The sequence below is a fragment of the Ambystoma mexicanum genome, chromosome 8 (genome assembly GCF_040938575.1).
Source record: "Ambystoma mexicanum isolate Mex_15411 chromosome 8, UKY_AmexF1_1, whole genome shotgun sequence".
Taxonomy (NCBI): Eukaryota; Metazoa; Chordata; class Amphibia; order Caudata; family Ambystomatidae; genus Ambystoma; species Ambystoma mexicanum.
Window position 1 is genome coordinate 1,661,274,531 of NC_090929.1, and position 576,716 is coordinate 1,661,851,246.

Genomic DNA, 576,716 nt, shown 5'->3' on the forward strand with positions numbered 1-576,716 from the left:
CCTACCTTTCTCCCTCTACCACTATCATGGCCCTTGTCTCTCCCAAACCTCTCCCCTATCCTCTTCCCGTCCACCCGTCCCATGATTGGTCGCCTCCCTTGGAGCAACCCTCTTCACTGAAGGGGCCAGGGCAGCCTTGCCCGGGCAGCCGGCTAAGGGCCATGCGGCAAAGGGCAGCTCCCTCTTGGCAGCTCCCATCCCTGTTTTCCCCTGTTCATCCATGGCCACCTGTCAAAGCATCCTACAGCAACAACTAAGGTCAAGTGGTATGGGGGCGGGGAGCACAGCCATTACTGTGCTCAATTAAAACCCTAAACCCTAAAACCAGAACGTTGTGTAGATTACCTGCTGTGCTCCATAGATAGCCAGATAGATGGATCGGGGGAACAGTCAATATGTAAGATTTAGGTGTTTCTGGGCAGGAAATACAATGCACTGAAACGGATTTTGGGAGTTAACACTGTGTTACACTTAGATGTATTTTGGGAGCAGGCATTGTGTTTCACTTAAATGGAATTTGGGGGTGGGCAATGTGTTGCCCTTAGATGTATTTTGGGGGTAGGCAATGTGTTGCACTTAGATGTATTTTGGGGGTAGGCATTGTGTTGCACTTAGTTGTATTTTGGGGGTAGGTAATGTGTTACACTTAGATGTATTTTGGGGGCAGACATTGTGTTTCACTTAGATGGAATTCGGGGGTAGGCAATGTGTTGCACTTAGATGTATTTTGGGGGTATGCAATGTGTTACACTTAGATGTATTTGGGGGTAGACATTGTGTTGCACTTAGACAGAATTTGGGGATAAACATCATGTTGCACTTAGATGGTACTTGGGGGTAAGCAATGTGTTGCACTTAGATGAAGATTTATGATGGCATTCGGCCCATAGCAGTCAGAAGATTATAGGGAGAACCTGTCTAAGGCGCCTTGAAGGTATATAAGGACAGACTCTCTAATGCTCCTAGAAGATTTGATGATATACTGTTTACTGTGCTTAGTAGATGTATTAGGATAGCCTGTCTATTGCAATTGGCCTGGTTTAATACCTGGAAGATGTATGATGTTAGCCCGTCTCCATGCTTGGAAATCTGTGAGGATAGCTAATAAATTGAACATAGATTTATGCAGGTGGCATAGATATTCCATTTGGAAGATTCCTGAGGTAGAGATCCTAACAGTTTGAGGGTAGCCAGTATACTACACATGGAATGTACAAGGATAGCCTGCCCATGGCACGAAAAACATACTGGGCTTTTCCTGTTTATTGCACATTGACTACACAGCTATAAGATCCACGCTAGCCTGGCTGCTGTCCAAGATTTCTGGGGATGGCTGATAAATGCACCCAATAGATACTTGTCTATTGCGCTTAGAAGATGCATCAGGCCAGTGTGTCTATTTCACCTAGAGATAACACAGCCTACTAAGTGAGTCATAAGATTACATTATCACTCTCCTTCAAAGACAAGGTGCCATCGAGCTTCAAGGTACGTATGCATACGCCACTTCAGTGATCTTCGGCTGCAGGTATGGCTACCTACCCACACGCATCTACAATGCAGTGTCGGCATACGACAAATTCTGTCTAGCTGGACACAATGAATTCCTCTTGCTATCACACATAATCCTCTCCATCTCAGCAGCCGTCCACATGCCTGGCCTTCATGGGTAGCTTTCTGGAGATCGGTCAGCCCTGCTAACTCCCTATTTTGGCCAAATGCACACACGCATTCTAGACTTCACACAATTTCCCACACCTTGGGCTCCGGTCCCTCGAGGGTGTTCCCACCAGAAGCGTGTTGAGGCCACATTAATAGTATAAAAGCGCTATACAAATGACTACTAAGGCTCACTCTTAGTATCCAAACATTTATGTAGTATTACAGAAGCCACCTTTCAGGAAAATAAAGTATTGATCTTCATGTTTTGGCGACAGGGCAGTACCACTGTCCGGGTCCTGGATTAACACATCCCCACCTAAAGGTGAAATTTGGTGGACCAAGTTGATGGATTTTGTGTAATGGGGGTACTGTTTGTGCTGCCGACAGTAGAGAGAGAGCTGCATGCATTATACTTGCATATTCATGAAAATGATGAAGACACTGATGAAGTGCAATTGGCTGTAACTTGCAATGTCTCCAAGGGCATATGTCAGTGCTATATACATTTTCATAGCATGTTTAAACCATTTTCTTCTATAGAACAGACTTTACTGTACACCAGGGAGCAAGAAAGAGACTCTGTCTAAATAATTTACAAGCAGTCAGTCAAGCATAAAGAAACACATACTGGGACATTTTAATTGTGTGCACTTTATTACGAATTAGGCTCTCAGTCCGCGGACTTTAGCAAGCCCGAGTAATCAGCTCCTTACTCCGTGTCAGTTGGGTCGGACATGATCCTGCGTTCCTGGCAGATTTCTTTGGTATTAGATCATTATTTTGAAAAACCACAATGCCCACCCTCTTTTTTTCTGGGGCTGTTGGATAGCAAGCAGTCTCTATCGTTTACGTATAGCGCTAACTACTCAAGTGGTGGCGAGAGAGTCACGGTCCTGGCTTCCAAAGATTTTTCGGGAAATCCATTGGTGTGAAGATGGGCACAGGTGGCTGGTGGAGACGTCCAAACTCTCAAGTTTTCTTTTGCCAGATCCAAAAGGATGGAGTGTGCCCAAGTGTCTCCCAAAAGATGGAGTCCAACTGGAGCTGTGGGTGTGCAGGCGTGGGCCTAACACGCCTGAGGCATACAAATTAAACATATATTCTGACCCTACAGTCTGTCCTCGTGGCGGAAAGTGTTTTGGTTTTCATCAGAAAATATTAGACAGAAAATAATTCATTCATCAAGCATCAAAATAGGAAGCAAAACCAAAAAAGAGTGCCTAAAAGAAGCCATATTGGACATTTGGGCCCTTTGCCCACAGATAGGATCCAAACAAGGCAGTGGCCGGTTGCGTGTAACAGCATGTGGATGTGGCAGGGCCCACTCCTATTGTCATGTGTTGAAGGTTCGCGAGGCTCTTTTGGCAGTGTTTTCCAGGGGGTCCTGTCTCTCGTGCTGCTGCTTCTCCTCCATCTGCTTGGATTGGAGGAAAGCATCTGATTTTAGGAAGCGGCTGTAGCTGTCGTACTTCATCAGGTTGAAGATCTGGTGTCAGAAAGGCAGAGGGAGACACAATAACTAGTTAGAGTCACAGACAAGCTATGGTGAGATGGGGTGTCGGCGGTGCACAGTGAAGAACTTTAACGGTGGCAAAGTCAGCAGAGGGCAGGGTGCAAGACAAGGCATTAGAATAGCAATCAATATAATACAGGTAAAGAGGTACCCAAAACACTTCACCCACACCAGGGCGAACCTGTGCCAACTCTCTGGGATAGACAGAATGTAATCACCAAAAGAAAGAGATAAGGATTAGCACTTAAGAAATTAGATGGTGACTAACTACTCCTCCCAACTACTCTCAGTCCTGGAAAAATTGACTTGGTAGTCACAATCTAAAAATACACACACAATTTTATTGTATTAGGTATACAACTCTAAAACATACTAAGGTCGCCCATACAGTAAGGTTCAAATACAAACACCTGAAACAACAAATTAATTGTCATAAAATGTACAAACACACTCTTAAAAAACATGATACAAAGTCACAATAGGACAAACAATGACATAATGACCCAATTCATGTATCTGCATTACAAGAAGCCAACATGTTTCTGTCCCTAACACCACTCCGGTTGGTCATTCATCAAGGGGCTGTCCTGTTTCAATTCTTAAGTTTCCGAATCTTGTATCTTGGGTGAAATATCTCATAAAAACACTTTTTTTTAAAAAGTCCGCGTACAACCAATTCAAAAATACATAAGACAAAAACAGAAGGAGAAAAAAGTAGAAAAAAAAGTAAGTCACCAATAAGTTCATTTCCAATTTCAATTCATAAATAAACTACAATGATTCCAACCATATATGTTACGCGATTATTTAACATGTTTTTAAGAGTGTGTTGTAAATGTTGTGTCAATGAATAACATTGTATGTGTATTTTTCGATTGCGAGTAGTTGGGAGTAGTTAGTCACCATCTAATTTCTTAAGTGCTAATCCTTATCTCTTTCTTTTAGTGATCAGGTGAGCAATAGCATCTATGCAGGACTCCTTGGGGTGACATATACATCTGTTCTACACTACAAGGCATGACATCCACATACTATGTCAAGGCATCGCACTCCATGAACACAGACACACACACACACCGTCACACATCATGAACACACACATACAGGAAATCAGTCGGCCCTTCAAATTGCTCCAAGTGAATACACATGCAAAGAATGAACACATACAATGAATAACATTCAGTGCACAGACACGCAGGATGACCACCACACTACACCAGTCCTTTAAGTGGGGTAAGAAATTGGGGCGGAGGGGCTCATTTAGGGGCGTGGCTTGCCTGATCGGTTTGGTCTAAAACTTGAAGGGTTTGGCCTAAAGAAGAACATGTAAAAATGCACAGCAGTGGTCTGGTCTACATAACTAAGCGCTAACCGCAACACTGTGTGCTTGGTACAACCAAAGTGTGTGATCATGGCCAAATCATTTCATTGCACTGTGTCTTATCTGCAGCACTTAACGTCCCGCTGTAGTCAGTAGTGACACAGAGTGCAATATGCTACAGTATACAGCAGTGTAGCCTCACAGCGTACAGTAGCGCCTCCTCTCTGTGAGATTATTTTGAGAGGCCCCCCTGTGAATGCAGAAATTACAAGTACCAGATTGCAAAGTTTAGGAATCCTAAAATCCAGTAGTGGCTTGTCATTTCATACCTGAAATGGCACAGGTTGAGTTTTTGATAGCCGTTAAGACCCTCTGCAAAAGAGTATGTTATAAATCCCCCAACATGTTCTAATTATTGTTTGATGTAGAATTGCTATGCAGTTGAAGAAAATAAACAGTCTAAGAAGGAAATGTGATCTTCTTTACTTGTGAAACAAGCATATATCCTGGGAATGGGCGAGTCGGGGTAGAATGTTCATGAAATAGGCTTTCTGCGGAGTGGTGGAGATTTTGGCTTTGAGAAGCCAATGTCTCCACCGTGGGGTTAGTGGCTCAAACATGAACACCCTTTTGTCTCCACTCCCTGTTCTGCCTTATGCTGTAACAGGCACAGCATATGTATGAGGACTTACCCACATGAACACAGGCATGAGGACTTACCCACATGAACACAGGTATGAGGACTTACTCACTTACTCTCATGAACAGAGACATGATGACTTACCCACATGAACACAGGCATGAGGACTTACTCACTTACTCTCATGAACAGAGACATGATGACTTACCCACATGAACACAGTCATGAGGACTTACTCACTTATTTATTTATTTTATTTATTTAAATTTGTAGAGCGCACAACAGCCCACAGGCATCGCGGCGCTATAGCAGTACTCAAAGAAGGCTCGCTTAAGGGTTACAGTGAAGCCGCCCAGGTAGATAGACTTAGTGACGATACAATGCATGATATAGGGTTACATACATATTTAGATCATGGTACATTGCGGGGATTGCGGTTGCGGTTGCACAATGCAAGTCATACAAAGAGACTGGTTTTGATGGCCTTGCGGAAGGCTGCATGGGAGTCAATAGTCCTAATGTGAGGGGGGAGTGAGTTCCAGTGGGTGGCTGCCATAGTTGGGAAACTGGTGCCGCCAGCCCGGACTTTGCGTGTTCTAGGAATAGCAATCAAGTTGGAGTAGGGGGTTCTGGTGGGCCTGGAGGAAGGGGGTTTAGAGATTCTCTGTGCCAGGTAGGGGGGTGCCTGTTCATGAAGGCACTTGTGTGTCAGGGCAAAGGTTTTGAATATGATCCTTTCTTTGACTGGTAGCCAGTGGACCTGCCTTCTGAGTGCAGAAATATGATCCCTACGCAAGAGTCCAGTAGCGGCCCTGAGAGCATTGTTCTGAACAATTTGTAGTTTAGCAAGATTCTTGGCTGAGGTGCCTACCAAGAGGGCATTACAGTAGTCCAATCTGGATCCGATTATGGCCCTGGCAATGGTAAGGCAATTTTGTTGTGACAGGAAGGGTCTTATTGTGTTGATGAGTTTGGAGTGGTAGGCAGAGGTGGATGCAATGGCGTTGACCTGTCTGTCCATAGATAGGTTAGGTTCCAGGTATACACCCAGTGTTTTAATTGATTGTGAGACAGTGATAGGGATGTCATCAATGGTGAAGGAGGAGTATAGTTGGTCAAGTTTGTTCAGGGTGGAGGGGGAGCCTACCAGTAGAAGCTCGGTCTTCTCACTGTTGAGACAGAGCCAGTTTTCTGCCATCCAGGATTGGATAGTCGCATAGATGGAGTTGAGGGTGTTAGTGTCAGATTGGTAATCACTCGTGAGGGGGATGAGCACCTGGGTGTCATCTGCATAGTTTGTATATGAGATTCCCAGGGCATCCAGGATTTTGAATAGTGGCCTGGTGAAGAGGTTGTATAGAGTGGGGGCAATACAGGAGCCTTGTGGAACCCCGCATTTGATGGTGCTGGGAGTTGCACAGGAGGAGTCCGAGAAAACCCTCATTGCTTTGTCTTGCAGAAATGAAGTAATCCATTTGCAGGCCTTGGTCGAAAAGTTTGCTGCTGTGGAAAGGTGGTGGCACAGGGTCTTGTGATCAACTAGATCAAACGCAGCAGAGAGGTCTAGGAGCAGTAGGAGTGCAGGTTTGTCTGCGTCTCTGAGGTCATCGATCTGGTTTTTCAGGTCAAGGAGGGCAGTTTCTGTGCCGTGCCGAGGTCTGAACCCTGATTGCCGTAGGCCAAGGAGATGGTTCTCTTCAAGGAATTTCTGAACTTGCAGGTAGGCTGCTTTGTCCGGGATTTTTAGGAGGAAGGGGACAGTGGTTATGGGCCGGTAATTTCCCGGGACGGTAGGGTCCAGGGAGGGTTTTTTAAGCAGCGGACGAACCCACGCTTCTTTGAGACCAAGGGGGACATGGCCGGACCGGAAGGAGGCATTGATGAATGCTGTGATGAATGGGGCTAGGGAGGGTGCACAGTCCTTGATGACCTGTGCTGGGCAGGCATCTCCTTTACAATTTGATGGTTTGATAGACTGGAGAAGTGTGAGGACTTCTGTTTCGCTCATGTCTTTAAAGTCAAACACCGGGGAGCAACTGTGGATGGTCATAGGTGGAAGTGGGTTATTGTGATTCTTGGCTATGAGTATGGCCAGAGCTTTTTGATGAGCGATGATCTTTGCCTGCAAAGTTTCAAGCTTGTTCAGCATGGCTGACTGGATTGTGTTACACCAGGCTTTATCCATGAGGAGAGAGGAAGGGGGTGTGGAAGGAGTCTCCAGCTCTCTGAAGATAGAGAATATTTCTCTTGTCCCTGATTTAGCGTTGGCTATCCTCGTGTTAAAGGAGGAGGCTTTAGCAGTGGTGATGGCAGTTTTGTATTGTTTGGACAGAGCTTTAAAGGCAGCCTTGGTGTTTTCTGAGGGGGATTTGCTCCATGACTTGAGGGCAGCTCTCTTTTTTGCGCGCAACTGCAGGAGTTCTTGGGAAAACCATGCATTAGTATGCTTCACTGTTTTGGCTTTTTTGAGGGTGAGTGGGGCCACAGTGTCAATGGCTTGGGTGATGGCCCTTTTGAAGTCATCGGCCAGTGTTTCTGGGTCATTGGAGAATGGGGGCAGTAAGGCGGGCACCGAAAGGTGTTGAGCTAGGTTGTCATGAGTGAGCTGCTTGGAGCTTCGTGCGAGTGTGGCCGGTAGGGGAGTGGTGGGTGAGGTAGGCCCTTTGGTAGTGATGATGTCAAATTGGATGCAATGGTGGTCGGACCATGGGACTGGATAGATCACAGGTTGGCTGATGGAGCAGTTATGGTGAGATAACCAGTCCAAGGTGTGACCTTTAGAGTGGGTAGGGCTGGAGACGGTTTGGGAGAAGCCCAGAGTGGAGAGGGCTTTGCGGAGGGCCTTTGCGTGTGAGTCACTTGGGTCATTCAGGCCGAGGTTGAGGTCGCCTAGAAGCAGGATTTTGGATGATTTCTTTAGGTTATCAGACAGTGCGTGGGTAATGGCGTCCTGAAAGTCAATGGAGGGGGCAGGGGGGCGATAGACAAGGTGAAAGGTGAGAGTGCAGTTATGAGAGAGTTGAAGCTTGAGTAGGAGATAGTCGGTGGCCGGATCAAGGTTCCCTTGAATCAATCGAATGGCTAGAGATTCTCTGGCTATGACTGCTACCCCGCCCCCTCTTTGGGTGAGGCGGTCCTGTCTGTAGATAGTGAAACCAGGTGGTATTGCGAGGGAGAGGGCTGGGCCAGAGGTGTTGGACAACCATGTTTCGCTGAGGAACAGTAGGTCAAGGTTGTTACTGTCTATCAAGTCGTGCACATCCAAGGCATGTGCTGGTAGGGACCGGCAGTTGATCATGGCACATTTAAGTGGGAGAGCTGAGGGGATGATAGGAATGGGGGCATGATGGGGTAGTGGGATAGCACAGGGCGGTTTGGTGGTGGTCAGAACAGATACAGTTCCAGCATCAGAGGGCACTTTGGTAGTGGTCATAACAATGGGCACAGATACAGTTGCAACATCACAGGGCATTTTGGTAGTGGTCATAACAATGGGCACAGATACAGTTCCAACATCACAGGGCACTTTGGTAGTGGTCATAACAATGGGCACAGATACAGTTCCAACATCACAGGGCACTTTGGTAGTGGTCATAACAATGGGCACAGATACAGTTCCAACATCACAGGGCACTTTGGTAGTGGTCATAACAATGGGCACAGATACAGTTGCAACATCACAGGGCATTTTGGTAGTGGTCATAACAATGGGCACAGATACAGTTGCAACATCACAGGGCATTTTGGTAGTGGTCATGACAGACGGTACAAGTTGGGGTGTTATATTGTGCACCCCAGCATTTTTGGGGCAGTTTTGCCTCAGACGTGGCAGTGTTGATGGTAGGTGATGAAGGGGTGTTTCAGCCAGCGTCAAGAGCGATCCTGCGGTGGGGCTTGGTGTGTTGAGCGTGGCACCGTGCGTGGAGCATATGGGGGCAGCGGTATGGTTGGTAGCCGGGCTTAGGAGCCTGGTTCGCAGGCGCGCCAGCCTTGCTGCGGCATTAGGTAGGATGAAAGAGGGAGGAGGGGGGTGTAGAAGCGACCGCGTGCTGAGCCGCTCGTTTCTGAGAGTGAAGTGAGGGGGCCGAGTGGCGGTGATGACGCCGGTAGAAACACTTACTCTCATGAACAGAGACATGATGACTTACCCACATGAACACAGGTATGAGGACTTACTCACTTACTCTCATGAACAGAGACATGATGACTTACCCACATGAACACAGGTATGAGGACTTACTTACTCTCATGAACAGAGACATGATGACTTACCCACATGAACACAGGCATGAGGACTTACTTACTCTCATGAACAGAGACATGATGACTTACCCACATGAACACAGGTATGAGGACTTACTCACTTACTCTCATGAACAGAGACATGATGACTTACCCACATGAACACAGGCATGAGGACTTACTCACTCTCATGAACAGAGACATGATGACTTACCCACATGAACACAGGTATGAGGACTTACTCACTTACTCTCATGAACAGAGACATGATGACTTACCCACATGAACACAGGAATGAGGACTTACTCACTTACTCTCATGAACAGAGACATGATGACTTACCCACATGAACACAGGTATGAGGACTTACTCACTTACTCTCATGAACAGAGACATGAGGACTTACCCACATGAACACAGGTATGAGGACTTACTCACTTACTCTCATGAACAGAGACATGATGACTTACCCACATGAACACAGGTATGAGGACTTACTCACTTACTCTCATGAACAGAGACATGATGACTTACCCACATGAACACAGGCATGAGGACTTACTCACTTACTCCCATGAACACAGGCCTGGGGGCCTACTCCCAGGAACATAGGTATGAGGACTTTACCCCATGAACACAGGTGTGCGGACTAACCCCATGAACACAGGCGTGATGACTTACCCCATGACCACAGGCATGAGGACTTACCCCCATGATCACAGGCGTGGGGGCTTACCCCATAAACAAAGGCTTGAGGACTTTACCCCATGAACACAGGCGTGGCGATTTACCCCATGACCACAGGCATGAGGATTTACCCCCATGACCACAGGTATGAGGACTTTACCCATGACCACAGGCATAGGGACCAGTGAGAGGATTGTGTGGGATCTTGCCACATCATTGTTCCACAAGGGTCACCAATTGTATGTGGACAATTTCTACACCGGAATACCACTGTTCAAGGAATTCTACAACGTGGTCACACTGGCATGCGGTAGAATCCGCAGTAACCGCAAAGGCTTCCCCAGACAACTTGTGTGTAAGAAGCTGGACAAGGGAGCATGTATGGCATTGCGGCATGATGAACTGTTGGCACTAAAATTCTGCCACGAAGGGATGTGCACATGCTGAGCACTATTCATGATGAAAGTACTTCCCTTGTCACTGTACGTGGGCAGGCTCAGCAAGTGCTAAAACCCAAGTGTATTCTGGACTACAACAGGTACATGGGAGGAGTAGACAAAATAGACCAATTACTTGAGTTATACCATGTAGAGCGTAAGACTTGCACGTGGTACAAGAACCTGGCAGTTTACCTTATGCATCTAGCTACATACAATGCATATGTTGTATATCGTGCAGCAGCTCTTGAAAACAAACAGACATTTTTGAAGTTTGAATTAGCAGTTTTAACTTTGCTGACCGTTGTGCATGTACCAACTCCCAACTTTGCATAAGTAGAGGATGTAGCCAGATTGCAAGAATGACACTTTGCTGATTATGTGCCTGCCACCCCCAGGAAGACACAACCATACAGAAGATGTAAGGTGTATACAAAACAAGGAAGGGGGAGGGATACTCGGGTGTACTGTCCCCAATGCCCTTCAAAGCCAGCCCTCTGCCTACAGCCTTGCTTTGCTTTGTATCGTACAAAGACAAAATATTGGGAGATCGAGTGATTTCCTGAAATGCCCGTCTTTCCTACAACGTGACACATAGACTCTCGATTCATGCAACACCCAATTTATTTGTGTCTTGGAAAAGACAACGCCATTCAGGCTTCCTCCACTTGAGGCGTGCCTGACCTTCCATCAGCATTAGAATTGCAACTGCAAACTTCTTGATGGCTTTGGCCTTGGAGAACACCAATGAACTAGAACTGAAGTAGATATAATTTGCATTTTCCCTATGCATGTGCAAGATCCACTAAGTCGAAATCATGGGCTCCCATTGGCATTGATCCAAACAACTATCAGTATGTTTTGTTAGAAATTTTGAAATTGCGAAACATGGCATGATCTGCTGCAGGTGGGAAATGATGTGCTCTGTTTTATACTTTATACAGTTTAAGGAAATAGTTTGTAATCATGGTGTTCAGATGTCAAACACAAATGCACTGGAATCACTGTATGTTGTTGTTAGGTGCCATTTTTCTTACTTTTATGATGGATGACAATTGCATTTGTAATTTGTAATTGAACGTACAAATGTTATGTTTTTTTTTTTTAATCTTTTTTATATTATAAAATATAATCACCTAATCACCCTTTTCTGTGATATAATTTATTTTAATATGGGAGGTATCCTACAACATTTCTACAACGTCAGTACTAGCACATTATATTCTCCTAGTCTAAACATGTGCGTGTCCCTAAAGAATTCCTTTGTTTACTTTTATCTAAATCCCACCTCTATTACCCAGTTAACTTTAAACTAACTATATGCCTCAGATCATTTTACAGCCACTATGAGAATTTGAAAGAAGGTCACGCTTTGAGGTAACCCCCCCCCTCCAGCCCGTTTGTCACACTTTATTCACGTGTGGCTTATACTCCACATTTGTTCCATCGCTCCCATAACATTTCCTGGTTCCCCATTTGTATTGTTACACGTTGATTTTCCCTCTCTTCTTTATTCATTGTGTATTTCTTCCACCCGAATCATCCTGGTTTGGAGTCCATAGATCGTCTGTCCGGTCGTATTTGTCCTCTTTTTAGGCATGCTTTGCAGAAAGTTCCTGGGTTTTTCACTGCATAGGCCACTTAGTCCATTCAACGATATGGGAGTTTTCACAGGAGTTTGTCCACTGTCAAAACTGCACAGTAGACACATTTGTGTATGGGCATCTGGTTAGGTCCCTTGACCCTTCTCTCTGCTCATAGGTTCGAGTGCCGCCAATTCTCCGGGTATATATAGGGTTCTCTTTCTCCCCGGCTGTAATATAAAACTGAAGGAGTTTCCTTTGAAAAATAAGTGTCTCTATCGTCAATATGTTTCCTTTCAACCCAACCCTTTAAAACCCATTTATGTTTTACCTTTAAACATTCCATTCCTTCTACTCCTCAAACTATCCAGAAGAGACCACATCACTCCAGCCCTAAAAACACTACACTGGCTCCCAGTAAAACATTGCATCACCTTCAAAACAATGTGCATAACGCACAGGGCAATCAGCGAACAAGGAGCAGAATTCTTACAAAAGAAAATAACAGTCTACTAACCAACGAGACCCCTCCGATCAAGCAATGAAATCCACCTGTAACTCAAACCATACCTTAAGAAAAAACTTGGAGGCACCTTCTTCTGCCACTTGGCCGCCAAAACCTGGAACAACATCCCAAAAGAAATAAGAAACACTGAAGATCACCTAAAATTCAGGAAATCACTAAAAACCTGGCTCTTCAAAACCAGAGACTAAATCTGGAAACCGAAACCGGAAAAAGGATGACTAATCCGGAAAGGACACAGACATCCCCGACCCGAGAAGGTAGCTCCCACGGCACCTGGACTGGTGACACCGGATAGACTAGAACACAGGCGGCACGCACGAAGACTGAGCCAACTCCCCCAGACAATCCCACCAACACTTTGCCCGTCCCTTGGTTACCGCCAGGTACCACAGTGGTGTGGAATTGTCGAGATATTGGCAATCACCACACTACCTGAGAGGTTGACATTGGCAGGTGAACTGGCCACAGGAGTATGAAGGGGAGGATAAGGGGAGCTATGAGAGAGCATGTTAGAGGTGGGGGCCAGAGGAGTAAGGAACCTTGTATGCCAGTCGGACCCCGATTAGGAAAGAGCCGCACCAGGGGAGACTGCGCAAGCTGAGCGCCTGAATTCAGGATAGAGACGCAAACTAACCAACCCTACTAACAATTTCCCTTTCTGCATACACCTCTCAAACTCCAAACCAAACACAACCAAAATCTACAGCACAACAAATCGCACAAACTTCACTACATTTCAACAACAAAACAAAAACACACATAGTCTTGCACAACATTACACGACGACTACCGGCTGCAAACACCCCAGGCCCAGCCAACGGACCCACTGGGCTGAGGCCGCCAACAGCACATCACTGCTCTCTTGCACTTTTCCTGCCTCCTCCCACTAACTCAACCTCCCCTCCTCTTTCAGAGCCACCAGAGCGCCAGGGGACCACTCCGGTGGTGATAGTGCGTGGTACAAATGTCCTTTAACATTAACATTAACATGAGGACTTTACCCCATGAACACAGGTATGAGGACTTTACCGCCTGAACACAGGCGCAGCGACTTACCCCATGAAGACAAGCGTGAGGACTTGCCATGAACACAGGCATCAGTATTTATCAAGAGCACAGGCGTGAAGACGCAGCCCCATGAACACAGGTATGAGGACTTACTCACATGTGAACACATGCATAAGGACTTACACTATTAACATAGGCATAAGGACTTACCCCATTAACACAGACATGAGGACTTACCATAAACATAGGCATGCAGACTTACCATGACAACAGGCGTGAGGACTTACCCCATGAAGACAGGCATGAGGATGTACCATGAAAATAGCATGAGGACTTACCATGACCACAGGCGTGCAGACTTACCCAAAACAAAGGGGGGTCTGGGAATCTCTCTACCAGCACGGACACAGCCCAATGACCTGTTCTTGGGTGAATAACCCATGGGAGAGACTCTACCAAGTGTTTAGCTCACTGTCCCTTTCACAGAGAAGACATTTGCCCGCATATCAGCCTTTGTCCTGCCCAGGGCCCGCCCAGCGCCGAAATGCTAGGCAATTCTCCCCTGAACAAGAGTACCATCAGTAACCCCATACACGTGTTTCAGCCTTGTTGGGCATCATCAGTGCAGACTTACCCTCATGGACACAGGCATGAGGACGTACTATGAACATAGCATGAGGGCTTACCATGACCCCAGGCATGAGGACTTACCCTCATGAACACAGGCATGAGGACGTACTATGAACATAGCATGAGGGCTTACCATGACCCCAGGCGTGAGGACTTACCCTCATGAACACAGGCATGAGGACTCATTTACACTAAAGAATCACCTTGAAAACATGCACACAAGGTGTCACCACATAAGCGCACGCATCCAATCACACACACACAAATATAGGCAAACATACACACACACACACACACACATACACACACACACGCGCGCATAAAATGGAAACCCTGTCATTGGCGATCACGCAAAGTCTAACGAAGCCCACCATGAATACACTGCCACGTCCCGCCCCCCTCCCCCTAACCCCCCATTCCTGGTATGGCATCCTCGCTCTTTTGTCTGCCCCTGAAGTGTATAGGCACAATATTTTCGGTGAAACATGTCTTTGTGAGTGTCTGGTTGTCGATAGTCTATCATATGTTGGCCAACGCAGAGGTGTCCATTTCTATGCTACTTACTAACCCTGATATAGCCAAGTTGAAAATGTACCAGGCAGGCTTGATTAAGACAAGAGAACTTTGGGGATGTGATTAGGTTTCCATCAAAAAAAGTCCCCCCCTGCCCTCATACTTAGTGCGAGAGCCTTCACCAAAATATCGAACTGGTATTTTACGTTTGCGATTTAATCTGCGGCTCACAAAGGATATACAAGCAAAACGCAAGCTCATTTTACCACAGGATAATTTCTGTCGATTTTGCTTGAATTGTGATTCACGAGAAACTTTAATCCATCTGATAAAGGAATGTGTTCCATTGCGCTCGTTGAGAGAAACACATTTTTCAAGACACTGCAAGTTTTTGGGAGGTTTAGAACCGAAATAATGTTGGTCTATAATTTTAGGCTCTTCTTACATGGCAATACAAATTGCAACAATTAATTTTTTATCATGTTTAAATTTAGTCTTTGGATTGTTAAATTGTCATATCACTTTAGCAGCAAATGTTTTAAATGTATTCATTTTATTTTTTCATTTTTCTCTCACTGTTTTTAATCATGAGAACTGATCATGCAGATGTTGTTTTGGATAAAGGTGGTTTGTTTTATCCGTTTTATCATCCAGTGTAATTGGTCTGTTAAGCCTCAGCTTTCTACTTTTGTGAACAGGGTGGTGGGGTTATTATTATTTTGTTGAACTGTTTAGTTGCTTTCACGCACAATATTTTGTTTCCTTGTTGTGGGGCATTTATATCTGAAAAGCCCCCCGCCTCTAAATCATGTAGACAAAGTAGGTTAGTGGGGTCCGTCTCAGCGGGTGGTATGTTAGTTAGAGAAGCGATCTGCCTATGAACAAACACAATGTGTTAGGCTCGGGTGCTGCCTCTGAGGTGTGCAGACGCACTGTGTTGGGCTCTGGTGCTGCCTCTGAGGTGTGCAGACACACTGTGTTGGGCTCTGGTGCTGCCTCTCAGGTGTGCAGACACACTGTGTTGGGCTCTGGTGCTGCCTCTCAGGTGTGCAGACACACCGTGTTAGGCTCTGGTGCTGCCTCTGAGGTGTGCAGACACACCGTGTCAGGCTCTGGTGCTGCCTCTGAGGTGTGCAGACACACAGTGTTATGCTCTGGTGCTGCACCTGAGGTGTGCAGACACACCGTGTTATGCTCTGGTGCTGCCTCTGAGGTGTGCAGACACACTGTGTTAGGCTCTGGTACTGCCTCTGAGGTGTGCAGACACACTGTATGCTCTGGTGCTGCACCTGAGGTGTGCAGACACGCTGTGTTATGCTCTGGTGCTGCCTCTGAGGTGTGCAGACACACTCTATGCTCTGGTGCTGCACCTGAGGTGTGCAGACACACTGTGTTATGCTCTGGTGCTGCCTCTGAGGTGTGCAGACACACCGTGCTGGGTTCTGGTGCTGCCTCTGAGGTGTGCAGACACACTGTGTTAGGCTCTGGTACTGCCTCTGAGGTGTGCAGACACACTGTGTTGGGCTCTCGTGCTGCCTCTGAAATGTGCAGACACACTGTATGCTCTGGTGCTGCACCTGAGGTGTGCAGACACACTGTATGCTCTTGTGCTGCACCTGAGGTGTGCAGAAACACTGTGTTATGCTCTGGTGCTGCCTCTGAGGTGTGCAGACACACTGTATGCTCTGGTGCTGCACCTGAGGTGTGCAGACACACTGTGTTATGCTCTGGTGCTGCCTCTGAGGTGTGCAGACACACTGTGTTAGGCTCTGGTACTGCCTCTGAGGTGTGCAGACACACTGTGTTGGGCTCTGGTGCTGCCTCTGAGGTGTGCAGACACACCGTGTTAGGCTCTGGTGCTGCCTCTGAGGTGTGCAGACACACTGTGTTAGGCTCCGGTGCTGGCTCTGAGGTGTGCAGACACACCGTGCTAGGCTCCGGTGCTGCCTCTGACGTGTTCAGACACACTGTGTTAGGCTCTGGTACTGCATCTGAGATGTGCAGACACACACTGTGTTAGGCTCTGGTGCTGCCTCTGAGGTGTACAGACCCTACTGTGTTAGGCTCTGGTGCTGCACCTGAGGTGGGCAGACACACTGTGTTAGGCTCTGGTGCTGCCTCTGAGGTGTGCAGACCCTACTGTGTTGGTCTCTGGTGCGGCCTCTGAGGTGTGCAGACACACAGTGTTATGCTCTGGTGCTGCCTCTGAGGTGTGCAGACACACTGTTATGCTCTGGTGCTGCACCTGAGGTGTGCAGACACACTGTGTTATGCTCTGGTGCTGCCTCTGAGGTGTGCAGACACACTGTGTTATGCTCTGGTGCTGCCTCTGAGGTGTGCAGACACACTGTGTTGGGCTCTGGTGCTGCCTCTGAGGTGTGCAGACACACTGTGTTGGGCTCTGGTACTGCATCTGAGGTGTGCAGACACACTGTGTTGGGCTCTGTTGCTGCCGCTGAGGTGGGCAGACACACGGTGTTATGCTCTGGTGCTGCCTCTAAGGTGTGCAGACACCGTGTTAGACTCTGGTGCTGCCTCCGAGGTGTGCAGACACACAGTGTTAGGCTCTGGTGCTGCCTGTGAGGTGTGCAGACACACCGTGTTATGCTCTGGTGCTGCCTCTGAGGTGTGCCGACACACTGTGCTATTATCTGGTGCTGCCTCTGTGGTGTGCAGACACACTCTGGTATGCTCTGGTACTGCCTCTGAGGTGTGCAGACACACCGTGTTAGGCTCTGGTGCTGCCTCTGAGGTGGGCAGACACACTGTGTTAGGCTCTGGTGCTGCCTCTGAGGTGTGCAGACACACCGTGCTAGGCTCTGGTGCTGCCTCTGAGGTGTGCAGACATACTGTGTTATGCTCCGGTGCTGCCTCTGAGGTGTGCAGACACAACGTGTTAGGCTCTGGTGCTGCTTCTAAGGTGTGCAGACCCTACTATGTTAGGCTCCGGTGCTGCCTCTGAGGTGTGCAGGCACACTGTGTTAGGCACTGATGCTACCTCTGAGGTGGGCAGGCACACTGTGTTAGGCTCTGGTGCTGCCTCTGAGGTGTGCAGACCCTACTGTGTTGGGCTGTGGTGCTGCTTCTGAGGTGTGCAGACACACTGTGTTAGGATCCGGTACTGGCTCTGAGGTGGGCAGACAAACTGTGTTAGGCTCTGGTGCTGCCTCAGAGGTGTGCAGACCCTACTGTGTTGGGCTGTGGTACTGCCTCTGAGGTTTGCAGGCACACTGTGTTAGGCTCCGGTGCTGCCTCTGAGGTGTGCAGACACACTGTGTTAGGCTCCGGTGCTGCCTCTGAGGTGTGCAGACCCTACTGTGTTGGGCTGTGGTACTGCCTCTGAGGTGTGCAGGCACACTGTGTTAGGCACTGATGCTACCTCTGAGGTGGGCAGGCACACTGTGTTAGGCTCTGGTGCTGCCTCTGAGGTGGGCAGACACACTGTGTTAGGCTCTGGTGCTGCCTCTGAGGTGTGCAGACACACTGTGTAAGGCTCTGGTGCTGCCTCTGAGGTGGGCAGACACACTGTGTTAGGCTCTGGTGCTGTCTCTGAGGTGTGCAGACCCTACTGTGTTGGGCTGTGGTACTGCCTCTGAGGTGTGCAGGCACACTGTGTTAGGCACTGATGCTACCTCTGAGGTGGGCAGGCACACTGTGTTAGGCTCTGGTGCTGCCTCTGAGGTGTGCAGACCCTACTGTGTTGGGCTGTGGTACTGCCTCTGAGGTGTGCAGGCACACTGTGTTAGGCTCTGGTGCTGCCTCTGAGGTGTGCAGACCCTACTGTGTTAGGCTTAGGTGCTGTTTCTGAGGTGTGCAGACACACTGTGTTAGGCTCTGGTGCTGCCTCTGAGGTGTGCAGGCCCCCTATGGTAGGCTCTGGTGCTGCCTCTGAGGTGTGCAGACCCTACTGTGTTAGACTCTGGTGCTGCCTCTGAGGTGTGCAGGCACACTGTGTTAGGCTCTGGTGCTGCCTCTGAGGTGGGCAGACACACTGTGTTAGGCTCTGGTGCTGCCTCTGAGGTGGGCAGACACACTGTGTTAGGCTCTGGTGCCGCCTCTGAAGTGTGCATACCCTACTGTGTTGGGCTGTGGTGCTGCTTCTGAGGTGTGCAGACACACTGTGTTAGGCTCCGGTGCTGGCTCTGAGGTGGGCAGACACACTGTGTTAGGCTCTGGTGCTGCCTCTGAGGTGGGCAGACACACTGTGTTAGGCTCTGGTGCTGCCTCAGAGGTGTGCAGACCCTACTGTGTTGGGCTGTGGTACTGCCTCTGAGGTTTGCAGGCACACTGTGTTAGGCTCTGGTGCTGCCTCCCAGGTGGGCAGACCCTACTGTGTTAGGCTTAGGTGCTGTTTCCGAGGTGTGCAGGCACACTGTGTTAGGCTCTGGTGCTGCCTCTGAGGTGTGCAGGCACACTGTGGTAGGCTCTGGTGCTGCCTCTGGGGTGAGCAGACACACTGTGTTAGGCTCTGATGCTGCCTCTCGGGTGAGCAGACACACTGTGTTAGGCTCTGCTGCCTTTGCGGTGCACAGATACACTGTGTTAAGCTCTGGTGCGGCCTCTGAGGTGTGCAGACACACTGCGTTAGGCTCTGGTGCTGCCTCTGGGGTGAGCAGACACACTGTTAGGCTCTGCTGCCTTTGCGGTGTACAGATACACCGTGTTAAGCTCTGGTGCTGCCTCTGGGGTGAGCAGACACACTGTTAGGCTCTGGTGCTGCCTCTGGGGTGAGCAGACACACTGTGTTAGGCTCTGATGCTGCCTCTGGGGTGAGCAGACACACTGTGTTAGGCTCTGCTGCCTTTGTAGTGTACAGATACACTGTGTTAAGCTCTGGTGCCGCCTCTGGGGTGAGCAGACACACTGTGTTAGGCTCTGCTGCCTTTGCAGTGTACAGATACACTGTGTTAAGCTCTGGTGCTGCCTCTGGGGTGAGCAGACACACTGTGTTAGGCTCTGCTGCCTTTGTAGTGTACAGATACACTGTGTTAAGCTCTGGTGCCGCCTCTGGGGTGAGCAGACACACTGTGTTAGGCTCTGCTGCCTTTGCGGTGCACAGATACACTGTGTTAAGCTCTGGTGCTGCCTCTGAGGTGTGCAGACACACTGTGTTAGGCTCTGGTGCTGCCTCTGGGGTGAGCAGACACACTGTGTTAGGCTCTGATGCTGCCTCTGGGGTGAGCAGACACACTGTGTTAGGCTCTGCTGCCTTTGCGGTGCACAGATACACCGTGTTAAGCTCTGGTGCTGCCTCTGGGGTGAGCAGACACACTGTTAGGCTCTGGTGCTGCCTCTGGGGTGAGCAGACACACTGTGTTAGGCTCTGCTGCCTTTGTAGTGTACAGATACACTGTGTTAAGCTCTGGTGCCGCCTCTGGGGTGAGCAGACACACTGTGTTAGGCTCTGCTGCCTTTGTAGTGTACAGATACACTGTGTTAAGCTCTGGTGCCGCCTCTGGGGTGAGCAGACACACTGTGTTAGGCTCTGCTGCCTTTGCAGTGTACAGATACACTGTGTTAAGCTCTGGTGCCGCCTCTGGGGTGAGCAGACACACTGTGTTAGGCTCTGCTGCCTTTGCAGTGTACAGATACACTGTGTTAAGCTCTGGTGCCGCCTCTGAGGTGAGCAGACACACTGTTAGGCTCTGGTGCTGCCTCTGGGGTGAGCAGACACACTGTGTTAGGCTCTGATGCTGCCTCTGGGGTGAGCAGACACACTGTGTTCGGCTCTGCTGCCTTTGCAGTGTACAGATACACTGTGTGAGGCTCTGATGCTGCCTCTGGGGTGAGCAGACACACTGTGTTAGGCTCTGCTGCCTTTGCAGTGTACAGATACACTGTGTTAAGCTCTGGTGCCGCCTCTGGGGTGAGCAGACACACTGTGTTAGGCTCTGCTGCCTTTGTAGTGTACAGATACACTGTGTTAAGCTCTAGTGCCGCCTCTGGGGTGAGCAGACACACTGTGTTAGGCTCTGCTGCCTTTGCGGTGCACAGATACACTGTGTTAAGCTCTGGTGCGGCCTCTGAGGTGTGCAGACACACTGCGTTAGGCTCTGCTGCCTTTGCGGTGCACAGATACACTGTGTTAAGCTCTGGTGCCGCCTCTGGGGTGAGCAGACACACTGTTAGGCTCTGGTGCTGCCTCTGGGGTGAGCAGACACACTGTGTTAGGCTCTGCTGCCTTTGTAGTGTACAGATACACTGTGTTAAGCTCTGGTGCCGCCTCTGGGGTGAGCAGACACACTGTGTTAGGCTCTGCTGCCTTTGTAGTGTACAGATACACTGTGTTAAGCTCTGGTGCCGCCTCTGGGGTGAGCAGACACACTGTGTTAGGCTCTGCTGCCTTTGCAGTGTACAGATACACTGTGTTAAGCTCTGGTGCCGCCTCTGGGGTGAGCAGACACACTGTGTTAGGCTCTGCTGCCTTTGCAGTGTACAGATACACTGTGTTAAGCTCTGGTGCCGCCTCTGAGGTGAGCAGACACACTGTTAGGCTCTGGTGCTGCCTCTGGGGTGAGCAGACACACTGTGTTAGGCTCTGATGCTGCCTCTGGGGTGAGCAGACACACTGTGTTAGGCTCTGCTGTCTTTGCAGTGTACAGATACACTGTGTGAGGCTCTGATGCTGCCTCTGGGGTGAGCAGACACACTGTGTTAGGCTCTGCTGCCTTTGCAGTGTACAGATACACTGTGTGAGGCTCTGATGCTGCCTCTGGGGTGAGCAGACACACTGTGTTAGGCTCTGCTGCCTTTGCGGTGCACAGATACACTGTGTTAAGCTCTGGTGCTGCCTCTGGGGTGAGCAGACACACTGTTAGGCTCTGGTGCTGCCTCTGGGGTGAGCAGACACACTGTGTTAGGCTCTGGTGCTGCCTCTGGGGTGAGCAGACACACTGTTAGGCTCTGGTGCTGCCTCTGGGGTGAGCCGACACACTGTGTTAGGCTCTGATGCTGCCTCTGGGGTGAGCAGACACACTGTGTTAGGCTCTGCTGCCTTTGCAGTGTACAGATACACTGTTAAGCTCTGATGCTGCCTCTGGGGTGAGCAGACACACTGTGTTAGGCTCTGCTGCCTTTGCAGTGTACAGATACACTGTGTTAGGCTCTGGTGCTGCCTCTGGGGTGAGCAGACACACTGTACTAGGCTCTGGTGCCGCCTCTGATGTTAAGACACACTGCAACTCATTTTGCTCCACGCCGTAATTTGGCAGCTGGGAGCCGTTACATGTAGATGTACGAGTAGGGGGCTCCCGCCACCACATTTTGGTCATTTGCATGGCAGAGTGCAAATGTGCAGGGCAAAAGGTGGCATACATCTGTGTGCACCACCTTTTGCCCTTCATATTTGCACTCTGCCGTGCAAATGAGTAAACGTTTACAATTATAATAAGCGCTGCCTGGCTTGCTCGCATGGAAGGCAGTGTTTAATTGTAATTGTAAACGCTGCCTGGTATGCAACCATGGCAGGCAGCGTGTACAATGAATCCCTATAGTGTCGTCCTCCTTTATGCTGGTGCATAAAGCAGGTGAGCTCCCTAGGGGTCCCCAGCATTTGCACCAACATTAAAAAAATGCACACCGGGGCAAATGCTGGGCCATTTGTATGGAGGCAAAAAAGCGAGGTGGCTCTAGTGCTGCCTCTGATGTGATCAGACACACTGCAAGATCTGTGCTACCTCTGAGGTGTGCAGACACCCTGCATTAGGCTCAGGTGTTGCCTCTGATGTGGTTGGACACACTGCATTAAGCTCTGGGCCTTCTTTAAGGTTTGAAGATGCATCGCAGTAGACTCGATGTTGCCTTTTAGTGGCACTGCATTGGACTCAGTGCTGCCCCTGAGTGGCACTGCATTGGACTCAGTGCTGCCCCTGAGTGGCACTGCAGTGGACTTGCGTAACGCCTCAGAGTTACACTGCATTGGACTCGTTTGCTGCCTCTGAGTGGCACTGCATTGGTCTCGTTTGCTGCCTCTAAGTGGCACTGCATTGGACTCGTTTGCTGCCTCTGAGTGGCACTGCATTGGACTCTTTTTAACTGGGAACATATTCTTAGTGAGGGAATGTCCCTGCCACTGAGACCTGCTTTGGCACTTAGTGGTATGACTGATTTACTAATGCGTGGCATTCTCTGCCTCTGAGCTGTGCAGAAGGACACTACTGGTCTCTGGTGCAGTGGTTGGTTCTAAGTAAGAGTTCTCCTTACCCTGATCAGCTGTTACTGGGGTTGTGCAGACACTGCATTATGCTGTGCAGTAGTAACCTCTGACCTGTGTGGACCCGGAGCATTTCCATTCACAATGACTCTGTTGTGAGTTTACAGCAATGCCCGATTTATTTATGTCTATCTCTATCACACTCTTCCTCGTCACAGTAATTACTTAGGAAGTGGCCTGCCACCGGGACAGAAACGCAAAATATTGTTATGAATTCTTTCTTTTTGTTTTTTACCGGTTATCTTTATCACACTCTTCCTCGTCACAGTCCAAAGCCCTTGCAGGACAAGGCTGCGGTGTTGAGCAAGACACGTTCGCAGTATACGCTGCCGATGACACGGAACACGTTTGTTATGTCCACGCCACTGAGCCTATAAAATCTGAGGTTCGTACCCTCTGTGGCAAAGCCCTCGCAGGACAAGGCCACGGTGTTGAGAAACGCAGATGTTTGGCGATGAAGGGGTCTGCGGCGCAGACAGTGAGTGTGGATGATTCACCCTGCTGTCTTCGGCCTCCAGGTAAGGAGTTGGGGACTTAGCTTGCATTGCGCTTCTTAGCTTTTCTCCTGAGCCTTTCCCCTATCGCATCCCCTGCAACCTTCGCCTCTGCACCGGCCCCTGCCCTTGCTGTGTGCACCCCTTCCCTGTCGCTCCCTACCTGCACTGTCTCCTTTAAGCCCTCCATGAGTTCCCCTCTCGTCCCTTCCACCCTGTCCCCCCTCCCTTTTCCTGGTCCTGTCCCTGCGTGGTCCCTCGCATTCCCTTTACACGGGCACGTCCGTGCCACTCCCATCCTTGGCTTCGCAAGCGCTGCGCATTCCTAATGTGCGTGGCCCCTCGCATTCTTCAATCGCATGTACCTTTGCGCTCCTTCCATCCCAGTCTATTTGCTCTGCACGTCCTCTCTCTGCGTGGTCCCTCGCATTCCTTCTATCACACTCTTCCTCGTCACAGTAATTACTTAGGAAATGGCCTGCCACCAGGACAGAAACGCAAAATATTGTTATGAATTATTTATTATTTAATGGTTATCTTTATCACACTCTTCCTCGTCACAGTAATTACTTAGGAAGTGGCCTGCCACCAGGACAGAAACACAAAATATTGTTAGGAATACTTTCTTTTTCTTGTTGCATGCCCCTCCCATTACTGGGGTGAGAACATCATTTCTCAGAATCCTCTATTTATGTACCAGCTGTGTCCAATCGATCACGGCTTTTATGTCGCAACTCTCCGAGGGCTGATTGCACCCAAGTCATCCTGGGAGATGCAGGTGGAAGTACTGTGACGAGAAAGAGTAGAACTCGCAGTATTGAAGATTACAGCTAAGTAATCGCGATTTTACCACACCTGCCTCCTCCTTGGCCCAGTCCTTACTTATGAAGAATGTCAAATCTGATGACAATCCAGACCAATCAATGGACACCACATGAAATGCGTTATTACCAAGTCATCATAATATATAAGTTTAGCGCACAGCTGCCCGAAGAACCCCCAAGACCTAAATCCTCGCAGGAGGGACCAACCACCTGAAGGTGGTAGGGCATAAAGCAAAAGTGAGCGGGTTAGGCCAAGTTGCAGCCCTACAAAACCCCTGAAGGGGAACAACCTGAGCTTCTAGCCATGAAACAGCCACACCCCTGGGGGACCCCACCCCGAACACATGCTGGTCAGGGGGCCTGCGAAATCCAACTGACCAAAGAGAGGTTATTTCCCAACCAACTGCTCAAAGGAGAAGACATGGGCAAAAAAAGTGTAGACTGAGAGACCAAACACCGTCAAAATAATATGTGACATAAACCAGAAAGGCCCTTCTGACACCACCATATGTGTTTCTAAACCCATTTCCTCATAATTCCAACACACAAAAGGCTGTGTCACGCTGTGCAACACACTGTAGGTCGTTGTTCGGGGAAGCAGCCTGGAGTTGAAGCCGAAAGAGACAGGAGGTCATTACAGGTAAGTGATGAGGGCAGGGGTGAGCCTGGTGGCAGGGCTGCACAGTGGGATTGGTGGTGCGGGGATGACTTTTACAGCCCCGGAACAGTTTTTACCTTTAGCTATTGGGTGAGCGACACTTATAAGCCGAAACTATTGCATTGGCGTATGGTTAGGAAGAAATGGCACATGAGGGGTACAAGGGTTATTTACCCACCCATTGACTGTCCATGGTCATGATAATCCCTATGGCCATTCCCACCCACTTTCTGCCCTTCCCCCGCACCAAAACACAACCTTCTGGGCTCTCTTTGAGCTAGCTTTTTCAATACTTACCATCAAACATTGTGCTCAAATTGCCTGCCGGTGTTTTTTCAAAGCAGTCTTCTTAGAGTTAATGACTTAGACTGAGCTGTAAATCTGCTACTGGTGGAATAAAAAGGCCCTATCCAGGTCTGCCTTCAGTCACTTGATTTATGAGTACTCTGTGTCCTTCACTGAAGTCCTGCTAAAAACAAGCATTCGGAAAGCCAAACGTTGTGGCTTTTGTATACTTATTGGGCATTTGCCAGGCACCGCTATTAGATGCACAGGTACAGGTTTACGCCGGACTAACTTTTGTATCATATGCATAAATATATATAGGATGGCATGAGCTCTCCACTACGCCACCTCCAACTCTCTGAGTGTCAGTCACTTTTCCAAGCAAAGAGTTGAGGACAGATCTCTTTCTTCGGCTGAGGCCTCTCTCTGGAAACAGCCTCCCTGCCTCTCTGAAACTTGAGCAGCACCATCTCCATTTCCAGAAGCACCTCAAGACCTGTCTCTTTGCTTCTGCCTTCTCTCTTCCTCTACCCTGCTGAACTCCATGCACTGGTCACCTGGTCAAGCTCTGAATTAGGGCCATGGTCCCTGCCTGTCCTGTTGCAATCGTGCAGTGCCTCTTGGCTACCCTGCACTTGTGGTCTGTATCTGTAACCCTACTGTCCCCTCTCTTGCACTTATTCTACACCCGTTGGCTGCACTTATGAGTACCCACACGTGCCACCCGTTGGCTGCACTCTTGTTTCTCCTTTGCTCATGCACTTCTGCATCCTACCCCATCCTCGGCACTTCTCTCCTCCCCCCTTCCCTGCTCTTGCGTGATCTGAATGACACAAGGCCTAGTAAGATTTGTGTTTTGTCCTACTCTTGTTTCCCCCTCCTTGCCTTGTCGCGCCTAGAAACACTTGTGTACAGGCACGTTATAAATGCCATATCATATCATTAAGGAGCACCCTGCCCTGTGTGCGCATTAAAACACACATCATACACAGTGACAAATGACGTACAGTGGAGGCTGGTACATTTCTGAATTTAAGAGGCTTAAATGTTTGTGCCAATTAGGCAGGATCAAAAGAGCACAGTGAGGGAGCCCAAACCAAACAAGGGTTGCTTGAGGGGGGGTTCTCACTCCCAAGAAAATGTTTGAAACATTGGGTTAAAATGATGCATTTTACAGCACTTTCTTTGCAAAATTGGGTAGAAATCCATACAGTTTGCAATTGGTTTTGTATGGAAGCACATGGAAAATCCCAGTAGTTGCAAATCACAAAACTTGCACAGGAACATTTTCCAATACATTTCATGCTGCCTTTCTACGCGAGATATGCTAGCATAAAAATATATTCATGCTGGTTGTTCTAATTATGTCGATGCAGGCTGCATCAATATATGCCATTATTACCACGTACGGACTCCGAGCCAGTAAAAATGCCATGCCACAGAAAGTATATCCAGGCTGACTGTGTACCATAAGTGTTATTACTGGCTAGATTGGCCTACATTCAATGTGGGCCAATTTAGCCAAGTAGTATGCTTGCTTTAACCTTGATGCATAGTCCTTTGCATCAAGGGTAAAGCAAAAAGAGCACTGGCAATGCTAACAGTTTGGGCATTCGTGTATGATATGATATGATATGGCATTTGTAACGCGCCTATACACAAGTGTTTCAAGGCGCGACGAAGCAGGGCGGGGGGAACAAGGGGAAGACAGACAACGATCCTACTAGGCCAGGTGTCATTCAGACCGCGCAAGTGCAGGGGTAGGGGGAAGGGAAAAAGTGCAAGGGGAAGGGGGGGGGTGCAGTACAAATAAGTAGAATAGAAATAAAATAATAAATAAATAGGGCCAGCTGGTGGCAAGTGCAAGGTAAGTGCAGACAAGTGCTGGGGGGGGGGCTGTAGGGATACAGAGACAGTCCCGCAGTGCAGGGGTTGCCAGGGAGGCAGTGCAAGTGAAGAGTGACTGGGCCCAGGACCGAGGTCGGTGAGAGTGGCCCAGTTGCAGAATCAGTGCAGTTTAGGTGAAGAATTTAGCAGGGGAGACGGAGAGAGAAAGCAGAAGTGAAGAGGAAGGTTTTGAGGTGCTTCCGGAACCAGAGATGGTTCTCCTCAAGTTTCAGGGAGGCAGGAAGGCTGTTCCAGAGGGAGCCAGTGTAGAGATTTCAGTCCTGGAGAGATACGGTCCCTGGGCTTGAGGCCAAGGACAAGTCTCGCAGTTCTGTTCTGGATGAGTTGCAGAGGGCTGAGAGTGGAGACAGGCAGATTAAGATAGAGGCTGTTACAGTAGTCCAGCTTCGAGAGAACCAGGGCTCGGGAGACAGTGAGCTTCTGGGGGAAGGAGAGGAAGGGAAGAATACCTCTGAGGAGGTGCAGCTGGTAATGTGACGTCTTAGAGACGTCAGATATATGAGGAGAGAAGGAGAGTGTGGAGTCGAAGATGACGCCGAGGTTTTTTGCCTTGCAGGTAGGAGCAGGAAGAGGGCCAAGAGAGGCCGGCCAGAGAGCTGCAGGGAAAGAGGGAGTGGGTGTGCCGATGAGTAGGCATGGGAAAGGCACTTCTGTATTGGTATTAGCTGGCCATTAATAGTGCCGGTGCAAAATGGTTTGAGTACCTGAGCAGCTAATAGCAGTGCCTGGAAAATGCCTAATACATATACACAAGCCAAAACTGTTGGCTTTGCCAATGCTTGTTTTTAACAGAACTTCAGCGAAAGACACACAGGATGTTTTTAAATCGAGTGGCCAAAGGAAGACCTGATTAAGACATTTTTATTACACCAGTTCTGTGTTTACAACTCCAATGAAGTCATGAACTCTCAGAAGACACCTTTGGGGAAGCATTTGCAGGCACATTGAGGGCAAAGTTTGATGGCAAGATGTGTTTAAAGCTAGGTCAAAGAGTTCCAGTGAGGAGGTGTTTTGGGTGGGGAGGGCAGGCACTGGGTGAGAACTGCCATAGGGATGATCATGGCCATGAGAAGTCAATGGGTGGGCAAATAACTAAACAACATCTACAAGCTATGTGTCCCTCATATGGCCTTTCTTCCTATCTGTACTCAATGCTATCATTGGGACGGATCTTCCCAGGATCTGGCAAATAAGTACTCACCAGATTGGAAATACAGCTCCCAATCTGGGAAATCTGTGCACTACATGTTTATTTTAGAATGCTCTGGTGTGTTCGTGCTTTAAACTATGTTGGGCAGGGATTTAAACCGTGGCCGCTAGGTTCCAGAGTGAGACACTTCCCCACAAGACCACTTGAGGGTCTGAGTGGGAGCCCTGTGAAATCCCTTGTCAATGTTGCACTGTACTGGAAGTATTGATGTGCATTTTTTAGGTTTAAAAGGGGTGCAGATTCTGAACGTTGCTGCGATAAATCCTCTGAGTGGAAGAGGCAAATGTTCCTGGGGTGACTAAAATACCTGCCCTACACCCTCCTAATCCTCCCGTCGCTGGGCCTGGCCTCTTTCACTGCGGTAAGAGGGATGCCCCAGAAAAAAAATCTATTTTCACCACTGTCTGTTCGCTAAAGCAATAGTTTTGGCTTATTGGTGGCACACCTAACAACCCAAACAAAAAGAATGCCATGCGGTGGCGCCACACCATTGAGCAGATCGGCTCTAGCTCCTTCCTGAAATGTTGGGGTTTGTTGACTCAACCTGGCTCCATGGGCGGCACCAGCCCCTGGCCACTTTGAGGCAGAAGGCCTCTTTCCATGTGTCGCCAGCCCATAGGACTCATTAAGGAACAGCATCAGCATCAAACATGCAGAGCATAAAAACCTATCCATGCAATATCAACAGACTCACTTTGATAAAACCAAAGTCTTAACTTCTGGTCTCAGCTTCTAGATGGCCCACCTCTCCAGAGATTAGCATAGCACTATGAAAGCAAACAGCCTCTGAATTGGGGTGAAAGGTACGCCTAGTGGCCAAAGGGAAGGTGAAATAGCTTTTCAGCTTCCTAGCTGGGCTCAGGGAATTCAGAGGGAAATGGGAGCAGGGCTGGCTGAAGATGTGTCAGGGCTGGTGGGGTCCCATTTCTTTTTGATGTTTGGGGCACCCCTTACTGATAGGGACAATGGTCCAAGCCACCTGTGGAGTGCTTAAATCAATAATTAAGTCAAAATAATGCAGCAAGGAGGTTAACAGCTGCAGATTATCAGTAGGTTTCTGTGTCATAAGACTGCCAACATGGGGGTAGCTACTTGGGGGCCCATTTCAACTGTAAAAGGTGAAAGGCCCAGATGCCATCCCTCAGGGGGGAGACCGAAAGTGCGATGGGTTTATTGGCCCCTCTCACTATCCGCTTTCAAAACTATCATCCAGCCCCTACCGGGTTGACCGACAGAGCCGTGGTCAGACTGAATGGTGCCTTGGCTTTGCTGTTAACAAAGGCCCTGCAATTACTAACATAATTTTTTACCGTTAGCACCTGCATTCATATCCATACATTTTTAGATAATTGAAATCGTGATGTGGGGTTAGCACTTGCATGCTAGGGGAGTGATTAGAAGGGAAGTGGTGACGTGAGACATCTCATTCTCACAGCAGTCCTTAAGTGTGATGTTTCAGAAATGAAGGCAAAAGGTAGCTGCTTGTAACATTGAAGCTTCACCAGAACAGTCTAATTCGAATGTGGAAAGATGTTAGGTGCCCCCACACAAGGAAGTTTGCCCCTCCCTCACAGCTTCTGATGTTAGCACCTCTCCCAACATTTGAAGTGTTAGTTCCCCACTCCCCCCTGACATTTTAGCCTACGTGCACACCTGATGCCATGAACCCACCCCTTAATGAAGTGGCCCCCAGGGCGGCTAAATTTAGGGGTGGGGCTGAACACACACTCACATAAAACACTTTCACCCATGCATTCATCCACCAGTTACACAACTCCTTTGATGCACGCATACATAAAACCAAACACAGCATTGACACCAACATAAACACCAACATACAAGAACACATTCATGCACAAATACATACTCATTTAATTTAAATACACATATCTACTACACATATATACACATTTAAATTAAAATAAAAAACACCTTACCTCCATGCACCCTTCAAAATCACCCACGCATCCGACACGTAGACATGCTGCCTGGCAGGCAAGAACTCCTCTCCCATCAGTCAGCGTGGTCCAGCTGAGCAAAATGAACACACTGACTGACAGGCGAGGAGTCCTCTCTTGGCATTCAGCATGTCCACCTCTCCTGTCATTCAGCATGTCCACCACACTGACTGACAGGCGAGGAGTCCTCTCTTGTCATTTAGCATGTCCACGTTGTCAGCTGAATAACGGGAGGCAGCAGAGCTCACTTCTGAGCGCTGCTGGCTCCTATTATTTTTCTGTTTGTTGCAGAGCCAAACAGCTTTGCAAAAAACAGCAAAATCATTGCAGGGGTAGACAGCACAGCCCCCGTGTGAATAAAGGACACAGGAGACTGTACTGCCTTCTACTTAGGAGACAGGGCCGCGAGGCGCTCCGCAAGTGTGAGGCCTGGGGCAGTTTGCCCCCCCCCCAACTCCCTTTGTGACGGCCCTGCTTGCAGCAATCAAATATGCAAACTTGCTGGGATTAGGATCATAAAGAAATGGCATTTCATGGGCAACATTAGCAGACCACGAAAAAGGGTACAGGGCACACCTTAATAAGCATTGGCAAAGCCAACAGTGTTGGCTTTTCTGTAGGCATAAGAAGGACCTTTGCCACGCACTGCCATAGTGGTATGATCTGACCATGGTGGTATGACCTGGCCATAGTGGTATGACCTGGCCATAGTGGTATGACCTGGCCATGGTGGTATGACCTGGCCATGGTGGTATGATCTGACCATAGTGGTATGACCAGGCCATAGTGGTATGATCTGGCCATAGTGGTATGACCAGGCCATGGTGGAATGACCTGGCCATAGTGGTATGATCTGGCCATGGTGGTATGACCTGGCCATGGTGGTATGACCTGGCCATAGTGGTATGATCTGGCCATGGTGGTATGACCTGGCCATGGTGGTATGACCTGGCCATAGTGGTATGATCTGGCCATAGTAGTATGACCAGGCCATGGTGGTATGACCAGGCCATGTTGGTATGACCTGGCCATAGTGGTATGATCTGGCCATAGTGGTATGATCTGGCCATACTGGTATGACCTGGCCATAACATGGGAATGGCTGGGAACTGGTGAGAGTATCTGGGAATAGGAGAGCAGTGCCTGGAAAATGCCTAATAGTTATACACAAGCCAAAACTGTTGGCTTTGCCAATGCTTGTTTTTAACAGGACATGCATGTTGCTTATAAATCAAGTGGCTGGAGGCGCACTTGGTAAGGCATGTTTATTGCACAAGTAACACATTTACAACTGCAGTGCAGCTATTAACCCTGTGAAAGAAAGAACACTGTCAGGCCAAAAATTGATGTTATGGCTTGGTAAAGCTTGCTCAAAAAAGATCCTAGTAAAATGTGTTTTGGGAGGGGAGGGGCTGCTAGTGGGTGGGAATGGCCATAGGGGTTAGCATGGCCAAGGGCAGTGAATGGGTGGGTAAATAGCCAAACAACACTCACAGTCTGAGTATTCCTCCTCACATCCCCTCTCACTTCTTGCTGTACTCCAATGCAATCGTTTTGGATGATAGATGGCGCTTTAGCACCACCTAATCGCCATAACTAAAAATAGCAACCATGAGGAGAGTATGGTTATAGATGCAGAACACAGATCAATAGCCATATGAAAAGGTTACACACACCCGAGCACAGGCACAGGACTCATATCAGCAGAATGTAAAAGTGCTCGAGCATGCAGATTGGAAGCAGTGGGGAAGGTGCACACACCATTGCATGGACGAGACAGTGCATGCAAAGGAGAATCTACCAGAAAGGGCGTGTGTGCTAATACAGACTCAGATTAGAAGAGACCTGGCTTTATGGTATGAAATATATCAAGGCCACTATTATTATACACGAAGCAACACTTTAGCGAACTTGAAGAGCATACCCTGAGATCTAAATCAATCTTAGGGCCTCACAACTTGAAATTATTAGAGAATGGCAATTTTGACAGATTAGGCACAAGATTGAATTAGTTGCCCAGGATCACCCACGTTGGTTTTGAGGTGAAGCTGGGATTTCAGCCAATATGCAATTTCTGCACTTGAGAGATTGTTTTCTGATGATTCTAGCACACGCGTAAGAGGAGTCAGGTCTTCACAAAGCCACTTAAACCCCAAAAGGCCAGTGAGAAAGAAGGGGGTGGGAGGGGAGTAGAGCAAACTCACTTGGGATCTTGCAAACCTATATTTACCCACTTGATCGTGTCCTCAGAACCCCCGAGATATCCTTCCTACAGAAAAGGGCCTTCTCAGGAGGCTTTTGGGGGGGTCTCACGTCCAGGACGACAGCACAGACCCTGTGGTACACAGATGTTCGCTCTGTTTACAGCAGGTGACTGCGTCTCAAAGCGCTTGAAACACCCACAAGACAGTAGGAAAGCGCTATATAAAACACTAAGGCAGAAACACACACACACAGAGCATGCACAGCAGAGACAACGCAAGGTTCTAAACTGTCAACCCACTGGCTTGTCAAACTGTTCGATGCTTGATTGTGTCGGGCATTTGGTTATTTTCTTGTAGCGTGTTACCTGATCCTGGAGTTTCTGAAACATGAGCAGGTGGGGCTGTTCCAGGATTGTCTCGCTCATTCGCGATTGGCCCTCCACGTTCACCTGCGCCGAGGCCTTGTTGCTCAGGAAGGAAGCAAAGATCTGCCTGGCTTTCTCGTGCATCTGGAAGACAGAGGGAAAGAGGGAGGAGGGTCATGAAGGTGCATGCCTGGACCTGGAAAGACATGTCAGGGCCTGGAAGGGTGGCAATGAGCCTTTTAGAAGGGACTCACAGACCCATCAGCACTGGGCTCTTATGCATCCCAGCACAACAAAAGAGGTGATGGCTGGAAGGTTTAGAATTCCTCTTCTCTTCTGCATCACTCTGGCCAACCCTCCAGACAATCGCTCTTCACCTGCCAAGCCGTTACAGAAAGGGGAGAGATCATATGCAAATCAGCCTTGGCCCCACCCTCGAAGGGGCAGTCCAGCCCGAGCTGGTAGGTCACATCCCTTCTGCACGAGAGCACAAGCATCCCCACACATGTTTCTGCCTCATTGGGCTTCATCAGTGAGGAGTAGCTTGGGTCTCTGGGCCCAGCAGGCGTGCACCCCACATCTGGGCTGCTCCCATTGGTGGCAGTACCTGACTGATTTGCATATGGCTGGACCCCTTTTGCAATGGCGCAGACCTGCTAAAAAACGGTGTCGAATGTTGCCCAGAGCAGTGCCAGCGGTGCAGATTAATTCAAAACTTTCCACCCATCGCTTTTCCGGTTATACCCTTAGGAATCCCGTCATCAGGATGAACAGATGCCACTGGCAAGATTTGTCGCCAAAAAAAGGCCATTCTGAGATTTGTCCTTGAGCCGCCCTTGTTAAGAAGAGCCCAGGGTTAAAGTCAGGACCCCTGTGAAACGCAGCTCGAGGTGGGGGTCCGAGAGTCGAATAAATGGGATGAATAACGATTCCCTGCGTGGTCGCAGCCCCCAATGCACCCAGGTGGAGCCATCAGACCGCTGTCTTCTGTATTTCTGAGGAGTGAGAAACATCCTCAGAAATACAGTCTCGGGAGGATAGCTTAGCGGCAATGTGCTCGCCTTGCAAGCAAGTCGACACATAGCAACACAGGTTCGATCCCCGGGTCTGTGCTTTAGAAACCTCTGGGTATTAAGCGCGTTATAAATAACCCATCATATCATATCATATGTAATTCATGTTGGAGGGAAGAAACTCCAGAGGCCGGGCCTAGCACCGTTGGGCTCAACTTCAGCTCTTGTTCTGTCTACATCGCAAGTCAATCTTAGCCCCTTAGGATCTAGCGCTATGCTAAGCCCGCCTGGCTGTATCGTGGAAACTCAGATGAATGCAACCTCTGTCAACCATCCAGGGGTTACTTGTGTACGTATAGGACCTGCAATGCCCTCATTGGAATTTTCCAATTTACGAAAGAGAGCACCTCCACCCCTCCGGCTTAGTCAGGGTTATTGACGATGGTAGAAGAAGAGAGAACAGAAACTGAAAAGCTGAAACCTGCCCTCCCTAAAGCTCTATCCGGGGATGATTCTCTTAGCTTTACGTCTCGGGAACACAATAGCCAAGAGTTGTACGCAAACTACACCTGCACAATTACATCCTCTTGTTAAGCACAATTGGTCTCCAGCCCCAGTTGCTTTGAGCACCTCTAGTAAGGAACCCAATGTAGCAGATCACCAAAGAGAGGAGACAGTTTGGGTGTAGACCCTATTTTCCATACATATCCTGTATTTCTGAAACCTCTGCCACCTTGAACATTGAAGCTGTACCTATTAATTTGGATACTCCATTAAGTCAATCTTACGAGATGCGAAGACTGGAAGAGGGTATGCCCCGGCTAGTCAATGGCAGGTTGACCAATCGTATTCTGAACCGGACCACTATCATTACCAAAGCCCCCCCCCCCACCCCAAGATTCTGGGTACGAACCATGGGAGGCCCTTCAGAACAAGACTCTTGCCTGGCTACAAGGGATAGTTGGTGCATCAGGCATTTTAAGTCTAGACCTAAAGTCACTAAAAGGACCTGTATCGCTGAATCACACCCTATTCTGGACGGTACCCCGAAAGAGTGGGCTCAGAGTAACTTGCCAGAGATTCTCTGAAAAAAATCAAATCTACACTGAAGACTGTCTCAAAAAGAGCATTGTTTTAAATCCTCTTTAAGTATTTTTTTGATTGTAGCTGGAATGTATTAAGTTAACTCCTCAAGCTGGTTGAATTATTCCTGCTATTTCTGAGCCTATGAACATGTTCATTCTATCATTTTGAATTTGGTTTTTTCTTTCAGTGCTTAGATATCTTTGGGTTGTAGCACATTAGGGACAAATAAAAAACAAATATTATAAAAAAATATTAATACTCCAGGCGGGATCGATGTATATCACATCGAAATCTGCAATATCTTTACAAAACCTATATATACTTTTCTTATTGGTGTATAATTGTCACCCCACACTGCACAACACAAAACAAGCATTGGCAAAGCTAGCACTTATTTATTTATTTTTGCTTTTGTTGAGAGCACTAAGCCCTGGGGCATCAAGGCGCTGGTTAAATACAGGAATATCAAAAGTGCAATAGTCAACATGCGTGATAAAGTACTTGAGTACTGAGCAAAAAAGTAGAGTCTTGAGTTGTTTCAGGAAGACCCAGTAGTTTAGATCTTACTGAAAGCGCTAAGTAGTTCCAGCTTCTAGCAGCTACAGCCGGCGAAGCTAGATCCACGGGATCGCTTTTGCCTGAAACAGGGTGTGGTGAGTAGGTGAGTGTAGGAGGCACGGCTAGGTCTTGAAGATTGAGCTTTGGAGAATTTCTGCGACTAGTATTTCGGAGCAGAGTTAGAGAGGCATTTGTGTATGATCGCTAGGGTTTTAAGCACAATGTGCTCTCCTACCTCTGAGATATGATCACGTTTCGGGATGTTAAGGACAGCCCTGAGGGCATTGTTTTGAATAATTTTTTTGAATGTTACATGAAGAAGTACCTGCAAAAAGGACCTTACAATAATCCCTCAATGTTGAAGGATTTGTGCAGCTTCCTTGGTGCAATTTGGGAACCCGCCAGGAAAATCGCTGTCTTCTTTGTAGGTGAAAACCTTTTCTGTCATATGTCGAGGGAAAAGCAGAAAGGGTGGATAGAGGGGGCAGGAGGGCAGACACAAGATTGCAAATGTGAGGAGTGATGAATGAATGAGGGCGAGGGAGGATGACTGAATGATTATGAGGGTAGATTAAGTGGTCAGGCTATTCTGCTGGAGAGATTAATGAAACCTTTAGAAGATGGAAGCATGAAAGTGTAAGGGTGTATGACAGCATGAGAATATGTGCATGAATAGTGGTAGATGAAAATAGGAGTGAAAACTCATCCAGGTTAGTAACCTGTCATTAGCCCCTTCCTGTGTATGTTTCTGGCATTCTGAGTTGCTGAAAGATGAACATGCTGTGTGTGCCTGACTTGGAATTGGTTACTGCTGCTGTCCATTTCATGGAACATGTCCCAGATGTCTGAGGTTTGACAGAATAGTTTTTGCGGAAGTAAATCTTTATCTGCCTAACCTGACCGCGGAGCGGGGAGTGGAGTTTGGGAGCCGAGTTTTGGAGCAGTCTGCAGCAGTCCGCTGCAGACTCGGGGCAGGACCCAAATGGAATCTTAAGTCCGTCCTAGAACGAAACCCATCAGGACGCGGTGTCTGTACACCCAGTACATCCAAGCAAAGCAAACAGTGGCTCATTGGAGACGAGTGACGAGTCTCCAAGCTTGATCATTCGAGATGAGAAAAGTCTCATGAAGCCCCAAACCATTCAACTGACGCCACCCCCTACGGAGAATCAAGCTCGCAAGCCGGTAGAGACGGCGGAGCATTTGAACAAAAGGGAAACAAGATTCAGTGCAAGAAACCTTACCGAGACCAGTGAATGCTTCCCGAAATTATCCACCCCATCCGGGCGTTCCGATGAATCGGGTACGGCGGAGTCAGTGCCCGAACAGCCGCCGGAGCAGCCGCTGGAAATTGTCACGGGAGAGCTCCGGGAGTGGAGATCTTTGGGGGCCGGTAAATCGATGAAAGAGCCCGCAGGCTCCCCGCCCGCAGCCGCGAGCGGTGTTCGTCCCGCCCCCTGGGTGAGTGACCGCGACGCTGGAGCCGTCGGAGGACGGCCCCCGCCCGAGGTAAATCCGAACACCGCAGGCGGGGCAGGGAGATCCAAACCTCCCACAGAGGAAAAAAGACCGGGCCCCATAGAAGACCCCAACGAAGACGCCGATGGACAGGCTTCACTACGTGCGCAAAACTATGGGGAAAAGGCGCCCTCCAACTTGCCCCCCCTACCCGACAAAACCCACAGGAGACTGCGGTGGGCAAATAGGGCAAGTCCAAGCCCACCGAGTTCCTCAGAGGCTACTGCCGCGAGCAAACCGAGTGAATTAACATCCAACCCAGTTTTGAAACTCCACAGACCAGTCTCGTACTGGCCAAACCACAAAGGCCCAGTTCCATTACCCGGAAAAAGACAAAACAGCCTCTGTGCCACCTTCGCTGCATGAGATGTCCCTACCCACCACGTAGCCAAACTCAGCGCCTATGGCAAAGGAGTCGGTCCCCATAAAACCGAACAACTGTGTGATCCCAGCCGTAGCGATTGAAAAAATTTCAGATGTAGAATCAGGCAACAAATCGGAAATCCACGCAACTAATCCGGAGGAAGAACAGTCGCAATCGGCCTGAAAAGCTTCTAAGAAAACAAGCAGGAAAATAAAAACAAAAAAAAATGTTAAATCAACAAGACAAAAAAAAACAGCAATCAAAAAGGGATCAGAAAATAGGGATGATGATCCTAAACCAACCCTAAAAGAATACAAACTCGTTGAAGTCATCAAAAGAAGGAGAAAGCAAAAGGACGCTCTCCCTAATCCACTTCTTTCATGCCCACTCAAGGCTTTTTTCACTCAACAATACAAAAGAAAGTTAACCTCAGAGCTGGACGTCTCAGACGCGGAGATGCTAGAGATAGCGCATGATCAACCAATTGGCACAAAGCTAAAAATCACTGACTCAATCTGGACTCAAAAAAGTGAATTGGACAGTAATATCGACGCTCCCATGACAACTTTGGAAAAGGAAATTGACAACCCTGAACCAACACTTCCACAAATGAGCACTCATTTAGCTCAGGAAAAGTCCCCTCCCAAAGCACTAGCAAGGAACGGCAGTACTCCACCAACAGGGTCCACAAATGACCATGCCACAAACCCTGCAATAGGTTCAGAAGAGCAAAGATATGCATGGACTAAACCACACTTGGCTACAGGTGTATTAAAGACGCCGCCTGCGATGCCCATGGAAGCCGAGAGGAACCAACACGGCTCGGACTTTCCTAAACAAAACATTTCCAAAAGCCACAAACCAGTTGATCTCAAGCACAATGCCTCAATGGAACTCGCAAATCTAGACCCTCGGATGCCACAAAAAAGGTCTGACAATACCTTGTTTACGCCTAAAAACCGTCCCCTTAGTGACATAGCAGCCGGAATGCAGAAAGCCACCACAAACGACAAACCGGACATGATTACAATCATGTCAGCAATGTCAGTTGTACTTGCACCTTTCTGCAAATTATTTGAGGCGAGAAAAGAAGATATCCGTGATAATACGGCAATCTTGACGAACATGATTACCAACATTTCCCACGTGGAGAGTTATCTAACGGGGATGGAAGAAAAGCAAAGCGGACAAAATCAACAAAGGATTTCAAGAATCGAAGAATTAGAAAAAAAGCTCGCCACATTGGAACAGCTCACCACTGCCCACCACCAGGCTCGGGAGGGGCCACCAAGGACACAGTTGGCCCTCGAACATCAGGCCAAAAAAACCTCTACATCCAGCTCAAATCCAATGTCGGAGCAAACGCAAACCATCGCGTTCCCTAACAAAAGCTTGTATTCTGGAAAAACAAGGGACGAAACAGCTCAAACGAGACCTACATCCAAAGTACCGATTATACCTCAGATCGAGCCACAAACTGAAGAAATAATCATCATAAGTTCCCCACGCACCACAGAAGATTTCACGCTAGACAAAGTCCTTATGAACCTATCTCAACATATAAACGCCTCAAGCTGCACAGACGAGGATCTTACCTCACCGAGAAAAAGTAAAATGACGCCAAAGAGGGTTGATCCCTCCAATAAACCACAAGAAATTCACCACCGTGAAACAAAAGGTGAAAAATGTCAAGATCAGCACCACTCCAAGACGCCCAGAGAGACACCACAGGACACACACAGTGAACAAGAAAAAACAAAGACGAAATGGAGAAGCAGGACTTATTCCCAATACCAAAACACAAAGAGAGCCACACGCCTCTTCAAACTGGAGCAACAAGAGGGAGGAAAAAACGATCTCATCTTAAACCGCTCGACGGTAATCCGTCTCATGCGAAAAACAAAATCCTTAAGGAATATCAGAACTGAAGACATAAAACGAGTGGAACCCTACCACAGCGGCATCCCAGCCAAAGCATACCTACATGTCAAAGCGGGAGCAGTTCAAAACATAGACAGCCTAGCTTTCAAAGAAATAAAACAGATGGGCTTCCAACTAATGGAATTTAAAGCTCAAGATAAAAATGAGGAGAGCGAAACACCCGTCTTCAGACCAGAAGAAAAAATAAGATTCACAACCGCGCCAAAGGAAAGGCATAATTCCTCCGATGTGATGAGCGACTATGACAAACAGATGAGAGATTCTAACCAAACAAAAAAACACGAGCACCAGGAGTACAAAGACAGAGAATTGCCGTATAATGCAGAAAAACGAAGGACAAGAAGGAAATCTGCAGAACCAGGGGACGAGGGCCATTCAGGAAACAGATGGTCTGGTCTTTTTAAACTAGAACATCTAGACCCAAAGACAGACCAAGTTCCACTCAATCGCCGATGATACTTCAGACAATGAACAGATCTAAAACGTTAAGACATCTTAAAACAGAAGATGTCAAACTGGTAGAACCTTATCATAGCAACAGAAGAGCCAAAGCTTACATCCACATCGAATCAAAGAGCAGGAAAAAAGTAAATCAAAACGCCTGCCAAGAAATAAGGGAGATGGGCTTCCAATTAACATAAATAAAGAAACAAGAAAAAAAAAACGATGAAAAACAGCCAGGCTACTTAAAAAGTCAGGAAAGCCATTCTAACCTGCAAGGCAAAACGCGTGACCCAAGTCCAAGAAATAACTAGCTTTTTGCTCGCTCGTGAGAGGACTTTTCTGAAAGGCCAGATAAGAACAAATGCACAGAACTACAATCTGCATTGCGCAAACCACAAGGCCCCTGGAACTGGTTGCGATCGACGTTGAATGCAAATAGCAATAAATAGCAACGACCAGGGCCAGCCCTCTCAAATAGCCACGTCCCCAACGGTAAAGAGGAACGGCCCAAAAACGAGGCTTTCAGCTTGGGATCATGGAATACCCGAGGTCATGCACACCTAACCAAGCTGAGTGACGTAAACCTTGGTAGCTTTGATATATTGTGCCTGCAAGAGACATGGTTAATGGCCAAACCGAACCTCGACGGCTTCACTGTACAAATTTCTCCAGCGGTTAAAGGTCTGCTGGGAAGACCATCAGTGGGCCTATTGACAGCCTTCAAAATAGGTCTGGGTTTGGAAGAACCGAAGAAATGGAAGGAATCTTATGAAATGTTGGTGTCCCTGATCACTTGGTCCCGACAGCATAATAAACACGGCGGAGGTATCTATAAAAAGTTAGCCATTATCAACTGTTACTGGAACCCACAGCGCATGTCAACTGAAACGTTTTGCTCAAACATGGGCAACACGATCGACCACCTCTACGAGGCCTTCAAAGACATCGAAATCATCATCTGCGGCGACCTAAATGCCAGCTGCACCAATCTCCACAAGTCCAACGTTGGAACATCAGACCCCACCAGAAAACGAGGGAAAGCGTGGCAAGAGCTAATCGCTGAAAGAGATATCCAAAACATTGACACCCTGTTCCCTAACCAAACGAACATTCCAACTTGGGAGCGTGGAGATTTGAGTGCTACAATAGACCACATCTGCATTTCGTCGGGTCTGATCGATTACATAACAAGGTTCAGAGTCGAACGAACCAGCAACAGTGATCATAATCTAATCTCATGCGCTTGGAAAGGATTGAGAAAAGCAAAATCGACATACCCCTTAAAAACAGAAGTCAGCAGTCCGAGCTCCCGACTAAGGCTCTCGGAAAACGACATTCTCAAACTAAGGCTCGCATGGGACAACAAAGTTTGGTCCAATAAGCAGAAAAACATAAAAGAAAGACCGGATTATGCACCGCTCCTACTGCTCTACAAAAACCCTGGAGAAAATCACACAAAACAGCCCAGCCATCCCACGCTTATAATGCAGAAGTGGTCAAACAAAGAAAACTGAGTCGCTGCCTGAAAAGAAGAGCAACAAAATCGAACTGCATGGAGGACTGGGAGCTCTGGCACCTGGAGAGGAAAAGATATCTCAACTGGCATAGACAACATAAGGCACTCCAATACCAATTAGACTCCGAAGCCATGATGAAAAGTTTGGTGTCTAAAAAATCCAGCGAATTCTGGTCACTGCTAAACAAATCGCCCAAGTCTCAGCACACGCCGCTGTGTAACGCGGTTGAAGAGAAGAAATGGATATCCTACATAACGTCGGAATTCGAAGAGGTCAAAGAAGCACCACCTCTAAAGCCAGCTAATACGAATGCAAGGTGGGTAAACGTAAATGACAGAGAAGACATAGAAGCAAAAATCATGAAACTAAAGTCTTCAAGAGCTCCTTGCCCCGACGGTCTAACTAATGTAATCCTAAAACAATTTCCCAAACAGTGGTCGGAGGTGATCAGCAAAATCTTTGAAGAATGTGAAAACAAAAAAGAAATTCCTGAATCATGGCTGAAAGCAGTAATCGTTCCAGTCTACAAAAAAAAAAAAAAATGGACTACTAAGGGACAACCTTCAAACAGGGTTCCAAAAAAAAGGATCCACCTCGGTAAACATCGTGATCATCAACATCCTATCGGCCAAGGTTAAGGAAGGGGCTCCAAAGATCCACTTAGCCTTCATTGACCTATCTAAGGCATTCGACAAAATCGATCACAACTCACTGTGGGCTAAACTACAGGCCTGGAATTGCCCCCAACCAGTTCTGGATCCGATAAAAGCACTTCACTCAGAGAACACCGTAAGAGTGAAACTCAGCCAAGAAGGAACATTATCTGAAGAGATCAAAATAACACAAGGGGTCAAACAAGGCTGCTCCCTGGCACCTACCCTTTTCATCTCATTCCTAAGCGATTTCCAACACGCCGAAACAGAAATCAGGTGCTTTCCGCCTAAATTAGGCAAAACAACGATACCAAGAATGCTCTACGCTGACGATATTATCTTAATCGACCAGACCGCAATTGGCCTTCAGCGCAAACTAAATAACTTGGCTAAATACATCGCCCAAAACCATCTTGTCATCAACAAAAACAAAACCAAAGTCCTGACGATCGAGAAAGCACCAAACAAAAAAAAAAAAACGAAGCAACCAGTCTGGTTCCTGGAAAATGTAAAAATGGAATCAGTGAAATCGATCATATACTTGGGAGTCGACTTGGACAGCTCAAACACATCTTTAGCAATGCAACGGACCATATGGGACAAAGCTAAAAGATTAACACCGCAAATGCGCCTGGTCGACAAAAAATTTGGCAAATTCTCCTTGACACCTGCCATAAATTTCTACAAGGGCAAAGTCACCCCCGCGCTGACCTATGGAATGGAAGTCTCGCTCACAATGCCAGCAAATATTTGGACCAAAATACAAGGCTTAATTTGGAAATCAGTCTTGGGAGTCCCCAAATCTACCTCGATGGCGGCAATCAGAAGGGAGCTGGGCCTTATATCTCTCAAATCCATTGTTGAACACGCAGCCATGAATTTTTTCAGAAAATCCATCTTGGATGAGCCTCTGCCAGCCTTTTCCATTATCAAAGACGAGATGGACAATGCCAAATGTGCAGCCTTGGAAAAATGGAAAGGAAAAAGGAGAGAGAAACTGCAGGAAATAGCGTGCTCAGCTAATGAACTCAAAGAAAATCCTGAAAGAATCAAGAAAAAAAAAATAATGACAGACTGGATACGAACCCTTGATCTGGCATCAAATAACAAACTCTTGAACCATCTCCCTCCGACTTTTAACAAAGTAACATCCCCCATCAAGTACTGTAAAAAATTTCTCGACAAAAGAAAAAGAAACTTGCTCTTGAAAGCAAGGCTAAATTTATTACCAACTCAAGAAATACTCACGATCAGATCTGCTTCCGACAAATCAGAATGTCGACTATGTAAAAACCCGGCAATGAAGGAAACGCTAAAACGTCTAATTCTCAATTGTGAAAACAACAAACAGAACAGAACAAACTACCTACTACCTCTGATGGAAACCCATGGATGGTCCAAGAAAACGAGCTGTGGAACAGATTGATATCGGGGGAATCCACCAGATGGTCGGTGGCTATGGTAAACCTAATCGAGGTAACCTTCAAGCAGCTCGGAGAAAGTACTTTGCCTCACACAAAAGAACCCAAGGGGACCAATCCGACGGCGATAGCTGCAGCGTCTTGATGGGACCAGATCAGTTACTGGAAACTCTAAAGCCCATCTCTCTCTCTAAAGCTCATCGTACCCTGGTAGCGAGAAAATACATACTAAACGAAGTTCAGAGAATAAGTGACAAAGGATGGAAGCATTCGATAAATGTATCAGGGTTTACCTAAATAAAAAATATCGAAAAAAAAAACCACAAAAAAATAGTTTTTGCTTTGCTCTGCCTTTTATTGCTTGAAGTGTGTGCCTCATTTGTGTTAAATACTTTAAAGACATGGGCGGTCATTACGAGCTGGACGGTAAGGGGTTAACGGCGCCGGTAATGGTGCCGGCACCGTTAACCCCTTACCGCCCTATTACGAGTCTGCTCGCGGGACCCACAAAGGGCGCCTGGTAAAACTAGGTGCCCTTAGCGGGTCCCGCTAGCAGACCAGGGAGCTAACAACGGGCCCGTTATTAACTGGCCCGTTGTTAGGTACCTCCCCATTCAGGCCTATGGGGGCTCGAATGGGAATGGGGATGGGTTCCCTTTATGGGGAAATACTGGCTCCTCCAAGGTTGGAATGGCCCGGTATTTCTCCATTCAGGTAACCCGGACCCTGTATGCGGTATGGGGGGGGGTGCAATGGCTACCTCCAACCTCGTGATGACCCCCATGGAGTATAAATGCACACTTTGCATGGCTGCCTCCTGATGTCGCTCATGAGCAACGTGAGATGCCACAGTCTAGTCGGGCCAGACGTCCATGATCTAGGGAAATAATAACTTGACCACAGTCTCACCTTGGCTAGCCACAAGGATGGCTTCCATGGCTACATCACTTGCCATTGTGAAGTGGGTGGGGAAAGAAGACGGAGAGGGATGGGATTACTTCATATACTTCAATTAGGGCGGTGGGCCCTGAAAACAGACCTCACAGGAATGTCTCTGTCTATCCAGCCAATGTTGTCACTATCTCAGTGCCTTAAGCAGGAGGCGTGGACTTGCACCACAATTGTTTTGACATGTGTTTCACAGCAACATGCTTCACATCGCCACCTAACACAGGTTTTATGTTCTTTCATCATCTGACTTTTTTACAAAATGCCTCATCCCATTTTATTTTATTTTTCTTCTTTTTTTGGGTGGGGGGGCACCCCCAAAACCTCTGTCTGCTATTTTTTACTATTTGCGATCCCTACAACCCCTTTTCTGCCCTTTCCCACCCCAACCCCGAAGATATCTTGATTACCTTTTTCGTAATTTCGTACACGTTTAAAATGCAGTCGTAGAAATGACAGGCGATGAAACGACGTTATACCCTAAAACGAAGACCCCTTTGCTAGCAAAGAAAACGTGCCCCTACTGAAAGAAGCCAGACAAGGTCCGACGGATCAGATAACCAAACAGGGGCAAGGGAACAACCGATGTCTGCAGTGAGAAATGAACTGCCCCCTGCTGGTAGCCGAGTGACTTGAAAGTGGCGGTGCTCATGGCTGAGGAGGAGGAGCTGGAGAGATAAACCATTAAGGAGCATCTAACGGAGGCAACGCGTGGCAGAACAAGAGCTGAGAGTGTGGGCCCAATGGACTGGATCAAAGGCGTTCTTGTTGGTGCCAACAAGAGAATTCTCACCAGCACTATTCAGAACACGGTGCCCTTGCACAAGCGCCTTAACCATGGATCAAAAGTGGACAGGGAGGATTATAAAATGTGATTCAGTCACAAAGAAGGTGAACCAAAGAAACACAGATGCCAGCCTTGCAAACCCAGTGCTCACGCAGGGAGCAGATGCAGTGGCTGTCACTCACTTTCTAAGAGCAAACATTCAAAGGATAACAATGAGCAGACACCCCGAGAGGGATGACTGACCGCCAGCAGCACACCTGACACCAGGAGGCTACTGGTGACTGGCCTCCCCTGCCGTCAGAACATGGCTTTTCTAGGAAACATATTTGTGTATATTTGCAGGATTTCCTGGGAGGGCCACACTACCTTGATTTTGCAGCTGTGAGAACACAATTTGCTGTGACTACGTTAGTGACTGCAAGCTTTTGACCCCTTTTCAGCTACTTATTTTCTCAGAAGCCAAAATATTTGACTGCAGTCTACATTTGCAGAAGAAGCTGATTGGTTTGTGTCATGTTCAGTGTTCTGACACCGTCGTCAAGGCAGAAGCTGTTACACAGGCTTACTTGTATTGTTGCATTCATCGATCATACACTGATCATATTCAACACATGGGGCCTCATTACGAGGTGGGCGGTAAGGGATTACCGGCACCGGTAAGGGCACCGGTGCCGGTAATTCCTTACCGCCCTACTACGAGTTCCCTTTGGGGGTCCTTCCTTAATGCCTGGATTTTTCAGAGGTTAAGGACGGGACCCGCAAAGGGACTCTGGAGCTAATAACGGTAGCGCAACTTGCGGTGCGGTACTGTTATTAGCGCCTTCCCCATTCCCATTGAGCCCTATGGCGGCTCAAATGGGAATGGGGAAGGGCCCTGGTGAATGGGGAATTACCGGTCCCGCCAACCCTGGAATTGACCGGTAATTGCTCCATTCACCAGGGCGGAGTCAGAACGAGTTTGGAGGCAGCAATGGCGCTAATTGCTCCATGGCTACCTCCAACCTCGTAATGAGGCCCATGGTCTTGACTTTTTCCACAGTTTGGCTTTGAACATACAGCGATGTAGAGAATGTTCATTTGTGAAGGCGTGGTATGCTGATATGAGGCTGCAGTAATAGAAATGAAAGTGAGGTCTGCTAACCAGACTCCCCCTATCAAAAGCCTCATGCGAGTAAGCATAGTGCACACATGTACCTCTGCGGAGCCTCTCTATTGACCCCTCTGCCTTGTGGTGTGGCAAAATGGCAGTCACAAAGTGACGTGCACTACTGCCAGCAGAGCTGCTGGGAACAAATGTTCAGCAGCCAGGATGGGCATTTAACCGCGGATAGTCCTGCTTCTTAAAAAGGTTATACGATTGTGCGCAAATGGTGAATCTAAAAATAAAGCCACGCATGGTTATAACACAGCGGTCTGTAAAATGCTCCACTTATAGTGGAAAATACATTTTGATGTCATTTTCTGCCAGCTTAGTTCATAGGGAACCTCATGTCAAGGCATGCTGTGTATTCACTGCATGGAACGGAGTTTCTCCCAAAACAGATCATTTGGGCTGTGCCTCAGCTCCAGCAAACGTCTTTGTCTCCCTTGGGAAAGGGTTGCCATCGCGCAGGAAGACAGGATCTGCCCCCAGGGGGAGGGAGCGGTCTAAGGTTCGTTACTGGTAGGTTTGTTCAGAGGCTTGAGAGAACCTGAGGCAGATGGAGCACATCCTGGAGACAGACTTCCCCCCACCCCTGGCGAAGAACACGAGGTCCGAAATGCATCGCCCAACCGTCTACCTCGTAGAATTGTTGATGAGGAAGAAGACAATGTCAAACTAAAAATAATTGTTTTCAACTTATTACTTTTATATACCTTTTGTATTTAACAGATTTATCATTTTGTGTCCTGGGTGCACATGGCACTGGGCACTTTCTCTCATCAGTCCTACCTCTCTGTTTATGACCTCTCTGATTTATCATTTTGTGGCTTTGGTGCATATGCCACTGGGCACTTTCTCCTCAGTCCTACCTCTCTGTTTATGACCTCTGATTTATCATTTTGTGGCCTGGGTGTACGTGGCACTGGGCACTTTCTCCTCGGTCCTACCTCTCTGTTTATGACCTCTCTGATTTATCATTTTGTGGCCTGGGTGCACATGCCACAGGGCACTTTCTCCTCAGTCCTACCTCTCTGTTTATGAATCTGCAGCCAAGCAGGGTCTGCTTTACAGTATCTTGTCTGGGTCAGGCGACTGCAAGCCGAACTACTTTGTATCTTCACACAAATCCATAAACCCGTGCACGCACCACTGCTTCGGCTGCACAAACTTTCAGCCAAACTAAAAATGACATCGCAATTCACTGTCATAACCCAATGAAATGGAGCTGTGTCATGCCAATATCTGCAGCTAGAGGCAGCACAGACTGTGAAATGCATCTCCCCGAGTAGACCATCAGATGTCACTCAAACAGTTAGTTAAAGGCATGATTACAATGTTTAACAAGTCATCACCTCTGCCCATTTTTGGTGCATTAGTTGATATGGAGATACTTATGGTAGTGTGCGTTAATGCAGTGCCAGAGAACAATGTGTGTTTTAGTGCAGTGCTGGAAAACAAAGTGTGTTTCAGTGCATTGCTGGAAAAGAAAGTGTGTTTTAGTGCAGTGCTGAAGAACAGTGTGTTTTAGTGCATTGCTGGAAAAGAAAGTGTGTTTTAGGGCAGTACTGGAAAACAAAGTGTGTTTTAGGGCAGTGCTGGAAAACAAAGTGTGTTTTAGGGCAGTGCTGGAAAACAAAGTGTGTTTTAGTGCAGTGCTGAAGAAAAGTGTGTTTTAGTGCATTGCTCGAGAACAAAGTGTGTTTTAGTGCAGAGCTGAAGAACAGTGTGTTTTAGTGCATTGCTGGAGAACAAAGTGTGTTTTAGTGCAGTGCTGGAAAACAAAGTGTGTTTTAGTGCAGTGCTGAAGAACAGTGTGTTTTAGTGCATTGCTGGAGAACAAAGTGTGTTTTAGTGCAGAGCTGAAGAACATGCAAAACTCCTTAACGCAATCAGACCTTATCTGTCAAAAGACACCTGCACTAACATAGCCAGGGCCATAACCGGCTCGCGACTTGATTACTGCAATATTCTTTTCCTTGGGACCTCCAACAAAAATCTTGAGAAGCTCCAAGTAATACAGAACAGTGCCCTACGCGCTGCACAAGGCATTGCCAAGAGAGAGCACATCACCGCTGCCAGAAAAGCTTCCCACTGGCTCCCCATAAAGGAGAGGATCCTATTCAAGGCTCCAAGCATCACCCACAAATGTGTCCATCTTGCCGCCCCAATGTACCTTTCGCAGAGGATCCACCTGGTCTCCTCCACAAGACCCACTAGATCACCCTATGCCAGCATGCTCTCAGTACCCAGGGTAAAAAGGACCAGAGCAGGGGGCTCCAGTTTCCCGTACCTCGCTGCCGTACACTGGAACACCCTCCCTAGCTCCCTGCGCTCTGAACCCTCACTGACCGCCTTTCGGAAAACCCTGAAAACGACCCTGTTCATCTAACACTTACATGGCCTAGCCCTCATAATTGTATTCTATGATGTATTATGTGATATATCTGATCACAGGTCACTGCCTTACTGTAACCCAAGGCACAACCTGCTCACATTGTAACTAAGTCTTCCTTGCAAGTAACAGTGCCACAATGCCCCTGGGCTGCCTGCGCGCTATATAAATTTAATAAATAAATAAATAAATAAATAAATAAACAGTGTGTTTTAGTGCATTGCTGGAGAACAAAGTGTGTTTTAGTGCAGTGCTGGAAAACAAAGTGTGTTTTAGTGCAGTGCAGAAGAACAGTGTGTGTTAGTCCATTGCTGGAGAACAAAGTGCGTTTTAGTGCAGTGCTGGAAAACATAGTGTATTTTCGTGCAGTGCTGGAGAACAAAGTGTGTTTTAGTGCAGTGCTGGAGAACAAAGTGTGTTTTAGTGCAGTGCTGGAGAACAAAGTGTGCTTTAGTACAGTGCTGGAGAACAAAGTGTGTTTTAGTGCAGTGCTGGAAAACAAAGTGTGTTTTAGTGCAGTGCTGGAAAACAAAGTATTTTCGTGCAGTGCTGGAGAACAAAGTGTGATTTAGTGCAGTGCTGGAGAACAAAGTGTGTTTTCGTGCAGTGCTGGAGAACAAAGTGTGTTTTAGTGCAGTGCTGGAGAACAAAGTGTGTTTTAGTGCAGCGCTGGAGAACAAGAATCTCGCTGCGTGCTGCCAATTATTTTAAACTAGAACGGTGCCTTTTTTTAAACTGTATAAAGCACTCCGAATATTTGCTGTGTTTTTTGCCAGCATTCTCTCCACCCGTATATTGGCAATTGTGACACAAAACATATTGAGTACTTATTGTCAGAAAGAGGCGGGTGGATTTTTGTTGACAGTTAACTGAAATAGTTTCATTGGATCGTTTCATATTCTGAAGAATTTCTTCTTCGTTTAACAAAGCTATTCATTTTAGTTTTTGGTTTAGCAAATACATACTTTTTTTAAAAGAAAGTGTTCCTTTTGTTTACTTTTTATCACTGCACACAATTTAAGGGGAAATAGAGTAATTCACTGGAACCTATGAGGCATTCAGTCAAAAACACGCTATCAGAATAACGCTTGGAAACCAGCCATAAGGGGAAGGGACAATCGCAAGAGGTTGTTACAAAGAAGACATACCACATACAACGTGTAAGGAAAGACCCCCTGAACACAGAAGGGAAAACAACCACAGGGGGATATTGAAAAAACAAGTGTGGGTCTTGAGTGATCAATTTTTGAATCAGTCATTTATTGGAGGGACTCCAGGAACAAGCCACGCCAATATTAAAGAAGGCGATAACAACCACAGTGGGGAGGTTTGTGACGGGTACGAACGGTAAACCTCCCAAGAATGATGCGGATCCAGTGAGAATTGAGCAACAAACTATCTGAGAGAGTTCTGCAGGAGCCTGAAGAAGAGTCTTCATGAAACGCATCGCGAGCGATGCCCACAATGGGATAGCAAGGTTGCATCGCAGGAGCATTCGTCGAATTCGACAAGATTGTTTCACCGAATTAAGCTACAAATATAAGTGGAGGGAGACAGGGGTGGGGGGGTAATAATTAAGGTGGGAGGAAGTATATTTCCGGCCAAATGGTAAAGGAAACGACGCAACCGAATTTGACAAATTCTTTTCATCGAAATCACACAGAACCCCCACAACTACATACAGAGATGAATGACTTCCCTGGGAAGGAACAGGCAGTATAGAACAATAGGGCTAACGGATTATCAATCTATGCATATAGAGGCAATTTATAATCAGTGTCTTTCCGTCTAGGGCTGCTTCAAGGCAGAAATAGTCCGGATTCAAGTTGCAAAGGCCGGACCTGCAAGCTAAAGTGATCCCCTTGCTTTCCTATCTGCCTCTCCACCCCTCAGAGAACACTGCATTGCAGATCAACAAGTGTCCACTATGCTCTTGGGATCCTCCAATTCATTTTAGGGAACTATGTTGAATCCAAGGTAGAATTAAGGTACTCGGTTAAGAGTGCTCATTATTCTGGGTTTTAGCAGAAGAAAGAATCCAGAATCAGGCAGCTAGACTATGCCCCAACCTAAAAGAGTCTGATCCCACTCAACCAGGTTTGAAGCCAAGGATTAAGGTCTGAATCATGTTTCGAAGGTCTTTGCGATAAGGGGACCTTCAGAAACATGCTCCCTATTACTTCAAATCCAAACAGGCGACAGGCTTGCAGTAACATTCAGTTTCCACAGAAAATATGTAATTTACAATTAGCAATGAAGACAGACACAAAGCCGCGCGGAGAACTAGAATCAAGTGGCTTACTTACTCAACACTACAGCAGGATTTCAAAGCCCTCGATCATATCCATCGAGCACACCAGGGCAAGCCTCTAAAAACTTGCTCCCGGAGTATTTAAGTGTCTGCCTTGCTGCCATTAACTCGGGTCCTCTTAAGGCAAGGAAGTGTGAGGGCCAAAACAAAAAGGAAAACCCATTCTGTTGGATACAATGGGTTCAATCTAACATTTTTTACAAACGTGTACCCAACATTTTGCAACAATAATATCAAATTCTATTTTCACTACAATCAATGTAAATAAAGTTCTTGGAACTAAATATTGTTCACCAACTTGTCTATTTTATTAGTATTCTTCTTTTCTTGTTTTCTGGTTTCATATTTTTAAATTTTTCACCAATTGTTTAATACACGCATTCATTTACATTAGGACCGATCTTATTCAGTCTCGGTTTATTTGAAATACTGAACATCCTATCATACAACACATAATATAGTAATGAACAAGCAGACGATATGATCCTCAATTAACACCTCGTGTTGTGATGACCACTAATCACCCAAGTCCATATGTCTTAACATTTGTTTCCAAAACAGAATCTAAATCTCTAAAAATGTATGGATTTGCTTTTTCCTATGGATATATTTTGCAGTGGGAAAACGTGTCTTTATCTGCAAATTAGACGTTTCGGCTGTGTTATGCTTTAACCACCTTCCTCAGGACCTCATATGATTATTTGACCTGAAAGAAGAACAAAAAGTGTGTATGAGCTATTTGCCCTAATCTTAAAAATAAATATATATATATATATATATATATATTTATATATATATATATATATATATATATATATAAATATATATATATATATACACAATGTTCGTATAAAAACAAGTTTTGCTTAAAACCTGGTGAACTAGCTATAGTTCTTAGACAAAGGTGAATTTATCTCAGAAAATATACAAACCGTGTATCAAGCTGTACTTCTCCTTTTCCTTCCACTCTCAACACTCTAGTCTGTTTCTGGATTGTTTGTTGGCAATTGCCGTGCACTGTGTAAGAGAACCAAAATCATTTTATAACCTCTTGTATGGAGTGCATTATGTGGCACTATTCTGTTTATTGTTCTATAGATCACCCTGAAAGGCATCTATCTATATTTCAAAAATATCTTACCCCAATGGGGGACAGATCAGTGATCTTGTGAAATAGAGCGGGATAGAATAAACAAATGGGGCAATTAATTAAACAAGAAAAAACATAATGAAATACTACAACATAAGTAGGGAAACATTGCTTCCAGCCTTAGAGGGGACAAAAGAAAGTGTGTATATATGTATATGGGATACATAACTCACCGTAATCGTATTTCTGATACTTGTATCTGCTTAGATTCACATGCTGTGCATAGGCCGACATCTAGTGGAAGCTGCAGAGTAGTACAGTTGTTGTTTTCGAAATTCGAAAAGGGACGTCGACAGGGTGTGACAGTAATTCTATCCCTAGTGTGCCGTCCACCGTACCATTTCTTTTTTTTACAGATTCTAGACCCCGCAGACTCGGGTACAAAGAAAGGAAAGGGGCCAGACATAAGCGCACACCATCAAGGAGTGATTAATGCCCTAAAGACCCTTGCATTGGAAGGGAGCTGTACGACAAACCAACACACCACCCACAGTGGTGTAAGATATTTTTGGAACATAGATAAATAACTTTCGGGCGATCTATATAACAGAAAACAGAATAGTGCCACAGAATCGACTGGTTGTTACTATATTATGTGTTGTTCGGTATTTAAAAATAAATTATACTGAATAAGGTCAATATGACACATACAATGAATGCCTGGATTAAACAATTGGTGACAAATTAAAAATATGATACCAGAAAAGAAGAATACTAATAAAATAGACAAATTGGTGACCATTATTTAGTTCAAAGAACTTTATTTGCATTGATTGTAGTGAAAATTGACAGAAATTGATATTATTGTTGCAAAATGTTGGGCCCACTTTTGTAAAAAAAGGAAGCGTGAGGGCGCAGAGTAGGGGACCAGAATCATAGCTCCCAGTAGAGCATCCATGTGGAATGTGCTCACCATAGACTTAAACAGAAGCCAATGCATCCAAATGCCTTAGGCATTCACTGTGTGCGCTCTTTGTAAAGGGCTTCTCCGTTTCAGAATACTCAGGTAGAAGGGCAACGTATCCTTTAACAAAACCTTGTAAAATGTGACCACTACAAATTGACAATTTAATTTTAAGCCTAGACTGAAAAGAATTTTGTAAAATGATAGGTTGGTAAAATACATATGCATTGTACCGTATACCACCCCCATAACATCTGGGACTGGGCGGATCACACTGTTTGTTTTTGTTATAAAACAATTTGTATTGATTTTATTTTCCATAACAACCATAGACCTCAGAAATGAGAGGGTACTAGTCAAGAATCAATCCCTATTTCCATAACCTTGTTTTCACGTGGGGGACTTTTCCCTTATCCTCCCGTTACCCTCTCCCCCACAACCCTCCCAGGGTAGCAGCCACCAAGAACCCCATCTCACCCTCCACCACTCCCCCCCATCCTTTTGACCCCACTGAGACCAGTCGGCCTCCAACCATTTGCCCCATATCTTCTGGCGTTTTCAGGGACAGCCGCTCTCCCGACACTCTACATTCCAACTCGCAACAATAATCCAAGCCCTCTCTCCATGTGGTAATCATAGGGGGAGTTGGGCTACAGCACCCCGCCACCAGATCACTTTTGGCCGCCATCACCCCAGTCCTAACAAAGCTCTTTTCCACCCAAGTTAAAGTCTCATTCACCCAAAATATGTAAGAGACCCCGTTTGGGGCAGTCCCGAGGCCTGATTCCACAAGATCCTGAAGATGGAATCCTCCCCCGCATCCCAGTAGGACCGAATCCTCGGACAATCCTGCAGAATATGTTTAAAGGTACCCACCTCCGTCCCACACCTCAGGCATAGCGGGTCTGTGGCCCTTCTCATCCGGTGTAGCCTATCCCTGGAGTAATACACCCTGTCGAGTGTTTTGTACGGAATAAGTCTTAACCTACTGGAAATGCCAGCCTCCCAGTGCCTCCACCCAGTCTTCTTCCTCGTGAACCCCTTGGTCCCTTTCCCATTTGTCTCTGAATTTTTGGAGAGGCGAGGAGGATTGATTGCTTGGTAAAGCTATTTTATGACTTTCCCCTCGATTCTCCCCTCCAGGAGGTTGGCCTCCAGTGGCCAACTCCTCTATAGCCTCATGGCCCATTGCGTGTCACAGCCGCTTATGTCTATTGCATTCCTAATCCGGAAGACCATACATATCATTCAGGTGCCGGAAGGGAACCAATTGCTTCACAGCGACTATGTGACTAACCTTTCAGATCCCTTGACTAACCCATCTTGGTTGTTGTCCCATCTTCCCCACCTCTGGGAGATCATGAATTCTCCACATTGGAGCTGCCATCGCCACCACTCCTCCCAAAACCATTGATCTGAGTGCCTCCTTCCACGTCTCTCATGTGCGGAGGCGTGGTGGCGATATCCCACATCAGAGCGGCGTTCCAAATAGAACCTCTGTAGGTGTCAGGTCCCCCATCAATTCCTTCGCCAACCTGATGTGGGAAGTGCCTCCCTCCTCGAAAGCCCACTCGTTTGCTGCCACCAATTGAGAAGCCAGTAATATTTTCGTGCATCGGGGATGCCAAGCCCCCCACTCCCACACTGAGTGAGTCATTGTAGCTGCAGCAATTCTAGGGCATGTCTTGACCCATATTACTTCCCTCTCTATTACCCGAAACACTCTCAAGGGGATTTTGACTGGAGTGTTTTGGAGAACATAGAGCAGACATGGGAGCGGCGATATTTTGGGCAGATTTGCTCCACCCAGCATGGATATCGGCACGGTCGCCCAATGGCTGGTGTCCTCCTGTGCATTCGCCACGACGGGGTCTAGGTTATTTTTCAAGAAATTGGATACTGCAACCCCGATTCTTATTTCTAGGCATTTAACAGTGTTCCTGGCAATGGAGAGCGGCAGTCCTCCGGTATTGCCTCTCCCCTCTACCCCACACCGGAAGGAGCTCGGACTTGTCCCAATTAATGCGCAGCTGGCTGTATTCTCCAAACCTCCGCACTACCTCCAGCACCACCGTACCGGAATTCTTAGGTTCCCCCAGATAGATAAGGACACCGTCTGCGTAAAGAGAAATACGATCTTCCCCAACACCAGGACATCTAAACCCCTTTATCTGCGGGTCCCCTCTTTCTTTGGCTGCAAGGGGCGCAATTGCCTGCAGGAACAGGAGGGGTAACCGGGGGCACCCCATCTTGTCCCCCTATGCAAGGGAAAACTCTGAATGTCAGGTTGGCGTACAACAATTTTACCCAAATTCCATCTTCTTCATAACCGCCCATAGATATTCCCACCTGACCGAGTCAAATGCCTTCTCCGAATCAAGGGCCATGAGGGCACACTGACCCTCCAGAAGACTCGACGTACCCGCTGCATTGTGGACTCTGCTCAGATTCATTCTCTCTGCCCTTCCCGGTAGAAAATCACATTGGTCGCTATGTATCAGACGTTGGATGACCTGCAGAAGCCTATTTGACATCTCCATAGGGAGAATCTTCGTTTCACCATTCAGTAACGAGATGGGTCTCTACGCACTACATATGTCCTGGTGTTTCCCTTCCTTATGTATGACCACAATAGTGGCCTGTCTGGATCACAGTGTTTCTTACTGCATTAGACAATGAGGGCCAGAAACTGTATTGTGTATTCTCTTAGTGCTGAGTCATGGGGAAACGGGATGTAACATGAGTAACTGCGTTAGAAGCTATAGTGCAGTGAGGGCAAATCCGCACTTGGTGGCAGGCCGAGCTTCACATATGGCTCTAAAATGGGAGTGCCTCTGCCCAAACGGTTGAGTGGGGTACTCATTCCCATAACTGGGGGACCAAGCATGACCAGATGTGAGTGTACACCCTGGACGGTTACATGTCTTTTCAAAGATTTTATTTTTTTTACCTAAAGATTTTTTCATCTAATTATTTTCACCAAAGACGTTTTCACCTAATGTAGATGAATAACACTAATCGCCGAAAACCTGTATACTGTTTTTTTTTAAAAATTATCCTCCCCCTCCAAACCCCGGTTTTCCGCCCTTAAGAACACTCCCAACATTCCCAAAGAATTATTTTATTGGGGTGCCCCCCAAACCCGAGATTTCTAAATGTAACCCGTTACCCCACCCAAACATTCATACATATATTTTAGATTCTTTCAATGAACATTTTTCAGTGAAAAAGCTCTTGAGAAAACATTTTTCAGTGAGAAGTCTATATGCCACCCTGGACCACATGCACAGCTTTAGCAGTGGTCCTAGATACTCGGTGAGCTGAAGATAAACGCTGTGGAAGGAGTGGTGAAGAGACAGCAGTGTCTGTGCTTATCTCAAACTAAATTATGGTGCGTGAAGCTCTTCACAAAACAGCACATAAACTAGCTCTGATGTACTTACCAAAAACACTGCAGTGCTCTAACTAAGATCAATTACATGTTTAGCAATCGAATCCTTGAACCCACATATTGATGGATCCCTTTGGTATCTTTGAAAGCGCAACAGATCAAGTGAGGAGAGCACAGGTCTGAACTGTATTTTGTCCTGACAGGCTGGCGACCTGGGATCAAAGGTGATCTGGCCAGCCACACAGTAGAGAATGTGATTTGCTGGACTGTAAATTGAAAGTCCTGTGTTGTGTTACTCTGTGTCATTTCGCTCTATGCTTTGCTGGGGTGGTGGTTGATCGCTTGCTCATCATGCATCCAGCCTCGTCCCAGTATTCCCTTATTTCTCAGGTGTGGAGGAATGCCTTTTGCAGGGACACCAGATGATGCGGATCCACAAAGTATCGAGGAGCCAAAAGAATGGGCCAAGGTCCTTCCTGCGCCAGAGGGATCCTCTGCAGCTCCACCAACACGGTGACTGCTGATCCTGTACTGCAACCAGGAACTGGAGAGATCCCACCCATCTCAGCTGGAAACAAAGTAACAACTGGACCAGACGATACCGATCACTTCTGAAGTGAGTTAAGGATGCACCCGGTTAATCACAAGCGGCCAACTCCAGCCACACATGCTGAGAAAGAACGTATAAGAAAACAAATCGACCAAGACAATCAGGTTGCTTTCCGGGTCTAACTCTAGGATGAACCGAACCAATCCTGTGGGCGTACCGCTGCAGAATCCTGAGCGCCCAGTACCTGTTCTCCCTGGGAGTGTGAAGACTCACATGATGTCATCACAGGGGAGGTAGGATCAAACGTGGGAGGTGGGCTGAACATCGCCAAGCGCAACATCAATCTTCTGCAGCTGAGGACCAAGCTAACTTGGAATCTGTAGAGGTTATTGCATCAGTCACACCGACCATATCCAGCACCACAGTCAACACGCATATTCCACTTAATGAGAACCTATCTGGAAGATGCTAACTCTCACTATCTAGGGTCACAGAGCCCATTCAGCACAGAGGCAGAGATCAAGAGCTGAGCCATCTTTTACTCTGGGTGGGTTAGGGAACTTGAATGCTAATCATGCTATTTACTGAAGTCACACTTTCAGTTTCTGACACTGTGTACAGTTTCTGGTATACATGGTATTATTGTTTTAAACATGAGAAATGTTTTTGAATTATTGAACATTTGAAGCAAGAAGGTCCATGGCATATTGGCTTCCCTGAGAAACATTGCAGACAATCCTTTTGGCATCTACTTTGTTTCAGCGATCTTTGGCCAAGGACACAAGCAGATGAAGGGAGCAGGATTGGTAAACCATCTTAAAATCTGCATTGTGTAAAGTTTGGAACCTTAAACTATATCAACCTCAGAACAAATAACTACATAGAACAAGACCCAGATAGGGCGTGTGACACAGAGGGAGCTGCTACAGCTTCCTGGAAGAGCTTACATTAGACTCATTCAGTAAGGCCAGGGGCAAAAGGGAAATGAAAATAATGATGGGAGAGAGAAGGAAGGGCCAAGAGGAAGAACAGGGGAGACGTTTCAAAACAATACCAATTGTTCAGATTATGGAGCTGCAAAGAGAGGCCCAGAAGGAGGGAAAAGATGTATGGATACAAAGAGGCTGTTCCCTTTCACCAATCAACTTGATCTAGAGGCAGAATAGCACGGGGAAGCATGTGATGCCCAAAGGTTTGCTAGCTGTAGGACCAGAACAGCTGAACTTTCCTGCCCATGTATCCGAAGAGAATATAGCGGCAGAGATATGTGAATGGTTAGTAAGTACCGAATTCAGAGTGAGTGGCAGAATTTATGGGAAATTATGTGGTGTGTCAACAGTTTTTGTCTGGTCATACTTTGAGGACTGTGAAGGGAACAGTACAGCGACTGGAAGGGCCCTTTCCGGCACTTGCATATGGGCTACATTGATATGCAAGATAGAACTGCCTCTTCAAGTACATACTCGTTGTCATCTGTCCATTCTCACATTGGCTTGAGGCGGCCCCTGTGCAAAAAATGGTGCAAAGTCAGCTACAATGTTCCTAGTAAGGGAGGCTTTTCCAAGTTAGGGGGTTGTTATGGGAAAAGGTTGGACAATGGCCACCACTTTGCTAACAACCTTTTTAAGAAAATAACACCTTCTGGGAATAAAACACAGGGTATGCACAGTGTACCAGCTGCAGGTGAACAGCCTTGACGAGAGACTAAACGGCTTGCTTAAAGAACACTCAGCACAGTTAACATCCTCATTGTGCCAAAACTGGCTTTATTGCCTCCCATTAGCACTTTTTACTCTTCGCAACTCACCCGGCGTGGATCACAACTTGAGTACTCATGAAATTATAACTGGTAGGATGATGCATGTACCTGTCCCTTCTGCACAAATATCACAGCAGAGGTACTAGGAGCAGAAATGAAAAAGTACTTGAACGAAAAGACCAATGTTCTCAAATACATTTCCCCCCAGGTTCAACGTTCAACATGTCGGCCGACCAACGTTGAAGAACAGACAAGTGCCCACAGGGAGGAGGACTTTTCACAAGCACAGCTCCTTTATCCAGGGGATACCATTTTCATCCGTAGCGTAGTATGGAAGTGGCAGTAGCCAGGTTTTGTGTTCCCTGCAAGGTTGTACATGCAATGCCCACAGCCTTAAAGGTTAAAGAAAGCAGGGCATGAACCCATATAACATGGTCAACAGCAGCGCAGCGAAGGAGAAGAGAGAAATGCCACTTGATGGGGAGTATGGCTCAGTTATCATTGACTTTATTTTCAGCTATCAGAATGTATAGAATGCCCACAAATCTCTGGATTTTACTGCAAAAAGGTGATGAAGTGCATCAGCTGATAGTGGAAGGGAGACACACACCAAAAGAAGCATAACTAGTATTAAAAAGTTCTATGATCCCATTGGGGGGGGGGGGCACAGTCTCTGAAAATATATGGTACAACAAGATGAAAAAGGTGGGGTGAGGGAGCACCAACGGCAGCTGTTATGTGTGCTTGCTAATCCCACATCTTGCAGGGACACCAAAACAATTCTTGCCATGAGAAGTACCAGCTGAGGAGGGGGATGCCTGATGCATTTGTCTCTATGCAAAACTAGAGGGCTGTTTTCGGGGCACACATTAGATGTGCAATGGATAGACAAAAGGGAGGAGATGTACACAGATAATTATATATAGCTCGAAAGCCTGGCCAGGGAAGTAGCCACAAAGCATGTCACACTGGGATATAATACCGAACCGACACAGAGGGGTAAATAATTACCACCCAGAGGAGAATATATTGCAAAATGTCATAAGGTCATGATACACTGTGGTGCCACACCAGACCCCTGATGCGAGTTGGGGGTTCAGGGTATCACAATCGGAAATGGGAAAGCGGGATGGTGCAGTGCGGCGCAGAAGGCCTGGCGTGTTATGAAGAACGGGTGGTAAAGAAAATAAATAGTGAGTGGCAGGAAATATGGAATGTCAATGTACATGCTTTGACATGGATAGATGAAAAACACCTTCCAGCATACATAAAACCGCTCAAACAGCATTCTTTGTGTTTCAGAGCAACTCTGAAGATCGCACTGGGGTTGAACACTGGCTGCGAGAGGACGATGAGCATCCCAGCGTTGCAGAAAGGGATGGCAGCGGTGATGGACTTTTGCTGGGCCTGCATGTACAGAGCTTACGCCCAGTGGCCTCCAGACTGGGGATGGATATGCGCACTTGTGACCCTCCACAGCCCTACATTGGTTGTGCCCCGGGCAGATTTGGTACCTTTCAATTAACTTTCTACACCAACTGGAAAGAATAAGGAAGAAGAGTTGAAGGAGGAGCCAAAGTGAAAGGCAAGGAAGAAGAGGAACAGCAACTACCTATCTGCCAAATGAACACACAGCCTGGACGCCATCGCACAGCATTTGCACCTTTTCAGCAAAGCATCAGTTTTCTTTGCATCCCTGCTGCTTCCCTGGGTGAAAGCAGCCGCCAACGCTAAATGGCTGCAGATAACTCAGTACAAGGTGCTCCAGTTGGCAAACGTGACTTAAAAAGAATCAAACGCAGTGCGAGAAGAGATCCGTGCCCTGCATCTGATGGACTTGGAAAATAGGCTTGTTCTTGACTTAACAACTGCAATGGAGGGCGGGGTCTGCCACAAGACCGGAAATAGCTGCTGCATAGCAATACCCACCAATGATGCAATCAATGGGACATTGAAGGAATCTGTCGAAGAGATACGTACACTACAGGGAAGAATTGTCACGGAAAAGCATAATACCATGCCGGATAATTGGCTTGATTCACTCTTTGCCTGGGTACCTGAGTGGCTAGCGGCTATGTTCAAAATAACTGTCTGAGTGCTCATCGTAAAGCTGGTGGCCTTCTGTGTCAGTCAGTGGATCATCGGGTGATGCAATTGTCGCAACAGGAAAGCACAGTATATAATGTCTGCTAATAAAATGGACGAGGATGGTAACAAACTAGAAGGGCAGCCTCCCAGGGTGAATGAGGCAGAGGATGGAGAGCATGTGGTTTTTGCAGCACTCCCACCAAATGTAGAAAATTATGATGCTCTTTGGGTGGCATGCTCCCGAGATGGACAGGATTTTCTAATAATTGGGGGCACACTGGAAGAGTATGAAGAAGAAGGAGGGGACATGAACAGAGTAACACGGCTTGAGATGACCAAGGAGCGATGTAGGGAGATGATGGGAAAGAGGGTGTAGATGGAAAGATCGATTGAAGGGGGGAATGTAATGAAGGCGCTGGTTCAGCCCAAGACAAGGGGCGTACATACCAATTGAGGTAATAAGCGGATTAGGCCGGGACACCTCCTAAGGGGAATCAAGGGGGACTCTGGGAGCTATATAGCCAGCTATCGAATCAGGCCTGGGGAGAAACCAGGGAAGGGGCACCTTGTCAGTGACACAACACTGACACACCAAACTTGTATGTGTAAGTACGAGAAAGGTGAAACCACAGGTAAGCGCACTCTATGGGGATGCCACAGGTTGGGCCTCACCCTCAAAGCCCACTCTTAACACATGATCCATGGACTATGGTTAACGGAGGGGGCAAGCTGAACTCAAGTTGCTCGTGTTCAGCAGATCGTAGTCCCCAAGACAGCACAGGGTGATGTAATCAAGGTCGGTGAGGCTGTCCCAGGGTTTCTTGTGGGAGCTGAGGAAGTCGACCTGATCTAGAGCAGTACTCACATGACACTAAGGCAGCCTGAAATTGCCCGCTGACCAGCTGGTATGGGAATGGGATGTGGAATGAAGCCACGTTTCCTGAAGAACTAATCAGACCGTAATTTCTGGTGTCCCTGAAAGGTAACCAATCCCCACAGTATCCTGTTAGCGAAGGTCGCTGTCTTGCAGTTGCTGTGTGAATGTCTCCCTTCCCACTAGTTCAGGGTGCCTCGTGTTCCTTCTGCTTTGGTGCTGGCCAATGTCAGATGAATAAAGGACTGAAGGTCAGCACACATATGTTATTACTAATTGCAAACTGTTCACGGGTGGAGTGGGAGAGGGCAGGTCTGTTTGCTCCAATCATGTTTGACCAACGTATGTCTAGCAATAGGGGTATGACGCATTTTAACCAGTAAGCTTCATGGGAACTGCAAAGACGAGAAGGTCGAAGTGCAACTGTTTCTAACTCCATGAACATTGTATTCACAGTAAACAAATCATGTTCCATGTGTGCCCGCTTGTCAGCTCTCATCTGCTCTGTTGGATTTGTGCTCACCCAGCTGTAATAAACAGTGTTACTTCTTGCCCGGTGTGCGCTATTAATGACGAGCTTCGGAGGACCCCTGTTGCAGTTTTCTGACTACACTTACAGCTTGGGCCATCCTGAGATATCTGTAAACACTCCTACTACAGTACTTTAAAAATTAAAGACAAACTCCAAAGGAACCTGGTTGATAGCACCCCCTTTTAATCATTCTTTGACATATGCACGCAGCTCGCTACTGTGCATAATTCCTTTAAATTTGCAGTTCAATAGAACAAATACACACGTTCACGTGCCAAACAAGCGGCCAATGGACATGCAGATATGTACTTAACCAATGCAGCCTGAAACAAACAGTGGCAGAATGAGCATTACGTTCATCCCAGCATGTGATAAGTGATTCGATTATGATCATGCTGGTCTGTGGGGACTCCACAGGCTCACACTTAAATAATGTGAGTATTGTCACTTTAAGAACACACACGTATGTTCTTTAGTAGCAACTGTTTCCTCTGCTGTAAATTTACTTAACAGAGTCCTGATGTCCAAGGCTTGACAGAACAGTGTTTTGTAAAAGAACGGTGATATAGTTAAACTATCATCCATAGGAAAAGGGATGATTCTATGGTTAATACTTTTTTTTTAAAATTTGCTTTTATTGGTTTTATCATATACAGCAAAGAAAAGAAACAAGAAGGAACAGTGAAGAAACATCAAGATACATACAAAATAATGCACCGGTTGACACAATTAGGTACGGAAAAAACGAAAAAAAAGAAAAAGGGCTTAATGTCAGCTCACAGTGTCATACAGTTATCTCAGTTCTCAATGAAGGTGCATTTCCTAATACTCAAAAAGAAAAAGAAAAAACAACTCCCCTTTCCCCCCTCACCCCTCACTTAACTTGGCACCAGTTCGTTTTTCGCAATTAGAGCGTCGAGACGTTGATAGGGCAATGTTTCTGACTCCAGTGTCTGACCACACAGTGCTCGCATGTATCAAGAGATTTTCCCTTTTTTTTTCTTTTTTTCCAGTCACTGCTACCTGGGCATTGGGTTTCCATTAGGTCTCCTCAGGGTCATCTGATAGGGACTCATTATCTGGCGTTAGGTGTCGACTTTTAAAGTCCATCCATAGGGTTTCACATTGGGCTGCCCTTCCATGCAGAGCGGCCGTTATGGTTTCCATCAGATAGATGTTGGTGGCTAGGGCAATCCATTCACTCTTCCTAGGGACTGTACCGGATTTCCATTTGATCGCCAGAAGGGCCCTGGCGGCCAGGAGTAGATAGGGGGTCAGGCCTTTCACTCTGTTCCACTTGTTCGCGTCTCGTTCCAAGGCAAAGAGCACCAGGTAGGGGTCAGCCTCTCTCTGAATACCATCAATTTCCTTGACCCACCCCAGTACTTCGTTCCAGAAAACTTTGATGCGCGGGCAACCCCACCACATATGCCAGTAATTAGCCGTTTGCCCACATTTCGGACTCATTGACTGAGACATTTTGGATAGTCTGAGGGGGTCATATTGCCACCTATGCAGGAGCTTGATGGCATGCGATTTGTACTGACACGATAGCGATGTTCTAGAGGCAGCCCTGCACATTAGGTTCCATTGCTCGCGGTCTATTTCTTCCCCAAAGTCCTTTTCCCACCTAGCCCTCAGAGGATCCGTGGAGCCGTCTCCCGCTGCTATTAGTTTCTGGTACATTATTGATATGAGACCTTTCCTCGCCACTCTAGAGTCCAATATTTTCTCGAATGGGGTCAATTCTCTGCTCAGTTTGTCCTTCCATTCAGCCTTCATCAGGACCCCTTTCAGTTGGATGTATTGGAATGTGGATAGTGTGACTATGCCCAATGCTTCCGTCAGTTCCGGAAGAGAGATATAGGAGTCCTTCCTCTGGAGCTGGCCCACTCTTTCTAAGCCAGCCTCGTACCAGGATTAGTATCTGCCAACATCTGGTATGCGATCGTTCATGCCAGGAGACCATAGATGGCTGAGCGGGGATGGCCAGGTGGTGATCCTGCGCATCTCCCGATTCGCACGCCATACACTCCACATCGTGCTCAGTATAGGGTGGCCCTTGATTTTCCGTAGTATCCTTTTGTGCGGGGTCCATAGCCATTCTTATACTGTGGCCGGTGCAAAGTAATGATTGTCCATTTGAACCCATTGAAGGTCATTGTGTTCTCTGAGGTGGGGAATCATGACTCGTAATTGGGAGGCGATGTAATATGATCTCAAGTCCGGGAGCCCAACCCCTCCTCTGTCCTTGGGGAGCATCAACGTGGTGTATGCAATTCTAGGTTTCTTACCCTGCCATATAAATCTCATCAAGATCTTCTTAGCTTCCCTGAAGAACGATTTGGGTATTTCGATTGGCAGCATTTGGAATGGGTACAGGAAGCGTGGGAGGCATGTTATTTTAACCGGGTTGATGCGGCCAAGCCAAGAGATCGTAATTTTTCCCCATTTCGTAAGGTCCGCAGTAAACCGCTGGAGGAGTGGAGGGAAGTTAGATTGAAATAAGTCATTCAGGTTCCTAGTGATCTGTATGCCCAGGTATTGTAGTGTGAGGTGTTCTAGCTTAAGGCCTAGCGGACGGAACTTAGGGTCATTTTCTGTCCTAGTTCTCTGAAGGGGGAATAGAATGGATTTTGCCTTGTTTACTCTAAAGCCGGAGAATTGGCCATACTCGCCCATTAGTCTAAGGACTTGGGGAATTGACTCTGTGGGATTGGTCATGTGTAAGAGAATATCATCTGCATATAGCGCTATTTTATATCCCACCGGGCCTAGTCGGATCCCTTCTATCGCAGGGTCGGATCTTATCCTTTGTGCTAGGGGTTCTAATGAAAGGGCGAAGAGGATCGCGGAGAGGGGGCATCCCTGTCTAGTCCCTCGTTGTAATTCAAACCAACGGGAATATTCACCATTTACGGATATCGATGCTATAGGAGATGTAAATATTGCCTCTATGCCCCTCCGAGTTTTGGGGCCTATTCCAGCCTTCTGCAGAACGGCTCCCAGAAAATCCCACTCGACTCTGTCAAAAGCCTTTTCGGTATCAATTGATAGCAGGACGGGGTCCCCAGGGAGGTCGCGGGCCACATGAATGAGGTGCAATGTTTTGCGCATGGAGTCAGCTTCCTGTCTCCCGAGTTTGAACCCAACTTGATCTGAATGGACCAGGCGGTGCACTAGCGTTTCCAATCTAGCCGCCAATACCCTGGAGTAAATTTTGGCGTCAAGGTTGAGAAGGGAGACCGGGCGATAAGATCCGCAGCTTTTGGGGTCCCTACCCTCTTTAGGAATCACCGTTATCAAAGCTTTTTTTAAAGGAGTCCGGGGCCTGCCCTGTCTCAAATATTACATTAAATAGAACCAAGAGGAAGGGGGCTAGTTGTTTGGCAAACGTCTTATAGAAACCGGCGGTATAGCCATCTTCACCCGGGGATTTACCTAGTGTTAGCCTTTTGATCGTTTCGTGCACTTTCTGTTCATTAATCGGGAAATCCAGAAACTCAGTTTCTGCGTTCGTTATCGTGGGCAAAGGGATTGAAGATAGGTAGGCTGATGGGTCAGGTTGGCCGGGAATTATCTCAGAAGTATAGAGTTTCTCATAAAATTTGGCAAAGGATTCTGGGATATTGGGGTGGTATGGGGAGGGGGAACAGGGTCCTCAATGATTTCGTTCACCCTACAATCAGCTCTCTGTTCTCTAAGTCTGGAAGCCAATATGGCGTCGGCTTTATCGCCTTGCTCGTAAAATTTCTGTTTTAAAAATTGCAATTTACGCACCACTTGATCGTGTTCCAAGAGCCGCAATTCTTCCCTTTTCAGCTGTGCAGTTTTCACTTTGTCAGGGTCAACTCTATTTTCTTTTTTCATCTCCGCTTCTAATAGACCTATATCGGCCCTCAACTTTTGCTCTATAATTTTCCGTTCCCTTTTCTTTGCGGCCCCCTCCCGTATTAGAGTCCCTCGCCATGTGGCCTTCCCTGCCTCCCAGATCACTTGTTTGGAAACCTCCCCATCGTCATTAATTTTAAAGTACTCTTCGATTTCGGTCTCCATAGTCGTTTTGAAAACCGGGTCCTTCCAGAGGGTTTCATTGCACCACCATTTCCCTCCCATGGTGGGTAGGTCCGCCCAAGAAATGTCAGCCTGAACCATGTCGTGGTCCGACCAGGTTATTGGAATAATATCTGAGTGCTGTGTGGTTGGTATGAGGTCGTTTGACATGTATATATAGTCAATGCGTGTAAAAGTGTGGTGGGGATTTGAATAGAAGGTGTATCGAGCTACACCGGGATGCATTATTCTCCAAATGTCACCCATGTTGCACAGGTCCGTTATCTCGACAAGGTCGGTACGTCCCTCTTTAATCTGATTCCTTGTGTCTGGATTCTCCGGTCTCCAGTCAATACCTGGGTCTGCCCATTGGTTGAAGTCACCTCCCAGAATTACGTGCCCCGTTGCCTCCATCATTATTTTTGGGATTACTCTCTGGAGGAATGCAGTCTGACCAATGTTTGGAGCATATACAGTGGCAATAGTCACTTTTACTCTGGCTATTTTCCCCGTGATCAGGAGGGCCCGACCTGCCACATCAGACCATGTCTTTTCTACCTCAAATTGGATGCCCCTCTTGAGCAGGATGCCAACCCCACCTTTTCTCAGCGGGCCTGAGCCCCAGAATTCCAGACCCCCCCCGCTTCCCGATGATGCTTCTTTCTTCCCCCTTGGCAAACTTAGTCTCTTGCACAAGCATTATGTCAATGTTGGATCAGCGGAATTCCCTTGCTACTAATGACCTCTTAGCTGGAGAGCTCAGCCCTTTTACATTGATGGACGCCACTCTGAGTGAGTCTTTCTTTTTTGGGTTATCTAAAGACGCCATCTTCGAATGTCTCTGAGGTGTCTTTCAAGACTGTCCGCCAGACAATTGCTCGCTTCTCAAGGCCCATATCAACGTTGGTGTTGCAAACAAATCCAAATGGTGCTTTCATTATTCCCACATCCCTTTCCCTCAGAAGTTGCTGAGGCTCAAGGAAGCCCAGGAACTGAGGGTGCTGCACTAGCAGCTTTTGGCGGCGTCCGAAACAGACTTGGTGACAGTGTTCCGTCCATTGTCGGACCATCAATGGGGACCGTTACCTCACTGTCCCATTCCAATTTTCCATCGCAACATAAGGGTGAGCCCTCTTCCTACTCCCCCCCCTCGCTTCATGTAATACAACAGTGGTAACAACAATAATCATACAAAGATATAACAATATAAGGTTATGTGCATTCCCGGGATCGTCTCACTCGGGTTCCTACCCCCTCTTACTTCAGAGGGGTGTTCTACTTCCATCGTCCCCCGAGCACTTGACGTCCCAGCTCTCGGTCTCCATACGACCAACGTCTCGTGCTTCAACCATGGGTACTAGTGCTTCTGGTCACGGCATTCAGGAGGAACATCCTCACTTTTTGTTATCTGGTGTGTTATTGGGGCATCGGTATTTTCTGGATCCTTTTACTCTTTTGCACATAGGTCCCTGTTGTTCCCATTGCATTCCGTCTCGTCCCTTATCCCCATTTTCGTTGTCTTTCGGGCCTGTACTCAGAAGGTCGGCGATGCATTCTTTTATGTCATCCTCTGATCTAAGGACTATTTACCTACTTCCAAGTTCAAAGGTTAATGAGAACGGGTAGCCCCATCTGTATAGTGTGCCCTGTTCCTTGAGCCATTTTTTCAGGGGGCTGCAAAGGCGTCTAAGCGCTAACGTAAGCGCAGATAGGTCCTGAAAGATCGTAATTTGAGCCCCTCCCATCATGAGTGGGCCTCCGGATCTGACCTTTTCAAGAATCCTAGTCCTGTCCTGGTATCTATGGAATTTGGCCAGGACTGAGCGGGGGCTCCGGGGGGTCCACCAGCTCAGTGTATTCTTTCAGTTTTGGGCTCATCGATTTCTTCATGGGCCGTTAGAATTTTTATATCGTGAATCGTGTCCTTGAGGTCCTTTTCGGTTTCCCCTTCACGTTCCGAGATTCCAAAAAAGCAAAGGTTATTCCTTCTTTCCCTATTTTCAAAATCGTCCATTTTAAGGCGCATCTCCTCTTCATTTTTCTCAATGTTCCGTATCCTCATGTCCATTTGTATCTCAAGTGTATCGATCGACGTCTGATTGTTTTCGACACCCTCCAATCTTTCTTCGAAGCTGTCCATTCTCTGGGTGATCTTATCGATTTTTCCACCAAGGTTGGAGCCCATGCTTTTGATCTCACTTAGTAGTCCCGCAATATCCCCCCTAGTGGCCGTGGCTCCCGCCTCCGAGGCCTCCAGCGACATGGTGGAGATGTGTCGAGCAGTCGGAGAGGATGGGGTGTATGCGAATCTGGAAAGTCTATGTCGCACGTTCATAAGATGGACCCACAGTCAGAGGAGGCACACGCCCCTGATCCGGGGGCCTTACCCTCTGCGGGGTCGCGTGGGGTCCTAAGAACAGGACAAACTCTAGTGCTTTGCTTGTGATGTCAGGATGGTCTTCAGTGCGGCTTGGGTTCTGCGTATCACAAGGCCGCGGTTCCTCTTCCCCAGTTTAAGGCCGTTTACTCAAGCGTAATGGCGCTCCGAGCGCGTATTCAATGTGGGGCCTAATGGTGTCTGGGTTCGGAGGTCTAAGGCTTGATGGTAGTGTAGTGCCGTAGATCTTCATGCTCTCCGATCGGGGCTTGGGTCCGGGGTGAGAGGAGGCACACGCCCCTGAGTCGGGGGCCTTACCCTCTCCAGTGTGGCACAGGTGATTAAGTCCCGGGGGCGTTCATACACTGATACAAGGCTGTCATTCTAGGTGGCAAGGCAGGGTGCCGACTACTAACTCGGATCCTCACAGTGCAGCCTGATGTTAGTGTTGGGCCACAGTCTATGACCTGCAAGAACGAGGGTTTCCGCTCGGGATTCTGACGGCACGTTGTTCCTGAGGAACGAGTGCGCAAAAGTGGCTGGACTCTCCTTAATTACTACGTTCCATACCCGAGGGGCACATCCATCCACATTCAGCGGGGGCTGGGAGATTCACCTTCCAAGCGCCGCCCACACGACTAGCGGGCGCAGGATGTCTTCCGCCGGATTGCTGTAACGCGAGGGCGCGGTTTCACTGTCACTGCATTCTTTTATGTCATCCTCTGATCTAAGGACGATTTTCCTGCTTCCAAGTTCAAAGGTTAATGAGAACGGGTAGCCCCATCTTTATAGTGTGCCCTGTTCCTTGAACCATTTTGTCAGGGGGCTGCAAAGGCGTCTAAGCGCTAACGTAAGCGCAGATAGGTCCTGAAAGATCGTAATTTGAGCCCCTCCCATCATGAGTGGGCCTCCGGATCTGACCTTTTCAAGAATCCTAGTCCTGTCCTGGTATCTATAGAATTTGGCCAGGACTGAGCGGGGGCCACCGGGGGGTCCACCAGCTCAGTGTATTCTTTCAGTTTTGGGCTCATCGATTTCTTCATCGGCCGTTAGAATTTATATAATATCGTGAATCGTGTCCTTGAGGTCCTTTTCGGTTTCCCCTTCACGTTCCGGGATTCCAAAAAAGCAAAGGTTATTCCTTCTTTCCCTATTTTCAAAATCGTCCATTTTAAGGCGCATCTCCTCTTCCTTTTTCTCAATGTTCCGTATCCTCATGTCCATTTGTATCTCAAGTGTATCGATCGACGTCTGATTGTTTTCGACACCCTCCAATCTTTCTTCGAAGCTGTCCATTCTCTGGGTGATCTTATCGATTTTGCCACCAAGGTTGGAGCCCATGCTTTTGATCTCACTTAGTAGTCCCGCAATGTCCCCCCTAGTGGCCGTGGCTCCCGCCTCCGAGGCCTCCAGCGACATGGTGGAGATGTGTCGAGCAGTCGGAGAGGATGGGGTGTATGCAAATCTGGAAAGTCTATGTCGCACGTTCATAAGATGGACCCACAGTCAGAGGAGGCACACGCCCCTGGATCGGGGGCCTTACCCTCTGCGGGGTCGCGTGGGGTCCTAAGAACAGGACAAACTTGAGTGCTTTGCTTGTGATGTCGGGATGGTCTTCAGTGCGGCTTGGGTTCTGCGTATCACAAGGCTGCGGTTCCTCTTCCCCAGTTTAAGGCCGTTGACTCAAGCGTAAGGGCGCTCCGAGCGCGTATTCAATGTGGGGCCTAATGGTGTCTGGGTTCGGAGGTCTAAGGCTTGATGGTAGTGTAGTGCCGTAGATCTTCATGCTCTCCGATCGGGGCTTGGGTCCGGGGTGAGAGGAGGCACACGCCCGTGAGTCGGGGGCCTTACCCTCTCCAGTGTGGCACAGGTGATTAAGTCCCGGGGGCGTTCGTACATTGATACAAGGCTGTCATTCTAGGCGGCAAGGCAGGGTGCCGACTACTAACTCAGATCCTCACAGTGCAGCCTGATGTTAGGGTTGGGCCACAGTCTATGACCGGCAAGAACGAGGGTTTCCGCTCGGGATTCTGACGGCACGGTGTTCCTGAGGAACGAGTGCGCAAAAGTGGCTGGACTCTCCTTAATTACTACGTTCCATACCCGAGGGGCACATCCATCCACATTCAGCGGGGGCTGGGAGATTCACCTTCCAAGCGCCGCCCACACGACTAGCGGGCGCAGGATGTCTTCCGCCGGATTGCTGTAACGCGAGGGCGCGGTTTCACTGTCGCTGCTGGGCCGCCTTCATGCCTAGATGTTCACATGGTGATATCTCCACTTCTACCGGTCCGATTTTGATCGCGTTTGCTCCCAGGTGAGGGGGGGGGCCCTCATACAGCCCCTCAGCACTTCTCAACTGGTGGGGGGGTCGTGAGACGGGGGCTCAGGTCGCCTCATGGGTGCCGGAGCTCACGCGGATGTGGTGTTCATCCGCGCGCCCCCTGGTGGCCAGGAGGTTAATACTTTTTGAGCCGTAGCAAGGATCAGTACATCAGTACGTGTTTAACATTCCTATATTATGGCCCGTGGCCCCAAGGAGTGGAAAGTCTTGTACAAATCTGTGTGACGGTTCAAAAGATATAAAGGGTCAAAGAAAGGGTGTGTGTTTCACTTGTTCATTCAATTTCCCATAGGGAAAATGTCAAGTGTTTGCTCACGCAAACAGCTTGATGGATTTGAGCCAAATAAGAAACAAGTCGGGCAAAGCGCTCAAAGCAAATCCTTTCTTGTTTTGGCACAAATCAGTAGAGAGTTTTTTAAAAAAGAAATTGGGGCAGAACGGGCTGCCTATGTACCCGTAAAGTTAGTCAAATCTCTCATGATGCATTGCTGTTGCCAAACCTTTTCAATTCTGAAAGTCGGCCATTACGCGATTTGTGAATCAAATTCAGAATCAACATTGAAAAGTGCCCTGAAATTATATAAGTGAAGGATGTACATTAGGGTGTTTTGAGGGTAGGGAGCATGCGGGCAGGGCATGGAAGGATGATTGGGGACGGTTTGGGGTTTGCGGATAGCATAATTTTCTTTTTTTGAATGTTTTGCTGAGATTGAGAAACAGCGCAAACAGCAAAAAGTACATTATCAAAATCTATAATACATTGGGATGTGGTAATATGTGTGGTTGCTAGTTAGGGGTAGATGGTTATTTCAAGTTAATTTAGAATTTATTTGGGGGAAATACATATTTTAAAAAATATACTTTCTAAATTAAAATAAAATGTGTAGGGGGTTGTATTAAGGTGATATAGAGGAGATATAAAGTGAGGAGTGAGTGGTTGGAGTGTGCATAGCGTGGAAGCAGAACGCTGCCTCTGTCTGCTCCCTGCCGTGGGTGTTTACTCCTTTAAGCATTCGTGCATAAAACCCCTCCCCCTAGCGAAAGCCGAGGCAAAGTAAGGAGGAAGTGTTGGGAGTGTTCGGAGGGGATGGAGCTGTACTGACTCTCTACCTACCTTGCCTCTGTAGCAGGAGGGCCATATGACCCTCTACACTGCAAAGAATCGGGCTGGGAGTGTCTGTGGGCCAGTGGCCTTTTGATTACTGTACCTCCAGTGGAGTGGATGCGCCCCACTTACATGCCCTGAGGAATTGTATGGCTGGGTGGGCAGGGTCGGCACTGAGTACACAGGGAGAGGTTGGGTCAGAAGCTCAACATAACACACTGGTGCCTGAAGAAGGCCAACTCCCCGATGTGGAGTGTCAAACCAGGGATGGGGAGGATACAACATGTGTGAATGAAGAATTGACATTTCCTATTTTAGCGCGACTGTTAGATTCTATGGATAGGGGGTATGACTACTTGAATTTGGAGCTCCGTGAGATAAGATAAACCTCAAAGGATCGCTTAGAGAAAGTACGTTTTCTGGAAGGGTTTATTGTTGGAACAATGGCCCATGAGTCACAGGCAAGTCCTGAGGGACAAAAACGTGCACCCAAAACCGATATGGAAATGGAGGTTAACCTGGGGCACTGTGCGGACGTAAATCAGATTCAGGCAATAGTCCCCAAAGAGGAACCTCTGCCATCAGTGTCATGCTTAGGGAAGGCCGCAGATGATGTAGAAGCAATTTTGTGAAGTAGCCTAATAGAGGCGCCTCCCCAGTTAGAAGTCCAAAAAATAAAGGAAAAACTGTGGCAGAAAAGAAATAAAAAACGTGAACCTCCTCCTGAGCAGAATAATAGGAGATCACATACATTTCTGATAGAACTAAGGAATGAGGTGGACAGGGCAATGGCCCTTGAAAGAGAAGCCTTAGATCGGAAAAAGAATTTCTTTAAAAGTAGGAAGACAAAGGGTATAAGTTAGCCGGTTAATTTCCTAGCGTTAGTCGAACCAAAGAAGATGCAGGAAAGTAAACTGATAAAAGCCATACTAGTTGAAGATAGCCCATCCTTTGATTTTACCCCGTGGAAGGCGAAATTATAGATGGGGGTGAAGAAAGGGGTACCCAGGATACTCCAGCAAAGTCGGAGCCAATAGTTGGTTTGGGAAGGGTTAAAGTTTGTGTCATGAGGGACTCATCAGCACACCGCCTGCATGAAACCAAGCAACTAAAGATGGTGGGGGACGAGGCAGGGGGTGGTTGACTTGCGACCTGCACCAGGGGATCAAAAACTTTACTCAATATTCTCAAGACCCATGGTGGGATATGAAGTAATGCCAGCCCTTAATTCGCAGGGAATCTTATGTGCAATCCCTGTGCCACTGTCACTTACCATCGAAGAAAAAAGGTCGGGGACGCCAAAAAGTAAACAGCTTCCACTAAGAATGGTACAACATAAAGATTACCAAAATAGAGGTAAGAACAAGAATGAACAAATAAGGGAACCAACTATTAGGAAAAAGCCGGAGGAAAAGGCGTTCTGTCTGTATCTTAGTCGCCTCTTCGAAAGGCCTGCATTGAAGATCTATCTTTTGTATCCTATAATGCAAGGGGTTTTGTGACTATTATGAATAATCCAGATTTTTTCCAAACGTATGATATTGTGTGCTTAGAGGAAACTCTTTTGATGGATATACCGACTGCAGATGACTTTGACGTAGTTCACGTGGAAGCAGAACGAGGTACAAGGGGACGCCAATTTGCAGGATTTTGATTGCTATTAGGAGAAACCCGGGCATTTCGTTTTGCAAAATAGATTTGAATAAGCGGGATATGCAGGCCATGTTGCTTGAATTGATGGGAATGGGTAAGGTGGGGACTAGCAAGTGCTTGCTGGTCAACGTATATTTAAACCAAGAGTCTGATTAAATGGAGGAAGACTTACTTTTTTGTCCTTCCTATTACTTGTAGAAATCCCTGAAGGGGAGATTTCAGTAATGGTCCTTGGGGACTTCAATGCTGAATGCCTGGATGATTCCTGGTACCAAGAACCGATGAGGGTGAAAACAGCAAGGAACGCTCAGGAGAGGGGAAAAAGGGTTCGACTGGAGCTAGAGGCTTGGGGCTTGGTGACCTTCAATGGGAAATACTCTGGAGACGTCCCCAGTGTTTTAGTTGGCAAAATGCTCCATGGAAGTCTACTATAGACTACTATTTCCTACATTCTGATTTGTTCCAGAAAGGGGGAAGTATGAATGTTAAACTACAGACTGAAGCGACCACTCTATGATTTGCTGTAAAGTTCAATTTCTTAGGGTTGATAAATCTGAGGCAGAGGCCCTTCAGGTTGCAATCCACCCAAGTAATCATGCAGTAAAGTGGTCGCCAAGAATAGCAATGGCCTTTGAGGATAACATTGGGAATCTCCTTTGTGAAGAGGAAAATGTCCTGTGCCACCCAAATGGCTTTGCTCCTTGTGTGGGGGCCTAATGCCAGCAAAACATCTTGAAAAAGGATTAAGGAAGGTTGGGCACCTCCATGGCTTTGATTCTTTGGTCCAAAAGCATAAAAAGCAGATGTTACTAGTGATAAGGACGATACAGAGGGAGTGGACTCCATGTGAGCTCAACGAGGTCCGCAGAGTGAAACAAAGTTATACAAATTGGCTAAAAGGCCACAAATTCCTAATGAGGATTAACGAGGCAGAACAAATGTTGAGCTGCAACACTACGAGGTTTTGGCAATTGATTAAGTCAAAGGGTATAGACCAATATCTGCATATTCAAGCAATATCGGAAGACGTTTTAGTAAAGTATTTCACCGAAGTTCATGTAAAGACGGTGGCACCTAGATGAAAACAATTTACACACGTCAGCTGTATCCAAGATGATCTATCCAACCTCACTTTTAAATGAAATATTTAACTTTGGTAACATCTTGGAAAATAGAAAGTTCCTGGGGACCTGGAGGAGATAGATTGTCACCAACGCACTAAAGGCCCATTTCCTTGTTGGATGACTCTAATAAAATGTTTGCCAAGTTGATTCTGAGAGAATTACCAATCTGGGCAAGAGGCGCCGACTGTCTGGACCCTTACCAAGCAGGCTTCAAAAAGATAGTAGGAACTGCCCTTAATTCTCTTGTCCTAGCACTTTTGTCTAGGCAAGCTAAGGAGCAGGGGAGGCCAGTCTATCTGGCCTTGCTGGATGTTAGCAAGGCATTTGATCACGTGAACAGAGCAACCCTTTGGAAGAGCAAGCAGGATAGTGGCTGTCCCCAAGCATTAATTGGTATCTTGAAGGCACTGCACCGGGGAACTAAAATTAAAGTCAGACTTGACTCACATGGTTCCTTTTCTGATTGGATAGAGATGAATCGGGGACTGCGCCCGGGGTGTGTCCTCGGTCCGTTTTGCATTAAGGTTAAGCTAGCCTGTTGGAAGACTGCTAGGACAATGCCCCAAAGCTGGGAGATGTAACAGTGCAATATTTAGCATATGCGGATGACATTGTCATTGTGATATGACCCCGATAGGGCTGCAAAAAGCTCTAAAGGCAGTTGCTGATTTTCAGAGTGAATTAAACGTATCGATTAACAGCACAAAATCTAAAATCTTGCTGCTGATTAGGGGGACCTGTAAATGGAAAAAACGTGGTTGGTTTATGAGAAGTCAGGTTTTGGAGGTGGTAAACAGATATAAGTATTTGGGCTCATCTATCTATGATGGAAAGGGTGGTAATGCACCAGAGTGGAAGTGAAGGCAAAGTTCTTGGCAGTAACTAGCTAGTTGTCCAATTTGACTACAAATTTGGGAGGTTTTCGTTTCTCCCTGTAATTAAGTTGTTTAAACAGAAAACCGTTCCTAAATTGGTTTTTCAGGCACAAACAAGACAAGACAGAGTAAGTTGGGCTAGATTGGAGGCTAAACTCTGCAGAAAAGAGCTGCATTTATCGGCTTCAATCCCAATAGTCGGAATACTCTTCGAGCTGGGGCAGTTACCAATTCAGGCGATAAGTGATTGGGCAAAGCTAGTATTGTCTCTCCGCCCAATGCTTCGTTTTTCGTCCACCTTAATGATATTTGGACAAAGAGTAATTGCAGGGTCTCGGTGGACTGGGCTGAATGGTGCTCGCAGACCCTTGTAAAAATGGATTCCTTAACGCATGAATTGTCCACTAACCCAAATAAAGTGAAGCAAAAGTTGTTTAGACACGTGTGTATCCAGATTAGAGCTGCTTTATTGGAGTATCAGAGGTTTAATAACCATTTTGCCTGGACGATAAAGAACTATAATATTCTGGCTCCATATTTGTGGATACACTCGTCTAGAGAGTTTAAGTTTTAAATGATAACAGTAAAATTCAATTTGTTCCCCACGATGGAGGTGTCGGAAACAAGGAAAAAGATCGTAAGGGGGGAATGACTATGTCGTTATTGTGCCATAGAGGACGAAACCTTAAAGCACTTGTGTGTGCATTGTCTAGTCTTGCGCACTCTTTGGTGGAGAATAACTGAGTTGCGCACTAGTATGTCAGAGGAGGACCTATGGCCTGGAAGTATGAATACAAATGAAATTTCCCTGTCTATAAAGCTCTTAGAATTTTTGGATGTTGTTTTAAATAAGTGTTAAACTAAAAAGGAAGGACTGTTTCTATCAATTTCATTCTTTTAGGTAGGTGAAATTTTTCTAATGATTTACTTGTACATTTTTTGAGGATGCAATAATATGTATGAAAAGTTCAAATCTGTACTAAACCACACAATAAAGTAAATAAATAAATAAAGCATATTTAACTTCCCGTGTATTGAGATTGAGAACTGTTTTATAACGGCGCAATCCTATTGGAAAATGCTCTGTAAATCAGGCCCAAAGTGCATCACTGAAATGCGTCCATAGCCGAGCCATGGTTACATGATGTTTTGTTTTGATTGGATGAGGTTTTCATGTGATCTGAAGGAAGGCTGAAGGAAGGCTTCTCGATTCAGTGTTCTTTTCGGAGTGGTTCTCAAAATCAGGCTTTGTACAGAAGTTTGAAAAGTTACTTTTAGGATAGCTATCCTCTTAACCTACCTCTCATCGGCCTGCTAGCTAACATTTTTCCTTTGCACCTAAACCTGCATCTGTACCTCACTTCCTCGGCCTCCACTCAAGCACTTCACCCATCATGGTCACATCCTGAGCACATCTGGCTGTACCATCTACCTGAACTTAAAAATGGCCAATGCTGGTTGTCCTTAATCTACGTATGTCCACTTATGTATTATCCCTGGTGACTGTTCCATTTACTCCCATCCACAACCTGGTTAGAATGTCCCTCAAACTCACCCCATTGTAAGAAGTTCACTGCTTCCCATCCAATCTGATTTCTCATCTATTGTACATTCTTTTTTTATCAAAAGAGTATTGTTCCTCCTGTATATAAATACATAAAAATAAATAAGTTTAATGTTTGATTTGTTTGTAGGGTGAATGTGAGGAGTATAAAGGAAGTAGAGTAGATTTGTTTGTTTTGGGACAGAGGCAGTGGGCACAGAGCCAAATGTGCACTATTCATCGATTCATAAGACGTGACAAACAAAGAGTATGCCATGTAAAAAGGTGACGTTTATTTCCCAAAAGTAAAACATGTATGAGTATTGGTTCGCGAACTGTAACCTGCATGGTGCTAAGGGTGCTCAATTACAAATAAAATATGACCTTGTGGCGTTGTGCTGTTGTTTCTGAAGCCTGTTTCTTTCTTGATGATGTCACGGTCATCCACAGAGAAAATGGATTTCAAGAAGTAGGGGGTGGAGCTGAAGTGGTCCGCAAGGTAAGTGTGTTTATTCTTAAATTAAACACTGTTAGCAGCTGCATGGTGCAAAGGGTGTTTAATTAAAACAAAAACAATATGAGCTCGCCGTGTGGCACTGTTCTGTGCCGTACTTTTCAAAGCCCATTTCTCTGTTGATGATGTCACGGTCATCAACAGAGACCATTTCAAGGATTTCAAGAGCTAGGGTGGGTGCTGACGTTTGCTGCAAGGTAAGTGGTTTTATTTTTGAAGGACCCTTAGCACCTGCATAGGAAACTACACGGGTGTTAATGGCGATATAATCTGCAGGTGCAGTCCGAGACTGCTGGTAACGTGAACGCTGCCTGCATTAAGGAGCCTGGGGCAGCAGGTGGTTATCGGTAGGGTTAGCGCGTTGCTGTGGTACTCAAACTTAAACCTACGCCCCCCCAGTTTAGATCTTTTTAACAACGTTTTGGGTGGTTTTGAAATTAATCGTTGTGGGCTTAAGGAGGTTATGGAAGGGATGGTAGGGGGAGGGAGTCGATGCAGGAAAGATAGGTGGAAAATAGACATTTATTTTAAAAAAGTAAGTCAGGTAAAAACAAAACTGAAAAGGGTGGTAAAAAATACTCTAAAAACAAAAGAGACCTATTGGAAATGTCATCCATGCTCCACCCTGGCATCTTCAATTGCCTCGAAAGTTGTTAGATTCAGTGCTATTGGCATCTAGCACTTCCTGAAGGTGAAAATGCCACCTACTGGAGATCTGCGTTGTGGTGGAAGGTGCAACGCTGGGGCAACAGAGGTGACAAACCCATCATTGGCACCAGATAAAGTCGATGGGAGAGGTGCAGAGGATGAGGTAGCTGATGATGGTGGTCCTGCTTCCTCTGCGTCCTGTGGCTTTGCAGGTCAGGTACTGGGTTGCAGGGCATTACAACCAAGGCAGATTGCCTGTTGCCAGAACCTGCTCTTGAAACATTCAACCACTTGCCGCCAGTAGTAACGTATCAGGTGGTTCACAAATGTCATGGTGCTCAGGCTTTGTGCAAGAACTGTAGAGAATCATCTCCATCGCACCTCGCCATGAAATATGCAGTGTGCCTGCTCGATGTCTGACAGGGAGGTGTCTTTAGGCACCTTTAAGTACCAGTGAAGGGAAGGTGTGAAGCTCTTGGGTGGTACTTCTTGAGTGTAGCTGGCTGCTCTTCCCACTTGATGTCTTCTGGGTCTTCCGGGACTGTGACAAGGTCAATCTCTTCATCTCTCAAGAGTGCCTCAGGGTGTTGTGTCGCCATCTCCAGAAAATGATCAAAAAGAAAAATTCTAATAAAAAGGATTAAAAAATTCTTTAAAAGGAAATTTAAAAAACAACAACAAATATAAAACAAACAGACAGAACACAAGGTACAACAAAAGGAAAACACTAAGGGAAAAGGTTTGGAAAGGAAATACTACCAATTTAGAAGATCTGGTAGACAACGTGTTCATTCTGTCTACCTGAATTTGTCTCCAAGCAATGAGGAAATGTATGGATTTCTGCGGTATATACATATGTAATTTACGTTCTATGTGTCTAGGAAACAATTAGCTCTCGAATTTCATACCATGCACGTACCCTTAGACCAATCCATTTGCAGATTTTGTGTACCCGTGAATCGAGATTCAAAAAGAAAATTCTGTTTTTAATTCTTTTTATATTAAGGATTTTTGAATATGTAAAGTGCCAATTTAGCTGTTGATTAAATCAGGCCTGGCACATGCGTATTTAGATGTATGTTTTTCCTTATGAATATTCTTATGAATCTCGATTTGAGACGCGAATGTTGAATTTTAGTGCTGCTCACATTGCTGACTCGCCAAGATGAGCAAAATAGTACATTTGTTCTCTGTTTTTATTGAACTTTTTCAAAAAGAGTGCTATTATCAATGTTTTTTCTAGTGTTTACATTCTCCCTTCACATAAAATGAAGTTATTGGAAGATTAAGGTGCAGTTTTTATTTCAGTAGGCGTATACGTGGTTCTTGATCTGCATTGTTGCTCAATGTACTCTTCCTAGCCTCAGTATCGTATGAATATTTCGTAATATCATGACTTCTCGAGTCACACAATGTCTTCATATCTTTGCTTTTTTGTTAATTCTTGACCTCAAAATTGAAAGACATAGATATTGTACATAATCCATATCTTATAACCATACACCCCTCTTCCTCATCCCAGTAGTTTTGTAGATCTGAACATTAGTTTTGAAAAAACAGTTTATATTTATAGCGAGTCCTCAAATGGAGTTCTGTGTTTATTATGTGTAAGGTATATTTGTGCAGCAACTCAGTCGTCCTCGTTACAGTCGCCCAATAACCATGCCTCGCTATTCCTTGTCACAGTCGATAGTTTGATAAATTCAACTAGGTTTCTTCGTGTTTGATTCTGGCATTTCTTCTAGGTCGACTGCACCCTCATTGTGCATGAAATATATGATTGTAAATTCTGTACCTGCGTTGTAACATCTGTAACTAGACAAGTTTTTCATGTAACCTACGTTGTGATACCTCCGGGTTTGGGCATGTAACAACTGCAATAAATAAATAAAAATAAGTCCCCGCTACTCCACCTGACTCTTCCTTATCACAGTGTCTAACTACCCATCTCACGCTTCCTCATGACAGCCTCTCAATGACTCCACCTGACTCTTCCTTATCACAGTGTCTAACTACCCATCTCACTCTTCTTCATGACAGCCTCTCAATGACTCCACCTGACTCTTCCTTATCACAGTGTCTAACTACCCATCTCACTCTTCCTCATGACAGCCTCTCAATGACTCCACCTGACTCTTCCTTATCACAGTGTCTAACTACCCATCTCACGCTTCCTCATGACAGCCTCTCAATGACTCCACCTGACTCTTCCTTATCACAGTGTCTAACTACCCATCTCACGCTTCCTCATGACAGCCTCTCAATGACTCCACCTGACTCTTCCTTATCACAGTGTCTAACTACCCATCTCACGCTTCCTCATGACAGCCTCTCAATGACTCCACCTGACTCTTCCTTATCACAGTGTCTAACTACCCATCTCACGCTTCCTCATGACAGCCTCTCAATGACTCCACCTGACTCTTCCTTATCACAGTGTCTAACTACCCATCTCACGCTTCCTCATGACAGCCTCTCAATGACTCCACCTGACTCTTCCTTATCACAGTGTCTAACTACCCATCTCACGCTTCCTCATGACAGCCTCTCAATGACTCCACCTGACTCTTCCTTATCACAGTGTCTAACTACCCATCTCACGCTTCCTCATGACAGCCTCTCAATGACTCCACCTGACTCTTCCTTATCACAGTGTCTAACTACCCATCTCACGCTTCCTCATGACAGCCTCTCAATGACTCCACCTGACTCTTCCTTATCACAGTGTCTAACTACCCATCTCACGCTTCCTCATGACAGCCTCTCAATGACTCCACCTGACTCTTCCTTATCACAGTGTCTAACTACCCATCTCACGCTTCTTTATGACAGACCCCAACTGCACAACTTTCCTCTTCCTCATTGCAGCCTCTCAATGACTCCGCCTGGCTCTTCCTTATCACAGTGTCTAACTACCCATCTCACGCTTCTTCATGACAGACCCCAACTGCACAACTTTCCTCTTCCTCATTACAGCCTCTCAATGACTCCACCTGACTCTTCCTTATCACAGTGTCTAACTACCCATCTCACTCTTCTTTATGACAGACCCCAACTGCACAACTTTCCTCTTCCTCATTGCAGCCTCTCAATGACTCCACCTGACTCTTCCTTATCACAGTGTCTAACTACCCATCTCACGCTTCCTCATGACAGCCTCTCAATGACTCCACCTGACTCTTCCTTATCACAGTGTCTAACTACCCATCTCACGCTTCTTTATGACAGACCCCAACTGCACAACTTTCCTCTTCCTCATTGCAGCCTCTCAATGACTCCGCCTGGCTCTTCCTTATCACAGTGTCTAACTACCCATCTCACGCTTCTTCATGACAGACCCCAACTGCACAACTTTCCTCTTCCTCATTGCAGCCTCTCAATGACTCCACCTGACTCTTCCTTATCACAGTGTCTAACTACCCATCTCACTCTTCTTTATGACAGACCCCAACTGCACAACTTTCCTCTTCCTCATTGCAGCCTCTCAATGACTCCACCTGACTCTTCCTTATCACAGTGTCTAACTACCCATCTCACGCTTCCTCATGACAGCCTCTCAATGACTCCACCTGACTCTTCCTTATCACAGTGTCTAACTACCCATCTCACGCTTCTTTATGACAGACCCCAACTGCACAACTTTCCTCTTCCTCATTGCAGCCTCTCAATGACTCCGCCTGGCTCTTCCTTATCACAGTGTCTAACTACCCATCTCACGCTTCTTCATGACAGACCCCAACTGCACAACTTTCCTCTTCCTCATTGCAGCCTCTCAATGACTCCACCTGACTCTTCCTTATCACAGTGTCTAACTACCCATCTCACGCTTCTTTATGACAGACCCCAACTGCACAACTTTCCTCTTCCTCATTGCAGCCTCTCAATGACTCCACCTGGCTCTTCCTTATCACAGTGTCTAACTACCCATCTCACGCTTCCTCATGACAGCCTCTCAATGACTCCACCTGACTCTTCCTTATCACAGTGTCTAACTACCCATCTCACGCTTCCTCATGACAGCCTCTCAATGACTCCACCTGACTCTTCCTTATCACAGTGTCTAACTACCCATCTCACGCTTCCTCATGACAGCCTCTCAATGACTCCACCTGACTCTTCCTTATCACAGTGTCTAACTACCCATCTCACGCTTCCTCATGACAGCCTCTCAATGACTCCACCTGACTCTTCCTTATCACAGTGTCTAACTACCCATCTCACGCTTCCTCATGACAGCCTCTCAATGACTCCACCTGACTCTTCCTTATCACAGTGTCTAACTACCCATCTCACGCTTCCTCATGACAGCCTCTCAATGACTCCACCTGACTCTTCCTTATCACAGTGTCTAACTACCCATCTCACGCTTCTTTATGACAGACCCCAACTGCACAACTTTCCTCTTCCTCATTGCAGCCTCTCAATGACTCCGCCTGGCTCTTCCTTATCACAGTGTCTAACTACCCGTCTCACGCTTCTTCATGACAGACCCCAACTGCACAACTTTCCTCTTCCTCATTGCAGCCTCTCAATGACTCCACCTGGCTCTTCCTTATCACAGTGTCTAACTACCCATCTCACGCTTCTTTATGACAGACCCCAACTGCACAACTTTCCTCTTCCTCATTGCAGCCTCTCAATGACTCCGCCTGACTCTTCCTTATCACAGTGTCTAACTACCCATCTCACGCTTCTTTATGACAGACCCCAACTGCACAACTTTCCTCTTCCTCATTGCAGCCTCTCAATGACTCCGCCTGGCTCTTCCTTATCACAGTGTCTAACTACCCATCTCACGCTTCCTCATGACAGACCCCAACTGCACAACTTTCCTCTTCCTCATTGCAGCCTCTCAATGACTCCACCTGACTCTTCCTTATCACAGTGTCTAACTACCCATCTCACGCTTCCTCATGACAGCCTCTCAATGACTCCACCTGACTCTTCCTTATCACAGTGTCTAACTACCCATCTCACGCTTCCTCATGACAGACCCCAACTGCACAACTTTCCTCTTCCTCATTGCAGCCTCTCAATGACTCCGCCTGACTCTTCCTTATCACAGTGTCTAACTACCCATCTCACGCTTCTTTATGACAGACCCCAACTGCACAACTTTCCTCTTCCTCATTGCAGCCTCTCAATGACTCCGCCTGACTCTTCCTTATCACAGTGTCTAACTACCCATCTCACGCTTCTTCATGACAGACCCCAACTGCACAACTTTCCTCTTCCTCATTGCAGCCTCTCAATGACTCCGCCTGGCTCTTCCTTATCACAGTGTCTAACTACCCATCTCACGCTTCTTCATGACAGACCCCAACTGCACAACTTTCATCTTCCTCATTGCAGCCTCTCAATGACTCCACCTGGCTTTTCCTCATACATTACACCATTCCTAATCCATTCTCAACTTTCATCTTCCTCATTGCAGCCTCTCAATGACTCCGCCTGGCTTTTCCTCATACATTACACCATTCCTAATCCATTCTCAACTTTCCTCTTCCTCATTGCAGCCTCTCAATGACTCCACCTGACTCTTCCTTATCACAGTGTCTAACTACCCATCTCACTCTTCTTCATGACAGCCTCTCAATGACTCCACCTGACTCTTCCTTATCACAGTGTCTAACTACCCATCTCACTCTTCCTCATGACAGCCTCTCAATGACTCCACCTGACTCTTCCTTATCACAGTGTCTAACTACCCATCTCACGCTTCCTCATGACAGCCTCTCAATGACTCCACCTGACTCTTCCTTATCACAGTGTCTAACTACCCATCTCACGCTTCCTCATGACAGCCTCTCAATGACTCCACATGACTCTTCCTTATCACAGTGTCTAACTACCCATCTCACGCTTCCTCATGACAGCCTCTCAATGACTCCACCTGACTCTTCCTTATCACAGTGTCTAACTACCCATCTCACTCTTCCTCATGACAGCCTCTCAATGACTCCACCTGACTCTTCCTTATCACAGTGTCTAACTACCCATCTCACGCTTCCTCATGACAGCCTCTCAATGACTCCACCTGACTCTTCCTTATCACAGTGTCTAACTACCCATCTCACTCTTCCTCATGACAGCCTCTCAATGACTCCACCTGACTCTTCCTTATCACAGTGTCTAACTACCCATCTCACGCTTCTTTATGACAGCCTCTCAATGACTCCACCTGACTCTTCCTTATCACAGTGTCTAACTACCCATCTCACGCTTCCTCATGACAGCCTCTCAATGACTCCACCTGACTCTTCCTTATCACAGTGTCTAACTACCCATCTCACGCTTCCTCATGACAGCCTCTCAATGACTCCACCTGACTCTTCCTTATCACAGTGTCTAACTACCCATCTCACGCTTCCTCATGACAGCCTCTCAATGACTCCACCTGACTCTTCCTTATCACAGTGTCTAACTACCCATCTCACGCTTCCTCATGACAGCCTCTCAATGACTCCACCTGACTCTTCCTTATCACAGTGTCTAACTACCCATCTCACTCTTCCTCATGACAGCCTCTCAATGACTCCACCTGACTCTTCCTTATCACAGTGTCTAACTACCCATCTCACGCTTCCTCATGACAGCCTCTCAATGACTCCACCTGACTCTTCCTTATCACAGTGTCTAACTACCCATCTCACGCTTCTTTATGACAGACCCCAACTGCACAACTTTCATCTTCCTCATTACAGCCTCTCAATGACTCCGCCTGGCTTTTCCTCATACATTACACCATTCCTAATCCATTCTCAACTTTCATCTTCCTCATTGCAGCCTCTCAATGACTCCACCTGGCTTTTCCTCATACATTACACCATTCCTAATCCATTCTCAACTTTCATCTTCCTCATTACAGCCTCTCAATGACTCCACCTGGCTTTTCCTCATACATTACACCATTACTAATCCATTCCTATATAGTAGACACACCAAAAAGAAGACATACTTGATACACCCGATGCTGTAACGGTAATATCACTTGTTTTAACACTGTTGCCCAACTCATAGCAGCACCCATAATGTAGGCTAGTGTAGCATAGTGGAGCATTAACTGCTGGGATATTATGCATGTCTACACAAAGAGGCACTTACGAGGTCACGCAAGGTAGTGTAACATTGCATGGCAAAAAGCACCACAACAGCATACGACACAGAGCAGAGGGGGTGGGGGGGACAGGTGTACTCTCCTACAGATTAGTCGGCTTCCAGTGTGGGCCTCGTTTCGCAATCAGTGTCTATGATACAGGTTTCCTCCCCTGTACAGGGCTCCTGCCTCCACTTGTCGACCCGCCTCAGATGCAGGTACAAGGCTTCAGGGAATACCTGCTTCCGGTCGCTTGACTTCTTGAAGTCCTCACAGGCCAGCCAGAACAGCACGTTCTCCTCGCTGAACTCCTTCCGCAAGAACTCCTGCAGGGGCGGAAAGCAAGAGGGGGTGAGTGCGGAGGCTGGGCGCCAGGACTCACTCTGTTCAGGAACAGCAAAGTCAGCCCAAGACTGCACATACCTGCGACCTCTCCACCAACACCACCGCAGCCCCAAGACTACACATGCCTGCGACCTCCCCACCAACACCACCGCAGCCCCAAGAATGCACATGCCTGCGACCTCGCCACCAACACCACCGCAGGGCCAAGACTGCACATACCTGCGACCTCCCCACCAACACCACCACAGCCCCAAGACTGCACATGCCTGCGTCCTCGCCACCAACACCACCGCAGGGCCAAGACTGCACATACCTGCGACCTCCCCACCAACACCACCACAGCCCCAAGACTGCACACGCCTGCGACCTTGCCACCAACACCACCGCAGAGCCAAGACTGCACATGCCTGCGACCTCACCAACAAGACCACACCGCCCACAACTGCAGATACCTGCGACCTCCCCGCCAATACCACCACAGCCCCAAGACTGCACATGCTTGTGACCTTGCCACCAACACCACCGCAGTCCCAAGAGTGCACATACCTGCGACCTTCCCACCAATACCACCGCAGCCCCAAGACTGCACATGCTGCTACCTTGCCACCAATGCCACCAACACCACCGCAGCCCCAACACTGCACATACCTGTGACCACCCCACCAACACCACCGCAGCCCCAAAATTGTGTAACCCTCACCAAATGCCTTGCTCTACCTTAGGCCCTTTCTGCCACTCATGTGGGAACGCCCACATGTGCATCTAGAAGTAAATAGCAGGTGTGTAATTTAAGGAAAGGGGCATGCACTACGTGCACACATTTTAGATTTCCACACGTGAAACCCTCGTTTTGTGAATTGCTCGTAATTAGCATTACGCCTCACGCTGTGTCCGATTGTAACTAGTGAAGACGTCTTATCTATGTATTTATTTATTTATTTAAGCATTTGTTTCAACGCACCAAGCCGTGAGACATCTGGGTGACATTTACAGAAAGTGCACAAACATAGTGAGGCGCAGCAGAACGCATATGATTACAGACAAAGTTGCTGTATGTATACAACCTGGTAAAGCCACAGGGGGCTACATCAAGTGTGTAGTACAGGTAAGCAGAGATACGGTAGGTAAGGTAGCACAAGCTTGGCAAAGCCACTTCTCATGTTACGGGGGGTGGCTACATCATGTGTGCAGTAGAGGTCTGCATAGATGCAATAGGTAAGGTAGCACACACTTTGCAGACCCAGTTCTCATGATACAGGGGCTACAACAAGTGTGCAGTACAGGTAAGCAGAGATACGGTAGGTAAGGTAGCACAAGCTTGGCAAAACCAGTTATCATGATACGGGGGCTACATCAAGTGTGCAGTACAGGTAAGCAGAGATACGGTAGGTAAGGTAGCACAAGCTTGGCAAAGCCAGTTCTCATGTTACGGGGGACTACATCAAGTGTGCAGTACTGGTAAACATAGATACGGTAGGTAAGGTAGCACAAGCTTGGCAAAGCCAGTTCTCATGTTACGGGGGACTACATCAAGTGTGCAGTACAGGTAAACATAGATACGGTAGGTAAGGTAGCACAAGCTTGGCAGAGCAGGTTCTCATGTTACAGGGGGGCTACATCAAGTGTGCAGTACTGGTAAACATAGATACGGTAGGTAAGGTAGCACAAGCTTGGCAAAGTTACTTCTCATGTTACGGGGCACTACATCAAGTGTGCAGTACTGGTAAACATAGATACGGTAGGTAAGGTAGCACAAGCTTGGCAAAGTTACTTCTCATGTTACGGGGCACTACATCAAGTGTGCAGTACTGCGGGGAGCACTCAAGGTCAAAGGCAACAAAGGGAAAAAATCGATTTGCCATTGCGGGAACAGAGCCATCATGTGTAGCGCCTGATCCAGTAGAATGGGCAGGCCACTAGAAATATTATAGGTGGGTTTGAGTGCCTGCTGCAGAAGACGGTTAATCATCTGCTGGCCACAGGCTTGAGTTCTGGCCGGCCTGTCTCAGCCTTGCATCCTTCTGAGGTTGAGAAATAATAGTTCTGTCCAAAGGTACTCATTGGGCCTCATTACAAGTATGGTGGTCCGGAAATAAGGGTGCCGGTAGCAACGTACCAGCACCCTTTGGAGGTTCGTTGGAGGCTCCTCCAAGGCAGCCTAAATAAAAAGGAGCCTTTTTTGGAGTGGCCACCAACAGGCAGGGTAAAGGCCCTAAACCCAATTTGTAGCAAGAACAGGTGGTTAATGTTGTGTTGTGGGTCCTGTTGGGTCAGTGTTCGAGTCTTATTTCTAAACTGGCAGACACAGCAAATATGAGCTGACAGAGCATGAAATAGCGGGGGTGGGCGGGGCAGTTCTGCATTAGAAGAAGGCACCTCACATTGTAGGCTATCCATTTTATGTGGGCAGCATGCTCGCTGCAAGCAGGGGCCAGGGAGAGTGGTGAGGGCGAAGGAGAGCATGGTGGGAGGCCCACCAACTAAGCACCTGTACAAGAGTTCAATTTTGCTAAATTAGGAGCAGGTGCGCTAAGCACCAAGAGGAAGCCGATGCACTGTATTAGAAGCTAACGCTGTGTAAGAAATATGCTGCAAAACATCAGGAAGGAGCTCAAGACCTCCTCTTCGAGGAACGGCTCCTCCCTAACACCTGCGTGCACACCGCATCCCCTCCCCACCTAACCCGACACTGGGCTACTGGCTTGCAGATCCCTTGCTGCCAAATTGCTCACACTCCCACTTCTGCGTTTTTAGCTCCCCGCTCCCTTGTATCGATCCCTTGTATCTTTTCCCGTCGCTGTGTTTCCCCCTTCGACTTGTAAACCGCTCTTTTATTTATTATTTGTATAGCGCCAAATGACAAGCCTGGGGTCATCAGGGTGCTCACAAACATAAATACGAACACACAACAAGGACAGGCATGGGGACAAGACACAGCCCACAGAAGACAATGCTAATTAGAGCAACTAATCAGGCAAAAAGGCAACTTTTCAGGGCCTGCTTGAAAGATTCCAAGGAGCAACAACCCCGTAGTTCCAGTGGCAAGGCATTCCAGAGCTTAGGAGCAGCGTGGTCAAAGGCACACTGTCCACCCGCTACCAGATTTCTTCTTGGCACGGCCAACAGATTGGTAAAGTTGGACCTCAGGATTCTCTGTGCAGGTAGCCAAGAAGTTCTTTCCCATAGGCAGTGGTCGAAGTGAGTGGGAACGGTCGGGAGTGGTGTTCCACTACTTTAATTTTTTTTACTGTGCTTGCTCTACTGCTCATGTTGCTGTTCCTCTTCTGCCTGCGAGAGAAGCTTGCTCTACTGCACGTGGTGCTGTTCCTCTTCTGCCTGCGAGAGAAGCTTGCTCTACTGCACGTGGTGCTGTTCCTCTTCTGCCTGCGAGAGAAGCTTGCTCTACTGCTCATGTTGCTGTTCCTCTTCTGCCTGCGAGAGAAGCTTGCTCTACTGCACGTGGTGCTGTTCCTCTTCTGCCTGCGAGAGAAGCTTGCTCTACTGCACGTGGTGCTGTTCCTCTTCTGCCTGCGAGAGAAGCTTGCTCTACTGCACGTGGTGCTGTTCCTCTTCTGCCTGCGAGAGAAGCTTGCTCTACTGCACGTGGTGCTGTTCCTCTTCTGCCTGCGAGAGAAGCTTGCTCTACTGCTCATGTTGCTGTTCCTCTTCTGCCTGCGAGAGAAGCTTGCTCTACTGCACGTGGTGCTGTTCCTCTTCTGCCTGCGAGAGAAGCTTGCTCTACTGCACGTGGTGCTGTTCCTCTTCTGCCTGCGAGAGAAGCTTGCTCTACTGCTCATGTTGCTGTTCCTCTTCTGCCTGCGAGAGAAGCTTGCTCTACTGCACGTGGTGCTGTTCCTCGTCTGCCTGCGAGAGAAGCTTGCTCTACTGCACGTGGTGCTGTTCCTTTTCTGCCTGCGAGAGAAGCTTGCTCTACTGCACGTGGTGCTGTTCCTCTTCTGCCTGCGAGAGAAGCTTGCTCTACTGCACGTGGTGCTGTTCCTCTTCTGCCTGCGAGAGAAGCTTGCTCTACTGCACGTGGTGCTGTTCCTCTTCTGCCTGCGAGAGAAGCTTGCTCTACTGCTCATGTTGCTGTTCCTCTTCTGCCTGCGAGAGAAGCTTGCTCTACTGCACGTGGTGCTGTTCCTCTTCTGCCTGCGAGAGAAGCTTGCTCTACTGCACGTGGTGCTGTTCCTCTTCTGCCTGCGAGAGAAGCTTGCTCTACTGCACGTGGTGCTGTTCCTCTTCTGCCTGCGAGAGAAGCTTGCTCTACTGCACGTGGTGCTGTTCCTCTTCTGCCTGCGAGAGAAGCTTGCTCTACTGCACGTGGTGCTGTTCCTCTTCTGCCTGCGAGAGAAGCTTGCTCTACTGCTCGTGTTGCTGTTCCTCTTCTGCCTGCGAGAGAAGCTTGCTCTACTGCACGTGGTGCTGTTCCTCTTCTGCCTGCGAGAGAAGCTTGCTCTACTGCTCGTGTTGCTGTTCCTCTTCTGCCTGCGAGAGAAGCTTGCTCTACTGCACGTGGTGCTGTTCCTCTTCTGCCTGCGAGAGAAGCTTGCTCTACTGCTCATGTTGCTGTTCCTCTTCTGCCTGCGAGAGAAGCTTGCTCTGTTGCTGCCTGTGCTGTTCCTGTTTTCTGTGTGTGAGGAACGCTTCCGGTTGTTCTCATTCTGGTCTAGCTGAGCGGTGTGCGGCTAAAGACGCAGTCCCTGTGAGAGAAGCTTGCAGTCATGCTGGCTGCATTGCGCCTTCTTCAGCCTGCATTGCTGAGGTTGGAGAGAGGGGGCCGCGCTGTTTCTCCTGCACATGTTCTGGGTGTGAGAAAGCCTGCAACCATATGGCCGAACCTAACTGCACACCATCCGAGCACTGTACAGAAGGAGTTCGGCTAAGGGCTGGAAGGAGGTCCTTGTTCGGGCAAGAAAGAAGCTTGCTATGGCATTGTCCGACCTACTTCTGGGGTGCCAGGGGTGCTTGCCCAGCTGCTAATATGGCACCTGTCCTCAGTCTGAAGGGAGCTTGACCTATTGTGGCAATGCTAACCTGCCTATGTGTGTGTGTGACACCGGGAAGCTTGCAATGTTGCTACCCGTGCTATACCTGCAGTGAGGGTGACAGGCAAGCATATTGCACTCCTGCTGCCTGCTCTTGCAGCCTTGGCTATTTCCTGAATTTAATGACATATGTGTATTTGTTAACTACGCTAAGTGCAATTATGCTCTAGCAGGACCGATCCAACCCTGTCCCCCGCACCAAACTCCATATAGGGTTACCGTACCCTAAATTGTTTAACTCCCTCCGGATCTTCTAGAAGGTTCTCCAGCGATGTCGCCCATCGGGAGGTTCGTCTGTGGTGGTTGTTGCTGATGCTCGCGCTGCCCTCGTCATTAATCTCTGCAGAACATGGAGGAAAGAGGAATTGGGCACAGTCAGAAACAGTGAAATAAATGCTCTCCTAATACGCTGTATTTTGTCCTGGTTCCCGCCAACCTCCACGAGGGGAGCAAAAGTGGGGTTTTATGCACCATAGACCAATCGGGCTGTAGCCCTCAGAGGCGTGTCCAGGGAGTGGCCTGGGGTGACACGTGCTACCACTGGAATCTGATTGGCCACCCCATTATCCTAAACTCTGATGGTTATGTGTGCGTGCGTGAGCTCGTGGGCCACCCCAGTCAAACGAGTCTGGACACGCCAATGGTAGCCCTGGTATTGAAAATTGAAAGATGCGGTGGTCGACTAGAGGGATGTTTGCCAAAAGACTGTTGTGATTGGCTGAACTCAACTCGAAGATGAGTGATGCTACAGTTGTGGCCCAATCAGCGTGGGAAAAACACATAGGCTAGTACCATTGGAGGGTTTACCACCGGGGGTGGGGGTTGCGTTAAAACGCTACAAACAAGATACTATCAATTCTCTTCTGAAAAATAGAAGCTATCAGTCTGTAGGAAACTTGTTTTACAGTTTTTTTTTAATGCTATCTGGCCTCATCCACAACACTTCTTTCCAGGAAGAGACCAACTCGCCCAAATGATATTGACATTCTAGTCATTCATTCATTACGCCCTGGACTCACTCACTCGTCAGAGAGTCAGTCACCTTTCCAATACTACATGGTTTATTCTCATATGTGGACGTTTTTGTGCCGTTTTGTGATCATTCATTAAGTTTTTGCAAAATCATCAAACTTACCTACCTCCAACTCGCTGAACTTAACGACGAAAGTTGCAGTTTTTTATACTTTCACAAATATGTGTAAAGAATTGTGCAAAAAATCAGACTTTGCATTGTTTCAATACCCTTTACTTTGGGGGGGGGAATGTGATGCTTTTTTCCATTGTTCTAAATAACTTAAACAACATTTTCATTAACCATTCTAACTGTTATATAAATTTAAAAACTAAGCGCTTGAAAACTAAGCACATTTATGCTTTGTGCTTAATATTTTGGTTTGATTACAAACTCCTTTCTTTTAAAGGAAAACATACTGTTGATTCAATTGTTTAGGATAGGTTTCTGCAAACTCAGACAAACATTCAAAACATTTTACAAAAACAGTATGGAGCAAAATTCCTGAAAACCTATCCAGTTTTAAAAACTCGTGCGTTTTTCAATTAAACTGAATTTTTCCTTATAACAAAACAAAATTCAACCGTTCTTAGTAAAACCCGGAAGGCGGCTGAACTTTCCCATAGCGCCTCTTCCAGAAGGTGCACTCAGGTCTTTGTTACCCTCACCTCCTGTTTCCTGTCAATTTCAAAACAATCCTTAACTGGCTAAGGTCACATCTCTGAATGGAGGTAAAAAGGCAAGCCAGTCTCTCGTCCTACAAGAGGAAACTCTCACGAAGACTAAGGGCCTCATTACGAGGTAGGAGGTAGCCATGGCGCTATTAGCACCATGGCTACCCCCTTACCGCATACTGGGTCCGGGTTCCTGAAATAGGGATTTACCGGGTCATTCCAACCTTGGAGGACCTGATAAGTCCCCATTCCGGGAACCATTCCCCATTCCCATTCGAGCCCCCGTAGGGCTCAATGGGAATGGGGATGGAGCTAATAAAGGTACCGCAATTTGCGGTACCGTTATTAGCTCTGAAGTCCCTTAACGGGTCCCTTCCATAACATCTGGTAAAACCAGGCGTTAAGGAAGGGACCCGCTAAGGGACCTCGGAATAGGGTGGTAAGGGATTACCGGCACCCACCGGTGTCCTTAATGGTGCCGGTAATCCCTTACCACCTACCTCGTAATGAGGCCCAAGGGGCCTGATTCACAGAACGTGTTCCTATGGGATTGCCCCATTATAAAACACTTCAGTGAATCAGGCCCTAAGGGTTGCGGCTCTGAGATATCCAGCATTTATTTAAAGCAAAGGAAATGGCCAGTCAAGGACATTACGGTCAAACCCAATGTTCTGGAAGATAATGCTGACGGGTTACTAGTAAGAACTTTGCGACTAACCTAATACTTAAGCTGATCTGACTCTCAGTATCCTCCTTTGTTCTCTTATATTTCACACCATTTTTGAAGTCCTTTCTTGTAGCTTGTGCTGCATATCGAAACCCCAGAGACTTAATTTTGGCGTCGCGTGCTTCTTTTTCCGTTTCTAATCTTCTCCTGCTTATCTATGGGTTGGAGCTTTTCCTGCTCTTCAAGTAGAACTGCTATGATCAAGATATGTACAGCCAATTACATGAAATAGACACTGGTGAGGATAACACAGGCTTCTCCTGTCCATGACATGGGGGCTCATCATGACTGTTGCATATTTTCTGCTCAATTTCTGCATGCACTAATCACCATTAGCACATGCAGAAATCTGAGGGTCGCTGTATTAGTAGAACTTAACAGCCCACCAAGCATTAATGGCCGCAGAATTCCAGAAAAACTGCTGGCATTTATTCAGAAAATCTGCTTTTGACGTTTGACCAATTCCTAAAAATTGTCAGTTGTTGATTGGTGGAAGGGAAAGGATTAGATACAGTAGCGGCACATACCACTAATGTACCATGTACTATAGTGCACAGAAAGGTGTCCCCAGATTACATTAAAAGGGGCTGAGGAGGTGAGCATCCATGATGGCCAGGTTTGCACCCCGTTTGGGGATCTTTCAGTAGTTTTCTGTCCCTTAAATTGAAGTGAAGAGAATTCCTTCCATTAAAGGGCAAATCGTTTTTTTCATACTGGTGGATTTTTAATTTCTATATACTTCCTAGGTCATGTCTTATGTTGGTAAAAAAACATGTAGAACTTGAAATACCGCCTGGTCTTAACCCTACCGTCAAAGTTAAAATCAGGGTCTTAATAGTTTTGCTTTCATTGTGTCTTGTAATCATTGGTGCCTTAGATTTAGCTAGACGTGTGATCAAAATTAAATATTTTCCAAGCTTAATAATCTAAAAAAAAGGACATGGAAGCAAAAAAAAGAATTAATGGTAATAACAAAATTAACCAAGTTTAAAAAAAAATCTAAAGTGGTCATTCAGTTAGAATTAGCTGTGCCTAGACACTTTAAACTTCTTGTCAAGCAGTTGGTAAATACCCCAACACTGTGCATACAGAGTGTACAGTCTACAGCACACAAATGCCTTGTTTTGTAACACTTTTAGGTCTAAGAGTCTGAATCCCATTGCTCGGAGTGTCATTTGCGCTGGGAAAAATACTTTTTGGAGGTCATTTGGAGGGACCAAATTACAGCACAACACAGAGATCATGATTATAAAATAATGAATAACAAAAAAACCTATAACAACATTTCTGGCACATTAGATTGAGAGCAGCCTTTTGTTTTGTCTTTGTTCCTTTGTAATACCCTTCTTTATTTAGCTCAGGAGCAATGTGTTTGTCTTGGAAGCAAGACAACGCTGTGCAACACAGGTTCGAAACCTGTTCTTGTGCTTAAAAACCACTTGCTGGTATTAAGTGCATTATAAATGAACAATGAGGTAAATAAATACCTTTCAATATTCAACCACGTGGATTGGCGGCATTCATATAGCAAAACGAAAAGGTGATGGCTGGAAGGTTTTGAATAAATCATAACCACGGGCACAGCTCTGGGTAACCCTCCTGACCATCGCTTTTCAGCCTGCCAAGCCATTACAGAATGGGAAAAACCATATGCAAATCAGGCTCGGTCATACCCCAAAAGGGGCAGTGCAGCCCGAACTGCTTGGTCACATCCCTTCTGCACGAGACCACAAGCATCCCCAGACATGTTTCAGCCTTGTTGGGCGTCATCAGTGAGGGGTAGCTTGGGTCTCTAGGCCCGGCAGACTCGGGACCCACGTCTGGGCATTCATATAGCCCTTTCTGCATCTACCCCGTGCAGTGTTATGTGACACTCTTTCTTTTTCCCCTCTTTGTGCCACAGAGGATCCATCTCTCCTTTCACACTCTGCTGGGGCTGGATGCCTCAGCCTAGGTGGGCTAGGCGCTTCAGCTGGGATCTCACACAAGTTCTTGTGAGATCCTGGCAACCAACTAAACCTGGGCCTCCTGCCGAGATATTGGTCACGCTCACACAAGATTCATATTTTTCTTAGCTCGTTACAAAGTTCTCGTGCAAGCGCTTGAAGATCCCCAAAGAACTGTTCCCTGTTCATGGTTTGCCCCCTTTCCATTTGAAATTCACCGGAGGTGTGGTGCAGAGAGAAGGATGAGGAGGAATCGTGATGTATGAAAAAAAGATATGATGACAAAAAGAAAAAACAGTTCAGTAAACAGAGGTGCAGATTGGAGCAGCCAATGGAATTATTAGGAAGTAGGCTGGAATCACCAGAGAGGGCCCACATTCTGGGCATTCTGATTGGCCAAGCCAGAGTTGCTGAATTGGTTATAATGCCATAGGCATTGTGGAGAGGGGCAAAAGTTTAAGAAGCGAAGATGCAAAGAGCTCCATAGGCCCACTGGGTTGGGGCAGAACATTTTGTTTGTAGTTACACAATCTGAAGATTTAAACCCAGATAATTGTCTGGATTTCCTTTAATCTCAGTAGTGAACAAGATAGAATCGACAAAGAATAGCGTCAGCCTACTATTCCACAACCTTAGATATCAATTAAGGTTTTCAGACTGAATTAAAATTAAGCAATACTTTAAATCTACAAAAACGTAGTCACAGATAGAGAAAACGGGACTGTGGCGCGAGTAGCTCATCGCACTTCACATGGGATGAAGTGATGTGTACTAATGACAGCAGGAGACGCAAGGGTGTGGATACCCAGCCAAATCTATTGTCCATCCCTGTCACCTCCAGAAAGATTGGCAATTGAGTGTGCATTTGTCCAATGCACTCTATTGGTGATCAATAAAAAAAATGATAAGCTCAAATTGTTCATGAGCAGATGAATAGTGTCAAATTTTGCACCGTCATCTAGGCACTGGTGAGTGATAATTGACTCTTGGGGAGCACGTGGAGAACTAAGGAAGAGATTGACTTGTAAAGCCTGGTTAGAAGTTTGCATTTTGAAATATTTACCCCCAGAAAACTTTAATTGTCACAGTACAAAACAGATAGTTTATAAGGCACACAATTCTCTTAATTGGCATGCTGGCACTTTCTGAATCACGACTTCAATGTCCTTAGCATATTTTTTTATTTTCGGAGCGATTTCGATACCAAACTATGTGATGTCCCGATTGACTAGCTGTTTAAAGCTGTTTAAAGCAATCCAAACTGCAGGGTGAGGCCCAAAATGTCTAAACAATTTAGAAGGGCAGGAAATTCTATAATTTTTTACCTATAGATGCGCCCACTGCCAATCAGTTGCAGAGCATTCAATCACCCTGAATTTAGCATTGATCAGTCCCATTGGAATCTCATCACCCACACCTACTAATTTACTCTAGTTTGTGGTCTCAAGTCTTGTCCTCACTTTCCGTTTTGGTTGTGAGCAAATTGAATATCCTAGGAGCCTTGTAAAGTAAGTAGTATTACTATCTCGGTCCTGCCAGGTTCTTTCAGGCACACCTATAGCAAAGCACTTGCTTCAGCAACTAGAAGATTGGGATGAGAGGAGATCTCCAATATTCCTATATCAAGCCGACTTCTATAAAGGGGATTCAGGAACGAACCAATGGACAGTCCTCCATGATCTAATGCTAAAATACATTTAATGTTCTCAATAATTCAGAAATTCGTTTTTTTGTGACTTGTGACTCCCGACTAATGTCTACCCAAATCCAATTCCCAAAATTCTATAAAATCAATAATGCGAAAGGCAATTATATTTGGGATTCTAGCGATCTACCCGGTCGTTACTAATAGAGCGAAAATCCAACAAGGGTTTGAAATGACATATGTGACCCTAGTCGATTCATCTATGCGGGTCTTCTGGCCCAGTAACAGAGCATTAAGATTCCACTGGTCTTATCAGTCCTTATGCACTTTATCTAATCCTACACTGTGTTTGTCCTATTATATACTGTCCCGATGTTCAGTCTGTGCTACTCTCTATAAATAGAAGACATAGGGAGGGAGTTATAGAAGCATTGGAAATGAATCCCTGCAGCAGCCCTAAGGCTAGAGAAGGCTACAGACCTATCATTGTGCTGGCACAAAAACACATCTCCTGCCACTTTACCCACATTGAAGGCACACAACAGCAGTGCTAACTTTCCAAGGATAGTTGGATGAGTATTGAATACACAAGGAGTCAATGGCACTCATGGTTGAATGCAATACAGGCAATATTGTGTTAGTTGGCATGTGTAGGTCAAATGAGATCTCTATGACTACAACCTGCATGAAACAAATGCTCCCACCAAATTCTGAGCTTAACAAGCACTGACCAAGCCAATCGTTTTGTCTTTGTATATTCATGGGATAAGCAAATGCCAGCTTCCGGCATTATGACATTAGGAAGTATGACCATAGGATGGCAGTTCAGGTCCAGTGCACCTCCATGCTAGATGCTTTAAGGGCACACCCTGCTCTCGGCCTGCCAGGTGGAGCAGTGACAGAGGCAGCTTTTGGTGCCATGGAAGGGACGAGGGTGGATCCTGGGCGTTCTAAATGATTCAAGGTCAGTGACAGTGGGCGACTATTTTCAATGTGTAGGAGCATTTAACATCTCCCTCAAATTAATGCGACTGAGCATCGCAAAGAAGCCCCAAGTAATGTGGGGTGTTTTGGAGAGTGGATCGCCCCCAGAGATTGCTTTTAAATAATGGGTTGAATTGATACTTTTTATAGCAGTATTTAAAAAAGATGCGGTAAAAAGCCATACAATGTAGAGTTTGTTCTCTACGGAACACATGACAAAATGCAATAGAGGCAGGATACCAACAGTACATATGAGAATTTTCCAAAAATGTAATTAATTGTACTTTCTATAAGTTCATAATAAGAGTGATTTTGAGTTTCAATAGATTTATATTGAAATATTTTGCTAAATTGATGACTTGATGAATGTATAGTTGGTTAATGTCTGAATGTGTTTTTGGTTTAATGAAATGTTCTTCCATTTATATATTTCGTGAATGGTTTTCATTTTAAACCAAATCACAATGAATAAATGTAACAAAATGTTCACGATGTCCGTGTGACAATATGTGCGAGCATTGCCACTGTAAAGCACTTCCACTAAGTTGCACCCACAATACATGCCAGTATTGCCACTGCATATCCTTTTCATGGTGCTGTGCCCATAATATATGCCAGCATTCCCACAGTAAATCACTTTGATGATGTCGCACACACAATTGCTACACCAATGTATGCCAATATTTCCACTAGTGATACATGTCACATTTATGATTCTGAACACACGATATATGGCAGATTTCATACGGCAAATCACTTTGATGTCATAATACACATCAGTTGCGCCACTGTAAATCACTTTCATTAAGCTGTGCTCACCATATATGTCAGCTTTGCCACTTTCAATCACTTTGATGAAGCTGCACCCGTAATATATGCCTGCATCACCACTGCATATCACGCACATTTCTTGTTTTTATTTTATTGTGGGTATTTATTGAGCACAGACCTGGCCTCGAGAAGCAGCAGAACACTGTACGTAAAAGGCTTAGCAGGAATACAGGTAAGAGGGATTGATTTTCTGCAAAAGAGGTAGTTGGTGCAAAGCGGTCCGGGTTTTCATTGCTATGTGCTCTTTGAGAAATGGGTGTCACTGTGGAATCCCCGATATTTGGCATTGGGTGTTAGCTGTGGGGTTGAGCTTTCTATGTTCATGGCGAGCAGCCAAAGTTACATTGGGTGTTTTTGGTGTTCTGGAGAAATGGTGGAATTCCGTTTTGGTGGGTCCCAGTCTCAGGTATGTGCTGGACATCAGGGTTTTTATCAGGGTGATAAGTCACTTTGAAACTTGTCCCGGGGGGATAGCTCAGCAGCAACGTGCTCGCCTTGGAAGCAAGATGACACTAAGCAACACAGATTCGATCCCCGCGTCCGTGCTTAGAAACCTCTGGGTATTTAAGTGTGTTATAAATGCTCAACTAAGAAAAAAAAAAACAATTACGCAACTAAAAAACAAACAATCCCTGTAACAGCGCCTCGATGCCCGTGGGTTAAGCACAGGGGACTGTCTTCCACCACACGAAGGGCACCGGCAATCGTGCTTTTTGTATCTGCGAAGTACTTGACAGAGTCAGTGTTAAACTTTATCTGCTCCATGTTTGGTGTTAAGCAACTGACCTTAATCCCTGGATACTAGTGTTTTTGTGTGATTTCCCCATAGAACACCGCAGGAGAGTAATTAAAAAGACAAATCGATGTCTTGCGTGTGCTGCGTGTGAGACAGGGTTTTACCGATGACCGAAAGCTTAATGCTGGTAATCAGGGGATTCTGGAAGAAGACATTATCAATTAATATTTACTGCAGCACACCTTTGCATTCATTAATTAATGCTCACTGGCAATACTGTGACCATTTCTTTTTTTTACTGTGATCTTTATTTGCATTTTTCAGTTGTTTACGTCAAACCACAACACTTCCCAAAATCATCAACTGTTATAAATCCCGCCTCCCACTCCCACCCCTCTCCGTTAAGTCTCTTAGCACTAGTTACTATATGCGTTGCCAGGTTCTTCCCACCACAAGTTCCAACATCGAAGTCCCCAGGTGGATACTGACTGACCCACTGCCCCCTGGCCCCTTAGATACACATTGAGATATGTCTCCACACCCTTTTGTTGCCTCGCACCCTATTGGGGTCCCCACCACCGACCACATCCCCTCCGGCCAACAGCTCACCCCATTCCTCATGGAATTGTCCCAGCCTATCGTTCACTGTGGCCGTCAGCCTGGTTACCGTGTCCTGAAGTTTCCTTCCCCAAGCCGATCTTGTCGGTGTAGCTCACCATTCCGCATTTGTGCTCCGGGACTCTGGATGCTCTCAACATTGTCTCGATGGGTCTTGGCAATCTGGGCTCCAACCTGAAGGCGGTAGAGTGTCCCAGTAGTATCTGGAGGGGGTCCATTTCCAAGGTTTCCCCAGAAACCTCTCTGATCCAGCACAGGACGTCTGCCCAAAACACTAATTTTCAGACCATACCACCCCATGTGTGAGAAAGACCACACTTGGCCGCACCGTCAGGGGCAAATAGGGGAGGTCTGCGGGAACATCTTAGATCATTTTAGGGGGTCCCTATGCCACCCATGAAGGAGCTTAAAGTTGTGTTCCATTGTGGACGTGAACAGGTTCTCGTGGAATGCTATCTTACATATCCGATACCATTCTTACGCTCCTATTTCCCGTTCCGCAATGTCTTCCCATAACATTTTACATTTCTGCTCCCCCCCCCCACCCAAGTCTGCTGTAATCATGACCTTTATAAAGTCGTGATACCATCCCTTTCCTATCTGATGCCGAGCTCAGGGTCTTCTCGAAGGGTGCACGCTCCCCAGCTAGTAACTCCTTCCATATGTGACCATTTTTTGCTTCGCAGTGTATAGCCTAAAATATGAAAGTGTTGAAATACCTTTGGGCCATCTGTTATATTTATAATGGTTGGAACAATGATTTCAATTAATTTCTTATTGGTGCAGCTTAAAGAATGTATTTATGCTTGTTGCAAATAAATTACAATGGGCCTCATTACGACCCTGGCGGTAGAGTGATAACGGCGCCGGTAGTGCTGCCGGCGCCGTTGTTGCCTCACCGCCTCATTACGAGTTCTGCTCCCGGGGCCGCCCGGTACGCCTGGTCAGACCAGATGTACAGAGCGGCACCCGCTAGCAGACCAGGATGCTAACAACGGTCCTGTCATTAACGGGCCCGTTGTTAGCCTCCTCCCCATTCCCATTGAGCCCTCTGGAGGCTGAAATGGGAATGGGGATGTACCGGGTCCGGGTCCCGCGAAAGGGAATTACCGGGCCCTCCAAGGTCGGAATGGCCCGGTAAATCCCCTTTTGTGGGACCCGGTAGCCGGTATGGGGGTAGCCAGGCCGCTAAAAATGGCATGGCTACCTCCAAACTCGTAATGAGGCCCATTGACTTAGAATTGTCGAGAAGAAAATAAAATCAGTTTTGGTAATGCATCTTTTTGAATAGCAGAATGATTAATATATTTATGAAATTATGAAAGGTGCTCTGACTTGTTTCTTAAAATAAACTGCAACCTTTACGTGATAAACATGCATGATTAAGCGTGCTCCACATTTTAACGAGACCCCTTATATATGTGTAATGTTATATCAGGGTAAGTCAGGCCTTGAGCTTGTGGATGTCTTCGATGGAAGAGAGTTTGAGTTAAAGTTGTGTACTGTCTGCATATTGGTGCATGTGGGTGTTGTGCAGTGGGTTAGACAGGCAGCGGCCTGAGAGTAAATGCCCGCCCTTTGGGAATGGAGCTGAAGCCTGGCCACTGGATTCCTGGGCAGAGTTTGCCATACCCGCCTAGTGGACCTTAACTGGTTGCCTTGCAATTTAAAAGTGTGCAGAAGAGGTGCCCGTCCACAATAAGAGCTCCTCCACACGTGAGGCCCTCTGATATGAAGGACATGATAGATAAGAGGAATTTGTGTGTTTTTATACAGAGCATCATGCCGGATGCCTCCCACTTGTTTAGGACGAGTATACTCGTCCTTGGCACTTAAGGGGTTAATAACAGGTTTTATCATAGCGCCATTTATCGACTTTGCAAGGATTACAGGCAAAGTTAGGCCTGCTGCGGGATTCAAATGTACGACGTGCACGGCACGCTACTCTCATGTCAGAGATCAGTGCTTAACTCATGAGCTATCTGCCCCGACCAATGACAAACACTGGAAGGCTGGACAGTAAGGCCCCGGTGACAAGAAAAAACACACCTAATGGCCTTTCACAAGTGTAGATATTCCCAGCTCGGACCCAAGCAGGAGGCTTTTACTGGCCATTTGCCTAGAGGGCCCTATACATAGTAACAAGACACTCGTATGCGTCAAACAAGTTCTACAGACCGGCAACTATCAAACAGGCTGTCAGGGGTTGCGTGCACAGCTGGAAGTAGCTCAACCCTGTGGTAGTTTGTGGAGATCTCACATGTGCCATGTCAGGTGTGAAGTAATAAACGAATCCTGGCTTTTAGCAGGCACACATCACATGGCCGTTCGGGTACATGTAGTGTTTTCTTTATGGCAGGCTCAGGAATGCAAGATGGAATGCGCTACAGGCGCCAAGACTTGTAGAAAGCCCGCCATGTGAGGGCTCTGTTTCAGCATATTGTAAGGCGTTATTAGCTTCAGAGGACTACAATGTACATTCTCCTGTTCTGCGGTAGAAGAGAAAGCCTGTATAGGTTCAAATGCTGGTATGGCCATGTTTCACCTTACACCATCGATGCAATGGCAGTATTAGCATGTATTATTTTATATGTTGTGCATTTATTAATGCTCACTTTGATGCAGTGACTATTGCCCCTAGTATGTATGAGTGATGTGCACTGCAATGCGGGCATTTGGAATCAAAGCCTCACCCCAACGCAGTCAGCAATCCAATCCTCCAACACAACACCTTGAATCACAAAGCAAACCCCTTAGTATCGGAAGGATAGCTCAAGGGCAACGCACTCGCCTTGGAAGCAAGGCTACGCAGAGCAACAAAGGTTCGATTCCCGGTCCGGGCTTAGAAACCTCTGGCTATTAAGCGCGTTATAAAATAACCCATTACATTAAATGTCTTCTCAAGTGGCTTCGTTTATTTTCATAACATCTGCTTGTTAAGCAAGCATACAAATGATTAGCTTTTTGTGGTACTTCAAATATTTTGTTACAGCACACAATAACAAGCTTTGTGCTCTTGCAAAAGAATGACTACAAGCAGGCACCATTGCCGCACAGCTTATTCTGATCTTGTGTTGACAGTAGGGAATTCCAACTCAGAGGAGATTTTGTATGTGCCTTTGAGCTCTAGTAAAATTGAATGGTGCACTTGGCTGAACTGTGTCTTTTAACTATAGGTTCTTACTATAACTAATTGTTCAAACATTGGCCTGGTTCATTGGAGCATGTGAATGAAAGTGCCAGATTAAATAAATATCTTTATTTTAATTACCGGACCACAAACCCAGGGCAATGTGTATACTGTGCCGGCACGCCCTATCAGGGAATCCTGGCTACAGCACTAAGTAGAAGAGGGACATGATTTTCAGTGTTGCTGTCATGTGAGAGACAAACAAATGGATTTCTAGTGTGCAATACATCAATGGTGACTATTGCATGTGAAGTACCACTGTAGCCAGTTAAACTGCGAGAAGAGTGTACCCCGAGAACTAAATCCCTCTTTAGGGCTAACAATTTTGAATTATGTAGGGACTGGCCCTTTTGACAGGTTAAGCACTATAAGATTAAATGAGTTGCCTAGGATCACACACTTCAGTTAAGTTTAGTTTGAAACAGAATTTACTTGCTGTATGAGCGCCTAACAAGCGAACAATACATTAAATAAATAAATAAATAAGTGGTGGAACTGGGATTTTAGCCCAGTTGGCGATTTCACTATTTGACTGCATTGCACCTCATTCCAAGTTAAGCAGTGTGGGGGAAAAAGTGGCAGTAAGTCCGTTCCGGCACTTTTTTTGTCAGTAATGGAATTACTGCCATTTTTCGTGCACCGTGAAAACATAATTTTTGGCAGATTTACCGCCGATTGAATTACGCATGGAAAATGTGCCACATATTTGGAGGTCATGTGGTGGAGTCACATCCAACTTGTTGCAGGCGGTAAATCCTCTTCTTTGCCTAAAAAAATGTGCCAATTTACCAAGCGGTAATTCGGCTGGTGTTAAATTCCCCAAATATCTCCATGGAGTCGTATGGACATGGGCATCATTTTAGGGGGGGAAGCGGTGTTTGTCCCCTCCCACTTTCATGGCACACCATTTTGTCCCCATTAATTTGGCTGGGGAACCTTTTCTTCAGATGTCCTGTCCCCCCAACATGTTCAGCAAAGTTACTCCACTGCTTATAGACTCCACAAATGGGGAATCACAGCACCCAATCACCACTTGTAATCCCGTGACAAACCAACGGCACCTCGTGGCAGAAACGGTAACTGATTTTGGCAGTAATTCAGCCAATTTCCACCTGAATAACCACCAAACTTGGAATGAGGTCAATTATTTACCAGTTCTTGCCACAAAGCAAGGTGAACATTTTTGGTGAATATTTGAGTTTCATTAACTAAAATAATACCCTGTTTTGTAGACCTCCTTTCTAAAGTACACAAATCACATGGTAAACCAAAAGGACAATATTAAATAGGAAATCCTTACCGAAACATGTTTTTCAAAAGGAGAGTGATTACAGCTTTATTTTAACCCTCACAAATTGAAGTCTACAAGTAATTGCTGAACAAAGCTAACTGTCTGCCAAATATGCACACCTCCGAGATGCTTTTGGCATTTGGTTGAGTCTTTCCTGTCTAGCACCTCTTCCACTCTCCACTCAAATAGCTGGCATCACATGATAGAGCAGGCAAGCGGCTGAGCAATGGCAGAAGAATGTTAGAAGGCATGCCTTTTCACCGAAGAAAGCACAGTACTATACAGTGAGATAATATAATCTGCCCAGGATCACAGTTTCGTACAGTGGCAAAGCAGGGATATGAGCTTGGACACGTTGGATCCACCCTCTCAAATTTTGCTACCTAATCACCCCTCCTAGTGCATTTTCCTCCTTATTGGGTCTACCTGCCCACTTTTTATAACCCGAGTTTGGAGGGACCATGCTGATACTAGGTAAGTGTTTTTAACTCATATAACGCTTTCTGGTGCAGGCATGTTGGTTTCTAACACAGTAGATGTTACTATCACCAAAGTTCATAAACTTACGTTGATCAACCTCAGAGATAAGAACGTCTGTCTGCGAACTGGGAGTTGGTACATTAACACAGATTTGTGCGACATGTGCTTAACTCACTGAGCTATCTTGGAACGCCACGTGATTCAAGGATTCCTCCAAAGATAGGCGAACATGCTACACACGTTGGGCTTTAGTGAACACACAAAGTGTATGTACTACTGTGAGCAAATAACCTATCACAGGATTAATTGGTCAGACTGAAACATTCTGCAATATCACGACGTGTTATTTGTGTTTTATGGATAAAACGGCACTCGCTTATTTGCATCGATCATCCAGGTGGTGGCCTCTCCCAGGGTAGTAGCCCCGGCACGTGCCCCTCTCCCTCTCAGATAACCACATCTTTGAGGACAGTGTCCACGCCTTCCCCTAGCCCATGCCCCCCACCCCCCCAACCCAACAATAACGTGCATCACACTCACAAGGGAGAAATTACCACAGGGCCTCTTGCACAATTGCAATCCAGTTCCTTCTTTTCTGACAGGAGGGAGAGGAAGAGGTTAAGAGCCTGGAAGTCAGCCTTTATTTTTCTAGTGAGGGCTGCCCCCCCCCCCTTATGTATTAGTGCTGGAAGGGGTAGCTCAGGAAGATAACCTCTTGATTCACTTTTTAAAACGATGGGCCAGAAAACACATTTTCAAACAACAAGTTGTCAAAGGATTTGGGCCAAACTGGAGAGATTTTAGAGTGGCCACTGGGTGGCACAAGGATCATATACGCCCTCAGAAAACATTACATTACATGTACAGCGGTGTGGTAAAAACAGTGGTAAAGTAGCGTTAATTCCATTGAGAAATCCCCATGCACTCTTATGGCCTTGAATGTGGGGACTTACGCTGCCGTACCATTACTCGTAATCCTGTTACAATGCCACCGGACAGAGTGGCGGTAATGTGGTCATTCTGCGCATTTACTGTCGAATTACCACCAAACTCATGATGAGGCCCACTGTGCAACCATAGCAACAGCATACTTGTCAATTTACCAACATTTGGCGGGTGTCACCCTCCGCGTACTCCGGTCAGCCCCATAGCAGGCCCCCACCTGTCCATAGACATCAATGGGCTCTCACCAGCCCCAAACAAAACCCCCCACTCGAGCATCACAAAAGGTTGACAAGTATGTACAAAAAAGGCCATTTGAAGAGTAACGTGGGGCCTGCGAGCGCATAGACTTTGAAGGTAGTTTGCCCCATCTCATGACCCCTTGTAGAGGACATCAGGGCGTTTTAAAACATGTGGCCCCCAATATTTGTGGCCCCTGGATTTCCAATGCATTCCTGCCTGACCTCATTGTACTGCCTGACGTCAGTGACCTGCAGGCGTGGACTGGGAACCAAAAGAGGCCCTGGAAATCATTTTCAAAGTGGTCCCATATTACACATTTTCAGCCAGTCCAACCCTTTCCCTATGAGAACATGTGGAAATAAAATAGGTTATCACATAAAAGAGGCTCAGGGTACAGAGGCCCACCAGGAAATCTCTAGATTTCCCTATAGGCCAGTCCAGCCCAGGCCAGGGTGCAGAAGCCTCCTGGGAAATCTCTAGATTTCCCTATAGGCCAGTCCACCCCAGGCCAGGGTGCAGAGGTCTCCTGGGAAATCACCAGAGTTCCCCAGGCCAGGGTGCAGAGGCCTCCTGGGAAATCTCCAGATTTCCCTATAGACCAGTCCAGCCCAGACCAGGGTGCAGAAGCCTCCTGGGAAATCTCCAGAGTTCCCTATAGGCCAGTCCACCCCGGGCCAGGGTGCAGAGGCCTCTTGGGAAATCTCCAGATTTCCCTATAGGCCAGTCCACCCCGGGCCAGGGTGCAGAGGCCTCTTGGGAAATCTCCAGAGTTCCCTATAGGCCAGTCCACCCAGGGCCAGGGTGCAGAGGCCTCTTGGGAAATCTCCAGAGTTCCCTATAGGCCAGTCCACCCAGGGCCAGGGTGCAGAGGCCTCCTGGGAAATCTCCAGAGTTCCCTATAGGCCAGTCCACCCCAGGCCAGGGTGCAGAGGTCTCCTGGGAAATCACCAGAGTTCCCCAGGTCAGGGTGCAGAGGCCTCCTGGGAAATCTCCAGATTTCCCTATAGACCAGTCCAGCCCAGGCCAGGGTGCAGAAGCCTCCTGGGAAATCTCCAGAGTTCCCTATAGGCCAGTCCACCCCAGGCCAGGGTGCAGAGGTCTCCTGGGAAATCACCAGAGTTCCCCAGGTCAGGGTGCAGAGGCCTCCTGGGAAATCTCCAGATTTCCCTATAGACCAGTCCAGCCCAGGCCAGGGTGCAGAAGCCTCCTGGGAAATCTCCAGAGTTCCCTATAGGCCAGTCCACCCCAGGCCAGGGTGCAGAGGCCTCCTGGGAAATCTCCAGATTTCCCTATAGACCAGTCCAGCCCAGACCAGGGTGCAGAAGCCTCCTGGGAAATCTCCAGAGTTCCCTATAGGCCAGTCCACCCCAGGCCAGGGTGCAGAGGCCTCTTGGGAAATCTCCAGAGTTCCCTATAGGCCAGTCCACCCCAGGCCAGGGTGCAGAGGCCTCTTGGGAAATCTCCAGAGTTCCCTATAGGCCAGTCCACCCCAGGCCAGGGTGCAGAGGCCTCTTGGGAAATCTCCAGAGTTCCCTATAGGCCAGTCCAACCCTGGTGCCCTGCAATGTTTTTGCACAGTGACATGAGCACTGGCCTCTCAATGTGGGGGAATCAGCCTATGAATTAAAGCTTTAAAGCACATGTTTAATTCACATGCCTGGGAAATTGTAAATAATGTTCACAAAAGTGGACCAGGCGGGCAGGGCCTCTTCACAGCACCTGGAGGCTCAACAGCATTGAGTCCGGCTTCTAGGAGCTTCCTGAGCAGTGATTCAGCACTGAGTTGGTGAGCGGGCCGACTAGCTACAACACGCGGTGCGGTCCAAGCAGCAACGTCACATGGCACGAAGAAGCTTGGGTCGGTGTAGCTCACAAGCGGTTCGAGGTGCGAATCGGGGCCCGAAGCTTTCCTTTGACTCACGTGTTTCTGGGAGGTCGAATCCAGGACAACGTGAGCCATTTGGTTGCGCTGCCACTTCCAGGACTGGAACCTGCAAGGGATCCTTCACCTCCAGTGAGCACAGTCCTGGGTCCCGTGCAGCCGGCAGGGAAGCCTTGGACCAGCAGCAGTCACCCCCTCTTCCCTGGAGATGGTGAGGGGACAGGGCTCCCATCTGCACTGGACGCCTTCTGTCTTGACCTCTATGGCAGTTCACTTTGGCATGGAGTGCCCTCCCAACACAAGCCCAGCGTGTCTCCTTCTCTTGATGGTCCAGAGATGAATCAAGGAAGGAGCGAGAGACCCCTGTCTCAAAGGTAAAAGGTCACTTGGGACTGGGCGAAAGCAAGCCTGCTGTAATCCCTGTTGCTGTAACAAGTGCCCCCTGCCTTGTTACCTCCTATCTAGAGTGCTTTGTCCTATGGGAAACTGAGGGGACAAGAAGAGAAAAGCAAGATGGTGGAACACTTCCCCAGGAGCACATCCCCTTCCTCTGCTAATCTAACTGCACCACTTACCTCTGCCTGCTGACTTTAAAGGCCCTCTGTAGTGCACCACCCTCATGTGGGGCTGCACTTTGCTATGCGAGTGCCCCTTTCCAGCAGGTATAACAGGACCTTTCCTGGCGAGGGCTGCTGTGGTTTGGGGCGTGGGGGTAGGTGTTACCTTCCCTCCATGGGAATCAAACGAAGAAAGCATCCTGGCTATTGTCTCACTGGAGCACTGGAGACAGCCAGACTACCCATGACCATAAATCACTTTTACATCACTGACCTGGGCTGACAGGGGTGACACTTGTATGATATCGAATTGCTGTGGCTTTCTTATTTCTGGGCTCTTCTAACTCACCATACCGTAAACCAGACTATAAGGCAACATGTATTACATTTTAGTTATGAGGTGCAGAAGTTAGATTTCGACTTCTGGCTGCAATGACTTTTGGTTACAACAGCTGTCAGGGATGCACCTGCGATCTTTGAACATGCACTGTGCCACTGGGGGGCAGAAGCTGCAGATGTCCGGAGACTAGTGCAGCTACATCGCCTGGATGCACTATGCTTTTGGCATGGAGCTTTATGAAGGGGGAGGGGGAGTCTGATTAGCAGACTCCAGTTTCAGAAACAGAATTACCTATATCCTTTTATAATCATTAAATAAAAGTAAGGGCTTTCACACCGTTGCCGAAGGGACCTAACTGGAGACCCGAAGCAGGATCACATCGCACAGAACAGGACACCAATACTACAATAAAAAAATGTAACCCTCACTACATGTCCCACGCAAGCGACCATCACCTAGGATATGACAGAAGCCATGTGATCAAATTTCAAAATAAGTGTTCTTATATAAGGCATGTTGCTAGATGTCTGACACTTGGAAACACTGCAGTAACAAGTATTAGCACATGGTGATCGGTAGTGAACTCCTCTGAACCAGTCAGAATTAGAGTGCAGGCAATAACTACTGGTATTGACTGCACCCTAAACATTCTGGCTTTGAAACCAGACAGGCGAACAACAATGCAATTTCCAGGCAAGATTTATTTGAACAAGACACTTTCTTTTGCTCCAACGTCCAATCCGGAAAGGCTCCGAAGCCAGATTGCTCCAGAGTCATGTTTTATAAGAAAATGATTTATACTCTTGCTCCTAAAAAAATGCCGCCTTTCAATGAGTGTTGCAAAGCAAAATATGTTGGCTTCATGGAGTGAATAAACATGCTCGAGCATATGTGTCTTTTAGCCAGCTTTCATCATTAAACATTGGGCCACATGACTGCCTCCAATAACGGTACCGGCACCGGTCTCGTTCAATGGGGACTTACCGGTGTAGTCCGACCTTTGCGGGACCGGTAAATCCCCATTGAAAAAACCATTCCCCATTCCCATTTGAGCCGTAGGGCTCAATGGATATGGGGAAGTAGCTAATAACGGTACCGCAATTTGCGGTACCGTTATTAGCTCTGAAGTCCCTTAGCGGGTCCCGTCCATAACGCCTGGTAAAACCAGGCGTTGAAGTAGGGACCCGCTAAGGGAACTTGTAGTAGGGCGATAAGGGATTACCGGCACCGGTCTCCTTAACGGTGCCCGGTACCCCTTACCGCCCTACTCGTAATGAGGCCCATTGATGCGAAACTATACATTCAAAGATTCGGGCCACTGGATTGGGCGTTGGCTTGAAACGTCTTCGTGCTGACAAGGGCCACATATTCGGTGAACTATTAGAGCAGGGGTTTGCAACCTGTGGCTCGCCAGATGTTTTGGACTACAACTCTCATGGCCCCTCACCATTGACTATGCCTGCTAGGGCTGGTGGGAGCGGTAGGCCAACACGTCTGGACAGTCACAAAGTTGTAAAGCCCTGAACTAAAAAAATGAAAAAGTCAATGAACAGCAGTTGTTGACATGGCTACCAGTTCTGGGCCTCTGTTATTTATTTATTTATTTTTAAAGCGCTCACGCAGCGCGGGGGCATCAAGGCGCTGTTACAGAATTTTTTTGTGTTGTTGTTTTAGTTGCATATTTATCAAGCGCTTAAATACCCAGACGTTTCTAAGCACGGATCGAACCTGTGTTGCTTCCTGTTGTTTTGCTTCCATGGTGAGCACGTTGCCACTGAGCTATCCTCCCTCCTAGCTTGACATCCAGGAGGTTTTCAATGATATCTCAGAGTAATCTTTATGGCATCCAACCGAAAAAAAGGTCTTAGATACTTCCTTCCGCAGCAGGATCAGAGCACCTTATTAAACAAAATGGCCGCTTGTATCATGAGGAACACAAGCTATGTTATGTTATGACATTTCTAAAGCGCACGTTCGCCCAAAGGAAGCTTTTACCCAAGAGGAGCAGGTGTCCCTCGAGCCCATCGCTTTTTAATCTGTATCTGAAATCTCTTGCCAAGGCCGTGTGCTGCCAGCACAATAGCACAGCTTTCCTTTGCAATGGCTGGCAAGCTAAGGAGCACTTTTAAGCAGAGGACCCAGCGGTGTGCCCTGAATGCAGGCCTCCAGAAGAAGCCCACTGTAAGAAGCCAGCTAGCGTAGTGCGGATGTCCATTACAAAGTGAACGTGGGCAAGATGCCCTCTAAAGCTTGTGGTTTAGAAAGTGAACACAGCCCCACTTTTTGTTTCAAATTCGCCGTAAATTCCAGAGTCCAGATGACTGGTTTAGGGATCGCCACCTACAGCCTCTCCTGGCGAATGGGCAAACCCTCGATAGCCCCCAAGCCGGCCAGGGGTGTGTGGGTTATTCCCTCTTTCCCTCGGGGGAATTCCACTTTCCAACACTCATGTATGCATGGCAGGCTGCCAGCTCCTAGCAGGTTTACCACAGAGGCTCCCATGCCAAGGCTCTGGAGCGGGTGTGTGGGTAGTCTGTGTGGCGCAGTACCAAAGGCGTCACTGGGAAACGTGCAGTCCATGGCCCCTGCCTTGAACTATAATGCAGTAGGATTCAGCAGCCCATGGCCCCTGCCTTGAACTATAATGCAGTAGGATTCAGCAGCCCATGGCCCCTGCCTTGAACTATAATGCAGTAGGATTCAGCAGCCCATGGCCCTACCTTGAACTATAATGCAGTAGGATTCAGCAGCCCATGGCCCCTGCCTTGAACTATAATGCAGTAGGATTCAGCAGCCCATGGCCCTACCTTGAACTATAATGCAGTAGGATTCAGCAGCCCGTGGCCCCTGCCTTGAACTATAATGCAGTAGGATTCAGCAGCCCATGGCCCCTGCCTTGAACTATAATGCAGTAGGATTCAGCAGCCCATGGCCCTACCTTGAACTATAATGCAGTAGGATTCAGCAGCCCATGGCCCCTGCCTTGAACTATAATGCAGTAGGATTCAGCAGCCCAAGGGCTCCAGTTTATCTTGCTCTCCGGTGCTTCCCATATATCCCACAATCCTTCCCTACATATAATTATAATTGGTTATTTATAACGCGCTTAACACCCAGAGGTTTCTAAGCGCGGGCGGACATCTTGCTTCCAAGGTGAGCCCGTTGCCCCTGAGCTATCCTCCGGGTAAAGCGTCTTTGCCCATATTCACCTTTTTAGACAGCCAATCCCAGCTAGGCCACTTCTGACAGTTGGCTTGGCATTCCCAGATTATATACCTAGGATTTCCAGTAGGCGTGACAAATCTGGCCGCCACACTTCAAGGGCTTCCCTAGCACACCCCGGGCCACCGCACCATCGTGCTCGCACCAACCACAGTACTTCTTCCACGGTACAAGAAAACGTCGTCACTGGAAATGCTTGTCTCATTTCACCCCTTTCCAGGTCTGCATTCTGCCTGATCCACCACACACACACGCACCCGCACGCAAACACCCACACCCAAACACCCATACACACCGATATACACCCACACACACCCACACACACCCACAAACCCACCTACACACACCCACACCCACACACACCCACACACACACACGCAAACACACCCACACACCCATACACACCCACACACCCATACACACCCACACACCCACACACACCCACACACACACCCACACACACCCACACACACACCCACACACCCATACACACCCACACACCCATACACACCCACACACCCACACACACCCACACACACACCCACAAACCCACCCACCCACACACACACACCCACACACAAACACCCACACCCAAACACACCCACACACCCATACACACCCATACACACCCACACACCCACACACACCCACACCCACACACACCCACGCAAACACCCACACCCAAACACACCCACACACCCATACACACCCACACACCCATACACACCGATATACACCCACACACACCCACACACACCCACACACCCATACACACCCACACACCCATACACACCCACACACCCATACACACCCACACACACACCCACACACACACACACACCCACAAACCCACCTACACACACCCACACCCACACACACCCACACACACACGCAAACACACCCACACACCCATACACACCCACACACCCATACACACCCACACACCCACACACACCCACACACACACCCACACACACCCACACACACACCCACACACCCATACACACCCACACACCCACACACACCCACACACACACCCACAAACCCACCCACCCACACACACACACCCACACACAAACACCCACACCCAAACACACCCACACACCCATACACACCCATACACACCCACACACCCACACACACCCACACACACACCCACACAGACCCACGCAAACACCAACACCCAAACACACCCACACACCCATACACACCCACACACCCATACACACCGATATACACCCACACACACCCACACACACCCACACACCCATACACACCCACACACCCATACACACCCACACACACACCCACACACACACACACACCCACAAACCCACCTACACACACCCACACCCACACACACCCACACACACACACGCAAACACACCCACACACCCATACACACCCACACACCCATACACACCCACACACCCACACACACCCACACACACACCCACACACACCCACACACACACCCACACACCCATACACACCCACACACCCATACACACCCACACACCCACACACACCCACACACACACCCACAAACCCACCCACCCACACACACACACCCACACACAAACACCCACACCCAAACACACCCACACACCCATACACACCCATACAGACCCATACACACCCACACACCCACACACCCTCACACACACACTCACACACACACTCACACACACTCACACACACCCATACACACCCACCCTCACACACCCTCACACAGACACACCCCACACACCCCCCACACACAGACCCCACACACTATTCCATCTACCGCAAGGCAGGGGTTCCAGTGCCGTAAGAGTACTACAGTAGTGATTGGCACAGAATAAAAGCTGTATAACACAACATACCTTTATCACATAACATGATGGATTCTGAGCATAAGCTTTGTCATCTTGTAGGCTGGATGTCCTGCACATACTAGACAGACTCTCCCCTGCTCCAGGTTTTGTGTACAGGGGCTATATCTAAGGAGGGCATAACACCTGAACAGCCCTTTTCATTATCAGAACCATATCGTGCTTTTGGGTTCGCACCCTTGCTGTAGTCACGTTGATATTTACGTAGAGGGAGGCCGACACGACAACGCTCCATTTTACAGAATGCCACACTCAAAACATCAAAGTAGATGTTTCTACTTTAGAAGAGCATGTAAAAATGAATAGGGGTAGTCTCGCCAAAGGCTCACATCGAACAAGGCCCCCTTCCTGTCTGCACCTGTCCGCACCGGCAGTACGGCATGTGACACTGCTCCGCTGGCCCCCCTTCACGTAAAACATATCACCCCATTGCGAGTCGGATCTATCTACACCCAGCAGAGGCAAGAAATTCAGTCGACACCAAGAGCCTATTGTACCAAGCAGAAGCTCAACAGCCATCTACCACTTCGCTCTGCACTCGCCGATCACTGCCTATTTCCAGACCACCAGTAAGAGGCTGTCAGCGCGTTGTTCGCCCATGTTGACACCACGCACACCGTGGCCCTGATTTAGCAAGCGTACGTTTAACAATCACTCACTGCAGCATTACGTGTGTTCGCAGTACTAATCCTGACTGTCTGCCGCAATTCTTATACCTTAGGAAGCAGCTACACTGCCATATCTGTTGCCACCGACTTGTTGTGCACGTTTACTTTATACCCTTTCATTGCCTGTTTCCCTGTATATCTTATCATTGCGTGACATCAAGACTCACCGTCACGTCCTGTGTCCTATACAACATCTGTGTTTTTACACTAAATACAAATTGTCTTAGAGAACTTGCATTGCTGTGACAAAGCTATCTTCTGTACCTATGACCATAAGCACCACTGTTCCTATTCTTTTACTCCTGTGATAGCGACTGTCCTGGGCACTAGAACCACTGCTCTCCCATCTTATCTCGCGTATACGCGGGACTGTGTCAGCATTCTCTAGAACGTTTGCCTCCATTTATCTCAGCATTGTGCATAACTAATGATAGCGACAGTGACTGTGATTCACTGCTGTGCTTTTATCTGCCTTGCTTAGAACTAGCCAGCCTACAGTGCATCCGCGTCTCGCTATGTTGCTGCACCTCTTCGTTTGCCTCCCCCTTGTACACTTGGTCATGGCCGCCCCTCCGGCCTGTACACGCAGTTCTTTGCGCAACATCACATCTGAGACCCACTTCCACTATCCTATTACCTTGCACCCGGCCATGAACCCTGTCATCAAACCTTTGGTTCTCCATATTACCACGAGTATCCTGCCTACCCACAGCAACACCCAAAACCCCAACCTTCTCCACACAACCAACCCCTACCTAAACTCGCTTGCCCTTTGGTTACAACACTTTGCAACCAAACCCACACCCAATCAACCTTGCCCGCTCCACCTGAGAAACCACAGATTGGGATCCAGATTCCTTCACATACCACGACTCCATTATAATACTCACCGACGCCTAACCAATACCCTGCCTCTGACTGTCCAGGCACAGCCCGGCAACCTCAAGACCCCTTTAACAAAAGAGGTAAAGGGAGCTCTCATTAATGCTTGATCCCTTCCAGCCCATGCTCTTGACATCGCAGATCTCATCACCTCACAAAACCTTGACTTCATCTCCATCACGGAAACCTGGTTACATGCAGCCTCAGGTCCTCTATTGGCATTAGCCATTCCGGACGGATACTCTATTATCAGAAGCGACCGCAACTCCAACCTCTCTAAAGGAGGCGGCGTTGCATTTATTCACAAAGACCACATCAACATGAGATTAATTCCTAACACCCAACTTAGCTCTGCTGAGTCCTTATCAGTCAAACCTTCTCTATCCCACAATAACACAGCCACATTGCACCTCATATACAGACCGCCAGGCCCTCTCTCCTCATTCTCTGATGACATCATGTCCATCCTCACCGACAATACTAAACCTAACTCCCAAGTCTTATTACCTGGTGACCTCAATCTCAAACTACTGGACCCTAAGGACCTCCATGCTGGTGAGATTGCCAGCAATATTTCCAACCTAGGATTCTCTCATCGCATTCTCGAACCTACCCATTCCAAGGGAAGAATCCTGGACTGGATTGCTGACCTAAATTGCAACACGCATATTAGCTCCAACTATCCGTGTGCTTGGTCTGACCACCACATCATCATCTTTAACATACCCGCCAATGACCCACGCACCAAACCTAACATTGCACCTTCCATACCCACAAGAAACAAAAAGGACATTACCAGGGACAGACTGCTCCCTCTCATCCTGCCTATACTTAATAATTCTGCCTCTATACATGACGGCCCAACGGTCCTTGTGGACACCTTTAACCAAACCCTACTCAAAGCTATTAATACCATAGCACCACTCAAATCGAGGAAACCTAAACAGCGTGCCCACCTGAACTCGTGGTTCACTCCACATTTTAGAATACTACGCAAAGAAAAACGCAATGCACAAGCACTCTGGAAAAGTCTCCCATGTGAGGCTTATAAAGACAACCTCATTATAGTATCACTTAACTACAAGGAAGCAATTGTGCAAGCAAAAAGAGAGATGTACAACCAACGTATCTCACAAGCAGAATCTAATACGAAGGAGTTATTCAAAATTCATAAAGAACTAGAATCCCCTCTTCCATCCCCGATACATGCAGTAAAGGCAGCACGTGGTGCAACAATATTCAAAAAGCTCTGCTTACCAAAATAACTACCTTACAGTCTAAAATCAATGCCAAGCAAAGTTGTTTCCCAAACGAAATTCTCAACTAGTAACACTACAACCTCCACATTCACTCATACACTGTTTAGCTTTGCTCCTCTCACCATCCCAGAGGTAGAAAGCATAATTAGCAAATTGAAACCTTCCAACTGTCAGGGTGACTCCTGCCCTGCCCCTATCATCAAGGAATCCATGCACAAACTGGCCCCTTCATCACCACCTTTATTAATTCCTCATTTCATTCGGGCACAGTCCCTGACAACCTCCAGGATGCTTGGGTCATCCCGTTGCTGAAATAACCTACCCTTGACGCTAGTATGCCCACCACTTACAGACCCATCACTACGGTCCCTTGGACAGAGCAGCGTATCTACAGATTCAGAAGTACTTAGAAACCAACAATCTACTCGGCACAAGACAATCTGGCTTTCGACCTAAGCACGGGACGGAAACATCCCTATTAGATCTCAAAAGTCAAATTGAGGACCTAAAAGACAATGGCAAAATGGCCTTATTATTACTCCTTGACTTATCGGCAGCCTTTGACCTGGTCAACCACCAAATCCTCTGTCGTCACTTGAAATCAGCTGCCCATTTCTCTGAGAAAGCCACCAAATGGATTAGTTCCTTCCTGGACAATAGACACATGAGGGTATTCTCACCCACTTCATCTGCAGATGCGACACCAGTGCCGTGTGGGGTGCCTCAAGGCTCCTGCGTCTCACCAACGCTTTATAATGTATTCATCAAACATCTGTTCGATGTACTTAATTATCTGGGTGTCACTCATACCAACTACGCCGACGACACCCAGATACTCATTCCCATCACTGGTGATTACAAGGTGGACTCCAAAGCACTGAACAATATCTATCAAGTCATTCAAGCCTGGATGGCCCGACATGAGCTCTGTCTCAATGATGACAAGACAGAGCTTCTCATCTTGGGCTCCCAACATCAGCTGAACAGACTTGACCCATCTTTCAAAACCTTCAGCATTGACGGCAATTCCATTAAAGTGTCTACTGACACCAAAACATTAGGAAGCTATCTTGACTCCACATTATCACTCAACAGACAAACTAATGCTGTTGTCTCTGCCTCCGCGTACACATGCAAGCTCATCACAGCATGCCGCCCCTTCCTATCCACACAGAACTGCATTACTCTGGCCAGGACATTGGTTATGTCCGAACTCGATTACTGCAATGCCTTATATCTAGGGACCAACCAACGTAACCTAAATAAACTCCAGGTTATCCAAAATAATGCCATTAGAGCGGCCCTCAACATCCCTAGATCTACACCCATCTCCGAAACAAGGAGAAGTCTACACTGGCTTTCAGTAACACAAAGAATATCACTGAAATCGCTCGCCCTCACACACAAATGTTTGAACAATCAGGCCCCCATCTACCTAGCTGCTCGCTTCTCTCAGTACTCGCCTACCTGCCACTCAGATCAGCCCAAGCACACAGTTTGACCATCCCCAGATACAAACTGCAGAAAGCGGGTGGTGCAAGCTTCCCAGTCCTTGCCTCCAAACTATGGAACTCGCTTCCATTAACCATCAGATCTGAATCCTCTCCGACCTTATTCAAACAAAAAACCAAACTTTGGTTATCTACCGCACAGGACTAAACCCCTTTCATCACCTCCACCTCAGAGTAAGTTGACTGCTTTTAATATAAAATACAAGCAGTCCTTGCATTTGGGGAGGGGAGGCCTACCAACAACTTTTGTACTCAGGGGGCTCGACATAAAAAAGTTTGTATACCACTGCCATTGCCCAATGCGGCCACGGCATGGTTGCAGAGGCCAGCGCCTGCACGTTTCCCTATTACGCGGGCATGATTAATGTAATCTGCATTGGTGCCCGCTTGCTTCATTGTGTACTGCACAAGCAATACAGCGGATGCTAAATGGGAAGGGAAAGTCACCCCTCCGAATACAGAGCATTCAATACCAAATGGCCACACACGCTTGAATTGTAAACATGGAGGCGTTAAGCAATGGCTATACTCAAGTCCTAACGGAGCCCAAAGACGAAGGGCCCAATTCACTACACGTTTTTTAATGGGATGCACCCATTGAAAAACACTTGTGTATCAGACTCTATTTCCTCAACAGTGAAAGCCACAGATCCAACCAACTTCGGAGGCAGTGCTTAATGGCCACAGAGTAGCGCTTCGAAACAAGGCATGGGGGCAACAGAAAGCGCTTCACAAGATCCGGGCTGCCTTTCTTTACTGGTGTGGTGGAAAGGACACAGAGGAAAATAGGAGTGTAAACACGATGCACGGAGTCAATATGTGTTACTCATCTACCCGACTTCAGAAGCTGAAATCAAACATCACAAAAGGGGAACAACTGAGATAAAAGGGGGCTAAGCGCTCGAAGTCAATAATTATAACTTGTGTTTATAAAGCGCTTGCTGCTTTGCGGCGCTGTAAGTAACAGGAAATGAAAGGGTCATCAGTGTATTGACTTGGGAAAGCTGGGAGGCTGCGAGGCCCTGCTAGGAGTTTGCAGGTCACACAATATGGGGTTAATTGGTCAAACATTAACACCCTTCTGTCTCCACTCATGTTGTGCATGTTACTCCCAGCCCTATGCTGTAAAAGGCACAACAGGGAGTGGAGTGGAGACAAAAGGGTGTTAATGGTGGGGACACTGTGCCATCAGGTCAGGTAGCTGTGACTAACACAAGTGCCAGCCATCCACAGCTTCGCACAAACTAGTTTGAGCGAAGCTGTGACTGCCCTGCACTTCTGTCAGTCTCAGCTGCCTGGCTTGATGATGGTGGGCTCATCTCCCGTTGCGGCTGCAGCCATGGCGGGACCATGACCTGCCGTCAAGTGGTGAGACTGGAGGGCCCCGGCAGGAACCCGGCTCATCCACACTTTTTGGACCCCGGCAGGCCCCGCCCCACTTAAAGCACCGAGGCCCACCCAAAATGTGCACATGGCCACTCATTACAGATGTTAATGTCACTGTGACGCAGCCACACCATGGATCAGCTCTTTCCTGGCAAACAGAACCATGAGGGTCTTCCCTTCCCTGGCCGCAGCTGATCCAGCCCACGTCCCGTGCGGAGTCCCACAAGGATCTTGTGTATCTACCCCACTTTACAACGTGTTTACTAAACCGCTCTTTGATATACTTGACTATCTGGGTGTCTCCCACACTAATTATGCAGATGACACCCAGATACTCATCCCTATCACTGGCGACTATGTAACCGATGCCAAAGCACTCAATGCAGTTTACACTGTCATCCAGGCCTGGATGGCACATCATGGGCTCTGCCTCAATAATGAAAAAACAGAGTTAATCATTCTTGGCTCTCAATACAAACTCACTAAACTTGACGCCAAATACAAATCCTTCATCATTGACGGGAACAATATCAAAGTCTCTATTGTCACAAAAACACTTGGAATATATCTAGACTCTACTCTGTCCCTCAATCGACAAACCAACGCAGTTGTCTCAGCATCATCCTATACTTGAAAACTGATTACAGCATGTCGCCCCTTTTTGACAATGGGGAACTGTCCGATTCTCACCAGAACCCTCATCATGTCCAAAATCGATTATTGCAATGCCCTCTAGTTAGGGACCAGTCAAAGAAACCTTTATAAACTCCAGGTCACGCAGAATAATGCCATAAGGGCAGCTCTCAACGTACCCAGGCGTTCGCACATTTCCAACACTAGACGCAACTTGCATTGGCTACCCATCACTCATCGCATATCCATCAAAGCACTCGTTCTAACCCACAAGGCCCAGAACAACGCAGCCCCTGCCTACTTATCCTCGCGCTTCACACAACATACAGCAACCAGACCCCTGAGATCTGCTCAGGCTCACACACTGACTATTCCCAGGTTCAAACGACAGACAGCCGGAGGTTCGAGCTTCCCAGTCCTTGCTGCTAAGCTCTGGAACACCCTACCCAATGCTTTTAGAAATGCTCCATATATCCATTCCTTCAAAGCAAAAACCAAACAGTGGCTACATGAACGGGATGCACTAGCCTCCTCTTTATAATCCTTACATCTGTTAATCCTATTACCGACTGCTCATTGTTTATACTGTATACTGGGATTCGTTCCGTTCCTCTCTATACGATGTTCTGAACTTTATGAAAATTTGTGTAAATATGTGTAAAATGCATATTGTATCTATTTGCTGTAACCTGTAACTGCCTCTTAAACATGTGCCCAGATGCCCCGGGGCAAGGTGTGCACTACAAATAAAACAAATACAGATACAAATACTGCGGTAGGGCCCAACTACGTTAGCTTCAGGCCCCACGTGTTAGACAATCCTGGCCATGCCTCTGATAAAGCACCTGGACAGTCTTTCCATGGAATGATTGTCGCAACATGGCTGACTAGGACATGGCCATCAATTATGCAGTAAGAATTGCTTGAAGTGGCTCCCCACGGGCCTTGCGCACACAGCTTTAAAATTAATGTTAGCAGTTGTTATACAGAATTTTTGTGAAACTTTTTTGCAGCAGAGTTCCTTTTCATGATTTGGTTATAAAACACATCACTGTTATTATTTTTTAATTTTTGTATGCGTGTCTTTGGTTTGACCCCTATAATACAACATACAAGTGTGACGCAGTTTAGAGAGGACTGCTTTTGGCTTGACTGTGCGTGCGGTCTGAAGGCATAGACCAGGGGTCTGCAACCTGCAGCTCGCTAGATGTTTTGAACTACGACTCCCATGATACCTCACCATTGTCTATGATGGTTAGGGCTGTTGGGATTTGTAGTCTCAACAGATCTGGAGAACCAAAGGTTGTAGGCCCCTGTCATAGACCATCGCAAATGAGAATACTGCGTATGACTGAGTAAGGTCAATGTGTAGAGTTATTCCAAGGCAGATTCTGAGACATTGAGAGTTGGTGAAAACAATACATGTCCTCTTGGCTGCATGAGAGGCTGGAGAATGTGCTTTCCTGAAAGATTGGAGTTTTACTTACCTGGGTCTGAAATATAAATATTTCCCAGAGCAGTTCCAGAATAGTAAATTGTATGCTGCGTCGTCAACGCCAAGAATGCCAAAATCTGTAGTTGGATAGTGAAAAAGTTGAACGCCTTTAGAAAAGAAAGGAGATGGTATAGAAGACTAGGGCTGGGCGAAATTGTTAAATTCCGTTCCACCAGCTCCGGAAGCTAAATCTGTCCACGGTTATGCCACTCCCGGAAACTTAAACAGGGGCTACGCAAAGAACCTAGCATGAATTGCAAGGTGTGACACAAAGTTTCCCATGCTGCTGTGTGAACCTAGAGTAGATCGAAAAATCTGTGTAAAGTTTCTCGTGCCGAAACCCGAAAATAGTACAGGTCGCAAAGTTTCTTGAGTCGTTGCATGAAACTACCATGAGTTGAAAAAGAACCACACAAAGTTTCTCGTCTCCCTATGCAGATTTAGCACTGATCACAAAAGACCCGGACAAAGATTCTTGTGTCGCTGCACGAATCTAGTATGAAACAAAACTCTGTACAAAGTTTCTCATGGCACTGTGCGAAACTAGCAAGGATAGAAAAAAAACCTGTGCGAAGTTTCTCGTCTTGCTACATGAAAGTAACATGGAAACAAAACACCACGCTCTGCGGGAAACTGCACAAAAATCAGGCGAAATTTCAGTGGCAGCGGAAGAGTAATGCTGATTTCACAGAACAGGCAGAAGCGGAATCCAGTACGAACCCACACTTTCTGCTTTGTGGGTGGAAATTTCACCAACCCCCGCTTGGGTAAACAGCGCTCCTTCATGATGGATTTATCAGATCACCCTGCTGTATGAGTAAACCCTTGAGACCCGCAGAAGCACAGTGACACCCACCCCCACTGGATATCCTGGAGAGAAGGTGGCACATTGTTTTTTTCCATGTGTGAACAGGCACCCCAGTTTGATTGGCACATTAGTTGATCCCTGCAAACAGAGGGGACCACAGGGGTCTTGCATTGTGGTGACATAGGAGGGGGAGGCTGCTGTCTCGAGATGCAAACCAGATCCCCATCAAACCGTTGACCATTGTGTGTGCAACTTCTGTGGAATAGAGGGGATCTTGGCAGTGGACAATCACTGGGCCTCACCTGAGATTCAGTTGGTAGATCAAGTGTTAGTGGACGCCTCTATTGCCTCGTGGAGGTCTGGGAAGTGGGATTTTATTGAACAGTGTGTCTAGTCAACTTTGAACACTGCACCCATACTCTGCAGAATCTATAATCTGCCTGGGATTGGACAGAGGGTGCAGCGTACCAGTATATACTCTCCTGGTGCCGTGGGAGTGGCAGCTGCCCCTCCTGATCACTTCTGAGTTGAATGCTGGAATTCACAGTGGCGAATCTGCTGGGCTTTGCAGACTGGCTGGACGGCTGGAGGCACCGCGAAGTGACCCCAATGGTGGAGGGCTCCTGATGATGCACACCACTTTGGAAAGCCTGGGAGGACCTGCTAACCCTCAAGCATCTAATAAGTGGAGACGCTTCGTGCATCAAGGTACCCACCCTGTTTTTGGCGACCTGAGATGTCTCGTGCACCTGACGTGTCTGCAACTGTCTTGCTGCTAGCCCGCCTGTGAGTTCATCGTGCATTGTGCCGTTTCTCTGTGCATTGCAGTTTTTCTCTCTCTCTCCCCTTCCATCTCTCTACTCTCTCCCTCCATGGTGCTCTCCACCTCTCCTATTTACTCTAACTGCTACTCCATCACCTATCCTGCCTCACGATAGCATCTCCATCATGTTCAGCGGCATTAGACCGACCCTCTGTTACTACGTCATCATGACGTGCCTGTCCCCATATGACATGTCAGTGACATTATCCATCTCACACTGGCGGGTGCTCCCCGAATCCAGGGGGAAGTGGGGAAAACAATAAATACACAGAGAAGACGTTCCCACCAGGAATAATTTTGAACTGTCTGCTAGTCAAGACAATTGCTATCAAAACCTGGTATACCTCACAGAGGTTGTACCCCTGCAACCCTAATATCGAACAGATCATAGACAACACATGTTCATGTAGATCAAAAACACTCAAATGCACAATTGATGTACAGTAGAAATGTCCTTATATATGTATTGTCTCATGTATGAATCGAAAACAGCACAATAAGGCCATCACAATAATTCACAGAGCGGTATGTAAATATTACCAAACTAAACAGTGAAAACCACTGCAGAGCAGAACTAACTAAAACACATATACTAAAAAGAAACAAGGTGACTGCTGTAATGTGCTGTTGTATGAGTGTGTGTGGTTGTTGTAAGGAAAGGAGACGTGTTGTAAAGTGCTTGTCAGTGTATGCATGAGCAGAGAGAGTGTTGTAGTGCTAATGTGGAATGTTAGTGTGTGAGTGTAAGTGAAGGTTGCGCCGAGTGTCAGTTGAAGCCAAGCTAGCCTGGGTGATGGGAACCAGTGAGTTCCCCTATGTAACAGCTTGAAGAAACTGACAATAAAGCTTACGTGTTGAGCATGCTAAAGTGTACAGAAGGTCAAATTACAAATATGTAAAAGGTGAGCAAAATATGTAATACTCGTACATACAAAAAGTAGGATGGCCCCTAGGTAGTCCCTATGGTAAACAACAGAGACAGACTAATCCTATTCTAAAGGGGCCTCATCAGTCGGGGTCTACATATAACTAAAGCCTAGAATTAGTGGATGAGGGCAAGAAATTGGTCCACAAATTGATAGGCCAATCATACGTTTCGGCCGATGTAATTGATATCCCCGCCTTCATCAGGACCAAGATGGAATGACCCTGCAATGAAACAGTACAGAAAGGCACACAAGAAAATGCCTAAAACAGATATTGAATCACGGTTGCAAGAAAAACCACCACCATTTTGTGAATAGGCCAAATGACCGCTCACCAAAAGTTAAAAACTGCTCCCACTGTGGTGTGAACTGGACTTGTGCCTACTATTGCGTGAATTTAAGCATGCTATTTGTAAAGAACTAAATCTGATGAGGTCCCACCCTGTAATGGCGGTCATCTAACTTATGCAAAAAGAAGGCAGACTTGACTTACCCTGCTCCTAACAGAGAGGGAAAGCATTACACAGTATGTCTCCTGCAGAGAGGTAAACATCCAACCCTCTCCAAAGAAATGGACAGCACTTTAACAACGAAGAACACAGTGAAACATTGCTATCTTACTAAGACAACCCAAGTCCTGACACCGGTGTATTTGAAAATAACGAGCCGAGCTCACCAAAACGGTCGAAGCTTGTAATGACCCCCCTAATGCGCTAGCTTTGGCCATCTATAAATTAATCTGGTATCCACAACAGCGCTGCTGGTGTATAAAATAAATTAAAGAGGTTTACTGTCAAGACCTCGAAATTGTCCACAGCCAGAGGAAAAACAGTGGGTCAATGTGCAAGAAACAGGACCCTATGTACACCTGTTGCTCTGCTGCCATGGAACAAATGTTCAACTTTAGAACATATCAATGGAGGCCATGGGAGAGAGTAAAGGAGAATAGACAGGTATTTAGAGAGGTGGAGCTAAAGATTCCTTAAGGCCCCTGACATGTGTGTTCATGCGATGCATGCAGCGTGCTTCCTTAATCAATAATGCAAGCCGCGTGCTGGGCACATTTTTCACTCCATCGATAACCCGCCACGTGAAATCATCAACTCAGTGTTGGTGCTCAAATAACTGACATTATCCAGCCAGCATGGCTCCTGGAACCGGAAAGGTTAAGGCCATAACATTCTCTTCTTTGGAGAAATCCGTCCACCTAACATTGGGCCAAAGTTCTGAGATCCAAAGTCATACATTACCCTAGAGATTAAATATTTAGACAATCGCAAAAATAATGGACTACCTTACTTTCAACAGCCGCAGGCTACAACCAAGAACATTGGCACACCTTCTTAGGAAACCTCCAAAACCTTTCATCAACAAAAGCTCCAAAATTGGCAATGCTTTCTGAGGCTTATATCATCTACCATTCTAGAGGTGTGCTCACTTACCTCCCATTACCCATATCTTGCAAACATCTCCTCAGATCTTTCAGAAGTCGAAGCTACAATTCGTGGTTCTGAGCCATAGGCCATCCTCGCCTGCCATCTAGTACGCTTCTTTGTGGTTTGGAGCCGTAGGACACCCTTGTCTTCCAGAGAGTCCTGTTTTTTCATGGTTTGGGTTCATAGGCTATCCTTCTTGGCCCACAAGCCCTGTTTTGCCATGGGGTGGAGTCACAGGCTGCCCTTGCCTATCAGCGAGACCTGTTTTGTCGCGTTCAAAATTCACAGGCCATTCATGGCTGCCAGCGAGCCCTGGTTTGTCATGGTTTTGGAGTTACCGGCCATCCTTGACTGCCAGCGAGCCCTAATTTGTCATGGTTCAGAGTCACAGGCCACACTTGCCTGACAGCGAGCCCTGTTTTGTCATGGTTTCGTAGTCATAGGTCACCCATGCCTGCAAATGAGCCCTGTTTTCTTATAATTCAGGGCCATGGGCCATCCTTGACTGCCAGCGAGCCCTATGTGGTTGTGGCCCAGCATCACAGGCCACACTTTCCTGCCAAACTTGCCTGCCCCTCTCCAAAACCCATCTCACATTAAACAAAGTCATGCCAAAGCCTTACTAAAAGACTGGACACCCATAGGACAGATCATGCAACTTTACACCAGTGTCACGCATACCTGTTTTCCTTGCAATCCTGGAAAAGTGGTATCATGACCAGATTGAAGCCTGTTTTACTTGTGACTTTTGGCTTTTGGGATTTAGGACAAACCATGCACCAGCAAATAAATCCTCAATTGCAGCAAGCGGCCTTACTCTCAATGGAGCGATCAGCATCTTTCGATACGGTAGACCACAGAATGAGAACACCCATTGATTTGAGAATCCATCAGCACCCAGCATGGGGGCTTTCTTGCTATGACACCCAAAGGCCATAACTCTCCGCTCTACTCTGATACCTACACGCATCCTCTGGTAGTACTCTTCAACCCTATGGAATGTTGTAGCTAGTTCACTCTAAAGATGGCCATCTCATTTAAACCTTGCTAACGTGCATTTACAAAGCCAATGGGACTGACTCCATTTTATTCCAGATGCCGCCTTCTATGGCCACTTATCACCATATGCTCAGGTCACTCCTCATCAATAGAGATGCTTCCTATTAAGCACAGGCAAGGACTTAGATGGACAGCTACAGCCTCACATGATCTGGTACTGTCACCACATCTCCAGGCATTGCCATTGCATGCCCATGTTCTGTCTTCTTGTGCCCAGATAATGTCTTGTATGCCAGGCAAGGCTTCACCTACTCAGGTACTGCAATACAATTCGCAGTGCACCCGTTATGCCCAAGTGCTGCCTAGAATCACCAGGCACACCTTGTATGGCTAGGTGCTGCCTCAAATGGCAAGCTAAAGTCATAATATGCACTGGTACACCCACGTATTCTGAGATACAGTGCCACAGGCCATGCTGAATCTGCACATGACCATGAGAAGCTTTGCAAACATACATACTTCCATTTTATTGCAGAGCTAAGCACAGCTGAGCAGCAACACTCACACACCAACAACACATATATGGTCCAGTTGTGCATACCTTGGTTCAGCCATACAGGCTTCGGTACAGCCTCATTTGCCAAGCATTATCAGAACCCGTCATCTGCACTGGCCTACCATCAACCAATGAGTCAACCTTCAAGAGACTGCACCTAAAGCACACGCCCATCCATGCAAAGATGGTGACCACATTCAAATCCCACCAGAAGCATGTTCTGCTTCAGCTGAGATTATGATTACCCCAAAACTATGGACGGTGGGGTACAAGGACAAACACTGAGCAATTGAGGTGGGGTTGGCATGTGTCTAGTTTTATGTGCTCTGTTCTTCCTCCGTGCCCACCCACACTGCACTCGGATAGGCCAGTGCTCCGTGCACATGACCAGAAGTGTTTTGCATTCAAAGAGGGCTTCTTTAATGCTACAAGCCATTTGCACTCCGTTTCTAGAGCAGCAGCATCTGAGAGCGGTAAGCCTTTCTTTCATGGCATGCATGCCTGGGGTATTCTCTCTGCGCCCCCAGACTCCATTCCCAGTTCCCTCATGCTCCATCCGTCCTCCCTGCCTGCCCACACTGCGCTCGGATAGGCCAGTGCTCCGTGCACATGACTAGAAGTGGCCTAATAAGAGACCCACCCAGGGCAGCCTTTCCTGGGCAATCATGAAGGGCTCAAGGCAAAGGACGGCTCCCTGGGGCATCTCCCGTCCCCGGTTTACCCTGTTCGCCCAGGGGTGCCTGACACGGGACATCCTACAGTAACAACCAGGTAATGTGGTCTGGCGGGGTGCACAGCCACTACTGTGCTCTGGTAAAACCCTGCCACTTCTACATTACTACCACCTGCTCTTAACATTGTGTTGATCTACACTGTGCTCTTCAGTTTGCCTTTAGGATGCCAATATGTTGCGCTTAGAAGAATTGTGTAGGTTAGCCCATGTATTGCACTTATGGGGCCAATTGGACTGGCTTGAAACGTGACCAGAAGTGGTGGTGCCCAGCGCAGGTCTTTTATGTATTTTTAGGTCCATCGCCCATTTCTCCTGTGATTTCAGCAGCAAAGGATCCCTCCTCGGTAAGGCCGCTTGTCTTCTTTTTTTTTTATTCTCTTTCCGATGTGCATTCCCATTTTCTCTGTGTGCACTATGCACGTGTTGGCTGTGGCATGCCTCTCCCTCCTTCCACAGCCTGCCCTTATGGTGCCGATTGGTCAGTGCTTGCAGCACGTGACCAGAAGTGGTCATGGCCAGCAGAGGCCTTTTATGTGTACTTGGGGCTTTCATCACCCATTTCTCCCACGATTTGAGCAACGGAGAATCCCTCCTGGGTGGCTGATTGTCTTGGTTTTCTGTTATTCCCTTTCTCGCTGGGGATTCCCATTTAAAGTGGTTTTCTCTGTGTGCAATATGCACATGTTGGCTGTGACCTGCCTCTCCCTCCTTCCTGCCTGCCCTTATGGTGCCAATTGGTCTGTGCTTGGGGCACGTGACCAGACGTTCTCCTATTCATATGCCCTCCCATGGCAGCCTTTCCCAGGCAGCCAGCTAAGGGACACAAGGCAAAGGGTAGCCCCCCAAGGGTAGCTCCCATCCCTGTTTGCCCCTGTTTGCTCGTGGACACGGGACCGGACACCATATAGCTGCACCCCTGGTAAGGTGGTACGGGCAGGCAGCACAGCCATTACTGTGCTCTGGTAACACCCTGCCATTCCTCATTACTATTGCCTGCAACTAACCTGATGTTTACCTACACTGTGCACTCTCTTGTTAGCCAAGTCTTGAACTCAGAATGTTACAGTGGGTAGGCTGTTTATGGCACATGGAACTACTGTGAGGTTTAGCTATGATGTGACACTACAACAACTGTGAAAGTGGCTGGGGTGCTGCGCTCGGAGGAGTCGTGCGGGGGCCTGTGTCTCACACAGGGAGGAACTTTGAGGGCAGGCAGTGTTGCACTCGGGTGAATTTTTGGGGGTGGACAATGTAGTGCACTTAGATGAAAATTAGGGGTGGGAAATATGTTGCACTAAGATGGATGTTGGCGTGAGCAATGTGTTGCACTTAGATGGAATTTGGGGGTGGGAAATGTGTTGTACTTGGATGGAATTTGGGGGTGGATCAAGTGTTGCACTTAGATGGAATTTGGGGGTGGGAAGTGTGTTGCACTTGGATGGAATTTGGGGGTGGGCCATGTGTTGCACTTGGATGGAATTTGGGGGTGGGAAATGTGTTGCACTTGGATGGAATTTGGGGGTGGCCCATGTGTTGCACTTGGATGGAATTTGGGGGTGGGAAATGTGTTGCACTTGGATGGAATTTGGGGGTGGCCTATGTGTTGCACTTGGATGGAATTTGGGGGTGGCAAATGTGTTGCACTTGGATGGAATTTGGGGGTGGGCCATGTGTTGCACTTAGATGGAATTTACGGGTGGGCAGTGTACTGCACTTATTAGGATAGCCTCTCTATTGCACTGGGGGTTTTATAGGTATAGCCTGTCTACTACACTTAGAAGATATATAATTGTAGCCTGTCTATTGCACACAGAAGATATATGAGTTACCCAATGTATTGCACATAGAAGATGTATGTGGTAGCATGTCTATTGCACTTAGCCTTGGTATTTCCTCTAGAAGATTCATGATGTTAGCCTGTCTGTTGAGCTTAGAAGATTGATAAGGATAGCCAATGAATTGCACATAGAGGATATCTGCTGGTAGCCTTGAAATTGCACTTGGAAGATTTCTGAGGTAGCCTGGCTATTGCGCTTAGACGATGTATTAGGATAGCCTGTCTATTGCACTTAGAGGATCTATGAGGTTAGCCTGTTTATTATACAGAGCATCTGATCACACAGCTACATCAAAGACAAAGCTCCATCTGAGCCGCAAGGTACGTTCAAGTTCAACGGTGGTCCAAGTGATTTTTACTATGCTTTTAATGTGATTTCTGGCTGCGCTGTGACTCTCGCATCTAGGTGAAACACTGCCCTGGTTTTTACTATGCTTTTAATGTGATTTCTGACTGCGCTGTGACTCTCGCATCTAGGTGAAACACTGCCCTGGTTTTTACTATGCTTTTAATGTGATTTCTGGCTGCGCTGTGACTCTCGCATCTAGGTGAAACACTGCCCTGGTTTTTACTATGCTTTTAATGTGATTTCTGGCTGCGCTGTGACTCTCGCATCTAGGCGAAATACTGCCTTAGTTAGCTAACCTGCATTGCCAGCTTGCCACCACTTATACTTGCCCAGCTCGCCTGCCTACCTAGGTCTTAGCACTCTTGCTCCTGCCTAGACTACCTAACTACCAGCACACGGACTCTCACTTGACTGCTCAACCTCCTTGCCACCCAATTGCCGTAACTAATTTAGACACACACCCTGCACACGCCACCAGCCTACACCCTAGTCCAAACCTGGAGTTGCCTTACCAACTCTTCCCTGCCTATGACCACTATGAAAACTTCCCCACACCAAACACTTCACCTTGTACTGAGCCTCCTCACCACTATGGCACTTGCATTTGCCGCCTCACACCCTCCTAAAGATAGAAACATGAGACTGAGGGCAAGATTGCCCAGCCTACATGAACCATCATCCTACTATGACCACAGAGGTTACATGGATCTAGCAAACAAACGCTCGCAACATACCAAATCTGCCCCTATTACAACATCCAACCAGACACCGTCACAAAGAGACACCCTAACCAAAAACAAACAACCTCCTACTACTACACCAGCCAATACCTTATCACTAACTGGTTCACTAGTCAATGCTAGATCTCTGGTAGCCCACGCTACAGAGATCTCTGACACCTTAACTAATGAGAACCTAGACCTACTAGTCATAACCGAAACATGGCTCCATGAGGCGGCTGGCCCGGCCATCATGCTTGCAATTCCGGATGGCTACCAACTATTAAGAGTTGACAGACCTCACACCAAAGGAGGTGGCCTAGACATCATCCACAAATCCACTCTACCCATCAAATTAGCTACTAATGTACTATTTCAATCATGTGAACTCCTTACTGCTAAACTTCACCTCTCATGCAACCATACCCTCACTATGCACGTCATCTACAGACCACCTGGACCACTAGGATCCTTTGAAGATGACCTAACTAGTATCTTAACCAATAACACTAAAGACCATGATCAAATCCTACTACTGGGAGACTTTAACTTGGGCTTCAATGACTGTAACGACAAACACGCCCTATCTGTTGCTACACTCTTGAATGACTATGCCTTAACTAAAAAAGTCTCCTCCCCCACTCACGTCAAAGGTAGGACCTTAGACTGGGTTGCTGATCGGAATTGCAACATTAGCATCACCAACATTCTGCCACAATCTTGGACCGACCACTACTTAATTGTATTCAACGCCTCACTTGACCTTATCCAACCCAAACCTATACTCATGGCCCCGCCTCGCCCCACCAGAAATAAAAAAGATATCACAGCAGAACGACTCCTACCACACCTTCTCCCCACACTCGACAATCTAGACAATACTACAGACCCTACTCTGCTTGTGGAAGTTTACAACAGCACGATGATTAAGGCACTTGATTTGATTGCTCCCACCAAAACTCGCAAAAGTAAACAACTCTGTCATTTGAACAACTGGTTCACACCACAGCTGAAAGACCTCAGAATTCAAAAAAGAAAGTTACAATCAATTTGGCAACACTCACCCATGGTGGAGAACAAAATCAAATTAGCCACATTTGCCAAACAGTATAAAAAGGAAATTATAACCACCAGAATATCTAAGGCTAAATCAGATACCAAGGAACTATTCTCTATCCTCCGGGAAATGGAATCACCCATACCCCCGACTGATAACAACCCTAAAAATAAACTCTGGTGCAGTAATATACAAAATGCCCTGGCGGGCAAAATTAGTCTGCTCCAAACCAAAATTGCAAATAAAAAAGCCGCCCTGCTCCTGCAAACTGAACCCATACCTCAATCAGAGCCACCCCTAAACCAGCCTAAAATTCCTCACCCATTCAGCTTCAGACAAATAACCATACTAGAGACAGAAAAAATCATAATATCTCTAAAACCATCCAACTGCAAAGGAGATATCTGCCCTCCCCAAATCATAAAAGATGCAGCTAGAGATCTAGCCCCCTTCATCTCTAAACTCATTAATGCATCCTTTAAGTCAAACCTAGTGCCTAATAACCTAAAACAATCCTGGATGATCCCCCTCCTAAAAAAACCAACACTTGACCCTGCTATACCGACAAACTACAGACCCATCACTACCGTTCCCTTCTTGCTCAAAATCATCGACAGAGTAGCGTATCTGCAAATTTAGGATTACTTAGAAGCTAACAATTTACTAGGCTCTCGGCAATCAGGCTTCCGTCCCCTTCATGGTACCGAGGCAGCCCTGATTGACCTCAAGACCCAAATTGACGAGTTGAAGGACAATGGCAAATCAGCTATGTTACTCCTCCTTGACCTTTCTGCGGCCTTTGACTTGGTAGATCACGCAGTTTTATGCAATCACCTCAGTTCTGCCGCTCATTTTTCAAGTGATGCCATAACCTGGGTACAATCCTTCCTGGCAAACCGGACAATGAGAGTATTCTCCCCCCTAGCAGCCGCTGATCCCACACAAGTTTCATGCGGTGTCCCTCAAGGATCATGTGTATCTCCAACGATGTATAACATCTTCACTGAGCCTTTGTTCGACAAGTTGGATAGACTGGGTGTCATCTACACTAATTACGCAGATGACACGCAGATCCCTATCCCCCTTTCGGGCAACTTCTTGGCAGACACAGCCTTAGTGAATAAGATATATCTCCTCATTCAGGCATGGATGGCATCTCACGGCCTCTGCCTGAACGACGACAAAACTGAGTTACTGATCCTCGGCTCAGAGTTGGCCATCAAAAAATTGGACCCTAATTATGCTTCATTTAACATAGACAATAATGTCATCAAAGCGATGCCTGCAGTTAAAACTCTCGGGTTCTACCTTGACTCAGCGCTCACCTTCAAGAAACAAACCAACTCACTAGCATCCTCCACTGCATACACCTGCAAACTGATCAGAGGATGCAGACCATTCCTAACGGAAACTAGTTGCATTACTCTAGCGAACGCACTTATCATATCCAAGCTGGATTACTGTAATGCCCTATATGCTGGTTCTAACAAATACATCCATGACAAACTCCAAACGCTCCAAAATAACGCTATCAGAGTAGCCTTAAACATTCCTAACAGAGTTCATATCTCCACCGCTAGGAAGAATATCCATTGGCTAAAAATCAAAGACAGGTTTGCGCTTAAAACCTTATCCCTTACCTCTAAATGCCTTAACAACATAGCGCCCCCCTACCTGGTAAACAGAGTCAACAAGAGAATCTCAAACCGGCCCACCAGAATGACGAATGCCTACACATTAGTGGTGCCCAGATATAAAAAGAGCACAGCGGGCGGCTCCAGCTTCCCGGTCATAGCTGCTCAAACCTGGAACAGACTCCCCCTTGACCTCAGAATGGACCAACCCTACACTAGCCTCAGGCGGAAAGTCCTCATCTGGATTCGTTCCATCGACACTTAGCCTGACCACCTTACCGCCACCTATTCTAGAGACTGCGGATGAGTATAACTAGATTACTGGTTTCTAGACAACCTGCTCTATCTGCATTTCTGTATTTCTGTACTGCCTGTATATGCGTTCATCTTATCTGTATAACCGTTTTTGTCTTGTAACCAAGTTCTCAAGTATCCTTGTGCTGCCTGCGCCCAGTTACCCTTGCGGGTTTGGTTTTTGCGCTATACCAAATAAACAAACAAAACAAACAAACAAGACTTGGCTAACAAGAGAGCGCACAGTGTAGGTAAACATCAGGTTAGGTGCAGGCAATAGTAATGAGGAATGGCAGAGTCTTACCAGAGCACAGTAATGGCTGTGATCCTGTTGTCTTCCGATCTGTCAATGCTGCCTCAAATCAGCGCGATCTGTAAGACCGGTCTCTTTCTTCTGAGAGCGCTGCATAGAGTTCTGCCCTTTCTATCGTCACCAGTTTCCGATCGACTATTGTAATGCACTGTACCTTGTGCAGCCTCTAGGCTTCATGCATCGGCTGCAACTGCTGCAAGATTTGGCAGCTAGGGTGGCCACGGCCTCCCCATACGGAGCACATATAAGTCCAGTGCTCTGCACTTTGCACTGGCTCCCAGTGGCACAGAGGATTAAGTTTACGGTTCTGTGCCTGGTGCATCGTGCTTTTTCTAGGCAGGGCCCGGAATTCCTGCAGGATACATTGGGCCTCATTACACGGACGGCGGTAAGGGTTAACGGTCACCGTTAACCCTTACCGCCGTACTACGAGGTCCCTTTGCGGGTTGGGGAATTTAACGCCTGCTTTTTGCAGGCCTTAAAACCCAACCCGCAAAGGGACCTTGGTGCTAATTACGGCACCACAAATTTGCAGTACCGTAATTAGCACCTTCCCCATTCCCATTATGCCCTATGGGGCAAAAATGGGAATGGGGAAGGGCAATGGTGGAAGGGGGAATTACCGCCCCACCAACCTTGGAGTAGGGCGGTAATTCCCCTTTCCGCCTAGGCGGTGCCGGTAATTTACCAGCATGGACCAAGGTGCTAATAGCACCTTGGTCCACCGCCTACCGTGAAATGAGGCCCATTCTCTCCTTATAGTCCAGTTAGGGTTATACCCTCCAGGGAGGCCAACATAGTGGTCATCCCTAAAATCCGTCTGGCCCGTGTTGGCAGGCGTGCCTTCTCCTACGCAGCGAGTAGACTGTGGAATGGGCTTCCAACTTGCCCTAGAGGCCTGACGAATCATCTCCAATTTAGAAGGGCTCTGAAGACCTTTCTGTTTTAGGGTCACTGTCATGGCCAGTATCTCTTCTTTTCCTTGCGCCAAGATGCCTCCGGGCGATAGTGCGCGCTACAAGTTTGCATACCACAGCATGACATATTCATGCACCACTTCGGTGGACATCTGCCACAGGCACGACTGCCCACCTGCATAAATCAGAATGCAGTGACAGCCTATGAAAAATGTCAGGTGTAGCTGGACGCATAACGAGTCTCTTGCACTCGCGCCCTCTCCTGACCACCTCAGCACCCATGCACATGCCTGACCTTCATGGGTGGCTTACTGGAACTCGGCCAGCCCACTCAACTCCCTATCTTGATGGTAATTGTACACATTTCTGGTGGGGTGTTGTGGTGGACACCCCACCAGCCCCAAGTCGAACACCACCAAAAGACCTAAAACACACACCACGAAAAGTTCGAACTACCAAAAGTTTGAACTTTTCGTGGTATGTGTTTAGGTGTTTTGGTGGGGACGGACTTGGGGCTGGTGGGGTGTCCACCACAACACCCCTCCAGCCCCCTGCCAAATGAAAAAAAATAAATCATGGGGATGCGGGGGTGTCCCCCGCAATACCCCGCTCACTATGCTATACAGTATAGAGAGCGGAGTGTCGCGGGGGACACCCCTGCAGCACACCCGAGAAAAAAAAAAGTAGAAAAGAAAACATGAGCTGCGGGGGTGTCCCCCGCAACACCCCGCTCACTATACATTACAGTATAGTGAGCGGGGGTTGTGGTGGAAACCCCTGCAGCTGCCTGAAAAAAAACAAAAAAGAAAAGGACACTGCGGCACCGGTTCCTGATCACAGAAGTGAAAGGGAACTGGCGCTGCAGGGCCTCAGCGTGTCTTCAAAGGTAAGTAGGGTTTGTTTATGTTGGTGGTGTGGGTGAGGGTGTGGGTGGGGGTGTGTTGTGGAGGTGGGTGGGGGTGTGGGTTTGTAGGGGTTTTTAATGTATGTTTGCATGGGAAATGTACGAACCTTTTGTGGTTCGTACATTTCTCATTCAAACCTTTCCGTCGCTGACTTTTCCGCGACGGAAAAATCACGTAGATCCATCTTGGCCAAATGCACACACGCATTCTAATAATTCTCACAATTTTCCCATGCCTTTGACTTCGGTCCTCGAAGGGCGTCCCCACCACAAGCACGTTCAGGCCATACTAATGGGATAAAGGCGCTATATGAATGACAAACTACTACTACTAACATGGTATGAGCTGTAAGTAAAGTGAATGTTGGTGCGCTGAAGTGGGAGAATGGAAAAACAGGCTCCCGTCCTTCCCATCTCGCGCCTGGCCTAAAGGATCACGGCCCAGGCACCCGCCACGAGAAGAGTTTGCCCATCTACCAGACGACCAAATACCCTGGTACAGGAACATACGGATGTGTCCATCTGCCTGCCCAGCAGCCCGCCCTGCCCATGCCGACACCCGCGGCCCGGATCAACTAGACTAAAACCTACACGTCGTTAGAGATGCCATGACGACCTAGCCAACGGTCAGCACACCTGTGCAAATATACACACTGGACACTCCCGCACCAATCTACACGAAGAATATACTCAGTGCTATGACGTAGGCGACAGACATACTCACGGACGTGCATCTTTATTATTTTCCACATAGGCTCTCAAAATGCAGAAACGCAAGACGCATCATGAATTCATCTAAAGAGCTTGCTTACGCTTCTCCTAAACCCAGGTGCCATAATGAGAAATATAACAAAGACACGATACTGGTCATAAGACAATATGATACTATAACCTAAAGCGCCTGTGCACCAAATGGTTCCACCTATACACTAGGCCTAAGTAGGCCGCAAGCAAGAGCTCCCATGGACGTTAAAAGAACAAGAGTCAGGTTGCTGATCCTGCAGAATGAGCCTGGCGAAAGCAGACAGCCAAGGTCGTAATGTTGCAAACCCACATTCCGAAAGCAGACCATCAAGGGCACGATGTTGCAACCTTGCACGCCGCGCACCAACGTTAAAATCACACCTGCAAATTAAAACAGGCACACAGTTGAAAAACAATATTAATTGTGCAGAATTCTGCCTCAAACACGGTCCCACCTCACGTGACCAAGCCGAACCTGACAGGATGCCAAGCCCAGGAGGAAGAAGGCGTCTGGATCCCTCGTTACAAGACGCAGGCAGATACACTTAAAAGGCTCAATGGACATCTGCGACAGTGGGAGTAGTCGGCCTTCCAGCTCATGAATAAGTCCTCACATTGTCTGCACGTACTCATAGTGAAACATTGTTGCAAATGACAGGTACACCGAGAGCTGGGAACAGCGATGGTCCCAGGCTGGGAAGCTCTCGCGGGCGCACCAATCAGAACATGGGGCTCTTATCACTGACGCCATTAACATTAACCAATCATCAGGAGTCTTCATGTAACAATTCTCATGCATCTAATTGTAGGGACAACCCAGATATATCACCTGACTAACCCTTGTCCACTAATATTGTTCTCTATACGTATGCTATACTAACCCTACCACTCGAGCAACCAATTAAGAGTGGCGATAGGTTTTTTTGCTAACTTTCTAAGGTGACGCAAGTAGCGCGTCATACTAAGGTAAAAAGGGCCTGCGAGCCCCACGATTGTGTGTGTGTCAGGACGGACGCGTACGATCCTTGACCCATCCCTGCCGTTTTTGTATAATAAACAGCAGAGTCACCTTGCTTCTTGCGTGTGTCTCATACTCTATCTCTTCTGGGATATACGGGAGGAGTTGGGGCCTCCCTGCCCAGAGGTCTGCGGACGGCCCGGCCGACCCCGGCAGAATTTTCCCCCCGACAAGTTGGAGGCACTGCTGAGATCTGTTTAAGATCCGCCTTTTTATTTTTTACTTTTTCCAGGCACTCCAGTTGCGAGGAGGCCCGGCGGCGCGGCCCCCTCTGCCGTCGCCCCCTTCTGAGGACTACAGGACCATCGCGGAGCTGCGAGAAGACCGGACAGCGCAATCCGGATATTGGCCCTCGGGAGCCGGTTGAGAAGTATCCCGCCCGCTGTTGGCGAGTGTCCAGACGTGGTCCAGACGAGCGGAGGTGACGAGCCGCTTGGAGGGGTGCACGCAGTCGAGCGGCCCCGCATCAAGAGAACTTGGTGAGCATGCCACGCACAACAAGCAATGTGAAATTGTGAGGGAGGGGGGAGGAATTAAATACGGGAGGTGGGAGGTGTTGCACAGGTGCGCGGCGAAGGTTTGACAATTTAGTGTTGGAAATGGAATGAATGGTAGCCGAACAAGTGCGAGAGCAGTCGGCTACGTTACGCGAAGGGGGGGGTGGAGCACGAAAACATCACGTGCGGCCGCTCGTAGAAACTGTTTGGCCTAGGTCACGACTACGTGCAAGGGTGGGTGTGTGTGGTTTCCTACGATTTGGCATTTATTGATCAATGAGTAGATGAGGATCCCTATTGTTCGAGCAAGACACTCGATAGGTAGATGACGTTTCCCTGTAGGCGGTAGCTAGCTAGTTGCCCAATACGGAAGATAATTGGCTGGTTAAGCCCTCCTGTCGAGGGGCATATCACAAGCGAGGCGACGCAGCGTGCGCAGTCCGATTATATTATTGATTTGATTACCTTGTTCCAGGAGTGACAGGAAGACAGCTGTAAGGGTAACGGGGGTAGATTGCAAGTGTATTTTGAACTTAAAGAATATATGAAGAACTTACCAGTAGCTCGAAGAGGTCGGTGACGTCACCAGTAGGGCTTTCATAGGATATCGCGAGCACAAGGCATCTCTGTTTTGAGAGTGGTGGGGAAGAGAAGTGTGGTAAGGGAGTGGAAACGGAGATAAGCGGTAAATGAGTTTATCGGGGAAAGGCGAAACAGGGAACGTGGCTGAGCACGGAGAACGCCGGCCACGGCAAGTGTAGAAGGGGGAGGAGCACGTGAAAATAGGACGACTGCATAAGAACGTCATAAGGGGTACGCAGCCGCAGGGGGCTACGTGCGCCTCGGCCGCAGGGGGCTGTAAGGGTGTTGTATAAAGAAAGAAAGACAGAAGAAAATATACAAATGTAACATACTATATTTTTTATAATTTTCCTTAGCGGACTATCGTAAGTCCCGAAACTTACGGGGCCAGGTAACGATATAAGGTTGTATATTGTAAATTGCTAGTGAAATAAACTGCTACCAGATAGGGGAAGGGTAACAAGTGGAGCGCTACTATGTCATACGGGACAGGATCGGGAGGGTGGGGGAACACCCTCACTACCCCACTACAACACATATGCACAACACTGCCACCCCATAGGGAGAAACTGATTAAGTATAGCATAGAATGGACCCAGGGGACGGATAACAAAATGCTAACACCGTGGCCGCCTAATGGTAGCTTCGATCCATATGCCCAACATTCACTATTAAACCATCTGCACAATACATATAAAGGGAAGAAGTTGGCAAACCACGTGGAGGTGTTTAAATTATGGAGGATGTTCCAGGGGTCCCAACCAGGACCAAATGGAATGTTCACTATGGGGGAAAAACCAGAAGAAAAAGAGATTAAGGAGGAAGGAGAGGATGGGAAACAGGGGAGTGAGGACCCAAAGAACACGGGGAACAGAGGAGAAGGAGGAGAAAAGAATAATACAACAGATGAAATAAAAAAGGAACCGAGCAACGATATACCCCTAGCAAAGGGAGTGAAAACAGAGGGAAGGGGGTTGTACCCTTTAAGAGAATTAGGAGAAATAGAAAGAGGACAGTTAAGGGCGGCTGAGGGATACTCGAACCCGGCATACAGCCCTCCACCATATGTGGCTCATGGGAAGATGCCAGCAGGGGAGGGGAGGACTGGAGAAGACCAGACTGTGGAAATAGGAAATGATGAGTGGGTAGCTGCACAGATATTATTAAAATTACGAGGTTCATTAACAGGAGAAGAGAAGGAGGTAGTAAAGAAAACAGACGAGGATAATGCCAGGGAGAGTGAAATGAGGGGGGAAGAGCTGTTAAGACAAAAGGAAGAGATTTTGGAGGAACGACTAGCAAAATTAAGGGATGAGCAGAATGAATTGATCAAGCAGCTCGAGAGGGAGGAGAGAGAGAGAGCGAGGAAAAGGAAAGAAGGTAAGAACGAATTGGAAAAAATAAGGGAACGAAATGAGGAGCAAAGGAGAGAAGCTGAAAGGGTAAAAGCAGGAGCAGAAAGGGTATCAAGAGTAGTGCTGCGAGAAAAGAAAAGGGAAGAAGAAGAAAAAGAAAAAGAAATGGCAATGTGAAAGAGGAGGTTACTATCAGAAACAACTAAAAAATACAAAGAAGGGAGGGTGTTAGAGAGTATAGTAGAAAGAGAAAGGGTGAAATGGGAAAGGAAGAAAGAGGATGAAAGAATATTGGAACAGATGAGAAGTGAAGTGATGGAGGAATTAAAAAGGAAAAGGGAGGAAAATAGTAGGGAGATGGAGGAGAGAAATGAAGGAGAAAGAGAAGATAGGAGAAGGGAGAGTGAAGCATGGGGGGATGTATATAGAAACACAGAAGTAGCAACAACATCAGCACAAAGGGGAGCGGTTGATAAAGAAGAAAAAGGAGAACTGGACCTAATAGACTTACAAACAGTAACGATCAAGGGGAAAAAGACCGAGTGGGGGGTGCCGTTTATGACTGGCTTTTGTAGTGAGGAAGAAGAAGGAGTGGAAAAGGAAGGAAGAAACAGTGAAAGGGAAAGCTTAGATAAACTATACATCACCCGGACCAACACAGACTCACCATGGATCAGTAGGAGAAAGGATGAGCTGGAGAGAAGTGAGGAGGGAGAGAAAGGAATAGCGGAAAGACAGACACATGAGGCCGCACCATCCCCATCCCCATCACGCCCTCCCCCATCGCACCCTACATGTTCAACCACCTCACGCTCGTTACGCAAAATAAAACTCGCGCCCTTCACAGACGAACTGACGCCCTATGCATGTCGGCTTAGAGACCTCCCTAGTCGAAGACAGGAAAAACAAATACACATGCCCACATTAAATACAGGAAATGATGGAAGAAGGGGAAAAGATGGAGAAGAAAGAGTTACGAGCAGGGGAAATATGGACGAAATTGAAGATGTAGAAGAAAGGGAAGAGGAGGAAGGGTGTGAGGACTCAATATTATGGAACACAAAGGGTGAAACGAGACATAACTTAATGCCACTTTTGGAGAGAGGAGGGCTTAGACCACAGTATGTCCCTTGGAAGCATACCGATAAAGAAAATATAAAATGCAGGCTCCCATCATTAAGTGGAGGTGCGGGTAAGTGGATATATGAAATGGAAAAACACACCGCAGGACAGAAGCTGGCAGTAGGAGATGTAAAGGGCCTTTTAATATCAATATTAGGGGATAGAGCGGATGACATTTGGAAGAGAGCGGGATTCCATGGGGTAACAATAACAAACACATCGCATGATGGGGCACCATTCGCAAACTGCAGACATGCACTATGGCAGGCACTGAGGGTACAGTACCCAGACACATCAGACATAGGAGCAATTACCTCCCGCAAGATGCGTGAGAACGAAGATCCTGTTGATTATATCCAGGAAATCCAAGAGAAGTGGCGCATGGAAACTAGAGAACAATGGGATAAAACACCAGCAATATTTTACCATATACTGGTACAAGGGCTCCCAGAAGGAGTTCAGAAACAACTAAAGAAAGTAGTGGGAATGGAAGCAAAACCATGGCCAGAAATACAACTGACTATAGTGCATCATTGCAGGACATGGCAAGGAAAAATGAAACAAAAGGAAGAGGACAGGAAAACGGAAGAGGCTAAACTAGTACAGAAAAAACTTACTAAATACACAATGGAAGGGGCACTAATAACTACACCTACAACAATGACCCAAAGCCCCACACAAGTAGTGGCAGCACAAGATTCCTCCCAAATACCACCTTCACAGACTATAACACAACAGGCGCCGCCAATCCAACCATACACGACCAACATGGGAGGAGGACATACAATGGCAGGAGCTGGGTATTATAATTATAACAGGGGGAGAGGAGGAATTATGAGAGGGAGAGGATACGGATATAACACCCAACAGCAGGTGGGAGGACTTAGAAATTCCTACCCCACAGGGCAACCAGTACACCAGGACAACAAAGGGAGCTTTCCATGGCAGAGTAGGGAACCACTGGTGTGTTGGAGTTGTAGACTATTAGGGCACATATCACGCACGTGTAGAGTTAGACCAGGAACACCATCATGGAGTGAACAGGGACAACCAAGGCCCTCACAGGAACAGCAGGGCCTACAACAACAGCAGACGTTGGAACATGGAAATGAACAACAACAACAATTAACACAACAGCCACAAACATATTCACTGCCACAACAACAGGTAGCGATGACACAACAACCCCAAGCACAACAAACACAACTGGGTAGGGTGACGGTTTTGGGACACAACCCTTACACCGGAAATGGCCAGTCGTTGTACCCTCAATAGGACAGCCCACAGACGGCCTTGGTGTGTCCCATCCTGTCAGTAACACCTAATAGTGCGGAGGAACCATGCATAGAGGTAACGATAGGTGACAAAAAATTATCATTCCTTGTTGACACCGGGGCGACCCGGTCTTGCATAAGGGAAGGTAAATTCAAGATGTCAGGCGAAGCCATGAACACCCAAGGATTCTCTGGGGCTAGAGGGTTGGTTCCCTTTACTGATAACATTCCCTTATCTATTGGAGACTATGATCTGTCAGTTCCACTTCTATATTATAGTGCCTCACCAGTAAATATACTGGGGAGAGACATAATGAACAGGTTGAATATGACGATCTCCTTTACTGAGGACGGCATAATTTGCTCTACTCCAGGGATTAACATGCTCACAGCACGACAGATTATGCAAGCATACTGCGGACAGACAGCGATTAGGGCGGAGCCAGTAGATGGCGAACTATTCCAGTATTGAACAGATATGGCAATTGCATGGATGCCAGGGATAGAAGGGAAAATATGGAGGAGGCCAGCAGCCTATCTGTTCAGGCCAGAAACACCTGTTAATGAACCAGAAGGAAAGGTGGTTCTAATGGACATTGAGAGCATTATCGCAACAGCTGATTACATTGCTGTACATGCCCAAGACAGAGAAGGAAGAGCATGGAGGGCCGTGATAGCATTAGCAGAAGGATGTAGGCTCCCCCAGGTGTCAGATGAGGAGCTGTTCTCAGATGAAAAGGAGGAAGGTGAAATGGTGTTTATGATGAGTGTGGAAATATGGCTAAGAGTGGCTTACAAACAAGTAGCACAGAAAATTGCAATGGCACTTGAGGCACCCACATGCACCCCAGTCCCCTTCTTTAAGGAGGATATGTCAAAAGTACCCAAATCATTGTGGACTACTAGCCCCTATGACGTGGGGTGCATAAAAAGTATAGGGGGAGTAAGAATAAAATTGAAAAAAGGTGCAATACTCCCCAGAGTAAAACAGTACCCACTATCAAAAGAGGCAGATAAGGGCATATATGAAACCATAACAGCCCTTATAAATAATGGCATATTGGTCCCCTCAGAATCACCATGTAACACGGCTGTGTACCCAGTGTGCAAGGCTAAAGGGGGGTCTTGGCGCTTCATACAGGATCTCAGGCCCTTGAACAACATAGTAGAAGCAGAATACCCCGTAGCAGCAAACCCGGCCACAATATTGTGTGGCATTCCAGCAGAAGCATCACGATTTACAGTGATCGACCTTAAAAATGCTTTTTTCTCAATACCATTACACCCAGACTCACAAGATCTGACGAGCTTCACTTACAGAAACACAAAGTGGAAGCACACCAGATTGCCACAAGGGTATTGCGAATCACCCTCAATTTTCAATAGAGTAATACAGATGGATTTGGGTAACATTGAAGTGGAAAGCACAGTGTTGCAGTATGTGGATGACATAATAATTTGCAGTACAAACGAAAGAACATGCAGAGAGGACTCCTTAAAGATGTTGACAATATTGGCTGAAAAAGGTTACAAGGTAGACATGGAAAAGATACAGTACTGTCAAGAACAGGTACTTTACATTGGTCAACTTATATCCCAACATGGAAGAAAGATTGCACCACAAAGAGCACAGGCCATTTCAAACACTCCAATGCCACAAACTGTGAGGGAACTGCAGCAGTTCCTGGGGCTGTGCAACTACTGTAGAGCATGGGTGTTTGATTACAGTTGGTACATAGGACCCCTGCTTGAGGAGTTAAGGGAAGCTAATAAAGGGGAGAAAAAGCTGGGGTGGACGGTGGAAATGAAAGAGGCTTTTGATGAATTGAAAGATGCGATATCAACTGCTCCGGTACTGGCATCCCCAGACTATGAGCGACAATTCTTTATATTTTCACATTGCGATTCAGCAGTAATGAAAGCAGTGTTGGCTCAAAAAACAAGCATGGGCTACAAACCAGTAGCATTTTACAGCGGCCACTTAGATCCTGTGATGTTAGGTCACTTCCCTTGCGAACAAGGTCTCGCCGCAGCTGCTTTTGCGGTGGAAAAAGCATCAGCAATCACCATGGGGTGCCCAACTACACTGTTTGTGGAACATGCACTATTTGCGATATTGAATAAACCTAAATCCACCCTAACCACGCAAAGAGCATCAGGTTATGAGATCATTTTATCCAGAGCTGAACTATCAATTGTTAGATGTAGCACCGTCAACCCTGCAAGGTTCCTAGCAGAAGTAATTGAGGAGGGAGATTATGCCCATGACTGTACGCAAATAACTGAAATGTACTCATGTACTAGAAAGGTTGAAGAAAACGCACTAGAGGGGGTGAGCTCTTGTTTATTGATGGGTCATCAACTATCGATCAAAGGGATGGTGTAAGGAGGACTGGGGCTGCAGTGGTAAAAATGATGGAGGTACCGGTGTGTGTGGCAATGAAATGTGTACAATTACCACAGCATTACTCCGCTCAAGCAGCGGAATTAGTTGCACTGATCTTGGCGTTAAAGGAAAGCTTTGACAAACGGGTGACCATATACTCCGACAGCGCATATGTTACATCCACTGTCCACTCAGGGCTGTCGAAATGGAGAAGAAGAGGGTTTAGGAGAGCTGATGGCACTCCAGTGCAACATGCCCTCTTATTGGCTGAACTAATTGAAGTAATAAATGACCCCCAAGAATTAGCTTTAGTAAAATGCACCGCACACACCAATGGTGAAGACCACGTCTCGAAGGGGAATGCAGCAGCAGACGCACATGCGAAGTATGCTGCATACTTAGGTGAGATATGGAACCCCCCAGAGTCACAGAGAGGGAGAGGGAGGGGAATGGCTAAGGAGATGTTGATAAGAGAAAGGTACACCCATCTCCCAGCCACACAGATTATGGAGCTACAAGCGGCTGCACCAATGGCCGAAAAAGAAATATGGGTAAAAAGAGGATGCACAATGTCACCAACCGACGCACTATGGCGCCAGGGTGGCACTGGAAAGGTTGTATACCATTGGCACTTTTGAACACAGCCCTGAGCCAACTACATCATCCAGCCCACACAGGCAAGGAGGTAATTGCAGCACGAATTAGGGAAGACTGGTTCTGCGCCGAGTTAAATTCTCATGTGTCAAATTTTATCAGTAATTGTCTCACATGTCAACAGTTTACGGCCGGCCATACGCTAAAGGTGATAAGAGGTACTATACCCCGGCCAGAGGGGCCTTTCCGGCATCTCCATATTGACTATGTTGATATGATCAACATATGTCAAGGAAATAGGTATATGATTGTAGTAGTATGCCCATTCTCTAGGTGGATTGAGGCAGGGCCCTGTTCACACCCAGATGCATTTAGAGCAGCTAAATTCCTAGTGAGGGAGGTCTTCCCCAGGTGGGGAGTGTGCAAGGTGTTAAGGTCAGACAATGGCCCACATTTCGCAAACGAAATGTTCCAGCACAACACATCCTTGCTGAACATCAAGCATAAATTTGCATGTGCATACCACCCACAGGCCAACGGTGTATCTGAACGCCTGAATGGCCTATTAAAGGAGGCAATTGCAAAGATACAGCAAACAACAAAGAAGAGTTGGTTATATTGCCTTCCATTAGCCCTATTTGAGCTAAGGAATAGACCAGGGTCCGACCACCACCTCACCCCTCACGAGGTGGTTACCGGACGTCAAATGCGCCTTCCCCTAAACGCCAACGTCAAGAGCATTTACCGACCACGAAAGTACAGCGAGTGTTCTTGGTGATGAAATGTACCAATATGTGTCTTCTTTGATTACTAGTGTAGTGTTTGTGTCTCAACAGCTCGAGCGCACACGGGGCGGGTCTAACAGCAATCAACAAGAAGACGCGGATAAAGAACTGGAAAAGGAAAGACTGTGTAAAATTGCTAAAGGTGACCACGTACTACTTCGCAATTTCAACAGGAAGTGGAATAGTCCACGATTCACTGGCCCCCATCTGGTAGAGGAGGTATCAACGAGAGCAGTAAAGCTACAGGACAAGCGTGCCTGGAACCACCTACACGATGTAAAGATCTACAAACTCCAGACCCGCCCCAGCGCCACCAACAGGTCCATTGGGAGAACAGCAACAACATCACCAATGGAGGAAGAAAGTTCTACCACAGCCAACGGCCCAAGTGTTTCCATACCCTGTCACTCCCCAGACTCCCCAGAGACAATAACTGAAGAAGAAAGGGGTGATCCCCATACTGCCCACCCCATGGTCACACGCTCAAGGAGTAAAGATACTTCCACCAGTTGAGCCAAACCCCCTGCCCACCACCCACTGACCCCTACCCCCACTGTAGTAATACCTGAACTGAAGGACATTGTCTTGCACACGTACACATGTAAACACGTGAATGCTCTCTTTTCTTTTCGCTCGCACATGCAGGAACTGCGTATTATTGTACTGCTAAGAAAATAGATAACTAACAAATTCACTTCCCAGGAGTAGATGGTACCCTCAGACAATAACTACCCAGAAGAATTGTCACACCAATTTGGATATGAAATAAAAAGGCCAACGTACCTGAAAAGGAGAAGGGTACGTGTCTACTACACAGCATTCCTCTTGGCCATAGAATACTCAATGCCCCACCTCCACCCATACTTGCCTGCCCTAAGAGATAGATCACTTAGATTAGCGTGGGAACAGCTCTTCGCCTGGGCACTGAATGACTATTTGATAGGGAGAGCTTAAAAAACAACAACTAACATTTAATAACCAGCATATTGAGAATTTTCAGGCGGGCAACTCTAACGTCGCAAGAATACGCTGCCGGACTGCAGCAAGGTAAGAGCAAAATGCTGGTGAAATTAGCATGTGTAATAAAAATAATAGGGATTTTGATGATCACCGGGTTCTTGGCTGCCTCTGTATGGCAGTACAGCTATGCTATCAATAATATTGCTGTACACAACCCTAATCCACCCCCATCCCCAGCTGCAACAGGTGTTACGTCAGGTGATACTAGTAAAATTGCGCACAAGCAAAATAGAGTTCAACGCAGCACATACTCAGATAATAAAGGTATTGACAATTATATACAAGATTCAGCACACGTCTCAAACAACATATGGTACCAACACATGACCCGCATTGGTAAGCAGACAACAGAAGACAGCTGCTACGTTTGCTCATTAATACCATACGCCATGAGCGCTTCTCGAACATATGTTGCCACAGAAATAGATGAAAAGACAGCACGATGCATAATATACTTGGCACTGTTCCAAACGTAAGGAAGATTTCAAGGGACAGTGGTGCATATGGTGTGGAAAACACGAGACTCATACCCATACGAAAACAACTTCCTCAAGACTTATTTGAGTTACCACAAGAGCAGTTTACATGCTGAAGCATTCAGATACATAACAAGTGGTCCTGCAAAAGGGGAAACAAAGAAAGTAACACTGCAGTATTTACCATGTGATTGGTACGCCACTGAAGTTCCTGGTAAACCAGGATGCTGGGAGAGGCCACTGGTGACGATAACGGGGAAGGTGTACTTGGACAACAAATGGGAGATAGGAGTGATTGGCAGCAACATGGTAACAAAAGAAACTATTTCAACTATCGATGCACACAACCACAGATGTTGGACGACTTGGATCAAGTACGTGTCCATGCTCACGTGGATAGAGACGGATGAAGACCCAATAACAATACTGCCGCTGACTGCGCCTAAGGTATGCTACCAACATAAAGGAGAGCTGGACGTAGGATACAACACCAACTGTGCAAGCATGATGGAGTTTGGAGTTACGTTAGGGGGGAGCAGGAACAGCAGTGATAATGGACCATTACTGGGCCTGTGGAGAAAAGGCATACCACACACTGCCCCCTCTGTGGAATGGTGTATGCATGATGGTGCACGTCAATGTACCATCACTAGTGGTACCCCAGAAGCATGTGAATGTGGTGAACTTTCCCAAAATGGATGAAGGGGACAAGAGAAAGAAGAGATCTGCACCACCTCAGGAGGAGCCAGGAAACAGGACCAACGGCAATAATACTGTCCTAAATAGAAGGAAAAGACAAGGAGAACCTCTGACAGGAAATTACCTATGGGGAAGGTCGGAAACAGCACTCACTTCAATTCCGCCAGAACACAGACTATTCAGCAGAGCAGCAATGTTCTTCTCCTCAATAATCCATCCGGGACTGCAGGCTTACGCAAACGCAAAATGGCTCCAGATAACTAGATGGGAACTAATGATGACCATCAATTCTACAGTAAATGGATTCAACGCAATAAAAGAGGAGCTGCGAGCTATAAGGATGGTAGCACTTCAGAACAGATATGTATTGGACCTCCTCACAGCCATGGAAGGAGGAGTCTGCGCAAAGATAGGACAATCATGCTGCACGTTCATTCCTGCCAACGATGCTGACAACGGTACACTGACAGAAGCAGTTTCACAATTGGCCCAGATGCACTCCAAAATGATGGATGAAAGTAAAGGTGTGAAAAAGGAGGAGAGCTGGTTTTCGCTATTATGGTCATGGATGCCATCTTGGCTGTCAGATGGACTGAAAATTATAGTTGGTTGTACTATTTTGGCTGGAGCTACACTGATCATAATAAGATTTTGGAAGGCCCGGAAGGCACGCACCACTGACGAGTTGCTTGAAATGGTCGGTATGCACCCCTTGATGCCAGCAGATGACGGCCAGCACACAGGCATAATAATACAAGAGAGAGAGAAATTGCGCAACCAGATCATCACCAACCACCTGGACCCACCATCGGTGAAGATCGAGAACCCAAGAAACCCCAGGAGTTACATAGGGAAATGGGTATGCTGTACTCCTGGAGGAACCTGTGAATATATGTATTGGTCATTTGAAGATCATGTTAACCACTATGGACATTTAGGAGGAATAACTAAGATATGGAGAGTAAGAGGAGATAACGAAAAGGATATGTTTGTGGTCGACAAGTCGACCAGAGGGGGGACTGAAGTGGGAGAATGGAAAAACAGGCTCCCGTCCTTCCCCTCTCGCGCCTGGCCTAAAGGATCACGGCCCAGGCACCCGCCACGAGAAGAGTTTGCCCATCTACCAGACGACCAAATATCCTGGTACAGGAACATACGGATGTGTCCATCTGCCTGTCCAGCAGCCCGCCCTGCCCATGCCGACACCCGCGGCCCGGATCAACTAGACTAAAACCTACACGTCGTTAGAGATGCCATGACGACCTAGCCAACGGTCAGCACACCTGTGCAAATATACACACTGGACACTCCCGCACCAATCTACACGAAGAATATACTCAGTGCTATGACAGAGGCGACAGACATACTCACGGACGTGCATCTTTATTATTTTCCACATAGGCTCTCAAAATGCAGAAACGCAAGACGCATCATGAACTCATCTAAAGAGCTTGCTTACGCTTCTCCTAAACCCAGGTGCCATAATGAGAAATATAACGAAGACACGATACTGGTCATAAGACAATATTATACTATAACCTAAAGCGCCTGTGCACCAAACGGTTCCACCTATACACTAGGCCTAAGTAGGCCACAAGCAAGAGCTCCCATGGACGTTAAAAGAACAAGAGTCAGGTTGCTGATCCTGCAGAATGAGCCTGGCGAAGCCAGACAGCCAAGGTCGTAATGTTGCAAACCCACATTCCGAAAGCAGACCATCAAGGGCACGATGTTGCAACCTCGCACGCCGCGCACCAACGTTAAAATCACACCTGCAAATTAAACCAGGCACACAGTGGAAAAACAATATTAATTGTGCAGAATTCTGCCTCAAACACGGTCCCACCTCACGTGACCAAGCCGAACCTGACAGGATGCCAAGCCCAGGAGGAAGAAGGCGTCTGGATCCCTCGTTACAAGACACAGGCAGATACACTTAAAAGGCTCAATGGACATCTGCGACAGTGGGAGTAGTCGGCCTTCCAGCTCATGAATAAGTCCTCACATTGTCTGCACGTACTCATAGTGAAACATTGTTGCAAATGACAGATATACCGAGAGCTGGGAACAGCGATGGTCCCAGGCTGGGAAGCTCGCGGGCGCACCAATCAGAACATGGGGCTCTTATCACTGACGCCATTAACATTAACCAATCATCAGGAGTCTTCATGTAACAATTCTCATGTATCTAATTGTAGGGACAACCCAGATATATCACCTGACTAACCCTTGTCCACTAATATTGTTCTCTATACGTATGCTATACTAACCCTACCACTCGAGCAACCAATTAAGAGTGGCGATAGGTTTTTTTGCTAACTTTCTAAGGTGACGCAAGTAGCGCGTCATACTAAGGTAAAAAGGGCCTGCGAGCCCCACGATTGTGTGTGTGTCAGGACGGACGCGTACGATCCTTGACCCATCCCTGCCGTTTTTGTATAATAAACAGCAGAGTCACCTTGCTTCTTGCGTGTGTCTCATACTCTATCTCTTCTGGGATATACGGGAGGAGTTGGGGCCTCCCTGCCCGGAGGTCTGCGGACGGCCCGGCCGACCCCGGCAGAATTTTCCCCCCGACAGCGCCTTGACATTAGACATTGTATGAACACCAGCGCGATGTCAATGCAATCTGCCACATGGATTAATATATGGTGTGACTTGGTAAGACTATGGGCCTCATTACGACTCAGGCGGTAAGGGTTTTACGGCGGCGTTAACAGCGCCGACCCTTACCGCCTGAGTACGAGGTCCCTTAGCGCCATGGCGGACTTAACACCTGCTTTTAGCAGGTGTTAAAATCCATGGCGCTAAGGGACCATGGAGTTAATTACGCCACCGTAATTTACGGTGGCGTAATTAACGCCTTCCCCACTCCCATTATGCCCTATGGGGCAAAAATGGGAATGGGGAAGGGTAAATGGGGATTGGGGACTTACCGCCCCGCCAACCTCGGAATGGGGCGGTAAGTCCGCCAACCACCATGGCGTAAACATAGTTTACGCCATGGTGGTAAAGTCACGGCCCAGGCGGTAACTACCGACTGGGTCGTAATGAGGCCCTATGACATGGACCACTGTAACATCACTGCATTCATTCAGTCCTTTGAACTTTACTCTGGAAAATGCATGGCATGTACTTGGCCAATCTGTTCTTACTGATGAAAATTAAGCATCTGATTTTGGTACGTTTGATTCCATTTCTAATGTTCTTCTATCTTTGCGCACGACAAGTCTGCCAAACAAACTCTAGGATAAATGCAAACAAACATACATTATAAAAGGCTATGCTGCAGTAATCGTGGCACAGGCTTTCCCGACTGTTTAACTGGGAGTTTTTTATCTTACTATAAGAAACCTCAAGGAATTTGCTAGTAAACTTCTAAGAATTACTAGAAAAGAATTGTATGGGTACACGCATATTGTTAATACTGTAGACTTGAACTCGCAGCCCACATATGTGTTCAGAAGGCAGCGACGGCCTTTGACAAAATGTCAGGTCTAGCTGGACGCATAACGAGTCTCTTGCACTCGCGCACTCTCCTGACCACCTCAGCCCCCATCCACATGCCTGATCTTCATGGGTAGCTTACTGGAGCTCGGCCAGCCCACTGAACTCCCTATCTTGGCCAAATGCACACACACATTCATGTGTTCTCCCTTGTATTTGGGTCTCTCCCTGCTTCTGTTTGAGTGCCTTTTCTAAAGCAGCTGAGTGCCCTGAAGTGGCCTAAGATGGCGGCTGTGCAAACACCTCTTAAAACTTCAACACACTGAGAGCCTCTGTCAAGGCAGCAAAGACACTGCCCAGAGGCTTCCTGGCAGTTCCGGCCTCTGAAGGGCGTGATCAGTGCTGTTGCTAGGTCTGGAAAAGATCTCTTCTATTCGGGGCTACAACCAAAAGACCCGGGGCTACAACCCCCTCAAACCCCCTTAGCAATGCCTCTGGGCGAGATGCTGCCCGGCTCCCTGTCCTCATCAAGGAGGGGTGTCGAAAGTCGACCAGGTAAGGACACTATGTCAGTATGTTGAAGCTAGTGAGAGAGGGAACGAGGGACTGCAAGACCCTCGTGTATTTAAGCACCATGGTAAGAACCCTCAGCAAGTGACTGCACTTTCCCAGCCTCAGAGGACCCTCCCTGTCCTCTCCCAGCCAAGTGTACCTTTGGCAAAGCGAGGACAGCTGGATAATGGCGCCGCCTGCCGCGCCCGCTTGAAGCCTGCACAGTTGTAGCGATTGGCCTACTTGGGGATAGCTGGAGTTAGCCCCGTTCCTGGAGCTCGAGGAAAGCGCGAGACCATTCTAGTGACCGAGATGCAGAGTTTACCCATCACAGGGTGGCGCTACATGGATGCCAAAGGAAAAGTAAGACTTCAGCCTGACTGTAAAATGGCCGGCAGCCTTTTGAAGCCTAGTGGAGCAATGTAGAGGGCCTCATTACATGTTTGGTCGTATTTCTGCGGTAAATCCACTGAAATACCACCAAACAAATGTACTGTTACGGCCAGGTGGTCCAGTGGAATTACTGCTGGATTACAAGTGGTGTTAGGTGCTGCTACTCCCCGTAGTACTCCATGGGCAGTTCCACGGAATTACCACTGGCGGTAATTCTACAGATTTGGCCGTTTTTTGGCAGTAAGTCAGAGGAATCACTGCCAATATTCAGCTGGAGGTATTTCCTCCACCTTACCTCCAAACATGTAGTTCAGCGGTGCGGTAATGTGGTGATAATGCAGTGGTAACTCGTTTACCACTGCATTACCACCATTTTTGGCCACACCACCAAACTCGTAGTGAGGCCATCACCTGTAGGTAATTGCAATTACCTGAAACATACAAGAGGAGGAAGTGGAAGTCCTTGGAGGAGGTGGAAGTCATTGGAGAGAGTGGAAGTCCTTGGAGGAGGTGGAAGTCCTTGGAGAAGGTGGAAGTCCTTGGAGGAGGTGGAAGTCATTGCAGAGAGTGGAAGGCATTAGAGAGAGTGGAAGTCATTGGAGAGAGTGGTAGTCCTTGGAGGAGGTGGAAGTCCTTGGTCAAGGTGGAAGTTATTGGAGAGAGTGGAAGTCATTGCAGAGAGTGGAAGGCATTAGAGAGAGTGGAAGTCCTTGGAGGAAGTGGTAGTCCTTGGAGGAGGTGCAAGTCATTGGCGATAGTGGAAGTCCTTGGAGGAGGTGGAAGTCCTTGGAGAAGGTGGAAGTCCTTGGAGGAGATGGAAGTCATTGCAGAGAGTGGAAGTCCTTGGAGGAGGTGGAAGTCCTTGGAGAAGGTGGAAGTCCTTGGAGGAGGTGGAAGTCATTGCAGAGAGTGGAAGTCATTGCAGAGAGTGGAAGTCATTGCAGAGAGTGGTAGTCCTTGGAGGAGGTGGAAGTCCTTGGACAAGGTGGAAGTTATTGGAGAGAGTGGTAGTCCTTGGAGGAAGTGGAAGTCCTTGGAGGAAGTGGAAGTCCTTGGAGGAAGTGGAAGTCATTGGAGGAAGTGGAAGTCCTTGGACAAGGTGGAAGTTATTGGAGAGAGTGGTAGTCCTTGGAGGAAGTGGAAGTCCTTGGAGGAAGTGGAAGTCCTTGGAGAAGGTGGAAGTCCTTGGAGGAGGTGGAAGTCATTGGAGATAGTGGAAGTCCTTGGAGGAGGTGGAAGTCATTGGAGATAGTGGAAGTCCACAATTTGCGTTAGGAGCCATTGCTAGAAGGAAATAAGGGGACTCTCTTACCCTCAGGCACTTTGATGCTTCATATGGAGATCCATATTTAGAAATGTGTATATTGTTGCTTTATAAAGCGCCTACTGCAACATATTCACTTCGAGGCACCACAAGTGGAGGTGCATGGGAGGGGGGCAAGTGACACTAACAAAGTGCGTAGAGGGCTAATCATTCACAGCCTTCGAAAATCCACATCAATTAAGTGCAATGGGGGAAAGGGTACAAGTGCTTGGGAAATAAAGTGACAAGGAAGTGCTAGGGAGCAGCAGTGCAATGGGGACAACGAGTGACAGTTACATAGTTCCGGGGAAACAACCACAGAGGTCATAAGTGCAGGTTATCAAAATTTAGCTAAAATTGAATCATTGCAATCAGGAAGGACGTGGCATAAAAGTGTTGTTTAAGCCGCGTCTGCTCCTAGATAGTGACCTCTAGTTAGTTACACATTACTTCCAGTTAATTTGGGCTAGTCACCCAGGTGGTAGGGTGGTTCCTCTGAGCGGTATGACATTGTTTTGCTAATTGACTGACAGCATTACTCCGTGGGGGAAGTAAATATGTACAAGGGTTTTGAGGATATGGGGTTTGGGGTGGTGAGGTGGTAGGGGGTGTGTGAAGGGAACCACCATTTGGAGAAAAAAAGAAGTGAAGTAATACTGTTGAAGTAAATTACAACAAACAAACAACATGGAGTCCTCTGAACGGAGTCGGGCAGTGACTACGTCCCTTGAAGAGCATTATCTTTAGTTGTCATCGGAATCTCAAGAGCCGGGGTCTATGGTTTTTCCCTAGTGTGACGCTTTACATTGTGAAAGTTCAGATAGTGAACTTCTTCTTCTTGGCTCTCGTCATCTTGAAAATCTTGGAAGTGGAGGATCATAGGGGTCCATTAGGGGAGTGTTTTTCTATTTGTCTTTGCCGGCGGGAGGTGTATACGCCCCAGTAAGCACAGCTGAAAAAGCAGAGGATTCTGAACTCCTACTCTAGCTCCAATTGAAAGCCAGTGAAGAGATTTAACACAGTGGTAATGTGGTCATTTGGTTGAGGACCCCAATTGAGTCTTACTGCTGGAGATCAATCTTGCACCCTGGCCCGATGAGTCTGTTTGCCACAAAGAGAAAAGCTTTCTTCAGGCTGGTGAACTCATTGTTCTTGTGAACGCCCATGCTAGACGAAGGAAAGGGGAAAGTGCTGGTTGAATCCAAGCGATGAGTTAAAACTTCCTACGAACCATCTGTTGCTGCTTATTTCATAGAAACTAGATCTTGTTTCTTTCAAAAATCTCATACTTTCCGGCAAATGGTGTTGTGAACACAGACGATGAACCACAACTCTCTGAAAGGGAAGCCCACGATCAAAGAGATAATTGACCAGTCTAGGCCTAGAGCTAATTAATGAGTCAATTCCTACATTCCACGAGATATGTTACTCATCTATGTCTACCATTCAGGGACATTGAATTACCCTATGCGGTCGCTCTCGGAGATAAATATTATATTGCTAGTTTAAGAGAGATATGCGACCACCTTATGGTGATGTGCCTAGAGATAATTAAATAGTATATCCCTACGTTACAGGTGATGTGTGACCAATCTATGTCTACAGCCAAAAGATACTGGACCACCTCATAATGTTATTCCAGGTAATAAACAGTCTAAGATTATGCTGTAGGTGTTCTGTGACCACTTGTGGTGATGTTCGCTGAGATAAATTATCAGTCTATCCGGACATTCAATGGGAAATGTGAACAATCTAGGTCTACGGTCCAGGAAACACTGTACTACTCTATGACGACATTCTGGGAGATAGCAGTATATCGCTATGTTGCAGGAGATATCTGGCCACCTTAGGGTGATGTTCCGAGAGATAAGCAATCAGTCTATCCATACATTCAATGGGAAATGTGAACAATCTAGGTCTACGGTCCAGGAAACACTGTACTACTCTATGACGACATTCTGGGAGATAGCAGTATATCGCTATGTTGCAGGAGATATCTGTCCACCTTAGGGTAATGCTCCTAGAGAAAAACAATCAGTCTATCCCTACCTTCCTAGAGATATTTGACCAATCGATGTCTACTGTCCAGGAGACATTGAACTACTACCCTATGAGGTTGTTCTGGGAGATAAACATTTGATTGTTATTTCTCAGGAGATATGCGAACACCTGATAGTGATGTTCCTAGAGATAATTAAATAGTATGTCCCTTCATTCCAGGAGATCTGTGACCAATCTATGTCTACATTCCAGCAGACACAGGACCACCCTATTACGCTGTTGCAGGTGTTATGCGACCACCTTGTGGTGATGTTCCGAGAGATAACCAATTAGTCTATCCGTACATTCCAGGGGCTATGTGACCAATCCTACGACGATGTTCTGGGAGGTAACAGTATATCGCTATATTGCAGGAGATATGTGGCCACCTTAAGGTCATCTTCCTAGAGATAAGCAAATGACCCAGTTTCTGGAGATAAAGTGTCTATTGTTATTTTTTATGACTGATATGTCCACCTTATTGTGGCGTTGTTAGTGATAAACAATCAGGCTATCCCTCGTTCCTAGAGATATTTGACCAATCGATTTCAATGCTCCAGGGGATATTGGACCCCCCTGTGACCCTGTTCCTGGAAATAAAGAGTCTATTGCTATGTTTAGGAGCTGCCAGACCAATCTTTGTCTGTGTTCATGTAGATGCGCTACAATGGAATCCTTTCATTCCGCGAGCTATATTTATAATTGTATTTTAATTCGCACATACACCATATGGAAAACATATTTGTTCAAGGCACCAGCTATATGGCTAATCAATGTCCAAATCTACGAGGTATGTAAGTTTGTGTCTATGTTCCTGGAGACATATCTATGTTCCTGGAGACATACAAGCAGTTTACATTGATAATTCAGCAATTTGTATCTAACGTGTGTCCCTATTCTGGTAGACAGGTATTTGTATTTATTTACTAATATTGCGCACCTGACCCAGAGGTAGCAAGGCGCAGAAGCATCATGAGGATTGCAAAGCTTGGTTACATACAGGGGTATGAGGTCCAGCTGTGGTTACAGTGCTGGACGCGCCATACAGAAACAATACACGCCGAAGCGGCATAAGTTACAGTGATAAACAATATAAACGATATTATATACAAGGTGCCGGTTGTCTCGTGAGAGGTATCTGCACCGCGCAGTTGACAACCTAAATGCACATAATTTACAAACATAGTGGTGTGGAGCATCCGGGTAGCAAGAGAGGAGGCGGTCGTTGTGTATCGTGGGCCTTGAGCCAGAGGATGGTCTTGGATCTAAATTGACCTGCCTTTGTCTACATCCCAGGAGCTGAACAACCAATACATTGCTAAATTCCATTCTTTGTCTATGCCAGGTCTCGTTATAAGAGGCATTCCTTTTGGCATTGGTGGAAAGGAATCCATTGCTTTACAACGACACCTACCAATATGGCACCTATTGTTCCATTTAGCATTCTAGATGAAGATCAGTTAGCGAGCCGAGTCAATGACGTCTCCCCTTCCGCATTGGAATCCGCATAAATAATCGAAGGCAACATTACCTAATGAGAAATGGCCAGATTATTTTGATCGAATTTGTTAGGGATTTTTGTACATTTGTATTAATATATAGATGGAGGGTGGGCTAAGGAAATAGGTGAAGGTGGGGGAAGTTATTAAAAAGAAATTCGGGCAAACAGAATTCGGTCATTTCTCATTAGGTATTTTATTTTCGATCATTTCATGGTAATCCTTCCGCAGTGGCTGGTGAACATTGAAATCTATATAGAAGATGTGTATCCATGGCAACGGAGCGTTCCTATTTTAATGGCAGATCGCTTGTAGGTTTGTACCTCTTGTCCTTCTGCCCTTTTTTCTTTAATTCCCTTCTCTGTCTTATATCTGTCCTTGTCACTAACTATTGTTTCTTTATTGTCGCATCGTTGTCGAGCGATTGCGTTCCACGCTGTTTCCTAGTGCCTGTACGCCAAATCCCGCTGGACAACTGTTATAGCTGCGGAGAATACGCTCTACGGCTTTCCTGTATGTAAAGCGGCTTTCACTCCCCTTGTGGCCTTTAATAGCGATCAAGACAACTTACATTTCACTATTCCAATCTCATCCTTCTATTCAGAGCACAGCTTCTGACTGAGTGCTACGCTCTCTACTCTCGACTAGAAGAGAAGTCCCTGTTGCATCTCTAAGGAAACCACGATTATACCAGATGCAACCGAAGATGGAAACCACCACAGGCTTCTCTCGCTCCAGGGTTTCCCTGGGAATATTGTCTCCCCGGTTTCCATTTCTGGGTGATAACCTTTACATGGCAATTCCTTGCGTTCAACTTGCATTGGCTACCACAATATCAGGTCAGTCTTGTAATGATTTACTCTGGCATAACTGTTTTACGGCACCTACTGCCCCAGTGAGGTTAGTCATACTTCATACATATGAGGTAATATGACAGACTACATGACAGGAGACATGTCACTAGTCCATGGCATTATTCTAGGCATTGTCCAACCAGTTTATCTTCACATTCATCATTTTCTCTCTCTCTTTCATTGTCACTTAACAGATCCTCTCCTTTCTGAATCCTCTTTGCAATTTTGATCATGCGACGTAACATAACATAACAGGTGTATTTGTATTGCGTATGATCACCCCAGAGGGGCATCTTGGCGTTATTGACATATAAAGGATGTTTATTGTTACCCAACTTAATGGTAATCATTTTATCGACCTCGGAAGGATGAATGGGTGAATGGCCCGCCCGGGATTCGAACCTGTGACCATGAGGTCAAACAAAGGCCCCTGTAATTGTTTTCTCTAGTATTGTACCACTTTATGAAGGTATGTTCATTGGTGAAAGTGCTATAGAAACCAAATACATACATTGCAAGAAATAATCAGTGGATGTCGTCTACATTTCAGGAAATCAAATAATTAAAAAATAGACTGTTGCACAGACATCTAGTAAAATCTAGTGTTGTTGCAAAGGCCAGGTCCTCGGGCCACAGATGTGGCAACAATCAATAAACACAGGGGTGCACACTTATGCTCATAGAATCCCTGATGAAGGGCAAATTCCCAAAACATGTCGTGCGACCTGCTACATCGAAATGATGTCAAGCAAAGAATAATTGGAGACTTAGGCTTGGAAGAAAAGTCAGAATAAAAGCATGACAAACTTCTAACTTGTTTGAAAAAGTTCTAATTGGGTTTTTATGAGGATACAACCCACCCCCCCATTTCAACTGAGTGCATTGGCATAGTCGGAGCATTGTTTGTTGGTAAATTACAGGAGCGAGCATTTCCATAACATCAGTCATACGGCCAGGTCTGCATTCTAGGAGATCTGCAACCAGTTTATGTCTATTTCCATGGGACAAGCCCAGATCATTGTTTAAATTCCAGGCGGTACGTGACCAATATTTATCTACACTCTAGGATATATGCAACCAATGTATGTCTTCATCCCAAGAGATTTGCAACCCATCTATGTTGCAGGAGATACGTGACCAGTCTATGCCAATACACCAAGAGATAACGGACTAGCTTGTATCTATGCTACCGGGGATAGGACAGTTGTAGCTATGTCCCAAGAGGTTTGCCCACATTATTTGCCTATGATCCGATCAACACAAGAGCAAATTTGGTGCCGGTTTTCAAAGATATGCAAATCGTGTATGTCTATATTCCAGGAGATATGGAAGCAACTTACATCTCCATTTAAAGCGTTTATTTACAAATCTACAGAAACCAGGAATTAAAAGCGTCCCTACAAGTAACATTTGATAATACATGGCAGGCCAACACCAAAGGCCATAATAACGTCCCTCCCACCCGAGGCAAACAAGACCATTCTTGGTCATGGCTGGCGGGCACGTTGGCTAATCGTAGTCTTGCAGCATAGCTGCGACTTTGTGAAACTAGGAAGGAGGTGGATGGCCCGTCCAAAGACTTTGCCCTTGTCTCCTGGAACACAAGAGGTTTTACTCACCTTTTCAACAGATGTGAACGTTCATTCCAGGATCACGACATAGTGTGTCTCCAGAAGACCTGGCTTGCAGAAAAACCGCTGCTGGAGGCCTTTACGATCTATATAAACCCGGCTACTCTGGGCCGTACGGGTCGTCCGATGGTGGGATTTCTGATTGCCATAACAAAATCACTCTCAATGATCGTTCTATCAGAAAAATACCCTTCCCCCCTCATTCAAGATCTGTTTAAAAACAGAGATGCAGGGGGAAAGGCAGGCTCGACTGCTTCTGCTTTTAAACCTTTTCTGGAACACTGCCTCTCCGGAGGCAGAAGGCTTTACCAACACAGTCAACTCTTTAATCGAAGAGGCAATGGGATCAGGTGAGCCAACTGATATTTTGATTTGCAGAGATTTAAACATCTACTGCTTTACTGTTAATGCTGAACCTATTTTGGAGAACTTTGGCTCCCTAACGTCCCAGGAATCTAGGGGTTTGTCTTGGAGGACAGAGCTGGAAGATAAAAATATTTACATGGCCAATGGCCAGATGAAAGGAGATGTGCCGGCCTCCCACACCTGGCATAGAGGGGAGGGAAAAAAAACATTGGATTATGTTTTCGCTCGGAGAATCTCTTTTGGAATCTGATGTCACTGATAGTAACGCAGTCATTAGCTAGTGACCATGGAATGGTAAAAGTCACTCTTAAAGGTTGGAGTAGGACAACTCGAAAAGAGTTACAAGAGGATCTAATCATCAACCAAGGCCGCAACAGACTAGCGATTGTGCAGACATCAGTGAGCGGAAGACAAAAGTGGGGCCCAGATCAAGAACAAATAAAAGATAAATGTGAGATGAGTCTGTATAAAGAATTATAGACGACGGGTTCCTGCCCTCTCCCCCTTCACAAAGCAACAATCCTTTGACAGGGAGGTTTTCACCAAAAAAAAAGATCTGTTAAAGAAAATTAGGGAGATTTGAAGGAAGGATCCGACTGACATTCAGGTCCAGAAGAAGTTGAGACAACAATTTAAAAACTGGCTTAAAGGTCATAAATGGCTAATGAATCAGTAAGACGCAAAAGCTATGCTTAACCTAATAGCTACAAAAACCACATCCCAAATGTGGAGACTGTTTAATAGCTAATATGCACCTCAAGAGGCTTTTTTGGATAGAGCACTTCAAAAAGCATGTTTTCAGCAAAAGAAGAAAAATGTCACCCACAAGGAAAGCCGAAAGGAGGATGGTCATTCCCAACCAACAGAGAGGCCATAGAGTTACTGATTAAAACAGCAAGTAACTCGAGGGCGGCGGGCCCCGACGGAATGAGCAACCTCACCCTGAAGCAAAATCCACAAGATTGAGCCCATTTCTTTCAGGACCGCTTTGAGGAGATCAAAAGAGAAGGAATAATTACGAAGTCCTGGTGCTCCTCTATAGTAGTCCCTATATTTAAAAAAGGCGACAGGTCAGGGCCTGCGAATTATAGACCTATCGCCCTCCTGGACATCTCTGGAAAAATATTTGGTGCTGTGCTATGCAAATCTATCAAATCTTGGAGCAGGACCATCGCCCATTATGATAAGTGGCAAGCCGGATGTGTTGAGGGCATACGGACCACCCTGAATCTATTTTTGATAAATTTGCTAAAGACAAAAACGAAGAAAAAAGGGATGGGAATGATATACTTGCCATCAATAGATCTTGCCCAGGCATTCGTTACAATCGACTGCCAATATCTTTTGAAGAACCTAAACAAATGGGACTGCCCTGAAGACCTAAGAGAGGCTATGACCGCCTTACATACTAATACAACATTGCAGGTCAGACTGGACAAAAAGGGTTCACTGTCTAAACCCATAAATACGTTAAAGGGGCTGAAGTAGGGCTGTTCGTTGGCACCTATAATATTCAATCTGTTTATATCCGACATAGGAACAGCTTCCCAAGAAGTAAGGTGTTTTCCACCGCGAATAGCCGTTGTTCCAATCAGTCGCCTGCTATGTGCTGATGACATCATACTGATGGACCAAACCAAAGTAGGTCTACAGAGACAATTGGACGCCCTGGAAACATACTTTGAAAATGGACTAAAGATCAACGTTCAAAAATCACAGACTCAAACCTTGGGAGGGAAATGTGTTAAAAGGATCCCCCCACTAGGGCGGCTTACTATTTGAGGGTTGAAAAATTAAGAGAAGTCTCATCCCTAGTATATCTGGGACTAACGATAAATAACAGTGCATGTGATGCACAAAGGGAAGTCGCACTAAGAGAGAAGACCCGCAGTTTGGCTGCTCAGGCTACTCTCCCGGTAACGAAATATTGTTAGTTCTCTTTAAAGCCTGTAGTGGACTTCTATCGACTCAAAGTAGCTCCCATTTTAACCTATGGAGCAGAAACCTCATTTGTGTGATCAGCCTCAATCTATTTTGGAAAAGGTTACTTCTCTTAACACAGGGGTTACCCATCCAAGTGATTAGATGGGAGTTGGGCCTCACGTCCTTATATGCCATCATGGCTTGGAAATCTCTGGCTTTTTATAGAAAATGTATATTGGATGAATCAGAAGGGGGATTCAGAGTCCTGAATGCTGCACTTCATTCAGCGTCGGAAACAATGCTACTCGCATGGCAAGAGATTTGTGTGGCCATATTCCACATCTTGGGCTCCTCTGACGAAGTGCTGAAATCATTCCCAGGAAAGGTGAAAGCCAAGTTATACGACTAGACTAGACTGGATAGAAACCTGCGATAAGATGACATCAATGAAGCTGTATGTTCATCAGAATTTGAGGAACATTAACAAAATACCTACAAAAATGTCTCAATCATCATCTTAGACAACAGTTCATGAGATTCCGAATGAATGTACTCCCTACAAGATAAATAATGGACCTAAGGCGTAGGAATAAAGCTTAAAGGAAGAGAGATTGCAGACTTTGTAATGAACCCAGAGAGTCCTTCCTGCATTTGACATTAGTATGCCCGCGTCTGCGCGAACTAAGATGCCGATAGCTAGAAGGGTTCTTAAGTCAATTTAATACGTTACCTGTTGATGACTGATGGGCGCTTCTGTTAAGAGGAGAACTAATCTCCATCACAATAGCCCTGCCAGCATTTTTGAAGGAAACTTTCATACACTTGAAAAATGCAGATGAAAGCCATTGAAAAAGCTGTTTCTATTTTAATACTTTTGCTAAATGTTACTTCATTTTTAAGAGTTGCATATGCTAACGAGTGCTGATAAGGGGGCGAGTCCCCCTGATAAGGTTTTTCTCTTTTTCTTTTTTTGTTCTGCCTTATTTGTTTTTCTTGGTTGATTTGATTGATTTAAAAAAAAATATTCTTTAATGGCTCAGTATTCTTAATCTTTAAATTTAATTGTCATTGAGAAACTTCTAATGTGATATAGTGTAAGGTTTTGATTTGCAAAACCATGACTAATAAAAAAAACTAAAAAGAGCATCTCCATTCCAGGGGGACACGTGACCCATTCATATTCCAGAAGAGTTGAAACCGCCCTAGTGGCTATGTTCCAAGAGAAGTATGACCAGTCTACGGCAAAGTTCCAGTCAATATCCACCCATTCTTGGAGAGATAGCGACGCATGGGTAATTAAATTTGACGTGCACAAGGGTAAAGAAAATAAATTATAGGTTCAGTCTTTGATATGTCAAAGCCAGTGAAAGGAAACAGTTTATCTAATGTCAATATGGTACCACATCCTACCATAATGTATGTAGTATATAATGCACTTCAGATCATGGGGACATGCATGAAGCAACATGTACAAAAACATACAGAAGCCAACAAGAGGAACCTGCTCTGACTGGCAACCAAACATTGTCTGGAGATCTGCAGTCTGCACACTGTGTAGCAAACATGCTCTGCCCAGCAGTTTTTTTTATACCAGGCCAGCTCAGAATTAAAAAACCAGGATTCAAGAAATCTTATTTTAACAGTATGCTATTATTGAAAGTATAGTGGGAACATCAAGCACTCACTGGTTTCCCAATCTATCCAAAGCCTGCAATACAGAAATTAACAATCAGCACAGGAGGTGGACTGTACACATTATCCAGTTCTCTCTTAGTAGCGGACATGGTTACTTACTACCCTCCAAAAGTCCTAAACCATATGTCCCCACTGCCCTACTCTGGTCCCCATGATCATCAATTATTTTTAACTTTGTGATCTCTCCCCTTCGATAAAGAAGGATTTATACTTCTTTGTAAACAAATTAGCTACAAATTAAATCTAAGGACTAACAAAATAATAAACACTTTACATTCAATTTACTCCTGTGACTGAACCCCCATAATGAACACAGCTAATGTTATGACGATTAAAATTAACTTAAATAATGGTCATAAATATTGTTATATGTTTTCATTTTATTATAATTGTAATTTGACAAGATGCTTATCATTAAGTCTATCAATTACAAAGACTATTAAAGAGTATTCATATTACCAGTATTAGTCATATGAATGCCCAATTAACATAAATAGTGAGATTCTATCAATGTCACAGTAGTGACTCAATATGATATATGGTACACATAGCAATAGTGATATTCATCAATTATAATTAAAGTGGGTCATGAAGAGTGCCGGCCTGTTGGGTCTTGCTCTAAGCTGCGCGTCGGAGGTATGGCGCCACCACATGCTGACATGCTCCCTTTCGTCTGGTGAGTGTTTCGCTCCTAGTCAATGATCACATGACCAGGTCCCGCCTGCACCCGTGCATCGACCGATCATGACACCGTTCTCATTTAGCATCAACATGTACCCAATGCCATGCCTTTAGCGCGAAGCCAGTAGATACATGCAAACCACTGCCCGCACTTGTCTCCCGTTAAAAACAGGCTCTAGGCATCCTACCCACCATGGCGTGCCCATGTCCATATTCAACCCCTGCCACATATTGATTACTTGGCAGTCTGTGGCGTACATTTCCCATGTGGCAATGCTAAATAGGAGAAAGTAAGAGTAGCTATCCTGAAAGGGGTGTGGCTGGGGCAGGGTAACTTTAAGACAGTCAAAATAGAGGTATATACCTGTGCAGACAACTGAAACAAATATATAAGGCATCAGATTCGCCAATAGGTAGTTTCCTTGACTGTACCCTGGGCAAATTACTTTAAGACTTCACCAGGAGTCACCTGCATCCATACCCATGATCGGCCCCGCCTGCATCCGTCCCAATGTACCCTGCTTTCTTCTTCGATGTAACAGCCCGGTCTAGCAAGACTCCGGTCCTTGATGCCTCTGGCTTGGGCTCCCTGGACATATTGCTCTCAAGAAAGCCTCATGCAGGGTGGGAGAGCCTGTGAGCTTGCCGTGGCTGCTTTCCCACATTCAGAGCACTAACCTCCACATCCCCTTTAAGAGACCGCTGGTGGCGGAAGGCGGGTACCTTCGGCTGCATGCCTGCGTGTCTTGCGGAAGGGAAACCGTGTGGATCAGCATTGTTCCGGAGCCTCTGGACGTCTCTAGAGGTGCTCGCGACACTGTCTGAGCCGCCGTTCCTCTCTCAGAAGAGGAAGAGCTCTCTCACGCATGGGCAAAACACGTAGACGATCTATTTGGGCAACAGTGCCAAGCGTTCTGCATTGATCACTGAAAGACACCTACAAAGTGTGATGGGTTCAGACTGGGTTCCTTTTTGTGTGATGTTCTATGACGTAACATTATGGTATTTCCTGGTCTTCCCTCCACTACTGAGACCGTCAGAAAGCTGTTCCCGCCAACACAAAACATTGTGATGAACATGCAATGAGCACAATCGGAGTAGATAGTATGTCACTATGACAGAAGGCCATCTGTGAGGGCTACAAGCCTGAGCTTTCTTTTTACTTTGAATAAGAACATGATGCAGGTAATTATGTTTCTGAAGGTGGGATCTGCCAATCAGACCCCCACTTTCACAATGCTCACATGCACACATGCATCTTGCTGTGACTCTCTCTGAACATTCCCAGCAGCTGCCGTACAGAGTTAGCAGGGCAGGGTCACAGGTCTCATGAGTATTCCTGAACATTTCTGCTGAAATCCCAAGATCCAGCAAATGGAGGTGGCATTCTAACTGTATGCACCTCTGGTTCGAAACTTTAAGGTTGTGTACCTCAGACGTCCCATGGCATTTGTTAATTAAGCAATATGACCCGAGCGGCGGGGGCATTACCGACTCAGGTAATGCCCCGGGGCCCATAGTTATAGGCCCGAGCGAAGTGAGGGCCTTAACGAAGGCCCCGGGGCATTACCTGAGTCGGTAATGCCCCCGCCACCAGGGTCATATTGCTTTTAGTACCCCGGCCCGCATTATATGCGTGACCGGGGCACTAAAAGCATTTTTTTCTGTCCCGAAACGCTGCGGCGTTTTGGGACAGAAAAAAAAAAACAACCAAGTAAATGGCCGCCGGGAAAGGGAAAACGGGAGTCCGTTTTCTCTTTCCATGGCGGCCTTCGGGAGCGGACGCGCTGGGAACACAAAAAGAAGCAGAAGGTAAGTGGGGTTGGGAGGGCGGGAGGGAGGTGAAGGGGCAAGAAAAAAATAAAATAAAACGTACCTTCGTCCCTGCCAGGGGACGATGGAAGCCTCCAGCTGTGTGTAGGCGCGGAGTCTCCACGCTGCTGGAGGCTGCCATCATCCCCCACCAGGGACGCAGGAGCAAGAAGGTAAGTGGGGTGGGGTAGGGAGGAGGGAGGGAAGGAAAAAAAAAAGAAAAAAGCTTACCCGAGTCCCCAGAGGGGGGCGGAGGCAGCCTCTCAGCCGTGGGGAGGCTCGGAGCAGGGATGGCCCCGCTTCGAGCCTCCTCATTGGCTGAGGGGCTGCCAAGCCCCCCTGCCAAGGACAAGGCAGCTGGAGTCCCGGCCGAGAATCGAAGGATTCTTGGCCGGGTAAGGACCCAGCGAGAGCCAATTAGAATGCATGTTGCATTCTGCTTGACTCTCACCGGGTAAAAAAAAACAAAATATAAGCAATGCCATGTCTAGTTTTGACATGGTGGTTACTGAGATAGCACAATTATACAGATGCAAGTAACTGATAACATTTTGTTGTCAGCTTGGTGGACAATGGCTTATTCATGACAGGGAATGGTCTGTATTAAGTTGATTGGACGGGCCCAAAACAACTATGGTGGGTGAAAAGGGTTATCTCCTTAGTCCAGTGAACAGGAACACTTCCTGGGAGGTCTTCTGGGAAGTGCTGCTTCGAAGACAGTCCTGTCATTACAATGGACACCTCGCACCAGGGTGCTGATTTCTGAAGTCCCTTTGATGTAGGCAGACAGCAAAAGAGGGAGGTGTTTGAATAGCCCAGGAGAGAGCTCGATAGTCAAGCCCAGTGTCTTCAAATCACAAACCATCGCCGCTGCTGAACAGCACTGCACCATTGGAACCTGTTGCCATGCTCCCTGATTTGACCCCGGCTCAGCGTTGACAGATAATATTCCCAAAAACAAGCTTTGATGAACTAATTAAACAATATGACCGAGCGGCGGGGAGTGGGCAATGCCCCCGCCGCGAGGATCATATTGCTATTAGTACCCCGACCCGCATTATATGCGTGACCGGGGCACTAAAAGCATTTTTTTCTGTCCCGAAAAGCGCAGCGTTTCAGGACAGAAAAAAAAAAAAACGAACAAGAAAATGGCTGCCGGGAAAGGGAAAACGGGAGTCCGTTTTCTCTTTCCATGGCGGCCTTCGGGAGCGGACGCACTGGGAACACAAGTAGTCCCAGCGCGTCCGATCCCAAAAATAAAAGAAGCAGAAGGTAAGTGGGGTTGGGAGGGCGGGAGGGAGGGGAAGGGGGGAGAAAAATAAAAAATAAAACGTACCTTCGTCCCTGCCAGGGGACAATGGAAGCCTCCAGCTGTGTGGAGGCGCAGAGTCTCCACACTGCTCAAGGCTGCCATCGCCCCCCACCAGGGACTCAGGAGCAAGAAGGTAAGTGGGGTGGGGTAGGGAGGAGGGAGGGAAGGGGGAAAAAAGCTTACCCGAGTCCCCAGCGGGGGGCGGAGGCAGCCTCTCAGCCGTGGGGAGGCTCGGAGTGGGGATGGCCCCGCTTCGAGCCTCCTCATTGGCTGCGGGGCTGCCACGCCCGCCTGCCGAGGACAAGGCAGCTGGAGTCCCAGCCGAGAATCGAAGGATTCTCGGCCAGGTAAGGATCCGGCGAGAGCCAATCAGAATGCGTATTGCATTCTGCTTGACTCTCGCCGGGTACTAATATACAAAATGCCCTTGCAGGTAAAATTAGCTCTCTTCAAACTAAAATTGCAATCAAAAAAGCTGCCTTGCTATTGCCAGTGGAGCCTAATCCCAAGGTGCAGCCCTCCCTAAAGCAGTCCATTAACACTCCTCACCCCTTTAGCTTCAAACAAATAACCATACCAGAGACAGAAAAAATAATACTCTCCCTAAAGCCTTCTAATTGTAAAGGAGATAATTGCCCTGCTCAAATTATAAAAGATGCAGCGAGAGACCTAGCTCCCATCATCTCTAAACTGATCAACGCCTCCTTTAAGACTAACCTAGTGCCCAAAAACCTTAAAAAGTCTTGGGTCCTACCTTTGCTAAAAAAAAAAAACTCTCAACCCTTCCATCCCGACAAATTACAGACCCATCACCTCTGTCCCATTCCTACTTAAAATTATCAACAGGGTAGCCTACTTGCAAATTAAGGATTACCTTGAAACTAATAACCTTCTAGGCTCATGATAACCCGGCTTGCGCCCCCTTCACGGCACTGAAACAGCCTTGATTGATCTAAAGACTCAAATTGACGAGTTGAAGGATAATGGAAAATCAGCTATGCTACTCCTTCCAGACCTTTCGGCAGCCTTTGACTTGGTAGATCATGCAGTCTTATGCAGTCACCTCGGCTCTGCTGCCCATTTTTCAAGCGATGCCATAACTTGGGTACAATCCTTCCTTGCTAACCGGACAATGAGAGTCTTCTCCCCCTTAGCAGCTGCTGATCCCATACAAGTCTCCTGCGGTGTCCCCCAGGGATCATGTGGGTCTCCCACTATGTACAACATCTTTACCAAACCTTTGTTTGACAAGTTGGACAGACTGGGTGTCATCTACACAAATTACGCAGATGAAACTCAGATCCTCATCCCCCTCTCGGGTAACTTCTTGGAAGACTCAGCTTTGATAAACAAGACATATCTCCTCATTCAGGCATGGATGGCATCCCATGGCCTATGTCTGAATGACGATAAAACGGAGTTTCTGATCCTCGGCACAGAGACAGCGATTAAAAAACTTGACCCGAACTATGCCTCATTTAACATTGACAACAATGTCATCAAAGTGATGCCTGCAGTCAAAACCCTTAGGGTCTATCTGGACTCAGCACTCACTTTCAAGAAACAAATTAACTCCCCAGCTTCCTGCACAGCCTATACTTGTAAACTGATCCGAGCACGTAGGCCATTCCTAACGGAGGCCAGCTGTATTACCTTAGCCAATGCACTTATCATATCCAGATTGGACTACTGTAATGCCCTATATGCGGGATCTAACAAGTATATCCTTAACAAACTCCAAACACTCCAAAATAACGCTCTTAGAGTAGCCTTAAACATTCCTAACAGTGCCCATGTCTCTACCGCCAGAAGGAATATTCACTGGCAAAGAATTAAAGACAGGATCACCCTCAAAACTCTCTCGCTCACATCCAAATGCCTCAACAACATAGCTCCTCCCAATCTAGCTAATAGAATTAACAAGAGAATCTCAAACCGCCCCACAAGAATGACTAACGCCTATACCTTGATGCTGCCTAGATACAAAAAGAGTACATCTGGCAGCGCTAGCTTTCCAGTCAGAGCTGGCCAAAATTGGAACAAACTTCCCTTAGAACTTAGAAAGGACCAACCTTACCCAAGTTTCAGGCGTAAGGTTCTCTCATGGATTCGATCTAATGACATCTAAAGTGATCACCCTCTTCTACTAGAACCACTCGCCCTGAGCGACACTTCTCGACTATGCCAACTGTTAACCTGACCCCCCATAGGAACCTCTGACTACCACTGCTTGCATCTAGGAATTTCACTGGATCCTACCGGGACTACAAACTGTGGTTGATTGTGAATTGGCTCTTATGTTGCCGACACCTGGCATTAATTGTACAAGTATATTCAGACTGTAACGCTGCTGAACTGTCCTACTGTCTATTTTGTGTGTCACTGTAACTAAGTTCTCAAGTATCCTTGTAATGTTTGCGCCCGGCTACCTGCGGGTTTGGTTTTGCGCTATATTAAATAAACAAACAAACAGACAGTGCCCAGACTCCCAATTTGGTCCGGAAAAGCCTGGCTCAATGCTGTTGAGTCCTGAAAGACAGGAACTAAAGGTATTTGACGTGGTCCTGTTCAGACGGTCAGCCTTAAAAGACCCTGGTGACTTTAAGCCCCCTTCTCTTCCTTTTGAAAGACATATTCAATAACTTTGACAGTTTGCTGCTGAAATCTTTGCCTGAGCACCCCTGTCTGCACGTCCAGCAGAGTGCACTTCTATTCCAAAGTCTGCTTTCTCTGTGTTTTACCTTACAAAGGTCGTCCAGCAGCTTTTTATTATTACTTGTGTGCATATTTGTACTATTTGAAAGATCCCATTTTTGTAGAACCTTGATTGGACGTTGTTTTATTTTAGCATCCCTGCACTATTGTTGTGTGTGTTGCTTGTGTATCAGCTCACACCCTCCCAGAAGAGTATAGCCCGCCCTCGACCTGCACTTCCCTAAACAGTGAATGAGGTATAACCATCGTGCTGTATCTTTTGAACTTTTATGATTGGGATCAGTGCAGGTTTAGTTGCAGTGTGTACCAGAGTAGGCGCTTTATCCTGCTGCTCATCCTTCTACTCCTGCAGAGGCGTTGTCATTTGGTCACAATAGTGTTACAGGGAAGCCAAGACTACAAATACCAATGGCCAAGTAATTGCCTAAAAGATGGATTTCCTTGCAGTAACTATTACCTGCAATTTAGTGCATACGTTGCTATTGTCGGACGTTGGGCCTCATTACGAGGTTGGCGGTAACCTGCTGGTGCTTCCTGCGGGTTGCTGCCAACATTGGTCCTCATTACGAGGTTGGCGGTAACCCGCTGGTGCGTCCGGCGGGTTGCCAGCAACCCTGTATTACCGTTACCGAGCACCTGACATGCCGGTGCTACCGGGATATCACAAGCAGCGGCGGTACGGTAAGTTCCCATTACCATGGGAACTTGTTACGGGCACCTTTATTTCAGAACCGGCTCACTCCTAATGAGGCCCATTGAGTTCACAAGGATGCAGGATTGGATGTAAATCTCTACACCAGCAATCACCATGCACCCAGAATTACTCCCGGGTGTTTAGGAGGTCTTCCAGCTTCACTTGAGTCATATTTGTTAAATGTGCCTTCCTTAAGCTTCAGAAAAAATACACAACTCTAATACTGAGCTAACCAGAGACATCCTGGGTCTGATAAGCATGGCCAGGATTTTCCCAAGGAATGCCCCACCCCTTTCCCTTTGCCCTATTGTGTAAAGAGAAGGAGATGCGTGTGGTTTTGGCACCAACATCTGCCACCATTTTTCTGTACAGGATCTATCGTGGAAAGGGTCTGGCGATAACACGCTATAAGAGAAGGAGAGGGGTCGCTGAAGGTACAAACCTGTGATGGCATTAGCAGTCCGCAGCATATGGTGCAGTGATCGAAGTGAGCGGGAACAGTCGGAAGGCGTGTTCACTACTTTTATTTGTTTCTGTTTACCATTGGTCTACTTTTTACAAACATTTTCACCATTCTATATAGAGGATTTATCCATTCATGTCCCTGTGCATGTGTAACGTTGTAATAGGAGCCTTAGTTACTAGCCACTTAGGCCATTGTCTTGGGAGGATAGCTCAAAGGCAACGTGCTCGCCTTGGAAGCAAGACGACATGGAGCCACACAGGTTCGATCCCCGGGTCCGCGCTTAGAAACCTCTGGGTATTAAGCGCGTTATAAATAACCTATCACCGCGACACTTTGTCACATGTTGCACAGTGCTTCCGCCTACTTTCTCCTCTGCCTAGACCATAGTTCTACTACTTTTTTCAGTACACTTCTACCACCGGATAGGTGACGTTGGACCGAATGGAAACAGAAACCAGCTCACAACAATACAGAAAAGGCAGCCTCCCCTTCCACACAGACTAATCCCTTTTATATTTGCAATTTATTGAAACTATCCCCACAAGAACAACATCATTTAGTTTACTGTTAAGTCCTGCTCTATTCTTTCTCTTTCATGTTTATCATTCCAAGTTTGATATGAAGGTCTAACGTAGAAGGCCTGTCTGTTTCATTCACCTCCCCTCCTTATCATTGTCAAAGCTCTTAGTCTATCAGCAATTTCGCAGCTTGTTTGTCTCCTCCCACCTCACTCACTTGTTTTTTTCCTCCCTCTCCTCCTCCAGCACTATCTAAATCGTTGTCAGGCCTAGTACGATAGTTGCTTGTTTTGTTCTTCTCCTTCTCCCTGTTCCGCGCCCCCCCCTTCACCTCTTGTAAAATTCTGGCACTACCAGAATTGTTGTCAGGCCTAGTAACGTAGCCGCTTGTCTGTCTCATTCTCCTTCCCACCCCCTCCCTTCCTTATCATTGTCATAGCTCCTGCACTATCTGAAATGTCGCCAGGCTGAGTACGATAGTTAATTTCACATTCTTAATGTATCAAGGACTTGTAAGAATGTCACTGTATTCTCCCTTGTTCCCTCCCTAGCTGGTAGCACTTTGAAACACATTGTGTATATGCGCTATATAAATAAACTATCAATATCAATAAGAAGTACATTAAAAAGATATAAATAATAAATAGACTTCTGTTGCATAATGTCAAAGAAATTGCGCTTAGTTCTTTGTGTGAACAGGGGCAAGGAAATGCATGTCTTTAGACATAAGCAGATGGTTTTAGATAGTATTGTGTGGCTACACGCTGCTCGAATGCCGCTGGGATACAACTAATGCCTTATCACGGGACAACATAGTCGTCAGAATAACTGAACAGACAAACATGAGATGGTACTGTCATATGATGGTGTGAATTATTGATATAAAAATGCTTTAGGCTAAACTTGTTTGAGATCAATGGCGAGGCAATCAATATGCGTATTAAAGTGTATCTCCTTGGCACAGCCATGAAGGTATTTCACAAGGGTATGTATCATATTTGAAAGATGTTTCGGCGCAAAAAAATACAAAGCTGCCCTTCCTCTGGACATATCTTTAATAAATAACTGACTTACTCTTGCACACAATCTATCACATTTCCCAGTTTCCAGCCACATGAAGGCCTCACTTTAATTGCATGTGAAAGTCAATCAACTACTACCAAATGTAATTTTCTAAAGAAAAAGCTATTGCATCCATGCACTTTTAGTGCCATCGTTGTATGTGTAAAAGCCAGTAAAAAAGAAAGTGCAGATTTCACAGTCCTGTGTTCAACATGTAGCCTCGGGTTCAAATTGCTGGCAGTGCCAACTTAGCCACTGACCCTGCAGCGATCTATACACTGAGTAGCATTGACTTGTGCAATAATAACACCTTAGAAGCAGGCGGATCGGGAAGAAATGCGACATTAAACCGGCATAGCTATATTGTAAAACGGACACTGACAAAATCAATAGGTCTGGCATTACTGCAATCAAAAGCTTGCACATTGAATACAATTAGTATTGTGGGTATCATTTTGTAACATTATTTGCGTGAGGAAAGTCCTGGTACTTGCTAGTAATCTCAGACTAGGAGACAATGATTAAATCGGGTAAAGAACGATGGTCTGGAGACCTGCCCAGAGCAATGCCAGAAGTTATTATTAATTCTAAACCTTTCAGGCATCACCTCTTTTGTTTTGCTCCGTCACCCCGAGAGGGACAGGAATGCCCAGACGTGGGTCCCGTGCCTGCTGGGCCTAGAGACCCAAGATACTCCTCACTGATGAGGCCCAACAAGGGCGAAACATGTTTGGAGATGCTTGCGGCCTCGTGCAGGAGGCATGTGACCTAGCAGTTTGGGCTGGACCGCCCCTTTTGGGGTGGGGCCAAGCCTGATTTGCATATGGTCTTTCCCCTTCTGTAGTGGCTTGGCAGGCAAAGAACGATGGTCTGGAGGGTTTCCCACAGCAATGCCAGAGGTTATGATTAATTCTAAACCTTCCAGCCATCACCCCTTTTGTTTTGTCAAAGATGTGCTGTCCAACCCCTTTACATATGTTAGTGTTGGAGCGTGTTCCCAAAATTAATGACTATGATGCTCCCAGCTCCTAGATTCAAGAGAGGTTGCAGGAAGGCAAGAGGTGGGATCAGGTTAGCGTTGATAGTTCGGAGGTGGTCCCTGGGGTGAAAGGCTCCCCAGGAGCATATGATGGGTTGGTAGCCTTGAGGGTGGGTTTGTGATAAATTAACTTCTGGGGCGCCAGTGGTACAGGGATGAATATCGGTTTCTAAAACATCAATCAGCCCCACACCTCTATTACACCAGAAGGGAGCCGAACAGATTGGGAACACAAGTAAATTATAAATCTCCTTGTCCAGGTTTGGTAACGTGGACGGAACGCAGGCTTATCTCTAAAAGGTTGTGGATCGTTGGTTAGTTGCAACACAGTGAAAATACAATTGTTACCCAATGATAAAAGGAACTGTCCAGTCAAGGTTGTATAAAAATATCTACTTTATTATTATCACAACAGACAGTTCTAGCGCGCTACAAAATAGAACCCACCCTGTAAAGGAATACAGAGGACAGTTTCAGGAAGGAAAGGGGATGCACTCTGGATACTGACAGGAGGGTAGTCCGTAAAGTAATTAATCATAATGTTCAAGGTTACTTGGTTTTAGCACAAAGGGAGCAGTGTGTCGTAAAATGTCACTACCGGCCTTTGGAGAAGGACCAGTGGGGGCAGAACCACAATATATCTTGTGCTTGTAGATGTTCTTGGTGCTCGACAGCGTCGAGTCAGTTTCAGGGTGCTTTGCAGCTTCTGCAACAAAGTTCAAGATGAGAGACAGCTGCGGGTATCAGGCGGCAGGCAGTTCGACGAGTGAGGCTGGACGGACGGCTGCAGGCTGTCCTACACAGAGACTTGAGGTCAGGAATCAACTCATTGCTGGTTAGCGGGTCTGAAGCACCGGTTGATGTGTCTCGGATGGTGTGAGTGCCTGCAGCATGACAACAGTCAGCAGTGCAGTCGGTTGCAGCTTGAGGGGCTCGACTGCCTAGAAAAAGTCCTTTATGGCGGATGCTGGTTGATGCTTGTTGGTGCACTCCTCCTAGCTTCTTTGCTGGGCGTGTGTCGTCCTTTAAGGCGGACGGCCCAAAGCTGAGGAGAGTGTTTGCAGGCCGCAGCCTTGTCCTTTGTTCAGAGACTCTGGCACTTCCCACCTAGGAAGCTTGCTTGCAGAGCCTAGCAGGGCATGCTGTATGCTGCTTGGTACCGGCTCTGGACCTGCTAGAGGGTCCTCTGGATTCAGTATCTCCCTCTATTCCCTAGGAGATGTTATGGGGAGGGATTTTGCTTCCCTCTTGGAAATCCTGGCCTTCATTCACTGGCAGAACCTGTAAGGCAGGCTGTAGCTTCAACCAGGGTCCAAAATGAGTCCTTCTTGTTGCTGTTTGTGACGTCTTAGGATGATCTGCTAAGAGATGGGCTCAGCACTCTTTCAAAGCCAAATGGGCCCCAGTGATCTGTGCAGGCTAAGCCTACCTTAATGAACCAATCCTAGGTCCCCACCAACAATCTTCTATTATGCATGAGGTCAAATCCAGAGTGCTTTGCAACAGGAAATGTAAGAAGTGGCAACATGTACCACTAAGTCCCACCCATCTTCCTGTTTGTTGTGGATCAAAGTGTCTCTCTGGTTAATTGAGCTCTCTGTGACTCTTGATCAAAGAGCAGGTCTCCCTTAAAGTTTGTGGCGAGAACAGACTTTCTGTCTCCATCAAATCACATACTCATACCTTTCTGAATGGGGACCCCCTGCGGGGATGACCACTGTAAACAGTTGTCCCAGACATGACATTCACGGCCCTTCATACTAAGGGGCAAGAGCGGACTTCAAGTTGAGACAGATGCATATTAAAAGGGTGTTGGGCATCCTGTCCTTTGTCAGTCCTGCAACCAGGCCTCCTGCAGGACTGCTTCAATAAGCTTTCATCATTATGCGCTGCCACCAGAAGGCAGAAAAAAGGATAGGGTAGATCCATGGAGCCGTTGATATTTAATAAGGCTGGCCACGGCAGGAGGAAGGTGTTGCCCTCCTCCTCTTGCTGCTTTTGTGTACTCATGGCTGTCACATTCCAACTGAACATGACAGGACGACTGCGCCTGTAGGCTGTGTCCACCCAGAGTTCACATGACTATGTGTTTGTTGTGCGGTGAGCATAGGGAAATGTGTGCGGATTAACCCCACACATTTTCCGGGGTTGATCTCCCATCATTCATTTTCTTTAAAAAATATAAAAAAAGCCCAGGCGAGTGCACACCCACCATGCGGATGGTCGAATTCCTCATAGGTTTAGCAGGAGACAATGAAAGAAGAGAGGAGGGTGAAGGAGAAAGTGGTGGTGGGGAAAATGAGAAGAGTAGACTGAAAGGAGGGTGTTCGGAGTATTTCTGATTTTAGATATTTTCCAGTAGCAATAAGAAGGAACGTCATTGGCTGGGTGGAATGAGCGGAGTTCGGGTGGTGGCATGTCTTGCAGGGTAGAGGAGAATTTGCAGGGAAGAGAGCAGAGAGATTAGAGTAGGGTGTGTGCTCTTGTGGATAGTGATTGTGTTAGAGAACATTAATTGCTGAGTTTAAGTCCAAAGAGTTTGTTCAAGGGATCTGCCATTGGTGACCGGAGAAAGAACAAGGACTTCCTCGAACTAGGGAGCCGTGGAGCAGGGCTTGCATGTACGTTCTTGATCAGGATAGCAAGAGGCAGGGTCACAGGGAGGAATCACAGGTTAAATGAGACCTGCCAGATTCCTTTGGGGTTTGGATTTGGAGGGCACCCACGGAAGGATCGGGTTTAAGATGTGGAGCTTTGGAGACATTTGGAATTAAGTCACCCATAAAATCGAGGGGGACTTGGGCTGGGAGGGAGTGGAGAGTGATGTTGCGGATGGGACAGAAAGACCTAGAAGCATGGGGGAGGAGACAGAGGAGGAGAGTATTGAAAGGGACTGGTGCAATCAGTTGCCCCAATATGTGTTTGAAGGAAGAGTCAAGGAAGTCAGTGAGGGACAAAGGGAAGGGCGGCGGGTTATAAGGCCCACCCTTCACCCCTTCACGATCAGTCGGAGAGAGTTAGAGAAACTTGCAAAGTCACTTGAAGAGCAAAAACTGGGGCAGGGCTGTGTGAGGGGTGCCCCATGCCTGTCTCAGTAATCCCCATAACAGAGAATCCGAAGTGAGCGAGGAAATGGGTTTCATTTCAGAACGATTTATCATTCCGAAGCCTGAGGTTAAGAACAGAGGGGGCAGGTGGAGAGAATAAGGGGAGCTATGAAGGAAGCAGAGGGGTGGGGGCAGCTAAGGTTTGCACAGTTAAAGTGGGCAGAGTATCTTTTGTGAGAGGATAGAGGGAGGGAGCAGGGACGGGAGGAGTTGGTGGGCAGCAGGAGTGGTAGGGCCATGCGGCGGAAGGAGAGATCGGTGAATGGGAGTGCAAGGATAGGATGTAGCAAAGCAGGCATTATTTTTGGGGTACAGTCCTAAAACAGAATAGCGACCTGAAATCAAATAAAAGGCCTTTAGTCTGGCAAAGAGTACGACTCCATTCAAATCACCTGTGGGTCATTGAAGACAGCCAAGAGTGAACCCACCAAAACCTTGGGATGAGAGAGAATGATCACCAAAACCTTGGGAGGAGAGAGAATGATTATCAGAAGTGAGACTCCATTCAAGGGTTCAGACCATTGAGGCGGGTGCTCGGAAGTTTATTCCATTTATGTCTATGGGCCATTGAGGCGGGTGCTGAGGAGTGTGATTCCATTTATGTTCATGGGCCAATCAGGCAGGTGCTCGGGAGCGCGATTACATTTATGTCCATGGTCCATTAAGGTGGGTGCTCAGGAGTGTGATTCCATTTATGTCCATGGGCCATTGAGGCGGGTGCTCAGGAGTGATTCCATTTATGTTCATGGGCCATTGAGGCGGGTGCTCTAGAGTGTGATTCAATTTATGTCCATGGGCCATTGAGGCGGGTGCTCGGGAGTGCAATTCCATTTATGTCAACGGGCCTTTGAGGCAGGTGCTCAGGAGTGTGATTCCATTTATGTCCATGGGCCATTGAGGCGGGTGCTCAGGAGTGTGATTCCATGTATGTCCATGGGCCATTGAGGCGGGTGCTCAGGAGTGTGATTCATTTATATCCATGGACCATTGAGGAAGGTGCTCGGGAGTGTGATTCCATGTATGTCCATGGGCCATTGAGGTGGGTGCTCAGGAGTGTGATTCCATTTATGTCCATGGGCCATTGAGGCATGTGTTCTGGAGTGCGATTCCATTTATGTCCATGGGCCATTGAGACTGGTGTTCGGGAGTGTGATTCCATTTATGTCCATGGGCTCTTCAGACTGGTGCTCGGGAGTGCGATTCCATTTATGTCCAAGGGCCATTGAGGCGGGTGCTCGGGAGTGCTATTCCATTTATGTCAACGGGCCTTTGAGGCGGGTGCTCAGGAGTGTGATTCCATCTATGTCCATGGGCCATTGAGGCAGGTGCTCAAGAGTGTGATTCCACTTATGTCCATGGGCCATTGAGGCAGGTGCTCGGTAGTGCGATTCCATTTATGTCCATGGGCCATTGAGGCCGGCGCTCGGGAGTGTGATTCCATTTATGTGCATGGGCCATTGAGGTTGGTGCTCAGGAGAGTGATTCCATTTATGTCCAAGGGCCATTGAGGCAGGTGTTCTGGAGTGCGATCCCATTTATGTCCATGGGCCATTGAGGTGGGTGCTCAGGAGTGCGATTCGATTTCTGTCCATGGGCCATTGAGACTGGTGCTCGGGAGTGCGATTCCATTTATTTCAACGGGCCATTGATGCCGGTGCTCAGGAGTGCAGTTCCATTTATGTCCATGGGCCACTGAGACGGGTGCCCAGGAGTGCGATTCCATTCATGTCCATGGGCCTTTGAGGCGGATGCTCGGGAGTGTGATTCCATTTATGTCCATGGGCCACTGTGGCGGGCGCCCAGGAGTGCGATTACATTCATGTCCATGGGCCATTGTGGTGGGTGCTTAGGAATGCGATTCTATTTATGTCCATGGGCCATTGAGGCGGGTGCTCGGGAGTGTGATTCCATTTATGTCCATGGGCCATTGAGGCGGGTGCTCAGGAGTGTGATTCCATGTATGTCCATGGGCCATTGAGGCGGGTGCTCAGGAGTGTGATTCCATTTATGTCAATGGGCCACCGAGGAGGGTGCTCGGGAGTGTAATTCCATTTATGTCCATGGGCCATTGATGCGGGTGCTCGGGAGTGCGATTCCATGTATGTCCATTGGCCATTGAGACTGGTGCTCAGGAGTGTGATTCCATTTATGTCCATGGACCATTGAGGCGGGTGCTCGGGAGTGCGATTCCATTCATGTCCATTGGCCATTGAGACTGGTGCTCAGGAGTGTGATTCCATTTATGTCCATGGACCATTGAGACGGGTGCTCAGGAGTATGATTCCATTTATGTCTATGGGCCATTGAGGCGGGTGCTCGGGAGTGCGATTCCATTTATGTCAACGGGCCATTGATGCCGGTGCTATGGAGTGCGATTCCATTAATGTCCATGGGCCATTGAGGCGGGTGATCAGGAGTTTAATTCCATTTATGTCCATTGGCCATTGAGGCGGATGCTCGGGAGTGCGATTCCATTTATGTCCATGGGCCACTGAGACGGGTGCCCAGGAGTGCGATTTCATTTATGTTCATCGGCCACTAAGGGGCGTGCTCAGGAGTGTGATTCCATTTATGTTTATGGGCCATTGAGGCGGATGCTCGGGAGTGTGATTCCATTTATGTCCATGGGCCACTGCGGCGGGCTCGGGAGTGTGATTCCATTTATGGTCATGGGCCATTGAGGCGGGTGCTCAGGCGTGCAATTCCATTTATGTCAATGGGCCACCGAGGAGGGTGCTCGGGAGTGTGATTCAATGTATGTCCATGGACCATTGAGACTGGTGCTCAGGAGTGTGATTCCATTTATGTCTATGGGCCATTGAGGCGGGTGCTCGGGAGTGCGATTCCATTCATGTCCATGGGACATTAAGGCGGTTGCTCAGGAGTGTGATTCCATTCATGTCCATGGGCCATTGAGGCGGGTGCTCGGGAGTGCAATTCCATTCATGTCCATGGGACATTAAGGCGGTTGCTCAGGAGTGTGATTCCATTCATGTCCATGGGCCATTGAGGCGGGTGCTCAGGTGTGTGATTCCATTTATGTCTATGGGCCATTGAGGCGGGTGCTCGGGAGTGCGATTCCATTCATGTCCATGGGACATTAAGGCGGTTGCTCAGGAGTGTGATTCCATTCATGTCCATGGGCCATTGAGGCGGGTGCGCGGGAGTGCAATTCCATTCATGTCCATGGGACATTAAGGCGGTTGCTCAGGAGTGTGATTCCATTCATGTCCATGGGCCATTGAGACTGGTGCTCAGGAGTGTGATTCCATTTATGTCTATGGGCCATTGAGGCGGGTGCTCGGGAGTGCGATTCCATTCATGTCCATGGGACATTAAGGCGGTTGCTCAGGAGTGTGATTCCATTCATGTCCATGGGCCATTGAGGCGGGTGCTCAGGTGTGTGATTCCATTTATGTCCATGGGGCACTGAGGCGGGTGCTCAGGAGTGCAATTCCATTTATGTCCATGGGCCATTGAGGCGGGTGCTTAGGAGTGCGATTCCATTCCTGTCCATGGGCTATTGTGGCGGGTGCTGGGATTCCGATTCCATTTATGTCCATGGGCCATTGAGGCGGGTGCTCTGGAGTGCGATTCCATTTATGTCCATGGGCCATTGAGGCGGGTGCTCTGGAGTGCGATTCCATTTATGTTCATGGGCCATTGAGGCTGGTGCTCGGGAGTGCGATTCCATTTATGTCCATGGGCCATTGAGCATGTGCGTTTCCATTTATGTCCATGGGCCATTGAGGTGGGTGCTCTGGAGTGTGATTCCATTTATGTCCATGGGCCATATCCATTTATGTCCATGGGCCATCGAGGCGGGTGTTCGGGAGTGTGATTCCATTTATGTCCATGGGCCATCGAGGCGGGTGCTCAGGAGTGCGATTCCATTTATGTTCATGGGCCATTGAGGCGGGTGCTCGGGAGTGCGATTCCATTTATGTCCATGGGCCATCGAGCATGTGCGTTTCCATTTATGTTCATGGGCCATTGAGGCGGGTGCTCTGGAGTGCGATTCCATTTATGCCCATGGGCCATTGAGGCGGGTGCTCGGGAGTGTGATTCCATTTATGTTCATGGGCCATTGAGGCGGGTGCTCGGGAGTGCAATTCCATTTATGTCCATGGGCCATCGGGGCGGGTGCTCGGGAGTGCAATTCCATTTATGTCCATGGGCCATATCCATTTATGTCCATGGGCCATCGAGGCGGGTGCTCGGGAGTGTGATTCCATTTATGTCCATGGGCCATTGAAGCGGGTGCTCTGGAGTGCGATTCCATTTATGTCCATGGGCCATTGAGGCGGGTGCTCGGGAGTGCGATTCCATTTATGTCCATGGGCCATTGAGGCGGGTGCTCTGGAGTGCGATTCCATTTATGTCCATGGGCCATATCCATTTATGTCCATGGGCCATCGAGGCGGGTGCTCAGGAGTGCAATTCCATTTATGTCCATGGGCCATTGAAGCGGGTGCTCTGGAGTGCGATTCCATTTATGTCCATGGGCCATTGAGGCGGGTGCTCGGGAGTGCGATTCCATTTATGTCCATGGGCCATTGAGGTGGGTGCTCTGGAGTGTGATTCCATTTATGTTCATGGGCCATTGAGGCAGGTGCGCGGGAGTGCAATTCCATGTATGTCCATGGGCCATCGAGGCGGGTGGCCAGGAGTGCAATTCCATGTATGTCCATGGGCCATCGAGGCGGGTGGCCAGGAGTGCAATTCCATGTATGTCCATGGGCCATTGAGGCGGGTGCTCTGGAGTGCGATTCCATTTATGTCCATGGGCCATTGAGGCGGGTGCTCGGGAGTGCTATTCCATTTATGTCCAAGGGCCATTGAGGCGGGTGCTCGGGAGTGCGATTCCATTTATGTTCATGGCCATTGAGGCGGGTGCTTGGGAGTGTGATTCCATTTATGTCCATGGCCATTGAGGCGGGTGCTCAGGAGTGCGATTCCATTCATGTCCTTGGGCCACTGAGGCGGGGGCTTGGGAGTGCGATTCCATTCATGTCCATGGGCCATTGAGGCGGGTGCTCAGGAGTGTGATTCCATTTATGTCCATGGGCCATTGAGGCGGGTGCTCGGGAGTGTGATTCCATTTATGTCCATGGGCCATTGAGGCGGGTGCTGAGGAGTGTGATTTCATTTATGTCCATGGGCCATTGAGGCAGGTGCTCGGGTGTGCAATTCCATTTATGTCCATGGGCCATTGAGGTGGGTGCTCGGGAGTGCGTTTCCATTTATGTCCATGGGCCATTGAGGTGGGTGCTCTGGAGTGCGATTCCATTTATGTCCATGGGCCATTGAGGCGGGTGCTCTGGAGTGCGATTCCATTTATGTTCATGGGCCATTGAGGCTGGTGCTCAGGAGTGCGATTCCATTTATGTCCATGGGCCATTGAGCATGTGCGTTTCCCTTTATGTCCATGGGCCATTGAGGTGGGTGCTCTGGAGTGTGATTCCATTTATGTCCATGGGCCATTGAGGCGGGTGCTCGGGAGTGTGATTCCTTTTATGTCCATGGGCCATTGAGGCGGGTGCTCGGGAGTGTGATTCCTTTTATGTTCATGGGCCATCGAGGCGGCTGTTCGGGAGTGTGATTCCATTTATGTCCATGGGCCATTGAGGCGGGTGCTCTGGAGTGCGATTCCATTTATGTCCATGGGCCATTGAGGCGGGTGCTCTGGAGTGCGATTCCATTTATGTTCATGGGCCATTGAGGCTGGTGCTCAGGAGTGCGATTCCATTTATGTCCATGGGCCATTGAGCATGTGCGTTTCCATTTATGTCCATGGGCCATTGAGGTGGGTGCTCTGGAGTGTGATTCCATTTATGTCCATGGGCCATTGAGGCGGGTGCTCGGGAGTGTGATTCCTTTTATGTTCATGGGCCATTGAGGCAGATGCTCGGGAGTGCAATTCCATTTATGTCCATGGGCCATCGAGGCGGCTGTTCGGGAGTGTGATTCCATTCATGTCCATGGGCCATTGAGGCGGGTGCTCAGGAGTGCAATTCCATTTATGTCCATGGGCCATCGAGGCGGCTGTTCGGGAGTGTGATTCCATTTATGTCCATGGGCCATCGAGGCGGGTGCTCAGGAGTGCGATTCCATTTATGTTCATGGGCCATTGAGGCGGGTGCTCGGGAGTGCGATTCCATTTATGTCCATGGGCCATCGAGCATGTGCGTTTCCATTTATGTTCATGGGCCATTGAGGCGGGTGCTCTGGAGTGCGATTCCATTTATGCCCATGGGCCATTGAGGCGGGTGCTCGGGAGTGTGATTCCATTTATGTTCATGGGCCATTGAGGCGGGTGCTCGGGAGTGCAATTCCATTTATGTCCATGGGCCATCGGGGCGGGTGCTCGGGAGTGCAATTCCATTTATGTCCATGGGCCATATCCATTTATGTCCATGGGCCATCGAGGCGGGTGCTCGGGAGTGTGATTCCATTTATGTCCATGGGCCATCGAGGCGGGTGCTCAGGAGTGCAATTCCATTTATGTCCATGGGCCATTGAAGCGGGTGCTCTGGAGTGCAATTCCATTTATGTCCATGGGCCATTGAGGCGGGTGCTCGGGAGTGCGATTCCATTTATGTCTATGGGCCATTGAGCACGTGTGTTTCCTTTTATGTCCATGGGCCATTGAGGCGGGTGCTCTGGAGTGCGATTCCATTTATGTCCATGGGCCATTGAGGCGGGTGCTCGGGAGTGCGATTCCATTTATGTTCATGGGCCATTGAGGCAGGTGCGCGGGAGTGCAATTCCATGTATGTCCATGGGCCATCGAGGCGGGTGGCCGGGAGTGCAATTCCATGTATGTCCATGGGCCATCGAGGCGGGTGCCCGGGAGTGCTATTCCATTTATGTCCATGGGCCATTGAAGCGGGTGCTCGGAGTGCTATTCCATTTATGTCCAAGGGCCATTGAGGCGGGTGCTTGGGAGTGCGATTCTATTTATGTCCATGTGCCAATGTGGCGGGTGCTGGGCGTGTGATTCCATTTATGTCCATGGCCATTGAGGCGGGTGCTTGGGAGTGTGATTCCATTTATGTTCATGGCCATTGAGGCGGGTGCTTGGGAGTGCGATTCCATTTATGTCCATGGGCCATTGAGGCGGGTGATTGGGTGTGCGATTCCAATCATGTCCATGGGCCATTGAGGCTGGTGCTCAGGAGTGCGATTCCATTTATGTCCATGGGCCATTGAGGCGGGTGCTTGGGAGTGTGATTCCATTTATGTCAATGGCCATTAAGGCGGGTGCTTGGGAGTGCGATTCCATTTATGTCCATGGGCCATTGAGGCTGGTGCTCAGGAGTGCGATTCCATTTATGTCCATGGGCCATTGAGGTGGGTGATTGGGTGTGTGATTCCATTTATGTCCATGGGCCATCGAGGCGGGTGCTCAGGAGTGCGATTCCATTTATGTTCATGGGCCATTGAGGCGGGTGCTCGGGAGTGCGATTCCATTTATGTCCATGGGCCATCGAGCATGTGCGTTTCCATTTATGTCCATGGGCCATTGTGGCGGGTGCTCTGGAGTGCGATTCCATTTATGCCCATGGGCCATTGAGGCGGGTGCTCGGGAGTGTGATTCCATTTATGTTCATGGGCCATTGAGGGGGTGCTCGGGAGTGCGATTCCATTTATGTCCATGGGCCATCGAGCATGTGCGTTTCCATTTATGTCCATGGGCCATTGTGGCGGGTGCTCTGGAGTGCGATTCCATTTATGCCCATGGGCCATTGAGGAGGGTGCTCGGGAGTGTGATTCCATTTATGTTCATGGGCCATCGGGGCGGGTGCTCCGGAGTGCAATTCCATTTATGTCCATGGGCCATATCCATTTATGTCCATGGGCTATCGAGGCGGGTGCTCGGGAGTGTGATTCCATTTATGTCCATGGGCCATCGAGGCGGGTGCTCAGGAGTGCAATTCCATTTATGTCCATGGGCCATTGAAGCGGGTGCTCTGGAGTGCGATTCCATTTATGTCCATGGGCCATTGAGGCGGGTGCTCGGGAGTGCGATTCCATTTATGTCCATGAGCCATTGAGCACGTGTGTTTCCTTTTATGTCCATGGGCCATTGAGGCGGGTGCTCTGGAGTGCGATTCCATTTATGTCCATGGGCCATTGAGGCGGGTGCTCGGGAGATTGCGATTCCATTTATGTTAATGGGCCATTGAGGCAGGTGCGTGGGAGTGCAATTCCATGTATGTCCATGGGCCATCGAGGCGGGTGCCCGGGAGTGCGATTCCATTTATGTCCATGGGCCATTGAAGAGGGTGTTCGGAGTGCGATTCCATTTATGTCCAAGGGCCATTGAGGCGGGTGCTCGGGAGTGCGATTCTATTCATGTGCATGGGCCAATGTGGCGGGTGCTGGGGGTGTGATTCCATTTATGTCCATGGCCATTGAGGCGGGTGCTTGGGAGTGTGATTCCATTTATGTCCATGGCCATTGAGGCAGGTGCTTGGGAGTGCGATTCCATTTATGTCCATGGGCCATTGAGGCGGGTGATTGGGAGTGTGATTCCATTTATGTCCATGGGCCATTGAGGCGGGTGCTTGGGAGTGTGATTCCATTAATGTCAATGGCCATTAAGGCGGGTGCTTGGGAGTGCGATTCCATTTATGTCCATGGGCCATTGAGGCTGGTGCTCAGGAGTGCGATTCCATTTATGTCCATGGGCCATTGAGGCAGGTGCTTGGGTGTGCGATTACATTTATGTCCATGTGCCATTGAGGTGGGTGCTTGGGAGTGCGATTCCATTTATGTCCATGGGCCATTGAGGCTGGTGCTCAGGAGTGCGATTCCATTTATGTCCATGGGCCATTGAGGCTGGTGCTCAGGAGTGCGATTCCATTTATGTCCATGGGCCATTGAGGCAGGTGCTTGGGTGTGCGATTACATTTATGTCCATGTGCCATTGAGGTGGGTGCTTGGGAGTGTGATTCCATTTATGTCCATGTGCCATTGAGGCTGACCAGGAGTGAGAATCCATAGTCTAGGATGCCACTGGCACACACTGGTAGTGAGGCACACAGTGAATGAGGCACTGTATTGCGGAAGGACACCATGCAATTTAACCTATGTCTCTACAGGAGACAAGTGATGTACCACTGTGGACTACTGCCATTGTACGCGGGGCCATCTTGGAATCTAACTGCAGAAGCTCTGCATTCAGGGAGCCCCTCTCCAGCCTGACCCAATAATAAGAAAAGGCATTCCTACAAGTGTACTGAAAGCAAATGAATGACCTCAGCGAGGCCTAGGAGAAGTCCCAGGAAAACAGAACTAGAATGGAAAAGTCCCACGTGAGGTGGCACGTCCGGTCCACATCCAGTCCAGCTGGCTGCAGATGTTGGGACCGGCTGGGACCACGGAGCGGTCCTGCGGCCAGAATAAGGAATAGGATGGGCTCGCCCTTGGAGCCATGACGCGCCCTCACCCACAAACGAATCCTTGGAATATCCCCCGAATACCTCAATCGCAGGGCACCGGGCAACATCTCCGGATGTTCCCTGCGTTTAGCCCACCAATGCCAGGCCACGATCCGCGAACGCAGTCCAAGGGTCCTTGCCACCTGAAATGGGTCCATGTAATACTTCTGCAGGGTTCTGCCACTTGCAGCTCTCCAGATGCCCTGCTCTATGACTCCCATGAGCCCGCACTATTGACTATGTAGACTTGGGCTCATGGGAGTTGTAGTCCCAAACATCTGGAGACCTAAAGGTTTCACACATCCATAGGCCCATACTAAAACTAGGACAAGTGTAATGGTAATGTATTGTGTAGTGATGTATATTTTGTAATGTACTGTAATTTAATATATTGTTTGGGTAAGAAATTGTGAAAGGTTTTGTGCAAACTAAATCACAATTCAAAACAAACAAAAAACTAGGAAAAGTGGAATACAAAACCCAGAATGCAAAGTGTTGTTGGCTAAAAAGTCAGGACTGGCTGAGGGTGCCATACATGACCACTAAGGGAAATCTATAGAAACCCCCCCCCCAGTCCTCCAGAAAATGTGGAAGTGTATTTTCTGAAACACTGCAAACAGTTCCTGTCACCTGAGAAATTAGGGGTATTTGATAAAGCTGAGAAGACTGCTTTCAGTTACTCCTACAATTCCCCAAATACAGTAGAGTGAGGGGCACCCACTGTGTGACACCTTGAAGGAACCCCCCCTCCTGCTGCAGGGGCACTTGCAACCTGTTGTGTTAGTGTTTAAATGATTACTGGATACCTGCTATTTAGATAATACACCATACACTTCACTGAGCACTCTCGGGGTAGGTGCAACAGACACCAGGTTGCTCCACACCAGTGCTAAATCTGCATGTCCAAGCCCGGGTTCCAAGCAAGCTGACCGCCGCAGGCAGCCGCCCCGTTCAGTCTCATCTGCCCGTCTGCTCAGAGCACTTACCACTCTCCCTGTCCTGCTGCTCTCCCCTCCCGCATCCACGGGTACCTGGGTCATGGTCCCCTCTCCCCTGCTGATCTAGCGTGCTGCGTCCCACCCTACCCTGCCATAGAGATAGAAGCAGGGGATCCGCTCAGAGCCCTCGCTTCCCTTCCCATGGTGGCCATGTTTAAGTGACCTGCCTACTTGCCACAGGTTCATGGTCACCTCTCCAGATCTTCACGCGGTGCTGATCGAGCATGCCGCGTCCCACCCTACCCTGCCATAGAGATAGAAGCAGGGGATCCTCTCAGAGCCCTCGCTTCCCTTTTATGGTGGCCATGTTTAAACGACCTGCCTTCTTGCCGCAGGTTCATGGTCCCCTCTCCAGATCTTCACGCGGTGCTAATCAAGCGTGCCGCGTCCCACCCTACCCTGCCATAGAGATAGAAGCAGGGGATCCTCTCAGAGCCCTCACTGCCCTTTCCATGGTGGCTATGTTTAAACGACCTGCCTGCTTGCTGCAGGTTCATGGTCCCCTCTCCAGATCTTCACGCGGTGCTAATCAAGCGTGCCGCGTCCCACCCTACCCTGCCATAGAGATAGAAGCAGGGGATCCTCTCAGAGCCCTCACTGCCCTTTCCATGGTGGCTATGTTTAAACGACCTGCCTGCTTGCTGCAGGTTCATGGTGCCCTTTCCAGCTCAACCTTCCATAGGATTAGAAGAAGGGGATCCACTCAGAGCCCTCGCTTGCCTTTCCATGGTGTCCATGTTTAAACGACCTGCCTGCTTGCTGCAGGTTCATGGTCCCCTCTCCAGATCTTCACACGGTGCTGATCGAGCATGCCGCGTTTCACCGTACTCTGCCATAGAGATAGAAGCAGGGGATCCACTCAGAGCCCTCGCTTCCCTTTCCATGGTGGCCGTGTTTAAACGACCTGCCTACTTGCCGCAGGTTCATGGTCACCTCTCCAGATCTTCACGCGGTGCTGATTGAGCGTGCTGCGTCCCACCCTACCCTGCCATAAAGATAGAAGCAGGGGATCCACTCAGAGCCCTCGCTTGCCTTTCCATGGTGTCCATGTTTAAGTGACCTGCCTGCTTGCCGCAGGTTCATGGCCCCCTCTCCAGATATTCACGCGGTGCTGATCGAGCACACTGCATTCCACCCTACCCTGCCATAGAGATAGAAGCAGCTGGATCTGCTCAGAGCCCTCGCTTCCCTTTTATGGTGGCCATGTTTAAACGACCTGCCTCCTTGCCGCAGGTTCATGGTCCCCTCTCCAGAGCTTCATGCGGTGCTAATCAAGCATGCCGCGTCCCACCCTACCCTGCCATAGAGATAGAAGCAGGGGATCCTCTCAGAGCCCTCACTGCCCTTTCCATGGTGGCTATGTTTAAACGACCTGCCTGCTTGCTGCAGGTTCATGGTCCCCTCTCCAGATCTTCACGCGGTGCTAATCAAGCGTGCCGCGTCCCACCCTACCCTGCCATAGAGATAGAAGCAGGGGATCCTCTCAGAGCCCTCACTGCCCTTTCCATGGTGGCTATGTTTAAACGACCTGCCTGCTTGCTGCAGGTTCATGGTGCCCTCTCCAGCTCAACCTTCCATAGGATTAGAAGCAGGGGATCCACTCTGAGCCCTCGCTTGCCTTTCCATGGTGTCCATGTTTAAACGACCTGCCTGCTTGCTGCAGGTTCATGGTCCCCTCTCCAGATCTTCACACGGTGCTGATCGAGCATGCCCCGTTTCACCGTACTCTGCCATAGAGATAGAAGCAGGGGATCCACTCAGAGCCCTCGCTTCCCTTTCCATGGTGTCCATGTTTAAACGACCTGCCTAATTGCCGCAGATTCATGGTCACCTCTCCAGATCTTCACGCGGTGCTGATTGAGCGTGCTGCGTCCCACCCTACTCTGCCATAGAAATAGAAGCAGGGGATCCACTCAGAGCCCTCACTTCCCTTTCCATGGTAGCCATGTTTAAACGACCTGCCTGCTGGCCACAGGTTCATTTTCCCTTATCCAGTTCCTCACGCGGTGTTGCTCGAGCACGCCGCGTTCCACCCTACTCTGCCATAGAAATAGAAACAGGGGATCCACTCAGAGCCCTCGCTTCCCTTTACGTGGTGGCCATGTTTAAGCGACCTGCCTGCTTGCCGCAGGTTCATGGTCTCCTCTCCAAAGCTCCACGCGGTGCTGGTCGAGCACGCCACTTTCCACCCTACCCTGCCATAGAAATAGAGGCAGGGGATCCACTCAGAGCCCTCGCTTCCCTTTCCATGGTGGCCATGTTTAAACGGCCAGGCTGATTGCTGCAAGTTCATGGTCCCCTCTCCAGACCTTCACGCGGTGCTGATCGAGCATGCCGCGTTCCACCCTACCCTGCCATAGAGATAGAAACAGGGGATCCACTCAGAGCCCTCGCTTCCCTTTCCATGGTGGCCATGTTTAAACGACCTGCCTACTTGCTGCAGGTTCATGGTTACCTCTCCAGATCTTCACGCGGTGCTGATCGAGCGTGCTGCGTCCCACCCTACCCTGCCATAGAAATAGAAGCAGGGGATCCACTCAGAGCCCTCACTTCCCTTTCCATGGTGGCCATGTTTAAACGACCTGCCTGCTGGCCGCAGGTTCATGTTTCCTTATCCAGCTCCTCACGCGGTGCTGCTCAAGCTCACTGCGCTCCACCCTAGCATGCCATAGAAACAGAAGCAGGGGATCCACTCAGAGCCCTCGCTTCCCTTTACGTGGTGGCCATGTTTAAACGACCTGCCTGCTGGCCACAGGTTCATTTTCCCTTATCCAGCTCCTCACGCGGTGTTGCTCGAGCACGCCGCGTTCCACCCTACCCTGCCATAGAGATAGAAACAGGGGATCCACTCAGAGCCCTCGCTTCCCTTTCCATGGTGGCCATGTTTAAGCAACCTGTCTGCTTGCCGCAGGTTTTTAAAAAACGTTTAGCACACTATTAGCATCTCGGGACTTAGCCCTTTGTCATTGTCTTAATAAAAATGCCCACGCAAAAAACAATCAACACTGATGAGGACTTCAGAAGCTCTCACTTGTTTAAATGGTCTGGAATATGTACTGGGATATTGTGACCTCACTCACTGTGAAGACAACGACTGAAATCCTGCTTCAATAGCAAACGTCACACATTTTGAAAATGCAGAAATGAGTGATACTCAGTGTGTGGTAGGTGTGGTCGAGGGAGAGTGTGGCGTAGCAGAAGCACTGCACGTCTCCGAGTCGCACAGTACACACGAATGCAGCAGACACTCGCACAGGCGGCTTGCAACCAGCCAGGAAATCGAGCTTTGCCAGAAATGTAAGGCGCCATTTTCTGCGGGGGATGTCGTTAGGCAGAGCGCTCGTTTCTGGATGACCAAAGCTACATGAAATGTATGAGGAGAGCCTGTGGCGCATGCGTGGCACACACCGCCTGGTTGCCTGGAATCTCCTCAACTAAACATGAGATATTCCCTGTAACTAAGCTCTCATCATCCGAGTGTTTACAACTCTTAGGAAAATATCACTTGAGGAGAAAGAGGGGAATTTTCTTCTAAGCTGCTTTAGGCCACAGGCCAATGGGGTTTGGCCTCAGTCCCCTGTGAATAGCTTCTGCCTTAAGGAGCAGCAGTGGTTGACTGTGGGTACCACTGTTCAGAGTGGCACCAGCCCTGAAGTGCCCTCCCTGCCACCATGGCATATTCAAAAACAGTCATGGGCCTGCTCCTACCCCAAAACGGGGCGCTGATATCTCCCCCTCCATGCGACCCTGCCAGACAATGGGGTTGGAGATGGGGGCTTGGTAACATTGAAAATCTGCAACTGGATATATTTTTTTCTAAATGTATTTATGTACAGGAGGAACAATGCTCTTTTGATCACAAAAAGAACGTACAATAGATAAGAAATCCGATCTAATGAGAATCCCCCCTTTCTTGTTATCCGCCCCCTCCAGGACTATCTGAAATGTCGTCAGGCCTAGTACGATAGTCGTTTGTTTTGTTCCTCTGCCTCCTTTCTCCTCCCCCCTCCCTCACCTCTTGTTAATCTCCGGCTCTACCAGAAATGTCGTCAGGCCTAGTACGATAGTCGCTTGTTTTGTTCCTCTGCCTCCTTTCTCCTCCCCCCTCCCTCACCTCTTGTTAATCTCCGGCTCTACCAGAAATGTCGTCAGGCCTAGTACGATAGTCGTTTGTTTTGTTCCTCTGCCTCCTTTCTCCTCCCCCCTCCCTCACCTCTTGTTAATCTCCGGCTCTACCAGAAATGTCGTCAGGCTTAGTACGGTAGTCGTCTGTCTGTTTCCATTTCCTTCCCACTCTGCCCCTCCCTTCCTTATCTATGTCTTAGCTCTTGCACTATCTGAAATGTTCTCAGGCCGAGTACGATAGTTGATTTCACATTCTTGTTTTTCATGGCCTGTAAGAATGTTTTGTATTTTTCCCTTGTTCCCTCCCTTGTTGTGAAGCGCTTTGAAACACATTGTATATAGGCGCTATATAAAAAAAACTATTATATCATGTCATAAGTGATGAGCTTCCTACAATGGGGAGAGTTTGAAGTGACATTCTGACCAGGTTGTGGAGGGGAGTAAATGCAATATTCATTTGGGGCAATAGACAGGTGGACATACATAGATTAAGAACAACCAACATTAGACATTTTTAAGTGCAGGTAGGCGGTATGGCCAGCTGTGCTCGGGGTGTGACCATGAAGTGCTAGAGTGGAGGCAGAGGGATGTGAGGGACAGGGGCAGGTTAGAGGCGAGTGAAAACTGTTAGCTAGAAGGCAGATGAGAGGTAGGTTAAGAGGGCAACTTGGAGGCGAGGAGGTAGGGTTTAAGTTTGATTTTCAACAAACCGATGTGGACTGTTCCTCGGATGTCTGGGGAACAGAATTCCATGCAAGTGGAGCAAGAAGAGAGAAGAGAGAAGGAGCGGAAGCGAGAGAAAGCACACGGAGGGTGAGGGGCCACAAGGGTAGTCGATGAGGCAGAGAGCGGGGATTACGAGAAGGCTTGTAGAGTTGGATAGAGAATAGCTGTGAATAGATTTATGACCCAGGAGTAGCAATTTAAATCTGGCCCTTTTTTGCATCGTCACCCATCCAGTACGAGGAAGTGGGTGTGAAGGGAGGGAGTTCAAAGAGAGTCCTGGTAGTGAAGTTAATGATCTTGTAGAGAGGACAGAAAGCATAGCTTGGGAGACCAAAGAGGATGCTGGCCCAGTAGTCCAGTTTAGAGAAGACAAGAGTGGTTAAGAGATGCTTAGCAGCTTTGAAAGGAAGGCAGTGCATGAGTTTCCCAAGAGAATGAGGCGAGCTGCCGTAGCAGTTTTTGAGGTGAAAGCAGAGAAGGTGCGAGAAGAGTTATAAATGATGCTGAGGTTTTTAGCTGAAGAAGAGTAGGGAAGTGGTCGAAGTGTACGAAAAGAAGTAGTGGAACTATGTTCCCTACTGACCTGTACCGCACCCTACAGATCCCATCGCCACACACCTTCCCACGCACAATACAAATCCCAAAACACATGCACCTGCTGTATAGGGGAACTCTCAGTGCAGTGCACTGAAAGCGCTCTTCCTACAATTTTATTTGAAATCGAAACCATTCCGGAACTGTTTCTTTTTAAAAGAAAAGTATAGGAACTGAAAAATTGAATTAAAAGAAGTAGAGGAGCATCGCTCCCGACTGCTCCCGCACACATCGACCACTGGAGTAGGGGGATTGTTAGGTGGGAACTTGATAGGCAGAGGAAGAAAGGAGAGAGAGTATTGGGCAGGGAAGAAGAGCACCTTTGTTTTGTTAGAGTTTAACTTCACAGAGTGCAAAGCCATCTAAAATGTAATGGCAGAGAGACATTGGATATTTTATAGAGAGGTCAAAGGAGAGTTCAGTAAAAGAGAAGAAGATTTAGGTGTTGTCCCCGAAGAGTTGGTGCAAGAACCCAAAGGAGGAGATTAGTTCCCCAAGAGTAGAGGTGTAGAGTGTAAAGAGGAGCCGACCCACGGCAGAGCCTTGTGCAACACCAACAGTTAGAGGAGTGAACTGAAAGGTATTATTGCTCCAGGAGACAGAGAATTGGAAAGTTGCCAGGTAGGATTCAATCCAGCCAAAAAGGATTGATTGGAAATACAGCCCAACATGCCTCATTCCAGGTGGGAGATGCTAGTCCACACCTGCTATTAACTTTCCATTCTGGGACTTCTAGTTCTGGGTTTATGAAAGGGATTTCTGAAACTACAAGTGGCAGATTGCAAAGTTAAAACCAGGAATGGACTATCTTGCCCCGAATGGAATGGGGAAAGCTGGCATGTATGGCATATGCATGTTATCCTTACCATCTAAGGTACATGCTGTCAGCTTATGGTGCATTGCATGTGTGCCGGAGCAGCCGGTGAGAATGTATTGGCATTTGGGGTGTGTGCCCATGTTTTAAAAGGGCGCTTCACTGTTATTTAAACAAAAGACACAGGGTCTGATCACAATTTTGGTACTATATGCCATAATTTAGCAGAGAGTGGGGGTAGATCTCTCTCTTTGGCAGGGGCCTCCCTCTGGAATGGCAATCCCGCCCCTCTCCGTCTTGTGCCGGATCGCCTTAAATTCGGGAAGCTTCTCAAGATTTTCCTTTTCTCTTCTTCTTTCCCCCGCCGCCTCCCCTGCTAGTTGCACCTGTCCCTATGCCTGATGGCCTGTATCGCTCATGAGCTCTATTGGGGCAGGCCCTCCTTAAACCAGTCTCCCACTTACCCTTACAGCACTTGCCCTCGGGCACGCTTCCTGACTAGCCTACCGAGTCTGGTCCACATCCCCTACCTCGCACTAGTTGACCCCTAAACCCTTCCTGAGCACTTGCTCTCCGGGCCTACCTTAGCACTTCACCAGCCCCAGCACCCCCTTGCACTTCTCCCTCTTCCCCCTCCCCCTCAGTCCCTGCCATTGCACTTCCGAATGTCACAAGGCCTAGTAGGACTGTTTACTGATTTTCTCCCCTGTATCCCCCTGTCTTGTAGCGCCTGGAAATACTTTTTAATGTATAGGCACCATACAAATGCCCAATAAAATAGATAGATACAATTTCACTGCAGTATTTAGAGTTGGTTTAAAGTTGCAGTTAATTCCCATTTTCAAGCCCTATTTGACTCCATTGAGGACATGCAGCGTTACCACACACGGTAATACCGCATGGGTCATTACCGCCATTGTAAGCAGCGGTCAGTGTAAGCACTTTGCGAGTTTAAAGCATGCTGCAGGGTCGACTTAGCCATTCAACTTTCTGGGGTTGATAAATTACATACCATTACAATGGGGCCATAATAACACTTGTTATCATGGCCCCATTTGCAACTTGGTGGTTATTTCTCCACTTACAAACTGGCCATTTTTTTAACACATATGGGTTGCAAAGGTCATAACTGTGTGGTGTGGCAAAAACAAACAGGTGGTTTGCCAAAACAAGGTCTTGTTACTATTACCATGCAGCACATAAAGAGGTCACAAAACAGGTTACAATCCGAATAGTTATTCATATTCTTCAAGAGAAATTCATGAACAATTATTTTTCATTAAGTAATATCTAATAGTACTAGTATGGAATAATCAGACCAGTACTTAGTGGGGAATAATCAGACCGGTACTTAGTAGTGATTAAGTAGACCGTTACTTAGTGGGAATAATCAGACCGGTACTTATTGGGGAATACTCAGACTGGTACTTAGTGGGGAATAATCAGATGGTACTTTGTGGGGAATAATAAAGCCAGTACTTAGTAAGGAATAATCAGGCCACTAATCAGTAGCAAATAATCGGACCAGTACTTAGTGGGGAATAATCAGACTGGTACTTAGTAGGGAATAAACAGACCGGTACTTAGTAGGGATTAAGCAGACCAGTTTTAGTGGGGAATAAGTGGACGGTTACTTAGCAGGGAATAAGCGGACCGTTACTTAGTGAAAATAATTGGACCAGTACTTAGTAGGGAATAATCAGACCAATACTTAGTAGGGAATAATCAGATCAGTGCTTAGTAGGGAATAAATAGACTGGTACTTAGTAGGGAATAACCAGACCGGTCCTTAGTAGGGATTAAGCAGACCAGTTTTAGTGGGGAATAAGTGGACGGTTACTTAGTAGGGAATAAGCGGACCGTTACTTAGTGAAAATAATTGGCCCAGTACTTAGTAGGGAATAATCAGACCGGTGCTTAGTAGGGAATAATCAGATCAGTGCTTAGTAGGGAATAATTAGACTGGTACCTGGTAGGGAATAACCAGATCGGTACGTAGTAGGGAATAATCAGATCAGTGCTTAGTAGGGAATAATTAGACTGGTACTTAGTAGGGAATAACCAGATCGGTACTTAGTAGGGTATAATTAGACTGGTACTTAGTAGGGAATAATCAGACCAATACTTAGTAGGGAATAATCAGACCGGTGCTTAGTAGGGAATAATCAGATCAGTGCTTAGTAGGGAATAATTAGACTGGTACTTAGTAGGGAATAACCAGATCGGTACTTAGTAGGGAATAATTAGACTGGTACTTAGTAGGGAATAATCAGATCAGTGCTTAGTAGGGAATAATTAGACTGGCACTTAGTAGGGAATAATCAGACCGGTGCTTAGTAGGGAATAATCAGATCAGTGCTTAGTAGGGAATAATCACTGGATGGATTCCTTGGGCTATTGTATGAGGAACTATCTCACGGCGAAGGTGGATGTATTTTGTCAAACTGTCCCCATCCTCACCCCATTGACGTTTCAGCATCTGGCCCCCATTGACATTTCAGTCGGACTGGCTCCTTTACCAAAGTAGGGGGACCGAGTTCGATCCTCCATACTGCTAACAACTGATGACCAGGCTTCTATCACTGGCCTTAGAGCCGCACCAGGATTTGCTGGTCCATCCTTTGGAGAAGAGGCTAGAGCGAGCCCATAACACCCACCTTCATTGATGGCTCCCGGGAAATCTAAGTCTGATATCGGTACTGTGGGTCATCCTGGGAAAGGTCATAAGATACACATTCCCAGAAACCTTCGCGTTAGGAAGTCCTTCATGCCACAGCCTGTCGATAAGACCATCCGAAATATTGTCATGAACTAAAGGAACTTCATCATTACCAATATAGAAAAACCCATTGGGAAAGAACCCAGAGAAGCGTTGAGGAGTAAGGTTCTGGGCCGGGCTTTGTAAGGCATTTAGATTTGACATTTTTGAAGAAGCTGGAAATCGACGAGTGGTGTACCCAGGAAAACAGGGACTGTGTCTTGGTTGGATGTGTGGCCATCAATTTACCTAGATACCTCAGAGACTGTAATTATTTGCCCAGAGGTTCATCAAATTTAAAACTCGTAGTTGATTAACATGAAATAATGTCTCTTTTGATGAGAAGGCTGCTTTTCATGTATCCTGTTTTGTTATTACCATTGTGTATAGGTGTTTTATTGTTCTTTTTGTATGTTATGTTTTGAAGCTACATGTTGTATGTATATTTTTTGTTTAGGCACTGCGATTCCTGTGGGCTTTCAGCACCTAATAAATATACAAATAAATAAATCAGGCCGGTACTTAGTGGGGAACATTCAGAGCGGTGCTTAGTAAGGAATGATCAGATGGTACTTAGTAGGGAATAATCAGACCAGTACTTAGAAGGGAATAATCAGACTGGTACTTAGTAGGGAATAATCAGACCAGTACTTAGAAGGGAATAATCAGACTGGTACTTAGTAGGGAATAATCAGACCGGTACTTAGTAGGGAATAATCAGACTGGTACTTAGTAGGGAATAATCAGACCGGTACTTAGTAGGGAATAATCAGACTGGTACTTAGTAGGGAATAATCAGACTGGTACTTAGTAGGGAATAATCAGACCGGTACTTAGAAGGGAATAATCAGACTGGTACTTAGTAGGGAATAATCAGATCGGTACTTAGTAGGGAATAAACAGACCGGTACTTAGTAGGGAATAATCAGATCGGTACTTAGTAGGGAATAATCAGACCGGTACTTAGAAGGGAATAATCAGACTGGTACTTAGTAGGGAATAATCAGACCGGTACTTAGTAGGGAATAATCAGACTGGTACTTAGTAGGGAATAATCAGACCGGTACTTAGTAGGGAATAATCAGACTGGTACTTAGTAGGGAATAATCAGACCGGTACTTAGTAGGGAATAATCAGACCAGTACTTAGTAGGGAATAATCAGACTGGTACTTAGTAGGGAATAATCAGACTGGTACTTAGTAGGGAATAATCAGACTGGTACTTAGTAGAGAATAATCAGACCGGTACTTATTAGGGAATAATCAGACTGGCACTTAGTTGTAATAGTGAACATGTTTAAACAGGTGAACCTATGAAGGCGGATCATGTCTTCGGTAACGCACCCTCCTACCACTTCTGTTTGAGGATGGTCCTTGTCAGTATAGATGTATTTTTAAGCTCGCTATCACAATATTCCTATATTAACCTGCTGGGAGCGTTCCAAAGACTTGCGCCCCTTTTCCATGCATTCACTATGCCCTTTCAGAAGCACCCCCCCCCCCTGGCAGAAGAAGCTTCTCTCCAGTCCCTCCTCATCCCCCGGAACAAAAGCTGAGCAGACCTTTGCTATATGCACCATACATAGGAGTAGCATGCAGATTGGAGCCGGGAAGCAGGAGCGTATACATAGGAGTAGCATGTACATTGGAGCCAGGAAGCAGGAGCGCGCTATACATAGGAGTAGCATATACATTGGAGGCTGAAGCGGGAGCGCGCTGTTCATAGGAGTAACATGTGCATTGGAGCCGGGAAGCAGGAGCACGCCATACATAGGAGTTGCATGTACATTGGACCCAGGAAGCGGGAGCGCGCTGTACATAGGAGTAGCATGTACATTGGAGCAGGGAAGCAGGAGCGCGCTATACATAGAAGTAGCATATACATTGGAGGCTGAAGCGGGAGCGCGCTGTTCATAGGAGTAACATGTACATTGGAGCCGGGAAGCAGGAGCACGCCATACATAGGAGTTGCATGTACATTGGACCCAGGAAGCGGGAGCGCGCTGTACATAGGAGTAGCATGTACATTGGAGCCGGGAAGCGGGAGCGTGCTGTATATAGGTGTAGCATGTACATTGGAGCCGGGAAGCGGGAGCGCACTATACATAGGAGTAGCATGTACATTGGAGCCTGGAAGCAGGAGCATATACATAGGGGTAGCATGCACATTGGAGCGGGGAAGAAGGAGCGCGCTATACATAGGAGTGGCATGTACATTGGAGCCGGGAAGCGGGAGCGAGCCGGGAAGCGGGAGCGCGCTGTACATAGGAGTAGCATGTACATTGGAGCCGGGAAGCGGGAGCGTGCTGTATATAGGTGTAGCATGTACATTGGAGTCGGTAAGCGGGAGCGCACTATACATAGGAGTAGCATGTACATTGGAGCCGGGAAGCGGGAGCGCGCTATACGTAGGAGTAGCATGTACTTTGGAGCAAGGAAGCGGGAGCGCGCTTTTATATAAGAGGAAGCATAGGGGACGTGACGCATGTTGTGGGTACGGTGAGGGGGAGCAGAGGTTGGTTGGAGGGTTCATGCGAGCAGCAGAGGGCCAGTGGCCTAGCATGGGGGGTTGATCAGCAATTGACGAGGTGTTCTTGGAAAAGGAGGGCCTTCAGGTCCTTCCTGGAGTTTAGGGTGGAGGGGGCCAGACGTATCTGCATTGGTAACTTGTTCCAGAGACAGGAAGCACAGCAGGAGAGGACCCGTTTCCCAGAGTGGCAGTGCCACGGCTCCTGGCGATGGTGATTTTGGTTGTGACTGCTCTTTAGGTGATGCAGGCTGTCTCAAACATGATGCCAGTGCAGCGCTTCGATTGGGGTCATGTGGTCGAGGCACTTGACTTTTAGCCCACTCCTTAATAAGATAGGCCCAACATTGCCCCACCGCGCTTATCACCGAGCAGCCGAACCACACGGGTCTCTAGAAGGAATATGTGAGGGGTAAAAGTGAGGCACAGAATCAACATGGCTGCAATTCCGGAAATGCACAGGGATTACCTCTGAATCACATTAGAGAGAGAGAGAGAGAGAGAGAGAGAGAAAGAGAGAGAGAGAGAGAGAGAGAGAGAGAGAGAGAGAGAGAGAGAGACAGAGAGAGAGAGAAAGAGAAAGAGAGAGAGAGAGAAAGAGAGAGAGAGAGAGAGAGAGAGTGTTTGTGTGTGTGTGTGTGTGTGTGTGTTACGCAATATCCAGATTTCTGCCATGTAGATGTTCTCCACAAGTTATACTGCCCCAAGTTCGAAATGTATGACTCGTATCATTTGATTTCGTAATGTTCTTTTTTTAATCATTTTGTGGGAATAATTGTATTATTTACGGTTGTGTAGAAACCAAGTGACAGAATGAAAAGGATGGGGCGACACACAGACGGATTTATTCGAAGCCTTGTGTGTTCCCAGGGCGGCCAGACCTTTGCATAAGTCCACGGCACGTGCATAGAGCCCACCTGTGTTTACAGCCCCAGCAAGTCAGTGCATCTATCAGACCCCTGTCAGACACCTTCTCCAGAGCTGCTGTGAGAGAGGACTCTGCCTGCTCACCTTCACAAGGAAGCTTATTTACACAGTTTAATGCTCACTTCACTGAGTTGGTGAGACAAAGCCAAGACTAAGCTGGAGACTGTGGTGTTGCAAAACCAGAATTTGTGAAAGGAAGACCGCGCATGCTGGCACGTTTCCCAGGTATGCACCACAACAACGAAGCTGGTGCAGGGGCTGATAAAGGGAAGTGGCTTTGCATGACCGGCAGTGTGTGTCTGTGCGAGTGTGTCTGAGTGGGAATGGGTGTGTGTGTGTGTGTGAAGGTGTGTGAGCAGTGTGTGAAAGTGTGCGTCTGTGAGTGTGTGTGTGTGTGTGTGTGAATGGGTGAGGGTGTGTGCGTGAGTGGGTGAGACTTTCTGTGTGTGTTTGTGTTTCAGCAGTGTGTGTGTGTGTGTGAGAGGAGAAAAAGAGTGTTTCTGTGTGAGCAGTGTGTACGCGTGTGTCTAAGAAAGGTGTATGTTTGTGTTAGAAAGCTTTGTGTGTGTGTTTTTCACTCCTTACTGTGCTATCCCATCTCCATTGGAGTTACAGACTCTATCTCAGGAACCCTAAATCCAGGCCCATGGTGCTCACATAAGGTTCTCCACAACCCCAAACGAAATGCTATGCATAACGGTCCTCTACACAACTCCCTGCCTGAACACGTATGTCGATCTATAACCAGGGCTTTAAGTGGACCAGGGCTAGCCGGGCTCAGCCCTGGCAGCCTCCATATGTTGCCATTGAGCCAGTCTTTCTCTTTGATAACCATTAATATCGCCATTGGAAGGCTTTGTGCCCGTGATTTTTCTCTAAAAAAATGTTCACCACAGGGGCGAGCATTGTTTTATTTTTTATGCAGCTCCTATGTTCACCTTATCATCCCGGAACTCTCGCGAGTAATAGATAGCCCCAGTAAGACAACATCACGGTAGAAAAAGTAGCTACATCTCCTTAATACCACAATTCTTCTTCTTCTTCTTAATTATCGGAGGCGTGGGAGGACCCACGCAGGCGCTTCCCCATCCTATAGGATGATGTGCACCGTACCCACTAATTATTATTTAGCTCCATTTAAACACACAACTCCTCCCACCTCCCCGTCTGCCTCACAAAATCCAACATCACACTACTCCTCCTCCTGCCTCTCTCCCCATCACCTCCCAGCAAAGCCCTCCCGCTCAGCTCAGCCACACCCAACGCAGTCAACCGAACCCTCATCAATTCTCTCTCTGCAACATGTCTCTCACACCTAATCAAAAAATGTCCCACCGTTTCAGGCACCCCACACACCGCACAGTCCCTTGATTCACGCTTCCCTATTCGAAATAGACAGCCATTCAGCCCCACATGACCTATCCTCAACCGATTCAGCATCACCTCCTCCCCCCTCCTCCATTCTGAACTCCCTGCATCCACCTTCACCGACACTTTCCCACGGACACCGAACATCCACCTGCCCTTCACCCCACTCACCCACCTCTCCTGCCACTCATCCAGGACCCGTCTCACCATCACAGCCTTCACCTCATCCACACTCAAAGGCAACCTCACATCAACCGCTCCCCTCCTCATACCCTCAACCGCCGCCAGATCCACCAACTCATTTCCCAAAATGCCACTGTGACTGGGAACCCACACCAACTCCAAATCCATCCCCCCGCACACACACCGATCAATCTTCATCCTAATGTCCAAAATCACATCCTTCCTATCACCATCCCCTGCCACAATCGCCTGCAACCCACTCAATGAATCCGAGAACACCACCACTTTCTCATACCCCAACTCACACACCCTATCAATCGCCAATGCAATCGCCACCAACTCAGCCGTACAAATAGACACATCATTCGTCAGTCGTCCTACTTTATACTCCCAATGCTTTCTAGATAATACGCCATTCCCACTCTCCCAGACACAGGATCCTTTGAACCATACGTAAACACCTTGTATCCTTCCTTTCCTGTCACATACTCCTGACCCAAAGCTTTGATCTCACCCCGCATACTTCTCTTCTTTGACACCACATTCGCCAATTCCAAACACACCTTTGGAGATCTCATCATCCACCTCGGCCTTCTCTCCAAATCCGTATCTGTCACAATCATCAAATCACCCACACCCCACTGCACTCCCTTCTCCCACATGTGAAACCCAAAAGTGCCCCCCTTCCTCCTCCACCAATCCCTGTAATAGTCAAAACTCCAATTATACTTCAAACATTCACACACAGGATGAGCCACACTCTTCGCACTGCACTTCACCCACCATCTCATATTTAACGCATCCCTCCTCAACCCCAATGGCATCTCCCCCAGAAGCACCTGAACCGCATTCACTGGAGAGGACCTCATCACACCCGAACACACCCTCAATGCCCTCGCCTGTACCCTATCCAACCGCAACTTCTGACTCGACGTATAACCCACTGACACCTGACACCCAAAATCCATCACACTCAAAATCAACCCCTTATACAACATTCGTAAACACTTCTGTTGCGCACCCCATTCTTTCCCAGTCACCGCCCGCAACAAATTCAGCCTGCGTTTACACTTATCCACCACACCATCCACTTGCACATTCCAATTCAACTTTCTATCCAGAATCACCCCCAAGTACCGAAACTCTTCCACGCTCTTCACCCTCACACCTTTCAAAACCAAATTCAACTCCTGCTGCACTCTTCTCCTTGAGAACACCATACTCACACTTTTATCCACAGACACCGAGAAGCCCCATTTCCCACACCACTCCTCCATGCGTACTATCGCAGCTTGCAACCGTCTCTGCACCAACAACAAACTCCGCCCTCTTACCCAGACCACACCATCATCCACGAAGAAATCCACCTGACACCCAATTCCCGCCAAAGCCCGAATCAACCCATCCACCATCGCAAATACCACAATTCAATCGATACTTTGAGCCCAAGTTAAAATACTGAACACAAAGGAAGGACTGAAAAGCTTGGTCTCTGGAGTAACCAACATGTATTCCTTAGTGAAAAGGATTAGGCAAACTCTGTTTGTCTCGCCAACGATACACATGAGTTATGAAGTACAGCTCTAAAAATAAGACCGGTATAGACATTAAAATAAGTGTTAAATAAACTGCACCTCGGGACGAGGCACGAATACCACTACTAAAAAAAAAGGAAGGACTATGCTCTTTAAAGTTACTCCTAAGATGGCGCACCACGCCGCTTTTTCACTGAGTAAAGCGGACAGAGCGCCGTGGATGCTGTTCAATCCAGGAAATAATGATAGCTGACCTGTGAATAGATCGAGACAGGTAGGCTTTAAAGAAGCTACTAACTAACTGACTATAAGTGCACACTTTCCCTCTAGCTTCCGGCCAGTGAAACAAATACACGTCGTAAAAGAAGCCGACCAACGCCCATTTTCTTTCGAGTCCTAACATACTAAACCAATACGGGAGAAGAAATAAACGCTTAAAGAAGGTAAAACACGCGACTGACCCGGTGCTACATTTAAATAACGATATTTGCTTCAATTCGTTTTTACCTTTAAGAACTACTAAGCACATACAAAGACGAATGATGACATGTACTTTCATCTCCATATAGGACTCATCTAGTCTAAAGAGCTGCGACTATGCAAAACCCTGACCCGGATTCTAGCCGTTAGCAGAGGGCTTTAATACCAAAGCCAAGTACGTAAAGGTAATTTGATCCACAATATTTATTCTAGACATTACGGAAGGATGAAGTATGTGTTATTTTTAATCGACCCATGGCTTTATGCGATTAACTTTGGGATGCGTTAGAGCGGGAGTGAGCAGATCTGAGCCAAGTAAAGACAAGTCTCTTTGACATTTCTCTTCAGGTCGATACAGTGGCACATACGGCCGCAATTGACCTCTGATGACTAGTCCTTCTACACAATGGGACAGCCTTCCACCAGAGACAAACCTTACGCTCAAACAGGTAATCCTATAGCCTGAATGAGCAATATTATAATGATAATAATTTCTAAAAAAAGAAATTTAGCATCTAAAGCTTCTCTTTTTTCTTTTCTTTTTTGCATGCTTTCCAACAGTTACACATACAAAGAAAACCACCAAACTTTTGAAATATTGGCGATATGTATGTTTTAATGTTATCACAACCAATGTGACCATTATCCTGATGAATGTTCCAATACCAACAAATGAGAACAGAAACATGTTGAGTCCAAAGCTCTAGTATATTGACTAACTAGAATCAGAAAATTATACTCATTTCTAGAGTACGACAACAGGAAACTAGCAGATGTGCTGAATGTTGCCCATAACCTGCTGTGTTTATTAATTCAACACTAATCTTCACCCAAGAAGACATATTGTCACCATTAGGATTGTGTTTTAGAATGCTTTTACTACTATATTGACAAGCTGAAGTGTCTTTTATGTCAACAAATGGTTTTTTGAATAAATTAATATTTTGATTAAGATTAGACTAATTGAATTGTTTGTTCTAACTTTGGCAAAACTTGCTAACTACCTCTTGTTATATTAACAGTCTCTCTTCCCCAGAATAAGGTAGAGCGCTCACCTAGAGTGAGCTAATTTGGGGTTCCCCCTTATATATACGCAGTTGCAAGACCAGCCCCGCCCAGTCGGTTCGAACATGCCTCCGCCCCCATGCTCTCACTGTTTCAACCACGCGGGGCACCACCCTCCAGTGCGCCCAGGTGGAGGCTGTGGATGGCAAGCATGGGAAATCACCTCTGTGCCATAGTTTGGGGGCCAAGTCCTTCCTTCTTATGCATGGCAGCACCTGTAGCTAAGTACAGTAAGTGGGGTGAGGGGGTGCAGATCTGTGTACATATGCTTCGCCCTGCAGTCATTTCAGTAGATCTGATTGCCTTCCACCTTCATCAGTAAAAGTCATGGGGATTTTTGGGGGAGAACGCAGTATTCCATTTTGCTTGAGGACAGCCATGAGAATCACTACCAAGGATCGGGGGTGGGGCGAATCTGCCTTCTTAGGACACGAGCATTAGGGAAACAATTTGAAGGCACTTATTTATTAATTTGTTATGCCTTGTTTTGCGGTCTGGAGAAAGCCCAGCCACTGGACCAGACCTCATCCCATAAACTGGTTAGAAATGGAGCCGGCACAGCCGTATGCAGACCCAGCTTGGATCTACCACCTTTGGTTCCCAGCAGAAGAACTAAAACGAGCATGCTTCAAAAAGAGGCTGAGTGGCATTCGGTTGAGGGGCGTTAAAAGGGCGGTAGAGAGTGCACTGTCCTAGGGAGAGAACACATGGGGGTGTTCGGTCCGAGTCCACCCAGAGGCTCTGACCGGGCTATCCCTAGAAAAAAAGTCACTCTCTTGGGTGGCCCTCTGGAGGGAGTGACAGGTCCATGCTATCTGTTATTAGCACCAGGTGGGGTCCAGGCTGCGCTGGCTCCATCATACAGAGGGCCTCTTACCACCTTCCAACACCCAACCTCCTTAGACTTCTACTACCTCTTCAGCAAGCCAGGGCCCTCGCCGAGGCTGTGTCACGGCACCCTCCTTTCAGCACCTGCACCTGGTTGTTGATTGGAGGATGATGTATGCCGTGGTCTGATTGGAGGAGGATGTATGCTGTGTTCTGATGGGAGGATGATGTCTGTCATGTTCTGCTCTGCTGCAGAAACCGCACAGTTAGCCCTTCTCACTGGGAACGCTCATTTCTGTGTACATGGCCCTTCAAGCAGTCTGAATGTCACACACCTACCTGTGTCCCAGTTACGCTGCTAATAACTCCCAGTATGGGGGGGGGCTACATGAACACGCCAGGAGAGGATTATCCACAAGGTGTCCATGACCCTCGCCATGGTTGTAGAGGCACTCTACGCTCCTTTCAGCCCACAAGTCATTGCTGAACAGGAAGGTCTGCTATGAGGCAAGTCCATTGAGGACTTCCACGCACGTGTCAGGACACAGTTCACTGTTCCGAGGCAGAGCCAATGAGGAGAGAGCTAGCGCGCATGCGCAGGACAGGAACTGCTGCGTTACACGGCAGCGTGTAAGAGGAAGCTAAATAAAGAAGAGGTGTTTCCCTCATCCTGTGTGTGCGCTTTATTGGCACGCATTTCTCACGCTACACGCGCAGCTCCTAGCCCCTTGGCCCAGCAAGCCAAGGGGACACGTAGATGTGAAGGTCATCCAAGGATTTGTGCGTATCGAAGGACTTCCACCATTACATTTCGGGGGCCACTCGGAAAGTCAATACCATACTTGGATGACCAAGTCCAGGCAAAACGTTCAAGACAGAGACTGGGGCAGGTGTCCTCCTCGGCCGCAGTGCCGATGAACCTTTGCAACCAGTCCGCGTTGCATTGAACGCGATCATAAGCGCGCTAGATGGCATACATGATGGCATAAGTGAGATCCAATCACTCCTCACTGGTGTCTGATGCCTCCTCAACAAGCCGGCCAGACTTCTTATTGCCCAAACTGTGCAGCAAGTTGTTCTCCGACATTGTCGGTTTTCATTTCATGTGACTGAAAAAGTTGAGACGGCACAGAGAAGCTTGAAAATACACACATTATTAACCCATACAAGAGGAAAACTGCCTTGGTTTTCAACATTGGTGTCGCAAAGAAGAGTAAACAACTAGGCGAGGTGAGGATATGTATGGACATGAGATTTCCAAACAAAACAATTAAATGCAAAGAAAATATAACTCCCTCCACAGAGAACATTCTGGCAGATCTCAACCCAGCCAAGATATTTTTAAAACTTAATTTTAAGGAAGGTTACCACCACCTGAAAATGCACCCAGACTCACAGTAGATACCCAAACTCTTGAACCATGTCAGGCTTTGGTGGTTCAATCGATCCAGCATTGGTGTGTCATCGGTAGTGGCTGTGTTTCAGAATGTTGTCCAGGAAATCTTTGCAGATATTCCCAGGTGATATTCACTGAGGCGTGTGGGCCCAACCTGCTGGAAACTGTTAGCTGCCCACCAGAAAAGTTAAGTGCCCGAACGAAGTGAGGCTTTCTTAACGTGGGTGATCATGCCATTACCAGCAGGGTTGGCACACGGCCGAGGTCTATATCACCATTAGAGTCCGCTAGTAAACACACGCAGGTGCTAAAAGCTAAAGTAAATTATAAGAAGAGAAAAGAATTCCCTTCAGGCCTGCAAGGCCATGCTCCAAAGAGGGAGTCCGTTTTCAGTGTTGACGACGGTAATGTGATCAACACTGAAAACAGACTTCCTGTCATGGAAGAGTGTGTCGCAGGAGTGAAGATAAGCTTTTCTCATTTTCACATTTATTTTAGCCACGGGGCCTAGAGGGTGCATGGGGGAGGAAGTGGGAGCAAGGAAGGGTCAGTGTGAGGGGTGCAGAGCACTAAGGGAGCTCAAAACTCAGTCTTATACATGAGAATACAGCCAACATTCTGAACTCTGTGATTGGCTAGTGGCAGCGCCAAGGGCGCTTATGAGTGATATTTGTGTTCGTGCCATGACAGAACATCAACATCACAAACGCTAAGGGGGATCTACGTTATAAAACTGAATCCCCAAAACTCGAATTACAAAATTACAAAACCCACTCGAGTTTTGGGGATTTCGTTTTTTCCCAACGCCATGTAATGTATGCGGGGACACCCCTGCAACCGCCGTAGCCCATTACACCGAACTAGGGGAGCAGGGGACACCCCTGCAAATCCCGCTCCACTTGTTAGGTATTATGGGCTTCGATTTGTTATGCCAGGTCGAAAGCACAGTAAACGTGCATTCAAACTTTTTTCCCTGAATTTCGGGGTAGGCCCTGCTAAGGGCGGTGCGGCAGAGGGAAAAGTACAGAGAGCTGAAACTCCCCAAAGTCACGTGTGATTTCAGTCAAACAGACGGATGTCCACGTTGTTTGTCTCATTGTGAAAAGCACCAGGCGAGTGGCACTGAAAATGCACAGGATTCTATATGCCACCCCGCAAAGCGAGTGGCTCCCGGTGTCCAGATGGGCACATCACAGTGGATTCTGGAAAAGCATCCTCGAAAAACACCCCAAAACTGTGGAAACCCAGGGAGACCTATTGGCCTTAGTGAACTTCCAACATGAGCGGTTTCTTTCCAAAAGGTTGACCTGCTGCTAAGAGACAAAGGGATTGTACCATCCGCTCCCTGGCTGAGGAGTGCGTGCCGTGGGTTCATGACGGTCACCAGGGTGCGGCCAAAAGAAAGGGACGGATGCAGATGAAAACATGGTTGCCATAAATTGATGCCCTGATAGTAGCCCCGATAGCAAGGCGTTCCCCATGCCAAGCGACAACCCTAAGTTGACAAACCGGTTCAAATCCTCTTGCTGGCTCGCTGGACGACACCATGCGAGAAGGTCCGTGCAGACATCTGCGGTGTTTCTGAATGTCAACTCCCACTGGTGGCAACAGATGGATTCTCAAAATATCCTGCAGGTGGAAATTGTGACCTCAATGGTCGCAGAAGCTGAACAAACTGGAAAAAGTTCTGGTCACACACATGCATCCCAAGGTCCCGATCACCAACAGTGGACCACCACTCAAGGTCAAGGAAACCTCCCAGAGTTGCTGGCTATTAGACACCCTTGCATCGCTCCACACTGGTCACAAGCTAACAACGAAGCTGAAGACTATTAAATGCGGTGGGAGAGGATAGCAATCCATAGATGTTAGTGTGTCAATTTCTGTGGAAACATTGATCAACCCCCACTTTCCGTGCTGCTCGGTTGCTCACCCGCTATCAACTGTTGCGATCACCAGCCAACCTAACATTCCCGCAACCCCGCCCCCAATTACTCTGGTGGGCAAATCAGTGAAGAGGAGGCAGAAACACCACAACGAGCAAGACCTCAAGCATAGAGCAACTCGGGACCCAGACATCCAAGTAGTCGGTGATCGGATGTTGACGCAAGACCATCAGCCGGGTGTTAAGTTCCATATGCCATCGATCACGAACCCATACACCGTTAAAGAACGCAGAGGTACTCTAACAGCTGCAGAAGGGGGCACGAATGGGAGCTACTCGTGCCGCTGCGCGAACCTAGCACGAATCGAAAAGAGCGACACGAGAGACACAATATTGCAAGAGGTTTCTAGGACTTCCTGCGACACATGTATCAGACACAAGCGCCCCCGGAGTCACTTCATTCATATATTGTGTCTTTCAGCGGCATTCCACGAGAAAACCAGGCCCCATAGTCCAAAATCGAAACCACACTCCTATTAGAGAAGCACCAGGCCTTTATGCACTTTTAAAGCACTTTTTAAGTTTGCTTAGATAATGGGGCGCTGTATATACATGTCCCAGGCCTAGTCTTTTAAAGTGATTAGTCCCATGACTGATGACAGGGGGTCTGACTTGTGTCTTCAACATACAGTGCCCTTTTACAGACTTCATTAACTAAACACAGACTGTCTGAGTACATCAAAGGACTTTACAAGGCAAACTTGCTAGATACATGATCCATGGGCAGTTTCCTCCAGATGTCATGCACTGGAAAGAATCCAGAACGGGTTAACCTTTTTCTTCAATATTTACTTTAAATCACTTATGTAAAAAAAGAACTCTGCACGGACAGGGGTCAGAAAATAAATGGGTAGAGGTTCAACATGCTCCCACACATCTCTATTTGGCAGTGTCCAAAGCAGAATGAGAAAGTAGGTCTCCGGGAAAGACCCTTTGGCTCACCTTTTGATAACGTGGGCCAAGCGCAAAGGCTCAACCTATGGTTGGAGGCGTCAGGGGACGCGGGTATCACACCTTCGAAAAGCTATATATTTAAAGAGCTTTTAAGTTCCATCCCATGGATATGATATGCCGGGATATGCACAATTGCGCCCAGGGAACTCTGCGGCACCGGCTTATAGTTCAGTAGCGCCTAGTTAGCTTAATACAGACTATTGTGTCGCCAGGAGCTACTTTAGACCCCAAACAATGGCTGTTAAACAAATACATGGCATTTCACCTGGTTGGTCCATCTGGAATGGCCATACAAACGCATCTTGGTCACATGTCTATTTGTGACTTTTTGATGCTACAAAAAAGTTTGCAATATGATTAACATGTCCGCGTGTGTGATTTTCGGAAATTACAACAGGTCTAATTCAGGCGCTGATCCTTCTCAGCTGGTCAGCGTCCATTCACTTTGTCATGAGGGTGTACACCTGACTGGTATTAGCCAATCACCTCTAAGAAATGATTCAAAGCACAGATTAAGAACGGGCGCATGAAAATACGAAAGCATATACAAATCAAGCGCACGTAAAACTGCACATTTGGGATTTTAACACATCCCCACGACTGTGCTGCACAAAAGAGTCAAAAAGAAAACTAAAACTAAAACGAGTGTCCGGGCTGCGCTTTCAAGTGCCCGACAGGGGGCGTCATTGAGCATGGTTCCTCCCACAGCCTATATGGGCTGGATGGGGAATCCTATAGGCTACGTGGGGAATACAGCTGTTGCTTACACACCGGCCTGAACCCGAGAGTTCCTGGATGGTAAGTGGGTGGCACGTCAGAAGACATTGTGAATCTACTCCTTCTGTGTCCTGCTATGTACAGGGCTGAGGGCCGGAGATCTCAGAATATAGTGCTTTCTGCCAAACCATACTTGCCAACAGGACCCATTCCAACCTCTAGGTGCTTATCCAGTCCTGTTTTTTTCTTTGCATCCTGAGATTTATAGTTCCACTTTTCCCATTATAAAACTCGGACTACATGTCCCAGAATGCAAAGAAAACACCAGGACTGGATAAGCACCTACAGATTGGAATGGGTCATATCGGTAAGTATGCAATGTCTTGCTGCTAAGTGGGGTCCACTGGCAGCAGCTACAGTCTTTGAGGTGCCTCTGGTGGTAAGGAGACCACTTGGCAGGGTTCGTGGGTCTTTCTTCCGCTGAAGGCAGGCTTTCTTAGCCTTCAGCGAGCCCCCAAGAAGTGACCCTATAAAGCAAGCAGCAGAGGGCGCCAAAGGCCAGGGCAGAAAGTGTTCCCTCCCTGACCCTGCAGGGGGTGAGCTGGCAGATTTCCTGACCTGGGAAATGGAGACACGTAGCCTCCGTTTCCTTGTCACTTATGGCAGGTATCCGAGAGGTGTTCCATGTTCCATGGTCTCCAACTCAGGCACTAGGACACACACATGTTTAATGGGTAAGGTAACATGGAAGCTCTTGGAAAGCACCGTTTCCTTAGCAGGTAACCCCTCTCTGCCATGGCAGTACTGTGGTGTGGATCGTTCATTCTACGTGGGTGGGCACGGACCTCCAACAGGAGGCACAGTCCCGGCACCCAGGTCTCAGTTCACGTCTCGCTCCCTGGGAAGGGAGGTGAGGGCCTCCAGCAGGAGGCGCAGTCCCGGCACCTAGGTCTCAGTTCACGTCTCGCTCCCTGGAAGGCAGGTGAGGGCCTCCAGCAGGAGGCGCAGTCCCGGCACCCATGTATCAGTTCACGTCTCGCTCCCTGGAAGGCAGGTGCGGGCCTCCAGCAGGAGGCGCAATCCCGGCACCCAGGTCTCAGTTCACGTCTCGCTCCCTGGAAGGCAGGTGAGGGCCTCCAGCAGGAGGCGCAGTCCCGGCACACAGGTCTCAGTTCACGTCTCGCTCCCTGGAAGGCAGGTGAGGGCCTCCAGCAGGAGGCGCAGTCCCGGCACCCAGGTCTCAGTTCACGTCTCGCTCCCTGGAAGGCAGGTGAGGGCCTCCAGCAGGAGGCGCAGTCCCGGCACCCAGGTCTCAGTTCAAGTCTCGCTCCCTGGGAAGGGAGGTGCAGGCCTCAACAGGAGGCACAGTCCCGGCACCCCAGGTCTCAGTTCACATCTCGCTCCCTGGAAGGCAGGTGAGGGCCTCCAACAGGAGGCACAGTCCCGGTACCCAGGTCTGAGTTCACATCTCGCTCCCTGGAAGGCAGGTGAGGGCCTCCAGCAGGAGGCACAGTCCCGGCTCCCAGGTCTCAGTTCACGTCTCGCTCCCTGGAAGGCAGGTGAGGGCCTCCAGCAGGAGGCACAGTCCCGGCACCCAGGTCTGAGTTCACGTCTCGCTCCCTGGAAGGCAGGTGAGGGCCTCCAGCAGGAGGCGCAGTCCCGGCACCCAGGTCTCAGTTCACGTCTCGCTCCCTGGAAGGCAGGTGAGGGCCTCCAGCAGGAGGCGCAGTCCCGGCACCCCAGGTCTCAGTTCACATCTCGCTCCCTGGAAGGCAGGTGAGGGCCTCCAGCAGGAGGCACAGTCCCGGTACCCAGGTCTGAGTTCACATCTCGCTCCCTGGAAGGCAGGTGAGGGCCTCCAGCAGGAGGCACAGTCCCGGCTCCCAGGTCTCAGTTCACATCTCGCTCCCTGGAAGGCAGGTGAGGGCCTCCAGCAGGAGGCACAGTCCCGGCACCCAGGTCTGAGTTCACATCTCGCTCCCTGGAAGGCAGGTGAGGGCCTCCAGCAGGAGGCACAGTCCCGGCACCCAGGTCTCAGTTCACATCTCGCTCCCTGGAAGGGAGGTGAGGACCTCCAGCAGGAGGCACAGTCCCGGCACCCAGGTCTCAGTTCACATCTCGCTCATTGGGTTCACATCTCGCTCCCTGGAAGGGAGGTGAGGACCTCCAGCAGGAGGCACAGTCCCGGCACCCAGGTCTCAGTTCACATCTCGCTCCCTGGAAGGCAGGTGAGGGCCTCCAACAGGAGGCACAGTCCCGGTACCCAGGTCTGAGTTCACATCTCGCTCCCTGGAAGGCAGGTGAGGGCCTCCAGCAGGAGGCACAGTCCCGGCTCCCAGGTCTCAGTTCACATCTCGCTCCCTGGAAGGCAGGTGAGGGCCTCCAGCAGGAGGCACAGTCCCGGCACCCAGGTCTGAGTTCACATCTCGCTCCCTGGAAGGCAGGTGAGGGCCTCCAGCAGGAGGCACAGTCCCGGCACCCAGGTCTCAGTTCACATCTCGCTCCCTGGAAGGGAGGTGAGGACCTCCAGCAGGAGGCACAGTCCCGGCACCCAGGTCTCAGTTCACATCTCGCTCATTGGGTTCACATCTCGCTCCCTGGAAGGGAGGTGAGGACCTCCAGCAGGAGGCACAGTCCCGGCACCCAGGTCTCAGTTCACATCTCGCTCCCTGGAAGGCAGGTGAGGGCCTCCAGCAGGAGGCACAGTCCCGGCACCCAGGTCTGAGTTCACATCTCGCTCCCTGGAAGGGAGGTGAGGACCTCCAGCAGGAGGCACAGTCCCGGCACCCAGGTCTCAGTTCACATCTCGCTCCCGGGAAGGGAGGTGCGGACCTCCAACAGGAGGCACAGTCCCAGCACCCAGGTCTCAGTTCACACCTCGCTCCCTGGAAGGCAGGTGAGGGCCTCCAGCAGGAGGCGCAGTCCCAGCACCCAGGTCTCAGTTCACGTCTCACTCCCTGGGAAGGGAGGTGCAGGCCTCCAACAGGAGGCACAGTCACAGCACCCAGGTCTCAGTTCACATCTCACTCCCGGGAAGGGAGGAGCGCACCTCCAACAGGAGGCACAGTCCCAGCACCCAGGTCTCAGTTCACATCTCGCTCCCTGGAAGGGAGGTGAGGACCTCCAGCAGGAGGCACAGTCCCGGCACCCAGGTCGCAGTTCACATCTCGCTCCCTGGGAAGGGAGGTGCAGGCCTCCAACAGGAGGCGCAGTCCCGGCACCCAGGTCTCAGTTCACATCTCGCTCCCTGGAAGGCAGGTGAGGGCCTCCAGCAGGAGGCGCAGTCCCGGCACCCAGGTCTCAGTTCACATCTCGCTCCCTGGAAGGCAGTGAGGGCCTCCAGCAGGAGGCACAGTCCCGGCACCCAGGTCTGAGTTCACATCTCGCTCCCTGGAAGGGAGGTGAGGACCTCCAGCAGGAGGCGCAGTCCCGGCACCCAGGTCTCAGTTCACATCTCGCTCCCTGGAAGGCAGGTGAGGGCCTCCAGCAGGAGGCGCAGTCCCAGCACACAGGTCTCAGTTCACATCTCGCTCCCTGGAAGGCAGGTGAGGGCCTCCAGCAGGAGGCACAGTCACAGCACCCAGGTCCCAGTTCACATCTCGCTCCCAGGAAGGGAGGTGCAGACCTCCAACAGGAGGCACAGTCCCGGCACCCAGGTCTCAGTTCACATCTCGCTCCCGGGAAGGCAGGTGAGGGCCTCCAACAGGAGGCACAGTCCCAGCACCCAGGTCTCAGTTCACATCTCGCTCCCTGGAAGGGAGGTGAGGACCTCCAACAGGAGGCACAGTCCAGGCACCCAGGTCTCAGTTCACATCTCACTCCCGGGAAGGGAGGAGCGCACCTCCAACAGGAGGCACAGTCCCAGCACCCAGGTCTCAGTTCACATCTCGCTCCCTGGAAGGGAGGTGAGGACCTCCAGCAGGAGGCACAGTCCCGGAACCCAGGTCTCAGTTCACATCTCGCTCCCGGGAAGGGAGGAGCGCACCTCCAACAGGAGGCACAGTCCCGGCACCCAGGTCTCAGTTCACATCTCGCTCCCGGGAAGGGAGGAGCGCACCTCCAACAGGAGGCACAGTCCCGGCACCCAGGTCTCAGTTCACATCTCGCTCCCTGGAAGGGAGGTGAGGACCTCCAGCAGGAGGCACAGTCCCGGCACCCAGGTCTCAGTTCACATCTCGCTCCCTGGAAGGGAGGTGAGGACCTCCAGCAGGAGGCACAGTCCCGGCACCCGGGTCTCAGTTCACATCTCGCTCCGTGGAAGGCAGGTGAGGGCCTCCAGCAGGAGGCACAGTCCCGGCACCCGGGTCTCAGTTCACATCTCGCTCCCTGGAAGGCAGGTGAGGGCCTCCAACAGGAGGCACAGTCCAGGCACCTGGGTCTCAGTTCACATCTCGCTCCCGGGAAGGGAGGAGCGCACCTCCAACAGGAGGCACAGTCCAGGCACCCAGGTCTCAGTTCACATCTCGCTCCCTGGAAGGGAGGTGAGGACCTCCAGCAGGAGGCACAGTCCCAGCACCGAGGTCTCAGTTCACATCTCGCTCCCTGGAAGGCAGGTGAGGGCCTCCAGCAGGAGGCACAGTCCCAGCACACAGGTCTCAGTTCACATCTCGCTCCCTGGAAGGCAGGTGAGGGCCTCCAGCAGGAGTCACAGTCCCGGCACCCAGGTCTCAGTTCACATCTCGCACCCTGGAAGGCAGGTGAGGGCCTCCAACAGGAGGCACAGTCCAGGCACCCAGGTCTCAGTTCACATCTCGCTCCCTGGAAGGGAGGTGAGGACCTCCAGCAGGAGGCACAGTCCAGGCACCCAGGTCTGAGTTCACATCTCGCTCCAGGGAAGGGAAGTGAGGACCTCCAACAGGAGGTACAGACCCAGCACCCAGGTCTCAGTTCACATCTCGCCCCCAGGAAGGGAGGTGCAGGCCTCCAACAGGAGGCACAGTCACAGCACCCAGGTCCCAGTTCACATCTCGCTCCTGGGAAGGCAGGTGAGGGCCTCCAACAGGAGGTACAGTCCCAGCACCCAGGTCTCAGTTCACATCCCGCTCCCGGGAAGGCAGGCGAGGGCTTCCAACAGGAGGCACAGTCCCAGCACCCAGGTCTCAGTTCACATCCCGCTCCCTGGGAAGGCAGGCGAGGGCTTCCAACAGGAGGCACAGTCCCAGCACCCAGGTCTCATTTCACAACTCGCTCCCGAGAAGGGAGGCGAGGACCTCCAACAGGAGGTACAGTCCCAGCACCCAGGTCTCAGTTCACATCCCGCTCCCTGGGAAGGCAGGCGAGGGCTTCCAACAGGAGGCACAGTCCCAGCACCCAGGTCTCATTTCACAACTCGCTCCTGAGAAGGGAGGCGAGGACCTCCAACAGGAGGTACAGTCCCAGCACCCAGGTCTCAGTTCACATGTCGCTTCCGGGAAGGCAGATGAGGGCCTCCAACAGGAGGTACAGTCCCAGCACACAGGTCTCAGTTCACATGTTTCTCCCGGGAAGGCAGGTGAGGGCCTCCAACAGGAGGTACAGTCCCAGCCCACAGGTCTCAGTTCACATCTCGCAGCCACAGCGTATGTTGGGTTCGGGTGGGGGAAGTCGGCGGGGAGGTTGAAATTGTTGACATTGGGGGCACAAGTTTAGGGGGCGCAGGAGGACTTACCTGATGTCCGGCAGGAAAGATGGCAGCCTCCGGCTTCTGAGGAGGCTCGGAAAGGAGGGGTATAAACATACCTGCCTTCATTTGAAAATAAAAATTCCTGAGATGTATGCCCCCCCCCAAATTCACACAAAACTCCGCCCATTTTCACATGGCCCCGCCCATATGCCAAAAAGGTGAACTCTGTTGTAATGTGATGTGACGTCAGAAATGTGCAATTCAAATTGAAATATGCATATTTCATTAAATTGCCTTTTCACTACCACCCAAATTGCATTGGACAAAAGGCATTCGCCTGCCATAAAATCAACACGTTAAAATGTGCACATTTAAACTCCAAGAAACAACACAAAGGTTTTCCCTGAATTTTGCAGTTCCCGAAATTGGACATTTCACTGTAGCTGTATTTCATCAGGTTGTGTAGTGCAGTGGTGCGTTGTCCCCCCTGCAAACCTGATGATGGCTGTGGCTCAATGGGGCTGAGTCCACCATAACCTGGGCAAAAAGAGCGAAAGCAAAAGAAACGCGCGTTGTTTTGCTTCACCTGCATTCTTTTGGCCAATCTGCAGAAAGCGTTGCAGTCACTGCGGCAGAGACAAAGCCACACTCAGACAGGGAGCCGGTGGAGAAGTCCTGCAAGCAGAACAAAAAAAGCCATCAGTCAAAGCTTTCCCCCATCAAAATTCCTCAGATTCCAGGGTCTTTCCGGGAGACCCAGAGAAATGGCTAAAATTCCTGAGTCTCTGGGAAAAATCCGGAGGTTAGGCAGGTATGGGTATAGCCCACCTTCCGGGCTTCCTGGGTGACTGGGAGGCACCATGGCCCTTTGCCAAGTACTAAAGTGCAAGAATGCAATTCTAAAATTCACCAATTCAGAAGTGATATTTTGACCCAATTTCCATCCATCGTTTGGTCTTTCTTGCCTTCTTTCATTTTCCCTCTCTTGGTTTGGTTTCTTCCTATTTGTTCTTTACTTGGTTTTCAAAACGTCCTTCTTCTCTGGGTAGCCATCTCACTTCTTTCCTTTCTCGTTCTTCCTTTCTTCCTTTCCACGTGTTGCATTTTGTTTCTATTGTTCATTCATCACATCTCCCCATTTTCCATCTCTTTCTCCTTTTCTTGTTTTTGTCAGTCTATCAGTGTCCTTTCTTTCTTTCGTCTCTATTTCTTTGTTTCGTCCTTTCTTTCTTGTCCTCTTTCTCCCTTCATTCTTTTCACCCTCCCAGCCATCTTTCCTTCTTTTCATTTTCCATCTCTTTCTCCTTTTCTTGTTTTTGTCAGTCTATCAGTGTCCTTTCTTTCTTTCGTCTCTATTCCTTTCTTTGTTTCGTCCTTTCTTTCTTGTCCTCTTTCTCCCTTCATTCTTTTCACCCTCCCAGCCATCTTTCCTTCTTTTCATTTTCCATCTCTTTCTCCTTTTCTTGTTTTTGTCAGTCTATCAGTGTCCTTTCTTTCTTTCGTCTCTATTTCTTTCTTTGTTTCGTCCTTTCTTTCTTGTCCTCTTTCTCCCTTCATTCTTTTCACCCTCCCAGCCATCTTTCCTTCTTTTCATTTTCCATCTCTTTAGCCTCTGCTTCCTCCCTCCTTCCTTCCCTTCTCTCTTGCCTGCCTGATGTTCTAATTTCAACCAATGAGCAGCACCATGTTGAACTTTTTCCAGTTGTGGTCATCTCTGCAGTTATTTGGTCGGTGATGCATTCCTTCTTGTTTCCGAGAAGGGAGACCAACCCCATGATCTGAGCAATCAGGTCTCAGGCCTTCCCGCGAGTGGTGGAACATTCTGGAAGAGCCGAGAATAAAGCAATGCCAGGGTTCTCATCTTAGCAAACTCCTGTCCTATTGCTCACGCCGCCTGGGTGAAGGCACATATGACAGCCTATTCCACCAGCCCTCTCTATGGAGCCTGGGGCGAGACTGTGGCAAGTTTACAGATTCACCTCTGTCTGATAAAACGCTAATGAAATATTATAATTCCGGTGCGCGCCATGCCAAGCACCTCCCCGTCACCATCGAGTGCTCTCCCAAAGAGGATGCAATGGTGACGATGCACTTGGCCCACACCATGCAGGGGAATAACAAATAGATGAAACGCATTGGGATACGGTGTGGCCTGTTGCACTGTGGAACAGGCTCCCTTTGGAAGTAACACTCTCAACCAGTCTCTTTTCCCAGGTTCGAGGCCTGCAAAGATGTTGCTGCCACTGGAAGGAAGGGCTTCTAAGTGATTGCTCTGATCATGACAGTCAGTGGCAGGAAGTAAAAAGAGTGCCGTCCTCTTTTTAAAGCAAGACTGGCAAATATTTTAGTTCATTTGGTCTGATCTTCTAATGCGTCATCTGCTAAGTAATTGCACAGATAACAAGTGGAGAACATTTTAAAATGCGAGAGTATGTGCTGTTCAGTAACTGAAAAAAGAAAACAAATGACACAAAAAGGAAAGAAAGGGAGAAATTAAGAAAGAAAGACAGAAAGAAAGAACGGGTTAGACAAAAAGAAAGAGAGAAAGAGAGAAGAAAGAGACACCAGAAGCAGGAGAAAGGGAGAGAGGGAGAAAGAGAGAGGTGGATAGACAGAAAGAGAGAAACAGACACAAAATAGACACAAAAAAGAAAGAGGGAGAAAGATAAAAAGAAGAGAGGAAGAAATAAATAAATACAAGGTAATAAAGAAAGAGAGAAAGAATGAATGAGAGACAGAACAAGAACGAAACAGAGACACGGAAAGAAAGAAAAGGGGAGAAAAAGAAGGAAAGAGAACGAAAGCAAGAGAAAATGAGAGAGAGGGAGCAAGAGAGAGAGAGAGGGAGCAAGAGAGAGAGAAGGAGAAAGAAAGAAAGAAAGAAAGAAAGAAAGAAAGAAAGAAAGAAAGAAAGAAAGAAAGAAAGAAAGAAAGAAAGAAAGAAAGAAAGAAAGAAAGAAAGAAAGAAAGAAAAAGAAAGAGAAAAAGAGAGGAAGAAAGATAGACAAAACGAACAAAGAAAGAAAGAACAAAAGAAAGAAAGACGGAAACAAGAGAATCTCGGATCCGGGAATCGAACCTCTGTTGCTCTGCCTGGTCTTGCTTCCAAGGCCAGCGCATTGTTCTCAGTTGTAAAAGGTCTCCTGCAGCGAAGTTCCATTATTTGTAGGTTGGCATGATCTAAGTGATCCTGCGATGGATGCCATGGCCCTGTAACAGGTGTGTTGTTCGCAGCATTGCAGGAGCATTGGAGCGAGCCGGGGAGAAGCAAGATTGTGTGATACACTCTAGGTGCACAGATTTAGATGGCGCGAGATATGTACTTCTTTGCCCCACTTGAGTTCCAGCCGGGCAATGCCGCAAAGTCTTGTGTTGGATTGTGAGTTTCTTTTCTGCACAGGACGGCGTTTTATAGGTGATGCTGCAGGTCTTGAAGGTAGTACAGATTTGTTGGGAAGACCTGTGCAAGTCCATCAGTGTAGGGGTGATGGGGTCGCACGTATTAAGTCTGTTGCAGAAAACATCTAATGCAGGACGCCTGTTATTTGGGGGATGGGGGCTCCAGCCAGTATGGAGGCGCCACAACCCAGATAGGTTATTCATCCAGGTAGCGGGGAGGGGTGGCTGGTACCAGGCTGGCTGGAGCTTCTTGGAGATGTGGGTTTTCAAAGACTGGTGACTGTCCACAGTGAACACAAGCGGCGCGGCATGTCTTGGGTGAAACCCTCCAGCTTCCTGTCTGAGAGCCATCCTCAGATCCAGGCAGGTTTGCAGTTGTTTCATGCGGTCTTCTCTGGTGGTCGAATCGTGGCTGTTGGGCTTAGCTGCAGTGATGACGTGGAGTGGAGGATGTTCATTCCAGGAGGTTACGCATTGTTTGCTCCTAGTTGGTTTGTTTGAGGTCGGTGAGTTCTTCGGTGTGAAAGAGGCCGAGTGCGTTAGTCCCATGCCTCATAGCTCTATCGGCTCATGAGTACTGATGGCAGTTGTAGAACTGTACCAATAAAAGCAGTGGAACGCCGTTCCCGACCGTTCCTGCTCACTTCGACCACTGAGCTGGTCCCTCTCAGGGTGAGGTTGAGTGAGCCCAGGATGCTGTTGGTTTTGCTCACCATACATAGGGTGAAGAAGTCAGGCTTGAGTTGTTGGCGATGAAGACCTTAAAGGAGTGGTGTGGTGGCTTGTTTGTTTGTTTGTTGGTCTGGGTCGAACACCAAAGGGGGAAAGAGGTGTGATCAAGATTTGTGATGGCGGGGTGGTGCGTCTATCAAAGCGGGCGCTGGGGGGCGCTTTGTTTTTTCTGAATGTAGTGTGTGGCCAGGTGAACACGTGGGTGGAGGGGAGCGAAGGAGAAATGGGAGGGTTAAAGCTCCATACAGGTCTAGAGGCCTAGTTATTTATTACAGCACTTAGAAGCGAGACAAATGCAGCGTGACGCGCTGTCTTAAAATGTAATATATATATATGCAGTGGTGGAAATGGAAAAAAGTTGCTGGCGGATCCCACAAGGGCCGGGGTGGGGGTAGAGTTTGGGGGGGGTCTGAGGAGGCAGGGTTTAGAGGGGGCGGAGCTGGCAGTTGACCTCCGATCAAATGAAATGTCCAAAATGATAGTTTAAAACGACAAAATCAAACATTCTGGCACAAAAGGAATGAATGCCCATGTGCAACTGTTGGGCACTTTTGCATTGGAGCCCAGACAAGTTTATGCCCCAGTCCAACCCTGGCAGCCAGTATGCAGACGCATAAAATGTTCCCACAGCATCATTCACAAACCATACTTTTATTCCGTGCACGAACCAAGACAAGACAAATTACACAGGGTCACCGGAGCCGACACACATTGAAATCTGGCCTCTAAAAAATGCAGCACATCACACAATATATAACGTATCTGTTGTGCTGCATTTTTTAGAGGTCAGATTTGAATGTGTGCTGGCTCCGTGTGTCTCTCTGGTGTTTGTACTTAGTTGGTTATCCAAATAAGTATAACTAAGGCTTTAAGTGGGCCGGGGCCTGCTGGGGCCAGGCCCCGGCAGGCTCCGAAATCTCGTTTTGAGGTGGGGCCCGGCTGTTGGGGCCCACTAATCTGCCCTGGCAGCCCCGGCCACTACACGAAAGGCTTTTTTTAAAAGCCTGAATCTCTCGCTCGTGTGTGAGAGCTTCAGGCTTCAGAAAAAAATGCCATAATGGTGGCGCCGCACCGGCGAGGTATCCTTTCAAGCAAGAGATGCCATGGGCTGGCGCCACCAATATGGATAAAACGTGAGGCCGCTGGAAGCAGAGGCCTTGTTTTCTAAGGGCATTCGCGGGAGTTTCAGTCTTCAGGAAACGGCCTCAGCTTCCAGCGGCCTCACCCTTTCAGCCTTAATGGTAACGCTGCCCCTCCCCAGATGGCGAGGGGCAGCGCCACCATGAAGGCTGAATGGGCCGGAGTTACCCAGGCAGAGCATGGGTTTGGGGCTGACTGGCCGGATCCCGGGATCCGGCTTCACATCTCGGATCCGGCGAGGGCCGGCCCAATGACCAGCGCTGTATATATGTTACGCTAGAATGCTGGAATAATGACCAAACACAACCCATTAATGCCCAGTAGCTCTCACTAAACATTCCAATGACCTCATTAACATATAGGAAAGCGACCGCAAATGCATTTTGCACATGCGCAAATGGTCTCTACGCATAGCGCTTTTGACTTTGAAATGCGGGTTCCTTTGCACTAGTGCTAGTGTGATTGAGTACGTGCAGATGTCACTGGCGCTTGTGTAATTGCACGCAAATGGACCCATGCCCCAGTCTTACTCGATTGTATTTGAGATACTAAAATGTATTAGCCAGGGTGGTAGAACGGGCAAGCCGCCAGAGGCCCCAATTTCACAGAGGCCAGTGGCACAATGGAGACCTCGCCGCCCCTGAAGCAGAGGTGCGCTCTCACAATTCAGCCCCCCTACCCCCAAGTGTAAGGGAGCTTGAATCTCAAGCCCCCCCCCCCCCGAGAGATTTTACAGGGCCCCTCCCACTTTCGTTTTGTGAGACACAGCTGATTGAAACCGTGGTCCTTTAAACAGGCCTTGCGGCCGGTCCTTTACTAACAAAAGTGGTCACTGGAAAAAAAGAAGCAGCCTGACCCAGGAATAAGTAGCCAAGGACAGCTAAGGCCCGGGCTAGCAATCCGGGTAACAGATATACAGCAACTCCCGAAGAGGGGACCCCCAGAGCCGAAACTATAGGACTCCAAGGAACGCAGGCGATCTGTGTTTTTATTATTCGGTTTTGCACTTTGTAGCGCAAATTACGAACATTGCATGAAGCTAAAGGAAACGTGTGGTCCTGGCCTGGCTTGCGCGCACACACACACACAGCGCCGTGCAGCGACCGTGGCGCATTTCCAAACGCAGCGCTAAATCATTCCACGAGGAATTTCCTTTGAAGTCCTTTTTGATCCCTGCAATGAACCCACCCAGCAGTGATTGTAGAGGGGGAGTCAGGGAATCCCGCGTCCCTCCCTTCCTTCCTTCCTTCCTTCCTTCCTTCCTTCCTTCCTTCCTTCCTTCCTTCCTTCCTTCCTTCCTTCCTTCCTTCCTTCCTTCCTTCCTTCCTTCCTTCCTTCCTTCCTTCCTTCCTTCCTTCCTTCCTTCCTTCCTTCCTTCCTTCCTTCCTTCCTTCCTTCCTTCCTTCCTTCCTTCCTTCCTTCCTTCCTTCCTTCCTTCCTTCCTTCCTTCCTTCCTTCCTTCCTTCCTTCCTTCCTTCCTTCCTTCCTTCCTTCCTTCCTCCCTCCCTCCCTCCCTCCCTCCCTATAAATCCACATTACAATCCATTAAACACGTTATATTCTACACAGTGGCAGGAGGGTGGCAGGAGGGTACCAGTCATCATTAGTGGGTGAGGGGGTGGTGGGCGTAACAGGTGACTAGGAACTGGGGCGAGCTGACAAGCAAGTGGGTGTAACGGGCAGGAGAAGGCAGTGCCGGTGCATGTGGACACTCCCGGTGCTGCGCGGTGTCGACCAGGCGTGTGCTTACACGTACTTTATAGTAGCGGGCAATACACTGTTGTCTCTGATTAGGAATTGTGTTCACATGTGCTAGAGAAATAAAGATAGGATCTTCAGCCGCAATAATGCCATCGGCAAGTTTCCTTGCCTGGATATATTCCAAGTTAGTCAGTTTAATTTTGTGCAAAAACGTTAAAAAACTGTCCGCCACGTGCCCCTGTATAGTTTTTCTTTTTTTCTCTCAGTCAGTCAGTGGGATCATGTATATATCGCCTAGGCTGGTAACTCCACTGGAATGCTACCCGACAGGGCCTTGGAGCTGCAAAGGGCTTGCGTTGCATTGAACAGAATCAGGTTCCAAAAATGAAGGTGTCCTCTTCTCTGCCCTGAGAGAGAGTTTTAGGGATGAATAGTCTGTGATCCTCCATAGACCAAAGGCTCCATCCTGGGATATACTGCGGGATGCCATCCTGAAGATGGCAAAGGTACCATCTTGGGATATACTCTGTGATGCCATCCTGAAGGTGGCAAAGGTTCCATCCTGGGATATACCGTGTGATGCCATCCTGAAAGTGGCAAAGGTTCCATCCTGGGATATACTGTGTGATGCCATCCTGAAGGTGGCAAAGGTACCATCCTGGGATATACTGTGTGTTGCTATCCTGGAGGTGGCAAAGGTTCCATCCTGGGATATACTGTGTGATGCCATCCTGGAGGTGGCAAAGGTACCGTCTTGGGATATACTCTGTGATGCCATCCTGAAGGTGGCAAAGGTTCCATCCTGGGATATACTGTGTGATGCAATCCTGAAAATGGCAAGGGTTCCATCCTGGGATATACCAGGTGATGCCATCCTGAAGTTAGTAAAGGTTCCATCCAGGGATATACCGTGTGATGCTATCCTGAAGGTGGCAAATGTTCCATCCTGGGATATACTGTGTGATGCCATCCTGAAGTTGGCAAAGGTTCCATCCTGTGTGATGCTATCCTGAAGGTGGGCAAAGGTTCCACCCTGGGATATACTGTGTGATGCCATCCTGAAAGTGGCAAGGGTTCCATCCTGGGATATACCAGGTGATGCCATCCTGAAGGTAGCAAAGGTTCCACCCTGGGATACACTGTGTGATGCCATCCTGAAGGTGGCAAAGGTCCCACCCTGGGGTATACTGTGTGATGCCATCCTGAAGGTGGCAAAGGTCCCACCCTGGGGTATACTGTGTGATGCCATCCTGAAGGGGGCCAGACTTCCATCCATGGATATTCCGTGTGATGCTATCCTGAAGGTGGCAATGGTTGATATACCATGTGATGCTATTCTGAAGGCGGCAAAGGTTCCATCCTGGCATTCCGTGTGATGCTATCCTGGAGGTGGCAAAGGTTCCATCCTGGGATTCCGTGTGATGCTATCCTGGAGGTGGCAAAGGTTCCATCTTGGGATATACTGTGTGATGCTATCCTGAAGGTGGCAAAGGTTCCATCCTGGGATTCCGTGTGATCCTATCCTGGAGGTGGCAAAGGTTCCATCCTGGGATTCCGTGTGATGCTATCCTGGAGGTGGCAAAGGTTCCATCCTGGGATTCCGTGTGATGCCATCCTGAAGGTGGCAAAGGTTCCATCCTGGGATTCCATGTGATGCCATCCTGAAAGTGGCAAAGGTTCCATCCTGGGATATACTGTGTGATGCCATCCTGAAAGTGGCAAAGGTTCCATCCTGGGATATACTGTGTGATGCTATCCTGGAGGTGGCAAAGGCTCTATCCTGGGATATACTGTGTGATGCCATCCTGAAGGTGGCAAAGGTTCCATCCTGTGTGATGCTATCCTGAAGGTGGGCAAAGGTTCCATCCTGGGATATACCGTGTGATGCCATCCTGAAGGTGGCAAAGGTTCCATCCTTTGTGATGCTATCCTGAAGGTGGGCAAAGGTTCCATCCTGGGATATACCATGTGATGGTATCCTGGAGGTGGCAACGGTTCCAGCCTGGGATATACCGTGTGATGCCACCCTGAAGGTGGCAAAGGTTCCATCCTGTGTGATGCTGTCCTGAAGGTGGCAAAGGTTCCACCCTGGGATTTATCATGTGATGCTATCCTGAAGGTGGCAAAGGTTCCACCCTGGGATTTACCATGTGATGCTATCCTGAAGGTGGCAAACGTTCCATCCTGGGATATACTGTGTGATGCTATCCTGAAGGTGGCAAAGGTTCCATCCTGTGTGATGCTATCCTGGAGGTGGCAACGGTTCCATCCTGGGATATACCGTGTGATGCCACCCTGAAGGTGGCAAAGGTTCCATCCTGTGTGATGCTGTCCTGAAGGTGGCAAAGGATCCATCCTGGGATATACTGTGTGATGCCATCCTGGAGGTGGCAAAGGTTCCATCCTGGGATATACTGTGTGATGCTATCCTGAAGGTGGCAAAGGTTCCATCCTGTGTGATGCTATCCTGGAGGTGGCAACGGTTCCATCCTGGGATATACCGTGTGATGCCACCCTGAAGGTGGCAAAGGTTCCATCCTGTGTGATGCTGTCCTGAAGGTGGCAAAGGTTCCATCCTGGGATATACTGTGTGATGCTATCCTGAAGGTGGCAACGGTTCCATTCTGGGATATACCATGTGATGCTATCCTGAAGGTGGCAAACGTTCCATCCTGGGATATACTGTGTGATGTTATCCTGGAGGTGGCAAAGGTTCCATCCTGGGATATACCGTGTGATGCTATCCTGGAGGTGGCAAAGGTTCCATCCTGGGATATACCGTGTGATGCTATCCTGGAGGCGGCAATGGTTCCATCCTGGGATATACTGTGTGGAGCCATCCTGAAGGTAGCAAAGGTTCCATTCTGGGATATACTGTGTGATGCCATCCTAAAGGTGGCAAAGGTTCCATCCTGTGAGATGCTATCCTGAAAGTGGGCAAAGGTTCCATCCTGGGATATACCGTGTGATGCTCTCCTGGAGGTGGCAAAGGCTCCATCCTGGTATATACCGTGTGATGCCACCCTGAAGGTGGCAAAGGTTCCATCCTGTGTGATGCTATCCTGAAGGTGGGCAAAGGTTCCATCCTGGGATATACTGTGTGATGCTATCCTGGAGGTGGCAAAAGTTCCATCCTGGGATATACTGTGTGTTGTTATCCTGGAGATGGCAAAGGCTCCATCCTGGGATATACCGTGTGATGCTATCCTGGAGGGGGCAAATATTCCAACCTGGAATATACCGTGTGATGCTATCCTGAAGGTGGCAAAGGTTCCACCCTGGGATATACTGTGTGATGCAATCCTGAAAGTGGCAAGGGTTCCATCCTGGGATATACCAGGTGATGCCATCCTGAAGTTAGCAAAGGTTCCATCCAGGGATATACCGTGTGATGCTATCCTGAAGGAGGCAAAGGTTCCACCCTGGGATGTATCGTGTGATGCTATCCTGAAGGTGGCAAAGGTTCCATCCTGGAATATACCATGTGAAGCCATCCTGAAGTTGGCAAAGGTTCCATCCTGTGTGATGCTATCCTGAAGATAGCAAAGGTTCCACCCTGGGATATCAATTTGCGCTAAACGACAACAACTTCGCCAAAAATGGGAAATAAATTGGCTCCCTCGATCGGAGATTAACACTGAAGGGAACCCGTGCAACCGGACGATGTTTTCAAGGAATTCTCGGGCCAAAACGGGAGCTGTTGGTAAACCTTTCAGTGGAATAAAATGAGCCATTTTTGAAAAAAGGTCCACGATTACTAGAATTGTGTTGTATCCGGAGCAGAAGGGTAAATCCGTGATAAAATCCATTGAGAGAGTATGCCAAGGGCATGGTGGAATGTCTATTGGGTGTAGCAGACCTGCTGGTCTTTCCTTTTGACTCTTGTTTTGTGCGCAAATGCCGCAAGAAGCCACAAAATCTTTAATGTCTTTTCTCCAAGTCGGCCACCAAAAATGTCTTTTGATTTTCTCTAGGGTTTTGCCCACCCCTGGATGTCCTTCTATTAGAGAATCATGGTAGCAGGTGATGACCTGCTTCTGTAAGTCAACACATGGCAAATATAGTCTTCCTTGGAAATACAATAGATTCTGATCTATCGTAAAATCTTTCCCTTTCAGTTGCCAATTCAATGAATCTTCAGGAGTTATTAGTTGACTGACTTTTGCTTCGATATCTTCAAGGGATAGCGTGTTGATTACTCCCAGTATCTTTTGTTCGGGGATTATTGGTACCGGCTCTGAATTAGCTGAGTGTTCATCTACCCCTATTCGGGAAAGGGCATCTGCTTTTCCGTTCTTATTCCCTGGCCGATACGTGATCACAAAATCAAATTCCGCGAAGAATAATGCCCAGCGGAGTTGTCTCGAAGATTGGGCCTTGGCTGACTTCAGATACTGGAGGTTGCGATGATCAGTGATTACAGTGACTGTGTGCCGGGCTCCCAGGAGATAATGCCGCCAGGCCTTAAAGGCGGACTTAATTGCCAGAAGTTCTTTGTCCGTAATTGTATAGTTGATTTCGGGGGCCGAAAATTTGCGGGACCAAAATGCCACAGGGTGTAATTGGTGTGTTTCGGGATCTCTTTGTGATAGCACAGCCCCCATTGCGAGGCTGGATGCGTCTGTCTCGACGATAAACGGAAGTTCTGGACGAGGATGCTTTAAGACTGGAGCGGAGACAAATTTAGCTTTCAATTCTTGGAAGGCTTGTTCGGCCTCTGGAGTCCACTCGAATTTTTTATTCTTTTTCAGAAGGGCCGTGATGGGTTGAGCTACTCGGGAAAATTCTGGAATGAACCTCCGGTAAAAATTAGCGAAGCCCAACATGCTCTGTACTCCTTTCACGGAAGTTGGGGACGGCCATTTGGTGATAGCGTCCACCTTTCTTGAGTCCATGTGAACTCCATTGGGTGACAAGATGAACCCCAAGAAATCGACTTCCTTTACATGAAAAGTACACTTCTCCAATTTAGCAAACAAACGGTGTTGGCGAAGTCTCTGTAGAACCGCTGTGACATGTCTTCGGTGCTCAGCTTCTGAGGATGAGTATACCAGGATATCATCGATATAAACAATTACGCATACATCAAGAAGTTCTCGGAAAACGTCATTCATAAAGAACTGAAAGGCGGCCGGTGCATTACATAGTCCAAAGGGCATTACTTGATACTCAAACAATCCGTATTTAGTGCGAAAGGCCGTCTTCCATTCGTCACCCTCCTTAATGCGTACTAAGTAGTAAGCTCCTCTGAGATCTAACTTTGTATATATGCAGGCTCCTTTAACTTGGTCCAATAATTCGGGAATCAGAGGCAAAGGATATCTATTTTTGACTGTAATCTGGTTCAGGGCGCGATAATCGATACATGTTCTCAGGTCACCTTCTTTTTTTGGAACGAAGAACAAAGCTGAAGAAACTGGAGATTTCGAGGGACGAATGAATCCGTTAGCCAGGTACTGGTCCAGGTATTGCCTGAGATGGAGATTTTCTGGCTCAGTGAGAGCATATATTCTACTGCACGGAGGAGTAGATCCAGGTATTAGGTCTATCTGGCAGTCGTATGACCGATGCGGGGGCAAGGTATTGGCCTGATCTTTCTGGAAGACGTCGCGGAACTCTTGGTATTCTGGAGGCAGTTGGGGGCTCTCGGAAGCGATGGCTGCTAGCCTGATATCGGGTCGAGGGTAGCAAGTTGGGGCGCATTCTGGAAACCGGATTACCTTGGCTCGCCAGTCTATCTGAGGATTGTGCTTTTCCAACCAAGGAATACCCAGGATTACTTGAAACTGCGGGGCCTTGATCACATCAAACACGATCTTCTCCCGATGTCCATCTTGGCATAGCAACATCACTTCCATGGTGGTTTGAGAAACCGGTCCGGAAGCTATTTCTGTACCATCCACTGTAGTGATTATGTCTTTAACCATCTTAGAACATAGAGGAAGATTCATCCTGGTTGCCATATCTTGATCTACATAGTTACCGATCGCTCCGCTATCAATGTATGCTTTAATTGCATGCATGCGATCTGGTCGATCTGGACTTATGAGGACCATAGGCATTACCAAATGCGAGGTCAAGGAACTGGTTTTAACGCTCGGCAAGCGGACCTCTACACTTGTCGGGCGAGGTCGTTTCCCGATTCTAGTTTTTTAGCATTCTTATCGGAAGCTCCTACAGCCTTCTTGACCGGTTTCACTGAACAATCAAGAAGGAAATGTCCGGAATTCCCACAGTAGAGGCACAGCTGTAATTGTCTTCTCCTTTCCCGTTCCTTTTGGGTTAATGGTCCTTTAACAACCCCTATCTGCATGGGCTCCACGGAATCAGTTCCTTTAGCGGAGCTCTGAGGTCTTGAAAATTTTTGGGTTTCAAATCTGGAACGATCGGTCTTCCTGTTCTGTAGCCGGTGATCTAATTGGACTACTAGGTCAATATAATCGGAACAATCTTGCGGGGGATTCACCACCTGTGCTAAGACATCTTTAAGTTCTCCACGCAGCCCTCTGTAGAAAAGCGTGATTCTCTTATCCTCAGGCCACCTAGTCTCAACCACCAGTCTGTTAAAAGATGCTATGTATGCTAGGAGATCCTGATTCCCTTGTCTTAGTGATAGGAGTTCATTGTCCAAGGCCTGCCCCGGTGAGTGTCTTGCGAACAACTTTTCCATACTGGTCTGGAAATCTTGAAAGTTATGGAGGATCGGATCATCTTGTGTCACAAGAGGAACGGACCAATCTGCAGCACTACCGCTAAGATAGGAAAGTACGAATGCTACTTTGGTTTGGTCAGTTGGGAATGCGGCGGGTCTACACAGAAAGTGCAAGCGGCATTGATTGATGAATACTGCAAACCGTTTTGGATCACCTGAAAAACGTTCGGGCGGGGCCAAAGGCACATTCCCTGGCAGATTAATTTGCACCGGATTATTTGAGGTTGTAGGAGTGTAGCTCCCTCCCGAGGCAGGCAGAGGCGTCTGTCCCGCTTGTGTGTGCAACAACTGTCTGGCCAGATCATCCGTTCGTTCTTTTGAAACGATCAACTCCCTTCGTAAAGCATTTGTCTCTTGGCGGGATGCCTGTACTTCAGCTCTCAGTGCCCCAAGCAATTGGGCCAACTGATCTGTGTCCGAGGTTTCCATTGCGCCTGGGTGGGAATTTTGCGGTAGGCTTCGCGTTCTGTAACGCTCACCTGAATCCCTCGGAGGCGCAGGTCCGGGCTTGGAGATTTCAGTGTCTTCTAGGGTCACGCGCAGGCCTCTGGTAACACCCTGGATAGACCCTCTCCTCACCGTAATTTTGACCTGGAGGGTGAGGTGTCTGCAAGCAGGAGAACAAGGGGTTAATGTATGTCTGGTTGGCCAATCTGACCTTCCCCTTTTCTGGACTCCCCACGTTACTCGTAGGCTGAATATGCTCACCTTATATAGGTGAAAGCGGAGCTCTCCATCCTGCGTCTGTGCAGGGGTGCTGATGCCAGTTGCTTCACTGGTTAATTGCCCAGCCTCTTGATTGCAGAGGATGAAGTCAGGGAGCAAGGCCGTCGTTAGCTGCACGAACGGTGATTGCTTGAATATGGAGTTTTATTTATATGACCCCTTAAATGTCTCTCGCCATTGCAGGTCCGGTATGTAGATACGGTAAGCGAGAAGAATGCCGGAGCTCGTGAAGGCACGTAAGTAAAAGAATGTTATTCGAAGTTAAATGCACTTCTTAATGTCTCTTTTCCCTTTTTCAGGTAGCCGTGGCAATCGGCGTGGAGATGGACGCCGAGGTACGTGCCGGAGAATGGGCAAGCTGATGACAGCTAGAAGGCACGTGAGTAGTGATGGCGTACTGTGCCCCTAATGATGTCCTTCTTGTTTTAGCAGGTGCGGACAAACAGCGCCTGACGAAGATCGAGGCGTACGTGGCACAGGTGAGCAGAATAATCACGGAGGTTCACTAACCAATGTCCTTTGTTTCCGCAGGATTGCCGGAGTATGAAGAGTGCGGCACGCGGCCTCAGGATGCTCCGATGGGCGAGGTAAGTGCTGCGCTGGTTTTGTCTTGTCCTAACCTGGTGTCCTTGTTCTCTTTCAGACGCTGCTGAAGACTGAAGACTGATCTTCCGGGAGGTAAGACTGAAGATTTCTTATTCACAGATGCAGAAGCTGAAGATTCTCTGGAGCTGACACGGTGAGCGTCCTGCTGCTAGTGCAGAATAACGCGAAGCACGTTGCACTGATCGGGTGTGGTTTAAATAGGCCACTGGAGTGCTTAGGTGTCTCCTTCCACAGCCTCGCCCAGACAAGAAAGAAGTTCCAGCTTCCAGAACAGTTCCAGTATCCAGTCCCAGGGAGTGGTGCTGGCCACACCCAGAAGGTAAAGTAGTTCCAGCCAGGAATGGATGAGGATATCATCCTACAAGTAAGTGAGCAGCATGGTCTGCAGCAGGTAGGTCCACCCAAGCACCATTCCTCTCAATATGAGCCCGGCGCTTCCTGTGCCGGGACTGGGTTCCCTTATGAGCCTGGCCCCACTGGCGCCAGGACAAGGTCCAAAAGGCCCCTGTGGGGACCGGCTGGTGCCTGGAATGGAAGTTGTGACCCTGCTTCCAAGGATGTTGGGCTGGGTCTGACTCCTTGGAGACAGCGGTCATGACAAGGTGGCAAAGGTTCCATCCTGGGATATACTGTGGGATGATATCCTAAAAGTGGCAAAGGTTCCATCCTGTGTGATGCTATCCTGGAGGTGGCAATGGTTCCATCCTGGGATATACCGTGTGATGCCACCCTGAAGGTGGCAAAGGTTCTATCCTGTATGATGCTATCCTGAAGGTGGCAAACGTTCCATCCTGGGATATACTGTGTGATGTTATCCTGGAGGTGGCAAAGGTTCCATCCTGGGATATACCGTGTGATGCTATCCTGGAGGTGGCAAAGGTTCCATCCTGGGTTATACCATGTGATGCTATCCTGGAGGTGGCAATGGTTCCATCCTGGGATATACTGTGTGATGCCATCCTGAAGGTAGCAAAGGTTCCATCCTGAGATATACTGTGTGATGCCATCCTAAAGGTGGCAAAGGTTCCATCCTGTGTGATGCTATCCTGAAAGTGGGCAAAGGTTCCATCCTGGGATATACGGTGTGATGCTCTCCTGGAGGTGGCAAAGGTTCCATCCTGGGATATACTGTGGGAAGATATCCTAAAGGTGGCAAAGGTTCCATCCTGTGTGATGCTATCCTGGAGGTGGCAATGGTTCCATCCTGGGATATACCGTGTGATGCCACCCTGAAGGTGGCAAAGGTTCCATCCTGTGTGATGCTATCCTGAAGGTGGCAAACGTTCCATCCTGGGATATACTGTGTGATGTTATCCTGGAGGTGGCAAAGGTTCCATCCTGGGATATACCGTGTGATGCTATCCTGGAGGTGGCAAAGGTTCCATCCTGGGTTATACCATGTGATGCTATCCTGGAGGTGGCAATGGTTCCATCCTGGGATATACTGTGTGATGCCATCCTGAAGGTAGCAAAGGTTCCATCCTGGGATATACTGTGTGATGCCATCCTAAAGGTGGCAAAGGTTCCATCCTGTGTGATGCTATCCTGAAAGTGGGCAAAGGTTCCATCCTGGGATATACTGTGTGATGCTATCCTGGCGGTGGCAAAGGCTCCATCCTGGGATATGCTATCCTGGAGGTGGCAAAGGTTCCATCCTGGGATATACTGTGTGTTGCTATCCTGGAGGTGGCAAACGTCCCACCCTGGGGTATACTGTGTGATGCCATCCTGAAGGGGGCCAAACTTCCTTCCAGGGATATACCGTGTGATGCTATCCTGGAGGTGGCAAACGTCCCACCCTCGGGTATACTGTGTGATGCCATCCTGAAGGGGGCCAAACTTCCTTCCAGGGATATACCGTGTGATGCTATCCTGAAGGTGGCAAAGGTTCAATCCTGGGATATTCCATGTGATGCTATCCTGAATGTGGCAAAGTTTCCATCCTGGGATATACCGTGTGATGCTACCCTAGAGGTGGCAAAGGTTCCATCCTGGGATTCCGTGTGGTGCTATCCTGGAGGTAGCAAAGGTTCCACCCTGGGATATACCATGTGATGCTATCCTGAAGGTGGCAAAGGTTCAACCCGGGATATACTGTATGATGCTATCCTGAAGGTGGCAAAGGTTCCATCCTGGGATATACCGTGTGATGCTATCCTGGAGGTAGCAAAGGTTCCATCCTGGATATACCGTGTGATGCTGCCCTGGAGGTGGCAAAGGTTCCATCCTGGGGTATATCGTGTGATGCTATCCTGGAGGTGGCAAAGGTTCCATCCTGGGATATACTGTGTGATGATGCCCTGGAGGTGGCAAAGGTTCCATCCTGGGATATACCGTGTGATGCTATCCTGGAGGTGGCAAAGGTTCCATCCTGGGATATACCGTGTGATGTTATCCTGGAGGTGGCAATGGTTCCATCCTGGGATATACCGTGTGATGCCATCCTGAAGGTGGCAAAGGCTCCGTCCTGGGATATACCGTGTGAAGCCATCCTGAAGGTGGCAAAGGTTCCATCCTGTGTGATGCTATCCTGAAGGTGGGCAAAGGTTCCATCCTGGGAAATAGCGCGTGATGCTATCCTGGAGGTGGCAAAGGCTCCATCCTGGGATATACTGTGTGATGCTATCCTGGAGGTGGCAAAGGTTCCATCCTGGGATATACCGTGTTGATGATATCCTGGAGGTGGAAAAGGTTCCATCCTGGGATATACTGTGTGATGCTATCCTGAAGGTGGCAAAGGTTCCACCCTGGGATATACTGTGTGATGCCATCCTGAAAGTGGCAAGGGTTCCATCCTGGGATATACCAAGTGATGCCATCCTGAAGGTAGGAAAGGTCCGATCCTGGGATATACCAAGTGATGCCATCCTGAAGGTAGCAAAGGTTCCATCCTGGGGTATACCGTGTGATGCCATCCTGAAGGTGGCAAAGGTTCCATCCTGTGTGATGCTATCCGAAGGTGGGCAAAGGCTCCATCCTGGGATATGCCATGTGATGCCACCCTGAAGGTGTCAAAGGTTCCATCCTGTGTGATGCTATCCTGAAGGTGGCAAAGGTTCCATCCTGTGTGATGCTATCCTGAAGGTGTCAAAGGTTCCATCCTGTGTGATGCTATCCTGAAGGTGGCCAAAGGCTCCATCCTGGGATATACCGTGTGATGCTATCCTGGGCCTTGAGGGCATTGAACTCCAGTGGTTTAATTCTTACTCGACCCTCCGGCCCCAATGTGTCCTGGTGCAGTCTACCCAATCTCCTCCATTTCCTCTTTCATGTGGACATAGTGTTTAATTCTGTCCCCCATTTTGTTGAGCCTGTACGTTGAACAGTTGGGTGATATTTTTCCTAACATTATAATTATACATTTTTTTCTAATGACCATTCGTGAATACGCCAGCGACGCACACCATTGCCTCCGGTGGGCCATTGGCCTGCTTGACTGATATTGAGAACTGGTTGCCTCTAGCCAACCCTAAGCTCAATTCACGTAAAACCAAATGTATTCTTCTTTCTTTGCCAAGGCAGGAAGCTCGCATTTAATTTTGGATAACTCCTTTGAAAGAGGAAGGTATTTTTCCTGCCATTACCTCTACTGCTAAATCACTTGCTTTTGGCTCAATTCAAAGTTATCTTTAAGACTCCACACTGACAAGAAAGCCAAGACAGCTAATTGTCAACTAACCCTCCTATGTAAGATCAAACCATTTAATCCACCAGATGTATTTCACACAGTTCTTCAGACTCTGGTCCTGTCACATGTGGAAGGAACTAATGGCATCCTCATGGGATGACCCAAATGGGTCCTTCAACTCTCCGATCAGTCCTACCCTCGGCTTCCTGGTTGGTCGTGGGAAAACGTTACTATGATCATATTTGCCCCCTCTTGGCTCTGCGCCATTGGCTTTCTCTGGAAGGGCCTATCAGATTCAATTTAGCCTATTGTAGGGTTGTCCAACTCCAGGCCGAGGGCCGGAAACATGTTGTATTTTCAGGATGATCCTCATTAATATTCATGAGATAAATTTGAATACAATGTTTCCAAATGTATGCAATTATTTTCTCATGGCTATTATTGAGGGTTATCCTGAAAACCTGTCATGTCCCTCGAGGACAACCCTCTATGCTTTGCTTACCTAACCCCCTAGCGTTGCCAAAAGGTTGGTCAATTCTTGGGGTTCTAGAATGACCTGCAGTAAAAATGTTCATCTTCTTGTGCCAAAAGTGCATGGATCTCAGTCGTCCTGAGAAGCGTTTTCTGCGTCGTCTGTGGAATTCCCTTTCTATCTCTCTTCTGGTGACCCCGGTATTAATGCTATTCCACAAAGATTGGAAACCGTTTCTGTTTATTTATTTGATTGTTTTTTTTAATAACGCGCCTAATACCATACCCTGAGTTCAGTTTCTAAATGTGGATCCGGGATTTACACCTCTGTTGCTCTGTGTTGTCTTGCTTCCAAGACCAGCGTGTTGCCCCTGTGCTGTCCTCCGCTCACAAACTGTGCACTAAATTTGAACACACTCGTTCCGAGATGTTGATTCACTGTATTTCCTGTGTCATTACGGAATTTTCTGCGCTCCGATGACCACGGGTTACTTTTGCGCATTATAAAAGAATTTCAATTCCAACATGTAGGTATTTTTGTACAGGTTTACGGTTATGCGATGATTGCGAATTTCTAATTATTTTTTTTTATAACGCGCTTAATACAGAAAAGGCTTCTAAGCGTGGACCATCATCTTGCTTAAGACCACGTTGACACTGAGCTATACCATCCGTGCCTCAATGCTCCAGGGCAGAATCTTCAACTCAGAACATCAAACAAAATCAATGTGGTCCTCCTGGCCCCTGGTGGTACCTGTACCTGGTGCAGCAAAATCCCACAGACTGACGCAGAAAGGACAAATCAAGGAGCCCACCTTCCAAAATAAAGTCATAGGTGGGAGAATATTTGGAAATCTGGTAAAATAACATTCGATTTTGCTTAATCCTTGAGGAACCTTTCACAAGATCCAAAAAGATGTGTCCAACATTCATTAATGAAAATGTATTTTTCTTTCTTTTCTTTTCTCTCATTTTATACCCTTAACCATCCTACCCTTTATCCCTCCCTCCATGTCAACTTAACTTTGGAAAATGTACATTTAATATTTTGAAAATGCGATTGAATATATGGTATTGAATTGTATTTTGGAAATATGTATTATCACCGTTTTAAATAATATGGGTGACTGTTTTTGGTGTCTTTCACTTAACCCTTGGTTGATTTATTTTGTCTTTTGTTTCCTTTATATATATATAATTTTTTTGGTTTATTGGATAGAACTATTGAAGCCCTGAGCGTGGCTTGAGAGCCATGGAGTGAGACGTGTCTCCCTGGCTGCTCCGTATGATCCACAATGATCCTGCATTGATATGCACAAAATGACCGGAATGGACCCTGTGAACACACCATTGGGTGTGTGAATATGAGGGGCACGCACGGAAGAAGGCTGAGACTTGGAAGGGCCCCGTAGGACTTGTGGCACCGACGACAAGTTTGGAACTTTGAGGTGAGTCTCATAACAAAATGGGCGGCGGCACGAACAAAGGATTGTGAGAGCCCCGAACAACGAATCAAAGTGTTGTTGGCGGGGTGCGCGCTGCATGCCAGTGTTGCACCTCGCGCAGAACGAGGAAGAGGCTCAGCTGTGATTCGGAAAGCGACAGAAGGGAGCAGCCCACACAGGCTTCTAGAACAATTGGGAAACCCCGTTTGGCGACCCAGCACGAGGGCTCAAGGGGCCTTGTGGAGACAGTGCGGATGGCGTAGAATTGGAAAGCACCCGCCCCGTGTGCAACCTGAGATCCGGGTAGGATTCCACTTGCCCGACACGCGAAGTGGACAGACTGAGTATGGAGCAACAGTTTAGCGCTTCCTTGCACTTGTATACGCGTGTTACATTGTAACTCAGATCCCGGGCACTAGAAAAGGCCCGACTACTGAGGACTGACGCAGCGGCAAGCGCTTTGGATTAAGGCACTATATAAATAACACATCATTATCATTACATTGGCTAGGTGCAGATACATCAGAAGCCCTGAGCACCTCCCGGCCCGCGGACCCTGTGTCTTCCCACATCTCCAGAGGGAGCGCAGAGGACAACATGCACAGGCCGCTGGGCCTACATTGAGAGGACACTCTGCCACACGAAGGATAAAAGCAACTCCCTGGAGGCGATTGAAGAAGGAAACTGAATAATGAGCGTGGAAATGAGAACGAAGAACATATAAGTGAAACGGAATTAACTGGGAAAAGCAATGACCAGCGGCCTCTGTGGCCCAACCAGGAGTTCCATAGGCGCCTGCCAGACAAGGGGTTGCTGGGGAGTACTGTAAGCTTGTCCCCATAAACTCCATAACTACCAAGTGCGCATGACGCGGAGAGTGTGAGCATAAAGAGAGAGACACAGGCAGGCTATATGCTGATAGCTGGAGGACCTGTCTGGACCCGCAGCCTGCTGGGATAAACGCTGCCTGGTCTGGATAGCTCACAGTGTGGGCGGGTGACGTTCCGGAACGCAGCCCTACATTCCTACGTGGGAGGTCACAACCCATTCCTGCAGCTCACAAGTTGCTCTAAGACCCCTTTTGTGTGGCCAGTCTGGGCATAGACGATACTAGCTATCTAATCCCGCTGAAGCTGGCTGGTGGCGAGGCTCGCCCACAAGTCTGTGGCATGGCACCATGTCCACAAACCTCTGAGAATGAAAAGCAAGCAACCTACACTGGACGAATACGTCAGAACACCACCGGGTCCAGAAGGCGCCAAGAGTAAAGACAAAACCCCGGCCGGAAGCACTGTCACTATGGGCACTAATCAGGAGATCCTGGCCGCAATTGCGGATTTGAAAGTGGCTTGGGAGACCAAGTTGGGCCTGGCTATGACTGAACTGAAAGCAGCATTGGAGCTTAAAGTCGGTGCAGTGCAGGAGGAAGTGCATCTTCTCTGGCAAGATGTGAGGTCGCTGGCGGAACACACAGAGAATTTGGAAAAAGAGGTGGGCCCGAACACAGCGGACTGTCCAGCTCACAAAGCAGACCTTCACGCCCTGGTGCAACGTGTGGGCATCTTGGAAAGTACGGCAGAAGAGGCGGAGGGACGCGCCAGAAGGAACAACATCTGCATTGTTGGTTTGCCGGAGGGAGCTGAAAGATCCAACCCTTCGGAGTTCATTGAATCCATGCTACTGCAGGAGATAACTGGAGGAGTGTTATCCCAGGGGTTCGCGATGGAAAGAGCGCACAGGGCCCTGACGAGGAGGCCGCCCACGGGTACCCCCCCCCAGGCCGGTGATTGCCAAGATCCTAAACTATCGCGACCGGGAAAGGATCCTTGAACATTTTCGGAAGGGCGGTACAATACAAAGAGGGACGGCAAACATAACTGCATACCCAGATTATACCCTGTTGGTACAACGCAGCCGCATGAACTTTGGGATTGTCAAGAGAAGATTGCGTAAAGCAGGACACAGCTGAAGGTGTTCCACAAAAACAGAACCTTGTTTTTCGAGTCCCCGGAAGAAGCTATGGGGTGGCTCGACACGCAAACCTGCCCCCAGGAATCGGGCATCGAGACAGGAGACGGTGATGGAAGAGATAAGTAAGCTGCGTATGCTGCACCGAGGGGGTCGCGGCCTAAGACTATGGGACTTGATTATTGTGCAAGATGTAGCTTATGGGCGGGCTTGATCAGGTCATATTTGAATACGATCCTTGAGCACTGAGTTTGTTAGCATAATAAAGGAGCCTCGTGGAGCTAGTCCTCATACCCCCATTTAGAGTAGTTTAGTTAGGTCACCGGTAGTCCGGTGACACCCTGCTGGGCCTCTGTCCTCGGCACACCGAGGCAGAACCAAACGCGGGGTCGCCTGAGATCCAGGGATGGAGCTGGGCATTTGTTGGGGTTGGGAAGGGTGGGGGAGGGTAAGAGCGGAGTGTGGGGGTTTGAAGTTGGGAAGTGGGTAGGGGGGGTGTTTGTTGGGAGGGAAAGGGTAATGAGCCAAAAAGCGAATCTTAACAGGCGGGATAAGGTGCGGAGAAGGAGGGTGTGATATTGTAGCCATGGCGTCAGGGTGCCTTAGAGTGGTTACCTGGAACGTCAGGGGCCTCAATAGCTATCTGAAACGTAACAAGGTGATGATGTACCTGAAAAGGATGAGGATTGATATAGCATTATTGCAAGAGACCCACCTCACCAGGGAGAAATTGGAGGTGGTCAAGATGAAGTGCAGGGGGAGCTTGGCGGGAGCCACATATTCGGCCTACGCTAGAGGAGTTATCATCTGGGTGCCACCGCATGTACCATTCCAGCTGCTTCAGGTTACGGGAGACCCGGACGGCAGGTTGATTGTTATGAAGGGGATGCTGGAAAACTGGGAAGTGTGTATTGTAAATGTATACGCCCCCAACCAAGATACAGCGTCTTACTTTAGGACTCTGTATGGCAAAATTAGCCCCCTACTAGGTGGCGGGATCCTGTGGGGCGGAGACTTTAATTGTGTACTTAATCCTAAGGTTGACAGATCAGATGGTAAGCTAGACAAACCCACCCCAGCTGCAAAGGTGCTACAGGCCCTCCTGAGAGACTTCAACCCAGTTGACATCTGGAGGCAGCTGCATCCAGTAGATAGGCAATACTCACACTATGCGGTACCACACGAACTGCACACAAGGTTGGACTACGTGTTTGCTGCTGCAGAGTTGGCGGAAGAGATGGACGGCGCGGAATATAAAGCCAGGGTGCTCTCAGACCACTCCCCCCTGGTCCTGGACTGGCGACACCAACCTCCTAGGGTGCGGATTCCCACTTGGAAGCTCAGAGCCGAGGCTCTGCAGGAACCGGGATTCCAGGAGGACTTAAGAGAGGCGATCACGGAGTACTTTGAGATCAATACTGGCAGTGTTAGCTCTATGGGAACCGTGTGGGAGGCATTTAAAGTGATTTTGCGGGGGTTGCCATATCAAAATCTAGGGGGCTCCTGGGGGCATAAAGCAGGAGCTGAAGGGAATTGAGGAGTTGGAGGAAATGATGCATAGGGGAGGCACCTCTAATGATGAGAGAGTAAGGATGAGGCAGCTACAACAAGCTAGTGGTGAACTCTGGGACAGGTTATGTAAAATAAGCTACAAGACGTATGTGGAGAGACAGCATGCGGGGGGAGATAAGCCGGGCGAGGCCCTGAGACCGGTGATCAGGGAAATTAAAGGGGAGGGAGTTCGGACCCTGAATACCCAGGAGGGGGTGAATGAAGAGTTCCTGAGATACTATAAACATCTCTATGAGGACCCATGCGGATCAAGGGACCATGAAATCCAGGAAACACTGGAGGATATAGGCCTACCCACCCTAGATGATGTAGAATGGGCAGACCTGGATGCCCCTATTTACAATGGGAGAACTTGAGCTAGTGGTTCAGTACTTGCCCACCTGTAAGACCCCTCGGTCAGATGGGCTTCCGAGTGAATTCTACAATACTTATAAGCAGGAGCTGCTTCCCCCGCGGCTGGCTATGCTTAATGAGGCGTACGAGCAAGGCAGGCTACCAGAGTCCCTACGAGAGGCAGTGATTATTCCGCTTTTAAAGCCGGGTAAGCCTAGCACGGACTGTGGGTCATATAGACCCTTATCGATGCTTAACCAGGACAGTAAAATCCTTACTGCTATGCTGGCAAATAGGCTTAAAACAGTCATTGGTAAACTGATACACACCGATCAAACAGGCTATGTCCCGGGTAGGAATATAACTGATAATCACAGGAGATTGCATCATGTTATTGATCAAACAAAGGAGGACCCAGGTGAATTGGCAATAGTTTCACTAGGCGTGGTCAAGGCCTTCGATTCAGTAAGATGGCCCTGGCTGATTGTGACTTTGGAAGGCTATGGAATGGGGCCGGGGTACCTCAGGTGGGTGAAAATGTTATACAGCCCTCCAATTGCTAGGGTTAAAACGGGTGCTATCATATCAGATAAATGGCAACTAAGCAGGGGCACTAGACAGGGCTGCCCGTGGTCGCCCATGTTATATATACTAGCGTTGGAACCATTGGCCGTCTGTCTAAGACAGCAATACGAGGAGATAGATATCCGTACTGTGGGTGGTCTGCATCTTGTTTCTTTATATGCTGACGACATACTGTTGTATCTGCGCTACCCAGAAGAGAACATGCAATACATTCTGGATGTGATGGAGCAATGTACCGCCCTTTCCGGCATAGCGTTTAACCCCAAGAAGTCTAGCATGTTCCCCCTGGGAAGATACAGATTTGTCCTACCCAGGGGCTTGCCAATATTACCAATACCCCGGCGCACCAAGTTGTTCCAATACCTCGGAATTGACATATATCATACGGAAGGAGAAGAACATACACACAATACGGTAAAGGCAGTAGATGGAATTAAAAATAGCATGGGATTTTGGTCCAGACTACCCCTGGCTATGATGGGGAGAGCTGCTCTGCTTAAGATGGTAGTCTTGCCCAAACTGTTGCATTTCTTTGTAAATATCCCGCGTGATCCCGAGGCGCTTTTTCGCTAGTCTCCACAGTTTGTGCAGGGGCTTTATTTGGAACAACTCTAGGAACAGGGTGGTCCTTTGGAAATTACAGAACTCGTGTGACAGGGGAGGGAAAAGCCTGCCGAATTTTGAGCTAGTCTATTTGGCAGGACAGCTGCAGTATGTGGCGAGATGGCTGTCCGAGGAGGAGACGGCAGAAACCAGGCTGCTGTGCAGGGAACCGGCTCCCTTCTTCCTCAGAGAAGTGGTGTGGCTGTCCAAACGAAAGGTTCTAAAGATGGCGAGGCTGTTGGTACTTGTCTGGGAGATGTGGCATAGGGCGTGGCAGATGGCGAGATACCCGGCTCCGTTCTCTATGCAGGTGCCGCTGGCAGCACTATGTGGAGAAGATCCCTGTTGTATCCTGCATATGTATGAATGAGGTCTGGGTCAGTGTAAGAGCTGTGTTGGAATGCTAGGGGAGCTTGGAGTATTGGGGCACCTGTGGATTCCAATCGAGACGGTTAGGGACTTGGAGCTGGCCAGGGAACCAGGGAAGAAGCTACTGATGATCTCTCTCTCTCCTATTACTATACTATGAACTGAACCTGTAACCAAGAGAATAAAGCGTGTTTCCTTTTCTACATACCTGGGTCAGCCTGGTTCCTGCTCCTTGTTGTTACTGGCCCAGGGTAGATCTTTCAGGAGGCAGGATACATCATTTAGCGACAAGGATTTAAAGAAGCGAACCTTGGGGTGAAGGTTGGAGGGAGAGAAATGCCCAATTACCTGCGCCAAACAGCTCTGAAGTCAGTGAGCTGTTGGAATTAAACGTGGAGTTGGCGCTGTCGATGGAGGTGACTGACTATTTCATTGGAGGCACCAGTCAGGCTAGAGAAAAAGCCTGTGGTCAGTCATAAAGCAGCTGGAGGAATATTGGGCCTTTGCTGGATGGAGGCCGTGTGGCAGGGAAAAGGTGCCACCAGTAAGCAGCTGTCATGTTTTGGAGTCTGAGCGCCGTTGCGCTTTTGCTGGAGAAAGGGCTTGTGGAACTTGAAGTCCGGAGCAAAAGAGTTTCTGCTGGAAAAAAAAAATGTTGTGGTGTATATTTTCGGAAGTCCTGGAGGGTCGTATGGGGTCCTGGGTGGCGCGCGCCCAGTCGAACCCCAGTCGAACCCCTGCGTTCCAGCTCTGCCGTTGAGCTGGAACGCATGCAGGCAGCCCCTCGCCATTATTTCCTCGGAGCTCCGGAGCCTGCAGAGGAAGATAGAGGAAAGGACGTCTGTGAGTGTGGAAGTGTGATGACGTGACCTATGAAGACAGTAAACATGAACGTTAGCGTTCAAGAAGAAGCTTCCTGCTGACGGCTGCCGATAGTATTAGACTTCAAGGCACCAATTTCTGACAGGAGCTTTAGAACGTGAAATGAATCGGTCGTGGCTACAACGGGAGAGGTTTGAATTTTGGTAACTTTGATTCTTTATAGAACAAAAAGGATTATACTCAGAGGAGCGCAACTGTGAGGAATTTATCAGGTACTGATGCATTTTTGTTTAACAAGGAGGCAGACGTTGGAGACTTATTTGAGACATGATATTAATTACTAATGGAGTTTTAGTGCAATGGACAGATGGCACATTAACGTTGTAGAGCACATTCCCAGTGGGGAGTTTAATTATGTTGGCAAACATTAGCTACTGCACTTTTATAGGATGTGAGGAGTTATGCATTTTGGAAATGAAATGGATTTAAAGCGGTAGCAGTTGCAGTATATACAGTCTGGAGATATAACAAAAGGGTGCTGTTTTCATGTTTATTTTACAGGAGGGCATTCTCATACGATGCTGAAATGCTATAAATACTGCAGAATAATGCATTTCAAAGTTTCAGGTTGAATGACATGAAGTTGTGAGCAGAAGCGGTGTGTGCAGTGTGCGTGTATTGGGTGCTAAATTTTGGGGAAGTGCCTTTAATGGTTTTTGTTTTAGATTATGGACTGCACACAAGTTATGGAGCAATACTGAAGAAAAATTTTTTTGCATGATGACATTTTTACTTTTATATGATTTATGGAAGTACATGTAGAGTACATGGAAGTACATGGAAGAGGCACAGTAGGACATTTTTCAAAGAATGCAGTGGAGGTTATTGAAAATTAATTGCACATTTTGATGTAATGAAGTTCAGTCCACAAAATTGTAAAGCAAAGGAAGCATAAATGACCAGATTATGGGAATGCAAATTTTGGAAAATGCAAATCTTGGGAAATGGACATTTTGGGAAATGCAAATTTTGTATGTTGTGTATTACATATATTGGAGGTGTTGTATGACTGAGTTGAATTTTGTGTATTTTTTTGGTAATGGAGTTCTGGGTGTGTGACGCAAGGGTGCGCACAGGAGGCAGCAGGTTCTGCAGTTGTAGTGCATTTGAGTGGTAGTTGGGTGTGTGGAGTATGTCTGTGTCTGCGTGGAGTTGCACGTTTGTGGATGTTGACGTGTAGAAGTGAAGTCAGGAGTTACATGCATGTTTACCAGTGTATATAAAACCTTCAGGAAGAACCCCACGTTTTTCTTATGGAGGTTGGACACAGTAGAGTGCTCCAGTAGTAATGATCTTAGGGCATGGGGCCCATTTTTGAGGTCTGTAGTCAGTTTGGACACAGTAGAGTGTTCTGTGTTGGCCTTAGGGCATGGGGCCCATTTTTGAGGTCTGTAGTCAGTTTGGACACAGAGTGTTCTGTGTTGACCTTAGGGCATGGGGCCCATTTTTGAGGTCTGTAGTCAGTTTGGACACAGTAGAGTGTTCTGTGTTGACCTTAGGGCATGGGGCCCATTTTTGAGGTCTGTAGTCAGTTTGGACACAGTAGAGTGTTCTGTGTTGACCTTAGGGCTTGGGGCCCATTTTTGAGGTCTGTAGTCAGTTTGGACACAGTAGAGTGTTCTGTGTTGACCTTAGGGCATGGGGCCCATTTTTGAGGTCTGTAGTCAGTTTGGACACAGTAGAGTGTTCTGTGTTGACCTTAGGGCATGGGGCCCATTTTTGAGGTCTGTAGTCAGTTTGGACACAGTAGAGTGTTCTGTGTTGACCTTAGGGCATGGGGCCCATTTTTGAGGTCTGTAGTCAGTTTGGACACAGTAGAGTGTTCTGTGTTGACCTTAGGGCATGGGGCCCATTTATTGCTGTTTGAGGTTTGTAGTCACTTTTCATTGCAGATTATGTGCATGAAATCTGGGGACATGGGTCCTCAGAATAGTAGTTAATTGTCTGTGTTGGAGGTTATCGCTTGACAATTCTTTCAACTATGGAATGGTTGGAGTTTTAGTTAGGAGCAATGTTTGTTCTCCTAGTTTTCTGTAGTGCCAGGCAGTGCATGCGGGAAGAGGTGCTGTTTTATTATTGCACGCCAGTCTATTTTTATGGTTTTGAATACCAGTGGAGGGCACACAGGTTAGCCAGTGGTTATTCTGTGGAGTTTTAGTGCATATCTGGACCAGGTAGGGTCCATACACTGGCATGGGTTACTGGACTTACGTTCAGTTATATTTGTTAAAATGTAATTTCTAGTTTTCAGGTCGCACCATTTATTTGTTCCATCCTTGTGGTGTATCTGATTTTGGGTGTGCAAATTTTGAGGTTTGCATAGCGCTACCATTTTCCATCTTAGTAGTGGTTTGTTGTTTTACAGTTTTACATGGCCCTTTTTGCTATGTATATTTTGCGCCACGTCCCTTTCTATCGTGGTTGCGTTTTGTATTTTTGTGATCTTTGTGTTGTATGTCTCTTTTCTAGATTTTTCATTCAATTTTCATGTTTTCTCTACGGGAGGAGGATGAGACATGGTTGTTGGGATATTTGTTAGAGTGCATGGGATCATTGTTGGCATGTGTAGGACAAATTGTTTTGGCCATTGTGTAAGTTTTCTACATTCGTGGCTACACTATTTTGGCAGGTGAGTTAGCCTCTGTCGGGTTGTTGGGTTTGTGCTCAAGTGTGGCAGACTTGAGGCCAGGAGTGGCAGGCCTAGCGGAAGGTGTTTTAGTTTGCTGGGTTTTGGTTTGTAGTTTTGGTTTTAGTTTGTCCTTTGTGGCTAGGTTGTGCTTGGTGGTGGCGGCACCGAGACCCTGGTGTGGCAGGCCAGGGTGGAAGGAGTAGTAGAAATGTTGTGGTTGTTAGTCCTAGCATGGTTGTGAGTTTGTGTGTTTTCTTTTGATTGTAAAAGGGGGGGGATGTGTTGTATACTGCATGTGTATGAATGAGGTCTGAGTCAGTGTAAGAGCTGTGTTGGAATGCCTGGGGAGCTTGGAGTATTGGGGCACCTGTGGATTCCAGGAGAGACGGTTGGGGACTCGGAGCTGGGCAGGGAAGAAGCTACTAATGATCTCTCTCTCCTATACTATGAACTGAACCTGTAACCAAGAGAATAAAGCGCGTTTCCTTTTTCTACATACCTGGGTCAGTTTGGTTCCTGCTCCTTGTTGTTACTGGCCCAGGGTAGATCTTGCAGGAGGCAGGATACATCAATCCCCAACTGATACAAGGGGTTTGTAGGTACTGGGAACCAATGGGCCTGGCCACCCTGGGAGACATATGGCAAGAAGGGGAGGCAGTGGAGTTCCAGAGACTGATTGAAGACACCTGGGTGCATAAGGGGCAGTATATAACCTACACCAGAATTGTTAAAAGAGTGCGAGTGAAGTGGCCAGCAGCGGTGCTCACTGAACAACTGGATGCCACCATGGAGACGATATGACATTTCAGAGGGTGGGCATGAGATATCCCGTATATATGAGCTGTTGGGATCTAAGGTGGGGAGGGAATTGTCCCAATTGAGACAACTTTGGGAAGAAGAGGTGGGAGAGCCCATGTCGGATGGGCTCTGGGATAGAGCCCAAAGATATCATAAAAAAGTGTCCCGGAACGCAAGGCTCCAGCAGATCCAATTATATGTCACACATAGAGCATAACTCACCCCTAGTAAGATCGCCAGGTTTGGAGGCCAGACGACCCAGAAATGCCCTAGGTGCGGGGAGGAGGAGGATGGGTTGCTACACATGTTCTGGGCCTGCCCGGAGGTGGGAAGATTTTGGTCAGAACTGAAGACACGCTTAGCAGGAAATGGTATTATGCTGGAGGTGGAGTCGGCCTGGGCATGCGTGTTGGGGGGTTTCCCTAGGCCACGCAACTTAAGGCACATTAGCAAAATGAAAGACCTAGCATACATCCTGGCCAAACGAAGGATAGCAATGTTCTGGAAGGCAGCCCAGAGGCCAAGGATAGAGCTGTGGTGGGCTGACCTCTTGAAATGGGCAGAGGCAGAAACGGCTGCTTGGTTTGACGCGGTTTGTAGGGGAGGGGAGGAGGAGGTAGGACCCCTATTTGAATGGAGGCAGCTGGTGGCTACTATGGGTCCCCCCCCAATCCGGTCAGTGTGATGCTGATACGGATAACGAGATGACGATACACCCTCCTGAAGAATCACAGGCTGATGACATGGACATATTGGCTCAAGTTAGGGGGGTGGGAGGGAGCGGGACTGAAGAACGTAGTTTCTAATGTTATGCTGATAAACCTGAATATGGAAGTCGCAATTATTGTAATGTTTGGTGTGTTGTTATAAAACAAAAACTGTTTAAAAAAAAAAAAAAATAACTATTGAAGCCCTGATTTGAAAAAGACGGGGGTAACCGTTGAAACACGTGTTCTATGATCACCAACAATTTAGTAATTTCTCTTTCTTTTTGGCCCATTAATATAATTAAGAGTAACCACAGTTACAACATTCGATTTTGGTCTGAAAAATTGGGAGTCTCCTTCCAAAATAAGGAGAGCTGGTCGGACTAGGGCGATTGGAATGTTAGCTTCCACCTCTCGGGACATTGTGACATAGTCGCTGTCTCAGGGGTGTCAATCACCTGCAGGGAGGTTGCCCCTTACCAAGAAGGTCACCTCCAATGTCACTCAAAGACGCATTCAGGAACAGTGCTCGGAGACCCGCTCCCCATGAGAGCCTCACTTGTCTCCAGCGTCTCCCCAGAAGGAGCGCAGTCTCTGCGGATGGAGACTGTTTTAAACTCAGTTCCCCGCCCCCCCTCATCCAAAGCTGCACAGCTTGTCCACGCGTCTTCTGCGTGGAACAACAGAGGCGTAGACAGGGTAGGATCTGAGCAGGCAAGGCCCACCCAAAATCTTTAAATGCCCACTCAGCAGCAACTGCAGTGGGCTCCACTTGTTAGACACTCCTGGCTACACCTCTGTGGAACAGTACTGGGGGCTTCACTGAAATCCAGGTAGACCATACCCATCCCAAGGCCTATACCTGGCCTTCCTGAGCCCCCAGTCTGTAAAGACATGACGTCACTAGTGCTGGGCTCGAGGACAAGGAACAGGAAGATGCACCCGGCCTCTCAACATGATATACATATGCAAAGAAGCTCAATTAGACGATGCACGTGATTCATCATGTGAACAGTTTTCTCAGGCCACATTGCCCTATTTCCTGTTTGATTCGCTGTGCCCAGGCACATGTGACTGGCGCTATCCCAGCCCTTCTGGCCTCCCAGAAGAATCCTTCTGTGGCGGTCCTTCTCGATGTCCCCCAAAGCATAGGCTCTGATAAATGCCATGCGCTTTAGAAGGGGGGGGCGACATTCTGGCCCAGTTTTGTAATTGGTGATGCAGCCAGAATTCCTCAGCGCGGAGTGCCTGCACCGCACGGACACACGTGCACTATAATGATGTAATTGGAATCTTTCTTCATTGCGTTGTACATGGCACATGTTTGTGTTATTAACTACATGGGGTCTGCCAGAAAGCCAACTGTGCGTGCATGGCACACAAAGATCTCTGGAGATCTACATGCATGTGCACATGGGGTCATGGGATGAGTCCTCTTAATTGCCCCCTTCCCCTCCCCCATTCTCCCACATATTCAGACAGCCCTGTGCTGCATGCAGGCCAGTATCACACTATAAAAACATGTGTACATGCCTACATGCCTACATGATGAATAACTTAACCCTGTAACCTTGCAAAATCTAGCACCTGCACTGTAACTAGGCTATATCATGTACTTGACCTCTGTAACAGCGCCTGGATGCCCACGGACTGCCGTGCACTTTATAAATGAATACCATTTAAAAAATGCTAAATGTGGAAATCCTGCAGCTGGTGAAGCAGAGAAACAATAGGCTACTTTCCTCAGCCGACTAGTTCATTTACAATGAGTTTTGTGACACAATCAGTGGTCGAAGTGAGCGGGAGTGGTTGAGAGCAGTGCTCCTCTACTTTTTAAAATTAAGTTTTACTGTTCCTATACTTTTTTATTTAAAAAAACCTTAAAACCTTCCAGGCTGGTTTTGTTTTAAAATAAGTGTAGGAAGAAGTTGAAACTTACTCTGAACATTCCCTTAAACAGCCGGCACATGTGTTTGGGGGTTTGTGTTGTGTGTGGGAGGGGGTGTGTTGATGGGGTTTGTGGGGAGTGGGTGCAGGCCACCAGGGAACATAGTTCCACTACTTCTTTTTGTACACTTCGACCACTGGACACAATACTGGAATCAGCGCCTTGAATCAAGATAGGCAGGTCCTAGCTTTGTTAGCAAATGTCATGCTGAATTCCTGCCCAATTTATTGCAGTCCGAACTACACTTACCAGAATGCGACATGATGGGAGACTAAAAGCCAAGACTTGCTGACCTTTTTTGACCGAGCATGTGACCAGGTGAGATTCTGCCCCACCCCAGAAGTGCCTGTGTGATAAAGTCACGTGCTGCTGTTCTGCATACAGTCAATAATGGGTGAAGTGCCATAAACACGCTTAGCATGTTTTTTTAGCCTGCAAACATGCATCTTTCTCAGCTGTCAGGAACAGGTTGGAGCACATCTTTTGCCCACTAAACTGTGATACATGACATGCACTGTACGCTAGCGACATGAATGGCAGGTTCCGTTGTGGCATGCATGGGTGCTTCAATGTTGTGTTGTGTAGTGATTTCCCTTAGTGTTATTTTCAGTCACTAATGTTTTTTTTTTAAATAGGGAGATCTCCCAATGCCACACTTTGTCCACGTATCTGCAACCTTTGACTCTGCAGATATTTTGCACTAATACTCCCATGATTCCTCGCCATTTACTGTGCTGGCTAGCGCTCATGGGAGCTGTAGTTAGAAAGATCTGGGAAACCAAATTTCGCCGATCTTGTTTGAAATCTATAAATGACAATGCATACATTGTAGCTGCCTGAAAAGAGGAACTCTGCATTGAGCCCAATAGAGTCAGTCTCATGAACCATTTCTGAGAAACACAGCAGAGTGTGGTCAGGTCCATGGGTTGGGTCCTGGGTCAAAAAAAAAGAGTGCTCATTGCCCCTCATGCAGCCCCCTGCCCATGCCACCATTTGAAATCTTCATGTTCTGGATTCAAATGCAAAAATTCTGCCTGGAGGTAAAGAGTTTGTTGGCGAGTGTCGTTTCAACTAGACACACATCTGCTGCGTGAGACACTGCCGTCTTTATTTTTAGATGTGGGTAGATGTGGGTCGCTGTTACACGAGCAGTAGCACCACATCCTTATTTCACCAGACTTCCCTTTCCAAAAACTGACACAAAAGTCTCAGAGTGAATCGTAATCCCCAGTCCCTCCCCCACACTAGAAATGATGAGATGGGCAGGAAAGGGCGGGATTAGCCACAGGGATTAGCATGGCTAGGGGCATGGAATGGGAGGGATTCAATAACCAAACAGTGTATCACTCCTCCAATGTCATCTCCACTGGAAAAGCCTTGCAGACCCGCATTCGAGGCTCATAGTTAAAGCTCTTATTTTAATGACAATAGTTTTGGCTTAAAGGTAGCACTTTCAGGATGGGGGGGCAAGAGCGACCTTGTGGCCAGTGGTCTTTACCAGGCAGCCCTCTGCAATGTTGGTCTTATGTTTGCGAACATTGGGCCTAGGAGCTTTTGTACTGCACCAACTCCAATGGTCGTAGATGTAAAGTGAACAAGGTTCTGTATAGCGCTTCATGCCCCCTCACAGCACTGAGGAGCGGGGAGGGAATGCTTTCAGGATGCAAGCCAACAATGTACGCGCCTCTGTGCCCAATTAGGGCCTCTCAATCCCAAACAACCAGGTCTATAGGAGGGATACGTGTGTAACCCTCATGTCACTAACAGGTTATGGTGGTTTCCAGCGGCCATATTCCCTGCTGAGGATACAGCCCTGAGGCTGCCGCCCGTGAGGACATTTGGTCCTGTCAACTAACCTTTCTGGATTCCTGGGGCATGGTGGAGACTGGGCTCTGGCCTGAAAGAAAAGAGCAGTGAGCGGGCGGTAGAGATGAGAGAGTAGAGATAGGGAGAAGACAGGGGGATAGAGCAGGAAAGACGCAAGGCAGGGACGCAGAAGAGAAAGAGAAAATAGACTGCAAAAGATGAAATACGACGTGACAGAGAAACATAGCAAAGCCGTCTCCCCTTGGTGGCCCCACAAATGCTTCAGCTGGAATGTCCCCCTTTTATAAATTCGGCCGAGGGGTTTGGATTGTCTTCTTGGCCCATCCCCATTTGTTCTCTTTGATCACACATGCCAGGATGTCCCCATCCATTCCAAATGTACACACAAAGCCTGCTTTATTGTATATGTAGAGGAGCAGGTGCACACGTCATCCCTAACTCCCGCCTCCTCTCCTCCATAATGTTGGAATATCAGGAGAAGAGGCCTATGTGGGACACCAGGTAAAATCCCAATACTGCATCGAGTGTATGAGAGACGGTATGTACTCAGACATCCATATCAAACTCACCCTCGCACTGAGAGGGTGGAACCATGTCTGCCCAAACCATTAGAAATCGAAAGGCTATAAGTGAAATCTGATGAGAGCAGAATGACATCATGAAGGAAAGATACAAAGACGCACCTAAACGATATGAAAATACTTAAAGGATAAAGATGTAACCAGAATGAAAAGAGAGGCATGGAATCGAATACAAATAGATCATAGATACTAAAGAAATAAGTGAGGAGAGATGAAGTGAATGTACATAAGCAGAAACACAACATAGCTGAGACACATAGAAGCTTGCTGCAGAAGAAAGCATAATGTGGCTAAGGCAGCCATGAGAAAAAGATGGACATCAGATTCGTGTTGAAACCAATCAAGCTACCTCAGAGACAGACCAGGGCTGCAGAGTCAGAAGGTGCTGGAAAAACAGCTTCGTGTGAGGAACAAAGAGGAGTCTACTGGCATGGGATCGAGTATGCTACTTCAAGGAATAATCGCAAGACCCAAAGGAAGAGGATAGGCCATGTACGTAAGACATCATTCTCTTAGCTTAAGCGAAGAAGAAAACATCTGCAAGAGCCAGGTATTGCACAATCAAAGATGCGAAAAGACTATGCAAGGTGGAGTGAGCATGTTTCCAGAGGCCAAGAGGAGTAATGACAGCCAGCTTAATTAAATTAAATGGCAGAAAATAAATGGTCGAGATGGGCAAATTTTGGTCTCCTCACACGTGACTCAAAAGTTGAAAAACAGGGCTATTCATTAATCTCTAGACAAAGATAATGGTGTACCTACACTCCCTTGAAAGTCCCAGAACAAAGAACAGGCTGCAAGGTCAACTATAAAGAAGAAGCCTTGGCTTGGGGCCTGACCAATGAGAGATGATGGACTAATTGGGCAAGTGGGTAGTAGTCTGACGTTGCTATCTGCACCTGAGTTTCGTTTTGCTTAGGTGCTGATAACGAGACGAAAGTCGAAGGATGGCAGAGAATGCCAACCAATCAGAGGGTCTATGTAGCAACATGCTATAAAATGTTGCACTGGCCAATCCGCTGCTGTTATTCTGCTATAATCTGTATAGCACGTATGTATTTAGAGGTGGTTCAAGGCGGGCCCACCAGATAAGGGGCATCCAGTGATATTACTAATACTTATTACAGAGCCTGCGGTAGCGACCCTGTAGTTATGGTTAAGTTGCTCAACAGGAAGAGCACTTTTTGGGTAGCTTACTTTGCCCCTCTCCCCATGGAGAATCCTCACAAAACATAGCAAAAAAAAGTATATGGCATGTCAGATTGATTCTGCAAAGTTTGGTGAGGTTTCGTTAAGGGGGGCAAAGTTATAGGGGAGGTCCAAACTTTTGTGGTTTTTCCTAAAAACACAATGGATGGATTTACACCAAATTTGCGGCAGGAGCAGCGGCTTGGTCCCAAAAGCGTGCTTTTGTAAATTTGGTGTAAATTCGTACAGTAGCTTTTTAAAAAAACGACCCAAAAGTAGGTAAAAAAAACAAGTTCCTTCCATGGACTCACTTCCCTGTTCGGTCCGCGGACCAGCCTCCGATTGGTCCAGGGGGGGGGCGTTTGATATCTGCGCCCGCTGATGGGATGGTGAAAAGCGTGAGGTTCGTCAGATTTTTGGAAACGCCTGCCAGATTGGATTCGCAGACAACGCCCGTTGTCCAGGAACATCGCAGTAAAAACATATTAAACACAACATTGCACTTGTCAAACTAATGATACAATCTCTGGGGAGGTGAGGGGTGATGGGGTGGGATATGGCCTTAAAAAGCCCAAAAAATGGGTGTTTGTGATGTTCGTGACCATCTGAGATGTTCAGAGATATCTGTGCCTATTTCTGCATTACAGCAGTTTTTGGAAGGCTTATAATTTTAGCGCCACTCAATGAAACTGCATGAATGTTTGGAATTTCATTCTAGACCTGACTCTGGTTCTGCAAAGTGTGGTGCTGTTTTGTCAAGAGGGAACAAAATTAGAGGGGGGGTCCCAGAATATTTTAAAGGCTGGTGCCATTTGATGAATCTGCACAAAAGTTTGCAAAAAGGTTTTTAGATCTAGATATGAATATATCTGCAAAGTTTGGTGGGATTTCGTCAATAGGGGCTAAAATTAGAGGGGGGGTCTCAACATACATTTTTAGATGGCTTATAACTTTGTTGCTGTTTGACAAATGTGCACAAAAGTTTTCAGAAAGATTATGGACCCAACCTTGAATGTTTTGCAAAGTCTTATTGGATTTTGTCAAGTGGGGGCTAAGTTGTATGACTATTTATGTACGTATATTTTGACACTTTTCAAAAAATAAAACATGGGCGAATTTGGGGCAAACTCATGTATGTAAGTAGCATTGGCCAGGACCTGAAAGCATGATTTTGCAAATGTGTCCGTGTCTTATTTTTTGAAGTGTCATAATGAAGCTACAAAGAAATTGTGATATACCAAAGGGCAATGGCCATGAACCGGACAAACTGGCTACTAGCCATGACCACGAGGGACCAGCAATGGGGTTAAAGTGGGTATGTGGTAAAGTTTTTCGAAATGGGGAATGGGAACATAACATCTGCTTGCGGGTACAGTTTGAAGTGCTGGATGGGATTGCAGCAATATGCATGAGGAGGGTCAACAAGAACTTCAAAGCATGGTTTTGCAAATATATCCTCTGTTTTATTTTTTTCAAAGTGTGAAAATGTAAGTACACAACAGAGTGATATAACATTGGTGTCTGGGCAATGAGCCTGTCCATCAGCAAGGAGAAATGTGTACTGCAATGGGCTTATTGGGGCATGCAGCATAGCTGAAGCGGTAGGTTTGAATGGGAACAAATATTCTGCTTGCGGTTACAGACTGAAGTGGTGGACTACATTACTACAAACCTGCGCGACGAGCATTAGCAAGGACCTGAAAGCATGTTTTGGAAATATGTCTTGTGTTTTATTTTTCAAAAGTGTAAGAATGTAAGTAGTGAAACTAGTGACAATCATTTGCTGTGTGGGTAGTGGGCCTGGCCCTCAGCAAATGAAAATGTGCACTCCGATTTGTTTATTAGGGAATGCGGCATGACCGAAGCTCATGACCCATGGATTTGGAGCTTGGCCATGGCTGCAAGCCATGAGCACTGTCCACTGGTTACATTATTAGGGTATAGTGGACACTGGGCTAGGATGCAGCGGAGGTGCATTGAATAATAGGGGTGCTTTGGTTTGGCTGGGGTCATGGTGGAGCCTTATGCCGTAGGCAATTGAACGATGATGTCCATTCCCAGCATGCACTGCTGATAATGACAGACATAAGTATGCACTGAAAAAAATATGCTTCTTAAAGGAGCTTTATAGTTCTTTCATATATGTGAAAAGAGGAATTATGAATAACGTATATATAGTGATGTAACACCATGAAACATTATGACTTATAAAAACCCATTCAATAGATAGAAAAGCTTTGTTAAAGGGATGTTACGGTTCAGATGCATCCCACCCTTGGGACTCCTCTGCTAAGTTTTTAGCCAGAGGCGTCCCACCTTGGCATCGCTTGGCATTTCCCTCATGGGTTGAAATGAGCACTTGCCCATTCATACTGCCCCTTCTATTTATGCACTTCTCTCACAGCACAATAAATACTTGCATTTATAAGAGCATTGTGTACAACTCTTTTGTATAAGTAAGGGAAAGGCAGATGCTAAAGATTTGTAGAGGATTGTTAAGTGGCAGTTGGTGGGTGGAAGCTTAGTATGGTCTATAGGTACAGTTTTTGGAAGTGAGTGGTGGATGGACGTGTGACTGTTTGAAAGCAGGCATTGAGGGAGTGTTACAAATATAACATTAAAAATGGTAGAAGGGCTGCCCTGTGCGATGTTGTGCACGTGCCATCCGGGTCTTTTAATGATCCATGGCCGGGAAAGGGGACTGTGGAGACCGTGAATAGTTATAAAGATCCATCTATTATGGTCCTTATTGAATGCTAGAGAAAAGTATTTGGGAGAGAAAATTGTTTCTGTCCTTTCATGTTTTTCTCTAGTATTCAATTGTCCATTATTAACACAAAATGCTAGGAAAGGTTGGGGAATCTTATTGAGTCTAACTACTGTACTGAGAAATGTAAAGTAGATGGAGTCTATAAGATTATTTTTTTAGATCTATTTTTTAACTGTGAAAGGTAGTTCTTGAGGGAACATATTTTTTATTTGTTTTATTTTTTATTTTTGCAGGAGTGGTCAGAAAGTAAGGTGGGGGGAGCACTAATATGGAGGGGCAGGTGAACAGGGGAAGATGTTGCGCGTGTGTTACTTCTAAGGTAGGGGGCAGTGTTTCTCATGCTGCTTGAATACAGCTTCAAAAACGCTTCGAAATTGCTCCCCCCCAGCAGAGAGGTGTGTTGCAGTATATGGAGAAGATTGTTGTCTTCCAAAGATCTGGATCAACAGCCCCTTTTATTGCCTGCAAGGTAGCTGGTGGGGTTGTGTGTCCCACAGAAGTAGGCTGTGTGGTTACAGTATTGGTTGAGGAAGATGATGTGGAGGAAGACAGCCTACTACTTGCTAAGAAAGGAACAACGATTCTGAGAGCATTTCAGTGGTTTGATTTAGTGTGGCGGCGCATTGAGGTGGTTCCGTAGGAGTACTGTCCAGGTAGTCCGTGACTGAGTACAACGTTGCACTCAGTGCATTTCACTTCGGTAGCTTTAGCCTTTGGTACATTCGCAACAGTGGTAAAGAACTGCCACACCCATGATTCTCTCTGGGTGCTAGAGGTAGGTACTTCCTCTACCTCATCTTCTTGGTCCTCTTCATTCACACCCACGATTCTCTCTGGCTGCTAGAGGTAGGCACTTCCTCTACCTCATCTTCTTGGTCCTCTTCATTCACACCCATGATTCTTGTCCAGGTAGTCCGTGACTGAGTACAACATTGCACTCAGTGCATTTCACTTTGGTAGCTTTAGCCTTTGGTACATTCCCCTCAGTGGTAAAGAACTGCCACACTCATGATTCTCTCTGGCTGCTAGAGGTAGGCACTTCCTCTACCTCATCTTCTTGGTCCTCTTCATTCACACCCATGATTCTCTCTGGCTGCTAGAGGTAGGCACTTCCTCTACCTCATCTTCTTGGTCCTCTTCATTCACACCCATGATTCTCTCTGGGTGCTGGAGGTAGGCACTTCCTCTACCTCATCTTCTTGGTCCTCTTCATTCACACCCATGATTCTCTCTGGGTGCTGGAGGTAGGCACTTCCTCTACCTCATCTTCTTGGTCCTCTTCATTCACACCCATGATTCTCTCTGGCTGCTAGAGGTAGGCACTTCCTCTACCTCATCTTCTTGGTCCTCTTCATTCACACCCATGATTCTCTCTGGCTGCTAGAGGTAGGCACTTCCTCTACCTCATCTTCTTGGTCCTCTTCATTCACACCCATGATTCTCTCTGGCTGCTGGAGGTAGGCACTTCCTCTACCTCATCTTCTTGGTCCTCTTCATTCACACCCATGATTCTCTCTGGGTGCTGGAGGTAGGCACTTCCTCTACCTCATCTTCTTGGTCCTCTTCATTCACACCCATGATTCTCTCTGGGTGCTGGAGGTAGGCACTTCCTCTACCTCATCTTCTTGGTCCTCTTCATTCACACCCATGATTCTCTCTGGCTGCTAGAGGTAGGCACTTCCTCTACCTCATCTTCTTGGTCCTCTTCATTCACACCCATGATTCTCTCTGGCTGCTAGAGGTAGGCACTTCCTCTACCTCATCTTCTTGGTCCTCTTCATTCACACCCATGATTCTCTCTGGCTGCTGGAGGTAGGCACTTCCTCTACCTCATCTTCTTGGTCCTCTTCATTCACACCCATGATTCTCTCTGGGTGCTGGAGGTAGGCACTTCCTCTACCTCATCTTCTTGGTCCTCTTCATTCACACCCATGATTCTCTCTGGGTGCTGGAGGTAGGCACTTCCTCTACCTCATCTTCTTGGTCCTCTTCATTCACACCCATGATTCTCTCTGGCTGCTAGAGGTAGGCACTTCCTCTACCTCATCTTCTTGGTCCTCTTCATTCACACCCATGATTCTCTCTGGCTGCTAGAGGTAGGCACTTCCTCTACCTCATCTTCTTGGTCCTCTTCATTCACACCCATGATTCTCTCTGGCTGCTGGAGGTAGGCACTTCCTCTACCTCATCTTCTTGGTCCTCTTCATTCACACCCATGATTCTCTCTGGGTGCTGGAGGTAGGCACTTCCTCTACCTCATCTTCTTGGTCCTCTTCATTCACACCCATGATTCTCTCTGGCTGCTAGAGGTAGGCACTTCCTCTACCTCATCTTCTTGGTCCTCTTCATTCACACCCATGATTCTCTCTGGCTGCTAGAGGTAGGCACTTCCTCTACCTCATCTTCTTGGTCCTCTTCATTCACACCCATGATTCTCTCTGGCTGCTGGAGGTAGGCACTTCCTCTACCTCATCTTCTTGGTCCTCTTCATTCACACCCATGATTCTCTCTGGCTGCTAGAGGTAGGCACTTCCTCTACCTCATCTTCTTGGTCCTCTTCATTCACACCCATGATTCTCTCTGGGTGCTGGAGGTAGGCACTTCCTCTACCTCATCTTCTTGGTCCTCTTCATTCACACCCATGATTCTCTCTGGCTGCTAGAGGTAGGCACTTCCTCTACCTCATCTTCTTGGTCCTCTTCATTGTCTTTTGAAGTACTGTGCTTTTTTTGTTGTGTAGGTCCTCCAGCTGGTGGCGGTGTTGGCGGTGGCTATTGGGGAGGAGGGATGGCAATAGCTGATGCCATTTCTAAGATAAATAGCAGTTTTGCTAATATTCTTCCAAGTATGTGCTGTGTGCTAGATTGTTAATCTATAATGAGTAAGAATAGGTGTAGGAGCTGTGCAAGGGTACATTTTGAGCTTCAAAGTTCCTAGATGAGCTCAAAACTGCAGTTCAGAACTGTTCGCGAAGCACGGACCCATTCGCAAAGTGCAGACACGTTCGCGGACACGTCATCAATCCACGTGCGCGTGGTCATGTGACAATGTCTGGAAAGTCAGCGATGACATCAGACGTTCGGAAATGTCAACGAACACAAAAACAGTGGTAAAAGTTGCTAAAAGTATTTAGAAGTGGTAAACATGATGCTAGATGTTGGGGAATGGCAGAGTGTTATGGTGAAACTTTGTAAATTGGACAGAAATGTTGCTCTATTGGGGTAAGTATGATATTAGTAAGTTGTAGGAAATTAGCGTGCACTGGTAAAAACACATGAAATTCACTGAAAAAACATTGTTAAATGGACGTTATGGTTAAGTTGTACTAATAAAAACCTATGGAATTCACTGAAAAAAACGTTGTTAAAGGGACGTTCTGGTTACAAGTAAAACCGAAACCCCCCAGAAATTCACCAGTAATGTTAAGCTAAGCAACCCTAACTCGTACCACCACCATGCACTGCTAAGACTAACACCCAGCACATGAAAGATGACATCACAAATGTAAGTGATGATATCACTGATGACATCTCATGTGAAATTAATATTAATAAACAGTCCCTACAAGGAGTTGAGTTTATAATGTTGGAAACAAGATGTTAGGGGTGATTGGGAGAACCCTCATGAACTACTTAATGGGCCTCATTACAACCTTGGTGCTAAGTGCACCAACTTTACCACCATGGTGTAAACTCTGTTTACACCATGGTGGATGGCGGATTTACCGCCCCATTCCAAGGTGAGTGGGGCGGTAAATCCCCACTTCCCATTTTCCCTTCCCCATTCCCATTTTTGCCCCATAGGGCATAATGGGAGTGGGGAAGGCGCTAATTACGCTGCCGTAAATTACGGCGGCGTAATTAGCACCATGGCAGGTTAGCGCCATGGATTTTAACGCCTGCTAAAAGCAGGCGTTAAAATCAGAATCAGGCGTTAAGGGTTAACGGTGGCGTTAACCCTTAACGCCTGAGTTGTAATGAGGCCCAATGTATTAAATAATGTTCTCTTGTAAACAAATCCTTATGTTCTAGTGTTGTTGTTAGTAGAGGAACCTAATCATTCATACATAAAGGCAATGGATGCAGCATGCACCATTGAAGTACAATATTTTTAATCTGGTAATTTCCAAAAGTAAAATAATAAATGCTATTTTATGAGAGTTTTGAGTAATGTTAAACATGGAATGAATAGCTAACAATTGAAAACTTACCACACACTTGTGTTAGTAGGAAAAATGCATGTAAAATGCACAATGCATACAAACTAGAGGCACACACAGGGAAACTAACGTAAGGAAGATAGAAACAACAGCACCAAAAAATGACAATAACATTAGAGTTATTCATCAGGTACACAGATTCATTCTGTGTTTGAGGCCTGCTTGTTGCCCCATGTATGTGCACTATGATCGTAGATTGAATTGTAAGGAAAGTACTTTACGAACATATAAAGATTAATGTGTATATATATAACCCATTTTTTAAATTTTAGAAAACAAAAAACTAGCCTAATCATGTCAGTAAACAAAAACAAGTGGGCCAGATATGTGATGTCATCAGTGATGTCATCAATGACATTTGTGATGTCATCTTTGATGCCCTGGGTGTTAGTCTTAGCAGTGCACGGTGGTGGTGCGAGTTATGGCTGCTTAGCTTACCATAACTGGCAAATTATGGGGGTTTTCGGTTTACTTCTAACAATAACGTCTCTTTAACAACTTTTTTCATAGAATTTTATAGGTTTTTATTAGTGCAACTTAACCATAACGTCTCTTTAACAAAATCTTTTCAGTGTATATGATATATAGGTACACATGTTCCCTTAACCAATCCCTCCCTTCAATAGGTTTTACAGTTCGCCACGCAGGATGACATCATAGCTGTGGTACATTGAGGTATAAAACCTTTGTATAATCAAAACCAAAGTGCGAGTGCGCCACCTTTGCTGTTTGCCAGATTGCCCTACTTTATTCTATCCTGATAATAAAGTAGTACTGTGCCATATTCTTTGAGTCTATTCAGTTATTAGGGTCTGACATCATTATTGGTAATTCCATCCAGCACATGAGGCACTTCAAGGTGCTAGAGCACATATACACGTCTGTGTTCAGCCACGTGCAGGTTCCTTCGATGAAGCAGACACGGCTGAAAGCGCAGATGCAGAAGTGGCCCAGCACAGCCCAACTGGAACTCTACAGGTGCAAAGGAGTCAGAGGTGCACACACGTTTATTTTTAGGGTATGGGGCAGTGCGAAAAGTGGAGGGAAACGGCCACTCACCAACACTGGCAAGATCCAGCTTCTGACGTTCATGATCACCATCCCCCCACCTTCAAGCCCCTCAAATAAGCCCATCCTAAATCGGACCTTCCTCTTCCCTTCCCTAACGTGGCTCCCCTCAGCCCAGTCCTGGAACCCGAGTGGCAGCCAATCGTTTTCTTCTAGCCCTGCTCTCTGAGTCCACATGGTGGTCCCTTTCTCCCATTCGGCCGGAGAGAAGTAGGGGTCCCCCTGCACCCCGCCTGTTTTCCAGGTGATCATGGTGGCCTTCTTTGTCACAGGGACTGGCACTGAATTTGGAGGATGTTTGGCTGGAGGACACAAGGAACCAGATCAGTTACAACAGAGGGGCCTGAAGCAAGGGTGCAACTCAAGCAGCAGCTCCAAAGACTGACTGGTGCCCCTTCTAGATGCTGCTCCACCGGGATGGCCAACAGGGTGACCCAAGCAGGGGTGGCATGGGGAGCCGTTGTAGATACGGGGGCGGTTAGACAGATCAGCACTGTCTCATGGTGCTTTGTCATCCTTAGGTCGAAGGAGCAGAGCTGCGCCACTTCCTTGCATGTTTTGAGGCAGCTCACCAAAAGCATCTCCTGCCACCAGAACTATTTCCCAACTCAGAACCTGCAATAATTATTACACAAGGAGATTACTGCTAACTGCAAGTCCATTGGCTCAGCTCTCCTTACGTGCTATGACGTGTCCCCAGAGTGATCTGAATAAGAGAAGCTAAGCCAGTATGGTGGCATGGTCGGCTTGGGGAGGGCGGTCGTGGAGAGGAAACGGGGGAGGGCGGTGGTGGCGGAGAATCATAAGGAAGGCACTATGAATGATTAAGAAATGTATACAGACTTTGCCAAGAGTGGGTGCATTGGGAGAAGGAGATGAAGGAGCAAGTGTTCATCCAGGTGATGGTGAAAGAGACATCCTTGAAATGCGTTACCTAGGCGCCCCTAAACTTGCAATATTTTCCGGCGCCCGCGAATGGGCAATTACCGGGGTATTCCGGCCGGCCTGACCCGGTAAGTGCCCATTGGCGGTCCCAGAAATAAGATGCTCCCTGAATGGGAATGGGGAGGTCGGATGCACCGGCACCGCTCATAACGGTGCCTGTGCATCCGACATGCTGTGCTTGCAGGTGCCGCACGGCCTGCCAGGTCTGACGTGGCGGGCAGAAAGGCATCCGCGAGAAACAACTCGTAGTTTGCTGACCCGGGAACTACAGTACCAGCACCGTAGTTACCAGACCGGCAAGCTCATAATGAGGCCCAATGATACAACATGTAGAACGGACCAAGCAGGCAAAGGAAAAGGACTAAGGATGCCTCAGTGGAAAAGTCATGTTTTTAGCTGCTGACCAAAAGTGTTGTGTTCCTTCCGTGATCTGGGATCCGGAGGAAGGGAATCACAAGTTTTGGCAGCAATGATAGGAAAGCATCTTCCTAAGTTGTTGGAAAGTTTCAAATGTGGGGTTTAAACCAGCTCGAGTGTCGATGAGCGCAACTCTCTTGAGGTCTCGTAAGGGGACACTAGGTTTTTGATGTACATTGGGGTCGAGCCATATGGTGATTTATGGACAGGAGTTGCCGCCTTAAATTGCAGACGAGCAGTGATCGATCGGCAGCCGATGCAAGTCTTGTCTACTGTGCGTGATGTGCTCTCTCCTGGACTTCCATTTGGTGACGCATACGGCATCGTTCTGTATCACCTGTAAATCCTGTAAATGTCTCTTATGGGCACCAATAGGGTGGCCAACTGTCCCGTATTTTGCGGGATCATCGGGGGTCATTCTGAGTTTGGAGGCAGCCATGGTGCTATTAGCACCATGGTTGACTCCAAACCCGGGTCCGGGTCCGGTCTGGCATAATGGGGACTTACTGGGTCATTCCGACCTTGGAGGACCCGGTAAGTCCCCATTCAGTAAACCATTCCCCAGTCCAATTTGAGCCCCCATAGGGCTCAATGGGAATGGGCAAGGCGCTAATTACGGGCCCGCAAATAGCGGGCCCGTTATTACCGCCCTGGTCCCTTAGCAGGACCCGCAAAGGACGTGTGGTCAGACCACACGTCCTTTGTGGGTCCTGCTAAGGGACCTCGGAATAGGGCGGTAAGCGTTTACCGGCACCGGCATCCTTACCGGTGCCGGTAAGCCCTTACCGCCCAACTCAGAATGAGGCCCTCTGTCCGGCAGTTTGCAGAGCGGCTGTGCAGGACGCAGATTGTCCCGACTTGCCTTGTTCCCTGGAGTGTGAGTCTTGGGAGACAGCAATTCAGGATAACCTGCGTGCAGCACAACCACTCTGCAAACTGAAGTGGCCGTCTACCACCGTATAAGCCATTGCGTGAACCAATGGGTGTCTTTTAAATGGATTTGGATTAACATGAAAACTCGGCAGGGTGCATACGAATGATAATCGGCCAAGGCTGTCCTTTCCGCTGCTTCCGACTAAACACAGAAAATAGCGGAGGCAGAACTACCAGATGGCGCAGGTGCTCTTTGCTTAATGTGTGTACGCAGCCGGACCAAACGCTGGGCACCGGACTAATGATATATACAATGAAACCTAAAGGAGCTTCGGAAAATAGTGTTAGGAAATATGTGAACCTTTGCACGTGCCAGTCCCGCTCCTTAGTGCAGCCATTCGACTTGGCTAGTAATATTATTAAAAACCATTATTCTTTTTGTTTAAATTGTTTAACATGTTTAACATGTTTAATATCTTTAAACATGCATTGTTTAAATTACAAATGGGGCAGGCCAAACGTGAATGACGCTGTGATGTCAAGTGTCCCGCAAAAGGATCTCAAAAGGTTGGCCACCCTAGGCACCAATCAGAAGGGCATCTCCATAATCCAGTCTCTACAGAATGGTCGCCCTGGCAACAGAGGAGCTGTTGGATTCAGACAGGATAGGTCGAAGATTCCTCAATAGTCTCAAATAGTATCCGCAGTTTTGCACAGTTTGGTTAACGTGAGTTTCAGAGCGAAGCTGGGACTCCAGATGGAAGGAGTCACAGGTATTTATCCCTAATAACTGTGGCTTTGCAAGGAGAAGACTTGTATCTTATAAAAAAAAATACACCGATCCTACCCGAAAAACTCACTGAGAAATACACTGTGGACATTTTATGTTTTGGCGTTTTATATGGCACCAACCACAAAAGGGCTGGCTGAAGATGTGCCCCCCCCCCTTGCCTACAGTTTGGGGACAACAGTTTGAGGCACTCGTGGAGTGCTTAAATAGTAATAGACACAAAGGAATGCAGTGAGGATGTGAATCGCTGCAGATTATCACAGGTCACGCAGACAGCCAGCAGGGAGTTGAAACACTCAGGGCCCTATTCTCATCCAGGTGTTAAGTACCGAAAAGGACGTTAAAAGGCTTAACAACCTTTTTGCTACTTAAGACCTATTCTGAGGGCCCTATTCTCTTCCAAGTGTTAAGTACCGAAAAGGACGTTAAAAGGCTTAATGACCGTTTTGGTACTTAAGACCTATTCTGAAGGTGGCGCATTCCTCCGAAGTCAGAAGGAATGCGCCACTTTCGGATTACATGTGGCGGTTGCTGGGATGGGTTGGAAACCAAACTAGCAACCGCCACATTCGTAAACTGACTTTTTGGAAGCCTATTCTTGTGGCACTCCACCAGTTTAATATGTGCGCTAATCTAACGCTCATATATGATACCCTTTTGGTGCCGTTAAATTGGAGGAGTGCCACAAGAAGCCTTGTTTGGTGTAAATGAAAATGTTCATATACACCCGTGTGTTGTATATGGACACTTTCATGTACACCAAAGCAAGCATCTTCAACGTAGTAGGATGCAACTTTGAAGCTGCTCTCTTTGGTGTACATGAAAGTGTTCATATACAACACACGGGCGTATATGAACAACACACGGGTGTATATGAACACTTTCATTTAAAGCGAGCAGCTTCAACGTTGCAGGGTACAACGTTGAAGCTGCTCGCTTTGGTGTACATGAAAGTGTTCATATACACTACACGGGTGTATATGAACAACACACGGGTGTATATGAACACTTCATTTAAAGCAAGCATCTTCAACGTAGTAGGATGCAACTTTGAAGCTGCTCTCTTTGGTGTACATGAAAGTGTTCATATACAACACACGGGCGTATATGAACAACACACGGGTGTATATGAACACTTTCATTTAAAGCGAGCAGCTTCAACGTAGTAGGATGCAACTTTGAAGCTGCTCTCTTTGGTGTACATGAAAGTGTTCATATACAACACACGGGCGTATATGAACAACACACGGGTGTATATGAACACTTTCATTTAAAGCGAGCAGCTTCAACGTTGCAGGGTACAACGTTGAAGCTGCTCACTTTGGTGTACATGAAAGTGTTCATATACACTACACGGGTGTATATGAACAACACACGGGTGTATATGAACACTTCATTTAAAGCGAGCAGCTTCAACGTTGCAGCCTGCAATGTTGAAGCTGCTCGCTTTAAATGAAAGTGTTCATATACACTACACGGGTGTGTATGAACTCTTTCCTATACACCAAAGTAAGCGGCTTCAACATCCTGCAATGTTGAAGCTGCTCACTTTGGTGTATAGGAACGTGTTCATCTGTGTTCTCGACAGCATTTTTGTAAAATAAGGAAGATGTCGTTATTTTACAAAAATGCTGCCGCGATTGGATTGCGCCCGTTAGAACTAAAAACGGGCGCAATCCTCACAGATCACTGTCGTGCTCTAGGAGAACGCGAGGCCCACTCTAGAATAGCAGTGGTGCCTGGGCGTCTTCTTTTGGCGCAGTGAATCGTGCTGTTTAGCACCTTCACTGCGCCGAGTTGAGAATAGGGCCCTGAATGGCCACTGAAAAGCTAGTAATTGCACTTTGTTAGCAGGGGGCTAATGTAGAAAAAAGCAGACAAATAGCAACTAGGTGATAACAACGCTGCTGCATGTTGGGCGCCAGCAAAGGCAACCTGTAACATGTGCATTGAAAAGTGCCCCTTTAATGTCATGAATTAAAGAAATATCTTGCTGTTTAATAAGACTGCCAGCATGGGGGCAGCTGCTTGGGGGCCCATTTAACAGAAAAAGTTGAAAGGCCCCAACGCTCCCCCTGAATCGCGATCATTGACCGATACCAGGGAATACACCCTCTCCCATGTGCTTCAAAATGTCATTGGTCATTTCAAACTTCAGGTAGACCTCCTCCGCTGGTCTTTTTTTTCAATTTTCCTTATGAATTGTATCAATGTGGAGATGTCATTTTATCAGGGCCTGAGTCAGTAACCAACCAAATAGTAAAATAAAGTTAGGTTTTCAAGGTACCCACAATTTAAAAGTCTGAGACAAATGGGCATACAATCTTTTTCAATGTAGATTATTTGAAAATTTTTCGCTGACTTTTAAAAACCAGGCTTGATTTTTTTATTTGGTGGCGACAACGCAGATCTATTTTTTAAGAAGACAAATTCCGTAACATTCAAATGTTCTGCATCGTTATCTGAACCGGACGCATGGCACCCCACTTGAGTTCTAACTTAAGAAGTCATTATTATTGCCTTGTCCATGTATTTGTGGCTGTTCCTATATTAATGAGGGTGGGGCAGCTTCTAACCACCTAACCGGATGCTCCCCTTCAACCGGCTTGTTGTTCAGATTGCTCGGCTACATTAGGTTGGTACTGATTGAATTATCAGCCGTGTTTTTAGACAAGCATTCTGCTTGGTCATGCACTTTATTTGTGAATCCAATGTTGCTACCGAGAAATGAGCTCACAGGCATGATTTAATATGTATGTTTTAAATGTATAATGAAATAAAAATAAAATGTTCATGTTTTCTAATTATTTCTCTTTTTGTATGGTCTGATTTGTGGTTCTGAATTTGGTGACCCCTCGCCCTGTCCTTGTTGCCGGACTCCTCCTTAAACTTGATTTTTTTCCACTGACATAATTTTGTGTTTATTATTATTATCTCAACCCCCACAATCTTGACTTTAAAAAATGTGGGGTGATAAATGTACTCTAGAGTTTGTCAAAAACAGACTTTAAATCGTTTTGCATGAAAAAAAGATATCAAAATAACCAACATTTTTTAAATGTTTTTATTTTTTTATTTTTTATTTATTATACGTTTTAGTTCATAGAACGTTTCGTGTATTTGTTTACAAATACATTACATACAATGTCCAACTATTAAAAATTGTTTTAATTTTAATGTTAACTTCCTGATGCCATGCCATCCACGCAAAACCCCTTTAACTTTCTTTACTCTGCATGTGATGCAGAAAACCGCAGTATCGCCGGTGGCACTCTTGTTCGGAGGAGAACCGCCGAGCACTTTGGTACTCGACTACCCTTGCGAGTGGGATCAGACCCACCTGCTGTTATCTTACTATGCTTTCATACAGCGCCAAATCACCACTGTAGCAGTTTCAAAGCACCTGACCTTTGTCTCGGGCATATTGTGCCCCCCCACCCCACCCGGGGATGCAAGAATAGCATGAGCAGGGTAGACTATAAGGGAGGCCAACAGTGCTGAATTTGTAAAAAATAAATAAGGGCAAGGGCTCAACTAGTTTGTAGCATGCCTGTGACACATTGGGGCGGGCAGCTCCCCATACTCAATCGCTGCCCATGGCTGCTCCCCACGGTGCCAGTATATTTGGCGTTAAAGCAGTAACTCCCAACGGCTCATTGGGCGTGATAGATGCACTACCGAGCAGATGTGTCATTTACAGAGCGCTTTGAAACACTTGTCCTGTGTATAGGCGCTTTATAAGTAAACATTACCATTACCACAGATAGCAATCAACTTAATATCAAATGGCATAATGTACCAGGTGTGTCTTGAAATAAGAAAAACATGTAAGCACTTTTTAAAACACATCACCCTCATTAACATGTTGCTTTGATTCTATAGGGGGCAAATTGAACTTATTGACCTTCAGTCCACAACATGCTTTGCCCCTGTGGCAAACTGCTAGACGAATGCATTCAGGACACATCATTGCTGGACTGATGAGCTTGACTAGGAAACACTGCAGTGAGATGTTGTAATATGGGCTGGCACTCGTGCCAGACACTTCTCTTTGCAAGCACATCTTCCCCGGCCTTCCCTCTGTTCCGTGCTGACAGCTGGCGACTCTCCTGTCGTTGTCAACTCACCCTGCTGCGGCAGTGCTACTGGTGACTACGGCAGTGTCGCTGCACCGATATCATGCAGGCTGACTGGAGCAGTGTGTGGTAACAGCCAGCACAAGCACCCAGTATCGTCACCCACCAACTCACTGTTTTCAATGGACATGGATAAAGAACTACCCAGTCCACCTGGGTCATCAGGCTGGTGAATAGCAATGAGCCTGCCCAGGGTGCAGAGACCCTACACATCACACTGTTTTTGCTTGTTGTGGGGTTATGGCTGACTGAAAGTTAAAATAATAAAGTTGCCAAAAAGCTCAGAATCAGAGCCTGAGACAATGGGCCTGATTCACAGAGCATTTTCCTATGGGATTGCACCATTGAAAAGTGCTTATATGAATCAGGCCCAATCAGTGCCCAGGCTCGGAAATAAGTGTCGGGGCTGAGCCCTGGCAAACACCCCCACAAATTAAGCACTGGAGGGAGAGCTGTAAAGGAGTTTACAGACACAGGGAGGCAGTTTGGGTGGCTTAGCTGCTAGAATTCATGGTTTGGTCCTTTATATGTCTACTGTGTTTTATCGAGAGGCCACACAGAACAGTGTTTGTTGAGCTAATTAATGGTTACTCTCTGCTGTGAAAGTAACTAAGCGCTAGAATCTGATTTAGTGACCCCTACTTGGATCACAGACCAAAGAACAGGCCACGGCCGCTTCTGTTCGTTGTTGAGAGTTGCTCACATGTTGTGTTTTAACAAATGAATAATCGTCCAGATGTTGCAACATTGTCTATTCAGCGGTGTGATGCCTTTGGGCTGTCAGCGCGCTTCACAAATCCAAATAAATAAATAAAGATACTTGCCAAGTTTGCGACATCCCAGGGAACATGCGCAAGTACGTTATCTCGAGTGGTGTGTGCGCAGGGTCACGCGCTAGTGGGCACAACTCCCCCATTCAGCGGCTGCACGGATGCATAGCTTTAAATTGGGGTGCCACGGTGTAGGGTTTGCCGCAGTGACACGCGCATCCCTGATTCACAAAGGGGTGCGCTTGTACCTGTGGCTCTTCTGCGCCTGGTGTCCTCTGGTGCAGACCAGGCAATGAATGCGCCATTCTGCCAGGGGGTTGTTTAGGCCCCTGGCAGCATTCACCCGCACAAAAGATTTAAACGAATCTATTCTCCATACGCGCATTTCTATTTTATTATACCTTTCCGCTTTGTATGCCAGATTCATCCGGGTTCTAAGCGCTGTAAAAATAGCTCATGTTGTTGCCGACGTTGATGGATATCAATTGATCGACCACGGAAGGATAAAGGGCTGCGTTTGACCCTGCTGGGGTGTGAACTGCAAAAGTGCAGGCTTACCCCATGTCAGAGGTGAGCGCTTAGCCCATGAGCTATATCTGGGCATGCCAGAACGACTCCTATAAAAACTCCAACGCATACAAAATGCGGCAGCCAGACTGCTCCTCAAACTACCTCAAAGAGAACACATCACACCAACATTAACGCTACACTGGCTACCAATAGAATCAAGTTCAAATCAATGTGCATAACGCACAGAGCAATCCATGGCCAAGGTGCAGAGTTCCTAAGAGAAAAAATAAACGTACACCGCTCAACAAGGCCACTCGGATCCAGCAGCGACATCCATTTGGAACCAAAACCTTACAACAAAAGAAAATTCGGAGGATCCTCTTTCTCTCACCTCGCCTCAAAAATCTGGAACGAGCTACCAAAGAACATACGGAACACAAGAGATCACCTCCTATTCAGAAAACTCCTCAAATCTTGGCTCTTCACATCATAACTAGAAAAAGTGCCTATGGGGGCTGAAACAATGCTGAGAGAGGAAACCGATCATCCCCATCTCCCCAAGCTACCGCGCATCCACTGAAGTAAGGGAAGAACAATCTACGGCATATGAACTTACCAACTGAAAGATAGACAAGCTAGAATCTTACCTAAGATCGATCGCAGATAGTATGGGACGGTAAGGTTGATATGTTAATAACACCGTAGCCTACTAAGTAAACAAAAGCCAGCACCAATGACGGACAGGAAATAGATAGGAAGGGAGCGGGTCACTAGAAAAAACAGGACCAACACCGGAATGGGGGACAATGCATGCCCCAACCTGGTACACAAAGATCGAAGATATCACAGCTGGGAACTTGCTAAGCCATCACTTGAAAAAAGATGCCCTCTTCACGGGACAACTGGACACATAGAACAAGAACTATAAGGACTCAGAGACATAGAACCCACTAACCCAAAGTTCAAGTTTCTGCATACTTAAATCACACAAAAATTCACACAACCGCTTTCTCGCAAAGCAAACCGCACGCACTTCACCACACTGCAACAACAAACAATCAACACATAAGTCACACCAACACCACAAAAGGACTCACATCGATCTGACAGACACACCCAAGCTCAGTGCACAGTGAAAATGGAACTGAAGCTACCAACAGTAAATCACTGCTCTCACTTTCCTACTCCTTTACCCGACTAACCCCACCTCGCCTTATTGTTTGCAGATCCGCCTGAGCACCTGGGACCAGCTCAGTTGGTGATGGTGCGCGATACAAGAGCTATCGGCTTGAATAGGCACGCTGGGAGTCACTGCATGTTCTAGTTGTGCTCGTAGCCAGTGTTTTAACTCTTGCACTCCAGTCAGGGAACGGGAAGGAGCACACGGCAGTAAATAATGAGAGCGGACAAGCTGTTCAACCATCTTTATTGTCCCTATAGACTCTTCTGCTCGGGCTCTAGTAGCTCCTCCTCTCCCTCATCCCCATGCCGAGTCCTTCTTCTTCCTCCTTTAAGGTCGTCCTCGGTTTAAGGAGGACTGTCCTTACTCACTCTACAACATCTCCTCCCTGCATATCATCTTTGTGGGAGGACTGTTCCTTCTACCATCTGTTGGCCTTCTGGGTATTCGTTGTGTTCTTTTCCTTGCTATCAGTCCTCCATCTTCTCTTCCATCCTTAGTCCTGTGTCTCACTCCAGGGGCGTCCTCTGGGTCTTCCACCGCCCTTTCTTCTAACTCGTTCTCTTCCTCCTTTGGACATTCTCGCTCTTTGTTGTCCTCCTACATTCTTCTCGCCTGCTTCTTCACACTGGAGCCAAGATCTCTCCTTTCGTTTCCTGGCCCCTTCACACTCTTCTTCCCCTTTTGTCACGTTTCCATCTCCTTCTTGTATCCTCATCTTCCTCCGTTTCATTACCTCTCTCGGACCCTCTTCTTCTGTGATCTTTATTAGATCAGTCAGTAGACCTTGTGTTGTGTCCTCGAGCGTTCTTCCTCTCGTCTCTTTTCCATTGGTGATCCTTTCCCATTTTTTCACGCTCTTCTACGGCAGATCTCTGTTCCTTTTGCGCCAATTCCTATTTTACACCAATTCTTCTCCTTTCCTTTGCCTTTAACTTAAGTGCCAAGGACGAGTATACTCGTCCTTTTTGCATAGACTTGCATAATAGCCTGGCAATTAAGGGGTTGAGAGCACCCCCATTTGCTCGAGCCCTTGCTCTGGCTTTATTGCCACGCTGTGAGTTGGTGCTGGGGGTAGCAGTGGTGGATCAGAAGGTTGTTGTGGAGCCAGGGCCATCTTAAGCACGTATAGGGCCTGGGGCATGGGCGCCCTTGGGGCCCCCTCCATCAAACCAAAAGGATTGAGAAATCCGAATATCTGGTCACATCCCTCTCGCAATCTCCACCCATAGCTTGATAAGCAGGCTCGCAGTGATCAAAATAAACATGGTTAATGATATGATATGATACATTATTTATAAGGCGCCTAATACCCAGAGGTTTCTAAGTGCGGACCCAGGGCTCAAATCTTTGTTGCTCCGTGTTGCCTTGCTTCCAAGACGAGCATGTTGCCACTGAGCTATCCTCTCGAGACAATCCCTTTATCCTATTAACTCTTGCTGTAATAAGACCAATTTCTGGACCCTCGCCATACTGATTCTGTGTTTGTTTTTATCGCAACCGCTATCTGGTGCAGGTATATTGCTGATAACAGCATCCGATGTGCTACAAAACAAAACACATATTGATGCAGGTTAGCAATCTCAGACATAGGAAAGGCAGAATTTGCTTGCTGGAACTTGGCTCGGTAATCTTGCATATGAACACAGATCTCTGCAGTGAGTGCTTAACACACTGAGCTATCTTCTGAACCTTCCCAGCAATCGAATGCATCAACATGCATTTCAACTTTGGCTGTTGCACATGATCGATACGATTCCCACAGAAAGGTCAGAATGCTACAGGAGTGGTGCCGCAGTGAATGAACAGTGAATGAACAAGCGATGCGTACCACAGTGAACGTCTGTTGTGACTGTCAACAACAGACAGGTAATCGGGTGGGCCGCAGCAGCATGCCATCAAATAGCCTGATGTGTGTCATTTATGTTCGGTGAACGGAAACTGACTTCTTTAGATCAGGCAGCCTTGTGGGGGCCCGGGACAAGTGCTTCTCTGTGTGGAGCACCGTTTGTCCTCTCTCTCTCTCTCGGACGGAGGTGTCGGGATGGCGGATTGCCCTAATATTCCTCATGCAGCCGACTGCCGTCTGTTTTGAGGCAGATTGCCTTCTTTACTTTTGGGTGGATTTTCCTATTATTATCGCCAGGGGCTGGGATCACAAATTTACTTGGGCGGATTGATATCAGGTAGTATTATCCCCACCAATAATATTGCCATGTATATATGGTCGTGGGGTAAGGCCATAGGCAACATTATTAGTGGGGATAATGTATGGGGTTATTAAGACCGGGTGTTGCTGGGTGTCCCCCGCTCCATTAAAACAATTATGGGAGTTGCGGGGGTGTCCCCCGCAGGCTCCATGGCTCGATTTTACTGCAACAATATGGCGATATTCTTGTATGGTGATATTTTTGCGGGGATATTAACACATGGAACCGGCGGATTGCCCTCTTTTCCTTGGGCGGATAGCCATATTATTACTTCCAGGGCCAGAATCGGCAACTCAATAGGGCGGATTGCCCTCTATCTCTCTTTTTTCGTATAGTTCCAGGAGCCAGGATCAGCGGGTGGACTGCCCTTCTGCGTTCCTTTTCTGTCGCGGTCGTTTCCCCTCGTCGGATGGCAGGTTGACGCTTCTTTTGTTACTTATATATCCGTCGGGATCGACTGAGGGTGGACTGTCACGGTATACCGGGTGGCGGATTGCCACTTTCCTTATCTCTGTATGCCGGTAATTGGCAGAGGGCGGAGTACCTTTCCGTATGATTGCCACTTCTTTCTTCTTCTTTCGCGCCTAGAAACACTTGTGTGCGTTATAAATGACATATCATATCATATCATGCACGCTGTGATCGGCTGATCTATTTCTTTCCTTTCTCTCGCATGGAACTTGTCCCATCCTGGTCGCCAGTTGTTTTGACTCTTGCACTTGAGTCATGGAATGGAGGTAGGGGTCAAGGAACTCTCTGTGACCTGGGGCACAATGCGACCGGCTTTATTGTCCCGATACACTCTTCTGTCCCAGGCTCTAGTAGCTCCTCCTCTTCCTCCCTCATCCCCGTGCAGAGTCCTTCTTCTTCCCCCCTTAAGGTCATCCTCGGTTTAAGGAGGACTGTCCTTAATCACTCTACAACATCCAGCACCTGCATCGCACTTGATGAACCGGGGACTTTCGAGTTGAAATCTGCGGGTGCAGATGTGCGCGGGCCACGTGTCCTACACTACTCTGCGCGCGCAGATCTTGTGAATTGGCCCGATCGTATCGATTTCTAAAAGTAAACAAACAGAGGCTTCCCTCGTTGCTTTTTTCTTTCTCCTTCTCTGGCTCCACAGGTAGTCCAAATAAGCACAGAGAGCACTAGTGGATGACAAAATGGGTCACCAGAGACGTGGATATCCTCACAAGGAAGCTGTACACGATTACCGAACACAACACAACAATTATAGACTTACCTGGAATGGATATGGAGTGCTATATAATACTGTGAGAGGCATGAGGGAGGTGAACCTACCTCTGCAAGCAACCCCTCGCTTAGGTTTCTGAACTTGTAAATAACAACAAAAATGCCTGTGGGTAGAGCAATGGTTCAGGGGGGCACCGGTCCCTATCAAGAGGGAGTCCGCTCTTGTTGGACGGACACTTTATCTGGACTCGTATTTAGAACAACTCATCAAACATCTGAAATTTAGTTACAAAAATACATATTTTATTTTTATACAAATGGTTAAAAGAATTTTTGATTAATGCAATACACACAACAGTACAAGGAGACAGTTTTGCACAACAACAGTTTTTCGTAACACTAATATTAAAGTGTCAAGTGCTGTGCCAAAATGTCTTTTTCCAAATAAAACTCACATCAGGCATTCAATTCCAACTCTTGCTCACTCACACATTCTTGTTGACTCATCCTCATCCATCCCAACATGTTTCTTTCCTCTACACAAAAATGAAATGATATTGTGGGAAATTCATCAGGGTTAACTGTCTTGTTGCTACAAAAAAGCACAGTTGTGTATGTAAAAACAGCGTAAAACACTCCACACCCCCATTTATGTTTTAATTCATGTTACCTTTGCCAATATGATTGAAATTAATATTGGATGGTGTATGGTGTTGTGTTTTCATTTGTTCTTTTTTCCTATCATGACATACCTACCATGCTGACTATAAATAATTAATATGGTATGTAACTTTATGTTCTTTTACCTGTTACTAACAATTCAATAATGTATCCATTTCTTTAATGAACATGCGTGTAATAACAGCCTTGACAACGACCAAATATCGGAACACGTGTCGGGTGAGCAATCAAATAAATTCAATGCAAAGCCATTGTATGGCTCCGAAGATTCATATAATTTACATGAATTAAACAAGGGTCATTGTGCACCGCGACTGATCTGGGCATAGCGCGAACCACCAGCACAACCTACTAATCTTTACCTTTCCCGGTACGCAGATGGCATGTCCTGGGGGAGGGGGCGGCCGTCCCTGGTGTGGGGAGGGTGGTGGTGGGAGGGGTTCAGGACAGGAGACGCGGCGGGGAGAGGGAGGGAAGATCGCAAACCCGGCCTTGGATCATAACCTTAGGCCTGGTTTTGGAGCACCCTGTTGGGCTCATATACCCGCCACGGTTGCTAATGGTAACAATATCACATGTTTGTACGTAGTTTAATGCCGAATTCCTCCAGATTCTGAGCACGGCATTAATATCACCGTCATGTGTTGATTCCATTTCGAAGATCTCTCGAGCAAGACTTAATAGCAAAAGTCAGACTCTGTACATATTTGCAGGGTTGATGCTTCAGGCGTGTTGTGAACTCCATGTCCAAGTTTATTTCATGAAGCTTTTTTTTTTACATGGCTACTTTGGATCACTTGGCATGATCCGGTGGGTCCTAGTGCCTGGCTGACTGCTATGCTCCAGGCAAAAGGGCCACAGGCCATGACCAGTAGCGCATAGGCTTGTAGGTGGTTTGGTGGTGCCTGGTACATGTCTGCAGGCCATACCTCAGCAAAGTTGGCAATTGACATGCCAGCAGGCCATGAGCAGTGTCCCACGTGCCTGAAATGGGTGCAAAGTGGATACTCGCCTGGCTGCATGCATGGCCCAGTTGCTACAGCCAAGCCACCCTAAGTTGCCTATAGTCCTGGTCTGCTCCAAGGCCCAGTGTTCACTTTCCCAATTGCTGTTTGGTAGGTCACTGTCCATGGCCGCATGGCCAGTTGCCTCTTAGCCCTTCTCAGGAGCCTTCTCTTAGCCCTTTGTCTCGGGAGGATAGCTCAGGGGCAACATGCTCCCCTTGGAAGCAAGACAACAAGGAACCGCACAGATTCAATCCCCGGTTCCCCACTTAGAAACCTCTGGGTATTAGGCGCATTATAAAAAACCTATCATATCATATCAGAGCCTTTGGCCATGACCCAGTTCCAACCAAGGTAACCACTTTGCCCAGGTTTCTGGACTAAGGGCCACAGCGCATGGCCATTGTGAGTCTGTGGGCTACTGCAAGCTCCTGGACTCTATCTGTGAGGCCGAGCCAAATCCTCGAGCATGGGCCAGGTCCAGAGTTATTCCATATACTGTTCTTGGCTCATGGGTCAACCCATGGGTCAGCCCAGGGACCCACATTTTCGGACATGCAATCAGGTCTTTGATCTCCATGAAATAAATCCTGGTTTTTCGTATTTATTTGTCCCATAATCCACCAACCAATCAGATTGGCAGTCTCTCCACTAGCCCGTACTTCTTACTGCACTTGCACGTTCTGAATGCTCACAAGCCCTAGTAGGACCGCCTCTATCGTTCATTGTTGTATTTGCATTTCACTCCCAAGTTTCCTCCATGTTGCCCGGTGGGCGATTGAAACCCAATTTACTTGCTGTATAAGCACCTTACGCATGCACAATAAATAAATAAATAAATACTAGGTAGGCGAACCACCTGGAAGAGTATCCGAGGGCCTGAATCCAAAGTAGCCAATCAGGTGGCCAATATGCTATCTGTGGGTCCACGAAGTGTACCAAGCAAACCCAGATATCACTCGTTGATTTTTCTATACTTTTGGACTCTTAAAAAAAGCCAATGAGCAGATTTGCAGCAAACTATGAAAGAGTCACAAGTTGAGCCAGAAGTGAGCCCCGTGGCAAGATATGACTCACATCTGCCCAGCGGTTTGGGCTGTAGATGCAAGCGCGGGTTATCAGTGTCCTGGAACGCTTGCTGCAAATTCGCTCAGCAGCAGCAAAGTTATAAGTCAACCAAAAAGTGCTTTTTCCATGGGGAGCCCAACTTAATGAAAAGGGGCGATCGCAAACCTACAAAATATACATAGTGCAAATAACAGCCACTCCTTCATTTACTGGGCCCAGTGCATGGTTCGGTTCAAGCATATGGAGACCTCCTACCCTAGGGCTGATGGGGGCTGGGAGGTGGGGGGGTGTGTAATACGGAAATTTAATTGGTAATAACCACTTGTTGTGCAGTTTGCAGGTCCATGAGACGTCTGATGAAAACAGCTGCTGGTTTCTCCTGTTTTTGGCAATGACTACCACTCTGGGGCCCCACTTACCCATCCTTGGCTCTGGGGACCCCATTGGGTGGCTATGCTTACGGGACCGGGCACTTACAGACAGGGTCTTTGAGTCCGATGATGAAACAGACTCATTGAGCCGCATGTCACCCCCTGCTCTCCCGTCACCCCCACCCCCCTAAAGTGATGCGACAATGAGAGGGTCTCAAAAAGACCCTTTTTGGTCTGCTCATTTGCAGAAAGTCAGGAACAACAATGGTGGCCATTAGGAACCGTATTTATTCCTGGCGTCAAACCGATCAGAGGGGCTGTTTTTCACCTACTCATTCTGGTTGCCCCCAACTAAAATTCACAGACCCCGCCCGGGTACTCATATGCAAACTGGCCAGTCTAACACCTCAAAGCATCCCTGTGGGTTCTGTCAGCCAAGACATCTTTAACAAGAAGTTGGCCACTGTTGGATACATTTAATTACAATAACACTTGACGGATTTGAGCCGAACCAACAAAGACAAGCAGACCCCACTCCAGGCCCTTACACAAGCTGAATGACCATCGCTGAAGAGTTGCTATGACGGACACTCTCATTTAGGTGTTTGTGGGGTTTGTCTCCCTTGCCACCCTGACTTCTGAGCCACTTTCTCTCTCCCCGTCAATGCTCGGAGCATGAGCTCGGACTGGAGCGCACAATTCCTCTTCTAGTATTTCCATCGCGATTGTACACACAAAGACAATCTTGGATGGATCATCAAAGGACAATTTAAGACCAAGTGGAAGTTCACAAAAAAAAAAGTTTATATGTCTCGTGGGAATATAACCGAAGGAGATGAGAACGACAGAAGATCACCTTACCTTCAGAAAACAACTGAAAACCGTTTTTTTTAACTCACAAGCATAAAAACGGGCACCTTCCACAATATAACTGCGGGCCTAAGACAATCAAGGGATAGGACGGATCTTGGAATCAACAATTAAACAACCACACTGTACCAACCACTAACTACCCCTGCTCCTCGCTCCTCTGCAGCAAACCCGACACATACCTCACACGTACTAACGGGCCAGCCCTATCACACATGACTCACACATCCGCCAAAAGAACAAACTGCCTCAACCAAACAACCAAGACATCGGACGTTGCCCCTCCAGACACAATAACCCAGTGTGCACCATCCAAACACACTCAGAAAGTCCACACACACACACACCAGTTCCTCCTGGTTCTGCAAGCATCAACAGAGGAGCACCACCTCTGTCCTATCCCTTTTCCCTCACGAACCCACCCACCCAGCCCTCTTTCTTACAGAGCCACGGAAGCGCCTGGAGACCATGCAAATAGCAGCGGTGCGCAGCAGAAATCAACTTAATATAACATGACGTGCAACTTAGGGGTAGAGTTGAGGAACATAAGTGTCTCCGGGCTCACCCAGCCACTAATAGGGTGAAGAGCCTTTGGCCTTCTCTATATAACATACTGGCCACCCACCCACTTCCAGACACCCACAGTCCTAGGGTTTTATAGTGTCCAGCACTTGTTTCCAAGCTCTGTTTCTGGTCGTTCTTGTCAGTGTCTGGTCTTGTCAGAATGTCCATGTGAATTCCTCAAGCCATGCAAATTACCCAGCAGCCCCCAGGTCGTCTTGACAGGAGTTGGGCATCCCACTCTTTGAGCTTGGTTGCATCACAGGAGTCAAGCTGTTTCTCCCACCTGTTTGGATGAACCCTATGGTAGGCCCCAGGCCTCCTCCATCAGCCTGTCTGGAAGGTTACTAACCCGCAGGACCTGGTGTGGCCCCTCCACCTTCTGTCTCGCTCTCTTGGGGGTTTCCTCTTTAGTCTCCTTGTGGTCTTTCACCTTCTCGTCCCTTACCTTTATGCGGTGGTGTACTGTTTTCTTCTCTCTCACTCTATCTTTTCTCTCCACGGCTCTACTGCTTTCTTCTTCTTCTTCCTCCACAGTTCTTCCCGCCTTCTTTGCCAAAGCTGTGTCAACAATGTGCACCTCTTTTTTCTCACCCCTTGCTTCATCCTCAGATGTTTTCTGTGTCCTTGTCCCCTCCTCCACTCCTCTCAGTCTTTCCTGCATCCTCCAATATTTTCTTTTTCTCCTCCACCTCCACTTCCTCCATTCTTTCTTTGCGTGTTTCTCTTGCCTTATCTCCCCCTCCTCTCGTCTGCCATTCCTTGCCCCATCCTCTGTCCCTCACTCACTTCTTGCTTCTTCTTCCACTCCCCTCACTTCTTGTTTCCTCCTCCACTGCTCTCTCACTTCCTGCGTCCTCCTCCAAGCTCTCTCACTTCTTGATTCCTCCTCCATGGCTCTCGCTTCTTGCTTCATCCTCTACTCCCCCCACTTCCCTCTCACTTCTTACTTCCTCCAAACACTCCTCTCATTTCTTGCTTCCTCCTCTACTGCTCTCACGTTTTGCTTCCTCCTCCACTGCTCTCCCTTCTTGTTTCCTCCTCCTCTGCTTCTCTCACTTCTTGCTTCTTCCTCCACTGCTCTCACTTCTTGCTCCCTCCTCCACTGCTCTCTCACTCCTACTTCCTCCTCCATTGCTCTCTCACTTCCTGTTCCTCCTCCACTGCTCCCTCACGTCTTGCTCCCTCCTCCACTGCTCTCTCACTTCCTACTTCCTCCTCCACTGCTCCCTCACTTCTTGCTCCCTCCTCCACTGTTCTCACTTCTTGCTTCCTCCTCCTCCACTTCTCTCACTTCTTACTTCCTCCTCCACTGCTCTCTCTCGCTTCTTGCTTCCTCCTCCATTCCCATCACTTCCTCCTCCACTGCTCTCTCACTTCCTGCGTCCTCCTCCTCCACTGCTCACTTCTTGCTTCCTCCTACATCCCTCACTCACTCCTTGCTTCCTTCGCCACTCCTCTCACTTCTTGCTTCCTCCTCCACTGCTCTCACTCCTTACTTCCTCCACCACTCCTCTCACTTCCTGCTTCCTCCTCAACTCCTCTCACTTCTTGCTTCCTCCTCCACTGCTACCTCACTTCTTGCTTCCTCCTCCACTGCTCTCTCACTTCTTACTTCCTCCTAACACTCCTCTCACTTCTTGCACCCTCCTCCATTGCTCTCACTTCTTGTTTCCTCCTCCTCCGCTTCTCTCACTTCTTGCTTCTTCCCCCACTGCTCTCACATCTTGCTCCCTCCTCCACTGCTCTCTCACTTCCTGCTTCCTCCTCCACTGCTCTGACTTCTTGCTTCCACCTCCACTGCTCCTTCACTTCTTGCTTCCTCCTCCACTGCTCTCTCACTTGTTGCTTCCTCCTCCTCCGCTTCTCTCACTTCTTGCATCTTCCTCCACTGTTCTCACTTCTTGCTCCCTCCTCCACTGCTCTCACTTCTTGCTTCCTCCTCCTCCACTTCTCTCATTTCTTACTTCCTCCTCCACTGCCCTCTCACGTCTTGCTTCCTCCTCCACTCCCCCACTCCCTCCTCCTACACTGCTCTCTCACTTCCTGCTTGCTCCTCCTCCACTGCTCCCTTCTTGCTTGCTCCTCCGTCTCTCACTCACTCCTTGCTTCCTCCGCCACTCCTCTCACTTCCTGCTTCCTCCTCCACTCCTCTCACTTCTTGCTTCCTCCTCCACTGCGCTCACTCCTTACTTCCTCCACCCCTCCTCTCACTTCCTGCTTCCTCTGCCACTCCTCTCACTTCTTGCTTCCACCTCCACAGCTCCCTCGCTTCTTGCTTCCTCCTCCACTCCCCCACTTCCTTCTCCACTGCTCTCTCACTTCCTGCTTCCTCCTCCTCCACTATTCTCTCACTTCTTCCTTCCTCCTCCACTGCTCTCTCGCTTCTTGCTTCCTCCTCCACTCCCCTCACTTCCTCCTCCACTACTGTCTCACTTCTTACTTCCTCCTAACACTCTTCTCACTTCCTCCTCCACTGCTCTCACTTCTTGCTTCCTCCTTCACTGCTCCCTCACTTCTTGCTTCCTTCTCCACTGCTCTCTCGTTTCTTGCTTCCTCCTCCTCTCCCCTCACATCCTCCTCCACTGCTCTCTCACTTCTCACTTCCTCCTCCACTGCTCTCACTTCTTGTTCCTCCTCCACTGCTCTCTCACGTCTTACTTCCTCCTCCACTGCTCTCACTTCTTGCTTCCTCCTTCACTGCTCCCTCGCTTCTTGCTTCCTCCTCCACTGCTCTCTCGCTTCTTGCTTCCTCCTCCACTCCCCTCACATCTTCCTCCACTGCTCTCTCACTTCTTACTTCCTCCTAACACTCCTTTCACTTCTCACTTCCTCCTCCACTGCTCCTACTTCTTGCTTCCTCCTCCACTGCTCTATCACTTCTTACTTCCTCCTAACACTCCTCTCACTTCTCACTTCCTCCTCCACTGATCTCACTTCTTGCTTCCTCCGCCACTCCTCTCACTTTTTGCTTCCTCTGCCACTCCTCTCACTTCTGGCTTCCTTCTTCACTGCTCTCTCACTTCTTGCTTCCTCCGCCACTCCTCTCACTTTTTGCTTCCTCTGCCACTCCTCTCACTTCTGGCTTCCTCCTTCACTGCTCTCTCACTTCTTGCTTCCTCCGCCACTCCTCTCACTTTTTGCTTCCTCTGCCACTCCTCTCACTTCTGGCTTCCTCCTTCACTGCTCTCTCACTTCTTGCTTCCTCCGCCACTCCTCTCACTTCTGGCTTCCTCCTTCACTGCTCTCTCACTTCTTGCTTCCTCCGCCACTCCTCTCACTTCTGGCTTCCTCCTTCACTGCTCTCTCACTTCTTGCTTCCTCCGCCACTCCTCTCACTCCTTGCTTCCTCCGCCAACACTCTTACTTCTGGCTTCCTCCTTCACTGCTCTCTCACTTCTTGCTTCCTCCGCCACTCCTCTCACTCATTGCTTCCTCCGCCACTCCTCTCACTTTTTGCTTCCTCTGCCACTCCTCTCACTTCTGGCTTCCTCCTTCACTGCTCTCTCACTTCTTGCTTCCTCCGCCACTCCTCTCACTTCTGGCTTCCTCCTTCACTGCTCTCTCACTTCTTGCTTCCTCCGCCACTCCTCTCACTTCTGGCTTCCTCCTTCACTGCTCTCTCACTTCTTGCTTCCTCCGCCACTGCTCTCTCACTCCTTGCTTCCTCCGCCACTCTTCGCACTTCTGGCTTCCTCCGCCACTCCTCTCACTTCTGGCTTCCTCCTTCACTGGTCTCTCATGTCTTGCTTCCTCCGTCACTCCTTGCTTCCTCCGCCACTCCTCTCACTTCTGGCTTCCTCCGTCACTGCTCTCTCACTCCTTGCTTCCTCCGCCACTCTTCGCACTTCTGGCTTCCTTCTTCAATGCTCTCACTTCTGGCTTCCTCCTTCACTGCTCTCTCACTTCTTGCTTCCTCCGCCACTCCTCTCACTCATTGCTTCCTCCGCCACTCCTCTCACTTCTGGCTTCCTCCGCCACTCCTCTCACTTCTGGCTTCCTCCTACACTGCTCTCTCATGTCTTGCTTCCTCTGCCACTCCTCTCACATCTGGTTTCCTCCGTCACTGCTCTCTCACTCCTTGCTTCCTCCGCCACTCTTCGCACTTCTGGCTTCCTCCTTCAATGCTCTCACTTCTGGCTTCCTCCTTCACTGCTCTCTCACTTCTTGCTTCATCCTCTACTCCCTCTCACTCCTTTCCTCCAACATCATTCCTTTTTCTTCCTCCACACTGCCCGCCATGCTCTTCCCTGCATTTTATTTTTATAAATAAGACCATTTTATTGGAATTTTCATATACAAACACTTAACTCCATAACACTTCCCCTTTGATATATTCGTTACAAATTCCCGGGATCAGTTTCTGCCTCTGTGCTCCGTATAAGCTTACACTACTTTTCATTGGTGACCCTTTGGATAGGCGTGCATGAGGGGACCACTGGGTGTGGACAGCAAGCGGGAAGCTGATTGGATCAGGACTTCAGGAAGCAGCACTGACTTGTGGTGAAGCCTGCAAGTGTCAGAGCGGCCATCTTGGATTCCCTGCACTGGCTTGTCTGGGTCTGGTAAGCTAGTGGGTTAGTCCTTTCCTTTGCCGCCCTGCGACCACGTAAGTTGCTAGTCTAACTTCATATGTGTTTTGGTGGAATTCTGTGAGCGGGTACGCGTGGGGTCTATGTTCCGGCACTGTCATGGTCACTGCAGACTTACTTTTGCCATATTAATTAGGTTTCCCCATGATGTTGTGAGCACATGTCTCCCTCTCTCAATGAAATCATTCCCTACCCTGATGGTTAGGGTTTCCAGGTCAACCCGGGAGTACTCAGTGATTGACATAAGCTCTAGACACAGGACTAGGCATAAGTGTTCGGCCTGGGCGATCCTCGGTGCGCCATATTGGGGGCCTAGGTCATTGAGTGGGTGGGGGTCACCAGCCCCGATGTTTACCCCAGTCTTCCTCCAGCATCTAGCTTGTGACGAAGTCACAAGAGACACATACAAAGCACTGGACTTTTGTCCTGTCTCTGATTGGTCCAATCAGGATCACATGACATTAACTGTTGTCATGCTATGTTCTGGGAAATGTACTAGAATACCAAGCAGACGTCCATCAGAGAACTCCTGGTGGTCGTAAACAGTGCCTTGAGTGGGACAGGAAACGGAGGGAGTCTCTTGCAAGTCGTGGGCCACAGCCTTAAGCAGCCAAGCAATGTTTGGGAGGATAGCTCAGGGGCAACGTGCTCGCCTTGGAAACAAGACTACGCAGAGCAACACAGGTTTGATCACAGGTTCGATCCCTGGGTCTACGCTTAGAAACCTCTGGGTATTGAGCGCGTTATAAATAATCTTTCATATTGTATTGTAAAAGGTATGGTAATAGAATTAATCATCGGTTAAAACCATTGAATAAACTAAAATAGAAAATCAAATATAAAAATATAATCATAACAGGTCAATCAGGTTCCAGTCCCTCAGTTCTTTGGAAGGAAATCCATGATTTTTAGAATTCAATTAATTGGTATAAATCATTCTACTGACAAGACTCCTATGTAATGAGTTACAATAAGGAATGTATTCTCTATATTGTATTTGCCTAATCCAAGGGCATACAACATCTGGATCCCCAGATGTTTTGGCTTATGACTCCCATGTTCGCCTACTTTTGAATATACTGGATAGGGCTGATAGGATCTGTAGTCAAAAACATCTCGACATCCAAAGGTTGCAGAACCCCCACTAACTCAAAAAGTCTGAAACCGTTGATGGTATTTTAACAACTACAGGCAAGAGCTGTATTATCTCTGAGGAGCTTTTCACGGTTTATTGTTAGCAGGAGGAAATCGGCTCAGGGGAGCCCAGGACAATGTTTGGGTGCTGTCCTAGATGAGCCTTGGCTAGCCCCTGCCCACTTAAAGCCCTTCAACACACATTACCTTTCAGTGGCTTGCACTGCTTAAATGTATCTTACCTAGAACACATCCCAGAAACCAAAAATCCCTCTTCGCTTCTCGGCCAATAACTAAAGAGATTTTATAAATGAAATATTGACTTTAGCTGATGTACCATATGGCCCGAGGCCACACACACACATATGTATTAAGATACCATGTGTGTAGCTCAGTATGGATAAGAGGTCGGGATTGCTACTTTCGATGAGGCCACATGTGCAATTCACTGTGTGATAACGCACATGTGTGCAACTGATGTCCTGTGTGTGGTCCGATGTGAGATCAGGAGGGAACTCCTCCCACGTGCTCCTTTGCCTCAGCTGGCGTGTAGCGCGCCGAGGCAGCCACGTCTGCCCCCACCCCGTGTAAAGTCTGTGGGGGAGGGGGAGACTGCGTTTACAATCGCAGGATCCCAAAAATGCTTTCAAACTGATAATTAGAGTCTAGTCTAGTGCCGAGGTCCCTGACCCCAGAGCCGTGAGTGGGGGCGTCTCATCCCTGTCTTGATGCTCGGCCAAAAGAAATGCCGCATAAAACTGCACCTATGCAAATACATAGATTGTACATGGTAGTACCCGGTGGCATCACCCCTTGGTCAGTGTTAGCCGCTCTCTCGCCCAATGCTGTTAAACACCAGAGATTTACTTGCACCGGTCCTCGGGTTCCAGATCACCCATCACCAAACTGTTCCAACCACAGCACCTTATGTTTCAGATCTCCACACCGCTCTACTTACAGCATGCCATGTTCCAGATCACCAAACTGTTCTATGACCAGCACCTTGTGGTTCAGATCACCACACCGCTCTAATTACAGCATGCCATGTTCCAGATCACCAAACTGTTCTAACCACAGCACCTTATGTTTCAGATCTCCACACCGCTCTACTTACAGCATGCCATGTTCCAGATCACCAAACTGTTCTAACTACAGCACCTTGTGGTTCAGATCACCACACCGCTCTACTTACAGCATGCCATGTTCCAGATCACCAAACTGTTCTATGACCAGCACCTTGTGCTTCAGATCACCACACCGCTCTACTTACAGCATGCCATGTTCCAGATCACCAAACTGTTCTAACCACAGCACCTTGTGGTTCAGATCACCACACCGCTCTACTTACAGCATGCCATGTTCCAGATCACCAAACTGTTCTATGACCAGCACCTTGTGCTTCAGATCACCACACCGCTCTACTTACAGCATGCCATGTTCCAGATCACCAACTGTTCTAACCACAGCACCTTGAGGTTCAGATCACCACACCGCTCTACTTACAGCATGCCATGTTCCAGATCACCAAACTGTTCTAACCACAGCACCTTATGTTTCAGATCTCCACACCGCTCTACTTACAGCATGCCATGTTCCAGATCACCAAACTGTTCTAACCACAGCACCTTATGTTTCAGATCTCCACACCGCTCTAGTTACAGCATGCCATGTTCCAGATCACCAAACTGTTCTAACCACAGCACCTTGAGGTTCAGATCACCACACCGCTCTACTTACAGCATGCCATGTTCCAGATCACCAAACTGTTCTAACCACAGCACCTTGTGGTTCAGATCACCACACCGCTCTACTTACAGCATGCCATGTTCCAGATCACCAAACTGTTCTAACTACAGCACCTTGTGGTTCAGATCAGCACACCGCTCTACTTACAGCATGCCATGTTCCAGATCACCAAACTGTTCTAACTACAGCACCTTGTGGTTCAGATCACCACACCGCTCTACTTACAGCATGCCATGTTCCAGATCACCAAACTGTTCTAACCACAGCACCTTGTGTTTAAGTTTGCATTTTTAAAGCGCTCAGAGAGCCCAGGGGAATCGAGGCGCTGTTACAGGAATATGTCTTAGTTGCGTATTTATAACGCGCTTAATACCAAGAGGTTCAAACCTGTGTTGTTTTGTGTCATCTTGTTTCCAAGGAGAGCGCGTTGCCGCTGAGCTATACTCCCGGGATCACCACACTGCTCCATTTACCGCATGTCGTGTTCCAAATCACCAAACAGTTCTATGCACAGCATCTTGAGTTTTAGATCACCATACCGCTCCATTTACAGCATGTCATGTTCCAGATGGCCAACCTGTTCTATGCCTAGCACCGTGTGTTTCAGATCACCACGCCGCTCCATTTACCACATGTCAATTTCCAGATCACCAAACAGTTCTATGCACAGCATCTTATGTTTTAGATCATCCCACTGCTCCATTTACCGCATGTCAATTTCCAGATAACCAAACAGTTCTATGCACAGCATCTTATGTTTTAGATCATCCCACTGCTCCATTTACCGCATGTCAATTTCCAGATCACCAAACAGTTCTATGCACAGCATCTTATGTTTTAGATCATCCCACTGCTCCATTTACCGCATGTCAATTTCCAGATCACCAAACAATTCTATGCACAGCATCTTATGTTTTAGATCATCCCACTGCTCCATTTACCGCATGTCAATTTCCAGATCACCAAACAGTTCTATGCACAGCATCTTATGTTTTAGATCATCCCACTGCTCCATTTACCGCATGTCAATTTCCAGATCACCAAACAGTTCTATGCACAGCACCTTGTGTTTCAGATCATCCCACTGCTCCATTTACCGCATGTCAATTTCCAGATCACCAAACAGTTCTATGCACAGCACCTTGTGTTTCAGATCACCATACCGCTCTACTTACAGCATCTCATGCTCCAGAACATCAAACTGTTCTATGAAAAGCACATTATATTCCATATCACCAATAAGACTGAGCAAAATTGGGAAATTCTGTTCAGCCGACCGCGGAAGCGAAATCTGAAGGATTTCGATCCGTTTTGCCAAAATCTGCCGTTCCGACGCCCCCACATTTCGAAAAGAACAGCGAAAAGTTTCTCGTGACGATGCGAGATCCTAGTCCAAATCGAAAAGAGCATCACAAAGTTTCTCGTGCCACTGAGTGAACCTAATACGAATCGAAGAAAAAGCTGCGCAAAGTTCCTCGTGCCGCTCCACAAATCTATAGCAAATCGAAAAGAGCGGTACAAAGTTTCTCGTTCTGCTGTGCGAACCTACCACAGATCGAACAAAAAAAGCTGTTCGAAATTTCTTGTGCTGCTCTGAGAACCTAGCACGGTTTGAAAAAAACATGCAGAGTCACGTGTGCCGCTGTGGGAACCTAGTTCGGTTTGAAAAAAGCATGCAAAGGTTCTCATGCCATGCATGAAAGTAGCACGGATCCTAGAAAAGCACGCTAAATTTCTCATTCCGCTGCACAAAACCCCCATGGATCGAAAAAGACCCACCTAAAGTTTCTCGTGTCACAAACCTTCCACGGATCGGTAAAAGACTGCACAAAGTTTCTCGTGTCGCTGCACAAACCGATCACGAATCGAAAATCCTCCCACAGTTTCTTGTGGTGCTGCAAGAAACTAGCACGGATCGAAAAAAGACCTGCATGAAGTTTCTCGTGTCACGAACCTAGCATGGACCGGTAAAAGACCCTCACAAAGTTTCTCGTGTCGCGGCACAAACCCATCACAAATCAAAAAACCACCCGAAGTGTCTCATGCTGCTGCACGAAATTAGCACGGATAAAAAAAGGCCTGTGTGAAGCTTGTCATTGCGCGACATGAACGTAATATGGGAATGAAACACTGCACTCACCGCACTCACCGCACTCACCGCACTCAGCAGTAACACTTGTTTGGCGGATCGACCAGAAGCTGATTCCAGTGTGGATTCCACAGCAGTCGCTTCACCAGCAAAAACACTGCTCACCCCTAATCAGCACACTGTTCTATGAACAGCACCTCATGCTGCAGATCCCCATGCTGTGCTCCAGATCATCCTACTGTTCTATGAACAGCACCTCATGCTGCAGATCCCCATGCTGTGCTCCAGATCATCCTACTGTTCTATGAACAGCACCTCATGCTCCAGATCCCTAGGCTGTTCCATGCACAAAACCTTGTGTTTCAGCTCACCAAACTGTTCTTTATACAGCAGTGTGTGTTCTAAATCATTACACTTTTCTATGTACAGCACCTCATGCTGCAGATCCCCATGCTGTGCTCCAGATCATCCTACTGTTCTGAACAGCACCTCATGCTGCAGATCCCCATGCTGTGCTCCAGATCATCCTACTGTTCTGAACAGCACCTCATGCTGCAGATCCCCATGCTGTGCTCCAGATCATCCTACTGTTCTATGAACAGCACCTCATGCTGCAGATCCCCATGCTGTGCTCCAGATCATCCTACTGTTCTATGAACAGCACCTCATGCTGCAGATCCCCATGCTGTGCTCCAGATCATCCTACTGTTCTGAACAGCACCTCATGCTGCAGATCCCCATGCTGTGCTCCAGATCATCCTACTGTTCTGAACAGCACCTCATGCTGCAGATCCCCATGCTGTGCTCCAGATCATCCTACTGTTCTATGAACAGCACCTCATGCTGCAGATCCCCATGCTGTGCTCCAGATCATCCTACTGTTCTATGAACAGCACCTCATGCTGCAGATCCCCATGCTGTGCTCCAGATCATCCTACTGTTCTGAACAGCACCTCATGCTGCAGATCCCCATGCTGTGCTCCAGATCATCCTACTGTTCTGAACAGCACCTCATGCTGCAGATCCCCATGCTGTGCTCCAGATCATCCTACTGTTCTATGAACAGCACCTCATGCTGCAGATCCCCATGCTGTGCTCCAGATCATCCTACTGTTCTATGAACAGCACCTCATGCTGCAGATCCCCATGCTGTGCTCCAGATCATCCTACTGTTCTGAACAGCACCTCATGCTGCAGATCAGCACCTCATGCTGCAGATCCCCATGCGGTGCTCCAGATCATCCTACTGTTCTATGAACAGCACCTCATGCTGCAGATCCCCATGCTGTGCTCCAGATCATCCTACTGTTCTATGAACAGCACCTCATGCTGCAGATCCCCATGCTGTGCTCCAGATCATCCTACTGTTCTATGAACAGCTCCTCATGCCCCAGATCCCCATGCTGTGCTCCAGATCATCCTACTGTTCTGAACAGCACCTCATGCTGCAGATCCCCATGCTGTGCTCCAGATCATCCTACTGTTCTATGAACAGCACCTCATGCTGCAGATCCCCATGCTATGCTGTGCTCCAGATCATCCTACTGTTCTATGAACAGCACCTCATGCTGCAGATCCCCATACTGTGCTCCAGATCATCCTACTTTCTATGAACAGCACCTCATGCTGCAGATCCCCATGCTGTGCTCCAGATCATCCTACTGTTCTATGAACAGCACCTCCAGATCCCCATGCTGTGCTCCAGATCATCCTACTGTTCTATGAACAGCACCTCATGCTGCAGATCCCTAGGCTGTGCTCCAGATCACCCTACTGTTCTATGAACAGCACCTCATGCCCCAGATCCCCATGCTGTGCTCCAGATCATCCTACTGTTCTATGAACAGCACCTCCAGATCCCCATGCTGTGCTCCAGATCATCCTACTGTTCTATGAACAGCACCTCATGCTGCAGATCCCTAGGCTGTGCTCCAGATCATCCTACTGTTCTATGAACAGCACCTCATGCCCCAGATCCCCATGCTGTGCTCCAGATCATCCTACTGTTCTATGAACAGCACCTCATGCCCCAGATCCCCATGCTGTGCTCCAGATCATCCTACTGTTCTATGAACAGCACCTCATGCCGCAGATCCCCATGCTGTGCTCCAGATCATCCTACTGTTCTATGAACAGCACAGCAGATCATCCTACTGTTCTATGAACAGCCGCAGATCCCCAGGCTGTGCTCCAGATCATCCTACTGTTCTATGAACAGCACCTCATGCCGCAGATCCCCAGGCTGTGCTCCAGATCATCCTACTGTTCTATGAACAGCACCTCATGCCGCAGATCCCCATGCTGTGCTCCAGATCATCCTACTGTTCTATACACAGCACCTCATGCCGCAGATCCCCATGCTGTGCTCCAGATCATCCTACTGTTCTATGAACAGCACCTCATGCCGCAGATCCCCATGCTGTGCTCCAGATCATCCTACTGTTCTATGAACAGCACCTCATGCCGCAGATCCCCATGCTGTGCTCCAGATCATCCTACTGTTCTATGAACAGCACCTCATGCCGCAGATCCCCATACTGTGCTCCAGATCATCCTACTGTTCTATGAACAGCACCTCATGCCGCAGATCCCTAGGCTGTTCCATGCACAAAACCTTGTGTTTCAGCTCACCAAACTGTTCTTTATACAGCAGCGTGTGTCCTAAATCATTACACTGTTCTATGTACAGCACCTAGTGCTGTAGATCACAATATTGCTTTATGCACAGCATCTCATATTTTGTAACTTCACACTGTTCTATAAACAGCTCCTCGTGTTCCAGATAACCTTACGGTTCTATGTAAAACACCTCATGCTGCAGATCACCATACTGTGTTCCAGATCACCCTACTGTTCTATACACAGCCCCTCATGTTCCAGATGACCCTACTCTTCTATACACAGCACCTCATTTTCCAGATGACCCTACTGTTCTATACACAGCCCCTCATGTTCCAGATGACCCTACTGTTCTATACACAGCACCTCATGTTCCAGATCAACCTATTGTTCTATGCACAGCACCCCATGTTCCAGATGAACCTACTGTTCTATGCACAGCACCTCATGTTCCAGATCAACCTATTGTTCTATGCACAGCACCTCATGTTCCAGATGAACCTACTGTTCTATACACAGCACATCATGTTCCAGATCAACCTATTGTTCTATGCACAGCCCCTCATGTTCCAGATGAACCTACTGTTCTATACACAGCACCTCATGTTCCAGATCAACCTATTGGTCTATGCACAGCACCTCATGTTCCAGATCAACCTACTGTTCTATACACAGTACATCATGTTCCAGATCACCATACTGTTCTATAAACAGCCCCTCATGTTCCAGATGACCCTACTGTTCTATACACAGCACCTCATGTTCCAGATCACCCCATTGTTCTATACACAGCACCTCATGTTCCAGATGAACCTACTGTTCTATACACAGCACCTCATGTTCCAGATCACCCTATTGTTCTATTCACAACACCTCATGTTCCAGATACCCTTAGGGTTCTATGTAAAACACCTCATGCTGCAGATCACCATACTGTGCTCCAGATCATTCTACTGTTCTATACACAGCACCTCATGTTCCAGATCACCCTATTGTTCTATTCACAACACCTCATGTTCCAGATACCCTTAGGGTTCTATGTAAAACACCTCATGCTGCAGATCACCATACTGTGCTCCAGATCATCCTACTGTTCCATACACAGCACCTCATGTTCAAGAAACCCCTACTGTTCTATACATAGCACCTTGTGTTCCAGATCACCCTACTGTTCTATACACAGCGTCTCATGTTCCAGATCACCCTACTGTTCTATACACAGCACCTCATGTTCCAGATCACCCTACTGTTCTAACCACAGCACCTCATGTTCAAGAAACACCTACTGTTCTATACACAGCACCTTGTGTTCCAGATCACCCTACTGTTCTATACAGAGCGTCTCATGTTCCAAATCACCCTACTGTTCTATACACAGCACCTCATGTTCAAGATCACCCTACTAATCTATCCACATCACCTCATGTTCCAGATCACCCTACTGTTCTATACAGAGCATCTCATATTCCAGATCAGCCTACTGTTCTATACACAGCACCTCATGTTCAAGATAACCCTACTAATCTATCCACATCACCTCATGTTCAAGATAACCCTACTGTTCTATACAGAGCACCTCATATTCCAGATCAGCCTACTGTTCTATACACAGCACCTTGTGTTCCAGATCACCCTACTGTTCTATACACAGCGTCTCATGTTCCAGATCACCCTACTGTTCTATACACATCACCTCATGTTCCAGATCACCCTACTGTTCTATACACAGCACCTCATGTTCAAGATAACCCTACTAATCTATCCACATCACCTCATGTTCCAGATCACCCTACTGTTCTATACAGAGCATCTCATATTCCAGATCAGCCTACTGTTCTATACACAGCACCTCATGTTCAAGATAACCCTACTAATCTATCCACATCACCTCATGTTCCAGATCACCCTACTGTTCTATACAGAGCATCTCATGTTCCAGATCACCCTACTGTTCTATACACAGCACCTCATGTTCCAGATCACCCTACTGTTCTAACCACAGCACCTCATGTTCAAGAAACCCCTACTGTTCTATACACAGCACCTTGTGTTCCAGATCACCCTACTGTTCTATACACAGCACCTCATAACTCCAGATCACCCTACTGTTCTATACACAGCACCTCATGTTCAAGATCACCCTACTAATCTATCCACATCACCTCATGTTCCAGATCACCCTACTGTTCTATACAGAGCATCTCATATTCCAGATCAGCCTACTGTTCTATACACAGCACCTCATGTTCCAGGTCACCATACTGTTTTATGTTCATTATTAACGTAATTTGCCAGCGGGGAGCGGTTACTTGTTGACATATAATGTGCAGGGAAAAAGGTGGTGTGGACATGTGGATATGGCCAAAGGCCATGGAGGTGTTACATGGTAAATTACTAGGTAGGGGGGATATGGGCTACAGCTGAGTGAGGGTGGTATGGGCCCCCGCGGGAGTACCGGTTCACTGGCTAAGGGCAGGGTGATATGGGCTACAGCTGACTGAAGGTGGTATGGGCCTCAGCGGGAGTACCGGCTCACTGGCCGAGGGCATGGGGATATGGGCTACAGCTGAGTGAGGGTGGAATGGGCCTCAGCGGGAGTACCGGCTCACTGGCTAAGGGCAGGGGATATGGGCTACAGCTGAGTGAGGGTGGTATGGGCCCCCGCGGGAGTACCGGTTCACTGGCTAAGGGCATGGGGATATGGGCTACAGCTGAGTGAGGGTGGTATGGGTCTCAGCGGGAGTACCGGTTCACTGGCTAAGGGCATGGGGATATGGGCTACAGCTGAGTGAGGGTGGGATGGGCCTCAGCGGGAGTAACAGCTCACAGGCCGAGGGCATGGGGATATGGGCTACAGCTGAGTGAGGGTGGAATGGGCCTCAGCGGGAGTACCGGCTCACTGGCTAAGGGCAGGGTGATATGGGCTACAGCTGAGTGAGGGTGGTATGGGCCTCAGCGGGAGTACCGGCTCACTGGCCGAGGGCATGGGGATATGGGCTACAGCTGAGTGAGGGTGGGATGGGCCCCCGCGGGAGTACCGGTTCACTGGCTAAGGGCATGGGGATATGGGCTACAGCTGAGTGAGGGTGGGATGGGCCTCAGCGGGAGTAACAGCTCACTGGCCGAGGGCGTGGGGATATGGGCTACAGCTGAGTGAGGGTGGAATGGGCCTCAGCGGGTGTACCGGCTCACTGTCTAAGGGCAGGGGGATATGGGCCACAGCTGAGTGAGGGTGGTATGGGCCTCAGCGGGAGTACCAGCTCACTGGCCAAGGGCAGGGGGATATAGGCTACAGCTGAGTGAGAGTGGTATGGGCCTCAGCGGGAGTACCGGCTCACTGGCCAAGGGCAGGGGATATGGGCTACAGCTGAGTGAGGGTGGTATGGGCCTCAGCGGGAGTAACGGCTCACTGGCTAAGGGCAGGGGATATGGGCTACAGCTGAGTGAGGGTGGAATGGGCCCCAGCGGGAGTACCGGCTCACTGGCTAAGGGCAGGGGGATATGGGCTACAGCTGAGTGAGGGTGGTATGGGCCCCAGCGGGAGTACCGGCTCACTGGCTAAGGGCAGGGTGATATGGGCTACAGCTGAGTGAGGGTGGTATGGGCCCCCGCGGGAGTACCGGTTCACTGGCCGAGGGCATGGGGATATGGGCTACAGCTGAGTGAGGGTGGAATGGGCCCCCGCGGGTGTACCGGTTCACTGGCCGAGGGCATGGGGATATGGGCTACAGCTGAGTGAGGGTGGAATGGGCCCCAGCGGGTATACCGGCTCACTGGCTAAGGGCAGGGGGATATGGGCCACAGCTGAGTGAGGGTGGTATGGGCCTCAGCGGGAGTACCGGCTCACTGGCCGAGGGCATGGGGATATAGGCTACAGCTGAGTGAGGGTGGGATGGGCCTCAGTGGGAGTAACAGCTCACTGGCCGAGGGCATGGGGATATGGGCTACAGCTGAGTGAGGGTGGAATGGGCCTCAGCGGGTGTACCGGCTCACTGGCTAAGGGCAGGGGGATATGGGCCACAGCTGAGTGAGGGTGGTATGGGCCTCAGCGGGAGTACCAGCTCACTGGCCAAGGGCAGGGGGATATAGGCTACAGCTGAGTGAGAGTGGTATGGGCCTCAGCGGGAGTACCGGCTCACTGGCCAAGGGCAGGGGATATGGGCTACAGCTGAGTGAGTGGGCCTCAGCGGGAGTAACGGCTCACTGGCTAAGGGCAGGGGATATGGGCTACAGCTGAGTGAGGGTGGAATGGGCCCCAGCGGGAGTACCGGCTCACTGGCTAAGGGCAGGGGGATATGGGCTACAGCTGAGTGAGGGTGGTATGGGCCTCAGCGGGAGTACCGGCTCACTGGCCGAGGGCATGGGGATATGGGCTACAGCTGAGTGAGGGTGGAATGGGCCTCAGCGGGTGTACCGGCTCACTGGCTAAGGGCAGGGGGATATGGGCCACAGCTGAGTGAGGGTAGTATGGGCCTCAGCGGGAGTACCAGCTCACTGGCCGAGGGCATGGGGATATGGGCTACAGCTGAGTGAGGGTGGGATGGGCCTCAGTGGGAGTAACAGCTCACTGGCCGAGGGCATGGGGATATGGGCTACAGCTGAGTGAGGGTGGAATGGGCCTCAGCGGGTGTACCGGCTCACTGGCTAAGGGCAGGGGGATATGGGCCACAGCTGAGTGAGGGTGGTATGGGCCTCAGCGGGAGTACCAGCTCACTGGCCAAGGGCAGGGGGATATAGGCTACAGCTGAGTGAGAGTGGTATGGGCCTCAGCGGGAGTACCGGCTCACTGGCCGAGGGCATGGGGATATGGGCTACAGCTGAGTGAGGGTGGGATGGGCCTCAGCGGGAGTACCAGCTCACTGGCTAAGGGAATGGGGATATGGGCTACAGCTGAGTGAGGGTGGTATGGGCCCCAGCGGGAGTACCGGCTCACTGGCTAAGGGCAGGGGGATATGGGCTACAGCTGAGTGAGGGTGGTATGGGCCCCAGCGGGAGTACCAGCTCACTGGCCAAGGGCAGGGGGATATGGGCTACAGCTGACTGAGGGTGGTATGGCCTCAGCGGGAGTAACAGCTCACTGGCAGAGGGCATGGGGATATGGGCTACAGCTAGTGAGGGTGGTATGGGCCTCAGCGGGTTTACCGGTTCACTGGCTAAGGGCATGGGGATATGGGCTACAGCTGAGTGAGGGTGGTATGGGCCCCAGCGGGAGTACCAGCTCACTGGCCGAGGGCATGGGGATATGGGCTACAGCTGAGTGAGGGTGGGATGGGCCTCAGCGGGAGTAACAGCTCACTGGCCGAGGGCATGGGGATATGGGCTACAGCTAGTGAGGGTGGTATGGGCCTCAGCGGGTTTACCTGTTCACTGGCTAAGGGCATGGGGATATGGGCTACAGCTGAGTGAGGGTGGTATGGGCCTCAGCGGGAGTACCGGCTCACTGGCTGAGGGCATGGGGATATGGGCTACAGCTGAGTGAGGGTGGTATGGGCGGGCATGGGGATATGGGCTACAGCTGAGTGAGGGTGGGATGGGCCTCAGCGGGAATAACAGCTCACTGGCCGAGGGCATGGGGATATGGGCTACAGCTAGTGAGGGTGGTATGGGCCTCAGCGGGTTTACCGGTTCACTGGCTAAGGGCATGGGGATATGGGCTACAGCTGAGTTTGGGTGGTATGGGCCTCAGCGGGAGTACCGGCTCACTGGCTAAGGGCATGGGGATATGGGCTACAGCTGAGTGAGGGTGGTATGGGCCTCAGCGGGAGTACCGGCTCACTGGCCAAGGGCAGGGGGATATGGGCTACAGCTGAGTGAGAGTGGTATGGGCCTTAGCGGGAGTACCGGCTCACTGGTCGAGGGCATGGGGATATGGGCTACAGCTGAGTGAGGGTGGTATGGGCCTCAGCGGGAGTACCGGCTCACTAGCCAAGGGATATGGGCTACAGCTGAGTGAGGGTGGTATGGGCCTCAGCGGGAGTAACGGCTCACTGGCTAAGGGCAGGGGATATGGGCTACAGCTGAGTGAGGGTGGTATGGGCCCCAGCGGGAGTACCGGCTCACTGGCTAAGGGCAGGGGGATATGGGCTACAGCTGAGTGAGGGTGGTATGGGCCTCAGCGGGAGTACCAGCTCGCTGGCTAAGGGCAGGGTGATATGGGCTGCAGCTGAATGAGGGTGGTATGGGCCCCAGCAGGAGTAACGGCTCACTGGCCAAGGGCAGGGCGATATGGGCTACAGCTGAGTGAGGGTGGCTGAGTGAGGGTGGTATGGGCCTCAGCAGGAGCACCAGCCCACTGGCCAAGGGCAAGGGGATATGGGTCTTGGGCATAGGCCTTGGGTCGCAGTCTATTTGGATTATTGTTGCAATGAGACAGTAGCCACGGCCGACTACTAGGTCAGTGGACCTGGCTCATTTATAATAATTAGTGCTACCTGAAGGCCATGGCCTGCGGGTCCAAGAGAAGATATAGCATAGCAAAAGTTTCAAATACACGCCAGAACCATAGGAAATACAGAGTGAAGCTGATCCAATGTATCGCAACAAAATCCATGAGATTCAGTGGGTGTGGGAGGGGCGACCATCTTAGCTCTGAGTCCCCCCATTACTCATCCCGTGAGCACATATTTATGATATGATATGATATGGCATTTGTAACGTGCCTATACACAAGTGTTTCAAGGCGCCACGAGGCGGGGGGGGGGACAAGGGGAGAACAGACAACGATTCTACTAGGCCAGGTGTCATTCAGATCGCTCAAGTGCAAGGGTAGGGGGACTGGGAAAAGTGCAAGGGGAAGGGGAGAGGGGAAAGTGCAGTACATGGTTAGTAGAATACAAGATAAATGATAGGGCCAGCTGGTGGCAAGTGCAAGGTAAGTGCCGGGAGAAGGAGCTGTGGGATACAGCGACAGTCCCGTAGTGCAGGTAGGCAGTGCAGGGAAGAGTGGCTGGGCCAAGGACTGAGATCGGCCTAAATAAATAAATAAACACAGCAGGAATTAACAATGAGATAAAAAATGAAATTAAGATTGCATAAGCAGGAGCTAAACACAGCTCCTGGGTATCCAGCATTAACCAGCGACCAGGAGCTACCACCCGGGAACCAGGAGCTAAAAGCAGCTCCTGGGTATCCAGAATTAACCAGCGACCAGGAGCTACCACTGGGGAACCAGGAGCTAAAAGCAGCTCCTGGGTATCCAGGATCAACAAGCGACCAGGAGCTACAACTGGGGAACCAGGAGCTAAAAGCAGCTCCTGGGTATCCAGCATTAACCAGCGATCAGGAGCTACCACCTGAGAACCAGGAGCTAAAAGCAGCTCCTGGGTATCCAGCATTAGCCAGTCACCAGGAGCTGCCACCCGGGAACCAGGAGCTAAAAGCAGCTCCTGGGTATCCAGGATCAACCAGCAACCAGGAGCTGCCACCCGGGAACCAGGAGCTAGTACATAGGGTTCTGCAAATCTAACTTCCACATAAGATGGAAACCTGTCATTTTTCCCATTATGTATTACCACTTATGCTTTGTCATTTATCTGTGCCCTAAGGTGTGTTTGTTGGGCATCAGTTGACCTAGCGAGCCAAAAGAATCTCCTGGCAGCTTTTGGTGTCAAGCTAACAAGGTACTTGTAGGCTACAAGCAGGAGCTAAATAGCTCCCACACCCAGCTCCCCTCATTTTAGAACCCTGTAATGGGGAACATTTATTTGGGGGGTCTCAGAGTTATGTTGGTCATCACTTCCCACACCCGCTGAATTTCATGCGTTTTGTTGCGATAAATTGGATCATCTTAACTCTAATAAAGTTTTTTCACTGAAATATTTGTTTTTTCTGAAATGTGCAAAACAGACAGAGGGTGGCTGGAAGGATTTCAATTAATCTAAGGCACTGGCTTTGATTGGGACAACCCTACAGAAGACCATGCTGTGTACCTGTTCCTCCATCTGGCCACTTTACCTGACCTTACATTCCATCGTCATCTGGGGGGGATGGCTCAGGGGCAACATGCTCGCCTTGGAAGCAAGACGACACCAAGCAGCACAGGTTTGATCCCCGGGTCCGCCCTTAGAAACCTCTGGGTATTAACCGCGTTATAAATAACCTACCATATCATATCTCCCTCCTCACTGTACTCCAATGCAATAGTGTAGGATTAGGACTGGTGCAAAAGGACCACCTAACTGCCAAACCTAAAAAGAACAGTGTGAACGAGGAAAGAGGAACAAGAGGCGGGGACTGAGAGGACGAGGAAGCAGATAAAGAGCGTAGGGGAGGGAGAGGGAAAGAGAGTGAAGAATGTAAGGGGAGAAAGAGCGAAGACGATAAAACAAAGGGAGAAAGAAAAGAAGGCAGAATAAAGGGAGAGATGATAGATAGGGCAGAATAAAGAGATGTGGGAGAATGGAGGAGAAGAAAGAGGCTAGGGATAGAGAAATAGGAAGAGGTGGAGGCTGGGAGATAGAAGGAGATGCTGGGAGAATAGAGGGGAGGGGATAGATAGGGCAGAAGAAATGTGTGAGGGAAGGGGCGAGAGGAAAGAGGCAGGGGATGAGAGATAGAAGGAGGGGCTCGGAAAATAAAGGGGGAGGGGATAGCTGGGGCACAAGAAAGGTGTGAGAGAAGGGAGCAGAGGAAAGAGGCGGGGATAGAGATAGAAGGCTGATAGAAGGAGATGCTGGGAGAATAAAGGGGGATAGGATAGGGCAAAAGAAAGGCGTGAGAGAAGAGAGGAGAGGAAAGAGGCGGGGATAGAGAAATAGAAAGAGGTGGAGGCTGGGAGATAGAAGGAGGGGCTCGGAGAGTAAAGGGGGAGGGGATAGCTGGGGCAGAAGAAAGGTTTGAGAGAAGGGAGGAGAAGAAAGAGACTGGAGATAGAGAGATAGAAGGCTGATATAGATAGAAGGAGATGCTGGGACAATAAAGGGGGATAGGATAGGGCAAAAGAAAGGTGTGAGAGAAGGGAGCAGAGGAAAGAGGCGGGGGATAGAGAAATAGGTGGAGGCTGGGAGATAGAAGGAGGGGCTCAGAGAATAAAGGGGGATAGGATAGGGCAGAAGAAAGGTGTGAGAGAAGGGAGGAGAGGAAAGAGTCGTCGGATAGAGAAATAGAAAGAGGTGAACGAAAAGGCTAAGAGGTAGAAGGAGGGGCTGGGAGAATAAGATGAAGGGGGGGGCATTTAGACGAACAGGGAAGGGGAGCGATGAAGCTGAGGGGACTGTGCAGAGCAGAAGGGCAGTCTGCGAGAGAGAGACGTCGCCCTCCCAGGGACCCCCACCCCCACCCTCGCCCCCAGCAGGTCTCAGCTCGCGGCCTCGGGCCTGGGCTGATTCACGGGCGGGACGCGGGCACGGGACCCTGTTCCGCATTTGTGCATGAGTGTGCGTCTGATGCTGTGGGTGCAGAAGCCCCCCGGCCCAGTCTTTCCTGGAGCCAGACATGAGTCGAGCCCCTAGGGCTGGCACTAACATCAACCTCTCTCCATAACAAAGCACACTGAACGCCAGCCTTTGGATTGCAATTGAAATAAAGGATGCTGGGAACTGTAGTCTTGCTTAACTTTACTCGGGGATGTGATGTGAACGACTAGAAGGGGGCTCCCTAGGCGACATCCTGGGGTCGCTCTAGTCCAGGGTGCCCGGGCACTGCATCACACCAGTCGTGCACGGGGTTTGCGCGCAGGCAGGCACGCGATGTAACTCTTGAGATGGAGCAAAAGCAGAAGCACCCCCACTCCTCGCAGGGGGTGCCCTGCAGTAAGACATCAGCAGAACCCCGACTAAAGACATTCGAGGTTGGGCCGGCTGGCCCGGAGCGAAGCTCCCTTTCGCGTGTGTCCTGCCATCCGACCCCAAGAGAGCGCCTAGCATCACTCCCTCAGGGAGTCCCAACGCCAGACCTCAGCTGGGCCTCTAAAGGGGTGCCCCCGCAGGGTGTCCAGCAGTCAGGCATCAAGCAAGCACCCAGGAAAGACCCCTACTTATACAACGACACCTACAGTCCGTGAGACACCAGGCGAGCACCTTCGAAAAACCCCTGCTCATACAACCAAAGCTACAGGCAGTCAGACATCAGGGGAGCCTCTAAGAGAGCTGCCCCTGAAGGGTGCAGAACAGCCAGACATCAACTGAGCACCCAGGAAAGACCCCTACTTATACAACGTAACCTTCAGTCAGACATCAGGCGAGCCTCTAAGGTCGCGCCCCCTGAAGTGTGTCCAGCAGTTACACATCAAATTAGCACCTAGGGAAGAAGACCCCTACTACTAGAGGGTGTCCTCCTGCAAGACATCAGCTAAGTCCCCATGGGAGCTCCTCCTGGAGGGTATCCAGTAGTTACACACCAGGCGAGCTCCCACGGAAGACCCCTACACCTACAATGTAGCCTTCAATTAGGCGAGCCCATAAAGGAGCACCTCGATGCGTGACAAGCAGTCAGACATCGAGTGAGCACCTGGGAAAGAATTCAGCCACTACAGGGTGCCCAAATGCCATACATCAGCTGAGCTCCGAAGTGTTTCCAGCAGTCAGACATCAGCTCGGCCCCTAAGAGACACCCCCTGGATGGTTCCCAGGATTCAGACTTCTAGCAACCACCTAGGAAAGACTCTTGCAGTGCATCCTACAGTGAGGCACCAGGTGAGCCTCTAAGGAAGCGTCCGGCAGTCAGACATCAAGCGAGCACCTGGTTAAGACTCCTACTCCTACAGGGTGTCCAAATGCCAGCTATCAGCTGAGCCCGGGAGGCGCGTCCCCCTGCAGGGTGTCCAGCTGCCAGACACCAACCGAGCATCCAGGAAAGATCTTTCCACCAACACGGTGTCCCAACGCCAGACACCAGCTGAGCCCGGAAGAGAGCTCCCCTGAAGAGTGACCCGCAGTCAGACATCAAGAGAGAGCTAAGGAAAGACTCCTACACAAGTAATCCAACAGTCAGGCATCAGGTCTGCCCCTAGGAAAACGACCCTTGGAGGGGTATCCTGCAGCCAGTCATGAGATGAGCACCTGCGCAGACTCCCCCTGGAAGGCATCCTGCAGTCAGTCATCAAGCACACACCTAGAGAGGCCTCCAACTCGCCCTCCTCCTACAAGGTGCCCTGCAGCCCAAACCCAGCCTCCCCCACGTAGCAGTGCCCTACTCTCAGACCCTAGGAAACAGGTCCGCACTCCCCTTGACTTTCCCCGCCAGACACCAGTCCAGCCGTGCCCCGCCCCCACTCAAGTCCCAGAAGGGTCCTTACCTGAAGGTGGTCTCTTGCGGCTCAGACGGCTGACCGCTCGGGTGAACATCTTGGGTGCCAGGCTAGGATCCTCTGGGGGGGCGGGGTGCCTTGGCGAGAAGGGGTCAGGGGTGAGACTGGGTCATGCCGTCCGGGGATCTGGGGGTGCTCCCAAGGGCGTGCCTAGACGTTGCTCGCGTGTAGTTGCTGAGCGGCTCCTGCGGCTGACACTGAGCTCTCTGCAGCCTGCACTCCCCCTCACAGGCACTCGCGGGCTGCGCTTCTTGCAGGCACTCACTGACTTCCTGTGGTTAGGAGTGCAGGGGGCTGATGCTTGCAGTGACTCACAGCAGGAGCTCAAGCTCAGCCCACAGTGTCAACTGCCCAGCCTGACAAAGTGAGCCAGGCTGGGACATGCAGAGACAGACAGACAGGAATACAAAATACCTACCAAGAAACAGGCAGGCGGGGATACAGAGAGACACAGAGAGGGACTCAGAGAAAAATCAAAAAGAGAAACACCATGCAGAAAGACAAAAAGTGAAACAACATACAAAAAGAGAAACAGACACAAAAGAGAAACAGACAAGAATACAAAATACCGACCAAGAAACAGATAGGCGAGGATACAGAGAGACACAGAAGGACTCAGAGAAAAACCAAAAAGAGAAACAACATGCAGAAAATCAAAAAGAGAAACAGACAGACAAGAATACAAAATACCGACCAAGAAACAGACAGGCGAGGATACGCAAAGAGGGACTCAGAGAAAAACCAACAAGAGAAACAACACACAGAAAGAGAAAAAGAGAAACAACATACAAAAAGAGAAACAGACACAAAAGAGAAACAGACAAGAATACAAAATACCGACCAAGAAACAGACAGGGGGGGATACAGAGAGACACAGAGAGGGACTCGGAGAAAAAACAACAAGAGAAACAACATACAGAAAGACAAAAAGAGAAACAGACACAAAAGAGAAAGAGACAAGAATACAATATACCGACCGAGAAACACACAGGCGAGGATACAGAGGGAGACACAGAGGGACTCAGAGAAAAACCAAAAAGAGAAACAACATGCAGAAAGACAAAAAGAGAAACACACAGACAAGAATACCAAATACCGACCAAGAAACAGACAGTCGAGAATACAGAGAGACACAGAGAGGGACTCTGAGAAAAACGAAAAAGAGAAACAACATGCAGAAAGACAAAAAAGAGAAACAGACAGACAAGAATACAAAATACCGACCAAGAAACAGACAGACGGGGATACAGAGAAACATCTTGAACTTACGCCTCATGCTTTCCCTGTTTACCTTTAACTGTACACCCTCTTCCCCCTTTCCCTAATGTAACTAGCGCCTAGATGCCTGAGGGTTCAGAGCGCTTCTACAAATGCAAAAATAAATAAACACATAAGCATAGAGCGCCAAGGGACCACACAGGTGGTGACAGTGCATGCTATAAGAACCTTTAACATAAAACAACAGAGAGGGACTTCTAGGAGAATCAACAAGAGAAACAACATATATAAAAAGACAAAACGAGAAACAGACACAAAAGACAATCAGACAAGAATACAGACAAACACATACAGAGAGAGGGACTCGAGAAGAACCAACAAGAGAAACAACACAAACAGAAAGACAAAAAGAGAAACAGATACAAAAAGAGTGAACGTAAGGCTCTTTGGGTAGCGTGCATTCAGTGGATGGGAAACAGAGTGACTCTTACACCAAATAATGGAAGCAACTCAGGAGGATGGCAAAGGTTTCTGTTTTGATATCAATTGTCTAAAACAAGGAGTTACAACAGACATCAACGGATGTTCGCACAAGCTCTCCCTGCAAATCTCATGATAACATTATTTTATAGAGAAAATACATCAGACATGACCTCATACTAAGTCGTAAATAAGAAAAACCTACAAGGGGTTGTGATACGTTCAAGGAGAACATCTACGTTTACTTTCTATAAGGGGTTGTGTTGTGATTGGATATCTATTGTCAGGTGGACAACTTATGCTCACCTCCAGTGCAAGTCATCTTCATCATTATTAGGTACATAGTATATCATTGGCTCTTAAACTATAAGGCCCTTCGTTGTCCGGCCCTCTACAATTGGTTGGCACGCTCATGCCAGTCTGGCACATTTGACTCACTAGCAGCACGTAAGCTCAACCGCAGGTGCCAGGAAGTGGACTTGATTGTACCTCCCCACCCAATTAGCCCACCATCTCTCATCACCCATGCCTTCTGCCATGCAGATTGTCTTTGAACTTGGCCTTGCAAATTATCCTTGTCTCTGGGAATATAAGGGATTGCGGGAACGTACTTTTGTTGTTCTTAAACTCCTCGCCTTTCTCTTCTATTTCAATCCTTGGCTTTGTGGCAGGAGACCACGATTTGGTCCATTTTGCAGCATTTAATTGTCTTAAATGAATAAAACTTGGCATTCATGGTGTTCTTTCTTTGCACCTTAACAAGGGATGATTCAGCATTTCACGTTCACAGCCTTCAAGAATAGATAACTAGTCTTGGATGCTTCAGCCTTGACACCAGGCCAGGCAGCCCTACCAGGCTCTTCCATGATCTCAGTCAATTCTTTGTTGCAACACAGTTCTCAGCTCTTCTCTCCATGGGTTCAAGCTTATTAAATTTGTGACACCAAAGTCCAGTTTCTATATAATGGCAGTTCCGCCTGCAGTGTATTCACTACTATAGCCGGTGTCTAAGATTACTTGATCTGCTTGTATTACAGCATCTGTACAGTTATTGAACGGCTTTGCTTTTTCTGCAGTGCTTCTCATACATGCAATCTTCTTTTTTGCATATGGAAGTTTACTCGGTTCTCAACTTCGTCATCAGTTTCTATAAGGTCCATACATTCTGTAGCCAGTCTTCTCTGTGCGTCACATTCGTGTTTCGTGATGTCACCAGCTTCTCTTTATCTCATTTTCATATTCCTTTGGGGCGCTCTCCATTAGCTTGTCATCTCTTCGGGGATACATTTGATAGGGTTTTCTCAGTGGATAACTTTTCTCGAAAATTCGCCATGGAACGGTCGCAACTGCTGGCGTCAAGCATGGCACAATCTCAGGCAGGACTTCCGGTAGAAGCAATTAGCTGCTCCTCTACACTCACCCCTCTGGTCGAGTCCTCAACCACACCTTCACTGGTCTCCATATTTTGATACCTTCTCTTGAAGGAGTGCTTCTTTGGAGTCCAGATATTCATCACCCCCTTTAGGGAACTGGCTGATTTTACATGTTCATCCAAGCCCCAGGTCATGTAGCTGCACTGTCCATTCGGATTACAATAGACCCATCATCCTACGTACTTCTTGTGATTTATTTGGATACAGGGACTTTGTCCCCTAAAGTGCTACGATGCCTGCCTCTATATATTTTCTGATATCATCATTAATCAATTCTTTGGGTCTCAACCCTGATTCGACATAGATCATGATCTTCATCCCTACTGCTTTCTTTGCTGTCTTCTTGCACTGTGTGATTATTATCCTGATCACAGAGAATCCAAATATCACCAATAATAATACTGCTCCAAGAAACTTGAAGATGTTCGCCATCCACTGTGGAATCCATGAGACTATAGATGCAAACCAGCTATCACCCGCAATGTCTTCTGTCCCATCTTCCATCTGATTATGCAGGTTCGTCAGCAGCGTTATGGCCTCTGTCAAGGTTCCATTCTCTTCATCGTGAGAAGGTATAAATGTGCAACATGATGGCCTGATTTTGGTGCAAACTCCTCCTTCTATCGCAGTGATCATATCAAGGACATATCTGTTCTGCGTGGTCATCAGTCGTATGGCCCTCAATTCTTCCTTGATAGAATTGAATCCCTTTATGGTGGTCTTGAAGCTCCATCTGGTAATTTGAAACCATTTAGCATTGGCCATCATATGGATCCCAGGCATACAGATAGTCATGAAGATTGAAGTAGTCTTGCTGAACAACCTATGCTTATACGGAATCGCTTCATATGTATCTATTGACTTGGCTGGGAAGTAATTCTCTCTTCTGGTTCGATTGAGAAATTCAAGCGACCTTCTTCTTCTCAAATGAGCATCTACTTTTGGAAATTCTCCGATGTTTAGGTCACTCTGAGGAATCACTGACGCTGGAACATGGATGAGCACCAAGAAACACGTCCCTCCCCAATCCTTGGCCAACTTCATGTAGGCCCTGGGCCCACAAGCCCAATATCAATCCATTAGGACTGCTATGCCTGCTCCCATTCTGGTAACGTCAACTGTAGTCTTGCAGACTCTGTTATCTCCCACATGTTTCTTTCCTTCTCTTCGGAAACACAATGGATCCACAATCATTGGACCTGATTCATCTTCTACCCATGTCAGCAGTTTGGCATGCTTAGCCCATGACTTTAAACATCCATCGTTTACTCTTTGGACCTCTTGCACATATTCTAGCTTCAGTAGATGAGCTGCACAGGACATCAGTCCTCCTTCCCATCCCTTCTTTGATTTCACTTGTCCATAGACTAAGACTTGACTTTGTTCCCAACATCCAGGCGATGCAGCTATTTCTGTTATATCAGGGCATTCCATCCTCTTCATGTCCCTTACAACTACCTCTTCCTGTCCACCTGTAGGATACACAAGCATCTTGCTCTCCCATCCTGGTTGCTTTTCCATCTGTGACGTCTTGATATAATCATCCAGGAATGGAAACGACAATTGCGATCTCCATCCCACAGTGGCCTACCTTACCTGAAATTGTCCTCTGGTCATGCATGCTGCAAGATGAACGAGGCATCTGGCATCATGTTCTGGGACTTTTCTTGAAATGAAAGTTTGCACTGTATTCATGGCATAGGGTAAGAGAGCACAGACATAGCAGCTCTACTTAGACGTTCTCGCGCCCATCTTCCTCATGTGCTGATACCACTTGTGATCACCCAAGTGTGCTGCATTCTCTAGATATATGCTTATCCCCTCATTATATTCCTCTGCATTTCTCCTATACCTCCCATATGCAAGGTTTGTGTACTGACCACGAAGTGAATCAAAAGCAGTTTTCATAGTGGGGAGAACCAGAGGGGCATCTGCCTTATCAGGACCAACATGCTAGATAGAGTGAAACAGGAGAAACAGAAACACAAAAAGAGCAATCGTACAGGCATATACTATGCACAAGACCATCAACATCCACCTTTCTATCCATCCTGGCACTGGCCGCGCTTGTTCATTCCCTAAAATTGTGTCCATTTCTGCATGTCTCATTTCTACTATAATCATAAGAAAAATCTTTTACACTTGCATTTCCAGTATCTGTTCTATTATCACGATAAGCAGCCTTCTAATCACAGGGCCATTTTTAGGATCCTGTTAAAAAAGTGCAAATATCAATGTCTCTTCTGACAAGAGCAGGATAAGCTTGAAGGATACATACAAAAACAGCAAACACAAGCCTACACACATCACTGTCAGTGAGAACCATGTGTTGGACAAAACAGGTATTCAGTAAGAAATTAATCTGGATATTGAGCTTGTTTCCAATTGCTGATCAAGAACTGACGATTAGGCATCACTTTGATACATCACTGAATTTCTAAAGTTCATTTTTGAAAAGATTCCTGAGATTCTCAGCAAGGGTTTGCACTTCTGCTATAATATCTATCAGGAGTGCCTGTTCAAATCACAGTTCAAATGCAAATCTGTATCAGCAGCTGGCCGCCTTATAATCCTTCTTTGTCATTGATCGAGTCTGCACACGCTGACATTTTTCTTCTTGTCTTGCTTCGGGCCCGGCAACTGTGGGAGGGTTCATCTCGCCTTTATATACCTTCACGTTACCTAAATGAAGCCATGCTCGCCTGTCTTGGACTTTCACTGCTGAAGGGGTTATATTTTCAACGCAAAAGGGACTGTTAAACCCTGGGTCATGCCACTTTCTGGTGAAGTTCTACACAAATACTGAATCATCAACAAACTTGGGTGCCGATAGAAGTTTAAGTGATCCAGTTGCTGAATTGTCTTCATCTGTGGTCTGAGACCGACCCCCCTGGCGCTTGACTTGATCTGAAATGAGAGGGATGCTAGAGGTCATACATGTCCGATATTCATTTAATTCATCACCTAACGTTTTAGCTACACTCTGGGCATCACTTCTACTTCTAGATGGAGGTGTGAGAGGCATTCTTATTCGCTTCCCTGTCACTAGCTCGTGAGGTGATGGTCTAAACCAGGCTGATTCCGAAGGACATATTATAAAGCTAAAGGTAGGCAAAATAGCCATCCATTCTTCAATGTCAATTTCATTTTGGCAATCCTTTCCTTCAGGAGGCCATTGAGTCTCTCACATAGCCTGTTTGCTTGCGTTTGATAAGCAGAAGAAAACTTGTGTTCGATATTCAGTAATAGCCCTATCTGTTCAAACCCCTCATTAACAAAATGTGACCAATTGTCGGATCTCAGCACTTCATACACACCCCATCTCGTTAAGACTTCACGTACTAAAAACTATGCTGTGCAAGTGGCATCAGGATATGTACACAAACCTGCCTCGATCCACTTAGGGAAGGGACACACCACCACTATCAGATACCTATATCCATCACACACCTGCAGCATATCGACATAGTCGATATGTAACGACTGAAATGGACCATTTGGTCGGGGTATTACCTCTCTAATTGTTCTTAGTGAATTTCCAGCAGTAAACCCTCTGCAATTGTTGCAGCAAGACTCTCCCTCATTACATGCGTGGGGTAATGCAGCTGTTCAAGCGTGACCTTTAATAATGCTACTGGCATCACTGGCTTTCCAGTGCTACCCTGTTGCCATAATGCTTCTGTGGGGGATAAAGAACACCCCCTTCATTTACATAATTCCCGCTCTTCATGTGGTGCGCTTCCTTGAATCTCCATTAGTTGGGTCATGAGTAATTTATTAAACCCTTCTTGTATCTACATAGTAGGGACAACTTTCTCTTTAATGCTTGGAGCATCGAAACTCGAAATATCTGGGGAATATGCAGCCCTTTTGGCTTCTACGTCTGTGGCATTGTTCCTGCAAGAGATAATGGCCCTCATTACGACCCTGGCGGTAAGGGGTCTACGCCAGCGTTAGCTGCGCCGACCCCTTACCGCCAATTCCGAGTTCCCAGAGCGCCATGGTCATTTTTCCGCCCGCTTTTTGCGGGCGTAAAAATCCATGGCGCTATGGGACCTTGGTGTTAATTACGCCACCGTAATTTACGGTGGCGTAATTAACTCCTTCCCCACTCCCATTATACCCTATGGGGCCGAAATGGGAATGGGGAAGGGTAAATGGGTCAATGGGGACTTACCGCCCCGCCGACCTCGGAATGGGGCGGTAAGTCCACCATCCGCCATGGCGTAAACGGACTTTACGCCATGGCGGAAAAGTCCGTCGATGGCGGAAAAAATCCGCCAGGGTCGTAATGAGGGCCAATATCTGTTCGGTTAGTTGAGCTGCGCATTTATAGACCGCTATGGCCACTGGGAGTTGTAATGCCTTAATAAGCTTGTCCAATAAGGATGCGTGCTGTACTGGAGTGCCATACGCATGGAGGTAGCCCCTCCTTTTCCAACGTGCTAACCCTGCATGTACAGATGACGTCACATGGGCGGAGTCAGTGTACACCGTCACTTCCTGCCCTTTGTGTTTCTCGAGCGTGACAATAAGTGCTACCAATTCTGCTGCTTGCGCTGGAAAGTGAGTCGGTAGCCTGGCACTTGCTACAACTTCAAATTCCCCATTTAATCAATGCCTCACTATTGTTGCGCCAGAATGGCTTTCCCCACTAGTCTGATACAAGAACCATCAATAAAAATAATTTCCCCCCCTGACAAAGCATTTTCTTTCACACGGGGTATATCATCCCAAAAATTCAACATAATTAGCACAGTCATGGCACCTAATTGCCTTCTGCTATTGGCTCAGCTATAAACATGGCAGGATTCACTATTTTACATCTGACAATTTTAATCGCTGGGTTCAAAATTATTACTTCATAAACTGAGGCTCTTTGAGATGTCAATGTACCTTTGGACTTCTCTAAAATGGCAAACAGAGCATGCTCCATGAAGAGAGTCATAGAGCAGCCCATAGCAATACTTGTAGACTTCTCAATTGCGAAAGCGGCAGCTGCCAATGGCTGTTTGCAAGGAAAGTGTCCTTTCATAACTGGTTCTAAGATCCCACTATAATACGCTAAAGGCTTGTACCCCAATGTAGTCCTCTGTGTAAGCACTGCTGTCATGACATGTCACATTTTTGTACGAAAATAAGTAAAACTCCTCAGCATAATTGGGGATTCCCAAAACGGGGACTGTACAAATTGCTTTTTTCAACTCCTCAAACCCTTCTTCCATCTCATGAGTCAATTCTATTTTTACTTTATTCACTTGTGCTTTCTTTAAAACTTGCAAAAGAGGTCTCATGTACAAACTGTAATCAAACACCAAGGATCTAACATAGTTGCATATTCCCAAAAACTGCTGCATCTGTTTCACTGTATTTGGCTTTGCAGTTTTAATAATTGCCTCAGCTGTTTCAGGTGTCACTTTCTTTCCTTCACGTGAAATCAACTGCCCTATGTATAACACCTCTTCTTGGCAATATAGTAACTTCTCTTTGTCTACCTTGTATCCCTTATCTGCTAGAATAGTCATCAACTGAATAGAATCTTGTCTGCACGCATCTTCTGTTGTGCTGCAAATTAAAATGTCATCTACGTATCGTATCACCGTACTCTTAAGATCAATATTGCCTAAGTCCATCTGTAGGACCCTGTTGAAGATTGATGGGGACTCACAGTAACCCTGGGGCAAACATAAAGGAAGTCAAGTCTTGTGAATCCTTGTCCAATGGGATCAAGAAAAATGCATTTTTCAAATCGATCTCTGTGAAATATCGAGATTCCACTCAGGGACGTCATTTCACCAAAATGCCAGGGTTAGCGGAAGTGACATCACATGACCCTTGAACCCTGATGACATCACAGGAAGTGATGTCATTTGACCCCACCCCAAAGCGATATAATGGGAAGCGATGGAACATGACCTTTCACCCGATGACAAAACAGGAAGAGGCATCACATAGCATTGTACACTACGCAAAATATGGTTACGATATCACTATAATGTGATGTACATTTCATACAAGAATGGATCGCCATATGTATCGTTAAGATCAGTGTGTATAGGCCCATATTACCAAATTACTGTGAATGCAAGCAGACGTCCATCAAATGGTAATGATGTGTTATTATATAGCACTTACGCCTAAGCGCTTTATACAGAAAAAATATACACCCAATATCACCCAACCTGTGTTGGTACTCATTTATCAACCTCAGAAGGATGAAAGGCTGAGTTAAGGTGTTTAAGAACAGACTAAACCAGTGACTCAACCCTGAAGTGTGCCTGAAACAAACCTTTAACGAGTCGAGCAATTATTGTACAGAATTCCAGAAAGACACATTATTTGGTATTCCTATTCTTTCTTATTTAGGGTCAGTGCTGAAGGTGTTAGACTTGTGGCACTCCTGTTCTTATTTTTCTTCTTTTTTTAATGGGCCTAAACAAGAAAGCCAGCCACTCCAGAAGTTAAGAGCCACACGATGTTGGCCACAGCCCAGGAGCTTGCATTACAAAAAAAAAAAACATTTTTTTCTTTTTTTTTTTTTTTTAGAAGTTGCACGGAAAACCACAGAGGTCGCAAGGGAGACCTCAGAGCTCACAGTTGCAACCTCTGGTGACCCCTAAATGACATCCGTGATTCCACTCGGATACTACATAGTAGTAAAGGAAACTCTGCATCTACAATCTCGTTAATCAGCCTCATATCTTGTATAAATCTCCACGACCCTCCTTATAATTTTTTGATCGGATACACTGCGGTATTGCATGATGATTCCAATGGCACCAGAATACCTTGTTTCATCAGTGCTGAAATGGTCTTAAATATACCCTCATCAGCCTCTCGAGACATGGGGTACTGTCTTGCTCGAGGTAAAATTGTTCCTGGCTTCAGCTTGATTTTGACTTCCCCTATCCCCTTTAACAACCCTATGTCATAAGGGCCTGTGGTCCAAAGGACGCTGGGCACCTTCTCCAAGTCTTCCTGAAAAAATGCTGGTCTTTGTCATATTATCGCCATTCGCTGTGGGACTTCCGTCTTCTCTATTCTTATCCAGTTTGTGATGCTCATAAAGAACACTGCTTCATCGTCTGTTCGATTTTCCCTGAACATGTCATCATCAGTTATATCAGTGAATCTGTACCCTTCTTCGAGAGCTATTACTGTCCTCCATGGTCTACTCTCAACGTCCATTCCTTCGAGCATCACCATTTCCCCTTTGTACTATGGCTGCTTCCAATTCTATAGGGATTGTCTGTTCCCCCTCTTCGTCCACAGATCTTTGCGTTCTAAACAAGAACTCATCAGGTATTCTCAAAATGTTCCCACTAAGCCAGGTAGCCATGTCAGTAGAATGCTCAACCCATATAGGAAAACCTCCGGCTCTACAGGAACGCCTCGCAGAGCCACTTGCCCTGTGAACGCCAGTATAAATTCGCCCACATCGCGTGTATTCCAGGAGTGGAACACACTATCCCTTAATCAATTAATGAAATTGTCATGTTTAGTTTTGTCATCAAATCTCTTCCCAAAACGTTAACTGGTGTCTAACGTGAATACAACAAAGGAACAGACATGTCACATTCTCCTATCGACCGGAGGGATTGCCCTAAGCGCGTCAGGGCTATGGGCTAGCTAAGCAAGATACAAGGGGGGGTGTCCTGACGACAGTATTTCTAGGGTTCACTTTCGCATTGCTGTAAACCTTCAACTATTCTGTCATGTATCATACATTCCAATTCATTCTGTATGTAACAGCATTCAAACAATGTAAGAAACAAACCACCTTCAGTAAACTGGATTTCTAAGAAAAGAAAAAATGCATGAACATGAAATGCATGAACAGCTAAATAATTAAAAGCTGAATTTATTTTCTATTTATGTCTATGCTCTCAATTGTTTGAATACTATTACATACAGAATGAATTGGAATGTATGATACATGACAGAATAGTTGAAGGTTTACAGCAATGCGAAAGTAAACCCTAGAAATACTGTTGTCAGGACATCCCCCTTGTATCTTACATTCTCCTATCGAGACTGGTAATTCATCAGTAAAAGTAACTCGACTCGTAGCTCCAGAGAACACTTGAGCATTCATGGCAATTCCTGACATTGGATATTTTCCCTCTCATTTACATGAACGAGCAGCCCCAGTCTCTACTAAGAAAGAAAAAGATTTGCCTCCTATCATCTCATCGACCCTTTGTTTCTCTTGGGGGTCTGGTGTCACTGATAGCACTGAACACATAAAGTCACCCCGTGAGCTGTCCTATTGTGGGTACAGGCTCATCCCCATTCCTGTCAAAGGATTTCCTCCCACCACAGTGACACCTCCTATTCTTGGTGTCAGCACTTGTCCTGTGTTTGCATACTGCTGTGTCTGCATGGGGGCTTGTTGCAACCGCCCTTACAGTGGATTCATTTGCACTTGCTCTGGTTGCTGTACCTGCTTTACTCGTGGCGCTTGTGTCTGATACACTGTCTGATCTTGGGCTAACCCTTCCCTAGTTTGTTTGCCACATGGTGGAGGAGAAGCTGCCCCCTCTTGAGAATTGGCCATTCTGTACATTCCCTTGGCTCCCACATATGTGTGCAATGTGCCCTACCATCCCACAAGTCCAACATACAGGGGGAGCCCGTCTGTCAAGTCCCCCTCGCTTAAACCCTCCCTGAGTATTTTGATTCTCATTCTGCGCATTCTGAAACCCACCTTGATTATTTTGGAATCCACCTCTTCCACTATAGCCCATACTTCTGCCTCGTGGCACGAACCCATAACCACACGGCTGGACTGGGAACTAAAAGTGGCCCTGGAAATGTTTTTCAAAGTGGCCCCATATTATCATAGACTGGACGATTTGTAAGACATTCTTTATTTAACCCACTCAAAAGAGGACCACTGGAAAGTCTTGAGTTCCCTGTAGGCCAGTCCACCACTGGTAGTGGGCACTGATTCCCAAAGTATAAATGCTCAAACCTGACGTGGACGCTTGCGTGAGCATACAACTGTCCATGTGATGTGTGTGAAACAGCAACTGAGTGTGCGTACAAGTGAGTGCACTGCGTACCTGTTTACAATTTCCAGTGCGTGCTTGTGTCCGTAGAGCTGCGCATGTGTGCGCACGGAACTGCTAGTGTCTGGACACGAAACAGCAAGTGAGCATATGCGTGTGCACAAAACTCATGTATGTGGAGTGTGCGTAGTGGATAGCAAGTGTCCACGCGGTACTCCCTGGGACTGCCAGTCCTCCGATAGTTAATACTGTGGTTGAGGTATAGGGGTTCCCCTGGCATTCGGTGGTGGGGGGAAGGCTTACTCTGGGGGTGATTGATGGGGTGGGGGGTAGCGGCAGGATTTGCTCGCTTGAGGGGGTACTGGGGTAAGGCCTGAGGCTGCAGGGGGCGTTAGACCACAAGGTTGTTTCTGTGGGGAGGTAAGGTACTCGGCGGTATAGATGCGGGTTGCTATTTAAGGGGGCCATTTGGATATGAATTGAGTCCGCAGGCCGTCTTTGGGGGCGAGGATTGGGGATAGAGGTGGGCATCGGTGGTTAAAGGAGGCTCTTGGAATGAGTGGTGAGGTAAGAGTGGTGTCCGTGCGGCTACGGGGGACACTCACCACTTGAGAAGGGTATTATTGGGGTCACGATTGGGGATGGATGAGGACACGTGTGTTAAGAGTTGCTCCTGGAAAGTGAGGCAGTGAGGGCGGTGTGTGCAGGTCGGGTATTTATATCTGGCCATCATGAGTGCCACTCGCCTCTTGAGGTGGGCTCTGAGGTCACGATGGATGCTGAGGGTGGGTGGGGGTGGGCACTCATATAGGCTTGCTTTTGACAGGGTGGGACTGGACTACGGGGTACTCTGGAGATTTCCCAGTGGGCCTCTGCACCCTAGGCCTCTTTTGTATTTAAGGGCTTGCTTAAAATGTGTAATATGGGGCCCCTTTCAACATTATTTACAGGGCCTCTTTGGTTGCCAGTACACCCATGCTGAAGTAAGGGCTGCCCATGGAGTGGATATTCGGGGCATTGCTGGTAATCCCTGGGGTGGGTGAGTGAGGGCAGAACCTGGCAATTAGGAGGCAGGCTTCAATCCAGCCGGCAGTGCGCCTGCGCGGTATCCCCCACCTGGCCCTCCATCATGCTTCACTAACAGGGCTCAGATTGGGGTAAAGGGATGCCCCTAGGTGTAGGCGCACTGGGAGGGGGGATTGCCCCTGCGGTGGTTGTTGGGATTTGCACACTGTGCACCTCCTTTCATCCCTCAGAGTCACCCTTTCACCCCAGCGCTGTGTCCACAGGTACAGGGATTAGCATATGTGCTGTCAGCGGAACAATGCCCGGGAGCAGATAAAGGCCACTTTCTGTGTCCAGAGAGGGGGCGTTTGAAGTCAGGAAAGGCAGAATGCAGATTCAGCAGAAGATAAAGAGCTCCCTGGCTTTGGGAGATACTGATCCTTTTCACCCCACTCCTCGAAGCCCACCCCCAACATCCACGGCCTACCCTCGCCAAACCAAGACTTCCTGTCTGTCAAAAGTCTTGCCAATTCCGTCAGTCAAGGGGGTGGGGGGGAGAGACAGAAAGAAGGAGCAAGACATACGAAAGAAAGAAAGAAAGAAAGAAAGAAAGAAAGAAAGAAAGAAAGAAAGAAAGAAAGAAAGAAAGAAAGAAAGAAAGAAAGAAAGGGAGAAAGAAAGAAAGAAAGAAAGAAAGAAAGAAAGAAAGAAAGAAAGAAAGAAAGAAAGAAAGAAAGAAAGAAAGAAAGAAAGAAAGAAAGAGAGGGAGGGGGAGAGAGAGAGAGATATATTTAGGAAAAATGGAAGCATGGAAAAAAAAGGAAGGAAGGAGTGAGGGGGCCTGTGGACTGGCCGTATGTGCTATACCTGCTATTGCCCCAGAACTGTTTCGTGCCCTTGCAGGATGATAGGGAACGCTGCGCCCATTATAGTGGCAGAATGTCCCAACACTAGCAACATTCTTGTCTTTTAAAGTCATTTGCTTTGCTTGCTGATAGTCACAATAGCTACTTTTCCTTTGAATTTGGAAAAAAGGAGTTTCACCTCATCCACTGGCCCAGAAGCCAGACTCTCTGCGAGGTGCTGCAGCCAGGCTCATGCTGAGAATCCCGGCCCGGGGACACACCAACGTGCCCCTCGCAGCAGGAAGAAAGAAATAAAGGGAGGCAAATGTGGGTGGAGCAGAGAAAGGGAAAGATAAAATGATTGGAAGGGTGGAAATTGATATATGGAAGTAGGAGACGAAGTGCAAGAGATGAGGTGCAACTGATAACAGGCATAGACGTGGTAGTGAGAGAAGAAGTGCTAAAGTTGAGGCACGTCTGGCAGTGGGGCTAGACATGGCAGGGAGAGAAGAAGTGCTAGAGGTGAGGTGCGACTGGCAGTAGGGCTAGACATGGCAGGGAGAGAAGTAGTGCTAGAGGTGAGGCACGACTGGCAGTAGGGCTAGACATGGCAGGGAGAGAAGTAGTGCTAGAGGTGAGGCGCGACTGGCAGTAGGGCTAGACATGGCAGGGAGAGAAGTAGTGCTAGAGGTGAGGCACGACTGGCAGTAGGGCTAGATATGGCAGGGAGAGAAGTGCTAGAGGTGAGGTGTGACTGGTAATAGGGCTAGACATGGCAGGGAGAGAAGTAATGCTAGAGGTGAGGCGCGACTGGCAGCAGGGCTAGACATGGCAGGGAGAGAAGAAGTGCTAGACGTAAGCCGCGATTGTTAGTAGAACTAGTTATGACAGGGAGAGAAGTAGTGCTAGAGGTGAGGCGCGACTGGTAGTAGGCATAGACATGGCAGTGAGAGAAGTGGTGCTAGAGTTGAGGCACGTCTGGCAGTAGGGCTAGACATGGAAGGGAGAGAAGAAGTGCTAGAGTTGAGGCATGTCTGGCAGTAGGGCTAGACATGGAAGGGAGAGAAGAAGTGCTAGAGTTGAGGCACGTCTGGCAGTAGGGCTAGACATGGCAGGGAGAGAGTGCTAGAGGTAAGGTGCGACTGGTAATAGGGCTAGACATGGCAGGGAGAGAAGTAGTGCTAGAGGTGAGGCGCGACTGGCAGTAGGGCTAGACATGGCAGGGAGAGAAGAAGTGCTAGAGGTGAGGTGCGACTGGTAATAGGGCTAGACATGGCAGTGAGAGAAGGCGTGCTATAGGTGAGGCGCGACTGTGAGTAGGGCTAGACATGGCATGGAGAAAAGAAGTGCTAGACATAAGCCGCGACTGTTAGTAGAACTAGTTATGACAGGGAGAGAAGTAGTGCTAGAGGTGAGGCGTGACTGGTAGTAGGCATAGACATGGTAGTGAGAGAAATGGTGCTAGATGTGAGGCACGAATGGTAGACAGCATAGACATGGCAGTGAGAGAAGAAATAGTGTTAGAGGTGAGGCACGAATGGTAGACGGCATAGACATGACAGTGAGAGAAGTAGTGCTAGAGGTGAGGCGCACTTGTAGGCATGGACAAGGCAGGGAGAGAAGAAGTGCTAGAGGTGAGGCATGTCTGGTAGTAGGGCCAGACATGGCAGGGAGAGAAGTAGTTCTAGAGGTGAGACGAGACTGGGAGGTGGGAGTTTTGTTAACAGGGCTAAATATGGCAGCTAGAGAAGTAGTGCAAGAGGTGAAGCACGACTGGAGGGCGGGATATTTGATCACAGAGATAGACATGGTAGGTAGAGAAGCAGTGCTAGAGGTGAGGTGCAAGTGGGAGACAGGAGATTTGTGAACAGATAGATAGATGCTAGTGAGAGAAGTAGTGCTAGAGGTGAGGCACGACTTGGAGACAGTAGATTTGTACACATGGGAATAGATGCTACTGAGAGAATTAGTGCTAAAGTCGAGGAGCAACTGGGAGACAGGAGATTTGTTAACCGGGATAAACATGGCAGTGAGAGAGGTGCTAGAGGTGAGGCTGCACTGGGAGAAAGTAGATTTGTGAACAGGGGGCAGATGCTAGTGAGAGAAGTAGTGATAGAGGTGAGGTGCGTCTGGGAGACAGGAGATTTATGAACAGGGCTAGACATGGCAGTGTGAGATGTAGTGCTAGGGGTGAGACACAACTTGGAGACAGTAGATTTGTGATCATGGGAAGGGATGTTAGTGAGGCAAGTAGTGCTAGAGGTGATTCGAGACTGGTAGACTCGAGATTTGTTAACAATGATAGATATGGCAGAGAGCAGAGTAGTGCTAGAGGTGAGGCACAACTGGGAAACAGTAGATTTGTGATCAGGGGACAGATGCTAGTGAGAGAAGTAGTGCTAAAGGCCAGTAACAACTGGGAGACAGGGGATTTAGTGCTAGAGGTGAGGCACATCTGGAATGAAGTATATTATTAACAGTGATGGACATGGCAAGGATAGAAGTAGTGCTAGAGATGAGGTGTGTCTGGGAGACAGAAGATTTGTGAACATGGGAAGAGATGCAAGTGAGAGATGTTTTAACAAGAATAGACATGGCAGTGAGAAAAATAGTGCAAGAGGAGAGGCACTAATGGGAGACAATAGATTTGTGAACATGGTGCAGATGCTAGTAAGAAAAGTGCTAAAGGCAAGGAGCAACTAGGAGACAGGAGATTTGTTACCGGGATAGACATGGAAGAGAGAGAAGTAGTGCATATCTGGGAGACAGTAGATTTGTGAACATGGGAAGAGATGCAAGTAAGAGAAGTAGTGCTCGACGTGAGGCGAGACTGGGAGACAGGAGATTTGTAAACGTGGGAAGAGATGCTAGTGTGAGAAGTGTCGGTGGTGAGGCACGATTGGGGGACAGTAGAGAATTACTATAGGCGAAGAGCAATTGGGAGACAGGAGATTTGGTACCGGGATTGACATGGCAGAGCAAGAAGTAGTGCTAGAGGTGAGGCGCGTCTGGGGGAGAGGAGTTTGTGGGCAGGGGGGGAGATTCTAGGGAGAGAAGTAGTGCTAGAGTTAAGGCAAGAGTGGGAGAGTAGAGATTGGTTAACAGGGAGAGACATGGCGGAGAGCGAAGTGGTGCTATGCCAGAAATGGAGAGAGAGAAAGTGGAGGAGCAACAGATGAGGAGAGCCTCAGAAGGGAACACGTGCCGAGTGGGAGTTGTGATGGCCTCGTTGGTGTCCCTTCACGCGCTGCACTGCGCAGTACAAAATGGATAGACACAGAGCTTTCTCACATGCGTCCTTCTTTATTCAATACATGGCATGACATCTCCCCCCAATTTAAAATTTCACCCAATGAGGTGATGAACTATGCCGGCACATTGTTTACTAGGTCATCTCCTCAATGAGGCAGCAAGGTTTATTCCTGGTTCTCTGGAGTCGAGAGCTGAATAGTTCAGTGGAAGCACTGCCACCCAAATCCTCACAGTAGTCCTCTTGGCCCAAAGCTCCAGAGTCCTCTTGGTCCCCTTGATAGGCATCGTCAGACATATATTCAATGGGTATTCCCACTCTGCCACCTAGTCGTCGGGACTCGGACAAGGGACCTTTCTTGAAATAGGATGAGTTATGGTTGGTTGAGCCATTGTTCCCTTGGGCTGTGATCATGGATCCCTTTTTCTCCATGACAATCAGGGGTTCCTCGTGAAAGAAAGCTGTGTGTTTCTGTGTTTGGGGCTGTCTTACCGCAACAATGCCCCCTACAATGTCCCCTCTGGCGCTCATCCGCGTATTCTTTCATGCGCTCCTTTGCGGCCCCATCTCATTCCCTCACTTCGACATCCACAATTGGTCGATCTTCCAGCAGAGTGGCCTGGGGTAGGCTTATCCTGATGTCTCTCCTGAACATTACATCCGCAGGAGTTTTCACAGTGGTGCTGTGTGGAGTGCTTCAGTAGTCCCTTAGCAATTCATGCAGTACTTGTTCATAGGGTTGTCCAGTGAGCCGGGCTACCTGCAGTGACCTCTTCAGGTTGGCCATGAACCTCTCGATCATGCCATTCACCTGGGGCCACAATGGAGTGACTTTGTGATGGTGAAACCCCATGTACTCGCTGAACAGGGACCCATTGTCTGTCTTCATTATCTGAGGGACACCGTACACCGTGAAGATATTGTCCAGCACAGGTATCACATGATGGGCTGCTGTCGACAATATAATATGGACTTCGGGATATCTGGACTACTCGTCCATGATGGCCAGTACGTACTTTCCCCCCTCAATAGGGTCAAAGAAATCGGCTGCCACTGCCTCCCAGATGCCTTCTGGTAGTTCAGACATCTTCAACGGTTCCGGGTGTCTGTTTGGCGTGAGGAGGCAACAAGTGGGGAGATCTTCCATCATGGTGTCAAGTTGGGGAAACCACACTTTTTGGCACAGCATGCACTTTGTGGAGACCACTCCTCAGTGGCCTTCATGAACCAGCTCAACTACCTTTCTTTTCAGGGATGTTGGAATCACCACCATGTGACCCTTCAATAGGAGGATATCATCTGAGAGTGCCAGTTCCTCTCTCACTTGTAGCAACCGCTCTACCTCCACCCGTACATCCTATGCTGCCGCACGCACTCTTTCCTTGGCTTTCCTCCATTGGCCCCGACATGAGTGCATCACATATGATCTGACATGCAGGGCCTGGCCCCACTTCTTGGCCCAGTTCAGCCAGCTCGATCCCTTTTGGTATGGCTTGTTGGATTAAGTACCAGAGATACTGGTCTGCTGCAGATCAGATTTGAGGTGCCTTAGTGGAGCAGTGTGTAGATCTCTATAGTGGCACAGCCGGGATGGTGCAGACCAGGGTTCAGGTGCATTGGTGGAGCAGTGTGTAGATCTCTATAGTGTCACAGGGATCTATGTGATCACTGCACCGCCCGCAACTGCGATGCAGAAAATGCTGACGGCAGTTACGGCACGGCGCATTGATCATATGGATCACTGTGCCCGCTTCCCCTGGCCTGCATTACCCCTCCCAACCCCCACCCCACTTACCTTTAGGGTGACACACTTCTGCGTGTGCCGCCCGCACTCTGTGATCCCTGCGGTGTCAGCTCTTCCCACTAACGTGGGTTGGAGCTGACGCTGCAGGGTGCTTTTTTTTTTTACATGTCCCCCGCTTTCCGAAATGGTAAACTGGGGACACCCCCGCAACCCCTGACCCCCATTACTGCGCCCAGGAAGAGCAGGGAACACCCCCGCAACCCCTGCTCTGCTTGGGCGCAGTGAATGTCACCCTCATTTTGTGCGCCTCCAAAGTCACAGTGACTGTGGGGGCATACAAATCAGGGCAACATTTTTGTATGATACCGTGTCACAGCCGGGATGGTGCAGACCAGGCTTGAGGTGCATTGGTGGAGCAGTGTGTAGATCTCTATAGTGTCACAGCTGGGATGCTGCAGACCAGGGTTGAGGTGCATTAGTGGAGCAGTGTGTAGATCTCTATAGTGTCACAGCCGGGATGGTGCTGATTAGGATTGAGGTGCATTAGTGGAGCTGTGTGTAGATCTCTGTAGTGGCACAGCCGGGATGGTGCAGACCAGGCTTGAGGTGCATTAGTGGAGCTGTGTGTAGATCTCTGTAGTGGCACAGCCGGGATGGTGCAGACCAGGCTTGAGGTGCATTAGTGGAGCTGTGTGTAGATCTCTGTAGTGGCACAGCCGGGATGGTGCAGACCAGGCTTGAGGTGCATTCGTGGAGCAGTGTGTAGATCTCTATAGTGTCACAGCCGGGATGGTGCTGATTAGGATTGAGGTGCCTCAGTGGAGCAGTGTGTAGATCTCTGTAGTAGCACAGCCGGGATGGTGATGATCAGGGTTGAGGTGCCTCAGTGGAGCAGTGTGTAGATCTCTGTAGTAGCACAGCCGGGATGGTGATGATCAGGGTTGAGGTGCCTCAGTGGAGCAGTGTGTAGATCTCTGTAGTAGCACAGCCGGGATGGTGCAGGTCGTGGTCGAGGTGCCTTAGTCGAGCAGTGTGTAGATCTCTGTAGTGGCACTGCCGGTACGGTGCAGATCAGGGCTGAGGTGCATTGGGGGAGCAGCATGCAGATGTCTGTAGTGGCACAGCCGGGATGTTGCAGACCAGGGTTGAGGTGCATTAGTGGAGCAGTGTGTAGATCTCTATAGTGTCACAGTCGGGATGGTGCTGATTAGGATTGAGGTGCATTAGTGGAGCTGTGTGTAGATCTCTGTAGTGGCACAGCCGGGATGGTGCAGACCAGGATTGAGGTGCATTAGTGGAGCTGTGTGTAGATCTCTGTAGTGGCACAGCCGGGATGGTGCAGACCAGGCTTGAGGTGCATTAGTGGAGCTGTGGGTAGATCTCTGTAGTGGCACAGCCGGGATGGTGCAGACCAGGCTTGAGGTGCATTCGTGGAGCAGTGTGTAGATCTCTATAGTGTCACAGCCGGGAAGGTGCTGATTAGGATTGAGGTGACTCAGTGGAGCAGTGTGTAGAACTCTGTAGTAGCACAGCCGGGATGGTGATGATCAGGGTTGAGGTGCATTAGTGGAGCAGTGTGTAGATCTCTACAGTGTCACAGCCGGGATGGTGCTGATTAGGATTGAGGTGCCTCAGTGGAGCAGTGTGTAGATCTCTATAGTGTCACAGCCGGGATGCTGCAGACCAGGGTTGAGGTGCATTAGTGGAGCAGTGTGTAGATCTCTATAGTGTCACAGCCGGGATGGTGCTGATTAGGATTGAGGTGCATTAGTGGAGCTGTGTGTAGATCTCTGTAGTGGCACAGCCGGGATGGTGCAGACCAGGCTTGAGGTGCATTGGTGGAGCTGTGTGTAGATCTCTGTAGTGGCACAGCCGGGATGGTGCAGACCAGGCTTGAGGTGCATTCGTGGAGCAGTGTGTAGATCACTATAGTGTCACAGCCGGGATGGTGCTGATTAGGATTGAGGTGCCTCAGTGGAGCAGTGTGTAGATCTCTGTAGTAGCACAGCCGGGATGGTGATGATCAGGGTTGAGGTGCCTCAGTGGAGCAGTGTGTAGATCTCTGTAGTAGCACAGCCGGGATGGTGATGATCAGGGTTGAGGTGCCTCAGTGGAGCAGTGTGTAGATCTCTGTAGTAGCACAGCCGGGATGGTGATGATCAGGGTTAAGGTGCCTCAGTGGAGCAGTGTGTAGATCTCTGTAGTAGCACAGCCGGGATGGTGATGATCAGGGTTGAGGTGCCTCAGTGGAGCAGTGTGTAGATCTCTGTAGTAGCACAGCCGGGATGGTGCAGGTCATGGTCGAGGTGCCTTAGTCGAGCAGTGTGTAGATCTCTGTAGTGGCACTGCCGGGACGGTGCAGATCAGGGTTGAGGTGCATTGGGGGAGCAGCATGCAGATCTCTGTAGTGGCACAGCCGGGATGTTGCAGATCAGGATTGAGGTACATTGGTGAAGCAGCATGCAGGTCTCTGTAGTGGCACAGCCGGGATGGGCCATACCAGGGTTGAGGTGCATTGGTGGAGCAGCGTGCAAATCTCTGCAGTGGCACAGCCGGAAGGGTGCATATCAGGTTTGAGGTACCTTAGTGGAGCAGTGCGTGAACCGGACATTCATGTAGCAGAGGCTGGTGTTGGTCAGTACTGCAGTACATTGGCAAGCTAAGTGGGTTCAAGGCCTAGACGCAGGGGTCTGCAACCTTTGGCTCTCCAGATGTTTTGGACTACAACTTCCATCATCCTTAACCAGCATAGTCAATAGCCAGCCATCATGGGAATTGTAGTTTGAAACATTTGGAGAGCCACAGGTTGCAGACCCCTCGCCTAGAGCAATAGCACGGGCAATGTCAGTACGGCCAACACGTAACTTAGGGCTTGCACTTTTGTGAAAGAGTGAACTTACTGTCTCCATGCAAAGTTCTCTTTATCGCCACCTAATGAACTTGTAAAGGTGCAGATTGTAGCACTGGTTAGCTCCTCCAATGTGTGCACTAGCCCCCAATGCCAGTGTGCCCCCTATAAATACAAAGGAAATATGCTCATTCCACCATTTGAGACATAACCAGGTCCAGGCCGCACGGCACTCTGGCTCTGGCAGTGGCAAAGTGGGGCACACCAGAACTTCAGGAAGTTGCCCCTATTCCGGTGCTCAGTAAGAAGCATCAACCAAAAAAGCGAGTACTCTTCAAGGCGCTTGCTCGAACACACAAGTGTATCCACCAAACCGCACCTCCCTACCTCTCTGCAAGAATACACCTCACCACATCTACAAGCCCGACTAGAACGCCCTACTCAAATATGGTCACGTTACCCAAAATCAAGAGAGCCTGAGCAGGAGGTGCCAGCTTCCCCTACCTAGCAGCCCAGCACTGGAACACCCTTCCACCACCCATTCGAGCTGAAAAATCTCATCTAGCGTCCAGAAAAGCTGTAAAAACACGTATCTTCACCTGATCACCTCTGACGGCACCCATCTAGCCTGTAACTACCCTGTAAGAAAATGTACGCTTTATAATGATATGAAAATGTAACCAAGCCTTAAATTATGATGTAACTGTAACTAGGTTGTGCACAAGTAACAGCGCTGCGATGCCAAAGGGCTGCCTGAGCGGTATACAAATGTAAAAATAAATAAATAAATAAATAAATAAATAAATAAACCATGCCACCAGGAAGTGTCAGTCCTGCAGGGAGAGGTGGACCTTGTGCATCAGCACGCACTCTAGCAGGTAACCTGGATAGTGTGGACCCCATGGCAAAATCTATGTGACATGCCACCAAAGCCACCCACACCTGGCAGTCTTTCAGAGGCACTGGTCTGTCGTGAGACCAGCAGGCCTCCCCGCCTTGTGGTGCTGCGCCACTGCAGGGTGGCATTGGGGGCGAGCACATGGGGAACCCTTTGGAAGGATGGGGCTGCTAACTCCCGACTTTTAAGGGAGACGTGAGAGAGGGTTTAAAGGGCGAGCACCTGCACTTCTCAGCACTAACCCTTGTAGAAATTACATCACAAATGTTGAGGTGTGTGTGCCTTTTATTGGAGTAACTGAAAATATTGTGCTGAGAAAGAACAAGGTACGAACGTTTGAAGTTGCATAGACCTTCATCAGGGGGTAAAAAGCTAAGAGAGGACAGTGATGAGAATGTGACACCCACCACTGGAGGGCAGGGAATGTAGTGCCTTGATCCTCTTATCTAAACGCTATACACCTGCACAGCAGAAGCATTATCTTGCAGACAGAGCGGTGAGAAATACCGCCAGCGTAAAAAAGGCTCACACTGGCCTAGCGAAAGCAGGCCAGTCTTCCATGCCTTCCCAAAGATGGGAGAAACGCTGTCTGACGGTGGGCTCCAGTGAATGGGGAAATGTTTGCATTTATGTTCATGATAGAAATAGTACAGGGTTTGAAAGCTTGAGCAAGCATGCACTGCACTGTAGTGTATTCATTTCATTGCTGAAAACCTCTGCACCAAAAACAAGCCTTTGCCAATCCTGACTGCATCTTCTGCAGGCCCGACCCTGACTGTCTGCACTGATTCTAACACTGAATGATACTTTTCTCTGCTATGAATAGTGAATCGTCAGTTGCATTAGATATGAGCAAACGCGGTGTGACTTATAGTGTCCATGAGACAGCTTGATGAGAGGAGAGCTCTTACACGCAGCTCTGCAGAACTCTCTGCAGTGCGTGTGCCTGAAGTGGCGCCAGAACCTCTCCGGAGAGCATGATTTATTCATTTTGTAACTTCTCCCTCTCCCAGGGCAGGGCCGTGACCCCAGATTACTCCTTTCCTGTTATCAGTTAACACACAAAGTAAAGAGGTCTTGGGCAGCTGCGCAGGCAGGCCCATAAATTGTATGTATACTTTCCCCAAGCAAAGAGGCCCTGTGTGCTAGAAGCCTACCGGGGAAACTCCCGGTGTCCCGGTGGGCCAGTCCAGGCCTGCATAACCACCTTGATCCATCGGGCACTGATTGTTCGTCTGCGATGCACCTACTGCTTCCTGCATTCCCAGTCCTTCTCCGCTTGTCAAAACTGTTCCTTCCATGGCACACTTTGACAATTTCTTCTGAACTAACTTGGCTTCCTCGATTTTCCTATTCTCATTTTTCTTCTTGTTTTTTTCTTGCAACAGCCGACAGTGATGCACTATCGTCAGCTGCATCTCAGCGCACGGTTTTGCTTCCATTCCCACCCGTTTCTTCATCTGCCTCTGTACTTGCTCAGGCAACCCCAGACATAAAATGTGGTAAAATAAGGCCAACGTTTTTTCTCACAGCTCCCGAGTTTCAAGTTGCCATTTCTCTTGAATATCCTGAATATAAGCAATAGGGTCTTCATCTTCGTTCATCTTACGTGTCATAATTGCACCAATTTCTGATGTATCAGGATACTGTACCCTGAGAGCCCTCCAAACATCTGCTCTGCAATTATTAAATGGCGCTCCGTCATTCACTGTGTTTTGTGCTGAAAAGAAAGAAAGAAAGAAAGAAAGAAAGAAAGAAAGAAAGAAAGAAAGAAAGAAAGAAAGAAAGAAAGAAAGAAAGAAAGAAAGAAAGAAAGAAAGAAAGAAAGAAAGAACGAAAGAAAGAAAGAAAGAAAGAGAGAGAGGGAGGGGGAGAGAGAGAGAGATATATTTAGGAAAAATGGAAGCATGGAAAAAAAAGGAAGGAAGGAGTGAGGGGGCCTGTGGACTGGCCGTATGTGCTATACCTGCTATTGCCCCAGAACTGTTTCGTGCCCTTGCAGGATGATAGGGAACGCTGCGCCCATTATAGTGGCAGAATGTCCCAACACTAGCAACATTCTTGTCTTTTAAAGTCATTTGCTTTGCTTGCTGATAGTCACAATAGCTACTTTTCCTTTGAATTTGGAAAAAAGGAGTTTCACCTCATCCACTGGCCCAGAAGCCAGACTCTCTGCGAGGTGCTGCAGCCAGGCTCATGCTGAGAATCCCGGCCCGGGGACACACCAACGTGCCCCTCGCAGCAGGAAGAAAGAAATAAAGGGAGGCAAATGTGGGTGGAGCAGAGAAAGGGAAAGATAAAATGATTGGAAGGGTGGAAATTGATATATGGAAGTAGGAGACGAAGTGCAAGAGATGAGGTGCAACTGATAACAGGCATAGACGTGGTAGTGAGAGAAGAAGTGCTAAAGTTGAGGCACGTCTGGCAGTGGGGCTAGACATGGCAGGGAGAGAAGAAGTGCTAGAGGTGAGGTGCGACTGGCAGTAGGGCTAGACATGGCAGGGAGAGAAGTAGTGCTAGAGGTGAGGCACGACTGGCAGTAGGGCTAGACATGGCAGGGAGAGAAGTAGTGCTAGAGGTGAGGCGCGACTGGCAGTAGGGCTAGACATGGCAGGGAGAGAAGTAGTGCTAGAGGTGAGGCACGACTGGCAGTAGGGCTAGATATGGCAGGGAGAGAAGTGCTAGAGGTGAGGTGTGACTGGTAATAGGGCTAGACATGGCAGGGAGAGAAGTAATGCTAGAGGTGAGGCGCGACTGGCAGCAGGGCTAGACATGGCAGGGAGAGAAGAAGTGCTAGACGTAAGCCGCAATTGTTAGTAGAACTAGTTATGACAGGGAGAGAAGTAGTGCTAGAGGTGAGGCGCGACTGGTAGTAGGCATAGACATGGCAGTGAGAGAAGTGGTGCTAGAGTTGAGGCACGTCTGGCAGTAGGGCTAGACATGGAAGGGAGAGAAGAAGTGCTAGAGTTGAGGCATGTCTGGCAGTAGGGCTAGACATGGAAGGGAGAGAAGAAGTGCTAGAGTTGAGGCACGTCTGGCAGTAGGGCTAGACATGGCAGGGAGAGAGTGCTAGAGGTAAGGTGCGACTGGTAATAGGGCTAGACATGGCAGGGAGAGAAGTAGTGCTAGAGGTGAGGCGCGACTGGCAGTAGGGCTAGACATGGCAGGGAGAGAAGAAGTGCTAGAGGTGAGGTGCGACTGGTAATAGGGCTAGACATGGCAGTGAGAGAAGGCGTGCTATAGGTGAGGCGCGACTGTGAGTAGGGCTAGACATGGCATGGAGAAAAGAAGTGCTAGACATAAGCCGCGACTGTTAGTAGAACTAGTTATGACAGGGAGAGAAGTAGTGCTAGAGGTGAGGCGTGACTGGTAGTAGGCATAGACATGGTAGTGAGAGAAATGGTGCTAGATGTGAGGCACGAATGGTAGACAGCATAGACATGGCAGTGAGAGAAGAAATAGTGTTAGAGGTGAGGCACGAATGGTAGACGGCATAGACATGACAGTGAGAGAAGTAGTGCTAGAGGTGAGGCGCACTTGTAGGCATGGACAAGGCAGGGAGAGAAGAAGTGCTAGAGGTGAGGCATGTCTGGTAGTAGGGCCAGACATGGCAGGGAGAGAAGTAGTTCTAGAGGTGAGACGAGACTGGGAGGTGGGAGTTTTGTTAACAGGGCTAAATATGGCAGCTAGAGAAGTAGTGCAAGAGGTGAAGCACGACTGGAGGGCGGGATATTTGATCACAGAGATAGACATGGTAGGTAGAGAAGCAGTGCTAGAGGTGAGGTGCAAGTGGGAGACAGGAGATTTGTGAACAGATAGATAGATGCTAGTGAGAGAAGTAGTGCTAGAGGTGAGGCACGACTTGGAGACAGTAGATTTGTACACATGGGAATAGATGCTACTGAGAGAATTAGTGCTAAAGTCGAGGAGCAACTGGGAGACAGGAGATTTGTTAACCGGGATAAACATGGCAGTGAGAGAGGTGCTAGAGGTGAGGCTGCACTGGGAGAAAGTAGATTTGTGAACAGGGGGCAGATGCTAGTGAGAGAAGTAGTGATAGAGGTGAGGTGCGTCTGGGAGACAGGAGATTTATGAACAGGGCTAGACATGGCAGTGTGAGATGTAGTGCTAGGGGTGAGACACAACTTGGAGACAGTAGATTTGTGATCATGGGAAGGGATGTTAGTGAGGCAAGTAGTGCTAGAGGTGATTCGAGACTGGTAGACTCGAGATTTGTTAACAATGATAGATATGGCAGAGAGCAGAGTAGTGCTAGAGGTGAGGCACAACTGGGAAACAGTAGATTTGTGATCAGGGGACAGATGCTAGTGAGAGAAGTAGTGCTAAAGGCCAGTAACAACTGGGAGACAGGGGATTTAGTGCTAGAGGTGAGGCACATCTGGAATGAAGTATATTATTAACAGTGATGGACATGGCAAGGATAGAAGTAGTGCTAGAGATGAGGTGTGTCTGGGAGACAGAAGATTTGTGAACATGGGAAGAGATGCAAGTGAGAGATGTTTTAACAAGAATAGACATGGCAGTGAGAAAAATAGTGCAAGAGGAGAGGCACTAATGGGAGACAATAGATTTGTGAACATGGTGCAGATGCTAGTAAGAAAAGTGCTAAAGGCAAGGAGCAACTAGGAGACAGGAGATTTGTTACCGGGATAGACATGGAAGAGAGAGAAGTAGTGCATATCTGGGAGACAGTAGATTTGTGAACATGGGAAGAGATGCAAGTAAGAGAAGTAGTGCTCGACGTGAGGCGAGACTGGGAGACAGGAGATTTGTAAACGTGGGAAGAGATGCTAGTGTGAGAAGTGTCGGTGGTGAGGCACGATTGGGGGACAGTAGAGAATTACTATAGGCGAAGAGCAATTGGGAGACAGGAGATTTGGTACCGGGATTGACATGGCAGAGCAAGAAGTAGTGCTAGAGGTGAGGCGCGTCTGGGGGAGAGGAGTTTGTGGGCAGGGGGGGAGATTCTAGGGAGAGAAGTAGTGCTAGAGTTAAGGCAAGAGTGGGAGAGTAGAGATTGGTTAACAGGGAGAGACATGGCGGAGAGCGAAGTGGTGCTATGCCAGAAATGGAGAGAGAGAAAGTGGAGGAGCAACAGATGAGGAGAGCCTCAGAAGGGAACACGTGCCGAGTGGGAGTTGTGATGGCCTCGTTGGTGTCCCTTCACGCGCTGCACTGCGCAGTACAAAATGGATAGACACAGAGCTTTCTCACATGCGTCCTTCTTTATTCAATACATGGCATGACATCTCCCCCCAATTTAAAATTTCACCCAATGAGGTGATGAACTATGCCGGCACATTGTTTACTAGGTCATCTCCTCAATGAGGCAGCAAGGTTTATTCCTGGTTCTCTGGAGTCGAGAGCTGAATAGTTCAGTGGAAGCACTGCCACCCAAATCCTCACAGTAGTCCTCTTGGCCCAAAGCTCCAGAGTCCTCTTGGTCCCCTTGATAGGCATCGTCAGACATATATTCAATGGGTATTCCCACTCTGCCACCTAGTCGTCGGGACTCGGACAAGGGACCTTTCTTGAAATAGGATGAGTTATGGTTGGTTGAGCCATTGTTCCCTTGGGCTGTGATCATGGATCCCTTTTTCTCCATGACAATCAGGGGTTCCTCGTGAAAGAAAGCTGTGTGTTTCTGTGTTTGGGGCTGTCTTACCGCAACAATGCCCCCTACAATGTCCCCTCTGGCGCTCATCCGCGTATTCTTTCATGCGCTCCTTTGCGGCCCCATCTCATTCCCTCACTTCGACATCCACAATTGGTCGATCTTCCAGCAGAGTGGCCTGGGGTAGGCTTATCCTGATGTCTCTCCTGAACATTACATCCGCAGGAGTTTTCACAGTGGTGCTGTGTGGAGTGCTTCAGTAGTCCCTTAGCAATTCATGCAGTACTTGTTCATAGGGTTGTCCAGTGAGCCGGGCTACCTGCAGTGACCTCTTCAGGTTGGCCATGAACCTCTCGATCATGCCATTCACCTGGGGCCACAATGGAGTGACTTTGTGATGGTGAAACCCCATGTACTCGCTGAACAGGGACCCATTGTCTGTCTTCATTATCTGAGGGACACCGTACACCGTGAAGATATTGTCCAGCACAGGTATCACATGATGGGCTGCTGTCGACAATATAATATGGACTTCGGGATATCTGGACTACTCGTCCATGATGGCCAGTACGTACTTTCCCCCCTCAATAGGGTCAAAGAAATCGGCTGCCACTGCCTCCCAGATGCCTTCTGGTAGTTCAGACATCTTCAACGGTTCCGGGTGTCTGTTTGGCGTGAGGAGGCAACAAGTGGGGAGATCTTCCATCATGGTGTCAAGTTGGGGAAACCACACTTTTTGGCACAGCATGCACTTTGTGGAGACCACTCCTCAGTGGCCTTCATGAACCAGCTCAACTACCTTTCTTTTCAGGGATGTTGGAATCACCACCATGTGACCCTTCAATAGGAGGATATCATCTGAGAGTGCCAGTTCCTCTCTCACTTGTAGCAACCGCTCTACCTCCACCCGTACATCCTATGCTGCCGCACGCACTCTTTCCTTGGCTTTCCTCCATTGGCCCCGACATGAGTGCATCACATATGATCTGACATGCAGGGCCTGGCCCCACTTCTTGGCCCAGTTCAGCCAGCTCGATCCCTTTTGGTATGGCTTGTTGGATTAAGTACCAGAGATACTGGTCTGCTGCAGATCAGATTTGAGGTGCCTTAGTGGAGCAGTGTGTAGATCTCTATAGTGGCACAGCCGGGATGGTGCAGACCAGGGTTCAGGTGCATTGGTGGAGCAGTGTGTAGATCTCTATAGTGTCACAGGGATCTATGTGATCACTGCACCGCCCGCAACTGCGATGCAGAAAATGCTGACGGCAGTTACGGCACGGCGCATTGATCATATGGATCACTGTGCCCGCTTCCCCTGGCCTGCATTACCCCTCCCAACCCCCACCCCACTTACCTTTAGGGTGACACACTTCTGCGTGTGCCGCCCGCACTCTGTGATCCCTGCGGTGTCAGCTCTTCCCACTAACGTGGGTTGGAGCTGACGCTGCAGGGTGCTTTTTTTTTTTACATGTCCCCCGCTTTCCGAAATGGTAAACTGGGGACACCCCCGCAACCCCTGACCCCCATTACTGCGCCCAGGAAGAGCAGGGAACACCCCCGCAACCCCTGCTCTGCTTGGGCGCAGTGAATGTCACCCTCATTTTGTGCGCCTCCAAAGTCACAGTGACTGTGGGGGCATACAAATCAGGGCAACATTTTTGTATGATACCGTGTCACAGCCGGGATGGTGCAGACCAGGCTTGAGGTGCATTGGTGGAGCAGTGTGTAGATCTCTATAGTGTCACAGCTGGGATGCTGCAGACCAGGGTTGAGGTGCATTAGTGGAGCAGTGTGTAGATCTCTATAGTGTCACAGCCGGGATGGTGCTGATTAGGATTGAGGTGCATTAGTGGAGCTGTGTGTAGATCTCTGTAGTGGCACAGCCGGGATGGTGCAGACCAGGCTTGAGGTGCATTAGTGGAGCTGTGTGTAGATCTCTGTAGTGGCACAGCCGGGATGGTGCAGACCAGGCTTGAGGTGCATTAGTGGAGCTGTGTGTAGATCTCTGTAGTGGCACAGCCGGGATGGTGCAGACCAGGCTTGAGGTGCATTCGTGGAGCAGTGTGTAGATCTCTATAGTGTCACAGCCGGGATGGTGCTGATTAGGATTGAGGTGCCTCAGTGGAGCAGTGTGTAGATCTCTGTAGTAGCACAGCCGGGATGGTGATGATCAGGGTTGAGGTGCCTCAGTGGAGCAGTGTGTAGATCTCTGTAGTAGCACAGCCGGGATGGTGATGATCAGGGTTGAGGTGCCTCAGTGGAGCAGTGTGTAGATCTCTGTAGTAGCACAGCCGGGATGGTGCAGGTCGTGGTCGAGGTGCCTTAGTCGAGCAGTGTGTAGATCTCTGTAGTGGCACTGCCGGTACGGTGCAGATCAGGGCTGAGGTGCATTGGGGGAGCAGCATGCAGATGTCTGTAGTGGCACAGCCGGGATGTTGCAGACGAGGGTTGAGGTGCATTAGTGGAGCAGTGTGTAGATCTCTATAGTGTCACAGTCGGGATGGTGCTGATTAGGATTGAGGTGCATTAGTGGAGCTGTGTGTAGATCTCTGTAGTGGCACAGCCGGGATGGTGCAGACCAGGATTGAGGTGCATTAGTGGAGCTGTGTGTAGATCTCTGTAGTGGCACAGCCGGGATGGTGCAGACCAGGCTTGAGGTGCATTAGTGGAGCTGTGGGTAGATCTCTGTAGTGGCACAGCCGGGATGGTGCAGACCAGGCTTGAGGTGCATTCGTGGAGCAGTGTGTAGATCTCTATAGTGTCACAGCCGGGAAGGTGCTGATTAGGATTGAGGTGACTCAGTGGAGCAGTGTGTAGAACTCTGTAGTAGCACAGCCGGGATGGTGATGATCAGGGTTGAGGTGCATTAGTGGAGCAGTGTGTAGATCTCTACAGTGTCACAGCCGGGATGGTGCTGATTAGGATTGAGGTGCCTCAGTGGAGCAGTGTGTAGATCTCTATAGTGTCACAGCCGGGATGCTGCAGACCAGGGTTGAGGTGCATTAGTGGAGCAGTGTGTAGATCTCTATAGTGTCACAGCCGGGATGGTGCTGATTAGGATTGAGGTGCATTAGTGGAGCTGTGTGTAGATCTCTGTAGTGGCACAGCCGGGATGGTGCAGACCAGGCTTGAGGTGCATTAGTGGAGCTGTGTGTAGATCTCTGTAGTGGCACAGCCGGGATGGTGCAGACCAGGCTTGAGGTGCATTGGTGGAGCTGTGTGTAGATCTCTGTAGTGGCACAGCCGGGATGGTGCAGACCAGGCTTGAGGTGCATTCGTGGAGCAGTGTGTAGATCACTATAGTGTCACAGCCGGGATGGTGCTGATTAGGATTGAGGTGCCTCAGTGGAGCAGTGTGTAGATCTCTGTAGTAGCACAGCCGGGATGGTGATGATCAGGGTTGAGGTGCCTCAGTGGAGCAGTGTGTAGATCTCTGTAGTAGCACAGCCGGGATGGTGATGATCAGGGTTGAGGTGCCTCAGTGGAGCAGTGTGTAGATCTCTGTAGTAGCACAGCCGGGATGGTGATGATCAGGGTTAAGGTGCCTCAGTGGAGCAGTGTGTAGATCTCTGTAGTAGCACAGCCGGGATGGTGATGATCAGGGTTGAGGTGCCTCAGTGGAGCAGTGTGTAGATCTCTGTAGTAGCACAGCCGGGATGGTGCAGGTCATGGTCGAGGTGCCTTAGTCGAGCAGTGTGTAGATCTCTGTAGTGGCACTGCCGGGACGGTGCAGATCAGGGTTGAGGTGCATTGGGGGAGCAGCATGCAGATCTCTGTAGTGGCACAGCCGGGATGTTGCAGATCAGGATTGAGGTACATTGGTGAAGCAGCATGCAGGTCTCTGTAGTGGCACAGCCGGGATGGGCCATACCAGGGTTGAGGTGCATTGGTGGAGCAGCGTGCAAATCTCTGCAGTGGCACAGCCGGAAGGGTGCATATCAGGTTTGAGGTACCTTAGTGGAGCAGTGTGTGAACCGGACATTCATGTAGCAGAGGCTGGTGTTGGTCAGTACTGCAGTACATTGGCAAGCTAAGTGGGTTCAAGGCCTAGACGCAGGGGTCTGCAACCTTTGGCTCTCCAGATGTTTTGGACTACAACTTCCATCATCCTTAACCAGCATAGTCAATAGCCAGCCATCATGGGAATTGTAGTTTGAAACATTTGGAGAGCCACAGGTTGCAGACCCCTCGCCTAGAGCAATAGCACGGGCAATGTCAGTACGGCCAACACGTAACTTAGGGCTTGCACTTTTGTGAAAGAGTGAACTTACTGTCTCCATGCAAAGTTCTCTTTATCGCCACCTAATGAACTTGTAAAGGTGCAGATTGTAGCACTGGTTAGCTCCTCCAATGTGTGCACTAGCCCCCAATGCCAGTGTGCCCCCTATAAATACAAAGGAAATATGCTCATTCCACCATTTGAGACATAACCAGGTCCAGGCCGCACGGCACTCTGGCTCTGGCAGTGGCAAAGTGGGGCACACCAGAACTTCAGGAAGTTGCCCCTATTCCGGTGCTCAGTAAGAAGCATCAACCAAAAAAGCGAGTACTCTTCAAGGCGCTTGCTCGAACACACAAGTGTATCCACCAAACCGCACCTCCCTACCTCTCTGCAAGAATACACCTCACCACATCTACAAGCCCGACTAGAACGCCCTACTCAAATATGGTCACGTTACCCAAAATCAAGAGAGCCTGAGCAGGAGGTGCCAGCTTCCCCTACCTAGCAGCCCAGCACTGGAACACCCTTCCACCACCCATTCGAGCTGAAAAATCTCATCTAGCGTCCAGAAAAGCTGTAAAAACACGTATCTTCACCTGATCACCTCTGACGGCACCCATCTAGCCTGTAACTACCCTGTAAGAAAATGTACGCTTTATAATGATATGAAAATGTAACCAAGCCTTAAATTATGATGTAACTGTAACTAGGTTGTGCACAAGTAACAGCGCTGCGATGCCAAAGGGCTGCCTGAGCGGTATACAAATGTAAAAATAAATAAATAAATAAATAAACCATGCCACCAGGAAGTGTCAGTCCTGCAGGGAGAGGTGGACATTGTGCATCAGCACGCACTCTAGCAGGTAACCTGGATAGTGTGGACCCCATGGCAAAATCTATGTGACATGCCACCAGAGCCACCCACACCTGGCAGTCTTTCAGAGGCACTGGTCTGTCGTGAGACCAGCAGGCCTCCCCGCCTTGTGGTGCTGCGCCACTGCAGGGTGGCATTGGGGGCGAGCACATGGGGAACCCTTTGGAAGGATGGGGCTGCTAACTCCCGACTTTTAAGGGAGACGTGAGAGAGGGTTTAAAGGGCGAGCACCTGCACTTCTCAGCACTAACCCTTGTAGAAATTACATCACAAATGTTGAGGTGTGTGTGCCTTTTATTGGAGTAACTGAAAATATTGTGCTGAGAAAGAACAAGGTACGAACGTTTGAAGTTGCATAGACCTTCATCAGGGGGTAAAAAGCTAAGAGAGGACAGTGATGAGAATGTGACACCCACCACTGGAGGGCAGGGAATGTAGTGCCTTGATCCTCTTATCTAAACGCTATACACCTGCACAGCAGAAGCATTATCTTGCAGACAGAGCGGTGAGAAATACCGCCAGCGTAAAAAAGGCTCACACTGGCCTAGCGAAAGCAGGCCAGTCTTCCATGCCTTCCCAAAGATGGGAGAAACGCTGTCTGACGGTGGGCTCCAGTGAATGGGGAAATGTTTGCATTTATGTTCATGATAGAAATAGTACAGGGTTTGAAAGCTTGAGCAAGCATGCACTGCACTGTAGTGTATTCATTTCATTGCTGAAAACCTCTGCACCAAAAACAAGCCTTTGCCAATCCTGACTGCATCTTCTGCAGGCCCGACCCTGACTGTCTGCACTGATTCTAACACTGAATGATACTTTTCTCTGCTATGAATAGTGAATCGTCAGTTGCATTAGATATGAGCAAACGCGGTGTGACTTATAGTGTCCATGAGACAGCTTGATGAGAGGAGAGCTCTTACACGCAGCTCTGCAGAACTCTCTGCAGTGCGTGTGCCTGAAGTGGCGCCAGAACCTCTCCGGAGAGCATGATTTATTCATTTTGTAACTTCTCCCTCGCCCAGGGCAGGGCCGTGACCCCAGATTACTCCTTTCCTGTTATCAGTTAACACACAAAGTAAAGAGGTCTTGGGCAGCTGCGCAGGCAGGCCCATAAATTGTATGTATACTTTCCCCAAGCAAAGAGGCCCTGTGTGCTAGAGGCCTACCGGGGAAACTCCCGGTGTCCCGGTGGGCCAGTCCAGGCCTGCATAACCACCTTGATCCATCGGGCACTGATTGTTCGTCTGCGATGCACCTACTGCTTCCTGCATTCCCAGTCCTTCTCCGCTTGTCAAAACTGTTCCTTCCATGGCACACTTTGACAATTTCTTCTGAACTAACTTGGCTTCCTCGATTTTCCTATTCTCATTTTTCTTCTTGTTTTTTTCTTGCAACAGCCGACAGTGATGCACTATCGTCAGCTGCATCTCAGCGCACGGTTTTGCTTCCATTCCCACCCGTTTCTTTATCTGCCTCTGTACTTGCTCAGGCAACCCCAGACATAAAATGTGGTAAAATAAGGCCAACGTTTTTTCTCACAGCTCCCGAGTTTCAAGTTGCCATTTCTCTTGAATATCCTGAATATAAGCAATAGGGTCTTCATCTTCGTTCATCTTACGTGTCATAATTGCACCAATTTCTGATGTATCAGGATACTGTACCCTGAGAGCCCTCCAAACATCTGCTCTGCAATTATTAAATGGCGCTCCGTCATTCACTGTGTTTTGTGCTGTCACACTTGCATACCCTGCTTGCCTCCATATGTCATCAGCTCTCTCCGCAAGAATAGCTTTCAGGAGACCGTTTATGTCCCCTATAACACATGAGTTTCCTCCTGTAATTTTTTCTAACTCGTATATCCGTTGCCCAGCGCCCGAAGTCAAGCTCTGGAGCTTGCACCTTAATTTGTCCTTATCCATCTGCAGCTATGGTATATAATGTGGTCTCGTTCCCCCTTTTTCCAATAAGGGAAACTGCGAAAACCCTAACCAGCAGTCGGCACCCATCGTCAGCCTATCCATGGCAGGGACGATGGTCCCTGTCCGTTTCCTTGATGGTAGCGACCTTAACCTGCTCACATATAGCAGTGATTCTCCTTTCTCACTATTTGATCGTCCTCGCGGACGCTCTGGATATGCTATGTGATCTGGCGTTCTGTCCTTGGGTCGTTCCAGATCCAACCATCTCACTTCCTTGTCTATTTGTGGGCTTCCTTCAGGGGCACACACGTGCCCTCCCTCTTCCCCAAGGAAGGATTCTCTTTCCTCATCTGACATGTCTAGTCCTCAACTAGTGTGACTATCCTCCCCTTCATCCTTGTCTAGGTTCAGTCTGCTTAAGGACAAGGCTCTATGCGTGAGACTGAACAGATTTTGTTATTCGCTTCGTGATTGAAATGCTGGGGATGGATCCCCCTTCCCTCGACTTCCATACTTGCTACCTTCCTTTATTTTGTGATAGGCCTTATCGATCCTGTCTCTGATGCTTCCCGCATCAAAGTTTTCTTCTTCCAGTACTATTCTAGACATTGCTTCCTTTATTGGAAGGAACTCTTCTGTTCGGTCCCATCGTATTGCTGGGCTTGGCCCTGCTGGTTCCTTGTGAATAAGGCTAATATCAAGATCCCGCTGTCTCCTTCTTTGTTCTAATTCTTCATCTAATTCTCTTCGCTTTCTCGCTTCCCTTCTAATTCTGTCCTCCTCTTGCCTTTGGTCTTCTCTTCTCATTCCTTCTGTTCTTTCCTCTTCTTCCTTTTGTCCCTGTATCCTTTTGTCCCTTCATTTGTGCACTTCTTCCTTTTCTCTCTTCCTTTCTCTTTTATCCCTATCTTCTATTGCTTACTGTCTATTCTCATATTTTCCCCTGCTCCTCCTGATACATCTGTTCTCATCGCTCCCTGCTCTTTCTTTTATGCTCGTCTTCCATCTACTCTTGTCTCATTCCCTGTCTTTTATATCCTGTTCGTCCTTATCTTCTCCTTGCCTAACTTCCTCGATGCTTTTAGCATCTAACTTGAGTAATATCTGTCCTTCCATCCATTCGTTCTGCACAAGCGTTGCCTCGTAAGCTTTATCCTTCTCCCCTTTCTATCTCTTAATTTCCCTTTCTATTTCTGTCGATATATTCGATCACTCACTCTTATCTTCTTTGTCTTGTATGATCTTAAAGATCTCCTCTTTTCTCTTACTTTCCTTTGGACTATCGCCACTACTATAAGCGGGCGGTTCATATATCGGATTACTATAGCCTGTCGCCGCTTTCAGTTCCTTTAAAAGGATACAACCTTACTTCTTCCACATTAGCTCGTTTCACTTCAGGCGAGGTAAGGGAGCTGAAGGCTCAACACCTTCCTAGCCACACTGGCTAGGCATCCACTCCTCAGGTGGCGGATCTTCCTGCTTCTCCTGGTACATTTTTCAGAGTTCTAGGATCACTAATCTTTTCTCAAATTTCTTCACCGTGTACGCAGCGTGTAAGTATGTGGTCATGTGTTGCAATACCACTTTTGACAGTGATCCCCTTGTGGCCATGGCATGAACATTTTATTTTCTGTGCCTTTCACCCATTCCGCACTATACTGTTTGAGCTTGGGCATGTGCTTTGGCAGTGTCTTGCATAAGTGCATCAGAGGAGTGTCTCCCATCATGACAAGTCTCAATAGCTCCTCAGTTTTCTCAATCTCTTCAATACATTTACTCAATACACAATATACAGACTAGTCGACTTTAGACATTAATAAAACACCCTATGATCACCTTTTTTCTTCTCGCCTTTTCTTAATACCCTGTACAGGGTTTGAGACGCATCTTACAAGAACCTGTATGTGCGTTGTATATTTCACTGTACTCCCACTGGAGTTTGAGACACCTCCTTCTGAAAGATCCCTTGAACCAGGACTCTAGGTGCTATTCTGTTTTCACACAAAATTTCCTGTTACTCAAAATTATCACAATCCCATCCCCTTAATTTGACATTCCCCTTAGTCTACTCACCATTCGTTCGTTAATCGATTCGAGGCCTTCGGTATCGTCTCCTCCTGCAATCTGACCGCTTCACCTTCCGTCCACAGAGCGCCCGTGGAAATCGGGCAAGGATTTCATCAAAGGGGGACCTGCCCACCATCTCAGTTCTTCTTGCAAGATTTCTATTTCTCTGCTCTCTGCATAAAACCCTGCAATCTTCCGGATAAGGGCTGAAGATGCCCGATCATCTGAAACTCTGGAGCTGAACTAGTTTGGATCTTGGAACCATGCGACACTGCTACCAGGTGAATGTAGGGCCCTTTGGGTAGCGTGCATGTTGTGGATGGGAAGCAGAGTAACTCTTGCACCAAATAATCGAACAAACTCAGGAAGATGGCAAAGGTTTCTGTTTTGATATCAATTGTCTAAAACAGGGAGTTACAACAGACATCAACAGACGTTCACATGAGCTCTCCCTGCTAATCCCATAAAAACATTCTTTTATAGAGAAAATACATCAGACATGACTTCATACTATGTGATAAATAAGAAAAACCTATGAGGGATTGTGATACGTTCAAGGAGAACATCTAAGTATACTTTCTATAAGGGGTTGGGTTGTGATTGGATATCTACTGGACAACTTTTGCCCACCTCTAGTGCAAGTCATCTTCATCACTATTAGGTACACAGTATATCATTGGCTCTCAAACTATAAGGCCCTTCGTTATACAGCCCTCTATAATTGGTTTGCACGCTTGTGCCAGTCTGGAACATTCGGCTCACTAGCAGCACGTAAGTTCAACCCCAGGTTCCAGGAGGTTGACTTGACTGTACCTCCCCACCCAATTAAGCTCATTATCTCTCCTCACCCATGCCTTCTGCCATGCAGATTGTCTTTGAACTTGGCCTTGCAAAGTATCCTTGTCTCTGGGAATATAAGGGAGTGCGAGCACAACCTATTGTTGTTCTCGAACTCCTCACCCTACTCTATTTCCATCCTTGACTCACTTGACAGTAGACCACCATTTGGTCCATTTTTCAGTATTTAATGTACTTAAATTAATAAAACTTGGCATTTATGGTGTTCTTTCCAAGGGATGATTCAGCATTTCACGTTCACTGCCTTCAAGATTAGATAACCAGTCTTGGCTGCTTCAGCCTTAACACCAGGCCAGGCAGCCTTACCAGGCTCTTCCATGATCTCAGCTAATTCTTTGCTGTGACACAGCTCTCGGCTCTTCTCTCCATGAGTTTGAGCTTACTGAATTTGTGACACCAACGTCCAGTTTCTATATAATGGCGTCTCCGCCTGCAGTCTATTCACTACTATAGCCAGCGTCTAAGATTACTTGATCTACTTACATTACAGCATCTGTACAGTTATTGAACTGCTTGCATTTTCTGCAGTGCTTCTCACACGTGCAATCTTCTTTTTCGCATAGGAAAGTTTACTCTGTTCTCATCTTCCTCATCAGTTTCTATAAGGTCCATACATTCTCTTCTTTAGCCAGTCTCCTCTGTGCGTCAGGCCCGTCTTTCGTGATGTCACCAGCTTCTCTTTCTCTCATTTGCATATTCCTTCAGGCCGCTCCTGGCATTAGCTTGTCATCTCTTCGGGCATACATTTGATAGGGCTTTCTCAGTGGGTACATTTCTCTCGAATATTCATTGGGGAACGGTCACATACAGGCAGTGGTGTGCACATAGATAAACATATTCTTACACGCACACAAAGGAACATGGACAGACAGGCTAAACATGAGCACGCACACACACACACTCAGAAAAACGCATACAAACACGCACATAAATAGAGGCACATACACAGACACATAGATGCATAAACATACAGATAAACACTCAAAGGAGAATACACGCACAGGAACTCAGAGAGCATAAACACAAATGGGCTAATGCACAACAAGAAAACACAAGCAATGGAGCGCACAGAGAAACATACAAAAAAGCATAGACAGCCAGCCACAGAGAGAAAACACAAACGTGGACACAGACAGGAACACACATAGCGCACACACACACCCAGCACAGTCAGACAATACACAGCCAGTAGAACATTTACAAGGATATGAACTGAATATAGTCAAATAAACACAAACAGGCACAGAAATAACCACAGTCTCTTCAGTGGTAAAATGAAACATCATTAGGCAGGCATTTACTTTCACGGCAATGTGTACAGATTCCTTTCACTCTTGCTCTAACTTTTCCCACATGTATTAGTTATTATAATCAACTGGGAAAGTCCCTGAGACAAGATCAGGGCTAAACAGCTACAGAAGAACACAGAGGACGATTCAGGGAGAAACGTACACATACAGAAAAACACATAAGCATGGAACTATATGGGAAGATTAACAAAAAGGCAGAAAAACACACTAACAAAGAAACATACAACAAACAGGCAGAGACAAACAGAGATAAATGTTTTGTTCAGCTCTGGCCCTAACAAGAAGTTCTCAGAGCGCCTTACAAGGTTCCAAAGGGCAAAAGGCGGGAGATGAAACCGAAGCTTTAAATGTTTCTCAGGATATGATTGTGAGGAATTCGACCAGCCGCATAGTGGGTGTGCGCTTCCCTGGGCTTTTTTGAAACTTTTAAAAGAAATTAAATGATGGTAGATGAACCTCGGGAAAATGTGTGGGGCTAATTCGCACACATTTTCTTATGCTCACCACACGACATACACATAGGCTTGTGTACTCTGGATGGACACAGCTTACCAGTGCCGTCCGCCTGTCATATTTAGTTGGGTAATGACAGCCAAGAGTACATCAAGGCATCTCAGAAGGGGAAGGGCAAAACCTTACTTCTGCCATGGCCAGCCTAATTAACAGACAAAGGTGCCATGGATGCGCCCTGTTCCTTTGTGAGTGTTACGCTCACCTGGTATCCACGGGGACGCCACCCAGCCAGTTGGTCGCTGGTATCCTTCTCGGTGATTCTCTGGTGTGGTTCTCGGTGGAAGTTCCGCCTGGAGATACAGGAGGACTGCGTTTAGGACTGGCCGACTAAGGCAAGTTTCCCCCCACCTCCCGTATGACTTCAGCCCCTCTGGGCCCTCTTGTCACCTTGTTTTAGAGGTTGGTGAGCTCTCCGTCCTGCTCTCTGGGCAGGGGCGCGTTGTCTTTCGTGGGCGAGCGCGGTCCAGTTACTTCACTGACAGTGGCCCAAGTAATGTCTTTCAGGTGGGTCTTATTGCTGTTTATTGTGTTGTTATTCTTGCATGCCTTTTCTCTGTTTGTTAATGTCTCTTTTTGTCTCCCTTAGATGTGCGGAGCGTCGGCATGGTGAACTGGCTAAGCTGGCCTCGCCGGTAAATGATGGCGCCCAATAAGCGCTATGATGTGGTGAGTAAGCGCTTTGTGCAACGCTGCAATGTCTCGTCTTCGCTGACCTGTGTTTTCTCCCTTTTTGTAGGTCGCGGTGTGTTCCCAGCTCATGTGGATTTCCGGAGCAATACGGCCGAAAGGCGATCAGCCGGGTAAGTCTTTTAGCTATTCGTGGTTGAAATGTTTCTAATACCACCTCTAATGATGTCTTTTCTTCCTTTTCAGGTCCTTGGGTCCGGGCGGCGCGCAGATCCAACGGAGCATCCCAGGAGCTGCGAACAGTGAAGGATGGAGATTGCAGGTAAGATGCTGCTGCTAATGATGTTTTTTTTGTCTTTCTGCAGGTCCTGATTTCCCAGGCTCGTGAACAAGATAGACACGGTGAGCGTCACGTTGCTAGCTGCAAAGTAACGCGAAGTGTGTTATCTTGTTCGGGTGTAGTTTAAATAGCCTCTGCGAAGTAGTCCAGGTAAAGTAGTCCCTAGGCCACCACACCTAAAACACTATACCGCATAGCTTGGTTCTTAGGAATCAAGCTATGTGGATGCCTCCATGTTGGCTGAAAGCCTGAATAAAGTAGTTCCCTGAGCTGATGTCTTTCACAGTGCATGAGCCTTGCGCCAAAGGCGCCAGGACTGGCCCCAGGAGGGCCTGAGAGGTGGATGCCAGGCCTTATTTGAGACCCGAGTCCTGATTCCACCTTGCCAACGAGCTTGCCAGTGGGGATTAGGGCTGAGGGTCGTGACAGCACTCCCCCCTAAGGCCCCTCCCACAGTGTTTCTTCTGTCTGGCCCAGGTTTAGTTGGGAAGTTCTGATGAAAGTTTCTGATCAGACTTGGTGCGTGGATGTTCTCACTAGGCTCCCAGGATCTATCTTGGGGTCCAAATCCCTTCAGTCGACGAGATAATATAACTTGGCTCTGTAGTATTTAGAGTCCAGGATGCCTTTGACTTCAAATTCAGGTTCTCCATCAATAAGTATGGGTTTTGGTGGAATCTCAATTCTTGTACCAGGTTGTATTGGTTTTAAGAGGGACACATGAAATACTGGATGGATTTGTAGATTAGGTGGCAAGTCCAATTTGACGGCTGCCGGGTTGATGATTGCCTTGATGGTATAGGGTCCTAAGTATCGTGGATGGAAGGTCCGGGTCCCCTTTGATGGGTACAAATTTGACGGCTAACCAAACCTTGTCTCCCACTTGATAGTCTGGGGCCTTTTTCCGACGGTGGTCGCCAAAATGCTTTTGCTTTTCCTTAGCATGAATGAGATGTTCCTTCGCTTTTTTGAAAGCATCAGTGATGGTTGTGTGAAGAGTCTTTACTGCAGGCATTTCCAAGCTGGCTGGAAGGTCGTGTTCTGAGGTACGTGGATGCCTACCATACAGGGTGTAAAAAGGTGTTTGTCCTGCGCTAGAATGTACGGAATTGTTGTATGCATATTCGGCTATCCAAAGTAAGTCTTTCCAATCTCTTAATTCATGGTGCAGCATGCACCGCAAATACTGCGAGGGTCTGATTGGTCCTCTCGGTTTGGCCGTCCATTTGGGGATGGTGACTGGTAGATAACCGGACATCAATATTCGCCATAGCACAAAATGTTGTCCAAAAGTTGGATACAAACTGGCTGCCTCGATCAGAGACCAGAACTGATGGGAAGCCATGTAGCATAACAATGTCTTCCAGAAACACTTTTGCTAAGGTGGATGCGTCTGGGAGGCCTTTGAGAGGAATGAAGTGAGCCATCTTGGAGAATAAGTCCCTTGACTGGGAGGCAGATCAGTGATGAAGTCAAGGGAGAGAGTGTGCCATGGAGTGGGAGGAATGTCCAATGGTTGTAAAAGACCCGATGGTTTTTGTTTCTGTGATTTATTTTGTGCGAAAACACCGCAAGACTGAATATAGTGGACGATGTCTTTACGCCAGGTAGGCCACCAAAAATTCTGTTTCACTTTAGCTAAGGTTTTGGCGATCCCAGGGTGTCCTTCGATCAGAGAGTCATGATAATCTGAAATAATGTATTGTTGTAATTCCTTCTTGGGTACATATAGCCGGTCTCTAAAAAAGAGTAATTGATCCTTGATGCAATATTGTTCTCCTTGAGTTTGCCATGCGAGGAAAGCATCCGGGTTCATCGCCCATCGAATTTCATTTAGTAATTCTGCTTGTCTTAAGGCTGTCGTGATTCCCAAGAGTTTGGCCTCAGGTATGATGGGTTGTATATACCATTTCATTGATGCCCATACGAGATAAGGCATCAGCCGTTCCATTCTTGACCCCTGGTTGAAACGTGATTACGTAGTCATATTCGGCGAAGAAGAGGGCCCACCGCAACTGGCGTGAGGACTGGACCTTGGCTGTTTTGAGATATTGCAGGTTTCGGGGGTCTGTGATGACTGTAATGGTGTGTCTAGCCCCCAGAAGATAGTGTCGCCACGCCTTGAAAGCGGATTTGATGGCCAGGAGTTCTTTGTCCGTGATGGTGTAATTAATCTCCGGAGGTGAGAACTTTTCAGACCAGAAAGCCTTGCCACTGGGGATCAGGGCTGAGGGTCGTGACAGTGAGCTCTGCTGGTGGCAGCCTTGATACTAATCAGAGTTAATTCAAACAGGCCCATGTGGGGCCTGGTCGCAGGACTAACAAAGGAGACAGGAAAACCCCAACAACCTTTGATATGCACTGTGTCAACCTGAAGCCAGCTTCCACCTCTTAGTATTAAGGGCAGTGAACTTTCATGTCTGGGAAAGCTGTTTACAGTAGTCATCCCCACAAGGGGACCCTATTCAGAGGGTACGAGAATGTGATTTGCAGAAGTCAGAAAGTCCGGTCTTGCCCCATCTTCAAGGGAGACCTGCCGCTTTAATCAGGAAACACAGAGAGCTCAATTGACCGGAGAGACCCTTTGATCCACAACAGACAGGAAGATAGGTGAGACTTAGTATTATATGTCTTCCCCCCTTTACCTTATCTGTTGCAAAGCACTCTGGTTATGACCTCGGGTATACAGGAGATTATTGGTGGGGCCCCAGGATTGGTTCATTAAGGTAGGGTTAGCCGCCACCAATCAATGTGATCCATTTGGCATTAAAAGGGGGCTGAGTCCTCTTTTGGGCAGATCATCTGAAAACTTTGCATGGAGCAAGAAGAACTCCGCATTGGACCCTGGCTGAAGGTACATTTTGCCTTAAAGCTTCTGCCAGTGAACAAAGGCCAAGAGGAAAGCAAGATCCTTGCCCTAAACATCTCCCAGGGAATAGTAGGAGATACTGAATCCAGAGGACCCTCCAACAGCTCCAGAATCGGTCCCCAAACAGCGAACACTGTGCCCTGCTAGGTTCTGCAGCAATCTTCCTAAGTGGGAAGTGCCAGAGAGTCTCTGAACAAAGGACAAGGCCGTGGCCTGCAAACACTATCCTCAGTTTAGGGCCGTCCACCTTAAAGAACGACACAAGCCCAGTGAAGAAGCTAGGAGGAGTGCATCAACAAGCATCTACTGACGACCGCCTTAAAAGGCGCATCCATGGCACCTTTGTCAGTCAAGCCCCTCAAGCTGCAACCGACTGCACCGATGACTATTGCACTGCAGTCGTTAACCCCATCTGAGATGCCTCAATCAGTGCTTCAGACCCGCCGACCAGCACTGAGAAAATGATTCCTGACCCTGAGAAGCCATATAGGCCAGCCTGCAGCTGTCCGCCCACCCACGCTCACCGAACTGCCTGCCACCTGATACCCGCAGCTGTCTCCCATCTTGAACTCTGTCGCAGAAGCTGCAAGGCACCCTGAAACCGACTCAACACTGTCGCGCATCAAGAACTTCTACAGCACAAGGTACATTGTGGGTTAGGGAGAATTCTCAGAAATGTGCCAATTCCCTCCACCTTAGAGACCCCCAGCAACTTTGCTGGATTTTGAGGACTTGATTGTTTTAACCTGGAGAGAGAGTGAGCCTTTTTTCCTACTCTCTCCCGTATTTTTATGTGATTTTTCATACACTGTGTTTCTTTTGGTTATGGAGTCTGACAAACTCCATAGGCATCATGTTTACATTGCGTCACACAGCACCTTCAGTGCAGTGGCACAGGTAAGTATTTCAGATTTCCCAAGGTTTAAATACCTTCTCTGGGACAAACTACTGTTTCCCACAACAGTAAAGTGAAAATGACTTTACTTACCATTGTAACTTACTAGACCCAGCACACACTATTTTACAATAAAGTGCTGGGGGTTACTTAGTAACCCCTTTGTCTAGCTTCTCATATAACATGTTTTATTGTATCCTTTCCTCACAGAATGTCTGGTGGCAGTGGTTTCATTTGAACTACCATGGTTTGCATTTACCACGGGCTGCGTTCGCAGCCAAAGTAAAGCAACCATGGGAGCCAGCTTTGTCAAAATGGCGCCTGGTCGTATTCTTTCACTATTTCTTTTTGTAAAGGTCCTTCTAGAGGTTTGGTCTCTTTTTTAATTCTTTCCTTTGGCGGGCTTCAGGAGTGAAACCCACCTCTGGCTCCAGAGTGTCTGGGGTAGGCAGGAAGTGAGGGAGGTGCCCGAAACTCCCTCTGCTTAGTCTCCTAGGAGACCCAAATGCACTCAGTGGTGATTGGCTGGCTGACTGTCCGGCAAGGAAAGCCACCCTGCTGGGTGAGTGACAGCTAGGATGGAATGAATGGGAGAGAACTGAATAAAAGGTGAGGCTTTTTGGCTGGGAAGGCAGAGTCGACCACTGGACGAAAGAACCGAAGAAGAGCTTGAAGAGGACGTCTGCTGCAACTCCTGGACCGTTGGTTTGCCCTGTGAAGCCCTGCTGCAGTGCCCAAAACGCCAAGTTTGCATCAACAGAGAAGCCCCTACAAGGACGACTTCTCCTTGGTGGGACCAATCAACTCCAAAGTAAGCCACTTGGACATCCATCTCAGAGCTGGTTGAATTTCCTCAGAGTTGCTGCAGTAAACCGTACAGCCAGGGAGAGGAATGCCAGATTGTGTGTGTTGCTTTTAAACTGGCCTAATGCTTTTGGAAGATCCTCTGGACTCCCACGAAGCAGGACTGACCAAACCTGAGCCCAATCAGCAGAGTGCGGGAACCCAGAAGCAAGGAAAATCCATCTTGACAGCCAGGAATCACATTGTTGCTATTTGAGGTAGATCGGAGTAGCTGAAACGCGAAACAGCTCCTGAAAGTGAAGTTTGCCAGTTGCGAGGTTTGACAGTCCCAGTGCACTGCAGGAGTCCCCCGATGTCTTCCCTCTTGTCCCCACAACTGAGGCCCAGGAACAGCGAGATCTAGAGCTGCCAGGAACAGAAGTCATCAGCTGCATCTTTTTCTTCATTCAAAGGTACTGTAAAACAAGTCTGAGAGAACTTACCTCTCACTGTAAAAGTGCTTGAAACTTCTACAACTCACAAGTCTAATCAGCTTGTGGCCCTACATTTGATTCTTCTTTTCTTCAAAGACTCCGTAGAACGTGTGCAAAGACCTTTCCATTTACTTACCAGAAGTGCTTTATCCTCTACAAGACCTTTGCCCATTGGCTTTGGCTTAGCCTATTGAATTGAATGGCTCTTCTAGTGAACTCTAAAAGTATTTGCACTGCTTATGAATATTTGTGGTCTCTTGTGTTCTAATAATATTTGCTTTTGACCAACTTCTAAGAGTATTCTGAACGCCAACAGTAAGATAGTAATGTCCCGAGTGCCCTTGTTACTGAAGTCACCTGTGGGTGTAGGTTGTGTCTGTGGGCCATCCCAAAAGGGTATTTTCTGATTCAGAAACTCAGAGTGTACAGTATTGAAGTGTATTTGTGTGTTACTATTCTATTTCGGTCTAGGCCAATTTTACCGAAAATAAATGGTCGCAAGTTCGAACCTTTGGTGGTAGCATTGTAAAAAAAAAACGGGGGGTGCGGGGGTGTCCCCCGCATCGCCCTGCTCACTATACTTCATGGTATAGTGAGCGGGGATTGCGGGGGACACCCCTGCAGGCTTCCGTTTAAAAAAAGAATGGGGGCTGCAGAGTTGTCCCCCGCATCACCCCGCTCACTACACTTCATGGTATAGTGAGCGGGAGCTGCGGGTGACACCCCTGCACCCTTCTGTTAAAAAAAAAAGAAAAGCATCCTGCATTGCCGGTTCCCGATCAAGGAAGTGAAAGGGAACTGGCGCTGCAGGAACCCAGCGTGAAGATGAAGGTAAGTGGGGTTTGTTTACAGGGTTGTATTGGGCCCTGGGCCTTTCGGCCCGTGGCCAGGCCAAAATCGTTCCTGGGGGGTGGGGGCTGGTTTCTGGCTATCCCTGGGACAATTTGGAAGAAAATAAATTGAAAATAAATATATTTGTTTTTCTATTTCTTTTTCTTTTTGTTTTCTCAAAATACCTTTCATTCTTCTTAGATTGATAAATGAGTACCAGCACAGGTTGGGTGATATTGTATGTATATTTGTTCTATGAAAAAAGAGCTTAAGCGTAAGTGCTATACAATAACATATTATCATATGGCCTTGGACGTCTGCTTGGATTCACAGTAATTTAGTGTACTTAGAAACAATGCTATTTGATGCAACTTCCTGTTTTGTCAAGGGGTGAAAGGTCATGTTTCATCACTTCCCGGGATATCACTTTGGGGTGGGGTGAAATGACATCACTTCCGGTGATGCCATCAGAGGTCAAGGGTTGTGAGGCGAGGGTTGGGCCACTTTTATGGGGTAAGGGGTGGGCCACTTTTTTTTGGGTGTCTGGGTCTATTTCTTGTCCCAGTCTGACCCTGTTTGTTTATGTTGGGGGTGTGCTGAGGGTGTGGGTGGGTGTGGGTGGGGGTGGGTGGGTGTGTTGTGTGTGTGGGTGTGAGTTTGTATGTGTGCTCGCATGAGAAAGGTGCAAACTTTTGGTAGTTCGCACCTTTCTCATGCAAACGTTTTGCCCGCGGTACTTTCAGCTGCGGGCAAATCACTGCAAATCTTCTATTGCTCCCTTCTGAAGAAGGCTTTATAACTGACTTATAAATAAATAATTATTTATGCAAGAAACCTTGAGTGTACGAGTTTACTTGAATACCTGTAACTGTGAATCTTTGTAACTCCACTACAGCTCACATTTCCCTTCTTCAGATAAGCCTGGCTGCTCAACACGCTACCAAAACTGTGTAGTACAAGCTTATGCCAAAGATTGGTTTGCCTATACCTGTAGTCATAGTTGTTTGTAGTGTTCCCAGAGGGTACTGAATACACACTTTGCCTAACACCCAGTCCTTCTGCGAAGGCCCAGAGTAACATTTTATGACCCATTGCTCCCTTTGTGTTGAAACCAAGTATCCTTGAACTATTGCGATTAATTACTTTACTGACAACCCTCCTGTCAGTATCCAGAGTGCATCCATGTTCCTTCTTTGAAACTGTCTGTCCTCTGCATTCCTTTACAGGGTGGGTTGTATTTTGTAGTGTGCTAGAACCTTCTTTTATGATATAATATAGTAGATATGTTTATACAACTTTGACTAGACAGTGTCTTTCATCATTGGTTAATAATTGTATTTTCGCTGTGTTGCAACTAACCAATGATCCACAACCTTTCGGAGATAAGCCTGCTGTTCCGTCCACATTTTCAAAATTGGACAAGGATGTTTATAATTTGCTCAGATCCCTTCTGGTGTACTAGAGGTGTGGGGCTGATTGATGGTTTAGAAACCGATATTCATCCCTGGACCACTGGTGCCCCGGAAGTTGATTTGTCACAAGGATAGAAAAATGAGGATAGGCGATAGCAGGGGAGATCGAGCGGCTGGATTATGTGTGTGGAAGCAGGTACATTTTGAGGCTTTTCTGGAAAGTGGGGATGGAGGGTGCAGTGCAGAGGTGGAGTGTTAGGGTGTTCTATGCTCTGGATGCCCACTGGGAGAAATGCTTAGTTTTCTGTGCACCTGAATTTGCAGAGTGGAATGTGGAGGAGATGCAGACTTGCTTGTCTGGTGTTGTTTTTGTGGGCGACGGTTTCAGTTTGTTTTGAAGGTAAAATTAGTTTTTGGGGTTGAAGGCTTTGAACACAACACAGAGTCCTTTGAAGGCAATTCTCTGGAATATAGGGAACCATTGGATCTGGGTATGAGATGGGTGAAATGGTTGGGTAGGCGGAGAATGATGGTATGTACCTCTATCACACATTTGGTTACCTTAAATGATACCATGAGACAGTTTCTGCATCTATACTTCTTTATTGCTCCATATAAACTGCCTGCTTCTCTCTCCTTTCCCTTCCATCCCCATTCCAGTTCTATTCCTTTGCATTCCACATTCTGCAAGCCACAGCATCCCCCCCTTGCTTTGCAGATAAGTTCACTCAGTATCTGTTCAGCAGGTTCACCTCTACATCTGTTCAATCAGACGTACAGGTTTATGAATGTCTCTTTGGGGCCAACCACTGACTGCCCCGCAAACTCCCTCATCAGCTATACATGGTGGAGAATGCCCACAGTCTTTAAGTGACAATAGATCAACAGGGTCTTAATTTCCCCGGGCTTCATGCAATTCTTCATTCCATCTTTCTTCGTATGCTTCTTCCCCGCCTGAATCATTGCATGAAAGAACGAGACATCTCCAGTCACTTCACTACTAACCCTCATGTCAGTGACCATGGGCCTTTTAACATACGTCACAATGATATGCTCTGACTCATCACTGGGGTCCATCTTCCTTCGCTGGCCCTCCTAGCATACTCTCATATCCAGCCATCTGATGACCTTCATGCTCTTCAACTTTCCTCTTACAAGTTGTCCAAACCATATCTCTCCCCATTCTTTCATTGGAATGACACCCTGTTGCCTCATAAGAAATCTTTTGATGCCCTCTTAGTGAATCGTCCACTAGTTCTCCCCCCAGAGGCAGCCACTTTCTTCTAATCATGTGTCCTCGATCTGTTGAGGCCACATCATTTTGCTTAAGCTGTCGGCTCACCTTCCCCTTCTCAGAATGTTCCACCACTAGGCATCGACTCCCCTATAACATAAGTGACGGGTTATTGGTTTCTTCAGTTGACAACAAAGATGTTCTCTCTTTGCACAGGACCCAAAAGTGATTTTCCTGACCACATCCCAAACACCTTCGACCTATGGCCGGACATCGACCTTTGTGCGGAAACTCAAATCCACACCTATAACACAGTCTTCTCGGTCCACTTCTGTTGACCCCATTCCATGCGTCTTGACACAGTATGCTCGAATACCGAGACTGTTTTCGTGCACCACTTCTAATGTCTGCTAGTGTCTCTAACTCCTTCTTACCTTCTATATGGGCCACTTGTTTCTCAACTCTTTCATACATTCTTGCAAAATTCCAGAATATATCTTTCAGTGAGAGAGGCACCCTTAGACGATATTTCTGCAACTCCAACAATGTGCAACTTTCAATTATTCTCAACCTAATTGCTTCTTCAACATTAAATTTTGCGAACTCACAATACGTTGCTTTCTCTCGCAATCGCAACACAAACTGTGCAATTGTCTCCTGTGGCCTCTCTGTGCACTGGTTAAATACATATCTTTCATAATCTTTGTTAAGAGCAACTATCAAGCGTTCTCCTATAGCTGCAGTAAGAAGCTGGTACGATGTTCTCTCTTCATTTGTGGTCAATGCCTTTATGACACTCTTCATCTCTTTTCCCACCAAGTTCATAAATATGTCTACTTTGTTCGGAACATTCTCATCTCCTAGTGCTCTTAGAAAGTCCTCAAATTCAATTACCCACTCTTGCCATCGCCGACATTGGTTACCATGTGCCTCAAGATTAAATGGGCCTGGGCGGTGTAGATAATAGACTAAACTTGACGATATAGGGTTCCATATGCCTTGATCTGGGTCTAGATCCCCACTTATATCATTAGAAGACATTTTGAGCTAGTCGCTAGCCTTTTCACCTTAACATTTGACACCGCCTGTCTGTTACACTGCGCTGAAGTGCTGCATCTTTACACCCCTGTTGCGCACGTGCAAACGTATCAATTTCACTGCTTCACCAAGTAACCAACCCCAGCCTTTCTTACATCGATCACAACTATGCATTGACCATGTCACTGTACATGCACTAGTAGATTCTTTCTTCTCTAGACTGCTGTGTGAAGTGAAACACTTCCCTCGTTATTTGTTGATCAGTTCTGCTGTCACACCACTGTCTGATGCAGGAACAGAACTTTAGCTCTTCTATTTATGCACTGTAGCCTCTCTGCACAGGTGATCTTGTTTAATCATGCATGCACAGTGACCAAACTTTTTATCCCTATTAGTTACTATGTACTATGCATTAGTTTGCTACGTACGATGCGAAAGAAACACCGGCATCATTACATCACTTTGGATTTCAAATATTGTCTTGGATGACAATAGTCAGTGCGTTCAGTATGACATGCCATATATCACCGTTCACTGTTCACTATAATGCTTGTCAAACTGGTCTTCCGTCACACAATCTTTATTTAAATTGCTGGGCAAATGAACTGTTGAAGTTTTGCTTTTGCTGGGTTTGCTCTGTTAAGACTTATCTTAGTCTGTTAAGACTTCTCTTATTCTCTCAGTTGTTGTCACTGGCATTGGTTTTGATTGGTAGTTTGGTCCTGCATTACTGTAGTGCAGTGTTGTTAGCTTTGCTGTACAAATGCAGATGCCCGTTTTTAATCTTGTCCCATGACAACTTTGTAATGCTTTATTGGTAGAAAATACCTGTGCCCACCAGTTCATAAGCAAAGTGCTTGTTCTGATATATGTCCCTCTATTATATGCTGACGGTAATCAGGCTTCACTCAGCTTCTGACTGAGCATGTGTCAACTCTACTAAAGTCAAGAATAGGGCACAACACAGGGCTTCCTTACTTTTACAACATTCCAATATCTTTTGTTTGCATTCAGGTGACTTCCACTGACACTATTTGCTGTTACTGATACTTCACACCACAGGTAGAGTGGTCCCCTCCCTTACTGGAGATCAAACTCCTTTCCCTTTCGTTTCCATGTAGCAAGAAATAAATGCTGCACTTCTGTTAGGTCGGTAACTTCTATGTGTGAATCCAGTTGCATGAGCAATACGAATGCTGGATTTCAGAGTGCACCTCTATTATATGGACACGGTAATATCCTCTGTTGCGTTTCCGTTGCGTGTCATCCTATTGCGCTGCTATAACAAACTTTCCTTATTCATTTACTCGCTGTTCTATACCTTTCCAATCTTTTAATGTGCTTTGCAGAGAATGCTTTATGAATTCCATCCCGTGATTTGTTTCACTTTATATTTGTCACTTCACGCTACTAGTATGACAGTATTATCATTAGTTACAGTCAGTGGTCGAAGTGTACGAAAAGAAGTAGTGGAACTATGTTCCCTGCTGGCCTGCACCCAATCCCCACAAACCCCATCACCTCGTCCCCTCCCCCCCCCCAAACACTTGCACCTGCTGTTTAAGGGAACGTTCAGTGCAGTGCATTGAAAGTGCAAGTTTCAACTTCTTCCTACACTTTATTTTAAAACGAAACCATTCCGGAACGGTTTCTTCTTAAAATAAAAGTATAAGAGCTGTAAAAGGTCATTTAAAAAAGTACAGGAGCACCGCTCCCGCTCACTTCGACCACTTACATTCCCTTTCTGACTGTTGTGTTGTTTAATTTTCGTCCACTTATTTGCCCTTATGCATGACACCAGCAACACTTTATCAATGCATACTTTCACTCTGTTTCTTCTTATTGATGGAACATTTCTTATGCAGGCAATCACTTAGTATTTCGTTCACCTTTATAGTCTTTCCGTCCTGCTTGTGCGCTATTTTCACGTTTCCTTTATCTTGTTTGCCTTCGTTGCCCTCACACGATACTTCGTATCATACAACTCAGCTCGTTTCCTTAGCAACTCCTAATCCTGCCCAAAGATGGCGGCACGTTGCTTGACGTTGCTTGACGTCTTTAGGTCCATTTCCCAGTGCTCCCCGGACGCTCGCTCCGTAGGCCTCGCCCAGCCTCTCTGTAAATTACATTCAGTTGTTTACTTTAAAAAAAATAATGTTTCATCTGTTTAGCGACTCCTTCTATAAACTAATGTCCGTATTGCCATCACGTATGCCACCTACTAATATTTGCTTTAAATGTCCATATTTGCCATCAAGTTTTAAAAAAAAACTGCTTCATCCATTTCAGCAACTTCCTCCACAACAAAATGCGTATATTGCTTTCATTCTACTCTGTAAATGCTTCTATACAACAGTCGCATCACTGTATTGCCTGCATCTTCCTTGCGTGCGGCAATCCGTTATCATTAATATACTTTAACATGCACTCTTATGACCACACAGCGCCTCTTACCATTTGTATATTTGGTTTTTTTTTCTTGCATCCGACAGCATTTCGTTTCCGTTCGTTCCTTTGTTCATTACTCTTTTTCTAGTTCAGTTTATTTTCCAGTTATTAATTCATGGTGCTCTTGTGGTCCCTTTTCCTTATTATTTTTTTGTGTCCTGATATGACCTCCTCCTTAGGTCACCGCTTATACCCTTTTCCAATGTCCCCGTATTTCTTATTCCTTCTTTTTCCGTCCATCCATCTTCACACGCTATCCCTTTTCAGCCTTCTTTGCAGTTTCTTCATGAACTTTGTCACTTGTGCTTTCTATTTTCTCTTCACACGCGTGGATTAGTATTCCACTCATCGCCAAATGTTATGTACCTCCATCACACATTTGGTTTCCTTAAATGATACCATGAGACAGTTTCCGCATCTATACTTCTTTATTGCTCCATATAAACTGCCTGCTTCTCTCTCCTTTCCCTTCCATCCCCATTCCAGTTCTATTCCTTTGCATCCCACATTCTGCAAGCCACAACAGATGAGTTTAGCTGCTGTGTTTTGTGGGGCTTTTCGGTAGTTTAGTGAGGACTCAGCGCGCATTTCCATAATCCAGCTTGAACAGAACCAGTGCTTGGACTGCAGTGCAGAAGTCGTCAACGGGAAGGATGCGTCTGATCTTGCAGAGGAGGTGAAGTTGCAGGTTTTGGTCACAGCTATGTGGTATGCGAAGAAAACGCGGGGCTCAAGGGTGAAGCCAAGGGTTTTGCCAGGTATATAGAGGGCCATGTGTGGGTTGTTTGTGGCACGTTATTTGATCCAAGGGTTGAGGTTGGGTTTGTGCCTGGGGGAGGGGTAGAGAGGAGGGATTGTGTTTTGAAATGGTTGAGTTTGAGGAAGTGGGGGCACGCTAGATGATGATGGTAAATAGGTTGTCCATGATTTAACCGAATCAGAAATGTCGGAGGGAGAAAAAAACGAAAGTTATTTGAACAAAAATGACTTTAGGTTTTCTTTCCCCTGGACATTTCTGGTAAACCGCACCTGCCACCCCCTTACTTACCTTTTGCCGGCCCACTTCGCTGTGCGCCGCTGACTCCTCCATCCCTCTGTGACGCCGGTTCCATTCACTTACGTGCATGGGAACCAGCGCTGCAGGCTGCTTTTAAAAAATATATATCTTTATTTCTGACTGAGCGGGGGACACCCCTGCAACCCCCGATGCCCTTCTAATGAACAAGGGTGCGGGGGAAACTCCTGCTCCCCTTGTTCGCTAAAATGGTAGTGAGTGGTAGATGTGTTTGACATTTTCGGCTGCACGTAATTTTCATACTGCCGGAATTCGAAACAAATCTACCATTCGTTGTTTTTCCGGTTAATTTACGGATTCCTGGTAATTAGGAAGCTTTTGAGGATGTGGCGTTGTGAAGGGGGCTGAGAGTTGGACGTAGATTTGTGTGTCGTCTGCTTATTGGTGGAAATGCAGGTTGTGTTTGCTAAGGGTTTGTCCAAGGCATTCTGCATATAGGTGGGAGAGGAGTGGAGAAAAGGGGGAGCCTTGTGCGATTCCATACCTGACTGGGATGGGGTCGGATCGAAAAGGGGGCATGGGGACAAAGTGTGTTCTGCCAGTAGAATACTCATAGATAAAGAAACACACTGAAACACACGACCCGAGAAAGACACTGAAAGACACTGAAGCAGGCAACAATCCAGGCGTACAAACACACACAAAGAAACAGACTCACATGGGCAGAGAAAGAAACAGTGAAAGAGTGAGAGGGGGTGATGGTAGCAGTCTTTAGACTCCTGTAGTAGTGAATGGGGAAGGAGGCAGCAGCCTTTATGCAATTGTCTGAAGGACTGAGTGGGGGTGATGGTAGAAATTGCATAAAGGCTGCCGCCTCTTTCCCCATTCACTCCTACAGGAGTGTAAAGACTGCTACCGTCACCCCCACTCACTCTTTCACACAGGAGCATAACGGCTGCTGTCTCCTTCACCATTCACTCTTACAGGGGTGTAAAGATCACTAATGCCACCCCCATTCACTCAGACAGGAGCATAAAGATTGCTGCCATCTCCCCCACTGCTACCCCCCAGTCACTATCAGACAGGAGCTTAAGGACCACTGCTACCCCCCAGTCACTCCATCAGACAGGAGCTTAAGGACCACTGCTACCCCCCAGTCACTCCAACAGACAGGAGTTTAAGGACCACTGCTACCCCCCAGTCACCTCATCAGACAGGAGCTTAAGGACCACTGCTACCCCCCAGTCACTCCATCAGACAGGAGCTTAAGGACCACTGCTACCCCCCAGTCACTCCAACAGACAGGAGTTTAAGGACCACTGCTACCCCCCAGTCACCTCATCAGACAGGAGATTAAGGACCACTGCAACCCCCCAGTCACTCCATCAGACAGGAGATTAAGGACCACTGCTACCCCCCAGTCACTCCATCAGACAGGACCGTTGCTACCCCTCAGTCACCCCATCAGACAGGAGATTAAGGACCACTGCAACCCCCCAGTCACTCCATCAGACAGGAGATTAAGGACCACTGCTACCCCCCAGTCACTCCATCAGACAGGACCGTTGCTACCCCCCATTCACTCCATCAGACAGGAGCTTAAGGACCGCTGCTACCCCCCATTCACTCAGACAGGAGCATAAAGATTGCTGCCATCTCCCCCACCGCTACCCCCCAGTCACTCTATCAGACAGGAGCTTAAGGACCACTGCTACCCCCCATTCACTCCATCAGACAGGAGCTTAAGGACCACTGCTACCCCCCAGTCACTCCATCAGACAGGAGCTTAAGGACCACTGCTACCCCCAGTCACTCCATCAGACAGGAGCTTAAGGACCGCTGCTACCCCCCAGTCACTGCATCAGACAGGAGCTTAAGGACCACTGCTACCCCTATTCACTCCATCAGTCAGGAGCTTAAGGACCACTGCTACCCCCCAGTCACTCCATCAGACAGGAGCTTAAGGACCACCGCTACCCCCCAGTCACTCCATCAGACAGGAGCTTAAGGACCACTGCTACTCCCCCAGTCACTAAATCAGACAGGACCGTTGCCACCTCCCCATTCACTTCTTCAGACATGAGCATAAAGACCACTGCTGCTTTCCCCATTTGCTCGTCAAACAGGAGTGTACAGACCGCTACTGCCTCCCCCATTCACTTGGTGAGACAGGACGATAAAGACCACTGATGCCCCATCTCTGTTCGCTCGTTGGCCAAGCGTGTACAGACCGCTGCCGCCTCCCCGATTCACTGCATCGGACAGGAGTGTACAGATCGCTGCCACCGCCCCGATTCACTGCATCGGACAAGAGCGTAAAGACTGTTGCCACCTCCTAATTCACTCCAACGGACAGGAGCATAAAGACCACTGCTGCCTTCTCATTCGCTCAGACAGGAGTGTACAGACCGCTGCCACCGCCCCGATTCACTGCATCGGACAGGAGCGTAAAGACTGTTGCCACCTCCCCATTCACTCCAACGGACAGGAGCATAAAGACCACTGCTGCCTTCTCATTCGCTCAGACAGGAGTGTACAGACCGCTGCCATCGCCCCGATTCACTCCAACGGACAGGAGCATACAGACCACTGCTGCCTTCTCATTCGCTCAGACAGGAGTGTACAGATCGCTGCCACCGCCCCGATTCACTGCATCGGACAAGAGCGTAAAGACTGTTGCCACCTCCTAATTCACTCCAACGGACAGGAGCATAAAGACCACTGCTGCCTTCTCATTCGCTCAGACAGGAGTGTACAGACCGCTGCCACCGCCCCGATTCACTGCATCGGACAGGAGCGTAAAGACTGCTGCCGCCTCCCCCTCCCGTCAGGCCCACATATATCGGCAGGCACAATTAATTCTTCAGAGGAGGAAATGTACAGTGAAAAAGTGTAAAGTAAATGTGTAGAGAAGGACTTCTGTGTTCAAGTAGATCAGCATAGAATTCTGAGGCTAAGATGTTTGTACGAATAACATGTAAGTTAACTCCTCCCATGACAAAGCAGCTGCAGCCTTGTTCTCCCCACACCATAGTCTATATCTGCTATTGGGCAAAGAGAGAGGGAGTGTGTGTGCAAGAGGAGAGTGGGTTGCAAGTATTTGAAGACAATGGGCCTCATTACGAGTCACCCGGTATGGAAATAACGGTGGCTGCCACCGTTGTTTCCATACTGGGTGATCTCGAGTTCTGCAGGCGGGAGGTGTAATTCCAGCCAGGTCTGACCTGGCGGGTTTAACACCACCCGCCTGCAGGCGGAAATGGAAACACCGGCTCCGTCATAGACGGAACCAGTGTTTCCATTGAACCCATTCCCATTGAGTCCTATGGTACTCAATGGGAATGGGGATTTACCGAATTCTGCCTCCAGAATTCCCGGGTCACCGGGGTCGTAATGCCCCGGGAATCACGGAGGCGGAATGGTAATACGAGTCCGGTGGTAACCTGCCGGAATTTCAGGCACGGTTACCGCCGGACTCGTAATGAGGCCCAATGTTAAAAGTGTTGGTCAATAGGATGCTGGAAAGGTCGTGGTTTGGCCTGTTGCTGCGAGGTTCCCCACCATTCAGCCTTCAGCCCCATCCAAAAAGGAATTGAAGGAGCTTTTTAAAGAGGCATTTGAGGAAAATGCTTGGTAAAAAGAAGAGGCATTCTAGGAGAAGGCTACTTGCCTCTTCTTCCATTGGCGCGGGCTCCTCGTCTTCAGAGAGTGAGGATTAAACTGCCCCCAGAGGAGAGCCTCTAGGTCCTATCGCAAGGCAAGGTCAACAAAATGCCCACTTGGGTTTCCTTGTAATTTCATCTGTGAAAACCAAAATCTTACAGGAATGGCAGTAAGCTGACACCACTGAGGTCCTGAGGGTAATGAACTTAAGGGTAACGAGACGTCCATGGCAGCTGCCCTACAAGTGGAATTGTTGCTCGCTAGCCTCACTAGGTATGATATGATATGATGTGATATGGCATTTATAACGCACCCATACACAAGTGTTTCAATCATTTCGGCAGAGAAGGTCAGAGGTGCGGTCGATACGACGGTGGACCTGGCCATGAAGAAGCCCTATGCCAGAACCAACCTTTTTCTGATTTCCTACATTTATGTGACCTACCTCTCAGGCTCCACTCTCAGGTTAATACATAAAAAAAACATCCAAGTTGATTCAGTGGCGAATCGGCTTTGAGACAGGGCTCTCTGTGGATTGAGTTGATGTTCTTGTTGGTTTGAGCCGCTTGAGAAGCGGCGAATAGGATGCGTCCACAGCAGTTAGCCATCAGTCAAGTCGTGACTGTGATGTACTTCACTGGATCAAGTCGGCACCAATACAGCTCAAGGAAGCAGGGGAGCGGGTCAAAGCTTGCAGAGTGTCAAAAGCAGCTCCACAGGACCTGTAGAGGCTCGAAGTGAGTTGAACGTGGTCAAATTGGTTTGAGGAGCTCTCAAGGCCGAAAGCTGTGTTCTGGACTGCTTCTAAGCTTCTGCGTCGCTGAGGAGCCCAATTCAGGGTCCTCAGAGACAAGACAAATCCTTTCTTCCACACATCCAGTCCAGTAAGATTATCTGTCACCCGCAGGGTGTCCTTCACCTCCAGTGGGTATGATCCTGGTTCCATTGTACAGTCAGAAGAGAGGCCTTTGTCCACAGCAACGTTACTCCGAAGGTGGATTGGGAGAAGAGCGTTCCTTTTCATTGGAAGCTTCCATCTCCATCTCTGTGGTAGAGGATGTTGGAATAGACTGTGTCGGGGGGGAAATTCTGCCGGGGTCGGCCGGGCCGTCCGCAGACCTCCGGGCAGGGAGGCCCCAACTCCTCCCGTATATCCCAGATGAGATAGAGTATGAGACACACGCAAGAAGCAAGGTGACTCTGCTGTTTATTAGACAAAAACGGCAGGGATGGGTCAAGGAGCGTACGCGTCCGTCCTGACACACACACAATCGTAGGGCTCGCAGGCCCTTTTTACCTTAGTATGACGCGCTACTTGCGTCACCTTGGAAAGTTAGCAAAAAACCTATCGCCACTCTTAATTGGTTGCTCGAGTGATAGAGTTAGTATAGCATACATATAGAGAACAATATTAGTGGACAAGGGTTAGTCAGGTGATATATCTGGGTTGTCCCTACAATTAGATACATGAGAATTGTTACATGAAGACCCCTGATGATTGGTTAATATTAATGGCGTCAGTGATAGGAGCCCCATGTTCTGATTGGTGCGCCCGCGAGCTTCCCAGCCTGGGACCATCGCTGTTCCCAGCTCTCGGTGTACCTGTCATTTGCAACAATGTTTCACTATGGGTACGTGCAGACAATGTGAGGACTTATCCATAGCTGGAAGACCGACTACTCCCACTGTCGCAGATGTCCATTGAGCCTTTTAATTGTATCTGCCTATGGCCCTCATTACGACCCTGGCGGAAATCGAAAAACGATGGCGGAAATGCAATACCGCCATCGAATAGCGCTCGGTGCGATCATGACCCGTCACCGCAAAGTACGATGCCATTAGTGACACCGTAGTGAACGCCAACGCTAACTGCACCAAGTACGCGCGCGCGCGCCATGCCAAACCGTAATTAGCACCATGGCGCAACGGTACGCGAATTCCGACCCTAGCGGACATGCACCTAACGCCATCAAGCACGGCGGAAAGTACCATTCCGCCATGGTGAGAAGTACGGCATCGCGAACCAACCGTAAACGGCCCTACTGAGTGCTTGTACACCGCTCCCTGGCCACATTGTACAACCCCCCGTAGGTGCAATGAAGTCACACAATGCAACCAGTGAAATGTACTAGTCATCCATGCCTGCCAACGAACAAATGAATCTCAAGAGGGCCCAATGGGAGCTGCAGGGCACAGATGGCACGAATACAGAAGCCATACAAATGGACATGACCTCAGTCTCCCACCAAGAAACGCACGCAAACACAGGCACCTGTGACCATCAATATTCCGATAATCACATCATTCCACCTATCCAACTGGCTGACCGGCATCTGTTACACAAAAGCTAATCCCCCGCCCCTGAGCATGACATCATCAAAACAGTCATAATGGCAGCCCTCATCCCTGACCTCACTGGGCTTCGTAGGCAAACGCGCCCAGCACAGTACCACGCAACTATACCCCGAAGCTGGAACCCAATGCAGATCTCCTCACAATACATCGCTCCCCAAATAGTAATATGCCACATCACTTGCAAAGAAGAACGCTACACGGTCCATATCAGAATAGAAATTTAATGCACAACAAATTCTCCAAGCCCATACAGCCATTAGGCCATGAACTCCAAAATATATTTCATTATTGTGGGCTGCATCCGCAATAAATGACCAGCTACTTCTTGTGTGACGCCCTGTTCCTTCATGGTACACAGGGGCTACATTCCCGTATGAAAAGGCAACATGGAAGCGCCTAGAACCGCAGGGCCGTCCCAATAGGGAGGCACTAGTCCAGCTGAAAGGCCGAAATGTTGCTCCTAGCCACTAGTACTGCGTAAGGGCATGTGGCCCATTGGCGATCGTCCCATAAGATCGTAATGCTGCTCCACTGATTAACACGAAGCAGCAGGTGTCGGGAGTAAAATCCATCTGCAGGAGTGGCATACAGATGGCAGTGGCAAAAGGGGAGGAGATACCTGTCAACCAAATGAAATGAAAAAGAATAGTATGGCCATCAGAACTACATTTGAATCACTCACTTCAATGATCACACCAAATCCACAGCCATATGCATGCTAGCCCACTCCAAAGGATCATCACCACCCAAAAACCACTTGCGAATCATAACTATCTATATCGAGGTGAAAACACTATCACAAACGAGTGTACCTGTGCATGCGTCTGTTAAAACAGAATCCATCTGATGGGATTGGTAACGTGCATAGACACAAGTGTCTGAAGGCGCGTCGAGACAGGGAGGGCTCAACAAGGCCAGATAGACGATGGTCCCACTATGGCAGCCCTGCATCACATAGCGCAGGGGAGGCGGATAGATTCCAAGAAGCCCTGTACATGGCAAACTCTGTATCAAATCATCTGTCCGTGCATCCATACATCATTCCCTCATCCCGTAATGAAAACGCCTGTTTCCATACTCACATAACATGTGAAATTTCCATTGAGTCTGTGCGTTATGCAGCCTGCAAAATCCACTGTGCCCCAGCCCGTAATTCCAGTGTTGTGAAGTAACATGTATTTGGGAACGTCCGGCCTCATCGCCCACGTCGCTATTGCGCATCCCAAACTATTCATATCAATCATTGCATCCTCGCCATGGCCCCTGTCCCAAGGACATTGAACAATAGAACGTTATATTTGCAGTCAGACCTGTGGGCATCTCCTTGCCGCTAGCTGAAAACCGAAAGCGCCGCCCTTCGAATTCCTCATTTGCAACATCACGTCGAAAAGGCATCTGTGGCCGCTTGAAATCACAAATTAATCCATCTAGTGCGGCTGTGTGTGAAAATGGCAACTGCCTTCACTCACAAATGGGACGCCCCGCCCGTCGGTGAAGCTCGGTACAGTGTTGCATGAGGGTCCACCGTTACTCGAGTACTACGTTCCACTGACCCTTCACAAGTCTGTTCGCGACTGCAAAGATAGTATGTGAAACAATGGGACCATAGCCGAATGAACATATCAACCAATGTTACACTGCCATCGGGTACAAATACATGATTGCAATAGCAAGATGCCATTCGTCGAATTGCAGCATTGTGTGCGGGACGTGCTCGCCCAAAGGGGAGTGCAGCTTGCACAGGTGGAATGAATCACCACAGGTGGAGGCCATACAGCCTGAAAACACATAAATTGCACACCCAGTCTCCTCCCACAACCACACCCACTCCGAAATGCTACCGGCAGGACTAGCTATGTTGGCCCTGGGGGACCTGATAGCACTGCAAGTACTCCAACTTCAAGAAGAAGACGAACACCAACTACAACCGGCCGCACGGCGGAGACGCAGGAGGAGGAGGAGGGCAAGGCAGGGCCAGCAAGGGCCGCCAGCACAGCCACTACCACCACGCAGGCAGCCCGCAATCCCACGCCTCCGAGCACATCCGTTCAACCTCACTGATGAGCAGATCAACACCCTCTACCGTTTGGACCGGCACACCATAACCGCCATTGTGGACATGACACAGGCTGACCTTGTCAGCATGATAGATAGCCCAACCGCCATCCCACCCCTACTGAAGGTGGTGTCTGTACTCCACTTCCTGGCCACAGGCACCTACCAGCACACAGTCGGACAGTTGCATGGCATATCACAGCCACTGTTCTCACGGACACTATTGCAAGTGCTCGATGCCCTCCTGAAGCACGCAGACGACTACATCTCTCTACCACGCTCGGAGCAGGAAATTACCAACACAAAAGTAGGATTCCATGCACCTGCCGGCATACCGGGTTGCATTGGTGCCATCGACTGCACCCATGTGGAATTGGTCGTCCCACATGCCATGGAGGCCCAGTACCGCAACCGAAAACAATTTCATTCTCTGAATGTACAAATGGTGTGTGACTCCAACAGGATCATTACACATTGTTGTGCCCGATTTCCTGGATCAACCCATGATTCTATGGTCTTGAGGAACTCTACTATACCACGCTACATGGAGCGACACGCAGGGAACAGATCCTGGCTACTCGGTGAGTCTCATTTCATGCAGGATGATGTGGGGTATGTGATGCGGCAATGACCTGGCAGGAAGGGGGGGGTGCGTACGTAGCAATGGCATTCCTCAAAATTCCTTTCTTGTCCACATACAGGTGATGCCGGGTATCCACTGAAGAGATGGCTCCTCACACCAGTCCGGAACCCACGGGACCAGCATGAGGAGGACTACAACCATGCCCACTCACGTACCCGTGTAGTCATAGAACAGGCATTCGGCCTACTGAAGACTCGTTTCCGCTGCCTCAGCAGGTCTGGCGGGGCACTCCTGTACCGCCATGTGAAGGTTGCAAAGATGGTCATGGCATGTGTCATGCTCCACAACATGTGCGTACGTAGAAATGTGCCCATGCCCCCTGACGCAGAACTGCAAGCACCTGATGATGGTCATGATGAGGGTGGGGATGTGGCAGCACCTCAAGGAGTCTGCGAGGCACAGGAGGGCCGTGACATTCGTCAGCATCTCATAGATGCATGCTTCTAGCACTCACGCCTGGTGGCTGATACATGGACACGGGACTCGTGGCACTGTGTGTGTCTGGAACATGCACAATATGGACTGTACGCCTATAATGGCCTCGTACACAAAGATCAATGTCCACACATCTCATTGCATGATCGTGCATTGTTTATGGCATATGTGATATCATGTTAAACACCCTATCGACCCGCCACCCAAGTGAGCCCAACACACCCCCTCCACCCTCCTACCTCCCCCTGAACACCAGTGTCCAAAGATGCTCATTGTCAGTGGGCAGACGCTATTGCAAGCCCCCTCTGCGGGTATCAGGGGCACCCCTGCCTGTGGAGCGCAGGTTCCTCCCAGATCTACGTTGGGGGCTGCCCTGGACGGAACTTGCAACGGATGATGTCTCTGCCTGCTCACGTCCATGCATGTCCCTAAGGGTTTGTGAGAGCTCAGTGAGCACACGGCGCACTGCGGCAAGTTCGGCACATACGTCTTTGGACGTCGCATGCAGTTCCCCCCTCAGGCTCTCGGTGCTTCTCTCCATTTGTACTCTCAGGCTCTCGGTGCTTCTCTCCATTTGTACTCTCAGGCTCTCGGTGCTACTCTCCATTTGTGCCCTTAGTGTCTCTGTACTTCTCTCCATTTCTGCCCTAAGTGTCTCAGTTGATGTTTCTATGTCTGCCTTAGTGCCCCCACATTCATCGGCATGGTCCTTGAGGAGCGTGGCCAGTTGCTGCTGTTGCACGATTACCTGGTCGAGGGACTGTTGCCTCTGCTGGGCCATGGCCATTTGCGGTGGTGTCACAGAGGGGCTGATCACCTCATGTTGCCTTGCCACAGGGCTTGTGGGGGATGGCCAGTCGTCGTCTTGTGGGTGCCCCTGCGTGGTATCCTCATGGTGTACGGGATGGAACAGACAGGGGGATTGAGACAGGTCATGGATGGATCTAACTTCGACATCCCCGTTTTCTGTGTCGGAGCATGCTGCCATTAATGCAGTATCACCTATGGTGCTGCTGCCACCAGAAGCAGTGCCTACTGTGGCATCCATTGGGGGGACCTGTGGTGGTGGTGTTGTGGGCATGCTGGCTGCTGGGGTGCCTGTTGGAGTTCCCTCCTGTGTGCTGTCACTTGATTTGTGCTGCTGCCGTGTCTTGATGCGTGCAGCTGAGGTGGAGGGTCTTTGGCCGTTGGTCTTGGCCCTCTTTGCAGGTGTGCTGGTAGGGGTGTCCTGGAGCTCGTCGTTTGGATCGGACCCTGTGGTGGAGTAAAGGAGGGCGAGCGTTATTAATGGGTCTGTGGGAATTGGAATGGCAATGTATCACATGCATTGGGGTGGTACCTGAGGGTGATTTGGGTCGGGGCCTTGGAGGTGGTTTCATTTGTGTGTGGAGTGAGGGTGCAGTTGTTTGGCAGCCTGCAGTTAGGGTGTGCCTGCTGCACGTGTAGAGGGTGTTTTTAGGATTTTTAATTATTTATGTATTTGATGTGAGTTTTAAAGTGTGCTATCAGGCCTATGTATGTGGACGTTCTCCTGGACATGTGTTCCTGTTGCACTATGTGGGCACGTGGTACTTAACATGATTGGACGTTGTGGTTTTGGCATTGTTTTATTTGGGACACCTACCTGAATCTTCGGATGTCTGCACTCCTTTCTCCATCCCTCCGACTCCCTCTATGCTCTCCATTCCAATGGTGGAGGCACAGATTTCTTCCCAGGGGGTCAACTTGATGGGTGATTCCGATCCTCCCCCGGTAGCTGTGGCAATGTTGCGGTTGGCAGAAAGTATGCTACGGACGCGTATCCGCAGGTCGTCCCATCGCTTTCTGCATTGCTGTGGGTTGCGGGGTGCGGTCCCCACCGCACTTACCCGCTGTGCCACCAGGGCCCATATGGCCTTCTTGTTCGCAAGTGCCGTCCTGGTCATTTGCGTGGAGAAGACGGCGGCAGCATTCTCCTGGAGGGTCTCCGAGAGCACGGTGAGTTCCTCACGGGAGAAGTGGACCTGCCGCTTGCGGTCGCACGCTTTCTTCGCTACTTTTCCCATTTTTCTTGGTTTCACTAGGGTGGATGACGGGTTGGGATGTGTCTCAGGGTAGTATTTTTAATGGTTGTGTGGAATTTGTGGTTTTATAGGTGTACGGCGGGATGTTTCCCGTTCCGGGACCATGCTTTTACTTCCGTTTCCGTATATTTACGGTCACCGTACTTTCCGGTTGGCGCTCACTGCGGTGTCCGCTGAGATGGGTGGCGGTATTGCACCTAGGGCGCCGTACGGCGGCGGTGTGGGCCGTTTTGGGGTCATTTCCGCCATCGCGGACTTTGCACTTCCGCCATGGCGTGGTGCTCGTGCCCGATGGGTCGGAATGAGCCGCACTTTGCTCCATCGTGCAATGGCGGAAACGATATTTACGCTATGGCGGTCCGGTCGGTTGATTTCCGCCAGGGTCGTAATGGGCGACCCTGGCGGAAATCAACCGACCGGACCGCCATAGCGTAAATAGCGTTTCCGCCATTGCACGATGGAGCAAAGTGCGGCTCATTCCGACCCATCGGGCACGAGCACCACGCCATGGCGGAAGTGCAAAGTCCGCGATGGCGGAAATGACCCCAAAACGGCCCACACCGCCGCCGTACGGCGCCCTAGGTGCAATACCGCCACCCATCTCAGCGGACACCGCAGTGAGCGCCAACCGGAAAGTACGGTGACCGTAAATATACGGCAACGGAAGTAAAAGCATGGTCCCGGAACGGGAAACATCCCGCCGTACACCTATAAAACCACAAATTCCACACAACCATTAAAAATACTACCCTGAGACACATCCCAACCCGTCATCCACCCTAGTGAAACCAAGAAAAATGGGAAAAGTAGCGAAGGAAGCGTGCGACCGCAAGCGGCAGGTCCACTTCTCCCGTGAGGAACTCACCGTGCTCACGGAGACCCTCCAGGAGAATGCTGCCGCCGTCTTCTCCACGCAAATGACCAGGACGGCACTTGCGAACAAGAAGGCCATATGGGCCCTGGTGGCACAGCGGGTAAGTGCGGTGGGGACCGCACCCCGCAACCCACAGCAATGCAGAAAGCGATGGGACGACCTGCGGATACGCGTCCGTAGAATACTTTCTGCCAACCGCAACATTGCCACAGCTACCGGGGGAGGATCGGAATCACCCATCAAGTTGACCCCCTGGGAAGAAATCTGTGCCTCCACCATTGGAATGGAGAGCATAGAGGGAGTCGGAGGGATGGAGAAAGGAGTGCAGACATCCGAAGATTCAGGTAGGTGTCCCAAATAAAACAATGCCAAAACCACAACGTCCAATCATGTGAAGTACCACGTGCCCACATAGTGCAACAGGAACACATGTCCAGGAGAACGTCCACATACATAGGCCTGATAGCACACTTTAAAACTCACATCAAATACATAAATAATTAAAAATCCTAAAAACACCCTCTACACGTGCAGCAGGCACACCCTAACTGCAGGCTGCCAAACAACTGCACCCTCACTCCACACACAAATGAAACCACCTCCAAGGCCCCGACCCAAATCACCCTCAGGTACCACCCCAATGCATGTGATACATTGCCATTCCAATTCCCACAGACCCATTAATAACGCTCACCCTCCTTTACTCCACCACAGGGTCCGATCCAAACGACGAGCTCAAGGACACCCCTACCAGCACACCTGCAAAGAGGGCCAAGACCAACGGCCAAAGACCCTCCACCTCAGCTGCACGCATCAAGACACGGCAGCAGCACAAATCAAGTGACAGCACACAGGAGGGAACTCCAACAGGCACCCCAGCAGCCAGCATGCCCACAACACCACCACCACAGGTCCCCCCAATGGATGCCACAGTAGGCACTGCTTCTGGTGGCAGCAGCACCATAGGTGATACTGCATTAATGGCAGCATGCTCCGACACAGAAAACGGGGATGTCGAAGTTAGATCCATCCATGACCTGTCTCAATCCCCCTGTCTGTTCCATCCCGTACACCATGAGGATACCACGCAGGGGCACCCACAAGACGACGACTGGCCATCCCCCACAAGCCCTGTGGCAAGGCAACATGAGGTGATCAGCCCCTCTGTGACACCACCGCAAATGGCCATGGCCCAGCAGAGGCAACAGTCCCTCGACCAGGTAATCGTGCAACAGCAGCAACTGGCCACGCTCCTCAAGGACCATGCCGATGAATGTGGGGGCACTAAGGCAGACATAGAAACATCAACTGAGACACTTAGGGCAGAAATGGAGAGAAGTACAGAGACACTAAGGGCACAAATGGAGAGTAGCACCGAGAGCCTGAGAGTACAAATGGAGAGAAGCACCGAGAGCCTGAGAGTACAAATGGAGAGAAGCACCGAGAGCCCGAGGGGGGAACTGCATGCGACGTCCAAAGACGTATGTGCCGAACTTGCCGCAGTGCGCCGTGTGCTCACTGAGCTCTCACAAACCCTTAGGGACATGCATGGACGTGAGCAGGCAGAGACATCATCCGTTGCAAGTTCCGTCCAGGGCAGCCCCCAACGTAGATCTGGGAGGAACCTGTGCTCCACAGGCAGGGGTGCCCCTGATACCCGGAGAGGGGGCTTGCAATAGCGTCTGCCCACTGACAATGAGCATCTTTGGACACTGGTGTTCGGGGGGGAGGTAGGAAGGTGGAGGGGGTGTGTTGGGCTCACTTGGGTGGTGGGTCGATAGGGTGTTTAACATGATATCACATATGCCATAAACAATGCACGATCATGCAATGAGATGTGTGGACATTGATCTTTGTGTACGAGGCCATTATAGGCGTACAGTCCATATTGTGCATGTTCCAGACACACACAGTGCCACGAGTCCCGTGTCCATGTATCAGCCACCAGGCGTGAGTGCTAGAAGCATGCATCTATGAGATGCTGACGAATGTCACGGCCCTCCTGTGCCTCGCAGACTCCTTGAGGTGCTGCCACATCCCCACCCTCATCATGACCATCATCAGGTGCTTGCAGTTCTGCGTCAGGGGGCATGGGCACATTTCTACGTACGCACATGTTGTGGAGCATGACACATGCCATGACCATCTTTGCAACCTTCACATGGCGGTACAGGAGTGCCCCGCCAGACCTGCTGAGGCAGCGGAAACGAGTCTTCAGTAGGCCGAATGCCTGTTCTATGACTACACGGGTACGTGAGTGGGCATGGTTGTAGTCCTCCTCATGCTGGTCCCATGGGTTCCGGACTGGTGTGAGGAGCCATCTCTTCAGTGGATACCCGGCATCACCTGTATGTGGACAAGAAAGGAATTTTGAGGAATGCCATTGCTACGTACGCACCCCCCCCCCTTCCTGCCAGGTCATTGCCGCATCACATACCCCACATCATCATGCATGAAATGAGACTCACCGAGTAGCCAGGATCTGTTCCCTGCGTGTCGCTCCATGTAGCGTGGTATAGTAGAGTTCCTCAAGACCATAGAATCATGGGTTGATCCAGGAAATCGGGCACAACAATGTGTAATGATCCTGTTGGAGTCACACACCATTTGTACATTCAGAGAATGAAATTGTTTTCGGTTGCGGTACTGGGCCTCCATGGCATGTGGGACGACCAATTCCACATGGGTGCAGTCGATGGCACCAATGCAACCCGGTATGCCGGCAGGTGCATGGAATCCCACTTTTGTGTTGGTAATTTCCTGCTCCGAGCGTGGTAGAGAGATGTAGTCGTCTGCGTGCTTCAGGAGGGCATCGAGCACTTGCAATAGTGTCCGTGAGAACAGTGGCTGTGATATGCCATGCAACTGTCCGACTGTGTGCTGGTAGGTGCCTGTGGCCAGGAAGTGGAGTACAGACACCACCTTCAGTAGGGGTGGGATGGCGGTTGGGCTATCTATCATGCTGACAAGGTCAGCCTGTGTCATGTCCACAATGGCGGTTATGGTGTCCCGGTCCAAACGGTAGAGGGTGTGGATCTGCTCATCAGTGAGGTTGAACGGATGTGCTCGGAGGCGTGGGATTGCGGGCTGCCTGCGTGGTGGTAGTGGCTGTGCTGGCGGCCCTTGCTGGCCCTGCCTTGCCCTCCTCCTCCTCCTGCGTCTCCGCCGTGCGGCCGGTTGTAGTTGGTGTTCGTCTTCTTCTTGAAGTTGGAGTACTTGCAGTGCTATCAGGTCCCCCAGGGCCAACATAGCTAGTCCTGCCGGTAGCATTTCGGAGTGGGTGTGGTTGTGGGAGGAGACTGGGTGTGCAATTTATGTGTTTTCAGGCTGTATGGCCTCCACCTGTGGTGATTCATTCCACCTGTGCAAGCTGCACTCCCCTTTGGGCGAGCACGTCCCGCACACAACGCTGCAATTCGACGAATGGCATCTTGCTATTGCAATCATGTATTTGTACCCGATGGCAGTGTAACATTGGTTGATATGTTCATTCGGCTATGGTCCCATTGTTTCACATACTATCTTTGCAGTCGCGAACAGACTTGTGAAGGGTCAGTGGAACGTAGTACTCGAGTAACGGTGGACCCTCATGCAACACTGTACCGAGCTTCACCGACGGGCGGGGCGTCCCATTTGTGAGTGAAGGCAGTTGCCATTTTCACACACAGCCGCACTAGATGGATTAATTTGTGATTTCAAGCGGCCACAGATGCCTTTTCGACGTGATGTTGCAAATGAGGAATTCGAAGGGCGGCGCTTTCGGTTTTCAGCTAGCGGCGAGGAGATGCCCACAGGTCTGACTGCAAATATAACGTTCTATTGTTCAATGTCCTTGGGACAGGGGCCATGGCGAGGATGCAATGATTGATATGAATAGTTTGGGATGCGCAATAGCGACGTGGGCGATGAGGCCGGACGTTCCCAAATACATGTTACTTCACAACACTGGAATTACGGGCTGGGGCACAGTGGATTTTGCAGGCTGCATAACGCACAGACTCAATGGAAATTTCACATGTTATGTGAGTATGGAAACAGGCGTTTTCATTACGGGATGAGGGAATGATGTATGGATGCATGGACAGATGATTTGATACAGAGTTTGCCATGTACAGGGCTTCTTGGAATCTATCCGCCTCCCCTGCGCTATGTGATGCAGGGCTGCCATAGTGGGACCATCGTCTATCTGGCCTTGTTGAGCCCTCCCTGTCTCGACGCGCCTTCAGACACTTGTGTCTATGCACGTTACCAATCCCATCAGATGGATTCTGTTTTAACAGACGCATGCACAGGTACACTCGTTTGTGATAGTGTTTTCACCTCGATATAGATAAGTGGTTTTTGGGTGGTGATGATCCTTTGGAGTGGGCTAGCATGCATATGGCTGTGGATTTGGTGTGATCATTGAAGTGAGTGATTCAAATGTAGTTCTGATGGCCATACTATTCTTTTTCATTTCATTTGGTTGACAGGTATCTCCTCCCCTTTTGCCACTGCCATCTGTATGCCACTCCTGCAGATGGATTTTACTCCCGACACCTGCTGCTTTGTGTTAATCAGTGGAGCAGCATTACGATCTTATGGGACGATCGCCAATGGGCCACATGCCCTTACGCAGTACTAGTGGCTAGGAGCAACATTTCGGCCTTTCAGCTGGACTAGTGCCTCCCTATTGGGACGGCCCTGCGGTTCTAGGCGCTTCCATGTTGCCTTTTCGTACGGGAATGTAGCCCCTGTGTACCATGAAGGAACAGGGCGTCACACAAGAAGTAGCTGGTCATTTATTGCGGATGCAGCCCACAATAATGAAATATATTTTGGAGTTCATGGCCTAATGGCTGTATGGGCTTGGAGAATTTGTTGTGCATTAAATTTCTATTCTGATATGGACCGTGTAGCGTTCTTCTTTGCAAGTGATGTGGCATATTACTATTTGGGGAGCGATGTATTGTGAGGAGATCTGCATTGGGTTCCAGCTTCGGGGTATAGTTGCGTGGTACTGTGCTGGGCGCGTTTGCCTACGAAGCCCAGTGAGGTCAGGGATGAGGGCTGCCATTATGACTGTTTTGATGATGTCATGCTCAGGGGCGGGGGATTAGCTTTTGTGTAACAGATGCCGGTCAGCCAGTTGGATAGGTGGAATGATGTGATTATCGGAATATTGCTGGTCACAGGTGCCTGTGTTTGCGTGCGTTTCTTGGTGGGAGACTGAGGTCATGTCCATTTGTATGGCTTCTGTATTCGTGCCATCTGTGCCCTGCAGCTCCCATTGGGCCCTCTTGAGATTCATTTGTTCGTTGGCAGGCATGGATGACTAGTACATTTCACTGGTTGCATTGTGTGACTTCATTGCACCTACGGGGGGTTGTACAATGTGGCCAGGGAGCGGTGTACAAGCACTCAGTAGGGCCGTTTACGGTTGGTTCGCGATGCCGTACTTCTCACCATGGCGGAATGGTACTTTCCGCCGTGCTTGATGGCGTTAGGTGCATGTCCGCTAGGGTCGGAATTCGCGTACCGTTGCGCCATGGTGCTAATTACGGTTTGGCATGGCGCGCGCGCGCGTACTTGGTGCAGTTAGCGTTGGCGTTCACTACGGTGTCGCTAATGGCATCGTACTTTGCGGTGACGGGTCATGATCGCACCGAGCGCTATTCGATGGCGGTATTGCATTTCCGCCATCATTTTTCGATTTCCGCCAGGGTCGTAATGAGGGCCAATGTCTTGTTACGAGGGATCCAGACGCCTTCTTCCTCCTGGGCTTGGCATCCTGTCAGGTTCGGCTTGGTCACGTGAGGTGGGACCGTGTTTGAGGCAGAATTCTGCACAATTAATATTGTTTTTCCACTGTGTGCTTGGTTTAATTTGCAGGTGTGACTTTTAGCGTGCGAGGTTGCAACATCGTGCCCTTGATGGTTTGCTCTCGGAATGTGGGTTTGCAACATTGCGACCTTGGCTGTTTGCTTTCGCCGGGCTCATTCTGCAGGATCAGCAACCTGATTCTTGTTCTTTTAACGTCCATGGAAGCTCTTGCTTGCGGCCTACTTAGGCCTGGTGTATAAGTGGAACCGTTTGGTGCACAGGCGCTTTAGGTTACAGTACCATATTGTCTTATGACCAGTACCGTGTCTTCATTATATTTCTCATTGTGGCACCTGGTTTTAGGAGAAGCGTAAGCAAGCTCTTTTAGATGAGTTCATGATGCGTCTTGCGTTTCTGCATTTTGAAAGCCTATGTGGAAAATAATAAAGATGCACGTCCGTGAGTATGTCTGTCGCCTACGTCATAGCACTGAGTATATTCTTCGTGTAGATTGGTGCGGGAGTGTCCAGTGTGTATATTTGTACAGGTGTGCTGACCGTTGGCTAGGTCGTCATGGCATCTCTAACGACGTGTAGGTTTTAGTCTAGTTGATCCGCGCCGCAGGTGTCGGCATGGCCAGGGCGGGCTGCTGGGCAGGCAGATGGACACATCCGTATGTTCCTGTACCAGGGTATTTGGTCGTCTGGTAGATGGGCAAACTCTTCTCGTGGCGGGTGTCTGGGTCGTGACCCTTTAGGCCAAGCGCGAGAGGTGAAGGACGGGAGACTGGTCTTCCATTCTCCCACTTCAACTGTATGACCAACAAAGGTTCATATGAATCCTTCTTATCTTATATTCCAAAGATGAATCGACTAAGGGCAAGGTTTTCCGCCCTTATAAAGGCAAAATGCTACAGTGGATTGGTCCAAAGCCAGCCTGTTTTCAGGGGTCCAATACAGGCTCCTGTAACACGTGTCCATTGCCTTCTGATGTCATACACACATTGCTTGTCAGCAGGAAGTGGAAAAGGGGGCATGGATCCCAACCAGAATTCAAGATGGTAGTACCCCTCTTTTGGCCTCAACATCTCCTCTGGGCCAATCTGACACCATCTCAAAAAAGGTAGCAGGTGCTCCTCTCCAGAAAGAACACGGCATGATGACCTATTCTGAGATGAGAGTTTGCAGCACACCCTTTTTGCTCACTGAACTACCTTTCACAGATGGGAAATATCCATTTACATATCAGTCTTTGTCCCGCCCACATGGGCAGTCCAGCACCGAAATGCTACGGCAATTCCTCTCTGAACAAGAGTACCAACAGCAACCCCATACACGTGTTTCAGCCTTGTTGGGCCTCATAGTGAGGTGAAGCTGTGCCTCTCTGAGCACAGTGAGCAGCACCTGGAACTGGCACGAGGGAAGAGCCACGGTCATGCTTTCCCACACATTCTCTGCTCAGTTCATATTGCACTCTACGCACCCAAGGCTTACACCCTCAGTTTGAGCTATAATTTATTCCTCCATGTACTTCATACTACAAAGGGTGCATTTATGGGATAAGGTGAAATGGTTGTGTTCATTTACATCTAACATGGCCATAGGTTTTATTGTCGGTGGCTGGAGGTCACCCACTATCGTGGAATGCAGGGGTTCTTGGACTGGGTCAGTGGTGGGTGCCATTATTCTTGGCCGGCTAGGTGGGGGTTGGAGGTCTTCTCTTGGCCTGGCTGTGATGAATGCACCACCAAGAGCCTGGTGCTGTCTCATGGTCTTGCAGGGCGCTTTCCTCTCTGGGATAATACGTAATTGCAACAGTTAAGGAACAAAGGGAAGTTTCTATGAGAATCAACAGCGCAGGCTCATCTGCCCTCAGCGTTTGGGCCTGATTAGGTTTCTCTGCGGAGCTTACGTTTACCGCGCGAACATGCAGGACTGAAAGGGTCTACCATAACTATGAATATGGCATCTCTTTATATGCGCACACTAAGTCTACGTATCTATAATTCCTGCAATATTGTGTTTGTGCCAGTTTTTTAGCATTGCTCTCTCTCCCCTGGTATATCGCACGTCTGTCTATGGGACTCACCTCACTCTAAAGAGCCTAGGGGGGTGGGAAAGGCTAATTTCCTTCCCAACAGAGCACGACTCATACTGAAATTTTGGTATGCCTATTTTGTATATTGAATACTGCAAGAGCGGCAGTGAGCTAATGAACACCGAATGCTCTTGGATCTGCAGCCACATCTTCTGGGCCTTAGCTCTGGAAAGACATTGAAAGGACCTCCAGACATGGCAGTGGACGGTGCTAGAACAGTTTGCAGGAATTGGTGGAATTTGTGCTAATGAGATGCGACTAACAAATACTAAGGAGTACTAACAGTCCTGGGGACACTGTGTATTGAGAATGACAAATGTTTCAGCACCCGGATTAGCTGGACCTCAACAGGATACAAACACCCTAAGAATAGATTATGGCGTCTGGTTCTTTCTGCTCAGGTAAGCTTAGAGAGAGAGAGAATGTTAAGGCAGCCTGTGGGTGAGCTAACACCAGACTATAGACATTTCGTAAACTGTGGAATAATATATGGGATAGAGCGCCCCCTACTGTACATTATAAAGCCATTGAGGAGTTCCTTTATAAGATCACAGAACTCTCAGGTGATTTGAAATATCCTTTTAACACAGGGTAGGAATGTTTTACCCCTTTTGAAACATGGCCACACAATCACCACCCCCTTTATTGCCTGGCCTCCTGCTTAATCTACTCTAAGAGATCTTCGAAGCTCTGTTAGATATAATCAATATAGAAACTGTGGATTTTAATGCCGCTTCTAATGTGTTGCAGAAAATTTGCTCAAGCAGTTTAATACCATGCAGTTAAAATGTTGGGTGTTTTAAAATAAGTAATAGCATGCAGACGGCTTGTTGCACTTGTGTCACAGAAAGATATTTACAAGAAAGGAATTTGTAAAATCCTGTCATGGCTTTAAGTGCTGCAGTGGCAGCTGGAATTCCGCATTGTGCTGGCTCAAGCAGCGGGCATTGTGAGGTCACAACAGAGGCGTAATAACTGAATACAGAGCAGCAGTGATGTCATTTCCTCATTACACGTCAGTAGTGATGTCACAACTAGTCTGTAATAAGAACAATATTTACAGGCTTTTATGTGGGTATTGCAGACCAAATATGGGGCAAGTTACCTCCTACTGTACATTATAAAGATATTGCAAGCCACTTACCAAACAGGACGCAGGCCATAGAAAAGTTGCCACTTTTCACTGGGTCTGCAAGTACCTCTCCTCTGTCGGGGTCGTGGACATAGCTGGTTGGCGATGGCCGGTTTGTTTACTTGGGTAAGAATGGCCCTATGCCGCAACGCCCCCACAATTCTCCAATTTCCCAAATCTCTCAAAACATGGCTCTTTCAAAAACACCTTTCCAAGGAATAATCCCAATGGAGGCACATACCGATGCACAGACCTCACAGTACTGCACTACTATTAAAAGATGCCAGCCCAAATGCCAGCTACCCACACTCTTTTATTTCTTTTATTTATTTATTTATTGGTTTATTGGTTACTTATAATGCATCTATACACAAGTGTTTCAAGGTACAATTAGACAGGGGGAACAGGGGGACAAAAAGAAACAATCCTACTAGGCCTTGTAACATTGAGATTGTGCAAATCCAGTAACGAGAAGTGCAGGCAAGAGGGGTGGGGGGATGTCAGGTTAGGGCGGAAGGGCCTGTAAGAGGGTGGGTGTCAGGTTAAGCCGGGCGGAGCCCGGCAGAGGGACCAGGGAAGGGAATAGAAGTGAGGGGAAGGATGGGTCATGAGTTAAGTGCGAGGTAAGGGGATGGAAGGGCTAAATGGGTGCAGGCCCAACTAGGGTAGTGTATGGGGAGGGGCCCAGAGGGCAAGTGCAGGTGAAGGAGGGAACAGGGGGACATGTGCAGGAGTAGACTGGGCTCAGCGGGGTCATGGTGCCCTGTACAACTCATAAAGAACCAGGCAGTCAGTCAGGGGCGGAAGGGAAGATTAGCAGGGGAGGGATAGAGGGAAGGAAGAAGAGTAAAAGGAAGGTCTTGATAAGTTTCCAGAATTTAAGGAGATCCGGCTCAAGTCAGAGGGGCAAGGAGTCCATTCCAGAGGGAGGCACCTGCAGAGGAGAGAGATCTACCCCCCACTCTCTGCTTGCAGAAGCGGCTAATCTGCAGAGAGTTAGAGCTAGACGACTGAAGGGCTCGAGCAGGGAGGGATCAAGGGAGAGAGAGTTGGATGAAACGTGGCCCCAGGCCCCAGAAAGCCTTGTGGGTGATGCAGAGGGTCTTGAACTTGAACCTCGCAGGCACGGGGAGCCAGTGGAGAGATTTTAGGGCTGGAGAGATGCAGTCCCTGGGCTTGAGGCCAAGGATAAATCTCGCAGTACAGCGCTCTGCTGCTCTCGAAGTAGGTCTGTGCTTTAAACAATAAAATAAATAAAAATATGCCTCATGTACTGGCCTTAAGAAGGATTTCTGTCTTTGCTTACGGCAAAGTACGTCATTGTAGTGTCGCTGAGGTGCACGTCTTTGGTTGTTTGGAATACTGCTGTTTCACGATTCCCACCTTGTATTACCCCGTTTCCACTCAACGTGCGACTTTGTTAGGTTCCACAGTGGTTCTGTAATTGTGTCTAGACTGTAGTAGTTTGCTATCCCTTGGTAATTCAGATAAGGTTTGAGGAGGCACACCTCTTTAATATCTCCAACCTCCCTTGGGTCAGTCCGTACGCCCTCTTGGCTGTTGAATAGCTGAAGAATGTCAGTGTTGTCTTGAAGTAATGGCACATCTCTCTGTGCAATGTGAGGTCACAGTCCTTAAGCCTTTGGAACACAGCTCATAGCGTGATAGGGTGGTCCTCCTCTGACCTGGAGAGAACCAGGAGGTGATTGCTGACATTTAGAACCTCTTGAAGGCCACCCATTGCTGCTGAGATGGCATTCTGCAACACTTAGGCAGGTAAGGAGTTGATGAAGCAAAGACATTTATAACTGCGCAGTCCAAGGGGAGGGGGCAGGTGGGTAGAGAACGTGGTTGTTACCCAAGAATGTTTATCCAGCTTCAGTTGGGGGCAATCAGATTTTAAGCCCAATTGTCTTGGGGGGATATCTCTGGGGCAACGTGCTCACCTTGGAAGCAAGACACGACAGAGCAACACAGGTTCGATCCCCGGGTCCGCACTTGGAAACCTCTGGGTATTAAGTGCGTTATAAATAACCTATCATATGATATCATATCAATTTGCAGAAAAATGGGGAGCCAGTGAGATTTGCGACAATGTCACCAATTCTTAGAGTGATATGGCGATCATGCTTTATAGCTTTGATTGGTAATTGAATTTCTGTACCGACGTGTACTTGACCAGTCTGTTTGCTTAGATGCGATGACAATCGGGTATTCCCAGGGGTAGTCTCTGCTACTTTTTCAATTATGCCTGCATCTTCAAGCTTTTCAAGCTCCTCTTCAACTTTCCGCCGTATGTGAACTGAGTGGCCAATATTTAGTGTGGCCGGTTTTCCTTTGCTACATTCGATGCCTCTGAAAGAGGGAGTCAAATCCTTCTCGAAGATCCTAGGTTCTGATGTGCGGCCTAAGACAGATTCTGTCTTTAGTCTCAAATGGCTCTTCTGTAACATCGGTTTGTTCTGTAGCAGAAGCATATATGTCTCTCAAATGGCTCTTCTGTAACATGGGTATGTTCTGTAGCAGAAGCACATATGTCTCTCAAATGGCTCTTCTGTAACATGGGTATGTTCTGTAGCAGAAGCACATATGTCAGGACGACAGCTTCAGGTCCTCAATCAGAGGTGTAGACAGGGTGGGGCCTGAGCAGGCAAGGCCCACTCAAATTCTGTAAATGCCCACTCAGCACTGCTGTATGTGCATTTACAGATGTTAATGTCACTGCGGTGGGCCCAACTACATTACTTTCAGGCCCCACTTGTTAGACAATCCTGGCTACGCTTCATCACCAGCGGTCCATGCAAGTTGGCATTGGAGTGAGACTGGAGTATGTCGCTCTCAGCTCTGCTACAGCCAGTTTCATCCAGCAACAGGCACAGAAGTTCTTCACAGCCTGAAGGGACTACTCCAAAGATGATACAAACTCAGGACAGCACAGCTGGCATTTATTATGAAATGGAGCAACCGGTTTGGTGCATTCAATGAGCCCCTAGATTGGTGTACTCACCAACCCCTTAACTAATGAATCGCTGCCAATGTTAGTCATTTTGTAAATCCACTTTCCTAACTGGGTGGACATCTGAGCGGTCTTTGGAGAGGTGCGTTCTGGGCTTCAAATGTCATGCTCTACTTCCTTAGTAGCCAATATCTCTACTGAGGATCTTGTAGGGAATTGGTCTCATAATCTCCCCTACCTTTATTCAGAATCTTCAAGGGGATCCTGTCCAACAGGTAGACAGGCTGAGCGTACGAGGGGCTCCGTCTATCTGTAGGCAGACAAAGCTATTTTGAAAGCCCACCATCTTAGACATCGTCACGCCATTAAAGAAGCAAAATCGGTATATGTTGCTAACCGCATTTCGAGGGCTCCGAAACAGCATAAGGAATTACGCTCAGTTGTTAGGGAGCGGATATGATTTCTACCTCAATTCCTTCCCCCAAACCTCTCTTCAATTCTCTAGCGGAATTCTTCACTCCGAAGATTATCAACATCAGTGCAAATATCCCGGCTCAGACAACTGAGCCGGCGACTATACCTTCTCCACCTATTGCGCCACCTCCGATTCATGAAACCGTTTGTTACCACTTTTCCCAATATTACAGAAGATCACCTTCTTGGGGAGATCTCTCACCTGAAGTCCTGTTCTCCTCTGGACCCCATTCCTCTGCAAATCCTAAAGAAAGTGGGCTTTGAACTAGGTCCTACTATTACCTCAGCTGTAAGTTTCTCTTGAGTCAAGGACTAGTGCCTGCAGTTTTCTTCAAACATGCACTGCTCACCCCCTTTTTAAAAAGCCCAATTTGCATCCTGTACTACCTGCAGGATTTCACCCCATCTCACTCCTTATGTTCTTCGGGAAGCTGCTAGAGGTTGTAGTTACTCCTCAGCTTAGGAACTTTCTTGAAGACGCTCCAATCCTTGACCTCTTTTAATCGGGTTTCCGTCATTCGATGAGCACTGAATCAGTGTTTGTTTCTGTTACTGATAACCTCACAAGGCTGTGTGACCCGGGTGAAGTAGGCTTTTTGATCTTGCTCGACCTGTCCGCAGGATTTGATACCATCGACCACCCCACCCTGTGTCTACGCATTCGTGAGGTTGGCATCATGGGGACAGCACTGAGTTGGTTTGAGTGCTTCCTCTCAGATCAATCTACGATTATCTGTCTATCCCACCATTTAGGCCTGCACCGGTGCTCCTCACCTGTGGGGTCCCCCAGGGCTCGGCTATATCCACACTACTTGTTAATATCTATGATTGTCATTTAGAAACCTTATTCATTCGCACGGATGCTGCTTTTAGTCAGTTGCAGATGACACTGAACTGATATTCATAATTGATCAGAAGCTGCACGACTCGGCACTGCACCCGGGGGATTGCCTTGCCGCCATAGGTATGTGGACGAATGATAATTGGCTGAGATGTAAAGGTGATAAAACGGAAGTCTTAGTTATTACGCCACCAGGAGCTCACTCTTTTTTGGACCCCAGACTTTTGGCCCTCCAACTTGGGTACTTTTCCTACTCCGGTAGTCTCAGTAAGAAGTCTTGGAGCTAAAGTATCCAGATCTCTTTCTCCGGACTTATAAATCACCTCCCGATGTAAGGCAGGTTATTACACACTTACACCTTGAAATGGTGTTATCGTTCCTGCCAGACTCATTAAGAGGTACAGTAGTAGCGACTATCGGCCCAGCCCAAATATTAGATTAAGAGGCTTCACAATCTGCAGAATTCTGCAGCCCGTTTAGTCGGCCTGGTTTACCCAAATAATAATCATTTGTTTTTTATATAGCACTTTAATCTAAAGTGCTTTAAATTGGACAAATTTACATACATGTCTCGGGAGGATAGCTCAGGGGCAACGTGCTAGTCTTGTAAGCAAGACAACACAGAGCTCCACAGGTTCGATCCCCGGGTCTGTGCTTATAAACCTCTGGGTATATATACATATCATATCATATCATACATGACTATTATTACACAATCGAAATTGGTACTCATTTATCAACCTCGGAAGGATGAAAGGCTGAGTCGTCCTTGCCAGGATTTGAACCTGCGACCTGCAGATCAAACACAGATCACAGCAACGAGCATTTAACCTGTTATCTTTCCTATATGCACACATTTCTCCCATCTGGTCCCAGCTTCCACTTGAAAGCAGGATGCAATGTAAAGCGCTTTGTCTGACTCATCGAGCCCTCCATGAGCATGGCGCTCTCCATCTGCAAGAGAACATCATGCCGTACTTGCCACCGAGAGCTCTTCGCTTAGCGAATCTCCGTTTACTGGATGTTTGTAAGTTTTTTAAAAAAAACTGTGGGTGGAAGAGCTTTCTCAGTTGCAGCTCCCTCTCTCTGGAACACCCTTTCTCTAGCATTGAGGCTGGAAGACCATCTCAAATTCCGAAAAAAACGGTCGACCTTTCTTCATCCCACATAGAAGCTATTTTAGTACACTTTTTCTTTAGCCTACTCTGCTGGTTTCTTTCTTTAGCGCCAAGATACCTACGGGTGATAGTGTGCTCGACAAGAACCCATCAACATAACATAACAAGGTAGAGAGGCACCTTTCAGGGCCATCTCCCAGAATACTGATGATGGGTGACATGTCAGCTAAGAAGCACACAAGGCAAGCCTCGCCTGGACCAGGGTTGAAGTTCATGTATCTCAAACTAACAGAAGACCCGCAGTAGCTTAGAGAAGGGTTCCTCAACATTTGGCTCGCTAGTTGTTTTGGACTACAACTCCCACTAGCTCAAGCCAGCATAGTGAATGGTGAGGGCTCATGGGGAATGTAGTTCAAAGATCTGGAGAGCCAGGGATTGCAGATACCTGGCTTAGAGCTTTACTCAGATGTCCAGGGTTTAGCAGGCATGCGCAGTCAGTGCCGAGAAACATGTGTTGCTGAGCTGGATGAAAACAGCAAACAGTGTTCTGAATACCAAACATGATTTCACCACACTTATTTTAGGGACAATCCATTATCAAAGATCTGTCCATCTTTGCTCCCACTTTGGTGCTCGGAAGACTTGCTGCCACAGTTTTAGGATTGCGAGTTTGAATACTGAAATAATCAGAAGAATACACTTAAAATACATAGTTGTCAATATGATCCATGCCAATCTGTTTTTTCTTTGCATTCTGGGACTTGTAGTTCTGCCTAGCAGCCCTGTTTTTTTTCTTTGAATTCTGGGACTTGTAGTTCTGCCTATAAAACTCAGACTACAAGTTCCAAAATGCAAAGAAAAAACAGGACTGGATAAAAACCTAGATTGAAATGGATCATGCTGGCAGCTATAAACAAACATGGCGGGCCTAGCGCTGCAGGTACACAGCGCTCCGCACATTAGTTCAGGTTACACAAAATGTGTAGCTGCACCGTATATTGTGGTTGGGCATGCACATTGTGGCTGTACAATCATCTCTACTTGTGAATAAATGCTCTGATTACTTGCCTGTAATGTTCATTACTCCTAGCTCTACTCTTTTGCATCTCCGTACTTAGTCATGAAGGGGGTCTTCCTTCCGCTAGAGCTCTTTCCAAGAAATCTATAATTTTTATTTTTATTTATAGCCCCTCCCCATTACTACCAGGATATAAAGTACCTGGTCAGTTCCCACAATCCCCCTCTCCATAAAAGAAGAACTAGGATGATTTTCCCACTGGGAGGGGGACTTCAGTACTATAACAAAGAAGAGAAGGACTAGGAGTGATGAAGATTACCCCCACGCCCTGCTTCCTCGCCCCAGTACTTACTGATGAAGTGCTCCAAAAATTCAGAAATGTTTATAGGAGGGGTACTGGGGGGGCGGGTTTGGCGGCTGTAGCCCCAGTCCTTTTGGTTGTAGCCCCAGATAGGGGGCTAAAAACAAAAGGCTAGCTAGCCCCAAGTTCTGATAGTCCCGATCTTTTCCAGACCTTAGCAACACCCCTACAAAAATGGAATGATCGGACTTGGACCTGAATAGAGTGATGCCCGTGTGAAGCAGAAGCGGCAGCAACTCCAGGGGGGGGACACACGCCACCCCCGAAGAGATTAAGGGGAGTGTGGGGGACGTCCGTAACGGAGACCAACTAGGGAGGGGCTTAATACCCCAGGTGTGACAGGGAGAGGCTTTAAAGGAAAAATAGAAGACATTTTGAGAAATGGGTTCGGTCAGAAGGCTGATGGCCGTTATTGTTGCATGTCACCCCTCCTGGAAGCATGGTAGCTCCCAGGACTTGTGCCTGGTCACCATGTGACCGACCTAATAAAAGGGACGAGCCAGTTCCGGCTTGTCAGTGGAACAAGAGCCGACTCCTGCGGCATTCTTTGTGAGCACCCTGCTGGTGCTGTGCAGCATGCTGAGGCCCTGTCCGCGTGGCCCTGCATCCTGATGGCGTCCCTGTTGGGCAACACCGTCCCAAGGGCCTCGGACTCATGTGATCATGGCCAATTGGTGCCGCCTCGGCCTGGGTGCCCCCAATGCCGAGGCTGCTGTTTGCTGGTTGCCCCCAGCTGTGGTGTATGGCTCCGGTGATCTGGATGCCGCAGGGTGCCCCCTGCGGCCCATGCACTGTGTGATCACAGTGCGGCTGTAAATCCAGGTGATCCCGGTACTTGGTGCAACCCGCCCTGACGACAGGTGGCGGGTCACCACATTGGCGATGAAGGCTGGTCTGGGCCCCGCATGCTGTAGCGTGCGGGCTGCTGGAGGCCTGTGTTGTTGTTTTGGAGGAGGTGGCGTCACTCGCACAGAGAGAGGAGGTGCCCTTGAGACGCGCGGTGGTCAGCCGTCTCCTTCCTGCAGTCCCGAGAGGGAGAAGAGGCAGCGACAGGCAGCCGGACCTCGCGTGCCTGCTCCGGGAAGCAGACAAAGAAGAGCTTGTTCCGAAGAGGTTGGTGGTCCGGGCCCTGCTCAAGGGGCGGTGCAGGCTGCAGGAAGCCTGATTACTTTTTTTTTTTGTGGATGTGTCGCCTGAAGAAGCAGCGTCGGCCACGTGTGTTGGGGAGCAGCGGCCACCGCACAAAGGAAGTGGGCAGAGCCTAATAGATCCCGGGCCTGCAGCAGTGAAAGTGCGGAGCGCAGAGGACTGCTGGTGACACCCTGCGGGTTTGCAGGGAGGAGCAGCGGATCCTCGGGGGCCCGCTCTGTGGAGGAAAAAAACGTGCTACGGACCGGGACACACACACAGGAGGACTGCAGCAGCCCAGGAAAAAAGGGGGTATGGCCTCAGAATACCCAGGCCAGTGGTGGTAGAAAAAAGGAGCGCTGTTGTGCGTAGCACCAAGAGGAAAGCCGTGCAGAAGGAAGGGGTGCTGCGCCGGCCCTCGTCTAAAAGGGCGCTCGTGCGGCCGCGGTCGGTGCATGCACGCAACCCGCGGCGTCCACCGCAAGAAGAAGTGATGGAGCCGCGAGAAGGATGACACCTCCCGTCTTGTGTGCCGTGAGCAGCGCCCTGAAGAAAGGCATCTCCCGCCGGGAGAGGGAGGTGTGCTGCTTCCCCTGCGATGGCTGCTGACAGAAAGAGCAAGAAACAGTGGCAGTCGGGAGAGGTGAGTCGCCGCACCCACCCGCAGGCGACGCTTGGCAACACCAACAAAGCATGTCAGCTGTGCCGGCAGCCCCTATGTGGAAGGGGAAGTGAAAGGAGTGGCTTGTCATCGCGCCACCAGTACCCTGCCACGGTGAGCCTACACCATCTATGGACAAGGCCGATGTAGCCCCTGGTGCGGCTTTGCCGGCCCCTGAACTGTGAACTGTCCCGAAGAGATCCTAATGGAAGTCGGACTGGTATCCTGCAGACATACAAGTGCTTAAAGGGGACTCTGTCGTCACATACAAGAAGGCGGGGAGCCCGCCTACTCTGGACATGCTTAAACTGGCCCGGACAAAACATTGTGTGAAGCTGTGCTCCTGCGTTTGTGGGTTTTGTAGTGAGGGGTGTGATGGTGTTTTGTCAGTGGTGCAAGTTCCACTCACTCAGGTTAATAAAGGGTGTTCTTGCATGTGGAGTTTCCAACACGTCACAAGCAACCCACAGACCCTGTCACCCCCATGGGTACCATAGCTTTGTGGGTGGGGCAAGCTGGGGTCCTAAGTGTGTGAAAAGTAGTTGCACCTATAGTCCCATGGTGTGTATTGTGGTGTGATGGCCTGTTTAAGTGTTGTTTGATTTTTATGGAAAAGGAGGTTTGCATGTCACTCCTCCTGGGAGCATGGTAGCTTCCACGACTTGTGCCTGGTCACATGGTGGTAAGGGACACGCCAGTTCCGGCTCGTCAGTCGAACAAGAGATGAGTCCTGCGCCATTCTTTGTGAGCACCCTGCTTGTGCTGCGCAGCATGCTGAGGCCCTGTCTGCGTGTCCCTGCATCCCGACGGTGTCCCTGTCGGGCAACACCGTCCCAAAGGGGTTGGGACTGCCATGTGATAATGGCCAATTGGTGCCGCCTCGGCCTGGGTGCCCCCAAGGCCGAGGTTGCTGTTTGATGGGTGCCCCCAGCTGTGGTGTATGGCTCTGGTGATCCGGATGCCGCAGGGTGCCCCTTGCGACCGGCTGTAAATCCAGGTGACCCTGATACTTGGTGCGGCCCGCCCTGGAGGCTGGTGGCGGACTGCAACATTAATGAGCAAGTACTGTGACGAGTAAGAGGGACATGAAGGTAATTCGCTATATTTCTGGGATATAGAGGGGGTTCTCATCATATGGGCCTGCACAGCTACGGCGAAATGAAAGCTGGTCCCGCTGTGCACGCATTTCCCCCTGCAGAGCTAGAAACCTTTGGCTGGAAGTAAGTTTCAACGCCCAATAGGCTGGCTTGGCTTCAAGCGCCTGCCGCGTTCCAATGTTTTCAAACAATTGGCTTTTTAAATAATGGTGTATTTCACTTCTACCACTGTATTAACAGTGAATTGATTTACAGTGCATACTCCATCATCACCCCCCCCATGCATTACCTGACACTGACAGCACTGCTCGCTTTAGGCCCTGCCCTACCCGCACCTTGCCGTAAACAGACACTGGGGACTGGGCCGATCAGTCCGTTCTCCTGCGAGACCATAAACTAAACCCCCCTAGGCCTTCCCCTCCCGCCCTGCCCCGCCTGTGCACCCCGGCAGAGTTTATACAATCCCTCCGCGCTATTTATACAATTCCTTCATTTATTTGTATGACCATTTAGGGGTTGCCTGCGGTTTTTACAGCACTGAGCTGACTTTTGAAGTGGTGTTTCCTCCAGGGGGGGGCAGTCTTGGAATTTATTTACTCATGCAGTTGTATATAGCGCCTACGAGGCCCCAAAGCGCGTGAGAGCACTTAACAGGTGGCATAGAGCAGGTTCCAGCAAAAACATTTATAATTACAGGAGGAGAAGACCTCCTTAGATGTTGGGGCTCATAGTCGAAACCCCCGTAATTCGCCAGCAGGGACCCGTAGACATACACGCAGTTTCCCACAGCTGAATGTTGGTCATTTGTACGGCAGAGCGCAAAAGTGCACGGCAAAAGACGGCGGTCAAGCACTTTTGCACTCCACTGTGGAAACTGACTGAACACTGCCTACAATGTGTGCACGGGAGGCAGCGTGTACAATGGATCCGAATGGCGTCCTCCTAGTTTTTGCTGCTGCATAAATTTGGCGCGCAGCTGAACACTGCCTACCATGTGTGCACGCCAGGCAGCGTGTACAATTAATCCGTATGGGGTCCTAGTTTTTGCTGGTGCATAAAGTTGGTGGACCACAAAGGGGCCACAGCATATTGTGCAGGCATGAAAAACCATACCGGTGCAAATGCTGGGAGTATTTGTATGGAGGAGAGGAAGTGAGGCAAGTTGCGTTCCACCCCTCCACACAAATGGACGAAAATGAGCCATGACATGAATAGAAGACGTAAAAGCTTCACGAAAATGAGCCTCCATGACTTGTTGAGAAGACAAGTTATACGTCCACGTTCACTGCTGTGGGGTTTTATAGAAGAAATTCCCTGCGGCACTTTTTCAAGTCCCTCTAGCGTAAATAAAGGCGCTAACGACAGGCGTAATGGCATTACGCTTGTGTTAACGCCTCCATTCACGCTACAAAGGGGTTTCATTGTTTTTGAAGGCAGCGGGCTGGTGCGTTTGCCCTCCACTTTCAAAAACAAACTGGTGTCATGCCAGCATAAGATTTGGTTAGGAAACATTGTTAACATCCCCGGCCATGCGTACATGGAAGGTGGCGTTCACTGAATTTGCATGGGGACTGCTAACAACAAGGCTTCCAACACCCCTTTACACTTCTCATTTGCACTCGCAGAGCAAAGGATGAAAATCTCTCTCTCTTTCCAAAAGAAAAGGCAAACCCCCTATTTTGGAAAGCCATGGGTGCTGCTGGTTATTTATTTTTTATTTTTTTGCAAAACCATCTATCAAAAAAATAAGTAGGTACATTGTAAACTGGCTCTTTTAAAATTAGGCATGTTTCCTTCCAATGATTATGTCCATTATACAATGTAGTTGTATTAAGAATGTAAGGCTTGTCTTTATTGAGCAAAGCACATTATCAAAACCTGGAATGACCACATAATTTTATTTCTGATAGAATACATTTAAAGACGCACTTATTTACTTAGGACGTCTTGTGCCTTCTTTTTCCAGCATTTTGTGTTGTCCCGTCTTGCTGACCGTCTGCGTGTTTGTGTGGCGCCTCGATGCCTATGGGCTTTCGGAGCCTAATAAATAAATAAAATAGAAAGTTCTTATTACACGGTGGATAGTCTGGTACACTCCTGTTGTACTCTCTCAAAATACCCCTACGCAGAGAGGGTTTTGGACAAATAGCAACTGTGAGGGTTCCTGGCTGATTTGCATAAAATATAAGGGCTTTGTGGGAACATTTGAATTATCAAAGGTCTTTATATTTCCCAAATTTGTGATAAAAGGGTTGCATGCTCGAATCACTAAATACATAATACACACTGGGCTTCATGGTTAAATAACGTTTCACAGCACACACCAACCTTAACATGTGTGTTCCATTGAAGCATATGGAGTGATTTGCACATTCTCTGTGTTTTGGTCATGAGGGGAAAATGGCGGCATCATCCTTCGCTTTGTTGGTCTTGAAAGATTTGTCAGGAAGTAATGGGCCAAATTACCAGTACGGCATTGTGGCAAACGACAGTAATCTTTTTACCAGCACATTAACCCGCCACTATGCTACTCGTTTTGGCTGTAAGTTGGTAGAGGATGTAACTCCAGCTAAAAGCTACCAGTAAATGGTCCACCTGACTGCCAAAATCGTAAGAATTACTGCAGTGGATTTACCGCTCACGGTAATTCTGAAAAATCCTGAATGGAGTCTATAGACTCCAGAAAAGGGGAGTAACATCAGCATACCACCACTGGTAATCCTGTGATGAGTCCAGGGGACTGAGTGGCGGTAACAGTAATCAGTTTTGGCGGTACATCAAGGTAAGGATGATTTTGCACATGCTCACCTGGTGATGCACAGTCATTTTAGACTTATATACATAGAGTGCACTTTTAATGTTTGTGCCATGTAAGGACCTGGACAAATGTGAAGATGTTTGGGAAACCCGTCGACCTGTTGGGTCCTACCCACTTTGTACATCAGTGAAAATACATAGGGGAAATTGAATCTACAAGAGCAGTGGATTGAGGAGTAGTGGCGTTTGCTGCTACTTTTTTGGAGTGAGCGACAATTTGGCATAAGTGCTACCAATCTCCAAGGCCAAAGGGGTGGTGGAGGAGCATGGATGTGCAGGGGCTTGGACCCGAAAGCGTGCTTTAGTAAATTTGGTGACAATCCGTCCAGTACTTTTCTTTAAAACGACCAAAAAAAATGTCTCAATAAATTAGTGATATCTATGTCCGCTCTGCAGTCACACTTCCCTGTTTGCTCCGCGGACACGATACCGATTGGCCAGGGGGGGTGGCGTCATCACCGTGGACACGCGCATTTTTGCCGATTGGCTACACGAGCCGTGATGTACGTCAGAATGTGTGGATGCGCCCGACATCTTGGATCCGGAGACAGCGCGCTACCTACCAGAGGCGAAATGCTGTTTTGGAAACTGTTTTCCTCTCCTACAGTGCGTAGGGAGGATCACAGGGTAAGAGATGGGTTAAATACTGTACTTGTTTGGCCGGTAGATGTTAATGATGTATTCGCCATGGGAAATGGTGTTTGGGAAATTATTTTGATTTCCTACAATGCTTGGAGAGGTTTAAAGAGTAAGAGACGGATGAAATACTGTACTTGCTTGGGCAGCAATTGTCTATTACATATTCTGCCTTCTTCAGGCTGTTTGTACATGCAGAAAATGAGGGATCTAATAAGGATACTATTTGAGTCCGTGCTGTGTACAGGCACCTTGAAAATGTTCGCAGGACACATGTGGCTTTAGTGACCATTGCTTTTGAGTGTATTTACCTATTATGTTACATTTTCCTATGGGTGTGTTATTGCTTAGTACGCCACCATGATCGAGACATGCTGCGGTGGTTGTGGGCAGGGACTAGAGTCTTGGATGCATGGCCGTAGGCCATACTTCCAAGACTGTACGCCCTGCCCACAACCACCGCAGCATGTCACGACCATGGCTACACGTGTAGTATTGATTATCGCTTGCGTGGTTGAGGGGAACACATTGCAATAATATCTATGGACACACAGTTAGGAGTGCAGTCTCTGGCCAGAATAAGTGAAGCATACCACACCTATCAATACACCCGCACTACTGGACATCACTGAGGTGGTTGTGGGCAGGATGTAGACTTTTGCTTCCATGGCTGCAGCCCGTAGCCCATACATCATACTCCTAAAACCCTAGGCCCTGGCCAGAAACACCACATCATACTACTGCAGTGCAAACACTCGTCCTATAGGTTAGCATGTCAGATGGTTCTGGGGAGGGTGTACAGTCTTGGCCGCATGGCCGAAGCCCATACACCCAGACACGACCATGTTAGCAGTGGAGGTATAAGCCAATGTACATTCAAAAGTATGTGGACATATATCTTAACCTCTAGGTCCTGCCGTCACCCACTGTAGCACATTAGACAGGGACGTTAGTGACTGTGTTGCTTTGGTGGAGTGGCTGTTTCCATAGAAAGAACTGTTTTTGACTGCCTTATAACTGTCCTACCCTTGGACGAATCGTCGCCAAACTTTGGAAAAAAAAGATATCGGCCACTCTGATTTTGGTTGGCAAATTTGGTGATGTTTGGTGCAGGGCGCGAAAGTTATAAGGGGGAGGGGTTCTCAAAACCTCTCTTTTCCCCTTACACTGAACGGGGGAAAAAGGTCGTGCTCACGACCATGTGGCTCTTTCCCAGATTGTTTGAAGAACAGCGTGAAGTAAGGCAGCTTTCTTCGGTGGCCCCCTATCTTTTACTAATGTTTTCGTGTGCGCGGATACCGCCAGAAACTCTTCCAAAACAAGAGAGCATTAGACTTCTCAAATTCAAGTAATAGTATTTCACAAGGTCACTTTTGTGGGGGACCAATGAGCTGTAGAAGCACAAAGTGAAAAAGTGCAGTTTTCTTGTCTGCAAAATGATACGTTTAAATGCAAGTTCGTGCTCACTGCACCACAACCAATTACAGCGTGTGGAATAAAATGTACTTTGGAATAATATTTCCCTCACATTGGCCTCTTCAGTTTTGAAAACTAAGGCCATCATCTGCACTGTTTGCTTCAAGCAGCGCTTCTGGAGCTGAATGGGAGTAGAGGTTCTCATAATTGGATTTCAATATGTTGCTTCAAAGCAAGAATGTATTTGGCTTCTGAGTGAAGGCCACACAAGTTGCTTTTTTGGTTGACCGCTCAATACGCCAGCGCATCCGAGTGAATGTAAAGGGGCAATTGTTTTTTGACCTTGAGCCCAAGAGAAAGTTGCTCGCTATTCACGGAATGAAAGGGTCGAAAAAAACAGCAATTGATAAGGTTATGTTTTAAAAAGTTTGTAAGGGACATGCAATATCAGTCAACGAAGATTCTTCACTGCGAACACATTTGTGACTGATTTGCAAAAAAAGAATGGAGGCTGTAAATATTTTGTACGTTTACTTTGGGCCACTCTACAGCGAACCGTGCTTTATTTTTACATAACTGCACATCTAATTGTGCTAATATAATTGACATATTATTTTTCTGCCTTTTTACAATTTTCCTGTAATGTTGCAGACTACACAGGTTGCTCATTTGCAGGGTATGACTGCACTCAACCTTTTTTACCATTATTATTTCTAATTTGAAACGTTTACTTTGTCCACATAGCTTTGTGTATAACTTTGCATGTTTTTTTGGTCTTCTTTGAAATGACGAGACATAATTCTTTTTATTTGTCCACTCTTTTTTATTTCATACCTAAATTATGGTCTTTCTCTGTACTTGGCATTTTGTTTTCTCTTACGGCGCATGCAAAATCTCGGCGTTTGTAACCTCCACCTGTAGATACATTTGGACATTACTGAAATATTACTAGAATGTCAACTTTGAGCACGTACTTTTGTGTAGCACTTAGCATATTTTCTGTGTGATCTTTTACATTTTTTTGCTACAGGTTGGTTACTGACACGTATTTTTTGTAAACTTTCCCGCCTAGGTATATATTGCCGTACTGTGCGTGCCATGATTTTTTTCAAATCCCGAGTGAGGGCTTCTTCGGATGGCAAATACAACTGCTGGTGAGCGGTTGCCTGTCCATAACAATAATGTGGAATGACACTGTAAACCCGCTTTGTCCGTTCGCTGAACTCGCTATTCGGAGCAACGTGACATCATTTATGGTGCTGTAGCCTCAATGTCATGACGACTTCTGGGAAATAACTGTGGAAACAAAGTGACTGCTTCAACGAAGACCCCAAAATGTTTGTTTGAGCAAAAAAAACAGCCTCCTCATCTTCAACATTTGCAATGCCTCCCTTACCAGCATTGTAATCATTGCATTGATTATGCGATTATTCCGATGGTCTCTGCAAGTTTGTTATTAAATAAATCTATTTTGTAACCTGTAAAATGGTCACGTGTTCTTTGCCATTTCACTGTTTTATTTGCAAATGTAAGTTATTACCTTGTACGTCGCTGAATGTTTATTTACAGGTTCTGCGTCACACCACCTACTTGTGCTTTTTGCAAACTACAATGGAAAGTGAAGAGGGGCTATGTGTGCAATAACCGCCTTCCCTTCCTATGGCAGCCATCTTGAAAGAGGATTTTCTTTTGTGATCCTTACTGCCAAAGTCGCTTCGAATTACAAGTAAACGTCCTTTTTAGTAGCACACATTACTACATTAGTAATTTAGACTATTACTGGCAAAGATTATTGTGTCTATGTACTTTACAGAGAAATAAGGAGTATGTGGAGTGAATGCACATTTTTTCTTTCATGAACGCATTGTTATCTTTGTTTACGGGTGCCTTTATTTTTTTGCCACGGCAGGCAATAAGGCAATATGCGAACGGCATTAAGCAAAAAGGCATCAAACGGTAATATGAGTGACTGTATGTGTGGCAAAAAATGTTTTCATCTGTTATGTGCAAGGTAGCGACACAGTTTCTTATGCTTTTGCATTACACCACTGCTGCTGTTTCTTAGGGAGGAACGCTGCCTTCAGCTGATGTCTTTTTCAGATAAGTTCAACTTTCCCTACCATTATATAATGTGTAGTGCATTGGCAATAGCTGCATACCAATACGTATTGCCATTGTGTAAGGCAAATGTTCAAGGTGGACGTCCCTACATGAATATAAAATCTATTTCCATATTGCCCAACAGGCATACTTCGTTCAGGTAAGTGTATACTAATTCTGGGACATGTCACGGTGCTGTGCGACAGTATACTTTCATGTGGCATTCTTCGGAAGGTGTACACTGCTCACCAAACGACCCTTCCTAAAGGGACCTTTTGGTTATGTTGCACTACTGAAAATCTGTGACATGCAGTAAAACATGTTTTTCTTAGCTACACCTTATACTTAAATTGTACTACTGAAAACCCGCCCAATTCACTAAAAAAAAACTTTGTTAAGGGGACGTTATGGTTAAGTTGCGCTACTAAAAACCTGTGAAATTCCCTAAAAAAACTTTATAATCATGACATTATGGTTTGCGGTAAAACCCAAAAACCCCTGAAATTCGCCAGTTATGGTAGCCTAAAAAACCATTACTGCCTGCACCACTGTGCACTGCTAACACTAACACCAGCTAAGCAACCATAACTCGCGCCACCACCGTGCACTGCTAATACTAACACCCAGGACATCAAAAATAACATCACAAATATCATTCATGACATCACTGATGATATATATTACACTGCCTGCGGTAGCGGCCGTGCAGATATGGTAGAGTGGGCCAAGTTGTAGGATGGGGTCCTAAAATGTGTGGTTTTTCCCCATCGGCACAATGGAAATAAATGTTTCCTCACGCCTATAGCCCAAACCGCTGGACACATTTTCACCAAATTTGTACCACGTGTGGTGACTTGGTCCCGAATGCATGCCTTTTGTAAATTTGGTGTAAATCCGTTCAGTAGTTTTGTTTTTTAAAACAGCCAAAAAGTAGGTAAAATAAAATGAGTGATATCTGGGTTCAGTCCACGGACGGGCCTCCGATTGGCCTGGGTAATGTCCTCGGACATTGGACGCGCCTGCTCTTTAGATGGTGAAAAGCGTGAGCTGCATCATATTTTTGGGAAATGCTCGACATGTTGGATTCACAGATGGCGCCCGTTGTCCGCAAACATTGTGGTAAAAACATATTAAAAAACACAATATTGCACTTGTGAAACTAATGAAACATTATCTGGGGAGGTGAGAGGTGATGGCGATGGGATAGGATATGGGTATAAAAAGCCAAAAAACAGGTAGTTTTCCAACTTCGAAGTCCACGAACAGTCCGAGACAGCTCTGTGATGTTCGCGAACATGTCAGATGTTTGGGGGCATCCATACATATTTTTGCATTACAGGGTTGGTGGAAAGCAGTTTTCGGATGGCGTATAACGTTGACACTGCTCAATGAAACTGTGTGAAATATTGTGCTATTATTCTAGTTGTGACCTTAAATGGTTCTACAAAGTTCGGTGCTGTCTTGCGAATCCCGAAATATTTGAAAGGCTTATAAATTTGGCGCCATTTCACGAATCTGCACAAAAGTTGGAAAACAATTTAAAACCCAGATTTGAATGTTTTTGCAATGTTTGGTGGAATTTTGTGAAGAGTGGGAAAAATTAGAGGGGGGGGGTTCAACATTTGTAGATGGGCTATAACTTTGTTGCCGTTTGACGACTGTGCACAATAGATTTTAGAAAGATTATAGAGCGAACCATGGATTTTTCTGCAAAGTCTGAACGGATGTCAAATGGGAGCAAAGTTACATGACTATTTTATGTATGTACAATTTGACACTTTTCAAAAAATGAAATATGGATGGATTTGCAGGAAAGTTGTGCAAGGAGCTTTGGCAAGGACCTGAAAGCGTGGTTTTGTAAATGTGTCAGTGTTTTATTTTTTGAAAAGTGTCATAATGTAGGTACAAAAAATAGTGATATAACTTTTCTGCTGTGGGCAGAGGGCCTGGCCCTCAGCAAGGACAAATGTCTACGCTTATTTGCCTATTGGGGTATGCACTGCTGATAACGACTCACATAAGAATGCGTTGCAAAAAATGTTTGTTAAAGGAGGTTTATAGTTGTTTCATATATGTTAAAATAGGAATTATTAACAACTTGTATACAGTGATGTAACATTATGAAACATTTTCACCTATGAAAACGTATTCAATTGACAGAAAAAAAACGTTGTTAAAGGGATGTTACAGTTAAGTTGAACCCCACCCTTGGGACTCCTTTGCCCCAGCAGTTAGCTAGTGGCCTCCAACCTTGGGATCCTTTGGTACTTCCCTCCTGGGCTCCCGTGAGTATTTGCCCATCCGTACTGCACCTTTTATGTATGCACTTCTGTCACTGCACAATGCATGTGTGCATTTATAGGAGCACGATGTAAATTCTGTTTTGGTATAAATATGGGAAATGTATATGCAAAGGATTTGTAGAACCTTGTTCAGTGGCAATTGGTGGGTGGAATTTTAATATGTTGACAGGCTATATAGAGAGCTTTCTTAAGTGATTGGTGGATATGTGTGTGAATGGTTTAAAGCAGGCAATGAGGGAGTGTTACAAACATAACAGGAAAACGAGTAGAAAGGCTGTTTTGTGTGATGGTGTGCATGTGCAATCCGGGTTTTCTAATACGGAATGGGCTCGACAGGGGAATGCAGAGACTGTGGATAGTTATAAACGGCAGTGGATTATGGGGTTTATTGTATACTAGAGGGAAGAATTGCAGACAGAAATGTGTTTGTGCTTTTTTCTTTTTCTCTAGTATAGAATTGTCCATTATTACCATTAGCATAGTAGAAAATGCTAATTGGAATGTTGGAGAATCTTATTGAATCTAACTACTTTACATAAAAATATAAGGTAGATTAAGCCTATTTATTTTGTGCTATTTTTTAAATGTGAAAAGTAGTTCCTAAAGGAACTTTATTCTATGTTGTTTTCTTTTCTTATTCTTGAAAACCCAGAAAGTAAGGTGGGGAGGGAAATGAGGGATGGAGCGCCAACCACACATATGGAGGGGCAGGTGGATAGGGGAAGATGTTGTGTGTGTGTGTGTGTGTGTGTGTGTTAAATCTAAGGTAGAGGGCAGTGTTTCTCATGCTCCTTGAATACTGCTTCAAAAGCACTTCGAAATTGCTCCCCCTGCAGAGAGGTGTGTTGCGGTACATACAGAGTACTGTTGTTTTCAGAAGATATGGATCAACAGCCTCTTTAATTGCTTGCAATGGTAGCTGGTGGGAATTTGTGTCCCACAGAAGTAGGCTGTGAGGTTACAGCATTGGTTGAGGAAGAGAGCCTTTTTGAGAGCATTGCAGTATTTGGATTTGGTGTGGCGGCGCATGGAGATGGTCCCGTAGGAGCGCTGCCAGTGTCAATGATGTCTATCAATGACATTTGTAATGTCATATTTCATGTACTGAGTGTTTGTCTTAGCAGTGCATGGTGGTGGCGTGTGTTATGGTTGCTTAGCTTACCATAACTGGTGAATTTCTGGGGTTTTTCCGTTTTACTTGTGACCATAACGTCCCTTTAACTACGTTTTTTCATTTAATTTCATAGCTTTTTATTAGTGCAACTTAACCATAACATCCCTTTAACAAAGTTTTTTCATTGAATATATGTATATTATATTTTAGGGCGGCAGTTGCCCTACAGTTAAGGTGGGTCGGACTCCCATAGGAAACCCGAAAAATTGAATTGCTAATAACGTTTGACTTGTGCGAAGGATTTGGTCGAAACTGTGAAGATGACTAGGTACACCCGGGCCCACCACCCCCTGCGCATTTTGGGTAGGATTTGTTAAAAAATATAAAGGTATTTAAACAACAAAATTTATGAAGCACTTTCACTTTACCTCTGAAAAATGTTGTCCAACACAGCCTGGGTGCTCAGTACAGCTGAGTGGGTGGGTACCCAACTTTTTATGCAGAATTTTAACTAGAGTTTTGCTAATATTTTTTAACATTTGACGTTACTGCTGTTCTTGAGTCATTGTTAGGTTTGGGAACTATTTGTTCAAAACAACGTACTAAGCAAACAGTGATCTTTGCGGGCCTGAATATCTGCTCTCCACCTTGGGCAGAATGGTAAAGCGCAAGGCAAAGGATGAGCAGTTAGCCGATAGGGCAACAAAAAGAGCAAGAAAACACAAAATGACCAGGCAACACTTGAAAACGCCACTGGGCTCCAACCAAGGTTAAATGCGTATTTAAAGCAGATGGCCGGTAAGATTGAGGAACGTATCTTGAATATGGAGAGGGCAATAGTATCAGTCTCAAATTGTACAGGTATGGTCAACGGTATTGTATCTTCCTTCTAATGTTCAAATATTCACCAGCAATTTAGCTTCACTCGCATCTTTCATCACACGTGTTTAACAATGTTCATTCCAGCGCTCATTTTACAATGTTGCTGCTTGCAACCTTGAATTCAACACAGACTGGTCTGGTGTCGGTCTCCCCAACTAACAGGCTGTGTTGTTCTCTGTCGCTTCTTTGTTCTTGGAGCCAAGCATGATACCACAGCGTCTGTTGCTCCTCCCCATCTTGGTCAGCTGTGCGGGAGGACCCTCAGTATCTCCAACACACAATGCAGGATTCTTTAGCCTGGATTTGAGGTCTTACGTTTTCTGCCTTGAAGTTTCTTGAAAATAACGGCTTCCTGCCAAAAAGGTCAAGGGTGTTGCCCCTCTCATGAACCTCTCATGTCTGGCCGTCTTTCTTACCTCGCTCAGCTGCCAACTCAAAACTGCTGTACCTTTGTGTTTTGCCTCACTCATAGTGTGCTCTTGTGCTTTGCCTTTTATCCGTGTGGGGAAGTGTAATGGAATTCAGATTGTCGATAATTGCCTGACCTCGCTTACCATAGTATTGGGACATGTCAGGTCCACGGCTCAGGTGTGAGTCTGTTTTCTCCCAGAGGGGGCTGTCAGTGTAAGGTTTTAGTGCAGGAAAAGGGGAGGGGTTGAGTTTCTAAATTTCCCATCGGGTAGGATGGGGTAAAGGAGTTACAGTAAAGAGAGGGATACCGCGTCTCACCATGCAGTGTCCCACTCCTCCTCCTCGAGGACCTCTCACCCAGGTGATGCTCCCACACTGGTCCATCCCCAGGAACTGGACCCCAAATCGATGGCATTGTCCTGGCCACCTGAATGACAGATCTCCGGGGACTAGTGGGTGAGACACCTTCTGGTTTTTCACACTTGTACTTCAAAGTTCATTCACAGGTCTGCCTTTCCTCGAGTCTCATTCACATGCGTGCAGACTTTACTTGTGATAAAATGTTACTACTTCAAACTTTAACAGAAACCGTTTTTTCAGGTCGCTTGCCAACTCACTAGCTGTGTGCGTCTCTTCTTGGCTTTGTGATTCCCAATTTACGAGTCAAGGTTAGTACCACAGGCTTGACCTCGCTGCCCCAACTCTGCCGTTCACCCGGGTGGGTCGCTGGCATCCTTGAAACACAATGCAGTCTTCGCTTATGGGATCTGGCCTTCTCCACGTGTTTTTTGCGGCCTGTCAGAGGCACTTACCTCCATTAGGGAACTCCTGGAGCTCTCGACCCGCTGCTCTCATCCCTTGGTCCGTTGCTCTGCTCCAGTAGGTGTGCCTTCATCCGGGAAGCCCTGCTCGTACTCCGCGTGTTCCGCCTTGCTCAGAGTGTGTCTTTGGGTTCTGCCTTTTATTAGTGTGAGTAGAGCAAATTGGTGTCAGGTGCAGGGCCGGTCTTTGCATCAGGCAGTGCAGGCGACTGCCTGAGGTGTAAGCCTCTAGGGGGCGCCAGTCAGACTCCAACAACACCACTGTCGCATGATGCATAATTTAATTAGTGGAATAAAGTACGCACACAAAAAACAAAATGCTACCTATGAAATCATATTCAAACTCTCATTCAGTCAGAGCAGCATGCCTGCTATCAGCACACAGCAGTGCAGGCAAATCCAAGCAAGCGCCCACAAACTGAACTGGCCTGCGGCCTGGCACTGCCACTGGAAGATGGATCGCTCTGGGTGACCCAACCTGCTACCGGCTGCAGACAGTGTATTTCACAAATCGAAGGTACGTGGGCAGGCTCTCTGGCCCGTGTCCCAATTAATCTATGAGTGTGTGCAGCTCATGATGCTACAACACTTTAAACACATGAATAAATGGGGCACCGACAAAGAGAACTGTGCAAAGCAAGAGGAAGCGCAGGAGGCAGAGACAGTAACATCATAAACATATTCCTTGCTGAACAGAATGCCAAATCAAGAAGTTGGACAATAACAATAGCAAGGAGGGCATCGGATATAGCGCAAAATGAGAAGGCCAAAACAAAATGATGATGGAACATTGAGGAAGCTGTGGGTAGAATTTATGTCACATCACTGGCACCTGTATCGCAGCCATCTTTCATTGCAAAATTTCTAGCAAATGCACACGTTCCTTGAAGTCAAATTCCTGACCTAGCGATGCTGCCATTGCCGTTGACCGTCGATCGGCTGCTTTATAAGGCCCAGGCACTTGATCCTTGTTTCGCTGCACACATTAGCATTGTCTCTACCATCTGCAGATAGCAAGTCCACCCCCAAACCCCCTTTTCTCTTTTTTTTGTTTTGTTTACTGGGGAGGGGAATGCATTTGGCTTCTTGAAATTCATCCAGCCATTTATCATACTAGAGCTACACGGACACGGCTGAGTGGACTGTAATGAAACTTTATTACTTTAAGTACATATTATAAAGGGGATATGAATCCTGTCACTGCTGAATCTCCCTCTTATCCAAGCGTCCTCTCGTTCTTCCTCGCTGTTCTCGAATCAAACCCTCTGCTTAGTTCTACACACTACACATCCCCAGCCTACAATGCCCCTTTACCGTGTGGTTTCTATTAAAAACTCAAAAGCAAAAGCAGGTTCATATCAGTAATGGCACATCCAACGTAAACGCTCATCAGTGGTGACCTAAAAGCAGGCGTATTACTCAGAACGCAAATGGCTAACGCCGGGCCCTTAGCCCCGGTGCCACAGTTGCTCGCTCTACATATTGGCATTTTCTCATTTACATCATACGTCAGGAAACACCTGCACAGTTTGTATCAGCACCTGAAGACCCTGCCTTTCTTATCAGAGAAAATGTTCAATAGCCCACATGGCCAGCCTGGAAGCCTGCCTGTGCATTCCTGGCCATGTTGGGGTTACCTACTACTGAACACTGCTCATGGTTTGATTTCTCAAGCTAGATGTATGCGTCTTGTCCCTTATCCTGCCCAGATTGCTGTAAACATACCCCGAAGCTAACATTAGACGTTCCTGTACCATTTCTGTAAACAATGCCTACACCAAAGACCGCAAATATACACTTTTGGTACTGCTACTGACATAGCGCTATGAAATGTACCCAATGTGCTATAGTTCTGCAAGCTCTGCTTCACGCGGATACAATGACGTTTTTTATAAACATATTAACTGCCATACGCCAAATGTTGTCGTTCAAAATACGCTCTTCGGAACTTTATTTTTTTTGTAATTTCTCTGTTAACATGCCATGTTCTCCTGGTGCCTGCAACAAAGAGGAGGCGACCACGGCGCTGTGGCAATAATCTAGTCACCTAATTGTTTCGTACCTGCGTATGCCCAAACTACCCCTCACACCACCCCTCTTTTATACCCATTCAGGACACACCGCTCTACACACTGCATGTGGCAGGGAAAGAAAACGGAAGGAGAGGCATCAATGGGCTGCCGTAGTGGCTAGGGGCGGTGCCAATTGGGTGGAGGGCTGGGGGCTTGCTCTGTTGTGAGAAACACAGCACAAATAAAACCATTGCTACTGTCCACAATCTTTGCCATACCACTCATCTTTTGAAAGTACATTTCACCAAAAGCACGCTCAATTCTTGTTCTGGGTCTTGACATAACACCAGGAACCATGCCACGCCTTTGCGTACAGAAACCATGGCAGTTTGTTTTTTTGCCGTCAGATTACACATTTGTGTGATTACCCCCACATGTGGCCCACACATTTCAGACCTAACCCTGCTTGGCCTCATTGCATGGCCAACAGTACAGGTATTGTTCGGCAATGGCTTAAAATGAATGTGCACTGCCTTTCTACAAAACAAACTAGTCACAGCTTAAACGTTAACTTTCATGTCACACCCCGTTCGGCAGCATTGCAGGCACAACACCTAGCTCCTGTGCCACTGCGCGCTTTCAGTTTGCTCTTACTGCTTTCCTCGCCACATGGGTCGGGTATCAAACACGTCTCTCTGGGTATTGCTACCGCTCCACACCGTTGCAAAAAAACATTCCCTTCAACACTTAGAAGGGACCATGATAACTGATGTGGCGCATTTGGCACCAACACGGAACGCAAAACAAAAACAGGGGGAAAGAAGCTCTGTGGCTTCCCTGGATAACAAAGTGGAAAAGTCATCAGACATGAAAATATGGGGAAGGTAGGTCGAGGCACGCATGTGCTACCCACAAAACAGAACCTATGCACTGTAGGCAGGGGCTCTGCTGGCTCTCTGACCCTCAAACCTCACACTCACCTCATTAATGAAGTTACAGCACACGCAACGCTATGTTCAAAAGTCTGCATTGCAAAAGAGCAGTTCTTTATGGCGAAGGAGGCCCCCACACACTGCATGCACGCTCATGAAATGTGGTACTGACATAACATACGGCATGTGGCTGTTCAATGGAGCCTGTGCTTTATATCACCACAATTTGAACAGTAGGAATTCACAGCCATTGCCACAGAATACTTGTGGGTGATGCAAAATGCCTTGAAACAACTGATGTGGTTGTGGCAAACGGCTAGAGAAAGCCACTGGCCGGCAGAGGTGATATCTAGGGCCTGTATCTAGAGATCTATTTTGGAGAGCAGGGGCGCCAACAGTGTTTCCTGCCTGGGGTGCAGTCCGGTCTAAAACCGGCCCTGGTCAGGTGTATGTACTTAGAGTCAAGTGCCTGACATTTCCTGACCCGATTAGCGGGACATGTCCAGTACGATGTGTGAAAGTTAATGTTGTTACTCTCAGTCACCCTTTTCCTCAGCCTAGTCTTTGTGTAAAAAAATGGGGGGGGAGTTGGGTCCTTGGAACACAGGATGGGTTGGATAAACAAAATAGGTGGGAATACCGCATCTCACCATCAGCAGCCTCACCCCCACTCCCTGAAGACCCCTCAACCAGGTGATCCTCCCGCACCGGTCCACCCCAGGGTCTGCATCCACAGGCGATGGCCATGCCCTAGCCACCTGAGAGAGAAATCCCCAGGCACTAGCGGGTGAGACACCTTCTGGTTTCTTACATAACCTTCCCCTATGCAATGTAGCCGCATCTGTTTCACAGGGAAACCAGGAAAGGAAATCAACATTCCCCTGTTCTTTCCCTTTTCTGTGTTCTACAGTGAAACAGTAGGTATGCAGGTCTAAGAGCCATCGCACAACTCAAGGATTAGAGTCCTTTCGTCGGCTTATCCATACTAAAGGCAAGTGGTCAGTGACAGTGTGAACTTTCTCCCTAGAAGATTACAACCGACCCGGTATGAAAACCCGCCGCCACCGTTGTTTCCATATCGGGTGATCACAACTCCTGCAGGCAGAGGCGTCAATCCCGCAGGTCTGACCTGGCGGGTTTAACACCGCCCACCTGCAGGCGGACTAGGAAACACCGGTACCATCACAAGATGGTGCCGGTGTTTCCATGATCCCCGTTCCCATTGAGTCCTATGGGACTCAATGGGAATGGGGATATACACCATTCCGCCTCCAGAATTCCCGGGTCACCGGGATTGTAATGCTCCGGTAATTCCAGGAATCACGGAGGCGGAATGGTAATAGAAGACCGGCAGTAACAAGGCAGTTTTACTGCCTCGGTTACCTCCGGACTTGTAATGAGGCCCAGTACCTTAGATGGACGATTGCCCATTTGATGGCAAGGGCCTCTAATTCCTACACATAGTAGTTCTCATGTGGGAAGATTTTACGACTAGTGAATAGGATGGGATGTTCTAATCCATAGCTTATTGGCGATATAACTACTTCAAACCCTGTGAGAGAGGCTCCATGTTGCAACACAAAACATTTTGAAAAGTCTACTACTTTTAGGATTGGGTTCTGACACAAGGTTTCTTTTAGGCAGCCTTGTGGATGATGCAAAGGGTTTTGAATTTCGTCCTTGCAGTCACCGGGAGCCAGTGGAGATGTTTTAGGGCTGGAGAGATGCGGTCCCTGGGCTTGAGGCCAAGGATAAGTCTTGGAGTCCTATTCTGGATTAGTTGGAGGGGGTGAAAGAAGCAAAGAGGGACGTTGAGGAAGAGGCTATTGCAATAGTCCAGCCTAGAGAGAACACAGGCTCTGGAGACATAGAGCTTCTGGGGGAAGGCGAGGAAATGTAGAATGACACGGAGGAGATGAAGCTGACAATTGGACTTCTTGGCAAGGTCCGTGGTGTGTGGAGTGAAGGAGAGGGAGGAACCAAGATATCCCTAAGATTTTTTGCCTCACAACAGGGTGAGGGGAGTGATGCAAAGAATCTGGCCAGAGAGTGAGGGGGAAACTAGGAGCAGGCGTCCCAATGAGAAGGATCATTGTCTTGCTGGCATTGAGGCAGAGATCATTGGCAGAGCACCACGCCTGAATAGCAGTCGGGCAGTCAGGTATCAGGCAGGAGGAGGAGGTGGTAGGGGAAGGCAACCGGAAAGAGAGCTGTGTGTTGTCTGCGTAATACTGGAAATTAGGGGAGTAGATGTAGATCAGGTGGGCGAGAAGGGCCAAATATATGTAGACGAGCCATGGAGATAGGATAGATCCCTAAGGGACGCCACAGGTAGAGAGTGAGGCGGAGGAGAGAAAAGGACCTATTTCAACTTGGGAGGGTCTGTTAGACAGGAAAGAGGTAAGACACGGCAGTGCCCTGTCCCTGATGCCATGGGTATCACGGAGACGTTTTATGAGGATTGAGTGGTTGACAGTGTCAAAAGCAGAGTAAAGATCGAGGAGGATCAGAACAGAAGGAGAGTCAGAGTCCAGATTAGAGAGTCGGTCTTCTCGGGTATTCAGCAGAGCAGTTTCAGTGGCACTGGCTGCCCTGAAACCAGACTGGTTGTCATGGAGGCAGTCAACCAACGTGTGGAGGGTCAGTTGGGGGATGACCAGCTTCTCCATGAGTTTGCTCAAGCAAGGAGTGATAGAGTTAGGTTGATAGTTAGCCGGGCAAGAGGGGTCAGCAGACAGCTTTTTTAGGAGAGGGTGCACAAGAGTGCTTGAGGGGTTGAGGGAAAGTGCCAGTGGCAAAATAGTGGTTGCAGAGGTAAGCCAAGGCAGGGGCGAGAGTGTTGGTGCTGTCGTTGATGGTTCTGGAGGAGCAGGGGAGCACCTGTTTAGAGGAGACTTTCATAGTGCAGACAACACTAGAGATTTCATCTGGTGCAAGGGGGGGATGGAGGGAGGGAGGAGAGAAAGAGGGCCATAGAGAGGTCTGAAGAGGTGAAAGAAGGAGGGAGGTGGGGGAGGCAGATGACAGAGAGGACAGGATGTCAAGAGTTTTGGGGGAAAAGTGGGAGGCCAGTGCAGAGTATACAGCCTGGGATGGAGGAGAAGAGGAGACTGCGATAGGATTGGCGAGTTCCTTGGATCATTACTCGCATTATGTGCAAAGCAAATGCGAGTATGTTTTTACATGGGAATACTGGCATATATTGGTGCAGCCGGCATGGAAAAGTATGGGCACAGCCAGCGTGAAAATGTTTTTATACTGGCACATATTGTGGGAAAGGGCATTATGAAAATGTGCTAGGGAAATGTCCTGTGCACTGTTGGGGACTTGCATCTCTTGGATTTTGTCATGAGTTAACCTTCAAAACCAACTTTGCTATGTTTGGGCCTCCTGAAATACCAAGAGTCAATTGAAGGTGTGCAAGTTAAACAAGGCTCCAAGTAGATATACATGTGCAATGCTAACAGTCAGGTAGCCAGTCAGGACTGTTCGAGAGACATGGAGTAATGACTTTGCAGGCAGCGGTACTTCTCAGTAGAGAGAGGAAAGAAGAGTGGGAGACCACGAGAGATCAGGGCCTTGCTCTTCCTTCTCCCAGTAGAGCTGAAGAGAGAGATGAGACGGTCAGAGTTCCTTTGCGAGTAGGTAAGAGGCACATGAAATATAGCCTATGAGCGAGAAACTCCTCCGCATGGAGCACACAGGCCCTCTTTCAGGCTCCCTAAATCATTCCTCCCAGACAATGAGGTGTGGCTTGAACCACCATAGAGAGCCTTCCAAGGAGTAACCAACTGAGTCTAGATCTGTGTGAGCGTCTGTAGGGCGGTGGAGCCCACCATAGAGAGCCTTCCAAGGAGTGACCGACTGAGTCTAGATCTGTGTGAGCATCTGTAGGGCGGTGGAGACCACCATAGAGAGCCTTCCAAGGAGTGACCGACTGAGTCTAGATCTGTGTGCACGTCTGTAGGGCGTAGACCATAGAGAGCCTTCCAAGGAGTGACTGACTGAGTCTAGACCTGTGTGAGCGTCTGTAGGGCGGTGGAGACCACCATAGAGAGCCTTCAAAGGAATGAGTCTAGATCTGTGTGAGCGTCTGAAGGCAGTGGAGACCACCATAGAGAGCCTTCCAAGGAGTGACTGACTGAGTCTAGATCTGTGTGAGCATCTGTAGGTTGGTGCAGACCACCATAGAGAGCCTTCAAAGGAATGAGTCTAGATCTGTGTGAGCGTCTGTAGGGCCGTGGAGACCACCATAGAGAGCCTTCCAAGGAATGAGTCAAGATCTGTGTGAGCGTCTGAGGGCAGTAGAGACCACCATAGAGAGCCTTCCAAGGAGTGACTGACTGAGTCTAGACCTGTGTGAGCGTCTGTAGGGTGGTGGAGACCACCATAAAGAGCCTTCCAAGGAGTGACAGACTGAGTCTAGATCTGTGTGAGCATCTGTAGGGCGGTGGTGACCACCATAGAGAGCCTTCCAAGGAGTGACTGACTGAGTCTAGATCTGTGTGAGCATCTGTAGGTTGGTGAAGACCACCATAGAGAGCCTTCAAAGGAATGAGTCTAGATCTGTGTGAGCGTCTGTAGGGCGGTGGAGACCACCATAGAGAGTCGTCCAAGGAATGACTGACTGAGTCTAGATCTGTGTGAACGTCTGTAGGGCGGTGGAGCACTGTGGCGATCTAAAGGCAAAAAGATAGAACAAATGATGGGACATATGTGGATGGGTAGAAAGGATAGAATGCAGGACAGAGTAAGCATGTCCCCTGGTGTTTCTTTCTGCATGGCCAGTCTGTTGCCATTCCCAGAATAGGTTCCTGAGACGGATGTGGCACAAGAAGTTGCCTTAACTAGACCTCTTCATGTATATCTTAAATCAAGGTCTGTGTGCGGCGGAGTGACCTAATTCTTCAAATATTCTTAAAGGAGTCAAACATTTCTAAAAAATTAACTTTGTGGTTCCTAACTGTTAATGTTTTATCTTCTGCTTTTTTCCAGTGAAAACCCTTCCCATCGAGAGCTCATTTGCAACCTGCTTAGGTGCATCTCTTGCTGTGGTTGCGCTCCATTTGGTGGGAGGGCGTGCAAGCCCTTGAAGAGGAAGTGACGTCGGTGAAGGGAAGGAAGTAGAATATACAGGTCATATAGAGCAGCCAAGTGGCAAAACCAAACGTACATTTTAATTAGTTTACCAACACTAGTTGTCTTATCTACTAATACCACCACCACAAGTAGTTAATACCACCATAAGTAGTAATGGTGCACTTAGTAATAATAATAAGACTACTACCAACAGTCTGACTACTAATATCAGCAGCACTAGTACCAGTAGCAATCATATTACTGCTACCACTAGTAATAGTACTTTGTATCAAAAATAGTGCTACTACTAGAGGTCCTGCTACCCAGAGTAGAATTACCAATAATAGTAGCAATAGTAATAGTGGTGGTAGTAGTAGCACTACCCCGAGCAATAGTAGAACTACGGCTGCAGGTTGCAGTACTAATGCTACTACCAATACTGCCATTACTGACAGTATACTGTGTAAAAATATTAACAACAGCACTACCTGCACTAGTAGCAGTAAAACTTTCAAAGGAAATACTACTACCAGCAGCAGCATTATTACTACCTATAGTGCAGCTTCCAGTAGAAATCAAAGTAATAGCACTCCCACTAGTGCCGGTACATATGATGTTGTACTAATACTGCTGTTGCTACTCAAATGGGTAGTGGTCAAAGTAATACTACTGATAGTAACCCTTGTACTACTTCGAGTAGTACTACTAAATATACTGGGGGTAATAATACTACCACTACTGCTGACAGTAGTACTGGCAGTAGTAATAAAGCTACTACAAATAACAATATTGTAAAAGTAGCAACAGTGGAAGTATCCCTATTATTACTACCAAGAGCATCATAAGCAGCACTACTACTACCAATTGTAGTACTAGCACTATGCTGAGTACTGGTAGTACTACAGATAGTACCACCACTGGCAATAGTTTTGCTAGTAGTACTGGTAGAAATACTATTGTTACTGGACCCAGTGACCCCGGAGGCACCGAGTCCAGACATGCAGTGGCTGGGGGTCTCCCAGCGACACACTTGGATTCAGGGATCACCCTGCTGGACCATGGGCACACAGTCGCACCATGGCCTTGGGGCACACAACCAGAGTTGCCCAGCAGGTACTCTGCTAGACACAGTTGGAGACATCAGGGACTGCGTTACCCAGCAGGGGCACTGTCCTGTTAAAGGGCCCTGCACGGCAGGCCCTCTACCTGCTACACAAGGCCAGCTTCGCGCTGCAGGAATAACGACACGGCAGGCAGGCAGGAGTCAGTTGGTCTCGACTGATGAGCAGGAAACCACTCATCCCTTTTATTGAAGTGGTCACTGACATGTGACATTAGCACGAGCCCTTATCAGGGACTCGTTTCCTTAAATGGGCACAACATAACAGGGAGAAACGGAGAAGGATAAAGATTTGAGAGTATGTAGAGGAGAAAAAACATCAGTGGAGACGAGAGAGAAGAAGGATGGGAAGGTGGCAGTAGAAAAGGATAAGAGGAGAACAGCCTATAGGAACGTGGGAGTAAAAGCAGAGGAGCGAATGGCAAGAGGGAGAGATAAAAGAAAGGTGAAAGAAAGAGGTCAGGAGTGGAAGACCCAGCATGGAAGACTAAGACGGGAGAAGCCTTCACAACCTGAGAAGAAAGTGTTCAGAAGTGGTGAAGGTGCAGTTGGGTAAGAGCTTGAACAGGAACATAGGTCCAGGTAAACCTTCGACAGAAGCTTCTGTAACCCCAAGTGGGTAAGGCTGATAGTACCCTGTAGTCTAGCCACCTACACAGTTTCCTGGTCCCCCTTCAGAAGAGCAAAGGGTTCCAGGTGAGGGTACCTGGTTGGAGAATCCAGGTGCACCAACACAAGGGCCTGGTGACTTCACCAAAACCCATGAAAGACACAAAGGCCAAGCAACAAGTATATGACACTATGAATCCCAGACATTGAGTTACTGTATTGCCCATCAAGGGGGCAGTCCTGAAATAGGGAAAGAGGACGGATGACCAAGGTCCTAAAGAGAGACCCAGAGTGGCACTTGTGATAGCCCCAAACCCCTTCCGCAAATTCATCAACAGCTGACCTCTGCTTTAATTGTACAGATTTAAAGTAATGTTCAACTTGTATACGGTGTCGATCATCTGTCAATCCCTAAGCAGAGGAAGCTGCCTACTTCTGGAATCGTGTCAGGTTTCTCACAAAGAGAAGCATGAGCAACATCACACAGATACCAGTGATCAATCGAAGGTTCGTGCTTATTCAGGTTGGACCATACAAAATGCTCAATAGTGGGCAAAGCCTGCCCACAACCCTGTCCCACAGCTCCGAGCAGCTTCCCCTCTGCCACTAGGAGAGATTCAATGAGCGTGGCCTCAGCGTCTGAGCCAGTTCTTGGGTTTCCAATAAAATACAGCTCAACCGTCAAATGTTCCTATGTCCAGATGGTCCACAACTAGGGGTTGTCCCTCAAATTCTCGTGTAATTAACTGGAAGAATCGGGAATGGCAGATTACTGCGCTGCAGATTTGGTCAAAAGAGAATTGGCCGCAATCATTTTTACGAGTTTTGCTGCATATATATATATATTGTGGGTATGGGTTTAGGGAAATTATTGTAGAGAAGTTGAGGGGAGGGGATCCGGATGGTCTTCCTCCACATATATTTGCAGCAAAATCAACCTGTCAAAAAATAAATTAGAACAATTCTCCTTCAGCCAAATGTATTCGATGTAATCACCCTAAACCGAAAAATCATTTACTACTTTAGAAAGATCGAGTAATGCAATTGGAAGATTTGCAAAAACACATGGCAATGGTGGCGTAAACCCACATCTAGAAGTGTAGAAGATGCAAGCAAGACAAAGCAGCTACCTTGGAGTCGGAGCGTTTCGGATATGTCAATGTGGATAGACTGAAACCAATGGAGACCTCTTTCCGGAGGAAATTGTCGAGCCCACCAAAAGGCACACCTAATTCTCTGTTAAAATTAAAACTAGACCTCCATGGAATTGTAGACAAACTAAGCCTGAGCTTTATACTTTACTAAATAAGAATATGGTCCTACCCGCTGCATGTCAAGCATAGAGAAGCAATCCTGGATACACTTGAAAAGGATGGCGGTCTCCACCTTGCATGCTAAGCATAGAGAAGTGATCCTGGATACACTTGGACAGGGTGGCGGTCTCCGCCTTGCATGTTAAGCAGAGAGAAGCGATCCTGGCTACACTTGGACAGGATGGCGGTCTCCGCCTTGCATGCTAAGTGGAATACTGGAAGTATTACATGCTAAGTGGAATCCTGGATACACTTGGACAGGACGGCGGTAGCGATCCTGGATACACTTGGACAGGATGGCGGTCTCCGCCTTGCATGTTAAGCAGAGAGAAGCGATCCTGGCTACACTTGGACAGGATGGCGGTCTCCGCCTTGCATGCTAAGCATAGAGAAGCGATCCTGGATACACTTGGACAGGACGGCGGTAGCGATCCTGGATACACTTGGACAGGATGGCGGTCTCCGCCTTGCATGTTAAGCAGAGAGAAGCGATCCTGGCTACACTTGGACAGGATGGCGGGATCCGCCTTGCATGTTAAGCATAGAGAAGCGATCCTGGATACACTTGGACAGGATGGCGGTCTCTGCCTTGCATGTTAAGCATAGAGATCCTGCATACACTTGGACAGGATGGCGGTCTACGCCTTGCATGCTAAACATAGAGAAGCGGTCCTGGATACACTTGGACAGGGTGGCGGTCTCCGCCTTGCATGCTAAACATAGAGAAGCGGTCCTGGATACACTTGGACAGGGTGGCGGTCTCCGCCTTGCATGCTAAACATAGAGAAGCGGTCCTGGATACACTTGGACAGGGTGGCGGTCTACGCCTTGCATGCTAAACATAGAGAAGCGGTCCTGGATACACTTGGACAGGGTGGCGGTCTCCGCCTTGCATGCTAAACATAGAGAAGCGATCCTGGATACACTTGGACAGGATGGCGGTCTCCGCCTTGCATGTTAAGCATAGAGAAGCGATCCTGGATACACTTGGACAGGGTGGCGGTCTCCGCCTTGCATGCTAAGCATAGAGAAGCGATCCTGGATACACTTGGACAGGATGGTGGGATCCGCCTTGCACGTTAAGCATAGAGAAGCGATCCTGATACACTTGGACAGGATGGCGGGATCCGCCTTGCATGCTAAGCATAGAGAAGCGATCCTGGATACACTTGGACAGGATGGCGGTCTCCAACTTGCATGCTAAGCATAGACAAGCGATTCTGGATACACTTGGACAGGATGGCGGTCTCCGCCTTGCATGCTAAGCATAGAGAAGCGATCCTGGATACACTTGGACAGGATGGCGGTCTCCGCCTTGCACGTTAAGCATAGAGAAGCGATCCTGGATACACTTGAACAGGATGGCGGTCTCCGCCTTGCACGTTAAGCATAGAGAAGCGATCCTGGATACACTTGGACAGGGTGCCGGTCTCCGCCTTGCATGTTAAGCATAGAGAAGCGATCCTGGTTACAATTGGACAGGATGGCGGGATCCGCCTTGCATGTTAAGCATAGAGAAGCGATCCTGGATACACTTGGACAGGATGGCGGTCTCTGCCTTGCATGTTAGGCATAGAGAAGCGATCCTGCATACACTTGCGATCCTGGATACACTTGGACAGGATGGCGGGATCCGCCTTGCATGTTAAGCATAGAGAAGCGATCCTGGATACACTTGGACAGGATGGCGGTCTCTGCCTTGCATGTTAGGCATAGAGAAGCGATCCTGCATACACTTGGACAGGGTGGCGGTCTACGCCTTGCATGCTAAACATAGAGAAGTGGTCCTGGATACACTTGGACAGGGTGGCGGTCTCCGCCTTGCATGCTAAACATAGAGAAGCGATCCTGGATACACTTGGACAGGATGGCGGGATCCGCCTTGCATGCTAAGCATAGAGAAGCGATCCTGGATACACTTGGACAGGATGGCGGTCTCCAACTTGCATGGTAAGCATAGAGAAGCGATCCTGGATACACTTGGACAGGGTGGCGGTCTCTGCATTGCATGGTAAGCATAGAGAAACGATCCTGGATACACTTGGACAGGATGGCGGTCTCCGCCTTGCACGTTAAGCATAGAGAAGCGATCCTGGATACACTTGAACAGGGTGGCGGTCTCCGCCTTGCACGTTAAGCATAGAGAAGTGATCCTGGATACAGTTGGACAGGATGGCGGTCTCCGCCTTGCACGTTAAGCATAGAGAAGCGATCCTGGATACACTTGGACAGGATGGCGGTCTCCGCCTTGCACGTTAAGCATAGAGAAGCGATCCTGGATACACTTGGACAGGATGGCGGTCTCCGCCTTGCACGTTAAGCATAGAGAAGCGATCTAGGATACACTTGGACTCTGCCTTGCATGGTGCAGTCATAATAAAGCCATACTGAGTTCCTTAGATAGAAGTAATGCTCTAAGAAAATGGTGAAGAGGTTTGTGGCAAGAGATGACCAGCTCCTCTAGCTCATGTTTACCTGATAAATAAGCCCCCTTTTGGTTTTGAAGATTATTTCGATATACTTCACCCGCAAAATACAAGATCACCATATATTAGATTTAGATTAGGAATCCCGCCTTTAGCTCGCCCGAAGAACTAGTGGGGTGTTCCTTAGGATGACTGTTGCACACATTGCCCAAATGTAAGAGAAACTGTTGAGCATTTCTTATGAATATGCCCGCTGTACCAAACCCCAGAGAAGAGTATGGGCCTCATCACGAGTCTTTCAGTAACCCTTAAATGCGGTGGTAGCGCTATTACCGCCGCATTTAAGGGTCCGACAGATCATGGCCTTGGCGCATTTCCCCCCAGCTCCCAGCTGGGGGGAAATCTGCTGCAAATTTGCCGAATTTCTGCGCTATCCCCATTGGGCCCAATGGGGAATGAGGAATTTCCGAATGGGCCCAATGTGGAATGGGCACTAAGCGTTCCGCCAAACTCGTGATCTGGCGCGAATAACACCGGGGGGTTTGGAGGTAGGGCTAATAGTGCCGGCGGTAATAGCGCCGGCGTTACCGCCCAACTCGTGATGAGGCCCTATGTCTAAAGACACTACTGAGAGAATCTGGAGTTAGATTGATTATTGAAGCGACAAACCTTGATCCACGAACAGAAAGGTGGTCATTTTTGCAGTAGCCAAATCTATTCAAAGGGCAAGGTTATGTAGGGAGAAGACCCTAAGGGCAGCGAAATTACTAGTTTTTATTGACTATGTTGGTTGTAATTATGAATTGTGATGTTGCAATCTATTTTATGGATTCAATATGATTGGTAAAGATGTATTGTCTTTTTAAAATATTTTATCTAAGAGTCTGTTACTTATTTGTGGTGGTTTATGCCAAGGGGTCATTACACTTTTGTTGGTATCCCGCCAGTAAACCCAGCAGGATACCACTAAAACGGTAACACTATTGTCGGCACTTGGAATGCCGGAATTACTGTCATATTCCAAGTGCCCGCAACTGTGTAAATCCCCATTCCATGGAGTCCTATAGGACTCCGTGGGGGGGATTACCAGAATTACCAGTGCCGGTAATTCCGGCATTTATTTTTGCTGGTGGGGGAAACATTTACCTCCAGCTCTTGGCTGGAAGTAAATCAGTGCTGCCACCGGCAAACTTGTGTATTTGTTTGTATTTGTTTATGGTTCAAACAAATCTTTACAAAAATAGACATACATCATAAGTTTACATATATCAAATACAAACACTATTCAAATTAAAAGTACATAATAAACAAAATGTACCAACAACAATCAATCACATCTTCAATCATAAAAAATACTAAAGTACTAAAATCTCGTTTTCAATTATTCTAAAAATGCCACTAATGCAAAGATTAATGCTCTATCATGTCCTTGCATTAGCTGATTCCAAAGGGACTCCATGCAATCTTCATAGTTAATGTTTACAAATCGCTTCAGGAGTTTCGTTCTGACATCTCTAAAATGTGAACATTCTAAAATCAAATGTTTTAAAGTTTCATTGGACTCTCCACATTTTGGAAATTGACATTTTGACACACCATTGTTGTAACAGGAATTTCTCCAATACTTTGTTGTTTCCATGGTATGGCACTGATTTAATCTAAATCTAAAATAATACATTCTAGCATTATTACACAGGAATACTTGTGTTTTGCTGGTGCAGTAAAAGTGGTAGTGCTGGAATTACCGACAGTACCGACCGCACCAGCAAAACTGTAATGAGGACCAAAGCTGAATGAATGAAATTCTATAATAGGTTCTGGGATGCACCTTGTACTTGTAACAACAAAAAACCACAAAAAGGTTTGCAGCTTCTGCAACAACACAAAAACAAAGTGGGCCTCATTACAAGGTTGGAGGTAGCCTTGCCGGTAAAACCGGCAGGCTACCTCCAAACATGCAAGAAGGTCCGGCACCTGCGAATGGGCAATTACCAGGGTATTCCGGCCCGCCAGACCCAGTAATTGCCCTTTCACTGGTGCCGGAATCGGGCTCAACGGGAATGGGGATGCCTGTAGCGCCGGCACCGTTCATAACGCAGGAATGCTGTGCTCGCGGGTTCCTTTCATTCCGCCAGGTCCGACCTGGCAGAATGAAAGGCACCCGCGAGCACAACTCAGAGTTTACCGTTGTATCCAGCCTGACAAGCTCGTAATGAGGCCCAGTGCCTCTCTCATGGAAATAATTGTCAATTCTCAAACTGATTTCACATGTTTTCGCTTTTCTCTTCTGATTCTAAATGACTGCAGTTCGGTCTTCCGCTTTTCATCCTGGGCTCCTCATCTTCCACTTCTCGTCCTGGTCTCCTCATCTTCTGCTTCTTGTTCTGGTGTCATCTTCCACTTATCGTCCTGGTCTCCTCATCTTCCGCTTCTCGTCCTGCTCTCCTCATCTTCCACTTCTCATCCTGGTCTCCTCATCTTCCGCTTCTTGTTCTGGTCTCATGTTCCACTTCTCATCCTGGTCTCCTCATCTTCCGCTTCTTGTCCTGGTCTCCTCATCTTCCGCTTCTCATCCTGGTCTCCTCATCTTCCAATTCTTGTCCTGGTCTCATCTTCCACTTCTCGTCCTGTTCCCCTCATCTTCCGCTTCGCGTCCTGGTCTCCTCATCTTCTGCTTCTTGTCCAGGTCTCATCTTCTGCTTCTCGTCCTGGTCTCCTCATCTTCCGCTTCTCGTCCTGGTCTCCTCATCTTCCACTTCTCGTCCTGGTCTCCTCATCTTCTACTTCTCGTCCTGGTCTCCTCATCTTCTGCTTCTCATCCTGGTCTCCTCATCTTCCACTTCTCGTCCTCGTCTCATCATCGTCCACTTCTCATCCTGGTCTTCTTGTCTCAAGGGATACCCCTTTCCCAGAGTCTCGGGGTGAGTGCGCCAGCACCTTATGGCTAGGCAGCTGCAGAAGAAAGGGCTGCGAGTTGGAAAACTCCTGAGCACCCACCAGGATCAGGTTTCTTGGGCTCATGGGCAGGCTGGGCTTGCTATCACACTTCTCCCTGTGTTGGACCTGACTCTATAACCAGACTTCTCACCATCCTCTACCTCCTTGACGATTCCATATGACCTTCTACCTAAGGGTTTAATCCCTTCTCATCTCTTCTGCTCTCCACAAGGCTTAACTCCTGCCTTCACTACCACCTCCTGTATGCTCCATCACATGGTTATACCTGCCCTTCTCCTCAATTCTCTTTTCTCATGCTTGTAGTGTGCCTGTGCCGGTACCCGCCTGCTTCAACCTTTCCTTGGCCATAGCTCCGTACCTCTCCACCCTGTGGTCTTTCTCAACTCCCTGTGCTGCTATATGTTTGCCCTCCTCCCCCTCATTAATTCTACTCCACCTCCTGGTTTTTCTCCTAGTTTTTCTCTTCTTCCTTGGTTGTTCCTTTGCTACACCCCTGCTCCCTCTGACTCTCCATGTCCCTGATGTTCCACCCTTATTCTTCTCCTCTTCCCCCTTGGTATTCCACCCATTCTTAAACACCTCATCTTCCACAATTTTCACCACCCCTTTACTCTTCCTCTCCTCTCTATTGTGCTTCACCCCCTCAATGTTTTTCCTTTTCTTATCCACCTGATCTCCTCTTTTCTGCCCACGTCCTCCTTCTCTACAGCCCTCTTTCTCCAGCCTCCTCTCCAGTTCCACTGCTCCTTACTTTGCCGCCCCTATCTTTCTTCTCTCCTCTTATTCAACACTCCCTCCCGTTCCCTCCGTTCTGCTGATCTCTTCTTACTCACTGCTCCCCCGTCCCCATGCGCCTCTTCGCATTTCCATTCCTTTCAGCTCCTGGCCCCCCCACATTGGAACTTTTTACCTCTTTCTATCCGCTCCATCCTCACCTACTCCTCCTTCCGCACCTCCCTGAAATCTCTTCTTATCCATCCCCCAGCCCTGACCTCCTTCACTACCTTCACTCCTCTCTTACTTCCCTATTCTCCCTCCTACCCAGCTTTCCTACCCTCTCCTTTCCCTTTATGCCTCCTCCCATCCCCCTTGAATCCTCATCTTTATTTCCCACCTTGACTCCCTCCTCTTTTTCCTTACTCCTCACCCCTACCTTCACCTTTCTTCTACCCAGGTAAATTGTTCTACATATTGTTTCATTGGCTTGTATCATGTTTGTAAATATGCTTCTATTTCATTATTCCTTGTAATCCTGTTATATTGAAAAGCGCTTTGGATTAAAGCGCTATATAAACCTAATAAATACAAAATACAAATACAAACATGATCCCGCACCACACATCCAATGGGCCTCATTACGACCCCGGCGCTAAACCATGGTGCTATTAGCACCATGGTCCATGCCGGGGTCCGCCATGGTGAATGGCGGAATTACCGCCCCATTCCAAGGTTGGCGGGGCGGTAATTCCCCATTCACCATGGGCCCTTCCCCATTCCCATTTTTGCCCCATAGGGCTCAATGGGAATGGGGAAGGCGCTAAGTACGGTGCCGCAAATTGCGGCACCGTACTTAGCACCAAGGTCCCTTTGCGGCACCCTACTTTAACGGCTGGTAAAACCAGCCGTTAAGGTTGGGTCCCACAAAGGGACCTCGTAATTAGGTGCTAATAGGTCAACGGCGCCGCAGCCTTTTACGGTGCCGTTAACCTATTAGCGCCTGGGTCGTAATGAGGCCCAATGTCTCCAAACACCCACCCTCCCTGAAAACACTCACGCTTTATACAGGCGCTTGGCCCCACCTCCGGGGACTACCCGTGCCTAACAGGTCTCAAGTGTGTGGTCATTTGTCTTCTGGCATGGGCCCGATTACATTCTAACTAGTCTTTGGCTCCTCCTGGTGCTGAATTAGCTCCAACCCCTCCGTATTCAGACCCATGGATCAAGCGAGGCTGGCTGCCATTTTGGAATCCCCTGTCACATATGCACACAAGGGACTGATACACGCTGCATGGTCTCATCTCGCGTTCAGTAAAGTGGAAGCACCTATAGCACGCTGAAGAGCGGACAGGGCTTTAGGCTCCTGTGTACTGCTCGTGGGGATTTCTGATTCCCGCCCCTCCTGAACTAACTCCCCTGCTTTAGCAGAACTGGGCACTTCTCTCATTCCCAGTGTCTCCATATCCGGTGTTCCAGACAGTCTACCAGGGCATGTTTGAGGGGTTGGGGACTTCACCGCTTCAGGATAAGGCGAGACTTGGGGAAGGTTACATGGCTAAAAGAGCTGTTCCTGAAAGGGACAGGGTCACTGGTTTGTGCTTTGCGATAAGACCCTGCCACACAACTAGGTCAGGATGGTGTAATTCAGGGATCCTCCCTGCACCGCCACTTGGCACAGCAACACGTGGTGAAACGCAGTGCCCATGGCCACCGCACAAGCCAGGCAGGGGTCTCAGTCACATATCCCCGCTCTCCTTTCAGCGCCTCCATGTGTATGTGTTCCCCAAAGAGGTTGATTTGGGTGTGGATGATCGGATGTGGTGATGACAACTCCCTAACATCCTGTGGCCTTTCCGTGGCACCCACAGGTTTACCGGTCCAGCAAGCCACCTTTCCCTTGCAGGAAGGGCCCAGGAAGGTGTTTCCTCTTCTCCAGGTGTCAACTTTCTTTGGTGGCTTTGGGTAGGTCGACATCAAATTGAGGCAGGTCAGTTTCTAGTAGGACTTCCTCTGGTAGCCATTCCATAACCACTGACACTTCCGGCAAGCACTCTTCTCTCATTGGATAAACATCTTTTGATTATATCACCTTCCAGATGCAAAACTTAGAGGTGACAGCCATTTTTCAGTTGTGGGGCGAAAACTGTGGAATAAATTCTTTATCGGTGTTTGCCAAATTGACGCTTAATGGCCCTTATCACGAATTTGGTGGTAGCCCTTGAATCCTGCGTTAGCGCTGTTACTGCCGGATTTAAGGGTCAGCCAAATCACGGCTTCGGCTGATTTTCAGCGCTTTTGCCGCCGGCGGGAAAAGTGTGAAATTTCCCCATTGAGCCCAATGGGGAATTCCTGAATGGGCTCAATGGGGAATGGGCAATACCCGTTCCGCCAAACCCGTGATCCGGCGCTAATAGCGCCGGTGGGTTTGGCAGAAGGGCTAATATCGCCAGCACTATTAGCACCGGTGTTACCGCCCAAATCGTGATGAGGCATCTTTTCCCCCAAAAATGTAAAGGCTTTCTTTTTCAATAAATTCCTTGGTTTCTTTTGTGGTTGCCTGATCTCCTTGCTGTGAAAGTTTATAATCTGCACCCAGATGCAGGATCCTGCCCAGTTCCCTCTTGGAATATGCACCTTAAAAATAACTCACATCAAATCAAATAAAAGCATTACTTCTGTCTTAGCTTGTTGCCTTCCAGTCCAGAAGAGGAGCCAGGCTTTAGGAGACATCTCCTAAACCCCATGGGCACTGGTTAGCGGGACACATTTGTCTGATAGCAGTTGCTCAGGGAAGACAAAGTACGGCCTTACTGCAATCTGCTGGCTGCCCAAGTCTAAATGGACCATCTCCAGCTGCGTGCGCGAGTAGTACTCAAGTCACCCAGCTACCACCCGGAGAAACTCTGCATCTCCGGCGGACAGCGCAGCACCAGAATCCAGGACACGTGCAGACTTGAAATCCGCTGCTGCAAAAAGGAAAGGACCAGAAAACAAGCCTTCCCTGCCTACGCCCCAAGACTATGGAACCTCCTCCCCGTCGGCACCAGACTCGCCCCACGCTCCTACAATTCAGAAAAGAACTCAAGACCCACCCTCCTCAAGGAGTCTCTCCTTCCCAACACCTAGGCCATCACATCGTCCCCACGCCACCTGACTCGCTAGACGCCGCCCGCCCCTCTCCTCCGTGCCACCCGGTACAGCTGTAACCATCCTATGGGCCCCTATATATGTCATTCTGTTACCTCTGAAAGGTGCTCTGTTATGCATCTGCACTGGTGTATAACTCTGCAAAGCGCTCCGTTGCTTCTCGAAGCTACGTCTGCGCTCAAGAAATACCATAACAATAGTACTTCCGCATGTCCTTCCCCTGGGGCAACCTATCATTCGTGCCTGGATCATCTCCCTCTTCACAGAACTTAGGATCCAAGTCTCTTCCTCAATCTCTGATATTGCTGGCATACTATATCCATCGACTCCGGTGGTGGATTATTAGGACAGTTCTTATCAATATGTCCTAACCTTACTCTTCACAGGAAGATTAGGACTGACGGGAGGCTCTTTGGTATGCCTCTGAAGCATGGGCATCCATATTGGATCACGCCAATCTGGAGGTAGTGCTAGTCTTCTGGCAATGAGTGTCGGGCCCTGGTGGCTCCCATTTTTTAGCATGCTGAAGACCGGTGTGAATCAGAATCTCTGTTTCTGCCGTAGGCTTGGCAAACAGGGAGTTGGTTGCTCAAGTGTAGAGATGACATAACTTGCTCCTTGATAAGCTTATCTCTTACCTTCTGCAGAGTCATCATCCCAAGCCATCGATCCAGAATGTATTTGGTCCAATATATAATCTTTCCTGAAGTCTCATAGGGTAGGAAGGTACTTATTTTCTCCAGCTTCTGCTTGTAAAATTTGTTGTCGTAACCGCGTCACTCAAGGATTCCATCTCATATAGTCTTAATGGGGATAGGCCAATGCATTGAGAACCTGGAAGGCTGCTTCCTGGCAGTAGAGGCACAATATGTTGGGCCGAGGTCGCCTTTTCACATTCTGCAGTTTCCGATGTCGGTTCAAAACTACAGAAAAAGCCCCAGGGCGACCAGCAGGTACAAATCTCTGTAAAAGAGCCATTACAGAGACGGGCAGGGTGGGTTATGATAATTTTCAACTGGCCCGTGCCACTTGTTGCCCCATCACTAGTTGATCAAGCATGTTCTCCCAACAATGGGCCCACCCCATGGCTGTTCACTCCCCTCTCCCTTAGCCTGCATTCCATTGGGTCTTCTTGGGTGGAGGCCACCATGGCAGTGCCACCTACAAGAGTTGCTGCTCTTCCTCTGCCCCAGCTGGAGCATCATCCACGTCTTCCGAGGTTGGTTCCAGCGGTAGACAGATCACCAGTTAGGATAAGAGTTGAGTACCACTTACTCAACCCTCACACTTCTACAAACCAACAGTGATCTCAATCATAAAGGTAAAACAGACACAGTTAAGAGATATACCGCCTTCACCTTTTGTGGTAACGTGGGTCGGGGGAAGGCTATGATCTCAAGGGGTGGGAATGTAATCCAGTAGCGGCCCAAATGGCAAGGTACAACAGTCCAAAATAAAGGAATGTCCAATCAAGGTTCTATAAATATATATATATATATATATATATCTCCTTGCTTGCCTGAAGATCGGGAATACAAGTAACCATGGGAGTTTCCTTCAGCGAGGGCAGCTGGCGGCGACCAGTGCTGGCGAACTTTCGTCCTAGGGACTATGCCACCGGTTTCCTCTGCTCCACAGCCTGTTTGACTCGCTGTTCACCACAAGCTACCTGAACGTTTTCGAGTGATGCTCGCTGAACTGGGTAAACTGAAGTTTGAACTTCAACCTTGGCACCTGGAAACACCTGTGTATAGAGATAGTCGCCATACAAATTCCCAATAAATAAATAAAACCTTTGCTAATTGTAAAAGCCCAGGTGTCCATTAGAAGTTGGGACTCATCCGGCCCAAGGGACCCATTCAGGGTGAGGTCAGACAAATGGAAGGGACTAGGTGGGAGGAATCCTAGTGACTGACCTCGTCTCCACAAAATGAAATTTGGGAGCCCAGATCTACAGGACCACTCTGACCAAGTCTGATGATAGGTGGCCCTAAAGGTGAAGAAATGACTTTCTGCTCTGCGGATGTATATGGGGAAGTAGTAGTGTCCAATCAAGGTTCTATACAAATATATATATATATATATATATATTTATTTAAACTAAACACACCATCTGCAAAAATGACTAAATAGAAAACCACCTGTGTGGAATGAACGGAGAAGATGCAGCACTCTGGGTTCTTACCCATGCAAGGACGAAGCGATGATCCTGAAGCGGTGGTTCGAGGTCGAGCCGGGTCAAGTCATTCGTTAACTCCTGGTTCGAGTCGATGAGTGACTCTCCAGCAGTTCGAGTCGGTTCAGGCAATGAGCGGTTGATTTGTACCGAAGAGGTGACAGGCTTGCGGCACCGAGCGGGTTCAAAGTTGTAAGCCCTGTGGTTCGAAGGCTTATTTGAGTGCCATACGCAGCACCAGTGGGTACTTAAGATCAAGGTGTTACAAATTGTTTTGGCTCTCAGGATGCTGAGAGTCCCAGTCTGGGGCCACGAGGAGACGGTCAGTCCCTATTCTTGGGTTCACAAGCAAGGGAGGCTCGCCCACAGGATCAGGATGAATGAGGCCCTGTGCAGCAGTGTGGCTGGCAGAGTCTCATGTCTTGTTCCAGCAGCAGGTCACCCCCAATGTACCCTGGGGATGGAAAGGGAACCTATGCCTTGGGCACTCAGTCTTCTCTTCACTGGCGGAGGGCTTTGGGAAGTTAACTCTCCCAACAGAGCTCCAATGGATACTTTCTTGGGTGTTTGTTCCAAAGTGAATCTGAGAAGGAGTTGGAGACCCCTTCTTTTAAAAGCAAAAACACAGGAGATTGGACTAAGAGCTCCACACTTTTATGAAACTGCGCCACATTATATTTTGAGTGAAAAAATGTCTGCTTTTAATAGGTTGCCCTTTGTAGATAACACGTGTTTTGACACACACGTGTCTTTCTCAAATCAGGGCTAATTTTGACTATCATCCATATCAAAGGTTGTTTCAATTCAGGGTGGCAACATGAAAAATGTCACGGGTTAAATCCCCCTCGTATCTGGCTCAAAGTCTCCTGCGGTCAGACGCAGTTTCATAAAAGTGTGGAGCTTTTTGTGTATCGTCGTCCACAAGGGGTTGCGGTTTTGACTTCCCCCTTTTTTTTTGCCCTGCACTTAACTGCGACACAAGTTTAAGCTTCAATCAATATTTTGGCGCATGGGTCTATAAATTGGTTTTAAAAAAACCCTCCTTCTTTCGGAGGTTGTACTAAAGCAAGCTTACTTTACAGGTCCAATTCCTGCCCTTGGAACAAGTGGAATTTGCTTTCCGACATCATGTCCAAAGTGCTTTGTGTTAAAGGAAGGAGAGGGGACAGGAAGGAATGGGGATATAGAGCGAAACAAATTGTGAAATCTTCCTCCAGCTGGTCTGAACTCCCCCTGTCTACATTAACTCTGCCCCCTTCCCTTGTCAATAGCATCAAAGGCCCTTGTGGTAAGCAGCACCTGGGTGTAAGGCAGGTCCTTTTGGGATAAGTATGCCCTTCGATTCCTGTTTCCCAGGCCAGCTCCTGCTGGAAGACTGGCTCACTGGAGAGAGGTGGTACCCACCCTCACAAAGGATCAAACGGAGAGGCATACCCTTCTAGTCTCCTAGCCTGTCACTTGCAGGGCCAGGCTATCTGACCAGAAAGCACAACCCTTCCACAGATGAGCTGGGCTCACAGTGCTGACACAGATATAATTAGTGTGGTTGTAGTAGGTATGAGAGATGCTAGCCATCATACCCTAACTCGGCTATGGCTTAAATATCAAGTTTATAACTGCCACCAGGATAGTTACTCTCATGTTTATGTAGTTTGGGAGCAGAGGTGCATATATTATGTGTAGTCTCTGTGTTGCACTGGTCTGGCTGTCAGTGCAGCTGTCAGAGGGCACCTGTGCTCACTAACCCTGCTCTGTGCCACCAGAGGGCAGGCGCTGCAGATCAGGAGACTGATCCAGTGGGGCACAGGTGTGCACTATGCTTTTGGCAAGGAGTTTCTGGAGAGGGGGTTCGGGTCAGATCTTACCTTCTTGATAAGATCTGGGCCATGAAATTGTTAAAGACCACTTCTCACAAAGCCTAGTGGAAGAAAGATCACAGAGACACCAGTTGAGAATCCCAAGTCTGTGTTTATTCAAGACAGTGTTTACAAATCGTTTTAATAGTATGCAAAACCTGTCCACAACCCTTTCCCCCCATCTCCGAACAGCTTCCCTTATTTGTGTTTATTTATTTATATAGCGCAAACCAGGCCCAAAGGCAACCGGGCGCATATCTTGGCAGAAAGTTACAGTTATAACATATCATCACATTGGTACCAACAGATTGTGAACAAAATATACAGAATATACAATTGACGTTACAAGACAGAGCAATAAGCGGAACAGTAGTGCCGGAACAAAGCAGAGCTAGGTCCCAGATGGCCCGTCAGAGTCAGAGGGCGGTTGTTAGTGAGATGTAACTAGCCAAAGCTTGGCTTTGTGTTTGAATAGGTTAAATGACGGTAAGGTTCTGATGGTGAGTGGTACAGTGTTCCAAAGCTTGGCTGCCAGGACTGGGAAGCTGGCTCCCCCAGCTGTATGAAGCTTGAATCTAGGGATTGCAAGACCGTGGGACTGTGCAGATCTGAGTACTCGCGTTGGTATATGTTGAGTGAATCGAGAGGCTAGATATGAGGGGGCCTGGTGGTTAACACATTTGTATGTAAGAGTGAGTGCTTTCAGTGAGATCCTTTGGGCGACTGAGAGCCAGTTGAGGTTCTTCCTGGTTTCTGAGATGTGGGCAGATCGAGGGATATTAAGAGCCGCTCTAATGGCATTATTTTGGGTAGTCTGAAGTTTGTTAAGATTGCCCTGGTTAGTGCCTTGGTACAATGCATTACAATAGTCCAGTTTGGACATAACCAGGGTCCTGGCCAGGGTAATGCAATTCTGGGTGGTAAGGAATGGGCGACAGGCTGAGATCAATGTGCAGGTGTAGGCAGACGCTGCAGCCACTGCATTGGTTTGTCGGGTGAGAGTCAAGGAGGCGTCCAAGTAGATACCCAGAGTTTTGGTATCTTTAGATACTTTTATTAGATTACCGTCAATGTTAAAGGAGCCGAACAGGGGACTTAGTTTGTTAAGTCTCTGTTGCGTGCCTAAGATGAGAAGCTCAGTCTTGTCATCGTTGAGGCACAGCTCGTGCTGGGCCATCCATGCTTGAATGACAAGGTAAATGTCATTGAGGGCTTTGGAGTCAGCAATGTAGTCACCAGTAATGGGTATGAGTATCTGGGTGTCATCGGCGTAGTTCGTGTAGGTGACACCCAGATAGTCAAGCACATCAAATAATGGTTTGGTGAAGACATTATAGAGAGTAGGGGAGACACAGGACCCTTGCGGGACTCCACACGGGACTGGTGTAGGGTCGGCCGATGCGGTAGGTGAGAAAACTCTCATGTGCCTGTTGTCGAGGAATGACCTGATCCAGTTGGATGCGTTGTCAGAGAAGTGGGCAGCGGACTTCAGGTGCCGACATAGTATTTGGTGGTTGACCAAGTCGAAAGCAGCGGATAAGTCCAGTAGTAGTAGAAGGGACAGTTTACCGTTGTCTTTAAGGTCCTCAATTTGAGTTTTGAGGTCAAGAAGAGCTGTTTCAGTCCCGTGCTTGGGTCTGAACCCAGACTGTCTTGAGCCGAGGAGGTTATTAGTTTCTAAGTAGTTCTGAATCTGCAGGTATGCTGCTCTGTCAAGTATTTTAAGTAGGAACGGTACAGTGGTAATAGGTCTGTAGTTAGTTGGTGTTTCAGGGTCCAGATTCGTTTTTTTTAGGAGAGGGATAACCCATGCGTCCTTTAAATTGTTGGGTACCGTTCCAGTTAGGAATGAAGAGTTGATGAAGGTGGTTATGAAAGGAGCAAGGTCCTGTGCCGCTTCCTTAATGATAGGTGCTGGGCAGGAGTCACCTTGGCAGTTAGAGGGTTTTAGGTTGCGAATGATGTTTTCGACCTCGAGGATGGTGAGTGGGGTGAAGCTGAAAGGGGTGTGAGTAAAGGAGGCCGTTGGCGTAGTGGCAGGTTTAGTAGGGGGGTTGGTGAGTAGGGTAGTTTTTTGGCGTTAATTTTTGATTGCAGGGTGGTGATTTTGTTGAGGAGAGCGTTTTGGATGTTATTGCACCATTGGCTGTCTTTAGTGCAGGTATCAGGGACGTGGGAGGGGGCTTCCAATTCTTTAAGGATTTTAAACAACTCCAGAGTGTTGGATTCTGCTTGTATGATACGTTGGTTGTAAGTCTCCTTTTTAGCTTGTAAGATCGCTTCCTTGTAGTTGAGGGTGGCGATGATGAGGCGTTCTTTGTTAGGGTCGCATGGGTGGCTCTTCCAGAGTGATTCAGCCTTGCGTTTTTCTTTGCGTAAGGCTCGTAGCTGCGGGGTGAACCAGGAGTTCAAATGGGCTTGTTGTTTAGCTTTCCGTAATTTAAGCGGAGCTATATTATCAATGGCTTTGAGCAGTGTTTGATTGAAGATGTCTACCAAGACTGTAGGGTCGTTGTGTTGGGACACACATTTGTTCAGGATAGGAAGGATGAGTGGGAGAAGTTTATCCCTGGTGATGTCTTTTTTGTTCCTTGTGGGAGTGGCTGGAGCTATCGTGGGGGTGGTGAGAGGGTTGGTCGCTGGTAGGTGGAAGATGATGATGTGGTGGTCGGACCAAGCACAAGCGTGGTTGGAGCTTATGGTAGTGTTGCAATTGAGATCAGAAATCCAATCGAGCGTTCTACCTTTAATATGGGTAGGTTTGTCGATGCGCTGTTGGAGTCCTAAGTTAGCTAATGCGATATCGACTTCAGAGGCCAAATGATCCTTAGTGTCATGTAGGCCAAGGTTGAAGTCACCTAGAAGCAATACCTGAGAGTTGGGTTTCGTATTGACAGTCAGAATGGCTGTGATCTCATCAATGAAGGAGCTAAGTGGTCCTGGAGGTCTATAGATAAGGTGGAGGGTAGCAGTGTTAGTTGGAGATAAGGTGAGTTTCACAGAGAGGGATTCTGCACAACTGAGCTTTGTGTTGGGGATGATTCTAAGTGTGATGTTATTTCTATGTATGAATGCGACTCCACCTCCTTTGGATGTTGATTGTCGGTCAGCTCTAAGGATAGAGTAACCGTTGGGGATAGCGAGGGAAAGGAGTGGGCCAGAGGCTGCGTGTAACCATGTTTCGGTAATGGCCACAAAATCGAGGTTATGAGTGGTGATGAGGTCAGAGATGTCCAGTGCGTGGGCCGTAATAGATCTGGCGTTAATGAGGGCACCCTTGAGTTCTTTGGCAGAGATAGTGCTGTGGGATGATGGTAACTTCTGTGAAGTAGTGGTGACGTGAGTGTGCTGAGTGCAGTAGGCACGAGGCAGTCTGGATCCAAGTCTAAGATTCCTGACTTGGAGTGTACAAGGTTGATTAGGTGTGGGTTTAGTGGCAAAGTGATGGAGCCAGAGGGCAGGGTCATTGAGGTATGGGTTACTAAGGGGCATTGCGGTATGGTGAAAAGTAGGGTGATGAGGGTCGGTCTTAACGGTGCTGGGAGGAGTAGGGGGATAAAGGGATGTGGCAATGAGGAGCCCTACGATGATGGCGAGAGAAAGGTGGCTGGCAGTTGGCAGTGGCCGCATATCGTGAACCAAGTGCTCTAACCGTCTGTACGGTAGTGTAAGCGTGCACTGGAGGGGACGTGGAGGAGTTGTGCTCTGGGCAGAGGTAGGAACAGCCAGGAAGTGGCAGTCCAAGTGCAGCTTGCTAGGTAAGTGCATGTGTGATTATGCGATCGATGACTCAAGAGGCAGAAGTTCAGCTAATGGGTAAGTACATGTGCAATTATGCAATCAATGACTCAAAAGGCAGAAGTTCAGCTACTGGGTAAGTACATGTGCGATTATGCAATCAATGACTCAAAAGGCAGAAGTTCAGGTAATCAGACTGGGTAAGTACATGTGTAATTATGCAATTAATGACTCAAAAGGCAGAAGTTCGGCTACTGGGTAAGTACATGTGCAGTTATGCAATCATTGACTCAAAAGGCAGAAGTTCAGGTAATCAGACTGGGTAAGTACATGTGTAATTACGCAACCAATGACTCAAAAGGCAGAAGTTCAGGTAATCAGACTGGGTAAGTACATGTGTAATTACGCAACCAATGACTCAAAAGGCAGAAGTTCAGCTAGTCTGACGAGTTGAGTGCAGCAAGTTGCGAGCAATTAGTTTAACATCAAACGCTATGCGACTACAAAACATAAAGGAAGGTGCGAGGCGTACATATGAGGAATTACAATAGGTGGTGATTCGTGATTCGAGTGGTGATGATAGATGTGGCACTACGTAGTGAAGGTGCTCCCGAATGAGAGAGGGGAATGACCTTAATATCCAGTCGGGGCAACAAAGACGACAGGCTGGGTGAGTTAACCAAACTGGGTTCAGCTAGGTCCGGCCCACGAAGAGTCTTACCGCAATTCTAGACCGCGTTCCGTATGTGTCCTAAAGAACAGGAGTACATCAACAGCTGGGAATGAGTGTGTTGCGGAGCGGAGACCAACACCGTAGCGGACCGGTGTCATATATAGGGGTTCAGCATAATGCGCTCCCTCACGCTCCACGGCGCGAACAGGGAGCAAACAGTGGCCTTTGTATGGGCCTTCGTGTGGCCGGCGCTTCCGCCTGCCGGCGGATGCGTGGAGAAGTTGTAGGTGCTAGTATCCTAGCAACGAGGCCTCAGCCTCGCTTTCATGCCGCACGGCGCCGGGCATAATAAGGTCAGGCAGGAGGGTCAGGCAGTGCAGGATCGAGGGAGTTCTGCCGTTGGCAGCAGAATTTCGGTGTTGCAGGTGGAGGGAGGGTGAGGTTGGGGGGTTTAGGCCTTACCCCAAACAGATCAGGCCTTCCGTGGCTGTCGATGCGCGGAGCCGTAGATGAGGAGGTCAAAGCACGTGGTGTGCTGGAGCTGCTTCCTGGATGCGGATGCTGCTGCGCATGAGGAGGGGGTCCTGCCCTCTCCTCGAGTGAGCTCCTGGCGAGGTGACTGGGCTCCAGGGGCAAACAGTGGCCTTTGTATGGGCCTTCGTGTGGCCGGCGCTTCCGCCTGCCGGCGGATGCGTGGAGAAGTTGTAGGTGCTAGTATCCTAGCAACGAGGCCTCAGCCTCGCTTTCATGCCGCACGGCGCCCGGCATAATAAGGTCAAGCAGGAGGGTCAGGCAGTGCAGGATCGAGGGAGTTCTGCCGTTGGCAGCAGAATTTCGGTGTTGCAGGTGGAGGGAGGGTGAGGTTGGGGGGTTTAGGCCTTACCCCAAACAGATCAGGCCTTCCGTGGCTGTCGATGCGCAGAGCCGTAGATGAGGAGGTCAAAGCACGTGGTGTGCTGGAGCTGCTTCCTGGATGCGGATGCGGATGCGGATGCTGCTGCGCATGAGGAGGGGCTCCTGCCCTCTCCTCGAGTGAGCTCCTGGCGAGGTGACTGGGCTCCAGGGGCAAACAGTGGCCTTTGTATGGGCCTTCGTGTGGCCGGCGCTTCCGCCTGCCGGCGGATGCGTGGAGAAGTTGTAGGTGCTAGTATCCTAGCAACGAGGCCTCAGCCTCGCTTTCATGCCGCACGGCGCCCGGCATAATAAGGTCAGGCAGGAGGGTCAGGCAGTGCAGGATCGAGGGAGTTCTGCCGTTGGCAGCAGAATTTCGGTGTTGCAGGTGGAGGGAGGGTGAGGTTGGGGGGTTTAGGCCTTACCCCAAACAGATCAGGCCTTCCGTGGCTGTCGATGCGCGGAGCCGTAGATGAGGAGGTCAAAGCACGTGGTGTGCTGGAGCTGCTTCCTGGATGCAGATGCTGCTGCGCATGAGGAGGGGCTCCTGCCCTCTCCTCGAGTGAGCTCCTGGTCCACTACAATGGATTTTAAGGATGTGCCTTCCGGGTATCGGACAATTTGTGGGTTTTGAAATATACAACACAACAGTCAAATGTTTGTGTCCACTTGGCCCAAGCACAAAACTGAATGTTGACGTCTTTACGGTCATGAATGGATAGGACTGGCAATTGCTGTGAAAGAAGGAAAAAGGCCTCATGCAAACCAGGCTTGGTCCCACCCCAAAAATGAGAGGTCCAGCCAGAACTGCTAGGTCAGATCTGTTCTGCATGAGACAAGCATCCCCAGACATGTGTCAGCATCATTGGGGTCACCGAGTTCTAGCTTTGGTCTCTAGGCATAGCAGGCTCGGGACTGTTGTCTGAGCGCACTCATCTCGCTCAGGGAGTGAAATGGAAAACTGAAATTTGATGTGTGGAAGTTTATGAGTGAATCATAACCACTGGCAATTGCTCTGGGAAACGTTCCAGGCCATTGTTTTTCAGCCTGCAATACAGAAGGGCAAAGACAACATGCAAATGAGGCGTGGTACCACCCAAAAAGGGGCACTCCAGCCCAAACTGCTAGGTCACATCCCTTCTGCATGAGACCACAAACGACTATAGACATGTTTAAGACTTATTGGGTGTCAGCAGTTAGGTGGTGCTTAGGTCTATAGACCGAGCAGGCTTAGGACTCACATCCTGACATGTCCTCCCCCCACTCAGGGTGACAAATGCAACACTGAAGGTTGGTGGCTGGAAGGTTAGGAGTTAATCATAACCACTGGCAGTTGCTCTGAGTAACCCTCCAGAACATTGTTTTTCAAGGAGCCAAAATCAAGTGACCCGAGTGAAAATGAGGCCTCTCCTGTGAAGCTGGGAAAGGAGGTCTCCACTTCTAGAAACCGGTCATCTAGGGCAATACACCGAGGACCTTGTAGGCAGATAAAAATCATTATCGGCGGGTAATGTCCTGAACTCACATATGCGCCCCAGCATTTCAAACTGCTTTAGGTTGTGCTGATAAGGATTAGATGTCATCATGTAATTATATGCCACACAGGGGTGGCTTCAGGGCCTTATCTACAGGATGAATGCAGGGGACTATAAACATAAAGAGTGGACAAGCATACCCTACATTACAGTGTGAGTGGCGTTTGTGGAATGAGGTGCCAGAAGGCTTGCAATAGGCCATGGAGTCGTGCTTTGATCCAGTGAATCCTGTTTTTGCGCAGGATGATGGTAACCTTGGAATTAAAGACTACCTACAGGCTGAGGCGAGACTGGTTTGCTGGCGGCGACAGTATATAGGTGCAGTCGGTATCCAGTGAAAATGTTGCCAACATCAATGTAGTCAGTGAAAACAATCTTAGTTAAAATTCTTCTGCTGTGAAAAGTCACCAAGCAAAATGTGGTTAAGAATAAATTGCAGCTGAAAAGTAGCCAAACATTCTGAGATGCCAGGGTAAGGATAGGGGTTAGGATCAGAGTAATGGCTTTGGTTAGAACTAGAGCAAAGGTTAGGGTCAGGGGAGGTGGGAGGGCTACGGTTGTTGGTGTTTTGTAGATGAACAGCTGTATACATCTGCAGGAGAGCCCGCCCCCCTACCTGCCCTGCATTGGAGACATGAGATTGTGCCGTGTTTGACACCAGCCGTCGTGCCTATACCGCAGTGAGTGTTGGAAGAAGATACCCGTTAAGAGAACCTTATAAAAATGTACCCCCAAAGTTACGGCAACCTGCGGGAGGAACTCCCTGAAGGAATATGAGACAGAGCAAAGAAGAGAGATATTTTGTGCGGAGATCATTGAGGGACTGAGCGTCCGTCCGTTGAAGTTCGTTGTAACCTCCCTATTTTAGTCACTTGTTAATAAAACAGAACTTGCCATATTCTTGAGTTTGTCCGGTTATTTGGACTCAGAATTATTCTTGTGTAATCCCATCCATTACCACATGCATGTTCTTAAGGGCCATATGCTCAGTTTGGTTAGTGGTTAGGGAAGATTAAGGGCCTCATTACAAGTTGGGCGTTATGCGGTAAAAGTGGCAGTAATGGAATTACTACTACTTTACCACACCACCGAATTAGGAGTTGCTGCTAATTCTGCAGGCGGAATTAGCACCCCCCCCCCCATGTTAAGCAGTTAAAAAGCAAAGAACCCAGTCATTAGAAGTTTCTGGAACAGATGATAGTGCGTTGTCGGAATGACAGTGGCAAAAAGGGCCTGTGTGCGGGTGTGAAAAGGCCCTGCTCCTTTATACTTTTTACAGAATCTTGGTGCACATAAAAGATGGTGCCGACCAATAGTGAACGATTTCATACAATGAAAAATGATGGTACAAGTGCGTCAAACATGTCAGGAAGGGTGTGATAGGTCCTTACGAGTGATCCGCGACTTAACAGGGAGCCAATGGAAAGATAGGAGCACAGCTGAGCTATGGGCAGTCTTCCATAATCCAGTAGCCAGTTGCGCGGCTGCTTAGTGGCAAGTCTGGTATCAGTCAGTCGTCATACTGATTACACACCGGTCAGCCATGCCCACACCGTCCAACACCGAGTAACAACAATGTGGGAGATTTTGAAAGAAGGAGGTTGACATGCAGTTGAGTAAGGTGAATTTCAAGCAGGAGCCATTTTAAAGAGGCATTTGCAATGGCAACAGATTTGGCTTTTGTGTAGGCATAGGAAAGGCACTTAACACGCAATGCCGTCGTGGTTTTTACTGGCCATTGATGGTAGCAGGGGCAAGTACCTCTGCATCTAGTAGGCGTGCCTGGCAAATGCTTAATACTTACACACAAGCCATAACTGTTGGCTTTGCCAATGCTTGTTTTTAACAGGACTTCAGTGAAGGACACGCATAGTGCTTATAAATCGAGTGGCTCAAGGCAGACCTGCTTAAGACAGTTTTATTACACCAGTCACACATTTACAAATAATTTCTTAGATCTCAGAAGACTGCTTTGAAAAAACACTGACTGGCACTTTGAGGGCAAAGTTTAGTGGTAAGGCTTGATTAAAGCGAGTTCAAATTGATCCCATGAGGAGGTGTTTTGGGCGGTCTGGGGCAAGAACTGGATGGGAATGTCTATAGGGGAACATGGCCATGGCCAGCCAATAGGTGGACAAATAACCAAACAACACCTACGAGCTTTGTGTCCCTCCTCATGGCCATTTCTCCCCATCTGTACTCTAATGTAATAGCGTTGGCTTATAGGTGACGCTTTAGCTTCCTGCCAGTGGCTCCGCGCTGAAGCATCTAATCAAAATGGCGGCTGTTTCCCTGAAGGCCCGGCAGAGTGCAGCTGTGCGTGGCCCTCTGCCACCATCTCAGTCTCCCATATATGGAAACTTCCTGCTGATAACACAAGGGATATCAGATGAACTAAGCGTATGGTGTTTAGATGCAGTTATCCTGATGTGAGGAGAATGAGCCAAATACACAGATGACATCGTTTTTTTTTCCTGTCAACTGCAATGCTTCTCTTGACATCAATCAGCCAATGGTAGTTGGGAGGGCTGCATAATGTGCCCTTTTAAGGTGTTGGGCAAAGTTATGCATAATTCTCAAATATTCCCAGAGTAGGGTAGCACACGCTTCATACATGCCTACATTATCCATTCCAATCAGGGGATACTACTGCAGTCCTGGTCCATTAGCATTCTGGGACTTGCAGTCCTGGATTTTCCCCCCCATTATAAATGTTCCCATTATAAATCCAGAATTCAAGCCCCAGGCTGCAATGTTAAGAGCGGGATTGCACTAGCGTCATTCGGGTGGAATTAATAGTGGTCGAGTCCATGCACACACGTGACCCTCAAGCCCTCTGTGAAAAGCTGGCATCGAAGAACATGCAACCAAGTATCAAGAGCACAAATAAGTAGAAGCATACCAATACAAAGGACTCTAGTACTTCAGATGCCAGCATCTTCCTGTCCCTTCATTCCAGAGCAAAGCTCCAAGAGGCCGCCAAACTCGCATGCCTGGGCATTACACGTAGCTCTCCAATTCCCTGTGCACATGCGTGAGGCCAGCCAGTTCTGCCATTTTTTCCTTTGGAATTCTGGGATTTTGCTGTCTTTCAAATAATAATAATAAAAACTACAAGTCCCATAATCCAAAGCGAAAAGGCCGGTCTGGATGTGTAAACTGCATCACTTTGCATTACAATACCTAGTTTAATGGTAAGTCCTGTAGAGTTCAATGGTTTCACAGCCAAAATCGTGTTTGACTTGAATTGTTCCATTCAATGCCCCCCCGCCCCCAGCCTCCTACCATCCCCCCAAAGACATCTGACTTCCCCAGCGTTGGAGACATGGCAGGTTTGCACATGCACACACCTTTGCAGTATCTGTGAAGAGAGGGGAGAAGGGGGGTGGAGGCGTCCAGGGACTTCCCTAACGAGTACTGAGTTGTGTAATCTTTTTATCTTGAGCACATTCCGGAAATAGCAGCGTCGGCATTTTTTTATGGGGTTCTCTTCCTGCAAATCCCCCGGCACAGTTTCCATTTGAAGTTCTATGCGCGCTTTGCCTTTCTTTTCGTGCTTTGCTGAGACACCCGGAGCTCGTCACATCGCACTTCATTTGCTGGGCCTGTGAAGAAGCGGCACAGAGCGAGCACTTTCCCAGGGAGGGGGCGTGTGCCCTGAGGCGGAAGCCCGGACGGCAGATACCGCATAGGTTCCGCTTCCTCCCGCCCTCCCACTGGAAGTTAGGCCTCCTCTGCTGCCGCACGCGACTGCTGCTTTTAAATAGAGCAGAACATGTTGGTGTGGTTATAAGGACAAGATGTGTCACAGAGCTCTAGGCCAGAAGTGGAGACCCAGTTCCTGTTTTGGAGGTTGCGCGAGGGCCCATATCCTCGGCGCAACCTCCTGAATGAAAGACACATGGGGCCTCATTACAAGTCCGGCGGTAACCCTGCCGGTGCTACCAGCGGGTTGCCGCCGGACTTGTAAGATTTACCGGCACCTGGCTTGCCAGTAACACCGGTGGATTACAACCCCGGCGTTCCGGAAAGTCAGGCGCCAGTAAATTGTAATTTCCCATTCCCATTGAGTCATAGTGGCCTACCGTGGCCACTATGTCCGGCAGGGCCTGCCCTGTTGGGCACAGCGGCTCTGGCAGGCAAACCCGTAGTGTGCCGGTCTGGAAACAACAGTGCTGTTTCCAGACCGGCACACATGTAATGAGGCCCATGGACACCAGAGTCTCCCATCGGGACTGACGCCCGTAGTGCGGCCCCCTTTTATTCAACCTGTGTGGTGTAACCGTCACCTAACTTGACTGCACAACATCCCATCCAACCATCATAACAAACATTAAACACAGCCCGCAACAGTCAAGGCTGCATCAGGGCCAACCTTACCCCACAACATAGTCCTGTAGTCTCTCCGTCAGCCTCCTCTCGGACCTCTAGGGGTACCGTGACGGCCGTCCCTCTGAATCACAGCCAGGCGGGCAGGTGATCAGTTCATCACCTCTCAGCTCCTATCTTGGTGTCCCTGGTGCCACTGTTGGGCCCTCGTCCGCCAGCTCCGTGCTTCGCTCCGGAGTTCCAGGAAGGCCGCAGAAACCAGCTGAAGTTGCTTGTCAGGGAGTCCCTTCCTCTCACTACTGTGACCACAGAGCCTCCTTTCTCAGCAACCCTCCACGGGGTCGTCTCATGGGGTAAGCACAGCTTGTAGGCAGGGCACCAGTTGCGGGCGAGCACCACGTCTCCAACCTCTATCAGATGTGGATCCAGTTGCCGCTGCTGCATCTCTCTGTCGTTGGCCTGCTCCTGGGCCTCCCTTCTCCACTGTGGGTCAGACGCCAACAGTGTCCTTGACTCGTGGTCAGGAATGAGCGACCTCATCTTGCGTCCGAGGAGCACCTCTGCTGGTGAAACGCCTGTCGTGGACTCAGGGGTGGATCAGTATGCCAGTAGAAAAGAGGTGAGCTCTGGGCCCAGCGGCTACTCCTTGTCCACTGCGATGCGAAACACCTTATTGAGCGCCCGCATGAATTGTTTGACGTCCCTATTGGCACGCAGCCAGCACTGGCTAATGCGCCTGTAGGCAACACCATAGAACTCAAGGAAGCTGGCCACCTCAGCACTCTGGAACGGCAGCACACCGGTGCTCGAGTCAGGTATGATATGATGGGCTCCTTCCCCAACGGTCATGATGCCACACACCACGTGCACCGGCCAACCTTGAGCTCCAGCTCGTAGAACCACACTTTCTCTCAGAAATGAGCCTTCATCTTGCTGGCTCCCTGGTGCCCAACATGAGCCAGTTCCAGAATCCGGTCCTGAAGAGACAGTGGTATCGCAATCTGGGTTCCCTGGAGCAGGACCCCCTCGTGCTCCACCGACAGTTCGCTCTTTACGTTCCACAAGCCATGGAGGAATGTCTGGGTCTTCGGTGTGCAGTGCTGGGTGCCTGACAGAAAGCCCTTCCACTGTCCTGCGTGGAGTTGTTCGATGAGGTCCTGTAGTCCGGTGTCATCCCGGGTTGCAGCCGCAATATCCTCCAGTGACATCAATCGGGGTACTGCTGCCCTGCTGATCATGGCAACAAATGACACTGTGTCCCTATCGTCCGCAAAGGGGTCTTCCCCCAGTCCAACAGGGTGACGTGAAAGGTAATCGGCAGGGTTGTCTGCCCCTGCGCAAAAGATCAGAGTCACTCCATATTCTTGGAGCTGCAACAGCCATCTTTCCAGCTTGATGGGCAGTCGGGGGGGGGGGCAGACCCTGTCCTAATGGGGACGAGAGGCTGTGGGTTGAGTGGGGTCAAAGCACGCCATTGTGGTGTCCGCAGGCAAAGCCTCCTTCGTGGCCGGGAAGGCCTCTCACTCGGGCGACCACAACCGCCAATCCTGCTTCTTTGTCAAAACCTGCCTTCAGCGGCTCAGTGATGGTGGCCCGATTGGGGATGAAGTGACTGCAAAAGTTCACCATGCAAAGGGAACTCCTCACCTCGTAGGGGGACCCCGGGGCCATTGCCTTTTTAATGTCTTTGGCCTTCCAAGGGTCAGGCGACAGCCCACCATCGTGGAAAACAAAGCCAAAAAAGTCTATGCTGGATTGCATAAACGTGCACTTTCTCCTGTTTCAAGCACAGCCGTGAGGTGTGGTAGGTGATCCTGATGAGTTTTTGAGAAGATGAGTATATCACTCACGTTGAGGATCCCTAGCAGCCCCGCTAGTACGCCACTGATCATGTACTGGAAGACTTCGGCTGCTGATGACCCTCCGAAACTGAGCCGCCGGAAGCAAAACAGCCCTACATATGAAGATAAGGTGGTGATAGGCCTTGAAACTCCGTGAAGCAGGACTTGTTGGTACCCGGCCTTGAGGTCAAGTGTCGAGAACACCTTTGCTCCTTGCAGGTCGGCAGAGATATCATTCAGGGTAGGCATGGGGTGGCGCTGTCTGCAGATGGCTTTGTTGGGGAGCCTCATGTCCACGCAACATCCTGACCTCCTCAGGACACTTGGGTGTGTTGGCAACAACAATAGGGGAGACCACAGAGTTACTGGGTCCAGTAACTTTTTCGATGATGCTGGCCTGCTCCAGCTTGGCAAGCTCTTACTCGACCTTCACCCTCAAATGAAACAGAATGCGCTGGTGAAGCAGTGCAATGGGCTGAACGGGCGGGTCTATGTGCAGCCACACTTCCTGCTCCCGGAGGCATCCAACTCCCTCGAAGAAGTGATCAAACTGCAGCAGCAGGCTGTCAATGTCCTCTTGGAACACTTGGAAGACAAATTGAACAAGCCCCATATCTTCAGTGGTAGAGCAGCTTAGCAGCGTATCTATGGCCACCGGTGTCACGTAGAACATGGCCTCCGCTTTGGCGCAGTCATGCTGAAGTTTGGCACGAAATGCACCGTCAACTGTAGTGAAAATCCTGCTCCTCGCTGTGAGCAACCTGGGTGCAGGGCTCTGGCACCGGTACTGGGCCGCCGGCATGCCATTGGCCGAAACCCCGGTGTCGATCAGGATGGACATGTCCATACTCGCAATGGACACCAAGAATCTCAGCCTTCTCCTTGGGCCTGGGCCGCCTAGGCATACGGCAGAGATGAAGAAAACATTCTCAATGTCGGCTGCTCCTTTGACCCTTGACAAGGGGGACCTGAGATACTCCTAAACAGCAGCAAACATTTGATTCCACGGGTGGCGTGGGCTGGGGCCTTGTGGATTGCCCGGTTGACCAAGGAGCTCTGCACATCCTAGCAAAATGGTTTGTCTTGCCACACCTCCTGCATGTGTAACCATTCTCAGGGCATGCGGCCCTGCCCCACCACACCCATCGCATTACTTTGGGGGGCCCTCCGCTTGCTGGTCTTGACTCTGGTGGTTCCTCCTCCCAAACCTACCTCTTGGGGGTGACTGATCTCTGGTGGATACTGCTTGAACCATCAGAGGGCAAATGCCCTTCGACCCCTCTTCCACCTAAGCCGCTCTCGAGGAATACAGTTCCTGGGTGCATCCGAGCTCCAAAATCCTGGCCAACGGGATGTCGGGCTCCTTCAGGATCTGGCGTTGCAGAGCAGCAGACGCACAGTGCTGGATGATCTGCGCCCTGATTTTGTCCATCAGCCAGCCGGCATGACATAGCGAGGCTCAGATGGGCGTGGCAGGCATCCAGGGACTCCGTCGAGTCTTGGTGCGCTTGGTGTAGGTGAAACCGTTCGTAGTCTCTATTGACCAATGGTCGAAAATATTCCTGCAGGGCATTCTTGGTCTCGCCGTAGAAATCGTCCTTCACCTGGAGCATCTTGAAGATTTGATTGGCTTCGCTCCCCGCATAGAACAGAAGCACGGACTTCATTGTCTTGTCATCAGTCTCATGCATAGTCACAAAGAACATTTTCAATCATTCCACCCACATGTCCCAACTGGGGCCAAGGGTAGTGGCGGCAGCCATGATGTCGAATTCCGGCACAGGTGATAGGCTGAACCCATGATGCGGACATGGGAGGGCCTCCTGGCCATTGCCCCTGGCCAGCCTGGCACTGGAAGAAAGGGTGGATTGGGACGGGGCTCCGACATCCTCATCAGACTCCATGGTGCTGAATGGTCCTGGGGTGCTGAGTACACTGCTCCCTAATTACTACACCAGTCGCACAGGCTCCCAGCGGGCCGCAAACTGCTGGGGGGCAGGTGGTGTATGCAGACTGCCCCGCTGGATGGGCCTTAAGCAAGCCCACCCCACACCAGCTGCACAAGTACCCAACTGGACCGCAAGCCAGCAGGGGGATTGCACCTCCAAAGCCTTCAAAGTTCTAGGCCCACGAGCCTGCAGGGGCTGTGACTCTAGAAATGTGCTTGGGGAGGGGCACTGCACAGAAATGGGTGGTGTGCGCCCAGAAAACAGGACTCTCTTTATTAGTGTATTTGGTTTCCTTACTATATCAGCCCTCCGAGACATTGCCGTACTAGATGGGCACGCCGAATCTCAGCAATGTGGATGTCTTGCACGTGGTGGCTCCTGCGGCTTCACCGAGACTACTGCTGTCCCACTGAGATGTGGCTCGCTGTCCGCGGGAGCCGGCAACAACGTGGGCATGCGCAGAGCGCCTGAAAAAAGATGGCGCACAAGCTACGTCTCAACCTCTGGGGCCGGCGTGTGAGCTTGTGTACAGTCGGCAGCACCTCGCAAAGGTGAGTCGCCCCACCTAGTCACCAGTTGTTATGGAGGTTGCACGGGGGCCCAGATCCTCGGGCGCAACTTCCCGAACGAAAGACACACAGACACCAGGGTCTCTCATTCGGGACTGATGCCCAATGTGTTGCGGTCCCCTTTTATTCAATTTACGGGGTGTAGCCGTCATCCGACTTGCTGGCGCACTATGTCACAACAGTCTCACAGAGGAACCAACTTTAACGTGGGAGCAGCAGCTAAGCGTCACCAACCAACCAAATGGTGTAAAAGCAACCTGGTAAAGCAGAAACCGCTAACACAACGGACATTTGTGAGAGCCACAAGGCACCAACCACCAAAGAGGCAGAAAAGAAATCTACAAAAGCATCTGTCTTAGCTAGGTCCCAGTGATCTCTTGCTCAGGTAGCCAGGGCAAGGCCATCGCCTTCGGATCCAGACGCTGTTGGTGGATAAGTGTGGGAGAATCACCTGGGTGAGGGGTCCTCTGGGAGTGGAGGTGAGACATCCAATGGCAAGACACGGTATCCCCCTCTTCACAACACACCCCTACTCAACACTTCCTCTACTTCCTTGTTCTAAGTCTTGTCCCGTTGCCCCCTCCCCAATTCCAACAGGTACCCACATCAAAGGGAAGCATAAGAAAACAAACACAACCCCCTATATCTAACAGCAACAAAATCGTTCCCCTTCCTCTGGTGATATTTTTACCACCTCTCAAAAAACTACAACTCCCACAATTCCTACCTCCACTCTAGAAATCCCATTTACCAAGCCACTGGGCTGAAGAAGAAGCAAAAGGGAGCTATGAAGATTAACCATAGAAACCAATTCACCAGGGATTCCTATGGGTAGTTGCCTTTTTGTCCTGGTAATGAGGCCAGGTAAGGTCAGGCCTCCCTGTTCAATCATTCCCACCGAAACCTGTTAAGCCTCCCAGTCAGTATAAAAGGTGGAGCACACAGACACACTTTGAATGAGCTGGGGATGGTGGATGGTGCACAGAGGCTGAGAGGAAAGATTTCGAGCTGGAGAGACCCTGGAAGGCCTGAAGGAAGAAGGACTGCTGAATTACTGGGCCTGTGAGTACAGGGGTGGCTGCAGTGTGGCGAGGGAGTTCTAACTCCAGGAAGCCAAACCAGGGGCAGCTGGGGGTTACCTGGCTGTGCCTACACCAGAGTTCCTCCCCTGGGCAAAACAGGAAAGCCCAGGCATTTGAGGGGCGGGTGGTGAGACCCTGACCTCAACAAATGATCCCCTTTACCTCCTGCAGCTCCCAAAACCCCAGAATGCTGTATAGGGGAGCTGATAAAGTGGAAGCGAAATAAGAAAAGTGCATTCTGGGACATGAAGTCCAAAGACTTTAACACTTTGTAAATCAAGAGGGGTTCGAGCCCAACTGAGCGAGACCCGTGTGAGAAATGTTAAGGAGGGGTTCAACTGACGAATAATAGCGATACAGTATAACAGAGTGGTCCAGCATAGCGACAGTGCCAGTTGAAGGTCTCTGTTGAGTGAGTACTGATGTGAGCCTAAAAGATGCTTAATGATCAGGATTAACCCCAGCAAAAGGGGAAGTGAAAAGGTGAATGCTTGAAGAAAAACTTGAAGAAAAAGATGTCTTTGAACTTTTGTGCTTATGGTACTGAACTACCAAGATCAAGAGACACTGGGGCAAATAACATAAGAGTGTAAGCTGAAGAGAAATTCAAAGTGGTCTTGCGGAGGTCTACGGTAAAAAGTTTGCATATTTGAAAGTCTTCGACATCAGTAAAAAGTCTGAGCCCGACTGAGGGAGACCGCAAGTGTGAGAAGTTAGGGGAAGGGAACCACTAGCACATGCAAACTAAGCTTGGGGAAAGGAACCCCTGTAAGTGCTGCGATTGCGGGGTCCGAGCCCGGCTGAGGGAGATCTGCGTTGAATCAGGTACCTGTTGTTTGCGAGGCTGAGGGAGACCTATGTGCACTGTTAAAGTTTTGAGAGATCCGAGGCCGACGGAGGGAGACCTACGTGAACTTTTAGTTGAACTTTGAAAGAACTTTTGGAACGCTAGAACAAGTGATTTAATGTGCAAGGCCAGGTGGGCCTTGATCCATGTTTTGAACGGCCTTTGTTTTGAGAACCTGAGCCAGAGTGTGTCATCCTGTCTACGGGGGCTGCCTTACTCCGTGCTGTCCAACATGGGGAGGAGAGCTGACTCAGCCATCTCGATCCTGTATGTTACAACACTGATTTTCCTTTAGGTACACATATTCCCCTTTTCACACTTTTTGTATAAGAGATAGGGCAGGCCTTAGGTTTTGTTAGTATAGACCACTTTATTTTGACAGACATGACTAGGACTGTGTTATTTATTATTTGATGGTAGAGAGTGCTCCCGTCTTTAGATGTAGGGCCAGATAGGAGTTTTTCCAACCCTTGTTGTTCAATAAACACCCTTGAACCATGCATCTCTTATGTCTGTCTTCACTTGTGATACCATGCCTCCTTTCAGCGTCTTCATACTTATGTGCTAAGGCGGGGTTAGGGTGGGGGGCGTGTTGTGGGAAGTGACGTTACGAGGCGGGAAGCCACTGGGATTAGTAAAATAATGTATGGAGTAGAAACCAGTCACACTGTGTGGGCCTCCATCATTTGTAACGCTCTTGCCTGTAGTCTGGCAACACAGGGACTGACATTTTTGATGACAGGAGCCGGACCCAGTGAGCCCCGTCTGCCGTGAGCACCCACTCTGACGCTTGCCGCAGGAGCAGCTGCGTACTTGGTTGTTGTCAGCCCCGGGCGGCAGCGGTGAGACGTGGTAAGGAAAGCTTTCACCTCCCAGGCAGTGGCAGTGATCCCATGAGCCTGCATGAAGTGGGCGCACCTGTAATTAAGTCCCGGGCAGCAGCGGTGAGATTCCTGGATGCGATGTGCCCGCTGGAAGTGCGGTGCACAGGACATCAAGCCCTGGCCAGTGGCAGTGCGGTTCAGTGTCCTCGACGACGCCAGGCATGATATGTGCAGTGGCATCTGAGCCCAATCCCTCTATAGGCGTCTCCCCACATAAGTAATACCTAAGCTTCCAGAAAGCAAAAGGAGACTCTGGTGCTGCTGCTGACAAAGACAGAACCAGCACTGCATGCAATTAGCTAATCAGGCCTCAAGCCCAGGGACCGCATCTCTCCAGCCCTAAAAACACTCCACTGGCTCCTGGTTACTGGCTCTCACTAAATTCTCTCCCTTCCTCTTCATCTTGAGCCGGATCTCCTCAAATTCTGGAAGCTCCTCAAGACCTTCCTTTTCCTCTCCTCCTTCCGTTCTACCCTCCCTTGCTAAAACTCCACAGTTGCTAAGACTGGTGATCAGGGCCCTTATGTGTCCTCCTGGGTCCTGGCCTCCCACACCCAATCGCCTTCAGCCTCCTCCCGCTCCCAGCACTTGTCTTGGCACCCACTGGCCTATGCCACAACAGGCCTGCACTTATTTATTGGCAGCGGACCACTCTCACCTAGTCACTTAACAGCTGCTTACTCCCTAGCACGTCCCTTTTTGGTACACCTAGCACTTACCCCATACTCACTCATCACTTCTCTCTCTCTGCACTTGCACGTTCTGAATGCTCACAAGGCCTAGTAGGCCTGCCACTATCTTTCATTGCTGTATTTGCTTTTCATTCCCATGTTCCCTCCATGTTGCCCTGTGGGGACTTTAAAATGTAAATGCACAGTAAATAAATAAATAAGGGGTAGGGGGAGGGGAGATCGGCACTACAGGAAGAAATTGAAGGCCCCACTCACTCAAAACGGTCCACTGGGACAGTCATTTACAACCCTGCCCCCACTACATACAATCTCAAGCAGAAGAAGTCACCCTTAAGGGGAACCTCTGCACCACTGTGAAGTACATTTTGGGATAAAGAAGTGCACGGACACACAAAGGGCACAAAGGTACATTGTGAGAGGATCCAACCACAGTCACTATGTCTGACAGTGAAATACCGGCCATGGTGCCTGCCCGCCCATTGGAAGTGTTTCAAGGGGATGTCCCTCCATGGCAACTGCCCACAGCATTCATCCTCCCTGATACCAGTAACCTAGGGCCACAGTGGATCCGCTGGGCAAAGGATTCCAAAGTGTACGTAGGGGCAATGGGCCCCATGGATGAGCGCAAAAGGAATATACTGACCCTGGCAGTAGGGGCGTTGATATGCAACATACTATATGAACTGATAGACAAAGAAAAAGCCCCTTTCCAGAAGATCCAAGAAGCACTCCCCCACATACTTTGCCCCCCATAACAATGTGGACTATGAGAGGCACATATTTCATACCTCAATGCAGGAGAGGGGTGAAACACTGAAAATGTTGTCATGCGACTCAGCATCCGCAACAAGACCTGCGCATTTCATCGCTATTCGAACGAAGAAGCTTTGCAATCTCAAGTCATTGCAGGGTGTGAGTCCGCTGAGTTCAGGAAGAAACTACTCCAAAAATAATGGTCCCTAGATAAGATCCTGGCCATGGCCGGGACGGACTCAGCCATCTCTCTGCAAGTTGTCAACATGGGCAGGGTGATGGTGTCCTCATCACCAAGTGACAAAGGGTCAGTAAAGAGGTTAATGCCGGCGTCTCAAGACAACACCAAGAGCACCAACAAAACCTGTTTCCGTTGCAGATACAAGTTTCCACACAAGGGCACATGCCCCGCCCTGGGCCAAAAATGTGCTGCCTGCGTATGCGATGACCACTTTAGGGCGGTATGCAGGAACGCCCCTAAGCCGGCACCACAAGAAGCCTCCCCTAGGAGAAGCAGGCGTCACCCAAAACATCGCCCTGAGGACCGGACATCTGATCGCGAATTCAGGATCTACCGCCCGGCTGAAGGGGAAGGCGACGGGCAGCAGTCTCAACAGTCATATCGGTCCCCAGACAGAAGAGGAACCTACAGGTTGAGAGAAAATGTGAGATATGTACAGGTGAAATTGCATTCAGGGAGTGAAACCTCTTCCTGATGAGCAGAAGAAGGGGTACGTGTGGGCACTGGGCAACAAGATCGCTAAGGAACACTGCCCCATGTTGGTCTTGCAAGTCAACAACACCCTGACTGAATTTCTGATCGATACCAGCGCTACAGTCAATGTCATGAGTGAGGAAGCTTACAACCGGCTTCCACACCCACCAAGACTCAGACCTTCTACAGTGCACATATTTCCATACGACTCCAACACACTGTTGCCGAGTATGGGGATGGTCACGACAGTCTGTGCCCACAAGTCTCATACGACCCACATCCAGTTGCATGTGCTGTCCACCGAAGCCAACAGCAGGTGCATCCTGAGTTTCCATACAGCCTTCGACATGGGCATTGTTCACATCCTGTACCACATGATGGCCCACAGATATCTTGTCCCGGATGGTGACGTTATAAAGACATTACCCAACCTCTTCAACGGTCTTGGCAAACTACGAAATTGCAAGGTGTGACTCCACATCGACTCAAAAGTGAAACCTGTTGCACAACACTATTGTGGCATTCCTATAAACATCCAGCAGTAGGTAGAAGAAGAGATCAGGCACCTACTGGATCCCAACATCATCGAACCGGCGGTTGGGTCCCCCTTGTGTGTTTCACTGATCGTACCCGTCCTGAAAAAGTCGTCCGAATGGTCCATTTGGCTGTGTGTGGACATGCGCCGGCCAAATATAGCCATCCTGGTGGAACGTCACCAGGTCCCTAGAATCACGGACATGATCCACCTCCTCAACGGGGTGACCATGTTCTCCAAGCTGGACCTCAACAAAGGTTACTACCAGCTGGAAATGGCCCCAGAGTCACGGTACATCACCACATGTGTGACTCACATGGGGCTATATCGCTACAAATGGCTAAATTTTCAAATATCTTCGGCAGCAGAGATTGTCCAGGAGGAGTTCCACCAAGTCATTAAACATATCCTAAATTGCATAAATTACAGCAATGACATTTGGCAAAACTCCTCAAGAACTTGATGACACCCTACACTGGGTTTTCATGGCGCTGTAAGTGGCCCGGTTGACCTTTAACAAGGACAAATGCGAATTCAGAAAACTGACTCTGAAATTCTTTGGTCACATATTCTCTGATGAGGGTATGTGACCGGACACAGACAAGGTGGCAGCAGTAAAAGGGGCTCCACATCCAACAAACGTATCAGATCTACGTAAAAACATTCTTGGGTCTCGCAAGTTACTGCTCCCGTTATCTAGAGAACTATGCTACAGTGAGCGCCCTACTCCGTGAGCTGTCTGTAGATAACCAAGAATTCATCTGGTCCCCAGAGTGCGAAGCCAGCTTTGAGACAATTCGAGCTAACACTGCATCCGCCATTGATTTGGCATACTTCAGCTCATCTAAAGAAACTAAGGTGACTGTCGATGCAAGCCCGGTGGGCCTTGGCGAAGTGTTGGCCAATATGACCGCAAGACCTCACACATCAAAAGTCTTGTGTCCTAAGCCAGCTGCAGCCTGATGATCATGGAACAGAAGCACTTACAGGCTGAGAAGGAGAGCCTAGCGGTCGTCTGGGCCTGTGAGCACTTTCATCTTTTCCTCTTCGGGAAGGCCTTCACTGTTGCCATGGACCACCAGACCCTTCTCACTATCTATGGCAACCTGAAGGCACTGATGCCTCCACGTATTGCAGGGTGGGGCCTGCACCTCCAGGACTACAAATGTACCATATGCCAGAGGTCGGGCAAGGACAAAAATCTGGCTATTTGTCTCGCCATCCTGCTGAGTCCCAGCAACCAGGACATTCCATTGCTGATGCCTGCCTGCTCTATGTCATTCACCAAATGAAGCCGTTCCCCGTGGCGTGGAAGATCCTCCAGAAAGAATCAGCGCCCGACGCTGCCCTCGCCATCATGACTGCATCAGCCAAGGGAAGATGAAGCACGCAAGGGACCTAGCCAAACATCTTGACGCTGCGTCTCAAGAGGATGTCAAAAACATGGTGCAGATGCAGGAGGCGCTCTCCATTACGGAAGATCATGTCATCATGAACAGGTGCAAGATTCTTCTGCCCAAGTCACTACACTACAGGTTGTGGATTTGGCACACAAGGGGCATCGCCGGGTGGTGTCCACAAAGAAGCTAATCCAGCAGAAGATATGGTTCCCAGGCCTGGACAAGCAGGTTGAAGAAATCCTTAAGAACTGTGCCATTTTCTGTGTGGTTGTGCCACCTCCAGGCTCCACGGCCGAACCCCCTGCAAATGTCCCCACTGCCATAAGGTGTATGGGAAGAGCTGGCCATAGACTTCGTCGGCCCACTCCGAGATGGCACGTATGCTCTGGTGCTGATCAATATTCAAGATTCCCGGAAGTGCAGATTGGATCATCCACGGCAGCGGCGGGCGTCATACCAGCTCTGGACCATATTTTGACCGCTTTCGGCATTCCAAAAGTAATCAAGTCGGATAATGAGCTGCCATTTACCAGCCTACACTTTGCCAATTTTACCCAGTACACGGGGTTCAAGCACCGAAAAATCACACCCCTCTGGCGTTAGGCCAATGACATGGTTGGGCAATTCATGGGCAATATCAAGAGCTCTGCCCATGTGTCTCTCAGGCCTTTTCAGCAAACGCTATACCAGCTCCTGAGGGACTACCGCCATACGTCTCACAGCACCACAGGCAAATGCCCAGCAGAGCTCATGTTTGGCCGGAGGATGAGGACTTGGTTGCCGCAGAGCCCCCTTACTGACAAGGCCATGCCCTCTGACCACGAGATCCGGGAGAAGGGCCTGAGAGAGAAAATGAAGATGAAAGCAGCTGCCAATGCAAGTACGTTTGAAGTGGGAGGCAAGGTGGTGGTCCGTCAGACACAACAACGGAAAGAAGACTCCAGATTTGCGCCAGAACCCCTCACTGTTGTACGAGTGAAAGGAACCATGATCGCGGCAGAAGTTAGAGATGGATGTGCAATCATGTGAAATGTGTCTCACTTAAGGGAATACCAAGGAGACAGTGAAGAGAGTGATGAGCAGGGGAGCTGGCAGATGTCTGGTCCCAGGGAGAGTCGGAATGGTTCATACCTGGGAGATGGGGAAGTGTCTGACGAGGAATGGAGAGAGGAGGAGAGCAGCCCCCCGAGACGCAACCCAGCTCCTCCCTGAGAGGGTTGGCCATCAGGGTCAAAACCACACCCATAAGACTTATTGAAGACATTTGTTGATAAGTTGACTGTCAAAAAACTGGGGGAAGGTGTCACATTGTGGGCATCCTCCTCGTTATGTGTTAAGGAAGGGTTAGGGTGGGGGGCGTGTTGCGGGAAGGCAGGAAGTCTCGGGGCACAATGCACAGGGATTTGGGGGTTAGTAAAATAAAGTATGGAGTAGAAACCAGTCACACTGTGTGGGCCTCCATCATTTGTACCGCTGTGTGCATTTCCGAGAGCGGAGCCCTGTGTGCCTGTAGCCTGGCAACACGGGGGTTGACAGACAGTCTATTTTAGCAGATGGGGCGTGGACCCGCTCATTTTGGACGAGCTGCCACTAAGCACTCCCTCAGCCGCTTGCTGAAGCCCAGGGTGCGCGTCTTGGGCTGCCATGAACTGTCTTAGGGAAACGCGGGTTCACTTTAACAGTTCGTACCCCAGCACGCATGATCGATGGGCCATGAAAGGCCAGCAGCGGTTTGGTTCCCCAGCCTTGCATGGCCATTGGGGGTGCAGGCTTAGGTACTACAGCTCTGAACATATGAGGGGGTGCTCCTGCACATCCCTGCACAATCACAGCTGCTAGGGCGCCCTCCAGGGGACACTCCAGCTACTATGTCCATGAATCAGGAAACGCTTCCAACTTCCTGGTTCCTGTTCATATTGTGCAGGCAGTGGCGTTGCCAGGAATCACATTTAGGAGGGGCACAGAGGGAGCCAAAGACAAAAGTAGGGGGGCACAGACAAAAGTAGGGGGAGAACATGGTCACTGCTCGCTCGTTTTAGGTATAAGGGGGTGCAAGGTGGGGCACAGGGTTTCACAGGGGGGCCCCGGCCTCCCCAGACCGCCCCCTAGCAATGCCACTGTGCACAGGAGAGCATTGCAGGACCTAGTAGAGTGGATTCAAGGCCCAGACAGCAGGTAAGAAAAAGTAACTCTGTGCGTGACCGAAAGGGTATAAGTTGTGTGGGTACGCATGTGTATGAGAGAGTGTGTATAGGTGCATGCATGAACGTGCCTGTATGGGTGAATGAAAAATGCACCCCCCCACCCCACCCACGATCCACCTAAATCAGAGGCCATCTCACGAGCCTCTGATTTGGGGGTGCAGAGAAAGTGTGTGCCCCCCAAATCAGAGGCCCGCTCACAATGTTGGTAAGCAGGCCGTTGATTTGGGGAACACTTCCACAGAGGCACGCTCACCAGCACTGTGAGCGGGCCTCCGATTTGGAGGCAGACACTCTCCCTGCACCCTCAAATCATGAGCAAGCCCCTGATTTGAGGATGTGAGGAGTGCATTTTCGATGCACCCATACACACTCTCTCATCCACATGCATACTTTTGATTTCTGGAGGAATCAGAGACCCACTTACCATATTGGTAAGTGGGCCTTTGATTTGCAGAAAGAATTGAGCAGAGGCCCCCTCACCAGCATGGTGACCTGGCCTCTTCCCCTGCACCCCTAAATTGGGCCTCTGATTTGGGGATGTGCGAACATTCATGCTAAATGTTATTATGTGGGTAATCTGCAATTTTGGAGTAGCCAGTCTAGCCATTTCTTACTGTGGAATGACATGTATTACAGGACATCAATGTTAAAGCAAGCATCAAGTGTGCTATAACATTGATGCCCAGTAAAAAATCCCATGCCAGACTCAGAAAACATAACCAGAGGGGCTTCAGCAATGCAGTCCAACCTAGCCATGTAACAACACTTATCATTCATGCTAAGCGTTATTACGTGGCTAGACTGCAATTTTGGTGTAACCAGTCTAGCCATTTCTTACTGTGGCATGACCTTATTTTCTGAGCATTTATGATAAAGCAGGCATGATAAGTGTTATTACATGGCCAAACTGGCATTTTGGTACAGCCAGTCTAGCCATTTATTACTGCGGCATGATATTTTTACTGGTGTTATCAGCACCCTGCCCAGGGGAGCCAGCCAATCAGGCTGTTTGGAATGCGGGATCTACCGATCCAAGCCCGCATTGCGAGCTGCTTGATGGCTGCTACCCCCACCGCCATCTTCCCTGCAACCTCACTTCACTTATTTTTTAATCCCCCTTACCGGATTGCAGCGGCGGCTGGTGCCACCGCCATCGCAGCTGCTGCTGCTTCCGATGCGTTGTGGCCTCCTGAGAAATGGAAGAGGGGCTGCATACGGAGGCCCGCCTTCCTTCTCCATGGCGGCCATGTTGGGAAAGTATTTTTATTCAATCAATGGGACGCCGCAAGGCAGCCCATTCACTGAATGGAAATACTTTCACCTTGGCCCCTTCACAACGCGTGGAACAGGTGCTAATAGCTTTACGGCCCCGCTCCACAGGCTAACGTCCTGGGGCCACGGCCCGTTGCTACATGTGGAACGGGGACGTAACGCTTAATTATGCGTCAGACATGTTTTCTTATTATGGCATGGCATTTTTAAGGGCAAAGCCAACAAGTGTATATTCTTATGTGCACGTACTGACATTATGCACAAAGCAAACATGAGTATGTTTTTATATGGGACTACTGGCATGCCAGCATGGAAATATAGCCAGTGTGATAATGTTTTTTATACTGGCATATATTGTGGGGAAAGGTATCGTGAAAATGCATTGGGGAAAATTCCTATGCACTGTTGGTGACTTGCATCTTTTGCATTTTTTCGTACGTTACCCTATAAAAAAACATTGCAAATTGTGTGCCCTTTTACCCAATATTTCACAGAAAGTGGGCTGGGTAATGCACCACTTTAACCCATTATTCAATAGTTTTTCGTGGGAGAGAGCCGTCCCCCCCCTCCCCACGAACCCCACTTGGTTATTTAGGGCAACTTCGCTATGCTTGGTCGCTTGCACTTATTTGTGGCAAATATTTACACCCCCTAATTATAAAGTTCACCGGACGCCACTGGATTTAAAGAAGTTGCCCCATAGATGTACAGGGGCGCCGCTGTGGATCCGTGGCAGGAGGGTCCCACAGAGCACAATAGTCCTCACTCACTTGCTCTGCGCTGTACTCCTTACACCTCTGAATGCCGGGTGGCACCTTCGCGCAGTGGGGTGCCAGGCATAGATTGGGTGGGCAAAGGCGTGCTCAGCCATCGGTGAGGGAGGTTTTTCAACTGCCCTTCGGTGGGGGATGTAAAACCATGTGACCTAATGGACAGACAGGGTTTCCAACCAAAATCTGAACAGTAGTAGCTATGGCAGAGCAGTTACTCTTGACGTAAAGAGGGCAGTAGCCTGGCAGTGAGGTACAATTACTCCCAATATTTACCAACAGAGAATGCAGCACACTGGCATACTGAGAAATATGATCTGTATTAAAACATTACACATTGAGTAATTTATAAGTTTAGAAAAGTACTTTTGGTTACACATGACATAGAGTAAGACCCAATGTATGGGTAAAAACAGGAAGGGGCCACTGGTGGACCTTGTCCACTCCTGAGCTAAAAGCATGACCATAACTCTGGTCAACTCGGTGCCTATAGGGTTAACGGGTGGGGAGGAAAGCGTAATGGTAGAACACAATAAAAATACATGTATGTAGCCTTGATCAGGACCCAAAATGCCAACACATACACTGTAAACCCCACAATCTCTGACCCACAGTAAACACGTTCTCACCAATGCCCAGAAAGGCCAGAACAAGTCAGAAAAGAGTAAGGCTTGCAATGGCAGACCTGAAAGGTCTCATTATACTCCAAGAAATACAAACATACACAATACCAGCAGTTGTGCATTGTGGCATAATACATTTCCGTAGACTGGGGGATAATGTAAGGATGTGACAGTTCATGATGAATTGGCTAAAAGTTCAGTCTTTTGTAGAAAAGGCCCCCAAGGGATTAACAGAGCAAATCCAACATGCAGAGACTCAGGAATGAGGAACACCCGGGTAAGTCTGTGTTCTATCCCACAGGTGTGGAGAAAGGTCCAAGCAACACGTGAGGACATCAGTGGAGACCCCCTTGAACAGCTCCAGGACCAGCGTCAAGACCCAGGTTCCTTCCGGAGGAAAGAAGGGTTCGGTCCAATGGATGTCATGGCCAACTGAAGTGCGGGGACCCGCAGAATCCCACTGCTACACGATCCGGGGGACGCCTAACGGGAGCCCAGAGGTAAGTACTCACAGTGTCAAACTCAGAGGATTTGGCTCATGAACGGCAAAACAAACTGAGTACCAAAGCCTTATTTACAAGTGAGTTACCAGAGCCTGTGAGGGACTTGCACCTGACATGCGGGGTGTGGGGGGCTGAAGGGGCAGCAGTCCCCACCGCCTCTCCCTCTGGACCTTCCTTGTGTGGCTGGTGCACCATCCCAAGTGCCAGCAGGCTGCTCCATTGGTGCGTGGGCATGTTGACACCTCAGTTGCGAGGCTGCCGCATTTTAATTCACCGGCGAGAGCCACCTGGTTCAAGTCATTTCAGGGCACTGACTGCTGATTGGTCTGTCCTTGCAGTGCTGCCTCCTCGCCCAATGACAATGGTGTGACCCCAAAGGGTAGGTGTTCATATTTGAAAGTTTTTTATTGGATGTATGTGTGCGTGTGTGTGTTTAAATATAAGCATGCATGTTGTGCAGTGTTGGCGTGCGCAAGTGTTTTGAGCGAGTCTTTGTGTGTGTGTGTGTGTGTGTAAGTGTGTAAGTGTGTGTGTGTAAGTGTGTGTGTGTAAGTGTGTGGGTGTAAGTGTGTGGGTGTGCATGTGGATGCAATGTGGGTCGTGCGTGTGCTTGTATAATGGGAAGTGGGGGCACAACAGTGATCACTGCTGCTGTTATAGTGTGGGTTTAACTTCATGAAAGTGATTTATAGTGACCATTAATGGCATAGGCTGTGGCTACAGCTTCATGAAGTGATTTAGAGAGCCCATTATGAGCATAGTTTGTGACTGCAGCGTCATGCAGTGATTTACACTGGCCATTACCTGCATAGATAGATTGTTACTGCAGTTTCCTGAAATGATTTACTATGACCATTACTGGCATAGATGAATTGTAGCCGGAGCTTTGTGAAGTGATTTACAGTGACCATTACTGGCATTGATAGATTGTGTCTAGAGCTTCGTGAAGTGATTTACAGTGACCATTACTGGCATAGAGTTTGGCCGTAGCTTTGTGAAGTGATTTACACTGACTATTACTGGCATAGATAGATTGTGGCAGCAGCTTCATAAAGTTATTTACAGTTAACATTGCTGGCATCGATAGATTGTGGCCGCAGTTACGTGAAGTGATTTACAGTGACCGTTACTGGCATAGAGAGTGTGTGACTGCAACTTTATTAAGTGATTTACATTGACTATTACTGCCATCGATAGATTGTTGCCGCAGCTTCATGAAAGTGACTTACACTGAAATGCTGTAAAATGTAGTGGACAGCGGCATCATGAAAATGTTCTAAAATGCTCTTTTGTGCTGTTGGTGATATGGTATTACGTGGATTTTTTTCATGTGTTACCCTAGAGAAATTATTGTAAACTGCAGGGTTTTTACCCTATTTTCCTCATATATTATGCTGTAAAATGCACCATTGGAGCACATTATTTTGAAAATATTGTCAGGGAGAACTCTTCACTCCCTGAGTCCCCTGCATTAGTTGGGTCTCTCTCGCAATGCTCAGTCGCGTATGCTAATTGGCCCTAGCAATAAAAATATGCACCTGCCACCACTAACCTTGAATCATTCGCAACGCTAGTTGCCCAGTCTAGTCTAATGCCATAGATATAATGTGCCTGCAGCTTCATGAAAGTGATTTGCAATGACCATTAATGGCGTAAATACATTGTGGCCACAACTTGGTGAGAGTGTTTTGCAGTGGAAATGCTGCAATATGTTTAGGACACAGGCATTATGAACATTTTCTAATGCCTCTGTGTACTGTTCGTGACGTGACATCTACTGGATTTTTTCTTGAGTTAGGCTAGAGACCAAATAGTAAATTCGATGACTTTTTACCAAATTTTTCTGTACATTTGTGCTGTAAAATGTACCACTTGAATACAATATGTAAAAATGTTTCATTGGGAGAACCTCCAGCACCCGACATTAGTTAGTGCTCCCTCCCTATGCTCAGTCACTCGTGCTAACTAGAAGATGTTAATCCCCCTTCACTAAAGAATATTCTCCTGCTGCACGCTGACCTTGAATCATTTGTAATGCCTCCGCCACTGTATGCTCCCCAGATCAGCGATGACCCAGACCACCCAAAAGAATAACAATCCACCTTCCCAGGAGGATGACCCACCAGCCAGGTGTAGAAGCAACATCGAAAAAAGCACCAGGAAGACCTAGGAAGCAGACCAAATAGATCCACACAACTCAAAGGATAAAGCGGGGCAGCTTCCCAGCAGAAAACAGCCCCACGATGCGTGCAATGATCAAGGAAACCCCAAGACTGCTCAGATCTACAGCAAAGCTGTGGTAGTGCTGTCCGCCACCCTTCTGGATGTCAGGCTTCCTACTTCGAGACACTAGGTCCAAAAGGATAAAACAGGGAGACACTGGCAAAACGGCCCAGCAAGGGATATACGATGCAGCCAATGAGGAGGACCAGGAGGAGGATGACGAACATCATGGGAAAGACGTCCAGCAGCCATGAAAAATGCAGCTGCGGACAAAGAACACAACACCTAGCCAGTATGGCCACACTTGGTCATAGAGATTCAGTGCCCCATCTTCCTGCCCAAACCTCCAGCAATTCACGCAAGAAACCAGCAAAACTGAGGAATGCTCACAGACCTCTCTAGATATGCACATTCAATCATGGGCTGGTCAAAGCCTGCCTTTTAATCACACACCAGGCAAACATGAAGGTTATGGGAGCCAGCCAATCAGACTGGACCGAAAAATTGCCAAACACTCAGGTCTACCCATACGTTTTTGTATTGTATTGGGCTGTCTGGGGTGGGGACCGGTTTAAACCAGTCAAAACCACTACAGTGGGAACAGGGCTATCTCCAGAGTGAGCCATGCAGAACAGCCATCTTAGGCCTGCCTCGTGGTTCCCACAAACAAAGGAAACAAACGACCAAAAAACAAATGGCTGCAAGTAGGATGCAAACAAATGCATTACTACCCCAATGGCTACCATACTGGTATCTTGGGCTACTAATGTGGTAAAATCGTCTGTGGCCCTGGTGAAGCCAAAACTAAATTACAGCTGCCACCTGCTTACTCTGCAATAATATTTTAGGGTGATGCAATAACTCTAGGACAACGCATCAAAAAAGGATTGTAGTGGAAGGGGGATGTCATTCGAAGTCCCTCTGACGACAAAGGGCAAGGAGCTAGGAAGACCAAGATAAAAATAAAATGTTTAGGGGCCTGCGATGAATCCAGCAATGCCATCACTGCCACTCTGTGGAAACTCTCTCACCATATGGCCAGGAAAAGGCAGCCATTACCTGATCCTGACCCTGGTGGCAGCTGTCTGAGGGATGACCATATGGGGGAAGACAACCCTCATGGGAGGGCGGTGGACTGGCTAGCTGGAACATGGTATCCCCCTTTCCACTCAGGTTATGACAGCAGCCCCTTAATTTCCCAATCCTGCATGGCATGCTGTAACATAAAACCAGCACATCCAGTCCGGACTGACAACAAGGCTCTTTCATACCCCTGTAGTAGAATAACTGAGATGAAGAAGAGCACTAGAGCAATGCAGAGCACTGAAGCTGGGAAGACAGAGGTGCGCTCTAGTTGTTGGAAGGATACGATAGTTGCCGAATGTTTAAAAACATCAACCGTCAAGGAGCTTGAAGAACCACTTCTCCTGACGCGGGTCAGAAAACCAAAAAGAAGCAAGTTGGAGCAAGGACGCGCCTGGAGGTACCGTCCTGAGAGGCTTGGAAGCCGGAAGTTTGCTGAGTAGAGGTTGAAAGCAGAGGAAGCTGTGGAATGAAGGCAGCGGCATTGTGGGTTCCTGGAGAGCCGACGAGACGCCTGCAATAGGTGGAAGAAAGCTGCTGGGAGAACTGCAGACTGCAGAGAACGCCGAAGCAGCCAGGAGAAACCTGTGAGCGGGAAAGGGGAGTTGGGACGCTGGGCGCTTCGTGGCATACACCGCACACCATTGAAGGAAAATTACATCAACGCAGTGAACCAGAGCTTAGATGCTGGGACACCAAGGCAGCTGTTGAATATACCATTGAAGGAAAATTACATAAACTAGGTGAACCCAAGCAGGGGAGCTGGGGCGCCAAGTCAATTGTTGAATGAAGCAAGTGAAAGTGGGTTGAGGACCCAATGGTTGAGTGAAGAAAATAGAAATGCGTGGGACTGTTACACATTAAGAACGTCCTGGCAGGAAAGTACACCTGGCAAACTGATTGCAAGTCTGGGACCCACACCCATTTGTGTTAATTGTTTGGAAGCGAAGGAGGAGTGTGTACCAGACTGACATAGGAGGGTCTGGGACTCAATCTCATGCTTACCAAGAATCTGCATATAAACTGAGGAGCTCAAGAGGAGGGAGTCGTCTTCTTGAGTGTGTGAAATCAAGCGGGAGGCATTCCCCTGGAGCTGGAACGTGAACATTGGGACTAGGGCAAGAGAGGCATTCCCCTAGTGATTGGATATTGTGTAATGTGAGCATTGCAACCAGGGGAAGGGAGTCATTCCTTCTGGTATTGTTGGAAAACTCTGAGGAGGCAAGAGAAGAGAAATCACCTCTTGGTATTGTGAATTGTGAAAGTAAGAGATCAAGGGAAGAACCAGACCCTTTGAAACTGTGAACTGTAAAGAACTCGGGAAACTTAGGGGAAGGGAATCATCTCCTGAGACTTGTGGTTGTATATTTCTTTTTGCACTTTTTGGAACTTTATGTTGGAACTTTGGAGAAGAGCTGCAAGTGGCAGCTGGGAGCCTATTCCCTTTTCACTTTATCTTGAGTTTAGCGTGTAAGGGTCAGGTAAGGATTTTGACACAGGACGGAGAACTTTACTTTGGACTTTCTGACACAGACATCCTTTAGTTTTGTTGAGGCACAGAAACACCTCTTAGAGTTAGGGCGAGATAGGACTTTCTCCAACCCTCTTTTTACTTTAATAAAAGTCTTTGCCAACCCCCACAATGCCCTTGTGTCCGAGTTTTACTTCTGGTTTCTTGGAGGCCCCATGAACTGAGAGAGCAGAACTCCTAAAAATGGAATTCTGCCTTAATAGGCAGGAAGAGCAAGCAATACTACATAATCTGTTTTTGGTGGGGAAAACGAGTTGTAACACCTCAAGTTCTAAATAGCAAGCTGGATCTTTTAGTTGCCTTCCTTGAGATCCTAGTTATGGCTCTCAGTGAAGGTGAATGAAAATATGCTGACGAGTGTGTTCTTCAGTTTCGTTCTGTGGTGTGCGTTGTTGCATGTCGTTTTGCACCTGCGTGTCTGACGATCTACAAGCCCCTGGAACTGTGCTGCTGTTTTCTCCCAGTGCTATTACTGGTTGGACCCCGGATGGCTCCTGCTGATGGTTTAGTGAGACTGTGTGTAACCTGGGTGTGGCCGTGTCAGCACCGCTTGGTATGTGGACCGGGCTATGCATGGGGTGGGTCATGTGGGGCTGTCTTTTCCGGGTGTGTTACGTGTCATGTAGCTGATGATTTTGTTTGTTGTACCATCATTATACAGTGCAACTCTGGAGATAGTCTGGAGATAGTCCACATCCTTCTCCATTTCATCTGTGATACAATGTGCATGTTTTGAGAACACATGGGGGCATTACGAATTTGAAAAGGGTGTCCTTTGATTTGCCCTGCTCTTTTACCTTCATCCAATCACTACCACTGTTGGAATGACACATACTTTGAAAAGCAGTGGTATGACGGGCAGTGCTTCCTGCAGTCTGATTCTTTTGGCGATCATTCACTGGAGCTTTGAAAGCCTCGGGACAGGGAATGGCAGAGCCCAGTGTTTGTGCCAAGGCAATAATCAAACGGGTGTTTGCTGGGCACATCAAGGAAATCGATGACCCTCTCGTGATAGGATGGCAAGCCCTCTAATTGCAGCAATGGTCATCTGAATTGCCATCTGGCCATCACAGCCTGGTACTGTGGCCCACTCAGTGTTGCTTTCAATGATCTGTTTGCCCTTTCGACTTAGCCATTTCCCCTCGGGTGGTATGATGCTTGGAGACATGTCGGATTCCTCAATCAGAAAAGAACAAAGTCAATTCCTTGAAGAAGAATTGGACTCCATTGTTAGATATCAGCCGTTTGACGTAGCCTTCCCTACTAAAAATGTTGAGCATGAATTTAAGGGGGCAGAATTGATGATATCGGAGGGAATCTGGGCTTCAATCCATTTGGACGTGTGATTGGTTAAGAAAAGAGCATATCTTTTTTTTTTTTATTGAAAACTTCAGTTTAAAACAGAGGAATTAAACTTTTGTTTCAAACATTCTTGCAATCAACAATCTAATACTTAAAGGTCCAAAGTATGATGCTGTTTTCATATTACTTCGGTCTTCAGAACATTTGGGATGCCATGAGGAGCGGAGCAAGAGGGGAGCCACTAACCATTGAAATACAGAGGAGTTTTCAAAGGGCATCTGGGTCAAATGCTGTGAGTGCTTTGCAGGATGGGTGTAGACACACATGATGGTAAACATTCTTTAGGTCTAAAACCAGTTCAGTAATGTTTGGCAAGGGAAAGCTGGGTTAGATGAGATACTGGCTGCGCCAGTTTACACTGGTATCCCCACATAAGAGCACTCATCTGGGCTTTGCCCATAATACCAGTAAAATGCTATGCCACTGTAAGAAAAAATGTCTGTACTGGCTGAACCAATGTAGGACGTCCAAACGTAAGAACATTCCTCACGCTGGCTTTGCCCATGAGGCCAGTAAAAATGATATGCCACTGTGAGAAAACTTGCCGATGCTGGTTGCACAAAAGTATGCCAACATCCACCACATAAGCACACTCATCACGTTGTTTTTGCCTATAATGCCGGTAAAAGGCCATGCCACAGTAAAAAAAAAACACATTCCTCCTAGCTGAACAAATGTTTCTCTCCCTACATAAAATCACTAATCTCAATTGCTTTGCCCGTTATTAAATCCATCCCCATTCCCATTGAGCCCTATGGGGGCTCGAATGGGAATGGGGAATGGTTTTGTGAATGAGGAATCACCGGGTCCTCCAAGGTTAGAATGACCCGGTAATTCCTCATTCACAGAACCCGGACCAGGACACGATTTTGGAGGCAGCCATGATGCTGTTAGCACAATGGCTGCCTCCAAACTCGTAATGAGGCCCGCATTCTTGCTGGCTGCATTAATGTAGGTCCTCCCCAACTAAGAACACAAAGCATGCTTGCTTCGCTAAAATGGCAGTAAAAATAATATGCCATTGTTAGAAAGCATGTTCTTTCTGGCACCTCCAGTATGTTCTAGCATTTTGACCCTCACTGCCAACAGCACTTGTTAGGCATACCCAACACACCCCCACATTCAACCCACTCCCACATTCACTAATGCATGCATTCACTTCACTCTGTATTCATATTATCATGCAATCACTTCACTAACTCGTCCAGTTTTCTTCCAAAGCCCACTTTTATTAAAAAATGTTGAGGAAGAAGCAATCCATGTCCAGTCTTAAACAACAGAACCATACATAGGCCTCATTCCGAGTGGGGCAGTAAGGGATACCGGGCACCTGTAAGGAGATCGGTGCCTGTAATCCCTTACTGCCCTACTACGAGCTCCCTTAGCGGGTCCAGGCGTTATGGACGGGACCCGTTAAGGGAAATCAGAGCCAATAACGGTACCACTAATTGCGGTACCATTATTAGCTACTTCCCCCTTCCCATTGAGCCCTATGGGGTCTCAAATGGGAATGGGGGATGGTTTTTTCAATGGGGACTTACCGGTCCGGCAAAGGTCGGACTACACCGGCAAGTCCCCACTGAACGAGACCGGTGCCGGTACCGTTATTGGAGGCAGTCATGGCGCAAATAGCGCCATGACTACCTCCAATCTCGGAATGAGGCCCATAGAGTTAACGGTAGACTTCATCCCTGAAATACAATCTCAGCTTAACTAAAACCCAGCATTGAGAGATATGATTTCGCCCCAGTTATAGCTCCATCTTAGAATGTGTTGATAATACCAAGCCCCTCCCACCCTAACCCTCCCTCTCCCCCTCCTTTACATGGTGGTTCACCACCAACCGAGAAGGCAGTACCTATGCACAATCCCACTTTTACCCATCGCCCCCATCACTTTCTACACCTTATCCAGGGGGCACAGAGAGACCCCAAATCTACCTCCACACCGATTCCTGAGATGCCGCCGCTTCCCCTTGGGATTCCAACGCAGTCCTGCTCATATCTGTAATCTGATGCAGAACCCGCAAGGGGCTCAGCCTTTGACCAATAAAAGGGACCACCCTGTGCCTTATGTTCCTAGGCGATTCTTGGAACCATTGCATACATCTCTCCATCTGGTACAACACCCTGACCTTCCTTAACCCCGCCCCTCAGTTGGAGGGTTATATCTTTTCCAAACACTAACCAGACCTACTCTGGCGTCCATCAGCCCTCTCCCCTTGGTGGAAGACCAAACAATATCATCAGAGGACCTAAGGTCCACTCAATACCCTCAAAGTCCCTGAGTCAAGATAAAACATCAGTCGATATGCTCTCTAGCCCACACACACACTTCCAGCACACATGCCAGAAAGTAGCACTTTCCCCACTGTTTCTCCAAGACCCGTCACTCACAGTTTTGTAAATCCTGGCTAGCCTAGATATGATATGATAAGTCATTTATAACACGCCTGTACACAAGTGTTTCTAGGTGCACCAGGACAAGGGAGAGAAGATATAAGGAGGGCAAGACAAACGATTTCGCTAGGCCTTGTGTCATTCAGATTGAAGTGCAAGTACGAGAAGTGCAAGGGGAAAGGGATGGGGGAAGTGCAAGGGAGAGGGGAGGGGAAAACATGGCAGCAATGCTCTGAGTAGGTGCAGCCAGGGCAGCACAGCTCTGGGTAGTGCAAGGAGAACAAAGGACTGTAGGGTTACAGTTACAGCCCCAAAGTGCGTAGTAGGCCTGGAGGCAGTGCAATGGTGACTGATCAAGAAGGAGCCTGTTACCCAGTAAGACTTTGAGGGTAGCCAAGCAACCAGTCAGTACAGCGGACAGGTAGTTCAGCAGGGGAGGAGAGAGAGAAAGCAGAGGAGAAGAGTAATGTTTTGAGCTGCTTTTGGAATTTCCGGTGGTCCGGCTCAAGTTTGAGAGGGGAAGGGAGGCCACTCTAGAGGGAGGCACCTACAGAGGAGAAAGATCTTCCCCCACTCTCTGCCTGGAGCAGCGTCTAACCCTTACAGAGTTGGAGGTAGCTGAGCGCGTTGCTCGAGAAGGAAGGTATTTTGGAAGAGATCGTTGGATGTAGCGCGGGCCCTGGCCCCAGAAAGCCTTGTGGACAATGCAAAGCGTCCTGAACTTGATCCTTTCAGCCACCGGGAGCCAGTTGAGAGATAAGATCCCTGAGCTTGAGGCCAAGGATAAATCTTGCAGTCCTGTTCTGGATTAGTTAAATAGGGCGGAGATTAGGAGAAGGCAGATTGAGAAAGAGTCTGTTGCAGTAGACCAGCCTAGAGAGAACCAGGGCTCTGGAGACAGTGAGCTTCTGGGGGAACGTGAGAAAGGAAAGAGTCCCTTTGAGGTGCAGCTGGTAGTGGGAATTCTTGGCGACGTCAGGGATGTGAGGAGAGAAAAGAGTGGAGTCGAAGATGACACCAAGGTTTTTTGCTGTGAAAAAAGGTGAAGGAAGAGGGCCCAAGACGGGCGGCCAGAGTTATGTTATGTTATGTTATTTTGCATTTATATAGCGCCTTATATACCATTGGTATGGTCTGAAGGCGCTGGTAGGTTGAACGCCCTTGGGAACCGAAGTTCAGGTCAGTAGAGAGAGTAGGGGGGAGTCAAAAAGTGCGTGTGCGCACCATGTATGTGTGCAGCTAGTGCGAAAACAAGTGGTAGCTGCTTCTTAGCTGTAGGTGTGGTGGTTGAGAGATCAGGAGTATGTGTTCGTTCTGGTCGGCTTTATCCGGAACGAGTTTGGCTGCGTTAGGCCTGAGAAGAACGCCTGGCTGGGTGGTGAGAAACCAGCAATGTTTACTTAGAGTGATGTGGAGTAAGCGGGAGATGTAGATATGGGAACAGTTATACCGAATGGTGTCATAGTATCTCTGCGTTCTAGATGAGTGGTGGTGTAAGGGAGAGGGTAAGCGTGGGGTGTGGCGTGATGTATGTTTTCAAGAGTTTCCTTCATTCCAAGGCATGTTAAGTATCGTCCGTTGCACATAATCGTCCGTTCCTCATACTTGACCGCTCCACACATTCGTCTAGTCCGCACCCTACGTTTGGTTCGCACCCTCGTCCAGACCGCACCCTCGTCCAGGCCGCACACTTCGTCAGGTCTAGACATTTGTCCAGACTATATGCTCGTGTAGTTTATCCACTCGTCCAGTCTACATACTGGACGAGGTAGGACATTCGTTCAGTCCATAATCAGTCGTGCGCTCCCCACACTCAAGCGCTGCCCAGACTCATGTGTTCCCCACGCTTATCCGCTCTTAAAATCATCCGCTCTCAAAGTCATCCGCTCACAAAGTCACCCGCTCTCCACTCTCGTCCGCTCTCCATTCTCAAACCGCTCTCCGCACACTCACCCGATCTCCACAGTCCTCCGCTCTCCACAGACCTCCGCTCATTTCGGTTCCTCATACTAAGCCGCTCTATCCACTCAACCGTTTTCCACGCTCAACCGCGCTCATCTGCTCCCCACAACTTGTCCGCTCACACACACTCATGCGCTCTCCACACTCATGCACTCTCCGCTCCCCACGCTCATCCGCTCCCCCCGCTCCCCACGCTCATCCGCTCCCCACGCTCATCCGCTCCCCACGCTCATCCGCTCTCCACGCTCACCCGCTCAGCCACAATCACCACATTCACCACACTCCCCCGCTCTCTACACTCACCCGATTTCCACACTCATCGGCATTACGCTCTCGCTCTCATCTGCACTACGCTCTCGCTCCCATCCGCTCCCCACACTCATCCGCTCCCCACACTCATCCGCTCCCTACACTCATCCGCTCCCACACTCAACCGCTCCCACACTCAACCGCTCCCACACTCAACCGCTCCCACACTCAACCGCTCCCCACACTCAACCGCTCCCCACACTCAACCGCTCCTCACACTCAACCGCTTTCCACACTCGACCGCTTTCCACACTCAACCGCTTTCCACACTCAACCGCTTTCCACACTCAACCGCTTTCCACAACTCATCTGTTCTCCAGTCACATCCACTTGCTTCCGTTTAGTGTAATTGTCTGTTCTGTACGCTTCATCCATTCTAACTGTTTCATTTATGTCATTCACTGTATTCCCTTCTCATTTATTATGTCGTTTTGATCGGTTCAGATTTCCTGAGTTTCTCAATGATTTATTCGTATTCTCTGTTTCATTGTTTTGATCTACTTTACTCGTTTAAGCCTGCTTGTCTTTCTAGTTTACATTCGAGTTTATTTAGCTGTCATTCTCGCTTCAGGTAGTTTGATGGGTCGGTATTATTGTGGTGATGCTGGATTGGTTTTATGGGAAGAGCCAGGTTTTCAGTAGTTTGCGGAAGGACGTTAAGTCTTCAGTTAAGCGGATGTGGGGTGGGAGTGAGTTCCACAGGGTTGGAGCCAGGGCAGAGAATGATGATCCGCCTAGCCTGACTGAGTTTGTCTTGGGAATTACTAGGAGGCCGGCTGAGCTTGATCTTAGGGTGCGAGTGGGATGATAAGGTATTAGTTTGTCTTGAAGATATTGCGGTCCAGTTTTATGCAGTGCTCGATGCGAGAGGCATAAGGTTTTGAAAGCTACCCTACGGGCTACAGGAAGCCAGTGCAGTGTTTTAAGGGCTGGGGATATGTGGTCTCTTGGACTGAGCGCAAGTAGTAATTTGGCCGCTGCGTTTTGTGCTCTTTGGAGTTTATTCAGTTGGTAGGTATGGATTCCGAGGTAAAGGGGGTTTCCGTAGTCCAGTCTGGATATAACGATTGCTTGGACAGCGAAGACTCTGTTGGGAAAAGAGAGGTATGGAAAGACGCGCCTTAGGTTTTTAAGGTGGTGGTGGCAGGACTTTGAGACATTGTTGACTTGGCGCGAGAGTGTTAGGTCGGAGTCTAGGGTGCAACCAAGATTTTTTACCGTTTTGGAGGGTGTAGGTGAGTTGCCCATGGCGGGTGGCCAGGGTAGCGGGTGCGGAAGAAGGTCGGAGTTGCCGCAAACCATGATTTCTGTTTTGGAGGGGTTTAACAAGAGGTGGCTTTGGGTCATCCAGCGCTCTATGTTTACGAGGCAGGATGCCAGGTCGGGTTGGGAGTTGGGATTCGAGTTCTGGAATTTTAGAATAAGTTGAGTGTCGTCGGCGTAGTTGTAACATAGGATGTTGTGTGAACGAATTATTGGTGGGAGGGTGATCAGGTAGAGATTGAATAGGAGGGCGGATAGACATGCTCCTTGAGGGACTCCCGTGTTGACTGGTCGGGCTTGGGAGGTAAAGCTGGATAGAGTCGTTATTTGGTGCCTGTCTTTGAGGAATGAAGCTATCCATTTAAGAGCGGTTCCACGAATTCCTAGTGAGTGGAGGCGGTCTAGGAGTATCGAGTGATTGATCGTGTCAAAGGCAGCGGATAGGTCAAGAAGGATCAGAGCGGCACATCCCGCGGAGTCTGCTGTCATTTTAAGGTCGTCCCAGATCGAGGTTAAGGTGGTTTCAGTTCCGTGGCGTGTTCTGAATCCCGATTGGGCGGGGTCAAGGAGATTGTTGGCTTCAACAAAGGCGTTTAGTTGGGAGTAGGCGGTTCGGTCAATGAGTTTGGCGAGGAATCTGGTGTTTGAGATTGGGCGGTAATTTTTGGGCTCGAGAGGGTCGAGCGAGGGTTTTTTAATTAGAGGTTTGACGTGAACCATTTTGAATGCTTCGGGAAAGATACCGGAGGAAAGGGAGGCATTTATGATAGATCTTGCGTGTTCTCCTGCGCAGGTGGAGGCAAAGATTTCTTTAAGGGTTGTGGCTGGGCAGTGGTCCAGAGGGGATCCAGATGGTTTGCGGGCAGATAGGAGTTTGAGAAATTGTTCTGGTGATATTGGACTAAAAGATTCGAATGTTGGTTGAGTTGAGGTTGTAGTTGACGGGCTGGCCGGTACGGGTGGAGGATTGTCAATTGGTTGTAAGAGAGCCAGTTTGGTGTTTAGAGTTTTTGTCCTTTCAATAGCTGTGGTGTAAAAGTGGAGGGAGAGTGAGTCGCACAGTGATTGTGACGGGGTCGCGACGGTTGTATTACAAGTTGGATTGGTGAATTCGGAGATGATTTTGTGGAGTTCTTTGCTTGGGTTTTTGCAGTTTAGGATTCGGGCGTTGTAGTGGGCTTTTTTAGCTTTCCGGATTTCAGCCTTGTACCGGTACGAGTGACGGGCCAAGGTGGTCCTGCTTTCGTGGGTTTTCTCATTTTGCCAATTGCGTTCTAGGTATTTGTAGTGTCGTTTACTGGTCTTCAGTTCAGGAGTGAACCAACTGGGGAACGGGCCACGGCGGGTTGATGGTTTGCATGTAGGGGTGAGTTGCATCAGAGATGCGTTGAGCCATGAGTCAAAGGCTTCAGGTGTTAGTTGGTTTTTAGGGTTGCAGGTGGGTGGTGGGGACTGGAGGAGTGCCTCGGCTAGGTCAGGGGTGATTATTAGTTTTTTCCAGCATTTGCGTAGGATCGGAGGTTCAGATGCGGATACGGGAAGGGGGCCGGGTGCGGTGATGGCAAACGAGAGAATGAAGTGATCGGACCAGATGATAGGAGTTGGGGGCTTTAACTGAATCTGGGTGTCTGAGCTAAAGATGGCATCGAGAGTGTGTCCTTTAAAATGAGTCGGTCCATTTATGTGGGGTTGGAGATTAATTGCATCTAGACCGTCGATTAGGGCGTGTGTCATAGGATTGGTGGGGATGTCGAGCCATATGTTAAAGTCTCCGAGAAGGGTGAGGTTGGGATGGTTTATTTGGAGGGTGGCGATAGAGTCGCAGAGGTTGTTTGCGAAATGTCTATCGTAGCCAGGGGGCCTGTAGATTATTAGGAAGGTGAGTGAATGCGACGGGGAGAGGGATAGTTTAACGAGGAGAGATTCGCAGGATGGAATGGAGGGTTGGTTGTCCATGATTGAGGCGCGGAAGAGAGATTTAAAGACAAATGCTACCCCCCCTCCTCTGGACGGACGGTTCAGTGGGATGAGGCGGTAGTCGGGCGGAAAGGCTTCATTTGCGATTGGGCTGAAGTCATCAGAGAACCAGGTTTCAGTGATGAAAACTAGGTCAGGTTTGACAGAGGTGAGGAGGTCAAAGATGCAAAGTCTGTTTTTTGCTACAGAGCGGGCGTTAAATAGGATACAGTTCACATCGGCAGGGAAGGTTGGTTTTGGTGCTGGAGCGGGAAGGGGCGGAGGGGCAGAGAGTAGCGGGAGAGGGGTAGGGATGGTGGTGCTAGGGAAGAGTGGGCGAGCCGAGAGTTTTGCAGGCTTCGTGCGGGGTTGGGTGGATGTGTGTGATGGGATGATCGGGATTGGGGTGGGGGATTTGAGGATGGGGGGAGGGAGGTTGGGAGTTTCGGTTGTGGTGAAATCGAGGGCGAGGGGTTTCAGGAAGGGCGAGGATACGGGGGAGAGGGGGGATTGTGGGAGAGATGTGGTGGGGCGAGACAAGGGGGGCGAGGAGAGCAGAGAGGTAGAGGGGGACCAGGAACGCTTCCTTTTTAGTTTCTTTGCTGCGATTGGCGTGAGAGAGAGGGTAGGAGGGTCAGAGGGGGAGAGAGAGGCGGCTTCGGTTCTCGCTAGGGCTAGGCGCGCAGTTTTTAGGGAGGGGAAATGGTGCAGTCGGATGGGGAAGGTGGTAGGTGTATGGTGGCGAGGCGCGGGGTGGATGGTTGCAGGGTGGGGTGTGGTAGTGGGGAGAGCGGGCCTGGGCAGTGCTGGCGGGTCGGCGGTGAGGTTCAGGAGATGAGTGGTCTTGGGGTGGGTGGCACGCCATCGTGCCCCCCTGGCCTGGTGTTTGGAGAGGGTGCTGGCAGGGATTGTGGAGGAGGATGGGTTGTCTTGGGAGCGGGGGGGGTGAGGGAGGGCAGATCGGAGAGTGGAGGAGGTTCGTGGGAGTAGTTTCTGACGGGCATTGGTGGAGTTGGTGTGCAATTGGGTTCACTTCTAAAAGCAGGTGGGAGACGATTCGAGTTCGATTTTTATATAGAGGCTCTTGGGCGTGACTTCTAAATGTGATTGGGTGCACTTCTAACTGTAGGTGGGAGCAATTCTAAATTCAACTTCCTAAGGGAGGGTATAGGGTACAGATCTAGATGCGGGAACAGTTCTAAATTCAACTTTCACAGAGAGGCTATTGGGCGCAGCTTCTAAATGGAATTGGGTACACTTCTAAATGCCGTTGGGTACGTTTCTAAATGTAAGTTGGACCGATTCTAGATTCAGCTTTCTCAGAGAGGCTGCTGGGTACACTTCAGATGTGAGTGGGAACAATTACCATTTAACTTTCTCAGAGAGGCTATCAGGAGGAACTACTACATGCAATTGGGTACATTTCTAAATGCAATTGGGTAGACTTCTAAATGCAATTGGGTAGACTTCTATATGCAGGAGGGAGCAGTTCTAATGGAGGAGGGAGCCGTTCTAATGGAGGAGGGAGCAGTTCTAAAATTAACTTTCACAGAGAGGCTATTGGGCGCAGCTTCTAAATGGAATTGGGTACACTTCTAAATGCAATTGGGTACACTTCTAAATGCAATTGGGTAGACTTCTATATGCAATTGGGTAGGCTTCTATATGCAATTGGGTACACTTCTAAATGCAATTGGGTACACTTCTAAATGCAATTGGGTACACTTCTAAATGCAATTGGGTAGACTTCTATATGCAATTGGGTAGACTTCTATATGCAATTGGGTAGACTTCTATATGCAATTGGGTAGACTTCTAAATGCAATTGGGTACACTTCTAAATGCAATTGGGTACACTTCTATATGCAATTGGGTACACTTCTAAATGCAATTGGGTACACTTCTAAATGCAATTGGGTAGACTACTATATGCAATTGGGTAGACTTCTATATGCAATTGGGTAGACTTCTAAATGCAATTGGGTACACTTCTAAATGCAATTGGGTACACTTCTAAATGCAATTGGGTACACTTCTATATGCAATTGGGTAGACTTCTATATGCAATTGGGTAGACTTCTAAATGCAATTGGGTACATTTCTAAATGCCGTTGGGTACGTTTCTAAATGCAAGTTGGACCGATTCTAGATTTAGCTTTCTCAGAGAGGCTGCTGGGTACACTTCAGATGTGAGTGGGAACAATTACCATTTAACTTTCTCAGAGAGGCTATCAGGAGGAACTACTACATGCAATTGGGTACATTTCTAAATGCAATTGGGTAGACTTCTAAATGCAATTGGGTAGACTTCTATATGCAGGAGGGAGCAGTTCTAATGGAGGAGGGAGCAGTTCTAATGGAGGAGGGAGCAGTTCTAAAATTAATTGGGTACACTTCTAAATGCAATTGGGTAGACTTCTATATGCAATTGGGTAGACTTCTATATGCAATTGGGTACACTTCTAAATGCAATTGGGTACACTTCTAAATGCAATTGGGTACACTTCTAAATGCAATTGGGTAGACTTCTATATGCAATTGGGTAGACTTCTATATGCAATTGGGTAGACTTCTAAATGCAATTGGGTACACTTCTAAATGCAATTGGGTACACTTCTGAATGCAATTGGGTACACTTCTATATGCAATTGGGTACACTTCTAAATGCAATTGGGTAGACTTCTATATGCAATTGGGTAGACTTCTATATGCAATTGGGTAGACTTCTAAATGCAATTGGGTACACTTCTAAATGCAATTGGGTACACTTCTGAATGCAATTGGGTACACTTCTATATGCAATTGGGTAGACTTCTAAATGCAATTGGGTACACTTCTAAATGCAATTGGGTACACTTCTATATGCAATTGGGTACACTTATGTATTAACGCAAACTTTTAAATGCAAATTGGGAATATTTCTCAATTCAACTTTTTTAGAGAGGCTATTTGGCGCAGTAATTACGTTGTTGATGTTGCGTTAGAGGAGTGGTAGGGTAGTATGGCCTGAAGTAGTAGCTTCTGGACCTGCCCTTGCCACACTTACTTGTTGTTGGCTTCTTGCTTCTCCTGCGGATACCTGCAGATACGATCTGGAGTCGTCCTTTGCCTCGGGTCCTTCGCCGTAGGGCTGCCAGGCAGGGGGCTGCCTTGGGAGCTGCAGTAATTGCCTGGGAAAGGAGGCCGGATGGCCAATCGGACGGGTTGTGGGCGGGTCGGGAGGCGGACCAGGACGCAGGAGAGGCAGGGAGGAGAGCACGGCCCGGTAGGCTCTGTTGTTGTGAGCTCGTGAGCCAATCAGGGCCAAGGAGGAAGCGGTCCGGCCAATCAGGGGAGGAGGGAGGCGGGAGGAGAGACAAACACGGAAGGGAGAGGGTCTAGGGGAGGGAGGGCTGAAACGGGGTGGAAGCGAGCTGGCCACAGGGTTACAAAGGGTCTGGGGCACCAGGAATTCGGCCCAGGAGGGTCGATGCAGGCAGATGCAGCACTCACCAAGGTGCAGGAACAAAGTGGCCTCCACGAGTCGAGCGCGGCCCGGTAGGCTCTGTTGTTGTGAGCTTGTGAGCCAATCAGGGCCAAGGAGGAAGCGGTCCGGCCAATCAGGGGAGGAGGGAGGCGGGAGGAGAGACAAACACGGAAGGGAGAGGGTCTAGGGGAGGGAGGGCTGAAACGGGGTGGAAGCGAGCTGGCCACAGGGTTACAAAGGGTCTGGGGCACCAGGAATTCGGCCCAGGAGGGTCGATGCAGGCAGATGCAGCACTCACCAAGGTGCAGGAACAAAAAGTCAGAGTGAGAGAGGGAAAGCAGGGTCAGGGGTCCTAATGGGAAGGATCGCCGTCTTACTGCCATTAATGCAGAGATCGTTGGAGGCGCTCCAATCCTGAATCACGGATAGACAGTTGGGAATGAGCAGGAGAGGAGGCTGAGGGGAGCCTGAAGGAAAGGTGAAGGAAAGGTGAGTGTCATCTGCATCTGCATAACACTGAAAGTTAGAGGAGAAGGTAGAGATCAGGTGGGCCAAGGGGGCAAGTAGAGGTTGAAAAACCAGGGTGAGAGGATAGAGCCCTGGGGAGCACCACAAGTAGAAAGAGAGGTGGTGAAGAGAAAGGGACCAAGTTGGACCTGGGAGGGGCAGTCCAAGAGGAAGGAGGTCAGCCACTCAAGGGTGTGATCCGTGATGCCAAGGTTCTCACGGAATCGATTGATCAGGATGACGTGGTTGACAGTTGAAAGCAGAGGAAAGATCGACTATGAGGACAGAAGGAATGCTGGAATCACGTTTAGAGAGCAGATCTTCACGGGTGTTCAGGAGAGCAGTTTCTATGCCTCTGGCAGCTCTGAAGACAGACTGGTGGTCATGGAGACAACCAACAAATTCAATGTGGAAAGTAAGCTGGGAGATGGGCAGCTTTTTCAAGGGTTTACCCAGGAAAAGGGTGATGGAGATTGGGTGATAGTTTGCTGGGCAGGTAGGATCGGCAGACAGCTTCTTGAGGAGGGGGTACACAAGGGAGTGCTTAAGGGGAGAGGGGAAAGTTCCAGTGGCAAAAGAGTGATTACAGAAATCGGCCGAGGCTGGAGCGCGGGTATCAATATGGTCCAGGGGAGCACCTGTTTGGACGACACTTTCATAGATCGGACTTGTCACCTCGTCAGGTGTTGTCAGAGAGAAAGAGGAGAAAGGAGGAGAGGGGGAGATGGCCAAAGGGTGGCCGAGAGAGGAAAAGGGAGAGGAAGAGGAGACAGGATGTCCTGAGTTTTAGCAGAGAAGTGAGAGGCTAGAGCCGTACAGAGGGCCTGGGAGGGAACAGGAGAGATGGAGACTGCAACAGAATTGGCCAGTTCCTTGAAGATTTTAAAGAATTTAGCCTTGTTGTTAGAGGCCGCAGAGACATAGGTTTGAATGTGTGCTCTCTTCTTGGACAGGACCAAGAGTCTGTATTGCCTTTGCAGCAGGCGGCAGGCCAGTTTGTCAGACGATGCACCTGAAGCTCTCCACTTCCTCTCAGCCAGCCTGACCTTGCATTTCAGGACGGCAAGGCCGAGTCATACCAACTGTTGCACTTGGAGGTAGGCTTCAGCCGGATTCTCATGACAGGGTCAAGGATGTCCAGGGTGTTGGAGATAGAAAGATGCAGGTTAGAGAGGGATGTGTCAGTGTGAGTCAGCTGCAGGAGTAGGCGGAGCAGAGAAAGAAGAGGCAAAGGCAGACACTGACACACGCTTCATGGGCCGAATGACCGAGAAGGTAGGTGGCAGTACTGTGGGGGACTTTGCTTGAGGGATAGAGAGTTTCAGATGAGAGAAGAGTAGAAAGGGGTCAGTCCAAGATGGGGGAGTGATGAGGGGGTTAGAGAGGGGGATGTCTGAGGGGATGAGAACATCCAAGGTATGTCCGGCAGAGTGTGTGGGGCCATAGGGCAGAATGGAAAGAGAGAGAGTGTTGCTTGCGTAAAAGCCCAGAGGAGTGATTAGAAGCATCCAGGTGGATGGCTCGGGAGGATAGCTTAAGGATCAACGTGCTAGTCTTGGAAGCAAGACAACAAGGAGCAACATAGGATCGATCCTCGGGTCCACGTTTAGAAACCTCTGGGTATTAAGCGCGTTATAAATAACCTTTCATATCATATCATGTTGAGCTCTCTGAGAAGTAGAGGTAAGGAGAGAAGAGGAGAGGTCGGCCCAATCAGAGAGGAAGAGGGTGACCTGGCGAGGTGGCCTGTAGGTTGTGGCCACAGAGAGGCCAGGAGAGGGAGAGAGCCTGCAGACGAGGCATTCAAAGGAGGATTAGGTCTGATGATGAGAGGTGCCAACGTTTAATGACCTATGCCCATGAAATTGGTACTGATTGGAAAGTGAGACCTTAACAACCTTGTGGCAGAGTCTAGACCACATGCCCTCCCAACTCTGCTCCAGACTCCCCATTACTTTCTCTGCTTCTCCAGAAGGCCCACCCCACACACCGCTCACGCAGGAACCAGGAAGCCTGGGGAGGTGTCACTCAAACACTTCTCTCTGAGTACTGGTTCGTGGCTTTGGCACGGTGAAGCAACGACTCACACCCAGGCCCTTTCGAATGCGTGGTGGGGTATAATAGATCTCTCTACTCATTTTCCAGGGTGCAAGACCCTAATGCAAGACTGGGGAAGTAAAATGACCCTGTCAATGCATGGCTCATTGCGCAAGTGAAGCTGGGGTAGTCCCTGCAAGTTTGCCCGCAACATAGACAGCCCAGGAGCGCTCCTTCAGCAGCCCGCTGCAGCTAATGGGTTGCTCAGGTTATAACTAGGCTGGTTTTGGCTCATCCATAATGGGTCGTGGGTCGATGCCATGTTGTCCATTATGAAGGAGCCACCAGTTTGTGGTGTAATGCCAGAGAAAGTGGCTTGTGGATATTGAAGAACTAGCCTCAAATCCACTTGACCTATTGTGTGATCCTGGGCAAATCATGTTACCTTACTTTATCTTATTTTCTTAATATGTTGAAAAGCATAGGATGGCCCAGAAGTCACTCAATCACAGTGTACATTTTAGATACATGCATTGGCAACGCCCATTGTGTTGGCTGTTAAATAGATATTGAATAGGCATATGCCAGGCACTACTATCGGTCATGTTCCAGGCTCTGCCACTGTCGGGCACAGCCATCATATGGCTGGCATAGTCACCATATGCACGCTATAGCCTTGTAGACGCTGCCATCATTTCCCTGGTACTACCCCAAATGCTCCAAGGATGCCATCATATGCCTTGTGCAATCACCGTAAATAATGTATGATGCCACATGTCCAGGTGCTGCCATAACATGCCATTGCAGCCTCAAATACTGCAATCATGCCACCATGTGCCTGGTGTACTCAAGGTATGAAAGGCCTACCCTCACGTGTGCATATGGCATTTTTATGGGTAATATGAAAAAGGAAAACAGTCCCTGGCAACATCTGATTTTATATGCCATGTATTTTTTTTAAAGTATCTTTTACAAAAATGTTTGACACTGAGACATATATGAAGGACCCGGATGTAAGCACATTTTTCTCATGTCTTTGCAGGATTGATGATCAAGATGCAGGGGGCCTTTGAATTACTCGTGTAACTTTGTAATCTGAAATGCACAAGCTCACACGTTGACCAGGATCTTGAGAGAACACCTGCTCAAATGCACATGTCTGCCTGAGGATGCCTACCATGTGCCTACGTGTGTCGCAAGCAGGTCCACCGCGTCAGGAAATCCTGGCTGCTCCACTGTCAGAGGGGCTGTTACTATAAGGCATTGCTTCTCTACACAAAGGGTGTGCTGGAGCAATGCCTTGCACATGCAAGGGCCATGCCCTACAGGGAGTGATTTAAGGTCCATTGGGTGGGGGAGGGAGGACTCCCATACAGGTATCGGCTGTGAGTTGTGGGTTACACTTTTCGGACTTGAAGCAGAGGACTCTTTGCCACCACAAACCAATGCCTACTTCGAGCTGCTTGTCTGGTGGCGACGGCCCATAGGATAATCAGCTGTGGCCAGAGCCAGCAAGGCGCGAAGAGGAGGATAGCTCTGAGACATACGTGCACTCTCACACCCAAGTAGCACCTTTTCTCACCAAGCAATACCCCGACTTGCACGCGCTTTCCATAGCTCTTCTCCATGCTCTACTGCAATGCCCTTCCTTGGCCTGGTCTCTTGGTCCGCTGCCTTCACCCTCAACCTCACCTGAACAAGTCACACAGCCTTTTCCTTCCTGCTCTCTTTTATCACCCCTTTCCTCCCAGGGGCTGGGTTACAGGCAGCCAATCACATAAGACAGGTCGTAAGCCCCGCCCCTTGTAGTCCACTACGAGTAAAGTCAATTTCAGCAGTCACGTCCATGGTGGCTAGAGCGGCCGGAGTGCCGGTGTGAGTTGTGTGATACTCTGCCGCCTTCCCAGTCGCCGCCCCTCTCTGGTGCGCTGTGTAGTTGGATCTCTGGTGCCAGGACTTCTGCTGTTCATGGTTCCACAAGGGCCAGTATGTTGCGCAGCGGGTATGGGGCAAGCAGACGTGGTACCAAGTGCATGTAGAAGGGACAGAGACTGGGGTTCTCCCAACTACCTCACCCCGCCTCTGGGGCAGGACTGGTTCAGGCAAGGACCCTAGTTGGCCTCCTACCTGAGTTCAAGACAGATGGGCAAAGATCCAGGACCCTGTCACATGCGAGTACGCTAGTAGACAAGTGCCCTCAGCTTGGACTGCTCATGGTGAACTTGAAGGGCCACTTATTTCTTATTCCGAGTCCACAATTGAGAAATGCGGGTGAGGCATTCACAGCAGCCTATCAAGCTTTGTCCTCTGACTGGGATGAGGGTTGAGGTGGGTGAACAGAAATTCTTGGATCCCTTGATCTTTTTTTTGGTGGTGCGGCAAATTTGGCTGTGATAAGGGCCCCAAGAACCCTTAGGACAGCCTGGCCTACTGGGGTTTGGTCTGAGGAAAGGCAGCCCGGCACTGCACAGAAAAGGATCAGGGTGGCAGCCGGCATCAGGGCATTGCAGTCCTCTCCTTTGAAATGTTCCCCAACTCCAAGACTGGCTGCAGATGTCTATTTGCCATGCACTTGCAGGGGCAGCCTTCCATGCTCTTCATTTCCAGGGTATCGGACACTGACTCGGGGGAAGTCCACACTCCTGCCATGGCAATTGTAGACAGTTTCTTTGCAATTGCAGTCCCGCCGTGTGTGTGCCGCACAGCTCATTCTTAGGCAGTGCTTTACGTGGGGTGAGGAATCTGGGTCAGGGGGCCTGCAACAAGGGTGTGTGTGGCCTAAATGATGGTTGTGGCCTGAAGTGTCCCCAGCTATGTTTGTTTTTAACTGTCCCGCACTGGGGTTTCGAACCCTGCCGGTGACCAGCCAGTTTCACATTGCACTGTGCTATTTCACTTGTGCTATGTCCCTTTTGTTTCGTTCGGTAGACTGCTTGATGCAGCGTTATGTGTCAAGCAGCCTATTGAACGAACCAAAAGAAATCCAGCATCTCAGAAAAGGTGCAGTGTGATGGGACACTGCCTTGTCGCCGCTAGGGCTCGGGTTCGAATCCCCAGCATTGGACAGTAATACAAATTACTTTCTTTATTTTTACTGTGCCGTGCTGGGGATTCGAACCACCACTGACAAACTGTGCTATTTCGCTGGTGCACAATTTCTTTTGTTTTATTCAATAGAATTCTTGATACATAAAGCCTGTTACAAAACGGTGCTGTATTTTATTTGTTTCATTCAATAACCTGTGATCTGGGGTACTCGACCCAGCCCTTTACGACGAGGCAGCAATACTTAGAGACAGCTGGGGATGCAGAAATTACTCAAACATCAATAATCAAACTGACTCAGGAAGTTGGTAAAACGTATCTGTTTTAATATCAATTATCTAAAACAGGGAGTTACAACGAACATCAACGCGTTCACTCGATCTTCACGCTCACTGCATCATACGATAAAAAGCAGGTTATGTACAGAAAACTCATCATCATTGACGTCAATCTGCATTGCAAACTACAAAAACCTACTTGGGATGGTGATAGGCTTACAGGGAACATCTAGGTATACGTTCCATACTTGTCAGGGAAGGTGTTTGGGTCTCTAACATCGGGTGGGGCAACTAAGCCCTCCTCCAGTGCAGGTCACTATGAATGTCATCAAATACAGGACATCCCATTGGTTATACAAACTATAGGGTTCTTTATTACGTAGCCCTCTATCATTGTTTGGCACCATTGTACCTCTTTTAATATTCCACATGTGCAAGCAGCACGCAGGCTGGCACACAAGTGCTGGTGGGCTGGTCAGAACCATAGCTTCCCACCAATTAATGTCCTCTTCAATGCTTTCTTCCAACCCTCTTTCCTCCCCACTCTCCTCACATGATTCTAAGTCCTCCAGATGTAGCAGTCGATGAGACAGGTAATTCTTTTCTTTCTTGAGGGTGAAATGCCTGTCTCGGGAGGAAGCCACAGTGAATGCTAGCAAACAGCAGTCCTGGGGCCCCCTTCCCGCGATCAGGCTGTGCAGAAGGGAAAAAGCCGTTACCAGCGGAAAAAACCCTTTTGGGCGAGTGGAGATGCCGTGTTGCACGAGAAGTCCAGGATCTGAAGACTGACCAAGTCCTTGCAAGTAGGGAAGTTGGCAGAAGCAGGCAGCAGCAGGAACGAGACTGGACTGAGAACTGCAGGCGTAGAAGCGCCGCTGGAATCCGCTCAAAGAACACACCTTCCACAAGCAGCACTGGGCGGAGAAAGGAGGAATAGAGAGTAAGCGGCAAGAGAGAGAGGCTTCAGGAGGAAACAAGTGGACACCCGTGGCCGGCCTGTGGAGAAACGAAGCAGGGACCGCGGGGAGAGACCGGTGAGTAGCAGCGGGTGAGAGGAAAAAAAACGAAAGAGGAAAGAGAGCGAGAAGACGACCCGCGAGAGGGGCGAGCCAGAAAAAACAGAAGACACGGACAAGAGTAGCCGTGGGAAATAGGAAAACTAACGCATAGACCCAAAAGTTGCGAAAGAACGCACAGCAAGGGGATTGCAATGCGACGACCGCTAGGGGAAGCGGAGCTAAGTACCTCCCAGCGGTCACCATGTTGAAAAACCTCTAGACCGGCAGTCTACGCAGGGGACGGAACGTGCTGGAACGCCAGCCCCGCCCCCTGTCGAGGATCCACCAGCGCGGAAACAGGCACCAAGAGCGACGGCGGATGACACTTAACCCTGGCAGCCATCATCACACTTGCAGCCTACTAGTCAATCAAGGCTTTGGAACTCTGCCTTGGAAATGTTCTTTGTGCTGGAGCATACAAGAGAGAAGAGCATACTCTGTCTTCTTGGTTTCGATACAATTCGTCCTGCTGTCTATTTCCATCTGACCACGTGACTTCAGACCATGCTTTCGAGTCTTACTGTATTTAAAATACTGTTAAATGATGAACCTCTGACGTCTTCAATGTTCTCGCCCCTCATCTAAGACAGGAGTTTGTTCCTTTCACACGTTCTGTAATTGTTTGTACGCACGTTCAAGCCCACCGTGGCCTTGACTTCTTGGTGTTGATCCAGCCAAGCACTTTCTTGAATTCACCTCCATGGTTATGTTTTCGATTTCTAACTGTGACACACTGAAAAAAGCCTTTCTACGCACGGGATCCAGCTCTGCTAAAGTGCAATCTGTGGAATCATCCATAGTTCAAAAGTTCCTATACATTTTCGTTGGCGCACCACAGCAATCTATTCACTACATAGCTCGCCTTTAAGAATACTTTGTCTACTTGCGTTGCTGCTTCTGTACAATTGTAAAATGACTTGATATCTTCTTTATTTATTCTGTAGCATGAGCATCTTCATTTCAAGCCCGAAATGTTGCTTATCTTTGGCACCTCCTCCTTTAGAGCCTATAGAATGTCTATAGCCCTCAGCCTCTTGTCTCTCTCCTGGGTACGTCAGCTCAGCACTCATGACGTCACCAATCTTCTCTTTTGCTCAGTTTTTACATTTCCTCCTTTATTCAAGTGGCTATCATATTGTCTTGAATGCAGGTATGGTTTTCCCAATGGGAACCTTGCTTCCAGAATTCTCCTTGGTATTGGTATCTTTACTGCTACTGCACGTCTCACACTCTGGTTCCCAACATATAGGTCGAATGGCGGAGGAGCTTTGGGCGGGTGTACTTGGCTCGAACTCCACAACTGCTTAATACAGTTTATTGACTGAAACAAACAAAATCCAACACCTACGGAAAAGGGTTTGTGGGAGGTGTGGGGGTAGTGTAAGCCTCGGCAGAGCTGCAGTTCAATAGAATATTGGGAGACTGCTGGATAGCCCCAGCTCACTTAAACCCATGTTCTTAGGCTTCCATTTTTGCAGAAAGTCCTGTGAATCTTGACACCGTCCTCCGAGAGGATAAATTATATAGGGCTGATTCATTTCTCGGTGTGCCAGTAGAACTGTATGTCATACACATGTCATTAGCACACATGCCTACTGCACATTAGCACACTATATTTGTGCATTTAGATGCCAGGGGACTGGATGAGTGGTCTTGTATATTGTGTAGTGAGAGCTGACTCGCCTCTTTGTACTAGGTACTTTTGTTGAATTGAGCCTACCGGATGGGAAAGGAGTAGACTGTGGATTGAAGTGTAACTTTTAACAGTTTTTATGCTTTTTTGATATGAAGGTTTTTTTATGATGAATATTCTACATAGATTACCACATGCTACAAAAGGACTTGGCATAAAAGGAGGAGTTTCGCATCCAAGAGGTTGGCCAGAAATTAGGAATATATAATCGATGAAGCAACTAGTTATACAGTGAGGCAGCGTGTGCCTCAAACCTGCCTCAGGGAGTTGGAGGCTTGTTGAGACTCAATGCCCATTCAACCCTTCCTTGGCCTCTCTGATGAGACTGGCAACAGAGACCCGTATTGTGCAAATCAGGGATGTGTTTTCTGGCAAAATCAAATAGAAAAAGACAAAAGTACACTCTGTTGGCTTCTGGTGATGGTCCCAGACAGAATTAAATTTCCCCAGCGAAGGAGATCATTTTCTTTTAATAATGAAAATTAGAGCAATTTGGGCAACCGTAGCAAACCAAAATGACCTCTTGACATGGCCCCTATGATGAATCAGAGATGATTCCGCCAGAAATCCTGGCCAAGGGCCCTTCTCATGGGGCCCGGGAAAGGCAGATGCTTCCTGAACCTGACCCTGGGGGTGGTGTTCTGCTTGAGGAAGGATCATATGAGGGGGGGGGTGCAGGTCAGGAGGAAAGGGGAATCCCCCTTTTTATAAGTTTCCACAAGACCCCACCCTTCTAATGGCCTATTGTAAAATAGAAGCTGTTAGAAAAGCAGATTTTGACATTGCAGACGCCAAGTCCCACAATTCCCAAAATACTGGGACAGAGAAGAGGGCTACCGATGCATGAAACTTCAAAGTGCATTTTATTAGTGGATATGACCCACAACTGAGGCAGACTGGGACCCCTCAGTTGAGGGCCATTGAGAAGAGTAGCAGCAGGAGGTGGCATAGCCGTGGTCTCTCCACGCTGCAGCTGAATCAATAACTGGAGGACAGCAGATACGCCAGGACCACTGTCTGGGGTCAAACAGTTGCCAGTCCTGAGAGGTTCTCTTGCTCTAAGAAACCTAATAGCATAGGCTGCGTGGCGGAAACATACTTTTTGAAAGCTTTCCCGAAGTGAGGTGGTGTCCGGTGGCAAGCGAGCGCCGGAGAGCCTCCGCAGCGGAGAATGCTCTGATTGCGAATGGCGTGGGCCACAGGAAGCCGAAAGAAGGTGGTTACTGGGCAAAGTGAAGAAGTAGAAGACCTTCAGGCAGCGAAGTGAGTGAACGCGCGCACCAGACCCCGGTGAGTTCACTATTGTATTGTGACCGCAGAGCGCTCCGTAATTGCCCGCTTGCTGATCCAGGAAGCCCTAAGCCAAACCCTGTTGCGAAGAAAGTGAAGGGTCCAAAACAAAACATATTTTGAATACCAAACTGAAGTAAAGCTGAACACAAATTTACTAAAAAACCAAGCTGATGTAAAGGATAGGCAGTGGCAGAATTTGAAAAACAGACCAGAAAGATGTGGTTGTAAGGGTCAGAATAAAAGCCAGCAACAAGTGACAGCAATATTTAAAAAAATCAATATAAACAAGTATTGCTAAAGTCAAAAGAAAAATACATTAAGGTAATAAAAAAGGAACAACCATTGTTGGAGCCAAGAGAAGGCAATTAATACATCTAATGTTTGTAAAATCTATTGTCCATATTTACAGAAGCTCATAGCAGGACCCACATTGCAAAAGCCAAGGAAGTGTTCAAGTGAGACAGAATCATTGTCAGCATTTGGTTAATGTGGAGAAACAAGAATGGCAGGGGGGCTGCCCTTCTGACAGAAGGCACCCAGGAGGAGTGGAGCGTAACCTGCATTGCATTTGACAATCACAAGAGTGTAACAAACAGCACCAGCGTGGTTCTTGTTTTCACAGAAATACTACTTGAATTTGAAGTTGTGGAGCAGAAGTGGGGAGACAAGAGTGGCAGGAACGCTGCTCTTCTGATAACAGGCCTTCAGGAGGAGTGAGGCATAGCCTCCATTATGAGTCGCAATCACAAGTGTGTAACAAACAGCACCAGTGTGCTTCTTGTTCCCCCGGAAGAAAATCTTAAACTTGATGTGTAAAAGACTTTGCTAATTTGTTGGAAGCTAACCTTTACCACAGAAGTACTTATAGTTAGTAGTTTATTCTGACCTGGCAGGAGAGTACACCAGGTCAGAGGACTTTGTAGCACTTTATTTGGTTCTGTCAGGAGAATACACTAGAGCAGAGAACTTTGTAGTAGCCTGGCAGGTGAGTGGATCACCATGAAAGTTGATGAAGTACTGTGATATGGTGGTGAAAAGTCATAAAGAAGAAGTGGTAGACCCACTAATAGGTCTTTGTGAAATATTAAAGAATCATCCTGACAAACATACATTGCTGAAGCAGGTGTTGTGTAAAATGCTGCAAAATTATCTAACATTATCAAGTGTTTTGTTGCAGAATAATCCTGAGAAAGACAATTTCTGTTGATCCTAATGACCTCAGTAACTGTTATTGGCTTATGAGAAGATGTTGTTTTGAGTTATTTGTGTCACAAATGGAAAGAGGAAAAACCTTGTTGAACAATTCTGAAGTAAAGCTGTAAAGTTGTAGTCAAAAGAACTGCATTGGAACTTTGTCACAAGACAGGATTTCCTCATCCTTTTGGAACTGTTGAACAGAATCCGGCTTGAATCTGGGGAAGGGGACTTCACCCAGATTATAAGGAGAAACACTTATCAAGATGCAAGCTTAACTGTTGGTTTTCAACTGCCATATATCACCATGTTGAGCTATTTTATGTGTAAGTGTGAGAGACAGAATCCTTTTGTTTGTGTTTTCCTTTAATTTATTTTAGGCAGGGAAATCCTCGTGGGGGTGGGGATAGTGAGGCGTTTATCGAACCTTTTGAGTTAATGAATTGGCATCTTTTGAACAATCTTCACAAAGTCGGCTGCCTCACATTTCTGACCCCTCGCCACTCTCCGGCATATAAGACGATTTAAGTACATAAGTATATGCCTCACCAATACAATTGCGGTTCCTGGGTTGGGAAATAAGATTTAACTGTCCTTAAAATCGTTTTTTTGGGTCAACAGAATCACTGTGCATCTTGCCCATCCCAGGCGGTGCATTGTCCCCTCCGCCCCTAGAATTTCAGTGTCTCTCTCTTAATAGCTTCAGTTTCAATCCTTTATTACTTCCCTCCCTCATCCCTCCCCCCTCCGCCAGACCATTCTCCATTCTGGGATCCTAAAGTCCTTTCATGGTGCACCATATTCCTGGGAGTGGGAGGTGAACTTTCACACAAGTCGGGCATAAATACCTGCCCTGAAATAAGAGCTCACTGACCTCTTCCCGCCAAGAGGTTTTGAGGCAAAAGGTGGCATCCACCCGCAGAGAAAATGTTGCTAATTATGATGCATTTTACACTTCAATGTTTGGAATGTAGCCAATTCCTTATGCACTTGATCAAGACTAAGCTTGAAAGCAACTGGATGTAACCAATGCCTTATGCACTTGATCAAGACTAAGCTTGAAAGCAACTGGGTGTAACCAATGCCGTATGCACTTGATCAAGACTAAGCTTGAAAGCAACTGGATGTAACCAATCTCCTTATGCACTTGATCAAGACTAAGCTTGAAAGCAACTGGATGTAACCAATGCCGTATGCACTTGATCAAGACTAAGCTTGAAAGCAACTGGATGTAACCAATCTCCTTATGCACTTGATCAAGACTAAGCTTGAAAACAACTGGATGTAACCAATGCCTTATGCACTTGATCAAGACTAAGCTTGAAAGCAACTGGATGTAACCAATGCCGTATGCACTTGATCAAGACTAAGCTTGAAAGCAACTGGATGTAACCATTCGCCTTATGCTCTCAAAACCAAATGGAACTGACTGTAACCATATTCTTAAGCACAAGCGCCCAGATGCCCCAGGGTTAGGTGCGTTGTATAAATGTAATAAATAAATTAATAAATACAAATTTGATCCGAAGCCATACAATTTCCAGGCAACGCTTCAGATGCCAGGTCTTCCCAGATACACAAGAGCAGGACTGCGCGAGCAAATGATTGGTGCCATTACACCACTGGGCCTTTCATAGTGTGAAGAAGCGACGTTGCAGAAGGCTGCCCGGTAAAGGCTGACCCCAGCAAGGTCGCTGACGTACTGTGCGTCAGCTGACGTGCCGCGGTCTTTTGTGCATCGCTAATCGGGGCAGCGGTCTTGAAAGTGAAATTGAATAAACATTATGCAAGTAGAAATGACACCACTTTGAGATATTGTGCCAGGAAATATCATTGAAATTATAACTATTTAGCCAGGATATATAAAATATATAAAATACCCACCATCGTTCCAGTGCTAGTGAATGCAGCGCAATCACATTTATCACGCCAGGTTTGTATTTTTTCATGCGAGTTTCTACACTGCTTATGACAATTGTCATGCCACTTTCAACAGTTCCATGCCAGGTCTGCACAGTCAAGCACATGTTCATTGGTTTCCACAGTGCCTTCGGACATGTGCAGGCCAGTTTCAAATTGGCATGCCACTTTTCATTTGAGGTTTCACCAGTGGTGAAAAGTAGTGAAACGAAGTTCCCTCTGCCCTGCCCCCTTGCCCCACCCTTTTTCTGCTCCCCTCACTCCCAAATACCCACCGTTATTCCCCCCATTCCCCGCCCTGCCCTTCCCACCAAATTCAAACCTCCAACCTGGGTCCTCCCTTTGCCATGCTGTTTTTAAACCAGTTCTTGTAAGAATGAAGAAAACATACAGAGAAAGAATAGGAATTTAAATGACCAGTATTAGTGTGTCATTGCCCCCCCTCAGCATGCAACTTTATGCAGCCCGCCTTCCAATCCCCTAGCATTCGCACCCCTCGCATGACATGCCCAAGACTATAGCCAAACAGACTCCGCCCATTACCTGCATACCCCTCAGTGCCTACACAAGCACTGCAGCGCCTACAGCAATTCCCAGAGTGCTGCCTGACTGCTTGGGAATGGGCTTCATGCAAGAGCAGTCCATTGAAACAAACAAAGCTTACCCAGCACTTGCGAGGCAGCACAATGGGGTTTGACACAGGATTTGACTTACTGGCAGAGCGTAGGTTACAAAAGAAAGCAGGCTTCCCTGCCGTCCTGAATGGTACACATAAGCTAAGGAAACTATGGCAGATTTCCCTGAGAAGAAAGGTTCCCTCCAGGGATGTCGTTTGGGGGTCGCCAGGGGTCGCACCTGTGACCCCTGAGGTCGCCCTTGCTACCCCTAAACAAATAGTTTAACGGAAGCTCCTGCGCTGTGGCCAGCGCCATGTGACTCTTTGTTTCTGGACTGGCTGGCTTTATTTTTCAGGCCTCTTTAAAAAATAAAAAAAGGAGGGTTCCACAAATGTGCAGTGACCCTAAATAGGAAAGAATAGGAATAACACATAAAGTGTCTTTATGGAATTCTATACAATAATTACTAGACTCATTAAAGGTTTATTTCAGGCGCACTTCAGGGGGTGAGTGACTGATTTAGTCTGTTCTTAAACACTTCAAATTCACAATGCAGTCGAAAACTTTCAATAAGCGTTTAGAGTAGAATAAGCATCCATTTTGGACTATGTATTTTGCTTTTCCCAAGTTGCAGTTATAGCATATTTTTTTCTGCCGTTGTCTCTGTTAGGATCATCACAAGACATTGCATCTCGGTGTCCTCGGTCACTTGACAAAATCCTTGTGCCTAAAAGCTTGTGCACAGTGTAGAAATGTTTGGCCATAGCACATAAAGTGGCTCTTCATTTCATTGTGCTTGTACAATTAATGCTATATTGCAATGTGTCTATCTTTCCTATCTCCCTGGCATGCTGTTCAGGATTAATGAGTACCCAGTGTACGGGATGCCACGTGAGTGTGCTGCTTTCCCGGTGCTGCTCTAAATTCTTTAATACACAGTTATGAAGCCTCCCAATGGTATGTATTTTGCCAACCTCTGAAGCCTGAAATGTAGATCCACGCAGGCTTGACATGTGGCCAACCTTGCACCAGAACTGTGGTATCCACTACAGAGTGTAATTTCCTTTCTGACTTTGAGAACATTTAGACATGTACTTGCTCATTTCACTATAGCCAGTAAGATAGTGCAGTGGGTTGAGCGCTTGTTGCTGTGATGTGTGTGTGATCTGCAGGTTGCAGTTTCGAATCCCGGCAAGGCCAACTCAGCCTTTCATCCTTCTGAGTAGCAACACAGGTTGGGTGATATTGGGTGTATATTTGTTCTATATAAAGCGCTTAAGTGTAAGTGCTATACAATAACACATCATTATCAGTTGGTCATGGACGTCTGCTTGCATTCACAGTAATTTGGTAATATGGGCCTATACACACTGATCTTAACGATGCATATGGTGATCTATTCTTGTATGAAATGTATATCACATCACCGTGATAACGTAACCATATTTTTTGCAGTGTACTTTGAAACAATGCTATGTGATGTCACTTCCTGATTTGTCAAGGGGTGAAAGGTTGTGTTCCATCGCTTCCTGTGATGTCACCTCGTGGTGTGGTCAAATGACACCACTTCCTGTGATGTCATTAGAGGTCCTGGGTCATGTGATGTCACTTCCGCTACCCCTGGCATTTTGGTGAAATGATGTCCCTGGTTCCCTCCCACTTTGCACTCTAGCCCAGAGTGTCATCAGAATGGGCTGGCAGCATTCAAAGTAGTGCGGATGCTCTAGCAGGCTAGCAGAGGGTCACAGTGCAAGGGCTGTTCACACAGCAGCACCGGAAGCGAAGTTCTACAAACCAAGATGGGGGTCCAGCCTAAAAAAGACTTGGCCTGTGTCGCTGAACAACATGGCGGTTCAAAGTTCTATATACACCACAGAAATCCCTACACCATATTAATAATAATACCCAGGTGCCTATACTAGATATAGGACGCCCCCGGGAGAGCGGTCGGGGCCTGATAAAAGCTTCAGCCTTTCTGAGCGAGGTGTGGGCAAGGAGTACTGGTGAGTGAGGGATGGAGACTGGGAGAGCAGGAGAAAGTAGGTCAAAGTGAGAGAGAGTCAGGAGGTGGGAGCAAGGCAGAGGGCATCCAGTCCCTTGCTCCCACACCAATCTAGTCAGGCCTGAATGTCTCCCTTTTTCTTGACAGATCAGTATTTCGTTTATTCACAATCTCGCCTAATCTGACGAAATTCATGGACCTTCACTGCCCTCTAGTGGTCAGTGTATGCAAGTACATGAGACTAGTAGTCAATTTGATTACAATATGTTTTAGGGCTGACTAAAGAGTTTAATTAAATGCAGTTGTGGAAGTGGAATGTTAATTGGGAGTTAAGAGAGGCGTTCCCTCATTTCTATTGTTTCACATGTATATCTTGGCCGAGGCATTTTTTATGTTTAAATACCAGTGCTGAAATTTGGGGTCGACGTTGTGGTGAAATTAGGTGTCAGTATTTGAGGTCGAGATTTAGGTAGGTGATCATTTCCAGACGACTTTTAGGACAGGTGACATTATGGCAGGTGATTATAAGACATGGAACTGGTGGAGAGAGGAGGTAGACGCGAGGGGGGAGGAGGTAGACGCGAGGGGTGAGAGGAGGTAGACGCGAGGGGGATAGGAGCAGTGTTATGCAGATCCAAGGCAGAGCATATGGCCAAGGAAATGTGCAGAAGATCACACAGTCAGTAAATATGCATCAAACAACATTCACTCAGGAACCACAGATCTACGCATGCTGGCTCCCGGGTTTGGCAAGTACAAGGTGATTCAAATACAAATATATGAAAAGGATTTGTGGGGTGCGCACTTAGAAGCTCTTTGTGATTTCAAGGAAAGTCAGCAAGCTTCCCACCCGCAATTGCTGTTAAAGGTACTGTCAGCACAAAGACCAGCAATAGAGAAAGCAATGACAGGGGGCCTCGTTACGGGTCCAGCGGTAACCCTGCCGGTGCTACTGGCGGGTTGCCGCCAGACCCGTTATAATTTACCGGCGCCTGACTTCCCGGTGCCACTGGGCCATTACAAGTCCGGCGGCCCGGGTAGTCAGGCGCAGGCAAATTGCAAGTCCCCAATAGTGGGGACACGGAAGCACTGGCACCATTGCTAACGGTGCCGATGCTTCCATGAAGGGCTTGCCTACCAGGACCGCTGAGCCTGACAGGATCAGACCTGTCGGGCACAGCAGCCACGGCAGGCAAACACGTAGTTTGCCGGTCTGGAAATAAGGGTGCCGGTAAGATTACCGGTAAACTTAGAATGAGGGCACGGGTCTGTGAACCAGCACCCTTGATGGAAATATAGAAGGCAACTTAAAGACAAAAGTCACAACGACGAGAAATACCACCTGAAACGTCCGCCAGGGCCAAGATGAACCCTGCTGATCAAACAAGGACCATGAAACGCTATAACAGCAAAGTGAGGATAAGAACATTCGACTCTCGACAAGGGAGAAGTGGGAATAGTGATTACAGGATACAAAGGAAAGCAGGCGTTCATCCAGGAGGTGGACGCAACAGCACAGCACAGCACAGCTAGCAATCAACAGGGAACCAAGGGAGATGTGCAAGGGAAAACCAGGAACAGACTCCAGAGGGAGTCAATGAAGAGGTGCAGGTAAAACACAATTACTAGTCCATCCCTCGCCCCCCCCTCACACAGGGAAGGAAAGGGAGCACAAATAAGAATTCCCTCAAGAAGGGGTGTCTGCAGGATCAAGTGAACACCCCAAAACACAGCCTAAAGAACACAGACACACTGGGCTGCACAGGACAGGAAAGCACTGGAAAGCGCTGACCTCAAAACAGAGCAAGCCAGAAAGGGAATCCAGGATGCAGAACATGGTAATAACACACAATTCAAAACACAGGAACAAGAAACAAGGAGCTAGGAACTAGAAACAAAGCATAAGGAACCTGGAGCAAGGGACCGGCCACAAACAGGAAGACTGCAACCACAACCTGCACTAAACTGAGGCTTGTATAGCTAACGAGCACCTGCCCCAGGTGTGATGTTTGCTAGCACCTGCCAGACACAAGTGTTCCTGATCCTCCATCCAACATTGTCCTGCTAGTGTGGAGAGGAAGCAGTGAGTACGGCTTTCTGGGAAGTGTAGTCTTTACAGTTCAGAAGCATACTGGCTGGCAAAAACCTGGAATGGATCCAGAAGGAAAGTGAAATGACAAATATGTATTTAGAGCTCCCAAGTCCCCAAAGCACTGTGTCATAAGGGCCAGAAGGAAAGTGCAATCGGGAACAGGCCCCCAAGTTACAGAAACAAGAGCAAAGGTAATGAATTGTGACAACTTTCCCATTGCCTTTTTGGGGTTTCTGACCCTCCTACCATTTCTGTCTCCAGTTACATGCACCCTCCTCTGAACTCATCCTCCCTTTCCCGGACTCCTCATGGACTAGGGACTCTATTCCATGGACTTGGGAACTGTTGCTTTAGATTTCAATGATGCGCCCCCCAACCCCCCCCCCAGGAGGTTTTCACCCGAGTGACTGGGACATTTACTGCTGGGAGCACTCTGCCCAACACTCTGGGAGCACTCTGCCCAACACTCCGGGAGCACTCTGCTCAACACTCCGGGTGCACGCTGCCCAAGACTCTGGGTGCATGCTGCCCAAGACTCTGGGTGCATGCTGCCCAACGCCCCAGGTGCACGCTGCCAACGCCCCAGGTGCACGCTGCCCAACACTCTGGGTGCACGTTGCCCAGGGTGCACGCTGTCCAGCGCTCCGGGTGCACGCTGTCCAGCGCTCCGGGTGCACGCTGTCCAGCGCTCCGGGTGCACGCTGCCCAACGCCCCGGGTGCACGCTGTCCAGCGCTCCGGGTGCACGCTGCCCAACGTCCCGGGTGCACGCTGCCCAACACTCTGGGAGCACTCTGCCCAACACTCCGGGTGCACGCTGCCCAAGACTCTGGGTGCATGCTGCCCAACGCCCCAGGTGCGCGCTGCCCAACACTCTGGGTGCACGTTGCCCAACACTCTGGGTGCACGTTGCCCAGGGTGCACGCTGCCCAACGCCCTGGGTGCACGCTGTCCAGCGCTCCGGGTAAACGCTGTCCAGCGCTCCGGGTAAACGCTGCCCAACGCCCCGGGTGCACGCTGCCCAACACTCCAGGTGCACACTGCATAACACTCCGGGTGCACGCTGCCCAACACTCCGGGTGCACGCTGCCCAACGCCCCGGGTGCACTCTGTCCAGCGCTCCGGGTAAACGCTGTCCAGCGCTCCGGGTGCACGCTGTCCAACGTCCCGGGTGCACGCTGCCCAACACTCCAGGTGCACACTGCATAACACTCCGGGTGCACGCTGCCCAACACTCCGGGTGCACACTGCCCAACGCCCCGGGTGCACTCTGTCCAGCGCTCCGGGTACACGCTGTCCAGCGCTCCGGGTACACGCTGTCCAGCGCTCCGGGTACACGCTGTCCAGCGCTCCGGGTGCACGCTGCCCAACACTCCAGGTGCACACTGCATAACACTCCGGGTGCACGCTGCCCAACGCTCCTGCTGTTTCACATCCCCACCACAATCTGATAACTTCAGTGTCACACTGCCTCGGCAAAATTCTGCAGTGTTGTGCAGTTGTTGCCAGAGTTAAGCATGCATTGATATCATGGCCTGAGGCCACTTTTACATCCCACCCACTGTATTGCCCAATATCGCCTTTGCACTGCCCTCAGAAGGTTGTCTTGTGCCACTTTCACATAGCCGCTCACACTGCACCACTCCAAAGAGCACCCAGGAGGGCCCCACGCCACTGCCATTGTGCCCTCATGGCTGGCCATGCCCGTTTTACATTTCCCCCAGAACTTTTCGCCATGCAATTTCCATATCGCCCCAGAATTGCCCTCTGCCACTTTTATAGGACACAAGAACATCACTAATGCATTTTCTTTTTTCCTCAGTATTGCCTGAAGCCACTTTCATGTGTTCCGGATCCTTACCCTGGTAGATGCACGCTTGCAGGTGAACACGCGCGCGTGCGCGCACACACGCGCGCTCAAACACACACACACACACACACACGCGCGCGCGCGCGCGCACAACAGTCCCATCCTCTGCGTCCCTTACTAACAGGGCAGGCCCTTGCACTACACGCAGGCACGTGTGAGGGGGGGCAGGCAATGCTAGGTGACTGCTCTTCTCATCTCCCTGGAAATCCCCCCAGCCTAGGAGGGGAGTCACTCCACACTGGGAGGCCCTCTACTCCCCGCCCTATTCCTGCGTGTGGGGTCAGTGAGCGTGTGACTCATTTTAGAGCCAGAACTGGAGTGTGTGCAGCAGCTCTGAGAGGAAACTGTTGATAACACATTGATTTATCTTATTCAAGGAAAGTGTGTCTTGTCAACTGTCCCCGATTCTCAGAGCCGGGGAGGGTGGGAGACTCAGAGGAGGAAGAGATGCCCTCAGTGCCTGCACCGAGGCTTGTGTGCCAGCCCGGGAGATGCCCTGGTCATACAGACTGGGCACCAGTGACCGGTCGCAGTCGCTCTGGAATTCTGGCGAGCCCCTGGCATGTGGGAGAGAAAAGCAGGTACAACAAAATATTTGAATACACCCTTTACACATTTCCATTTGCCCCAGGAAGTTTCCAAAGCAGCAGAATGAGCTCAAGAAATCTTGCAGGTCGGAGATGGGTCGGTGGGGGTCGGGGGGCGGGGGGGATCGGCACAGGCGCTAGGAGGAAAGGGAAAAACTCAGGAAGCACTTAGAGTTGTAATAACTCGGGCCACTTCAAACAGAAGCACCCAACTAACCCCAAACAGCTGGATTTGAAAGACAAGGCAGCCCAGCGAAAAGAGTGGGGGTTCAGAAGAGGGGTAAAGAAACTAGGACTCCCCCAATGTGTGTCAGCTGTGTGCAATCACCCCAAGGCCTTCCCATGGAAAGGCAAGGGAGGATCCTATGGGGAGACCTATGCTGAATTCTCCTGGGGCACTGGGCATATTCATGGACTGGCAACCAAAAGTCACCCTGCAAATATTAGCTAAAGTGAACCCATTCTGCTCTAAGTAGAGGTTTGGGGGGTTCTCGCACAATAACAGTTGGGGGAAAATGGGTCCAAACTGAATTTTGAAGCACATCTCTGTTTAAACAGGGATTAAAAGGTAATGAATTATAACAGAAAACGGACATACCATGTGTTTAACATGAAGACTAACATACAGGGGTGTGAGAGAGAAGGCGAGACAGAAGGGAGGGTGTGGGGTGCATAGGAGATAGGCAAAAAGGATCAGAATACCGGGGTTCCCCTTCCGAAAAGGCCCAATCGGAGAATCTCCAGAGTTCCCTGTAGGACAGTCCACCTCTGGGGATATTAAAATAGCAAAGGAGGCAAATACACATTTGTGCTGATCAATTTCCCAATGCACCCAGGATCCATAAAAACTCCCAGAAGCCCCTCAGTCTTCTTCATAATTCTGACTGTCCTATGAAAAATGGAGATGGGGTAATGTTAGTCCAGTCCTAACTCTGCCTTGTTTTTAACCTTTGCATTAATCGTATGTTAGGGAGAAATCTTAAAAATGTGCTAATTCCTCCCACCTTAGAGAACCTCCAGCGCTTTTGCTGAACTTTGGGACTTTGTACGTTTAAATCAATGTGTTTTCTGTGTTTGTTTCTTTTTGAATTATGGAGTCAAAACAACTCCATAGGCATCATCTTTTCATGTATCACACGGCACCTTCAGTGCAGTGGCACAGGGACACTGTCAGGCTTTCCCAAGGTTTAACTACCTTCCCTGGGATAAACTAGTAAGTAAAGTGAAATTGACTTTACTAATCTTTTAAAATCCTAGACCTGCACACCCAATCTTACAATAGAGTGCTGTTGGGGTTACATAGTATCCTGTGTCTAGATACTCCTGTAGCAGTCAAATGCTACCCTTTCCTCTCAGAACGACTGGTGGCAGTGGTTTTACAATGAACTACCATGATTTTTCCCGACCACAAACTATTCGTAGCTCCAGTAACATTAAATCGTGGGAGCCATGTTTGTCAAGATGGCGTCTGAGCCCCCTCTGTAACAACAGGTCCCGGTCTTCTTTTTTCACCATATCTTTGTGGAAAGGTCCTTCTAGAGTTTGTCTTTGCGCCCCAAACCAGGTTTGGTCTTTTTGTTCATTCGCCTTTGGCGGGCTTCAGGAGTGGTGCCCGAGTGTCTGGGGTGGGCAGGAAGTAAGGGAGGTGCCTGAAACTCCCTGTGCTTAGTCTCCTAGGAGACCCCAATGCACTCTGTGGTGATTGGCTGGCTGACTGTCCGGCAGGGACAGCCACCCTGCTGGGTGAGCGACAGCTAGTCCTCGCTAAGGCCCTCATTTCACTCAGGTCTCTACCCCCATCACTGGGCCATTACCTGCCGTCAAACCCCCACCCCCACCCCCAGTCCCACACCTATGGGGTAATTGCTTAAGTTCAAATCAAAGCTACAGCATAGAAAGTATCTCCGGAGTACCCCATCCACTTGTGTTGACATTAACCCTCACACATGTAGTTCCTTAAAGGGTGGTTCCATTCCCAAACACGCATGTTCCCTACCCAACCTCTGACACATTCATTTCTCATACGCTGACCGCCTTTTTACCCCAGTCATTCAAAGAAGGCCTTTTCCTCCTCTTCCAAACTTTGATTACTTTTTTTTTTTGGGCCAACTCCTATGGCCCTACAAATCCACTATACCGTCTGACTCCAGGAGTGATTCTCTTCTGGCCAGTGCAGGAGTACCATTTCAGTTTGATTAACCTTCTGACCAGTCACTACGTCCATCATGCCCAGCATGTCTGACCAGGAGCCCCCAGATCTTTCAACGCTCCATGTGACTCATGCCCCCTCTCGCTTCTCACAGCCCCAAGACGTGTCCACATCTAGGGGCCATGTGCTGCACAGGTTACATGTGACATGTGACATGATATATGATATGATATGGCATTTATAACGCGCCTGTGCACAAGTGATTTCAACAAATTAAATGCCAGAAAATGCTGTAATAACGAAAATGTTATAAAGAAGAATAGTTATTTCTTTTTAAATTTATTTTTTCATTTCGGGGGGACCCCCAAACTGCTCATTTCCCTATGCTTTTACACTCACTCCTTACCCCTCCCCATGTACATTTTAAACAAAAAATTTGATAGTTTTCGTTATAACATTTTCGTTATTACAGCATTCACCGTAATTAATTTGCTAAAATCACTGCATACCACTGCACATCCTGAAAAAGTCCAAAACAAATGTTACAAAATCCTTTTGTTGAGTGTGTTTTAAATGTAGGCCAGTCCTGCTGTGGTGCATATCAGAGCCCAGTTTCTCCTACATGTCTGTGATACGTAACAAGTCACCCTATCCTTCCTTTGCAGCCTCATCTTTTCCCCACTTATTTAATCTATCCAATCTTTCATCAGCCTCAAAATCAATCCCACCGAAGTCTAAGATGTTCTGAGGAACATATTGAGATCTGAGGCCTCCAATAAAGTCTTTGACAGCATCCCTATCCATGTCATCAACAGACCCCTTAGATTTGTATTTTGACGGACTGCCATCTGTGAGGATTCAGAAGCACTAGCCTTTTTGATTTTATTTAAATATTATTAAAATAAAATGATGCAGGTAATTCTGTTTCTGAAAGGAGTCTGCTAATTAGACCCGCCTTTTATAAAACTCCAAGCCAAACCTATAGTTCATCCATGTGCCTTCCACAGACTATTCCTCTGCATCTGCTGCTCTCCAGTGGCACAGGGAAAGTTCATGTCACATGTGCATTCCTGACAGTTGCTATAATCCAAAGTCACTGAAACTGGAGGTACCATTTTAACTTCCGCTCCTCTCACCTAAAATGTAATAATGGTTGCCTTATTAGTCTGGGGGCAGGGTCATCACTAGGCATAAGCCATACCTGGTTATGGTATGGTGACTGTTAAGAACACACAATTATTAAAGCCACCCCAATTCAATATCATGCAAGTGTCCACACAGTAAACACATGTCAGTGACATCAAGGGGTGTGTATTGATGGCTTACCTAACTGCCTCCAATGCTACAAGTGTGACAATAGCCAGGATGCTGCCTTCCTTTGATTCCCTGGGAGGAAGGGTAACACCACCTATCAGGGCACAGGAGCTCTCACCAGGAGTTCTCCTCAGAAACTTGTTTCAAATGGGTACTGACATAATAATACCAGACTCAAACCCAGCTGCTGTGCTATAAAGGGCCCTTGAAGTCAGCAGGGAGGGAAAAGGAGTGGAGTCAGAGTAACCAGAGAAGGGGTTCCCCATCTTGCTTTTCTGTTGGTGCTCCCTCCCTTCCTGTCCCCACCATTTCCTACAGGCAAGGCACTACGGATATAATACAATAAAGCAAAGTTCACTTGTTACAGCAGCAGGGATTTGACTCTTTAGATCAGGTTTGCTTCTGTTTAATCCCCAGTGCCAATTTTCATTTATAAGGAAAGGTTTTCCTAATCCTTCCACGGTTCATCTTTGGACTTTCAAAAAAGACAAGAATAATGCACTGTGCCTTTATTCCAAAGTCCTCCAGTAGTGAGGTGAAGAAAGAAAGCCTCCAAGGCAGAGGAGAGCGCTGTCCCCTTGCCTGCATCTTGAAACCAGCTTCATGTCACTTCAATTTGAACACCGGCTCGCCACTGAGGAAGCTTATGACTTGCTGCATCTTCGAGCACTGCATCAAACCAATAGGACCCCACCTTGTCTCGACTCAACGCAGTTGTAACATTGACCTGAACTTACAAGACCCTTCAAACTGCATTGCCACAAACGCTTATTCGAACCGCACAGAGCCCCATCTTGTAGGTGTCTGGCCACTGGATCAATGCGACCTACTGCACCTCAAACCCAGTTTGACTGCAATAAATGCATGAGAAGCCCAGTTTAACACTGTCAAACCACCTAAGACTAAGAATAAAGTACTCTCAAGAGGGCCCTCTCACCCTGGTCCATATTTGGGACCCTATTGACTTAGAAGCCCCTTTTTAAATCCTTTTGTTGAAATACCTATCCTTTAAACAGTGACATTGCTGCAACTGCTTGCCTAATCACCCCTCCTCACATACCCAGAGTGTTATCCTATACCAGTTCTGCAATTTCTGTGTGCTCTTCACAGGGGTGGGGTTTGGGTTGTTTTTTCAGTTAGTTGATTGCATTTTTAATTGTTTGGTTAACGTAGATATATATTTATAGAACCTTGATTGGAAATTCTTTTATTTTTTAGTATGTGTACTAATGCTGTTTGGTTTGCTACCGTTATCACCTCAAATTCTTCCTGAGAGTATAAGCTGCCCTCGGCCAACATTACCACAAAAGGCAAAGCTGGTACACCCATCGGACTGTGTCTGTTTTTTCTTTTATGATTAGGACTGCGGGTTTAGTTGATGTATGGGGCTGAGTAGGCGGTTTAGCCACACTTATTCCTTGCTGGTTTAGTTTGTCGGGGAGTTTCTCCCGGGGTCGGCTGGGCCTTCCGCGGACCTCTGGGCTGGGAGGCCCCAACTCCTCCCGCGTTTCCCAAAAATTAGTATGAGACACACACAAGAAGCAAGGTGGTTCTGCTGTTTATTGAACAACGGCAGGGATGGGTCTAGGATCGTACGCGTCCGTCCAGACTCTCGAAATTCGTGGGGCTCGCAGGCCCCTTTTTGCCTCAGTATGACGCGCTATTTGCGTCACCTGGGAAAGTTAGCAAAAAACCTATCGCCACTCTGGATTGGTTCCTCGAGTGGTAGGGTTAGTATAGCATATGTATAGAGAACTTTGTTAGTGGTTAAGGGTCAGTCAGGTGGTATACTTGGGTTGTCCCTTCTATTAGATACTTGAAAATTGTTACACAAAGACCCCTAATGATTGGCTAATGTTAGTGGCATCAGTAATGAGTGCCCCATGTTCTGATTGGTCCACTCGCGAGCCCCCCAGCCAGGGACCATCGTTGTTCCCAGCTCGCGGTGTACCTGTCATTTGCAACAATATGTAACTATGTGTTCGTGCAGACAATGCGTGGATTTGCTCATATGCCTGAGAGCAGACCATTCCCATCGCTGTAGGTGTCCATTGGGTCATTTCATTGTTGCAGCCTGTGTCTCAGACGTGGGACCCAGGCGACTTCTCCCTCGTGGGTCTGGCACCCTGTCAGGTTTGGCTTGGTCACGTGAGGAGAGACCGTGGCTGAGGCAGAATTCTGCACATTTAAAGTTGTATTTGCCTCTGCGTGCCTGGCTTTGCTTACAGGTGTGACCTTGGCGTCGGCTGGTAGCATACGAGTTGCAACATCGCTCCCTTGGCTGTCAGTTCTCGCTGGGCTCGTTCTGCAGGGTCAGCAATTGTACACTTGCTCACCCAGTGTTCATGGAGGCTCTTGCTTGCGGCCTACTTTTGCCTGGTTCATAGGTGGGGATGTGTAATGCACGGCACTTAAGTTGCGGTGTCACATTGCTTCATAGGCAGTATCATGTCTTCTTTGTATTTTCATCATGATGCAAGGGTCGGGAGAAGCGTCAGCAAGCATGTAAACAAGTGCTTTGTGCGTCTTGCGTTTCTGCATTTCCGAGAACCTATGTGAAAAATAATAAAGATGCGCGTCAGTGGGTGTGTCCGTCAGCTACGTCATAGCACTGAGTATATTCTTCGTGTGGATTGGTTTGGGAGTGTCCAGTGTGCATAGTTGCACGTGTGTCCTGACAGTTGGCTAGGTCGTCATGGCATCTCAAACGATGTAGGTCCTTATTGTTGAAGGGCTTTGACGAGTTCATCCATGCCGCAGGTGTCGGCTTGAGTAGGGCAGGCTGGCGGGCAGGCTGGTGGGCACATCCGTATGTTCTTGTACCAAGGTATTTGGTCGTCTGGTAGATAGACAAATTCATCTCGTGGTGGGTGTCTGGGCCGCGATCCTCTTGGCCAGGGGCACGAGGAGATTGGGGGGAGTCTTTTCTCCCATTCTCCCACTTCAGTCCCCCCTCTGGTCGACTTGTCGACCACAAACATATCCTTTTCTCTATCTCCTCTTACTCTCCATATTTTAGTTACTCCTCCCAGGTGTCCGTAGTGGTTGACATGGTCCTCAAATGACCAATACATATATACACAACTTCCTCCCGGTTTGCAGTATACCCATCTTCCGATGTAGCTCCTCGGGTTTCTTGGGTTTTCGAGCTTTACGGATGGTGGGTCCAGGTGGCTGGTGATGATCTGTCTGCGCAGTTTTTCTGTTTCCTTTATTATGGTATCTGTGTGCTGTTCATCATCAGTTGGCATCAAGGGGTGCATACCAACCATTTCGATCATTTCGTCTGTAGTGCATGCCTTCCTGGGCTTCCAAAACCTTATTATAATCAATGCAGCCCCAGCCAGTATTATGCATCCAAATATAATCTTCAGCCCGTCCGACAGCCATGATGGCATCCATGACCATAACAATGAAAACCAGCTATCATCCTTCTTCACTCCTTTACTTTCTTCCAACATTTTGGAGTGCATCTGGGCCAGTTGTGATACTGCTTCGGTGAGTGTACCATTGTCGGCATCGTTAGCAGGAATAAATGTGCAGCATGATTGTCCTATCTTTGCGCAAACTCCTCCCTCCATCGCTGTGAGGAGATCCAATACATATCTGTTCTGTAGTGCTACCATCCTCACCGCTCGTAGTTCCTCTTTTATTGCGTTGAATCCGTTTACTGTTTTATTAATGGTCATCATTAGTTCCCATCGGGTTATCTGGAGCCATTTAGCGTTTGCATAAGCTTGTAGACCAGGGTGTATTATTGACGAGAAGAACATTGCGGCTCTGCTAAATAATCTGTGTTCTGGTGGGATAGAAGTGAGTGCTGTGTCCGACCTTCCCCACAGGTAGTTTCCTGTCAGAGGTTCTCCTTGTCTCTTTTTCCTGTCAGGACATTATTGTTGTTGTTGTCATTGTCCGAACCCCTCTGTGATTGTACCGATCTCTTCTTTCTCTTGTTCCCTTCATCCATTTTGGGGAAGTTGGCCATGTTCACATGTTTTTGGAGCACCACTAGTGATGGTACATTGATGTGTACCATCGTGCATATACCATTCCACAACGGGGGCAGGGTGTGATATGCCTTATTTCCGCAGGCCCAGTAGTGATCCATTATCACTGCCGTTCCTGCACCCCCCTCTGGTAACTCTAACACGCTTGCACAGTTGGTGTTGTATCCCACCTCCACATCTCCTCTGTGTTGGTAGCATAACTTGGGCGCGGTCAGCGTTAGTATGCTCATTGGGTCTTCATCCTTCTCCATCCATGTCAGCATGGGTACGTACTTGCCCCATGTCGTCCAACATCCGTCATTGTGTTCCTTTATGGTGGTAATATTTTCTCTTGTTACCATGTTGCTACCGACCACTCCTATGTCCCATTCATTGTTCATGTATACCTTCCCTGTTATTGTTACCAGTGGCCTTTCCCAACAGCCTTGTGTACCAGGAACTTCAGTGGCGTACCAATCACATGGTAGGTATTGTAGTGTTACTTTATTCGTTTCTCCCTTTTCAGGGCCACTTGTCATGTATCTGAACGCTTCAGCATGCAAACTGCTCTTGTGGTAACTCAAATATGACTTGAGGAAATTGTTTTCGTACGTATATGTGTCTCGCGTTTTCCACTCCATTCTCATCACCGTTCCTTGAAATCGCCCTCTCGTTTGGAATAGTGCCAGATATACTATACATCGTGCCGTCTTTTCTTCTATTTCTGTGGCGACGAATGTTCGAGAAGCGCTCATGGCGTATGGGATCAATGAGCAAACATAACAGCTGTCTTCTGTTGTCTGCTCACCTATTTGGGTCATGTGCTGGTACCACATGTTGTTCGAGACGTGTGCTGAATCTGTTATGTAATTATCAATACCCTTATCATCTTAGTATGTGCTGCGTTTAACTCTACTTCCCTTATGCGGAGGGTTGCTAGTACCACCTGACGTAACACCTGTTGCAGCCGTGGGAGGGAGTACGTTAGGTTTGGGTGCAGCCATAATATTGATAGCATAACTTTTCTGCCATACAGAGGCAGCCAATAGACCAGTGATGACCAACACTCCTATCATTTTTATTACAAAAGCTAGTCTCACCGGCATTTGCTCTTACCTTGCTGCAGTCCGGCAGCTTATTCTTGCGACGTTAAAGTTGCCCGCCTGAAAATTCTCAATACGCTTGTTATTATGGTTAGTTGTTGTTATCAAGCCCTCCCTATCAAGTAGTCATGTTCAGTGCCCAGGCGAAGAGCTGTTCCCACGCCAACCTAAGTGATCTATCTCTTAGAGCAGGTAAGTGCTGGTGAAGATGGGGAAATGATTGTTCTATGGCCAAAACAAATGCGGTGCAATAGACGCGTACCCTCCTTCTTTTTAGGTACTTTGGCCTTCTTATATGATATACAAATTGGTGTGATAGGGCTTCAGGGTAGTTATCGTCCGTGGGTAGCATCTACTCCTGGGCAATGTACGTTGTTAGTTACTTATTTTCTTGACAATACAATTACACACGGTACCTGCATGTGCGAGAGAAGAAAAAGAGAATACATACAAGTGTTTACGCGTGTGTGTGTGTGTGCACAAAACAATGTCCTTCAATTGGGGGTGACCTTAGCGGGTAGGGGTTTTGGGGCTCAATTGGCGGAAGTCTGTTTACTTTTCGACCTCGTGACCATGGGATGGGCTGTGGGCAAGTGTCCAGTGTCTATTTCAGTACTTGTCTCTGGGGACTCTGGGGGGTGATCGGGTGTAGTGACACTAATGTCGTCAGCTGTGGTCGACGTCTCCTTCTCTGTAGGCGATGCTGTCGTCGTTCTTCCAATGGCCCTGTCGGTAACGCTAGGGCGGGTCTGGAGTTTGTAGATCTTCACGTCGTGTAAGTGATTTCAAGCACGCTTATCCTGCAACTTCACCGCTCTCGTAGCTACCTCCTCTACCAAATGAGGACCAGTAAAGCGTGGGCTGTTCCACTTTCTATTGAAGTTGCGGAGTAGCACGTGGTCACCTTTAGCAATTTTGCTGAGTCCTTCCTTTTCCAATTCTTTGTCGGCGTCTTCTTGTTGATAACTCTTAGACCCGCCCCGCGTGCGCTCAAGCTGTTGAGATACAAACGCTACACTAGTAATCAAAGAAGACACATATTGGTACCTTTCATCACCAAGAACAGTTGCAGTGTTTTCATAATCTGTGAAAGCTCTTGATGTAGGCGTTAGAGGAAGGCGCATTTGACGTCCTGTCACCACCTCGTGAGGAGTGAGGTGGTGGTCAGACCCTGGCCTATTCCTTTGCTCAAATAGAGCTAGCGGAAGACAATACAACCAGCTCTTCTTTGTTGTTTGCTGTATCTTTGCTATTTCTTCTTTCAATAGGCCGTTCAGGCGTTCACATACACCGTTGGCCTGCGGGTGATATGCACATGCAAATTTATGCTTAATGCCCAGCAAAGACGTGATGTGCTGAAACATTTCATTAGCAAAGTGTGGGCTGTTATCTGACCGCAGTACTTCACACACTCCCCACCTGGGGAAAACCTCCCTCACTAGAAATTTAGCTGCTCTGAATGCATCTGCATGTGAGCAGGGTCCTGCCTCAATCCACCTGGAGAATGGGCATACCACTACAATCATATACCTATTTCCTTGACATACATTGATCATATCAACGTAATCAATATGAATGTGCAGGAAGGGTCCCTCTGGCCGGGGTATAGTACCTTTTATCACTTGCAGTGTGTGACCGGCCGTAAACTGTTGGCATGTAAGGCAATTGTTGATAAAATTTGTTACATGAGAATTTAACTCGGGGCAGAACCAGTCTTCCCTAATTCGTGCTGCAATAACTTCCTTTCCTGTATGAGCTGGGTGATGGAGCTGGGCCAGGGCGGTGTTCAATAGTTCCAACGGCATGACCATCTTTCCAGTGTTACCCTGACGCCACAGTGCGTCAGTTGGCGACATTGTACATCCTCTTTTTACCCATAGTTCCTTTTCTGCCATTGGTGCGGCCGCCTGTAATTCCATTATCTGTGTGGCTGGGAGATGGGTGTACCCTTCTTTCATCAACATCTGTTTAGCTATCCCCCTCCCTCTCCTTCTCCCTCTCCCTCTCTCTGACTCTGGGGGGTTCCATATTTCACCAAAATACGCCGCATGTTTGGCATGTGCGTCTGCTGTTTCATTCCCTTTTGATATATGATCTTCTCCATTAGTGTGTGCGGGACATTTCACTAAAGCTATTTCCTGGGGATTATTCATTACTTCAATTAATTCAGCTAACAAGAGAGCATGTTGCACTGGGGTGCCGTCAGCTCTCCTAAACCCCCTTCTCTGCCATTTTATCAACCCCGAGTGGACAGTTGACGTGACATATGCGCTATCAGAATATATAGTAACTCTTTTGTCAAAGCTTTCCTTCAACGCCAAGATCAGTGCAACCAATTCTGCTGCTTGAGCCGAATAATGCTGTGGTAACTGTACACATTTCACCGGGACACACACCAAATCTTCTGTCATTTTTACAACTGCTGCCCCAGTTCTCCTTATCCCATCACTCTAGTCTATTGTTGATGACCCATCAATGAACAAGAGCTCTCCTCCATTGAGCGCATCCTCTTCAACTTTTCTAGTACATGAGTACATTTCGCTAGTCTGCGTACAGTCATGAGCATAATCACCTTCCTCAATAACTTCCGCTATAAACCTTGCAGGGTTAACTGTACTGCATCTAACAATTGATAGTTCTGGTCTAGACAAGATGATCTCATAACCTGACGCCCTCTGCGTGGTTAGTGTGGACTTAGGCGTGTTCAATATCGCAAATAGTGCATGCTCCACGAATAGTGTGGTTGGGCACCCCATTGTAATAGATGATGATTTCTCTACCGCGAAGGCAGCTGCGCCAAGACTTTGTTCACAAGGGAAATGACCTAACATAACAGGGTCCAAGTGACCGCTGTAGAACGCTATTGGCTTGTATCCCATGCTTGTTTTCTGAGCCAATACTGCTTTCATTACTGCTGAGTCGCAATGTGAAAAGATAAGGAACTGTCGTTCATAATCTGGGGTGGCCAGTACCGGAGCAGTTGATATTGCGTTCTTCAACTCGTCAAATGCTTCTTTCATTTCCCTTGTCCACCCCAATTTTTTCTCCCCTTTGTTTGCTTCTCTCAATGCTTCAAGTAGGGGTCCTATGAACGAGCTGTAATCAAAAACCCATGCTCTACAGTAGTTGCACAATCCCAGGAACTGCTGCAGCTCCCTCACTGTTTGTGGCAGTGGCGTGTTTGATATAGCCTGTGCTCTTTGTGGTGCAATCTTTTTTCCGTGTTGGGATATTAGTTGACCAATGTATAATACCTGTTCCTGACAGTACTGTAACTTTTCTTTGTCTACCTTGTAACCTTTTTCAGCCAATATTGTCAGCATTTTCAATGAGTCTTCCCTGCACCTTTTCTCGTTTGTGCTGCAAATTATTATGTCGTCAACATATTGCAGCACCGTACTTTCCAATTCAACGTTTCCCAAGTCCATCTGTATTACTCTGTTGAAAATTGAGGGCGACTCGCAGTACTCTTGTGGTAATCTGGTGTGTTTCCATTTTGTGTTTCTGTACGTGAAGCTTGTCAAGTCTTGTGAATCTGGATGCAGGGGTATTGAAAAAAGGCCTTTTTGAGGTCAATCACTATGAACCGTGAGGCCTCTGCTGGAATTCCACATAATATTGTGGCCGGGTTTGCTGCAATGGGGTATTCTGCTTCCACAATGTTGTTTAAGGGCCTGAGGTCTTGGATAAAACGCCAAGACCCTCCTTTAGCTTTGCGCACTGGGTACACTGCCGTGTTACATGGTGATTCTGATGGTACCAGTATGCCGTTATTTATTAGGGCCGTTATTGTTTCGTATATGCCCTCATCTGCCTCTTTTGATAGTGGGTATTGCTTCACTCTAGGGAGTATTGCACCCTTTTTCAGCTTTATTCTTACTCCCCCGATACTCATTATGCAGCCTACGTCATAGGGACTGGTGGTCCACAGTGATGTTGGAACTTTTGCCATATCTTCCTCGTAGAAGGGAACTGGGGTAGATGCGGGTGCTTCAAGTGCCATGCCAATTTTCTGTGCCACTTGCTTATAAGTCACTCTTAGCCATATATCTACACTCATCATAAATACCATTTCACCCTCTTCCTTGTCTTCTGAAAAGAGCTCCTCATCGGACACCTGGGTGAGCCTGCATCCCTCAGCCAGCGCTATCACTGCCCTCCATGCTCTCCCTTCCCTGTCTTGGGCATGTACTGCGATATAATCAGCAGTCGCTATAATACTCTCGATGCTCACTGAAATCACCTTCCCTTCCGGTTCATTGGCAGGTGTCTCAGGTCTGAACAAATATGCTGCTGGCCTCCTCCAAATCTTCCCTTCTATTCCTGGCATCCATGCGAATGCCATGTCTGTTCCGTACTGGAACAGTTCGCCATCTACTGGCTCAGCCCGAGTTACTGTCTGCCCACAGTATGCTTGCATAATTTGCCGTGCAGTGAGCATGTTTATTCCTGGAGTGGAACAAATTATACCGTCCTCCGTGAAGGAGATTGTCATATTTAGCCTGCTCATTATGTCTCTCCCAAGTATGTTTACTGGCGACACCCTTGAATACAGGAGCGGGACGGACATGTCATAATCCCCTATTGATAAGGAGATGTTATCAGTAAAGGGAACCAACCCCCTAGCCCCAGAGAATCCTTGGGTGTTCATAGCCTCACCTGACATCTTAAATGTACCTTCCCTTATCCTTGTTGATACTTGCCCCAGTATCAACAAGGAATGATAATTTTTTGTCACCTATCGTTACCTCAATGCGTGGTTCCTCCGCACTATTAGGTGTTACCGACAGGATGGGACACACCAGGGATGTCTGTGGGCTGTCCTATTGTGGGTATAATGATTGTCCATTTCCTGTGTAAGGGTTGTGTCCCAGGACAGTCACCCTTCCTTGTTGTGTTTGCTGTAGGTGTATTGGTGGAGGTTACCTTATGGTCCTGTATTTGAGTGGGCTGCTGTACTTGCTGCACTTGGTGTTGTTGTGATATCGCTACCTGTTGTTGCAGTAGTCAATATGTCTGTGGCTGTTGTTGTGTTACTAACTGTTGCTGTGTGCTGCCCTCTTGCAGCCCCTGCTGTTGTTGGTAACCTTGCTCCCTTGTAGGCCCTTGTTGTCCTTGTTCCCCCCATGCTGGTGTGTAGGGTCTCATTCTACATGTGCGTGACATGTGTCCTAATAATCCACAAATCCAACATACAGGTGGTTCCCTGGTCTGCCATGGGAAACTTCCTGAATTATCTTGGTATACTGGTTGCCCAGTGGGGTACAAGCTTCTGAATCCTCCCCCTTGCTGTTGTGCATGATAGCCATATCCCCTCCCCCTCATCATTCCTCCCCTTCCCCTGTTGTTATTATAATATCCACTTCCTGATGTCAAGTATCCTCCTCCCATGTTAGCCGTGTATGGTGGGGGTGGTGGCAGCTGTTGTGTTATAATTTGTGGTGATTGTATTTGGGAGGGATCTTGTGCGGCCACTACCTGCGTGGGGTTTGGTGTCATTGTTGTAGGTGTAGTTATTAGGGCACCTTCCATCGTGTACTTAGTCAGTTTTTTCTGCACTAATTTAGCCTCTTCTGCTTTTCTATCTTCTCCCTTTTGTTTCATCTTTTCTTGCCACGTCCTACAATGGTGTACTATCGTCAGTTGTATTTCCGGCCAAGCCTTTGCTTCCATCCCCACTACTTTCTACAATTGTTTCTGTACTGCCTCCGGCAGCCTTTGCATTAGTATATGATAAAATATTGCCGGTGTCTTGTCCCACTGCTCTCTAGTTTCCATACGCCACTTCTCCTGAATTTCCTGGATATAATCAACAGGATCTTCGTTCTCACGCATCTTGTGTGATGTAATTGCTCCTATGTCTGAGGTGTCTGGGTATTGTACCTTTAGTGCTTGCCATAATGCATGTCTGCAATTTGCAAATGGCGCCCCGTCATGTGATGTGTTCGTTATTGTGACCCCGGGGAAGCCCGCTCTCTTCCAGATGTCATCTGCTGCCTCCCCTAATATTGATATTAGTAGGCCCTTCACGTCTCCTACTGCCAGTTTCTGTCCTGCAGTGTGTTGTTCCATCTCATATATCCATTTCCCCGCTCCTCCACTTAGTGATGGGAGCCTACACTTTATATTTTCCTTGTCTGCATGCTTCCAAGGGACGTATTGTGGTCTAACCCCTCCTCTCTCCAAAAGTGGCATTAGGTTGTGTCCTATCTGACCCACCCGGGTTTCGCGGTGTTGAGTCCGTATACCAGCCTCTTCTTTTCTTCTGTGTCGTCTGCGTCGTCTGTTGTGTCCATATTTCCCCCGCTCATAGCTGCTTCCCCTTCATCTCTTCCCCTTAGTTTATTATTTCCTTTATTTGATGTGGGCGTGTGTGTTTGTTCTTCCTGCCTGCGTCCAGGGAGATCTCTAAGCCTGCCGGCGTAGGGTGTGTGTTCGTGAGGGGCCGGTGCGGGTGTGGGTGGACATGTTGAACGGGATGATGAGGGTGTAGCTGCACGTGTTTGCCTTCCCGCCATTCCTTGCTCTCCTTCCTCACTTCCCCCCAGTTCTTCCTTCCTTCTGCAAGCCCATGGTGATTCCCTGTTGGTTCGGGTGATGTACAATTTATCTAAGCTTTCCCTTTCCCCGTTTCTTCCTTCTCTCCCCATTCCTTCTTCTTCCTCGCTGCAAAAATCATCCAGGAGCGACAACCCCCAATCTGTCTTTTTCCCTTGAATCGTCACTGTTTTTAAATCTATTAAATCCGTTCCTCCCACTTCTTTACCAATTTCTCCCCTTTGTGCTGATGTTGTTGCTACTTCTGTGTCCCTGCATACATATTTCCTTATCCCACTCTCCCCTCTCCTATCTCCTATCTCCTCTTTCCCCTTCTTTTTTCTCTACTATTTCTCCACCTATTTCCTCTCTTTTCTTTTTTAATTCCTCCATTACTTCACTACTCATTTTTTCTAATATCCTTTCTTCCTCTCTCCTCCTTTCCCATCTCTCTCTTTCCCGTTCTAATATGCTTTCTATTACCCTCCCTTCCTCGTATTTCTTTGTGGTTTCTGATAGTATTTTCCTCTTCCATATTTCCATTTCCTTCTTTCTCTTCTTCCTCCCTTTTCTTGTCGCGCTGTGCTGCTCGAGATACCCTTTCTGCTGCCGCCTTCACCCTTTCAGCTTCCCTCTTCGGTTCTTCAGTTCGTTCCCTCAATTTTTCTAACTCATTCTTACTTTCTTTCCTTTCTCTCCTTCTCTCTCTTTCCTCTCTCTCAAGCTGTTTGATCAGGGCGTTTTGCTCATTCATGAACTCCGCCAATCGTTCCTCCAAAATCTCCTCCTCTTCTCGTAACAGCTCCCCTTCCTTCCTTTTCCCCCTTCCCCTTTTATCTCGCTCTTACTCTCATCGTCCTCGTTAATTTTTCTTACTACCTCCTTCTCTTCTCCCGTTAATGTCCCTCGCAATTTTAATAACACCTGCGCAGCTACCCACTCGTCGTGTCCTATGGCTGCAATTTGTTCTTCACTAGTCTTCCCTTCCCTTGCGGGCATCTTCGTATAAGTTGGCTCTACCGCACTTGTCACCTTCCCCCCGTGTAGCTACCTGTAGCTGTATATGGTGGTGGGCTGTATGCTGGGTTCGAATACCCCTCAGCCGCCCTTAATTGTTGCGTTACCACTTCTCGTAGTTCCGTTATAGGATATAAGCCCCCTTCCTCTTTTTTCACTACTTTCCCTAAGGGCATGTCGTCGGCCTGCTCCTTTTTTATTTCTTTTTCATTTACGTTGCTAGGCTTTTCTCCTCCTTCTTGTCCTCTTTCCGTACACTGTGTGTTTTCACTCTCTTTTTCCCCATTCTCTTCTTCCTCCTTAACCTTCTTCTCCTCCTTTGTTTCCCCCACAGTGAACATTCCGGTCGGTCCTGGTCGGGACCCCTGGAACATCCTCCATAAGTTAAACACCTCCACATGGTGCATCAACTTCTTCCCCTTGTATGTGTTATGTAGATGGGTCAGTAGTGAGTGCTGGACATATGGGTTGAAACTGCTGTTAGGCGGCCAGGGTGTCGTCATTTTGTTGTCCGTCCCCTGTGTCCATTCTATGCTGTATTTAATCAGTTTCTCCCTATGGGGTGACAGTGTTTTACATATATGCTGTAGCGGGGTAGTGAGGGTGTTTCCCCACCCTCCCGATCCTATCCCGTATGACATGGTAGCACTGTGTTGTTAGCTCCCCTCGATATAGTGGTCGTTATCTGGCTAATAATAAACTCTATCAAATTTTACAATTTCAGATGATTAACCTGGCCCCGTAGTTTGGGGACTTGCGATCGTCCGCTAAAAAGAAAACAGTCAAATATAACGCTTGCAAGTATGTATTCTTTTCTCTGTCTTTGTTTCTCTCACTTAATACCGTTACGGCCCCCTACGGCCAAGGCGCACGTAGACCCTGCGGCTGCGTGCCCTGTGTGACGTGCTTATACAGCCGTCCCACTTTTCTTCACCCCTCCTCCTCCTTCCTCACTCGTCGTGGCCGGCGTTCTCCGTGCACGGTCACGTCCCCCTCTCCACCTTACCCCGATCTAATCGTTGCCTTTCACCTTCATCCCCTTACTACTATTCACTTCCCCACCACTCTTCAACAATGCTGCGTGGTAGAGATATCCTATGAAAGCCCTATGGGTGACGTCACCGACCTCTTTCGAAACTACCGGTAAGTGCTTTTCATACTTCAGAATGCTCAAAATAAGTTTTGGTATTTATCCCTGTTAACCCCACAGCTGTCCTCTTGTCACGCCTGGAACAAGGTAACCAATAATATAATCAGACTGCGCACGCTGCGTCGCCTCGCGTGTGATACGCCCCTCAACAGGAGGGCTTAACCAGCCAATTATCTTCCGTATTTAGGCAACCAGTTAGCTACCGCCTACAGGAAAACGTCATCTATCTATCGAGTTTCGCTGCTCGATCAATAGGAATCCTCATCTACTCATTGAACAATAATCGCCAATTCGTAGGAAACCGCACACACACACACACACACACCCACACACCCTTACAGGTGGTCGCGACCTAGGCCAATCAGTGTCTACGAGTGGTCGCACGTGGTGTTTTCATGCTCCACCCACTCTTCTTCGTAGCGTAGCGGACTGCTCCTTGCACTTGTCCAGCTACCAATCACTTCACCATCAACACTAATTTATCAAATCTTCGCCGCACACCTTGGTAACACCTCCCACCTCCCTTATTCCATTCCTCCCCCCTCCCTCACAATTTCACATTGCTTGTTGGGTGTGGCAAACTCACCAAGTTCTCTTGATGCGGGGCCGCTCGACTGCGTGCACCCCTCCAAGCGGCTCGCCACCTCCCCTCGTCTGGACCACGTCTGGACACTCGCCAACCGGCTCCAGAGGGCCAATATCCGGATTGCGCTGTCCGGTCTTCTCGCAGTTCCGCGATGGTCCTGTAGTCCTCAAAAAAGGGGGCAGCAGCAGAGGGGGCCGTGCCGCCGGGCCTCCTCGCAACGAGAGCACTCGAAAAAAAAAATGTAAAAAAATAAAAGGTAGATCGTAACCAGATCTCAGCAGTGCCTCCAACTTGTCGGGGAGTTTCTCCCTGGGTCGGCTGGGCCTTCCGCGGACCTCCGGGCTGGGAGGCTCCAACTCCTCCCACGTTTCCCAAAAATGAGTATGAGACACACACAAGAAGCAAGGTGGTTCTGCTGTTTATTGAACAACGGCAGGGATGGGTCTAGGATCGTACGCGTCCGTCCAGACTCTCGAAATTCGTGGGGCTCGCAGGCCCCTTTTTGCCTCAGTATGACGCGCTATTTGCGTCACCTGGGAAAGTTAGCAAAAAACCTATCGCCACTCTGGATTGGTTCCTCGAGTGGTAGGGTTTGTATAGCATACGTATAGAGAACTTTGTTAGTGGTTAAGGGTCAGTCAGGTGGTATACTTGGGTTGCCCCTTCTATTAGATACTTGAAAATTGTTACACGAAGACCCCTAATGATTGGCTAATGTTAGTGGCGTCAGTGATGAGTGCCCCATGTTCTGATTGGTCCACTCGCGAGCACCCCAGCCTGGGACCATCGTTGTTCCCAGCTCGCGGTGTACCTGTCATTTGCAACAATATGTAACTATGTGTTCGTGCAGACAATGCGTGGATTTGCTCATATGCCTGAGAGCAGACCATTCCCATCGCTGTAGGTGTCCATTGGGTCATTTCATTGTTGCAGCATGTGTCTCAGACGTGGGACCCAGGCGACTTCTCCCTCGTGGGTCTGGCACCCTGTCAGGTTTGGCTTGGTCACGTGAGGAGAGACCGTGGCTGAGGCAGAATTCTGCACATTTAAAGTTGTATTTGCCTCTGCGTGCCTGGCTTTGCTTACAGGTGTGACCTTGGCGTCGGCTGGTAGCATACGAGTTGCAACATCGCTCCCTTGGCTGTCAGTTCTCACTGGGCTCGTTCTGCAGGGTCAGCAATTGTACTCTTGCTCGCCCAGTGTTCATGGAGGCTCTTGCTTGCGGCCTACTTGGGCCTGGTTCATAGGTGGGGATGTGTACTGCACGGCACTTAAGTTCCGGTGTCACATTGCTTCATAGGCAGTATCATGTCTTCTTTGTATTTTCATCACGATGCAAGGGTCGGGAGAAGCATCAGCAAGCATGTAAACGAGTGCTTTGTGCGTCTTGCGTTTCTGCATTTCGGAGAACCTATGTGAAAAATAATAAAGATGCGCGTCAGTGGGTGTGTCCGTCACCTACGTCATAGCACTGAGTATATTCTTCGTGTGGATTGGTGTGGGAGTGTCCAGTGTGCATAGTTGCACGTGTGTCCTGATAGTTGGCTAGGTCGTCATGGCATCTCTAACGATGTAGGTGCTTATTGTTGAAGGGTTTAGTCGAGTTCATCCATGCCGCAGGTGTCGGCTTGAGTAGGGCAGGCTGGTGGGCACATCCGTATGTTCTTGTACCAAGGTATTTGGTCGTCTGGTAGATAGACGAATTCATCTCGTGGTGGGTGTCTGGGCCGCGATCCTCTTGGCCAGGGGCGCGAGGAGATTGGGGGGAGTCTTTTCTCCCATTCTCCCACTTCAAGTTGTTGTGTGGGCTGAGTAGGCGGTTTAGCCACTACACATTCCTGTACGTACTGAAAACGCAATTATTATTATTATTAAGTAATTCTTATAGGGTGCAACATGCCCAGAGGCCTCAGTGCGCACAAGTAAGTGAACCTAAGACTAAGCGACAAGGAGTCCAAGGGTGAAAAGGGGGTGGGAACAAGAAGAAAGTCAAAACATCATAATTAAACAGAATTGTCTTAATAGCTTTTTTGAATCCTGAGATACATGGGTTATTTTTCAGCTGCAATGGGATGGCGTTCCAAAGACAGGGGGCACGAACATCAAAGCTTGTGCCTCCAAAGCTCATCCGCTTATATCTAAGAAGGTGTAAGATATCAAGAGTATTGGCGCGGAGGGATCGTGAGATAGGGGCCTTCATCAACCACTTCGATAGATAGACGCGAGCCTTACTTGCCAAGCATTTGTAAGTCAATGTCAGGATTTTGTAATTGATGCAGTGGTGGACCGGTAGCCAGTGGAGAGATCTCCGAGCCTGGGTGACGTGATCGCTTCTTGGTAAACCACAAAGAGCTCCAACTGTGCCGTTTTGTGCCACCTGCAGAATTTTCAAGTTATGTTTAGAGATGCATGCAAGGAATCTATTGCAGTAGTCTATTCTAGAATGTACAATGGTCGTAGGTGTCATGATCTCTGCTTCCAAAAGATCAGGACTTGCCCGACTCCCTTGGAAGCAGATCCATAACCCCGGTTCCGAGTGCCAGCCAGTCCCAATTGGGACCTTTTGGACCCTGTCCTGGCGCCAGTGGCACCAGGCTCATAAAGATGCCCAGTCCCAGCGCTGGAAGCGCCGGGCTCATAATGCTTGGGTGGACTTACCTGCAGCAGACCATGCTGCTTACTTACCTGCCAGTTGAACCCCTGATCCTCTTCTGTTTGGGACTACTTTTCCTGTTGGGTGGGGCAGGAGCCACTCCCTAGATTCAGAACACTGGAACTCTTCTGGAAAGCAGGAACTCTTTTCTTACCTAGGCGTGGCTGTGGAAGGAGACACCTAAGCACTACAGGAGGCTATTTAAACCACACCCGATGGATGAATCTTGCTTTGTGTTATTCTGCATTCTCTGCAGCAGAACGCTCATCGTGTCTTCTGCTTCTGATCCTGGGCCTAAGGGAACAAAGGCTTACCATCCTGGAATCCAGTCTTCAGCAGCACCTGTAAAGACAAAGAAAGAACAGGTTAGCACTACGGTCTTCAGTGGCAGCGCATCTCTTACCTGGTCCATCGGCTGTCACCAACGCCTCGCGCTGCATTCCGGCATCTGAAAGACAAAGGCTTACCTACTCTTCGCACGCTCCGGAGGCCTTCGGCGCTGCATCCCGCATCTGAAAGACAAAAGAAGGTGCGTTTAAAGACATTGGGCAACTTTATTACTCACGTGCCATTACTCCTTCCCACGCCGAATCCAGTGGGTATTCCAGCACCCTTCAGCTTCTCTAAAGCTCCGAACTTGTACCTGCAAGATAAAAGGGACAGTTAGTGCGCATCGTGAAGCAGGCTACAAGCGCTTACTTACGTGCTTCCAGGCGCTTCTATTCCTCACGCGGGTTCGATCCTCAACTCTCATCAGCCCGCCATCCGCCATCGCCAGAACCCTGCAAAACAAGAGATATCATTACAAAAGACTTTTAAGACATTTGAAGTGCCCAGAACTTACCGTTCGTGTAGTTAACGACGGACAGCAGTCCTCTGAGGTCAAGAGGCCTGCACCCTTATCCAGTGAAGACACTGGTTACGGCACCCTGCCCCGAGGCAGATGGAGAGCTCGGCGTTCACTTACCTAAGGTGAGGGCGTTAACCTTTGGGGTTCTACAGGAGAAGAGAAGGGGAAGAGGAGAGAGGCACCCAATAACCCCAGTTCATTAATCCCATATTTTCTATCTGCAGACATCTTACTCTTCAAGTCAGACATACAGTGCACAGAGGTCCAGCCCAAAGAGCCAACCGTGTGTTACACATCACCTTTGAAGATACGGCATTCACCCAGTCAAGACCGGCGCCTCTGCGGGAATCAGGTGAGCGTTACAGTAGGTGCCTGTTTGGAGGCACCTGAAATCCCTCAATAGCCACACATGCCCTTTTCAGGCCCTAGATAGGAGGCCATCCAATGCAATGCAGATTGAGAACAGTTAGTGATAGTTTTCAACATCTCAAGCAGCAAATTATGGCCAATGAGATCAAAAGCTGCAGAGCGGTCGAGAAGCATCAAGAGTGCCACCTTGCCAGAGTCCACAATACTTACCAAATTACTTCTCAGATCTAGCATCGCTGTTTCAGTGCCGTGTCTAGCACGGAACCAAGACTGTAATTCACATACTAGGTTGCATTTGTCCATATGGTTCTTAAAGGAATAGTGCGCTCAAAAATATTATTGGCTAAAAAGATGGGCAATAATCAAAAATATATCTAAAAAATATATTTTTTAAAAGTCCTTATGTAAAGTATTGAGCAAATGAAGCTCAAACCTAAAAATGGGACGCACTACAAGGCATCCATTTTGTGAAATGGATGCCTCCTGTGCTTGCGCTTGCGGCACTAATGAAGCAAAAGCCAGCCAGCTGTAATAAACAAAAGCTACCACTGGGTGGCTTTTGCTTCATTGGTGCTGGAGGATGGAGACCAGAGACTGCAGGCAGGAAAGCTGCATCTGGGTAAGTGCTTATTTCTTTTTTTTTAAATAAGCACTAGCTGTATTTTTTTTCTAAGTTTTCCAGGCTGGAGGAGCCCGGAAAACTTAGAAAGAAAACTGCAGCTTTTAAAACGTTGTATTTATGTTTACGGTAGCTTCAGCTTTGAGCCCCATGGGCTCCAAGCTGAAGCTACCGCAAACATAAATACAATGTTGTTGTGTTTAAAAAAGCTGCGGTTTTCTTTCTAAGTTTCTCGTGCTCCTCCAAGCCGGAAGAGCCCGAGAAACTTAGAAAGAAAAACTGCAGTGTTTCTTAATAAAACCGCGTTGTGTTTCTGCCTCCCGTGGCTATCACTTTGAGTCTCCCGGGCTCCCCCGGGGTAGCCCAGGAGACTCAAAGTGAAAGCCAAGGCGGGCAGAAACTCAACGCGGTTGTGTTTCAAAATGCTGCAGTGCTTCTGCCTGCAGCGGCTTTCACTTTGAGTCTCCCGGGATCCCCCAACCCTGAGGGAGTCCAGGAGACTCCAAGCGAAAGCTGCCGCAGTGAGAAATACAACATTTTTGTATTTGTAAATGCTGCGGGATTTACGAATACAACAACGTTGTTATTCTGACTGCAGCAACTTTTGCTTGGAGTCTCCTGGACTCCCTCAGGGTTGGGGGAGCCCAGGAGACTCTACGCGAAAGCCGCCGCAGTCAGAATAACATTGTTGTATTTATGATTTCCGTGGTTTTCCAACCACGGCAATCACAAATACAACAGCGTTGTATTTGTAATTGCAGCGCCTCTGCTTTTTGCCTTCATTTTACGTTTTCTGTGCTTCCCTGGGCTTGGGGGGGCACTGAAAACGTGAAATGAAAGTGAAGGCAGCCTCCTCAGCTCTGCTCTGGCTGCAGTAAGCTAAAGCTGTAAGTAGGGGGCTTTTGCTGCTTGTTTAGTGCCGCCAGGGCAGAGCTGGGGAGGCTGCCTGAAATGGCAAAATGGATGCTCCCATGTAAACGCTTTCAGGCTCATTTGCTCAAAGTGTTTACATAGTTTAAACATATTTTGAATGAAAGTTCCTATGTTTTAGATTATTGCCCGTCATTTTAGCCAATCATTTTTTGGAGCGCACTATTCCTTCAAATTGCAAATATGCTGCCCTATTCAAGATTTTTTATAAAAACAGAACATTGGTAATAGGGCGGTAGTTTCCTTCCATCGCTGGCTACAAGGCTTCCTTTTTAAGAATGGGCATGATCCATACTTCCTAAAGGGTAGAAGACACCACTGATGAGGCAAAGGAGCCATTGATGATATTAGCAACATATGAAACAAGATGAGCAATAGCGTCTTGAATGATGCTCGACCGACACGCATCGCCAATCCAACTGGTGGGCTTCAGACTCTTTACAATGTCCAAGACATCCTCATCTGATAATTGATTGAGATGGAATTCAGGAACACTATCAGTCATGGTTGCAGATGTTGTAGCCACCTCAGAGTGAACCTGGGATGGTGGCTCGATGAGAGTTTATTTTATTTGCAAAGATTTGCTGGATATTGGTGCACCATAGGTAACTTTGATCAACAGCAGAATAAGTGCTGGTTTTCCCCAACATCTCCCTCAGGATGGTAAAGCATTCATTTTTGTCTGATTTAGCAGAGGAAGTCCTATCTGCAAGGAGCGACATTGCAGTTTGTTCATTATGTCAAAAAAGGAGGTGAGTAGTGGTACGGCGGGGAAACATGTAGGGACTTCGGGCCAAATAGCGCACATGAAAAACCACCACAACTGGGTACAGAGCCAAGTGAGCCAGAAGAGGAGCAGTACCAGTGATGTGTCCCTACAGCAGCAGGATCAACCAATGTGCAGTGCCACGACAAAAACACACACTGCAGGCAAAACGCAGACGCCAACGCTTACAGAGTCTTTGCAGAAACAAATGCCTTACCATCGCAAACATCTGATTGAGGAGCTACTCAAGGCTCGCACATCAAAGATGCGTGCTGTCGATCTGCTGCCCTTCTCCTTTGTAGAGAACCAGGGCTTTAAATAACTGATGGCATGCGCCGTACCAAGGTGGACGATACCACGTCAGCATCATTTCTCCACAGTTGCTGTTCCAGCGCTTTATAAAAATGTGTTGAAAGATCTGCACAAGGCACTGCAAGGGTCAGAGGCAGAGACGGTTCACCTCCCCATGGGCATGCGGACTAGTGCTCTGCGCACTGAATACACGACTGTAACAGCACACTGGGTCTCCTTTGGTAAACCACAAGCAGGCAGCACAAATGGCTCCTCAAGCATTTCAGGCGCAGCTTCAAACACTCAGGGCCAACATGCAATGCTCGGCTTGCAGAGCTTTGATCCGATATCACACAAGGCATCAGACATTCCCGCCAAACTTGATTCGGTTATTGCCGAATTACTTCGTTGGCTGTGTTACTGCAGACAATGGTAGCAATATTGTGTCAGCCCTCAATGAGGCTGAGATACTCCACATTCCATGTTTTGCACATGTGATTAAGCTTCTTGTCGCACGGTTCCTAAAAGACCCCCACCCTTGCTGAACTGCTGCAGTGTGCTCGCAACATAGGTGCCCATTTCAGCTGCTCCTATACCGCATGCAATTAATTGCTCACTTTCAGGGCACACACCATCTGCCACACCACCAGATGAAGTTAGAGGTTGTCACTCGCTGGAATTCTACCCTCTGTATGTTGGAACGCCTCCAAGAGCAACACTGTGCACCAAATAACTATTGCATGGCACACCAGCAAGCCAAGGCACTGGGTCGCGCTGCTCTGTCAGCAAGCCAGTGGCGCTTGATTGGCAATGGCTGCAAGGTACTTTGGTTGTTTGAGGAGGCAAATGTGAGGGTGTTTCACCAGGAAGCAGGCCTGCATGAAATCTTGCCACTCATTGTTCTTCTTGAAAGGAGTCGGGAGAACATGCAGCATGCATGCAAGAGGCTGAATAGGGCAATTAACTGGGGATGCTGTGCAGGAAGAAATGTTGACGTGCTTGCAGAAAGACCCATAGATCTGTGCAGTTAATGACTTATACATAAAACTTTTTTTGGACCCACGGTTCCGGGAGCGTATCTATTCTTTTCCCTAAAAAGCAGCCTGGCTCCAGAATTGCCAGGTCTAGAAAAACACTTGTGAACAAACTAAAGGAAGTCTTCCACAACACACGCAGTGGTCCCGCCATGGCAGCCAAGAGTGATGGAAGCTCTCCCTGTGGGGGTGGATGCAGAAATACTTTGTGCTATTGCCACCTATCGAATATGTGGCTCTTTGGGGATTTGTCTCATGTTGAGGACAACAGCCCTCATGCCAAGTCATCAGACACTGCAGCGGCATATGTTCAAGGTAAATATACCCTCCCCCCCCCCCCGGGAACCCCTACAGGTCTGGGTAGGAAAGGAGGATGTGTGTCCCGAGTGGCCCCTGGAGTCCTTATCGCTACCCCACCAAGTGTCAATTCAGGGCATGTTTTCAGTGCTGCTGGGGGGATAGTGACAGTCAAGAGGACATGCTTGTCTACAGCCAGTGGTTCAGAGACTGACAGTTCTAAAAAAGAATGAAGAAGACACGCATACCCAAAAAAACCCTTCTCTTCCACCAAACCCCACCCCCACAAGAGGGACATGCAAGCAGCGATGGCAAAGATAGGTTACAGTGGTGCTTAATATAACTGTGTATTCTGGTGTGTGCGTGTGCGTGCGTGCGTGCGTGCGTGCGTGCGTGCGTGCGTGCGTGCGTGCGTATATATATATTTTTTCAATGAAAAAACTTTGTTAAGGGGACATTATGCTTAAATTGCACTAATACAAACCTTTGAAATTCACTGAAAAACATCTTTGTTAAAGGGACGCTATGGTTACAAGTAAAGCGAAAAACCCCAGAAATTTGCCAGATATGGTAAGCTAAGCAACCATAACTCGCACCACCACTGTGCACTGGTAAGACTAACACCCAGGACGTTCTCAAAGCGGGAATCCGGGGTGCTAAAAAAAAAGGATTTTTCTTCCTACACCGGGACGCCTCTGCCGTCCCAGTGTAGGAAGGAAAATCCTTTTCCAAGATGGCCACCATGGAAAGGGAAGGCGGAGTTCCATACAGGGCCTCTCTTCACTTTCCATGGCAGCCTGCAGAAGGCAGAAAGAGAACTCTATGACCATATTACCACGGGCACATTTTTCTTCCTTTTCAAATATATCCCAATTTCGAATAACTTTACCACAAAGCCAGTCCCAGGTGGACATGGACACTTTAACCCCATGTTTTATCCCTTGTGGTCATGGCCAGTAGCCAGATTGTCCGGATCATGACCTTATTCCATGACCCACTCAATCTGGCCACTGCCCATGGCCACAGGCTACACCTGAGTCACCAAAGGTATATCACTATTTTTTGTACCTACATTATGACACTTGTCAAAAAATAAAACATGGGCACATTTGAAAAACCATGCTTTCAGGTCCTTCTCATTGCTCCTTACACAAGTTTGCTGGAAATCCACCCATGTTTTATTTTTTTGAAAGTGTCAAATGTATGCACATACAATGGTCATATAACCTAGCCCCCACTTGACAAAATCCATTCAGACTTTACGGAAACATATATATATAGATCTAATCTTTTTGCAAACCTTTGTGTAGATTTGTCAAATGGCACCACATTTATAAGCCTTTACAATATTTTGGACTCCGCCTCTAATTCTGCCCCCTCTTGACAAAATCCCACCAAACTTTGCAAAAACATTTATATCTAGATCTTTTATCAGTTTGCCAAATTAAGTGTAGATTCGTCAAATGGCACCTCATTTATAAGCCTTTACATTATTTCGGGAACCCCCCTCTAATTTTGCTACCGCTTGACAAAATCCCACCAAATATCGCGAAAACATTTATATGTATTATCAGCTTGCCAAATTAAGTGCAGATTTGTCAAATGGCACCTCATTTATAAGCCTTTACATTATTTCGGGAACCCCCTCTCTAATTGTGTCCCCTCTTGACAGAATCCCACCAAACTCTGCAAACACATTTGGGATGAGGAATATAATTGCAAAATGTCATGCAGTTTCATTAAGTGGCGCCAAAGTTATAAGCCATCCAAGAACTGCTTTTCACCAACCCTGTAATGCAGAGGTGATCACGAACTTCACAGGACTGTCTGCGAACATCCGAACTGTTTGCGGACTTTCGCAGCAAAAACACGCATTGTTTTGCTTCTTGCAGCCATATTCCATACCATCCTCATCACCCCTCACCTCCCCAGAGATTATTTGATAAATTTGACGAGTGCAATGTTGAGTTTTTTTATTTGTTTTTACCGCGATGTCCGTGGACAACGGCCGCTGTCCGCGAATCCAAGATGGTGGGCGTTTCCAAAAATGTGACGCACCTCTCGGTTCACTCCAACCAATCAGCGAACACGTCACGTGTCCGCGAACATGACGCAAGCTGATTAGCCAATCGGTGTCCTGTCCGCGGAGCGAACAGGGAAGTGTGTCCGCGGAGCGGACATAGATATCACACATTTTTTTAGACCTACTTTTTGGTTGTTTTAAAAAAAACTACTGGACGGATTTTCACCAAATTTACAAAAGCACGCTTTCAGGAACAAGCCGCTGCTCCTGCCACAAATTTGGTAAAAGTCCGGCCAGCGGTTTGGCCTGTAGGTGTGACAGAAGTTTTTTCTCCATTTAGTCTATGGGAAAAAATACATTTTTGGGACCCCCCCCCCTATAACTTTGCCCCCCCTGGACCACACCTCACCAAACCTTTCAGAAATAATTCAGAGTGGGCCATATATTTTTTTTTTGCCAGGTTTGGTGAGGATTCGTCCAGGGGGAGCGAAGTTATAAACCGTTCAAAAAGTGCTCTTCTTATGGGTTTAGCAACTTAACCATAACTACATGGCCGCTACCGCAGGCCATGTAATATATATATATATCTATATATATATATATATGTATATGTTCCAAAAGTAAGGCGGTCAAGCCCTCATTGTATGGAGCTGCACTCCCATCAGATTCGGATCCCACCAAACTGCGCTTCCAATTGCCAAAAACATCAAAGGCTTCAGAAACTCCAAAAACTGCCCAACAAAGTTATATAAAAGTAGAAAAAGAGCTTTATTAAATCATTGCAGTTTTAAAAAAAGGCTTCCCAAAGTGACTGACGTGTTTCGCCACACTCCTGTGGCTTGTTCACAGTAACTCCTCCCTTTAGTGGGGGCCCACTTTTAACACACAAAATTAATTAACGAACAGTGAAGAGGTGACTTGCTGGCTACCACGATTGCGGTCGGCCATTTTAGAAAGGGCTTGTAACACTTACTTACTTACAGCATATGTGTGTGTGCATTCTATTCACTGCAGAAAGGTAATGAATTCAGCTTTCACATTCAGAAATGTATGTATTCAATATATATATATATATATACTATACAACGATGTATAAGGCTTCCCAAATTGTTCATGTTTATATCCGTAATGGATTCTAATTAATGTTAAGAATATTAAGGAACAATACTGTTAATCATCCACATCATTTGAGCCGTCATTTAAAGTGCCAGTGCATAGTGCAAAAGAGAAAAAGCAATCGTCATCATTTTGCTAAAGCATATGCCTACAACATATAATAAAGTGCAAGTGCCTAACATCGCAATGATGGCCATATGTATAATATAAACAATCGATGATAAAATGCTGGTATAGTCTCTTTGATGAATCTATAACAATGACAACAATATTCATTGCATGTGGATTGAATGGCACAATCTCTTGATAAAATGACAACACATAAGCAATGCGGAGCAACATGGTCGTATAGCTGAATACATGTATATCCATCCGGAGATGTAGTGCTAGTACCCTAAGGACTGAAAATAGTCCTGTACAAGATACCATAGCCCATGGTCAGATATTGATACTGTTTGTGCAAGAAATCACCACCATGCAGATGCTCATTTGATACCATTAAAACAAACATCACCATTCTCATAAGAATTGATGCTTATATGCCCATCGAGGAATAAAATGCATGTGCATAATACAACAATAATACAACAATAATGGGCTTACACTATTGGATGCAGCTAAATCTTCCAAACTGTGACTTAATGCACACATAATAGCAACAATTCTGCCTTCATCTCTTAGTATTATGATCACCATGGTAACATACGATACGTTAAGCCCCATATCTAAAATTATTGTATTAATATATGTCAACAAATTGAAAAATGAAAAAATGTGTAAATGACCAAGAAACACTCAGAAGGAAATGCAGAGAAAAAGATGAAAAGCAGGGGTAAAAAGAATTAGAAAAAGGATTAGAAAAAATCAATTAAGTGATCAACAGACAGATTCACATAAAATTCCTGGAAGAAGCAAGCTAAAGGTGTCACGGAATCAAGAATAGAGAAAGGTAGCAAAAGGTGGATAGTATAGATTGCCTAAACTCCTAGAAAGGTATACAATTCCTCATCTATATTGTGCCCTGTCGGGTATTTACTTTCAAAGTCAATTATGTATTTTGTTTCTTCTTGTCTCAGTAGTTTTTCACTGTCGCCTCCTCTTGGGCCAGTTACAATCTTATTGATACCAAAGAATGTAAAAGTCTTTGGGTCGCCATCGTGAAACTCGGAGAAATGTTTGGCGATGGGATATGTATGGTCCTTGTTGATCATAGCTCTAATGTGTTGTAAAATGCACACTTTTAGTTTACATTTAGTGCTGCCTACATACCACTTAAGGCATGTGCATGTCAGGACATATACATTAGCCCAGACTCACAAGTGATTTTACCCTTAATGTAAAGGCCATGTAATATATATATATATATATATATATATATTATTACACAGCCACAATAGTGGCTGTGTAGTTATGGTTAAGTTGCTGTTTCCATAGGAAGCGCACTTTTTGGGCGGCTTATAACTTTGCTCCCCCTGAACAAATCCACAGCAAACTTTGCAAAAAAAGTATATGGGCCACTGTGAATTTTTTTTGCAAAGTTTGGTGATGTTTGGTTCAGGGGAGGTCCCAAAACGTCTTTTTTTCCCCCCATAGACTGACTGGGGGAAAAACTTTGCGCACGCCTGCAGCCCAAACCGCTGGACGGATTTTCACCAAATTTGCGGCAGGAGCTTGGTCCCGAAAGCGTGCTTTTGTAAATGTGGTGCCAATCCGTCCAGTAGTTTTCTTTAAAACGACCAAAAAGCATGTCTCAAAAAATTGGTGATATCTATGTACGCTCCGTGGTCACACTTCGGTGTTCGCTCCGCAGAAAAGATACCGATTGGCTAATCCGTAGCGTCATGTCCGCGGACATGTGACGCATTCACTGATTTGATGTTGAACAGCGTGACGTGCGTCAGATTGTTTTGCTGCGCCCGCCATCTTTCATTCGTGTTTTTGTGTACGCGGACATCGCCGCTAACACATATAAAACAACACAATGTTTCGCTTGTTAAACTTATGAAATACTGTCTCAGAAGGTGAGGGTTTAATGAGACTGGGATGGGATGTGGCAGCAGGAAGTCAAAAAGTGGTGTTTTCTTGTCACCAAAGTCATACGGTAAATTGAAAGTTGTTGCTCAATATAGTGTCCGTTAAGTACAGGCGAAGATTTACTGTGTCTGTGTTACAATGTATTTAAAATAATATTGCAGTCAGACTAGCGTCCTAGAGTTTGAAATCTGAGGCAGCCACCTGCACTGTTTGATGGAAACAGTGGGTCTGCAACTGTATGGGAGTGCCAGTTCTCATGAATGCATTGAGACATGTTGTTGCAAAGTCAGAATGTATTTGCATTCTGAGTGAAGGTCACTTCCTTTGCTTTTTTGGTTGCGAGCTCAGTAGGCCCACGCATCCGACTGAACCCATAAGGGTCAATTGTTTTTTGACCTTGAGCGATAGGGAAAATAAAGTAAGAATGCAGGGAGTGAAAGTTTGAAAAAAATACCATTTGATAAGGTTATGTATTCAAAACGTTTGTAAGGCACTTGTAATATCAGTTCAAGAAGATCCTTTGGTGCAAGTACATTGCTGTCTGAGTTTCACGGAGACAATGGAGATGGTGAATATTGTGTAAGTTTACTTTTGACGACTCTACACCGGAACGAGATTTAATATTTTATTACCAGAACATTAATTTTGCCAATGTAACTGAAGTACTATATTTCTGTGCAGTTGTCTTTCTTTTTAGTTATGGAGAGTGTAGATTCTCTGCGTTTGTAGGCTATCACTAGATTCACCCATGTTCAACGCTAATATTTCTTTAAAATGTCATGTATGACCACATAGATTTGTGTATCAGTTTCCACGTTCCTTTTGTCTTTTTTGAAATTGTTTGCTAAAGGTTGGGTATTGATACGTATTTTCTATTATGTTTTCCAAACAGCTACATCCTGCCTTACTGTGATTGCCATGGATTCCAGATGCCAAGTGATGGATTTTTTGCACGCCAGATGCACGTGCTCGTGACCGCCTGCCTAACTGTCACTGTTTTGTGGGATGATCGCGCAGGACCCATTTGTCCATACGCAGCAGTGGCCATTAGGAGTAACATAACCTCTTTTATGGGGGTCTAGGCCGAAGTTCATGCCGACGTCTTGGAAATCACTGTGCGACTGAAGTGGTTGCTTTATCGAAAATTAATACTTTGTGTATAGGAAAAGAATGTGCCTCACGATTAACATTTTCGATGACAACCGAAGAAACAAAGTTACTATTTGATTGAACAGTTTATTGTGAAATAAAAGTACTTTACAAATTCTAAAATGTTAATGTTTTCTTTCAAAAACCAGTTTATTATTTCAAAATGTGACGTGCTACGTTGTACGTCACTGTGTGTTCTATTTCAGGTTCTGTGTAACGGCACGTAAGTGCTTATGATCGCATTTGGCTACGGTGGAGAGGAACGTCATCCAAAAAAGGTGCAGAATATCATTAGGGTTGGTTAAGTGACGAAATGTGGGAGTGTTTTCGTATTAGACAAGTGTTGTAATGTAGTTAAAAAACATAGCGGTGCACGTTTACTGACTGAGGCGTGGGCTGTAGCCATGGGGAGTGGCCAGAATGTCGGGGTCATGATATAAGGTCATGATCCGCACAATGTGGCTACTGGCCATGACCAGAAGGGAAAAAAGATAGGATTACAGTCGCCATGTCCACCTGGTACTGGCTTTGTGGTAAAGTTGTTCGACATTAGGATACATTTGAAAGGGGAGAAAAAAGTGCCTGTGGTAATATGTTACCAGGGTTTCCTTTTTGCTTTTTGCAGACTGCCATGGAAAGCGAAGAGGGGTCCTGTATGGAACAACCGCCTTCCCTTTCTATGGTGGCCATCTTTGAAAAGGATTTTGTTTTCTAATCCGGGACGTCAGAGGCGTCCCGGATTAGGACAAAAAATCTTTTTTAGTAGCACGGGTTATTGCTTTGGAAATCTAGATTGTTAATGGCATTCATCCCCCATTTTAGGGGTGGAAGGGGGGTTAATGATCCAGAGATTGCGCTATGCACTCTCGATTCCATTGGGCTGATAACTTGGCCGGCTGGCCCTTTATTCACCGTTCCAGTCCATGGAACGGAGGACGAACGCTACAATATTCCCATTAGCATAATACAAACTGCAAATGAAAATGTTGGAAAATCTTATTGCGTCTATGTACTTTACTAAAAAATATAAAGTAGATGGAGTTTATGTGATTTTTTTTAATTTATATTTTTAAACTGTGAAAGGTGGTTCTTAAAGGAACATTTAATTTGTTTACGGATGGCTTTTTTTTTTTTGGAAGGACAGCTAAGAAGGAAAGTTGCGGACGAAAATGAGCAAAGAGGCACCAAACAGTAATATGGAGGAGTAGGTGAATGGGGGAAAATGTGTACGGATTCTCGGACACGTCACCATGCTGTGCGCCAGCATATGGTCATGTAGCATTCTCCGGAAGGTGTGCAATGAAGTCAGATGTTAGTTTACATTATGGTTACGTGCCACTACTAAAAACCTATGACCTTCAGTAAAAAACACTTTGTTAAAGGGACGTTATGGTTAAGTTGCACTACTAAAAACCTATGAAATTCACTAAAAAAAACTTTGTTAAAGGGACGTTATGGTTCGCAGTAAAACCGAAAAACCCTTGGAATTCACCAGTTATGGTAAGCTAAGCAACCATAACTCGCGCCACCACCGTGCACTGCTAAGACTGGTAGCAGTGGTGGTGACAGCGATGGCGTTGGGTCGGAATGCAGGCGCCGCTGCTTGGCTGGCAAACATGATCTCTCTGAAACCCACATTAGACAGTTGGAAGCGGGACAGTTCGCGCCATCCCTTAGCGTAATTGCGTCATCCCTTCATGTAATACATGTCCGCGCGGTACAGAAATCGGCGCACATGACATAGTGCGCATGGTAAATATGCATATTTCAAGTCATTTCTTTGTGACAGAAAGCGCATTCGCACGATCACGAAAGGTTCTCCCCACATGGACCGAAACAGAGAGCCGTGCACCTGTGCACGAGAGAGACTCCTGCGATCCGCACCAAACGCGTGAATCAACACCACACCTGAAACAGATATGACACATCATTACCTGTGCAGTCGACACACCCAATGTGAGTGTATTGGGCAGAAGGGCAGAGACGGGCACAGGGCCGGTCTTTGTGTCAGGCAGATAAGGCGGCTGCCTGATGTCAGTCAGTTTCTAGGGGGCGCCGTACCACCAGTCCGCTAGGTTGCATTTCATAAAAAAAAAGAAGTTAAAAGTAAATTAGTGAAATTATCTTTCACTGTTGACCGTCCGTACCTTTTTATGACGCGCACACTGGCTGCGCCACGTGGCACCATGGGATTTAAACTTGCAATGTGAAGGTTTGCCCCGAGTCTCAAGTGCTTAGTTAATTCACAGTTCGCAGTTAAATTACATGAAAATATTTGTTAAAAGTGAAGAAAGTGTCCCCTTCAATGAAACTAAATGGTTCAAGGAAGCTTCAGCTAAATTGCACTCCCGCCGACCGTCCTTGGGAGTGAAGAAAAATGATGCTAAAGTGGGGCCGAACCATGAAACCAATCAGGCATTTCCTTAATAACGTTGAGTAGAAAGATGCTCTCCCCTCTGCCCCAGGGCTTCCAGAACTTCATCCCCGTCTTTCTTTGTTGTCACAGGTATCTCGAGGTAAATAAGGAAAAAGCACAATACAAAACGCAAAGCAGCAAACATTCCTCACTTCACAAATGCAAGAAACAACCATTAATCTCCTGCAGGAAAAAGTAGAGTTGCTCTGAGTGCTAAATAAGTACGCGTCAGTTAACATTTATAAGAGGAGTCATTGCTTTGCTGTATGTTTCCAATCTGAAAAAAGAAACACTCACCGTCCCCTACAGAAGGAAGGCACTAGCTGGCAAGCCATTGCATGTCACGTCTGATGCCTTCACACAGCTCTAGAAGTTTAAGCCATCTGCACTCGCATTTCTGTAGTTGTCGTTTTCTATTTTCCATACGTGTGCATCTGCAAACACATGACTAAAAACACAGTACCGACTAATCTCACATGACAGGACACGGTCATCATTTTGTGGCTTTGATTTCTTGGACAAGCTTTCTGCGGCTCTCATTACTCTGTACTGAAGCCAGCGGAGACCACTAGCTCGGCACGGCGGTGTGGACACTGAACATGGGGCGTGGAGGAAAGGGAGAGGGAGCAGGTCACGGTTAACGACAGAACAGATGGTGGTTGACAGACTGCGAGAATAAATGGAACCAAGTCAAGTTCCATGGAAAAGTGGCCCGTGGAGGCATAACCCCGATACCTCATGAAAGCTTAATAGGTTTGATTTTGTGGCATGAGACACCTCTATGCCAGCAGTCATCCATCATGGCGGCTGAATCTTCAAGCATAGGAATCGGGAACGACTGTAAACAAAAGCCTCCTGCCCTGCGCTTGTATAAGTACTAAATAAGTTACAAGGCATGGAATGTGTTGCGTGTAGGAATGCGCTAACAGCCTTTCAAGTGCGGCAATTTATAAGTGATGGCTCATTTAACAAGCCATTGTTTGTATACAGTATGTGCTTAACATTTCAGTCTTAAGAAATGAACATGGGGCATTTTTATTCACCAGGCCAGCACAAGTATCAGTTAGCTGATCAAACCTATGCATTCTGCAAAGAGAATTAACGTGCCACACAGAAAAGTGTAAAACTATTTTCTTTATTTTCATGTCTCTTTATTTGATGCACCAATATTACTTTTTAGTTACATATGGAGCACCCCTGGGAAGGTTAACTGACATTTTTTTGCTTAAGTATTGCAGTGTCTGCTTTGGACTAAATGCATTAGCTCAGCAGCAAAGGTCTTTTAATTTTCTAAACAAGCCAGAGCCAGCCAAGGCCTAGCACGCACACCAGATGGCAACCCAATGTGACTTGGCACCTTGACTAGGAAAGCAGGGTTTATTGTGTCACTGTGCAGACCATAGACCGTGGCAAATCAGTGCAGTGATGTGTGCAGCAATGATTTGTGCACTGCCCAAGTCGCCACCCTGTTAGTTAATGGCGTCTATGTGACGCTCCCTTAGGTAACAGCACATATGCCTGTTGTCCAATGTGCCCAATGTCCATGCAAGAGTACACTGGAGTGTTTTGTGTATGTGACTCTGACGAGCATGCCGTACTGTGCCCACACGTAAACACACAAAGCAATCAAAGAAGTTGCTTCAAATTGTACATCCACTAGGCCAAACGCCCTTTCTACACTGCCACGCCATGATTTTCACTATCTGCATGTCAGCACCAATAAGAGATACTAATTCCAGCTCTGTTATATCATGGGCCTGCTCTTTTTTGCTGAAATAACCCTTGAGGCCTGCGTAATAGTGAGGAGGTAGTGGCTGAGGAACTGTGGACCATTTACAATGCATTAGAAAGCCGGTTTTGTTTAAAACGCTTCATCAGCTTATTACTTGTCAGGCTAAAGTTTGTAAGAGGTACAATCCTTTCTGTGTAGCCTTTCTGTGCATTTTTTATTGTATGTCTCTTGTGCTGTATCCTATCCTGTCTGTAGATATAATTCCCAAAATATGTTTCTGTATTGGGTTGGGCATGCCCACAGTGAGACCCAGACCTTCCTCATCTAAAATTCTTCAGAAAAAAGAAGCAAAAGAGCCCTTGTACCCCATTTGAGTGGCTGATGTTGCAGCCATTTAATACTCGCATCCAACAATTTAAGCTGTCCAAATGAGCATGTATGGTTCATGGTTACAAACATTTTAATATTAGGGTGAGTATTGTGAACCGTGATGTGAGCACCAAGCCATGCATCGGTTACGCATTTAGAGATTCACAGATAACAATCCTTTTTTCACACATACAATCCTTTTATCACAGACTTGTTTATCAAATGTAGAGATCTCTGATCACTGTTCTAGTCCTGAAATGCTCTGTGATTTAATGCAAAGCATACAGGAATCCTCATTGTTGCTATTTGTCCCCTTTCCCACTCAGAGAGGTATTTTGAAAGAGTACAATAAGAGTGTACCGTCCATCTTGGAATGATAACCTACTATCAGAAAATGATTCATATGGTTAGTGTAGTATTTCACCTTGTGAAATACATGTGAGGTGATACGAACAGAACACCTGCAACACAGGGCCATTGGTCAGTGTGCCCTCAGACCCGGGCAGGCTGGTCACACGGCAGTGTGCCAGTACAGACAGTTTCAAACTGCATTCAGGCAAGGCCTTCCCTAAGAGCAGATGACAGAATAACCATTTTACTTGGGCAGCAACAGCTATGTTCTCACATTAGAATTCTTCTGTAAAGTACTTGAATTACAATGTAATGAAACTAGCTCAATTTATATAGCAATTATTTATTCATATTGAGAAGGGGTTTTGTCGCAAGACAGAGGTGTAGTTTGGGAGTGACGTGAGCCAGTCGGAGGTAATAGGGGGCACCAACAATGCTTCCCGCCTGGGGTGCAATCTGGTGTAAGACCAGCCTTGGACAGGCAAAGCGGTTCCAAATCTTAAGGATGTCCGTTTTCACCAGCACTACTGCTGGGTGAGACCCACACCAGGCCCTAGATCTGAGCGGTCTTCTCTCTTGTCCGCTGAAGTTGGCTGCTGCTATCTTCACACCTGGGGCACAATTGGGACCTAGCTAGTTTTTCACCACAACCGCAGATTTTACCACTTTTCCCTGTATTTGCTACTTACCCGACACTGAACAGAACCTTCACAATTTTCCTAGTACCCTGCAGTTTTAGGTCCAAGCACTGGAATTGTGCCTCCTCTATTAATCTGTATGTTTAAAGTCCTGCACCTGCTTCTAGAAATGCTTCGTTCCTTTGTTTCACTTGTCAGTACTATTGTGTCAGTCTCTCCTAGGGGTGCGTTGGGTCAGTGTGAGAAGTACTGTTCAATACTAAAGCATCCTGCCTTCTGGTGCCATCTGGATTATGGTTGCTGAAGTTCTGCTTTTTTCCCCTCTCTAGAGCTCTATGTGTATTTAATGTGTAGCATGTATTTGGCTCAATCATGGTACTATATGCTGGAAGGGTATTGTGATGGTGTGGTATCTTGGGTCTGGATAGTAATGTATTTGGCATTCATATAGCACTGTGTCTGTGCCCCCCTCCTCCACACAGTGATGTGCGGTGCCTATCGGTGGACCGTAGCCTCACATGTTAATGGTAGGGGTGGATGGGGTCCCAACTGATCATTCCTTTCTGTGTACTTTCACTGTTTCCATCAATGTACCCAAAAGTACTTAGTTTAACCCAATAAGAGAGCAGCTCTGTGACTTTGATACAGAGTATATTTCTCAGTATCCCTGTTTCGGGCGTTTGTTTCGGTTAATTGTGTGGACTAAATTAACCTACCACACCTCCTTCCACCCAGGCGTGAAGCCCAACTGCTCTACCGTTGCCACTTCCTTTGCAGAGGTTTGGCTTCCCTTGTTGCTTCATCAATTGGCTCATCTTTGCATGAACAGCCCTCCACAGAGAGTTGTGTGAAGATCTCAGTCTTATGTGTATCCTGGTACATTTAACCACCAAGACACATGAAGACATCAAACCAAGCATCTTCCGGTAGTTGAGGACCACCGGAGCAGTCATTTGTGGGATACAGCAGGATGGAGGGACTTAATCTAATCGGGTCTTAACAAAATGCACAACAAAAGAGTAATACAAGCATGACCCACAAGCCGACACAACGACAATGCTTGCTAGGAGACAGAATGTAAGAGATGGGGTTTCAAACGTGTTCTGAACTGGGAGAGAGTAGAGGAAGAGCAGATCAGGAGAGGAAGAGAGTTCCAGAGGGAGGGAGCAAGAATTGGAAAGGAACAGAACCAAGAAGAGTCACAAGGAGGTCACAGAACCGAAAGGCAAAACTGGGAGACAGACAGAAAGAAAGTTTCTAGGGAGTTGATAAAAAGAAATCAAGGAACATAGATTAACTGGGAGCCGGTGAAGCTGAGCCAGGAATGGGGAAGTGCTGGATGACCAAGGAAGACAGAACAGAACACCAACAAAGAGGTAAAGAAGAGAGCGCAGTGGAAAGAGAAAAATCAGGTAATCCGACATAGAGAGAACAGCAGTAGTTAAGACGTAATCACACATAACATTGAAGAAGAGTTTCAGTGGAAAAAAAGGTTAATAAAGGCCTAATTTATCCTGATATTAAACAAGTGAAACCGGCAAGCATGAACAGATGCTATTTGGGGTTGCAGAGAAAAGGAGGAATCAAAAATAAACCCAAGTTTACGTGCCTAAGAACTCACCAAAAGCTGTAAGGGAGCGAAAGGTATGGTTATGGGGGAAGAATTAGATGGGATCGCCAGGAAATATAACATTTCTGTCTCATTGGGATCATGACAAAGAAACCTGGAGGACATCCAAGATTGGACAGCAGAGAGACAAGAGGAAAGCTGGTGATGAATAGTAGGAAATATCTGAGCGCCATCAGCCTATAGAGCCGTGATGAACAGTATCGCTAAAAGAAGGAAAGGCAGGAAATATCTGAGCGCCATCAGCCTATAGAGCCGTGATGAACAGTATCGCTAAAAGAAGGAAAGGCAGGAAATATCTCAGCGCCATCAGCCTATAGAGCCGGTGATGAACAGTATCGCTAAAAGAAGAAAAGGCAGGAAATATCTGAGCGCCATCAGCCTATAGAGCCGTGATGAACAGTATCGCTAAAAGAAGAAAAGGCAGGAAATATCTGAGCGCCATCAGCCTATAGAGCCGTGATGAACAGTATCGCTAAAAGAAGAAAAGGCAGGAAATATCTGAGCGCCATCAGCCTATAGAGGCGTGATGAACAGTATCGCTAAAAGAAGAAAAGGCAGGAAATATCTGAGCGCCATCAGCCTATAGAGCCGTGATGAACAGTATCGCTAAAAGAAGAAAAGGCAGGAAATATCTGAGCGCCATCAGCCTATAGAGCCGTGATGAACAGTATCGCTAAAAGAAGGAAAGGCGGGAAATATCTGAGCGCCATCAGCCTATAGAGTCGGTGATGAACAGTATCACTAAAAGAAGGAAAGGCGGGAAATATCTGAGCGCCATCAGCCTATAGAGGCGTGATGAACAGTATCGCTAAAAGAAGAAAAGGCAGGAAATATCTGAGCGCCATCAGCCTATAGAGCCGTGATGAACAGTATCGCTAAAAGAAGAAAAGGCAGGAAATATCTGAGCGCCATCAGCCTATAGAGGCGTGATGAACAGTATCGCTAAAAGAAGAAAAGGCAGGAAATATCTGAGCGCCATCAGCCTATAGAGCCGTGATGAACAGTATCGCTAAAAGAAGAAAAGGCAGGAAATATCTGAGCGCCATCAGCCTATAGAGCCGTGATGAACAGTTTCGCTAAAAGAAGGAAAGGCGGGAAATATCTGAGCGCCATCAGCCTATAGAGCCGTGATGAACAGTATCGCTAAAAGAAGGAAAGGCAGGAAATATCTGAGCGCCATCAGCCTATAGAGCCGGTGATGAACAGTATCGCTAAAAGAAGGAAAGGCAGGAAATATCTGAGCGCCATCAGCCTATAGAGCCGGTGATGAACAGTATCACTAAAAGAAGGAAAGGCAGGAAATATCTGAGCGCCATCAGCCTATAGAGCCGGTGATGAACAGTATCACTAAAAGAAGGAAAGGCAGGAAATATCTGAGCGCCATCAGCCTATAGAGGCGTGATGAACAGTATCGCTAAAAGAAGAAAAGGCAGGAAATATCTGAGCGCCATCAGCATTTAGATGTACTTGAACGCCGAAGTCAAACAACGGACAAGAAAGAGGAGGGAAGAATAAAGACTGTTAGGCAGAAACCTGTGCAGTTCCCTTAGGGACCACTGCAAAAGGCTTAAGACTACAGGTGTTGGCAGCAAACCCAATTGGTAGCAGTCTGTACCACCCAGATTTACCTGGTAGCTGTGGCTGAGCAGCCAGACTTCTCTCATGAGGAGTTAGACAGTATATAGAGTATACAAGATAGGTACCAAAATACAGTAGCACAAGCAAACACTGACCAGAGCTTTGGTATCAAAGTATATAATTATTTATTTAAAGACACTCCAGCACTATTATTGTAAGCAAGTTCAAAACACAGTCACTATTAATATATATACATCCCTTATTCCTTATTAGACAAGTCTTAGCTAACACCACTTATTTTCAGACAGAGGTGAGCGCTTAACTAAAGATGGCACTCCAATAAGTTATCAAAAAAGGGAGGGAAAAGGCAGAAATTAGGAAAGCAATACTTTAGAAGCACTCAGCAAGGCAGGAAAGTCAAAGTCTACTTGTGAGCAAAAAGTTCAGAGACCCGGTTCCCTCTTAGAGAGAGTAGAACACCAATGCGCCCAAGATCACACAGTTTAAAAGGTTTGAAAAGTCTTGCAGAGAGTTTAAAAAGGAATTAGTTTAGCTCAGAAAAGTTCAGTTAGCCAGCCTAGGGCTCACCCAAGTGGTAAGTTGAGGATTTACGAGACACCCCCCACAGAGCGTTGCGAGGGAGGTCAGGCGGACACAGTACCTTGAAAGTGGAGAGAATCCTCCAGCGGGGGCAGTTGTTCCTGGCAGTTGGTGCAAGTCGCGGCGTCGTCCAGAGGAAGAGAAGATCTCGACGTGGAGGAAAGCTGAAGGTCGTTGCACTGCCAGGGAAGAAACCAGCCCCGGAGTTCTCCGGTTAAAAGGTACTACCCTTTTATTCGTGGTAGTGGTAAAACGTGGTATCCCGGTTGCCGGGATGCTTGGCACAGGCAAGGCGGCCACGAGATGATCCAGGAAGGCAAAAAGGCGGGCAAACTGGTTATCCCCACCAGTCAAAGGAAGAAGACATTTCGGGATGAAGATCTCCTCTGTCGTTGGAAGAAGTGGTGAGTCGGTTCAGCAGGGCTCCACCAGTGGTGTTGTCGTTGCAGGTTGGCTCAGCTTCTCCCTCTTCGGATTCTTTGGTACTGTGGCGACGTCTGAAATCCCAGTCCCCAAAGCCCTGCTTTCATGCAGAAAACCCCCATTCATCAGTCCTAGCTGTCACTCAAACATGCTAAGTGATGAGCCGGGCGGCTCACCACTGGGCCAATAACACAAGAGTGCGACTTGAGTTGCCGAGGCAACTCAGTCCAGGGTGCCTAACCCCCCTCCCACACATCCTGTAGACCCAGACAGAGTGGCACCACTTTTGGAGCCCGCCCGCCAAAAAGTGGAACAAAGGGCTCGACTTGGGTTGGAGTTACAGAGGCGAACACAAACGCCATTTTAAAACTGAGTCCTGGCGAAAAGACCCAACCGGGGAATAAATATTAAATAAATAACCCAGCGGTATCTTTAACATTGCACCAAAAAGTGGTGCGTTTAAAATGAATGGGAAAATCCCATAGTAAATATTCTTAAGGAATATTTCGCGTGGTAACCACTGCCACCAGCCAGAAACTCGACAAGGGGGGACTGCACAGTGCCCCCTCGAAAACCAGACCCAGGGGCAATCTAATTACCCCTACCAGTACTTCCACAATATGATGGTTGGTACTGGTTCTGTTCCCAATTTAAGACTAGTAAAGTCAATGGTGACTTGACATGCCCTGGGTGCGGTGTAACACACTTTCCAAAAACCACATGCATCCCTATGGAGTAAAAGACCCCATAGCCCATAAAACACATTACAAAGTCAAAGGATATCTCAAATCATGCCTAAGAGTGGGAGAAAAAAAGTCTCACTCTTAGCAGGAGGAAAAATAAACCCCAAAAATCCAGCAAAGCTGCTGGGGGACTCACTAGGTTTGGGAAATTAGCCTTAACAGAGGATTCTCCCTAACAAAGACCAAAAGGAAAGGGGCCTAGAACAGGACCCTGGGGGACACCATAGTACAGAGGAAGAGACTGGGAAATAGAACCTTTCCAGGAAACAGTAAAAGAGCGATTAGAAAGATAGAAATGGGGAGGCAGAGCCAGCGAGTACAGCATGTAGGCTTGCTTCCATGGAGCACCTACTATTGCCCGCTCAAATCATTGTTGTGCCCCTTAATTGGGTCTCATACGCACACTCAAGACATAATATGCATGAGCCATGATCCTCGATAACCTTCCCTTTATTCCTCCTCCTCGTAACTAAATTCCCTCATCCCTTGCCCCTCCCTTTCCTCCCGCTCCCCTCCCCTAGTCCTGAGCCCTTACCCTTGAAGGGGCTCTGTCCTTATTCCCTCACAACACCTCCCCCCACTTAACATGAGACTTCCCGGGCTACATTTGTTCAATCAGCCGTTGGGGTCTCCTTATGGTTCGATGAGCCCTGTTCGGTGACTCGTGGGTCTCAGCCGCATTTTCTTGTTGTGGTGCTTTGTGTGTTTCTCCACTCTGTTCTCCTTCCCTCTTGATCACTGTGTCTTTTATTGGTTCAGGTTCCTCCAGGTATAGCTCGTGGAAGAGGGGAGCCTTTGGTGTCATTCCTCCGTGGTCAGTTATTGTGGTTATCACTGGTTCTTTGTCCCCTGTGGCCTGGAGGGGAACTGCGTGGTATGTCCTTTCTTTGGCTTTCTTTGTCTCAACCGTGTCTTGTTCAGGCGTGTGGTTCTTTGCTTGGGTGACTTCCAAAGATCTATAGTGGATGTGGATGAGGGCGCGCTGTAGTGCCGTCCGATGACTGAGACGGTTGTGCCATGTGGCGGGACTCATTGCCATGTGGATGGCAGCGGGTCTTCTGTGGTCTTCCTGGGTTGGGTCGCAGCGTGACTGTCCGTTTGGCTGTGTTGGATGTGCTGTTCCCCACTGGAATATGTGGGCTTGGGACTTGCCCAGGGGGTATGCTTGTTTATTGTTGACGTTGATTGCGGCTTCTGCTTCCCCTGCCTGTTTCGGCATCTCGTAAGGTCCTCTGTGGTTTGACTCTGGGTGGAGTGGGTGTTCATGCCCGGGCGGGGTGGCCCTCATGATGGCAGTCTGTGTCACCTGTGGTATAGAACCAGTGATGAATATTATCACTATAAGAAGGAAATGTAGGAAATAACTGAGCACCATCAACATATAGAGCCGATGATGAATAGTATCACATATTATCACTATAAGAAGGATAGGTAGGATGTACTTGAACGCCGAAGTCAAGAAACAGAAAAGAAAGAGGGGGGGGATAAAGAGCAAAAAGAAGGGGGCCTAGAACAGAACCCTGGGGGGACACCATAGTACAGAGGAAGAGACTGGGTAATAGAACCTTTCCAGGAAACAGTAAAAGAGCGATTAGAAAGATAAAAATGGGGGAGGCGGAGCCAGCGAGCACACCACGTAGACGTGCTTCCATGGAGCTCCCGCTACTGCCCGCTCAAATCCTGTAGAAATAGCAGAAATAACACACTGTTTTTGGGCACTGTTCATGGCACAGGAGGGTGAACGACTCTGGATGCATACCTCTGTCGTTTGGAGGCAGAGGTCACTTCTCTGGGGGCCAATTTCCATCCTGAGGCCCGGAGGTGAGAGGAGAGAATACTTGCAGCCAAGATGGCCACTGCTAACCCGTTGGCGTGATCAGCCTGTGTGCTAAGGACTGGCGAAAGCCAGTGATGGTGTTGGAGCAGTGTTGGGTCACCGGAGGACAATTAGTGAGGCGATGACCCCCTATCAACAATGGTGGATATGAGGTAACATTGAGGGGGACAGTGTGGTTCCTCGTCATCTGCAGTGGCGAGGGGACAGAGGCTCCTGAGTAACACAGGAAGGGTCTACGATGGCTTGGAGCCCTGGACCCCGGGACACGTCTGGAAGGTGGCGCGGTGGATCAAGCGGCAGGTGGGATGAGCAGTGGGCCTGGCCGTTAAAGCCATGTCAGGGAAACAACAGAGGTTGTGAGCAGTGTGCAGGCCGCCAGAGAGCTGGTGTCTGGGCAGCTTTCTGCAGAGGATAAGGAGCATGTGGTAGCAAGAGACAAGAGAGATACAGAGCAACAGGGGGATGATCTCCCCATGGATGGCTAATGCGCGGGCTATGGCCCGGGGCTGCACACTGAGGGCCTTTCATTTAAGCAAGCACGTGGCTTTACAGCAGGCAGAGGTTTCCAGATAGCACAACAGTGAGCCGGGGATACATGACTTACTGAGCGAAGAGTTTCGAGGTGAGGACCTGCCCAAGATCTGAAACCAACATTTTTCAAAGCAACAGGGTGAGGAACGGCATCACTCCCCTATGGTGGTTTTTATCACAGTGAATAAACGGAGGGGGCTGACAGGGCGTGTTATTGATGGCATATTACTTATTGTGGAGGCCCTTGGCTGACATATTAATCCGAATAAGAGAGGAGTTGGACGGGGGCAACTGGGGAAGGTCTGGCAAGCTGCAGCAGAGTGGCCATAGGCACAGCAGCAGTCTTTGGGGAAAAGACCAGTGGTGGATCTAACTCAGGTGCCGGAGAGGGTCAGCTGACTTGAGGAGGAGCAGAGTCTACAGGGGTGGATCATGGTTAAAGGCCAGCAAAGGATGGACAAATATATAGATCCCAAGCACAGGCAGACCAAGCCAGAGAAAATGCCCCAGGAGGGGGCTGGAGCAACGAGGGAGGGGTCCGGCGGTGTCACTTTGGATGCACTAATGGTGGTTATCTTGGCCACTAGGACATCCTTAGAGGTAAGCATCAAGGAGGTGGGAGCGGATGTGTCCTTGATGCAGGCAGACCCCCGTAAAGTGTGTGAATGGGTGACGGAGGTAGAGCAGAGAGTCAGCACTGTGCAGGACGATCTGCTACGCCTAAAAAATCAGGTGGCTGGCTAATGGGAGCTACAAGGACCATGGAATCTAGAACAGAGGAGGCGGAGGGCCGCTCCCGGAGGTGCAACATACTTCTGGTAGGGGTGCCGGAGAGAGAGGAGGGACCCAGTGTGGAGCTGTTCATAGAGCACCTGCTCCTGGAGGAGCTACAAATGAAGGGTCTCTCTAAGCTATTTACCATGGAACGAGAGTATCGGGTGCAGGGCAGGACACCACCGCCAGGGAGACCACCTCGAGTGATAGTGGCGAAGATACTCAATTTCAGGAACAGAGATGCTATCCTGCAGGAGTCTCGCAGAGCCAGATTTTATGCAGTGGGTAACGCAAAGATCTGCATCTTCCCGGACTACACCCTGGAGGTGCAATGGCAGCGTAAAACATTTGATGCAGCACGACAACCCCTTTGGGAGTTGAATATAAAATATATGATGTTTTACCCAACAAAGCTGAAAATTATCGCTGAGGGAAAATTCCTGGTTCTTCACAACACAACATGAGGTTTGGACTTGGCTGGACTGGACTGCGGGACACGGCGTCCAGAACAAAGGAGGAAGTGGAGGATGCCTTGCAACCAGGGGACTGAATGTATTTTAGAGCAGTAACCTGTACTAGGGAGAACCTTTTGATTGTTGAACTGTGAATTAAAGATGGGAAGGATGGAGAGGTGATTGTTGAGGCAGGTGGGGCGGGAGCTTGGCGGGGTGAGCCCCTACACCCACGGTTATCTATTCACAGGAGACAGAAGTACGGTGGATGGTATGACTGGGGGGTTGAGAGGATGGGGTAGGGTGTGGGGCAGACGGAGAAATGGCTTTGGGGGAGGGGGGAGGTGAGTTGGGGGGAGATGCCAATGGTGGTTCTAGGGGGTAGGGGTGGGGGGATTAGGAGTTAGGTGGGCATGTTTCAGGGCCACACGGAATGGTTAACCTATCGTCCTGTGTTGTTGTTTGGGGGGACAGAACAGGGGTTGTGGGCTCTGGGTGAGGAATTTGGGCTGGGAGGGGTCAGGGGGGGAAGTGTGGAGATGGGTGGGCAGGGTTCTCGGCCGTTGGAACAGCTCACCAACGGTCCGGAGTTGCAATTGGCGGGACAGTTGGGGTTGACAGATGGGACACAGTGGTTTAGATGTTTGAGTGGAACATGGGAATCAGATTGGAAGGGAGCAATTTAGAGGACTACTACCATGGGAAGGGAAGGGTTTCAGATTGGGACATGGAATGTCTGTGGATTAGGTAAACAGCTGAAGTGTCAGCGGGTAAAGGGATTCCTGGGAAGAGACAGGATCCAAGTGGCCATGCTTCAAGAGACTCATACGGTGGGGAAGGACTTAGAGTCACTAAGGAGACGGGGGCAGTGCAGGGACATCATACCCCTCGTATGCTGGGGGGTCCATTATTTGGTTTGCACCAGGGGTCCAGGTTTGGGTGGATAAGGTTTTGACAGATGACGTAGGCAGGAGCGTGGTGCTCGTGGGAGCAATTGAAGGGAGAGATCTTTGCGTGGTTAATTCTTACGCACCAAATGTGGATGATAAAGAGTACGTCCCATCCGCATTGAACCTGGCAGGGGGTGCAGGGGAGGGCTCTTTATAGGAGGGGACTTTAATTGTCCTCGCTTTTTGACAGGAACAGAAGGTGTGGGATCAGAAAAAATACAATATTAAGGCTTTTACACCATGCAAAGGAAAATACACCGACACAGGCTTGTAAAGATTCCCAGAATCTTTATTACAAAACTGAACAGTATTGAACAAAGTACACAAATAGCTATTTGGCCGTCAATACATCACAGAGACCACCAGCAGGGTTCAATGTGAGCAGAATTTGCTAGCTGGACATCAGCGTATTTATACAGTTTGTTATAATGATGTCCAGCCTCTTACAAGTTAATTATACACTGGGCTAGGGTCGCGCCAGGTTCGTTTTCCCAATTTACATATCTCGTGCATGCGGTTTTACTCTTAAATACGTTTACTAACACACACTATTATTCTTTAATTTAACGTTACACTCTTTACATATTGCTTTAATACAGATCAAACAAATGTTTCGCATGTCGTAATAGGATAGCATTATTGTTCTTGTATACTTGTAGGTTAACATTGCTAATTCAAGTAATCCCCTGATCCCGAGGTCAACGAAGGACAAGGTCTACATGACCCTAACATGTAGCTTGAAGGCAGGTTGGACATTAACCCTCCTAGAGAGGTTGAAGAGGTTAAGGCAAGAACAAGAGCACAGGAGACGGCCATTTTAGACTACAGGGTGACTTTGTACAATAAACTAAAATGGCGGTTCTAACCTAAAATGGAGGCTCGATTCACTTGAGGTCACCACCTTATAATACGGATTTCTTCGCAAAACGACTGGGCATAGGCCAACATATATAATGAGGACGAAACAATATTATATCAGTTCTAACAAAGGGACAAGCGGATTCACATGAGGGGGATAAGGCTGGGCAGCTATTGTCCTGGTTGATTCGCCTCGAGGAGCCCTGCAGCACCATCACAAAGATAAGACAAGATTCGGGGGAGTTGACTAGCACCCAAGAGGGGATTCATGAAATGTTCCGGTTCCTATACACTAGCAAGGGCACTTATTCAGAAAGAGAGGCACACAAATTGTTGTGTTTGGTACAGTTGCCAGCCCTGGAAGGGGATGTCAAAGAAGGGTTAGAGAGACCAATTGAGGATGAGGACATGGACTGTGCACTGCGGGCAATGAAAAAAGGCAAAGCCCCCGGGAGCGATGGCCTCCCGGTGAAGTTCTATACCAAGTATGCAGATCTCTTGATCCCGCAACTTGAGAAGGTGTATGATGTGGTCTTTGGAGACGGGATTCTCTTGGACTCAATGAGGGAAGCAATAATAACAGTGCTGCTGAAGAGGGGCAAGGATCCTCTGGATTGTACGTCCTATCGCCCGATGATATTAGCAAATGTTGACGCAAAAATCCTGGGGAAGGTGCTGGCCACTAAACTATCGAGGGTGGCCCCAATCCTAGTACATCTGGATCAATGCAGATTTATAGGGGGTCGCACCACCTCAATGAACCCAAGCCTTTTGCATCATGTCATGGATCAGGTCAAAGACTCTGGGGGCAAATGGCATTGGCATCCTTCGGCGCAATTAAATCTTTTGACTCGCTGCAATGGGAGTGGCTATTTAGAGTGCTGAAGGCCCTTGGCTTTGGGGAGAACATCCACCAATGGTTAACGCTGCTGTACAGTAAGCCAGTAGCAAGGGTAAAAACAAACAACTGGGTCTCGTCGCAGTGGCCATGAAGTAGAGGGACGAGGCAGGGATACCCCGTCACACCAATTTTGTTCTCCATGATGCTGGAGCCAATGGCAGGATTTCTCAGGAAGAAGATGGGAGAGGCAAGGATAATGGCGGGGGAGTAAGGCACATCGTCTCTTTATATGTTGACGACCTGCTGCTCTATGCGGGGAATCCGCCGGAAAATATGCCAATGCTATTAGAGATTTCTGGGCAATCTTCGTATACTATCGGAGTTTCACATAAATAAAGATAAATCCTTGTTTTTTCCATTGGAGGGTATGCGTGCCCCTGCCGTTACCCTCCGTGATTGGGGGATACAATGGGAGGGGGAATCAATCAGGAACTTGGGAATCACAATATTCCATGATATCGAGGAGACATTTGTGCATAATAACAGGAGGGTGTTGTCGGGGATAAGTGATCCGATTCAATTTTGGAAAAAAGGGAGGCGGAGAGAGTCGAAGGCAACCTTGAGACGTCCACGGGCAGAGGGGGGCCTCAATCTGCCAGACTACAAGCTGTATTTTATGGCAGCCCAGCTTCAGGCTGTGCTGGTGTGGACAGGCCCAAAGGGGGAACTGCTGGAGGGGCTACTGGGAGCTCTTCCACCTCATCAACAGGGGATAGAACTGGTGTGGGGTACGGTGGCCCGAAAGGGAGCCACCAACATATTTCAGGTGGTTAGAATGCTCTGGGGGAAGCGCATGAGGAAGCTGCAAGTGCCCGCCCTGTGTAGCCCAACTTACCATGGGGATGTATTCAGGGATTCATTTGGCGATGAGGAGGGTGGGGCTTGCGGGTCTTGGAGACAGGGGATGTAAGACTTTGGGGTACCTATTTGAAGGCGGTAAACTGTTGCCATTTGAGGAATGGAGGACTCGTTATGGGGTGCCAAAGGGGTTTTCTTTTCCTAACGTATGGCACAGTGACCAAACGACTGGCAGCCTTGTGGAAGGAGATCCCTGGGGAGCCGCAGACGAGCCTGCTGATGCAGGTGCTTCTGATAATAGAGGGAGGAGGGGGGTAGGGTCTCTTGAATTCACCAGGCATTGCAGAGCACATTTCCCACTAAGGAGTTAAAGGTGCACAGTAAATAGGAAGGGATATAGTGGTGGTCCGATTTCGGAGGGAGAGTGGACAAAAATCTGAGAACAGGTTCGGAAAGTTTCGCGGAACGCAAGGTTCCAACTTATCCATTTCATATCCTACACCGAGTTTATGTAACCCTCATGAAGTTACACATCAGGAATTGTGTCCTGAGCTGGGATTGCGCCTGGTGCACGATAGGTCCAGCAGGGATGCGGCACATGCTCTGGGGATGTCCGGTCGTGACCGGCTCTTGGCAAGCTGCGATTGCAAAGATGAACTAATTACTTGGCTCTAGTCTGGAATGCTGTCCAAGGGGGTGTTTGTGGGGTCTGCTCGTGGGTGGTTGGTGACGGAAACTACAAAATAGCCTAGCTCAGTTTATGTTGGTACTAGCAAAACGGCGGGTGGCCACAGCCCGGAAGAGAGCCCAAGGCCCGTCCAGTGATGCACTGCAAGGAGGAGGTTCGCAGATGGGGGATGGCGGAGTTGGAAATCTTAAGAAAAGCTAGAGATCCCGAGGAGGAAGATGGGGTAACGGTGGAATGGGTTCAGCTGCTGGAGGAGTTAAAGTTTCTGGCGGACTTAAAACCTGCCTGAGAGGGAGGAACGAATGAACAGAGTGTTAACAGAAAGGGATGGGGGAGGGAAGTATTAACAAATGGGGGAGATTTCTGGAAATCTAGGAGGGGGCTGGTATGTCCTGCATTGGGCCTCATTACGACCCTGGCGGAAATCGGAAAACGATGGCGGAGATGCAATACCGCCATCGAATAGCGCTCGGTGCGACTATGACCCGCCACCGCAAAGTACGAAGTCATTAGCGACACCGTAGTGAACGCCAACGCTAACTGCACCAAGTACGCGCGCGCGCGCCATGCCAAACCGTAAATACCACCATGGCGCAAGGGTACGCCAATTCCGACCCTAGCGGACATGCACCTAACGCCATCAAGCATGGCGGAAAGCACCATTCCGCCATGGTGAGAAGTACGGCATCGCGAATCAACCGTAAACGGCCCCACTGAGTGCCTGTACACCGCTCCCTGCCCACAAAGCACAACTCCTCGTAGGTGCAATGAAGTCACAATGCTACCAGTGAAATGTACAAGTCACCCATGCATGCCAACGAACAAAAGATCCACAAGAGGGGCCAATGGGAGCTGCAGGGCACAGATGGCACGAATACAGAAGCCATTCCAATGGACATGACCACATTCCCCCCCCGAAACGCACGCAAACACAGGCACCTGTGACCAGCAATATCACGAAACTCACAACATTCCACCAGTCCACCTGGCTGACCGTCGTCTGTTACACAAAACCCAATCCCCCGCCCCTGAGCATGACAACATCCAAACAGTCATATTGGCATCCCCCATCCCTGACCTCACTGGGCTCCGTAGGCAAACGCGCCCAGCACAGTACCACGCGACCATACTCCGAAACCGGAACCCAATGCAGATCTCCTCACAAAACATCGCTCCCCAAATAGGAATATGCCACATCACTCGCAAAGAAGAACGCTACACGGGCCATATCAGAATAGAAATTCAATGCACAACTAAAGCACCAAGCCCATACAGCCATCAGTCCATGAACTCCAAAACACATATCACCATTGTGGGCTGCATCCGCAAGGAATGACCAGCTACTACTTGTGTGACGCCCTGTCCCATCATGGTACACAGAGCCACATTCACGTACGAAAAGGCATCTGTGGCCGTTTGAAATCACAAATTAATCCAGCTAGTGCAGCTGTGTGTGAAAATGTCAACTGCCATCACCCACTAATGGGACGCCCCGCCCGTCGTTGCAACCCTGTACAGTGATGCATGAGGGCCCACCGTTACTCGAGTACTACGTTCCACTGACCCATCACAAGTCTGTTCGCGACTGCAAAGATTGTATGTAAAACAATGGGACCATAGCCGAATGTACATATCAACAAATGTCACACGGCCATCGGGTACAAATACATGATTGCAATAGCAAGATGCCGTTCCACGATTAGCAGCGTTGTGTGCGGGACGTGCTCGGCCAAAGGGGAGAGCAGCTTGCACAGGTGGAATGAATCACCACAGGTGGAGGCCATACAGCCTGAAAACACATAAAGTGCACACCCAGTCTCCTCCCACAACCACACCCACTCCGAAATGCTACCGGCAGGACTCGCGATGTTGGCCCTGGGGGACCTGATAGCACTGCAAGTACTCCAACTCCAAGAAGAAGACGAACACCAACTACAACCGGCCGCACGGAGGAAACGCAGGAGGAGGAGGAGGCCAAGGCAGGGCCCGCAAGGGCCGCCAGCACAGCCACTACCACCACGCAGGCAGCCCGCAATCCCACGCCTCCGAGCACATCCGTTCAACCTCACTGATGAGCAGATCCACGCCCTCTACCGTTTGGACCGGAACACCATAGCCGCAATAGTGGACATGACACAGGCTGACCTTGTCAGCATGATAGACAGGCCAACCGCCATCCCACCCCTACTGAAGGTGGTGTCTGTACTCCATTTCCTGGCCACAGGCACCTACCAGCACACAGTCGGACAGTTGCATGGCATATCACAGCCACTGTTCTCACGGACACCATTGCAAGTGCTCGATGCCCTCCTGAAGCACGCAGACGACTACATCTCTCTACCACGCTCGGAGCAGGACATTACCAACACCAAAGTGGGATTCCATGCACTTGCCGGCATACCGGGTTGCATTGGTGCCATCGACTGCACCCATGTGGAATTGGTCGTCCCACATGCCATGGAGGCCCAGTACCGCAACCGAAAACAATATCATCCCCTGAATGCACAGATGGTGTGTGACTCCAACAGGATCATTACACATTGTTGTGCCAGATTCCCTGGATCAACCCATGATTCTATGGTCTTGAGGAACTCTGCTATACCACGCTACATGGAGCGACACGCAGGGAACAGATCCTGGCTACTCGGTGAGTCTCTTTTCATGCATGATGATGTGGGGTATGTGATGCGGCAATGACCTGGCAGGAAGGGGGGGGGGGTGCGTACGTAGCAATGGCATCCCACATCATACGTTTATCGTCCACATACAGGTGATGCTGGGTATCCACTGAAGAGATGGCTCCTCACACCAGTCCGGAACCCACGGGACCAGCATGAGGAGGACTACAACCATGCCCACTCACGTACCCGTGTAGTCATTGAACAGGCATTCGGCCTACTGAAGGGTCGTTTCCGCTGCCTCAGCAGGTCTGGCGGGGCACTCCTGTACCGCCATGAGAAGGTTGCAAAGATGGTGATGGCATGTGTCATGCTCCACAACATGTGCGTACGTAGAAATGTGCCCATGCCCCCAGACGCAGTACTGCAAGCACCTGATGATGGTCATGATGAGGGTGGGGATGTGGCAGCACCTCAAGGAGTCTGCGAGGCGCCGGAGGGCCGTGACATTCGTCAGCATGTCATTGATGCATGCTTCTAGCACTCACGCCTGGTGGCTGATACATGGACACGGGACTCGTGGCACTGTGTGTGTCTGGTACATGCACAATATGGACTATACGCCTAGGATGGCCTAGTACATAATGATCATCGTCGACACATCTCATTGGTTGATCGTGCACTTGTTTGTGGCATATGTGATATCATGGTGAACACCCTATCGACCCGCCACCCAAGTGAGCCCAACACACCCCCTCCACCCTCCTACCTCCCCCCCGAACACCAGTGTCCGAAGATGCTCATTGTCAGTGGGCTGTCGCTAGTGCAAGCCCCCTCTGCGGGTATCAGGGGCACCCCTGCCTGTGGAGCGCAGGTTCCTCCCAGATCTACGTTGGGGGCTGCCCTGGACGGAACTTGCAACGGATGATGTCTCTGCCTGCTCACGTCCATGCATGTCCCTAAGGGTTTGTGTGAGCTCAGTGAGCACACGGCGCACTGCGGCAAGTTCGGCACATACGTCTTTGGACGTCGCATGCAGTTCCCCCCTCAGGCTCTCGGTGCTTCTCTCCATTTGTGCCCTTAGTGTCTCTGTACTTCTCTCCATTTCTGCCCTAAGTGTCTCAGTTGCTGTTTCTATGTCTGCCTTAGTGCCCCCACATTCATCGGCATGGTCCTTGAGGAGCGTGGCCAGTTGCTGCTGTTGCCCGATTAACTTGTCGAGGGACTGTTGCCTCTGCTGGGCCATGGCCATTTGCGGGGGGGTCACAGAGGGGCTGTTGACCTCATGTTGCCTTGCCACAGGGCTTGGGGGGGATGGCCAGTCGTCGTCTTGTGGGTGCCCCTGCGTGGTATTCTCATGTTGTACGGGATGGGACAGACAGGGGGATTGGGACAGGTCATGGATGGATCTGACTTCGACATCTCCGTCTTCCGTGTCGGAGCATGCTGCCATCATTGGGGTGTCACCTATGGTGCTGCTGCCACCAGAGCCAGTGCCTTCTGTGGCATCCGTTGGGGGGACCTGTGGTGGTGGTGTAGTGGGCATGCTGGCTGCTGGGGTGCCTGTTGATGTTCCCTCCTCTGTGCTGCCACCTGATTTGTGCTGCTGCCGTGTCTTGATGCGTGCAGCTGAGGTGGAGGGTCTTTGGCCGTTGGTCTTGGCCCTCTTTGCAGGTGTGCTGGTAGGGGTGTCCTGATGCTCGTCGTTTGGATCGGACCCTGTGGTGGAGTAAAGGAGGGCGAGGGTTATTAATGGGTCTGTGGGTATTGGAATGGCATTGTATCACATGCATTGGGGTGGTACATGAGGGTGATTTGGGTCGGGGCCTTAGTGGTGCTTTCATTTGTGTGTGGGGTGAGGGTGCAGTTGTTTGGCAGCCTGCAGTTAGGGTGTGCCTGCTGGACGTGTGGTGGGTGTTTTAGGGGTTTTTAATTATTTATGTATTTATTGTGGTTTTAAGGTGCGCTATGAGGGCGATGTGTGTGGACGTTCTCCTGGACATGTGTTCCTGTTGCACTATGTGGACACATGGTACTTCACATGATTGGACATTGTGGTTTTAGCATTATTTTATCTGGCCCACCTACCTGATTCTTCTGATGTCTGCACTCCTTTCTCCATCCCTCCGACTCCCTCAATGCTCTCCATTCCGATGGTGGAGGCACAGATTTCTTCCCGGGGGGTCAACTTGATGGGTGATTCAGGACCTCCCCCGGTGGCTGTGGCAATGTTGCGGTTGGCAGAGAGTATGCTGCGGACGCGTATCCGCAGGTCGTCCCACCGCTTTCGGCATTGTTGTGGTGTGCGGGGTGCGGTCCCCACCGCGCTTACCCGCTGTGCTACCAGAGCCCATATGGCCTTCTTGTTCGCAAGTGCCGTCCTGGTCATTTGCGTGGAGTAGACGACGGCACCATTCTCCTGGAGGGTCTCTGTTAGCACGGTGAGTTCCTCGCGGGAGAAGTGGACCTGCCGCTTGCGGTCGCACGCTTTCTTCGCTGCTTTTCCCATTTTACTTGGTTTCGCTAGGGTGGATGACGGGTTGGGGTGTGTCTCAGGGTTGTGTTTTTAGTGGTAGTGTGGTTTTAGTGGTTTTATAGGTGTACGGCGGGTTGTTTCCCGTTCCGGGCCCATGTTTTTGCTTCCGTTTCCGTATATTTCCGGTCACCGTACTTTCCGGTAGGCGCACTCTGCGGTGTCCGCTGTGATGGGTGGCGGTATTGCACCTAGGGCGACGTACGGCGGCGGTGTGGGCCGTTTTGGGGCCATTTGCGCCATCGCGGACTTTGCACTTCCGCCATGGCGTGGTGCTCGTGCCCGATGGGTCGGAATGGACCGCTCTTTGCTCCTTCGTGCAATGGCGGAAACGCTATTTACGCTGTTGCGGTACGGTCAGTCACTTTCCGCCAGGGTCGTAATGAGGGCCATGTATTTTGTTGCCCTTTGTTTCAATCTGTGCAGTTATGTGATGGTCCTGTACACCAGGCTGTATTTTCATATGTATACTGAAACTCGAATAAACAGATGTTTAAAATAAAAAAATAAAAGATAAGAGTGAAACCAACAAAGTGATGAATCAGAAAAGCCAAGTGATGCGAGTTGTGATGCTCAAAATGCTTTAGTGGGACATGTCCTCCCCGTCCTTATCCTACTACTTCCCTGGTGTGTGTTTTCTGGGATCGAGGCACAAGGAGTAGCTACGGGTACGATCCTGACGTGGAAGGCCCTAGAGCCTCAAAGTAAATGTGACAGAAGGGAGGCAGCGTGCACCAGAAACCCACAGACCACCCGTAGGGTCTATCATCTGTATGAAGAAATAGGAACGGAGTTGGGTCTTGGTTGTCAGCGCTCTACCCTATTGATTACTTCAGCTCAGATGTTGGATATAAATTATATATTGATTATTAGAAACACATATAGCTATCATGGAATGGTATAATATAGCAATTGTTTTTTAATTGTCTATTTAGAAAAGTTGGTCAGCCGACACGTTTTAGTGTATATATATTCCAACAGAAAATCAACAGAAACCAACTGGTCATAACATTTTTCCCACATGTCAGACAATAATCAGAATCGCACAACAAATTAACATAGTATTGCCCAAAATAACTGCCCCTGGCTCTGAGGTGGCCCGCTGCGGCACCAGGGAATTAAGAGTCACGACGCCTGTGCATCTTGAGGGGCAAGTGGGGGTGCCACAACATTGGGATGATTCTGCAATCACAACGAGGCACCCGCCAGTGCCCAGAAGGTGAGGTGAGGCGCAGAAGAGGTTGCAGAATAAGGTTGCTGCCCCAGGTACAGTAATGCAGCCATTGGTGCAAGTAGGGGGAGGTGAAGCGCAGTGACGGTCCTATGAGCACACATGGAGACAAGTGGATCACCCCACGCGAAAGGCACAAATTCGGCCCCCATGCATAGAGGTTATCGGATGCAATTACAACGAGGAATTTGTTGGTGCCAAAAGGGCGCGATGAGGCCCTGCTCGACTGTGTTCTGTTCTCTAAATGTGCATATATTAATGCCTAGTCCTTATCTGTTCATGAATTGTCTGTTCTTGCCTCTATATCTCCCACCACCCACCACGTACCTGGGAAGCAGAAATGGAGCTGGATTTAGGACGAATTTGTGACCCTTCTGTTACCCCTGCAGGAGGTAGCCCCTCTTCCTCCTCACAGTACCTTAGGTGCCTTGGAAGGCAAAGTGGCAGAGTTTCTCAGCTTTACTCAACGATGCCCCTTGAGAATGGACTCCCCCTGGAGGAAAATGTGTCTGGATCGTTGCTGTCAAGCAGGAGAAGGGAACCATGCAGAGTGGCGGCAAAGCCACTGGCGGGCCCATCTCTGCACGTGCCGACTCGGGACTTCCTCAGTCATGGAAAAGTGGACAGAGGTCAAGGCTGCAGTGCCACTTGAAGTTTTCTTTGGTTGATTGAAACTTGGCAAGCTCCGGGAATCGAGTAGCAATAAGCCAGGGTACTCCCTCTTCTGGGAAATACACCGCAGTGTGGCTTTCCAATGGTCATAGACAGCCTCCGGATTCTAGTGGACTTCTTGGGCACCAGAGGTCCAGATATTTTTCATCAGGACCCACGAAGATACTTCTGCAGGACGACAGGCACTCGGGTCTGGCACCCTGGACACTTTGGGTGAAGAACAGCCGTTGCATAATGTCCTTCATAGCTACAGGAAGAGGTCACCTGTCCAGGTCTTCTCTGATCAGTCCTTGAATCAGCACACCAGCCTTTGGATTTGATGAAGTGTTGCAGCACCAGAACTTCTTCCTCCAGTTGGATTCAGGATGCAGGCTTCCAGGAAAACTCCAAGCTTCTAACACAGAGGCAAGTGAAGGGTCTTCTGATATACACAATTAGCCCCATTCACTCAGGCGAGCTATGCTCAGCCAGCCAATCACAGACTAGTGCATTCATGCAGCACCCAGTCAGGTAGCAGACATTCAGTCCATTCTCCCAAAACCAGACACCCAAAACAGTGGATGTGTATTGGGGTCAGCCTTTCAGAGCATACACTGCATTCACTCTGTTTCAGACAGGGAGACTCGGGCAAAAACACAGACATTGTGACACACAGCCAACACCAGACACCCACAACGCAGAATGTGAGTTGACTCCTCTTTCCATTCAGGCAGGGGACCACCCCTAGGGTGTACCCTCCTACCATTCAAGCAGAGGGCAAATGATTGATAAATTACAACGTACAACTTACCTTTTTGTTAGGCAACATTGTATGCAGTACCCTGTAGGAGACTGCACCAGCCTTGTCCTCTTGGCAATAGGCCCAACCTTTGGTAGAAGTCTGTACTACACAAATCTCAAGAGGGTTCAATGTGAGCTGTAGGGTTGTAACAGAGATTCACAGTGACAAGTATCCAAATAAACACTTACACGCAAGGTTTCTTGATTAAACAATTATTTATTAATTTAACAGTCAGTTGAATAAGCCTTCCTTAGAAGGGAGCAAAAATATGTAACAATAATATAATTCAAAAATACACACTCCCCGTTTCAATAAATCCCCTTTGGGATGGCACACATATACTTCCTACACCCTGAGGTGACTAAACTAATTAGGACACTGATATATCACTGGCACAATTGGCACATTTAGAGCAATAATGAGGTTATTGTCAAAAGGAAAAGATGAGGGAATAAAACAATGGTTAACAAATATTCTTAAGCAGGTAAGTACTTTTTGAACCCCCAATGCAAAGTAAATTAACCATTTCCCAGCTACACAAGTTTACAGAATGTGTGACGTTTGTTGAGGGATAGTTAAAGCACAAAGTCAGAGGATGGAAGAGTCTTTCAGGCAGTCAGGACAGCCAATGTCAATTGAGCAAAAGGCTAGGTGAGTTGAAGCACTTCTTGAAGGTAAGTAAAAAGTCTTGCACAATGTTTTAGAAATCTTTGTAGAAAATAAAATCACTGTTGGGCCACAAACTGGGAGGCTTTTGAGGGGCAAAGCTGCAAGCAACTCTGCAAAAGCAACCAAATCAAGTCTCAACTGAGCGCTAGCAAGGCTACACAACAAGAGGTAAGCACCCCTTAGTTTACAGTACTTTAGGTCTGAAGGAATTGGTTCCAGCTGGCTTCTGTTCCGGTTGTAGTATGGCAGATCCTGTTGTTCCTGGGTCTCAGTCATGGGGACAAGATGGAGGATGCCTGAGGACTCCTTGACTACGAATTGAAGGTCAGCGACAGCAATGGGCAAACGTCAGATCAGCGGCACTTTGCGGTTTCAGCTTCTCTCAAATAGCACCACCTCGGTTCTCGGATACCTTATGGACTTTCCTCGCATCTGGGGTCCAGCACTCTGTTGAGGTGGATCGGGCTTGGTCATTCCTCCTTCATGGGAGTCCGGAGGATCTTCCTGGAGCTCGGGTCTGAATTAAAGACGACACACTCAACTCTGGTGTTCCTCTCCCTAGCAATTGGTTCCTGCAGCAGCAATGGAAGTATAGCCAGCTCTGAGACGATTTCAAGACAAGTTCGTCTTGGGGTCGATTGGTCCCACCAACCCAAGGTGAGAAGTCGTCCTATGCAGGGCTTCTCTAGTTGAGATGAATTCAGAGCTTCAGCAATGCAGCAGGGCTTCACCGGGCAAACCAACGGTCCAGGAGATGCAGCAAGCGCTTCTTCCAAGTTCTTCTTTGGATTCCTTCGTCCATTGGTCGACTCTGCCTTCCAAGCAAAAGACCTCGCCTTTTGTGCAGGTTTCTCCCATTTATTCGCAACATAGCTGTCAATCTGAAAGCCGCGTGGCTTTCCTCCGAGGACAGCCACCAGGCCAGCCAATCACCTTTGGGTGCATTCCTGTAACCAAGGAGAATAAGCACAAGGAGTTTTGGGCTCCTCCCTCGCTTCCTGCCCTGCCAGACACGCTGGAGCCAGAGGCGGGCTTCACTGGTGAATCCCGCCAAAGGCAAAACGAACAAAGGGCCCAAACCTGGTGAAAAAAGAAGACCGAGGTAATTTTCACAAAATGGGCACCCATGGTGGGTGCTTTGCTGCAGCTGCAATTGCAGCCCGCAGTAGAAACACACAATGGTAGGAAAAAGTAAACCACTGCGGCCAGCCATTAATTGTAGAAAGGGTCACATACAAATGTTACATGAGAAACTAGACAAAGGGGATACTAAGTAACCCCTCCAGCACCCTATTGTAAAATAGTGTGTGCTGGGTCTAGAAAGTTACAAAATGTAAGTAAAGTCAATGTCACTTCACTGCTCTTGGAAACCGTAGTTTTACCAAGAGAAGGTATTTAAACCTTAGCAGAAATCCAAAGGATTTCTATGTGACGCTGCACTGAAGGTGTTGCATGTCACAATGTAAAAAGATTATGCCTATGGAGTTTGTCAGACTTCAAAAACAAACACAGAAAACACATAGAAATAAAAACACAAATTCCCAAAGTTCAGCAAAAAGAGCTGGGGGTCTCGAAGGTGGGAGAAATTAAACACTAAAATTAAAATTCTCCCTAACACTTTTATTGAAGGTGGCCCAGGTTGGGTGGGGGGGGGGCTCGAGGGATCTCCAAACAGTGTTACCTTTAGACTCTAAAAAGCATCCTGCCAGTGTTCTGAAGTAATTGCCTACATTTTTACTGTTGTGTTTTGAAGGTTCAAACAGTGCTTAGTAATTGTAGTGGATTTTATGACATAACAGTTGGTGCATTATTGCTGATACTACGAATAACTGTGTGGAGCTCCCCGGGTATGAAGTATGTATATATTCACCTAAACCTAATCTTTTTTTAATAAAATAACTGTTACCGTTACCTCCATTTCTCTGCTTTCTTTCCTTTTTTCCCTTGACCCCTCTGCTTTCTCGCCCTTTTCCCTCCATTGCTCTGCTTTCTTGCTCCATCTTTTCTCAATTGCTCTGCTTTCCTGCTGTTTTCTCAAGTTTTTCTATCTTTTTTCGATCATCCTAGCGGTCTGTGCCATGCCTGTGTGACCTCTCCCCTGACCACTCCCTCCCCCTGCCCTGTACCTATGATTGACTGTTTCCCTCCAGGAGGTAGACTCTTAACAACACCCCCTTGGCAGCCTCTGCCTGGGGAAACCCTCGGCTTAAGGGCCCCAAGGGAAAAGGCAGCTCCAGAAGAAGCAGCTCCAATCCATGTTTGCCCGTGTTCGCCTGGGGAGCCAGCCGCCATCAACCAGTAGCAACTGATAATGTAAGTGTGGTGTGGGCGGGGAGTACAGCCATTACTGTACTCCATGAAAACTCCACCACTCATTATCTATAATAAATATAGCCTATCCATATTTTGCATTTATCCTAATTGTGTAGGAGAGCCTCACCTCGCTGATAGCCCATTTGCGTTAGTCAACCATATCTTGCACTTAGCCTATTTGTGTAAAACCTCACCTCTCCTATTAACTTATAACATATGCCTACGTGCAGTTAGCCCAGTTACGGCAGCCAGCCAAATTCTGCTTTTATGATTAGAATTGTTCTTTTATAACATGTTTAAAACCAGGAACCAGTTTCTAAGCTCTCTGGCTGGCCTCCCTTGGCCCTCCTCCCACTCCCACTCCCACCTGCAAGGCTAAAAACCTCAGGGTCATCATATTCGACTCTGCACTCTCCTTCTCCCCTCACATCTCTGACGTCTCTAAGAAGTCACACTACCAGCTGCACCTCCTTAGAGGTATTCTTCCTTTCCTCTCCTTCCCCCAGAAGCTCACTGTCTCCAGAGCCCTGGTCCTCTCCAAGCTGAACTACTGTAACAGCCTCTATCTAAATCTGCCTGCCTCCACTCTCTGCCCTCTGCAACTTATCCAGAACAGGACTGCAAGACTTGTCCTTGGCCTCAAGCCCAGGGATCGTATCTCTCCAGGACTGAAATCTCTGCACTGGCTCCCAGTGGCTGCGAGGATTAAGGTCAAAACCCTCTGCATTGTACACAGGGCCTTCTGGGGTCTGGGACCGAAATACCTTCAACTCTCTCTTCCTAAATATCTCCCTTCTCGAGCTCTTCGCTCATCTGCCTCCAACTCCCTTAGGGTCAGTGGCTTCTCCAAGCAACGAGTTGGTGGCAGACCACTCTCTTCAGCAGGGGCCTCTCTCTGGAACAGCCTTCCTGCCTCCCTGAAACTCGAGAAGAACCATCTCCGGTTCCAGAAACACCTCAAAACCTTCCTCTTTGCTTCTGCTTTCTCTCCTTCCCTCCCTTGCTGAATTCCTGACCGAAATTGCACTGGCTACTTGGCCACCCTTTTTGATCTCTGGCCCAGGCCCCGTCAATGACCCACCTGCACTGCCTCCCTGGCAAACCCTGCGCTTGGGGACCGTTTCTCTGTATCCCTTCAGTCCCCTACCAGCACTTAAGTCTGCACTTCCTTGCACTTGCCACTAGCTGGCTGTTTATGTGTCATATGTATTCCACTTCCCATGTACTGCACTTCCCCTCTCCCTTCCCCCTGCGCACTTTTCCCTTCCCCCCTTCCCATGCACTTGCGCGATCTGAATGACACCTGGCCTAGTAGGATCGTTGTCTGTCCTCCCTTTGTTCCCCCCCTTGCCTCGCCTCGCCGCGCCTTGAAACGCTTGTGTATAGGCGTGTTATAAATGCCATATCATATCATATCTAAGCGCTAGCCCGACATTCGAACCTGTGTTGCTATGCATTGTCTTGCTTCCAAGACAAATGCATTGCCTCTAAGCTATCCTCCTTTAGCCCAATTGTGTCACATAGCAAGGACCACCCACACGTCTCAATTGGATAGAATTGTGAAGATGAGCCACGCATCACACTTAGATTTGGGAAGATTAGGCATGCGTCGCATTTAGATAGAATTGTGAAGTTTAGTCGTGTGGCACATTTAGATACATTTGTGAAGATTAGCCACACGTCACACTTAGATACTGTGTAATTAACCATGCAGATCACTATATAGAATTGTGTAGATTAGCCACATAGAAGAACTTAGAGAGTAGCCAATATACTAACCACCCCGCTCCTGCCTCCTCAACACACCACCAAACACCACACATGCCCACTGGGCTAGCCAACCTATACACTAACACACACTCAACACAAGTAACACAAGCTTACAACAACAAACCTGCACACTGGACCTTATCCATACGGATACAACAAGCCAGTGTGCACAACCTGAAATACCATACGATCTACACATAACACACACAGACCCACTCCTATATAACAGTCCCATAGAAACAACCCATGCATTGGACCTTACCCTTACGGATACAATAAGCCAGTGCACGTAGCCTACCATCTGCAAGCCAACACACACAGACGCCAGTCTCTCCTGGTTCTGGACCTACACTATCACTCTTCCCCCACTAGCCAACCCCGTCCTCTTTCTTGCAGAGCCACGTGAGCGCCTGGTGACTGCCCTTGGGTGGTAGCGGTGCACGGTATAAATCAGCGTAACATAACAGAGGCAGGTTTCTCGCACACTTCCAACACTGGGGCCTACACCATTTCGTTGAAGGACAGCAGAGTCTCTTTCTTTGGCGCATCGTCCAGAATACCTTTTCATAACTTAAAAGATCTTTCATTAGTTTGCAAAATTATGCAGATTTGCATGGTTTAAAAATAAATTACGTGAAAACAAAGCAAATGCACTTTGCTTACAGATATGTTACATGTTTTAAGTACTTGAGCTCGAAATTCACAACCAGTTGTGATGCTGCAATTTTGTACAAAAAGGTCCTGGTTACCTTGTGGTAAGTTTAGATGTATTCGACCCTTGTCAATAAAAGGATCTCATGCAGGTTGCTGTGTCTTCACATGTGGTTTTTATTGTCCCAAATGTGGACATGTGTTGAAGGAAAGGTGGTCAGCCGACACGTGTTTCAACCCCAATGGGTCTTTATCAAGGCTTTATCAAGGCAAATGTAGTTTGTCTGGGGGAGTTTGTCCCATGTTGTTCAGGCTGCCGGTTGGCAAAGTTTCTGCTCAATCTTGCATAGACCCTAAGGCTTTTCCTGCTTGAAGTGTGGGTCGCTTCTTCTGTAGTGATGTGGCAATTATTGCGGGGGGAAAAGGCATACGGAAATGGCCCTGATAAATATGATTGCCAGATACATAGCAGTGAAATGCCTACTAGCGGGACAACTGTTCTCCCTGGTCTCCGTATACGCGCCGAACCTGGGCCAAGCACCCTTCTATGATTCGCTCACCACAACTCTTTCGCCCTTTCTGGAGGGCCAGATAGTGATCGGTGGGGACTTTAATGGGGTCCCGGACCCCGTAAAAGACAAATCGCACCCACCCTCCCCTGGAGACTTCACCACGGCCTTAGCCCTCCTGCGCTTGTTCAGGACCCTGGGAGTGGTGGACTCATGGAGAGTGCTCCACCCATCTGAAAAAGACTTCTCCTTCTACTCTTATGTTCACCGGACATTCTCCAGGATAGATCTCCTTCTAATATCCCCGCAAATCTTCGCCTTCACTGAAGAGGTGACCATAGGCTCCAGAATCCTATCCGATCACGCCCCGGTCACCTTGGAACTCCGAGTTCAGGGTCCCCCTGATCCCCAGCGACGCAGATGGACACTATACGACCCCATCCTTAATGAGATGCCACTCAGAGACGCTATCGCAACCACGATCGTCAATTTCTTCAAGGAAAACCCTAGCGAAGATACCTCCCTAGCTAACACCTGGGATGCAATGAAGGCAGTGGTGCGGGGAGAACTAATTGCCAAAGGGGCAGCCTATCATAGACACAAACAACAAATTCGTCAGGGCCTTGAAGAAGAACTGGAGAAGGCAGAAAAGACCCATAAGGAGAAGGGCTGGACCCCTAAAACGCAGCGAGCTCTCCGAATAGCAAAAAAGAAAATTGAAGCCCACTATGCGGAACATACCGCCCATCAAATGACGAAAGCCAAACAGTTCTATTATGCCAAAAATAATAAAGCAAACAAACTACTGGTGGCTAAACTGGCTAAGATAAGAAGAAACAACACAATCGTGGGCCTACGGGACCAGCAGGGCAAGACGCAATACTCAGATCACGACAAGCTCCGAATTGCATCTGCCCACCTGACCCAGGTAATGGCCGCCCCGCCTCGGAAGGTCGAAGAACAGAGGGAATACCTGCAAAGTGCGGCGCTCCCCCGACTAGAGGATGCAGCCCGGGACTCATTGGAAGCCCCAATCACCGGCGAGGAAGTCGATGAGGCGATAAAATCCCTCAAGTCTCGAGCCCCTGGCCCGGATGGCTACACAACGAAATTTTATAAAATTTTCAAACCCCAACTCCTTCCACCTCTGGTACAGCTGTTTAATTCATTCAGAACCACGGGCACTATAACCCCGTCAATGCAAGAATCAATCACCGTCTTGCTGCCTAAACCTGGCGGCGACCCAAAGAATCCTGCGTCCTACAGACCGATTGCTCTGCTCAATATAGACGCCAACATATACTCCAAAATTCTGGCAACCCGCCTGTCCCGGACCCTACCAGAGATAATTGACGCCGACCAGAGTGGCTTCATCACACACCGTTCTACAGCTGATAATATTCGCAGAGCTTTGAACCTGGTGGAACTTGCCTCCCGAGACTCCCGAGAGCTGGTGCTTCTGGCCCTGGACGCAGTTAAGGCCTTTGACAAAGTGGACTGGAACTTCATGAGGCTTACTCTCGAGGCCTTTGGCTTTGGTCCAGAGTTCTGCACCATGGCTTTGGCTAACTATTCTGCGCCCAAAACCCTTCTCAGAGTCAATGGCATCCTTTCTCCCCCTATTGGCCTGACCTGCGGAACCAGACAGGGCTGCCCGTTATCGCCACTGCTTTTTGCGTTAATCATGGAACCATTCGCCCAACGGATCAGGCGAAACCCGGAAATCAAGGGCTTCCAATCGGACACAACACACCATAAACTGGCCCTATATGCAGACGACGTCTTACTGACCATCACAGAACCTCGCACTTCCTTCCCTCAGGCCCTAGCTGAGATAGAGAGCTATGGAAGGGTCACCGGCTTTGCCATCAACTTCCGGAAATCAGCTGCCATGGGGGTGGCCCTTTCCCGAGAGATTCGAGAGGCTCTGGCCCCGCTATGCCCGATACAATGGTCAATTAAGAGCATCAGCTATCTGGGGGTCCAGATCCCAGCTGACCCGGGGAAAGTTTACCGAGCAAACTTTCCCCCACTGTTCACGGAACTCGTGGCGGACTTAAAACGGTGGACGGCGCAAGAAATCTCACTGATGGGCCGTATCACGGCCTGTAAAATGAACTTGCTTCCGAGATTCCTATATGCTTGCTCTTCGCTCCCAGTACCGATCCCGGCACCGGCCCTTCAAAATCTGCAAAAGGAAATGTCACGGTTCATTTGGAAAGGGAGAAAGCCCAGAATCCCTAGGACCACGATGCTGGGCAATGCTAGACTGGGTGGCCTCGGAGTTCCAGACCTACAAAAATATCAGATGGCGGCCCAACTCGCCTGTATCCGAACATGGCAGATACTTACCAACCGCCCGAGATGGGTGGACCTTGAACAGGCGCAACTGCCACTCCCGCTACGTTTTCTCCCACATATCAATCTCTCCGAGCGCCGCCAGTGGCAGAACCTCCTGAGGTCCACCAAACACACTGTGGCTACCTGGGACAAAGCACTGAAACAAAAGAAAATCCCAGTGGGACTCAGCCCCTCCTCACCGGTGTTCCTGAACCCGGCCTTTACACCTGGCTGGGCCACCCGGAACTTCAGATCCTGGATAGCGGGAGGCCTGGTGACCCTGGGGCAACTTTTCGAAGGAGGACAGCCCTGCACCTTTAGGCGATGTAAAGAACTCTTCCAACTTCAGGAGCAGGACAGATTCACGTATATTCAGCTGCGCCACTGGTGCTCCCACCCACAGACCCGCCAAGCTGCCACCCGCCCCCCCACGGCCATTGAACTGACTCTAAATGATCTCCCAACTAGGGGGAGCATCTCCACCTTATACAAACGCCTCCAACCTGACTTCCTAATCTCTAAAACCCGGTATATGGCCCAATGGGAGGCAGACCTGGGCCGCCCAGTCGAGGACCAGCTGTGGGTTGACATTTGGTCGCGGGCTCATACTTCTTCATCTTGCATTACGAACAGGGAAGGCGCCTATAAAATCCTCCTCCGATGGTATTATTCTCCCCTAAGACTACACCACATGAACCCCACGCTCAACCCGAACTGCTGGAGGCAATGCGGCCAAGTAGGGACTCTCTTCCATATGTGGTGGTCATGCCCGAGGGCCCAGGCTTTTTGGGAACAATGCCTAGCAACAATCACAGACATCACTCAGGTGCGACTTCCCCTGGAGCCCGAGCCCATCCTTCTGGGAGCCCCAGTCACCGGAATCTACCCCAGATCTGGCCCTATGGCCAAACTGTTATCTCAATGCCTATTGGCGGGCAGAAACGTAATAGCTCGCACTTGGAAAACAGCAGAAGGACCGTTAATGCCCTTTTGGTGGGTAAAAATCTGGGACATCTTAATCGCAGAGAAGGTGACGGCTGCCGGGGCAGGCCGCCTACATCGCTTCGAAAACATTTGGGGCCCAATCCTAGACTTTGATCGGAATTATCCAGCCCTGACATACAAGCCCCAACTAGCCAGGAGGACTTTACGGGACGATAACTCCCAGCGGCGACAGGAAGAAGAAGAATGTTAAGACACGGGGGAGGGAAAGGGAGAGTAATCTACTGTGCTTTCTTTATGCCATTTGTCGTGATTGATCACTTTGTATTGCCTAATCCTGCCTGTTTAAAATAAATATTTAAAAAAAAAAGAGACATCAGGATACAGATTACTAAGCATGATAATGGCTTATAAACAGAGCTTCTGTGGGTCCATTTGATATGGGCTGAGCCACTGTGTATGGAGGATTTATCTTAGTTAAAGACCATTGAGGGTAAATTCTGGAGAGGAATTCTGGAACTAGGCCCAAGTGAAGCTATAGAAATCATCAGGTTGAAAATGGGTCTAATCTCATTGGTCGCCATAGCATTGAAAATGCGATGCCTTTTGCATTTAAAATCTAGGCTATCCCCGCCCTTGCCCTTTACTCCGACTACTGGGAACAAAAGTTAGTATCCATGCCAACAGTAAGTACACCATTTTGGCTAATAAGGCCTTCACTGAAATAGAATGGGAACCGAACTGGGAAGAAGATCCTCATGACCTAAGAGGAAGTTTATTGCAAAATTGGAAAGATGGGACAGGTCATCAAATTATAATCATTTGGCGAGTTTGAAAAGCTTTAATACAGTTTTGGAGATATTGTCCCATAGCTTTAAAATCCCACAGAGCTATTGAAAAATATGTCCATCTCCAGCCTTGCGTAAATTCCGCCTTCTGCTTTGTATAAACAAATTGGCTGTACTGGCATGCATTGGAGCAGAGTTTGGTATTGCTAAGGAAGATGGGACCTGTCGCCTTTGTGGTATTGCGGGAAATATGTACTCGTGGAATGCCCTGTGCATGGTCCTCTGTATATGACATTGTTAGGCCCTTTTGTAATGCATCTCGATTAAGATGAGGCTTTTTGGCTTTATTGACTAAACACAGATAACAAATCGCTACATATCGCACTATATCATGTATGGTTTGCCGTAGTAGCCACAGGGAAACCTGCAACATAGCAAAGGCTTAAGTACATAGCACTGTGTGATGAGATGACTTATGTATTCTCCCTTAAACTGTAAGTGTACTAATTCATGTATGTTATGTTTTACCTTTTATATGTTGAACTGTATTCTACATTGAAATAAATATATATTTGTATTATATGAAAGTTCGTATGAACTGTATACATACATAAATGTTAAAGGAGTATGTTGCAGAGTACGTATTGCACTCTGGACCTGGATGGCGCAGAGACGCAGGGCTCAACTTTGTGATCAGGTGCTGAAAAGCAGCACAATGTTTACCTGGTGGGCGTGCTGGCAGAAAATCCAACTCCAGGGAAGTGTCCAGACCACTAGCCCCTCGTATTTCTTAAGTAAATCTCAGTCAACAGTACCTTGTGTCTCTTTGGCAAATCCTTGTTGAAAGTATGTTGTGCTTGTCCCCTTCGCAGCGCCTGGAAAAACGCTGATCCAGGCGCTGTGACGAGGACAATCGGATCCTCTTTGACTTCAGTAATGACAGGAAAAAGACAAAATAGGAAAACATTGTTAAAAGAGCCTCCATACGACCTCATGCTCGAACACTTTGAAGACACAACATAATAAGAAGCTCACCAAACACCAGCTTGGATTCTATGGATAGGTACAGTTGTTAGCTACAAGTGGGAGTTGGAATTTTGTTTCTATCACGAAAACCGAGGGAGTTACAGAGGTTTTAGTGAAGCTCGTTTTTGTAAAATAGGCGCGAGAATTGAAAACAGAAAGGCACTTTTAAAAATGACAAATGGGTTCGCTTACACTATATTAAAGACTACCAAAAAATAGAATGTCACAAAGGAAGGTCATTTACGGCTGATCATAACAGTTCAGGTGTGATACTCTGCTTTCTGTTTGGTTTGGGAATTACTTTCTTAATACTAGTCTATCCCCATACTTATGAAAGTAGTTTTTTTTCTCTCCTGTTGAACCAAAGTCAAGTCTATGGGGAAACACGTACTGAGAAGAATGAATGTATAAATGCATGAAACCAATGCGAGAAGAAAATAAAATTTAATTTGAGCACTGAAATTGAACATTCAAGTGGTTTCTTTGAACACTTTCTAATCAAGTACTGACAGCGCACAAAAGGTTCCAAACTGACGTAAACAATAGCCCCTTGTAAGTCCCTTGTCAGGTCAAGCATGTCGCGACTCCCATAGGACTCCTCGAGGAAGTCCCTACCGTCACTAGAACCCATGGGTTCCAACCCAAATGGTACTTGGTCACCTTCCTAGTCGTAAAATGTCATACCATTTTTACATATAATTGTCTCTGGGACGTGGGACGTATTCCTGCAGAGTCCTCTGCGCCGAAGATGATACCGTAGCTTGCCGGCACATAGCGGTCTCGCTCTCCGTTTGGACCAGACCGGAGCATGTGTGGGAGTGGTCGCTTGAGGGTACCCTGCCAGTTGCGGAAGATGCAGTGGAACCCAGCTGTGCCCGTGAATGCACCACAGGTGCTAGAGTCGCGGATGCCGTGGCAAAGATGACAAGCCTCTTCAGGCAAAAATATTCCCATTCCTCCTTCGTGGAGGATTGGGTTGTGAAGGATTCCTGTGCCAAACACACCAGAGATCCCCTTAGAGCGGTGGCTCTTTTTCTTCGGGGAAGAAGAAAAGTGCCAGTGAGAAGACTTACTCAGAGAGCGCAAACTCTTACGGTGTTTCTCCTCCACCACCTCCTCCTTCTCCACATGCAGAGCTATTATCTTCGGAAAAGGCGATCACGCTGTGCAACCTCGATGAGACTGCGGAAATGTCTCCTTGTGGATGAAGAACAATTTCACTGCCCGCTTCCTAAGAGCCTTAGGGTGCATCAACTGAGAGGACCCACAGTCCTCGGTGCAGTGGTCTTCGAGCAGACAGTACAAGCAAATGCAGTGTGGGTCAGAGACAGACATCTCCCTACCGCAGTATGTGCCTGGCTTCAAACCGGAGACCTTCGACAGAGTTGGCATGGTGAATCACTTAGAAAATCTGGACAAGCACATTCCCAATCAGTGAACAGAGTGCGTGGAAAAAAGTAACTGAGGTCATGGGGTGCAGCGCCGCTGTGAGGAATTCGACCAACCGCATGGTGGGTGTGCGCTCGCCTGGTCTTTTTTGAAATGTTTAAATGAAATTGAATGATGGTAGATCAACCTCCAGGAAATGTGTGGGGCTAATCCGCACACAGTTCCTATGCTCACATCATGATATACCCAAAGTCCTGTGTACTCTAGGTGGACACTGCCTACAGGCGCAGTCCCACCTGTCATAATTAGTTGGGATATGATAGGAGGAGTACCTGATGCATTGCCAGAAGGGTAGGGCCAACTCTTCCCCCTGCCATGGCCAGCCTGATTAACTAACAGAGGCTCCTTGATCCATTGTGCTCTTTTGTGGGGTCCGGCAGCTGGTGCCAGTGAAATAACATACTAATAGAGTGTACTTCAAACAGGCCCACATGGGGCCTGGCTGCAGAGGTTAACAAAGGAGACAGGAACCCCACCAACCTTAATATGCAACTGTGTCAACCTGATGCCAGCTCCTGCCCTTAGTATCAATTGAGAGTGAGCGGTCATGTCTGGGACTATGTGATTACAGTAGTTCACCACGCAGAGGGGCCCCATTGGTTTGCAGGAGCCAGAGTGTTTGGTCTCGCCACAGCTTCAAGGGAGAACTGCTGCTTTAATCAGGAACCACAGAGAGCTGCATTAACCAGAGAGACCCTTTGATCCACAACAGACAGAAAGATGGGTGGGACCTTTTATCACAGGTTTTCACCCCTTTACCTTTCCTGTTGCAAAGCACTCTGGTTATGACCTCATGCATACAGAAGATTGTTGTTAGGGACCTATGATTGATTCATTAAGGTAGGCTTGGCCAACACCAATCACTGTGCTCCATTTGGCTTTAAAAGAGGGCTGCCCCCCCCTCTTTGGCAGATCATTTGAAGACTTTGCAAGGAGTAGATAGAGGAACTCCTTATTGGACCATGGTTGAAGGTAGTCTGCCTTACATCTTCCGCCTGTGAAGGAAGGCCAGGACTTTCAAGAGGGAAGCAAGATCTGTCCCCTAAACTTCTCCCAGGGAACTGAGGGAGATACCGATTCCAGAGGACCCTCCAGCTGCTCCAGAACTGGTACCCAGGCAGCACACAGTGTGCCCTGCTAGGCTCTGCATCAAGCTTCCTAGGTGGGAAGTGTCAAAGAGTCCCTTAACCCAAAACCAAGGACAAGGCAGCTGCCTGCAACGCACTCCTCAGCTTTGGGTCATCTGCCTTAAAGGAAGACACGAGCCCAGTGAAGAAGCTAGGAGGAGTGCATCGACAAGCATCTACCAATGTCCACCTTACAGGACATTTGTTAGCCAATTGAGTTCTTCGAGCTGCAACCGATTGCAATGCTGAATGTTGTCAAGACACAGTCACCTAGACATCCGAGATGTCTGAATTGGTGCTTCAGAACCGCCGATCAGCACTGAGACAACGATTTCTGACCCTGAGCCGCCATGGAGGCCAGCCTGCAGCCGTTCATTCATCTTTACTATGCCAAACCGTCTTGCCGCCCGATACCTGCAGAGGACTCCAGTCTTGAACTCAGTCACAGAAGCCTGAAAACCACACTAAAGCCAACTCGACCCTTTAAACGTCAAGAACACCTACAAGCACAAGGTACATTGTGGTTCTGTCCCCCTGGTCCTTCTTTGAAGATGCCTAAAGCTATGTCTTTTTTTGTAAAACCTTAATTTATTAACAGATTAACATTGCTCCCTGCACCCCAAAATCACTATACAGAAATACTAAAGCAACAGTAGGCATGTGAGAGTCACAAACCCTTGGCTAAAATCGTTCCATTGTCTTCGATGTTACTGACCACCCCTCTCCTGTCCCCCTCCCTAAACGCACCCACCCACCCATACCATGCTGTGAACCTCATAAACATGGAAATAGTTCAAATCTACCCCAGCTGCATCCAGAGTAATCCCACCCAGAGTACCCCAACAACATGACTACACACAGATATTCTATACAATCCCGGCTTTCCTCCTCCCAAAAAGTATTCCATCATGACTGCCCACGCTCACCCAACCCACCGCCCACCATCTCCGCGCTGACAGCAACTCTTGTTAACAAATAATGTACATACTGGGTCCCATATGTCTCCAGGGCGAGAGTTCCCAGGCAACCAATTACAATAGTCATGTTCCATATCGCGACACCACGCCAGATCAAACAGCCACCTCGCTACAGTCGGTGCCACTGAGCCAGACCAGAGGTTCAGTACACAACGTTTAGCCAGGATCATACAGCTTGACAGCAGTTCTCTCCCACCCTTGGGAAGACCCGGTAGCCACCCAAACATGCAGCAAAAAATCTCCAACGGGACTGCATAATGCACCATACGCCCTGGTAACTCCGCTACTTGCTGCCAGAAGGAGAGTATAAATGGACAGTTCCATAAAACATGAATTAATGCTGCATTCTCAGTGTTATCAAATTCCTTCTCCACTCCAGGTGACGGGTAGGCCCGGAGAAGAATTGGATACTGTATCAGTTTGAATCGAGCACTGATCGCTACTCTCTTGGTGTATCTACACAAATAGTACCACCTAGCATCTTCTAGATTAGACCCAATATCCTCAGCCCATTGCGTTTTACAAGCCAAGACCCCCCTGGGAGCTGTGTTCTGCACCATACAGTAGATGGCAGAAACCACCCTGTGAGCATTAGCTGAGTTTACCAGATAATTTAACACTGCACACTTCTGCGGCTCAGCTGGGAATCCCGGTGACCATGCCCTAAATATCTCTTAGACCCTAGAGTACTGGAACGCAAGCCCAAACCGTCCCCCCCAGCTTAGCCTCCACCTGTTCCCAGGACACAAAGGTTCTGTCCACATAGCAATCCAACACCATTTTAACACCCAACCCGACCCGGTCACATGTGGCGGCAAGGCACCGAGCATCCCAGTCTGCCAGCTTCAGGGTGTGCAGCATAGCTCCTGCAATCTCACACACAGCCTTTGCCATGCATGAACAGAACATGATACCGGATCAAATAGACACTTGTCAGACACTTTCATACACACCAAGGTGCCGTGTAACGATTATGGTTTGTCCGACTTCCTCTCAACATGCACATGAGGGAATGGCTGCGAGCCCGGCATCCAGTACAGTGCAAATGAAACCTGAGCCGCTAAATAATACAGCTCACTTTCTGGAATATTTAATCCCCCACTGTTCCCCGTGTGCCACTAAGCATCTCCCACCGAATCCGTGAATATTTAGGGTTCCACACCAGCTTAATCAGGAACGACCGCAAGTCCTTAAAAAAACGGAGCACCTGGCATAATCGGGATATCACGAAACAAGCATAACAATTTAGGGAGGATCACCATCTTAATAATGGCCACCTTCCCCATAAGTGAGATAGGTAGTGCTGTCCACCGTTCGACCTTTCCTCGCAACACCTCGCCTAGCCCTACTAACTTCAACATTCAAATACCTTACATGCACCTGTTCCCAACAGAATACCCCCACTCCCGGAGGGCACTTGGTAGCCTTGGTCAGTGGAAACAGAATAGATTTGGACCAGTTAACCCGAAGTCCAGCAATGGCTCCAAAAGCTTTATCCTCCACCGATAGTGGATTCATATTCCTCTCAGGCTCCTTCGCATATAGAATCACATCACCTGCATACAAAGAAATCCGTTCTCTAACTCCGCCCAGTGCCAACCGTCTGTGCCTGTGCAAAGACCTTCACGAAACGACACACGGTTCCATAGCAATCGCAAAAAGCAACAGGGACAGTGGGCATCATCCCTGCTGTGTCCCACGCCCCAGTGCAATTGACGCTGACCTCATACTGAAAAGCCCCATCCCTGCCGTCACCCATGAATACAGGACCTTGACGCACCTGATATAATGGGATGCGAGCCCGATCCTCTTCAACACCGCAAACAAATAATCCCACGCGACTGAGTCGAAAGCCTTCTCCATACCCAGGAGGGCCCCCAGCTCCTGCACCTCCGGATCAGTCTGTGCCAGTACTACCAACAGTTTACACAGGTTCAATGCTGTACACCATCCGGGGATAAATCGCAACTGATCAAGGTGCACTACCGATGAGATGTGGAAGCAACCTATTGGTCAGGATTTTGGAGAATATCTTTGTATCCAGGTTAATCAAAGAGATTGGCCTATAGGAGGCTCACTCCAGCGGGTCCTTGCCTGGTTTTAACAGTAAGGTTATGAGCCCTCGCGGATCATATGTGGCAAAACACCAACCTGCGCAGCCTCCTGCCATACCCGGAGAAGATACCCTGCCACATTCGGACTAAATTCTGTTTAAAACTCTGATGTAATACCATCTGTACTTAGGGCCTTAGACGTCGGTAACGCTTTTATCGCCATCAAAATCTCATCCATAGAGATGGGGGCCAGAGCTGTTCCTTCGTGCCCTCCCAATGTATGCTAACTGGGCGTCCTCAACAAATGACTGCATGAGTTACGAATCAGCCCGTCCGCTTGCTGCATACAAGGTCTCATATAACCTCCTAAATTCCTCCAAAATGGACCCTGGCTCTCAATGTGCCATCCACCCTCCTCAATACTGGTATGTCCATTTGGCCTCGTTCCCCCTGCACCAGGTGAACCAAATGCCTCCCCTGCCTGCACTCCTCACTGGCGTAGTGCTGTGCCAGTTGTGGGCTGCCAGGAACCACACCTCCCTCTCTGCTTAGACCATAAAGTGATCTAATGCCTCACTGTTTGTAGCCAAATCATCGCCGCTGGGGGACCATCTCACCACCCCCTCCCCCCAGCCCCTGACTGGAGCACCTTGAGTTTAGCCTCGAGGCACACCAGCCACAGCTTTGAGACCCCCATTCTCTAACAAGATACAGCACCCCCACAAAACCACCTTAAATGCCTCCCACAGTATCCCCACCGAGGACACCAACCCCTCGTTGGTTGCAAAGGAGGAGATTACCTCCTGAACCTCACCCCGATACACCACATCAAATAGTGCTTGCCCTTTAAAATGCCAATACGGTCTACAAATCACTAAGTCTGACATTCAGATCTGCTACTGCATCGGGGAACGGTCTGATAGTGTCCTCGGGAGCAATACACAACTGCTAGTATTGTGAACCCAGTCTTGTCCCATCAGGATATAATCGATCGTCCATCTCATATCATGCACAGAGGAGTAAAAGGAGAAGTCCTGTTCACCAGGGTGCATTGTCATCCAGAGATCAAGAAGACCCTGGTCCTCCATCCCACCATGTATAGCTCTAGCCGCCAGTGAAAGCGCCCGCGCCCCTGATTTTGACCTATCCAATCCTGAATGCAAAATTGTATTGAAATCCCCAGTCGATATCAGTTGCGCATGCGAGTAAGCCAGCGGAAGCCGTAGAACCCCGGGTCAATATTTGGGCCATACACAATTACCAACGTAACCATACGCCTCGCCAACATCCTGGAGTCAATCAAAGAAAGCCCATCTGAGTCACTTTCCAAGCTCAGGGGCCGGAACCCCAAGGACCTATGAATGATTAACACCCCGCGAGAACAAGAAGAATAGGAGCTATAGAATCTGGCAACCCCCCCATGATTTAGCAAAATTCTCATTCCTCCTCCCCACCAAATGAGCCTCCTGAAGCAAAAGTATTTTAGCCCCATGCTTTTCCCCTTACGCCACTACCTTGCGCTTTTTAGCATGATTGAGACCACACACGTTTCAGCTAAGGAGAGCGCACTCCTCCTGTCTCTAACCCCACCACCTGCCATACTTGTTGTACCCAAAGTACAGTCTCTTGTGCATCATGACCCATTACCCACGTCCAGCCAGCCCCATGGGGCACAGTGCCATGTGAACCATTTTGAATGCACCCCACCCTTACTCACCGTCGCCACCTGCCTCAACTCACCCACTCCCCTCACGCCCACTGCCCAAACCCAGCATGCAGTTGTATTCTCCCCACTCCCCTCCCCTCCGAACCAACCTGGGCACCTACCCGGGGGCGCCGGCCTCTACCCACCTAAAGGAGGAAGCGGCCCTCCGAAGGATGAGGCCAATTACAAAGCAGCATTATCAGCAACTGACCCGCTTCGTTAAATAACCATTAAACCAGGACAACAGTGCCCAGCGTCTGTCCAAACTTCCCTCAGCCTGCCGCATGCTATCCCCCAGCCATAGAGTCAGTCTGCCTAAATAAACAATCAACATACAAGCAATATGGTGCCTCAATGCCGAGTACCCCTGCTCAGCACTGCATCAGCCTTTAGGTAGGGACTCGACAAAAGCTATCATCTCAGCTGGTTCTGTGAGAAAATGGGTCTTCTCATCGTAGATGACACACCCTTTCGATGGATCTAGCATTGCACAGTGTAGGCCCTGCTCTCTCAGCATGCGTTTGGCTGCCAGAAATGACAACCGGGCCCTTTGCACCAATGGAGTAAAATCTGGCTAGAATGACACTCTGGACTCCTTGTATTGTAGATCCCCTTTGTCATGTGTCTGCGCAATATGGCATCACGGTCCCGATAATTAAGAAGTCTCATAATAACCAGGTGTGGATTCTGCCGCGGTCTAGGCTTCTGTGCCGATACTCGGTGGGCTCTTTCGATCAAAAATTGGGAAGAAAGCAGGGGTCCCCAAGGACCTCTTTAATACAGGATTCCACAAACACTTCCATGTTCTGACCCCGAAAAGCCTCTGGGATTCCGATCACTTATGTTGTTACGACGTGACCTTGCCTCCAAATCTTCAATCTTATCCCGGGTCTTCTTCTTCTCCCGCTGCAGATCCTAGATTGCCTGGGTCACCTCAGAGCGTGCATCTCCCAGTACTTCCACTCTGTGTTCCACTTCCCTGAGGCAGCCACTCTCTTTCTCAATGCGCTCTTGCATGCAATCCATTTTATACTCCATGCCGTCTAGTTTAGTATTAACAGAGGCAAAGCCATTTTTCATCTCTGCCAGACTAAGGCTGAACTCTGGAACGGGACCTGAGAGTCTTCCAAGCGTGGTCAGAGCTGGTCCGGCCGTCACTACTCCCTCCTCCGGTCCCACACAGCGGCATCCTGCCATAGTGACTTTGCAGAGGGCTAGGCCCTGCTTCTGAGTGAACTCCAGGCAGCCATGCTTTATGTTTCCTTTGGCCATACAGAAGCTGCACACCCTCACCAACATGGGGGCCACCAGGACTCCCACAGCAGCCGACCAGGGAAAGCGCCTCACAACTGGGCCTGCCAAAACACTTGGGCCACCCCTATGCTAGGGTAATAGTTCCAGTGCCCTTGCCCCAATCTTCCACAGCCTTTCTGCAGATTAGATGGGAGCAAAGGGGCAAGAGAAAGCCCCACCAACCTTCAGGTCACCCGCCATCGCGAGCACTGCCTCAGTCCTGCACGCCACAGAAAGAGCCTCAAAATGCCCACATCCCCTGCACTCAGGGATTGCACTCCACTGTGCCTCATTCCTGCCCACTTTCAGCAAGCTGTGTGCAAACAAAAAAATAATAATTTTAAAAAGAAATTGTCTAATGAGTATGCATCTCAAAGTGGTGCTGAAAGTGTTCTATGAAGCAGAGAAACCCTCTCCCCTTTCAATTGTTGGAGCTGCACCAGGGGCCCCAGTTCTGGGCAATGCTGTAGGGCCTCCCAAAGCGAGGCAGGGTAACTGCTGGTACCATCCAGCAGGCCCAAGAGAGGGGGCCAGCTTCCCCCCATACAGAACTGGCCCCTCTCCACTCCACCATTTAGACAGGAGACAGCAGTCTCCCCATCACAAAGCAAAGGAAGGGTGAGGTGAGAAAGTCACCTCACCCTTCTACAAAGCAGCAGGGTGCTAAGCACCCTAAGGAAACTAAGAAGGCAGGCAGGGAGAGCAATAACACACACCCCCTGCCTGGAGGGCCAGACAGTCGGCTCTGCCAGCCTGGGGGCTGGGTCACAGCCCCCAACAGATACACTTCAAATACCCAGGGCTTGCCCTCGGTCTTATAAAAAGAGCTACCAGTTCCACAGAAAACACAATCTGTTTGTAGACCCTGAACGGGGACTCAAACAGGTAGGAGGTTCACTGTTAACTCAGTGTCCTCCACTTTTCCTCCTTTTCCGCAAAACCCTCCCACACTAGAAAAGAAGGGAGAAGAACAAAGGAAGAGAGATACAGGACACTGTACGGTGACCACAACAAATTGTGGGACAAGAAGGGCGGCACAGGCCAGAGAGGGCTACCTCTGGACCCGGTGCCCAAAAGTATGATATCATATGGATATGTGATTATTGTTATTGTTTCCATAACCATACCTGTAACAATAAAATCCTATGGCCTTTTATTGCTAACACTTGCAAACTGTGTGGTCCAACTCACTTATTGCAGGGTGGGTGGGTCGGATATGGTACTTGCATGCATATGGGTCCAGCAGTTACATACCCACTCCATTGCCCCTTACACTGTTCCTGGCCGACACCAGCAGCGACTAAAGGAGTGTCAGGGGCCCTCCGAGGGTTCTTCTCATAGCCTCTGTTGTCCAGCGGCTCCTCGCAGAGCACCTCCAGCATCCGGGCGTTGGAGATTCCGCAGCGCCACCGGCCATGATGTGAGCTACCCGGTCCCTGCAGGCCATCCACCGCCCACAGGACACTCTGGGGCAGCCGCTCACTTGCAGCCTTCCCCCCTCGCACTACACACTGCTGGGCCTCGGCCTCAGCCTCAGTGTACTCCTCCTGAGGAGGCCAGCTCCGCTCAGCAGAACTCACTCCACCTCCTGACCGCTGGGCTTTACGTGCGGGTGGTCAGAGACCCGGCTGCTCCTCTCAACACCCACTCCAGGTACACCGCTCCAGCAGCGGCCTGTCTGTGACCTGGGGTACCTCCAGCCCCAGCTCACCAAGCATAAACAGAGAATCCCATGCCAATCAATCTGAAATTCAGGACCCAGCTGCAGCAAGGCTCACTGCATCGGGCACTGCAGCGCTTAATAGTACATTCTGGGTATTAATGGACTACAGCCTTCTCCTCATTATGCTAGCAAACCGAGCTCACAGAGTAGTGGCCATCTTGGTCTCTTGGTCGCGAGCTCACAAGCCCCCTCGCCCCCTATTAAAGACATTTTAAGACCCACTGCTCCCTTTGTGCTGAAGCCAAGAATCCTTAAACTATTGTGATTATTTACTGCACCGACTACCGTCCTGTCAGTATCCAGAGTGCATACCTTTTCCTTCTTAGAAACTGTCTGTCCTCTCCATTCCTATTATAGGGTGGGCTGTATTTCTTAGTGTTGCTAGAACTGCCTATTGTGATAATAAAGTAGATTTTTTCTATGCATCCTTGACGGGACAGTACCTTTTATCATTGGGTAATAATTGTATTTTCGCTGTGTTGCAACTAACCAACGAACCACGATATTTCGGCGATAAGCCTGCCATTACATCCACGTTACCAACATTGGACAAGGAGGTTTATAACTTGCTTGTATTTCCAATCTGTCCGGATCCCTCCTGGTGTACTAGAGGTGGGGGGCTGATTGATGGTTTAGAAACCGATATTCATCCCTGGAGCACTTGTACCCCGGAAGTTGATTGGTCACATTCGTGGCAGACCATCGGATCTAGTTGGAGCCTTGCACACAGATTAGTCAACCAACGATAAAAGTAATGTTGCAGGAAACATTTAGAACACTGCTAGCTATTTGTAATAATCATGGCTCTTGCCATAGAGACTGTGAAAGGCATGACCAAGGATGGCCTGTGCGTCCCATGTCAAGAGTGGGGGCACCCCCCCACAGCACAAAGGTTACTTAACCTGAGTTGCTTACCAGCCTCCAAGCGTGGGTAGATGCGAGGGTGGTTAGGGGGAATACCCCAGGGGATGGGCTATTGTTAGGGTTGGCTCTTATACTTGCATGTGTGCTGAGCCAGGATTGATGTCACCATCAGAATGTAGGCTGTGAGTCTGGAGTGTGAGATTAGAATGTTTGGGGTTGAATGGGTTCTAACCCAGGCAGTTAGACTATGTGAGCCTGGGTGGTGGGAGCCAGTGGGCTCCTGTCCCTTTCCTCTTTATCTCCTAATGACTTGTTGACATCTGATCCTGTAACCTAAGAAGCTAATAAAGTAACCACTATGCGTACCTGGCCTGTGTATCCTGAGTGTCCCTTGGAGTGAACCCTATGACCAAGAGCCGGTCATAACAGCTATGCCCAGTGTACCCAAATGAAGACCTTCCGGGGGAGGGGTAGTGGAAGATGATGAGGAAGACTGCATAAGCATTGTTCCCTGCCAACCATCCCTCAGGGGTGGGGTGGCAAGCATGGTTTTTCAACACTCTAGAGTGTCAGGGAGGACAAGGGCTAGTGCAGCATCCCACAGGTCCCAGGCCTCGGCAGTCTCTACGTGGCCCCGTAATTGTTCCAGCTGTTAACGAGGTAGCGGCTAGAAAGATCCTGCTGGAGGAGAGGAGACTAGTGCTTGTGGAACAGAAATAGTGGGACAAGGTCACCATAGAGCAATGGAAGCTGACACTTGAAGAGAAGGAGGACAACAGATCCACCTCTAGCAAAAGCAGCGCTAGTGGCTCAAACCAGGGTGCCTGGGATAAGCCCCCAAAGACTGGGTGCAGGCTTACAAAGTGAGGAAGGATATTTTTTTTGGCTGGTTTGAAGCGCTCAAGCTTGCTTTTCAGCTACTGGAGGTGAACAAGGTACTGTGGGGTGCAGCCCTGATGAGTTGCTTACCGACACCAGAGACTGATGCAATTCTTCAGTTAACTCCTGAGGAAAGGCTTGTTTATGAGAGCATGAAGGCGGCTCTCACAAAGTTCGGTAAAAGTCCAAAAAAGTATCTCAAGAGCTTCAGAGAGCGCAGAAAGAATAGTGGGCAGACATTTGAAGCATTTACACACTTGAAATATCTGAGCGGGTGGGTGTCTGGTAACAAGGTTGACACATTTAAAGGGATCTACAATGTGATTGAAAGTGAGCATGTATTGAAGAATTGTGAAGTTGACCTACACCAGCATTCTGTGGGCAAGACTATTATAGATCCTGGGGAGTTTCCAAAGGCTGCCGACGTGTTTGTATGTACTCAAATCCAGAAAAAGGCTCAGGCGAGCACACCTAAACCAGAAGAGAAAGCTTCAAACAAAGAAGTTAACAAGAATGGGAAGGAAAAAGGTCCAACCCATCCCTCTTCAGTGTCAGGTCCCCAAAAGACTGATGGAAAATCCCAAAACTTTAGTTCAGTCGTACACACCAGAAAGAAGAGCACAGGCAACCCCAACACTGGGACTCCTATGTGCTCACCACCCAAAGGATGCTTTGTGTGTAAGGAGCTCATGGAGGAGGCCAGCATTAGCGTGGTCCTCCCAGAGGAGGAACTCCCCCCACCCCCAGGCCAAGGAGTGCACAACTGTAGATTGGTTACACTGAGTGAGAACGATACGAAGAGATCCCAGTTCCCAATTATACTCCACTCTATTTGCAACATGTGTATCAATGGACACAACAATCCTGTGGTCTGAGACACCAGAGCTAGCCTCACTGCTGTCACCCGGCAGTGGGTACAGCCAGACCAATATATTGATGGGCCCGATTGAATCATCAGTGGGTTTGATGGAAAGAGGAAGTCCCCCTTGATCATAGAGTTCGGCTGGAGACGTGTACCGACCCAGCGCCGTGTAGCAGTGAAAGACTCCATCCCTGTGCCATGTCTGTTGGGTAATGATCTTCCTGACCCCGAGAAAGTCACAGTGGCTACCGGATCGAAGGCCAATGAGGTCGCCGGATTGAACACTCATTAGGGCCTGGAGTGCTTCCAGAGGGACTGGCAGCCCCAGCTCCAGTTTAAGGGTCTGCCCAGGCTGGATGAGGATAGCTCAGGTGCAACGTGCTCGCCTTGGAAAGAAGACGACACGAAGCAACTTGGGTTCGATCCCCGGGTCCGCGCTTAGAAACCTCTGGGTATTAAGCACGTTATAAATATGCAACTAAGTCATATTCCTGGAACAGTGCTGTGTGAGCGCTTTAAAAATGACAAAAAAAATAATAATACCTCAGCCCGAATAAAGCCAGGGCAATTTGAAAGAGAGTAGCCGTAACTAGGGTCCATGGACCTCCAGCTCACAGAAGGCCCTAACTGTAACGCTCACCTGGTATCCACGGGGACATCACTCAGCCTGTTCTGACCTCTTACGACCTCAAACACTTCCTGGAGGCTATATTCGACTGGAGACTGGGCCTGAAACACAGGATTGGTAGTTTAACTCCCTATTGTCTCTGTGTGCTTGAACCCCTTCTTCCCCGGGGTCCAACCCTTCCCTTTGATCCACAGCTCACCTTGTTTTCTTGGATAGTGGGCTCTCCGTCCTGCTTTCAGTGCAGGGGCGCATTGATTGATGTGGGTTCGTTGCTGCCTAGTTACTTCACTGGCAAGAGTCCGACAGGTAAGTACAATGAGTCTCCTGAACAGTTCTCTAACTTCGTTCCTTTCCATCCTTAGATGATGGCCGGCGTCCGGGGATGGCGGAGTGCTGCTGAGATGAGTAGCGCTGAAGGTGAGTGAGAGCACAATGTGCAATGCACCCCTTTCGTATTTGCATTGAACTGAGTTCTTTTTCTGTGTCTTTTAGGTGCCGCGACGTTTTCAGCGTGGATGCCGGTTATGAAGAACAAATGCAGTGGGTAAGCGCAGTATGCAGCGCCTCTAGATGTTTCCACACTAACCTGGAGTGTCGTTTCCCTCTTGCAGATGGATGAGAAATTCCGGAGACATAGTTCCCCCAGAGCGGCTGGGATTCAGGTAAGCGTTTGAAGCTCGTACAGTATTTAACAATAAGTGAAGATTTGCAGAATGCTTCCTAATGCCTTTTTTCTGTTCTTTTCCCTTTTCCTTAGGAAGCGGCGTGCCGGGATGGGAATGACACCGCCGAAGATGCCCGCAGAACAAAAGGAGCGATGAATGATGGGCAGAATCGCCGCAAGGTAAGGCTGTTCCTAACGGTGTTCTTGTTCTTGCAGGAGCTGAGCGCAGAAGAAAGATGCAGGCCTACTGGAGACCGATCCGAACACAGTCAGTGTCGCGCTGCAGGTGCAGAAAACGCAAAGCATGTTTCTCAGCCTGGGTGTTGCTTAAATAGTCTCTGGGTATCCCAGGTGTCTCTGGGCTGAACCACACCCAAAAGACTAGACCGCACATGCAGTTCTGGGAACCGAAATATGTGGGGGCAGCCATCTTGTAGTCCAATCCCCAATGTTATCCTATGGGTGTGAGTGAGTCTGGTGCCACAAGCGGCAAGTCTGACTCCAAGTGAGTCTTTGGAGGGATGGAGAGGCCCTTGAGGGCCATGTAGGTGATCGTGGCCTGGCTCCAGCCCGACATCTTGGAAGGCTGGGGACATGAGGGGCAGGAATCATGACACTAACTCCTTCCAATGTCCCAAAGTAGTCGAGATCCATACAAGGAGCAAAGGGTAACTGCCGTTCATTATGACAAACGAGCAGAGATAACATACAAGGCCAAATCCAGTCCAAGTACATATCATCAATTTCGGTATCGCAGGCCCTTTTTGTACACTAGTGATGTCACAATCAGCGTCACTTACAAAGTCCTTCCCTGAACTTAATGCCACTCCGGGTTGGCTCCCAGAGTGGTAGGTCCAATATAGGAACATATAGTATGCGTCGTTACTGGCGGACACTGGGTCAGATGGTATGCTTGGGTCGTCTCTAAAAATTGCTACCTGAGAATTGTTACATGAGAACCCCTAATGATTGGCTGGAGATTCCGGCCGCCAGCCTCTATCCCCAGTGTCCTGATTTGTCAGGCTGCGTGCTCCCAAGCCTGGGACCACCGTTGTACCCAGCCCACGAGACACCTGTTCTTGTACAATGTTTATCAACAAGTTGTGACTATGTGACAGTGTGTAACACTATTGTATTTGCTAATGCCATGAGAGCGGTCCAGTCCCAGCACATGTTGTAGGTAAATTGTTACAATTATGTTGCAAGGTTCAGTCCCAGACGTGAGACGGCTGCATCTTCCCAACATCCAGGCTTTGGCATCATGTCAGGTTGGCCGTATCACGTGTGAGGAGACTGCTGGTGAAGCCGAATTACTTTGATTTGATATGTATTTTAGCTATGGGGTATTCTCTTCTGTAGCTGGGCTCATCGTGGCACGGTGAATGAGGAATGTCCCTGCCAGGGCTATTCTGCTCGCTCAGAAGCTTGCATCGTCGGGGTCTCTGTGAGGCAATTCAAGTGTGCTGGATTTGTCTGAGGCCTACTTCAACTCTGGCTATACTTTCAATATAATTTTTCATAGGTTAAAAGCATATTGTGGGTGGTCAGGTCCCTTGAGTGCTCCTGTCCATCCATAGGATTGATAGCGGTGGCATCTGCAAGCATATACACAAGCTCTTCTGGCGTCTTACATTTCTGCGGTGCAGTAGTGAGCCTTTATGGAAAATAACAAACGTGTAGACATTGTGTGTGTGTCGCTGTCCTCTGGCTCATAGAACTGTATGCATATGTTCTTCGTGTGGATTGGTGTGTGATTGTCCCAAATGCATGTGTGCTTCTTGTCGAACGCAGCTATGTCGTCATGAAGTCTCTAACGACCTGCAGCATGGCTTGCGGGGACGTCAATCGATTTGGTCCATATAGTCATCTCCAGCTCGGTCTTGGTTGTCGTTGCTTGTGTTGGCTAGGGCTTGTGACCTCGTGGGCTTGCATGGGTGGATGGCTGGATGTCTTTCATGATGTGAGCTTATGCTGGGAGCGGTGGGACCGGGTGCAATCTCGAATAGTCGATAGTTGTGTCGAGAGTGCTTCTTCCGGTTGGGGGCCCCGTCAGGAGGGAAGGGACATTCAGATTTTCTGTCTTCAGTACCCCCTGTGGTCGACTTGTCAACTACAAAATGATTGCTTCTCTTGTCATCGCCCAGGCACCATATCTTCGTAATTCCTGCTAGATGTCCGTAGTGGTTCACATGATCTTCGAACGACCAGTACATATACACGCATCCCTCCCCGGGCTTGCAGTAGGCACATTTTCAGACATAAATCTTGGGATTCCGTGAGTTTTCTAATTTCATTGATGGCGTGTACATGTCTGATTCCATTAGCTGTTTTTATAGTCTCTCTCGTTCCATGCATATTATGTCTCTGTGTTAGTCGTCCTCCGCAGATAGAATTAGCTTCATCCCAATCATTTCTTCTGCAGTCGTCTTGGATTTCGCCATTCACGCTTTTATCCCGAGTAGAGAAGCCAACCCCAGGATCAGGCCTCCTACTAGTATTTTTAGACCATCCGCTAGCCAGGACAGCATCCATGACCAGAGATATGAGAACCAGCTTCCGTATTTCTTCATGCATTTTGATTCTTCTTCCATTTTAGCGTGCATTTTTGCCAACTGCAATGCTGCTTCTGATAATGTTCCATTATCTTCACCGTTTGCTGATATGAACGTGCAGCAGGAGCTCCCTATTTTTGCACATACTGCTCCTTCCATAGCTGTGAGCAGGTCCATAATTTACCTGTTCTGTAGGGCCACTAATCGTATAGCTCAAAGTTTTTCTTTGATTGCGTTGAATCCGTTCCTTGCAAATATTTCCAAAAAGGTAGCAGGCGCTCCTCTCTAGAAAGAACATGCCATGATAGCATTTTGGTGCTGGACTGCCCATGTGGCCGGGACAAAGACTGGTATGCAAATTGATATTTCCCATCTGTGAAAGCTACAGTGAGCAAAAAGCATGTGCTGCAAACTCTCATCTCAGAACAGGTTATCATGCCATGTTCCTTCTGGAGAGGAGCGCCTGCTACCTTTTTTGAAATATTTGTGAGGAACTTGGGGTTGGTCACCCTGAATTACCTGGGGGCAAGCAGACGTGGACTCCCTGCTCACTGTGCTTAGAGAGGCACAGCTTCACCTCACTGATGAGGCCCACCAAGGCTGAAACACGTGTATGGGGTTGCTGTTGGTACTCTTGTTCAGAGAGGAATTGCCATAGCATTTCGGTGCTGGTCTGCCCATTTGGGCGGGACAAAGACTGATATGCAAATGGTTAGTCCCATCTGTGAAAGGTACACTGAGCAAAAAAGTGTGTGCTGCAAACTCTCATCTCAGAACAGGTTTATCATGCCATGTTCCTTCTGGAGAGGAGCGCCTGCTACCTTTATTGAAATATTTGTGAGGAACTTGGGGTTGGTCACCCTGAGTTACCTGGGGGCAACCAGACGTGGACTCCCTGCTCACTGTGCTTAGAGAGGCACATCTTCACCTCACTGATGAGGCCCAAGAAGGCTGAAACACGTGTATGGGGTTGCTGTCGGTACTCTTGTTCAGAGAGGAATTGCCATAGCATTTCGGTGCTGGAC

General features: G+C 48.1%; 1 protein-coding gene across 3 annotated transcripts; it reads right to left on the reverse strand.

The window, feature by feature from the left end:
• Positions 1 to 2,297: 2,297 nt before the first annotated feature.
• On the reverse strand, positions 2,298 to 302,819 carry RGS10 (regulator of G protein signaling 10). Of its 3 annotated transcripts, none has more exons than XM_069611932.1 (5): positions 302,533 to 302,819; positions 91,175 to 91,290; positions 85,797 to 85,883; positions 32,881 to 33,024; positions 2,298 to 3,148 (listed from the first exon to the last, which is right to left on the reverse strand). In XM_069611932.1, the coding sequence occupies exons 1-5, from the start codon at positions 302,579 to 302,581 to the stop codon at positions 2,996 to 2,998; spliced, it is 549 nt and encodes a 182-aa protein (XP_069468033.1). In that variant the 5' UTR covers positions 302,582 to 302,819; the 3' UTR covers positions 2,298 to 2,995. The 3 variants fall into 3 exon arrangements, with proteins under 3 accessions (XP_069468033.1, XP_069468035.1, XP_069468034.1); XM_069611934.1 differs by lacking the exon at positions 302,533 to 302,819 and adding an exon at positions 165,701 to 165,885; XM_069611933.1 differs by lacking the exon at positions 302,533 to 302,819 and adding an exon at positions 165,689 to 165,885.
• Between the last annotated feature and the right edge of the window lie 273,897 nt (positions 302,820 to 576,716).

Bases quoted from the DNA above. Each gene is read 5' to 3' on its own strand.
- RGS10 (XM_069611932.1), bottom strand. From the start codon at position 302,581: ATGTTCACCCGAGCGGTCAGCCGTCTGAGCCGCAAGAGACCACCTTCA. The intron at 91,291-302,532 runs GTAAGGACCCTT...CATGTTCTGCAG, and splicing joins CCGCAAGAGACCACCTTCAG to AGATTAATGACGAGGGCAGC. The intron at 85,884-91,174 runs GTACGGTAACCC...CCGCCCCTGCAG, and splicing joins AGGGAGTTAAACAATTTAGG to GAGTTCTTGCGGAAGGAGTT.